Source organism: Vipera berus, assembly GCF_964194415.1.
Source record: "Vipera berus genome assembly, chromosome: 3".
Classification (NCBI taxonomy): domain Eukaryota; kingdom Metazoa; phylum Chordata; class Lepidosauria; order Squamata; family Viperidae; genus Vipera; species Vipera berus.
In genome coordinates, this window is record NC_138204.1 from 10,157,307 (window position 1) to 10,677,333 (window position 520,027).

At 42.9% G+C, this 520,027-nt stretch overlaps 4 protein-coding genes across 6 annotated transcripts; 2 read left to right on the plus strand and 2 right to left on the minus strand.

Moving 5' to 3' along the window:
- Positions 1-47,721: 47,721 nt before the first annotated feature.
- LAMA5 (laminin subunit alpha 5) lies at positions 47,722-288,274 on the plus strand. Its single transcript, XM_081322853.1, has 80 exons — positions 47,722-48,358; positions 63,521-63,673; positions 112,976-113,093; positions 121,339-121,457; positions 131,447-131,617; positions 132,485-132,582; positions 142,740-142,855; positions 153,419-153,537; positions 154,018-154,108; positions 155,223-155,357; positions 156,506-156,568; positions 156,731-156,871; positions 158,650-158,787; positions 159,737-159,871; positions 163,110-163,244; positions 165,569-165,706; positions 166,270-166,322; positions 167,318-167,417; positions 169,391-169,443; positions 171,939-172,044; positions 174,476-174,575; positions 175,300-175,456; positions 182,379-182,508; positions 184,449-184,591; positions 184,675-184,781; positions 188,784-188,934; positions 192,103-192,263; positions 197,527-197,635; positions 201,656-201,753; positions 204,046-204,247; positions 207,753-207,879; positions 210,173-210,312; positions 213,232-213,347; positions 215,594-215,802; positions 218,448-218,652; positions 219,643-219,787; positions 221,946-222,086; positions 223,673-223,834; positions 224,750-224,851; positions 224,944-225,027; positions 226,068-226,298; positions 228,488-228,610; positions 230,177-230,304; positions 231,118-231,198; positions 231,359-231,573; positions 232,290-232,390; positions 234,517-234,697; positions 235,338-235,481; positions 237,577-237,728; positions 237,816-237,926; positions 240,205-240,316; positions 241,980-242,150; positions 243,329-243,525; positions 244,471-244,587; positions 245,887-246,041; positions 249,718-249,859; positions 252,281-252,383; positions 253,705-253,815; positions 255,718-255,897; positions 258,193-258,335; positions 259,709-259,888; positions 262,543-262,679; positions 263,716-263,869; positions 265,588-265,721; positions 266,572-266,734; positions 268,889-269,020; positions 270,469-270,620; positions 270,960-271,092; positions 272,756-272,896; positions 273,830-273,960; positions 274,473-274,640; positions 274,855-274,987; positions 276,701-276,840; positions 277,865-278,054; positions 279,978-280,130; positions 282,414-282,573; positions 282,704-282,831; positions 284,743-284,833; positions 286,048-286,167; positions 287,041-288,274. The coding sequence occupies exons 1-80, from the start codon at positions 48,059-48,061 to the stop codon at positions 287,184-287,186; spliced, it is 11,055 nt and encodes a 3,684-aa protein (XP_081178979.1). The 5' UTR covers positions 47,722-48,058; the 3' UTR covers positions 287,187-288,274.
- Positions 288,275-288,422: 148 nt separating this feature from the next.
- On the minus strand, positions 288,423-313,398 carry ADRM1 (ADRM1 26S proteasome ubiquitin receptor). Its single transcript, XM_081322846.1, has 10 exons — positions 313,218-313,398; positions 306,618-306,828; positions 303,773-303,889; positions 302,975-303,098; positions 301,990-302,076; positions 295,322-295,403; positions 294,773-295,002; positions 294,307-294,464; positions 292,561-292,663; positions 288,423-289,474 (listed from the first exon to the last, which is right to left on the minus strand). Exons 2-10 carry the CDS (start codon positions 306,825-306,827, stop codon positions 289,368-289,370), a joined length of 1,218 nt encoding a protein of 405 aa, XP_081178972.1. The 5' UTR covers position 306,828; positions 313,218-313,398; the 3' UTR covers positions 288,423-289,367.
- Positions 313,399-319,624: 6,226 nt separating this feature from the next.
- Positions 319,625-396,259, minus strand: OSBPL2 (oxysterol binding protein like 2). 3 transcript variants are annotated; one of them, XM_081322842.1, is made up of 16 exons: positions 396,148-396,259; positions 378,427-378,525; positions 374,846-374,981; positions 366,504-366,623; positions 350,091-350,226; positions 348,780-348,855; positions 348,061-348,195; positions 344,309-344,406; positions 342,591-342,773; positions 338,147-338,254; positions 336,754-336,843; positions 332,767-332,890; positions 331,067-331,186; positions 329,581-329,704; positions 327,242-327,332; positions 319,625-324,286 (listed from the first exon to the last, which is right to left on the minus strand). In XM_081322842.1, exons 3-16 carry the CDS (start codon positions 374,880-374,882, stop codon positions 324,184-324,186), a joined length of 1,545 nt encoding a protein of 514 aa, XP_081178968.1. In that variant the 5' UTR covers positions 374,883-374,981; positions 378,427-378,525; positions 396,148-396,259; the 3' UTR covers positions 319,625-324,183. The 3 variants fall into 3 exon arrangements, with proteins under 3 accessions (XP_081178968.1, XP_081178969.1, XP_081178970.1); XM_081322843.1 differs by lacking the exon at positions 366,504-366,623; XM_081322844.1 differs by lacking the exons at positions 366,504-366,623; positions 378,427-378,525 and having other exon boundaries at positions 396,148-396,253.
- A 47,590-nt stretch (positions 396,260-443,849) lies between these two features.
- On the plus strand, positions 443,850-472,794 carry HRH3 (histamine receptor H3; the record flags this gene model as incomplete). The annotated part of the gene is made up of 3 exons (XM_081322845.1): positions 443,850-444,096; positions 465,731-465,897; positions 471,943-472,794. 3 exons carry the CDS (start codon positions 443,850-443,852, stop codon positions 472,792-472,794), a joined length of 1,266 nt encoding a protein of 421 aa, XP_081178971.1.
- Positions 472,795-520,027: the final 47,233 nt, after the last annotated feature.

A 520,027-nucleotide genomic window follows, 5' to 3' on the forward strand; every position in this document is an offset into this window, starting at 1 on the left:
GCTGGCTGAGGAATTCTGGGAGTTGAAGTCCAGAAGTCATAAAAGGACCAAGCTTGAAGACTCCTGGTATGGGGTCTCCTGCTTGAGTAGTGGGTTGGATTAGAAGATCACCAAGGTCCCTTCCAACTCTTATTCTATTCTAATGCTTCCTGGTGCCTGTCAATAAAACATGAATGAAAAAGAGAAGACTTCAGCCGTCCACAAATATAATTTCCCCCTATTCAAAAGTTTGGTGTCCCTTTCCTTGACCAGCAGTCTTTCTGGTGGCGCAGTGGTTAGAATGCAGTACTGCAGGCTAATTCTGCTAACTGCCGTCTGCCTGCAGTTCAATCCTGACCAGCTCAAGGTTTGACTCAGCCTTCCATCCTTCCAAGGTCAGTAAAACGAGGACCCAGATTGTTGGGGGCAATAATGCTGACTGTAAACCAGGGCTTTTCAACCTTTTCACCCATTGTACCACTTTTAGGATATGGCGACATCCGAGTACCACCAGTCGCCTAGCAAGGTGTCAAAAACTTGATGACCAAAAAAAAAAGAAAGAAAAAAGTGATGAAGTACAGGTAGTTCTCGACTTACAACAGTTCGCTTAGTGACTGTTCGAAGTTACAGTGGCACTGAAAAAAGTGCCCCACAAGCCACAGCCAAGCAAGACACCTGCCTGCCTGCCCAGCGGCGCTCTTCCTCCTGTCCGAGGTTTTCACTGTTGTGAGCATTTCTGTTGAGGATTGGCAGCGGGGGTGGGGTGGAAGGTGTTTGGTTTTTATTCCCCCCCCCCTCTGCTGGGTGGTTGCAGCTGGTTTTGGTCACTTCACATGACCCTGGGACACTGTGACCATCATAAATATGAATCAGTTGCCAAGCATCTGAATGTAAATCACAAGACCCTGGAGATGCTGCAACATTCCAGCTGATCGGTGCTTCTTCTGGGCTCAGCAGAAGCTCCAGGATCAGCATTGAGCTCCAGCTGGATCCTGGCGCTGATCCTGGCGCTTCCGCTGAGCCCTGACAGCCCTGCAGCTCCAGCCATCTCTCGCTCAGGCTTGTGCGGTGCTGCCACCGGTTCAGCTCATTCCCCTCCCCCGCTACTCACTTTTCTAGGATAGTCGCATACCACCTGCCAGGTGCCAAAGTACCACAGGTGGTACGCATACCACTGGTTGAAAAGCCCTGCTGTAAAGCACTTAGAGAGGGCTGTAAAACACTATGAAGTGGTATATAAGTCTAATCGCTATTGCATTCCAGAAAAGACAGCACACCAAACTTTTGAAGATCAAAGATTAGTGAGAGCTTTGGGTCATTAAAAAAATCAGCTCGGGACCTAATGAATCACTCCCTTCCCAAAACTGGAATGTTGTTGTTGTTGTTGTTGTTGTTGTTATTATTATTATTATTATTATTAATAATAATAATAATAATAATAATAATAATAATAATAATAATGAAGAAGAAGAAGAAGAAGAAGAAGAAGAAGAAGAAGAAGAAGAAGAAGAAGAAGAAGAAGAAGAAGAAGAAGAAGAAGAAAGAAGAAGAAGTTGGAAGGGATCTTGGAGGTCATCTAGTCCAACCCACTGCTCAGGCAGGAAACCCTATACCATTTCAGGCAAATGGCTGTCCAGTCTCTTCTTAAAAACTTCCAGTGTTGGAGCATTCACCACTTCTGGAGGCAGGTTGTTCCACTGGTTAATTGTTCTAACTGTCAGGAAATTCCTCCTTAATTCCAGGTTGCTTCTCTCCTTGATTAGTTTCCATCCGTTGCTTCTTGTCCTGCCTTCAGGCGCTTTGGAGAATAGCTTGACTCCCTCTTCTCTGTGGCAGTCTTGCTTCCACACTTTGCACCTTCTTCCAAAAGGAAGGTAGGAAGAAGGTATACCAGGTGCCTTCCCAGGTTGTCACTGTCCAGGTATGTTGGACCAACAGCTGCAACCTGTATGAAAAAGTAGCAATACAGTCCTAGTAATCCTACCTAGCTGATCTTTTGTCTTGGCAACGTTGATTCTCATGTATGCCAAATCAAGGCATCATCAGTCAGCAATGTGCCACTTTCGTTGTGTAAATTCCAGAAACTTTCTGCAAAATCTAATTTAGGGTGGAAATGGTAAATCTCTAACCATTACCCACAAGATTTAACTTGGAAGCAAACAAAGGAAGGGCATTTAACGCTACTTCCAAAGAGGAAGGGTTGCTATTGTTCAAAATTAGAGAGAATTCCCCTTAGCGCACCCCTTTCTTGGAATTAGCTCTCCGTGCTGCTGGATTAAACCTAGGAAATTGGTGTGAGATTACAATAAGAAGACCTGTGTTTTCTGTTTTCTGAATTGGCAACCATGTGCACGAAGTTTGAACGGCTCAAAACATGGAGGGAGTTTCAGGGAAGGCATGTATTCTGGGGGGAAAAAATACAATTACTTCTACAAGTCTCGAGGGAGTTGTTTGTGCATTTAGAATTCTGGCTGTCCCGCCCTTCCTTCCCAGGCAGAGCTGACGTATGCACAGCAATAAAAAAAAATGCCCATGGCATTCATAAGAGCCTAAATACTGGAGAAAAGCTCTTATGCTGGGAAAAGTGGAAAGAAAAGGAAGAAGAGGGCAATCATTAACAAGGTTTATGGACTCAATTACAGCAGCTGATGGGGTCATCATTGGAAGACCAGAAGGATCAGGTTAGGGACAGATCAAAATAACAGTAACAGAGTTGGAAGGAACCTTGGAGGTCTTCTAGTCCAATCCCCTTGCTTAAGCAGGAAACCCTATACCAGGGGTGTCAAACTCAATTTCATTGAGGGCCGCATCAGCGTTGCGGTTGCCCTCAGGGGGCCGGGTGGGTGTGGCCTGGGTGGGCGTGGCCTACTGGGTGGGCGTGGCTAGAGTGCGTATGGCCTACTGGGTGGGCGTGGCCAGCTCTACATCGTTCGCATCAAGGGTGCCTATGGGGGCCTGGGCAGGAGTGGGACAGATCTGAGGGTCTATGGCAGAAGGAGGGTCTCTGGGCCAGGGCCAAGGCAGCGGGGGCCGTTCCCACACTGTTTCCAGGATGGCTTCGCGGGCCGCATGAAACCACTTCACGGGCCGGATCTGGCCCCCGGGCCTTGTGTTTGACATGTCTGCCCTATACCATTTCAGACAACCTCTGGAGGCAAGATCTTCCAGTGATTGATTGTTCTAACTGTCGGGAAATTTCTCTTCTGCTCTAGGTTGGATGTCTCCTTGATTAGTTTCCATCCATTGCTTCTTATCCTGCCTTCAGGTGATTTGGAGACTAGGTTGACCCCCCCTCTTCCTGATTACAGCCCCTCAAATATTGAAACACTGCCATCATGTCACCCCTAGTCTTTTTCTTTTTTTTTTACCAAAGTAGACATACCCAATTCCTGCAACTGTTCTTCGTATGTTTTACCTCCCGCCTCCTAATCATCTTTGTTGCTCTTCTCTGCACTCTTTCTAGAGCAGACATGTCAAACACAAGGCCCGGGGCCCAGATCCAGCCCGCGAAGTGATTTCATGTGGCCCGCGAAGCCATCCTGGAAACAGTGAGGGAACGGCCCCCACTGCCTTGGCCCTGGCCCAGAGACCCTCCTCCTGCCAGAGACCCTCAGATCTGTCCCACTCCTGCCCGGGCCCCCATAGGCACCCTTGATGCGAATGATGTAGAGCTGGCCACGCCCACCCAGTAGGCCGTAGGCACTCTAGCCACACCCACCCAGTAGGCCACGCCCACCCTGGCCATACCCACCTGGCCCCCTAAGGGCAACCGCAATGCTGATGCGGCCCTCAATGAAGTTGAGTTTGACACCCCTGACCTAGAGTCTCAACATCTTTTTTTATACTGTGGTGACCAAAACTGGATGCAGTATTCCAAATGTGGCCTTACCAAGGCATCATAAAGTGGTGATCACCTTGGAAAGAAAATCTATGTTGCTGTTAGTACAAATAGTCCTTGAGTTATGACTGTAAGGGAGCCTGTGATAAAATGGGTCATTGAGTATGATGAGCTTAGCATTTTCTCTTCCTTCTTCCCATTTCGTATTTCAATTAAGCAGCTTTTTGGGTTGCACGGTTGCCCACAGCTGAGTGAGAGAAGGTAACTGATTCAAGGCGAATTTCACTACAGAGTGTTGATTTCAGCCAACTACATCGGATAAAAACTGAACAGAAGTTTGATTCTTACCACCAACAATCATTTGACAGACTTACTCTGAATTTTGTATCGGCTCTCAGTTCCACGTGGCTTTGAAAGGCAGTCCCACCTGAAGGATATTGTGAATTATACTATATAATACTGTGAGAATGCTGAATGTAATAAAACAAGAAAAAGGAAGCCTCAAAATCCAGCCATTTACCTTTGTATTATTTTTTACAGCCACTGTGTGGTTCCAGAGAGCTGTGTTTGTTTCAGCTGGAAAATGACTGAAGTTGTGCAGACCAATGTTTCTCAACCGTGACAACTTGAAGATGCATGGACTTAAACTCCCAGAATTCCCCAGCCAGCAAAGTAAAACCGCGCATCTTCAAGTTGTCAAGGTTGAGAAACATTGTTGCGGACAAACCTATATGTCGTTTTTTCTAGGAATCTGAACAGCCCACTCAAAATTCAAGAGGGCTTGATTATTTAGCTGAATTTTTGCTGCAGACGCTTGAATTCTTTTATGCTTCGTTGGAATGGAAGTTAATGATTATGCACACATGCATGCTTTACTTTTCTGAACACTTTCGTTTGCTCTTCAGAGATGTTTATGTGACATGGAAAGGCATAATATATAGGTGAAGGTGTGGGTGGATTTTTCATTAAATGCAGCAAACATTGCCAAGTCAAAGCAATTAGACAAAAGAGTTATGGAATGGGCTCTGTTCTTCTCAATGTTGATTCCATGGTTATTAAATTCCTATTTGATTTATATCTCACTGTTTTGATATAAATCTTCCTAAATTTATCTCTTCACTCGAACATTTAAGAGCCAGTTTAAGACCTGGCTCTTTCCTAGGCCCTGAGGCAGGATTAGTGAAGCAAACAGCTTGGATTTTACAGTTTTCAATTCCAATCGCCAGTTGTTGTTTTTTTAATTGGTTGATTTATGTTTAAATTTCTTTGTCCTTTTGTACGCTGTTCAGAGTCACACCGTCTGAGTTGGACAGCCATATAGATGTTTAAATAAAATAAATACAGATAGCCCTCAACTTTTTGACCAAATCTGGGAACAGAACTTATGTTTCGAAGCAAGGTGGTTGTTACGTGGGAACACCCAATTTTGCAACCTTTTTGCAATGGTTCTTAAGTGAATCACTGCAGTTGTTAACTGAATCAGGTGGTCATTAAGTGAAGCCAGCTTCTCCAATTGACTTTGCTTGCTGGAAGATGGTTGGAAAGGTCACAAATGATGATCACAGGACCCTGGAATGTTGCAGCCATCGTAAATACATTTTTCAAGCACACACATTTCAATCGTATGACCATGGGCAGGCTTAGGCAACCTTGGCTCTTTTATGACTCGTGGACTTCAACTCCCAGAATTCCTGAGCCAGCCACACTGAAGGAAAAGGGAGAGGTTTCCAAACTGAGCCATGCTGGCTCAGGAATTCTGGGAGTTGAAGTCCACGAGTCATAAAAGAGCCAAGGTTGCCTACCTCTGACCATTACACCCCAAAGTTCTCAAGGAACTGGCAGACGTGATCTCAGAACCACTGAACTATATTTTTCATAGATCCTGGAGCACTGGGGAACTACCAGAGGACTGGAAGAGAGCTGATGTAGTTCCCATCTTCAAAAAAGGGGAAAAAATAGATCCAGGAAACTACAGACCTATCAGCCTGACCTCAATACCTGGGAAGATTCTGGAAAAGATAATCAACAAATCAGCGAACACCTTGATGCAAACAAAGTCATCACTAAAAGTCAACATGGGTTTGTCAAAAACAGATCATGCCAGACAAATCTTATTACATTCTTTGACCAAGTGACAAAATTAGTGGACCAGAGGAATGCTGTAGATATAATTTACTTGGACTTCAGTAAGGCATTTGATAAAGTAGATCACAACCTACTACTTGATAAGATAGAAAAATGTGGGTTAGATAGCATCACCACCAGATGGATTCGTAGCTGGCTGACAGGCCATACTCAGCGTGTGGTCCTCAATGGAACTGCATCTACATGGAAGGAAGTGTGTAGTGGGGTGCCTCAGGGCTCTGTTCTGGGCCCAGTGCTCTTCAATATCTTCATTAACGATTTGGATGAGAGGATAGATGGGGAACTCATCAAATTTGCAGACGACACCAAGCTGGCAGGAATAGCCAATACTCCAGAAGATAGGCTTAAGATACAGAAGGATCTGGACAGACTCGAACACTGGGCACTATCTAACAAAATGAAATTCAATGGTGAAAAAAGTAAGGTTCTACATTTAGGCAGGAAAAATCAAATGCACATGTATAGTATAGGTGGTACCTTGCTCAATAGTAGTAACTGTGAGAGGGATCTCGGAGTCCTAGTAGACAATCACTTCAATATGAGCCAGCAGTGTGCTGCAGCTGCCAAAAAAGCCAACACAGTGCTAGGCTGCATTAACAGAGGGATAGAATCAAGATCAAGTGAAGTACTAATACCACTTTACAATGCTTTGGTAAGGCCACACCTGGAATACTGCATCCAGTTTTGGTCACCACGATGTAAAAAAGATGTCGAGACTCTAGAAAGGGTACAGAGAAGAGCAACAAAGATGATTAGGGGGCTGGAGGCTAAAACATATAGGGAACGGTTGCTGGAATGGGGTATGTGTAGTTTAACGAAGAGAAGAGTGAGGGGTGACATGATAACAGTGTTCCAATATCTCAGGGGCTACCACAAAGAAGAGGGAGCCAAGCTATTCTCCAAAGCGCCTGAAAGCAGGACAAGAAGCAACAGATGGAAACTAACCAAAGAGAGAAGCAACCTAGAACTAAGGAGAAACTTCCTGACAGTTAGAACAATTCACCAGTGGAACAACCTGCCTCCAGAAGCTGTGAATGCTCCAACACTGGAAGTTTTTAAGAAGAGACTGGACAGCCATTGTCTGAAATGGTATAGGGTTTCCTACCTTAGCAGGGGGTTGGACTAGATGACTTCCAAGGTCCCTTCCAATTTTCTTCTTCTTCTTCTTCTTCTTCTTCTTCTTCTTCTTCTTCTTCTTCTTCTTCTTCTTCTTCTTCTTCTTCTTCTTCTTCTTCTTCTTCTTCTTCTTCTTCTTCCTATTATTATTATTATTATTTATTATTATTATTGGGATGCTGCAATGGTTGTAAATGTGAGGACCCGTCATTTCACTTTTTTCAGTGCTGTTGCAACTTTGAATGGTCACTAAATGAATGATTATAAATCTAGGCCTACCTGTAAATATTTCCTGAAGAAACTGACTAAGGTGACTTGTAACTATAAAGTGATTTGCAGCTATGTTTGAAAGCAGTGGTTCTTAGCCTTGGCAACTTTTAAGACTTGTGGACTTCAACTCCCAGAATACCTCAGCCAGAGAATTCTGGGAGTTGAAGTCTACACATATTCAAGCTGCCAAGGTTGAGAAACACTGTTTTACAGTATTTGTCTTACATGCCAGCCATATCCTTTAATGTTCCATGTTCTGAATTGTGTGATAAGGAGCTGCACATCCTTATAAGGAAACTGGCTACTAAGGAAAACTCTTCAGATGCTTCCATCACTCTCTGCAAATTTGGCATGCGGCTTAGAATTATGGCAGCTAAAATACAAGCCTGGTCAAGGACAGCAGATTCAGGGGTCTTCCAACTTGGCAACTTTTAAGACTTGTGGACTTTAATTCCCAGAACTCCTCAGCCAGCCCTGAGGAATTCTGGGAGTTGAAGTCCACAAATCTTAAAGTTGCCAAGTTGGAAGGCCCCTGCTTTAGAGGGTTGTGCAGATACATTGTCCAAACAGGGTTAAAGACAACCAGTTTGCCCTAGTGGTTAAGGTGTTGGCCTAAAAACCAGGAGAGTGTGAGTTCCAGTCTCCCTTTAGGCATGAAAGCCAGCTGGGTGACTTTGGGTCAATCACCAGGAGACAGTGAGTTCTAGTCCCACCTTAGACATGAAACCCAGCTGAATGACTTTTGGCCAGTCACAAGGATACTCTGAGTTCTGGTCCTGCCTTAGGCAAGAAAAACTGCTGAGTGACATTGGGCCAATCCCTGAGAGACAGTGAGTTCTAGTCCCGCCTTAGACATGAAAAACCCACTGGGTGTCTTGGGGCCAGTCACACTCTCTCAGCCCAACCTACCCCAAAAGGTTGTTGTTGTGGGGAAAACAAAAGGAGGAAGGAGTATTAGGTATGTTCACCACCTTGAGTTATTTATAAACAATAAAAAAGGTGGGATAAACTCAAAAATAAAAAAAATCCTTAATATTGTCAGTATTAAAGTGATTTATGTCTATGCCATTATGCATAAGGCTAAGGGTACCCACTGGAGAAAAATACACCACTTAAATATTGACCACTTAAATTTTGACCAGGCAGGCTAAAAAGCAGAAAATTACAAGCCCATTTTAAAACCAACTGCTCTGCTAGTTTTGTACCTAAAATACAGAAAAAGGGAAATTCAAAAAACAGGCTGTTCCCTTCCTCCACAGTTCAGCGGCCTTGCAAATGGAAATGGAAATGATAAGAGTTAAACCCTTCAAGATTTCCATCATCCACTGGCTTAGAAAAATACCATATCAAAAGCTTTCCCTCCAGTTAAGCTCTCCAGAAGCCCAGTAACTGATGGGAGATAAAATGTTTATCAGGGGATCCCCATAAATCTCAACACATTTTAAACAAAATGTCAACCGGCCTCTGCGTTTCCCTTGCTCTGGATCGGATTTAACCAAGATATGCAGCTGCATCCGTGGGCTGGCAATGTAACATTTCCTGCATCGTCTTGTAGAGTCAATTGGTTGATGCATTTCACATCCAGGCCATTTTTGAGAGCACTTTCAACAGAGGAAGTGTCCATCTGGATGACAGATAAGACCAAGGCATGGCCAACCAATGTATCCTTTCCCACCATCGTAGACCACTTCTAAATAAAAAAAATTGCAAATTTGACTTAAACGTTTTCCAAAGCCATCTCTGGTCTCTCAAATTTTTATTAGTTTATCAAAATATAAAATACAAAGAAAAGAGGAAAAGAGAAGAGGAAGAGGAAAACGTGGAGGGTAGAAAAAGAAATGTGTCGACTTCTGATATTTTGGCACAGTAGAGTAAGGCAATAACATACAACCCCAACTGTTTACTTTTACACAATAGTATATACTAGGTATTTCTATAATTAACAAACCTGTCCAATCAGCAAAATCAACATTTCACTTTTTTCCCACCTCAAGCACAAAGTCCAGAAACAGTTTCCAAGTAGAAACAAAATTAGCTATATTCTTTTCTTTAATCAAAGCAGTCAATTTAGCCATCTCTGCTAATTCCATTAACGTTTGCAGCCATTCTTCTACTGTGAGAATCAAAAGTATCTTTCCATTTTTGTACATAGAGTGTTCTTGCTGTTGTCAGCATATATAACATCAAAGTTCCATTTTTCCCCAAGTTCTTTGTCTGTTAAGCCCCAAAGAAAAGTCTCTGGTTTTATGTCTAAGAATCTTCTGTATTAAGATATGAATCCTACTCCAATATTTCTTTGCTTTGTCACCATAAATGGAAAAAGGTTCCTTCTTTGCATTTACATTTCCAACATATGTTTGAAGTACCTTTATACATATTGGACAATCTATCCAGATATCAAAACCATCTCCTAAATTAACAGCTGCAGCTACATTTTGGGGCTGTCAAATGTTCTCAGTTATTGTTTCAAGAGGTCCTTGCCCACTGTCCTTTTGAACATCTCAGTTGACTTCAGTTGAAAGAAATGAAAGGAAATAATTTCAAGATTCATACTAAGGGGGAAAAGGAACTAGCCTTTCTTTAGTCCTGGTGATTTCATCAATGGGTTCCAATAGAGAGTCAGTGTAATGTAGTGGTTAGGAGAGGGGTAGGCAACCTTGGCTCTTTTATGACTCATGGACTTCAACTCCCAGAATTCCTAAGCCAGCATGGCTCAGCTTGGAAACCTCTCCCTTTCCCCTCAGCATGGCTGGCTCAGGAATTCTGGGAGTTGAAGTCCACGAGTCATAAAAGAGCCAAGGTTGCCTACCCCTGGGTTAGGCTGTTCAACTAGTGCAGGTTCACATCCCACCAGGCTCAAGGTTGACTCAGCCTTCCATCCTTCCGAGGTAGGTAAAATGAGGACCCAGATTGTTGGGGGCAATTAAGCTGACTTTGTAATAATGCCGCTTGGGGTGTGTGTGAAAGCCATAATAAGCAGGCATATACATAGAATGAAGGCTACTGCTAAGCTTGTAAGCCGCCCTGAGTCTTCGGAGAAGGGCGGGATATAAATGGAATTAAAATAAAAAATAAATAAAATAAACTAGTCATGGGGGAGGTCAGCTTCTACTCCACCCTCAGAATAACAGAGTTGGAAGGGACCTCAGAGGTCTTCTAGTCCTCACCTCCTGCTAAAGCAAGAAACCCTATACCACTCCAGACAAATGGTTGTCCAATCCCTTCTTAAAAATCTCCAGTGATGGAGCATCCACAATTTCTGAAGGTAAGTCGTTCCACTGATGAATTGTTCTGTGGGGAAATTTCTCCTTAGTTCTAGGTTGGTTCTCTTCTTGGTCAGCTTATACTTCACCCTCAGCTGCAGAGATTCCCCTGTTGACTTTGACTTAAGGTTCTAGTTCTCACTACTGAGAGATTACCTCTTCCCATAGGCACTGAAAGGCATCTAATAAGGATCTGATTCAGATAAGTAGATATCTGTAAGGGTTCCCTTCGTCCAGTGCGCTCCCACAGGGAGGGTCTTCTCAGGGTGCCACCGGTAAAAGATTGCCGGCGGATAACACCCAGGGGGAGAGCCTTCTCAGTGGGTGCGCCTGCCCTCTGGAACCAGCTGCCCGTGGAGCTTAGGACTGCCCCCGACCTTCGTTCATTTCGCCGGGACCTGAAGACCTGGCTCTTCGAGCTCTCTGGCCCAGGCTGAGAATTTTAGTTTTAATTGGGGTTTTTACTTTTGTTCAGGGATTGATTTAATCTTTTTAAATTGTTTTTTAACTTTTGTATTCCTTGTTTTAAATACCCTGTAAACTGCCCTGAGTCCTTCGGGAAAGGGCAGTATATAAATCCAATAAAATAAATAAATAAATAAATAAATAAATAAATAAATAAATAAATAAATAAATAAATAAATAAGATCATAGCAGGATATCACCATGTGGATTATGGTGACCTAAGGCCAAAGATGCACTGCAATTAACATGAGGATTGCTGTTCTGTATATTCCATATAGAGCTAGTTTAGTTTAGTTAAGGCAACAACCAAAACACCAGGAGACTGTGAGTTCTAGTCCCATCTTAGACATGAAAACCAGTTTGGTAACTTTGGAGCAATCACCAGGAGACTGTGAGTTCTAATGTCATTATAGGTATGAAAGTTAGCTTGGTGAGTTTGGGCCAATTCCCAGGTGACTGTGAGTTCTAATCTAGACATAAAAGATGGCTAGGTGACTTCAGCCAATCACCAGAAGACTGGGATTTCTAGTCTCATTTTAAGCATAATACATGACTGGGAGACTTTGGGCTAGTTAAAGGTAAAGGTAAAGGTTCCCCTGCACATGCGTGCTAGTCGTTTCCAACTCTAGGGGCCGATGCTCATCTTCGTTTCAAAGCCGAAGAGCCAGCGCTTGTCTGAGGACAGCTCTGTGGTCATGTGGCCGGCATGACTAGACGCCAAAGGCACATGGAACGCTGTTACCTTCCCATCGTAGTGGTCCCTATTTTTCTACTTGCACTTTTTACGCGCTTTCCAACTGCTAGGTTGGCAGAAGGTGGGACAAGTAACAGGCGCTCACTCTGTTACGCGGCACTCGGGATTCGACCCACCGAACTGCCAACCATCTGATCGACAAGCTCAGCATCCTAACCCACTGAGCCACAACGTCCCTTGGGCTAGTTACTTTGTCTCAACACAACCCACCTCACGGGGTTGTTCTGGGGAAAATAGGGAAAGGAAGAGTTTTAGGTATGTTCTCTGCTTTGAGTTATTTATAAAAATAATGAAGATAGAATAAAAATAAATAATGCCCCAGTAGAGACTTGGGCTGTTTCAATATTGATTTAACTTGTACAAGAGAGAATATTGGAAATAGATGCCTAAAGCACCCAGATTGTTGGGGGCAATTAAGCTGACTTTGTAATAATGCCGCTTGGGGTGTGTGTGAAAGCCCTAACAAGCAGGCATATACATAGAATGAAGGCTACTGCTAAGCTTGTAAGCCGCCCTGAGTCTTCGGAGAAGGGCGGGATATAAATGGAATTAAAATAAAATAAAATAAATAAATAAAGCAGACAGCCCAATAGCAAAGTGTGCATGCTTTTCATGACTAGTTTTTTCTATGCAACTTCTTAAAGATGCAAAAAAATGGAAAACTACTAATAAATCATCAACAATTGCTAATAAAATGATGTTTATTTGATAGTAACTTGTGGTGCTAAAAGAGGGGTCTTCAAACCTGGCCCTTTTATGACTTGTGGACTTCAACTCCCAGAATTCCTCAGCCAAGAACACTGGCTGAGGAATCCTGGGAGTTGAAGTCCACAAGTCACAAAAGGGCCAAGTTTGAAGACCCTGCCAAGCAATCATTTCTTAAGACAGCATTCCATAAATGAAGGGGCTATTGGGAAATTACTGAGATTACATTCCAGTTTAATTTGTGCTCAGCAGCTTTCCAGTCAACCCCGATATCCAGATTAGACCAGAACGCACCCGCCACTCAGTTCTGCCAGTAAAAAGATAGCTTAATGTTTATTTATTAAACATCAGCAAACATCAGAAGAATTGAGGGGGGGGGAGAAACAGGAACAAATACAGAGCAAAACAAAAACAGAGAAAGAATAAGACAGAAACAACAAGCAATAATTTGTTAATTCTCTATCAAAAGGAGCAGAACTTTCCAGAGCCATAATGTGGATAATTAGCATTAACCAGAGGGAGTGCCCTTTGATTGTTCAAGCTTTAACCCTTTTATGTAAACAGCAAGAGCAGATGGAAAGTAGGACAACAGGTGATCCCTCCTCTATTCCGTACCATGAGGAACACAGTTTGGTAGGCAGGGATGCCTCACAACCATTCTGGAATTTTTGGGTAAGGAGCAGTGGTGGGATTCAAATATGTGAACAACCGGTTCTCTGTGTGGATGCCACTTCCGGAAGTCTGTCCTGGGCTTGAGCAACAAAAAATTAGCTAGTGAAAACTGACTGAATCCCACCACTGGTAAGGAGGCACTCAGAAATATTATTTGAAAGCATAGTACAGATGGAAGAATCTGTCACTTTTCAGTACAGCTTTCTTTTTCATTGTTAAATGTCAAAACTGAATCTATTACAAGCTTGGAGAGGAGACCACCAGGAATTGTCACTGCTGTCAGCTAACCAGGAATATTTGATCTAGTAGTTAAGTCGCCAGTTTAGAAACTTGAAGGCTGTGGATTATGGGAGGAGAAATTGAGAGCCAGTTTGGTCTAGTGGTTAAGGTATCAGGCTAGAAAACTGGGAGACTGGAAGTTCTAGTCCCTCTTTAGGCATGAAAAGTTGACTGGATGACTTTGGCTCAATCACTAGGAGACTGAGTTCTAGTCTTGCCTTAGGCATGGGTGACTGGGCCAATCACCAGGAGACTCTGAGTTCTAGTCTCCCTTAAATATAAAAGGCAATTGGGTGACTTTGGCCCAATCATCAGGAAACTGTGAGTTCTAGTGCCGCCTTAGGCATGAAAGGCAGCTGGGGGACCTTGGGCCAATCACTCTCTCTCAGCTGAACCCACCTCACAGGGTGGTTGTTCTGGGGAAAACAAGAGGAGGAAAGTCAGTTGGATATGTTTGCCACCTTGAGTTACATTTGTAAAAATAAGAAAGGCAGGATACAAACAAATGTTTTAAAAATCCAGAAAAAACACAACAACACTTGAACCCAATCAAAAGCAGTGTCTTTCACAAACTTGAGAATCTGATGGTTCTGTCTAATCTCCTTCTGGCCAAAATGTAACTTTTCTCCTGCATTAGATTCCCATCGGCGCAATTCTTAAATTGTCTTTGCTTTTTATCAAGATAAGGAATATCTCACTACAGCTCCATATCGCCCTAACCCAGGACACAAATCTTCAGTGGCCTATCCTGAATTTATTAGAACACCCATCCAGCGAATGTATCCATTTCAAGGAACCCCTTTTCATCAGCCAAATCCAGGAAGCCTTGAAGAAAGAAAAGAAAAGAAGAAAAAAAAGAAAGAAAAACAGCTTTCTGTGGTCTGGCCAGCCGCCAAGAAGCCTCCAGCTAAATCTGAATGGACCTGCCTCAGAGTTTTCAAGCAAGACGCTGCTTTCTCGGCTTCTCGAGGGAGAATTATTCATAGCAATTGTGCAAAAGCCCCATGAATATTGCAACGAGAGACCGCGACAAATGAATTGAAAGGGCGAGGGCTGCACGTTTCAATCCAGAGAGGAATCCCACACGGCAACCTAGAGATTTATTTTATTTTATTATTATTATTATTTTATTTTATTTAAAAAAAAACAGATTTAAAGCAGACAATCCGTTTCCTCATTGGCTGGATCTGAATAACACGAGGGAATAAAATTTAAGTACTCTACAGGTAGTCTTTGACTGATGGCCACAATTGAGTCCCAAAGTTCTGTTGTGAAGTGAGTTTTGCCCCATTTTGTGACTTTTCTTGCCACAGTTGTTAAGTGAATCACTGCCGTTGCTAAGTTAGTAACACAGTTGTTAGCTGAGGTTGACTTTCCAAGTGACTTTTGCTTGTCAGAAGGTCGCAAAAGGGGATCCCATGACCCCGGGACACTGCAATCGTCATAAAGATGAGTCAGTCGCCAAGCGCCTAAATTTTGATCACGTGACCACCGAGATACTATCAAGGTGGTAAGTGTGAATAATGGTCATAAGTCATTTTTTTCAGTGTCTTTGTAACTTCAAACGGTCACTCACTAAATGAACTGTTGTAAGTCGAGGACTTACCTCTACAGGTACCTACGGTATGTTCAGGCAGACTGGGTTCACATAAAACATTAAAACAAGCAAGTTGGGAAATGGGGTGGAGCTTCAGTTACAAAGCTGTGGCTGCCATCTTGACTTTTTTGACTTCCTAGGGGCACCTTTAGAAGTAATTATCAATTGACTTGTGGTCACTGCTTTCCCTTACAATTATCCAGGTAGATGTCTTGTACCAAGAAGAACAAACAAAATTAAACCTGGTGTATAAATACAATCCTGGTTTATGGAGTTAATTTAATCAGTTGATTAGCAGATAAGCAGATGGGTGAGATAGGACAAATTCAAGCCAATATCACTTCCGGCCTTAGCTATTTCTGAAACTGACTCCTGACCAGAATAAAAAAAATGAAAGAAACATATCCAAAAGTGCAGAAAGAAAAAGAAATTCAGAGAAACAACTTTCTTTTATCACAGATATAACTTTATCCTAAGCTTTATTCTAAATTTGCAACATAACTTTTATTTTTTTCTAACTTTTTTTAGTCCTCAAATCCAAATATCATTATTTCACTGTTTTTTCTGTTTCACACAAAAAGATCCCGAAGAGCTACTAATCAGCATTAAAATTAATCCATGTCTTTTTTTTTCCTAATCAAAGCTGTCAACCTCGCCACCTCAGCCAGCTCCATCAACTTTGCCCTCCATTTTTCCACTGTGGATAATGTCATATCTTTCCACCGTTGTGCCTATAAAAGTCTCACGCTGTTATCATACAGTATATAAAAACAAAATTCCATGACTTTTTTCCCCCAGTTGTTTATCCATTAGTCCTAACGGGAACCTCACTGGCTTCGATTGTATATTAGTCTTCAGGATCTTCTGAATTAATTTATCTATTTGATCCCAAACATTTTTGCTTTTTACCTTTTACCAAACTCATAACAAAGATTTATGATGCCAAAGTCCTAGCCTTGATTTATTTATCCCTTGCTTTGTTGTCTGGCAGATGTGTATTCCTATACATGTGTGTATCTATATGGTTATCCTTTATTAAATATATTATTTGCCTTATCACTTGCTTGTATGAATCTCATCAATGGTTAATATAGTTTTCACCCTGACTAGTTGGCTGAGTTGAAGCTCTTTTTGACAGTTTCCTGCTGAAGCCCTACCCATCCTTAAAAACCCACAACAGACTCTAATCTTCAAACATGCCTCCGAGGCAGCTAATCAGATCAGTTGTTAAATGGATCAAAGTCTGTTTGCTCTGGGAAGAGAGCCCGCAGCATTTCCTTCTCAAGACTGGAAGATCTCCCCTTCCCCCAAAACACATTCAGAGATCTAGTTTGATTGTTGGGTTCTCAGAAGGTCTAATCTCCAGAGGAGCTCCATTCTATTATTTTATTTATACTTTGAAGTCTGGTGGGATTTGGTGGCCCTGACAAAATCCTTGGCTACTCATTGAAGCTGGAGAATGGTGATCTCACAAAGCAGCTTTCTCATATTTGAGGGGCTGCCACACAAAAAAAGAGGGCGCCAACCTATTTTTCCAAAGCACCAGAAGGCAAGACAAGAGGCAATGGATGGAAACTAGTCAAGGAGAGAAGCAACCTAGAAATTAAGGAGAAGCTTCCTAAGAGTGAGAACAATCAACCAGTGGAACGGCTTGCCTCCAGAAGTTGTGGGTACTTCAACACTGGAGGTTTTAAAGAAGAAACTGGACAGCCATTTGTCTCAAAATGACATAGGGTCTCCTGCTTGAGCAGGGGGTTGGACTAGAAGACCTCCAAGGTCCCTTCCAGCTCTGTTCTGATTCAGAACCACCTCATTGAGACAATATCAAAGTTGACAAAAACGAAGCTCTCGAAATTGGTACTCGAAGAAGCCAGTAAAGTCTATTTTTTCACCAAGTTCCCGACATCCAATTTTATCAAGCTGGTTTAATGCAGCAAAGACAGTTTTGCAAATATTTTTTTAAAAAAAGCTTCTTGCAATCCATAACCTACATTTCAGCTTTCTTTGTGTACCTAATGCTTCCCTCCTCTTTGTTTTAATTTAAAGGGCAAAAGACAGGCGGCTTTCGATAAAGCAGGCCCAGCAGCAATGAATTCCACCAATACTTGCTTCCCCCACAGGAACTGCCTGCCTCCTTCTCATCTGAATTTTCACCTTCCCATCCTAGAAACCAACGAAGAGGTTGGTGGTACAGGAGCCCAGATCTGAAATATACAACTTTGTGCCTTCCGAATTCACTCAGCATATCAGCTGAGTGAGTTTCTATAAGGGGCACATAAGGGGAAAAAGACCTTCTCTGTATCTTTCTGTCTCTCTCTCTCTCTCTCTCTGTGTGTGTGTGTGTGTGTGTGTGTGTGTGTGTGTGTGTAAGTGAGTGAATCATGTCAGAGCAGGAGCCCTCGGGGAATGAATCCACAGCAGAAATATGTACCTGAGCCTCCAAGGCAAAGAATTTGCCATTCCTCAAAAGATATGTCATTTATCCAACCGTGTCCACTTCCTAATGTTATATGGCTCACATTTAGAGAGGGAAGCAGTGAAGAGAGGAAGCATGTCCATTTGAGAATAAATTTTAAAAACTACATAACATGACATTGATCCGCTGTTCCTCGACTCCAAATTGCACCATCCAGCATAAATTAAACAAAAGTGAAATCTCCTTGTGGTCTCCTATCCCAGGAAGGAGAATGAATGCTGTTAGCAAATAACCTTAGGGTTATTGTCCTTTAAGGGACTACCGAATAACAGGTAGTTATTTTCTGTATTTTCTAAATACAGGTAGTCCTCAACTTACAACAGTTCACTTAGTAACTGTTCGAAGTTACTTATGACTATTTTTCAGACTTATGACTGTTGCAGCATCCCCGTGGTCACGTGATTTGCATTCGGACGCTTGACAATTGACTCACATTTATGACGGTTGCAGTATCCCTGGGTCACGTGATCAGCTTTTGCAACCTTCTTAACAAGCAAAGTCTATGGGAAAAATCAGATTTGCTTAACAACAGGGTTACTAATTTAACAACGGCAGTGATTCACTTAAGAAATGCGGCACATAAAGTCGTAAAATGGGGCAAAACTCACTTAACAAATTTCTCAATTTGCAACATAAATTTTGGGCTCAATTGTGTTCGTAAGTCAAGGACTAGCTGTAGCTATATAATGCTCAGATTTAAAAGCTGCAAAATGTGGGAAGCTCTTGTGCAAAGTAGATCATGAATCTTTTATAGATGCCACGGGGAGTGAATAAGGAGACTGGGATACTTGAGTGGACTGTGGATCCTTCTCTTACCACCCCCACCCACCCCACACACATCTCCATTTATCTCAAATTAGTCCATGCACAAGAATCAGTTTGGTCTAATAGTAAAGGTACAGTCTAGAAACCAGGAGATTCTGAGTTCTAGTCCTCAAAATCAAACAAGAAAAGTGACTGGATAACTTTGGAGCAATCACCAGGAGACTGTGAGTTCTAGTCTCGTGTTAGGCATGAAAGTCAGCTGGGTGACTTTTAGGCAATCGCCAAGATTGTTTTTTTTAATTTTACTTCATTTTATTTTATTTTATTTTATTTTCTATTTTTAAACTTTTTATTCTTTTTTTTCCTTTTTGCATTTTCTATTTTATTTCATTTTTTTAATTTTAATTTTTTTTATTTTGTTTCGGTTTTGTGTTACTTTATTTTACATTTCATTTTATTATTTTACTTTATTTTTATTCCATTCTAATTAATTTGACCATGCCTGCAGTTCTCTCCTTTCCTACCTAGTAGCTTCTGACAGTGGTGGCCGGGCACGAAACCCTCACCAATCCCCACCCAGTTCAGCCAGAATATACTCTTCCCTGTTCTAAAAGGTCAGAGATCAGGTTTGGCAACCTAGATATGATTTTGTGATAAAGGAGTTATTTGTATTTGGCTGGAAGGCTTTCCGGTTAGTGAAGATAAGCAAGAGAGTTTGCATGAAAATTTCACAGGACCCCCCACCCTCATTTCTAATCCCTGGTTATAAATATGATGGGTGGAATGTAAACGCTATAAAGATTAACGCAATCCAAAGAGTACGGAAAAACAGAGGTCCTCTTCCCCAACTTAAGGGTTTTTCTACATTCCCTACATTCCATGTTCTCTTGGTTCTCCTGGATTCAATCTTTCTGGCAGGTTTGCAATCCCAGTTAAAAATACTGGTTTAGCAAAAGCCATCTTCTAATCTATATGAAACCATTTTGTCTTGTCTCCTTTCCAGCGCCGTATATTTCTGAGCTATTTATGGAGAAGTCTGAAATGAAGGACTTGGAGAAGCTCTTTTGACCAGAATGGTCTCTGCATTTGGGCATATCTTGGTTTGCTTATTTATTGCAATCCTCTCAGTACTTTTTCAACCTGGCAACTTTAAGATGAACGGACTTCAACTCCCAGAATTCCCTAACTAGCATACCCTTTAGAGCAGGGGTCTTCAAACTTGGCCGCTTTAAGATTTGTGGAATTCAATTCCCAGAATTCCTCAGCCAACCATGCTGACTGAGGAATTCTGGGGGTTGAAGTCCACAAGTCTTAAAGCGGCCAAGTTTGGAGACCCATGTTTTAGAGATCCCACCTGGACAATCTGAAGATAAAAAGAATGCTTGCTGGAGATGCCCATCAATTGGAAGGGGCAATGGAAGTGAGTTCAAAAGCAGACTCTCTGGAACGAGTTATCTCCAGAGGTTGTGGATGCTCTAATCAAGGAGAGATCTAAACTAGAACTAAGGTGAAATTTCCTGAGAGGACAATTAACCAGTGGAATGTCTTTCCTCCAGGAATTTAATTTAATTTAATTTAATAATTTAATAATTTAATTTGTATACCGCCCTTCTCCCGAGGGACTCAGGGCGGTGAACAGGGCAATACATAGTAAAAAACCAAATACAAAAATTAAAAGCAATTAAACCATTATGCCCATAATAATTAATACATCTTAAAATTAGAGCTATTTATAAAAACCCAACCCATCCCATCAGACCAGGCCAGCTTGTTCGAAAAAGGTTTTAAGATCGCGCCGGAAGGAGCGAAGGTCGGGGGCCATCCGGAGCTCAACCGGTAAGCGGTTCCAAAGGTCTGGCGCGCCCACAGAGAACGCTCTCCCCCTGGGGGTCACCAATCGGCATTCTTTGATCGGCGGCACCCTGAGGAGGCCCTCTCTGTGGGAGCGCACTGGACGGAGGGAAGTTGATGCCGGCCACAGGTGTTGCCGTAGGTAGTCCGGACCCATGCCATGAAGGGCTTTGTAAGTCATCACTAGGACCTTGAACCTCACCCGGAGAGCAACCGGTAGCCAATGCAGCTCGCGGAGCAAAGGTGTAACATGGGAGTATCGGGAAACCCCCAAGACAACTCGCGCGGCTGCATTTTGCACCAGGAGTTGTACGTGCTCCAACATTGGAGATTTTAAAGAAGAGATTGAACAACCATTTGTCTGAAATGGTTTAGAGTTTCATGCTTGTGCAGAAGATTGGTCTAGAACAGGGGTAGGCAACCTCGGCTCTTTTATGACTCGTGGTCTTCAACTCCCAGAATTCCTGAGTCAGCTTATTCTGGGAGTTGAAGTCCATGAGTCATAAAAGAGCCGAGGTTGCCTACCCCTGGTCTAGAAGACTTCCAAGCTCCCTTCCAACCCTGTTATTCTGTTATTTTAAGAAGCTTGCACGTCAGGAGAAGGTCTTGTTCTTATGACCGACTGTAAGTATGTACAGTATACACTTGTCTGTTCGGGGAGATACTGTATTTAGAATGTTCCCAGATCCAGAAATGGCACAGTTATGATTGGGTAGGTAGGTAGGTAGGTTGGTAGATAGGAAGGTGGATAGGTACGTAGCAGGTAAGTAGATAGGTAAGAGAACAACAGAGTTGGAAGGGACCTTGGTGATCTTCTAGTCCAGAGGTCCCCAACCTTTTGGGCACCAGGGACCAGTTCCGTGGAGAGAGGTTTTTCTGTGGACCTGAGGGAGCGTGGTTTTGTGTGCTGCCTGCATCCCACAGATGGGACTTTGTTTGTTTGTGGGGACCGGTTGCTGGCATGCCATGGCCCGGTACTGGTCCATGGGCCGGGGATTGGGGACCCTTGTTCTAGTCCAACCCTCTGCTCAGGCAGGAAACCCTATACCCGTGGTGGCAAACCTATGGCACACGTGCCACAGGTGGCACACATGCCACAGGTGGCACGCAGAGCCCTCTCCGTGGGCACGCACGCCATCGCCCCAGTCCTAGGCCTTCAGCTGGGTTTTATAAAACCTTTTCGCTTTAGGCCTCCACCGCCGTGTGCAAAAAAAAAAGGTTCAATCAATCACTTTCAACTTCTCGCGGAAAAAAAAGATCTCGCAAAGCTGGAATTGATTGACTGAACTTTTTAGTCCCACCCAATCTGCCATTACCACTGCAGCCACACCCACCCAATGGGCCATGCCCACCCAATGGGCCACGACCACCAGGCACCCGATAATACATAAGTGGGTTATGGGTTACAGTTTGGGCACTCAGTCTCTAAAAGGTTTGCCATCACTGCCCTATACCATTTCAGTCAAGTGTCTGTCCAGTTTCTTCTTAAAAACCTCCTGTGTTGGAGCACCCACAACTTCTGGAGGCAAGTTGTACAACTGATCAATGGTTCTCTCAGGAAATTTTTCCTTAGTTCTATGTTGGATCCTTCCTTGATTAGTTTTCATCCATTGCAAGTAAGTATTTAGGAAGCTAGATAAATAGGTAGGTAGGTAGGTAGATAGGTAGGTAGGTAGAATGAAGAAATGTTGAGGCAGATTAAATGTCAAGTTAACCAATAAACAGTACCACTGTGATTGAGAAGTCAAATCCTAAGGCCACCAAGGATCATAAGTCAGCTAGATTGTCCCATGTCTTGCTAATGTCGCCCTTGTGGTACTCTTATCACCCAAGACCACCCAAGACTTTCTGTTCTTATCTGAGCTCTCCCACTGAGAATGTAAACTGTACATCCCAATTCCTATAGAAACAGGCTGATTTATAAGGCAAATTGCATCTGGGGAATGTTTCAAAATCTCCTAAAGCCATTCTCTTCTCCCAGAGGAACGAAAATGTTAGTATTCTGGAAAAATGCAGCATAGTCATGGTTAGAGGCATCTTCATAACTTGCCAAATGTTCACACTTTGAATTAGCAATAATCATATTTTCGGCTTCAACACAAAGGAAGCGTGGGAAATCAACACGGGTGTAGTCAAAACCTGAACTTTTTAAGATAATCTTAATTCGTTGTAGATTCCACGGTAGCTGGAAACTGATAAACAAGTATGGAAGGGTTTACAATCAGAAATTGAACTGGATATTCAAAATTGTAACTATTTTGTGGCGGCTACGTTTTTTATGAACAACTTGTTTTTGATGTTTTATGTCCGATGGCCATTTTAAACTAATCTGTTATGTTTGGGCACATCGTTTGCACATGGGGAAAAGAGGGACAGCTTTGAAGTTGCACACTCCCAGGGAACCCACAGAACTCATGAAAAATGTGGTTTTCAGTGAATGTGACACTCCAAATCCCTTAGAATGGTCTGCCTTGGTAGTAATTTGTGTGGGGTGTGTGTGTGTGTGTGTGTGTGTGTATGGGTAAGTTAGCATAACAGTCCCAATTCCAGAGGTGAAATGAATACAGGTGGTCCCCAATTTACAATCATTCATTTAGTGACTGTTCAAAGTTACATGACACTGAAAAAAGTGACTTATGACTGGTTTTCACACTTAACGACCATTGCAACATCTCTAGGGTCATAGGATCAAAATTTGGATGCTTGGCAACTGGCATGTATTTTTGACTGTTGGACTCTCCAGGGGCCATGTGGTCACCTTTTGTGACCTTCCTATCTGGTTTTCCACAAGCAAAGTCAATGAAGGAAGCTGGATTCACTTAATGACCATGTGATTCATTTAATGACTGCAGCGATTCACTTTACAACCATGGAAAAAGGTCTTAAAATGGGGTAATATTACTTACTTGCTTAGCAGGGGGGAATTTTGGGTTTAATTGTGGTTGTAAGTTGAGAACTAATTACTGCGTATGCCACTCCCACTGCATCCAACATTCAAGGATGTTCTTATTTGTGGTTTTTACTTGTGTGTGGTGTGCACTGTGGATAGCACTTAATTTTGTTGTGAGTTACACAATGACAATAAAGATGTTCTATTCTATTCTATTCTATTCTATTCTATTCTATTCTATTCTATTCTATTCTATTCTATTCTATTCTATTCTATTCTATTCTATTCCTTCTCTTCTCTTCTCTTCTCTTCTCTTCTCTTCTCTTCTCTTCTCTTCTCTTCTCTTCTCTTCTCTTCTCTTCTCTTCTCTTCCCTTCTCCTCTCCTCTCCTCTCCTCTCCTCTCTTCTTTTCTCTTCTTCCCTTCCCTTCCCTTCCCTTCCCTTCCCTTCCCTTCCCTTCCCTTCCCTTCCATTCCATTCCATTCCATTCCATTCCATTCCATTCCATTCCATTCCATTCCATTCTATCCAGAAGACAACAAGGGAGAATTTTTACTAACCTCTACAGCAGAAAAGGGCAATTGTTGCTGGTCCGAGAACCATACTTTGCTTTTGAATGACATGATAGAAATTGGACTCTAAAAAGTGTGGATGGGACCAAGAGAGAAATCACAGATTATTGGCAGTTCCCTCCCTTCCATCCAGGACATGGCACATAAGCGTTGCTTGAGCAGGGTCCGCAAGATTGTCTGGGACATGACACACCCTCTTCACGACCTGTTTTCCTTGTTACCTTCTGGGAGGAGGGGGCTCCGTGGTATCCGAAGAACATCCAGATTCAGCCACAGTTTTGTTCCATGCAGTATCAACCTTGTGAATGTTCAAGCATCCTCTTTCAGCTATATATTCAAGATGGACAGTGATTAATATTTACATGTATTTATATGTAAGGGTGTAGGTATATACATATGTTCTATATAGCATGTTTATATGTGTTACGCTTTTGACAGCAGGCAACGGAATTTCATTTTTAATGTATGCCAGTGTGCCCACAGTAAAAAAAATGACCATAAAGGTTATCTTATCTTATGCCACTTGGCTTCATTTGCATTTTAAAAAAATTACTTGAAATGAAATGCATAGAATATCGTTCTATGATTTGTCACATTACGAACCACAAATTTTGTGGAACTTTTTAGAAATCTCTGTGGATCACTGGGCAGCCAGATCGATGAGTTTGGGCCTTGTCCTTTTCTGCCCATTGTTACATGGCTGCAATTCATTTCTAAAGGATTACAGGAGAGTTTCTCAACCTCAGCAACTTTAAGTAATGTGGACTTCAACTCCCAGAATTCCCCAGCCAGCATGCTGAATTGAGTTGAAGTCCATACTTCTTAAAATTGCTGAGACTAAGAAACACTGGGTTAGCAACTAGTACATTTAACATATATTAGATTCAAATTTCATTTAAAGCAGTATATTTTTAAAAAATGAGGATTATAATGGAGGGGAGAGAGGAAAAATGACCTTTTTCCAAAAAAGACATTCATTTATATCCAGTATTTTTTTAAAAAAGAAAAAAACTTACCACACACGGATGCTGTTCCTCTTGTTAGAAATTTAAAGCTAGTTTTGCAAACGGAGACACAGACGTATCTCTGCTCTAGGAACAGTTAGAGGTGATGAGAGCTTACATGTTCTCCAAACCTTGACAGGCATTTATCAGAATGTAAACTGTAATTGAAAGTGATAGCAAAAGGACATTCAAAATAGCTTTTCCCTGAGTTGACCTTTAGGTAAGGAGAGTGAGTCCAGACAATATATCTTTCATGGAAGATAGACATTCTCAAATGCTTCTTCCTTAAATGCTAAATGAATATGTGTCCTTTGCCTGAATAAAACTAATGCTTTCATTCGGGTTAGGGCTGGACAAGGAAGAAACATACAATGCACTTTTAATAATTACATTTTAATCTGCACATCAAAAAAAAACCCAGCTTTTTGTTTCTTGTCTCTGGATTTCATGTTTTTCAGATTTTTAGACCTATGATTTTAATTGTAAGTCATCCAGAATCTCTTTGCAGTGTGAGATGGACGGCATATAAATTTAACGAATCAATCAGTCAGACCTTACCACTGGTCAGTTAAATAATCTGACACAATGTTGGTCCAGAATGCAATTAAAGAAAACAGTTTCTTTGCATTACAGATAGTCCTCGACTTACGATCACAATTGACCCCAAAATATCTGTTGCTAAGCAAGGCAGTTGTTAAATGAGTTGTGTCTCATTTTATAACCATTTTGCCATAGTTGTTAAATGAATCATTGCGGTGGTTAAAAAAATGCCAGTTTATAGTAGAAATTTTGAAAATCAGTGACGGGGGGGGGGGGACTGCAGAGGTCTGTAAACAAGGGCCAGTTGTCAAATTCCAGAAAATTCAGGGACAGTTTGTGGATTATGGAAATTTGAATTCCAGACCCTTTTTGAGGTCCATTGTAACTTTGAACAGTTGCTAAGTGATCAATCCTAACTGGGGCGAAAGCCCTAATAAGCAGACATATACATATACATAGAATAAAGGCTATTGCTAAGCACATTGATTTGTGCTTAGAGTGTAAGCCGCCCTGAGTCTTCGGAGAAGGGCGGGATATAAATGGGATTAAAATAAAATAAATAAATGGGATTAAACTTGTTTACTACCTGTATCTACACCACACTTCTGCAAAGAAGGAAATGTTTTTCTTACATCTGTTGCCAGTGGTGGCATTCAAATATGTGAACAACTGGTTCTCTGTGTGGATGCCGCTTCCGGAAGTCCGTTCTGGGCCTGGGCAACAAAAAATTAGCTACCGGTTCTGCCGAACTGGTGCGAACCAGCTGAATCCTCACCACTGTCTGTTTCTGTAAAAAAATAAAAGAGAAATGTGTGAGTGTGGAAATTGCTGCAGGAAATCATTCTAATGATTGCCGTGGTTTAAAATGTAAGATGTAATGCAGATACAGTATGTACAGGTAGTCCTTGACTTACAACCATTCATTTAGGGACCGTTCAAAGGTAAATTTAGATACTTAGCGATGAGTTCTTATTTATGACAGTTGCAGCATCCCAGGGATATGTGATCCCCTTTTGCCACTGTGGTAAGAATGCAACCCCCAATCCTTTTTACTATGCACCCCCCAAATCACAAGAATAAAGCTGAGGAAAAGAAATACACAAACAATGTTTCACTCATGAACTCCCCTGGCTATTGCAAAAAGCAGAAACATTGAAACAAGCCTGTAGTTTTACAAAGAGAGCTTGCTAAAGGTAAGAGTCAGACTGAAGATAAGGGAATAAAATTAATTACATCGATTTGACAGGATTAAAACTCAAGGAAGCCAGCATTTTAGACCCATTGTTAGCTTTTGACAGGATTAAAACTCAAGGAAGCCAGCATTTTAGACCCATTGCTAGCCTTTGCAAAAAAGACTAAATAAATCTAATAACAATAGCACACATAACAAAAGCAAGCCACCAATTATGAAATGCTGTAAAACTGTATAAAAATTCAAACCAATCTGTCAGCTGTCCCAGAACTGCATGCTGTTGTTGGTTCGGCTCATCAATAAACAGATCTTCTTTCCAAAGCAGCCTCCATTTTATTCCCAGCTTGGAAGTGGACCTGATTTTTCTTTCAACACCATCTTCTGACCAGTAAAGTCACTGGGGAAGCCATATTCACTTAACAACCATTTTGCTAACTTGACAACTGCAGTCATTCACTTCACAACTATGGCGAGAAAGATCATAACACGGGGCAAAATTCATTTAACAATTGTCTCACATAGCAACAGAAATTCGGGGCTCAATTATGGTCGTAAGTCGAGGACTACCTATATAGTAGATTAACTCTGGATCAAACTGAGTTTGGATAAATTTGCACAGGATGAACCTGACAGCAATGAGATGAAGCTCCTCAAAAGGCAAATTTAACACTTTTAGGCTGTATCAAGAGAAATTACATTTCCAAAGCATGGGATGTCCCCACTTCAATGTATTCTGCCTTGACTGGATTCCACTTCAAGCCATGTCTTCAGTTCTTGGCACCGTATTCTAAAGAAAAGTCAGAGAAAATACAACAGGTGCAGAGAAGGACAGCCAGGATGATCAGGGACTGGAAATTGAACTCTATATTTATATTTTTCATTCTCAATTCAGGCAAGGTATCTGTGGTTAAGGGCAGAGTTACTCCTATCCTAAGTTAAGTGGTACATTTCATTGAGATTTCCTGCACCCTAAATTCCCAGGATAATTTCTTCCTTTGTTCTTCATTCTGACTCTTTTCTTTATCTCTAGCCAGGTTTATTGCAATGTTAGCCACTTTTTGAACTGTTAAAAAAAAATCCTGCTCGGCTTTTGCAGACGAGAGCCAAGTGCCTCAGGCTTTTGATGATGTGATGGCCATCAGCTTTCTCCACCTGTTACTGTAGCTGGTGTGGTTTAACAAAGCAAAAAAAACCTTGCCAGATGCAGTTTTGCACTCTTTCCTTGATGTCGGCATTCAGCTGCCGTTCTGGCTGTTCTCTCCCACTTCTGTACCAACGTGAGTGGGAAATCTGGAATGGCAAATATTTGCCTGAATGCCTGAGAAACTTGGGAGATAAAAGCCCTAGCAAATTGGCCAAGTCTGCAAAGACCCGTTTTCATTCAGCTTCAAGAGTTTCTCAGTGGGTTGATTTGGTGGGACTTTCACATATATTTCTACAAAGCTCGACGGAAGGAACGAGAATCTCATAAAGCCGAAGTGCAAAATATGTACAGGTAGTCCTCGACGTACGAGCCCCAAATTTCTGTTGCTAAGCGAGACAATGGTTATGTGAATTTTGCTCCCATGTTACGACCTTTCTCGCCACAGTGGTGAAGTGAATCACTGCAGCTGTTAAGTTAGCAACACGGTTGCTAAATGAATCTGGCTTCCCCATTGCCTTTGCTGTCAGAAGGTTGCAAAAGGGGATCACATGTTCCCGGACACTGCGACCGTCATAAATATGAACCGGTTGAAAGCGTCCGAATGTAAATCACATAACTATACGAATACTGTAAGTGTAAAAAAAAAATGTCACATCAGTTTTTTCAGTGCTGTTGCAACTTCAAACAGTCACTAAATGAACTGTTGTAAGTCAGGGACGACTTGTATTTCCCAAATCTGTTTCTTTTTTCTTCTCTAGACTAAGCAGAAGCAAGAGGGGAAAAAGCCATTTTGCTTACATAATGCAGGTGTTGTTTCCACACTGTATTTTTACAGCAAATAATGCAGAGCATTAACACAACCCTATGGAAAGAGAAATGAGTTTTATTTTCATTTTGCAGATGAAAAACTAAGAATGCACAAAAGTGTCCTGAAGAATCAGTAAGAAACGTTTTGCTTCTCCGCAATCAAAACTTTGTTCTGTCACATTGATCTTCCTTTAGATAATTGTGTACAGTAGATTGGCCAATCGTTGTGCACAATACCTGACGAATTCTTTTGTTTCCCATCGCTCGTGCCTTCAGCGAGTCCACAAAGCAAGAGTCACAATGCCTATAGATGCTGTAGAATGCAAACTTCAAAATATAAGGAATTCCAGTTTCCATGTCATCATTGGCACAATTTTGAGGAAGATGTGGTGGAATTTGTTTCCCCTCGATCCCCAACTCCTGGCATAAAATCACTTAATTGAATAATTAGTAACTCTACCTTAGTCATTATTACTACCTCTGCCATCTTCCATAGGGCATCTCACTTGATGTGTTCCTACTAACCCTTGCTTGTGAGAAATGTAGGGTCTTCAAATCTGTATTGCTTTCACATTAAAAGAGAAAGAGAGAGAGAGAGAGAGAGATTACTACATCCTATCCCTATGACATTAATGCACATGGCTAGGAAAATCAGCTTTTCTTCCTTCTCCCCTTAGCAGTCGCAGGGGTGTCAAACTCAATTTCATTGAGGGCCGCATCAGCATTGTAGTTGCCCTCAGGGGGCCAGGTGGGTATGGCCAGGGTGGGCGTGGCCTACTGGGTGGGCGTGGCTAGAGTGTGTGTGGCCTACTGGGTGGGCATGGCCAGCTCTACATCATTGGCATCAAGGGTGCCTATGGGGGCCTGGGCAGGAGTGGGACAGATCTGGGGGTCTCTGGCAGAAGGAGGGTCTCTGGGCCAGGGCTGTGGGGGCCGTTCCCTCACTGTTTCCAGGATGGCTTCGCGGGCCACATGAAACCACTTTGCGGGCCAGATCTGGCCCCCGGGCCTTGTGTTTGACATGTCTGGTCTAAGGGGAAATATAGCAATCTCACTAGAGAGAAATGAAAAGCTCAAAAAGAAGAAGAAAACATATACAAGCCATTCTGTTTTAGCTTTCAGTTGTCATATGTTAAAAAAAGAAGAGACAATGGAGATAAAACTATGTTGTTAGCTGCGAAGCCGTGTCCGACCCATCGTGACCCCATGGACAACGTTCCTCCAGGCCTTCCTGTCCTCTACCATCTTCTGGAGTCCCTTTAAGCTCACACCTACTGCTTCAGTGACTCCATCCAGCCACCTCATTCTCTGTCGTCCTCTTCTTTTATTGCCCTCAATCTTTCCCAGCATGAGACTCTTCTCCAGTGAGTCCTTCCTTCTCATTAGGTGGCCAAAGGATTTGAGTTTTAGCTTCAGGATCTGGCCTTCTAAAGAGCAGTCAGGGTTGATCTCCTCTAGGACTGACCGGTTTGATCGCCTGGCAGTCCAAGGGACTCGCAGGAGTCTTCTCCAGCACTATAGAGCTGTTCAAATCATAAATCTCAACTTTAAAAGAAAAGGAAAATATAAGACTCTGGATAGACCAGAAAATGATGATGCTTTGCCTATAAATTAGAGGCAACGTTAAAACTCTAAAGTCCAATGTTGAGTTACTGAAGTTTTACATAGACACAATATTAAGCTAAGCACACAAGAGAACCCTGTTTCTCTTCTCTGTCTTAGTTCCCAGCTTCTGCATTTATTTAAAAAAACAAAAGAAAAAATATTTCCTATCTGGTGCAAAGAGGATTTGGGACATTCTCCATGTGCACATGACCTCAGGCCGTGCCTCAGAGAGCTGGGATGCAAACTGGAATGCAAATGTGGCTAGCTGTTAGAGAGCTTGGAGTGCAATTCCCACACTTCCCATTGCAATTAATTTAACAGAATAATAGCAGAGTTGGAAGGGACCTTGTAGGTCTTCTAGTCCAACCCCCTCCTCAGGCAGGAGACCCAGACATATGACTGCCTTTTTTTTAAAAAAAAAAACCAGTGATGGAGCACCCATAACTTCTGGTGGCAAGCTGTTCCATTGATTAATCTCATTCTCAGGAAATTTCTCCCGAGTTCTAGGTTGCTTCTCTCTTTGATTAGTCTCCATCCATTGCTTCTTGTCCTGCCTTCAGGTGCTTTGGAGTATAGCTTGACTCCCTTTTCTTTGGGGCAGCCCCTGAGATATCAGAACACTGCTATCATGTCCCCCCTCGTCCTTCTCTTCATTAAACTAGACATACCCAATTCCAGCAATCGTTCTTTATATGCCTTAGCCTCCAGGCCCCTAATCATCTTTGTTGCTCTTCTCTGCACTCTTTCTGGAGTCTCAACATCTTTTTTATATCGTGGCAACCAAAACTGGATGCAACATTCCAAGTGCGGTCTTACCAAGGCATTATAGATTAACTTCTACGATTTACCAAGCATTCACGTGCTTAACTTTTCCTAATCAGACGTTTCGGAAAATAAGTGAGTTTACAGATGCAGTCGTACACATCCTGGTATTTGGAGAAAACTGTATTAAATCTTTTCCCCTTTGTCTTCAAAGATTCTGGAGAATTCCTCATATTTTGAATTTTTTTTAAAAAAAAAGTTGGCTGGAATGATAACAAAGGAAGGATCAACATTGCCAAGTTGATGCATCATATTATTATGTTGATGATTTCCTTGCATTTTTGTGGGAATTAGTGGGGAATTTATTGGCTTCTGTTTCCTCTTCTATTCAATTATGGGTAACTATTTACAAAAAACTTTACTGTCTGGATTTCGCTGGTGGTCTGGGGAAACTCCATTATCTGTATAACAGCCTCACCACCCACCACAATTAATTCCAATATGATCATTATCTTAGTACAGTATTTTTATTTTATTTTATTTTAATTCCATTTATATCCCGCCCTTCTCCGAAGACTCAGGGCGGCTTACAAGCTTAGCAGTAGCCTTCATTCTATGTATATGCCTGCTTATTAGGGCTTTCACACACACCCCAAGCAGCATTATTACAAAGTCAGCTTAATTGCCCCCAACAATCTGGGTCCTCATTTTAGCTACCTCGGAAGGATGGAAGGCTGAGTCAACCTTGAGCCTGGTGGGATGCGAACCTGCACTAATTGCAGGCAGCTGGTGTTACTTAAGGAGGCATTAGCCCACTGCTCCACCAAGGCTCTACCTACTACATTCTCATATACACAGCATTCTCATATATACCAGCCCTGCTTTGCTTTAATTTATTGTACTTTCCAAATCTAGGTGACAGGTGTGATTATGGTTATGGTTAGGAAGGGTGGCTTAATCTTGATCTGCAGCTACCTTAATTTTGTCATCCTAACCCAGATACGACTAATCCATGCTTAAGCTACAGTAGTGGCCAAAATTGTGGAAACCTCTTTGGGAAAAGTGTATTTTTGAGGTTTCATGGCTAATAGCACCACTTTTTTTGGGGGGGGGAGTAGTACCATAAAATTATATATCAATGGGAAGATAATTTAATCAAGAATGTAATGCAACGAAGTTTGTTCAATTGTCTGTACTGTATTCTGTGAAAGGTTATAGCCAAATAACCAGAAAAAGGAAGCACAACTTGCTTAGGTTGATATCAGGTAGCTTTCCTTCATCTGATTGTAGCCAATGAGCAAGAGTATTTAGAGAGCCAATCAGGTGTCATCTTGTTTTGGCAATGAGCCAATCAGATCACAGCAGGATTCAGTGATTGATATCACGTCATTTGTCAGTGTGTTATGTGATCGCTATCAAGTCGGTTGGGTTTTTTTTGGTGTTCTTTCATTTAGTGAGCTTGTAAAAACGTAATAAAATAAAAGTAATGGTGCAAAGAGTTGACTGGTCACCCAGAAAGCGATGTAAAATAGTATTATTAAGTGAACAAGGCTGACAGTTATAAAGAAATTAGAAGAAAAAATGGCGGAAATTTAACCAAAGGTGCCATTTCTACTGTACACTTTTCCCAAAAGGTTTCCACAATTTTGGAAACTACTGTATGTTTATGTGGCTGCTTTGGGATGTTCCTTCGAAATGAAATTGAATGAGATGCTTTGCTTTGCTGAAATACAAGTAGTCCTTGACTTACCGTATTTTCCGGCGTATAAGACGACTGGGCGTATAAGACGACCCCCAACTTTTGAGATGATTTTCATGCGTTAAAAAGTCATCTTATACGCCGGAAAATACGGTACAAATACAACTGAGCCCCAAATTTCTATTGCTAAGCGAGACAGTTAAGTGAGTTTTGTCCCATTTTACCATCTTTCCGCCCGCAGTTGTTAAGTGAATCTCTGCAGTTAGTTAAGTTAGGGAATCTGGCTTTCCCATTGACTTTGCTTGTCAGAGGATCACAAAAGGCGAATCACATGACTCCGGGACACTGCAGCAGTCATCTGTACATGCCAGTTGCCAAGCATCTGAATTTTGATCACATGACTATGGGGATGCTGCAATGGTCGTAAGTGTTTTTCAGTGCTGTTGTAACTTTGAACGGTCACTAAACGAATGGTTGTAAGTTGAGGACTTCCAGAATGGCTCTGTTTCTACATGCTGTTCTTAAGAGAAAAGGAGCCGCTGATCAACCAATTTAAAGATGGGCATCAGTATAGATCGAGCACAGAGTACAGAGAAGAGCAACAAAGATGATTAGGGGACTGGAGGCCAAAACATATAAGGAACGGTTGCTGGAATTGGGTATGTCTAGTTTAACGAAGAGAAGGACCAGGGGGGATAGGACAGCAGTCTTCCAATATCTCAGGGGCTGCCCCAAAGAAGAGGGAGTCAAGCTATTCTCCAAAGCACCTGAAGGTGGGACAAGAAGCAACAGATGGAAACTAACCAAAGAGAGAAGCAACCTAGAACTAAGGAGAAATTTCCTGACAGTTAGAACAACTAACCAGTGGAACAGCCTGCCTCCAGAAGTTGTGAATGTTCCAACACTGGAAGTTTTTAAGAAGAAACTGGACAGCCATTTGTCTGAAATTTATTATTATTATTATTGATGGGATTTATATCCCGCCCTATCTCCCGAAGGACTCAGGGCGGCTAACAACAAAACATATAATAAGTACAGAAATCAAGATAAAAATAAAATTAAAAACATCTGTGCAATAAATTAAAATTAAAAACTAAGAAATAAATTAAAAATTCTAAATATAATTAATTAAAATGCCTGTCAGTCCAGGTCAGCCTGGTGGAAAAAGGAGTGTTTTGAGGCCGCGGCGAAAGGATTGGAGATTTTGGGCCATCCGAAGCTCAGGGGGGAGCTGAATCCATAGGGCTGGCGCTCCCACAGAGAAGGCCCTCTCCCTGGGGGTCGCCAGCCGACATTGCCTAGCTGACGGTACCTTGAGGAGGCCTTCTCTGTGTGAGCGTACTGGACGATGGGAATTTGTTCCCGGCAGCAGATGGTCCTGCAAGTATCCCGGGCCTAAGCCATGTAGGGCTTTAAAGGTAAGTACCAGCACCTTAAATCTCACCCGGAGGGCAACTGGTAGCCAATGCAGCTCACGCAGGAGGGGTGTAATATGGGAGTATCGGGGTGCTCCCATCACAACCCGTGCAGCTGCATTCTGCACCAGCTGAAGCCTCCGGGTGGTCTTCAAGGGCAGCCCCATGTAGAGAGCATTACAGTAATCTATACGGGAGGTAACGAGTGCGTGGGTGACGGTACGTAGGGCATCTCGGTCCAAAAAGGGGCGCAATTGGTATATAAGGCGAATCTGTGCAAATGCCCCCCTAGCCACGACTCCAATATGATCTTCAAAACTGAGTCGTGAATCTAGGAGGACGCCCAGATTGCGTGCTCTATCAATGGGAGGCAACATCTCTCCTCCTATAGTCAAAGATGGAACCTCTTGGACTAAACGAGATGACGGTATGTACAGCCACTCAGTCTTGGCCGGGTTGAGTCGAAGCCTGTTTTCTCCCATCCAAATCTGTACCGCTTCCAGGCAACGGGACATCACATCGAGGGCATCACTGGGTTGGTTCGGGGTGGAGATGAATAGCTGGGTATCATCAGCATATTGATGGTATTTCACCCCGAAGCCACGGATGATCTCTCCCAGCGGCTTCATATAGATGTTGAACAGGAGGGGCGAGAGCACCGATCCCTGAGGCACTCCACAACTAAGGGGCCTAGGGCTTGACCTCTGCCCTCCTGCCAACACCGTCTGCGAACGGTCCGAGAGGTAGGAGGAGAACCACCGCAGAACGGTGCCTCCCACTCCCAGCCCTTCAAGACGACGCAGTAAGATACCGTGGTCGATGGTATCAAAAGCCGCTGATAGATCTAATAGGACCAGGACAGAGGAATAACCTCTATCTCGGGCCCGCCAGAGATCATTCACCAGTGCGACCAATGCCGTCTCCGTGCTATGCCCGGGTCTGAAACCCAATTGGTACGGATCTAGATATTCAGCTTCCTCCAGGTTCAAAGGGAGCTGTCGTGCCACCACGCTCTCAACGACCTTCGCAAGGAAGCGAAGGTTGGAGACAGGACGGAAGTTGTTTAAAACAGCTGGGTCCAATGCCGGTTTCTTGAGGAGGGGCCTTACCACCGCCTCTTTCAAGGCAGCAGGGAAGTACCCTTCACTCAGTGAGGCATTGATAACTGCTAGGAGCCAGCCTCGTGTAACCACCCGAGATGCATAGACTAGCCAGGAGGGACACGGGTCCAACAAACATGTGGCGGCACTTAGTTTCCCCATGATCTTGTCCACTTCATCCGGAGTCACAGGATCGAACTCTTCCCAAATGTACTCGGCCAAATGGTATCGGGTTTCCTGCCTGAGCAGGGGGTTGGAATAGATGACCTCCAAGGTCCCTTCCAACTTCTTCTTCTACTTCTACTTCTTCTTCTTCTTCTTCTTCTTCTTCTGATGATGATGATGATGATGATGATGATGATGATGATGATGATGTTATTGTTATTATTTTATATCAATTAGAGCAGTCAGCTTAACTGAGTACAAAGAGAATAATTTTTTCATAAGGAGTTTTCTCCAGAGGCTTCTATTTTGTTATTTTTTAAATGCATGCTTGCAACAGTTACCATCCCATCCCTGGGGACTTAACCCTAAATATTCCAAGATGCCAATTTCCCCTCCCACCCCTCCATAGAACTCAGGAGCATGTTTCCCAAGGTCAAAAGATTTCCATTTTGGATTCGAAAGCCCCATGCTTCTTCTTCTTCTTTTTTCCTTGTTTCTTTTCAGTTTTTACTCGAATTGTTCAAATTCCTTTGAAACAAATGAATCTCATGCCCTTGGGCCATTTTTAAAAAAAAACTACTGGTTGAGTTGGTCTAGAGGGATTTTTATATTTTGTTTTTTTGCAATCTGTGCTATTCCTGTTTTCTCCTCCATTCCAAAAATGGAGCAAAAAAAAAAATCTGTCCTTTTTTTCAGCCTCTTGAATGTTGTTGTAATCCTGTCCTCATGAGAACTGATGAAGTGAGCAAATGTTTGGGATACAGATGGCTCTCGATTGAATTCCTGGGGTTTTTCAGAGAAAAGGATGAGGTACAGCAGGCTTAGAGCTTCCCCAGAGTCTTAGCCATGAAAGTCGGCTAGATGACTTTGGGCCAATCACCAGGAGACAGTGAATTCTAGTTCTGGCTGAAGCATGAAAGCTGCTGAGTAACTTTGGACCCATCACCAGGTGACCATGTGTTCTAGTTCCACTTTAGCATGAAAGCTGACTGGGTGACTTTAGAACTCTCTTTTCTAGAGAGTAAAAGGAAAGGGAAATCCTTTCAGATTTGCAAGGTTAATGCAATGCTTCCCAAACCTTGTAAAAGTGCTTTTTCTTTGGCTAATGACACACGAATCATCACCCGAGCAAAAGAGGGACTTTTAAAGACTTGAGGTATTTTACTTAAAAAGGGGGCATGATGGCTTAGAAGTTAAAGATGCTGAGCTTGTCAGCTGGATAGCTGACAGCCTCAGTTTGAGACCCGGGTGCTGTGCAACGGGTGAGCTCCCGTTATTTGCCCCAGCTCCTGCCAACCTAGCAGTTTGAAAGCATGCAAATGTGAGTAGATTAATAAGGTACCAGTTTGGTGGGAAGGTAACAGCATTCTGTGCGCCTTTGACGCATAGCCATGCTGGCTACATGACCACGGAAAATTTCTTCGGACAACGATGGCTCCCTTGGCCAAGAAACGGAGATGAACACCATGCCCTAGAGTCAGACATGACTGGGAGCAGCACCCAAACGTACGTGTATGTATCTATGTATTGCGGTATATTTGTTGACTTGTTTGTGGAAGAAATGGAAAAATAAAAATGAATATATATATATAAAAAGACATGACTGGACAGAGAAACTTTTACCTTTATTGTACCTACACTAGGTAAAAGCAACTGTCTGATAAGTGGTTTTGGGTAATGAAGGAAAAAGTTTAGAAGCACTGTGTTAATCTAACCTTACAATGAAATTAGCACTGGTTCTCCTGCCTGTGCTTCTTGTGAGGACTACCTCACAAGGCTAAAGATCCACAGTAAAAAAGATGCTTAATTTCCTGATGGAATGCACTGAAATTCAGTTCTGTCTCTGTGCAAGTAAATTGTGTTGAACTCCACCACCCCCTTTACTTTCTACAATATCTGTCATAAAAATACAAGCTAGAAACATAAATTAAAATATATAAATAGGAGGAAGAAGAAGTGTTAGAAATGTTCGTTGCCTTGAGTTGTTTCTAAAAGTAGTAATGGAGGGTATAAATAAAAGAAAATAAATAAAAAAGATGGGCCAAGCAATGCTTTAGACCAGTTTTATTTAACCTACTGTTCTTCAAATATGCTGTCATCTACCTCCATAACTTGGTCTCTCTCTCTCTCATCTATCTATCTATCTATCTATCTATCTATCTATCTATCTATCTATCTATCTATCTATCTATCTATCTATCTATCTATCTATCTATCTATCTATCTATCTATCTATGATTCTGGGTGACCTGCAACAAAGCTAAAACGAGTAAATAAATTTGTAAATCCCCATTAAAATGGCCAACAAATCTGTTCATCACTCAGGTATGGAGTTAAGGGGGGTTGTTTAAGTCAATCCACACAACCAGACCACAATTTTCATTTTCATTATGAAAAACTTACTAGGATTCTAAATAGTTCATTACAGCCTTGGAGTTTGGGAGAAATTCTTCAATTCATGTTACCAGATTTCCATCCGACTGATTTTAAAGTTTTTTTCAACATGATTTTACAGGTTTTGTATTGTACTAGCATTTTCACCTGTTATTAACTAATCCATTTCCTGTTTTCAATTTCACGTCCAGGCTTAACTGCTTATCATAAGTGACAAGCTGTGTAATAGACTCTATGGGAATTCAATGTGTATCATGCATTACGCAGAGCTGGCAGGCAGCAAGCAAGCACACGGATACTGTCCCAGGTGGCTTAATGCATTTGGTCTGAGTCAAAGAACAAAATGGTGTTCTGCTTGTGCAAATGTGCAAATCTGTTTGGATTGGCAGTTATTAGATTGGCAGTTTTCCTCCAGACTCCAGCGAGCCTTGTGCCAGCAGGCAAAATTAACAAGAGGCACAAATGTAAACTGCTTTCATGCTGTGTGTATAGCCTCAGGCCTTAAGTGGTTCATATTGTCTAAAACAGTGTTTCTCAACTTTGGCATCTTATAAGACATGTGGACTACAACTCCCAGACTTCCTCAGTCAGCAATTCTGGGTGTTGAAGTCCACACGTCTTCAAGTTGCCAGGGTGGAGAAACGCTGGTCTAATAATAGAGCCAGTCTTGCATACAGGTGGTCCTTGACTTATGACCACAGCTAAGACCTGAATTTCCATTGCTAAGCAAGGTGGTTGCTAAGTGAGCTGCACTCAGTTTTACAACCTTTTCCCACGGTTGTTAAGTGAATCATTGCAGTGATTAAGTGAGCCAGGTGGCCATTAAATAAATCCGGCTTGTCCCCTTGGCTTTGCTTGTCAGAAGCTGACTAGGAAGGCTGCAAATGGTGATCCCATGACCCCAGAGACTGCAAACTTTGTAAACACTTGCTGGTTGCCAAGTGCTCAAATTTTGATCACATGACTGGGAGGAGGATGCTGCGATGGTCGTAAGTGTGAGGACTGGTTATAAGTCATTTTCTCAGTGCCGTTGTAACTTCAAATGGTCGCTAGGTGAATGACTGTAGATCAGGGGTCCCCAACCCCCGGTCTGTGGACCAGTACCAGGCTGCAGCATGCCAGCAACTGGTCCGCACAAACAAGCAAAGCCCCATCCGCGAGATGCAGGCAGCACACAAAACCACACACACTGCTGGTCCGCGGAAAAACCTCTCTCCACGGAACCGGTCTCTGGTGCCCAAAAGGTTGGGGACCTCTGCTGTAGATCGAGTACTACTTGTGTTTATGAGTTAGGTTTGACTCATTTTCCATATATTGTTTGCCATTATCATCACAATCACAATCGGAATGCGATCTCTGATTTGCCAATCCATGTTTTAACCCTCTTATGACAACATTCCCCCAAACAGAAAGATAGATTCTGGCTTCTTGCAGGATCACTGCTAGTTCTGCATTTCTGCTATGCTGTACACTAACTCCTTTATTTACGCTTTGTAGATCCACCACCATGCTAAATATCTAGACTCTAGGGCAGGGGTAGGCAACCTTGGCTCTTTTATGACTTGTGGACTTCAACTCCCAGAATTCCTGAGCCAGCATAGCTTCGAATGGTGCGGGAGTGTGAACGGATTTCCAGAAAACATTGCAGACTACAAGAAGAACCATTTGCGCTTCAGTTTGAGATGCAGACAACACAGACTTATCCCCAACAGCCTGCGCCTGTCTTCAGCGGTGAAGGGACCCAAGGCAGAAAAACGTCCTGCAGCCAAGAAGGCTCCGCACCCATTTGCACTGCTCAGGTGACCCTGAGGACACAGGTAAACCTCCAAGTGGCCTCAGTGACTCTCTAAAAGAATGCAAATGACCAGCTGTCTGCAAGGAATACAAATCCTTCCATTCCCCACCATCCAGTCAGAGCCAAAGAAGCTTCTTGGATGAGAAGCGAAACGTCTTCAAACAAAACCAAGAAAGTCCAGTTGCCTCCTGAAAAAGCACCTTTGGGACAACCTCCATGTTGGATCCCAAACCGTGATTTGACAGCTACTATTGCTAGGTTCAAATGCCAAGCTACTCCAAACCATGCCAACCGCATTATAAAGTGCTTTAGGGCTGCACATCCATGCTGTGTTTTGCATTTGTAATTCCAGCCCAGGCTTGTCAAATGAAATCGGATGGTTGCCAGATTTACGAATTAAAGGAGTCAAGAATTGAAGTTCTATTTTTGTCCTACGCCAGAGGCCTCCAAACTGGGCAACTTTAAGACTTTTGGATTTCAACTCTCCAGAATGGCTGGCTGGGGAATTCTGGGAGTTGAAGTCCGCAAGTCTTAACTTTGCCAAGCTGGAGACCCCTGTCCTACACGGTAGAGTTTGCTTGTTTTTAATTACTAAGGGGTCTTGGAAGTTGCCATGGGGGAGGGGGAAGAGCAATGAGGAACTAATTATAATTCCCTTGCCTGCATTTTTGATCCATTTGTGGTGCAGGGAGAGAGGGGGCCGTAGGGAGCCGTGGTGGCGCAGTGGATAGAATGCAGTAAAAGGTAAAGGTAAAGGTTCCCCCGCACATGCGTGCTAGTCGTTTCCGACTCTAGGGGCCGGTGCTCATCTCCGTTTCAAAGCCGAAGAGCCAGCGCTTGTCCAAGGACGTCTCCGTGGTCATGTGGCCGGCATGACTAGACGCCAAAGGCGCACGGAACGCTGTTACCTTCCCACCGTAGTGGTCCCTATTTTTCTACTTGCATTTTTTTTACATGCTTTCGAACTGCTAGGTTGGCAGAAGCTGGGACGAGTAACAGCAGCACTCGGGATTCGACCTGCCAAACTGCCGATCTTCTGATCGACAAGCTCAGCATCCTAATGCACTGAGCCACCGCGTCCCTATTAGAATGCAGTACTGCAGGCTAACTCTGCCCACAGCCAGGAGTTCGATTTTCACCAGCTCAAGGTTGACTCAGCCTTCCCTCCTTCCAAGATTAGTAAAAAGGTTTCAGAATGTTGGGGGCAATATGCTGACTCTGTAAACCGCTTAGAGAGGGCTGTAAAGCAGTAGATAAGTCTAAGTGCTATTGCTATTCAGGTTTGCACCCTCTTCTAAACTGGTGTCTCATCTTTTTCCTAATCACTCTTCTCTCTCTGCTGGTTCTTATCCATTTCTTTTGTTTTTTTAACGTAAAGTTTTTTTTTTAAAGTATTCTTTGCTATGTAATTTGGCCATACAAAAGAACACCAAAGGGCTGTTTACGAATTGCTAAGGGAAAATAAATCCTTAAATAGCAAAGATTCTGCAGGTTTGCATTCGCCTTGAATAACCACTGCTTCTGTGCAACGCTGTATGGATTTTTTTTTTTACAACTATTCTGAACTGTGGTGGGGACCACTTCAAAAGCAAGGCATGGCTTCCTCTTGGTGCAATTCCATATTGAATAAGGGGACAAACAAAGCTGGAAACAGCACTTTGCAAAACAGGAAACCAGTTTTTCTGCATAGAGAGAAGAGAAAAGGAATCAAACATCTCAAACGAATTTCCGTCTGTGGACACAAAGTGACCTGCACACTATCAAAACCACATTCAGACACGCTCTTCCAAGCCAGGAACCTTCAAGTTGAAAACCCAGCCCATGCAGGTAGTCCTTGACTTACGACTACAGCTAAGCTCAAAATTTCTGTTGCTAAGTTAGACATTTGTTAAGCGAGCTTTGCCCCATTTTACGATCTAACTTGCAGCACTTGTTAAGTGAATCACTGCAGCTGTTTAATTAGTAACACAGTAAAACTGGCTTCCCTATTGAGTTTGCTTGTCAGAAGGTCACAAAAGGGACCCGGGGACACTGCAACCGTCATAAATATGAGTCAGTTGCCAAGCATCTGAACTTTGATCACGTGATCATGGGGATGCTGCAATGGCCGTTGTGTGAAATATCTTCATAAGTCACTTTTTTTCAGTGCCATTGTAACTCTGAGCGGTCACTAAACAAAAGGTTATAATTCGAGGATGACTGTCCGCTCTTCCTTGTTGTTGTTGTTAGCTGCAAAGTTGTGTCTGACCCATCACGAGCCCATGGACAACATTCCTCCAGGCCTTCCTGTCCTCTACCATCTTCTGGAGTCCATTTAAGCTCACGCCTACTGCTTCAGTGACTCCATCCAGCCACCTCATTCTCTGTTGTCCCCTTCTTCTCTTGCCCTCAATCTTTCCCAGCATGAGGCTCTTCTCCAGTGAGTCCTTCCTTCTCATTAGGTGGCCAAAGTATTTGAGTTTCAGCTTCAGGATCTGGCCTTCTAAAGAGCAGTCAGGGTTGAACTCCTCTAGGACTGACCGGTTTGATCGCCTTGCAGTCCAAGGGACTCGCAGGAGTCTTCTCCAGCACCACAGTTCAAAGGCCTCAATTCTTTGGCGCTCAGCCTTTCTTATGGTCCACTCTTCCTATATTTTCACAAAGGCCAGGAAAACCTTCCAAGCGGAAAACCCAACCAAAACAAGAGACTTTGCATTGCTCAAGGAAATATAGTTCCATCATTCTTCTCTCCGGGTGGCTGTTTTAATGCAGAAATTAGCTTTTTAGCAGAACCAAGGATTTAGTAGAGTGAAAAAAAAAAGATTTCTGGCTTGGTGAGAAACTGGCATGAAAAACAGGGCCTGCTTTTAAAATTCCCAAGCTTAGCAAGCTATTCAAAGCAAGCGTTTAAATGTAGCGTTGAAAACTCTCCAGGAAGTCATTCCTAATTGAATGGAGTTGGGTTGCCGTGCTTCAATGCTCCTTTGCAAAGGGGGCCGAGGCACCTTGGGTTACATGAAAATTGCGCTGGGAAGTCGTGACATCATGTCAATACCATCTCCAGTAGCCTTGTGCCAAGACTGAAGCAGCTGGAGGGTGAAACGGCTTAAGCTTGCCTTAGCGTGTCCGTTGAACGTTTCCCGCAACTGTCCAATTCACCCAAGAAACTTCTGCTGACACCGCAGTGGTTCCTACCCTCTGCGGCAATAAAAGAATCGGCCCTTTGTTTCTTAGAATGGCAGCTAGTTATTCAATGGCCCTAGGCAACGTCTCACTCAGTGGCAAAAATAAAACCCCAGCGGAGGACATTCATTCCGCACAAGAAAAACACTGGCGCCCAACAGTTCAAAATCCAGCCTCAATATGGTCACGACAAAAAATAAAGACCAGAAAGGTTGCGCAAACAGAAAAGTGTGGTGGGCACCCGCTAGAAGAGATTATGCTTCTTTCCAGCTGCAAACATCCCCTGCCCCTTATTTTGCTTTGAATGGCACAGGGAATCAGGGCAGAAGGCCTCTTAACAAAGGAACGAAATAAGCAATTTATGAAATAACTATCCAGGGCTTTTATTGGTGAAATCCAGGATTTTGAACCAGAAGGATCATTCTGATATTTTGTTTTTTCCAGGGGGGTCTAAAAACACCTGTCATCCATCTACTTAAATATAAAAAATCTCATACTTCTTGATCTCCTGTAATGAGGAATATTACAGACAGTCCTTGATTTACAACCATAATTAAACCTCAAAATTTCCATTGCTAAGCGAGCCGGTTTGCCAAATGTCTGGATTTTGATCAGGGAACCATTGGGATGCTACAAAAGGTAAGTAAGTGTGAAAAACGGTCATAAGTCACTTTTTTTCCAGTGTTGTCATAACTTTGAATTGTCATTAAACGGATGATTGGGACTACCTGTATTCGTTGGGAGACGCAATGACCCAGAGAAATTGAGAGGGTATTGGATTCAATGACCTTAATATACTCTTCAAATTTATATTTCAGGAGGTACAGTAATAATAATGAAGGGTGACTGAAGGAATTGACTTTGTTTTAGCCTCGAGAAAAGATGCCTCACAGGCAGTACGATAACATCTTCAAATCCTTGATAGGGCAGCTTTCTCAATCCTGAAAAGAAAGTCATGCAAACCTGTACAAAATTGCAGAGTATAGGATGCAAAATCATCTTTTCAAGTTACAGGAAGGAAATGTCTGAATATAAAGTTTTATACACACACACACTGTGTGTGTGTGTGTATGTGTATATGTATATGTAATATATATTCCATATAGTAAAACTACAGGTTATCCTCAACTTACGACCACAATAGAGCTCAAAATTTCCATTGCTAAGACAATTGTTAAGTGAGTCCGTCCCATTTTACGACCTTTCTCGCCACAGTTCTTAAGTGAATCACTACAGCTGTTAAGTGAGTAACATGGTTGTTAAGTGAATTGGGCTTCTCCACTGACTTTGCTTGTCAAGTCATAAAAGGGGATCCCATGACCCTGGGACACTGCAACCGTCATAAATATGAGTCAGTTACCAAGCGCCTGAATTTTGATCTTGAGGATGCTGCAATGGTTATAAGTGTAAAAAAAAACGGTCATAAGTCACTTTTTTCAGTGCTGTCATAAACTTTTAATTGTCACTAAACGAATGATTGTGGTGGCGCAGTGGTTAGAATGCAGTTCTGCAGGCTACTTCTGCTGACTTCCAGCTGCCAGCAGTTTGGCAGTTCGATTCTCACCAGCTCAAGGTTGACTCAGCCTTCCATCCTTCCGTGGTCGGTAAAACAAGGACCCGGATTGTTGGGGGGCAAGACGCTGACTCTCTAAACCCCTTAGAGAGGGCTGTAAAGCACTGTGAAGCGGTATATACGTCTAAGTGCTATTGCTATTATAAGTTGAGGACTACCTGCATTTGTTGGGAGATAAAATGACCCAGAGAAATTGAGAAGGTATTGGATTCAATGACCTTAATATACTTTTCAAATTTATATTTCAGGAGATACAAAGCAGAGGCTGTATTTGCAGGTCATGTATCTTTATACGAATGCGAACCACATTATTACCCTGTGGTGGCTCCATCCACTTTAGGCTTGGAGTGGCCCATTGCTGGCCTGGCCACAATTTGGCATCAGCTGCAAAGATTTCCATCCTTCTCAGGTACCTTGAGACACATGGGAGCAGCTGGGAAGAGCTGCTCACGATGCAAGGAGAACCAGGTCTCTGATCTGCATCCAGCCGGGCCCCATTTTTGGGTACAGCTGACTGGATGCGTGTTTCAGGGACGTGAGAGTCTTCTCTAAATAAAATTATCAGCTACAGAAGGTCTCACAGTGTTTTCAGAGATGCCGTGGGTGTTCCTGTGAAGATGTTGAGAAGAAATAACAAATCATATTTACATTATGTTGGTCTTCTTGCAACACAGTCCCTGATTATAACCCTTGATTTTCCTCATCAAATTTGGAGGAGCTGGCAACAGGTAGCACAAATTCAAACCCAGGTTTATTTAGATTTTTTTTTAACTCACCTTTATTTTTATAAATAACCCAAGATGGCAAACATATCTAACGGCTCTTCTTCATATTTTCCCCATAACAACAACCCTGTGAGGTGGCTTGGACTGAGAGAGAGTGACTAGTCCAAGGTAACGCAGCCAGCTTTCATACCTAAGGCGGGACTAGAACTCACAGCCTCCTGGTGATTGGCCTAATCATCCAGTTGGCTTTCATGCCTAAGGCAAAACTAGAACTCACAGCCTCTTGATGATTGGCCTAATCATCCAGTTGGCTTTCATGCCTAAGGCGGAACTAGAACTCACAGCCTCCTGATTGGCCTAATCATGGGGGTTTCCCGATACTCCCATGTATCACCTCTACTCCGTGAGCTGCATTGGCTTCCGGTTGCCCTCCGGGTGAGATTCAAGGTACTGGTGATGACCTATAAAGCCCTGAATGGCTTGGGTCTGGGATATCTGAGGGAACACCTGCTGCCAGCATCAAGTTCCCTTCGTCCAGTGCGCTCACACAGGGAGGGTCTTCTCAGGGTGCCGCCGGTAAAAGATTGCCGGCGGATAACACCCAGGGAGAGGGCCTTCTCGGTGGGTGCGCCTGCCCTCTGGAACCAGCTGCCTGTGGAGCTCAGGACTGCCCCTGACCTTCGTTCATTCCGCCGGGACCTGAAGACTTGGCTTTTTGAGCTCTCCGGCCCAGGCTGAGAATTTTTAACTGGGGTTTTTATTTTCAGGGATAATGTAATCTTTTTAATTGTTTTTAACTTTTGTATTTTGTATTGGTTTGATTTTACACGCCCTGTAAACCGCCCTGAGTCCTTCGGGAAAGGGCGGTATATAAATCTAATAAATTAAATTAATCATCCAGTTGGCTTTCATGCCTAAGGCAGAACTAGAACTCACAGTCTCCTGGTGATTGGTCCAAAATCAACTAGCTGCCTTTCATTCTTAAGGCAGGACTAGTACATGCAGATTCTTGGTGATTGGCTCAAATTCACCCAGCCAGCTTTTATGCCTAAAGTGGACTAGAACTCACAATCTCCTGGTTTCTAGCCTGGTGCATTGGACCCAACTGGCTAATTCAATTGCATTAGGCACTTCCTTTTAAAAAGCAAAGCAAAGTAACTGGAGTCTTCTTCAATTCAAGCTTAAATTTTAAGCTCCTGAAAACAAAATGAAATAACTTCCATTGCAATAGGTTGGTTTTTTTTCCCCCAACTCCCACGTCTAGCCTACAGTTTACATTTCCTACCTAGCAGTATCTCCCATGCAGGCGTTATTCGTGTCCCAACTTGCTTGGTGAGATCAACCCAGGTTGGCTAGTGCTTCCCCCTAGATGACTTCCTTTTTCAAGGCTTAAAAAAATATTTTAGAATGAACGGAAGAGTATTTGAGGGTCACCTGCAACGGGGTCAAAACCCCATAGCCAGGAAGAATATCTCTCCTTCTGAATCCAAATATTCTGTGTTCTCTAATTGCAAGATTGTCTTTAATAAAGGTAAAGGTTCCCCCGCACATGCGTGCTAGTCTTTTCCAACTCTAGGGGCCGGTGCTCATCTCTGTTTCAAAGCCGAAGAGCCAGCGCTTGTCCGAGGATGTCTCCGTGGTCATGTGGCCGGCATGACTAGACGCCAAAGGCGCACGGAACGCTGTTACCTTCCCACCGGAGTGGTCCCTATTTTTCTACTTGCATTTTTACGTGCTTTCGAACTGCTAGGTTGGCAGAAGCTGGGACGAGTAACAGGCGCTCACTCTGCTACGTGGCACTCGGGATTCGACCCGCCAAACTGCCGACCTTCTGATCGACAAGCTCAGCGTCCTAACCCACTGAGCCACCGCGTCCCTCTTGTCTTTAATGTCCCCCCCCCAAATACAGGTAGTCCTCGACTTACAGCAGTTCATTTAGTGACCATTCGAAGTCACAACGGCAGTGAAAAAAAGTGACCTGTGACCATTATTCACACTTAACGACTACTGCAGAATCCCCGGGGTCACGCGATCAAAATTCAGCCACTTGGCAAGGGACTCCTCTCCTCTTTATTACGACGGCAATTGCAGTGTCCCGGGAGTCACGTGATTTCCCCCTCTTCTCACTTTCTCACAAGCAAAGTCAACTCGGGTTCGCTTAGCGACCCCTGTTCCTCGCTTTTAAGACTGCAGCGATTGGCTTAACCACCGGGGCAAGAAAGGGCGTAACACGGCAGGGAGCGTGAGCGTGTGTGTGTGTGTGTGTGTGTGTGTGTGTGTTCCCCCCCCCCCAGCAAAACTCGCTTTAACAAATATCTCACTTAGCAAGAGAAATCTAGGGCTCACGGATGGTTGCAAGTCGAGGACTACCCGATACTACGTGCTTTGCTGCAAACTCGCCCACCTTCCTCCCCCCTCACCTCCCTCCCTCCCTCCTCCACCCCCCACCCCCCACGGGAGCCCAGAGGCAATCCCAGGCGAGCGTGCCAGGACTCGCCAGCCCGGACGGGGGAGGGGGGAAATAAAAAATCCTTGGATCTACTCAGCCGTTTGCAAAAGGGAAGGAGCAGAAGAAAAAAAAGAGGGGGGGAGGAGAGAATATTTGGGGGTCGAGGGCACCGAGGGGCGCCTCTTTTTCCCCACCTTCATCCCGCCGGCGGCTGCTGCTTCCCCCGCCAGAGGCGCGGGCGGACTTTCCCCTCTTTGTCCCTCCCTCGTGGCCCCCTTTCCTGCCCGGCCGATGGGCAGAAGGGGTTAAGCCAGGACAAGAGCCGCGAAGGGCGGCCGACACAATGGGCAGCCTCCGGCAGGACTAATCCCCGCGTGGCCCCTCCCTCACCCACCCCCCCCCAGCACCACTTCCCTCCCGGGGCCGCCGCCGCCTCCGCCGCCGTCGTTGCGAGCTGCGAGAGAAGGAACCGCGCCGAGCTCCGGACCGAGCGGCGGTCGCCTTACGACCAGGGGTCTTGAAACTTGGCCCTTTTATGACTTGTGGACTTCAACTCCCAGAATTCCTCAGCCAGCTTTGCTGGCTGAGGAATTCTGGGAGTTGAAGTCCACAAGTCATAAAAGGGCCAAGTTGGAAGACCCCTGCCCGACGAGGAGGAGCGCTCGTTTGGGGAGGCGGGGAGGCTCCTCCCGCCGCAGGTTGCGACTTGGCTCGACTCCGCCGAGCTGCCGGCGCCGATCTCTTCCACACACCCGCCCGGCTTAGGAGCTTCTTTTGGCGGTCTTTTGGGCCGGGGTGCGGGGTCAGCCCGAGCGGCCTCCTCCTCCTCCTCCTCTGGCGCTTGGAAGCTCCCGGCGCCGGCGGCCAAAGTCCCCGGGAGAAAAAAAAACATGGCGAGCCGGCCGGCGGTGCCCGTTGCTGGGCTCCGGTGCCCGGGGCCGCCGTTGCTGCTGCTCTTGGCTCTGCTGGGGGCTTCGTCGGGTCAGCCGGTCTCCTTCCAGGCCGACGTGAACGGCTACAGCTTGCACCCGCCTTACTTCAACCTGGCCGAAGGGACCAAGATCTCGGCCACCGCCACCTGCGGCGAGGAGGAAGCCGGCGGACGGAACCCCCCGCGCCCGGTGGAGGATTTGTATTGCAAGCTCGTGGGAGGGCCGCTCTCCGGAGGGGAGCCCAACCAGACCATCCAGGTTAGAGCGCTTCCCTGCCGGTGGGTGTTTGGGTGGGTGGGTGGGTGGGTGGGGGAGGTTGTAGGGGTGAGGAAGGGGGAAAGGAACGGCTGCAACAAGCGTGGGGCTGGGTTTGGGTCGGGGGTGTGGGTGTGTGTGTATGTCGGCGGTGTTGTTTCGGTGCGGAGAGCCTGCCGTCCTCCGCGCGGGTTTCCTTGACGGAGATAACGACCCCCGGAGGGTCGCGCTGGGATATCGGAGTTGGAGGGTTTGGCAAGGAAAAAAAGCCTGGCTGAAAAGCAGACTCAGCCCAACTTCAGATCTTGTTCCCCTTTTCAAGAATGCATGAAAGCCGTGCCTCGAATTACCTTGCTTTCCCAGCTCGCTGCCTCCCCCCCCCCTTGTCCAGGCAGTTAGGACTTTGGGTAACTTCCTTCCTTCCTTCCTTCCTTCTTTCCTTCCTTCCTTCCTTCCTTGCCACTCCTTCCCTTCCCCTTCCTTCCTTCTCCTTGCCATTTCTTCCCTTCCTTCCTTCCTTCCTTCCTTCCTTCCTTCCTTCCTTCCTTCCTTTTCCTTGCCACTCCTTCCCCTTCCTTCCTTTCTTCCTTCTCCTTGCCACTCCTTCCCTTCCCCTTCCTTCCTTCTCCTTGCCATTTCTTCCCTTCCTTCCTTCCTTCCTTCCTTCCTTCCTTCCTTCCTTTTCCTTGCCACTCCTTCCCCTTCCTTTCTTCCTTCTCCTTGCCATTTCTTCCCTTCCTTCCTTTTCCTTGCCACTCCTTTTCCTTCCTTCCTTCCTTCCTTCCTTCCTTCCTTCCTTCCTTCCTTCCTTCCTTCCTTCCTTCCTTCCTTCTCCTTGCCACTCCTTCCCCTTCCTTCCTTCTCCTTGCCACTTCTTTCCTTCCTTCCTTCCTTCCTTCCTTCCTTCCTTCCTTCCTTCCTTCCTTCCTTCCTTTTCCTTGCCACTCCACCCCCTTCCTTTCTTCCTTCTCCTTTCCACTCCTTCCCTTCCCCTTCCTTCCTTCCTTCCTTCTCCTTGCTCCTTGCCACCCCTTCCCTTCCCTTCCCTCATCCATCCATCCAGATTACATTTATCTTCCAATTTTCTTCACTTCTGAACTGATTTCCACCCTCTTTTGGTGATAGTGGCTTTTCAACGTGCCCTTTGTATCTGTTAAGGTTCTCAGGTGCCCTTTTTGTTCATTGCTTTATAAAAGGGATTTTTCGCATTTGCTAACTTTCCTATCTGAAAAGGGTCCCTCGTGCTCCTCGCTCAACATTTATCGGAGAAAGTCCAGGAAATCACTTTGCCAAGCTGAATTTCTGGTCTGGTTAACTAAGTGAGGGAGAAAAATTATAATCAAAACTCTAGAGAAATGGGAGGAAGGATTTGCTCTCTCAAAAGGTTAGAGGGTGGTAGATAGAATTGGTTCCTTGAGCACTATGACTGCGGGTATGTTATTACAGGGTGTTCAGACTTAGGAGTAGAATGGCGTGCTGTTCAGCACAAAATATGTTTGGACTTGTTGAATGGGAAGAAAAAAAATCCTTGCTAAAGTTTTCTGCTGAGATTGAAAACATTTAAGCCTGTCAGATATTGCTAGGGTGACATATTTTGCACGTACAGAGTACTTTTTAAAGAAGCATAGGGATGGCAAAAACAAACTGATCATTTCATTAGTTCTGTTTAATAACTGTAATTATACATATGTATGTTGCTTTTCTCAGCTATTCAGAGGACTCCCATGTCCATATTGTAACTTAGCCCCATTGTGGGCAGGGAAGCAACTTGGCTTTAAGTTGAAGTAGCTCGTTTTTGAATTGATTATTGCATTGAGTCACTTACCTGGATATTCTGTAAAGACCTCAGAATGTGCCAGGTTAAAGCAGCAGTAGACAGTCGGAGAAAAGAGAAGCTAAATAAAGGAAATTGTCTTTATCAACATTTCAAGGCTTTGAGATAGAATGAAATGAGCCTTACACAAAAGTCATCTAACTTGCAACTTTCTATACAAAAATAGTTACTTTTATGATGTGCGCCGCTAGAAAAATGTTCAGAGATCAACCTAATGCAAATGAAAATGCTTACGTTTTGTATTATGCATTATAAATGATTTTATGTAATATTTCCACCTTGCATCTTTTCAAATCTGATCTGCAGAGGTATAATTCTTAAGGTACTGGCCTACAAACCGGGAGACCATGAGTTCTAGTCCTGTTTTAGGCACAAAAGCTAGTTGTGTGACTTTGGGCCAATAACCAGGAGACTGTGAGTTCTAGTCCCGCCTGGGGCATGAAAGCTGGTGGGTGACTTTGGTCCAATCAGAAGGAGACCACAAGTTCCAGTCCCATCTTAAGATGTGAAAGTTCACTAGGTGGCTTTGGGCCAATCTGCAGGAGACTCTAAATTCTAGTTCCGCCTTCGGCATGAAAACCAACAGGTGACTTTGGACCAGTGAATCATTTTCACCCCAACCCACCTCGCAGGGTTATTGTTGTGGGGAAAATAGCAAGGGAAAGAGTATTAACTATGTTCACCACCTGCACTTACTTATAATAAAATAATAAAAGGCAGGATAAAACCCTAATAAATAAACAGCTCAGAGAGAAGCAATACGTTATTTTTTTAAAAAAAGAATTGAAGATGGTGGTATAATATCAGCATTCCTTGTACTGTAACAGATTTATAGGCGTTTCATTTGTTCTGAGATTTGATCATTTTCTAAACGCTCTGCAAGAAAGGTGAACCCCAGACTGGAATTTTTTTTTTTAAAAAAGCACACTTAGCTGTGCCCCATGTACTGCAACAATGCTTATCTCATAGTGCTTGGAGTGGGGGGGGGGAAGGAAATTTTCTGTTTGTCCAACTTAAGCGGAGTGGGTTGAATTTTGAGAATCTCGATATAATGAAGCCCTCAAATTGTTTGCAGGAATGTGGGTGGGAGCCGAGGGTGTGTTAAAGATAAACAGTTATTACAGGCTTATGTCTAAGCAAATGTCTGTTTAAAAGGGGCCCTTACCACAAGCACCCCGGGGACAAGAATTATCCCAGGAATGTGGCTGGCAGAAGGGTGCCACTCTTCAAGAGCTGGTGCTTGTCAAAATGCTAACAATCCTGAACATCTGGATGGAGAGATCCCAGTTGCGGAAGGGGACTTGTTAAAAGAAGGAGCAGGAGAGTGTGAACCACTAAGCTCTGATTTCCCAGAGTTGTTGTAAATCTTGTAAGGGCAATTACAGTAGTTGGGAAAGAAATGGAATCGGAAACCTTCCCCGGTGGGAGAAGACAAATCAAAACAGCTGGACTTCTGCCTTTGCTCCTGGAGTAGGAAGCAGCTAAGATCCCAGTTGACAGAATATCAGAGTTGGAAGGGACCTTAAAGGGACCTTCTCATACACACACACACACACACACACACACACACACACACACACACCCCGCTCATGCAGGAGACCCTATATCATTTCAGAGGAATGGCTAAATAATTTCTTGTTAAAAACCGCCAGTGATGGAGCATCCACAGCTACTGGAGGCAACTTGTTCCCGCTGGTTAATTGTTCTCATTGTTAGGAAATTTTTCCACTGTTTCTTCTCTTGCCTTCTGGTACTTTGTAAAAATAGGTTGAACACCCCCCCCACCCCTTCTTTGTGGCTGTCCCTCAAATGAGGGGACACTGTTATCATAACAGAATAACGGAGTTGGAACGGGCCTTGGGGGGGGTCTTCTAGCCCAGCCCCCTCCTCAAGCAGGTGACCCTATACATGCCAGACAAATGGCTGTCCAATCTCCTCTTAAAAACCTTCAGTGATGGAGCACCTACAACTTCTGGAGGCAGGCTGTTCCACTGGTTAACTGTTTTCACTCCCAGGAAATTTCTCCTTAGTTCTAGGTCAGTGATGGCAAAACTTTTAGAGTCCGAGTGCCCAAATTGCAACCCAAAACCCACTTATGTATCATAGGGTGCCGGGTGGGCGTGGCCCATTGGGTGGGTGTGGCCCATTGGGTGGGCGTGGCTGCAGTGGTAACTGCAGACTGGGGTGGGACTAAAAAGTTCAGTCAATCAATTCCAACTTTGCGAGATCTTTTTTTTCCCCCGCGAGAAGTTGAAATTGATTGATTGTTTGAACCCTTTTTTTTTGCAAACAGCTGCAGAGGCCTAAAGTGAAAAGGTTTTTATAAAACCTAGCTAAAGGCCTAGGACTGGGGCGACAGCGCACGTGCCCACGGAGATGGCTCTGCGTGGCACGGGTGCCATAGGTTCGCCACCACGGTTCTAGGTTGCTTCTCTCCTTGATTAGTTTCCATCCGTTGCTTCTTGTCCTGCCTTCAGGTTCTTTGGAGAATAGGTGGACCCTCCTCTTTGTGGCAGCCCCTCAGATATTGGAACACTGCTAACATGTCACCCCCTAGTTCTTCTTTTCACTAGACTAAACAAACTCAGTTCCTGCAACCATTCTTTATACAGTGTCTCTCCCTAATCCTCTGTGTTGCTCTTCTCTGCACTCTTTCTAGAATGCACCTGGGTGGGTGAGGAGGACCAGGTTGTACTCACAGATAAAACAACTGTTTTCACAAAGAAGTGGAGAGGTAACCATAACAAAGCACAGGGTGGTCTTTGTTTCTCTGGAACGGATGCTTTTACCAAACCGGTTTGGTTGTTGTCTAGCTTCGGAAGCTGAGCAGGTTGAGGCCAGATTGTTTGAGTCATTCATTCATTGGATTTCTATGTTGCTGCCTGAGAGGAAACTTCTAGGGAACACCGTACACGAGGGTTGCATTGGTAAACTGAAAAAAAAAATCCTAGAAGGGTCAAACGACTTTTATGTTGTTGCTAAGAAAAAAATAATAATCGAGGTTTTTCCCCGTGAAGTCACCAGGAATGGAACTCAACTGAAAGAAAATTAATTCTGGTAATAAGCGACCATAACTTCAGCAACTTGAAATCTCCAGTAAACAGTCAGCTCACCTATAAGTTGGTTTGCAACTTCATATAGAACATACCTTGTCAGTTGGACAAGTGGTGTAGATTACAATACATGGTAATTTAGAAAGAGGGTGGATAACCTGCATTCTATAGTATTTTCATATGTGGTCTACTTTTGGTTTGATGGACAAATATACCAACAAATCAGAGGAACACCCATGAGATCACTACTCTTAGGACTCATAGCAGAGACTGTATTGCAGCATTTTAAAACTATAGCGCTCCCATCCATGTAACCAAAAGCCTGGATCCAGTATATAGATGATACCAGCATCAGGTTTCCTTCGTCCAGTGCGCTCCCACAGGGAGGGTCTGCTCAGGGTGCCGCCGGTAAAAGATTGCCAGCGGATAACACCCAGGGGGAGTCCCTTCTCAGTGGGTGCGCCTGCCCTCTGGAACCAGCTGCCCGTGGAGCTCAGGACTGCCCCCGACCTCCGTTCATTCCGCCGGGACCTGAAGACCTGGCTCTTCGAGCTCTCTGGCCCAGGCTGAGAATTTTAATTTTAATTTTAATTTTAATTGGGGTTTTTACTTTTTTTTCAAAGATTGATGTAATTTTTTTAATTGTTTTTAACTTTTATATTTCTTGTTTTAAATACCCTGTAAACCGCCCTGAGTCCTTCGGGAAAGGGCGGTATATAAATCTAATAAAAATAAATAAATAAATAAAATAATAAAAAGGGACAACCTAGACAACTAGGAAGAAGGGACAACTGACAGAGAATGAGGTGGCTGGATGGAGTCACTGAAGCAGTAGGCGTGAGCTTAAATGGACCCCAGAGGATGGTGGAGGACAGGAAGGCCTGGAGGAATGTTGTCCATGGGGTCACGATGGGTCGGACACGACTTCGCAGCTAACAACAACAAAGAAGATACATGAAACAGTCAACATCTTCAAAGGAAATACAATTCACAAGGGAAGAAGCAACAACATATTACCCTTCCTAGATATTCTCATTACCAAAGGAAATAGCAGCAAATTTGAAATGCAAGTCTATTGAAAAAATACCCACCTTAACCAGGTGTTTACTACCAAAGTGTTCCAGTATCTCAGGGGCTGCCACAAAGAAGAGGGAGTCAAGCTATTCTCCAAAGCACCTGAAAGCAGGACAAGAAGCAACGGATGGAAACTAGTCAAGGAGAGAAGCAACCTAGAACTACAGGTAAGGAGAAACTTCCTGACAGTTAGAACAATTAACCAGTGGAACAACCTGCCTCCAGAAGTTGTGAATGCTCCAACACTGGAAGTTTTTAAGAAGAGACTGGACAGCTATTTGTCTGAAATGGTATCGGGTTTCCTGCCTGAGCAGGGGGTTGGACTAGATGACCTCCAAGGTCCCTTCCAACTTATTATTAAAGTATGAAAGTAACAACCCAACTTCCCACAAGAGGGGCTGTGTAAGAACATTATTCAGATGAGCACAAACACACTGCAGCAACTCAGGACACCAGAAAAAAGAAACACACCATCTATACAACTTCTTCCAACAAGAAGGATGCTCACTCAACTTCATCAAAAAGTGCCTGAGCAGTCAAACTAACACTGCACAACCAACAGAAGTTGTGAAAAAGATAATGCTGCTATTCCTGGAGAACATCTCAGATACAGCCAAGAGACTATTACAAACACACAGCATCACTGTAGCGCTACGCAAACTAGCCCAAACCTCCAAAATATCTTAAGTAAACCAAAATACTCAATAGTCCAAGAAGAAAAAACAGGACTACAGCTACAACATAGTGTAAGGACTGTAGCAGCCGTTAGGAAGAACAACAGGCAGAGGACTAGCAGAGTCCAATAACACCATCTAGCAGTCAGATGACATGATGAAAACTCCTTAATTTCAAAACACATGGACAGACTCAACCAACTGAGAAACTCTGAACATCGTGATCCAAACTAAACTCAGAAACAGAGCTTGGCACGTGGACAAATCAGCCGTCAGCAGACACATGGAGATAAACCACATTTACACACCATTATTATTCTTATGGTTCATTGCCCGGTCAGCCAGATGTTCAGATGTTCAGAATGGATTATTGTGGTTCGTCACACAGTCAACCAGATGTTCATTATTATTTTTCTTTGTGGCACAGTCAGCTGGATGTTCGGACTGATTTTTTATCCACCTATTGAGTTCTTCCCAAGGACCTGAGCTAGGCAGATGTGGATGTTTGATAGTGTTACAGATTTCATCGCAGATATATGCTCCAAATGAAGCTTGCCTTTTGCAATTGACTGATGGTGAATTTTTCAGAGGCAATGGGGTTCAAGGGATGCTCCAATTGTTTTCGGATTGCACCCAAGCTGCCTGTTAACTATTATGATTGTTATTACATTATTTGCTGCCCCTCTTGTGGTTTGAGAAGATTCTGAGCAATGTTCAAAAGATACAATAAAAAGGTTAAACAGTAAACAAAAAGACCAGCACACCTCCTTACAGCAATCAACACCCAGATAAGCAGGGATTAACACCAGACAAACAATCAAGTAGTAAACAATATCCGAATCAAGGAATTACTGTATCAACGAAGACAAACAATCGAGCAATAAACAGCAGCCTAATCAAAGAACTGCCAAGGAGTAAACCACACACCCCACCAACACTGACAGGGCAAGCTACTGTATATAGAATTCTTTGTTGGCCAAGTATGGTTGGACACACAAGGAATTTGTCTCCAGTGCATAAAGCTCTCAGTGTACATACAATGTAAGTCAGGAGCAAACCACACACTCACTAGAACTGATGATGTTACCTAGTCAGGTAATGAGATGCCTGCAAGAAAACAACCAAGTTCAGAGAGCATCAAGGAGCTCATAGACTCCTTATTAGTTTTTTTCTTATTCCTTTGATTAGTTATGTGCCAACAAGTTGATGTTGATTCTTAGCAACCACATAGATTTCTCCATGATAACATTTCCCTAACCTGGTCTTTCAGGTCTTCTCATGTACCGTAGTTATGTAGTCAGTTAAATTTTGGTGATGAACCAGTTCTGCCGATTTTCGAGGAGGTTAAAATTAAGTTGGTGGGCTATAACAGAGGTCCCCAATCTTTTGGGCACCAGGGACCGCTTTCGTGGAGAAGGTTTTTCCACAGACCAGAGAGTGCGTGGTTTTGTAAGCTGCCTGCATCCCATGGATGGGGTTTTGCTTGTTTGTGTGGATTGGTTGCTAGCATGCTGTGGACCGGTACCGGTCCATGTTTTTGAAGAAGACCTGAATTACAATTTGCCTCCAGAAGTTGTGCTCTATCAGTAGACATTTCTAAGAAGAGATTGGACAATCATTTATCTGAAATGGTGTAGGGTTTCCTGCCTGAGCAGAGGGTTGGAATTAGAAGACCTCCAAAGTCCCTTCCAACTCTGGTTTTTTTTTTTTGTTATTCTTATACTTTCTGCTTTGGCCTCACCTGTTTCCTGACCACAAGTAGCTACAGATAATTCTACACTGGAAGTTTTAAAGAAGAGACTGGACAACCATTTGTCTAAAATGGTATAGGGCAGTGATGGCGAACCTTTTAGAGACTTGAGTGCCCAAACTGCAACCGAAAACCCACTTGTGTATTGTCAGGTGCCGGGTGGGCGTGGCCCATTGGGTAGGCGTGGCCCATTGGGTGGGTGTGGCCCATTGGGTGGGTGTGGTCCATTGGGTGGGCATGGCTGCGGTGGTAATGGCAGACTGGGTGGGACTAAAAAGTTCAATCAATCAATTCCAACTTTGCGAGATCTTTTTTTTTTTGCCCGTGAGAAGTTGAAATTGATTGATTTATTAAACCTTTTTTTTTTGCACACGGCGGCGGAGGCCTAAAGGAAAAAGGTTTTATAAAACTCAGCTGAAGGCCTAGGACTGGGGTGACACTGCGCATGCCCACAGAGAGGGCTCTGCGTGGCACCTGTGGCACGTGTGGCATAGGTTCGCCACCACGGGTATAGGGTTTCCTGCCTGAGCAAGGGGTTGGATTAGATGACCTTCAAGGTCCCTTCCAAATTATTTTTATTATTATTATTATTATTATTATTATTATTATTATTATTATTATTATTATTATTATTATTATTTGCTGCCTCTGCTCTTCCATCTGTGTTATTGTTCATTGGGCAGAATGTCAACCAACACAAGGTAGTGTGTGTGAACAATTGATGCTGACCCTTTACAACTAGTCCTCAACTTACAACCATTAGCTTAGTGATTGTTTGAGGTTACAGTGATGCTGAAAAAAGTGACTTTTGACCATACTTAACGACCGTTGCAGCATTCCCACGGTCACGCGAGCAAAATTCAGACGCTTGGCAACAGTCCTGTATTTATGGCAGTTGCGCTGTCCTGATCATTGGCACCTTCGCAGCTGGCTTCCGACAAGCAAAGTCAGTGGGGTAAACCAGATTTGCTTAACGACCCCATGATTCATTTAACAACTGCAACAATCCGCTTAACAACTGTGGCCAAAAAAGATCGTAAAACTCACTTAGCAACTGCCTTGCTTAGCAATGGAAATTTTGAGCTCAATTGTGGTCGTAAGTCGAGGACTATCTGTATTCAGATGACCTCCTTGGCTATTAAGGTCCCCAGACTGGTGTGAATTGGCACAACTTCCTAAGCAATAGAATTGCCCAGCCTTAGTTTCCAAGTTTCAGCCAGACTGAGAGATTGAGTTTCAAAAGAAGTTTGTGTCCTGCTTCTTTTGAACGGGCTGACTTTTTCGGTAAATCTGGCTGCCAGAGCGATGAACGAGTCCAGGATTCCTGAAAACTGCTTTTTTATTTCGAGTTCTGAATAGGAAGATCATCCTTGGAAATGTTACTTCAGATTTTGCTACTGAATCTCGGAAGAGGCTGTGTTTTTCCCACTCAGAGGCTTTAGTGAAAGGACAGCTGACATGTTTCTTTCATTCCATTCCAAGTGGAACATACATCATGGGGGTGTTTCGGCATCCTGATAAGCCAGAATTTATGAGAATTCTGGCTTATTGTGAACAGAATAAATGTGCTGGTCTATGAGGCTGCTGAATTGTTTGGCTCTTCATTGCCAAGGGGAACACTTGAATTGTAAACATTTCTTTTATGCTTCCTTTTATTGTGGTTTCCGAGCTTGAATCCTCTCGAACCAGAAGAAATCATGGTTTATAGTCAAGGGGAAGAGTTTGAGACACCTACTTTGTCCTTTCCAAAAAAAAACAAACCATGGAAACAGCTTGAGGGTCTGGCTAGCTCTCCCTGAAGAGAGCAGAAGTCAAAACAAGAAATCTATACAGGTACTCGCTGACCCTGACTGAATTCTAGTTCTGCCTTAACTATGAAACCTGGTGTGGGGACCTTGGTCCAGTCACTCTCAGCCCAACTTGCCTCACAGGTTGTTGTTGTGGGGAAAATAGGAGGAGGAAAGAGTATTATGTATATCTGCCACCTGGAGTTATTTTTACATACAGATAGACAGACAGACAGGGATGCGGTGGCTCAGTGGGTTAGGACGCTGAGCTTGTCGATCGGAAGGTCGGCAGTTTGGCGGGTCGAATCCCGAGTGCCGCGTAGCAGAGTGAGCGCCTGTTACTCGTCCCAGCTTCTGCCAACCTATCAGTTCGGAAGCACGTAAAAATGCAAGTAGAAAAATAGGGACCACTACGGTGGGAAGGTAACAGCATTCCGTGCGCCTTTGGCATCTAGTCATGCCGGCCACATGACCACGGAGACGTCCTCAGACAAGCGCTGGCTCTTCGGCTTTGAAACGGCCCCTAGAGTCGGAAATGACTAGCACGCACGTGCAGGGGAACCTTTACCTTTACCTTTACATACATACATATTTCCTCCCTGAGCAGGGTGTTGGACTAGATGACCTCCAAGGTCCCTTCCAACACTATTATTATTATTATTACATACATACATACATGTATACATACCATGTTTCCCCGAAAATAAGACCTGGTCTTTTATATATATTTTTTTGCTCCAAAAGACGCATCAGGGCTTATTTTTGGGGTGATTTGCTCGGACGGGTGTTCCCCCCCCCCCGGCCGGCAGGCACACAAGAGGCGGCAAGCACATGGGGGCTGATGGTGTCCAGCAGCCCACCGGCCCCTTGGTGCAGCGCAGGTAAGTTTTGTAATGTGTGTAATAAAAGTTCTGTATCTGCGAGTGTCTGTCTTTGATAACCAAATGGAGGTTTATTTCCGAATTGCCCTCGTACATGCCAGTTGCCAAACATCCAATTTTTTATCACGTGACCATGTGGATGCTGTAGGTGTGAAATAGGATCATAAGTCACTTTTTTCAGCGCCCTTGTAAATGAACTGTTGTAAACTATCTGTACAGCTTTAATTTTAGCGATAACATCTCTCTTGGACTCTTACCACCAATCTCCAAATTAAAAAGGGTTGCTTTTCAGGATTCCCAAATTCAATTTGTTTGTGGTCTTTCTTCTTCTTTCATCTGGTCTTTATTTGAGCGATGGAATTTTTCTCTGCTTGTTAAGTGATTGGTTGTTGTTTTTTCCCCCCTGTAATAGCAGACATGTTTTTAAAAGGAAGGAAAACGAGGCCTGATAATTGAAAGGTCGTGGTTTTTCATTAATTCCATTTACAAGTGTGGAGCAAATTAAGGGCTGCATCTTTAATTTCAATAGTCTGGAACAACCATAACAAATTCCAGAATTTATGTTTCAGTAATTGAGTTGGTGTGACCGTCTAATCTGCTTGATATTATACATAATCCGTTAAGAAAACTAAACTAAAAGTTGGAAGAGCTTAGCAGAGGTTCTGAAAAAGCTTCTCTCTACCTATTTATTAGCTCTTGTTAGAATGACCAGCTGTGGATTGAACGTAATTTCTATTTTGACAAAAACAAGGTGAAGTTTAACTGAAAAGAGCTTTCTTTCTACTGATAGTCCTCGATTTGCAACCATTTGTTTAGTGATTGTTCGAAGTTACAGTTGCACTGAGAAAAAGTGACTTACAGCCTGTCCTGACACTCACAACTGTCACAATATCCCACCGGTCACATGATCAAAATTAGAGCACGTGACAACTGGCGTGTGATTACTGTCTCCTGGGGTCAGGTGATTGCCATTTGCAGCCTTCCCAGCTGCTTCCAAAAACCAATAACAATAACAATAATAGAGTTGGAAGGGACCTTGGAGGTCTTCTAGTCAAACCCCCTGCTCAGACAGGAAACCCTATATCATTTCAGACAAATGATTGTCCAGTTTCTTCTTAAAAACTTCCAGTGTTGGAGCATTCACTGCTTCTGCAGGCAGGTTATTCTGCTGGTTAATTGTTCTGTGGAAATTTCTCCTTAGTTCTAGGTTGCTTCTCTCCTTGATTAGTTTCCATCTGTTGCTTCTTGTCCTGCCTTCAGGTGCTTTGGAGAATAGCTTGACTCCTTCTTCTTTGGGGCAACCCCTGAGATAGTGGAACACTGCTATCATGTCACCCCTCGTCCTTCTCTTCATTAAACTAGACATACCCAATTCCAGCGACCGTTCCTTATATGTTGTAGCCTCCAGTCCCCTGATCATCTTTGTTGCTCTTCTCTGTCCTCTTTCTAGAGTCTCAACATCTTTTTTACCTCGTGGTGACCAAAACTGGAATGCAGTATTGCAAGTGTGGCCTTACCAAGGCATTGTAAAGTGGTATTAGTACTTCACGTGATCTTGATTCTATCCCTCGAAGTTAATGGGGGAAGTCGGATTTGTTTAATGACTGCCTGATTCACTTATTAACTAAGTTTTGATTTGTTCAGCTTTATGTTACTTGAGAAACTGTAATTGGGCGGGTTCACACAACATGCTCAGTGAAAGTCAAAATTAATTAATGTATACCCTATCTTTAGGAATGCACTGGGTGTGACTTAAACTAAACAATACAGGTAGTCCTCAAATTATGACCACAATTGAGCCCAAAATTTCTCTTGCTGAACGAGACAGTTGTTAAGTAACTTTTGCACCATTTTATTACCTCTCTTGCCACAGTTGCAGTTGTTAAGTTAGCAACACAGTTGTTAAGTGGCTTTTCCATTGACCTTGCTTCTGAGAAGCTTGCAAAAGGTGATCACATGACCCCAGGACACTGCAGCCGTCATAAATATGAGTTAGTCACCAAGCATCAGAATTTTGATCATGTGACCATGGGGAGGCGACAGCGATTGTAAGTGTGAAATAATGGTGCTAAGTCACTTTTTTCAGTGCCTTTGCAACTTTGAAAAGTCACTAAATGAAATGTTTTGAGGACTACCTGTATTATGTTATAGTATAACTATAGGAACACAAGGACTGTTGATAAAAACGCCAAGATTTGAAACAAGTGGAATTTGGCAATGGTTATTTTTTTCCTCCCTCCCTCCCTTTCTTCCTTCCCTCCCTCCCTCCCTCCTTCCCTTCCTTCCTTCCTTCCTTTCTTCCCTCCCTCCCTTCTTTCCCTCCTTCCCTCCCTCCCTTTTTTCCTTCCTTCCCTCCCTCCCTTCCTTCCTTCCTTCCTTCCTTCCTTCCTTCCTTCCTTCCTTCCTTCCTTCCTTCCTTCCTTCCTTTCTTCCCTCCCTTTTTTCCTTCCTTCCCTCCCTCCCTCCCTTTTTTCCTTCCTTCCCTCCCTCCCTCTCTCCCTCCCTCTCTCCCTCCCTTCCTTAGTGGCTCATTTTGCAAACAAGACCCTTCTCCATTCTAAACTGACCCTTGTGCTGCGTTTTATAGTTCCTTATTCAGCATACTTTTGATTCTAATCTAGTCAGAATAGCAGTCATTCTCCTGTTTTGCCCCTTGCATTCTTGTCCTTCCAACACGATAGAGGGATTTCTCTTTATTTCCCTTTTTGCTAGACATTTTAGTAGTCTGCTCCCCTGAAAACAGGAAAAAATACCTTGGGGGGAAAAATTAGGAATTAAGGAAGGAAAATGGGGAGATTCCTGTTTTGTCTGCTGTTAAGAAATTGCATGTACCGTATTCATTTGCTGCAATTTAACCTAGAGGTAGAGCACTGTACAGTATTCATTTCCTCAGAAACAACTTTTAAAATGCTGAAGAATGTTTAATTTCAGAGCTCTAGGTGTGGGTCTGAGTTGTTGGGAGACCAGGTGTATGTGATGGGAGGAGATAGAGAAAATCAACTTCTTTTATACAGGTAGTCCTTATCACCACAATTGAACCCAAAACTTCTGTTGCTAAGCACGATAGTTGTTAAGTGAGTTTTGCCCCATATTACGACCGTTCTTGCCACAATTTTTAAGCGAATCCCTGCAGTTGTTACGTTAGTAACACAGTTCTTAAGTGAATCTGGCTTCCCCATTGACTTTGCTTGGCACAGGGCCGCAAAAAGTGACCGCATGACCCCAGGACACTGTAACCATCATAAATATGAACCAGTTGTCACTCATCCAGATTTTGTTCATGTGACCATGGGGATGCTGCAGTGGTCATAAGTGTAAAAAAATGGTCATGATTCAATTTTTTTCAGTGCCATTGTAACTTTGAACAGTCACTAAACAAATGGTTGTAAATTGAGGACTAGCGGTATATCTATTGCTGGTAAAAAGCACATGGACTTGGACTTTGATCAGACAGTTGCAGATGCCATTTTGTCTCTTGACACATCCCCTGGACATTCAGAATGGCATCATAGGACCAAAACTTGACAGATGTCTCCTTTTTCCTTCTTAGTTTCTTTGTTTTTTTAAAGTCATCCTGTAAACCGCCCTGAGTCCTTTGGGAAAGGGCGGTATATAAATGTAATAAAAATAAAATAAATAAAATAAATAAAATAAATAAATAAAGCCTTTCATGGCATTCATAAGAGGAAAAAAGATGGCGATTTGGCCAGCAAGCTAAAATAAAGGCACTAAAATGTTTTTACTGCCCAAGCTTAAGGCCAGTTACACTTCTAACATGTTTTATTCTTTAGAGAGATGTTATTTTGAAAACACTGCAAATGTGGAATATTATATCTTGGCTGCAGTTATCCAAAATGAACTCTAGGTGGCAGTACAGAGATCCCAAATGCTTTATCACTGCTGCCACCTAATGGGGTGTCTGGGATTTTGCAGGCCATATTCAATAGCCCCAAACAGCTATTATTTGTATTACAAGTGGGTTAGACCAATGATTTCATGTTGAGTTTGGTAAGTGATGGTGAATGGAGCTATTAAACTGTGAATAAAATGCATGCTTTTCTCTGCGGTTTCTGACCATTTGTTTTCTTTATTTTATTGTCTTTTGGCCATAGGGACAGTATTGTGACATCTGTTCTTCAGCCAATAGCAACAAAGCCCATCCCATCACGAATGCTATCGACGGGACCGAACGCTGGTGGCAGAGTCCCCCTCTTTCTCGGAGGCTGGAATTCAATGAGGTCAATGTCACCTTAGATTTTGGACAGGTAAGGAGATGACTGGCTTTCTACTAAAATAAATAAATGGGTGCTCTCTTATAACAACAGGGGCGTGCTAAGGGAGAATTAATTTCTCATTAATGACCTAATTTTGCCATAAATTTGCCATGCAGGAGAAAAAGCACTGCAGCAAGCTTCTTGATCAAGTTACTTGTATTGTTTTAAGAATACAAATATTGTGATCATCAATATTTGAAGATGACCCTAAGGCAGGGGTCTTCAAACCTGCCCCTTTTATGACTTGTGGACTTCAACTCCCAGAATTCCTCAGCCAGCCATAAGTCATAAAAGGGCCACGTTTGAAGACCCCTGCCTTAAGGCATATTAAAAAATTAGCTTCTGTGGACTTTTACTGATGCGCTGTTGGCCTTTAGATAAATAATTGAAGCATGAGTAGTATATTAGAACAGGGGTCACCAACTCCCAGTCCACGGCCCTGTAGCAGTCTGCGGCCCATTGGGAACCGGTCTGTGCAAGTGGAGGGCGAGCGTGCAAACAGGCAAAACTGTGTTTGTACAACCATCCTCCACCACCAATCCGCAGAGCAAATTTGCCATAATTTGCATTAGATATACCTGCAGTGTTATACTGTGGGATACACAAATAAAAATTATCGTTTTGGAAATTTTTGTAAAAATTTATTTAGGGCCAGTTTTTGGGCAGGAAAAAGTACCATGTCCCAAGCATTGGTTCCTTTTGGATGTGTGTACAATGTCAACGGCCAATGCTGCGTTTGTCAAACTGATGTACTTGGGTCCTTGCATAAATGCCACTGTGCCAGTATATAGATCAAGCAGAATTATAGAGCGACATATACAGTACTTTGAACTTCAGGTTGTAAGTAAGTAAGGGATGCTTTCAAATTATTTATTTAAAGCAGTGTGGCTCAAGCTTGGCAATTTTAAGATGCCTGGACTTCAATTCCCAGAATTTCCCAGCCCGCTGGGAAATTACGTGAGTTGGAAACCAGACATCTTAAAGATGCCAAGTTTGAGTAACACTGTTTTAAAGGACTTTATCTTGTTTTTCTGCTCTAAAGGATTCCTTTTGGTGGAACTAATAGAAACTAGAGTTAAGGAAATCCTGCCATTAGGATTATATTGCTTGGCTATTCCCCCTAGACGAGGAAAAAAGAAATACTGTAAAAATAGTGCAATATGTAGCAGGGTAAACTTGTCATTTTCTGTTTGTTGCACTAGATCAGGGGTAGGCAACCTTGGCTCTTTTATGACTTGTGGACTTCAACTCCCAGAATTTCTGAGCCAGCCATGCTGAGGGGAAAGGGAGAGTTTCCAAGCTGAGCCCTCCTGGCTCAGGAATTCTGGGAGTTGAAGTCCACGAGTCATAAAAGAGCCAAGGTTGCCTACCCCTGGCCTAGGCTGCTTTATGACTCGTGGACTTCAATTCCCAGAATTACTGAGCCAGCCATGCTGAGGGGAAAGGGAGAGGTTTCCATGCTGAGCTCTGCTGGCTCAGGAATTCTGGGAGTTGAAGTCCATAAAAGAGTCATAAAAGAGCCAAGGTTGCCTACCCCTGGCCTAGGCCTAGGCTGCTTTATGACTCATGGACTTCAACTCCCAGAATTCCTGAGCCAGCCATGCTGAGGGGAAAGGGAGAGGTTTCCATGCTGGCTCAGGAATTCTGGGAGTTGAAGTCCACGAGTCATAAAAGAGCCAAGGTTGCCTACCCCTGCGACTAGATTATATTGCTTGGCTATTCCCCCTAGACAAGGAAAAAAGAAATACCATATCTGTAAAAATAGCTTTTCTGTTTTACCTTCCTGTTTTATCTATATGGTTAAATGATTCCTAAGAGAGCAATGATTTAGTGTATCTGCTAGATCAGGGATCTCCAACCCCCAGGCCTCCAGGCCACAGGGCACTACCAGGCAAATGTGCGTGCAGTGGGCACTTGCGTGCAAAGCTTCACTCGCACAAATGGAGCTGTGCACACACACACCTGTCACTCACGAAACCATCCCCTCTTCCCCCCCCCTCCCCGTGCCAGGCTGCCAAGGCAGAAAGATTAGAGACCGCTGTCCTAGATATATTCTATGCATCAAATGGATCATCAGTAAATTACCCCTTCGGATAGATTTGCAACCTTGCTGTTAATACAGCCTCAAAGTGTGGACCACACAAAGTTAATATTGACTCAGCTTTTGTTGACGAGATTGTGTGCACTGTGATGCTTTCAAGGTGTTTTCTTCAAGTATGATGAACCGTCTGAAAATTGACACTTCCTTAAGCAGATAAGGGCCAGTTAAGAGGTCACTCCAGAATGAATTGCTGATTCCTTGTAGTTGAGGCTTAGATCAAACCTTTGTGGTCAGAGTCCAGGCAGGCCTAGCACAACCAGATATACGGCCTTAAATATGCAAAGTTTCAAATGGATTATTAACTTTTATTTCCTTTCTGCAAACCGATCATTAGGGCCTCAAATGTGGGATATCTTGACACACGGAGATGTTTCATAGGAGAGAGATTAATAAATAATTTTTAAAAGTGGTTTTATGCTTGAAATGTCAGTAAAATCTAACTTACTTGACTTTGCCACAGGTTACGGCATCAGACTTTCATAAAAAAAGATACAATACAAAAGGGGTCCACGACCCCCTGTCTGCTGCCTGGTACCGGGCCATGGCCCATTGGAAACCGGGCCATGCAAGCAGCAGGCAAGCGCGTGAAGTTCCATTTGCGCAACTGATGCACGCCTCTCCCATTGCCGCCACTGCTGGTCTGCAGAGCCACAAAGGTTGGGTACTGTTTACAGAAAGTCCTCAATTTATGACCATAACTGAGCCCAGAATCATAGTTGTAAGGTGGTTGTTAGGTGGGTCACTGTGATCATACCCAATTTTAAAACCTTGCTAGATAGCTAGATTAGATAGCAAAATAGATAGATAGATAGATAGATAGATAGATAGATAGATAGATAGATAGATAGATAGATAGATAGATAGATAGACAGACAGACAGACAGACAGACAGACAGACAGACAGACAGACAGATAGATATGATAGCTGGATAGATAGCTGGATAACTATATTAGATAGCTAGATAGCTATATGGAACAGCTGGATAGATAGGATAGGATAGCTAGATTAGATGGATAGATGGATGGATGGATGGATGGATGGATAAATGTATAGATAGATAGATATGATAGCTGGATAGATAGCTGGATAACTATATTAGATAGCTAGATAGCTATATGGAACAGCTGGATAGATAGGATAGGATAGGATAGGATAGGATAGCTAGATTAGATGGATAGATGGATGAATGGATGGATGGATAAATGTATAGATAGATAGATATGATAGCTGGATAGATAGCTGGATAACTATATTAGATAGCTAGATAGCTATATGGAACAGCTGGATAGATAGGATAGGATAGGATAGGATAGGATAGCTAGATTAGATGGATGGATAGCTGGATATAGATAGATAGATAGATAGATAGATAGATAGATAGATAGATAGATAGATAGATAGATGATAGATAGATACAGGGCTTTTTTGTCATAGAATGCCCAGAACGGAGTTCCGGCACCTTTTTTGGATGGAACCTTGTAGGGTAGGCAAGGTGAGTTCTGGCACCTTTTTTTTTTACAAAAAAAGCACTGGATAGATAGATAGATAGATAGATGATAGATAGATAGATAGATAGATAGATAGATAGATAGATAGATGATAGATAGATAGATAGATAGATAGATAGATAGATAGATAGATAGATAGATAGGATAGCTGGATAGCTCGATTAGATAGCCAGATTAGATAGCTAGATTGGATGGATGGATGGATGGATGGATGGATGGATGGATGGATGGATGGATGGACGGACAAACAGACAGACAGACGAACTCTAATAAACTTTGGAGTGATTGCTGTGTCGAATGAAGGAAAATATCCGTGTCCCAGGATAATTTTGCAGGATCCAATCTGAGTCAGTCACCAGGTCCAAAGGTTTATTCTTCCAAACTTTCAGGCTCATGCTTGCCCTGTCTTGGGAGGAATAGCATAGCAAACCTTGGCTAGCTTGGGACCTGACCTTTTCTTATCCTCTGTCCTGTCAGTAGGAAGAAAAAATAAATCTTCCCCCAAAAGATGATTTAACGGTGCTTCCTTTCTGTAAGAGCTGAAATCATTTCCAGCTGTTTTATAGCTCGGTGACCCCGGAGTCTCCAATCTCTGCTGACCGTTCAGGAGAACAAAGCCACGTTTTCATTTCAAAGCAGAGCAGTTTTGGTTTGAAACTTGCTAGTTAAATATTTAAACAAAGTCCCAACCCGTGAAAGAGGCTGGGCAGCTGGTTTAAACAGAGCTTGGAGACGGAGCAATAACTATCTCCTGGGAGAGAGATTCTGATGGCTGAAAGACCTGACAGTATAACAGAAATGCAACTCCGCTTTTCTTTCAAATGCGATTGAAGTTGCTGGCAAGAATTGGACCCCCAGCCCGCTCGCTGAATAGACAGATGGAGCAGCCACCATTTGTCTTGAAATTCACTGTGTTGGGCATTCAGCTTGAGAATGTGGTTTGGGTGACAGAGCCTTAAATGTTCCCAACATGTAGAGCCAGTTTGGTCTAATGGTTGAGGCATCAGGCAACAAACTAGGTAACAGGGAGTTCTAGTCCCACCTTAGGCAGGAAAGCTGGCTAGGTAAGTTTGGGCCAGTCCCCAGGAGACTGTGAGTTCCTGTCCTGCCTTAGCCATGAAAGCCAACTCGGTGACTTTGGGCCAGTCCCTCTCCCAGCCCAACCCACCTCACAGGGTTGTTGTTGTTGTGGGGAAAGTATGACCATCATGGTCATAACCTATGAGAGTCATACAATTTGCTGCATTCTGGCAGCTGAAATCCACACACCTTAAAGTTGCCAACTTGAAAAATTCTGTTTTACACACTCCTTTTTAGTCAGGCTATTTCTCAACATCTTCATTCTCTGCCAAAGAGTTAAAATTGGTTGCAGAAATTGGGTATGTCTTAATCTAATAAAAAGAAGGATGAGGGGGTGACATGATAGCAGTGTTCCAATGTCTCAGGGGCTACCCCAAAGAAGAGGGAGTCAAGCTATTCTCCAAAGCCCCTGAAGGCAGGACAAGAAGCAACGGATAGAAACTAACCAAGGAGAGAAGCAACCTAGAACTAAGGAGAAATTTCCTTGCAGTGAGAAAAATTACAGGTAGTCCTCAAATTATGACCTCAACTGAGCCCAACATTTCTGTTGCTAAGTGGGACATTTGTTAAGGGAATTTTGCCCCATTTTATGATCTTTCTTGCCACAGTTGTTTAAGTGAATCACTGCAGTTGTTAAGTTAGCAACGTGGTTGTTAAGTGAATCTGGCTTCCCCACTGACTTTGCTCGTCAGAAGGTCGAAAAGTGGGATCGCGTGACCCAACTGTCATAAATATGAGTCAGTTGCCAAGCCTCTGCAATTTTGATCACTTGACCATGGGGATGCTGCAACGGCCGTAAGTGTGAAAAACGGGCATGTCACTTTTTTCAGGGCTGTTGTAACTTCGAACGATCACTGAGTAAACTGTTGTAAGTCGAGGACTACATATAATGGAACAGCTTGCCTCCAGACGCTCCCACAAGTTGAGGTCCACAAGTTTGAAAGTTGCCAGGGTTGGAGATCCCTGGACTAGAAGACCTCCGAGGTCCTATCCAACTCTGTTCTGGTAAAATGAAGACAATGATGATGATAATAACGACCACCCATTTCTGTAGCACTTTTTAATGGAGAGAGTGCTTGCCAGCTTTTGCCTCATTGACCCTCAATCCAGCCCTCAAAACAGGCCGCTATTCTTCCATTGAACAAGCTGTCCTTTGATTTGTGCCCTTTCCTGCTGGCCTGCCATCTTTCTTGACCACACTGAAAAGACCAGAAACGGAGAGTTTCATTGGAATCGCTAGCCTGAGAGAAAGGAAAGAGAAATGGGACAGACCACCCAGCTAGAACCATTTATATAATTGACTGCCTCGTGGAGCAGACACCCTGATGGGTGAGATTTACAGTTCTTTGGCACTGAAGGGTATGGGTTGCCTTGCTGCAAGACGTGAAGGGAGGGTTGCATTTAATTATCTAGGGCTGATAATGGCGGGGCAGAACTGTAATTATTCTGGTTTAGCCATAATTATTTGGGTGTCATCCGTAAAAACAGGTTTTATTTTATTTATTGCATTTGTAAGTAAAGGTAAAGGTTCCCCTGCACATGCGTGCTAGTCATTTCCGACTCTAGGGGCCGGTGCTCATCTCCGTTTCAAAGCCGAAGAGCCAGCGCTTGTCCGAGGACGTCTCCGTGGTCATGTGGCCGGCATGACTAGACGCCAAAGGCGCACGGAACGCTGTTACCTTCCCACTGTAGTGGTCCCTATTTTTCTGCTTGCATTTTTACGTGCTTTCGAACTGCTAGGTTGGCAGAAGCTGGGACAAGTAACAGACGCTCACTCTGTTAACGCGGCACTCGGGATTCGACCCACCAAACTGCCGACCTTCTGATCGACAAGCTCAGCGTCCTAACCCACTGAGCCACCGCATCCCTTTGAGCCACCGCGTCCCTTATTGCATTTGTATGCATTGCCAATTTGGTCAAAGGTTCCCAACAAATAACAACAGTTCCCAAGTAGAACATCCCTCTTGGCTACCAGAGAATAAAATCATTCCTTTTTATGTGTGAGAGCCCTTCAGATATTTCAAGATTTCTCTCATACCTCTCCTCTGATATATTTCTTTTCTAGGCTGATCCTACCCAGATATTTTAAGAATTTCTTAGAGCTGTTTTTCAGGTCTTTCTCTATTTTGGGAGTCGTCCCCTGAACGTGCTTCATTTTTTTCTGGTCCTTTTTGAACTATGATGTCCCAAACTGGACATAGTATGGATAGTCCTTGATTTGCAACCATTCATTTAGTAACCACTCACAATGGCACTGATAAAAGTGACTTATGGCCATTTTTCACACTTACAACCATTGCGGCATCCCCATGGTCACATGATCATACTACACTTGGCAACTGACTCATATTTTATGACGGTTGCAGTATCCGGAGGTCCTGTGATCCCCTTTTGCGACCTTCTGACTAGCAAAGTCAGTGGGGAAGCCAGATTCACTTAACAACCAGGTTACTAATTTAACAACTGCAGTGATTCACTTAACAAGAAAGGTCATGAAATGGGGCAAAACTCACTTAGCCTCTTGTCTCGTTGAGCAACGGAAATTTTGGGTTCAATCGCCATTGTAAGTCAAGGATTGCTTGTATTTGAAAAGGAGTTTGACCAGAATCACTACCTGTGATCTGGACTCTGGACTCCAGTTAAGACATCCCAAGATAGCATTTGTCTTTTCAGTAGCTGCATCACTTTATTGTTCAATCAGAATAGAGCTGGAAGGGACCTTGGAGGCCTTCTAGTCCAACCCCCTCCTCTAGCAGGAGACCCTATACCATTTTTGACAAATAGTTGTCCAATCTCTTCTTAAAAACCTTCATTGATGGAGCACCCACAACTTCTGAAGGGCAGCTGTTCCACTGGTTGATTGTTCTCACCGTTAGGGAGTTTCTCCTTAATTCCAAGTTGCTTCTCTCCTTGGTTAGTTTCCATCTTTTTGTTTCCTTTCTTCTCTCAAGTTCAACTGATGTTCTAATAAAAAAATCTTCATGCTGGGTCTTTTCTCATAGCTCAGTATTATTGATGGTGGTAGAGAGACCATGTAGACTATCTATAGGTGCGGAAATATATTAGACAGACCCATAAAAACCGAGTGTGCATTTTGGGTGACATTTTGTACCTTTCGATAAGTCTCATAATTCAGATGATAGGGAGAGGGTTCAAATTCTCTTTTAGGAAATAGAGTAAGACAATACAAGACTGTGCAGAAGGACGTGGAATGGTAAACGGGAAAGGAGTCCCTGTGGATTTTACTCCATGAGTTGTTGCTGGTTATAGGGGACAGTGCTCATCTCTGTCTCAAGGCCACTGAGCCAGAGCTGTCCAAAGATATTTCAGAGGTCATGTGGCCAGCATGACGTCACGAAGCACTGTTACCTTCCACCACCAAAGTGGTACCTATTTATCTACTTGCATTTGCCTGCTATCAAACTGCTAGGTTGGCATGAGACAATCCCAGGGTCTTAACCGCTGAGCTGGAAAATTGGCTTCTAAAGGTTTTGGTTTCACAATACAGATCGTGTTTCTTGCCTTTACGGTTGTGAAGATACCCAGGAGAAATGTATTGGCAATGCCTGATTTAATGCAATTTTTGGGTCCTCTTTGCCCTGTATAATATTCTTGCTCCTCACCTTGACGAGTACAGTTGTACAAAATAGTAAATAGAGTTGAATGCCATTACACAAAACAATAACTTGCATAGTGTATTCAAGTTGTAGAATTGAGTTTTCGCTAGTAAAGAATTTCCCCCTTTTTTAAGGATGGCAGGACAAAGCTTTAAAATGTAGTTACTTCTTCTCATTCCTTATGTGCAATATCTTAAGAGTAAATTGATGGTAACACTGGCTACTGCAGTATACAGAAGTTGCTCACAGAGCTGTTGGCAGCTTTTCAGAGAATCAGATCAGTTTGATGACATTTCCTTTAGGGATTGTAATAAATCCGTGTTCTCTGAAGAGAACCATCATTTGCCTTGGTCCACAGAGCTTTCTTAGTTTCCTAATGGCAGCTGCAAATGTGGAGTTTCAGGAAAAAGTTAATAGAGGGCATTGTGGTTTAACTAGCTAGCTCCTGGCAGATTTCCTCTAAAAAAACCATATGCATATGTACATATATATTTGTGTATATAGGTAGTCCTCAACAAAATTGAGCCCACATTTTCCATTGCTAAGCAAGGCGGTTGTTGTGAGTTTTGCCCCGTTTTACAACCTTTTTGTCACAATTGTTAAATGAATCACTTCAGTTGTTAATCATGTGTTCATTAAACAAAGCTGGCTTCCCTCATTAATTTTGCTTGTCGGACGTTGGCTTGGAAGGTTACAAGTGCTGATCACATGATCTCCAGTACAATGCAACCGTCATAAATATGAGCTAGTTTTTAAGTGCCTGAACTATGATCACTAAATCATAATTGTATCCATGGGGACGCTACAATGGTCGTAAGAGTAAAAATGGTCCATGGCTCACTTTTTCAGTGCCGTTGTAACTTTGAAGGGTTACTAAAGGAAGGGTTATCAGATAAGGACCACTGTACAAATGTGTGCACAGATGTACAGTTTAATCCATATTTTGGGAGTAAAACAGATTCCAGAAAAATCTCATACTCTTTTGATATCCTATTTTGATCTTGAACTGGACTTTAAAATATACATTTAAAAGCATAACTGCTTATGATGAAAGATTGAGACAATGGGTGATACAAAGTTCTGAATGTGGAATAGGCAATTTTTGGTAGAGACAAGGGTGATGATCCAACTGCAGTCATTAAATGGATCACCTGCAGTCATCCAGCGCAATGTCACATTACCGCAACTTTCAACTTCCTACCGGCTTCCCCATTGACTTTGCTGTCAGAAGCTGCCCTTCTTCACAGCAGATTTTTGTACAACTGTATTCATCTGGGTGATAAGCAAGAATACTAAGCAGGAGAAAGAGGACCAAAAAAATCACAAATGGCAATGATTATGATCATGAGCTGCTGTGACCGTCGCAAAGGCATGCCGGTTGTCAAGCACCCGAAATATGATCCTGTGATTGCAACAATTCAGCAATGGCTGCAGCTTTGAGGACCAGTCACAAGTCCACTTTTTCAGTGTGCTGTTGTAATTTCAAACAGTTACTGAATGAGCGGTCAGTCAGCAAGGACTTTGATAGTGACAAGTTGCTGGTTGTCTGGATGTGAAGCAAAAAAGGGTTGATTGGCCATTGCACAGAAAGACACAGCATGTTGGCATGGGATAATGACACATATTAAGGGACGCGGTGGCTCAGTGGGTTAGGACGCTGAGCTTGTCGATCAGAAGGTCGGCAGTTTGGCGGGTCGAATCCCGAGTGCCGCGTAACAGAGTGAGCGCCTGTTACTCGTCCCAGCTTCTGCCCACCTAGCAGTTCGAAAGCACGTAAAAATGCAAGTAGAAAAATAGGGACCGCTACGTTGGGAAGGTAACAGCGTTCCGTGCGCCTTTGGCGTCTAGTCATGCCGGCCACATGACCACGGAGACGTCCTCGGACAAGCGCTGGCTCTTCGGCTTTGAAACGGAGATGAGCACCGGCCCCTAGAGTCGGAAACGACTAGCACGCATGTGCGGGGGAACCTTTACCTTTTAATGACACATATTAGATTGTAATACACTTAAAAAACTGGTGTGTTTTTCATTACCGTAGCTTTTCTGCTAAAGTAAAGGCTTTGTACCTGGTGGAAAAATATATATATATATTTCTTCATATGCACATCGTCCTAAAATTCAGTCTGTTAATACTGAAGGTATCACAAGGAGCCCGAAACTGTGAAAGGTTTCTAGATACAAAGACTCAAGCTCCTTACTTAAATCATTTCAGAAACGTGCGTCTGTAATATATTCACCACATACAACTGGGGTTTTTCAGTGGTCTAGTTTTGGCACTGACATCCCTTCTTTTCTCGCCAACGTGGTTAACTGGTGCCAACACTTCAGGTTCAGTAGAATATATAGCAATGTTGAGTTTTCCTAGCGAAGGTGCTTATTTTTTTTTTAGAAGTTTTGCATATCCTCTCTGATAGTAAACTCAGAATCAGTATTGAAAACTGACACCGAAAACCTGCCGTGTAATTCTCCAGTCCTTCCTCAAAAGCTACGCTCCACCACCATGCAGTTGCAGTTCAGGTTGGCCAGGCTCCAACTTGGTTTTCAAGCTTTTCTCTCGGTCCCCAAATGCACCGTCAGCTAATCTGGGTTTGAAATTTTTCTGCAAAGACCGTGCCTTTGGCCTCCTGCCCTTCTGTGCAAGCACTATATAATTATCAGAGAGGGAGTTGTGATGATGATGATGATTATTATTATTATTTATTATATTTGTATACCACCCTTCTCCCAAGGGACTCAGGGCGGTGAACAGGGCACATATAAATAGAGAATACAAAAATTAAAAGAATTAAATAATCGCCCAGATAAGAACAATAACAGTATAAAAACCCCATTAAAAACCCTAACATCCCCCATCAAGCTTGTTCAAATAAATGGGTCTTCAGACCGCGCCGGAAGGAGCGAAGGTCCGGTGCCGTCCGGAGCTCAACCGGCAGTTGGTTCCATAAAGCCGGAGCGCCCACAGAGAAGGCCCTCCCCCTGGGGGCCACCAGCCGACATTCTCTGACCGGAGGCACCCTGAGGAGGCCCTCTCTGTGGGAACGCACAGGGCGGAGGGAAGTTGACGCCGGCAGCAGGTGATCCCTGAGGTACTGCGGACCCATGCCATGTAGGGACTTAAAGACCATTACCAGATGATGATGATGATGATGATGATGATGATGATGGTGATGGTGATGATTTGTAACTTGGATGCTCTGGAGAAGAAAATTATGTGGATCACGAGGTCAATCCGGAATTTCTTTAGCTTCATCTTCGTCATACCGTTGCAGAAGCTAATTAGCTAGACTATATTTTCAGTGAGAATGTTTTCCAAGAGAGGTGGCGTTGCTGAAGAGCTTCTCCCAAAACAGCTGCAACTTAAGCCAGAAAGTAGTTCTTCGGTAGTTCAATCAGAAAACAGCTGGAAGGGACTTTGGAGGTCTTCTAGTCCAACCCCTTGTTCAAGAAGGAGACCTTGTACAATTTCAGACCAGTGGCTGTCCAGTCTCTTCTTAAAAACCACCAGTGATGAAGCACCCACAATTTCTGAAGGCAACTTCTGTTCCATTGGTTGATTGTTCTCACTGATAAGAAAGCTTCTCCTTAATTCCAGGTTGCTTCTCTCCTTGATTAGTTTCCATCCTGGGGCTTTGGGAAATACCGTAAGTTGACCCCCTCTTCTTTGTAGCAGCCACTCAAATACTGGAATACTGCTATCATGTCCCCTCTAGTCTTTCTTTTCTCTAGAGACTAGCCATACCCAATTCTTGCAACTGTTCTTCATATGTTGTAGTTTCCAGGCCTTTAATCATCTTAGCTGCTCTTCTCTGCACTTTTTCCAACATCTCAACATCTTCTTGGTGTCAAATGCTCTTTGAAGATTTAAGAGAACCAAACACAGTCACCACCTAAGGCAGGGGTGTTCAACCTTGCCCTCTTTAAGACTTGTGGACTACATCTCCCAGAATTCCATGCTGGCTGGGGGAATTCTAGCAGTTGAAGTCCACAAGTCTTAAAGTGGCCAAAGTTGGACATCCCTATCCTAGGGCATCCAGCCTAATTTAGCTTCCCCTCCTCCCAAAAAAGTAGACTGGGATACATCAAAATAATTTAGCTTTATCCAAGAAAATCTGGAATCGCTCTATACTTAAAAGGGAAAAAAATGAAAACTGTCTATCTAGTTTGGACTAGATGGAAAACTTTGTTCTTCTCTTTTAGGCAAAGGTCTAATAACCTTTTTACAGGACAGATAAAATAGAAAGTTCTTTCAAATAAACACTTATAACTTCTTAAATGGTTTAACCGGACATGATAATATTTTGCCTTATTTGTTCATGGAATTAACAAGCCACACAGACGTTTCTAGAGCAATATAAAATAAAGGCAAGGAGGAGTTTATGGAAGAGTTGTATCTGTATTAGGGGGATGGAAAAGACGGGCTAAAGCAGGGGTAGGCAACCTTGGCTCTTTTATGACCCGCGGACTTCAATTCCCAGAATTCCTGAGCCAGCTGACTCAGGAATTCTGGGAGTTGAAGTCCACGAGTCATAAAAGAGCCAAGGTTGCCAACCCCTGGGCTAAAGCATTTCATTGGTGGGTGGAAGTTCTCTGAATGTGAGTTTTCATTTGCTCAGGTTTCCTTACACGCCCATTAATTTCGGCCAATCACCAGGAGTTGTACTTTAGACATGAAAGCCAACTCCGTGACTTTGGGCCAATCACCAGGAGACAGTGAGTTCCAGTTCTGTCTCAGGCAGGAAAGCTGGATTGGATGACTTTGGGCCAATCACCAGGAGACAGTGAGTTTTAGTCCTGCTATAGGCATCAAAAGTTGGCTCTGTGATTTGGGGCCAGTCACTGTCTCCCAGCCCGAACTCACCTCACAGGATTGTTGTGAGAAAATAGGAGGAGGATGGAGCACTAGGCATGTTTGCCACCTTGAGTTATTTATACAGATAATAAAGATGGGAAATATGCAATTAAATAAATAATAAACAAATGGGAATGTATTGTTACATGAAAATCAACAAATCCAAAAAATGGAAATAGCAGGGAGGGCGGGCAGAGGAGAAAAAAAGAAATAAGGAAGGAAAGAAGGAGGGAAGGAGGGAGGGAGAGAGAGAAAGAAAAAGAAAGAAAAATTAATAAATTAATAAATAAAAATAAATAAATAAATTTTTTAAAAAAGGATCGGATTTTGTTCATCTTCTCTTTAGCATGCTATAATGCTAGAATTAATTAATTATTAATTAATTAATTCTAGCATTATAGCATGCTAAAGAGAAGATGAACAAAATCCGATCCCTTTTAATTTCCCAGCGGCTCGCCTCTCCTCCCTTCCCCAGAAGTTAAAATACTTACTCACATCAGGTCAGCTGGAGTGTGTGAACTCTTCCCTGCTCCCTGGAGCTAATCGGCCCACAAGGAGGTACTTCCATTATTTGTGCAGCTTTTTGACATTCGGATCACCACCTACTTTATCAGATTAGGAGGCCAGTGAGGAAATGAACTCAGCCCTTGCTTGCTTGCCTTCCATCCCTTCTCTTTTCAGTGACACATTTTCCTCCCCATCCCCCTTCCTGAAAACTGCACCCTTCCTGAAAATCCTCATATTGTTCTTCCTGAAGGCATCTCCTTACGGTTCAGGCCAAGGAACAGGAGAGCTTTGGTATGCCTGCCTGTGGGACCCGACCAGGAGGAGTACATTGTTTTCTTCCATTGAAGGGAGAGAAAAAATTACCTTGCTGAATGACAGAATTGCCTAGAAAATTACAACGTCTCTATATTAGACTTTTGCTGTAAAAGAAAACAGGTGCAGGCTTTTACTAAACCTGGAATAAAATGAGACAGAAATCCACTTTGGAACTGAATTTCCACTGCTGCAAATGTAATCAAGGTAAATAGCTCTTTGACAAAGGACCACAAAATTCGTAGCCCAGGTGGCTCTTTGTTGGAGTTTAATTAGTTTTTAAAAGTTTTCATAAATAGTGTAAATGAACACCCAGGACAATAATTGTGCCAGACAAAAACTGTTAAGCTTCCCTCCAGTGAGATTTTGAAAAAGATCTTTATGACCTTAAAATAGAGAAGTTGGATCTTTGATCTTTTTGTAATAATATAATCACTGGGTATTCTGTATTTCTGAAAACAAAAAAGCATGAACAATTTCAGTCTTTTTTTTAAACTTGATCTTCTAAATTTCACGGACAACAGTCACACTTAACGTATGGAAATATGGAAAGGTCACAAATGGATCACGTGAACCCAGGCTGCAACCGTTTTAAATACATGTCTGAATTTTGATCATATGACTGTAGTCTGCAGTCTTCATAAGTACCAGGATCGAAAGAGTTTTTTTTCACCGACATTGTAACTTTCTACAACGCTGTATAGTCACTAAATGAATGGTTTTAAGTTGAGGACTATATATAAAGACATGAATATCTGGAGGGAGTTATGACATGGGTCATGATACCATCACATACATGACGTGGCTTCTGTGTTGGGGCAGTGATTGCTGGTGACCACCTGTCTTAAGTACAGGTCGTCGTCGATTTACAACCGCAATGGAGTCCGAAATTTCTGTTGCTAAGCGAGACATTTGCTAACTGAGTTTTGCCCATTTTCAAACTTTCTTGCCACGGTTGTTAAGTGAATCGCTGCAGTTGATAAGTTAGTTGCATAGTTGTTAAGTGAATGTGGCTTCCTCACTGACTTTGCTTATCAGAAGGTCACACAAGGAAGGGGGGGTCATGTGACCCTGGGATAGCACGATGGTTATAACTATGAACTGGTTGCCCAGCATCTGAATTTTGATTACATGACCATGGGGATGCTGCAAAGGTCATCACTGAAAAACGGTCATAAGTCACATTTTTCAGTGCTGCTGTGACTTTGAACGGTCATTAAACGAACTGTTGTAAGTCGAGGACTACCTGTACTATGCCAAACCCTGCTTAGCTTTTTGAGATCAGAGCTTAATGCAGCCATCTAGCTTAAATTTATTTCCCAAATATTATGTACATTTTAAACTTGGAGGGATTTTTTTTAAAGAAAAGTTCAGGTGATATATTTTTGGGCAGGAAAATTTATATATATAAAATTTTACACACACGCGCACGCGCGCAAGGGACAAATTTGTTAAGTTTGACCCATTTTATGACTTTTCTTGCTACATGTATTAAGTGAACCACTGCAGTTGTTAAATTAATAACACAATTGTTAAGTGAATCTGGCTTCCCCCCCCCCTTGACTTTGCTTGTCAGAAGGTCACAAAAGGGGATCAGGTAACCCCGGGACACCGCAATTATCATAAATATGAACCAGTTGTCAAGCATCCAAATTTTGATCACGTGACCATGGGGATGCTGCAATGGTTGTAAGTGTGAAAAATGGTCATAAGTCACTTTTTCCAATGCCACTGTAACTTCCAACGGTCGCTAAGCGAAGAGTTGTAAGTCAAGGAGTACCTGTATATTGGTCTTTTAAAATGTCTAATTGAAGGATAAAATGCACGAATTTATTGCTCACTTTTTGGTGGCCCTGTTTTGAGAGACCGAGATACTTTGGCACCGATTCCGATGAGACCAAAACTCGGGATTAACCTGAAATTTCCTTCCCGGTCTGAGGCTTTCCTGAAGTAACATTTCTGAGCATAGAACGGCTTTCAATCAGAATGAGTTCCTTTGAGAGTCTGCCATAGGAAGCCTGTTCTTTTGCCTGGTTTCATAATCGGAAACCAATTTCCTATTCTCTGAAAGATGGGCCGAGAGCCAGCTTTGGAAGTCTGTCAAACCTTTTGAACTCTGGAGGAACTGAAGTCACAGGGCTTGTCTCCTGGAACTGCAGGACTGAACAAACGAGCCGTCTAAGAAAAGAAAAGAAAATCTTTTGAAGAACTGGACAGAATTGTGATTGGGACGAATATATATATTTCTATTCTATTCTGTTCTGTTCTGTTCTGTTCTGTTCTGTTCTACTCCATAATCCTATCCTATCCTGTCCTGTCCTGTTCTACTACACAATCCTGTCCTGTTTCTATTCTATTCTATTCTATTCTATTCTATTCTATTCTATTCTATTCTATTCTATTCTATTCTATTCTATTCTATTCTATTCCATAATCCTATCCTATCCTATCCTGTCCTGTCCTGTCCTGTCCTGTTCTACTACACAATCCTGTCCTGTCCTGTTCTATTCTATTCTATTCTATTCTATTCTATTCTATTCTATTCTATTCTATTCTATTCTATTCTATTCTATTCTATTCTATTCTATTCTATTCTATTCTATTCATCCAAAAATCAGGGTTTTTCCCCCCACCACCCATGATAAATACAGGCAGTCCTTGACTTACGACAGTTCATTTAGTGACCGTTCAAAGTTATAGTGGCATTGGGGAAAAAATGACTTATGAACATTTTTCACACTTACAACCATTATAGCATACCCATTTTGGTCATGTGATCAAAATTTAGACGCTTGGTAACTGACTTGTATTTATGAGGGTTGCAGTGTCCCGGAGTCATGGGATCCCCTTTTGCGACTTTCTGATGAGCAAAGTCAATGGGGAGGCCAGATTCACCTAACAACCACGTTACTAACATAACAATTGCAGTGATTCTTTTAACAACCGTGGCAAGAATGGTGGTAAAATGAGGTAAAACTCACTTAACAACTGTCTCGCTTAGCAACAGAAATTTTGGGCTGTACAAGTAGTCCTCTACTTACAGCCACGATTGAGCCCAAAATTTATATTGTTAAGTGAGACAGTTGGTAAGTGAGTTTTACCCCATTTTGAGCCCAAAGTTTCTCTTGTGAAGCGTGGCAGTTGTTAATTGAGTTGCACCCCATTTTACAACCTTTTTTGCTACAGGTACTAAGTGAATTGCTGCAGTTGTTAATTCAATTTGGCTTACTCCATTGACTTTGTTTGCCAAAAGCCGTCTGGGAAGGTTACAAATGACCCCAGGACAGTGCAACTGTCATACGTACAAGCCAGTTGCCAAGCTTCTGAATTTTGATCATGTGACCCTGGAGATGCTGCAGTGGTCGTAAATGTGAAAACCAGTCATAAGTCACTTTTTCCAGTGCTGTTGTAACTTCGAACAGTCACTAAACGAATGGTTGTAAGTCAAGGGACTATCTGTAGGACATCCATTGCAGCTGCAAAATGGCAAATATGTCCCTATCAAGCATCTGTAGAGAAATGACCATTGACCACCATTTCAGCTGTTGCAATAATCTTGCTTGCTTGCCACCCATAAGTGGAAGGATCATGAATTGATAAGATGTTTCTCCGTGGAGACCATTCACATGTGTGACAGTGCTCCTGTCAGCCAGAAAGGATCAGGACCATAAGTGGAGTTGCAAATAAGAAGATTTATTGCTCAAGCCTACACCCAAGAATCCAATGCTCAGCACTAAATTGGCACCAGATAAGGCTCAACGGAATTCAGGAGGGGTTCGGCTTAGCCTTAGACCATTTGTGGGAATGTAATGATTCTAAAAGGGACGCGGTGGCTCAGTGGGTTAGGACCCTGAGCTTGTCGATCAGAAGGTCGGCAGTTTGGCGGGTCGAATCCCGAGTGCCGCGTAGCAGAGTGAGCGCCTGTTACTCGTCCCAGCTTCTGCCAACCTAGCAGTTCGAAAGCACGTAAAAAGGCAAGTAGAAAAATAGGGACCACTCCGGTGGGAAGGTAACAGCGTTCCGTGCGCCTTTGGCGTCTAGTCATGCCGGGCACATGACCACGGAGACGTCCTCGGACAAGCGCTGGCTCTTCGGCTTTGAAACGGAGATGAGCACTGGCCCCTAGAGTCGGAAACGACTAGCACGCATGTGCGGGGGAACCTTTACCTTTTTACCTTTAATGATTCTAAGCTGATGACCTGCTTAACTCCGCCTGTCAATCTGCTTTACAGCAGCCTTGCTTCAAAATGGTCAGAATTAGAAAGGCAATCTGAACTTTTATTAAATTCCTCCTAAAATGCTGCCACCGCCAAACACAGTTGGAATATACGCTGTTGATGTGATCCTACTGGCTTTTGCTTGTTTGCTAATTGCAACAAATCAAAACTGATATTTTCCTTTCTGGCCTTCTACTCCTCTGGGTTGCAAACGGGCTTTCCCAGATGTTTGATCTGTTCCAGTTTGAGTTTTCTTTGGCCAGGCTTTCAGTATCCAGCTGCTAATAATAATAACAAATGTGTTTTTTATTATGTTTGTGGGACAAATTTGATCTTCCTGATCAGGGTTCTAGAAATAGCTAGGGTGGTGGTTGTTTTCAATTTAAATGCAAAGAATGATGCCATTATCATTTGTTCCTTCCCTAATATAGTGTGATGGGTTGAACATGGGTTGTATTCCTGTCAGAATTATGTATATTATATGATTTTGTCACTAGATCTGTACTGAAGTGCAGACATAGGCATCAACTGCAGGATTCAGCAACTGGAAAATTTCAGTTCTCTAAAGGAGAATATTTGTAGCTCAGGGTTGAAATGTGGGGTCCTTGGTGCTTTCCGAACTTGGTTTCATTATCCAAACTAGGTAATATCATCAGGGCTGATAACTGATGATGTTACCTAGTTTGGGTAATGAAACGTCTGCAAAAAAACAACCAAGCTCAGAGAGCACTAAGGACCCCCACAGTCCTCCTCCTCACAAACACCCTCCCTTTTAGCACTGATGATAGTTGGGCAATGAAACATCTGCAAGAAAACAACCAAGCTCAGAGAGCACCAAAGGCTCCTCATTTTAGCTCTCTGTTTTAAAAAAGAAATTTCGGTAGAATTCTATGGCCTATTCTCCGAAGGAAAGATCCTTGGTTTTTCCCCCAGTATTGATAGAGAGTTGTGGAGTAAAGGAGAACATATTGTAGACTTTAAAAATTTGGAAGAACTCTGCTGTATTAGATGAAAGATCTTTGCATGTTTTGAAGGACCTGTGACCATCCAGATGTTGCTAAAGTGCCAGCCAACATGGTCGATATAAAGCAGACATGTCAAACACAAGGCCCGGGGGCCGGATCCAACCCGCAAAGTGGTTTCATGTGGCCCACGAAGCCATCCTGGAAACAGTGAGGGAATGGCCCCCACTGTTCTGTACCAGCCTGCTACCGGCCCTGCAGCAAAAGCAGGGACAACCCCTTTACAAACAGCAAGAGGCTGGAATAAAGCCTGCCAAATTTATTCACATAAAACAGAGCAAGACAAGACACCAACCATGAAACAGGAGCTAAGAAACAGGAACTATCCAAGCGGTTGCCTTCAGCAAACCAGCCCTCCCACACATTCCCCTTAAATACAGTTCAGGGCGTGGCCTCTCTCTGCCTCCTTCTGAGGTGCCCCATTGCCTTCCTCTGTTTACTCCTGATTGACTGCCTCCTGCGTCGGGCGTCCTTGAACAGGGCCAGCTGTGGGTCATCTTCATCCACGCTGTCAGGCTCACACAGCTGGGTCTGCGTCATGACCAGATGAGAGGGGCCTGGCTGGGGGCTCTCATCAAGCTGTCCAATCCCCTCAGCAAGCTCTTCAACACCCCCCTCCTCCTCCTCTGAGTCGTCCGACCCAACTGCTGAACCCACAGGCTGACCCTGAATCACAACACCCACTGCCTTGGCCCTGGCCCAGAGACCCTCCTTCTGCCAGAGACCCTCAGATCTGTCCCACTCCTGCCCAGGCCCCCATAGGCACCCTTGATGTGAATGATGTAGAGCTGGCCATGCCCACCCAGTAGGCCATACACACTCTAGCCACGCCCACCCAGTAGGCCACACCCACCCTGGCCATACCCACCCGGCCCCCTGAGGGCAACCGCAATGCTGATGCGGCCCTCAATGAAATTGAGTTTGACACCCCTGATATAAAGGATATTTGCTGCTGTAGTTCAGTACTATTTGGAGAGTTATAGCTTTTTATCCTTGCCGATCTAATTCAGCTTTCTGTTCCTACAGTGCCATTTTGATGCCTCTCTGAGGTCACCAGCAGAAAATTGCAGGGACTCTCAAGTCACACTTGTTGGCAACTCTTTAAAGCAGCTACATCTTTTACGGCTTTCTGCAACTGTACCACAATCCAGGGGAAAGACATTATTTGGCTAAATGAGTTGTTAATAGGTTTTATGCATATCTCAACGCTCACTCTTTTTCTCTTTGAATCTGAAGCATTGCATATGACCTACAGTTATCACAAGAAGTGTTCAGTGAAATCCTTGCTAATCTATACGACTGTAATTGTAAAATATGTACAGGGGGAAAATACCTGTTAGCATCATTTTGAAGACCTGCACCTGAGGTCTCCACATTTACAAAAGCAGCTTTAAATGTACAAGTAGTTCTGTGCATCAAAGGTGTGCAAAATGTCAATCATGGAAACTTCTCGTGAAGTTGTCTGTGGAGATTCTCAATCATCCAGGTCATGGTTGTCCCAGAGGTGCTTTTTTTTCAAGAGGCAACTCATTTTTTTTTGTTTTTCCTTGAAGACGTTTCGCTTCTCATCCAAGAAGCTTCTTCAGTTCTCATGACGTTGTCCTCAGGATGGTTCAACACTGATCTCTGTTAGGCAGTGCAGGTGGTCCTCGAGTTACAACCACAATGGAGCCTAAAATTTCTGTTGTTCAGTGAGACATTTATTAAGTGAGTTTTGCCCCATTTTACAACCTTCTCGACCACAGTTGTTAAGTGAATCACTGCGGTTGATAAGTCAGTAACCGGGTTGTTAAGTGAATTTGGTTTCCCCATTGACTTTGCTTATCAGAAGATCGCAAAAGGGGATCACGTGACCTTGGGACACAGCAACGGTCGTAAGTATGAACCAGTTGCCAAGCATCTGGATTTTGATCACAGGATCATGGGGAGGCTGCAAAGTTCGAAACCGTGAAAAACGTTCATAAGTCACTTTTTTTTCAGTGCCGTTGTAACCTTGAACAGTCACTAAAGGAGCTGTTGTAAGTCAAGGACTAAAAGGGGCGCGGTGGCTCAGTGGGTTAGGACGCTGAGCTTGTCGTTCAGAAGGTCGGCAGTTTGGCGGGTTGAATCCCGAGTGCCGCGTAACAGAGTGAGCGCCTGTTACTCGTCCCAGCTTCTGCCAACCTAGCAGTTCGAAAGCACATAAAAATGCAAGTAGAAAAATAGGGACCACTACGGTGGGAAGGTAACAGCGTTCCGTGCGCCTTTGGCGTCTAGTCATACCGGCCACGTGACCACGGAGACGTCCTCGGACAAGCGCTGGTTCTTCGGCTTTGAAATGGAGATGTTTCCCTAGAGTTGGAAACAACTAGCACACATGTGCGGGGGAACCTTTACCTTTACCTAAGTCAAGGACTACCTGTATTATTATCATTTAGCAACCCTTCTGGACTGTAAGTGATGACACCGAGAAAGAACATTTTGCAAGAAGCATATATTCATATATTCACCAAGAGGGTTCACTACTTTAGGGGTGCTTCCTAATGCAGAAGGAAAGTCAGAGAATGCAAAGGTTGGGTCTCTATATCTATGGGAGTTCTTCGTCATCCAGTTCATGATTGTCCCAAAGGCGCTTTTCCAAAAGGCAACTGGACTTTCTCATTTTCTTTTCCCTGAAAATGTTTCGATTCTCATCCAACCTGAACTGAAGAAACCTCTTGGATGAGAAGTGAAACATTTTCAAGGAAAAACCCAAGAAAATTCAGTTGCTTTCGGGAAAAGCACCGTTTGGTTCCCTAGATTGTGTTACAGTACACAATCTAGAACAGGGGTAGGCAACCTCGGCTCTTTTATGACTCGTGGACTTCAACTCCCAGAATTCCTGAGCCGACATGGCTCAGCTTGGAAACTTCTCCCTTTCCCCTCAACATGGCCGGCTCAGGAATTCTGGGAGTTGAAGTCCACGAGTCATAAAAGAGCCGAGGTTGCCTAAAGTTGGGGTAACTAGCCTTCACACCACTATTATTACTTGCAGTTTGTCAGTTTCAGAAGTCATATGTCTGTTTACTTTTTGTTGCCCATTGAATTTTTTTCAAAAAAAAAAAAAAGACTACTTTAAAAATAGGACAGTGGGCTTAAAAGGAAGAATCAACGACAGATATCTGTAGTCTCCAATGGAGTAATTCTAATAACTGTGCTTTGGTAAACAGTTTTATCTTTAGCATGGTGGGAATGGATTTGCACTGTAAAATCTCCTAGAATGTCCTTCAGTAATTGGAGGCAATTGGGAAAAAAATGCCCAGTGTCCTTGGCAGACTTTTAGTTACTTTATATAAAATGATCAAGAAGTTGGAGAGAGTAAATAGCCTGCAGTGTATTCTTAGTCACTGTTTTCTTAGAGCGGAAACTTTTGGAGATGGCTAAGATCCTGTCTTTCCTTAGCCTTGAGTTTTGGCTATTTTTTCCCACATTCTTGAGCATTTAGAACATAGAATAATAGAGTTGGAAGGGACCTTGGAGGTCAACTAGTCCAACCCCCTGCTCAAGCAGGAGTCCTTATTCCATTTCAGACAAATGACTGTCCAGTCTCTTTTTGTAAGCCTCCAGTGATGAAGCACCCACAACTTTTGAAGGCAAGGTATTCTATTGGCTGATTGCTCTCACCATTAGGCAATTTCTCCTTAGTTGCTTCTGTCCTTGGTTAGTTTCCATCTGTAGTTTCTTGTCTTGCATTTTGGTGCTTTGGAAAATAGTCTGACCCCATCATCTTTGTAAGAGCTCCTCAAATATTGGAACACTACCATCATGTCTCCCCTAATCCTTCTTTTTGTTAGACTCTAGACATACCCAATTCCTGTAACCGTTCTTGTGTTTTAGCCTCCAGTCCCCTAATCATCTTTGTTTTTCTTCTCTGCACTCTTTCCAGAGTCTCAATATCTTTTTTTAATACTGTGCTGACCAGAACTGGATTCAGTATTCCAAGCGTGGCCTTATTTATTTATTTATTTATTTTAATTCCATTTATATCCCGCCCTTCTCCGAAGACTCAGGGCGGCTTACAAGCTTAGCAGTAGCCTTCATTCTATGTATATGCCTGCTTGTTAGGGCTTACTAAGGCTTTGTTGTTGTTAGTTGCGAAGTCGTGTCCGACCCATCGCGACCCCATGGACAATGTTCCTCCAGGCCTTCCTGTCCTCTACCATCTTCTAGAATCCATTTAGGCTCACGCCTACTGCTTCAGTGACTCCATACAGCCACCTCATTCCCTTCTTCTCTTGCCCTCAATCTTTCCCAGCATTAGGCTCTTCTCCAGTGTGTCCTTCCTTCTCATTAGGTGGCCAAAGGATTTGAGTTTCAACTTCAGGATCTGGCCTTCTAAAGAGCAGTCAGGGTTGATCTCCTCTAGGACTGACCAGTTTGATCGCCTTGCAGTCCAAGAGATTCGCAGGAGTCTTCTCCAGCACCATAGTTCAAAGGCCTCAATTTTTTGGCGCTCAGCCTTTCTTATGGTCCCAACTTTCACAGCCATACATTGCAACTGGGAAGACCATAGCCTTGACTATACGCACTTTTGTTGACAGGGTGATGTCTCTGCTTTTTAGTGTGCTGTCTAGATTTGCCATTGCTTTCCTCCCCAGGAGCAAGCGTCTTTTAATTTCTTGGTTGCACTTCACATGATCTTGATTCTATCCTGCTATTCATGCAGCCTTTAATGTCTTTTAATATCTTTATGCAGGAAGTCTTTAGCAACAGGGCCTATTAATTTGGGCCAGGAACAGCTGAAGACTTGAATGCAATTTTTATTTTAGACAGTTTTGCTTGGCTCTTTGCCCTGAAGCCAACCTACTCTCTGACATTAAGAGTCTTGAGCAACGACCTACGTAAGGATCCTTACAGAAGAGAATACTTGGAACCCAGCAATTAGTAATTCCCTTCCTAATACTTCCTGTTATTCTAAAGCTTTATAGACTATCTTCTACAATGGAATCTATGAGGTTGCATGCTGGTCTTTTCCTGCTGGACCAGAGATCTCTAGAGACAGGCTCATAGCTGTAGACTGAATCACCAGTTGTGAGTCATCTTTTATGGATTCCAGGGGTCTGGAGGATAAGTCAGTCTCCAGGAAAAGCTGGATAGATTTACCATTACGCTTTTGTTTAGTCAAGATAAAGCATTAATAAGAGTAGCTGCACATGGACCAATTAGGTCAACAATTAATTTTATTTGGGGGGGGGTCTTGGCTCTAAAATTTCATCTCCTCAGCCTTTTGTGGCAGCTGTCCTTCTGTAGCTTCAGAACATCAGAATAATGATGTTCTTGGAGGTTTTCTAGTCCACTCCCCCACCTCCCACCCCGCTCAAGCATATACCATTTCAGACAAATGGTTGTCCAGTCGCTCCTTAAGAACTTCCAGTGATGGAGCACCCACAACTTCTGGAGGCAAAGCCGTTCCACTGATTACATCCCTCCTGCGTGAGCTGCATTGGTTACCGGTTGTCCTCCAGGTGAGATTTAAGGTGCTGGTTCTTACCTATAAAGCCCTACATGGCTTAGGTCCGGGATATTTGTAGGACTGTCTGCTGCCAGGAACGACTGCCCATCGCCCTGTGCGCTCACACAGGGAGGGCTGCCTCAGGGTGCTGTCAGCCGGACAATGTCGACTGGCGACCCCCAGGGGGAGGGCCTTTTCTGTGGGGGCACCTGCCCTTTGGAATCAACTCCCCTTGGAACTCCGGATGGCCTCGGATCTCCATTCCTTTCGTCGTGACCTTAAAACATGGCTTTTTCAACAGGCCGACCTGGACTGATGGAAGGGAGGTTTTCTTAATTTTGTTTTATTGTGTTTTTAATTGGACTATTTATGGGATAATTTGATTTAATACCTTTTAATGTTTGTATTTTGTGTTTTTATCGTTGTTAGCCGCCCTGAGTCCTTTGGGAGATAGGGCGGCATACAAATCCCATAAAAATAAAATAAATAAATAAATAATTGTTGTGTCGGGAAATTTCTCCTTAGTTCCAGGTTGCTCCTCTCCTTGATTAGTTTCCATCCATTTGCTTCTTGTCCTGCCTTGCCTTGCCTTGGCTTAATTCAGACATCACTGTTCAAATGTCAGGACGGGATCTTTGTATCTGCAAGGCAGCTCATATATTTGTGGCCTTGTGGTGTGTGTTGGATGCTTAAGTTGCTGTGACATTGAATCAGGCAAACAATGGTTACGGTATTGATAGAAGAGAATACTTGTAGCTCAGGGCTGAACTGTGGGGTCCTTAGTGCTCTCTGAGCTTGTTTGTTTTCTTGTAGACATTTCATTACCCAACTAGGTAACATCATCAGTACCAATAAGGGAGTACGGTTTGCTCTCCTTTTATATACTAGTGTCTTGCCCTGTCAGTATTGTTGGGAGTGGACTTGGTTGTTCTTCAATTGGGCTGTTGTTATCTACATTGACAAGGCAAGCCACTAGTACAGACATGTCAAACACAAGGCCCGGGGGCCAGATCCGGCCCGCAAAGTGGTTTCATGCGGCCTGCGAAGCCATCCTGGAAAGAGTGAGGGAACGGCCCCCACTGCCTTGGCCCTGGCCCAGAGACCCTCCTCCTGCCAGAGACCCTCAGATCTGTCCCACTCCTGCCCAGGCCCCCATAGGCACCCTTGATGCCAATGATGTAGAGCTGGCAACGCCCACCCAGTAGGCCATACACACTAGCCACGCCCACCCAGTAGGCCACGCCCACCCAGGCCACACCCACCCGGCCCCCTGAGGGCAACCGCAATGCTGATGCGGCCCTCCATGAAATTGAGTTTGACACCCCTGCACTAGTACATAAAATAAGAGTAAACCCTATTAGCACTGATGATACTATTTAGTTTGGTTACGGTAAACCAAATTTCACAGGACCATTTTTCTTGTAGACATATTAGTTTGCCATGATTCTAGCCAACATGACCAGATCATGCTACATAGGTGATTATCATAAGAATTGTGTTCCAATATTCTGGAAGGAACATGTTGGAGAATGCAGTTATAAACCGTAACTTGCTTACAAACCAGAAGTGGTGAATGCTCCAACACTGGAAGTTTTTAAGAAGAGACTGGACAGCCACTTGTCTGAAATGGTATAGGGTTTCCTGCCTGAGCAGGGGGTTGGACTAGATGACCTCCAAGGTCCCTTCCAACTACTACTTCTTCTTCTTCTTCTTCTTCTTCTTCTTCTTCTTCTTCTTATTATTATTATTATTATTATTATTATTATTATTATTATTATTATTATTATTATTATTATCATTATTATTATTATTATTATTATTACTATTACTATTACTATTACTATTACTATTATTATAAATGTGAGTTAGGATTTTGCAGAAATCCACAAACAAGGGGATAATGTGAATTGGTAGGGGAATATAAACCCCATCAAAGCCGTCACGGAATCCGTGAAGCAGAGTTTAGAGAATATGGTGTAACTCATATCAATATATGGCCTGCATGCAGCTAATATGTATGTCCACAATAGCTAATTATTCTTCTGAGAAATGTTTGAACAGATGAGAAGTTATTGCAAGAACTTAGCTTAGAGAAGTGAATCGTGGGTAGCTTTTGACCCCATGTGTGCTTATCCTGTACAGCAAATAGATTGTAAGGTTGCAAGAGATGAAAGCTGTACACAAGCAGTGTACAGACAAAGCTACTTCATTAGCTAAAAAGTGAAGAAGGCTTAGAAGAACAAGAAAAAGAAGAAAGACAGTTTTGCACTGCAGAATTGGAGAAGATGCTTGTGTTCTCCTAGATCGGGGGTAGGCAACCTTGGCTCTTTTATGACTTGTGGACTTCAACTCCCAGAATTCCTGAGCCAGCATGGCTCAGCTTGGAAACCTCTCCCTTTCCCCTCAGCAAGGCTGGCTCAGGAATTCTGGGAGTTGAAGTCCACGAGTCATAAAGCGGCCTAGGCCAGGGGTAGGCAACCTTGGCTCTTTTATGACTCGTGGACTTCAACTCCCAGAATTCCTGAGCCAGCATGGCTCTGCTTGGAAACCTCTCCCTTTCCCCTCAGCATGGCTGGCTCAGGAATTCTGGGAGTTGAAGTCCACGAGTCATAAAAGAGCCAAGGTTGCCTGGGTGTCAAACTCCCAGCCCGCAGGCCAGATGTGTCATGCTGAAACCGTGCCCACCCCAGCTCTGGCAATGGGGAAAATGTCACGATACGTTGCGACACATCACATGATATGAGTTGCAAGTTTGACACCCCTCTCCTAGAAGAACCACTTGAAGCTTGACTGAAATGAAGACTGATCATTCTCTTTTGGTGATAATCAACAGGCAGCAACATATAAGGGGTAAATGTGAGCTTATAATAAACTGGATGAAAAGGAGTGGCAGGAGTGAGGGAAGTACTCACTCCTCGACTTACAACCACAGTGGAGCCCAAACTTTCTGTTGCTAAGCAAGACAGTTGTTAACGAGTTTTGCCTCATTTTACAACCTTTCTTGCCACAGTTAAGTGAATCACGGTAGTTGTTAAGTTAGTAACATGGTTGTTAAGTCAGTCTGGCTTTCCCATTGACGTTGCCTGTCAGAAGGTTGTAAAAAGTGATCCCATGATCCCGGAACACTGGAACCATCGTAAATGTGATCCATTTACCAAGCATCTGAGTTTTGATCCTGCAATCGTAGGGATGCTGCAACTCTCATAAGTTCGAAAAACCGTCGTAAGTCAACTGTTTTGGTGCTCTTGTAACTTTGTTGTTGTTAGTTGCGAAGTCGTGTCTGACCCATCGCAACGCCATGGACAACGTTCCTCCAGGCCTTCCTGTCCTTGTTGTAAGTTTAAAAGTGGCTGGACTTCCGGTGGCTGTGCGGCGCCGGAGACAGCCTTCCCGGGCTGCCCGCGGCTCAGCTGAGTAATTTTCACCCGAAACAGCGTCGATCAGCTGTTCGGGTGAATTTGAAGCCCCCTCCTCGGGAGAAGAGGAGGGGGTGAGGCCCCAGGTAGGGGTTGAGTTCTCTGGGGCCGCCTGAGCTTGTAGCTTGGGCGGCTGAAGGATCGAACTCCCCCGTAGCCTGGGTTGCTCCCAGCTGGTCAGCGTCTCTGCTCCTGATTTCTTGGAGCAGAGCCAGGCGTTTGCGACCACCCCTGCCTGAAGGAAGGACTATGGAATAAAAGGAGCAGGCAGAGCGGTACAAGAGGAAAAGATGAAGAGGATTATTATATTTTACTCTCGAGCTTGATGGACTTTTTTAAACTTAAAGTGAAAGTGCGTCACAAGTGAAAGTAAAAGATGGCGGCTAAACCTCCCTCAAAAACTCTTCGGAGTGCTGGAACTTCTCCGACGCAACAATCATCATTGCAGGCGTTGCATCCTCCTGATGTATTGACACCGAAGGATCTACAAGATGCTCTTGAAAAACATGCCCAGGTAATTCTGGAATCAATGGGAGATAAATTTGCACGGATGGAGGAGAAATTGGAGAAATTGGAGGAGAGAATGGAAGAGAGGATGGAACAGAAGTTTAGTGTGATGAAGGTAGACATTTTGTCTTCAGTGTATAAAGTGGCTGAATGTGTGGAAGATCTGGAGGAAAAAGTAGAAGATTTGACTCAAAAGAATGCCATATTAGAAGCAAAAGTATTGGAGAATGAAGATTTAAGAGATAAAATGGACAGAGAATTGAGTCTTGCTCAATATTATCAGATGCAGTTTGCTGTTAGAATCAGAGGCTTAAAAGAGAATATTAAGGAAGATCTAAAGCAGCTGATTTCGGAGGCTCTGGAAGTGGTATTGAATCAGTCAGCATCTGAAATAAAGGGAGGCATGGATAAAGTGTTTCGGGTGAATTCATGGATTGCTAGACAGAGAAAGCTGCCTAGAGATGTGGTGGTTTATTTTGTAAAGAGGGAAATTAGAGATGAAGTTATACAAGCTGCCTATGATTCTAAAGTTGTGATTGCTGATCAAGAAGTTTTGGTTCTAAAAGAAATTCCTCCAAAGATTTTAAGGAGAAGGAAGGATTTTACATTTCTTGTGCAAGAGCTCAAACAACGAGATATAAGGTTCAGATGGGAGATCCCAGTTGGGTTGATGGTGATGCATGAAGGTAAAAGGTACCGTCTGGCTACTGTGATGCAGGCGCGTGATTTTTACAATAACGTTTTAAAAGCAACCCCATTATTACTTTTGGAAGCTGCAAAGAGATTTGGAGAAGGAGAACACCAAGAGGCTGAAGATGGACAGACAGAGGAGAACGGTGCTGGAGGAGATCAAGCTACAACTTCTTTGGATGATCCTAGAGAGAAGAGGGTGACGCGTGCTGCTTTAAAACGATTAAAAAAAATAAAAGAACAAGATCAGCAGAAGTCTATGGAATTTCCACAACGTACTTATAGCCAAGCAGTGGGAGGAGCATGGCCTAAAAAAGATAGTCCTGTCAAAGCAGCGCTTCAAGAGCTTTGGGATGATATGCATGACAACTAAATTTTCAACTTGGAACGTTAATGGACTAAATTCACCACAGAAGAGGAAGAAAGTTTTTCAATATTTAAAATAATTCAAGATAGATGTTATATGTTTGCAAGAAATGTATATTAGGGTTGTGGACCAAAAGTATTTACTGAACTCAAGGTTGGGTACGCGATTTGTTGCTTCTGTAATGAATAAGGAAAATGGAGTGGTTGTTTATGTTAAAAGTGCTTTAACAGCAGACTTAATTGAAGCAGATAAGTATGGAAGATACGTTATGATAGAGCTGCTGCTAGAAGGCAAAAAGACGCTTTTAGTTGGATTATATGCTCATAATCAACAACAAGCTGACTTTTTTAGTTTACTTTATACAAAGCTTACCCAGTTGGATTATAAATCTGTTATTTTTATGGGGGATTGGAATGGTGTTTTGGATGTACAGATGGACAAGGCTGGAACTTCTAAGCGTGTCCCAAGTCATGCTAGATTGCCTAAATCCTTTTTTTTTTGAAATGAAGATTTTATATTAATAGTGTTTGTAGTTATTCTATATGAGCTAGAGAGTGATAGATTTTAGAGTGTACGGTTGTTAGCATGTGGTTGTTTATGATTCTTTTTTTTTGTTTTTTATACATTGTACTTAGCTCTGGGAAGTCGGGGGGGGGGAGGGGGGGAGGGGTAAGGAGGGAGGGATAGGGGAGGGGTAGGGGGGTTTGTTAAAGATAAAATGTATGATAAAACTTTTTCATAAAAAAAAGTGGCTAAACAAATGGTTGTAAGTCAAGGACTACCTGTAGAAGGTGACACTAGTGGAGAAAATGAATGAGAAAGATCAAGGAGATCATTGGAGTGAAAGAGCTTTTGATAGCCATCGGAGATAGTTGAGATTTGACCATAGTTACAAGGCCTTGGACCTGACGATGTCATTTAATTGGTTAAAATGTTCTGGTGAACGTGTCCTCCTCGTACACGAATCGCCAAGACTGAACAGTTCCATTTCTTCCCTCACCAAAATGTGTACAGGTAGTCCTCAACTTACAACAGAGCATTTAGTGACCATTCAAAGTTAAAACTTTAACATATGACCGTTTTTCACAGTTACGACCTTTGCAGCATCCCCATAATTATGTGATCAGAGTTCAGATGCTTGGCAACTGACTCATATTTATGACGGTTGCTGTATCCCGGGGGTCATGTGATCACCTTTTGCAACCTTCTGACAAGCAAAATCAATGGGGAAGCCAGATTCACTTAACAACCATGTTACTAACTTAACAGCTGCAGGGATTCACTTAACAACCGGGTTACTAACTTTATCAACTGCAGTGATTCACGTAACAACTGAGGCAGGAAAGGTGGGGAGGGCACTGGAGGGTAAAACATATAAGGAACGGTTGCTGGAATTGGGTATGTCTAGTTTAACGAAGAGAAGGACAAGGGGTGGCATGATAGCAGTCTTCCAGTATCTCAGGGGCTGCCACAAAGAAGAGGGAGTCAAGCTATTCTCCAAAGCACCTGAAGGCAGGACAAGAAGCAACAGATGGAAACTAATCAAGGAGAGAAGCAACCTAGAATAAGGAGAAATTTTCTGACAGTTAGAATAGCTAACCAGTGGAACAACCTGCCTCCAGAAGCGGTGAACGCCCCAACACTGGAAGTTTTAAAGAAGAGATTGCACAACCATTTGTCTGAAATGGTATAGGGTTTCCTGCCTAAGCAGGGGGTTGGACTAGATGACCCTCAAGGTCCCTTCCAACTCTTGTTATTCTGTTCTAAAATGGGGCAAAACTGACAATAAACGTCTCACTTAATAACAGAAATTTTGGGCTCAGTTGTGGTCCTTATAATTTCTCGTCACCATCTGCACCCTTTTGAGAGCTATGAAGTTTTGACAACATAATGGGAGTCCCAGTCAAACTGTGGGAGAGGTGCAGGTTTTACTTAGTCAACATTTTGCAATGTGTGTAAATTGCCAGCTTTGCAAGTTCAAGGAAAGTCCAGCTGTCAGGTACAATGTGGACATTCTCTTGAAATCTGCTTTCTTGAATTGTTTTGGCCAGTGCTTGTTCTGCCCAAATCAGTGATCAGATGCTTTTATTTTGGACAAAATATGGGATGGATGGATGGGTGGGTGGGTGGATAGAGGGACTGCTTTGTGGATTCCTTACCAAAAAAAAAAAAGTAAATCGCACTTCTGACTTAGTAAGAGGAGACAGGCGGTTGAATTTGATAAGCTGGTACAGTGTTTGTTTTTGGGTGGTGGTTGTTGTTTTTTCTTATGCATTTAAGTGTATTTCTCTACATTCCTCCACTCAGCTTAGCATGATGATCACAAGACTTCTTCCTCTGCTAATCTGTCTTGTGATGTCTGATGTCCTTTTCCTCAAAAAGGAAGGGGCCATCCATCCTCTGCTGTGGGCCTCTGTTGAACTTCACCTTAATTTATTAGGACAAGCTTCACATCCTGAAGAAGGGACCTTAACCTGGGAAATAAGATTTCATCCCCACTGACTGTGATCTGTTGACCTCCAGCTAATCAGTCTTCATTAAGTTGAGTCAGCAACATGGTTGTCCGGAGGCACCAACGTTCCCAATCAGACACACCTCCCTTCTCTCTCTCTCTCTCTCTCTCTCTCTCTCTCTCTCTCTCTCTCTCTCTCTCTCTCTCTCTCTCTCTCTCTCTCTCTCTCTCTCTCTCTCTCTCTCTCCCCCCCCCACCAGAATGCTCCAGATATGCCCATCAGAAAGATGAATAAAAAGGGGGTGATGCTACCTTGAATATATTCCAACATGATTTCTAGCTTAGCTGATAAAGAAGAGCGGCAAAGACACTTGAGTCACCTGGAGGCTAAATCCAATGTTTACCTCAATCGTTAATTGCCACTTAAATATTTTGATACTACTCATGTTTCCCCAAAAATAAGACTGGGTCTTATATAAATTTTTTCTCCAAAAGACCTGTTAGGGCTGTGGTGGCGAACCTATGGCACACGTGCCACAGGTGGCACGCAGAGCCCTCTCTGTGGGCACGCGCGCCGTTGCCCCAGTCCTAGGCCTTCAGCTGGGTTTTACAAAACCTTTTCGCTTTAGGCCTCCATCGCTGTGTGCAAAAAAAAAAGGTTCAATCAATCAATTTCAACTTCGAGCTCTCTGGCCCAGGCTGAGGATTAATCTTATTTTAACTGGGGTTTTATTTATACAGGGACAAATATAATTTTTTTTAAACTTGTTTTTAACTTTTGTATCTTGGTTTTTAATTACCCTGTAAACCGCCCTGAGTCCTTCGGGGAAAGGGCGGTCGGTATATAAATGTAATAAAATAAATAAATAAATAAATAACTTCTTGGGGGAAAAAAAAATCTTGCAAAGTTGGAATTGATTGATTGAACTTTTTAGTCCCACCCAGTCTGCCATGACCACCGCAATCACGTCCACAAAATGGGCCACACCCACCCGGCACCCGATGATACATAAGTGGGTTTTGGGTTGCAGTTTGGGCACTCGGTCTCTAAAAGGCTCACCATCACTGTGTTAAGGTTTATTTTCCGGCTAGGGCTTATATTCGGGGAAATACGGTACTAAATGCGTCTTGTCTGGCTGACGAACTTAACTTGGGCTTATTTTGTGGGGTAGGGCTTATATTACGAGCGTCCTGAAAAATCATGCTAGAGCTTATTTTCTGGTTGGGTGGGTCTTATTTTGGGGGGAAACGGTATATGCTTTAGACCAGGTGTGTCCAATCTTTTGGCGTTCCTTGGCTACGCTGAGTGAAGAGGCCTTGTCTTGGGCCATATATAAAATATACAGGCAGTTCTCGACTTATAACAGTTCATTTAGTGACCCTTCAAAGTTGCTAATGAGAAGGAAGGACTCACTGGAGAAGAGCCTAATGCTGGGAAAGATCGAAGATAGAAGAAGGGGACGACAGAGAATGAGGTGGCTGGATGGAGTCATTGAAGCAGTAGGCGTGAGCTTAGATGGACTCCAGAAGATGGTAGAGGACAGGAAGGCCTGGAGGAATGTTGTCCATAGGGTCGCGATGGGTCGGACACGACTTCGCAGCTAACAACAAAGTTGCAACAGCACTGAAAAAAGTGACATGACCGTTTTTCACACTTATGACCATTGCTGCATTCCCCAGGCTAGAGTGATCAAAATTCAGACGCTTGGCAACTGACTCATATTTATGACGGTTGCAGTGTCCCGGAGTCATGTGATCACCTTTTGGGACCTTACGAGAAGCAAAGTCAATGGGGAAGCCAGATTCACTTCACAACCATGTTACTAAGTTAACAGCTGCAGTGATTCACTTAACAGCTGCGGCAAAAAAAGCTCATAAAATGGGGCCAAACTCGCTTAACCAATGTCTCACTTAGCAATATAAATTTTGGGCTCAATTGTGGTCATAGGTTGAGGACTATCTGTATAATGTAGTTAATGTGTGTATATACATACATACATACAATGTGAAAAGTGATCTTGTGGGACCACATCTGGTTTAGACATCTGTGATCGCAAATCCTGACTCCCCATTTTGTTAAAAATCTTAACCTAGTCTTCGATACCAGAGCAATGTCGAAAAGAAGCTATACAAAGATGCTGTTGGGTCAAAAATCTGTTGGAGAAACCGAATTATTGCATTTCGGGTTTTAATGCTGAGATCACCGCTGTTACATTTGCTTCCCTGCAAATGCCTTCCTTTCCCAGTTTACAATATAGTTTCCTGGGTTACAGTTTCTCTTTGAGTGTACTTATGCAGATACTAACTATGCTATCTGTCATGGTCCTCGCTAAATGCACCAGCCCTCTTGCAAACACGTAGATATGAGAAGCAGAGCTGACCTTAGGAAAGGTCAACAGCTCAGGAAGTTCCAGCTTGGGGATTTAGAGAAAATGAGTTGCTGAGTGTCGGGTTTCAAACTGAGAGTTGGTGGAGAGCTGGTGAAGAGGGGACACCGTTCTCCAGAAATAAATGTAAACATTTGTGGAAATCGTCTACGTTTCCCTAGAATTGTAGCATTTCATTTCAGATCTGGAGGTGCTAGCAAATAAAAATACACTGAAACGTCTCGTTAAAAATCGCCGGGGATACCGCAAAAGGCTGTAAAATTGGGGGCAGTTACATGGTGACCCTTTGGCAACTCTTGCAATGTCCGACTGTAGTGATGGGCCCAGTTAAGATCGTAAGTTGAAGACCACCTGTGTGATTGCAGCCTGCATCATTCAGATCTTCCGGTCACTCACCATGCGTCATACACTTGACTTCAGCTTTTAGTATTGTGGAGTGTGGAGTGTGTGTGCCCGGGGTTCATTCATAGACCAAGGAGCTTATTTCTCAGGATTCATCTTTTCTGACATTTGTGAATGCAAGAATGGGTACAGGTAGTCCTCAAGTTACAGCAGTTCATTTAGTGAACATTGGAAGTTACAACAGTACTGAAAAAAATGAGCGTTTTTTTCCACACTTACGACAGTTGCAATATCCCCATGGTCACATGATCAAGTTCAGACACTTGACAACTGTCTCATATTTAGAATGGTCGCACTGTCTCAGGGTCATTGCAATCACCTTTTGTGACCTTCTGACAAGCAGTGTCAAGGGGGTGAGCAGATTCAGTTGAACAACCATGTTCCTAACTTAGCAACTGCAGTGATTCACTTAGCAACCGTGGCAAGCAAGGCTGTAAAATGGATCAAAACTCACTTAAGAACTGTCTTGCTTACCAATGGAAATTTTGGGCTCCATTGTGGACGCACGTGGAGGACTACTTGCATTGTGGAGATGCAAAAAGAAATGAATCAGTTTAGTAACAAATTAAGAGTACTGTTTATCACTTTTAATGCCCTACTTGACTTGCGGCCAGGCTGCTTGAAGGCCAGCCTCTTCCCTGTTACATCTACACAACCCACCTGGATAAAAAGGCAGGGTATGTTATGGGTCACATGGATTAGGGATATACTTCTGGTGGGACCACAAATAAGGACCTTCTCAGTGGTGGTCCCAATTCTCTATGGCAGGGGTCTTCAAACTTGGCCCTTTTATGACTTGTGGACTTCAACTCCCAGAATTCGTCAGCCAGGCATACTGGCTGAGGAATTCTGGGAGTTGAAGTCCACAAGTCATAAAAGGGCCAAGTTTGAAGACCCCTGGTGTGGGGTTTCCTGCGTGAGCAAGGGGTTGGATTAGAAGACCTCTAAGTTCTCTTCCCACTCTCTGTTATTCTGTTACCTATATATGACCTGAGCCACCCTATACCATGGATAAATAAATTAATTAAAAGTGTGAAAGCACCCTCTATTGACTTTGATCATTTCCAAAGTGTGTTCCAGGGATGCCCAAATATAATACTGTCGGCAGCTGAATTTTTTGCAGAACAGTAGGTCGGGATTTCTTAAACTACAAAGTGACCTTTTCATTCCTTGGAACATTTTTTTTACAAAAAGAACTTAAGTAATATGACATCTCCCAGCGAAAGGGCAGAGCTTGAAATTCCTCATGCAGTCGCAGTGTACTTCTTGTAGCAGATAATTATCTTTGGCATTTAATTATATTCTGGGCAGAAAAAGTTGCTGCAGCTGCTGTTCTGGATGGAAGGAGCTGTTTGCAACCGGCTTAGAGCAGCTGTTACATGTCTGTGAAGAAATCATGGGAAAAAAAGTCCCTTTTTTACCCTGAAGGCTAACTGAGGATGACCTTTAGTAATGGAATACAGTCGGTCTGTTATGTAGTCCTCGACTTACGATGACAATTGAGCCCAACATTCCTGTTGCTAAGCGAGACACTTGTTAAGTGAGTTTTCCTCATATTACGACCGGCTTCCCCACTAACTTTGCTTATCAGGTCACAAAAGGGGATCACATGACCCCAGAACACTGCAGTTGTAATTAATCAACAACAACAACAACAACAACAACAACAACAACAACAACAACAACAATAATAATAATAATAATAATAATAATAATAATAATAATAAAGTTGGAAGGGACCTTGGGGTCATCTAGTCCAACCCCCTGCTCAGGTAGGAAACCCTATACCATTTCAGTCAAATGGCTGTCCAGTCTCTGCTTAAAAACTTCCAGTGTTGGAGCATTCACCGCTTTTGGAGGCAGGTTGTTCCACTGGTTAATTGTTCTAACTGTCAGGAAATTTCTCCTTAGTTCTAGGTTGCTTCGCTCCTTGACTAGTTTCCATCTGTTGCTTCTTGTCCTGCCTTCAGGTGCTTTGGAGAATAACTTGACTCCCTCTTCTTTGTGGCAACCCCTGAGATATTGGAACACTGCTATCATGTCACCCCTCGTCCTTCTCTTCATTAAACTAGACATACCCAATTCCAGCGACTGTTCCTTATATGTTTTATCCTCCAGTCCTCTGATCATCTTGGTTGCTCTTCTCTGTACTCTTTCCAGAGTCTAAACATCTTTTTTACATCATGGTGACCAAAACTGGATGCAGTATTCCAAGTGTGGCCTTACCAAGGCATTGTAAAGTGGTATCAACACTTCACGTGATCTTGATTCTATCCCTCTGATGCCAGTTGCCATGCGTCTGAATTTCGATCACATGATCATGGATGGGGTGGTGCAACTGTTGTAAAAACGATCATAAATCACTTTTTTTCCATAGCCATGGTAACTTTGAATGGTCCCTAAATGAAACGTTGTAAGTCAAGGACTGGTTGTATCAGGCCATGGCATAATTTGGGACCCACATGGGATGACTGTTTTTGCTTAGACATAGAGGAGGATTGCTTTGAGTAGGACTTAATATAAGAATCAAATTAGTATGGATTGTAAATTGATAGCAAGTTGCATTGAGTTAATGTGAAGTTAGCATTGCACAATCCCAACTGGGGTACACATGGCTGTGTTCAGGGTTTTATATCCTGCTAATCTATGGAGAAAAGGAAGATTCTATTAGCAGAAAACACTAATAATTAACCAGTGGAATGACTTGCCTCTAAAAGCTGTGGGTGCTCCATCTCTGGATGTTTTTAAGAAGAGACTGGAAACCATTTGTCTGAAATGGTATAGGGTCTCCTGCTTGAGCAGGGAGTTGGACTAGAACAGGGGTAGGCAACCTTGGCTCTTTTATGACTCGTGGACTTCAACTCCCAGAATTCCTGAGCCAGCATGGGGGAACTATGGCCGCGTCATGACGTGTGGACTTCAACTCCCAGAATTCCTGAGCCAGCATGGCTCAGCTTGGAAACCTCTCCCTTTCCCCTCAGCATGGCTGGCTGAGGAATTCTGGGAGTTGAAGTCCATGAGTCATAAAAGAGCCAAGTTTGCCTACCCTTGGACTACTAGAACAATAGTCCCCAACCTTTGCGGCTTGGTGGCCTGGCTGGAGGGAGATGTTCTGTACCAGCCTACTACTGGCCCTGCAGAAAAGGCAGGGACAACCCCTTTACAAAAAGGCAAGAGGCTGGAACTAAGACTGCCAAATTTATTGACACAAAACAGAGCAAACAGAGCAAAACAAAAACACGAACCATGAAACAGGAGCTATTCAAACGGTTGCCTTCAGCAAACCAGCCCTCCCACGCATTCCCCTTTTAAGCAGTTCAAGGCGTGGCTTCTCTCTGCCTCCTTCCGAGGTGCCCCATTGCCTTCCTCTGTTTACTCCTGCTTGACTGCCTCCTGCGTCGGGCATCCTTGAACAGGGCCAGCTGTGGGTCATCTTCATCCACGCTGTCAGGCTCACACAGCTGGGTCTGCGTCGTAACCAGATGGGAGGGGCCTGGCTGAGGGCTCTGCGAAGCCTCAGGGCTGTCCTCTGCAACACCCCCCTCCTCCTCCTCTGAATGGTGTTTGTTTTGATTTTGCTTTCTATAGCTACTTTCGTGATTTTGTTAACCATATAATTAAATGATACTTTTTATCCTTTACTGTAATATTTCTTGACAATATACATAAAAATTATATTTAAAAATGTTCATTGCCTTTTCCCGTCAATAACAAAATAACAGAGTTGGAAGGGACCTTGGAGGTCTTCTAGTCCAGGGGTCCCCAACCCTTGGCCCATTTGGAACCGGGCCGCACAAGTGCTCACACATTCCCTATCTCCCCCCCCTCCCCCCTGGGCGGCCAGGCCAGTGGAACAACCTTCCTCCAGAAGCTGTGAATGCTCCAACACTGGAAGTTTTTAAGAAGAGACTGGGCAGCCATTTGTCCAAAATGGTATAAGGTTTCCTGCCTGAGCAGGGGGTTGGGCTAGATGACCTCCAAGGTCCCTTCCAACAACTTCTTCTTCTTCTTCTTCTTCTTCTTCTTCTTCTTCTTCTTCTTCTTCTTCTTCTTCTTCTTATTATTATTATTATTATTATTATTATTATTATTATTATTATTATTATTATTATTATTATTATTATTATTATTATTATTATTATTATTATTATTATTACTACCTTCAGTGATGGAGCATCCACAATTTCTGGAGGCAAGCTGTTCCACTCGTTAATTGTTCTAACTATCAGGAAATTTCTCCTTATTTCTGGCATGGTTCTGTCCTTGATTAGTTTTCATCTGTTGTTTCTTGCCCCTGGCTTCCAGTGCTTTGGAGAATAGCTTGACCCCCATCTTCTTTGTGGCAGCCCCTCAAATATTGGAAGACTGCTATCGTGTCACTCCAGGTGCTTCTCTTCTTTAGACTAAACATACCCAGTTCCTCCAATCGTTGTTCGTATGTTTTAGCCTCCAGTCCCCTAATCGTTTTTGTTGCTCTTCTCTGCACTGTTTCTAAAGCCTCAACGTCTTTTTTTATATTGCGGTGACCAAAACTGAATGCAGTGTTTCAAGTCTCTTCTTGTCGTGGCATTGCAAAGCGGTACTAAGACTTCATCTGCTAGATGTGATGCATGCAGTACCAGTTTGAAATTTAGAGGCTGCAACTCGTGACCTCTCGTTTGGACTACTGTAATGCTCTCTACATGGGGCTGCCCTTGAAGACCACTCGGAGGCTCCAACTGGTGCAGAATGCAGCCGCGCGAGTTGTGTTGGGAGTCTCCCGATACTCCCATGTTACACCTTTGCTCCGCGAGCTGCATTGGCTGCCAGTTGTCCTCCGGGTGAGATTCAAGGTGCTGGTAATGATCTACAAAGCCCTACATGGCATGGGTCCGGAGTACCTACGGCAGCACCTGCGGCCGGCGTCAACTTCCCTCCGTCCTGTGCGCTCCCACAGAGAGGGCCTCCTCAGGGTGCCTCTGATCAGAGAATGTCGACTGGTGGCCCCCAGGGGGAGGGCGTTCTCTGTGGGCGCGCCAGACCTGTGGAACCGCTTGCCAGTTGAGCTCCGGATGGCCCCCGACCTTTGCTCCTTCCGGTGGGATCTAAAAACTTATTTATTTGAGCAATCCGGCCTGGTCTGATGGGTTTGGGGTTGGGTTTTAATATGGTTTTAACTATTGTATAGATCGGGCATAAATTATTTAATTGTTTTTAACTTTTGTACTTTGCTTTTTAATATTTACTGCCCTGTACACCGCCCTGAGTCCTTCGGGAGAAGGGCGGTATAAAAATTTAATAAATATAAATATATATAAAACTGATTTCACTGTCAACAGTTTGCATTATAACTTAGAGCTGTGAATTGCCTCTATTACTTGATCCAGTTTGGGTGAAGGACTTTCCTTCATTTAATTACTTTGTGCAACTTTCCCCTTCTCTGCCCTTCATTCCAGTGGAGATTGCTGCTGGTGGTGGTGGTGATGATGGTTTTCATGGGAGGAACTTGAGGTTCCTTCTCTTCATCTGGATGACATAAAATGAGAGCAACTCATTAAGATTTCTTTCAGATGATGAGCACTCAGTCGGAACCTGATTAGGCTTTGCTAAAAGCTTTGCTTTTAGTGGAATTAAATTAAGTTGTTTTGTTTGGCAGTCAAACCCAAGAGGTTAGATTGGATGTAGAAAATGGGTTCAGGTCAGTTTGAAGGCTGGAAATAAATTCCTGGACAAGAAACAAGGATCAGAGGACCGAGAGATGGAGGTGTTATCAACCTGACACCGAGTTCAGCTTTCAAAGCCACAATAGAGAATGGAGACATATATATATATATAGCCCAAGCCTCTTTCTCAATAGAGTCAACATCCGTGAAGTTATATGCAATTAAGGCTTGACTGGAAACACAATCCTCACATTTTGTGAAGAAAATATGAGGAGGGTACATCTGCAGGCCTGGGAAATTTGCCATTTTTCCCCATTTCTGTTGAGTAGTCAATGATTATAAATGGGAGAATTGTACGGAATCTGAGTCCCTTCTCACCTGGCTCGTCAGCAGTCAAGGAAGGAAGCTGGATTCATTTAATGACCGTGTGACTCGCTTAACAATTGCAGTGATTCAATTAACAACTGTGGCAAGAAAGGTGGTAAAATTGGCTGTGAATACCTAAAAATTGCCTCGCTTAGCAACGGAAATTCTAGTCCCAATTATGATTATTAGTTGAGATCTAGTTTCCAGGTTAAGCACTAATCAGTTAAAATCTAGTTACAGATCTTTTTTTTTGGAGAAAAAGTTTTTTCAAGATAATCTATGAGCGTTCAGGTCCTGGTATTAGGTCTGGTCTATATCTTCTAGTTCATCCGACTGAAGTGAAGATTCTTCTTTAATTATCAAATCAGATCAAGTTTGATCTGATTCGATAATTAAAGAAGAATCTTCACTTCAGATCGAGCGTGATGTTATTGCCTTTCAGTAGCATAAGGCAGAAAAATCAGCCCAATCATAATACAGGTAGTCCTCAACTTATGACCACAATTCAGCCCCAACTTTCTGTTGTTAAGAGAGACGTTTGTTAAGTGAGTTTTGCCCCATTTTACGACCTTTCTTCCCGGAGTTGTTAAGTGAAAGACTGCAGTTGATAAGTTAGTAACCCGGTTGTTAAGTGAATCTGGCTTCCTCGTTGACTTTGCTTGTCAGGAGGTCGCAAAAGGGGGATCACATGACCTTGGGACACAGCACTGGTTATAAGTATGAACCAGTTGCCAAGTATAGCTGGCTCAGGAATTCTGGGAGTTGAAGTCCACGAGTCATAGAAGAGCCAAGGTTGCCTACCCCTGGCCTATCCAGACTTTGCCAGCTGAGGGCTGATAGTGCCCATCTTGCACAGATTAACAGAGCAACAGAGTTGGAAGAGACCGTGGAGGTCTTCTACTCCAGGGGTCCCCAACCCCCGTGGCCTATTTGAAACACGGCCGTGAATGGCGGCGCAGTGTGCATGCACATGCATAGCTGGACTCACGCGAGGGGCGGGCTGGCACAGACGCCTGCACTCGTGGCTCGCACAATGCACCTCACACGGCTGGGGGGGGAAGAGGGGAACCAGACCTTGAGAGTGGCGGGCTGGCGTGTGTGCAGCTCAACTAGTCGAGGTGCGTGTGCATGGGCATTGATGCCGGTCTGCCACTTGTGTGAGTCGAGCTGCTTGCGCGCATGGACCCACATCTCACGTGGCCCAGTTCCCCTCTCCCTCCAGCCGGGCCACCAAGCTGCAAAGATTGGGGACTATTGTTCTAGTCCAGGGGTAGGCAAACTTGGCTCTTTTATGACTCGTGGACTTCAAATCCCAGAATTCCTGAGCCAGCCATGTTGAGGGGAAAGGGAGAGGTTTCCAAGCTGAGCCATGCTGGCTCAGGAATTCTGGGAGTTGCACGAGTCGTAAAAGAGCCAAGGTGGCCTACCCCTGTTCTAGTCCAACTCCCAGGCCACCAAGCCGCAAAGGTTGGGGTCTATCTAGTCCAACTTCCTGCTCAAGCAGGAGACCTATACCCTATAGCTATGCCGGCTCAGAAATTCTGGGACTTGAAGTCCACGAGTCATAAAAGAGCCAAGGTTGCCTACCCCTGGCCTATCCAGACTTTGCCAGCTGAGGGCTGATGGCGCCCATCTGCCCTTGTTGAATGGCATGCAAAAAAAAACAACAAAGCGAAAATTCCCAGTAATCTGAAATAAACTAAATGTTATATCCTCCAAAAAGGTTTCTTCAGTGTAATTGCTCCGTTTAGATCCACTGTGTCTAAAAATCAATGGATGTTGTATATTAGGTCGTGGTTTTTTTATTGTTTTTGATACTTCGATTCTGCATACATGTAGTCCTCGTTCAAGAAACACTGCGGTCATTAAGTCAACCTTTTGTCTATGAAGCAAATGCCACAGTTGTTAAGCAAAGCTATTATGTCTAATGGGCGTTTTTTTGCTGGAAACCAAAAGTCAACGCTAGTTTTGGAAAAAAAAAGAAAAAAAGAGTAAATTCTTGTCACCTGACCGTAGGATGCTACAAATGGCTGTAAATGTGGAACAGTTACTATGTCCTCTAAATGTGATCACATGTCAGGAGGGGAATTGCTATTGGAACTTCAAAATGGGTCGTAAGTAACTTGGTGAGGTTTGTCATAACTTTGAACTGTCACTAAGTGAACAGTTGTAAGTGGAGGACTATCTGTACAAACATCCAGGAAAGTAGTCCTCGACTTACAACAGTTCATTTAGTGACTGAAGTTACAATCAGACTGAAAAAAGTGACTTATGACCTTTGTTTACACGACGGTTGCAGCATCCCCAATTGTCACATGAACAAAATCTGGATGATTGACAACTGGTTTGTATTTATGACGATTGCAGTATCCCGGGGTCACGTAATCTCCTTTTGTGACCTTCCGACAAGCAAAGTCAATGGGGAGGCTGATTCACTTAGCAACCGTGTTACTACCTTAATAGCTGCAGTGAGTCACTTAACAGCTGTGGCAATAGAGATCATAAAATGGGGCAAAACACACTTAAAACTGTCTCCCTTAGCAACAGGCACGTTGGGCTCAATCGTGGTCATAAACCAAGGACTCCATTATTATATTTAGAATATGGATTCACTTCTGATTATGGAGAAATATGCTGAGCAGATAAATTGTGGCCTTTGCTGTGGTGTATGTTTTGTTTAAGGGACGCGGTGGCTCAGCGGGTTAGGACGCTGAGCTTGTTGATCAGAAGGTCGGCAGTTTGGCGGGTCGAATCCCGAGTGCCGCGTAACAGAGTGAGCGCCTGTTACTCATCCCAGCTTCTGCCAACCTAGCAGTTCGAAAGCACGTAAAAATGCAAGTAGAAAAATAGGGACCACTACGGTGGGAAGGTAACAGCGTTCCGCGCGCCTTTGGCATCTAGTCATGCCGTCCACATGACCACGGAGACGTCCTCGGACAAGCGCTGGGTCTTTGGCTTTGAAACAGAGATGAGCACCGGCCCCTAGAGTCAGAAACGACTAGCACACATGTGCGGGGCAACCTTTACCTTTACCTATGTTTTGTTTGAGATTAATATCTCAAACTTTTATTATTTTATAGACACGGTCAACCTTTTTATCAGTGTTTTAAAGGCTGTCTCACCCTGCTCCCCTCCTCTGAATGCTGCAATATTATATATAATCCAGCAAATTCTTTGTAGGAATCAAAAAGGGAGAGGTTTGATTTGTATTCCTTTCTAGCTGGATTCCTCCATAATTATCCTACTGTAGGAAGATAAGAACTGCTTCACCTTTTCAGGAATGTAGGTCTGGCTGGGTTTTCCATTTTTGTGTATGTACGTTTCTTTTTTCCACATTACAAAGCAATGGAACATCTAGTAAGTTATCGTGCCCCCCCCCTCAAAAAAAGGCACGTGCATTTCTTTTACGTTATATTTTAACCTTCAAAATGCTAAGCAGTTGATTTAAAGGCCACAAGCGTTATTTGAAGCTGTCATATTTAAATACTGATGAACGATCCTTCAATAAGTTTATCTTTTATTTTTAGTTCTTTACTTGTTCAATTTCTGTAGCCACCCTGGGCAGCTTACAATTCAAAAAATATATTACAGTTTTTAAACTATTAAAATATATTACAGTTAAAACATCTTTAAAAAGGTAAAGGTTCCCCTGCCCATGCGTGCTAGTCGTTTCCGACTCTAGGGGCTCATCTCCGTTTCAAAGCCGAAGAGCCAGCGCTTGTCCGAGGACGTCTCCGTGGTCATGTGGCCGGCATGACTAGACACCAAAGGCGCACGGAACGCTGTTACCTTCCCACCGTAGTGGTCCCTATTTTTCTACTTGCATTTTTACGTGCTTTCGAACTGCTAGGTTGGCAGAAGCTGGGACAAGTAACAGGCGCTCACTCTGCTATGCGGCACTCGGGATTCGACCCGCCAAACTGCCGACCTTCCGATCGACAAGCTCAGCGTCCTAACCCAGTGAGCCACCGTGTCCCTTTAAAACATCTTAAAGCATCTTAAAACAATGGAAAGAATAAAAATATACTAACTATATAGCTTTGATATATTTTTTTCGAGGGGGGAAGGAACGGAATTTCATTTGTTGTTGAAGTGAAACTTTTTGGTATCCTTTTCTCAGAACATCAATTTACTTTTTTAAAAAATCAGTTAACTACTAAACCTGTGAATTAAAACGAACATAGCCAAAAGGACGATTAAGGTGGAATAATGTAACAGATGTTTATAGAAATTTCTTAGTTCTTTTAAGAAAGAGGAAAGGAACAAAAGAATTTCTCGGGATGATAATTTAGGAAATAAAACAGTTTCTGCATAAACACTGTGAAGCAACAAGAACACAGGATAGAAATGACCTTACAAACAAAAAAAAGAACAATAGTAAAACCTTTTTCATTAATGTTATTTAGAGAAGAATATTTATTGTTCCGGAACTGAATATGAATCTCCATACAGTTGCCAGGAGAAGCAACAACATACAGCTAGATCCTGTGATTAGTATAATATTAATTAAAAGCAGAATCTGAATCCTAGATACTTCCATAGTTTTCTTTGCAAATAATCCCAGTTCAGGAAAAACGGAGAAAAAAACCCCTTCCGTTTTCCGGGAGTAGCGTATAATTAAATTTTCCTCATTTTCATAGTTGTTTTGAGAATAGAATCCAGCCCACAAGATATCTAAAATATAGAAATGTGTGTTTCTCTTACTTTTTCCTCACAGATTCTCTTTTCTTTTTACGGTGTTGCACAACTGGTGGAGCTGTTTATTTATTTAATACAGAAATGCGATTGACAAGCTGCTGGCCTGCCAATCACTTCGGGTGGCTCACGGCTACGGGTAGCCCTTGATTTAACAGGAGTTCATGTAGTGACATTTTATTCCCTTCCTTTGGACACTGGAAGACCCATGTTTCTGTAGGCATCACATTTCCGTTGTTGTACTTCAAACATTCTTCCCCTACTGATAAAATGAGGGCCATTTTAGGGGTGGTGGCGTGTTTTTAAATAGAACTTTTTGACAGGATGACAAAGTGAAGATTTTTTGGAGAAAGCCGGTGCCAGCTTAAAAAAGAGGAATCCTGTTGCTGAGGTCGTTTTTTTGTTCCTCCCCACCCAGCGCTGACATTTTTAAGCTGCATGCTTTTTTCAGACTTGACAAGAATATGGCTGCATAAATCAGTCTTCAAACAAATTGGGAGGACCTTGGATTGAGGGTTGTGACGGTGTTATCAGAAGCTACCTTGTCTCGGCAACTGATTGGATGTATATTTATATAAAGGAGAGTTTCCTTTCCATATGGCTGGCTTGAATTCCTTCCCCCCACCCCAGGGATGGGTGTGTTTTAACAGCAATAATTAGTACCCAGAGAAGAGAATATTTGTAGCTCGCTTTGAAATGAGGGGTCCTTGGTGCTCTCTGAGCTTGCTTGTTTTCTTACAGACGTCTCAGTATCCAACTAGGTAACATCATCAGTGCCCAGAATGGAGTGGGATTTCATTTCTGAAATGAAATGCTTCACCTATGCCCTTGTCACTTCTCGCCTGGATTACTGTAACGCTCTCTACATGGGGCTGCCCTTGAAGTGCACCCGGAGGCTTCAGCTGGTGCAAAATGCGGCCGCGTGGGTACTTATGGGAGTTCCTCGATACTCCCATGTTACTCCACTCCTGCGCGAGCTTCATTGGCTTCTGGTTGTCCTCCAGGTGCGATTCAAGGTGCTGGTATTTACCTTTAAAGCCCTACATGGCTTAGGCCCGGGGTATTTGCGAGACCACCTGCTGCCATTGTCAACCTCCCATTGCCCGGTTCGCTCCCACAGGGTCGCCCTACTCAGAGTTCCGTCGGTTAAGCAATGCACCTATCAGTGGTTCAAGAGTGCTTGGTGGTTCCTCAATTAGGCTGTGTTTACAGTAAGGGCAAGCCACTTGTAAAGGCTCTTGCCTAATTCTTCCTCCTTTCAAGTTTAGCTGGCAGCTTCCCAACACAGGCTATTCAGAGTGTGGATTTGCCTTGGTATTTTGCAGAACCTTGCAGCTTATTTCCTATTGCTAGCTATATCATAGTTAGCAAGTAGATAGTGCTAAACTTCCCAGCACCCACCAAACCATCTCCTTCTCAGAAAAAGATGGTCTCTTTCTACAGCCACCTGCCCCCAAAGACTTGGTTCTGAGGAAGGACATTGTACCCCTCTGGAGAAGATTTATGTGTTTGCTTGTTGATTAGATTTTTTTTATCCTGCCTTAATTACTTTGAAGGGACGTGGTGGCTCAGTGGCTTAGGACGCTGAGCCTGTCGATCAGAAGATCAGCAGTTTGGTGGGTCGAATCCCAAGTGCCGCGTAGCAGAGTGAGCGCCTGTTACTCGTCCCAGCTTCTGCCAACCTAACAGTTCAAAAGCACGTAAAAATGCAAGTAGAAAAATAGAGACCACTACGGTGGGAAGGTAACAGCGTTCCGTGCGCCTTTGGCATCTAGTCATGCCGGCCACATGACCACGGAGACGTCCTTGGACAAGCGCTGGCTCTTCGGCTTTGAAACGGAGATGAGCACCGGCCCCTAGAGTCGGAAACGACTAGTACGCATGTGCGGGGGAACCTTTACCTTTACCTTTAATTACTTTGAAAGTAAGTCAAGGAGGCAAACATGCTTTCCTTTCTCCTCTTATTTTCTCCACAACAACCCTACGGGATACATTGGGCTGAGAGAGAATGACTGTCCCAAAGTCACGTAGCAGGCTTTGATGCCTAAGGCGGAACTAGAACTCACCATTTTCTGGTGTTTGACCCAAAGTCACCCAGCCGGCTGTCATGCCTAAGATGGAATAAGAACTCCCAGTCTCCTGGTTTGTAGGCCAGCATCTTAACCATTAAGCCAATCATACCTCCATGTAATATAATTAGGGCATGTCATGAGCTACTATGATAAATCAAGGTTTTTTCCATAGTGAGGATGAGTTTAACCTTGGTGGAGCAGTGGGCTAATGCCTCCTTAAGTAACACCAGCTGCCTGCAATTAGTGCAGGTTCGCATCCCACCAGGCTCAAGGTTGACTCAGCCTTCCATCCTTCCGAGGTAGGTAAAATGAGGACCCAGATTGTTGGGGGCAATTAAGCTGACTTTGTAATAATGCCGCTTGGGGGTGTGTCTGAAAGCCCTAATAAGCAGGCATATACATAGAATGAAGGCTACTGCTAAGCTTGTAAGCCGCCCTGAGTCTTCGGAGAAGGGCGGGATATAAATGGAATTAAAATAAATAAATAAAAAATAAATAAACCATTCTTACCTGCACTCTCTCCTCTGCTGGGACACAAGAATGCATGTGATTGATGTTTCTAGCAGCTTTAATTACTTGTACTTAGTGTGACGTCTGAACCTTGATTAGTTATATTTAATGTGACTTCTGAACCTTGAGCTGTTGTCTTCTTTAATGACAGTTGTTGAATTGCTGATTGACCCTGGGTTTTTTCCATTAACTTTCCATTCCTTTTTCCTCCTTCCAGTTAAGCATAACTCCTAGTGATTTCACAGACAGATTCTTCAGAAAAAAGTTTGCCAATTCTCTTCTTGTTCCTGGATTCTCAGTCTACCTGTTTCCTTGATATTTATCATTAATCTAAATTAAAATAATTGTAGCTTTGACTGGGAAATTTCTCCCATATGGACAATGGTCTTTCTCATGAGTTGGAGTATGGCTGGACCATACAGGAAAGCTATAGAGAAGGTCCATCGTAAATTTTAACTGCTACACTTTTATAAAAAAAATATACAAGAAACATAGCACAATTTCTGAAAACTCAATGAAATGTAGGGAAGATTCTTTATCTAATTTTTTAATTTCCTTATCACAAGTAGTTCTTGGCTTATGACCACAGTTGAGCCCAAATTTTCTGTTGCTAGGTGAGATGGTTGTTCTTAAGTGATTTTGTCCCATTTTACAGCCTTTCTTGTCTCAGTTGTTAAGTGAATCCACGCAGTTGTTCATTTAGTAACCCAGTTCTTAACTGAATCTGGCTTCCCCTTTGATTTTGCTTGTCAGAAGGTCGTAAAAGGTGATCCCATGACCCCGGGACACTGCAACCATCATAAATACGAGTCAGTTGCCAAGTGTTTGAATTTTGATCACGTGACGATGGAGAGGCTGCAACAGTCACAAGTATGAAAAACGGTCATAAGTCACTTTTTCCCCAGTGCCGTTGTAACTTCAAATGGTCACTAAATGAACTGTTGAATGTCGAGGATCACCTGTAGTCGCCCCAGTCAAAACTGGACAACACTTTTCCCGTGTACAACTTTCAGCTTTATATACCTGCCTCATGTTTGTTCTTGGAGGAGCGGAACTGTGTTGTTTTGTGCTAAAATGTACATTTCCCCCTGCTTCTTTCACAGCTGTTCCATGTGGCCTACGTACTGATCAAGTTTGCAAATACCCCCCGTCCAGACCTGTGGGTACTTGAGCGGTCAACCGATTTCGGAGTTACCTATGATCCTTGGCAGTATTTTGCCTGTGAGTATGAGAGCAAATTAAAATAGTTTACTCGTGAGAAATCCATCTGTCCATTCATGATGTTTGCAAAGAATGTTGAGCATCCCTTCTCCCTTAAGTGCGCTAGAGGTAAGTGAAGAAATGTCTATGCAGAGGTTTTGCATTCCAGCTGCGACTTGCACAGGAAACATCACCTGACAGAGCTCCGAGACAACTCTCCCTTTTCATTTCTTCATTACCCAATTTGATGAGCCCTGGTGGCGCAGTGGTTAGAAAGCAGTACTGCAGGCTAATTCTGCTGAGTGCCGTCTGCCAGCACTTTGGCAGTTCGATCCTGACCGGCTCAAGTTTGACTCAGTCTTCCATCCTTCCGAGGTTGGTAAAATGAGGACCGAGATTGTTGGGGGTCAATAGGCTGACTCTGTAAACCACTTAGAGAGGGCTGTAAAGCACCATGAAGCGGTATATAAGTCTTAAGTGCTATTACTATTGCTATTGCTACTTATTCTGGATGTGACCAATTTTATGTCATCCCTTAGGCGAGTTTATCTATTCAATTTATTTACCAAATTTAGGCACCGCTCATCTCCCTATTTAAGTGACTCTGCGTGGTTTGCAGAGAAAAGGGCATAAAATCAAGTAAAAAAATACAGTTGAATCAGAATAATTTTTTTATTTTTTATTTTAATCCCATTTATATCCCGCCCTTCTCCGAAGACTCAGGACGGCTTACAATCTAAGCACAAATCAATGTGCTTAGCAATAGCCTTCATTCTATGTATATGCCTGCTTATTAGGGCTTTCATACACCCCCCAAGTGGCATTATTACAAAGTCAGCTTATTGCCCCCAACAATCTGGGTCCTCATTTTACCTACCTCGGAAGGATGGAAGGCTGAGTCAACCTTGAGCCTGGTGGGACTCGAACCTGCACTAATTGCAGGCAGCTGGTGTTACTTAAGGAGGCATTAGCCCACTGCTCCACCAAGGCTCCAAAACTGAATGACAAAAAGATAAAAGTGAAGATTAACAGATAAGTTAAAAGATGGGAGGGGGGCTCTGAGACCACCAACCATCCCCAAAGTTTGCACACCACTTGCCAGGAGGACAGCCGTGTGTTATGAAAAGATCAAAATCGCTGTATTTCGTAGCTTAGATAAAATGCATTTCTGGCTACCTGGTGTTCTTCACTGTTCCGTGGAAAAAGAAACGTAAGGAAAGTCGGTCAGAGAATTTGTTTTCTCAAACTGCCTACTGTTCACAGAGCAAATCTGATACAGGTCTTCGAATTACAACAGTTCATTTAGGGACCGTTCAAAGTTACAACGGCACTGAAAAAAAAGGGACTTAGGACACTTAATGAGAGGACCGAGAGATGGAGGTGTTATCAACCTGACACCGAGTTCAGCTTTCAAAGCCACAATAGAGAATGGAGACATATATATATAGCCCAAGCCTGTTTCTCAATAGACTCAACATCCGTGAAGTTATATGCAATTAAGGCTTGACTGGAAACACAATCCTCACATTTTGTGAAGAAAATATGAGGAGGGTACATCTGCAGGCCTGGGAAATTTGCCATTTTTTCCCATCACGTGATGAGAATTCAGACTCTTGCAAACTGACTCATACTTATGACGGTTGCAGTGTCCCAGTGTCACATGATCCCCCTTTGCAACCATCCGACAAGTCAGTGGGGAAGCCAGTTTCACTTAACAACCGTGTGGCTAACTTAACAACTGCAGTGATTCACTTAACAACCGTGGCAAGAAAGATTGTAAAACGTAGCAAAGCTCACTTAACAAACGTCTCACTTAGCAACAGAATTTGGGGGCTCCGTTGTGGTCGTAAGTCCAGGACTACCTGTACTTGAGTTGGCCAAATGCGTCGGTTTCCTCTGAAAATACATCAATTTCAAGCAAACAGAGGGAATGCAGGTGGTTTGAAAGTATTAAACAATTTTTTCTCCAGGGAGAAGTTATAGTAATAGGCAGAAGATGTGAATTAAGTTTTATGATAATTTGTTAAACAGAAAAACCTGGAAAAAGAATATCTGGGAGAATAATACAGGAACATTTTCTCTTGAGTGTGCTACACCTCACAGTTTTTGACAGGGACGCATTAAGTTCACCTCACGGGTAAAAGAATAAGAAGCATCTTTATCCTGAAGAGGTTCTCAAACAATAACAGAAGGCTTTATGCCAAGTGACTTACATTTTATACATAACGGTAGTTCAGGCAATCAGAATAGAGCTGGGAAGGGACCTTGGGGGTCTTCTAGCACAACCCCTTGCTCACGCAGGAGACCCTGTATAATTTCAGACAAGTGATTGTCCAGTCTCTTCTTAAAACCCTCCAGTGATGGCACCCACGACTTCTGAAGGCTGGCTGCTCCATGGGACAATTGTTGTCACTGTCAGGAAGTTTCTCCTTAATTCCAGGTTGCTTCTCTCCTTGACTGGTTTTCACCTGTTGCTTCTTGTCCTGCCTTCAGGTGCTTTGGAGAATAATTTGACCCCCTCTTCTTTGTGGCAGCCCCTGAGATATTGGAAGACTGCTGTCATGTCACCCCTAGTCCTTTTCACTAGACTAGCCAAACCCAAATCCTGAAACCGTTCTTCATATGTTTCAGTCTCCAGACCTTCAGTTCTGGACTTACAATCACAATTGAGCCCCAAATTTTTGTTGCTAAGAAAGGCAGTTTTTAAGTGAGTTCTGTCCCATTTGACCAACTTCTTGCCACATTTATTGAGCAAATCACCACAGTTGTTAAACATTTATTGAGCAAATCACCACAGTTGTTAAATGAATCATGCGGCCATTAAGCAAATTTGGCTTCCCCCATTGATTTTGCTTGCTAGAAGCTGCCTGGGAAGGATACACGTGAACGGCGACCGCATGACCTTGGGACACTGCAGCCGTCATAAATACATGCTAGTTGCCAAATGCCCAAATTTTGATCACATGACTATGGGGATGCTGCAATGGTTGTATGCGTGAAAACTTGTCTTAAGTCACTTTTTTCAGTGCTGTTATAAAAATGGTCACTAAATGAATGGTTGTAAGTTGAGGACTATTGGTATTTCACAGAAGGGAAAGGACCTTGGAGATCTTCTAGTTCAATGGGTAGGTCGGCAGTTTGGCGGGTCAAATCCCGAGTGCCGCGTAACAGAGTGAGCGCCTGTTACTCGTCACAGCTTCTGCCAACCTAGCAGTTCGAAAGCACGTAAAAATGCAAGTAGAAAAATAGGGACCACTACGGTGGGAAGGTAACAGCATTCTGTGCGCCTTTGGCGTCTAGTCATGCCGACCACATGACCACGGAGATGTCCTCGGACAAGCGCTGGCTCTTCGGCTTTGAAACGGAGATGAGCACCGGCCCCTAGAGTCAGAAACGACTAGCACGCATGTGCGGGGGGAACCTTTACCTTTACCTTTTTAGTTTAATGAAGAGAAGGACGAAGGCTGACATGATAGCAGTCTTCCAATATCTCAGGGGTTGCCACAAAGAAGAGGGAGTCAAGCTATTCTCCAAAGCACCCAAAGGCAGGAGAAGAAGCAACGGATGGAAACTAATCAAGGAGAGAAGCAACCTAGAACTAAGGAGGAATTTCCTAACAGTGGGAACAATTAACCAGTGGAACAACCTGCCTCCAGAAGTTGTGGGTGCTCCAACGCTAGAAGTTTTTAAGAAGAGACTGGACAACCATTTGTCTGAAATGGTATAGGGTTTCCTGCCTGAGCAGGGGGTTGGACTAGATGACTCCAAGGTCCCAACTTTATTATTATTGTTATTAACAGGCAGAAATCTTTCCTTGAATAATACACGAAGATTTATATAATAATTTCGTGACTTATGACCATTTTTCACAGTTACGACCATTGCAGCATCCCCACGGTCATGTGATAAAAATTCAGATGCTTGGCAACTGACTCATACTTATGATGATGGCAGTGTCCCTGGGATCAGGTGATCCCCCTTGGTGACCTTCTGACAAGCAAAGTCAATGGGGAAGCCAGATTCCCTTAAAAACTGTATTACTAACTTAACAATCGCAATGATTCACTTAACAACTGTGGCAAAACAGCTCATAAAACAGGGCAAAACTCACTTAACGAATGCTTTACTTAGCGACAGAAATTTTGGTCTCAGTTGGGGTCATAAGCGGAAGACAACCTGTATAAAATGCAGCATTTGACATTTGTTCTGTATTTCTTTTATTTACAGTTTCTGGGTGAATAAGATTTCCCATTTTTGTTTAGTAAAGATTCTAATCTAGTTAGATCTGAGAGTCTTTTGCCAAGTAAAGTTAATGCCTGAATTACTGTCTGGAAAACTTGTGAGTGGTTTTGGATTTAAAGTTTAACATGTTTATTGGATTAGCGGGTTATCACCGTTAACAACTGAATTACTAAATCCGAGAATCCATTGGCTGCAATCATTTGCTCTGGGATAATCCCAACGAAGTCCATCTCTGTGTTATTAATGCACAGACTGATCTAACAGACATATCTAATCATCATACTACATAAAGTAGATTGATCTCTAGGTGCCTACCAACAATTATTACTTTACTGTCATTGCTTCTAGGCTTACAAAGTAAATTCTAGAGTACAAAAAAACCAAAAGAGCTAAGAAAGAAAAAGGAAAAATAAAAGAGAGAACAGAATTTTTTTATTTTAATAACAATCACCGAAGCAAGTTTTTGGGCTGTGCATTTGAATAGCTTTACAGATAGTCCTCGACTTACGACCACAATTGACCCCCAAATTTCTGTTGCTAAGCGAGATATTTGTTAAGCGAATTTTGTCCCAGTTTACTACAAACTACCTGTAGCTTGTGAGTTATAAATAACTGAAATAATAGAACGCATATACGCCATATACTTTTTTTGTTCTTCTTTAACTACAGATAGTGCTTGACTGCAAGTGAGCCCAAAATTTATGTTGCTAAGTGAGACAGTTGTAAAGTGAACCTAGCTCCATTTTACGACCTTTCTTGCCACATTTGTTAAGTGAATCCCTGCCGTTGTTAAATTAGGAACACGGTTGTTAAGTGAATCCGGCGTCCCCATTGACTTTGCTTGTCAGAAGGTCGCAAAAGGGGATCACCTGATCTCAGGGACACTGCAACCGTCATAAATATGAGTCAGTTGTCAAGCATCTGAGTTTTGATCACATGACCATGGGGAGGCTGCAATGGTCGTAAGTGTGAAAAATGGTCATAAGTCCGTTTTGCCAATGCAAAATGGTAACTTTGAACGGTCACTAAATGATCTGTTATAAGTCAAGCACTATCTGTATTGCTGCTTGCTAATTCTGCGCGCTTGTATCTTCTGCTCTGCAAGCCTTGTTTAGATCGTATTGCTGAAAATTAACATGGCTATCCTTTAGTATTAGACCAGGGGTCCCCAACCCCGGTCCTTGGACTGGTACCGGGCCACGGCCTGCCAGCAACCGGTCTGCACAAATAAGCAAAGCCCCATCCGTGGGATGCAGGCAGCACGCAAAACCATGCTCTCCCCGGTCCACGGAAAAACCTTTTTCCACAGAACCGGTTCCTGGTACCCAAAAGGTTGGGGACCCCTGTATTAGACTATCCTTGGAGTTTTCAAGTAACAAATTGGTGTGCTTATTTCACTAGCGTCCAATTGGGATTAAGGACAATAATCTAAACGCATTTTTCCCCATAGTAATTGAAATCATATCTCCTTCAAATCGTAACTCATTAGAGCCTTGGTGGAGCAGTGGGCTAATGCCTCCTTAAGTAACACCAGCTGCCTGCAATTAGTGCAGGTTCGAGTCCCACCAGGCTCAAGGTTGACTCAGCCTTCCATCCTTCCGAGGTAGGTAAAATGAGGACCCAGATTGTTGGGGGCAATAAGATGACTTTGTAATAATGCCGCTTGGGGTGTGTGTGAAAGCCCTAATAAGCAGGCATATACATAGAATGAAGGCTACTGCTAAGCTTGTAAGCCGCCCTGAGTCTTCGGAGAAGGGCGGGATATAAATGGAATTAAAATAAAATAAAATAAAAAATAAATAAATGTGGTCAGACTTACTTTCTCTATATGCTAAGCTGTATTATTTGTTTTAGGCTTATGAAGGGTTATTGAACTCGGCCGTTTTGACATGTAAAGCGGGTGTTGTGTTATGGGAGTCTTTCTTAACCTTAGCAATTTTTAAGATGTTTAGATTCCCAAAACTCCCCACTCAGGTCAATTCTGGGAACCAAGTCCATATATCTTAAAAGTTGTCATGGTTGAGAAATGCTGCTTTTTGGGGAAAGTGTTAGGTATGGAACAGCCTACTATGACTCGTTTAGTGAAACACGGTTCTTAGCCACAGCTGAGGAAAATATGTGAAGCCAGCTTTGGAGAAATGTGAAGAGATAAGCCACCTGCCCCAACAGAACTGACTTAATTTTGCTTCTTCCTTTAAGATAAGACTATTGCAAGCTTGGCAATCTGTACATTCTCTTGTGATGGATTGGTTCCTGTGTAATTTTCAGGAACACTTTATTCCAAACAAAGGTTTATCTGTCTTCGTCCTGATCCTCAACTTTCCAGCTGTTTTTGCAACTGTGCAAAATCTCAAGCTTCTTCTTTTTTTGTTATTGGGATTCTCTGCTCTGTGTATTTGTTTGTTTGTTTTCCCTTTGTTTGGAGACTTCTTCTGAAAAGCAAAGTTTCCCTCAAACACTTCCCAGATGTTAAACAAGCATGATGTTTGACATCTATATCTCCCAACATTCTTTTTTATTAAAAATAAGGGATGTTGGAATTTTGTCCAGGTGCCAGGAATTGAATTTATTTTCTTGAATTTATTATTGGTGATGAATTTATTGGTGATGAATTACAACCTACAACCATAATGGAGTCCAGAATTTTTGTTGCTAAGCGAGACAGTTACTAAGTGCCTCAGTTTACTACAAGCTACCTGTAGTTTGTGAGTTATAAATAACTGAAATAATAGAATGCCGGGTATATGCCCCATATTCATCCTATTTAATAATCTGAACTCCTTCTGCAACTTCTGGATTATTGGAAATAAGGACGGCAGAAAATGAGATAAAAAGTTTTCCTATGCTGATCTCGAATGCAACTTCCATGCTCAGGCAGTAATGTGTATTGTTCCAGCTTTGTAGAAAATGGACCCTTTTTTTAAGGATTTGGTCTGGTAGCAACATGACAAGAAATTTTCATGGCACTTAAAAACAAAACAAAAAAATCTCAATGCTCCATTTTCGTTTTCCAGTTTATCCTAAATTTACTTACAATTTTTATACTAACAGAGTTGATGTACACGAGTAAGAGAAAAGGGAAATTTGGATTTTTCCTTTGCTTTTTTCCACTGCCAGAATTTCATTTAGGAGACTTTAAGTGTGCCATTGTCTCAGCCAAGTGGTGGGATTCTGCCAGTTCGCACCACTTCAGCGGAACCGGTAGCTAATTTTTTTTGTTGCCCAGACCCAGAATGGACTTCCGGAAGCGGCATCCACACAGAAAACTGGTTGTTCACCTATTTGAATCCCACCACTGGTCTCAGCCTTTCCACAATATATTCTTTACTAGGATATATTTTATTTTTTTAATTTTTTTATTTTAATTCCATTTATATCCCGCCCTTCTCCGAAGACTCAGGGCGGCTTACAAGCTTAGCAGTAGCCTTCATTCTATGTATATGCCTGCTTATTAGGGCTTTCACCCCACCCCCCAAGCGGCATTATTACAAAGTCATCTTAATTGCCCCCAACAATCTGGGTCCTCATTTTACCTACCTCGGAAGGATGGAAGGCTGAGTCAACCTTGAGCCTGGTGGGATGCGAACCTGCACTAATTGCAGGCAGCTGGTGTTACTTTAAGGAGGCATTAGCCCACTGCTCCACCAAGGCATATACCCCTTAGTGTAGGAAAAGAAGAGGCAGAGTCTGGATTTGTCAAGCAAATGATCAGCCTAGAGTCCTTACAATCTAAGTCCAATCCCCCTTGAATTCTGTTGACACTGTTCTGTCTCCAGTTATGCTGACTTTTAATGCTAACCATTAGATGACTAGATATTTTTTTTGGGGTGTATAGGCATGAGGAAATAAATCAGCTTAATTGGAAATTAATGGGTAGTCCTGATTCTTCATGACCTGACACTTAGAGATACATGCAAAGGCCTTTCATTGTTTGAAAATTCTCTATCCATGCAAAGTGTTATAAATTATTTGGGGGCAAACCACACCCTTCCAGATTGTAAATCTTGTCATCTGTACTCAATAGCTTCCAGGAGAGATTGCATAGAGAAATTTGGCCTGAAGAGCAGAGAGAAGATTACCAAAGATAATGATGTTATTTGTACCACTGAATATTCCCGCATTGTGCCCTTGGAAAACGGGGAGGTAAGTAGCTTTAATCGCTTTTCTAATTCAAGTTCTATATTTAAAGCGATAGGATTAGATTACAGGTAGTCCTCGACTTACGGCCACAACTGAGCCCAGAATTTCTGTTGCTAAGTGAAACATTTTTAAGTCAATTTTGCCCCTTTATACAACCATTCTTACCACAGTTGTTAAGTGAATCAGTTGTTAAGTTAGTGACATTGTTGTTCAGTGGATCTGGCTTCCCCATTGACTTTGCTTGTCAAGAGGTCGCAAAAAGTGACCCCCCACGACATGGCAACCATCATAAATATGAGTCAGTTGCCAAGTGTCTGAAGTTTGATCAGGTGACCATGAGGATGCTGCAATGGTCATAAGTGTGAAAAATGGTCATCGGTCACTTTTTTCAGGAACGTAACTTTGAAAGGTCACTAAATGAACTGTTGTAAGTCGAGGACTACCTATCCATACATTTGTCAACTCTCCAGCTAACAAACCCAAAAAAGGAATCTTCAAGGCTTTGGAGTGCCATAAATATAAAACATTACTGAATACATATCTCGGAACTGAAGAAGCAAAACCAACTCTAGTTTTCCCACGTGAAAATCTGCCTAGTTAAACAATAGCATCCCTTGCCCCCACCCACCAGGTGCTCACATTGTCCAATCAAAAAACTTCGGCTTGTTATGGGAACAGTCCACTTCTCTGTCAAGCACCTGTGTTAGTATCCTTGGAGTTCCTGCAGGTTCTCATTGTCCGTGAACGGTTTCTTGGAATCGCATCTCTCCCCTGCACTTTCTACCCCTCCCTCCTTTTCTCTGGCAAGTTGATTAGTGATTCAATCTTGACAAGATTTGCATTGCATTCTTTTTGGTGTGATGGATTGGTTTGAATGTTCATAGATTTCATGATACTTATTTCTGTCTGGGAGTGAAGTAAGAGTTTGTAGGGGACAGGTGAACATATGAGTTCAGCTTCCGTGCTTAGTTTGAAGCCATGCACAATCCCTTTTTGGTCTATACAAAAAGATTTGTCTGACTAGGTTTTAGTTAAGATTTATGCAACAAAGCTTAAAAGTGCTTAAGGCACAAGGGCAGTAGAAAGAAGAGGCAGGAAAAATTAAAATATGGGTCTGGCATGCAGCAATCAATAAGGAATACTGTAGTAATTCCATCTGGAAACTGTTGGAAGTCTGTTTGCTTATTGATTAAATTTATACCTTATTCTTCTGTGGGATATATGTTCTGCTCAAGCTTTGGTTTCTTGTTCAAGTAGTCTTCAAATATTCCCCATACTTTTCCTAAATATAATTTTTTCAGCAACAGATCTAAATGTTACAGAAGTAAAGGATGAGATCCTTAGTGTTCCAAGTTGTATAATAAAGATCTAATTTCATGCCTGGAAGAAGAATTAAAGGGAAAAATTTACTTTAGCGCTGTCATGCCTGCAAATTCATTGGAGAAGGTCGCGATACTTAGAATAGTGGAACAAGAACAAGGGGCAAGCAAAGAGTAGGCTGGCTTGATAACATCAAATCTGACACAAAAATGTGCAACCAACAATTGAAAGAAGCTACACTTGACAAGGGTGGCATTGAAAGCAGTTGCCTATAAAGTCGCCAAGAGTCGGACGCAACTAAATGGTTAAATAACAAGAATATTTTCAGCAACAACATTTTTCCTTCTTCTTAGCAGATAGCCGATTTCTTGTTTTTTCCAGTCTAGTGAAATTTACCTTTTAATCATGTTTTGAGCTTTCTGAAGCTGATAATGGATTTTGCACTTCTTGCATCCTGTTGCTATATTCTACTGTAATTTTGAGTCCTGCTGGCAGAATTGTTCCATCTGTGTAAATGCTGTGTTCCAGCTGGCAAATCCTACTGAGAATTGGGGGAAGAGATGGGATGTATAGCAAAAAAAAAAAAGATATAGAGTTGCAGACATCCTTCCTCACAAAGCAAAATAGAGGTAGTCCTCGATTTACGACCACAATTGTAACCGAGGTTTTTGCCACTAAGCGAGACTGTTGTTAAGTGGGTTTCGACCCATTTTGCAGCTTTTCTGGCCACAATTGTTAAGTGAATCACTGCAGTTGTTAAGTTAAGAACACGGTTGTTAGGTGAATCTGGCTTCCTCGTTGACTTTCTTGGTCAGAAGGTTGCAAAAGAGGATCGCATGACCCCAGGATACTGCAACCGTCGTAACTATGAGTCAGTTGCCCAGCATCTGAATTTTGATCACGTGACCATGCTGCAAAGGTCATAAGTGGGAAAAGGGTCATAAGTCTCTATTTTCAGTGCCGTTGTAACTTCAAATGGTCACTAATTATCCTGTTGTAAGTTGAGGACTGCCTGTACTGTCGTTAAGTAGGCAAACACGGGTCTCTGTGGAGAAGAACCGAAACACATAATTCTACATGGATGCCTGTTTGTCATAGCATTTCTAATGTTCAGTAAGATTAAAGATATAAACCTGGGTTATAGCATTTATCAAATTAGGGCTGAACATTCACAAATGTTTGATGCTGAGACATGCAGCTGCAGATATTCCTTAAAAAGACTGACTGTGGTTTCACAATATTTATTATTTATTATTTATTTTATTATCTAAATTTATATACCGCCCTATTCCCGTAGGACTCAGGGCACTTTACAGGGAAAATTAAAATACATAGCATACAAAAATTAAAAGCAGTTAAAAACTATAATTAAATTACAGTCCCTGAAATTAAACTAAAACCCAATTAAATTAAATTAGTTAAAACCCCTCAGTCTGGGCCAAACAGCTTGAAGAACCAGGTTTTCAAGTCCCGGCGAAATGAGCGAAGGTTGGGGGCAGTCCTGAGTTCCGTGGGAAGTTGGTTCCATAGGGCCGGCGCGCCCACAGAGAACGCCCTTCCCCTGGGAATAACCCGCCGGCCTTCCTTAACCGGCGGTACCCTGAGAAGGCCCTCCCTGTGGGAGCGCACAGAACGATGGGAAGTTGATGCCGGCAGCAGGTGTTCCCTTAGATATTCTAATATTCTAAGCTTGATGGTAGTTTGGCCTAACGTGCCAATTAGACGTGGGCTGTGGTGAGATTAATTTTATGAAAGAACATCCTACATCACAACCTGTGGCTAATTTATAGGTAGTTCCCAACGTATGACCCTACATAAACTGAAAAAGTTATAAAATGTGGCCACATGACTGTAGGATGCTGCAAACAGCAGTAAATAACAGAGTAACAGAGTTGGAAGGGACCTTGGAGGTCTTCTAGTCCAACCCCCTGCTCAGGAAGGAACCCCTATATACAAACCCTATACCAAATATGGGTCAGTTGCCATGCATTCAAAGTGGAATCACATGATCATGGTAGTGTGGGGCCCATTGGAAGTTTGGAACTGGGTAGAAAGTTACACACACACACACACACACACACACACCAGGAAGATCTGTCATAAATTCAAGTGGTTGCTAAGAAACCGGCCGTAAGTCAAGGGCTACCTGTTTTTCATTGTGTAAATTTTGCATTGTTGCCTCTTTAAAAAATGTTGCAACTCAGTTTTGTTAATGAAGTAATCTGTGTAAATGATGTAGCTACACAAATCATGGAAGTGGATCCAGTTTGTGTATATTGTTTCAATCAGGGTTATATGCACAGTGTCAGGAGGGACATACATCTACCCAGCCAGATCAGCTGAATCTACCCTGATCAGTGGGGTGACAGGTGTCATAGCCAGATTGTCATTATATGGAAATTCACTTTATTAGACCTTGGATTCCAATGTAATTCCTTACTTCAGTTAATCTTTAATGTTGTTTCTCAACTTTGGCAACTTAAAGATGTTTCGACTTCAACTCCCAGAATTCTGGGTGTTGAAGTCCACACATCTTAAAGTTGCCAAAGTTGAAAAATGCTTGCCTATAGAATTAAAGTTTTCCTGTATTATTCTTTAATATTTTGTTTCCGTCTATCTGGAACAATTGTTGAATTTGAAGTCACATTTATCATGAACTGTGAGAACTTATGAAATTAACATTAGACCCTGAGCCACAGTTCTGATTTGTGATCTAAAAGTTTATTTTTCATCCCCAGTTGCCTCATCTATAAAGCCAGAATAGTTATGATTTATTGGCCAGGTCTGCTGTGCAGTGGAGTGAGATGAGAAAATAATTTACCCTAAGCTTTAAAGAAGCACATAAGAATTGAATTAATCTGACACTATAGACAAATTATTTCCAGATGAGAAATCAAATGGATTTTTACCCTACTAGAAACATTCCCAGAAACCTGACATCTCAAAATAAAACTGGAAAGACATGGGGATTATTTTTTCCAAGGATTTTTAATTACTTCTTTTAATCCTCCTCTCCATCTTAGCTGAAAAGTTGGATGATGAAATAATTGATAATATATATTTTAAATAATGAAGGGACGCGGTGGCTCAGTGGGTTAGGACGATCAGATGGTCGGCAGTTTGGCGGGTCGAATCCCGAGTGCCGCGTAACAGAGTGAGCGCTTGTTACTTGTCCCAGCTTCTGCCAACCTAGCAGTTCGAAAGCACGTTAAAATCCAAGTAGAAAAATAGGGACCACTACGGTGGGAAGGTAACAGCGTTCCATGTGCCTTTGGCGTCTAGTCATGCCGGCCACATGACCACGGAGATGTCCTCGGACAAGCGCTGGCTCTTCGGCTTTGAAACGGAGATGAGCACCGGCCCCTAGAGTCAGAAATGACTAGCACGCATGTGCGGGGGAACCTTTACCTTAACCTTATTTTAAATAATGCATAATGCTGAAAAAAAGGTAAAGGTTTTCCCTTTCTGGTTGTTTCTGTGCTCATCTCCATTTCTTAGCTGAGAGAGACAGCATCATCCAAAGATCCTTTTGGGGTCATGTGGCCGGCATGACTATATTGCCGAGGCCCATGGAACACTATTAGCTTCCCACCGAAGTGGTACCTACAGTATTTATCTGTTCGCATTTGCATGCTTTCAAACGGCTCTGGCAAGCAGGATCTGGGGAAAGTAACGGGAGCTCATCCCATCGTGCAGCGTCCAGTTCTTGAACCCGGCCTCTCAGCTTTCTAGTTGACAAGCTCAGCATCTTTAACCACTGAGCCATTGTGCCCCCCCCTCATGCTGATAAAAGTTGAAATGTCTTCCTACGTGAAATAAATTAGTCTATGTTTGGAAGGAAGCCTTTTTCTATCATGGCATCCGCTCTGGAATATAATTCTTCGAGAAATCAGATTGACTCCCTCAACCTTGCTGGCCTTCCTGAAGCTCTAAAAACTTGATTTTGTGCCCAAGTGTGCAGCCCTTGTCTTCTGGCTGTGTAAATGGTTGATTTATAATTTAGCGGCAGTGTGTCTTTTTTTTAAACGTATGTGTTTTATGTGTTTTTATGTAGTTTTTAATCTATTTTTATTGTAAGCTGCGCAGAATCACATATATGAGATGGGGTTTTGATATGAAAGAAAGAGAGAGAGAGAGAGAGAGAGAGAGAGAGAGAGAGAGAGAAAGAAAGAAAGAAAGAAAGAAAGAAAGAAAGAAAGAGAAAGAAGGAAAGAAAAAGAAAGAAAGAAAGAAAGAAAGAAAGAAAGAAAGAAAGAAAGAAAGAAAGAAAGAAAGAAAGAAAGAAAGAAAGAAAGAAAGAAAGAAAAGAGCCTGGAAGTATATCCAAACCAGCTGTTAACATATGAAACACTTCCTTTCATTTTGTATTATTCCTAAATGCAAGATTAGGATAGGATAAGAAGAGCAAAAGATTAGTTAGAGTTAAAAAAATACTGATGATATTTCACATTCAGGAAAGAATAAGTCAATTTTTATTGGCACCAAAATACACATTTTCAATCCCTTCCCCTTCCTTTTCCCCCTGTATTTTCTGTGTCTGTGCCGAACAAATAGTTTTTCATTCTTTTGATACATTGGATGATGGTGATGGTAGTAGAAACGACAGACAGCAGAGAAATCTGTCTAGTTTCTGCCAAAGAAGAAACGAAAATTCTTCCTTTTCTTCTTTCTGAGATCTTCAGGTGGTGGTAGGGTGAGGTGTTTGTGTGGATGGCAGGTGACATTGGGAGAGAGATTAAAGAATAAAGAGGGACGTGCTGCCAGCCAGTTGCTCGCAACCAGAAGGAAGGGTGAAGGAAGACATATCTGATCCCTTGAGGGCCAATGGGAAGGGAAAGCAGAGGTAAGAGAGGAAGGACTAAAGATAGCAAGATAGATAGATAGATAGATAGATTGATTGATTGATTGATTGATTGATTGATTGATTGATTGATTGATTTAAAGTAGGAAAAGAACAGTTAAAAGTTCCTTGAGAAGGGAGGAGAAGAATTCATAGGACTTAAACTGAGGTTGATAGCATGCCATCCATCCATCCATCCTGTAGAATAGAGTAGAGTAGGATAGGATAGGATAGGATAGAATAGAATCTGGAAAGGAATAGAATAGAATAGAATAGAGTAGAGTAGAATAGAATAGAATCTGGAAAGGAATAGAATAGAGTAGAGTAGAGTAGAGTAGAATAGAATAGAATAGAATCTGGAAAGGAGTAGAGTAGAGTAGAGTAGAGTAGAGTAGAGTAGAGTAGAGTAGAGTAGAGTAGAGTAGAATAGAATAGAATAGAATAGAATAGAATAGAATAGAATCTGGAAAGGAATAGAACAGAGTAGAGTAGAGTAGAGTAGAATAGAATAGAATAGTAGAATAGAATAGAATAGAATAGAATAGAATAGAATAGAATAGAATAGAATAGAATAGAATAGAATAGAATAGAATAGAATCTGGAAAGGAATAGAATAGAATCTGGAAAGGAATAGAATAGAATGGAATGGAATGGAATGGAATGGAATGGAATAGAATAGAATAGAATAGAATAGAATAGAATAGAATAGAATAGAATAGAATAGAATAGAATAGAATAGAATAGAAGTCTTGTAGTCCAACCCCCTGCTCAGACAGGAAACCATATACCATTTCAGACAACAGTACTGTAAAAAACAGAATAGAAACACAAGTTAAGATAGGCAAGAAAATGGTAAGTGAGCACTTGTCCACCCTAGACAAGTTCAAATCACCTGGATCAGATGGATTACACCCCAAGGTTCTCAAGGAACTGGCAGACGTGGTCTCAGAACCACTGAACTATATCTTTGAAAGATCCTGGAGCACTGGGGAACTACCAGAGGACTGGGAAAGAGCTGATGTAGTTTCCATCTTCAAAAAAAGGGGGGGAAATTAGAAAAAGTACCGTATATACTTGAGTATAAGCCGACTCGAGTATAAGCCGAGACCCCTAATTTTACCCCAAAAACTGGAAACTGTTATTGACTCGAGTATAAGCCGAGGCTGGGAAATGCAGCAGCTGGAGGCTGGATCCCCCGAAAGACGTCTCTGCTGAGATGAGAGAACGGGGTGGCAAGCCGCCGAGAGAATGGGGCGGCCTGCTGTTCTCTCGGTGCAGCACGGCAGAGGCTGGATCTCGCGAAAGAAGTCTCTGCCGAGAGAATGGGCGGCAAGCCTCCACCACCCCATTCTCTCAGCGGAGCGCTCCACTGCCCCATTCTCTCGGCAGCTTGCCACCCCGTTCTCTCATCTCAGCAGAGAAGTCTTTCGGGAGATCCAGCCTCTGCCGTGCTGCACCGAGAAAACAGCAAGCCGCCCCATTCTCTCGGCAGCTTGCCACCCCGTTCTCTCATCTCAGCAGAGACGTCTTTCGGGAGATCCAGCCTCTGCCGTGCTGCACCGAGAAAACAGCAAGCCGCACCATTCTCTCGGCAGCTTGCCACCCCGTTCTCTCATCTCAGCAGAGACGTCTTTCGGGAGATCCAGCCTCTGCCGTGCTGCACCGAGAAAACAGCAAGCCGCCCCATTCTCTCGGCGGAGCGCTCCACTGCCCCATTCTCTCGGCGGCTTGCCACCCTGTTCTCTCATCTCGGTGGAAAATTCTTTCGGGGGATCCAGCCTCTGTCACCCCCTTCTCTCAGCTGGGCAGCTGAGAGAAGGGGGCGGCAGAGGCTGGATCCCCCGAAAGAAGTCTTCGCCGCTGAGAGAATGGGCGGCAAGCTTCCCCGCCCCATACTTCGCGGAGCGCTCCAACGCCTCGTTCTCTCGTCTCAGCGGAGACTTCTTTCGGGGGATCCAGCCTCTGTCACCCCCTTCTCTCAGCTGGGCAGCTGAGAGAAGGGGGCGGCAGAGGCTGGATCCCCCGAAAGAAGTCTTCGCCGCTGAGAGAATGGGCGGCAAGCTTCCCCGCCCCATACTTCGCGGAGCGCTCCAACGCCTCGTTCTCTCGTCTCAGCGGAGACTTCTTTCGGGGGATCCAGCCTCTGTCACCCCCTTCTCTCAGCTGGGCAGCTGAGAGAAGGGGGCGGCAGAGGCTGGATCCCCCGAAAGAAGTCTTCGCCGCTGAGAGAATGGGCGGCAAGCTTCCCCGCCCCATACTTCGCGGAGCGCTCCAACGCCTCGTTCTCTCGTCTCAGCGGAGACTTCTTTCGGGGGATCCAGCCTCTGTCACCCCCTTCTCTCAGCTGGGCAGCTGAGAGAAGGGGGCGGCAGAGGCTGGATCCCCCAAAAGAAGTCTTCGCCGAGAAAATGGGTGGCAAGCTTCCAGTGCCCCATTCTCTCAGCGGAGGCTTGCAGAGGTGGCGGCGGAGCTGCGCGCGCAGCTCTCCAAACCACCGCCGCCCGTTTGGAGAGCTGCTGCCTTCGTCCATGTTTGACGAAAGCAGCAGCTCTCCAAACTGGGGGGTGGAAGTTCTTTTTTTTGTTCACTGGAGTATAAGCCGAAGTGGATTGTTCAGCCCAAAAAGTGGGCTGAAAAATTCGGCTTATACTCAAGTATATACGGTAATTCTTGAGTCATGTGATCCATAATATAGGTAGCCCTCGACTTACAACGATTCATTTAGTGACTGTTTGAAGTTACAACAGCAGCGCAAAAGGTGACTTAATGACCGGTTTTCACACTTAACAACCGTTGCAGCATTTCCCCCCCCCCCAGTCAAAACTGCAACGCTTGGTGACTGGCCTGTATTTATGTCGGTTGCAGTGTTCATGGGTTCCCCTTTTGAGGCCTTCTGGCAAGCAATGTGAAAGGGGAATCCTGATTCACTTAACAACTAACTTAACACCTGCAGTGATACACTTAGCAGATGTGGCCAAAGTGATTGTAAAATCGGGTGAAATTCACCTAACAGCCGCCTTGCTTCGCCATGGAAACCTTGGGCTCGTAAGTCGAGGATTACCTGTAGTCGGATCTTCTATGCACGTATGCCCCCTTTTGTAATCAAGGTTAGCTATCTAGCCTTGCTGTGTTCTGCCATTATTAGTCAGAGTTTCTGGAGAGAGATTTCTAGCCAAGTCTGGGGGTTTAGGGAGAGCTTGCCCGAACAAAGTACTTCATTTTATGAACTGTATTTTTACGCTACGTGTTGCGCAATGTATTTTTATGAGCAAACGCAGTCTACATTTAAAAAAAAACCTGAGTATATTTTTGTAAGTAGTGACAAAAAGCTGTCTATGTAATAAAAGTTTGGTTTTCTTACGTTCAAAAAGAAAGCCTGGAAATTGGCTAGCAAAACGAGTTAGAGAGAAAGGCACGTGATATGTAATTTTGAATACATATTAGCAAGAAGAAGGCTATTGAGTGATTAATTAACATATTGGTTATGATAATTAACCGTTATCTATTACTGTTTGTTAAACACAGGAACCCAGACATTATGCTATTTGCTAAATATTGAGAATGTTATTTGGAAAAACCCCAACCCTAACCCTATCCCAAATCCCAACGTTAACCCTGACCCCACCTTATTCCTAGCCCTATAAAAACTAACAAAATCTATACCAAAAGACAGAAAGAAAGAAAGAAAGAGAGAGAGAGAGAGAGAGAGAGAGAAAGAAAGAAAGAAAGAAAGAAAGAAAGAAAGAAAGAAAGAAAGAAAGAAAGAAAATTCCAATTGAAATTTGCATTTTAAAACTTCCCTCTGGGATATGGGGGCGGAATCCTTCTACAGATTGTCGTTTCCTTGGTGAATGGGCGTCCAGGAGCCATGAATTTCTCATATTCCCCTCTTCTGCGGAATTTCACCAAAGCGACGAATATTCGATTGCGCTTCTTGAGAACCAACACTCTGCTTGGACACCTGATGGGGAAGGCCTTGAGAGATCCCACGGTGACCAGGAGGGTAAGATGCTTCTAAATTTCATTTGAATTGTCAACCTAGTCACTGCCACTAGTCCAGCTTTTTCTGGAAATGGATGAGAAATTAACGTAATTATAAACCAATTGCTTTGAAAGAGCACCACAAGCCGTTTTGGTGCAGTGGTTAAGGTTGTGGCCTACAAACCAGAGGACGGTGAGTTCTAGTGCCACCTCAGGCCTGAAAAGTGGTTGGTTATTTGGGGCCAGTCACCAGGAGACTATAAATTCTAGTCACGCCTTAAGTATGAAAGCCGGCTAAGTAACTTTGGGCCAATCACCAGGAGACTGTGAGTTCTAGTCCTTTCTAGGCATGAAAATCTACTGGGTGATTGGGCCAGTCAGTCTCTTTCAACCCAACCTTCCTCACAGGGTTGTTGTTGTGAGGATAATAGAAGGAAGAAGGAGTTTTATGTTTGTTCACTGCCTTAAGTAATTGATAAAATAATAAAGGCCAGGATAAAAATCTAATAATGAGGTGAAAAAAATAAAGAAAAATACTGAAAGATATAACTATTTCATTGCCTTTGTCAATTTCTAATCAAAGCATTTTAGGATTTTTAGGATGTTATAAAATAAGATTAATCAGACTAGATTTCCACAGCAAAAAGAAAAACAGTACATCATTCAGATAGTCATATTCAGATAGTCACACACACACATACACACATATACACACACACACATATAAACTAAGTTGTGAGTGCTGGTCTTCTTTACTTGTAAATTACTTACTTGATTGTCCAACCAAGACTAGCTTTGCTCTTGAGTGAATATTTATGCTCTTGATTTTCTCACATTGGTGAGAATGCGTTTTTTGCAAACTTGACGAAGGAACTTTTGATTTTTCTAGTATTACTACAGCATCAAAGATATCAGCATCGGAGGGCGCTGTGTTTGCCATGGGCATGCTGACGTCTGTGACGCCAAGGACCCTAAAGATCCTTACAGGTAAGTCTTCCTTGAAAAACCACCTTAATCAAAGTAGATTGATATTCAAAGCATAAATCAATTTTTGAAAGGAACGCAAAGGGACCTAAACATCACTATAATTGTCGATGTAAGTATCACGTTTATATTACAAGAGAAGTTAGAAACTGTGTAGAAATGTACAATAAATAAATTGATCATTCAGTAGAAGACCCAAAGGTGCTTTTTCGTGAGGCAACTGGGCTTTCTTGTTTTTCTTTGAAGACGTTTTGCTTCTCATCCAAGAAGCTTCTTCAGCTCTTCAGAAGCTTCTTGGATGAGTTGCGAAATGTGTCTTCAAAGAAAAACAAGAAAGTCCAGTTGCCTCTTGAAAAATCACCTTTGGGACAACCGTGACCTGGATGAAAAGAATACATAGCTAAGGGTTGAACTGTGGAGACCTTGGTGCTCTCTGAGCTTGGTTGTTTCCTTGCAGATATTTCATTACCCAACTAGGTAACATCATCTGTGCTAGTGAATATGGTTTCCTGTTTATATTCAGTAACTTCTCTTGCCAATATTGGTGGAAGTATGTTTTTCTTCTTGGTAGTTCCATGATAACAGAATAGTTGGGGACCCCTGCATTAAACAGACAGGTTTCAAAAAAGGCTGTGCAAAATGAAAGCTAACATAAAATGGATGATTTAGAGAGCAAGAGATTTTGCTCCTTGTGTACATCAAGGCCTTTGACTTATTAAATCATGCCTGAATGTGGTTCTTATTATGGCTAATGGGTGTAACAGAACGCTCAAATATTCTTCTGTGGAAACTTTACAGGGAGCCAAAAGCTTCTGTTAAGAACTATATCTGGGGAATAGACAGGGTAAGGAAATAAAGTAAGCATGTATAGTGATCTCATATCTATTTAAATTATACATTCAATATATTCAAATAATGATAGGATTGGAAAGGATAACATCTGGAATCTGTATTGGAGATTAAAACACGAACAGTTCTGTGATACGGAGAAGACACTGCTTTGGACCCAAACCAAGACTTGTTATGAAAGTAAAAAAATGTTAAATATTGAAGGAAACGTCAAGCAATGTGCTTGGTAAATTCAGAATTGATGACAAAGAAGTGAACATGGTAAACTGCTTTGTTTTCCTGAGTTCAAGAATATATTGTCAGGTGCAAAAAATCAGGAGTTGGGATGGAGTTCAAAAATACGAGTTCCGATCTGATCTTCTAACGCTCAAGACAAATTGGCACTAGATAAGAATCAATGTAATTCACAGGTCTGGATTTAGTTCTCTTATGGAGTCGTAGAGACTTCAAACTAATGATACATTTGACCCCGCCCTTGGACTCAGCCTGACCATCTCCTACAATTAGGAGAAGATTAATCCTGAAAAGGAAGGCAAATTTTGAACAGCGCAAGAAGCATAGGAACATTTCAAGAGCAACAAAAAGCAACACTTTTTTCAGTGTTTACAGTATTTGAATTTTATTGAATTTATATACCGCCCTTTCCCGTAGGAAGTAGAAGTAGACATTGTGAAGTGATGGATTTGGAGATGGTTCCTGGCATGGATAACAAGAAGAACTAATCATGGATCTAATAAATACTGAAGAATTGAGCTTTCATCTTATTCTATTGAAATATTGTTTCTACCTCTTGTAGATGCAGTACATCTATGAACCAAACACGGGCCTTGTATTTAGTTCTTCAGAGGAAGTATACGTTTGTGTTTTGCTATCTGCTTGCTTTCAAAGCCCCACGTTAATAACAATCTCTTTGCTAAATTGGATTAAGATTCCATTGTTAATACCAAATACACTAAAAAGACAACGTCTACTTGAAGCTAAAATTAGGCAATTAGTGGTTTTGGAAAGTCCCATGAAGTTTATGTTAATTACATCAACCATTTCCTCTAGATATTTTTTTATTATGTTTCCTTTTATCTTTTTCCCAGAGAAATTTGGGATTTTCCCACAATGGAATTCCATTACTTTTTTCTTATTGTTGCTGGTACCAGTAAATATAAATCGTTGCGTTTTTTCTGAAATTAATTTATAGTGAAATCTGTAGAAGGGAGAAATAAGAAGGTAATGTAATCTTTTTTTAAGTTAAAAAAAATGTTTTTGGAGCCTACGTGTTTTAAAAAGATAGGATAAACAGAAAATGAAAATGAGGGAAACAGCAGAGAGGAACAACAGCTCAGTTTTTAACCTAGGAATAAACCTTCACCACACTGAATAATTTTGATAAGTCTTTTGATAAGCTTAAATGGACTCCAGAAGAGGGTAGAGGACAGGAAGGCCTGGAGGAACGTTGTCCATGGGGTCGCGATGGGTCGGACATGACTTTGCAGCTAACAACAACTTTTTTCCCACAACACTGATAAAAGAGCCAGTTCATAAACAGAGATAATCAGAGATTAACAGAGAATTGATAAACAAAACTCCATTTTACCACTTCTGATCTGAAAATTAGGAATGTACCAACTTTACATTATACCAAAGTAATATATTTTGCTAGATACCATACTGTATGTGTATTGATAAAACTCACTCTTGAAAGATCGATCAAAACCACTTCAAGACTTTACACCATGTTATTCTTCCCAAAACCATGGCTAGCAACTATAAATATTAAATTGAAAGAGAATGATGGTGGGGAAAGCCTGTTTCCTACATATACATGTCTGCTCTTTCATTTTAAGTCCCAGCATAAAAAAAAGTTGACAAGCAGCTCTTCTTGTTCTCCACATTATCCATAAAGATGAAAAGAAGTGCCATGTTAAAAATCATCAGAAATGTATCTCATATTCTTTATTCATTGATTTATCAAAATGACCATAAACCTTCTGTTCCTGTATGCAACAAAATTTCATTTTAATGTATGCCAATTAGTGTACATTTAAAGTGACTGCAAGGCAATCAAACCGGTCAGTCCTAGAGGAGATCAACCCTGACTGCTCTTTAGAAGGCCAGATCCTGAAGTTGAAACTCAAATACTTTGGCCACCTAATGAGAAGGAAGGACTCACTGGAGAAGAGCCTAATGCTGGGAAAGATGGAGGGCAAGAGAAGAAGGGGACGACAGAGAATGAGGTGGCTGCATGGAGTCACTGAAGCAGTAGGCGTGAGCTTAAATGGACTCTAGAAGATGGTAGAGGACAGGAAGGCCTGGAGGAACATTGTCCATAGGGTCGCGATGGGTCGGACACGACTTCGCAGCTAACAACAACAACAAAGTGACAATAAAGATATTCTATTCTATTCTATTCTATTCTATTCTATTCTATTCTATTCTATTCTATTCTATTCTATTCTATTCTATTCTATTCTATTCTATTCTATTCTATTCCATTCTATTCCATTCATTCCATTCCACTCTACTCTATCACAGTGACCCCAGACTAGTGAAATGTATATTACAACATCACAATTAGATTTGGATCTTTGATCTGGGTTTTTGCTCTGGGTTTTTAATACAGTGGTACCTAGGTATTCATTGTTAGTTGGTTCTGGGAGGTGCGATGAGCACCAAAAATGATGAGTATCAAGCAAAATTTTCCCACTACATTAAGAATAATGTAGTGAGTCACAAGGCTGTCAACACTGACAAGTGCTAGCTTAAGTGCCGAGTACCAAACAAACAATGAGTAACCAGGATAAAATTTTCGTGCCGAAAGATGTTAGGTACCAAATTTAATGAGTTTCAAAGCAGTTGGGTGCCTAGGTACCATGGTACTTAATATCAGGACACAATCGCAAAATGAGGTGGCTGGATGGAGTCACTGAAGCAGTAGGCGTGAGCCTAAATGGACTCCAGAAGATGGTAGAGGACAGGAAGGCCTGGAGGAACGTTGTCCATGGGGTCGCGATGGGTCGGACACGACTTCGCAACTAACAACAACAACAAGCCATACCCAATTCTTTCAACTGTTCTTCATATGTTTTTGTCTCCAGGCCCTTAATCATCTTAGTTGCTCTTCTTTGCACTTTTCCCAAAGTTTTCCAAATGTTTTCAAGGAAAAAAACCAAGAAAGTTTGCCAGTTGCCTTTTGGAAAAGCACCTTTGGGACAACCATGACCTGGATGATGGAGAATCTCCATCGACATTCTGCAAATGAAAGATCTTGTGTTACATCTCTAGCTTTTTAAAACCTTGTATTTGGTAATAGCTATTTTACGGGAGGCTCTTGAGTAACAACTCATCAGTGGAGAAGCCAGCAGAATACTCAAGATATACTGCATGTGTCTGTGTTACTCTTGCATTGTGTACATGTTCACCAGTGAAAAATGTAAACTCTTTGAAGGATGTTGGCAGGTTGCTCATTCTCCACGCAAACTGGAAATGTTGGCTACCTCTGCCAATGAAATACGTGGAGCATTTGTTTCTTAATTTCTAGACTGATGAATAGGGCCCAGGGTGAAGGGATTTAATTTTGGATTTAAAAGGAAGAAGGATTGGGGATTGATGATGATTACATTGGGAGCATTTATATTTATCGGAATATTTGTCCTTTCAAGCCAAACATTATAATAACTTCTCCTAGGAGGATTATAACTTCTCCTCTCATAAGGAGGTCCATCTGGCGTGACCAAGAAGGACCTTCTCTGTGGTGGATCCCTGCCCGTAGAACATATTGGCCCCCACTTTAGCACTCTTTCACAAGACCCCGAAGACATGGTTTTGTCAATGGATCTGGGGACCCTAGAATGCTATGGACCCCATCAAGTGACTCATTTGATTGTTGTCACCAGGCAGGGTGGGGGTTTATGGGGTTTTGACTTAACGGCCACAATGAAGCCCCACATTTCTTTTGGTAAGTGAGACATCTGTTAAGTGAGTTTTGCCCCATTTTATGACCTTTCTTGCCGGTAAGAGATTGCCGGCGGGTGACACCCAGGGATAGGGCCTTCTCAGTGGGGGCCCCTGCCCTCTGGAACCAGCTGCCAGTGGAGCTGAGGACCGCCCCCTCCGATCATTCCGCCGGGGCCTGAAGACCTGGATCTTTGAGCTCTCGGGCCCAGGCTGAGGAGAAATTTATTTTAATTGGGGTTTTTAATCGTACAGGGTTGGGTTTAATCTTTTTTAAATTGGTTTTTTAACTTTTGTATGGTTGATTTTTAACTCCCTGTAAACCGCCCTGAGTCCTCAGGGAAAGGGCGGTATATAAATGCAATAAAATAAATAAAATAAATAAATTTGCTAAGTGAATCACTGCAGTTAGGAAGTTAGTAACACGCTTGTTAAGTGAATCTGGCTTCCCCATTGACTTTGCTTGTCGGAAGGTCGCATAAGGGGATCACATGACCTCTTCTGGGACACTGCAACCATCATAAATATGAGTCAGTTGCGAAGAATCCAAATTTTGATTACGTGACCATAGGGATGCTGCAATGGTCATAAGTGTGAGAACTGGTCATAAGTTGCTTTTTTCAGTGCTGTTGTAACTTTGAACAGTCACTAAACGAATGGTTGTAAGTTGAGGACTTACCTGTATTAGGGTATATAATTTTCTCAAAAATTGCTAAATCTCATCTCTGAAAGCAATCCTTGATGTACGACTAGTTGCTTAGCAACCGTTCAAAATGATGATGGAACCCCACAGGGCTACTTATGATCCAGATTCGAAGTTTTGATGGCTGCCCTATGGCCCCTGGTCACATGATTGCATTTTGGGTGCTTGGCAACTGGCTTGTATTGATTTTCTCTTTTTTGGCAGAAAACCCCATTGCAGGAAATGGATTCTCTTTAACCACGGGACTTCAAACTTGGCCCTTTTATGACTTGTGGACTTCAACTCCCAGAATTCCTCAGCCAGCATACCCGGCTGAGGAATTCTGGAAGTTGAAGTCCACAAGGACCAAGTTTGAAGATCCCTGTCTTTAAACTATTGTGACAATTCACTTAACAGCTGCTACAAAAAAAGGGTCATAAAATCAGGCTATGGTCACCTGGCGACCTGCTTAACAACCATCATGATTTATGATCACAATTACAGTCGTAAGTTGAGGACTACCTGCAAAGCGTCATTTGCTTTGGTTCCTTTTAAAGGAGTGTTTTGATTGTTTTGATGCCGCAACTTCTCTGTGAATAGTTTTTTACGGCTTGTGACAACAACAAATGAAACTTCATTATCTGAAGTTGTTCTGAAAAAAAATGCCTTCCGAATTTCAAGAGCTGGCACTGAAAGCTGAATTATACCGTACAGAGGGAGGGCCTTCTTCCTCTCTTCGGTCCTCACCCTGATTTGTGAAGATTTCAGTGCTTTTTGTCACGTTCTGTTGTGGACAGTTGTCCTCAAGGCTTCTACATCCTCTCTTGAGTGATTCAGAAGCATTTGGTTTGCATTTTGTGGGAAAGAATGTTGTAACTTTAGCTTGATCTGACAGGCCAGTTTTTGATGTACATTTTCTTGGAAGGAAATGCATTTTTCTTGTGTCCATTCCCTTTTGTCTTTAAGGCTCATCAGTCATTTTTGGTCAAGATATCTGCAATTGTGTTATAGCCATTGTTAGGCTCCGGAATGGTGCTGGAGAACTCTGTTTCAAGGGACTTTTCAACAATCTGCTTTTCTCCACGACATCCTAGAGACAATCTGTTTTTGCAGATCCTTCTCCTATCTTTCTCATGATATACGAGCTGGCAACATTTCAGCGGATTTTGCAATATGTTCGAGTTCACCTTCCTTCTGAATGTGAACCAAAGAGAAAAGGGCTGGATATTTGGTGATGCTTCTTTGAAAAGAGATTAATCCTTTCAAAAGTAGTCTTTCATTCTCAGGAGTGATTCAAGCTATTCCTTCCTTTTTTTAAACCTGTCCAATAATCAGATGTGTACATGGGAAAGATTCCTTCCTTCCTCCCTCCCTCCCTCCCTCCCTCCCTCCCTTCCTTCCTTCCTTCCTTCCTTCCTTCCTGAGTTGAGAGGGACCTTGGAGGCCTTCCAGTCCAACTCCTTGCTCAGGCCAGAAACCCGATTCCATTTCGGACAAATTGTTGTCCAGTCTCATCTCAAAAACCTCCAGTGTTGGAGCACCCAAAACTCTTGAAAGCAAGTCATTCCATTGATTGATAGTTCTCACTGTCAGGAAATTTCTCCTTATTTCTCCAGTGTTCTTTTGCATTCATTCATGCAGTTTAATTCACCATCAATACAAAGGGCCAGCCCAGATTATGAGATACAAGAATATTGGAGCAGAACATTGGTGACATTTCTGAATCAGTTACCATAGATGGACTCATTGAGTTTATTAAAAGTTGTGGTCACTGCGATGTAAAAGAGTACAGAGAAGAAAGAGTACAGAGAAGAGCAACAAAGATGATTAGGGGATTGGAGGCTAAAACATACAAGGAACGGTTGCTGGAATTGGGTATGTCTAGTTTAATGAAGAGAAGGGCGAGAGGGGACATGATAGCAGTGTTCCAATATCTCAGGGGCTGCCACAAAGAAGAGGGAGCCAAGCTATTCTCCAAAGCACCTGAAAGCAGGACAAGAAGCAACGGATGGAAACTAGTCAAGGAGAGAAGCAACCTGGAACTAAGGAGAAACTTCCTGACAGTTAGAACAATTAATCAGTGGAACAATCTGCCTTCAGAAGTTGTGAATGCTCCAACACTGGAAGTTTTTAAGAAGAGACTGGACAATCATTTGTCTTTTGGGTTTCCTGCATGAGCACGGGGTTGGACTAGAAGACCTCCAAGGTTTCTTCATTATTATTATTATATAAAACTTTTATTCATAAAACATGAAACTCAGTCAACTGAACACTCAAACTGACTGGCACTAATGGTTGACACGGGTAGCTGCCAGCATCCTAGGTATCAACCAGGTATCTTCTTAAAATGTTGTTGTTGTTGTTATTACATTCCCTTTTGTGTCTAATTTTTGCACTCATCCTAGTCCATTGCATTAAGAAAATTGTTTAGGTAACTCTCCCTGGCAATGTTTACTGAATTATTATTCAGTAAATAAATCCTAAGTGATTTTGAAACCTGAAACACAACCAGGAATGTGATTCCAACCTATATATTTATACATTCATTGCATTCCTTCAGGGTTATATGCATAGGGGACATTATTTTTGTTTATTTTGTATAAGCACAGCTATCCCAAATAGAAGAGACAACTATTTCAAAAATATTGTGTAAGATTTTGGGGATGCCTCAATGTGTATTTGCATTTTTGCAAATTTCATGGGAAAGGGGCAAATTTGCAGGTTACAATTATAAATTAAAATAACTTTTTGCACCCACTCAGATACCATAATCTTTGTTCTGATGATTACAGAAGGATTTGGTTTTATTTCTTCTACATATCATTCCTGTATCATTCTAAGCCTGATTATTTAAACCTATAAGAGTGTGAGTATACCCAACACTAAGCCATAATACCTGGCTTCACAAATGAAACTTCTCTACTAGAGAAGATGGCACCCAAACCATGTTGTCCTTGACTTAACAACTACAATTGAGCCTGACATTTCTGCTGTTAAGTGAGTTTTGACCCATTTTACAACCTTTCTTGCCACAGTTGTTAAGTGAATCACTGCAGCTGTTAAGTTAGCCACACGGTTGTTTCATGAATCTGGCTCCCCCATTGATGTTGCTCTTCAGAACGTCATGAAAGGGGATCACATAACCCCGGGACACTGCAGCTGTCATAAATATGAATCACTTGCCAAGCATCTGAATTTTGATCATGTGCCCGCGGGGATGCTGCAGTCATCGTAAGTGTGGAAAAAAGTGTGAATAAGTCACTTTTTTCATTTTGAACAGTCACTAAGGACTAGTAGTAGTTACATGCAGAAGTAGATGCTCCTTTGAAATTCCTGTAGCCGTTGGTACATCGGTGTTTATTTTTTTAAATAGAAGATGTAACTATTTTTAAGTCATGGATTGTGAACAAGCGAACACTGCGAAGTGTACATGTGTGTGCCAAGGGAGGCAGAGGCAGACCTCAAGGGGGGAAATGAGTAATTGTAGAGATAAAAGCTTGGAACAGGACTTTATTAACCATGCAGCTGACAGTATTTTCTTTGGGCGGTACTGGGGAATGGAATTTTGTAACATGAGGTCACCTCTTGATAAACCAGTAGACGAGACAAAATTCTTGCCAGGAACTTTCAGAATTGCCTTTAAAAAAACAACAACCTGCAAGTCTCATCTGATAAAATCCAAAGCTGAAGGGCATACAGGTAAGCCAGGTACACACACACACACAAAAAGGACGTTCTCCATTTGGAAATCACTTCTGGATTTTGTGCTTGCGATGGAGGGGGGGGGAAATGAAACTTTTGATTTTGGTTTTGCCGATGGGATAGGATTGCTGTTATGGAAATGGCTGGTATATATATTATTGTGCGAAAATAAAAAGTTGAGGCTGTAACGTTATTATTTTGAGTTGTGCTAAAAAGAGTCGGAAGTCAACACCTTTCCCCCCCCCCTCTTCTATCCCCCACTGTCTTTTTTTCCCTTTTTCCTCCCCAGGTTTCCCGTTATTTTCATTTTCTTTCTGTTTTATATTCGGATAAACGAGTGATAAATTTTAAAGGCTTAAAAAAGTACATCCTGAGATCCTTTACCACTGTGTGATCTGTATTTTCCACTCACGGAGAAACAGTATCAATCATTTTAAGAGTAAGGCCTGGAGGCTAAAACACATGAAGAACACTTGCAGGAACTGGGTATGTCTACTTTAATGAACAGAAGGACTAAGGGTGACATGACAGCAGTGTTCCAATATTTGAGGGGCTGCCACAAAGAAGAGGGGGGGGCGGGTCAACCTATTCTTCAAAGCAACTGAAGGCAGGCAAGAAGCAATGGATGAAAGTAATCAAGGAGAGAAGCAACCTAGAATTAAGGAGAAAATTCCTAACAGTGAGAACAATTAATCAGTGGAAAGGCTTGCCTCCAGCAGTTGTGGGCGCTCCATCACTGGAGGTGTTCAAGAAGAGACTGGATAACCACTTGTCTGAAATGGTATAGGGTCTCCTGCTTGAGCAGGGAGTTGGACTAGAAGACCTCCACAATCTCTTCCAATTCTATTATTCTGTAGACCATGATAGACCATGGAGAACATAGGCCAGCTGGTACTCCAAAATTCAGGGTCATGTAAAAGCAATTGGTGTGATACATCCAGACAGACTTTTTGCATTGGATTCACTGTCCTTTCATTTGCAGGTTGCAGTGCGACTGTCAACACAATACCTGTGGTGGGTCGTGTGATCACTGTTGTCCAGGATTCAACCAGTTGCCTTGGAAACCAGCCACTACCGACAGTGCCAATGAATGTGAACGTAAGTTTTATAATAAACAGAATGGACACCTTCCACCTACCTTCATGCTTCTTTCTCTGCCTTATCTTTATTTAAGGCTCATGACATAAGTCATTGCAAAACCAGAAGCAAATGCATATGATGTTCTCCATGGCTTCTGCTGACCACAGAGGGTTGATAGACAGTGCCATTGGCTTTGTAAGCAAGAGCAAACTTGGAGGCACCCATTTGCATCTTAATCTCTTCTTTCCCAACCAGAGGGAGAAAATAACTTGCCCAGCCATTGTATGAATTTGTTTAGAATTGGATTGATTCACGAAGGATCTTGGCTGAGAAGAGCAGAGATGATTATTTATTTATTTATTTATTTATTTATTTATTTATTTATTTATTTATTTATTTATTTATTTATTTATTTATTTATTTATTTATTTATTTAATTTGTATACCGCCCTTCTCCCGAAGGACTCAGGGCGGTGAACAGGGCAATACATAATAAAAACAAGATACAAAAATAAAAAATTATTAAAAAGTAATTAAACAGTGATGCCCGTAATAAATTAGTACAGATTAAAAGTTAAGGCCAATTTATAAAACCCAACCCCATCCCATCAGGTCAGGCCGGCTTGTTCAAAAAGGTGGGTTTTAAGATCGCGCCGGAAGGAGCGGAGATCAGGCGCCGTCCAGAGCTCGACCGGAAGATGGTTCCATAAATCCGGTGCGCCCACAGAGAACGCCCTCCCCCTGGGGGCCACCAGTCGGCATTCTTTGACCGGTGGCACCCTGAGGAGGCCCTCTCTGTGGGAGCGCACTGGGCGGAGGGAAGTTGACGCCGGCCGCAGGTGCTCCCCAAGATTATGTAGCTGCAGAAGAGCTAATTTAGGGGGCCTGCGAGGAGAATTCGCAGAGAAATTGCACTGAGCCTAGTTGTGTCTCCTTAGTTTAATTACAAGTAGTCCTTGATTTAAGGCCACATTTGAGCCGAACATTTCTGTTGCTAAGTTAGACATTTGTCAAGTGAGTTTTGCCCCATTTTACAACCAAAAAAAGATTTTGGTTTCTTTTTCTTTTTTTTACGTCTGAGATATCGATCAACACAGTTCCTGAGTGAATCCTTTTTCACTTGGGGCTGACTCAGAAGAAATCCTTTGCCACCCAGTTGGCATCTGGAAGCAAGCTGGCTCTGAACAAGTCAACTTTTAAGACATTTTAAATGTTCAAATCAACCTTTTCCCCTTCCAAGTTGGCAAGCAGCATTGGTTCTGGGCCTTAATATTAAGCAGCACTTCACGGATATTCCTGCTGTTTTACATCTGTTGACGTTTCTGGCACTGTTCAAGGATGCTTGACCTAGAGAAATTAGACCTGGACTGGACTCAAAAGAACTAAGGAAGGTCACACCTGGTAGTTCTGGAAATGGAAAAGATCGGAACAATCACAGGGTTGAAGCTTAGAGCGGGAAGCTGACAAAACAGCCCAGAACAACACAATGGAAAAGTACTGGTGTTGTTGCCAAAAAAAAAAAAAACCTGCTTGAAGTCACTTGGTGGAGGGTTCAGTTCAAAGAAAATGTTACTTTTACTTTGATCCAGGTATGGGTGATGCTTGCACATGTTATTAAATTATTCAGGACGGCCGAAAAGAAGAATAAATGCAAGGATCTCAACAATGTGGATGAAAAACTAAATAGCAAATGCTGTGTATCATATACTGTATAGGAGGTTGTGCATATTGAAACAAAAAGATTACAACTTTATGCAAGCGAGATTCGAACAGCTTGACACAATGGTCAGATATGGGAGATTTCATGCTATACCCTACAATGAGCGTCTCTGCATTTGCGGAGCGGCAGAGGTAGAAGACCTGGCTCACATCCTATTTGACTGTTGCCTGTATAAGAGGGTGAGAGACAGGTATCCTGGTCTATATACCAAACGAATGACCCATTGGGATCCCCATATCAAAACAACTTACCTTATGTCCGGCCAGAACTTGAAAATAACATTTAACGTAGCACAGTACCTAAACAAAATGGGGTTCAGTTGAGATCTGCATACGTGGGGTTGATTGGGGTAGATTGCAAGGGCAGCTCCAAAATATAATTTTATCATATTTTATCTATATCTTAAATTATTGTACACTATTACAATTTCATTTTAGATTGTATTTTATTACCATTTCATTTTAAATTGTATTTTATTCTAATTCCATTTAAAACTGTATTTTATCAAATTCCATTTTAAATTGCTTTTATCAAATTTTAGTAACAATTTGTTGCTGGAACTTTGCACTTTGATATGGCCCAAGGGCTAATCAATAAAGACTTATTACAACTTTATAATAAAATATTATAGCGTTGGGATCTTTCCGTTAGTGCAGAACCTCCTCTGTATGATGCACAGCATTATATTTTATTTATATTTTCCTAGAAAGTAATAAAGGTGGGATATTCATTCATTCATTAATAACAGGGCCTGGGTCGATGGCACTTGGGGCTGGACAGTTCAGTCAATCTTATATATCGAATAATTGGAGAACTTAGAGCAAAAACCTTGGCCTGCTTTCATATTGAGATATTTATTGTGCAATAATGCTACATTAAACAGTGAATTTTTGAGAGGGTCAAACATAACTTCGCTTTGTAAGCTGTGTTTTTCCATTATTTTGTTATTATCTTGTAACATAAAGTAAGATGGAATATTTACACGGTGCCTTGAATTGAGAGCAATAAGAGTTCAGTTTGAAGAAGACCAATTCAGTACAAAAGGTTATTAGGAAAATAACTGAGGAAGAAAGATAGGGAAAGGGATGGAAAATTTACAGGGTAGAAACAGTACAGAAAAGGGGCAACCAACAGTATTTGTGAAAGTGGAACAGCTTTGCTAAAAGCAAACTTAGCTTAATGAGAAAGGCTAGAAAAAAATTCAAAAATTTGTAAAAAAAATTTTTAAAATTACTCATTATGCTAAAAGTTAAGGAAATTATGTTCAACCCAAGGAAATTGAAAAAAATGATTGGCAATAGTTTATGGACAGGTATAATGAAATACAGGTAGTTTTCAACTTATGACCACAGCTGAGACCTAAATTCCCTTTGTAAGTAAGGCAGTTGTTAAGTGAGTTTTGCCCAATGTCTAACCTTTTTTTGCCACTGTTGTTAAGTGAATCACTGCAGTTGTTAATTATGTGTTCGTTAAGTGAATCTGGCCTCCCCATTGACTTTGTTTGTCAGAAGATCACAAATAATGATCTTATGACCCCGGCACAGTGCAACTGTCATAAATACATGCCAGTTGCCAAGCATTTGAATTTTGATCACGTGATCATCAGGATACGGCAATGGTCGTAAGTGTGAAAAACAGTCAAAAGAACCTTTTTCTCCCCCGGTCTTATAAGGTTTCTTTCTTTTCAAATCAGCTATGAATCAGAGAGCCTTGAAACAGGCAGACTTTTAAATTAAAGACTATCAACTAGGACAGAGATAGGCCACCTTGCCTCTTTTATGACTCGTGGACTTCAACTCCCAGAATTCCTGAGCCAGCCATGCTGAGGGGAAAGGGAGAGGTTTCCAAGCTGAGCCATGCTGGCTCAGGAATTCTGGGAGTTGAAGTCCACGAGTCATAAAAGGGCCGAGGTTGCCTACCCCAGAACTAGGATCTGTAGCCTTGTTCAATATCCTGCCAGACACACACACACACACACACACACACACACACACTCACTCATTAACAAACACAGTTGCACACATTTCCCTCTCAAGAACAACAACAGTTACCTTTTCCATCTTGAGCAATTAAGGGCTAAGAAAACTCCAGTCCTGAGATGGGAAAATTAAAAAAGAAAATGATCAGAATCTCTTAAAAACCCATTCTACAGTACAAGCAGTCCTCAACTTAACAGTTCGTTCAGTGACCATTCAAAGTTACAACGGCACTGAAAAAAGGGACTTAGGACCGTTTTTCACACTTACAACCATTGCAGCATCCCCATGGTCACGTGATCAAAATTCAGACGCTTGGCAGCTGACTCATATATATGACGGTTGCCGTGTCCCGGGGCCATGTGATCTGCTTTTGTGACCTTCTGACAAGCAAAGTCAATGGGGATGCCGGGTTCACTTAACAACCGTGTTACTAACTTAACATCTGCAGTGATTTAACTTAACAGTGGCAAGAAAGGTCGTAAAATGGGGCAAAATTCACTTAACAAATGTTTCACTTAGCAACAGAAATTTTGGGCTCTGTTGTGGTCTACCTGCATATTTACCTTGCAGTAACACACACTCTCGTTTGGGTGTGTTGGTTCAAAATGTTGAACCCTGTTCTTTTCAATGATTGGATCACCTGCAATACTCCTCTGGTGGTTCCCATTGTAGGAGCCTAACATTCTGTCCAGTTCCCACTCTTTTTTAAAAAAGTATGTTTTATTAATTTTTTAACACAATCACCTTAATATTTGGTAGACAGTGCGTTGTCTGGGTTTACATTTAACAAACATTCACTAACAACTAAATTCTATAATCTATAATCCACATGATAACTTTACTTGATTTCCTCTTTTCCCCAAAGTGTTTTCTTTTACCAACCTTAAGTTCATACAATTCTTATTGTTTTAATAAATGATAATTCAGTATAAAAGTTTTCTAATATTTCTACAAATAATAATCACTTCAAAATAGTATTCCTTTTCTATCTAGTCATTCTGGTTGTCTCATCATATATCCTGTTTACAGTTCTTGTTTACATTTGTTTTTCCCACAATGTTCTACACATTTTTACTGGTTAAGATTTTCTCAGAGTTAATTGCATTTAAATGTTTAAATCTATTTTTTCTCATGTAAACCAACCCAATACTTTTACCTTTCTTAAGGAATAAATAAGACTAAAATGAGAAAGAAGAAGAACGAGAATAAGAAAAAGAACAAAATAAAAAGATAGTATACAACTTAAATCCCTATTTCCTATAAGCTAACACATAATAATAAACCTTTATTGTCAAAGTACAACATGTGTACATTGAGATTAGCTGAGCCTCCCCCCCGTGCTCTCTCCCCCCAACAGACAGTGACAACAAACCCTCCATCCCACCACACTATGTGAACGAACTACACCACACACTGGCCTCCCAAGTCAATTCTGCATAAGATTATGTCCCATTCAAAAGCCTAACAGCCCACGGATAAAAGCTATTTTTCAGCCTGTTGGTAGGGCTGGCTATACTCCTATATCTCCTACCGGATGGTAGGAGAGTAAAGAGATACCGTCCAGGGTGTGAGTCATCCCTGAGAATCTTCCTCACCTTCCAAGGCAACGAGCCCTGGCGATGTGATCCAGTGGTGTCAGGGAACAGCCCACAATGTCTTGTGCTGTGCTCACTATCCTCTGTAATACTTTCCTATCTGCGGCTGTCAGACCAGCATACCAAACCACAATACCATATGAGAGGACGCTCTCTATAGTAGACCGGTAAAAGAGGGTCATTAGCCGTTGTTCTACCCTGTTCTTCCGCAAGACCCTAAGAAAGTGAAGCCTCTGTTGGGCCTTTCTATCCACCTGGGTTGTGTTAACTATCCAGGTCAGATCTTCACAGAGGTAGACTCCCAGAAATTTAAAGGAGGAAACTCTCTCTACACAGTCCTCCCCGATGTAAAGTGGGGCAGGTTCCTCCTTTTATTTATTTATTTACTTACTTACTTACTTACTTACTTACTTACTTACTTACTTACTTCCAATTTTTTTGTTCTTTTTTTACCATAATTGAAAATGTATTTAATCTTAAAATATTCCATTTAATAAACCTAATCCTCTAGTCCAGGGGTGTCAAACTCAATTTCATTGAGGGCCGCATCAGTGTTGCGGTTGCCCTCAGGGGGCCGGGTGGGTATGGCCAGGGTGGGCGTGGCCTACTGGGTGGGCGTGGCTAAAGTGCGTATGGCCTACTAGGTGGGCGTGGCCAGCTCTACATCGTTCGCATCAAGGGTGCCTATGGGGGCCTGGGCAGGAGTGGGACAGATCTGAGGGTCTCTGGCAAGAGAAGGGTCTCTGGGCAGGGGCCAAGGCAGTGGGGGCCGTTCCCTCACTGTTTCCAGGATGGCTTCGCGGGCCACATGAAACCACTTCGCGGGCCACATCCGGCCCCTGGGCCTTGTGTTTGACATGTCTGCTCTAGTCTTTTCGCTCTTAGTCAAAACATTTTTAATCCATTTATAATTTTATTAAAGTCAATCACCTTTAGATATCTAAAGCATTTCCTTTATATAGGCCATTCCAACTCTTTTATATTACTCATATCCAAAAATAAAAAAGGAGAAAGAAAAAGAAAGCACTATGTTACTTGAGGGGTCCTCCCTCTTAAAGTCAAATTCGCATCCAAAATTTTTCTATTTCTTTAACCATTCTCAAATAAGTGTTTCTTTTTTTAAATATTCTCTCTGATAGGCCCCATCATCTATTTTCTTAATTTTCACTTTAGCCTTTTTCTTTTGCCCAATGTCTCTTTCTTAATCAATATGTTCTGCTGAGTAAAAAAAAACTTTCCATATTCTTATAGGTTACTATAGATGTAAAAAGTAAGTCAAGTATAGTATCTTTGTTAGAGGCATTTGCCCACTCATTTTTATTGAGAATCTTTTTCCTTCTTTTTCTCTTTGCTTCTCTTGTCATTTTTTGTCTCTCCAGTTCTAGTGTTTTCCCTGGCATGTCTGCAGTCTGTTTAATCCACTCTTTTTTCTTATCCTCAAGTTTATTTTGTAGTGTTGAAATATAGATTGTTTTTTTTTCCAAATCCAGTATTTCTTGTAAATTTTTTTCCACTTGGATTAAATCATACTTCTTTGTTTTGTAGAATTGCATCTTTAAGTCTCTACCCTTGAATTTATGTTATCTGTTTTATCTGTTCCTTCTCTGTTTTATTTTTCTGGGTTTTTTTTTATTAAAGAGTTTTAAAAAAACAAATTTTTACAATATATCCCCAAATCCCTCCCACCCCAAACCCACCCACTTCCCCCCCCCCACTTCCCAGAGCTACAGGATTATAGTTACAATAATCATATTCTAAATAAAAATTATGCATAATATACAATTAACCAAATTCATAATGCGCTTTAACTCTCTTTTAACATAACTACAAACAACGTACCAATAACAATATCCCACTAAAATCTACTCATAAGCTAAATGATACTTTTTAGTCCCATATTTGTTTTGAATATAATTTATCCATCTCCTCCAAACTGAAATATATCTTTCCTGTGAATGATCCTTCAGATAAGCAGAAATCTTAGACATTTCTGCAAGATTCGAAACTTTAAACACCCATTCTTCTACAGTGGGCAAACTATCCTTCTTCCAATATTGTCCCACCAGTAACCGTGCTGCCGTTATCATGTTCAACATCAAGTTAGTTTCTTTAACATCACAATCTACAACAATGCCCAATAAAAACAATTGCGGGGAAAACTTTATCTTTCTCTTAAAAATCTTTTGAATGTTCCACCAAATTTTAATCCAAAAAGCTTTTATATTTCTACAAGTCCACCACATGTGAAAATAGGTAGCTTCTAAACTACCACACCTCCAACATTTAGACTGTAGATTAGGATACATGTTGGACAGCTTCTTGGGATCCAGATGCCATCTGTAAAACATTTTATAAAAATTTTCTCTTAAATTTTGAGCCTGGGTAAATTTAACATTTCTGACCCAAATTATCTCCCAGGTGTCCAACGAAATTGGTTCCTGAATATTTTGTGCCCACTTTATCATGCAGTCTTTAACCAGTTCCGTTTCCGAATCCAATTCAATTAAAGCATTATATATCCTCTTTATATGTGCACAATTTGAATCTCTAATTTGCTTTACTAAATTTTGATCTGTAATTGTGATGCCAACCTTTTGATCTGACTTCCACCTAGCTTTCAATTGGGTATATTGAAACCAAGAGTAACTTATGTTTTCTTGTCTTAACTCCTCTACTGGTTTAAGTTGCCAATCATTCCCTTGCAATCTAAGTAGTTCCTTATAAGAAACCATATCCATACTCACTCCCATAGATACGCCCTCTATCGCGTGTCCAGGAATTCCCCAAATCGGTATTTTATAATTTAACTTATAATAATACTTTTTCCAGACACGCAATAAAGCACTTCTAAGAATATGGGATTTAAAAGCCCTGTCTACCTTCTTATCATAAAGCAAGTATGCATGCCATCCATATACCAAATCCCATCCCTCAAGATGAAGTATTCTCTTGTTAGTTAGATTAAGCCAATCACTAACCCAGGTCAAGGCAACTGCATCATAGTACAATTTCAAATTCAGCGCCTTGAGTCCCCCTCTTTCCCTGGCATCTTGTAAAATCTTGAATTTAACTCTTGGTTTTTTCCCCGCCCAGATAAATTCGTTAATACCCTTCTGCCATTGATCAAGGTTGGCATCCTTTTTCAATATAGGTATCATCTGAAACAGAACTTGGTTTTTTTGGTATAAAATTGAATTGTAGATGAGTTGGTTTATATTTTCAAAGTTATTTTGGATTTCTTTGTGGTTTGAAATCATTGTTATTTGAATTAGTTGCAACATATCATCTATCTCCTCTTGAAAAGTATTTTTTTTGATAGGTTCTTTCTATAAATCTCTGATTTTCCATGATAACCAAGAATCCAGATTTTTTTCCCCCTCTGGAAATAGCTTTGAGGTCAGAGTTAAATAAATACTTATAATCCAGAGAATTCAAAATAAGTTCTTTTTTTTTGTTCCCTAAAGTTTGTAAGTCTCATTTTATCTACAGCCCAGATTATTTTCTTTTTTGTCACAGCTGTTCTCTATTGTTATTTGAAGGTCACAAGTAAAGATTAGTTTTCCAGATTTTACCAAGTCCTACTACATGAAAGCCATAGATGTCATAATCCTCATCCACCAGTAGGTGTCAGGTCCATTTTTCAGATTTTAGTCCTCCATAAAAAGTTCAATTTGCCGCTTCTGTTAGCAAAAGGGCGGGGCAAAAAAAAAACCCTCCTTCACTTTCAGAGGTTTTTGCTTCTTTTCCCCCCCTCCCTTCAGGAAAGTTGATAGGTAGGATAGAGAAAATCGATGTTCTTACCCAGATTCAAGCACACTGTTTACAATCAGCTTAAAATAGTGCTTTTAACTTCGGTTGCTTACAGCAGGGCTTTTCAACCTTTTCACCCATTGTGCCACTTTTAGGATATGGCAACATCCGAGTACCACCAGTCGCCTAGCAAGGTGTCAAAAATTTGATGACGCCCCCCCCCCAAAAAGGAAAAAAGTGATGAAGTACAGGTAGTCCTTGACTGACAACAGTTTGCTTAGTGACTGTTCGAAGTTACAATGGCACTGAAAAAAGTGCCCCCCAAGCCACAGCCAAGCAAGACACTTGCCTGTCTGCCCGGCGGTGCTCTTCCTCCTGTCCGAGGTTTTCATTGTTGTGAGCGTTTCTGTTGAGGATTGGCAGCAGGGGTGGGGTGGGGGTGTTTGGTTTTTATTTCCCCCCCCTGCTGGGTGGTTGCAGGAGGTTTTGGTCACTTCACATGACCCTGGGACACTGTGACCGTCATAAATATGAATCAGTTGCCAAGCATCTCAATATATATCACAAGACCATGGGGATGCTGCAACATTCCAGCTGATTGGCGCTTCTTCTGGGCTCAGCAGAGGCACCGGGATGAGCACTGAGCTCCAGCTGGAGCTGGCGCTAATCCTTGCGCTTCCACGGAGCTCTGACAGCCCTGAAGAAACGCTAATCGTGGCGCTTCTGCTGGGCCCTGACAGCGCTGCAGCTCCAGCCGTCTCTCGCTCAGGCTTGTGCAGTGCTACCATCAGTTCAGCTCATTCCCCTCCCCCGCTACCACTTTTCTAGGATGGTCTCATACCACCTGCCAGGTGCCAATGTACCACAGGTGGTACCCGTACCACTGGTTGAAAAGCCCTGGCTTACAGCTTGGGCTAGACTCTGAAGTTAGCCTACCCTTTCTCCTGTTGGTTTCTGAAAGGCTTCTCCTGGACTGATCGGGTCGACCGTTGTCTCTCTGAGGTCCCTGGGACTTCCTTCCTTCATTGCCACCTCTCTGGGGTGGCTTCTGGCCCATTTAGGGTCCCCTAACAGGAAGAAACTCAGCCGGAGGGCATGGGGTCTCGAACCCCTGAGCTGCTGCGCAGGGCCGGAAGTCTCTAAAAACAACCTTTTTTTTAGTGCCATTGTAACTCTGAACGGTCACTAAATGAATGGTTGTAAGTTGAGGATTACCTATAGTGTTTTAAACAAGTTGTGGATCATTTATTAATTTTCCTGCAATCTGAAACAGATGTGAGTTTCTGGATTCAGTAAAACAACGAACAAAGCACTGTTTTCATATTCCTAGCCCTCAGACTTTTTGTGTGTGTAGTAGTATTACTAGAAAAATGTTAGTGATTAACCAGCATTTTGTAATAAGCAAATGTGTGCATCAGTTTAAAGTTATCCAACCACCCAGTTGGGTGCAACAGATTTTGTCGTATCAGCAATTCTGCTACTGCAAGCAGGGCCCTGGGTGGTATTAGCTTTCTAATCACCTTTTCTATTATTTCAGCCTGTAATTGCAATGGCCATGCCTATGATTGCTATTATGACCCAGAGATTGACCGTCAAAAGGCCAGCAAAAATCATTACGACCAGTTTGAAGGAGGAGGTGTCTGCATTGATTGTCAGGTGGGACTTTCGTTTGTACATAGTATTTCCTCTAATTCTCTTTAGAGATAGGTAAGTCCTTGACTTACGACCACAACATGGTTGTTAAGTGAATCTGGCTTCCCCATTGACTTTGCTTGTCAGAAGGTCACAAAAGCTGCCATCACATGACCCCGGGACACAGCAACGGTCATAAACACATGCCAGTTGCCAAGCATCCAAATTTTGATCAGGTGACCAAGTGCTCAGTGGTTGTAAGTGTGAAAAACAGTCATAAGTCAATTTTTTCAGTGCTGTTGTAGTTTTGAATGGTCACTAAATGAACTGTTGTTAAGTCGAGGACTACCTGTATTTTAGGAGAATTATATTTTTCCTTTTTTAAAATCCTAATTAATTGTGACTTTGATGTTTTTCTCTACTGCTCTACCACTGAATGCAGTTTGTTTGGTTGATTGATGGTGCCTCAAAGTAATGGCAGCTAACAGATGAATTATTTTCCAGCATCATACAACGGGAGTTAACTGTGAGAGGTGCAGTCCGGGATATTATAAATCTCCTGATCATTCCATTGATTCACCTTATATTTGCTACCGTGAGTATTTTCTCTCTGGTCTCTACACATTTTCCTTCTGAGGACATCCCTCAAAACCTCTCATCCCAGAGGGTAGAAACTCTTATGGGACGTCAAAATAAGATATGAGAGGATGTCAAAATAAGATATGAGAGGCAGCCCTTGAACAAAGTAAGTTCTCACTTATATGACAGTAATTGAGACCAGACCATTGTTAACTGATGTGGTGGTCAAGGATGTCGACCCTTAACTTCAACCCTTAACAACGGCAGGTCTGTCAGTCCCTGGTTACTGTTGTTAAGTGAGGACAGGGGTCTTTAAACTTGGCCCTTTTATGACTTGTGGACTTCAACTCCCTGAATTCCTCAGCCAGCAAAACTGGCTGAGGAATTCTGGGAGTTGAAGTCCACAAGTCATAAAAGGGCCAGGTTTGAAGACCCCTGAGTGAGGACTTCACAGGATTGCAACTTCCTGCTGGCTTCCCCAATGAATATTTTATAGGAGACTTATGCTAGCAAATTTATTATAGAATATAAAATAATATTGTTTGATACAGGGGGGCCCAACTCCCGAGCCATGGTCCCGCCTTAGGCATGAAAATTGACAGACTGACTTTGGGCTGATCGCCAGGTGCCTGAGTTCTAGTCTCACCTTAGGCATGACAATTGGCAGGGTGCCTTTGGGCCGATCGCCAGGTGCCTGAGTTTTAGTCCCCCCTTAGGCATGAAAATTGGCAGGGTGCCTTTGGGCCGATCGCCAGGTGCCTGAGTTCTAGTCCCCCCCTTAGGCATGAAAATTGGCAGGCTGCCTTTGGGCCAATCGGCAGGTGCTTGAGTTCTAGTCCTGCCTTAGGCATGAAAATTGGCAGGCTGACTTTGGGCCAATCGCCAGGTGCCTGAGTTCTAGTTCCACCTTAGGCATGAAAGCCAGCTGGGTGACTTTGGGCCAGTCCCTCTCTCTTAGCCCAGCCCACCTCACAAGGTTGTTTTTGCGGGGAAAATAGGAGGTGGAAAGAGTATTTGGCATGTTTATAGCCTTGAGTTATTTGTAAAATAACTCAAAGTGGGGTTATAAGGTGGGGCACCAATAAATAAATACAAATGCTGACCTGCTCATCCATCATTTCTCCTTCTAGGCTGCAACTGTGACTCAGACTTTACCGATGGCACTTGTGAAGATTTCACCGGCCGCTGCTACTGCAAGCCAAACTACTCAGGAGAACATTGTGACGCTTGTGCAGACAATTATGTGGACTTCCCCCATTGCTACCGTATGTATTAGTCTCAGAACTAAGCACTGGCTCCATAACTCTGGAGCGTCTACCTCTCTCTTGAGGTGTTGGAATCTTTCTGATCAGCCACGACAGGGGTCTCCAACCTTGGCAACTTTAAGACTTGTGGACTTCAACTCCCAGAATTCCTCAGCCAGCTGGCTGAGGAATTCTGGGAGTTGAAGTCCACAAGTCTTAAAGTTGCCAAGGTTGGAGACCCCTGAGCTATGAAGTTGTGAAGTCTTCAGGAGGGCCAATATGAGGCTAAGCTAATTCATGGAACTGGAAATAAACGATAGAGTTCAAAATGCAGGCAGTATTTTGGAATCCAGATTGGCCTACAGGTGGATCTCGACTTACGACCGCAATTGAACTCAAAGGGTCTGTTGCTATGCAAGGCAGTTGTGAGCTTTGCCCCATTTTTACACCTTTTCTTGCCACAATTGTTGAGTGAATCCGGCTTCTCCATTGACTTTGCTTGTAAGAAGGTGTCAAAAGGTGATCATGTGACTTGCAATTTAAGGCAGTTTTAAGCCAGTTGCCAAGCATCCGGGTTTTGATCAGGTGACCTCAGGGATGCTGAAAACCGGTCATAAGTCACTTTTTTCAGTACCATTGTAACATCAGTCACTAAATAAAGGATTGTAAGTTGAGGACTAACCTAGATTTACGAAGAATTGAATTTATTTTAGTCTAGTGCAGAGTTCTCCAACCTTTCCGGGCTCATGGCCTGGAGAGGAGAGCAGCTTCCAAATTACTGTCTGTGAGCGTACGTGCATGCACACAAACAGGGCCATGCCCACTGGCATGGTACTAGCCATGTTCGTGTAGGTGGGATGCACGGGCGCCATGTGCATATGTGAATGGCTGTGCACCCGCTGCAGTGGCTAGTGCACGCCACACTAGCATTCCCATTTGCGCCCACACGCATACACAAACAGGGCCATAGGCGATAGTGCAAGTGGGGGGAATGCACGCCCAAATGTGCACGCCCTGGCCAGCCATTTCTGTGGCCCGCTGGCCAAGAGCCTGCGGCCTGGTACTGGGCCACAGCCCATCGGTTGGGGACCCCTGGTCTAGTGTTTAGCTATTAGATGACTTTCCCATCACGTAGGATTAATCTTTGTGTTGTCTTTTCCTTGATATAGCGGTGTCGGTTGTGTCTTACAATGCTACTGGAGAACAAATCCTTCCCGCTGGGCAGATAATAAGTAAGCTTTTGGTTTCATTTTCTCTTTTTGAAATTCTCACGCTACCTAGTAAAGCGATGGTTTCTTTATGATATGTCTAGCAGGATTTCACTGGAGATCAGGATTCTTCTTGGCTTCATACAAACCCTGCTTGATGGTTCTGCCTTTGTACCTATTTTCTAGACTGTGACTGCAACGTTGTTGGAACAAGAGGCAACACCTGCAGGAAAGATGCTCAAACTGGATTGTGTTTGTGTAAACCTAACTTTCAAGGGACACAGTGTGATCAGTGTGTACCTGGCTACTATGGACCAAATTGCCAACGTGAGTAAACCCAAGCCTGACCAGTGATGTAAAGCTCGTGAGATGTTTCCCTTGGAAAACTAGTTTTGAAAGGATGGTTGAAGGAAGTGGTAGGATTCGTATAGGGCAGGTCAGAGTTTTAGGCATGGATAGAAAATAAATGCCCTGTTCTATGTTTAATAATTTTTTAGACAATGTCCTTTCTTCAGCGTTATAAAGGAAGCCCTTGTTTTATCAGAGTAACTTCAGAATAATAAGAGCCGTGGTGACGTAGTGGTTAGAATGCAGTATTGCAAGCTGACTTTGCCCACGGCCAGCAGTTCGATCCTGACCAGCTCAAGGTTGACTCAGCCTTCCATCCTTCCGAGGTCAGTAAAATGAGGACCCAGATTGTTGGGGGCAAGAGGCTGACTCTGTAAACCGCTTAGAGGGGCCTGTGAAACACTGTGAAGTGGTATATAAATCTAAGTGCTATGGCTATTGCTGTTACTATAACCACAATTGAGCCTAAAATTTCCATTACTAAGCAAGACAGTTGTTAAGCAAGTTTCACCCTGTCTTACCATCCACCTTTCCATCTTTTCAAGTGAATCATTGCAGTTGTAAGTGAGTAACAGGGTTGTTCAGTGAATCTTGCTTCCCTGTTCTGTACCAGCCTGCTACCGGCCCTGCAGAAAAGGCAGGGACAACCCCTTTTACAAGAAGGCAAGAGGCTGAAATTACGCCTGCCAAATTTATTGCTACAAAAACAAACAAGACACGAACCAAGAAACAGGAGCTTTAAGAAACAGGAACTATCCAAGCGGTTGCCTTCAGCAAACCAGCCCTCCCACACATTCTCCTTATATAGAGTTCAGGGCGTGGCTTCTCTCTGCCTCCTTCCGAGGAGCCCCATTGCCTTCCTCTGTTTACTCCTAATTGACTGCCTCCTGCGTCGGGCGTCCTTGAACAGGGCCAGCTGTGGGTCATCTTCATCCACGCTGTCAGGCTCACACAGCTGGGTCTCCGTGGTGACCAAGTGGGAGGGGCCTGGCTGAGGGCTCTCATCAGCAAGATCTTCAACCCCCTCAGCAAGGTCTTCAACACCCCCCTCCTCCTCCTCTGAGTCGTCCGACCCAACTGCCGAACCCACAGGCTGACCCTGAATCACAACATTCCCCATTGACTTTGCTTGTCAGAAGGTTGCAAAAGGTCCCAGTGACCCTGGGACACTGACAGCCATCATAAATATGAATCAGTCGCCAAGCATCCATATTTTGATCATGTGACCGTAGGAATGCTGCAATGACCGTAAGTGTGAAAAACAGTCATAGGTCACTTTCTTCAGTGCCATTGTAACTTTGAACATTCACTAAATGAAAGATTGTAAGTCAAGGACTACCCCTATTTGTTTTAGCTAGTGTAGTCCGTTCATGTCAACTTAAAGTAGGGGAGAAGAGAATCTCTGATTTCTTGTCTCATAGGGGAAACTCTTTGTAATATATTGTCTGCTTTGACTCCGTGAGCTTGTTGGTATTAATGAGCCGTGGCGGCACAGTGGTTAGAGTGCAGTATTGCAGGCTGACTCTGCCCACTGCCAGCAGTTCGATCCTGACCTGCTCAAGGTTGACTCAGCCTTCCATCCTTCCGAGGTCGGTAAAATGAGGACCCAGATTGTTGGGGACAATATGCTGACTCTGTAAACCACTTAGAGAGGGTTGTAAACCACTGTGAATCGGTACGTAAGTGCCATTGTTATTCTGTAGAGGCTCTTGGCTTCTGTCATTACGGTCCTAAATGTTTAATCTCCCCTCCCGCAGCTTGCCAGTGCTCAGGCCCTGGATTCTACGAAGGCACCTGCGACAACGAAACTGGACACTGTCTGTGCCGAATTGGGTTTCAAGGCTATTTATGCAACCAATGTGCTCCTGGCTATTTCAATTACCCGCTGTGTCAACGTGAGTTGTCCGTTATGGAAGAGTAACTATGGACCGTTGGCTCATAGGTGTTACGCCAATCAGGAATAAACAGTGAAGTCAAATACAGGTAGTCCTTGACTTATGATCACAGGAGTCCAGAATTATGACCTAAGTCATTGTGGTCATTAAGTGAGGCGCCTGATTTTTTTTTGGAAAACCATGTCCTTCTGAGGGATCACGAGCAAGGCACCCACTTCCACAGTGGTGAAAGGCAGCCTCTGTAGGAAGGCCACGCATCGCAGTAGTTACCTTGAGGTAAAATGGGTGGTCCATAAATTGCATAAACGAACAAATAAACAATGCACATTTTTCAGTACAGTATATGGCAGTGATGGCGAACCTTTTAGAGACCGAGTGCCCAAAAACTGCCCCAACCCCCTGACCCACCCCCGCTCTGTCCCACCCCCACCCGTCTGCAGGGCCACCGATCGCCTGCACGGCCCACCGCAGGAGATCACCCAGGCATCCCTGCAATGCCATGGTGGCCATGCCCTCCTCCCACGCCCCGCAGCATCATCTGTGCGTGATGGGGCGTGAGGGCGGAGTCTTGTCCCTGCTGCCCAGCTGCCATGTTCTTGGCTGCGCTGCTCCGTGTGGGCCGCGCCTATGGGCGACTCTCCGGGGAGCTGCTGGTGAGGAGGGGGCCGGGGAGGAGGTGGGGCTGGAGCGACGGCGCGGGGGCCCACAGAGTGGGCTCTGAGTGCCGTCTCTGGCATGCCTGCCATAGGTTCGCCACCACTGGTATATGGCGATGGGTGTAAAATCTTATTTTGGTTGTCTTGTTGGCTCTTTGTTGACAAGAATCCCAGTCACTTAACTTCATGAGCCTTCAGACTCGTTTTGACCAGCTCTGAGCTTCTGGGTTAAGTTTCTCATTAAGGTCATGAGGTTTTAAACCTAAAATCTTTTTCTTTTTTTTCTGTTAAAGTTTGTGGCTGCAGTTCTATTGGGACCTTGCCCGAAGGTTGCGACGCTTCTGGAAAATGCTACTGCAGACCTGAATATGGTGGACTTCATTGTGATCAGTGCAGTTTTGGATACCATTCTTACCCTCACTGCCAAGGTATATCAGTGTGAGAAAGGATTCATAGAAAAGATCCATTGCAGGTAGTCCTCAATTTATGACCACTTCTTTAGTGACCTTTTGAAGTTACGACAGCGCTGAAAAAATAATAACTTAAACCGCCACAGCGTCCCGCTGGTCGCATAATTGCAATTTGGACACTTGGCAACTGAATCATATTTATGACGGTCGCAGTGTCCCAGGGTCATGTGATCCCCTTTTGCGACCTTCTGACAAGCAAAGTCAGCGGGGAAGCCAGATTCACTTAAGCGTTGCAACTTAACAATTGCAGTGATTCTCTTAACAAGTTGTAAAATGAGGCAAAAAAAAATCACTTAACAGCTGTCCTGCTTAGCGACAGAAATTTAGGGCTCAATAGTGGTCATAAGTCGAGCGGCTAACTGTATCATCCCCACCTCCTGCTTATAGGGAAACTTCCCAGTTGTATCGTAATAATAATAATAATAATAATAATAATAATAATAATAATAATAATAATAATAATAATAATAATAATAATAATAATAAGAAGAAGAAGAAGAAGAAGAAGAAGAAGAAGAAGAAGAAGAAGAAGAAGAAGAAGAAGAAGAAGAAGAAGAAGTTGTTGTTGGAAGGGACCTTGGAGGTCATCTAGTCCAGTGTTTTTCAACCTTTTTTGGGCAAAGGCACACTTGTTTCATGAAAAAAATCACGAGGCACTCCACCGTTTTCCGCACCGTTGGGCCTCCCCACGGTCGCTACACGAACGGTCGTAAGTTGAGGATGGCCTGTGTTCTCAAGGGGTTGGACTAGATGACCTCCAAGGTCCCTTCCAACCTATCATTATTATTATTATTATTATTATTATTATTATTATTATTATTATTATTATTATTATTAGCCTCTTTATTTTATTTTATTTTGGGGCTTTTGTTTGTTTGTTTTTGCTGTGAAGGAAAAGGAAAGCTTGCATTTCTTTTTAATTTATCTTTCTGTATTTTCTTTTTTCTCTTCTTTTCTTTCTTCCTTCCTTCCTTCCCTCTCTTTTCTTTCTTTATCTTCCTTCCTTCCTTTCTCTCTCCCACTTTCTTTCCCTCCCTCTCTCAATTTCTTGCTTTCTACTTGTTGTGGAAATTGGAAGCTACTTGCATTTCTTTTTAATTTTTCTTTCTGCATTTTTCTCCTTCATTTATTTTTCTTTCTCTTTCTTTCTTTCTTTCTTTCCTTCTTTCTTTCTTTTCTCTTTCTTTCTTTCTCTTTCTTTTCTCTTTCTTTCTTCCTTTCTTTCCTGCCTTTCTCTCTCCCACTTTCTTTCCCTCCCTCTCTCAATTTCTTGCTTTCTACTTGTTGTGGAAACTGGAAGCTACTTGCATTTCTTTTTAATTTTTCTTCCTGCTTTTTTTCCTTCCTTCCTTCCTCCCCTCCTCTCTCTCTCTCTTTCACATTGAAGCATTCCAGCTGCCATGGGTCCCGGCGCCTCGGCGCCCAGTAAAAATGCCGAACGGGCTCAGAAGGCGTTCCCAGGCACTCCGCCGCAGGCCCCAGGCGCCCCGTCGCTCGGAACGGCCCGGCCACTTTAGGTCCAGGTTCCCCGCCGCCCGACTCATTTCGGCGGCCTCAGAAACGTTGCCGCCGCCGCGGGTCAGGCCCAGCGGACCCGGACCGGCACACCAACATCTCCCGCGGCCTCTGCAAGTTGTTACGGCACCGGGAACTCCCGGTGCCCAGCCGAGGCCGTGCAACAGGCAACAGCCTCCTCAGGGCTCAGCCAGCCAGAACTCACCCTCCCGTCTAGCTCAGCCCGTTCGGTAAAAATGCCGAACGGGCTCAGAAGGCGTTCCTAGGCACTCCGCCGCAGGCCCCAGGCGCCCCGTCGCTCGGAACGGCCTGGCCACTTTAGGTCCAGGTTCCCCGCCGCCCAACTCATCTTCGGCGGCCTCAGAAACGTTGCCGCCGCCGCGGGTCAGGCCCGGCGGACCCGGATCGGCGGACCCGGACCGGCACACCAACATCTCCCGCGGCCTCTGCAAGTTGTTACGGCACCGGGAACTCCCGGTGCCCAGCCGAGGCCGTGCAACAGGCAACAGCCTCCTCAGGGCTCAGCCAGCCAGAACTCACCCTCCCGTCTAGCTCAGCCGCGGGCCACGGCCATCTTCTCCGGAGGGAGGTAAAAAAAAAAAAATTCACACGGCACACCAGGCAACAGCTCGCGGCACACTAGTGTGCCGCGGAACAGCAGTTGAAAAACACTGATCTAGTCCAACCCCCTGCTCAGGCAGGAAACCCTATACCATTTCAGACAAATGGCTGTCCAGTCTTTTCTTAAAAACTTACAGTGTTGGAGCATTCACAGCTTCTGGAGGCAGGTTGTTCCACTGGTTAATTGTTCTAACATTACAATCCCTTTGTGAAGTGGGATGGGTTGACAGAGATTGATTGGTCCAAAACGTCTCTGGAGATTCTCAGCCATCCAGGCCATGGTTGTCCTAAAGGTGATTTTCAGGAAGCAACTGGACTTTCTTGCTTTTCTTTGAAGACGTTTCGCTTCTCATCCAGGAAGCTACTTCAGCTCTGACTGGATGTTGGGAAGGATTTATATTCCTTGCAGCCAACTGGTCATTTGCATTCTTTTAGAGAGTTTGTTGAGGCCATTTGGAGGTTTTCTGTATCCTCAGGGTCACCTGAATAGAAGGCTCCACACCCATTTGCACTAATCAGGTGACCCTGAGGACACAGACAAACCTCCAAGTGGCCTCAACAACTCTCTGAAAGAAGGCAAATGACCAGCTGCCTGCAAGGAATATAAATCCTTCCATTCCCCACCATCCAGTCAGAGCTGAAGAAGCTTCTTGGATGAGAAGCGAAACGTCTTCAAAGAAAAACAAGAAAGTCCAGTTGCCTCCTGAAAAATCACCTTTGGGACATCTGTCTAAACCAGAGGTCCCCAACCTTAAGGAGAGAGATGTTTTTCTGTGGACCGGAGGGGGCGTGGTTTTGTGTGCTACCTGCATCCTGTGGATTGGGCTTTCCTTGTTTGTGCGGACAGGTTGCTCGCATCCCTCAGCCCGGTGCTGGTCCACGGACCAGGGGTTGGGGACCCTTGGTCTAATCCCATCCCATGTGCTCCATAGATCAGTAGATGGCTGTCCTTAGTTTTCTTATATTGCGTGGTTTAGTCTAGAGACACAAAACAAAACTTGGGTACTGTCATTATTTAATTCTCCTTCCCAGCATGTATTTATGTGCCTTCCTCTTGCAGGTTGTTCATGTGACCTTCGGGGCTCGGTGGACGGCAATTGCAACTCCATTGGTCAATGCAACTGCCATTCAAATTATGTCGGTCAAAGGTGCAGCCTATGTGCCCCAGGCTTCTATGGGTTCCCTTCTTGCACAGGTGAGATATTTGTCCATTTTAGCCTGCTTTGGGATGTAGAGGATGCAACTTGTTCCATATTGCAAAGTTCTGCGCTGCTACACTAAGTTTTCATTAATTACATTTATCCTGATCCCATTGCTTTACTCCTTGTTTGATTGTCTGAACTGCAAATCTGCTACACTCTTAAAGAGAAGATAGTTTAAGATAATCATAATTTATATAAAGGGTATGAAAAACAACAAAGCTTGCTGATAGCTATAAAATCAGGAACATTTATGGCAGGGGCCTTCAAACTTGGCCCTTTTATGATTTGTGGACTTCAACTCCCAGAATTCCTCAGCCAGGCTGGCTGAGGAATTCTGGGACTTGAAGTTCACAAGTCATAAAAGGGACAAGTTTGAAGACCCCTGATTTATGGGGAGCAGCCTTTATAGAAGCCTGCCTATTTAGGAAATGCAACCATTGAGCTTATAAACGTAAATACAGATAGTCCTCAATTTACGACTGCTATTGAGCCAAAAATGTCCATTGCTAAGCAAGACAGTTCCCTAAGTGAGTTGTGCCTTTTCTGCCACGGTTGTTAAGAGAATCACTGCAGTCATTAAGTGAATCGTGGGGTCGTTGAGCGAATTTGCCTTCCCCCATTGATTTTGTTGTCAGAAGGCAGTGGTGTAGGAGACAAAAGGTGATCACGTGACTGCAGGAGAGTGCAACTATCATAAATAACATGCCAGTTGCCAAGTGTCTGAATTTTGATCATATGGGATGCTGCCTATTTATTTTATTATTTATTTATTTATTATTTAAATTTATATACCGCCCTATTCCCGTAGGACTCAGGGCGGTTTACAGGGAAATTTAATTTTAAATTAAATTTAAATTTAAATGTCATGGTTTGATAAGGCAATCAAGATGATCAGTTAGAAAAGAAGCTTTATATCAGTGTGGTTATTATTTGCAGAAATATTAGAAAAATGTCTATATTTAATTGTTATTTATCTAAATAATAAGAATTGTATTAATTCAAGGCTGGCAAAAGGGAACATTTTTGGAAGAAGAGAACATCAGGCAAAGCTATTAAGTGGACTGTAGAATTATAGAAACTAATTGTTATTGATTGTTTTTTAAATATAAACCCAGACAACACAATCTTTACCAAATATTAAGGTGATTGTGTAAAAAAAATTAATAAAACACACACACACATTATTTATTTATATATATATATAAATAACACACAGAGTATGTATGTATGTATGTGTATGTGTATGTATATGTATATGTATATGTATATATATAAAGAAAGCTTAGCTCTCAACCCCCAAGATATTAAATTCTGTTTATTTTCCCAAAAAAAGTCATTTGTTCATTGTAAAGCACATAACTTTGGGATGAAGTAGCCCTGAATCAGATGATAACTCCTAATTCTTTTTTTGTATGGAAAATCCGAACCATGGACAGTGGGCTGAGCATTAGAAGAAAGGGAAAGAGTGAATGTGTACAGATAGTCCTTGACTTACGAACACGGTTGTGCCCAAAATTTCCATTGCTAAGCAGGACAATTGCTAAGTGACATTTTATGATCTTTCTTGCCCAACTTGTTAAGTGAATCCCTTCAATGATCCCTGTCAAGTGGATCATTGCACTTGTTAAGGTAGTAATGCAGTGGTTAATTGAATGTGACTTCCCTGTTTACTAGTCAGAAGGTTGCAAAAGCTGGTCACACAACCCCAGGACACCTCAACCATTATAAATACATGTCAGGTGCCAAGCATCCAAATTTTGACCGTGTGTCCAGGGGATGCTACAACAGTCATAAGTGTGAAAAACGGTCATAAGTCACTTTTTTTCCAGTGCCGTTGTAACTTCAAATGCTCACTAAATAAATGGCTGTGCGTTGAGGATGTTTTATCAGAATAATATCTGGATAAGCCGTGGTGGTGCTGTGGTTAGAATGCAGCATTGCAGCCTGATTCTGCCCATTGCAGGAGTTCGATCCTGACCAGCTCAAGGTTGACTCAGCCTTCCCTCCTTCCGAGGTCGGTAAAATGAGGATCCAGCTCGTGGGGGGCAATATGCAGATTCTGTAAACCGCTTAGAGAGGGCTCTAAAGCACTATGAAGCAGTATATAAATCTAAGTGCTATTCCTATAATATGCATACCTTGCTATCTTTTTAACAGGATCAAAATAAATGCAGCGATTGACAAAATCTTTGCAAGTTCATCCCTGCTTTCTGTGGGTTTTGCAATTGCTTGCAAAATGATGTGATTAATTTTTTTTTAAATTCCATTTATATCCCACCCTTCTCCGAAGACTGATCTTTTTGCATTTTTTTTCCAGCTTGTCTTTGTTCCATAGAAGGCTCTCTTTATGACACCTGCAATCAAGAAACAGGGCAGTGTACTTGCCGTCCTAGAGTAAGCGGGCTGCGTTGTGATGCCTGCATTCCCGGGGCCTATGGATTCCCAGACTGTCAAAGTAATCAGAATGTTTCATATATTTGGCACTGCTGGGGTTGAATCTTGTTTCAAGATTCAGGGTTAATCTAAATATTGGCTTATTGCAATACTTATTATTATACCAGGAAGCATTGCTAACCTTATTTTTTAAATGGATTTATTCATAGTCTTTACTGGTATTTCTCAGCTGGCTGGTGAATTCTGGGAGTTGAAGTCCACCCATCTTCTAGCTGGCATGCTGGCTGGGGAATTCTGGGAGTTGAAGTCCACCCATCTTCTAGTTGAGAAACACTGTTCTACAGTGCTGAAATTAAAAACCACATAAAATTCTCACTTTGCTGGCTGAGCACTTTATTCAATAGTTGTGGAACATAGTGAAGTTTTTGCTTTTTGCATTACTTTGATGTGATTTCTTCTTTATCCTTGAAGCCACTTTTCTTCTTGGCGGCTAAAGTAAACCATTAGTTATTCTGCCAAATCCTTGGCAATAAATAGCTCGTGTACCTTTCCAGGAACAGTGTGTTATGGATATTTATTTATTTATTCCTCATGTCTTCTCTGATCTGTGCTTGTTTGTTTCAGTGGGATCTTGCAACCCTGCTGGCCTAGTACATGAAGACCATTCTCTACCTGAGGTATGTTTCATGAATACTGAAGTGAGCGTGGATACTTGCTTATTCATACCTTATTAAATTACTTGCCCTGAGGGTTGGATGCCAAGTGAACCTCAGATAGGTTTCCTCTTTTGTGGACTCTTTCAACAGTCCAAAATTCAAGCAAAGGCAAATATTCATTGCAGGTTCACAAACGATAGAAATGCAATCTTTTCTTACACTTACACTCACTTCGCAGTGATTGAAGTGAGGAAACAGATGATGGATAAGAGACGATGGTTGTACTGGGTTTATGAGAGAATAGAAGCCACGTGTAAAGTTTCCACAAGTTAAATACAACAATAGATGGTTACCAAAGAGCTTGGAGGTTTAGCTTCATGGCTGGGATATCTGTTAACAAAAAAGATAATAGTAGATAGGTGGTAGGTCAAATTGGTTGAAATTGATAATACATTTCTACATTTATGATATTTTGAGCAATTTTGCAAATATAAGTGTAGAACTTTATAGATTGCTGACCTATTTTTCAAGTGGGGGGAAACATTTCTTGTCAACTGAAATATATTTCTCAGTGTTGAACTGCAAAAGGACATTTTGTGTGTACGCTTGATATTTTGTTCTATACACTTCTTTGTCATTCTTTGTTTCTGTTTTTGTATTTTTCCCCCCTTGATCTTATATTTTAACTTTAGAAAGAAAGAAAAAATTCATACAAAAAAAAAACACAAACAAAAACTCCCCGAAGGAAACCGATGCTGTACCTTGTCAGGGTTTCTTGTCCACCAGCACCGCCATCTGTGGTCAGTTCCTAACTGTGGAGTCATTACTTTTCATTCAACCCTTATACATTGCACATTAGAGTCCAAATTCATATCGCGTAACCCAGAGGATAAATGTAATATAAGGCCGTACCTTTCCTCCTATCCAATGCTACCGTTGTTTTGGCCTGATTCTTTGATAGAGCCTTCCAGTTCTAGAAGATTCTCTCTCATCCACCTCTCCCTTTTGTTCCCCAGGGCTCCTGTGAATGTCGGGCCTTTGTGGAAGGAGAAGCTTGTGATAAATGCAAGCCCCTGTATTGGAACCTGACTCCAGACAATCCATTTGGATGCATGAGTAAGAAATGTCCCTTGTTTTTATGGATTAGGTTCAGGATAGCAGGCCCCCTTGCTCCCACCTTCTGACAGGTGAACGTACCTGCATCCATGTCCGTATTGTCCCAAAGGTGTTTTTTTCAAAAGGGAATTGGACTTTCTTGGTTTTCCTTGAAGATGTTTCGCTTCTCATCCCAGAAGCTTCATCAGTTCTGATTGGATGTTGGGCGGAGGGAATGGAAGGATTACATTCTTTTGCAGTCATCTGGTCATTAGTACTTTCTCTGAGAGCTCTTGAGGGTGCTAATGACCAGATGACTGCAAAGGAATATAATCCATTCCCCACCCTCACCATTCAGTCAGAACTGAAGAAGTTTCTTGAATGAGAAGTAAAATGTCTTCAAGGAATAAAAAAAACCAAGAAAGTCCCATTGGTTTTGGAAAAAGCGCATTTGGGATTACCGGCAAGTGAGAACAGGAGTTAGATCTCTGACTCCAGATTTCCAGAAAATGTCAGTCTGGTTGAAATCTCCCAATGTCATTATTGGGTGCCTCTTTGAAAGGCAAGGCCACCTGAGTCCAAAAGGTCTCATCCATATCTTTTCCCTGTCTATGCAGTCTCCAATAAATTCCCGTACAGGTAGTCCTCAGAATTTATGACTGGTCGCTTAGCGACCGTTTGAGGTTGTGATGGATTTGAAAAGGGGACTTACCATCCAGTTCTGAAGTTCCAACAGTTGGGCCCCTTCCGCAGATGCATGACTGAATTTTGACCGCTTAGCAACATAGCCACATTGGTGGCTGTTTGCAGCATCCTATGGGTCACATGACTACGTTTTTACGACGGTTTTGCCAAAACCCGGCATTTTCATTTTGGGGGCACGATTGACCTACTGCAAACTGTGGGTTTGCTTTACAATCTTTATATTTGCTTTATGACTGCCACGGAAAGGATAATAAAATTGGGTCAATCGTATGAGTGACTCATTATACGACTGTAATGACCTGGAAGCATAATGGGCAGGCTCTATTATGGTTGTACGTTGAGGACAACCTGTAACGTAATCATGTTTGCTTTAATCTTCTTTTTCACTTTATCCAAATGCTCTTTGTAGAATTTCCATGATCTGATTTCTAGAAAGGCATACATGTTTGCTTTACGTCCAACACAGCCCTTCCTCTTTTTTCTGTTGAGTCTGTACCTTTTAAAAAGGGGTATACAGGTAGTCCTCCACTTACAACCACAATTGTACCCAACATTTGTGTTGCTAAGCAAGACAGTTGTTGGGTTTTACCCCATTTTACGACCTTCCTTGACACAGTTGGCAAGTGAATCACTGCAGTTGTTAAATTAGTTACGTGGTTGTTAAGTAAATCTGGCTTCCCCATTGACTTTGTTTGACAGAAGGTCGCAAAAGGGGATCACATGACCCTGGGACACTGCGACCGTCATAAATATGAGTCATTTGCCAAGCGTCTGGATTTTGAACACATGATCATTGGGATGCTGCAGTGGTCATAAGTGTTAAAAAAGACCAATAGTCAGTTTTTTTCACTGCTGTGGGAACTTCAGATGATCCCTAAATAAATTGTTGTTAAGTCAAAGACAACAGCATCCCAAGGCTGCATCCCAGTCAGATAATTGATGCAGAGCGATACATGGAAGTACAAAGCCATAATTGGCATTGATTTCGCGATGGGTTCAAGTACCACACTTAAGCCATAACGTCTGTTTTTATTCAGTTAATTTATTTAAGGAATTTATTTGGCTGCCAGTCACTCTGAGTGGTGCAAAAGAAATGAAAACCAAGCAATCATAACATCAAACAACTAAGCTCTATTGTATAATAGACATGTATAACCAAATCTTATATTAGTTAAGCTGCGGCAGTTTAGCATTTATGGGTCATGGCTTAATCCATGTGTTGTAAGAAATGTTACTATGGTATCTTCCAGAAACAGGCTCTCCACTTGTGCTTTTCTGTTTTCCTTCAGGCTGCCAATGCAATACCATAGGAACAATGGCAGGCGTTGCTGAATGCCAACAGGTAGGTTTTGCAGTAGATCTTATTCTAGCCTCCTTCAATTTAAGGTCCTTCCACCCCCATTCTTCCCTTTCGACTTCTCTTGGGGAATTATGGGAGTCGTAGTATAATAAAACTGGAGACTGGAAAAAGCTGCCATAAGTTAAGTCATGTCTTTCTAATAGCCTGAAGAGTGGTTTATAAATAATAAATAATAATAAACCTTTATTGTCAAAGTACAACATGTGTACATTGAGATTAGCTGAGCCTCCCCCTGTGCTCCCTCCCCCCCAACACACAGTGACAACAAACCCTCCATCCTACCACACCTTGTGAACCAACTACACCACACACCGGCCTCCCAAGTCAATTCTGCATAAGTTCACAGAGATTATATCCCATTCAAAAGCCTAACAGCCCACGGATAAAAGCTATTTTTCAGCCTGTTGGTAGGGCTGGCTATACTCCTATATCTCCTACCGGATGGTAGTAGAGTAAAGAGATACCGTCCAGGGTGTGAGTCATCCCTGAGAATTTTCCTCATTCTTCCAAGGCAACGAGCCCTGGTGATGTCATCCAGTGGTGTCAGGGGACAGCCCACAATGTCTTGTGCTGTGCTCACTACCCTCTGTAATACTTTCCTGTCCGCGGCTGTCAGACCAGCATACCAAACCACAATACCATATGAGAGGACACTCTCTATAGTAGACTGGTAAAAGAGGGTCATAAGCCGTTGTTCTACCCTGTTCTTCCACAAGACCCTAAGAAATTGAAGCCTCTGTTGGGCCTTTCTAGCCACCTGGGTTGTGTTAACTATCCAGGTCAGATCTTCGCAGAGGTAGACTCCCAGAAATTTAAAGGAGGAAACTCTCTCCACACAGTCCTCCCTGATGTAAAGTGGGGCAGGTTCCTCCTTTTTTCTCCGGAAGTCTAACACCATCTCTTTCGTCTTGCCGATGTTTAGGTGCAAGTTGTTGTTACTACACCATATGGATAGTTTTAGTACCTCCGCCCTGTATGCTGTCTCATCCCCACCTGTAATAAGACCCACCACAGTCGTATCATCTGCGAACTTGATTATCGCAGCGGATGGGTCAGATGATACACAGTCATATGTGTATAAAGAGTACAGGTAGGGGCTAAGCACGCAGCCCTGTGGTGAGCCGGTGCAAAGCTTCAGGGAGGTGGACAAAGCAGACCCGACCCTCACTGTTTGTAACCGGTCCCTAAGAAAGTCTTGAATCCAATTTCAGATGGCGGGGGAGAATTTCAAGTCAGCTTCTCGATGAGAATGCTCGGCAAAATGGTGTTGAAAGCTGAGCTGTAGTCAACAAAAAGCATCCTGACATAACTTCCAGGTTTCTCGAGATGACTTGCTACAGAGTATAAAACAGTAGCTATGGCATCGTCTGTCGACCTATTTCCCCTTTATGTTTTTCCCAATTTTTTAGCCGGGTGAATCAACATATGTTGACAAGTAACATTTCTTAATATCAATACAGTCATCTATATGCCACTGAAACTTTTGTGTCTGTCTGTTTGTATTCTTCAATTGGACAAACTGGTACATTATAAGGCAGGGGTCTTCAAACTTGGCAACTTTAGGACTTGTGTACTTCAACTCCCAGAATTCCTTAGTCAGCCAGGGCTGGCTGAGGAATTCTGGGAGTTGAAGTACACAAGTCTTAAAGTTGCCAAGTCTGAAGACCCCTGTTATAAGGCAACAGTTATTGAAACCAAGGGCTTCCAATGGGCTAGCTTATAGAATGCAGGGACCCATTATTTCTTCTGGGAATAAAATTTGGGAAAGTTGTGACCTCTTCAGCACTGCCCTGTTGCTTTTGCTACTTGATCGCCACTGCGGTCACGTGCTCTTCATGTCCAAAGCCGCCTGAGATTATCTAGTCCAGACCCTCTGCAATGTGCAGGAATATCAGTTAAACCATCCATGTAATCTGGCTGTCTTATCTTCCTGGAAAACCTTCATGTAAACTCCATGGCCTCAGTAGGCCCACCATTGAATAGACATTCCTATTAGAAAAGTTGCCTTTATATTTAAATGAAATCTAAGAAACTGCAACATATATCCATTATTTCTTGTCCTAGTTTCTTTCACCATGGAAAAACAGATCTTTAACATCTTCCCTGTGGCTTCCCTATACATACTTAAATATGGTACACTTTTACTTTTAGTACATTGGCACTCTTGTTATCAATAGATTTTATTTCCCTCATTTTGTCTTGCACTATTTCAGCTTTAAAATGCGGTGGGGTCGTAGATGGTAGTAAATATTGATTGATCATTCGATCCCATAAAATAGGCTTCCTTCAGTTTGCTGGATTCTTAAAAGGTTTCATAAATGTTACTATGTTTTTTCGGACAATGCTCTCAGCTATGAGGGTAGAAGAGACTCAACAATGCATCAGGCCTGTTGTAGCCTGTCAGTTTAGGCTTCTTTCTCATTCCTGTAGTCCATATACGATCAATCAATTAATTAATCAATCAATTTGTCTCTTAGGGTGATGGACACTGTTTCTGCAAGCCAAACATTTGCGGTCAAAAGTGTTCTACTTGTAGAGAAGGATACTTCAACCTGGAGAGTGGTAATTACTTTGGCTGTAAAGGTAACACCATTTTCTAACTTTTATAATGTTCTTAAATTAATAATGGGAAGAAGACAATAAGTTGTAGGTTCATCAGCCAGAACTGAGGAGAGCCATAGAAACCTAGAGTGAAAAGAGGGCATTTAAAGCATCTGATCCAGTGTTTCTCAAGCTTGTCAGCTTTAAGATGGGTGGACTTCACCTCCCAGAATTCCCCCGCCTGCAAGGCTGGTGGGGGATTTCTGGAAGTTGAAGTTTACCCATCTTAAAGCTGACAAGCTTGAGAAATGCTGATTTAATCAAACTTACTGCTCAATACAGAATCCGAATTAAAGCATCCACAACGGTTTTAGCTTCTTCCTGAATACATCCAGCAGAGAGCTGAATACTTTTAACTTCGACCTGAATATATCCAGCATATCATTTCTCTGGGTAATTGGTTTCGCTAACTAATTGCTCTTCAGGAAGCTATGTTTTTCCCCATTCAGTTGAAATTTCCTTCTGGTGACTTAAATCCATTAGTCCATACCCTGCATTCTGGAATGAAAGAACAGGTATGATGTGACATTATTTCAAGTATTTGAAGGGTTCCATCATATCTAAAAGGGACGCGGTGGCTCAGTGGGTTAGGACACTGAGCTTGTCGACCAGATGGTCGGCAGTTTGGCGGGTCGAATCCCGAGTGCCGCGTAACAGAGTGAGCGCCTGTTACTTGTCCCAGCTTCTGCCAACCTAGCAGTTCGAAAGCACATAAAAATGCAAGTAGAAAAATAGGGACCACTACGGTGGAAAGGTAACAGCGCTCCGTGCGCCTTTGGCGTCTAGTCATGCCGGCCACATGACCACGGAGACGTCCTCGGACAAGCACTGGCTCTGGCTTTGAAACGGAGATGAACACCGGCCTCTAGAGTCAGAAACGACTAGCACGCATGTGCGGGGGAACCTTTACCTTTATCATATCTAAAGTGGACACTCAATTCGTTCAGTGTGCCTTTGCAATTACAAACTAGGAGAGTCAGTTTGCTCTGGTGGCTAAGGCACCAGGCTAAAAAGCGGGAGACTATGGTTTCTAGTCCCTCCTTAGCCATGAAAGATATTGTGGTGATGTTAAGCCAGTCACACTCTCTCAGCCCAGCCCAGCCCACATGATCGTTGTTGTGGGGAAAATAGGAGAGTAAGCATTATTAGATATGTTTGCCTCCTTGAGTTGTTTATAAAAAAATATAAAGGTGGGCTATAACCAAAATAATAAAAAAACTAATTCTGATTCCTGTTCTCTGCTCATCCCTGTTACTTTTTTTTTGAGCCTTGATCCTGTAGGATCAGTGTACGATCCAATTATAACACTGAGAATGTTAGTTTTGTTCAGATAAAAGAAGGGCAGATACAAAACCTCTGTGTATGCCTGTCTAAACTGTTCGCCCTAAATCTCAAAAGAATAAAGGTAGAATTCAGCATACCACTCAGCATTGTATTAAGAGCCTGGTTATTAATGTGTAGACGCCCATGACATAGTGTACATCATAGAAAAAGCAGTTGCTGAGTTTGGCTGTGCATAGATCCAGGGTGAATTTTTGTTCCTTTATTCATTGATTTATCCATTCATTCAGCTTATATCCCACCTTTATTATTATTTTTTACAAATAACCAGGGTGGTAAACACATCTAAAACTCCTTCTTCCTCCTGTTTTCCTCACAATAACAACCCTGTGAGGTGGGCTGGGCTGAGAGAGAGGGACTGGCCCAAGGTCACCCAGCTGGCTTTCATGTCTAAGGCAGGACTCGAATTCACAATCTCCTAGCGATTGGTCTAAAGTCACCAGCTGCCTAATATGGGACTAGAACTCACCATCACCTGGTGACTAGTTCAAAATCACCAGCTAGCTTTCATGCTTAAGACAGGACTAGAACTCACAGTCTCCTAATTTCTAGCCTAGTGTAAGGTCCCCAAGCCCTGGTCCGTGGACTGGCACTGGGCCGCGGCTATGCCAGAAACCGGGCTGCCCAAACAAGCGAAGCCTCATCCACAGGATGCAGGCAGCCCGCGAAACCACGCCCCTTCCGGTCCACGGAAAAACCTTTCTCCGTGGAACTAGTTCCTGGTGCCCAAAAGGTTGAGGGACACTATAGACCAAACTGGTATAAACATCCCAAGTACTGTAAGAGGAAAACTTGCTTGCTGCTGTTGCTGATTAGATATCTAAGTTGTGTCCTTGGATGGTATGAATAGCTAATCTACAAGCACAGCTGGAAAACTTTTATTAGTGAGCAAGTGATAACAAGCATAGTATCCGGTAGTTCAGAAATGGAAAACGATAGAAACAACTCCAAACCAGGCTGGAGGTCAAGGTGAACATTTACTGCTTCCATCTCTTTGGGGGTCAGATGTTGACTTTTGTTACTTGGGACCAATTGTCAGCCGTGGAAGGTAATCGTGTGTGTCTTCTTGCAGGGTGCCAGTGTGACATTGGTGGATCCATTGGTCCTTTGTGTGAGGAGACGACTGGATCTTGCCAGTGCAGGCAGAATATCAGGGGACCTGCGTGCTCTGAGTAAGAAGCAGTTGCGATGGATCTATTGTAGGGCACAACAGGATGGCCGATTTCTAACTCTTTTGAGTATCGAGTCCATTATTATTATTTTATTATTTTATATGTGCGATAATGTCAATGAGCCACTAGGAAAATAGTCCTAAAGACAAGAGGCAGAACAAAAAGTTCTTCAAGCACTGCACTTTTCTTGTTGCTTTAATTTTAATATACTTCGTTGATCAGAATGCAAATGCAGGTAGTCCTCGGCTTACGACCAAAATCAAGCCCCCGATTTCTGTTATTAAGTGAGACATTTGCTTTGCCACAGTTGTTAAACGAATCCCTGTAGTTGTTAAGTCAGTAACACGGCTGTTAGGTGAATCTGGCTTCCCCATTGACTTTGCTGGTCAGAAAGTCGCAAAAGGTGATCATGTGACCTTGGGACACACAGCAATGGTCACTAATAGGAAACTGTTGCCAAGCATCTGAATTTTGATCCCATGATCACAGGGATGCTGGGAAGGTCACAAGTGTGAGAAACGATCATAAGTCACATTTTTTCAGTAACTTTGAACAGTCACTAAACAAATTGTTGTAAATCAAGAACTACCTGTAGATTTGAAGGCATTTGGGTGTGGGGGGAAATGGCAATGATTGAAAAGATCCTAAGCATGTGGCATTTGTCTACTTTGTGATGCAGAAAGGAAGCGTGTTCTTTAATATGTTCCTTAATTTTTATCTGCAGTCCTGCAAAAGGCTTTTATATCCCTGACCTTCACCACCTGAAATATGAGCTGGAAGAGGGAACCACACTGGATGGAAGGCCAGTTCGCTTTGGCTACAGTCCTCTGGAATTTGAGAATTTCAGTTGGAGAGGATATGCACAGATGTCTCCCATCCAGGTATTTGGGTGGATATGAAGGACAGTTCCCAGCATTAAAATTTTAGACATGGAAAGCACTTCTGCACGGGTAGTCCTCGACTTATGACCACAATGGAGCCTAAAATTGTTGTTGTTAAGTGAGGTTGGTTAAGTGAGTTTTGTCCCATGTTGTTACGATCTTTCTTGCCATGTTTGTTAAGTCAGTCATTGCAGTTGATAAGTTAGTAAGCCACTTGTTAAACGAACCTGGCTTCCCCATTGACATCATCATCATCATCATCATCATCATCATCATCATCATCATATAATAGACAAATTCGCCATTAGTCAGTTGCAAAAGGCGGCCTTACTAGGAACTGCTTCCATCCTGCAACGATATCTATAATACCATCAAACATCCACATCTGCCTATCCCAGGTTGACAGGTAGACACAAATGCCAAATCCAGTCTGAACATCTGGCTGACTGTGCAAATTATTATTATTATTATTATTATTATTATTATTATTATTATTATTAGGGAACGTTAGGATTTTAATGGGTTTTATATTGTGATTGTTTTAATTGGGCAATTATTTAATCCTTTTTTAAACTTTTGTATTTCTATTTATATGCCCTGTTCACCGCCCTGAGTCCTCCGGGATAAGGGCGGTATATAAATTTAATAAATAATAATAATTATTATTATTAGGAAGGGATCTTGGAGGTCATCTAGTCCAACCCCCTGCTCAGGCAGGAAACCCTATACCTTTGCTTGCTGGAAGGTTGCAAACGGGGATCACTTGACCTTGAGTCACTGTACCTATCATAAATATGAACCCGTTGCCAAGCATCTGAATTTTGATCACATGACCACGGGGATGCTGCCATGTTCGTAACTGTGAAAAACGGTCATCGGTCACTAAACAGAACTGTTATAAGTCGAGGATACGCATATAGCCCCAAAGGCAAAAGTTACGGGCTGACCACTATATGTAATTACAGCTCACCCTTCTGTACTCTACACCATATGTAAGAAAATAAAGTAATTTATGTAGGATTCCCATGGCTCTCATACAGAAATGCCTTATTTGCTGAAAACCTGAAATACAGGTAATCCTTGACTTACAACAGTTCGCTTAGTGACTTTTGAAGTTACAACGTCACTGAAAAATGTAACTGACGACCATTTTTCACACTTGCAACCATTGCAGCATCTCCAGGGTCACATGATCAAAATTTGGACGCTTGACAGCTGACTCAAATTTATGATGGTTGCTGTGTCCCGGGATCACGTGATTACCTTTTGCTAAGTTCTGATGAGCAAAGTCAGTGGGGAAGGCCAGATTCACTTAATAGCCGTCTTACTAACTTAACAACTGCAGTGATTCACTTATGGCAAGAAAGGTCGTAAGATGGGGCAAAACTTCCCAGGGGGAGGGCGTTCTCTGTGAGTGCGCCCGCCCTTTGGAATGAACTGCCAATGGAGCTTCGGACTGCCCCCGACCTTCGCTCGTTTCGCCGGGACTTAAAAACCTGGTTGTTTGAATTGTCTGGCCTGGACTGAGGGATTTTAAATTTTAAAGTATTTTAATTAAATCATATTAAATTATATTAAATTAATTTTAAAATTTTAATTTTTATTGTTATTATTGTGGGCTTGTACTAATTTAATTCCATTTTATTCTCTTTTTTGTACTGTTTTAACTGCCCTGTGAACCGCCCTGAGTCCTTCGGGAATAGGGCGGTATATAAATTCAATAAATAAATAAATAAATAAATAAATAAATAAATAAATAAATAAATAAATAAATAAACAAACAAATAAAACTCACTTAACCACTGTCTTGATTAGCAATAGAAATTTCGGTCTCAATTGTGGTCATAAGTCAAGGAGTACCTGTTATGTAGTTCACTGGCCGTTTTACTTCAAAGTTTGCAAGTCGAGGACTACCCTATATTTGATGGTGACTTTTAAAATCTCTCAGAAGTTTTCCAAAAGCACAAGGTAAACCGAAAGTAGATAGTTGCTCCTTATTGTTGCTTACTGGGGAAGGTCTTGGACAGCTTGGCATAGCCAACTCGGCGTAGCCAACTTGCCATGGGACAACTCACCGGAGGATAAGAGTTACACTAATGTCGAAGAAATGGTGGAATGGAATTGTTAAAAAAAGAAGGCAAAAGAAGGAACAAAATGAAATATGAACGGCAAGAATTAAAACAGTTTTTTAAATTAGTTTAAATACTTAATTTGTATACTGCCACTCTAATGGCAGAAAGTGAAGAAGAACTAAAGAGCCTCTTGTTGCGGGTGAAGAAGGAGAGTGCCAAACTTGGGTTGAAACTTAACATTAAGAAAACCAAGATCATGGCATCCGGCCCTCTCAATTCCTGGCAAATAGATGGGGAAGAAATGGAGGTAGTGACAGATTTTATTTTCCTGGGCTCCAGGATCACTGCAGATGGGGACTGTAGCCAAGACATTAAAAGACGCTTGCTCCTCAAGAGGAAAGCCGTGGCAAATCTAGACAGCACACTAAAAAGCAGAGACATCACCCTGTCAACAAAAGTGCATATAGTCAAGGCTATGGTCTTCCCAATTGCAATGTATGGCAGTGAAAGTTGGACCATAAGAAAGGCTGAGCACCAAAGAATTGAGGCCTTTGAACTATGGTGCTGGAGAAGACTCCTACGAGTCCCTTGGACTGCAAAGTGATCAAACCGGTCAGTCCTAGAGGAGATCAACCCTGACTGCTCTTTAGAAGGCCAGATCCTGAAGTTGAAACTCAAATCCTTCGGCCACCTAATGAGAAGGAAGGACTCACTGGAGAAGAGCCTAATGCTGGGAAAGGTTGAGGGCAAGAGAAGAAGGGGACGACAGAGAATGAGGTGGCTGGATGGAGTCACTGAAGCAGTAGGCATGAGCTTAAATGGACTCCAGAAGATGGTAGAGGACAGGAAGGCCTGGAGGAACATTGTCCATGGGGTCGCGATGGGTCGGACACGACTTTGCAGCCAGCAACAACAACAACAACTTAATTTGTTGAATTGTCTCACAGTGGGTTGTCCTGCCGTGAGTTGGCCACGGAGAATTGTCCCGCTGCAAGTTGGCCACAGCGAGCTGGCTGCACCGATTTGACCTGTTCTAAAATACCTTTAGAGTTAGACAAGGACAGCTGGATAACTTCCCTTAGGAGAGGCTATCTAGGCAGGAACTGTATCAGGAATCAACAGGGTTTATTTTAGAAAGACAACCCACCCAGGTCTCCTAAGAGGCAGCTCAACCCACATCCTCTTTCCCTACTCTTTGTTTATCTAACATCTCCCTGCTCCTCAAAAGAAAAGGAAGTCCTTCACTCTTCCTATGTAGCATGCAGCTTGCTTTTCGTCTGCTGAGGTTTGCTGGCATTTTTGCAAGCTTGAATTTATTTCTTTTGCAAGGCTGAATGACTGGGCACGTGGAGAGTGTAACCTCTGATGCCTTTGCTTTCTGGAGATGCGTTTCCTGCAAAGGTTGTGGAGTGTGTGTGGACTTGTGCTGTGTCCATGTAGTCCTTGACTTCCAATCATATAATAATAATAATAATAATAATAATAATAATAATAATAATAATAATAATAATAATAATAATAAGAAGAAGAAGAAGAAGAAGAAGAAGAAGAAGAAGAAGAAGAAGAAGAAGAAGAAGAAGAAGAAGAAGAAGAAGAAGAAGAAGAAGAAACCTTGGAGATCATCTAGTCCAACCCCCTGCTCAGGCAGGAAACCCTATACCATTTCAGACAAATGGCTGTCCAGTCTCTTCTTAAAAACTTCCAGTGTTGGAGCATTCACCACTTCTGGAGGCAGGTTGTTCCACTGGTTAATTGTTCTAACTGTCAGGAAGTTTCTCCTTAGTTCTAGGTTGCTTCTCTCCTTGACTAGTTTCCATCCGTTGCTTCTCGTCCTGCCTTCAGGCGCTTTGGAGAATAGCTTGACTCCCTCTTCTTTGTGGCAGCCCCTGAGATATTGGAACACTGCTATCATGTCACCCCTCACCCTTCTCTTTTAGTGACCAAAGTTACAATCTACTGAAACAAATTATTTATGACCGTTTTTTACACTGATGACCGTTGCAGCGTCCCTGTGGTCACTTGGTCAAAATTTCAGATGCTTGGCAACTGGCTCATATTTATGACGGTTTCAGTGATCAACTTTTGTGACCTTCTGATTTACTTAACAACCGTGCTACTGGCTTAACAGCTGCATTGATTCACGTAAGACCTATGGCAAGAAAGCTTGTGAAATGGGAGTTGAAGTCCACAAGTCTTAAAAGTTGCCAAGCTTGGACATCCCCGGCCTAGAGGATCATTCCAAAAATGTCCTGGTTCCAATAAATGAGACCAGTAGAAATAAGAACGCTGAGGCAATCGCTTTTCTCAAAGAACACTTTTAAGGGCTACATGATATCAGCACGAACAAAGGGGAAACCAAGATTGACAGTTCCCCCCCACACACACGCACACACAAAACAGGTTACAAAGTAAAAGTTGAACTCCCTACCCCCTTAGTGTGTCATAAATCACAATCCCCAATAAACACCTTTGGCGGGCTTCATAACGGTGGCTCCAGCCCGCCAAACATTTAGGCTGCTTGACCTTGGTTCCCACAAGCAAGTTATTGTTTTGACTGAACTATAAGAATGCATCTCCCGCCTCCCATTGCTGTGGCAACTGAAAAATGAAGAAACATGGCTGAATTCAGAGTGTTTGAAGGTTTGACATTCAAGCTGTCTTTTCTATAGTAGCCATCAAATAGCTCTGGAAAGTCCAGGAGCAGGTCCTGAAGCCACCGGTCCTCTTCAGTAGTTTATCTTCAGGGACACAGACCCATGAACTTCAGAGTCCCATTACAAAGCCCTTGAGAGAATAAACTTATCTTCCATTCTTTCAAGGACATTGAAATTCACCAGCAGTGTGTGTTGACTCTACAGGTAGTCCTCAATGTATGACCATAATGGAGCCTGCCCATTAGAAAATGGGTCAGTCGCAATGGTTCACTTATGGCAGGGGCCTTCAAACATGGCCACTTTAAGACTTGTGGACTCCAACTCCCAGAATTCCTCAGCCAGCCTGGCTGGCTGAGGAATTCTAGGAGTTGAAGTCCACAAATCTTAAAGTGGCCAAGTTTGAAGACCCCTGAGTTATGGGCACTGTTTTCCCAAAAACTGGGAGTATGTGCTGGTTCTCGGCAAATCATTATAAAATATGGTCACGTGACTGTGGGATGCTGCCAAAGGATGCAGAGACAGCCATGTTGAGTGCCTGAAATTCAGTCATGTGACCATTGAAGAGTCCTGAATGTCAGAACTTTGAATCTGTGTAGTAAGGCGCCATTTTTGAGTTTGTTGGGCAGATAGTCCTCAGCTTACAACCACAATTGAGCCCAAAATTGCTGTTGCTAAGAAGATAGCTGTGAAGTGAGTTCTGCCCCATTTTATGACCTTTCTTGCCACATTTGTTAAGTGAATCACTGCAGTGGTTAATTTAGGAACACCGTTGTTAAGTGAATCTGGCTTCCCCATTGACTTTGCTTGTCAGAAGGTTGCAAAAAGTGACCTTGGGACACTGCAACCGTCATAAATATGAGTCAGTTGCCAAGCATCCAAATTTTGATCCCATGACCATGGGGGATGCTGCAACAGTTGTAAATGTGAAAAACGGTCATAAATCACTTTTTTCAGTGCTGCTGTAATGTCGACCGGCCACTAAATGAACTGTTATAAATCAAGGACTACCTGTCACTTTGAACGATAGTTAGGTGACCAGTCGTAACTCAAGGACTGATTACGTATAGTTTGGTCCTGGTGTGCTTGACTTAAGAAGTCTTCTTTCAGCTTCTCTCCTATTCTCCTTCTTTGGGCCTTGAGGGCAAAGCATGTTTTCTTGGCAAGGCTGGGCGCTTCGTGGTGAACATTTCAGAGCGTTGGAAGGGACCTTGGAGGTCTTCTAGTCCAACCCCCTGCTCAGGAAGGAAGCCATACCCTTTCTGACAAATGGTTGTCCAATCTCCTCTTGAAAACGTCCAGTGTTGGAGCATTCACAACTTCTGGAGGCAAGTCGTTCCTCTGGTTAATTGTTCTAACTGTCAGGAAGTTTCTCCTTAATTCTAGGTTGCTTCTCTCCTTGGTTAGTTTCCATCCTTTGCTTCTTGTCCTGCCTTCAGGCGCTTTGGAGAATAGCTTGACTCCCTCTTCTTTGTGGCAGCCCCTGAGATACTGGAGCACTGCTGTCATGTCCCCCCTCGTCCTTCTCTTCATTAAACTAATTCCAGCAACCGTTCCTTACATGTTTGAGCCTCCAGTCCCCTAATCATCTTTGTTGCTCTTCTCTACACTCTTTCTAGAGTGTCAACATCTTTTTTTTACATTGTGGTGACCAACACTGGATGCCGTATTTCTCTTAAGAGCTGAACGGGGCTGTCTTAACTCTTTCTGGCTGCTTTGGCGTGCTGCTTTGGGGCCTAGGATCCTGGGAGCGCTGTGCTTCAGCTGGTGGCGGTAGAGGTTATTTAAGGTATGCTGTGCTTCTCTCCCCTTTCTCTCCCACCAGCCCAAGGCAGTGTGAAGTCCCCCTGACCTCTTCTGCCTCGTCTTCTGCTCCGCCAGCCAGGGGCCTGCAAATGGGAGGGTCTCAGTCCTTGAGGAAAGAAAGTTTAATATGTATGGCAACTGTAAGTCTGTTTTTCACTTCTAGACTAACGTCTTCCCACCCTCCACCGAGCCAGATTTTGTGTTTCTCTTGCAAAACGTCATTTCTCTCCTTCCTCTCTGAACCGTAGATTTTTGATCCCTCCTTTTACAGCAGTGGCAACTGAGGAGGGGAGGGCGACTAGAGAGGCAGAGAGATAGAAAAGGCAGAGCAAGGAGCGGACTCAGGGTGGCCTGGCAGTGATGTGTGGCTGGTGTGCTTTCTTGCCTTTGCAGAACAAAGTCAAAGTCACAATCCACGTAAGAGAAGGAGAGCTCTACCTCTTTCATGTTATCTTGAGATACATCAATTCAGGAAGTGCCACGGTACTGGGCAAAATCACAGCTTCCCAGCCACGAAAACGAGGTAAGGGGGACAGATTTCCTTCCATCTACAGGTAGTCGTTGACTTAAGACCGTTTGTTTAGCCGCTGTTCAGCATTACAGCGGCATTGAAAACAGTGGCTTGCCTCTGGTCCTCACACTCACCACCATCGCAGTATCCCTGTGGTCACCTGATCACAATTTGGGTGCTTGGCAACCAGCAGGTATTTATGACAGTTGCAGCATCCCGAGGAGGTCATGTGATCACCTTTTGCAATCTGCCCAGCAGGAGAAGCCGGAAAAAGGTTGCACATGCTCATGTGATGTCATGCTTAATGACCATAGCATCAAAAGGTCATAAAATTAGGTGCAGTTATCTGCTACCTCACTTAATGACCACCTTCCATAATAATGAATTTTCTAATCCCAGTTGTCATAAGTGGAGGACTGCCTCTTCCATCGTTGACGTTCATTTCCTGGAGAACTTGTTGAGTTTCGTGCTGCTTTTGACATTCTCAGGAACTGAGATTGAAATCCTGTTAGCTTTCATCCAGGAATATGTATCGTTGAAATCTGTGGATCCTTTGAGTAAACATGCACAAGATTGTGGGTTACTATCATCTCAGCCAGAATTATGTTTTCTAAAAGCAATTATTGCTGCACATAGATAGATAGATGATAGATAGATAGATAGATAGATAGATAGATAGATAGATAGATAGATAGATAGATAGATAGATAGATAGATAGATAGATAGATAGATAGATAGGCAGGCAGGCAGGCAGGCAGGCAGGCAGGCAGGCAGGCAGGCAGGCAGGCAGGCAGGCAGGCAGGCAGGCAGGCAGACAGACAGACAGACAGACAGATAGATGCAGGGCTTTTTTTCTCATAGAACGCTCAGAACGGAGTTCCAGCACCTTTTTTGGATGGAACCTTGTAGGGTAGGCATGGCAGGTTGTATGACATGTGTGAGTTCCCGCACCTTTTACTTTTACAAAAAAAGCACTGGACAGATGTAAATAGATGATATAGATAAAGATAGGTAATGATAGATAGACAGATAGTAGATAGATAGATGATAGATAGATAGATAGATAGATAGATAGATAGATAGATAGATAGATAGATAGATAGATAGATAGATAGATAGATAGATACTGTAGGTAGATAGATAGATGATTAGATAGAGATAGAGTTATGTAAGCATCATAGAATCAAGAACCCCTGACTAGGGAGCCTATTCAGAACATGCTGTTGTCTGGTATGAGATTTTCTCACTTGCTTTTTTTCAACTAGATGGTCTGCCAATCAGGCTGGCACTATGATGTTGTGATGGAATCCTATAAGATCAGTGCATCAAGGCCAGCATGCATATGGAATACGGCATAGCTGAGTGTTTTTTCAACCTGGGCCACTGTAAGACGGGTGGGTTTTCTGGCTGTGGAATTCTGAGAGTTGAAGTCCACCCATCCTAAAGTGGCCCAGGTTGAGACACACTTGTTAACCTCCTCACTGAGTAGCCTTGGAGCTGGTTCTCCATTTCCCAGCCCAAGGCAAATAACTTGCCCGCTTTCTAATTCAACTGTGCGCTCCCATAGGGAGGGCCTCCTTAGGGTGCCGCCGGTCAGGGAATGCCGGCGGGTGATCCCCAGAGGGAGGGCATTCTCTGTGGGCGCGCCTGCCCTTTGGAATGATTTTCCTGTGGACTGCCCCCAACCTGCGCTCGTTTCGCCGGGACCTGAAAACCTGGCTTTTCGATTTATCCGGCCTGGACTGAGGGGGGGGTTTAGTTTTAAATTTTAACATTGTTTTATTGTTGGGCTATTATTAATTTAATTCTTTTTAATTCTATTTTTATCTTAATTTATATTGTCTTTTAAATATTGCCCTGTAAACCGCCCTGAGTCCTTCGGGAATAGGGCAGTATAGAAAACTAATAAAATAAAATAAATAAATAAATGCTTATCTTTCCCTCGTTGCAGGTACCGAACAGACTAAGCAGATTGTATTTGGGCCAACCAAAGAGCCGTCGTTCGTCACCGTTCCTCACCACAGCTTTGGCGAACCATTTGTGTTGAGTCCTCATGTCTGGTCTCTGACCATTGAAGCTGAAGATGTCCTCCTGGTAAGTCTGCTTTTCCTTTTCTCCCTGCCGACAAGATGGAGGGAAAAGGAACCTGGGTCTCACATTTCCACCCTTCCTTCTAGGATTACCTGGTTCTGCTTCCCAGCTCTTATTATGAAGCTCCCATATTGCAATATAAAGTATCGGATCCTTGTACCTACAGCCCAGCTCCTGAACAAGTCGGTCAAAAGTAAGCCTTCCATTTTCATTTTTTTAAAAAAATCATATTTTGCTACCGCATTTGACCCACAGCGCACTTGGCAGGTGGACAATCTTTTGTTTGGATTAGCCGAGCCATCCGTTGCTTTTCTTTAATTTGAAGAAAATAATAATAATCGCAAGTCCCCAAAGCACTTTTTCAAAAAGGCAACCAAACTTGGTTTTTCCTGGAAGATGTTTCACTTCTCATCCAAGAAGCTTCTTCGGTTCTGCCCGAAGGGTGGAGGATGGAATGATTTATATTCCTTGCAGCCATCTGGTCGTTAGTACTTTTTCTGGGGGGTTGCTGAGGCCACTTGGAGGTTTATCTGTGCTCTCAGGGTCACCCGAATTGTGCAAATGGGCCTTTCTTGGAACTGCTGAAAGGGCTGTGTTGTAAACAGGAGATGGGTGGTGTCATATCCCACCTCCCTTTTTTGAGGGTGGGCTGTTCAGTCTTAATGTAGAGGGCCTCTTTGACCCCTCTCTCAAACCAGCGGTCCCCTCTGTCCAGAATGTGGACTTAGCTGTCTTCGAAAGAGTGGCCTTTTGCATTTCAAATGCAGATACTCTGCTGACTCTTGTCCTGATAGGTTTGCTCTCCTGTGTCTCCCTAGACGTGATATCATAGTAGTGACTTTACTTGCCGCACCTACACAACCTGTGGAACTGGTGCTGGTAATGACCTATAAAGCTCTAAATGGCTTGGGTCCGGATTATCTAAGGGAACACCTGCTGCCGGCATCAACTTCCCATCGTCCTGTGCGCTCCCATAGGGAGGGCCTTCTTAGGGTACCGCCGGTTAAGGAATGCTGGCGGGTTATCCCCAGGGGAAGGGCGTTCTCTGTGGGCGCGCTGGCCCTTTGGAACCAGCTTCCCACGGAGCTTAGGACCGCCCCCGACCTTCGCTCATTTCGTAGGGACTTGAAAACTTGGTTTTTTGAGTTGTCTGGCCCAGACTGAGGGGTTTTAATTTTTAATTAATGGGGTTTTAGTTAAGTTCAGGGATTAATTTAATCTTAGTTTTAATCGTTTTTAATTTTATATGATGTATTTTAACTTTTAATTTTCCCTGTAAACCGCCCTAAGTCCTACGGGAATAGGGCGGTATATAAATTTAAATATAAATAAATAAATAAAATAAATATAAACTGGAAGGTAATGCATCTGCATCCAGTCTTGTTAGGAATGCCAGAAAGTAAGAACAGATAGTCCTCAATTTACAGCCACCTCTTTACTGACTAGTTGAAATTACAGCAGTGGTTGAAAACTGCACTTACAACTGTCACAGCATCTACCCAGTCATGTGATCATAATTTGGGCGTTTGGCAACTGGCATGGATTTACAGTGGTTGCAGCACGCTCTCTGTGGGTGTGTGGGTGTGTGGGTGGGTGTGTGGGTGTGCGCGCGCCATGCGATTACCATTTGTGTTTTTCCCACCTGGCTTCCAAATGGGGGGCAGCTGGATCACTTAATGACTTCACGATTGACTTAACAACTGCAGTGATTCGCTTAACAATAGGTTGTAAAATTGGGTGGATGTCAAACACCTCGCTTAACCACAAAAGTTTGGGTGCCAATTGTGGTTGCAAGTCAAGGGTCACCTGTCGTAAACACTGGTTGATCTCTAGTAATTAGATCTTTTCTTTGTAATGGTCAATGACCAGTCCATAGAACAGGGGTCCCCAACCCGTGGGCTGTGGCCCACTACCGGGCCATGGCATGTTCGAAACTGGGCCGCGGAAGAAATGGGCAAGCGTGCACGCATGAAGCTCTATTCATGCGAATGGAGCTTTGCGCAAAAGTGCAAGTGCCCTCCTCTCAAGCATCCCCTGCACATGGGAGTGGAGCTTCACATGTGAGCGCAAGGATAGGATAGGATAGGATAGGATAGGATAGGATAGGATAGGATAATGATGGGATGGGATGGAATAGGATAGGATGTAGAATAGAATAGAATAGAATAGAATAGAATAGAATAGAATAGAATAGAATAGAATAGAATAGAATAGAATAGAATAGAATAGTGTTATTTATTAAAAAATAAATCAGCCATCTTAGAACAGAAGTTCAGGTTTATTATTGGCAAGTAAACACTTGCTAGGATGATATAATAGCCTAGGATTAAACAAAAAGGCAAGTACCTTTCAAGCCAGATTCACTGTCTAGGATTTTCATGGGAAATTCCAATGTAATTTTCTTGGCAGCCATGTGGAACTGGTTTGCCTTGTCTTCTTCTGATGTTTTCTTCAGCTTCTCAGTCTAGTCTGAAGCCACGGAATTTCCCAGAGATCCAAGTAAAATAATAACAATTGAAAAAAGTAAAACATTGAAGTAAAATCAGGTCTGACAGATGAACTAATCTAAGGTCAGATAAGTGCTGCTGTCTGTTCTCTTCAAAATATTTCCACAGATTTTACTTGACTGGGAATTTGGCCAGGATTGAAATAATACTCGAAAAAGGACCGAAGTCCCACACACTTTGTAAATCCTGTGAGCTGATGGGTTCATTCTATTTAGAAGTACAAAAGTGAATATTGAATACATTCTGGGTTTCGCTTCGGGCCTATAAAAGACTCGTTTTTTCCAAGTAGCTCTCTGAGTTTAGGGAAGAAGGAGAACTAGCATGAATCCTATTGTCTACCCCTTCCTTTATTTTTTTGCTTCTGGCATTTCAAGGACAAACTTGAAAGGATATGTGAAGTGTTTCCTCTTGATCAGCGATGGGAAATTTCAACCTCTTGATCCATTTTTGTTAAGTCCTGCCTGATTCCTTCCTCTCTTTAAATTCAGAGGCGGCTTGCCATATAGGGAGACAGAGACAGAGACGGGATGTTAGGAAGAAGTGTGAGAAATAAGAGCAGTGTCAGAGAGAGAAGACAGAAAAGGGAATGGAGGAAAAAAAATTATTTATTTTTATTTTTTATTTTAATCCCATTTATATCCCGCCCTTCTCTCAGGGCGGCTTACAATGTAAGCACAAATCAAATGTGCTTAGCAATAGCCTTCATTCTATGTATATGCCTGCTTATTAGGGCTTTCGGGGGCCCCCCAAGCGGCATTATTACAAAGTCAGCTTATTGCCCCCAACAATCTGGGTCCTCATGAGAAACAAAGAGGGAGTTCTGGCCACATAATGCTCTGGCCACGTCCACTGTTGATTTGGCCTGCCTACTGCTAACAAGCCTTCTCCAGCGGCTGATGTCCCTAGACATCAACGTTGTTTTATAAAAAAAGAGTTTTATTTGTATCCCGCCTTTATTATTTTACACATACACACACACACACACACACACACACACACACGTATGTATGTGTATATATGTAATTATATGAATATGTATACATGTGTGTCTATGAGTGTGTGTATGCCTATGTATGTATGTTTATATCCAGATGTGTTGCCTGTGTATTTACACACATATATTCATATACTCAGGGACGCGGTGGCTCAGTGGGTTAGGACGCTGAGCCTGTCGATCAGAAGGTCGGCAGTTTGGCGGGTCGAATCCCGAGGGCCGCGTAACAGAGTGAGCACCTGTTACTCGTCCCAGCTTCTGCCAACCTAGCAGTTCGAAAGCACGTAAAAATGCAAGTAGAAAAATAGGGACCACTACAGTGGGAAGGTAACAGCATTCTGTGCGCCTTTGGCATCTAGTCATGCCGGCCACATGACCACGGAGACGTCCTCGGACAAACGCTGGCTCTTCGGCTTTGAAACGGAGATGAGCACCGGCCCCTAGAGTCGGAAACGACTAGCACACATGTGCGGGGGAACCTTTACCACCTTTACCTTATTCCTATACTCAACGCATATATACTTACACACATATATGCACATATATTTATATATAATTGTGTGTGTGTATTAGCAAGCTAAATAAAATGCTGATATTGCACTTGGAGATAATTCTGCTTGTACTGATTTTTTTGGTCCTCATTTAACTGGAGTTTGGACACTAGGGCTAAATAATTATTTTCTATTCTTTCCAGTTGCTTCCTATATAAGTATTTGCCTGTGGAGCAGTTCTCATTTGTGTCAGGCGAAGATGCTTTGTGCAAGTTGGACAACTTACCAAGACCTTGTCGTGCAGTGCAGATCTTTCCTACCTCCCCCAAATTGGTGCTGTGTAGTGGCACTCATGTAAGTAATTCCATTATCATGTGAAATCTTCATTTAAAGCAGGGTTCTTCAAACTTGGCCTTTTTATGACTTCTGGACTAATTCTGCTGACTGCTGGCTGCCAGCAGTGGGTAGTTCGATTCTCACTGACTCAAGGTAAACTCAGCCTTCCATCCTTCCGAGGTCGGCCAAATGAGGGCTGTAAAGCACTGTGAAGCAGTATATAAGTCTTAACGCTATTGCTATTGCTACTACTAGCATCCATAGGAAGAGAAGGGGGTCAAGATGGCAGCCATGGGGGTCCACCATCAGAACCATCCTCTTGAATTATCTCCCTCCCTCCCTCCCCCCCTTCTCTCTCTCTCTCTCTCTCTCTCTCTCTCTCTCTCTCTCTCTCTCTCTCTCTCTCTCTCTCTCTCTCTCTCTCTCTCTCTCTCTGACACTCTCTGCCCCCCCCCACCCTCATGCACACATATAGCAATCTGGAATTAAGAAGAAATTTCCTGACAGTTAGAACTATTAATCAGTGGAACAAATTGCCTCCAGAAATTGTGGCTGCTTCCAGTGTTTAAGAAGACACTAGACAGCCATTTGTTTGAAATGGTGTAGGGTTTCCTGCCTGAGCAGGGGGTTGGACTAGAAAACCTCCATGGTCCCTTACAACTCTGTTATTCTATATTCTATTCTATTCTATTCTATTCTATTCTATTCTATTCTATTCTATTCTATTCTATTCTATTCTATTCTATTCTATTCTATTCTATTCTATTCTATTCTATTCTATTCTATTCTACTCTACTCTACTCTACTCTACTCTACTCTACTCTACTCTACTCATCTTAAGTACAGACATTTCATTAGCATACTAGGTAACATCATCAGTGCTGGAAGGGAATGGGGTTTGCACTGATGATGTTACCCGGTTGGGTAATGAAACAACCAAGCTCAGACAGCAACAGGGACGTCATAGTTCAATCCTGAGGTACAAATATTCTCTTCTTAGATGTTACAATGCTTTTTGGGAAAAGTTGTTTAATTTTGCAAGTCTACCTGTGGCTGCTAGTTCTGACACGCTGCTGCAAGTTCCATGTTTATGTGCAATAAACCTGTGAATAATTAGTTGCAATCACCAGGAGGAGGCTGTCTGCAGGCTAGTTTATTGGCTTTCTGGAAAGCAGCTGGTTGATCATTATAGGAAAGGAAAAACTGAGAAAAGTGGTCTAAAGGGAACCCAGTTTGCTCTGATCCAGCTGATCTCCTCATCCCCAAATCTTTGTCAGCAAGGAAAAGCTACCTGGACATGTCTTTCAGAGCCAGCTTAAACAGCCCTGAATTTGTCAAACTATTATTAAAAAATGTTAGCCCAAATTCTCTGTTTCCTGGCTTGGGACATAGAAAAATAGGTTCTTCCTATGATATGGATTTGTCTATGGAGATTCTTAGTCATCCAGGTCATCGTTGTCACAAAGGTGCTTTTTCAAGAGGCAACTGGACTTTCTTGTTTTTTTCTTTGAAGACGTTTCCCCTCTCATCCAAGAAAAGCTTCTTCAGCTGAGAAGCGAAACATCTTCAAAGAAAAACAAGAAAGTCCAGTTGCTTCTTGAAAAAGCACCTTTGGGACTATGATACGGATCCTGTTAAAATAAATACACGTATCTTAAAACATTTATTTATATTCTACCTATATTATTTTTATAAATAACTCAAGGTGGCAAAGATATCTTAATACCCCCTCTTCCTTCTCCTATTTTCCACATAGCAACAATCCTGTGAGGTGGGTTGGGCTGAGAGGGAGTGACTGGCCCAAAGTCACCCAGCCACCTTTCATGGCTAAAGCAGGACTAGAACTCAAGGTCTAAACCACACCATTAGCTGTCTGCATGCCTCAAATCAATGCTGCAGTTGAAGTGTAACACTTTTTAGTTTCGAGCAAGATTCAAAACTTCCATATATAATAATGATGGTGGTGGCGGTGGCGGTGGAACGGACCTTGGAGGTCATCTAGTCCAACCCCTAGCTTAGGCAGGAAACCCTAAGTGAAATTTTCCTCCAGTGGGATTTTCCCATGTATTTTACCAGGAAACATAGATAAGGCAGGCTAGAAAAGTCAGTGCCCTCCTAACCATACCCAAGCACTCCGAATTTGTTGGCGAAGTCCATTTTTCTTTATGAGTTCATGGTGACCTAACCCTAAGTGGAATTTTCCTCCAATGAGATTTTCCCATGTAGTTTACCAGGAGACGTAGATAGGGCAGGCTAGAAAAGTCAGTGCCCTCCTAACCATACCCAAGCACTCCGAATTTGTTGCCGATCTCCATTTTTCTCTATGAGTTCATGGTGATCTAACCCTAACCCTAAGTGGAATTTTCCTCCAATGGGATTTTCCAATCTATTTTACCAGGAAACATAGTTAGGGAAGGCTAGAAAAGTCAGTGCCCTCCTAACCATAACCCAAGCACTCCGAATTTGTTGGCAATGTCTATTTTTCCCTCCGACTTCATGGTGACGTAACCCTAACCCTAAGTTCGTGGTGGCGAACCTATGGCACGCTTGTGGCCACGCCCACCCAATTGCCCACACCGACCCAATTGCCCACACCCACCCACTAGGCCACCCCTGCCCGGCACTCTACGATACAGAAGTGGGTTTTGGGTAGCTGGTTGGGCACTTGGTCTCTAAAAGGTTCGCCTTCACTGCCCTATACCATTTCAGGCAAATGGCTGTCCAGTCTCTTCTTAAAAACCTCCAGTGTTGGAGCATTCACCGCTTCTGGAGGTAGGTTGTTCCACTGGTTAATTGTTCTAACTGTCAGGAAGTTTCTCCTTAGTTCTAGGTTGCTTCTCTCCTTGACTAGTTTCCATCCGTTGCTTCTTGTCCTGCCTTCAGGCGCTTTGGAGAATAGCTTGACTCCCTCTTCTTTGGGGCAGCCCCTGAGATATTGGAACGCTGCTATCACGTCACCCCTAGTCCTTCTCTTCACTGAATCCTGCTTCTTATGTTTGCAGTAGAAGACAAACATATATGAGTTCTGGGTCTCCCGTACGACTTCTACTACAAGGAGTTTTCAGAATAGGTTGTCTTGAAGAAAAAAAATTGATGCCAAGCAATGGCTTATATGAGGTGTTTATAAAGAATCTGTTTGAAAGCACACCCAATCTTTTGCTTAATTCTGCCTTTTCTTTTCCACAGGTGGAAGTACAACTGGCAATTCCTGTCCCCCAGCCAGGAAGATACATGCTTCTGATGGAGTATGCCAATGAAGATACTCCACAGACCATTGATGTATCTGTGAGCACCCCACAGATGGTTCCTCGGCTGGGCGGCCTTATGATATACACCTGCAAATACAGGTAAGTCCCCAAATATATACCTGCAAATACAGGTAAGTCCTTGGTGGAGCAGTGGGCTAATGCCTCCTTAAGTAACACCAGCTGCCTGCAATTAGTGCAGGTTCGCATCCCACCAGGCTCAAGGTTGACTCAGCAACATGGCTATAGTAAAAAAGGCTTAAAACACACAAAAAGAGCACACACAGAAGGTGTCAGACTGGCTTTCTTGACACCTTCTATGTATGTCCTTTTTGTGTGTTTTAAGCTTTTTTTTTTCTGTAGCCATGTTGACTTCTTCCACTGTTTTCTCATAATGAGCTCAGTTGTGGAAGGATGCTAAGAACAATCAAGAAAGTTTTTTATACTAATATTAAGAGCCTTGGTGGAGCAGTGGGCTAATGCCTCCTTAAGTAACACCAGCTGCCTGCAATTAGTGCAGGTTCGAGTCCCACCAGGCTCAAGGTTGACTCAGCCTTCCATCCTTCCGAGGTAGGTAAAATGAAGACCCAGATTGTTGGGGGCAATTAAGCTGACTTTGTAATAATGCCGCTTGGGGGTGTGTGTGTGAAAGCCCTAATAAGCAGGCATATACATAGAATGAAGGCTACTGCTAAGCTTGTAAGCCGCCCTGAGTCTTTGGAGAAGGGCGGGATATAAATGGAATTTAAAAAAATATATGGAGACAAGGAAAATTGTGGACTTGATCCACTTTTCTTACCTTTTACAGTTAGGTTCCAGATTTTCAATCAAATAGCAATAGCAGTAGCCCTTAGACTTATATACCACTTCATAGTGCTTTATAGCCCTGTGTAAGCAGTTTGCAGAGTCAGCATGTTTCCCCCAACAATCTGGACCCTCATTTTACTGACCTCGGAAGGATGGAAGGCTGAGTCAACCCGGAGCCGGTCGGGATCGAACTGCTGGCTATGGACAGAGTTAGCCTGCAGTACTGCAATCTAACCATGTGCCACAACTTCTTAAATTGAGAACGCAGGTAGTCCTTAACTTACAACAGTCAAGTGACTGTTCAAAGTTACAACGGCAGCGAAAAAGGTGACTTATGACCGTTTTTCACACTTACGACTATTGCAGAATCCCCATGGTCACATGATCAAAATTCAACCACCTGGCAACTGGCATGTACTTATGACAGTTTCGGTGTGCCTGGATCGTGTGATCATCTTTTGTGACCTTCTGATAAGCAAAGTCAAAGGGGGGAAGAAAGATTTCACTTAGCAACCATGTTACTAACTTAATAACCCCAGCGATTCACTTAGCAACTGATCGTAAAAAGGTCGTAAAATGGGACAAAACTCCGTTAACAACTGTCTCGCTTAGCAATGGAAATTTTGGGCTAAAATGTGGCCATATGCCGAGGGCTACCTGTAGTCATTTTATTAGTTTTATCAAAATAAAGGTATCCTCAACTTAACAACACTTCGTTTTAGTGACGGTTTGAAATTACAGCATCAATTTAAAAAAAGGGACTTATGACCGTGTTTTTTTTTAATACTTACGACCATTGCAGCATCCCCGTGGTTGTAATTCAGATGCTTAGCATTTTGACTCATATTTATGACGGTTGCAGAGTCCCGGGATCAGGTGATCCCCTGTTGCCATCTTCTGACAAGCTAAGTCAATGGGGAAGCTGGATTCACTTAGCAACCGTGTTGCTAACTTACCAACTGCAGTGATTCACTTAACAACCGCGGCAAGGAAGATTGTAAAATGGGGCAAAAGCTCACTTAAGAAATGTCCCACTTAGCAACATAAATTTGGGGCTCAGTTGTGGTCGTACATAAAGCACCACCTGTGTAAAATAGAGCAGGGCTTTTCAACCTTTTCACCCATTGTGCCACTTTTAGGATATGGCAACATCCGAGTACCACCAGTTGTCTAGCAAGGTGTCAAAAACTTGATGACCAAAAAAAAAAAAAAAAAAGGAAAAAAGTGATGAAATACAGGTAGTTCTTGACTTACAACAGTTCGTTTAGTGACTGTTCAAAGTTACACTGGCACTGAAAAAAGTGCCCCCCGAGACACAGCCGAGCAAGACACCTGCCTGCCCGCCCGGCGGTGCTCTTCCTCCTGTCTGAGGTTTTCATTGTGAACATTTCTGTTGAGGATTGGCAGCGGGGGTGGAGTGGGGGGGTGTTTGGTTTTTATTCCCCCCCCCTCTGCTGGGTGGTTGCAGCAGGTTTTGGTAACTTCACATGACCCTGGGACACTGTGACCATCATAAATATGAATCAGTTGCCAAGCATCTGAATGTAAATCACAAAACCCTGCAGATGCTGCAACATTCCAGCTGATCGGCGCTTCTTCTGGGCTCAGAAGCGCCAGGATCAGCGCCGAGCTCCAGCTGGAGCCTGGCGCCGATCCTGGCGCTTCCACTGAGCCCTGACAGCCCTGCAGCTGCAGCTGTCTCTCGCTCAGGCTTGTGTGGTGCTGCCACCGGTTCAGCTCATTCCCCTCCCCTGCTACCACTTTTCTAGGATGGTCACGTACCACCTGCCAGGTGCCAATGTACCACAGGTGGTACCCGTACCACTGGTTGAAAAGCCCTGAAATAGAGAACGGCAAAGAAAATAGTGGAGGAAAAGGTGGGGGGGAGAAAAAGTGTAGGATAACAGGGAAAAGAAAGGGAAAACCATCGACTTCCGACTCCTTTGGTGACGTCTTTTACGGCTGCATAAACGGTCCGTGCCTTGAAAATTGAGTGCAGGTAGTCCTCGACTTATGACCACAATGGACCTCAGAATTTACCTTGCTAAGTGAGAAGTTTGTTAAGTGTGTTTTGCCCCATTTTATGACTTTTCGTGCCGCATTTGTTAAGCGAATCGCTGCAGAATTGTTCACAATGATGTACAGGTACTCCTGGACTCGCAACGACAATGGAGCCCAAAATTTCCGTTGCTCGGCAAAATCGTTGCTAAGTGACTTTTGCCACATTTATGACGTTTCTTGCCACAGCCATTACCGCAGTTGTAACGTTAGGAACCTGGTTGTTAAGTCCCCATCAACGTTGCTTGTCAGAAGGTCGCAAAAGCGGATCCTGTGACCCCGGGACGCTGCGACCCTCGTCAATATGAACCAGTTGTCAAGCATCCAAACGTAAGTCATGTGACCCCAGGGATGCTTCAACAGTCGTAATTATGCAGAACGGTCATAAATCACATTTTTCAGTGCCGTTGCAACTTTGAACGGTCATTAAATGAACTGCTGTAAGCGGAGGGCCACCTATAGGCTGCATCAGCCTTTACCGCCATTGGGTGGACATTATGGGCTGTTTAGATTCCCGGCCTTGTAAACATGAGAGGCAACAATCAGGCCAAAACTCCACATCCTCAGAACAAGACATGAGTGAGATTAAAATAGCACGCACATCCTGACCTCCGATGATCTATTTAAACAACTGGACAGTGTTTATGTTAATGACGGATGGATTACAGTGTCTGGAACGGCTGGTTGGGTTTTTTTGGCAAATCGGAATACAAATTGTGACCTTAACAATAGGAAATGAGGCCCTAGGATATCCTCCAGAAGCTTCTCCTCGCCATCGCTCAACTCATTCAAAGCTCATAAGAGGTCTATATTAAACCACAAATGGCGGGTGGGGGAAAGACATAAGGGTGAAGATCCGTTCTCCGAGCTCCTGGGTTGGTTTCCGAACGTTTCGTTACCGGGCTAGGTAACATCTTCAGCAGAGTTTAGGGGGGATGTCATTGTCAGTGATCTTCTGTTCATAAGGGCTTCAGGTGTTGGTGTGTCAAGTGAGGGTCTTGTGATGGGTCAGGTGGGAGTCATCAATGAGGGTCTTTTTTATTGAAAAGTTTTATAAAAGTTACAATATTATCCCATCCCCAACCCACCCATAAACCCCCCTCCCCCTCCCCCACTTCCCAAAGCTGAATACAGGGTTACAAATATATAATAATCATAATCTAACTAACATTAACCAGCTATATAAATAACCAAATACATAATGCACTTTAACCCGCCTATAACATAATTACAAACAATCTAAAAATATCCAACTTATACTAATACAATAATAATATCATATAATATATATATTATTATAACTAATAATAATAATAAAGGTGTAAGTTATAACAATCTAGAATTTGCTCATAAGCTAAATGGAACTTTTTGGTCCCATATTTTTTCTGAATATAATCTATCCATCTTCTCCAAACCAAAATGTATCTTTCTTGTGAATGATCCTTCAAGTAAGCAGAAATCTTAGCCATTTCTGCTAGATTTGACACTTTAAGCATCCACTCCTCTATAGTAGGCAGACAATCCTTCTTCCAATATTGCCCTACCAATAGCCTCGCAGCTCTTATCAAATTCAACATCAAGTTAATTTCTTTAGTATCACCATCTGTAATAACACCCAATAAAAATAATTATGGGGTAAACTTTTATCTTTCTCTTAAAAATCTTTTGAATGTTCCACCAAAAAGCTTTTATATTTCTACAAGTCCACCAAATGTGAAAATAGGTAGCATCCAAACTACCACATCTCCAACATTTGGGCTGTAAATTAGAATACATACAAGACAGCTTTTTAGGATCCAAATGCCATCTATAAAACATTTTATAAAAATTTTCTCTTAAGTTTTGGGCTTGAGTAAATTTTACATTTCTAACCCAAATTACCTCCCACACCTCCAATGGGATCGGTTCTTGAATATTTTGAGCCCACTTTACCATGCAATCTTTGACCAATTCCGTTTCCGAGTCCAATTCTATTATAGCATTATAAATTCTCTTTATGTGCGCTCGAGTTTGATCTTTAATCTGTTTTACCAAATTTTCATCCATCAGCGTCAAACCAACCTTGTGGTCTAACTTCCACCTGGCTTGCAATTGAGTATACTGAAACCAAGACTGTACAATATTTTCTTGTTTTAACTCGACTAGCGAATCAATGAGGGTCTTGGGATGGGTCGGTTGTGGGTCGGTGCCGTCTCTGGCTGGCCACGCGGTTGATTTGGATTCTGAGGGATTCGCAGGCTGGGTGTAGGTCGACGTGTCTGTGGATGACGGGTGGTAGCGTGGCCGATGATTTTTGTGTTGCTCCAATCAAACCGGTGCTGTTTGGTGTCGGTGTGAGTGGAGATTAAGGATTTGGGGACCGTGGCGTTTGACTGCCAAGCAGTTCTTCTGGATCCTGGTTTTAATTGGCCTGATGTTTCTTCCCACGTAGAATTGGGGGAAAGACATATTGGGAAAATGCCACCTTTGAGTTTGATCACTTTTTTTTTTTGTCTTGCAGTTTCCTTTGTCGTGGGATCGTTGTAGATTCTCAAAACCGCTTGGCAGCATTTGAACTCGACACCGAGGCTAGAGTTCAGTTCATGGCAGATCAGGCCCACTTCTTCCTGGTAAGCCTTACAAGGAGAGTTTTCACAGCAGAGAGGCAGCTGTTGGACACAAGTTTGAGCATCTTAAAGTAGGACGGTTTAAACTATTACCTGCGTGGGATGGGGGAGCAGAGAAGAGTCGGGACTGAAAAAATTCTTTTGGACCCAGTCAAGGCCCAGAAGAAGCAAGACAGATTTTTGCTCTTTTTTAAAAAAATTTTTTTTATTGATTTATCAAAATATAAAATACAAAGAGAAATTCAAAAAGTAATAGAAAACTAAGGGGAGGGAGAGGAAAAATAAAAATAAACGGTATAAACAGAGAAAAGAAAAGAAAAGGGTACCAACTTCCGACCGTCTTTAGCGCAGATTTTAGATTTTTTGCTCTTGAGAAGCAGAAAGAAGGCAAATAAAACATTTTGCAGAAGTTGTCAAATTCCAAAGACCAAATTCCAAAATTCCCGTCTTGCCTACAGTTGTCACCCTAACCAGGATGAGTTTCTATACAGACAGTCCTTGACTTTACAACCATTCATTTACACCTGTTCAAAGTTACAACAGCACTGGGGGGGGGGGGGGGAAAGTGACTTATGACTTGAGTTTTTCCACCCTTACGTCACTTGCAGCCTCCCCATGGTCACATGATTAAAATTTGGCAACTGGCTCGTATTTATGACCGTTGCAGTGTCCCGGGGTCATGCGATCCCCTTTTGTGACTTTCTGAAAAACAAAGTCCATGGGGAAGGCAGATTCCACTTATCCACTGGGATACTACCTTAAAAAGTGCAGGGGTTCACTTAAGAACTGCCTCACTTAGCGACAGAAAGTTTGGGCTCCGATGTGGTCATAAGCTGAGGACTACCTGTAGTTCATTCCAGTTTGGTCCTTTTGGGTCTCCTCTTACAAGTTTGCATAAGACATACTCGAATTACGTTCAGTGAAATGAATATATAGAACTTATATAGAACCTAAGCAGATAGGCCTTCCTTTTTTCTGTTTGCTCTTAATGGCGATGTCTTTTGTGATTTTTGTTAGTCTGGGCCTCCAAATAACCTCTCCTTAAAGGGGCTTATTTAGCTTTAGATGACATACTAGCTAATGACCAGTAGGAGGCACTACAAGACACATTTTGCCTTTATTGAGGCTAACAGGAGAGAGTTATCTGTAGCTCAGGATGGAAGTGTAGAATCCTTGCTGCTCTCTGAGCTTGCTTGTTTGCTTGCAGACATTTTATTACCAAACTGGGTGACATCTTCAGTGCTTGCTAGTGTTGTGATTCAGGGTCAGCCTGTGGGTTCGGCAGTTGGGTCGGACGACTCAGAGGAGGAGGAGGGGGGTGTTGAAGAGCTTGCTGATGATGGCCTTGAGGCTCCGCAGAGCCCTCAGACGGGCCCCTCCCACCTGGTCACGACGGAGACCCAGCTGTGTGAGCCTGACAGCGTGGATGAAGATGACCCACAGCTGGCCCTGTTCAAGGACGCCCGACGCAGGAGGCAGTCAATCAGGAGTAAACAGAGGAACAGCTAGGAAGGGAGTGAGGTTTGCTCGCTGCATAATATAAATGGATAAATTAAAGTACATACGCAGAAAACAACCCGCCCGCCCACCCTTCCACCTTTGTTGGGACTCCAAGTCTAGGTATCCTCTGTGCTAGATGTTCTGTATTTAACCCTTTAATGGGATTTGAGCCCGTAGGTTTTGCACTCATTGACTCTACAACAGAGGTCCCTAACCTTTTGGGGGGGTTTGCACGGACTGGAGGGGGCGTGGTTTTGTGTGCTTCCTGCATCCTGTGGATGGGGCTTTGCTGGTTTGTGCGGACCGGTTGCTGGCATGCTGCAGACTGCTACTGGTCCACAGACCTGGGGTTGGGGACCCCCGCTCTACAGTGCATTTAGCTTTTGAATGATCTTGACCTGGACATAAGGCTTTCTCAAGTTATAAGACCACTTATCTTGCAAGCTACTGATAGCTAGGCCAAGATAACTGTAAAGCTAAATGGACCACTATGTAGTCCAGAGGTCCCCAACCTTTTGGGCACCAGGGACCAGTTCCGTGGAGAGAGGTTTTTCCACGGACCGGAGAGTGTGTGGTTTTGTGTGCTGCCTGCATCCCGTGGATGGGGCTTTGCTGGTTTGTGCAGCCCAGTTGCTGGCATGCTGCAGCTCAGTACTGGTCCACGGACCGGGGGTTGGGGACCCCCTGATGTAGTCTACAAGCCCTTCTCCTATAAGTTCAAATCCCACTAACAGTTGAACATCCAACATTTATCCCTGAAGATTCTCAGAATAAAACTGATTGTGTAGTGCTTCCTACAGCTCAGTAGCTAATATTTCATCTAAATGTTGGTTTATTACAAGTAGTCCTTCACTTTGTCTAGCTGCTAGCACAATGACTGTTCGCTGTTATAATTGTGATGAAAAAGTAACTAACCAGCCCTCACATTTATGACCTTTGCAGGTCTGTAAAGCAACGTGAAGCTGAAGTAAGATTGTAAGCACAGGCAAGGTTTCACTTAGCAACTGCTTCACTTAATGACCAATTCTCGTCGCTAAATGAGGAACGTCTGTAAAGATTAAAGCTCCCTGCCAATTATACTCTTTTTGGAATGAATTGCTAGTCATTATGTAAAAGAAATACATTTGGATTATATGGGGACCCTTGTTGGATGTAATTAAGAGTCAATGCAAGGTTCATTATGGCTGGATGTTAGGCAGTAATTGCTACCAATAGGAGTAGGCTTGCTCACAAGGACTGGGAACTCTCTTATAACTGTAAATAGACAATGACTATTTACAGTTATAACTGTAATGAAAGGGTAACTTTGCAACCGGCCCTCGCAGTTATGACCTCTGCAGGTCACTGAAGCAGAGTAAAGCTGAGGTAAGATCGTAAGCACAGTCAAGGTTTAAACTTAGTGACTGCCTCACTTAGCAACCAAGTTGCCAGTCCCAATTCTGGTCACTAAACAAGCACCACCAGTAAAGAGAAAACCTCCCTGCCAATTATGAGAATGAATTGCTGGCATTATCTTAAGCGATTTATCTGGATTGTACGGGAACCATTGTCGGGTGTAACTAAGAGTCAGCGCAAAGCTCATTTGGGCTGGATGTCACACAACTATTTGTAGGAGTAGCTTTCCACAGGAACCGTAACTCGTTTCTAGTTGAATGGCAGAAATCGTCAATTCCGCCATTAACCTTTCACATTCATTCCCTCGGTGGGTTTTTGCTTTGCTTCAGATGTTTTGCTGGGCAGCAGAAAGCATAAACTTACCAAGTGGCACTTTGGACAGCATTTTAAATGAACAAAACAGGTGGCTGATCTTTTGTTTTATTGTGCAACCACCCTCCCTCCCTCTCTCTCTCTCTCTCTCTCTCTCTCTCTCTCTCTCTCTCTCTCTCTCTCTCTCTCTCTCTCTCTCTCCCTCCCTCCCTCCTTCTCTCCCCCCCCCTCAAATTGACAGAAACAGCTGTTTGTTATCTGTTCCATTTCATCTTCATACAGTGAACAAAAGGGGGTAAAAAGAGAAGATGCCGCCTTTCCCCCCCCCCTGGAAGGTTTCTTATCCTCTCACCCCCTTAAAAAACAAAACAAAACAAAATAAAGCCCTGGGGGTGGGGTATATAGAGAGTTTAGGGAACATAGCAGGCAGAAAATGACTAATCAGCTTCTTTGTTGGGAATCTTCCCTCCCAACCCTCTTTTCCAAAGGTCTTTTGCAGGCCAAACAAAGAGATCACAGGCACCCTTTTTCCTTTGAATGAATGCAGCAAAGTTAGTCAACTTTTATGCCAGGGCTGGGGAAACCATGGCTCCTTTCTGACCTGTGGACTTCGACTCCCAGAATTCCTGAGACAGCCATACTGGCTCCAGAATTCTGGGAGTTAAAGTCCAGCGGTCCTAAAGGGGCTATAGTTCCCCACACCTGTTTTGTGCGCTCAACCTCATCTCTACAGAAGCTACTTTGATTTTTTGTGCCTGAAGAAAAGCATGAATTCTCTTCTCCTCCCCATCCTTTTTCTTTCTCCCCTGTCTTCAGCACAAAGTGTACTTGGTCCCATATGAGCAATTCACTGTGGAGTTTTTGGAGCCAAAGGTCCATTGCATCAGTGCCCATGGAACATTATCGCTGAACAGGTACATCATATTTGTTTTATTGGTTTATTTCCACATAATTGCAATGAACAGCTTGTTTACAAAATATGAGAACTAACGAGGACTGTGCATGCTTAATTGTAGAAATGCCACAGAAAATGTTTTCTAAGTATGTGTTTAAAATCATTGCGATGTCTGGTGTGTTGTCTGAGCTTCGTATTTGATGTTCTCTAAGCTGCTGCTTGTTTGAAGTGATGTAGGGTCTCCTGCCTGAGCAGGAGATTGGACTAGGTCCCTTCCAATTCTGTCATTCTGTTGTTTTATTTTGATAAGAATCTGTAAAATGATTGGTCTGTTAATTTCACGTAGTGCTCAACTTACGACCACTTATTTAGTGACTGTTCAAAGTTATGACGGTGCTGAAAAGAGTGACTTACAACTGGTCCTCAGAGTTGTGACAGTTGCTGCGTCCTCACCATAAAAGGTAAAGGTAAAGGTTCCCCCGCACATGCGTGCTAGTCGTTTCCGACTCTAGGGGCCAGTACTCATCTCCGTTTCAAAGCCGAAGAGCCAGCGCTTGTCCGAGGACGTCTCCGTGGTCATGTGGCCGGCATGACTAGACGCCAAAGGCGCACGGAACGCTGTTACCTTCCCACCATAGTGGTCTCTATTTTTCTACTTGCATTTTTACGTGCTTTCGAACTGCTAGGTTGGCAGAAGCTGGGACGAGTAACAGGCGCTCACTTTGTTACACGGCACTCGGGATTCGACCCGCCAAACTGCCAACCTTCTGATCGACAAGCTCACCGTCCTAACCCACTGAGCCACCGCGTCCATGGTGAATGTTAAATGGAAAGGATTGTGGTTGATGTAGGAATGCTCTATGGTGCCATCTTTGGTAGATTTATTTATTTGCCATGTTTTTTTTTAAAAAAACCCTCTTCTTTCATGGAGTGACTAGGGCAGGGCTAGGCAACCTTGGCTCTTTTATGACTCATGGACTTCAACTCCCAGAATTCCTGAGCCAGCATGGCTCAGCTTGGAAACCTCTCCCTTTTCCCTCAGCATGGCTGGCTCAGGAATTCTGGGAGTTGAAGTCCACGAGTCATAAAAGAGCCAAGGTTGCCTGCCCCTGGACTAGGGCAAATGGTCCTTCTCTTCCTCCCCCTCCCCTCCGCCCTTTTAAGTATAAATGGAAGGATTTATATTTCCCCACCATCCAGTCAGAGCTGAAGAAGCTTCTTCGAGGAGAAACGAAACATCTTCAAAGGAAAAAAAAAGGTCCAGTTGCCTTCTGAAAAAGCACCTTTGGAATAACTAGAACCTGGATGGCTGAGAATCTCCACAGACAACAACTGCAGTGATTCATTTAAAACCGTGGCAGGAAAAGTCGTAAAATGGAGCAAAATTCAGTTAACAACTATCTTGTCCAACATGAGAACTGTTGGGCTCAATTGTGGTCATAACTTGAGGACTACCCAGTGCTTTTTTTTTTTTGTAAAAGAAAAAGGTGCCGGAACTCACACAGGTCATACAACCTGCCTTGCCTACCCTACAAGGTTCCATCCAAAAAAGGTGCCAGAACTCCGTTCTGAACGTTCTATGAGAAAAAAAGCCCTGAGACTACCTATATCAGACATGTCAAACACAAGGCCCAGGGGCCAGATCCGGCCCGCGAAGTGGTTTTATGCGGCCCGTGAAGCCATCCTGGAAACAGTGAGGGAACGGCCCCCACTGCCTTGGCCCTGGCCCAGAGACCCTCCTTCTGCCAGAGACCCTCAGATCTGACCCACTCCTGCCCAGGCCCCCATAGGCACCCTTGATGCGAACGATGCAGAGCTGGCCACGCCCACCCAGTAGGCCATACGCACTCTAGCCACGCCCACCCAGTAGGCCACGCCTACCCTGGCCATACCCACCCGGCCCCCTGAGGGCAACCGCAATGCTGATGCGGCCCTCGATGAAATTGAGTTTGACACCCCTGACCTATATTGTTTCAATCTTGGAACCAAACAAAGCATTCAAATTGTTTTAGGCAGAGGAGAGGACATGAATTACTCACTATCCTCATGTTCCCTTGTTTTGCGTCTCAGTGCCAGAAGGCTATGACACAAATGGACTTGATTACAGTTAAATGGGGAAGACAAAAGAGCATCCGTAGACGTAGAGGATCAAAAGAATCTGAATGAAAGTGCCCTTAGTAAAGTCAAGCCTCCATGCTTTGCTTTGCATTATAGTTACGCTCAATATTCTTTTGATGTCAATGTCTTGATAGAACAGCAGGCATTTTTTTCTTGACGGTAGAATTCCTGTTATTCTTGTTTTTGCCCACAGTAGTTCCTGCGTCCCATCAAGATATCAGAAAATTTCACAATCAGTTGTCCTGGAAGAAGGACAGTTGGTACCCATAGCTCCAGACTTGCCCCTAATTCATGCCATTGGCATCCCGCCCGAAGGCGGCCTGCCAGCTTCTGCACCGCAGCCTCCAACTTTGATTGACACATCTGCAAAACTCATTTTCTTAAGGCTGCCTCAGGTAACTATGGTTTGGGACATTCAGCTGGGGTGTGAAGAGGTCATACTTTCGTTGGATGTTTGATTTGTTTTTGTTTGTTTTTTAGTAACTCTTTTAGTAATTGTCTAATTTTACTTTTCATTCTTGAAGTTTGCTGTGGGGCTAAACGTGATGTAACTCAGGTTGGTTCTCCCACTGCCAGAAGAGTGGAGACAGCTGCTAACAGTGTGTTAAAAGTGTGTCCCACTTTTTTTAGAGTGGTGCAGTATAAAGCCATGCCGTCTTTGGCTAGCCATAGGAGTCAGGGGTCAGTTACTCTCTGTTGTAAAATAATGCAGGGTCTGTAAACCTTTTCAGTAAATAATACATAAATAAACAGCATTAGGAGAAATGGTTGGGCAGACTTTGCATTTGAAAAGAATGAAACTGAAAAACAAATTTACATTCTATATATGGCGGATATAAAGTCAAGTACTGCTTGACTTACGACCATTTTGTTCAGTCACTGTTCAAAATAAAGACAACATTTAAAGAAGGGACATTATGGCCACTGCAATGCTCCCATAGTCATGTGAACAAAATTCGGGCACTTGGCAATCTCCTGCAGTGTCCCCCATCCTCCATCCTATTTCCCCACCACCACATCCGTCCCACCCCACTGGGTACCACCTCCACCATCAAAGCTCGGACATTTATCTTTTCTATAGTTCTCCCCCATCCCTGAAGCCCTGTGAGCTCTGGTTAATGATTCGTGTGGTTGCTTAACAACTGCAACCGGGAGAGTAAGAACTGGGGTTGTTAAGTGAGGCAATCATGTGGATGCCTTACAATTTGTGACCGTAACGATCAGGTTACATTTGGTTGTAAGTCGAGGACGAGCTGTATATTTCTCCTGAAATGTGATGATGAATGATGGGTGGACAATGTCTGTCTGTTTCTCCTTCTCTGTGCATTTAGAGTGTCAGGGCTTTGAATGAGTTCTCAAGACAGACATCATCAGCATGAAACTGTAATAGCCAGTCCCTTTGCCATAGGTAGATAGCATCGTCAAGATCTCATTCCATTGAGGATGTGGTCCTCAATGGAACTGCATCTACATGGGGGGAAGTGTGCAGTGTGGTGCCCCAGGGCTCTGTTCTGGGCCCAGGGCTCTTCAACATCTTCATCAATGATTTGAGTGTGGAGATAGATGGGGAACTCGTCAAATTTGCAGACGACACCAAACTGGCAGAAATAGCCAACACTCCAGAAGATAGGCTTAGGATTCAGAAGGATCTTGACAGACTTGAACATTGGGCGCTATCTAACAAAATGAAATTCAATGGTGAAAAAAGTAAGGTTCTACATTTAGGCAAGAAAAACCAAATGCACAGGTACAGTATAGGTGGTACCTTGCTCAATAGTAGTAACTGTGAGAGGGATCTTGGAGTCCTAGTTGACAATCACCTAATTAAGAGCCAGCAATGTGCTGCAGCTACCAAAAAGGCCAACATAATGCATTAACAGAGGGATAGAATCAAGATCACGTGAAGTGTTACCAATTTACAATGTCTTGGTAAGGCCACACTTGGAATACTGCATCCAGTTTTGGTCACCACGATGTAAAAAAAGATGTTGAGACTCTAAAAAGAGTACAGAGAAGAGCAACAAAGATTATTAGGAGACTGGAGGCTAAAACGTATGGTTGCTGGAATTGGGTATGTCTAGTTTAATGAAGAGAAAGACGAAGGGGGACATGATAGCAGTCTTCCAATATCTCAGGGGCTGCCACAAAGAAGAGGGAGTCAAGCTATTCTCCAAAGTGCCTGAAGGCAGGACAAGAAGCAATGGATGGAAACTAATCAAGGAGAGAAGCAACCTAAGGAGAAATTTCCTGACAGTTAGAACAATTAATCAGTGGATCAGCTTGCCTCCAGAAGTTGTGAATGCTCCAATACTGGAAGATTTAAGAAGAGACTGGACAGCCATTTGTCTGAAATGGTGTAGGGCTTCCTTGCTGAGCATGGGGTTGGACTAGATGACCTCCAAATTCCCTTCCAACATCCTCAGCAGCATTATCATCATCATCATCATCATCATCATCATCATCATCATCATCATCATCATCATTATTATTATTATTATTATTATTATTATTATTATTATTATTATTATTATCTCATTCCTCTTCCTAAGCAGTTGGCAAGAAGCAGGGATGGGTGATCTTCATGTCATTTTCTCACTGAACTGAGAAGCAAAATTTCTGGTCATGGTGTGGGTCTGCCAAAATGAGTGGCTCATTACTTATAAAATCAATAGCTGGAGGAAAATAGGAAAAGAGCTTATAAGCACTAGATCTCACCTTTTACAAACCTTCATAGGCATAGGGATGCTGAAGGTGAGCACAAAATAAATGGTAAATTCTCTGATGGATGAGAACTGGGAGCCTGGCACTCAGGCAGATCAGCCATCAGCAGGCACATAGAGATAAACAACATCTACACACCATTCAAAAGAGACAATCGAAAAGCCACAAAGGAAACAAAAAGACCAAATCACCAACAGCAATCAGATGAGCAGAAATAAACACCCAGATTAACATGTCTATAGAAATTCACAATCATCCAGTTAACGGTTGTCTGAAAGTTGCTTTTCCAAAAGGCAACTGCACTTTTCTTGGTTTATCTCCTTGAAAACTGAAGAAGCTTCTCGGATGAGAAGCGAAACATTTTCAAGGGAAAAAATAAAGAAAGTCCAGTTGCCTTTTGGAAATGCACTTTTGGGACACCCAAATTAAGACCAGAGCAACAATCAAGAAGTAAACAATATCCCAATCAAGAGTACCAACTCAGACAAAGGCAAACAGTAAACAACAGCCTAGTCACAGAACCACCAAGATCACTTCCACCAAGACCAATAGGGCAAGCCACCAGTACCGTATATAAACAGAGAGTAAACCCTATTCCATTCTAGCACTGATGATGTTTCCTAGTTTGGTAATGAAATGTCTTCAAGAAAACCACTAACTTTAGAGAGCAAAAAGGACTCCCCAGTTCCATTCTGAGCTACTAATATTTTATTTTTCCTTTTATTTTTATTCCATTTATATCCCGCCCTTCTCCGAAGACTCAGGGCGGCTTACAAGCTTAGCAGTAGCCTTCATTCTATGTATATGCCTGCTTATTACGGCTTTCACACACACCCCAAGCGGCATTATTACAAAGTCAGCTTAATTGCCCCCAACAATCTGGGTCCTTCCAAATGGTAGTATTTCCTTCCAAATGGTAGTATTTCTGACAAAGGAAAGCAACGGCTTTTAGCCCATGTTTCCACTAACTGATAAAGACATTTTCTGTTTACTAGAGGTACCTGCAGGGTAAATATAATATTAATCAATTTTTATCCCTACGTCAGTTTCTTGGAAGACTCAATTCTGCCATGAATGCTGAGGCACATAGCCCATTCTGGAACCATCACGGTGACTTGAAATAGAAATTCGTGACACCAAAAGGATAGACTAGAGATTTTCTTCTTTGTTTTCTTTCAGACAGCTGTTGTGCTAAACGGCCATATTCAGAGTCCGGGACGCTATGCTTTCATCCTGCATTGTTATCAGCCTGGTCACCCAACTTTCCCTGTCGAAGTGTTGATCAACGGAGGGCGAATTTGGCAGGGTGAGTTGCAGGGCGTGGTGTGTCTCTCTTCAGGAGTAAAGCCACGTACAGATGTTGTGGGTACCTGTCATCTAGATGCATACAATCATAGAATGTAAATCAGCGTTTCTCAGCCTTCTCAATTCTAAGATGTCTGGACTTCAACTCCCAGAATTCCCCAGCCAGCATGAGGAATTGAAGTCCACACATCTTAAAGTTGACAAGGGTGGAAATTGTCCAACCTCTATGCTACCAGACGCAATCCCCCAGCCATATCATGCCTCAATTGAAACAGAGGAAAATCCATCACTTTTTTGAGTTTTTCTACTTTTGATACTATGAATCAGAGGTCCCCAACCTTTTGGGCACCAGGGACCGGTTCCGTGGAGAGAGGTTTTTCCGCGGACCGGAGGGTGCGTGGTTTTGTATGGTGCCTGCATCTCGCGGATGGGGCTTTGCTTGTGTGTGTGGACCAGTTGCTGGCATGCCTTATCCCAGTACTGGTCCACGGAGCGGGGGTTGAGGACCCCTGCTTTGAATGGTATCTCTGCCTTTCTTATTTCTTAGCCTTCTTAGGTTAAAGATTTATTTATTTATTTATTTATTTATTTTATTTATTGATGGGATTTATATCCCGCCCTATCTCCCGAAGGACTCAGGGCGGCTAACAACAAAACATATAATAAGTACAGAAATCAAGATAAAAAAATAAAATTGAAATCATCTGTGCAATAAATTAAAATTAAAGAATTAAAAATAAATTAAGATTCTAAATATAAATTAATTAAAATGCCTGTGTCCAGGTCAGCCTGGTGGAACAGGAGTGTTTTGAGGCCGCGGCGAAAGGATTGGAGGTTTTGGGTCATCCGAAGCTCAGGGGGGAGCTGATTCCATAGGGTTGGCGCTCCCACCGAGAAGGCCCTCCCCCTGGGGGTCGCCAGCCGACATTGCCTAGCTGACGGTACCCTGAGGAGGCCTTCTCTGTGTGAGCGTACTGGACGATGGGAATTCGTTCCCGGCAGCAGATGGTCCTGCAAGTATCCCGGGCCTAAGCCATGTAGGGCTTTAAAGGTAAGTACCAGCACCTTAAATCTCACCCGGAGGGCAACTGGTAGCCAATGCAGCTCACGCAGGAGGGGTGTAATATGGGAGTATTGGGGAGCTCCCATCACAACCCGTGCAGCTGCATTCTGCACCAGCTGAAGCCTCCGGGTGGTCTTCAAGGGCAGCCCCATGTAGAGAGCATTACAGTAATCAATACGGGAGGTGACGAGTGCGTGGGTGACTGTACGTAGGGCATCTCGGTCCAAAAAGGGGCGCAATTGGTATATAAGACGAATCTGTGCAAATGCCCCCCTAGCCACGGCTCCAATGTGATCTTCAAAACTGAGTTGTGAGTCTAGGAGGACGCCCAGATTGCGTGCTCTGTCAATGGGAGGCAACATCTCTCCTCCTATAGTCAGAGATGGAACCTCTTGGACTAAACGAGATGACGGTATGTACAGATATTATAGATGTTGATTTGTCTGGGCCTTATACTGGAAACTCCCCTCTATAGGGAAGTTAATAATTTGTGTCACAACACAAATTGACTACAAGAAGGCAAAACAGCTGATTTGATTCTTACTGGAATTTGACAGGCGTACATAGATCCCTGTTTCAGGTCTTCTTACACCTGACAAATAGTGAACATGATTACTGTTATTCTGTTTTATTCCTAACTGGTCTACAGGTAATCCTCGACTTATCACCATAATTGAGCCCAAAATTTCTGTTGCTAACGAAGACAGTTGTTAAGCAAGTTTTGCCCCATTTTATGACCTTTTTTTGCCACAGTGAATCCCTGCAGTTGTTAAATTAGTAACACGGTTGTTAAGTGAATCTGGCTCCCCCATTGACTTTGCTTGGCAGAAGGTCGCAAAAGCTCATCACATGACATCTGGACACTGCAACCGTCATAAATATGAGTCAGTTGCCAAGCGTCTGAATTTTGATCATGTGACCACGGGGATGCTACAGTGGCTGTGTGAAAAATAGGTCACTTTTGCAGTGCTGTTGTAATTTTGAATGGTCACTAAATGAACTGTTGTAAATCGAGGACTACCTGTTGAAATGTATATAAGGAGATTGTCTGATTGGCAGGGCATTTAAGATGTGTACTTCAATTCCCATATTTCCTCAGGCAACCATGCTGGCGGGGGAATTCTGGGAGTTGAAGTCCGCAAGTTTTAAAGTTGCCAAAGTTGGACACCCATGTCCAAAAACAAAATAAATTCAGTTGATTGGAGCAGGATTACTTTCTGACCTTTTTCAGGACAAGCTAATGCCACTTTCTGCCCACATGGATATGGTTGCCGGAGTCTGGTGGTTGCAGAAAACCAAATCGTTCTGGATATCACAGAAAAGGATCTGAGTGTAATAATCCGTGTGCCAGCAGACCGGCATCTTTGGGTGGTATGTTCCTGTCTTAAAAATCCTTGCTCTTTCTTTGATGTTCATTCAAACACGTAATCAGATGAGCTAAGCCTGTGTTCTCACCAGGTTAAGACAGAATAACTTTAGACAAAATGCAAAGTTTTAAAGCTGAGCTCTGCTCATCTGGTCTCAAGTCACTTAAGGACATAACCAGCATTCCTTGTTTGTGGTTTCCTCTCTTCTTTAACAAGCAGCGTGATATAATTTACGGCCACCAGGCAGTGCTGCTCACTATCTAATAAAAGTACAGCTTGACTCATTTTGTTGCAGGGAATTTTTCTGGCATACGAAATCAGCCAGCTGCCACGTCGAGATCTCTCTGCTTCCTGTGGATTTGCTTTTCTAGCTTCTCTGCTGGAAATTCGAATTTTTCTTAAAAGATTAAGCACACAGTGATTAGGAAATGAATCATTGTTCTAGCTATCGCAATAAAAGGCGGTCCTTTTCACAAATGGAGGAAAAAATTGTTCCAGTACTTTGGATTCTAGATGAGTGTGGAGAAAACTTTAGAAAATTCTAGCCCCGTAGTGGTGAACCTATGGCACGCGTGCCACAGGTGGCCCGTGGAGCCCTCTCTGTGGGCACGCATGCCGTCGCCCCAGTCCTAGGCCTTCAGCTGGGTTTTATAACACCTTTTCGCTTTGGGCTTCCGCCGTGTGCCAAAAAAAAAAGTTTCAATCAATCAATTTCAACTTCTTAGTCCCACCCAGTCTGCTATTACCACCGCAGCCATGCCCACCCAATTGGCCACACCCACCCAATGAGCACCTACCCCGCAGCCGACGATACATAAGTGGGTTTTGGGTTGCAGTTTGGGCACTCGGTCTCTAAACGTTTCGCCATCACTGTTCTAGCCTATGGAGATTCCCAGTCATCCCAAGTCAGAAAATTTAGAACTTCCAAAAATTCTGACCCTGTTTTCTCTTCATCTCTTAGAGGTCTGTGCTTCTTAAGAAAATCCGGATAAAGTAAACCTGAGTTACGTTCATGGCTCCTCGTTCACCATAAAAATTGTGGTTTTTCAATCCTTCACCTTAGCTTCAGTCCTTTTAATTGTGGCATAGCAGAGAAAACTCCCTTTTGGTCATTAAACCTTTTTTTTCCTATCGGAAAACAGTCCAAATGATGGATCTACAAAACACACGCCTAAGTAAAAAAAAATTCACACAATGCAAAGATCAGCATTTCTATGTGAAGTTGGGTTTTTGAAGGAGAAGCCATACATTTCAATAGTGACTACTTCACACCACCACCCAGCACAGATCAACTCCGTAGCCAAGACACTCATCTCCAGAACAAAACACCTAGCTGACGAACAACATCAAAAAACCGAACTACACACTCTCACTAATGTACTAACAGCCAATGGATTCCAAAGAAACACGATTACCAACTTAATCCGAAGAGAGACACCCACAAAAACCCAAGACAGAGAACAAGAAAATGGCAAAGCCCTCCTCCCATACTTAAAAGGGACCACAGACAGAATCAGCAAGGTCCTCCAAAAACACAACATCAAAACAGCATTCTACACAGACAGAAAAATATCCACCATCCTAAGAAACCCCAAAGACATAATTGGCTTAGAAAACCAAGGAGTATACGAAATCCCATGCACCACCTGCCCCACCACATACATCGGACAGACCAACAGAAGAATAAGTGCACGCATTGAAGAGCACAAAAACTCACTCAGAAAAGGAGAACAAACTTCATCCCTGGTCCAACACTTTGAAGCCACGGGACATGAAATTGATTTTAAAAAAACCAAAACTATCGCCAAAATTGAACATTTTAACAACAGAATAATCAGAGAAGCCATTGAGATAGAAAAACGCCCCCACAGCATAAACAAACGAGATGATACCTCTCGCCTACCAACCATTTGGAAACCCGCCTTGATTGACAGACGAGTCCCAACCACCAAGAATGATAGACCCAAACTCATGATAACACCACATGACATCACCACCACACAACCATTCAAAAAGCAAATCCGAACCCACAATGATAACGAGGCACAACCACAAAACAGAAACCTAACTACAGCTGCAACATCAGCCACTTTAAACCCCTCCAAACCACACAATAAGCAAACTGACACCCACTATAAAAACATGGCACCACCACAAACACGAAGCCGAACAAAAGCAGCACAACTCACCAGCTCAGGTCTAAGGCTGGCAGCTGAGACCAGCCCATCCACTCAAAATACACCCCCACCCAATCAGAACACACCCACCATTCAAAACACACTCCCACCCAATCAGAACACACTTACTCCCCCACCCAATCAGAGCACACCTCCACCCACAGAACACACCCCCTCTGGCAGTTTAAAAAAGAGGAACAAACAGGCACATGCTTCTCCCAGAAGAAGGAAGCAGAAGCCACCAGCCTGATGATGACGGATGGGATTCCGTCGAAACGTCGCCCCTACACCTTTAGTTCTACGCGGGGAAAAACCCGAATAACCAAAGATCCATATATATATATATATATATATATATATATATGTGTGTGTGTGTGTGTGTGTGTGTGTGTGTGTGTGTGTGTGTGTCTGTGTGTCTGTGTGTTTGTGTGTCTGTGTGTCTGTGTGTGTGTGTGTGTGTGTGTGTGTGTGTAATATTTGTCAAGTCATTTGAATATGCCTTGCTAATTAACTCTTTCTTTCCTGTTTTGCCTAACTCAAGGCTATCCACAGGATATAGTCACAACTTATGACAGCTCATTATTTGTGTAAATTATTCAAATTGCTAATAAAGAATTTTTTTTTTAGGGAGGCTGAAATGAAGTTCGAAATGATCATTTCAGCCTCCCTAAAAAAAAATCTTTATTAGCAATTTGAATAATTTACATATATATATATAGTTATTGTTATTGTAATTCTAATTGTAGGATTATATTCTCGTGGTTCCTGAAAGCATCTATGGCTCCAACTATCTTTTGGAAGAACCCCTGGACAAATCCTACGATTTCATCAGCAGCTGTGGAGTCAACGGTTTCTACATCAAGTGAGATTGAAAATAAGGGTCTGGGTTGTTTCAGCTGGAATTTTCTCTTAAGTTTTAGAGCCAATTCCCAACATTTTTTTGGAGACACCCACTAACAAGCTTTATATGATCTTCAGATCTTTCACTGTGGGATCTTCCGAACCAGTAAACAGTTGCATGCGATTCCTTGACCTCCCACAGCCACAAAAATATTTTTAGTAGAACTGGGACTTGGTAAGAAATAAGCAATCCCATAATTACATTTTCACCCTTGCTCAGGGTTTGATCCTTGCCCGTTCTATCTGGACAGTGATCCAGTCAATCTAGGACTGGATTCCCGGATTCTTTGGATCTTCCACTTGCTCTGCTAGCAATCTAGACTCAATATGAATGTCACAGGTTCCCAAGTCTGGATAATATTGCGGTCTGGGATCTCCCCCACATGATGTCTAAATAGTACTCTGATTGCTGGAAGTCCGATTGGAGCAAGACCACGCTGGAAATCTACCAACCTTTGACTTCACTCCTGCTCTTCTCAGACACAGCAGAAGTGAATTCGGGCAACAGTGCTGTTTTAAGTGTGCGAGCCTGCCAGTATTTCCTTCCTCCAAATAATTCTCTTCCCCAGCCTGGCCCACAAGACCCAGCTTCCCTCTTTTAAGTGATTGGCTTTATTTATTTATTTGATTCAACAGAGGGCTACTCGGTTGCAAGCCACTCTGAGCATCTTGCAGTACACTAAACAAGATAAAAAGATTATAATAAGAAGCAACATACAACCACCACCATCACACACACACCCCCAAAAAAATAACTGAATAAAGAACCTGATAGATGCCCCCAAATATCCCATTGACATCTAACGTTCAGCAGAGGGGTCTCCAGTTAGCCTAGCTCTAAGCCTGGGAGAACAGTCAGGCCTTTGTGACTCACTGGAGTAACATCAGGATGGGAACCATCGGCATCTCAGTGGGAACCTCATTTCTGAGGGCAGATGCTGTGACTGTGGAGGTGGGCTACCTGGGCTGTGATAGATGATATGATTTAATCAAATGAATCAGAGCACACTTTGTAATATCATTTTTTTAATTGTAAAGAGATGGGCAATTTAGAAATTCGATGATAGGATGAGAGATAGATAGATAGATAGATAGATAGATAGATAGATAGATAGATAGATGATAGATAGATAGATAGACAGACAGACAGATAGATAGACAGATAGACAGACAGACAGACAGACAATGGATAGATGATAAACAGACAGACAATGGATAGATAGAGAGATAAGAGAGATGATAGACAGACAATGGATAGATGATAGACAGACAGACAATGGATAGATAAGAGAGATGAGAAAGAGATGATAGACAATGGATAGATGATAGATAGAGATGTAGATAGAGAAGAGATAGATATAGATAGATAGACAGACGATAGACAATAGAGATGAAAGAAAGAGAGAGAGAGAGAAAGAAGAGAAGAAAGAAAGAAAGAAAGAAAGAAAGAAAGAAAGAAAGAAAGAAAGAAAGAAAGAAAGAAAGAAAGAAAGAGAGAGAAAATGAGTTCTTGTCACTTCGAACTGGCCAGCCCGACACTACTGAAAATAGGTATCTAATGGGTAGGTCGTTCGATAGGTAAATAAACTCAAATAAACTCAAATAACAGCCTTACAGTATGTATTTGAGCCTTGGTGGAGCAGTGGGCTAATGCCTCCTTAAGTAACACCAGCTGCCTGCAATTAGTGCAGGTTCGCGTCCCACCAGGCTCAAGGTTGACTCAGCCTTCCATCCTTCCGAGGTAGGTAAAATGAGGACCCAGATTGTTGGGGGCAATAAGCTGACTTTGTAATAATGCCGCTTGGGGTGTGTGTGTGAAAGCCCTAATAAGCAGGCATATACATAGAATGAAGGCTACTGCTAAGCTTGTAAGCCGCCCTGAGTCTTTGGAGAAGGGCGGGATATAAATGGAATTAAAAAAATAAAATAAAGTAATCTAGCTTTCTTATTTTCTAGTTCCTGTACCAATTTTATGAGCACATAAATTTGAGTGTACGTCTTACTGTCCTGAAGCATTCTCTGTTTCATTTCTTTCTTTGGTCTAGCTTTCGTGCTTGCAAAAAAGCAAAAAGTATGTGCAATGGTTCAGGCTTCACATTTTAATTAATATGTACAATTAATCTTTATCTTACAAGTAGTAAAGCCATTAATAAATAACATTTGCACTGTGTCGAGACCAGGTGCAAAACTCTTCCTCTCTCTCCACAGCCCTGTAACTTCATCCAGGTTCTGCCGGGACTCTGCAATCTCAATTTCTCTTTTTTACAACGGGGCTGAACCTTGTCATTGCCATGAGGCTGGCGCCGTTTCAAGCCAGTGTGAGCCATTTGGAGGCCAATGTACATGCAAGTCCAATATCATCGGGCGAGAATGTTCCCGCTGTGCCACTGGATATTGGGGTTTTCCCAACTGCCGACGTGAGTGAGCTTATGAGGAGGGAGAGAAATGTGTGTGTGTGGGGGGAGAGATAATTTATGTCCTACCAGACAATCATGAGCCAGCCATGTGCTGCAGCTGCCAAAAAATCCAATGCAGTCCTGGGCTGCATTAACAGAGGGATAGAATCAAAATCACGTGAAGTGTTAATACCTCTTTATAAAGCCTTGGTAAGACCACACTTGGGATATTGCATTCAGTTTTGGTTGCCTCGATATAAAAATGGTGTTGAGACTCTAGAAAGGGTGCAGAGAAGAGCCAAAACACGATCCTTGGAACCCCATTTTTAGGAGAAATAGCTGGATCTGGAATTAGACAAAGCAGAAATGTCCAAGGAACTGTTCTTGGTATTAGAAGGGAGTTTCACTCAAGATTCAGAGAATCTTCTCAAAGTATCTCCTAAGCCAGACATGTCAAACACAAGGCCCGGGGGGCAGATCCGGCCCGCGAAGTGGTTTCATGTGGCCCGCGAAGCCATCCTGGAAACAGTGAGGGAACGCCCCCCACTGCCTTGGCCCTGGCCCAGAGACCCTCCTTCTGCCAGAGAACCTCAGATCTGTCCCACTCCTGCCCGGGCCCCCATAGGCACCCTTGATGCGAACGATGTAGAGCTGGCCACGCCCACCCAGTAGGCCATACGCACTCTAGCCACGCCCACCCAGTAGGCCACCCTGGCCATACTCACCCGGCCCCTTGAGGGCAACCGCAATGCTGATGCGGCCCTCAATGAAATTGAGTTTGACACCCCTGTCCTAAGCTAAGGAGACCACTAAGAGTGCAGAGAAGAGCAACAAAGATGATTAGGGGACTGAAGGCTAAAACACATGAACGGTTGCAGGAATTGGATATGTCTGGTTTAATGAAAAGAAGGACTAGGAGGTGACATGATAATGTGTTTCCCTCAAAATAAGACCCAACTGGAAAATAAGCCCTAGCATGATTTTTCAGGATGCTTGTAATATAAGCCCCACCCCAAAAATAAGCTCCAGTTAACATCAGCAGCCAGACAAATGGATTTAGTACCGTATTTCCCTGAAAAAAAATCTAACCAGAAAATAAGCCCTAATGCATCTTTTGGAGCAAAAATTAATATAAGACCCAGTCTTATTTGCGGGGAAACACCGTAGCAGTGCTCCAATATCTCAGGGGTTGCCACAAAGAAGAGGGAGTCAAGCTATTCTCCAAAGCGCCTGAAGGCAGAACAAGAAGCAACAGGTGGAAACTAATTAAGCAGAGAACTAACCTAGAACTAAGGAGAAATTTATTGACAGTGAGAACTATCAATCAGTGGAATGACTTGCTTTCAGGAATTTTGGGTGCTCCAACACTGGAGGTTTTTAAGAAGAGACTGGACAACCATTTGTCTGGAATGGCATAGGATTTCCTGCCTGAGCAGGGGGTTGGATTAGAAGACCTCCAAGGTCCCTTCCAACTCTGTTATTCTTTTATGTGACAAGCAACATTTTGCTCACAATTCAAGGCCATCCTTTTATTCCTATCTGTCAAGAAAAGTTTGGGTTCAGGTACTGTAGGCGTGAAGAGACGCGGTGGCTCAGTGGGTTAGGACGCTGAGATTGTCGATCAGATGGTCGGCAGTTTGGCGGGTCGAATCCCGAGTGCCGCGTAACAGAGTGAGCGCCTGTTACTCGTCCCAGCTTCTGCCAACCTAGCAGTTCGAAAGCACGTAAAAATGCAAGTAGAAAAATAGGGACCACTGCGGTGGGAAGGTAACAGCGTTCTGTGCGCCTTTGGCGTCTAGTCATGCTGGCCACATGACCACGGAGAGGTCCTCGGACAAGCGCTGGCTCTTCGGCTTTGAAACAGAGATGAGCACCGGCCTCTAGAGTTGGAAACGACTAGCACGCATGTGTGGGGGAACCTTTACCTTTACCTTTTACTGTAGGCCTAATGCTGGGAAAGATTGAGGGCAAGAAAAGAAAGGGACGACAGAGAATGAGGTGGCTGGATGGAGTCACTGAAGCTGTAGGCGTGAGCTTAAATGGACTCCAGAAGATGGTTGAGGACAGGAAGGCCTGGAGGAACGTTGTCCATAGGGTCGCGATGGGTCAGACACAACTTCACAACTAACAACAACAACTGTATAAGTAAATTGAAGGCAGAGTTCTGGGTTATTAGCTTACCAGCATTTATTTTAGTGCAGCCCACTAAAGCAATTTTCTTCCTTAGGATCCTTTTAGCAAGCTATTCAAGAGAGTAAATTGGACTGCAAAATCAATGTGAAATTATCAGAAGCGTGCACGAATGAGAAGCAGCTGAAAATTGGTCTCTCTTTTATGAATGTTTTGAATTGCAGCATAGTGATTAGGTAGTCCTCAACTTACAACAGTAATTTAGCCCAGAATTACAGTCATGCTGGTGGTTAAGCGAGTCACCATGTGACTGTTCCCAATTTATTGGACCTGTTTTATGGTATCACCATATCATTACTGGACATAGCGGGTAGTTTTTGCAGAAATGGGAAGTTAATGGAAGTTTCTGGCAAATGCTGTAAATTGTGGTCACATGATTATGTCACACATCTCCAGTTTAGACATTGATGACGTAGCCTGATTGTGTTTGTATGCAAGGGTTCTCTGTCTCATCCCTCCCCCAATTTCACTCCTAGCCTGTGACTGTGGATTTCGCCTGTGTGATGAAGTGACGGGACAGTGCATCTGCCCACCACGTACCGTTAGACCAGAGTGTGTGGTCTGTGAGCCCCAAACCTTTGGCTGTCACCCCCTGGTGGGCTGTGAGGACTGCAACTGTTCTAGTTCTGGGATCCAGGATCAGACCGAACCAGGGTGTAATATAGAGAGTGGACAATGCCAGTAAGTAGAGATCATGATATGAACCCTGTTTGTATGAACGCTAGAGCACCAGCTAGATCTGGCCATCCTATATCACAGCCCACATCCTGCCCTTTGGCTGTCCCAGTCTGGCCCGTATGAGATCAGTTGGAAGTTAGAAAATATTTACAAGTGCAGTGCAGAGGGCCGGAGAAGAAGTTGGTCCGGCTCTCCTCAGTCAATGTGTGCCTTCGGTCAGCTGGTTATAGAAAGCTGCTTATAAACCTAAAAAAAGAGAGAGATATAAAAAAGATGCTGAGACTCTAGAAAGAGTGCGGTGAAGAGCAACAAAGATGATTAGGGGACTAAGGCTAAAATATATGACGAACGGTCGCAGGAATTGGGTTTCTTAATTCTAGTGGAAAGAAGGACTAAAGGTGACATGAGAAGAGTGTTCCTATATTTGAGGGGCTGCCACAAAGAAGAGGGGGGTCAACCTATTCTCCAAAGCACCTGAAGGCAGAACAAAGAGTAATGGATGGAAACTAATCAAGGAGAGAAGCAACCTAGAACTAAGGAGAAACTTCCTGACAGTGAGAACAATTAACCAGTGGAACGGCTTGCCTGCAGAAGTTGTGGGTGCTCCAAGACTGGAGGTTTTAAAGAAGAGATTGGACAACCACCTGTTTGGAATGGTATAGGGCAGGGGTCTTCAAACTTGGCCCTTTTATGACTTGTGGACTTCAGCTCCCAGAATTCTTCAGCCGGTGTGCCTGGCTGAGGAATTCTGGGAGTTGAAGTCCACAAGTCATAAAAGGGCCAGGTTTGAAGACCCCTGGTATAGGGTCTCTTGCTTGAGCAGGGGGTTGGATTAGAAAACCTCCAAGGTCCCTTCCAACTCTGTTTTTCTGTTATTGTCTCTCGCAACCTTTCCAGCAGTAATCCTTTGCACTGGTCATGTTAGCTCTTGACTTCAATGCCAGCCGTAATAACAAACAAACGAACACAAAAGGTGACCATTTGTTCTTCCAGATGCAAGCCCAACATCATAGGACGTCAATGTAATGTCTGTGCCCCTGGATATTATGGCTACCCCAACTGCAGGGCGTGTGACTGCCATGAAGCAGGGACAAAACCAAGCATCTGTGACCCGGTCACTGGAGAATGTCACTGCAAGGTTAGTCTGATCATTGTCTAAAGTCAGTTTGTGGCCAGATTATTCTTCGAGGAGCGGTAAGAAACAGTTGTCGCAAAGGTGCTTTTTGAAGAGGCAACTGGCCTTTCTTGTTTTTCTTTGAAGGTGTCTCGCTTCTCATCCAAGAAGCTTCTTCAGCTCTGACTATTTATTATTTATTTATTTATTATTTGGATTTATATACCGCCCCTCTCCCGAAGGACTCGGGGCGGTGTACAGGGCAATTAAAACACTATATACAACGCATAATATACAAAAATTAAAATAAATTAAACCAAGTAGCCCTAAACAATAAAACACGTTCTAAAATTTAAAATTTAAAATCTAAAACCCCAGTCCCTCAGTCCAGGCCGGCAAGTTCAAATAGCCAAGTCTTCAGGTCGCAGCGAAAAGAGCGAAGGTCGGGAGCCATCCGGAGCTCAACAGGGAGTTGGTTCCAGAGGGCAGGCGCGCCCACAGAGAATGCTCTCCCCCTGGGGGCCGCCAGTCGACATTCCTTGACCGACGGCACCCTGAGGAGGCCCTCTCTGTGGGAGCGCACAGGACGATGGGAAGTTAATGCCGGCAAAAGGTACTCCCGTAAATAATCCGGGCCCTTGCACTAGATGGTGGGGAATGGAAAGATTTATATTCTTTGCAGACAGCTGGTCATTTGCATTCTTTTAGGGAATTATTGATGCCGCTTGGAGGTTTATCTGTATCGTCAGGGTCACCTGAGTAGTGCAAATGGGTGTGGAGCCTTCTACTCAGGTGACCCTGAGGACACAGACAAACCTCCAAATGGCCTGAACAACTCTCCAAAAGACTGCAAATGACCAGCTGTCTGCAAAGAATATAAATCCTTCCATGCCCCACTATCCAGTCAGAGCTGAAGCAGCTTCCTGGATGGGAAGTGAAACGTCTTCAAAGAAAAACAAGGAAGTCCAGTTGCCTCATGAAAAAGCATCTTTAGGACAACGGTGACCTGGACGACTGAGAATCTCCAGAGACATAAGAAATGGTGAGGCCAGCGGTGATGGTGCTTTCAGTTCTTCACAGCATCAGCAGACATTTTCAAGACAAACTCTGCCAACATCATTTATTTTTAGAGTCAACAATAGCGTGTTCCCTCAGGGGAAGTTTCTGCGCCTGAATGTCTAGTTCTAAGTGTTACTCATGAGCACAAACCTACCGTTCTTCAAAATCACTTCTTTAGGAGGAAAAATGGTGCAAGGATCTGTGGGACAAAACATATCGGGAGACATTGGAGGGACAGAGCCTGGAGGCCAGAAGGGAAAGAGGGGACTTGATTAAAACCTTTAAATAGATTTTATCTAACTATTTTATTTGATATATATTAAGGGTGTGGATAAGGGACGCGGTGGCTCAGTGGGTTAGGACGCTGAGCTTGTCGATCAGAAGGTCGGCAGTTCGGCGGGTCGAATCCCGAGTGCCGCGTAACAGAGTGAGCGCCTGTTACTCATCCCAGCTTCTGCCAGCCTAGCAGTTCGAAAGCACGTAAAAATGCAAGTAGAAAAACAGGGAGCACTACGGTGGGAAGGTAACAGTGTTCCGTGCGCCTTTGGGGTCTAGTCATGCCAGCCACATGACCATGGAGACGTCCTCGGACAAGCGCTGGCTCTTCGGCTTTGAAATGGAGATGAGCACCGGCCCCTAGAGTTGGAAATGACTAGCACACATGTGCGGGGGAACCTTTACCTTTACCTTTAAGGATGTGGATAAGGTTCCAGAAGGAAGTATTTTCGATATTAAGCAAAAAATCAAGAAGACAAGGGCATAGCCTCAGGGCGACAGGAAGGAAGTGCAAAAGTAATGTTAGAAAGTATGACTTCATAGAAAGAGTAGTGGGAGCTAGCAACCAACTTCCTGCTGAGATAGTGGGCCCAGTCATCAGTAACTGAGTTTACACATGTTTAGAATAAATATGACCATCATCCGATAAAAATTAAAAGAATAATTTTTTTAAAAAAACCCTCAAAAGGCAGAGTTGATGGGCCACTTCCGAAGGTCTTTTTTCGGTCATCAAGTTTTCTATGTTTCGAAAAATGGCTTTGCAACAAAAGCGTTGTCAGGGAACGTGAGATTTGTGTATACAATGTCAATATATATGGACCTACCTTATTTCTTTTTCAATCTCTAGGAAAATGTGGAAGGCCCAAGGTGTGATCAGTGCCATTTGGGGACCTTCTCCCTTGATGCCGGCAATCCTAAAGGCTGCACCAAGTGTTTCTGTTTCGGGGCAACCGATCGCTGCCACAGTGCCAAGAAGTACCGTGTGGAGGTAAATGAGTAGGTGAAGATTTAGGGGTGACTGTCCCAGAAAAGAAAGATAAAAGAATCTCATATTTAACATATAAAGGAAGGTGAAGAGTTGAAAGCCGAGTAAACCAAGGAAGGAAGCTGCCACACAATATGAAAAAAGGAGATGGATCTATGAAGTCGTCTGTAGGTAGCACTCTCTTAAACGTTTTAGCATTGCTATTCATATTTCTCAGAATACTATCAATAGACCCCCATAGATTTTGCAGTAATCTGTTCAATTAATAGAAGAGGCACAGTGATCTAGTGCAGGGCTTTTCAACCTTTTCACCCTGCAACATTCCAGCTGATCGGCACTTCTTCTGGGCTCAGAAGTGCCAGGATTAGCGCCGAGCTCCAGCTGGATCCTGGCGCTCCCACTCAGCCCTGACAGCCCTGCAGTTCCAGCCATCTCTCGCTCAGGCTTGTGCGGTGCTGCCACCGGTTCAGCTCATTCTCCTCCCCCGCTACCACTTTTCTAGGATGGTCGTGTACCACCCACCAGGTGCCAGTGTACCACAGGTGGTACCCGTACCACTCGTTGAAAAGCCCTGATCTAGTGATTAAGATGCTAGACTTCTTGACCAGAAGGTTGGCAGTTCAAGACCAGAGTACCGCATGGTGGGGTGAGCTCCCATTTCCTGCCTCAGCTCCTGCCAACCTAGCAGTTCAAAAGCATACAAAATGCAAGTAGATAAATAGGTACCACTGCGGTGGGAAGGCATCAGCTCTCTGTGCACCTCAGCATATAATCATGCCGGTCACATAACCGTGCAAGTGTCTTTGGACAACACTATCTCTCTTGGCTAAGAAACAGAAATAAACACCACCACCTAGAATCAGACAGAGGCAGACAGGGGAAACATTTTGTCTTTTTATTCAGTGTAATATCACTGCGGATCAATTCATAGCAACTGTTCATTGTCACTCTGTCTGCCCATCTGTGTCTCCCATCTCCATCTTGGTCCTGAGAGACCTGGGCTATTCTCTTGAACCTCAAAAGATGACCACAGGATTAACATTGACAGAGAAAAGAACCTCAACCGTCTAGGCCTCAAAAGCTTTGAAAGCTTCTGAGCCCCCTGTTGTTGTTAGCTGCGAAGTCGTGTCTGACCCATCACGACCTTATGGACAACGTTCCTCCAGGCCTTCCTGTCCTCTACCATCTTCTGGAGTCCATTTAGGCTCACGCCTACTGCTTCAGTGACTCCATCCAGCCACCTCATTCTCTGTCGTCCCCTTCTTCTCTTGCCCTCAACCTTTCTCAGCATTAGGCTCTTCTCCAGTGAGTTCTTCCTTCTCATTAGGTGGCCAAAGTATTTGAGTTTCAACTTCAGGATCTGGCCTTCTAAAGAGCAGTCAGGGTTGATCTCCTCTAGGACTGACCGGTTTGATCGCCTTGCAGTCCAAGGGACTCGCAGGAGTCTTCTCCAGCACCATAGTTTGAAGGCCTCAATTCTTTGGTGCTCAGCCTTTCTTATGGTCCAACTTTCACAGCCATACATTGCAACTGGGAAGACCATAGCCTTGACAGACCTGCATTTACTTATCAAGACCTGTGTCTTCTAGTTCACTGACATGAGTGGGTGGACTTTGCTGAGTGGAGACCGACAAGGAGCCTCCACTTCGGTCAGTTTGGAAGACGAGACTGTTCACGCTGATCTTCGGCAATTTCCAGACGTTTTCCAGGAACTTTATTGGCATGCCCCCACTTCTTATCTTGGAGATCAGGTAAGTGATTCCGGGCTGATAGGCAATTTTTGCCAAAGTATTTCGGCGTTCTAATGCTCAAAAGCCAAATTTCTAATATTTGAAATGACATTTAGATTCTTTAGAACCATACATTTTTCTTCTGGGTCAACTTACATGATGAAGAACCAGCAACATAAAACGTTTGCGTTTAATTCTTGAAAAAGGGTGTGTGGTTTTTTTTAACACATTAATATTGTCCCTATGAGATTTTATTAAACTTAGTATGATGTTGCACAACAGGTTGAATCATGTACCAAGTGGGTGGCTATATCCGTCGAAAAGATAAAATAGATAAATGCTAAATTTTACTTCTGAAGCAGATAAAAACCCATATCTTAGATTTTGGGTTTCCCTAGATTTTCTGTGACTTTAAGATACTTAGCTGTTCAACTTCATTTAGTATAAGTCTAGAAATCCATTAAGTTTTCCGCTAAATTTGAAATAGATTGCATTCTTCTAAGTACAAATTCTTATTTAAAAAATGGTTGAGATGCTTTTGTCAAAAATAATTCTAAAAACTAGATTTTTAAAAATTGTTGATATCAAGTTGTTATAAGTAGACTGTTCAGTAAGACAAAAACACAGGTCCAGGGTCAAGCATCTCCCTTTTTCTAAAGGGAGGAATATCACCAATTCAAGCAAACATTTCTTTGCTTTGAAGAGATATAAAACAGCCCAGCATCCCTTGTGGCACTTAAATCTCTTTCTGTTCATTCCACTATCTTACCGTCTAAATTTGAAAAAGTACTTTTCCATCTGAAAAATGTCATTTAATTAAAATAGAATCCTTGATACAGAAAAGTTTTAAATTAACATGGTGCTAGAACGTTAAATTGGGGGCTTGGGAACAATTTTAACATCCTTGTGGGCAACATATTCTTGCTTTGAATACAGGTCTCCTCCTATGCTGGGTATTTAAAGTATGAGTTGCATTCAGACATACAAAGGGGTGATGTGTTCATACCGATGGAATCCTGGGCTGACGTTATCCTCAAGGTATTATCTCCCATTCCTCTTGGTCTTTGAACTAAATGGCAGTAGGTCCAACTGTGTTTTCTTTCATTCATATGTTTTTGGTCTTTTCCTAGGGAAACCAAATGAGTATTATGTTTGTTGAAGACTCCTATCCCACTCCTGGAGAAGTTTATAATGGAGAGCTTCAACTGCTGGAGGTCAGTTGAGATTTATAACCCCATGGAGAAGGTGAAAGATACTGGTCAAGGAGTTTTCGGATGATTTTAGAAGCTTATTTTGGATAGATCCTATCTATTCAGGAAGGAAGCAGGGGGATGGCCTCAATCTCCAACCTTGTATAAGGTGGTCAAAAGGCTACTGCCGTGGATGGTACTGAATATAATGAAACGTACATAAATGTGTGTGTGTGTGTGTGTGTGTGTATGGTTTAGGGCTGATCATTCAGGAAGCAAATTACTGTTTCAGCATGATCTTTATGCTTAACAATCAATTCACATTGAAAGCTGTACAAACTAATGGTGGAGGCTGTAGACTTAAACATAAAATAGACAATCAGCAGCTCAGGTTTGAAGATCTGTGTTTTTTTTGCAGATTCTGACAAGTTAAGGAATGGCTTCCGTTGCAACCATATTGGATTCATCTATTTATCTTTCTATTTATTCTCTCTCTCTCTCTCTCTCTCTCTCTCTCTCTCTCTCTCTCTCTCTCTCTCTCTCCCTCCCTCCCTCCCTCCCTCCCTCCCTCCCCTGTCTGTCTATCTATCTATCTATCTATCTATCTATCTATCTATCTATCTATCTATCTATCTATCTATCTATCTATCTATCTATCTATCTATCTACAGCAGGGGTCTTCAAACTTGGCCCTTTTATGGCTTGTGGACTTCAACTCCCAGAATTCCTCAGCCAGGCACGTTGGCTGAGGAATTCTGGGAGTTGAAGTCCACAAGTCATAAAAGGGCCAAGTTTGAAGATCCCTGATCTACAGTATCTATCTACAGTATCTATCTATCTATCTATCTATCTATCTATCTATCTATCTATCTATCTATCTATCTATCTCTGATTTCTCTATCCATCTCTATCTCTCTTTATCTAACTGTCTCTCTATCTTTCTATCCATCCATCCATCCTATTAATGGGAAAATTAAGATCCAGTGCAGCCATAATCTGGTTTATTGATGTAAGAAAATCATATTCCTACTAATGTTGTACTGCATCTCACTCTTCTTTCCTAGGGTAATTTTAAACACACTGAGACACACAACCCAGTCTCCAGGGAAGAGCTGATGATGGTTCTGGCTAATCTGGAGCAGCTGCAGATCCGAGCCCTCTTTTCCCCAATTTCATCCTCTGTGTCCCTCCATCGGGTGATCTTGGAGAAGACCACAGAGACCCATGGAAGCATCCAAGCCAATAGCGTGGAATTGTGCCTGTGCCCAGCCAATTACAGAGGAGATTCTTGCCAGGTGAGAAAACTGTTTCCTCACTAATCCAGGCAGAGCAATGTTTCTTAACCTCAGCAACTAAGGTGTGTGGATTTCAACTCCCAGAATTCCCCAGCCAGCACAGAATCTGAATGTTGAGGTCCATACATCTTAAATTTGCTGAAGTTGAGCAATACTGATGTTGAATAATCATAATCCTCAGTTCATTATATAAGACATTTGGGATTCATAATATGCTGATCTACGCCATTTTGGAATGAAAGTTTTTGATCCAGTATTCTAGGAAAACGCTAGGATTGGTGAAGCTGAAATCGACAGATGTTGCTGAGATGGATAACTTATTTTATCACAGGAAAGAGACACATTTATTGGTGATTGGAACTTTACTGGGCTTTTTTTCATAAAAATGAAAAAAAAATAAACGTGATTTTTGATTTTGATTGTTAGACAGGACAGATTATAGAAAAAAAGAGTTATAACTTTAGAGAGAGGTTAAGATCTAATTGTATGTGTAACTGCTGTGAAAAATATCAGAAGCCACTTTTTTCTTTTCTATTTTACTTTGACTTTTTTTGTCTTTTCTTTCCTTTTTTATTTTTTTCTTTCTTTATATTCATTTGCATTAGTTTTTATCTGTTTAAAAAATTGTTTTATTAATACTGTATATAAGGCAGTAATGGAGATTCTAGTCCAGGCATGTCAAACTCGTGACGTCACGGAACTTTTTCCCATTGCCGAAAATGGGATGGGCGCTGTTTCTCCGTGACGCTCCGGCCTGCGGGCCTGTAGTTTGACACCCCTGTTCTAGTCCCATTTGTTTTATATATATATATATATATATATATATATATATATATATATATATATGTATATGTATATGTATATGTATATGTATATGTATATGTATATGTATATGTATATGTATATGTATATGTATGTATGTATATGTATGTATGTATGTATGTATATGTATGTACAGGTATGTGAGGAATGCGGTGGCTCAGTGGGTTAGGACGCTGAGCTTGTCAATCAGAAGGTCGGCAGTTTGGCGGGTCGAATCCCGAGTGCCGCGTAACAGAGTGAGCGCCTGTTACTCGTCCCAGCTTCTGCCAACCTAGCAGTTCGAAAGCACGTAAAAATGCAAGTAGAAAAATAGGGACCACTACGGTGGGAAGGTAACAGCCTTCCGTGCGCCTTTGGCGTCTAGTCATGCCGGCCACATGACCACGGAGACGTCCTCGGACAAGTGCTGGCTCTTCGGCTTTGAAACGGAGATGAGCACCGGCCCCTAGAGTCGGAAACGACTAGCACGCATGTGCGGGGGAACCTTTACCTTTACCTTTTATGTATGTATATGCATATGCACATATGTGTGTGTGTGTATGCTTTTTATACACATATATATTTATCTATAGTATAATACATCCATAAAGGTAAAGGTAAAGGTTCCCCCGCACATGCGTGCTAGTCGTTTCCGACTCTAGGGGCCGGTGCTCATCTCCGTTTCAAAGCCGAAGAGCCAGCGCTTGTCCGAGGACATCTCCGTGGTCATGTGGCCGGCATGACTAGACGCCAAAGGCGCACGGAACGCTGTTACCTTCCCACCGGAGTGGTCCCTATTTTTCTACTTGCATTTTTACGTGCTTTCGAACTGCTAGGTTGGCAGAAGCTGGGACGAGTAACAGGCGCTCACTCTGTTACGCGGCACTCGGGATTCGACCCGCCAAACTGCCGACCTTCCGATCGACAAGCTCAGCGTCCTAACCCACTGAGCCACCGCGTCCCTTACATCCATACATCCATACATCCATACATCTATCTATATCTATACATACTGTATATCTATAACAAATCTATCCATCTTTCTCTCTATCCATACCTGTCAGTCTACCTACCTGTCTACCTACCTTCTCTCTCTCTCTCTCTCTCTCTCTCTCTCTCACACACACACACACACACACACACACACACGCACACACCTGTCTGCCATATATGCTGGATTCAGGACCATTATTAAACCAGGACCAGAATCTGCATTACTGTTTCTAAGCAACTCCTAAGTCTCCAAACTGAAAAAAACCCAACACATCCTGAGCAACTGTCAAGTAAGATGAGGAATGTTAAGGGCCCCCACCTCCTGGGGGCATTCTTTTTCAAGTGCCTTACTTCGATGATGATGGTCTGACGCATATTATCTCCTTTGCAATTAGGAATGTGCTGCAGGCTATTCAGGCTATTACAGAGACACCAAGGGTCTATTTCTAGGGAAATGCATTCCATGTGACTGCAATGGGCATTCGGATCAGTGCCTCCCAGGATCTGGAATATGCCTTGTAAGTAAACAACGATTGTTCAAGTCCATTTACCCCAACGGTGCTCTCTCCATTAAATGCTGAGTAGTGATTTATTTACTTGTGCAGATATAGTGGAGGCAGAGACAATTTTTAGGGCTGGTAACTTGAATTCTAGAGGAAGCAGAAATTTTCTAGGACATTTGTCCTGCCTTTTATTTATTAAATTTATATGCTACCCATCTCCCTGATAAGATGACTCTCCTACCTTTTCCAAATTATGCTGAGTTACTTTGAACTTAATGAACTCCTAAATGTATACAAATAATGGCACTGCTATTGGTTTATTCTTCTATAAGCTTAAATAAAATAAATTGTTCTTCTCATTTCAGGGTTCCCTGTCACTTACTTAAGAGTATGGAATTAGTAAGCAAGGTTTCCTCCCCAGCTGGGCTTGATTTTTGGCTGTTAGAAAATGACTCTGGGGAATTTCCAGGTTAATTTTCATCCAGTACGTTCTCCCTACATCCCTGTAAGGAGATCAGAGCAAACGCACTTGACACTCGGTTCAGTCAGCAAAAATATTGCTTGATGCTTATTCATTGAACATTAGCAAATATCAAGGAACAGCTAATTAGAAGAAATGAGACAAAAGGCAGGAAAAAATGAGGAAGGGGGAAGAGAAAAAGAGAGAGAGGTAGGATGAATTAAATAAGGCAGGGAACGTCATGCAGATAACTATCCAGTTTTCTTTGCAATGGTGTAGTCCATATATCATTGGATCTCTGGATAGATTGATTTATTTGGATGGATTTATCCTGTAGTTCAATCTACAGCTATGGTATTTATTCCCTAGAGTCCCTCATCCATGTTCTAATCTAGACTGATCCAGCTTTGTATCTGACCTCAATTAAGGTCAACTGCTCCCCTGCTGATGCTTTCTGTAATTACATTCTTTTACTTGTCATTTAGGCATCAGATGGAGCTTTCTCTAATTATCTCAAAAAAGCAGTTAGGATCCTTTGAGGGGGGGGAAATGGCTGGTTTTTCACCCAGAAATTAGAGAAAAATGAGAAGCAAGGAAAGCAGAAGTTTCTATTTTATACAGCAGATCAAATGCAATATTCTGTAATATTTTGAGCTGTTGGCCGAATGCTACAGTAAATCTATCATGCACTCTTATTGGAATCAAATATATACTGAAGGTTAGAAGAATACCAACTCAAAGAACAAGACTAAAAATAAAAGATTTAAACTGATACTGATAACTTATCTCAAGACTATATAGACCTATCTCAAATTGTTTTGGAGGTAGACCAGATAGTGAAAACAGATCTAACTATCTGTGTTATCGCTGCTTCTCCCCCATTGCCTAATTTTTAACCTTCCTGGCTAAGGAACTATGTTCTTCTCGGATTATTTTATAAAGTATAATTTCCCATAAAATTCCCATAAATTCCCATAAAAGACAAAATCGTGTCGGTGGTCAGGTAAGGAGTCTTACTTAATTTCTGAAGATGCAGCCAGACTTTCTCTTGAAGGATGTGTCGACAAAGGACGAATAGTTTGAATATGTGAAATTAGCTTCATTATTTCTTTCCTATACAGAATTGCCAACACAACACAGAAGGTGATCACTGTGAAAGGTGTAAAGATGGTTTTGTGGGCAACTCTTCACTTGAGGGAAACCTGCAATGCATAGGATGTCCCTGTCCTCTTTCAGTTCCATCTAACAAGTGAGTATCTTCCATGCGTGTAGTCCTCTTTGTTTCTTTGGCAACATCATGTGTTAGCTTCTTATTTGCATATGGAAGAGCATACAGGTTGTCCTCAACTTACGATAGGAGCTGTGGTGGCACAGTGGTTAGAATGCAGTATTGCAGGCTAACCCACTGCTCACTGTCAGGAGTTCAGTTCAGACCGTCTCAAGGTCGACCCAGCCTTCTGTCCTTCTGAGGTCAGAAAATGAGGACCCAGATTATTGGGGACAATGTGCTGACTCTGTAAACCAATTGGGGCTGTAAATCACTATGAAGCAGTGTATAAGTCTTGTGCTATTGCTATTATAACAGTTTGTTTAGTCACTGATCGAAATTACAGCAACCCTGGGGGGGAAAAAATGACAGCTTTTCGGCCGTTGCAGCATCCCCATTGTCACATGATCAAAATTTGGGTGTCTGGCAGCTTACATATTTATGACGGTTGCTGTGTCCCGCAATCACGTGATCCCCTTTTGCGACCTTCTGACAAGCAAAGTGGAAGCTGGATTCACTTGGCAACCGTGTTACTAACTTAACAACTGCAGTGATTCACTTAACAACTGTGGCAAGGAAGATCATAAAATGGGGCAAAACTCATTTAGCAACTGTCTCACTTAGCAGCAGAAAGGTTGGGCTCAATTGCGGTCGTAGGTTTGAGGTCTCCCTGTGTTTACTCCAGTTTGCTAATCCCATAAGAATCAAAGGGGCTCAGATGTAATTATGAGCTGGCTTTATTTGGTGCAAATTTTAACAGCTCTTTCCTCTTCCTTTCCCCCATTTTTGTTTTAGCTTTGCCACGGGATGTATCTACAAAGGCTCTACCACGCAGTGTCTTTGCAAGCCTGGTTATGCCGGATTTTCGTGTGAACGGTACCGTGTAACTTGGAATTCAGCTGTTCCAACTTGGCTTGCTTAAGATCTGACCCTTGTAAGGCAGGATGGGGCTGCTCCGTTCTTCACTGGTGGAATCAGGTCACCCGTGAAGGACTTCACATTGCAGATCTGTAAGACCTTCTTCTTTCCACCCAAGGTGTGCTCCAGGTTACTATGGTAACCCACTCGTGATTGGCAGCTCCTGCCAGCCCTGTGACTGCAGTGGGAATGCTGACCCCAACATGCTCTTCAGCGATTGTAACACGTTGACCGGGGTCTGCACAGGCTGCATGTACAACACCGCAGGGCCCCGTTGTGAAATTTGTGCTGCTGGATTTTACGGTGATGCAGTGGTAGCAAAGAACTGCACCGGTAGGTCTACGAACCAGTCTCTTTCCTGGGTGCATTCATACTTACAACGATGTGTTAAAAAAACGAAATGCTAGTCTCAGCGGTTTTATAGTCTGTGTTACATTTATATCCAAATATTTTTGCCCTTTTGATTCAAAATAGTTCGCAGAGCATCTTGAAAAAGATGAAAAAAACTGGCATCAGTTTCACCGTAGTATAAACCTGGTGATTTTTTTTTCTCCGTGGAAAATACAGGTAGTCCTTGACTTACAACCATTTAGTGACCATTCAAAGTTACAATGGCACTGAAAAAAGTGACCTATGGCTGTTTTTCACACTTACGACCATGCCGGATCCCTATGGTCATGTGATCAAAATTTGGGCACTTGGCAACTGGCAGGCATTTTATGACAGTTGCACTTTCATGGGTCCCGAGTCACCATTTGCAATCTTCTCAGCTGGCTTCCAACAGGCAAAAAGTCATTGAAGGAAGCCAGATTCCCTTAATGAACACATGTTTCGCTTAACAACTGCAGTATTTCACTTAACAACTGTGGCAAAAAGGTCATAAAATGGGGCAAAAGTCACCGAACAGCTAATTTTGGGCTCGATTGTGGTCATAAGTTGAGCTTTACCTGTATTGCTGAAGCTAAGGTGTAAATACATTGGTCAAATTTTTGTAGTTCATTAGAAATGGAATCCATGATCATCTTTTTAAAGTCTTTCTCCCCTTGCAGAGTGCAGCTGTCTGTCCTGTGGGACGGACTCGTGTGATCCTAAAACTGGCCAGTGTCGATGTAAGCCTGGGGTGACAGGTCAGCACTGCGATCGCTGTCAGGTAAAATAGACCGATACTCCCTGATTCTTAAATTCTCTGTGCCACATCTGTGAGGTGTATCCCTCAGGGATCATGGTTTGTTGCGATTCTTTGGCTGATAGGCTCTGTTAATACACACTGTTGATTTCAACTTCGGTATTTGCATATAACAAACATCAAATATGCCAGGCGTCCCCCTGTGATTGTGTTTTCTCTCTTGCCCAGCCAAACCAGAATGATAGGTGGCGAGTGGGCGCGGAATGGCAGGCATTTTCACCCTTAAATAACTAACTGGAAGGGAAATACCAAGAGCCTTGGTGGAGCAGTGGGCTAATGCCTCCTTAAGTAACACCAGCTGCCTGCAATTAGTGCAGGTTCGAGTCCCACCAGGCTCAAGGTTGACTCAGCCTTCCATCCTTCCGAGGTAGGTAAAATGAGGACACAGATTGTTGGGGGCAATAAGCTGACTTTGTAAAAATGTCGCTGGGGGGGGGGGGCAAAGCCCTAATAAGCAGGCATATACATAGAATGAAGGCTATTGCTAAGCACATTGATTTGTGCTTTAAAATTGTAAGCCGCCCTGAGTTTTCGGAGAAGGGCGGGATATAAATGGGATTAAAAATAAATAAATACGGATTTATCAATCCACTGAGTAGGGGGAAAAACCCTATCCAATGATTGAATCAAAAAGATCACTTTATTGAATAAGGTAACAGGAGTGTGAGGAAGGAATGCTTTCTTTGTCATGATTAAAAAAACAGATAAAAGTATGACCAAGAGGGACAGGCGGTTATGAAGTATGAAATGTAAATAATAAATGAAAGAGACTTCCAAAAACTCCAGCTAGTTTTCAGCACTCCTGTTTCCATCTTAGAAGTGTTGTTTGTTTATTATTTTATGTATTTCCCATCTTTATTATTTTTTTTATAAACAACTCAGGGTGGGAAACCTATCAAATACTCCATCCTCTTATTTTTCCCACAACAATCCTGTGAGGTGGGACTGTCCCAAAGTCACCCAGCCGGCTTTCATGCCTAAATTGGGAATAGTCTCCTGGTGATTGGCCCAGAGTCATCCAACTGGCAATCATGCTTAAGGTGGGACTAGGACTCACAGTCTCCTGGTGATTGGCCCAAAATCATTGAACTGGCAATCATACTTAAGGTGGGACTAGGACTCACAGTCTCCTGGTGATTGGCCCAAAGTCATCCAGCCAGCTTTTATGTTCTAACAGTAATATCTGACTCTACCTCAGCTTCTTCTCATCTGGCTTGTCTTCCTGCTGTGGACTCTCATTCTAGAGCCTGCCTTCCCTTACAACAGTGTGTATGTCAACAGAGTTGTAGGCAGTGAGAGTGTAGAATTAAGCAGCGAGCTGCTGGAGATTGTGAGTTCTTTACCCAACCTGAATCTGTCTTTTCCTTGAAGGAAGAGGAGGAATTGGACAAATAGCTAGGAGCACCTCAATCCCTTACAGATAAAAGTGCTTGGGCTGCTTTCATATGGAAGAAACAACATAGTGGGTGCCTCGGTACAGCCTAGCATGGCCCAGGACCATCATCTCACACTAAACCTATTCCTTCAAGCATCCTACAGTTTGCAGTAAGCATCTATTGCAACAGTGTCCAACCTTGGCAACTTTAAGACCTGTGGACTTCAACTCCCAGAGTTCCCCAGCCAGCATGTTTCACTGGGGAACTCTGGGAACTGAAGTCCACAGACCTTAAAGTTGCTAAGGTTGGACACCCCTGATCTAGAGTTCAGTGTCCCGAATGGAGATGGTCATGATATCCTGTGTTAATAATGTACATGTCCCATTTGCCTGGAGAGATTCTTCAGAATGACTTACTGCCCTTATCTGAGTGCAGAGCAGCTTCTGTAAACGTAGCCACTATTATGTCCATTATAACGGGTCGCCAACCCCCAGTCCGTGGGCCAGTACCGGGCTGCGGCATGCCAGCAACCGGTCCACATAAACAAACAAAGCCCCATCCGTGGGATGCAGGCAGCACACAAAACCACACCCCCTCCAGTCCACGGAAAAAACTTCTCTCCACGGAACTGGTCCCTGGTGCCCAAAAGGTTGGGGACCCTCTGTATTACAATCTGGATGGGGGGGAAAACCCACCTTTTTTTTCCTTTTTTAGGAAGGGTATTATGGCTACGAAACCTGCTTGGGCTGCCAGAGGTGCGACTGTGACATTGGATCGGTGAGCCCCAACTGCCATGCCCAGAATGGCCAGTGTGATTGCGGTCCAGGTGTCAGCGGTTCTCGTTGCCAGCAGTGCTCCCCTGGATATTGGGGTCTCAGTGCAGATGGCTGTTCCAGTGAGTTCCTTCTGTAATGTTTAGGCCTTGCTAATTAAAAAAAAGGGACGCGGTGGCTCAGTGGGTTAGGACGCTGAGCTCGTCGATCAGAAGGTCAGCAGTTTGGCGGGTCGAATCCCGAGTGCCGCGTAACAGAGTGAGCGCCTGTTACTCGTCCCAGCTTCTGTCAACCTAGCAGTTCGAAAGCACATAAAAATGCAAGTAGAAAAACAGGGACCACTCCGGTGGGAAGGCAACAGCGTTCCGTGCGCCTTTGGCGTCTAGTCATGCCGGCCACATGACCACGGAGACGTCCTCGGACAAACGCTGGCTCTTCGGCTTTAAAACTCTGTCACTACAAGTTGGGTAGTTTGTTTTTCGGCCCACAGTCACAATTCAGTGATGGCAATTTGGCCCCCCTTTTAGAGCGTGTCTGTGCATCTATCATGACTAGTGGGAATTCAGTTCATTGTTGTCCATATCGGACAAAACTGGTCAAATTCAGATGGTTTTTTTCCCCCACCAGGCAGGGAAAACTTTTCTATCCCACTGTTGTGAGTGTCGAACCTCTGATGATGCATGGAGATAATTCCACACTGGTTAAGGTGAACTGAAAGGAATCCTGCTGGTAAATCTTTGTTCTTCGATGTTCTCTCAACAGAATGCCAGTGTAAAGGAGGCTCTTGCAACCCTCGCACAGGTGAATGCACCTGCACCAATGGCTTGACAGGGAAGCAATGTGACACATGTATAAAAAAACATGAGATCCCGGTGGTGGATGGTCCAGACAACATGAGATGTGAAGGTTAGGCTTCTTCTTTCCTTCAGTGCCTTGTTGTTGTTGTTAGCTGCGAAGTCGTGTCTGACCCATCGCGACCCCATGGACAACGTTCCTCCAGGCCTTCCTGTCCTCTACCATCTTCTGGAGTCCATTTAAGCTCACGCCTACTGCTTCAGTGACTCCATCCAGCCACCTCATTCTCTGTCGTCCCCTTCTTCTATTGCCCTCGATCTTTCCCAGCATTAGGCTCTTCTCCAGTGAGTCCTTCCTTCTCATTAGGTGGCCAAAGTATTTGAGTTTTAGCTTCAGGATCTGGCCTTCTAAAGAGCAGTCAGGGTTGATCTCCTCTAGGACTGACCGGTTTGATCGCCTTGCAGTCCAAGGGACTAACAGCACCAGAGTTTAAAGGCCTCAATTCTTTGGCGCTCAGCCTTTCTTATGGTCCAACTTTCACTGCCATACATTGCAACTGGGAAGACCATAGCCTTGACTATACGCACTTTTGTTGGCAGGGTGACGTCTTTGCTTTTTAGTGTGCTGTCTAGATTTGCCATGGCTTTCCTCCCCAGGAGCAAGCGTCTTTTAATTTCTTGGCTGCAGTCCTTGGTCCCAGCTATTGTCTGTTTTGGGGTCTTTCTGTAATTCTCCCTATTGGCTAACATCGATTGCAGGAGTCTCAGTCTTATCTGTCCTGCTAGCCAGACTGAGAATGGCTCATGTATCTAGTAACGCTTTCACTTGGGTGCAAGTGCTGAGTGGGTTAGAGAAATTTTATGAGGGTTATCAGAATGATTACGCAAATGTAGATAAGTGGTTAGCTCGGGGTGTTAATAATAAAGTTGGAAGGGACCTTGGAGGTCTTCTAGTCCAAACCCCCTGCTCAGGCAGGAAACCTTATACCATTTCCGACAAATGGCTATCCAATCTCTTCTTGAAAACCTCCAGTGTTGGGAGCATTCACAGCTTCTGGAGGCAGGTTATTCCGCTAGTTAATTGTTCTAATTGCCAGGAAGTTTCTCCTTAGTTCTAGGTTGCTTCTCTCCTTGATTAGTTTCCATCCGTGGCTTCTTGTCCTGCCTTCAGGCGCTTTGGAGAATAGCTTGACTCCCTCTTCTTTGTGGCAGTCTTGCTTCCATAGTTCTTCCTGAAAATATGGACTGCTGAAATTTTGGTTTATCAATAGAAGAGAATATTTCTTAGGTCAGGGTTGAACTGTGGGGTCTCTGAGGTTGGCTGCTTTCTTGCAGTCATTTCATTATCCACGAAATGTCTGCAAGAAAACAACCAAGCTCAGAGAGCACCAAGCACTCCACAGTTACAGTAGCTTCATCTTGATCCTATTGATATCAGCTGTCCTATGGCTTATCCCAACGGTGCTTTTCCAAAAGGCAACTGGACTTTACTGGTTTTCTTTTTTTCCTTGAAAACATTTTGATTCTCATCCAAGAAGCTTGCTCAGTTCTAACTGATGGGTGGGGAATGGAAGGATTTCTATTCTTTGCAGTCATCTGGTCATTGTCACTCTGAGAGGTAGAACACAGAACCAGAATAATAGAGTTGGAAGGGACCTTGGAGGTCTTCTAGTTTAACCCCCAGCTCCAGCGGGAGACCCACTATTTGAGGGGCTTCAGATAAATGGTTGTCCAGTCTCTTTTTGAAAGCCTCCAGTGATGGAGCATCCACAAGATCTGAAGGCAAGCTATTCCATTGGTTGATTGCTCTCACCTTTAGGCAATTTTTCCTTAGTTCTAGGTTGCTTCTCTCCTTGGTTAGTTTCCATCCATTGTTTCTTGTTTTGTCTTTTGGTGCTTTGGAAAATAGATTGACCCCCCCCCATCTTTGTAGGAGCCCCACAAATGCTGGGGCTTCTATCATGTCTCCCCTAGTCCTTCTTTTCATTAGACTAGACATACCCAACCCCTGTAACTGTGCTTCCTATTTGTTGGTCATTAGCTCTCTCAAGAATATAAAGCCTTCCATTCCCCACCTGTCAGTTGGAACTGAAGAAGCTTCTTGGATTGGAAACAAAAGATCTTCAAGGGGAAAAAGAAAGCTCAGTTGCCTTTTGGAAAGGCACCTTCGGGACAGTCTGTGGCTTACTTTCCTCTCTCATTAACAGCTTGTGATAGCTGTGTGCTGCTCCTGTTAGAAGATCTCCAGAAGATTGACAGTGACTTCCCTGCCCTGGAACATCAGCTGAAAAGTCTCAACACCACCTCAATTGCCTGGGCCCGCCTGCACAACATCAACGGCTCTATGCAAACCATTACCGTAAGTGGAGCTTTCCAGCTAATTATTCCTCTTCCAACTGCTCCACAAAATTCTAGATTTACTTTGCGCTTGCTTTTTCCTGTACAGAACCAAGTGCGCGACTATCAGAGGTTTATATACAAACTGAGGCAAAATGCTGATGAACTGGAAGAGGAGAACACGGATTTTGTTCAGGATCTGAATGCACTTCAGCACAAGGTGCAACATTTCTCTCCCCCCCCTTTCCTTTTCCTACATTTGTACAGGTAGTCCTCAACTTCTTGTACTAATTGTATTTGAAGCTACAATGGCACTGAAAAAAGTGACTTATGATCATTCTTCACACTTATGACCGTTGCAGCACCCCTAAGGTCACGGGATCAAAATTCAGACCTTTGGCAACTGGTTCATATTTATGATGGTTTGTGGTGTCCCTGAGTAATGTGATCCCCTTTTGCGATAACAAAGTCAGTGGGGAAGCCAGATTCATTTTCCCCAGTGGTGGGATTCAGCCGGTTCAGTAGAACCGGTAGCTAAATTTTGTTGAGTTTGGAGAACCGGCTGAACCCACGCTGCTTCCGGAAGTCTGTTCTAAGCCTGGGAGGCCTGGAGGAGGTCTCCCAGGCCTAGAACGGCCCACCGGAATTGCATTGATGTCATTTCCAGAACTCCATTCTAGGCCTCGGAGGCCTAGAGGAGGCCTCCCAGGCCTAGACTGGCTCACAGGAAGTGTGTGAATGTCACTTCCGGAAATCTGTTCTAGGCCTGGGAGGCCTGGAAGAGGCCTCCCAGGCCTAGAACAGCCCACAGGAAGTGCATGGATGTCACTTCCGGAAGTCCATTCTAGGCCTCAGAGGCCCAGGCCTGCATCCACGCAGAGAACCGGTTGTTCAGGTATTTGAATCCCACTGCTGATTTTACCGTGTTACTAACTTTAACAACTGCAGTGATTCCCTTAACAACTGTGGCAAGAAAGGTTGTAAAATGGAACAAAACTCACTTAACAACTATCTCACTTACCAACAGAAATTTTGGGCTCAGCTGTGGCCATAAGCCGGGGACTGCCTCTATTACAGCTGATACAGTGGCAGCTTTAGGAAAGTCATCTGGTAACTGGAGAAGCTTAACGTTGCTAGTGACGGAGATCTTTCTCCTCTAGTTTCAGAAGTCAATGCTTCACTTTAAAACCTACATGTGAAAATAGCTAGGAATATCCTTCCTCGTGCACCAGATATAATCACACCTGAATTTATGATAGGGGGACGAAGATAAAGCTATCTGGTGCTGATTATTTAAGCATCATCAAGCAAGGGATTGCAAGATCTTGCGTGCCTGCACTTCTCTTTTTCTGGAGAGAGAAATCCTTATTTATTCATTGATTTGATTGATTTTTGTCCCACCTTTATTACTTTTATACGTTAACTCAAGGTGGTGAACATATGAAATACACCCTCCTTAATCCTTAATCTCCACCCACACCGACACCAAACCGCACCAGTTTCGGTTTCGATCATCGGCCACGCTACCACCCGCCTCGCTCGTGAGTTCATCAAAGCCTGGCACTCCACAAGCAATTCCATCCACAGACACATTGACCTACAACCAGCCTACGAACCCCTCAGGATCCAAATCAACCACACAGCCAACCAGGGACTGCACTGACCCTCAACCAGCCCACGGAAGCCCCCCCTCCCTCCCACCACCAGTTCACCTGCCAAGGACCCTGACCTGATGTAGCTTCCCCATCACAAGACCCATCACCAGACCCTCGCTGGTGACTCCCACTTGACCCATCACAAGACCCTCACTTGACACACCCACCCCTGAAGCTCTTATAAACAGAAGATCACTAACATCCCTCCTAAACTCCACTGAAGATGTTACACAGCCTGGTAATGAAACGTTCAGAAACCAACCCACGAGCTCAGAGAATGGACTTTCACCCTCATCCTATACCCGTGCTGCAGATATTCGCCACTATTGCACTATTTCCTCCTATTTTCCCCACAGCAGCAACCCTTTCAGATGGGTTGGGCTGAGAGAGTCTGACCCAAGGTCACCCAGACAACTTTCATGCCTAAGGCCGGAATACAACTCCTAGTCTCCTGGTTGATGGGCCCTCCGTCTCCTTTAGTAATTCATTTCATTGTCAAAACTGCTGCTCATATCAGGCAAGGGAGAAATGATCATACCCTGAGTGAAGAGAACATGGCATGTTCAGACAGCTTTGGTGGCTTACCGTTTTAGCCATATTCCTTCGGATTCTGCCAGGAATCTAAAGGCTATTATGTGGGCCATCAGCACAACCCAAATCACTTTTTAAAATATTACTTTATTATATCTGTGTATCTGCGACAACAATGTGATCTTTAATTAATCTTTAAAAGAAATTTCACTGAACTCACAACTGTCTTTAAGCAAACTCCCCAATTCCTGCAAATGGTTGGCCTGCCCCTGTATCTTTCCACATGATCTAAACCGACAATGTTGTTTTTAGGCAACAATGACCCACAGAAAGGCAAACAGTCTGATGGATGTTACCCAGGAGACCTATCAGCTAGCAGAGAGCCTTGTTCTGAATGTCACTGAAATTCAAAATAAAATTTATGGTAAGGCAGAATTCTATAACCCTTTATATTTTCCAGCTTTGAAAAAGCGCTACTTGTGGAATTGCCCAATTCCCATTTTAAAAAACAGCAAATAACCCAAGAGTGATGCTTAAATTTCAAGTGTGACTGTGCAAGATTTGGGTAAAATTTATGCTGAATGTGTCTACGTAAGACGTGTTTTTTTCATAAGCAACTGTTGTGAAAGGACTCATGTGAACAGATAGTCCCAGCGACAGAACCAAGATGACGCTGATTCTTTAGCAAAGGATCACCTCATCCCAACCTACAGCTTAGTCCAGGGGTAGGCAACCTCGGCTCTTTTATGACTCATGGACTTCAACTCCCAGAATTCCTGAGCCAGCTATGCTGGCTCAGGAATTCTGGGAGTTGAAGTCCATGAGTCATAAAAGAGCCGAGGTTGCCTACCCCTGGCTTAGTCCATCACTGACAACCATTTATTTAGTGACCCTTCAAAGTTACAGCGGCACTGAAAGAAGTGACTTATGACCATTTTTCACACTTCCGAACGTTATAGCATCCTGGTGGTCATATGATTTACATTTGGATGCTTGACAACTGACTCACTTTATGACGGCTGCAATGTCCCAGAGTCATGTGATCCCCTTTTGCGACCTTCTGACAAGCGAAGTCAATGGGGAAGCCAGATTCACTTAGCAACCGTGTTACTAATTTAACAACTGCAGTGATTCACTTAACAACTATGGCAAGAAAGGTCATAAAATGGGGCAGAACTCACTTAAGAACTGTCTCGCTTAGCAACAGAAATTTTGAGCTCAATTGCGGTCGTAAGTCAAGGAGCATGTGTAAATCATTGAAAAACAGAAAGCAAAAGATGGTCACAGTCCAGGGGTTCTTTCATACCGAAATTATTTCCCTTAGTTATATATTTGAAAGGCATTTTGATAGCAACCGCTGAAAGATAGAAAATGTGTGTAAGCTTCTTAGCTTTGTGATGTGTACAAGTAGTCCTTGACTTACAACAGTTTGTTTAGTTACAATGGCCCTGGAAAAAGTGACTTGTGACCATTTTTCACCCTTATGACCATTGCAGCATCCCCGGGGTCACGTGATCAAAATTTGGATGCTTGGCAACTGGTTTATATTTATGACAATTGCAGTGTCATAAGGTCCCCTTTTTGCGACCTTCTGACAAGCAAAGTCAATGGGGAACCCAGATTCACTTTAACGACCGTGTTACTAACTGAACTGCAGTGGTTCACTTCACAACTGCGGCAAGCAAAGTCGCAAAATGGGGTAAAACTCACTTCACAAATTTCTCACTTAGCAACATACATTTTAGGCTCAGTTGAGGAGTGCCCGTATAACTTTCGAACAGATACAAACGTAGGCCTGATAGTAGCATGGTTGCACATCCTGGTAAATGTAAAAAAAAGGGAAGAATAATGTAGTGGAATAATGGTTTGCAAAAAGAAATAAAATGATATCAAAAACCTCCATGGGAAGAGACTCAGTGGGGTATGAGTTTGCGAAATGGTGCTGGTTCTAAATACCAAGTCTGACAATATTTTCGAATCCTGAAAGAATCGGCTTTCTCTGAAAGGGAAATCAAGTTGAGAGCTTTCATATGCCCATAGGTCTGTCCAAAAATTGTGCACCTCAATTGTTGTGGCTTTTTATATAGATCTCATACATCTGATGGACACTTTTACCACAGCCAACGCTAGTTCTACCTCAGCAGAAGAGTTTCGTCAGAAGATAGCTGAGGTTGATGCTATGCTGAGGCACATGAAGGCTATAGATTTTAGCTTCCAGAGCGCCATTGCTGTGGAGGAGCGCGATGAAGCACAGAGTTGTGAGTATGACAGAGAAAGCAAATGGGTTGAGCGAGGGAGTCTTTTCCAAGGATTTACATGTTGTGTCTTAAGATATTCCGGAATCCGGTTTATTGATATTTGAGAGATGAGGCTTGAGTGAAGGCAGACTAGACTCTTAAATTCAAGATATCTTGCAGTTTTGATTTTATTTAAGTTCTAAACCAAGTTAAATATATTTCCGAAAAGGTTATGCTTCTGTTTTCCTTCTGAAGGCAAGTGTTCCACTGATTAATTGTTCGCACTCTCAGGAAATTTCTTCTTAGTTCTAAGTTGCGTCTCTTCTTGCTTATTTTTCAACCGTTGCTTCTTGTTCCAGCTTCAGATGCTTTGTAGAGTAGCTTGACTCCCTCTTCTTTGTGGCAGCCCCTGAGATATTGGAACACTGCTATCATGTCACCCCTAGTCCTTCTCTTCATTAAACTAGACATACCAATTCCTGCAACTGTTCTTCATATATTTTAGCAATACTGCATTCTAACCGCTGCACCACCACGGCTTACTTTAAACCTTAATCTCTTGGCTAAAAAGAAATACTAAGACCCATCTTTTAAAAATTATTTTTGATCAATGTTATATTTGATGACATTGTTTGGTTTTTTAGATGCCTTGGGCATGACCACCATAGTTGGGGCCAAAAAGAATTATCTCTAAAAATTAAAAAGGAAGAATTCATAGAGTGTGTGCATGTTCTGAAAATTACTACAAGAAGAAAGGCTTCACATCTGACACAAGCCATTAAGCGTGGCATCTGACTGCGATTATTTAATGTAGTTCAATATTTGGGGGCTTCTACCTAAAAAGCCAGTGTGACAAGTTTTAAAAATCACATTAATTATAACATGCAGATTTCTTAATCCAAAGAATTCTAAACCATTTCTTCCAAAATATTTGTAAAGCAAGTACAGCCATAGTATCACCCTACTTCAATGATAAAGTTGTTCACAACTTGTCTTCCTTTTCTCTCTTTCGCAGAGGTCTCCAAAGTTGGCAACTTTAAGACGTGGCTGGCTGTGGAATTCTGGGAGTTGAAGTCCACAAATCTTAAAGTCGCCAAGTTTGGAGACGCTGCTCTTTTGGAATTGAGGCAATGTTAACCTCACCATCATGGAACTCTTTGATGTTCACCGCTAATCTTTTAAAGCTTTCTTCCTCTCAGTGCTGAATCGCGTGAGGATTGAGCTCTTCAGCAAGTTGGAGGCCAACCAACAACTGGTCAATCAGATCAATGACCAGCTGGATCAGTACAGTTCAGATCTGATGGACCTACGAGATGCCCTGAATGAAGCAGTAAATAAAACCCGACAGACAGAGGACCTCAACAGCCTGAATCGTAATCACTTAGAGGAAACACAGGTAAAAACTGAAACTTTGGGCTGCAGAATGAGTTACTACCGTATTTCCCCTAAAATCAGATGCATTAGGGCTTATTGTCCAGTTAGGGCTTATATCTGGGGAAATACGGTACTAAATGCGTCCACCTGGCTGACAATCTTAACTGGGGCTTATTTTTGGAGTGGGGCTTATATTACGAGCATCCTGAAAAATCATGCTTGGGTTTATTTTACGGTTGGATCTTATTTTGGGGGAAACACGGTATGCCCCGGGGTATTTTGGGATACAGGTAGTCCTTGACTTGCAAACATTTTTTTAGTGACCTTTCAAATTACAACAGTACTGAGAAAAGTGACTTATGATTGTTTTTCAGACTTACGAACATTGCAGCATCCCCATAGTCACATGATCATAATTTGGACTGTTGAACCCAAAATTTATGTTGCTAAACAACACAGTTGTTTCTCGTCACTGTTGTTAGGTGAATCACTCCAGCTATTCAGTTAGTAACACAGTTGTTAAGTGAATCTGGCTTCCCCATTGACTTTGCTTATCATAAAGTTGCAAAAGGGGATCACCTGACCCCGGCACACTGCAACCATCATAAATATGAACCAGTTGCCAAGTGTCCGAAGTTTGATCATGTGACCGTGAGGATGGTGCAATGGTCATAAGTGTGAAAAATGCTCATGTCACTTTTCTCAGTGCCATTGTAAGTTCGAAAGGTCACTAAATGAATGGTTGTAAGTCGAGGACTACCTGTATCGGAACAATAGGGGAATCGTTCTGCAGGTAAATACAGAGAATTTTTTTAAAAAAGAGGAAAAAAGAACTAAAACAATGAAAATATTGTAGGAAACAGAAACATTGGGTGTATAAATGAACAATGGGCAGAGCGCACTGGACTTTGATGATCAGACATTGCTTGTTATGCATTAGTATTTAATGTTTTCTCATGTCTAACAGCTAAAGAGCAAGGAAATGGAGAAACAATATGGCACAATCCAGGCTACTTTGAGAATGGCTAAAGACTCCTTGAGGAAGATCTCTGAACATCTGCAGACAATTATAAACGCGAAAGAGGTAAGTGATGTAAGCGATAGGCTTCTCTGGGGAAAAGAAATGACACACGTGGCTCTAGGAACCTAAGAGGTGGGGATGTGAGAACTAACAAAAGGATGTGATCCGCACAATACAGGTAGTCCTCGACTTGCAATAGTTCTGTCAATGCTGCTACCATTGGACACTTGCATTGACAACAGATGGAGATGCAACCACTTTCTTCTTTTTGCTTTCAGAGTTAGATGATGCTGGGGGAAGGAATGTGCACAAGAGTCTAGCTAGACATAATAACACTGAACCTAGTGTGAGAACCAAGGTTATTGAAATAAGAGATGATAAAGAATTGGCGGGCTGGAGAGCTGGAGGGGAAGCCAGCATTTCAAACTAGTTGGGGAATGTGATTTATGACTGTTAACTGGAGGAGGGAATTGATACTATGTGCTCAGGGGAGGGGAACTCAGATTTTGGCTTTGCTTGTGTTAGTGCCGATGCTATGCTACTCAAATAAAGATTCTTTAAGGTAAACAATGCCTCGAAGTTCTTTGAAGAGTTTCATCTGTCGGAACCATGACAAGTTTATTTAGTGACTCTTCCAAGCTAACAAGAGCACTGAAAAAAGTGACTTATGTCCATTTTTCACACAACCGTTGCAACATTCCCCCAAATTCGGACGCTTGGTAACTGCCTCATATGAATGACGGTTGCAGTGCCCTGGGGTCAGGTGAACAGTTTTTGCAACTTTCTGACGAGCAAAGTCAACAGGGAAGCCAGATTCATTTAAACATCCATGTGGCTAACTTAACAACTGCAAGGATTGACTTAGCAGCCGGGGCTAGAAAGGCCGTAAACTGGGGCAAAACTCACGTAACACATGTCTCACTTAACGGCATAAATGTTGGGCTCGATTTGTGGTCGTTAAGCCGAGGACTAGCTACAACTGTTTCATGAATACTACACAAGAAAAAAAGCTCGCAAGGTTAGGGAGGAAGAGGAAGTATGTTGGCTTTTTTGATCCTGAGGTGTAGTGTTTCAGAATGCTGCTTGGGACAGAGAAGTGTTCCTCCGCCTTGATAACTTTTAAGATGTGTGGACTTCAACTCCCAGAATTCCTCAGGCAGCGTGGCTGCCTGGGGAAATCTGGGAGTTGAAGTCCACATATCTTACTAAGGCTGGGGAAAAACTGGCTCAGTTGGTTATCATAGCCGGCGTCAGGTGTTTGGATATTCTCCCGATTCTTCGGAGAGGACCCTTCATCCAGAAAGAGAAAGAGTGGCAAAGCAGGTCTTCTGAATGGTGACCAATGCTTCCTTTGTGTTTCAGGAATCTGAGAGGTTACTGGCCCAGCTAGATGGAGCCAGATATCCTCTGTCTGAAAAGGCGAAGGAGTACACTTTGGCTAGCAACAAGATCCAGAAGGTGGAGTTGGCAGAGCAGCATGCAAAACTACTAGATGACCTGGCACGAAATCTCTCCAGGTAATAATTGCTTCCCATTTCATGGCGTCTCATTTCCTGACCGGCTGTTGAAATGCAGTGAAGCTTCTTCTCCTCAGCCCAAAGATGCTTTTTTTTCAGGAGGCAACTGGGCTTTCTTGTTTTTCCTTTGAAGACGTTTCGCTTCTCATCCAAGAAGCTCCCTTCATCTCTGACTGAATGGTGGGGAACGGAAGGATTGATACTCCTCGCAGACGGCTGGTCATTGGCGTTCTTTTAGAGAGTCGTTGAGGCCACTTGGAGGTTTATCTGTGTCCTCAGGGTCACCTGAATGGTGCAAATGGATGTGGAGCCTTCTTGGAACGACTGAAAGGACTGTGTTGTAGACTGGAGATAGTTGATGTTGTATCCCTCCCCCTCTGTTGAGAAAGGGCTGTTCAGTTTTGACCTAGATGGCCTCTTTGACCCCTCTTTCAAACCAGCGGTCCTCTCTGTCCAAAAAGTGGACTTTTCTGTCTTCGAAAGAGCGGCCTTTGTCTTTCAAATGCAGATGGACTGCTGACTCTTGTCCTGTCCTATGTTGTGCCATGTGTTTATGAAGCGGCTGTTTCGTTTCCCCAATGTACAGATCGGCACATGGCTCGCTGCATTGTACTGCATATACCATGTTGCTCAGTTTGTGTCTGGGTGTTTTATCCTTGGGGCGGACAAGCTTCGGCCTTAGTGTATTCTTGGCTTGGAAGTGTGCACGTGTGTTGTGTTGGCTGAAGCTCCCCCTCAGCTTTTCCAGTATTCCTGCAAAGTATGGAATAACTACGTTGCTTCATTTATTGTTTTCTTCTTTGTCCGTTATGGAGGTGCTCCTACCGGTTCTTTTTGGGGATTTATGTTTATCCTCAGACATAAAAGTACTTCCTTCTAGATCCTAGGTAGTCCTCGACTTACAACAGTTCATTTAGTTACAACGGCACTGTAAAAAAAATGACTTATAACTGTTTTTCACTCTTACGACCGTTGCAGCATCTCCATGGTCACATGATCAAAATTCAGACGCTTGGCAACTGACTCATGTTTATGACGGTTGCAATGTCCCGGGCTCTTGCAATCAGCTTTTGCAGCCTTCAGTTGGGAAGCCAGATTCATTTTAGAACCATGGCTATTGACAACTGCAGTGATTCACTTAACAACCGAAGGCAAGAAAGGTCAGGAAATGGGTCAAAACTCAAGGAACAGCTGTCTCACTTAGCAATAGAAGTTTTGTGCTCAGTTGTGGTCGTAGGTTGAGGACTATCTTCATTGTCATTCTGCATTTCAACACGACCTTCTTCTTTTTTTTCCAAAACAGCCAAGTTTCAGATAAGTGTATTGAACACAAATGTGAAATGAGGGGGGGGGGAAAACGATTTTTGCGTTCAAGGAGAAGAGAAAATGATAGATTGCAGTAGGATATATAATCAGTTCTCGCTGTACAGTAAACCAGTTCTTGCTTTTAAAAAAGGTGACATGGAAAGTCAAGAAAAGCAGGTATTTTTCAAAGCAATTTTGAAAAAGAAAAACCGATGTTTGACATCAGGTAAATGATGGCTTTTCTGAATCAGTGCCATTCTGGAATATTTCTCAGTGCAGAATGTGCTTCCAATTTTTCATCTCACTGGTCATTAGAAGAATTTTCCTGCAATTGTGATATATCAAGTCATCAGCTTCAGGATTGCCCTGTATCCAAAGCCAGCTGTGGTCCTGGCTCGGAAATGGGTCCCTCTTGGCAATACTAGAAATCTCAATATTGCTCCGTACGTGATTGAATTCTTTTTCTGGCATCGCAGTCCTTTCAAAGCAACCTGAACATTGAACAAAAAAATAAAAAAGATGCTTTCCAATATTAAAAATGAATATTTTATCTTAACGGTAGAATTTATTTATTTTTTAATTTAAGAGTTTCTTCTTTTTCTTCTTGACTGAAAAGAGAGTTGGCTTTATTTTGTACTAGATGGAAGGGTTGCGCGCCATGAAATGCTTTTTTAAATCATTATGTTAGTAAGTTTGGAAGACATAATCTAATTTCAGGCTGTTTCTCAACATTAGGGATTTAACGTGAACACCCCCCCACTCTCTCTCTCTCTCTCTCTCTCTCTCTCTCTCTCTCTCTCTCTCTCACACACACACACACACACACACACACACAGACACACACACACACACGCTGTCAGGCTTCAAAAATCAAAAAAAAGACATTGCAACTTTTCCTAGTAGATTTCTTTACTGTTCCTCACCTGTAGTAATTGTGAATGATTTTATCTGCTGTGTGCCATAACTGTTGATTTTAATGTCTTTTCTTCTTTAATGTTTGCTGCTGTAACGGCTCAGAGTCATTGGATACGAGATGGGCGGCAAATAAATTTGATAAATAAATAAATATAGACGGAATCTTGCCAAAGTAAGGCAGACTACCAGCCCCCGTAAAGCATTTGCACTGAGAACCGTTAAGGAGGAGCTGTCTTCACCTTCTTTCTCTCACGCAAACTATCTGAACAGTGTGGTCTTCCCAAATGCAGCCCCTCCCTCTTGGGAATCCAGACTACATTCCGTCACCAAAGAGTTGAGGTTGTTTTAATACTTCACCAATTACTAGGTGTTACTTTTGAAGCGACTGTATTTTACTGTATTCTTGCTACAGTCATAATCTGGCCTATTTCAAAACTACTCGATTCCTGTCTTTTTATAGAGTGGGTTTCTTCCTAATAGTATTACTCTAAATGCAAGGAAGAGCGGTTTGCAGGTCTTTCCGATCTCTCCTGCTTGGTTAGCCCAGAGTTCCCCAATGTTTCTGGCTTTGCGGACCGGCAGGGGAAGGAGAGGGGATGGTTCTGCATGAGTGGTGGCTAAGCGCACGCAACGGCTCCATTTGCACGAGCGGTGTGCACGTGGGCCTGCTGCTCACTTACTTGGAGCGGGTGCGCTCACCCACTAGTGCAGGTAAGGCTGCGCGTGCTCCCTTGCCAGCCATTTCCACAGCCCCGTTGCAAACCCCTCATGGCCCATTAGTGGGCCACGGCCCACAGGTTGGGGACCCCTGGGTCAGTCCTTCAAAGGCACGGAGGTGAGAAGAGATAATTGGTGATGGATCTTAGGAAAGACCCATCCTTGAAACTCCGTAAATTGACCAGCTCTTCTGCAAACTACCCTCCGCAAGTAGTGCTTGACTTACAATCACAGCTGAGACCCAATTTTCTGTTGTTTAGGAGGAAATTTGTTGCGTGAATTTTGTCCCATTTTATGGCCTTTCTTGCCACAGTTGTCAAGCAGATCGCTGCATTTGTTAAGTAAATCCCCCGGTCGTTTAGTGAATAAAGCTTCATTCAGTATTTTTGATTGTCGGAAGACACCTCGACGGGTCGCAAACGGAGAACCCGTGATCTTGGCATGCTGCAACCGTCATAAATATGAGTCAGTTGCCAAGCATCTGAATTTTCCTCACGTGACCCTGGGGATGCTGCAGTGGTTGTTAAGTGTGAAAACTGGCCATAAGTCACTTTTCCCGGTGCCGTTGTAACTTTGATTGGTCACTAAATGAACAGTTGTAAGTCAAGGACTACCTGTATTGAAATTGTGGGGAAATAAAACTAGTTAACACCATTGAAAATTCAGTCCTTCTGTTGGCAGCAGGAATCCAGTTGGCACTTCTGATAAAAATGGGTATTTGTTTTGTTCTCCAAAACAGCATTATCCATGGCACAAACCAGGATGGCTTTATTCAAAGGGCCATCAATGCTTCCAACGCCTATGCCAGCATCATTGAGGCGGTGAAGAATGCAGACGAGGCAGCCAGCAAAGCCCTCCGTGCTTCTGATGAAGCTTTGAAGGTAGGAATGTTTGTCTTGCAATCTCTGTTTGAAAGAGGGCTATAGCCAGCTCACCTGCCAAGACCCAGCAGTCAACCCCCCCCCCTCTCTTGTCCAGGGTAATAATTTTGTTGTTTTAGTGAGACAGCTGAGATTTTCATGGAGGACTGCTTTCTCCTTAGATGACAATAGAATAGAATAGAATAGAATAGAATAGAATAGAATAGAATAGAATAGAATGGAATGGAATGGAATGGAATGGAATGGAATGGAATGGAATGGAACGGAACGGAACGGAACGGAACGGAACGGAACAGAACAGAACAGAACAGAATAGAATAGAATAGAAAATAGAACAGAATAGAAAATAGAATAGAATAGAATAGAATTAGAATAGAAAATAGAACAGAACACAAAATAGAATAGAATAGAATAGAATTAGAATAGAAAATAGAACAGAACAGAATAGAATAGAATAGAAAAGAAAATAGAATAGAATAGAATAGAATAGAATAGAATAGAATAGAATAGAATAGAATGGAATGGAATGGAATGGAATGGAATGGAATGGAACGGAACGGAACGGAACGGAACGGAACGGAACGGAACGGAACGGAACGGAACGGAACGGAACGGAACGGAACGGAACAGAATAGAATAGAAAATAGAACAGAATAGAAAATAGAATAGAATAGAATAGAATTAGAATAGAAAATAGAACAGAACACAAAATAGAATAGAATAGAATAGAATTAGAATAGAAAATAGAACAGAACAGAACAGAATAGAATAGAATAGAAAATAGAATAGAATAGAATAGAATAGAATAGAATAGAATGGAATGGAATGGAATGGAATGGAATGGAATGGAATGGAATGGAATGGAATGGAATGGAATGGAATGGAATGGAATAGAATAGAATAGAATAGAATAGAATAGAATAGAATAGAATAGAATAGGAATAGAATAGGAATAGAATAGAATAGAATAGAATCTGGAAGGGACCTTGGAGGTCTTCTAGTCCAGCCCCCTGCTCAAGCAGGAGGACCTATACCAGACATGTCAAACTCGCGACGTCACGTGATGTTATGTAACATATTGGGACGGTTTTGCCATTGCTGGCAATGGGGTGGGCAAGGCTTCCGGATGATGCGTCTGGCCTGCGGGCCGACAGTTTGACACCCCTGACCTATACCATCTCAGGCAAGTGACTGTCTAGCCTCTTCTTCAAAATCTCCAGTGATGGAGCGCCCAGGATTTCTGGAGCTGCAAAATCTGTGCAAGCCCCAGTGTCACTTCATTGAGGGATCAGACCTTCTGGTTTTGAAATGGCTTCTATTTGAGCAGGTGGAGGTGGTGGCTAGGAGATCCGTTGCCCACAAGCTCCTTATCACTCAGGTCACAAAAGGTCATTGGGGGCAGAGCTCACTTAATAACTGTCTTGTTTTAACAACAGAAATTTTGGGCTCGAGGAACACCTGGATTCTAGGCAGTCATGGAATAGTAGAGGCTAGAGGGAGAAGAGTGTGCACCAAGAGAAGACAACCAATGGAGGCTGGTACTCTTGCATAGGGCCCCAAAGATGCACTTTCACGAGGCAACGGGACTTTCTTGTTTTTCATTGAAGACGTTTCGCTTCTCATCCAAGGAGCTTCTTCAGTTCTGGCTGGATGGTTCTTGGATGAGAAGCGAAACCTCTTCAGAGAAAAAGTAAGAAAGTCCAGTTGCCTCGTTGAAAAAAAAGCATCTTTCGGATGGCTTACGACCTGGATGACTGAGAATCTCCACAAACATCTTGTTCTGTTCCAGCCTACAACCGGCCCTGTTTGAATGTCAGGGACAACCCCTTTTTATAGTCAACAGGCTGGAAAATACCCAACCAAATTTATTTACAAAAAGTTCAAACAAGAGTTAAACGAAAAGTTCAAACAAGAGTTAAACCAAAAGTTCAAACAAGAGGTAAACAGGAATAACAGACCAGGACTCTAGCAGAAGATCTTCAAACGGTTGCCTTCAGCAACCAGCACCTCCCACACCTTCCCCTTTTATCAGCAGTCCCAAGGCGTGGCTTCTCATTGCCTTCTCCCGAGTTGCCTCATTGCCTTCCTCCGTTCTGCTCTGTTGGATTGCCTCCGGCTCCTAGCATCCCTGAATAGATCCAGCTGTGAATCGTCTACATCCAATACCTTGTGCTCACACAGCTGAGCCTCATGAGGAACACGACTGGAGGGGCCAGGCTGAGAGTCCTGCAGTGCATCAGAGCCTCCCTCTGATACCAAAGGCTCTCCAAACCCCTCCTCCTCCAGATCCATCAGACTCAGCTGCCAGTATTACAGGCTGACGCTGAATCACAACACATCTTGCCTAAGGCGTAGCCTCAAAATATTCTGTGTGAGTTTCTTGGCAGGTGAGATGGGACCAGCTATCTTATTTATTTGCAGAATGTCCTCAAGCACAACCTTGGAGACAAAGCAAAGGAGATGAAGAAAGACAGCCGTGCTTTAGAAGAAGCTGCAAAGGGAGAGCAAAGGAAGCTCAGTGGAGGTGAGCAAGAAGCCAGCAGCGCCTTCTCCACCCAGTCTGGTCCATTAGACCCGACTTCTCCCCTCAATCCCTCCTCTTTACACTGTTTGCCACACTGCGTATCACACCCGGCATTGTCATCTGATGCCTTGGTGGTCTTAACGGCTCTTCGTTGTCCTTAAATTGGATTAATGGAGGTTGGAGGTTTTGCCTCCATCTGATTACTGCCTGCCCAGAACTGGTCCAGTCAAACAACTGAGCCATGGAGCGTGTGTTTGTTCTGCGTAAGGAAGAGAATGAGAGTTATTTTGGTCTGTACCTCGTGTCAATGCCTTACTTTAACTGCTTCATTTGGCCGGGAGGAAATCTACCCGGATGTTGGGAGAAAATGAGAAAAGCCCGTGTACAGAATGGGAAGTGAAACCTCATATGTAAAACTAATTGGATAATGTGATTTATGACGTGTAGATAAGGGTGGGGGTTGTGTGTGTGTTAAGATGGGTTTGGGGGGTGGGGAAGGAGATTTCAGATTCTGGCATCCCTCCATGAGTGCCAATGTTTCGTTTCATTATTAAGACTTTTTAGATAAACAGTGTTTGCATTTTATTTGAACTGTGTCATTTATTGGAACCACGACACCTCAGTTAATTAGGTATTTGGCATTGTTTATAGAAAATATATATGTAAAAAAACAGGATATAAAGCCAGAAGTTAGAATAACAGAGTTGGAAGAGACCTTGGAAGGTCTTCTAGTCCAACCCCTTGCTCAAGGAGGAAGCCCTATAGTATCATTCCAGACAAGTGGCTGTCCAGTCTCTTCTTAAAAGCCTCCAGTGATGATGTGGAGCCCCCACAGCTTCTGGAGGCAAGCCGTTCCACTGGTTAATTGTGCTCACTTTTTGGAAATTCCTCCTTAGTTCTAGACTGCTTCTCTCCTTGATTAGTTTTCACCCACTGTTTCTTGTCTTGCCTTCTGGTACAAGGCAAAAGGTTATAAGAATAACAATACAAATGAAAACAGTTCTGTAACACTTCAATTTTCTCTCTGGTTTTAATTCCAGATCATCTGGAATTGGTAAAAAGAGGATGTAAGCTTTCTTTTGTGCTGTTCTTGGATTTAAGCGGCAGCTGTCTATCAATGAGACAGGTGAAGCTGTAACAGCAGTTCAACTTAATACAAGGGCTGCAGAACACAGTTCTGGAATTTCTTAGTGCATGACCTCAACATTCGTAGCCCGAGGTCATATTTTTAATGTTGCCACTGGAAATGTTACTTCATGAAATCTTGGTTTGAATTTCAATAACCATGTACTTTTTTTAAAAAAAATTTTTTAATCCCAAGTCAAGGGAACACTGGAAGCAGCCAAGAACAAATTGGCTGGCACCGAAACCAAGAAGGAGCAGCTTCTGAACCAGCTGAACTCAGCGAAGAACAAGTTGGCCATGGTCCATGGTAAGCCTATGTGTTGTCATTGACTTCACAGATTTCCCAAATAGCCATACAGGAGCCCTTCACTTTACAACCATTCAGAGCCTTGGTGGAGCAGTGGGCTGATGCCTCCTTAAGTAACACCAGCTGCCTGCAATTAGTGCAGGTTCGCGTCCCACCAGGCTCAAGGTTGACTCAGCCTTCCATCCTTCCGAGGTAGGTAAAATTGTTGGGGGCAATTAAGCTGACTTTGTAATAATGCCGCTTGGGGTGTGTGTGAAAGCCCTAACAAGCAGGCATATACATAGAATGAAGGCTACTGCTAAGCTTGTAAGCTGCCCTGAGTCTTCGGAGAAGGGCGGGATATAAATGTAATAAAAATAAATAAATAAATTTAGTGATCATTCGAAGTAACAACGGCACTGAAAACATTGACTCATGAGCAGTTTTCACACAATGACCACTGTAGCATCCCTCACGGTCGCATCATGAAAATTTGGCAACCGGCACGTAGTTAGAATGGTCACAGCATCCCAGTATCGTGGGATCACCATTTGTAACCTTCCCAACCGGTTTTTTGACAAGCAAAGTCAATGGGGGAGGCCAGATTCCTTCCCAACCGGTTTTTTGACAAGCAAAGTCAATGGGGGAGGCCAGATTCGCTTCACAACTGTGGCAAAAAGGTCATAAAATGGAGCAAAGCTCACTCAGAAACTGCCTTGCTTAGCAACTAAAATTTGGGGCTCAGTTGTGGTTGTAAGTCGAGGACTGTCTGTATCTGTGAGATTTCTTCTCAACCAACTGGAGATTTCAAATCATCAGGTGAGGTTATATCAGTAAATCTGCCAAGCTTCTGGACGGAAGGTCCCTAATTATGTATAAGTAGTCCTTGATTTACGACTGCAATTGAGGCCAAAATTTCTGTTATTACGTGAGACATTTGTTAAGTGAATTTTGCCCCATTTGACGACATTTCTTGCCACAGTTGTTGGATGAATGACGGCAGTGGTTAAGTTTGTAAGTGAATCTGGTAAGTCAATCTGTCTCCCCCGCTGACTTTGTCTATCAAGAAGGTCGCAAAAGGGGACCACATGACCTTGGAACACAGCGGTAGTTATAAGTACGAACCAGTTGCCCAGCCTCTGAATTTTGATCACATGACCATGGGGATGCTGCAAAGGTTGTAACTGTGAAAAATGGTCATCAGTCACTTTTTGTCCAGTGCTATTGTAACCTTTGAACGTTCGCTAAATGAAATGTTGTAAGTCGAGGACTGCTTGTAACATTGCACAACAAGGATTTGGCCTTTCTCTTCTGAAGAGAAAATTAGAATCTGACTAGATTCTGTTTGGTAAGGAAAAAGGAAGAAAAAGCAACGCCCAAAGGCAAATTAGCCCTACAAACTGAAGGCAGCGGCACCCGGGAGATTCCAGGATATGCTAGATGGTTGCGTGAAAACCATCTCATCTGGATCCTTGTGTCATTAAGAATGGAAAAAATTGTGCCACCTTCTAGATTACAGGGGTAGGCAACCTTGGCTCTTTTATCACTCATGGACTTCAACTCCCAGAATTCCTGAGCCAGCATGGGGGAACTATGGCCCCCTCATGACTTGTGGACTTCAACTCCCAGAATTCCTGAGCCAGCATGGCTCAGCTTGGAAACCTCTTCCTTTCCCCTCAGCATGGCTGGCTCAGGAATTCTGGGAGTTGAAGTCCACGAGTCATAAAAGAGCCAAGGTTGCCTACCCCTGCGCTAGGTGATTTGTGTATTTGTTCTTCCTGAGTTCAAATGAATCTGAACTGTTGCAGGATTTTGAACACTCTTAACTGGGCACATTTCTTTCATCTAAATTCTGGGAAGTTGTGTGTTTTTTTTAAAATAAATAAATAAATAAATTGCACCCTGTTTCGTTTCTTTTCCAAGACGATGCATCGGAGAAAATTCAGAAGGCCAAAGACACAGCCTTAAAGGCCAACGAGACAGTGGCTGGGATGGAAGGAAAACTGAGTGACATGGAAAAAAAGCTGGACGAGTGGAAAAAACAGTATGGAGATCTAAGAAGTGAAGATTTGAATCAAGCCACCCGTGATGTCAAGAATACTGGTGCGTAATTCCCATTCCTTCAGTATTTATGTTTCTTTGGATAGATGATAGATAGATAGGTAAAGGTAAAGGTAAAGGTTCCCCCGCACATGCGTGCTAGTCGTTTCCGACTCTAGGGGCCGGTGCTCATCTCCGTTTCAAAGCCAAAGAGCCAGCGCTTGTCCAAGGACGTCTCCGTGGTCATGTGGCCGGCATGACTAGACGCCAAAGGCGCACGGAGCACTGTTACCTTCCCACCGGAGTGGTCCCTATTTTTCTACTTGCATTTTGACGTGCTTTCGAACTGCTAGGTTGGCAGAAGCTGGGACGAGTAACAGGCGCTCACTCTGCTACGCGGCACTCGGGATTTGACCCGCTAAACTGCCGACCTTCCGATCGACAAGCTCAGCGTCCTAACCCACTGAGCCACCGCGTCCCACGATAGATAGATACTGGTGCATAATTCCCATTCCTTCAGTATTTCTGTTTCTTTGGATAGATGATAGATAGATAGATAGATAGATAGATAGATAGATAGATAGATAGATAGATAGATAGATAGATAGATAGATAGATAGATAGATAGATAGATAACCTTTGTTGTCATTTTTTACTGTGGGCAAAATGGCACACATTAAAAATGAAATTTAGTTCCTTGTTCTCAAAGTGTATACACACACACAACATACATTTAAATATACTATATACAACATATGTATAGACCTACACCCTTACATATAAGTAACATAGAAATAGTAGTCATTGTCCATCTTGAATACATAATGGAAGGAGGAAGCTTTAGAATTCACAAGGATAAAGATGGATCCTGCCTAAAGCGGGATTCCTTTGTGAGTATAGACACTCTTTTCTATTAAAAATACTTTGGAAGAGGATTTGGAATAAATGCCTTGAGGAACTTTTGTTTAATGTTTTTTGAGAGCCAGTTTGGTCTAGTGCACTGGTCGGCAACCTGCGGCTCTTTCAGCCTTCTTCTGCGGCTCCTAGTCATCCTCCACCATTTGCAGAGACAGAGACAGAGAGAGGCACTTGCGCTTCCCTTCTCTCTCTCTCTCTCTCTCTCTCTGTGTGTGTGTATAGTTCACACTGTTCTCCAAGAAGCTGACAAGCATTGGGCAGGGCACCTGCCTTTGCTGCGTCTCCACAGGAAACAGGAAGCAGTAGCTCTCAAGGGCAGGAGAGCCAGCCCAATAAGAATGTACGTCAGCTTGTCCAAGAACAGCATGAAGTCAGCTTGCAGAAGAGAGCGAGGGAGAGAAAGAGAGGGAGGGAGGGAGGGAGAGAGAGAGAGAGAGAACTCATGCACAGCAGCCTCTATTTCTTTTTAATTAAACTCTTAATCAAGTCCCCCCCTTGCGTGCGTGCGCATGCGCGCATTTTGCGGCTCCCAGTGGTTTTTTCCCCTCCGGGAAACGGGTCCAAATGGCTTTTTGAGTGTTTAAGGTTGTCGACCCCTGGTCTAGTGGTTAAGGCACCAGGCTAGAAACTGGGAGAGTGTAAATTTTAGCCCCACTTTAGGCATAAAAGCTGGCTGAGTAACTTTGGACCAATCACCAGAAGACTGTGAGTTTTAGTCCCGCCTTAGGCATGAAAGCCAGCTGGGTGACTTTGGGGCCAGTCAACCAGGAGACCCTGAGTTCCAGTCCTGCCTTAGGCATGAAAAGTGTTGTAAAGAAAAAAGAGTATTAGCTATGTTCAGTGCCTTGAGTTAGTTATAAAAATAATAAAGCCGGGAAATAAATAATGTCAGATGCAAAATGTCAGTTAGATTCGTGTTTTTTCTTGTTTCCCCTTTTATGCATTTTCTTCTATTTTTATTCCAATGTCTCAGCGTCACGACATTATTTTTTGAGACAGAATGCTGAAAGAAAAAAGATTCTCTACTTTCTGGTTTTAGTCACTCTCATTTAAAACAAACAAACAAAAAAACCAAACCCACCAGTTTCTGTGTAATTTTGTCTCCTCTTCTGTATTTGCTTTCTTTCCTCTTGTCCTGAAATATGTCAGTTGTCATCTGAAGGAAACAATGGAATTATCAGAGCTCATAATTACATTGAAAGAGAGAGAGAGAGAGAGAGAGAGAGAGAGAGAGAGAGAGAGAGAGAGAGAGAGAGAGAGAGAGAGAGAGAGAGAGGTATGAAATATTTGAGGAACTCCTAAAGCACGAGGTCCTTCCCCCGATAAAACCATCACTCTACTCTGAAACGTCTTTTTGGAATTCAGTTGTAATCTATGATGAATAACACGCTTCCTCTGTGACTTGTTTTATGTTCCCATTGGGTTATTCCGGCTGTCCAGTCTCAAGTCTTGAAAGCACCCTCCCAGTCCTCCTGGGAAAGCTGACCAGCTTGGAAAACAGAAGAAGCCACAATGCGACTGTTTTGGACAACATCCTGCGGGTGCGCCAACTGATCTCACTGGCCCGGAATGCGGTCAGCAAGGTATGAAGGCATAAAGTCCATCCAATGTCTGAGGGTCCTGCTCTCTGCCATGATGGGACTCCAAAACAAAGTTGTATGTCAGAGTTTAGGTCCTCAAGAGAAGACCAACTTGGCTTAGAACTTGTGTACAATCTGGTCTCTTAACTGATTGGTCAAGGCCAGGATTGTAAAAAAAAAAAAGTTGCTGAGTCTCTGGAAAGAGTGCAGAGAAGAGCAACAAGGATGATTAGGGGACTGGAGGCTAAAACATACGAAGAACGATCGCAGGAATTGGGTATGTCTAGTTTAATGAAAAAAAGGAGTAGCGGGTGACATGATAGCAGTGTTAAAAATATCTCAGGGGTTACCACAAAGAAGAAGGGGTCAACCTATTCTCCAAAGCACCTGAAGGCAGGACAAGAAGCAATGGATAGAAACTAATCAAGGAGAAAACCAGCTTAGAACCAGCTAAGGAGAAATTTCATGATAGTTAGAACAATTAATCAGTGAAATGACTTGGCTCCAGAAGTTGTGGATGCCCAATACTGCAGGTTTTTAAAGAAGAGATTGGAGAACTATTTGTCTGAAGTGGTCTCCTGCCTGAGTAGGGAGTTGGTCTAGAACAGGGGTCTTGAAACTCGGCGTCCCTGCCTGAGGAATTCTGGGAGTTGAAGTCCACAAGTCATAAAAGGGCCAAAGTTTGAAGACCCCTGGTCTACAAAATCTCCAAGGTCCCTTCCAACTCTGTTACTCTGTCACTAAGTGATCCAGTTGTAAAGTGTGAGCCTGCCAACTTACAATAGCAATTGAGGCAGTCCCAGTCACTGTTGTTCAGTGAATCTCACACAGTCACAATGTTCCATGGTTGCGTGATCACCATTTGTGGCCCTCTGCCAGCTTGTCCATTCACTTTGCTTGGGAGACAAATGGAGATCGCCTGGGCACATGATGCTATGACTCTCATAATTTCAAGCCAGTTGCCAAGTGCCCAAATCGCAATTGTGTGACTACAGAGGTGCTGTGATGGCCACAACCATGAGGAGCAGTTGTAAGTCCCCCTCACTCAACACCTTTTTAACCCCAGTTGCCAAACGAGTGGTTGTTCAACAAGGTCTCTCTGTATATTATTTCCCTCCCCCCCCCAGTCTTTAAGAACAGTCCTATAGAAATGAGCATAATTCATGAAGCCAATTAAAGAATTGACTCAAAGAAACAAAATCTTACTTCCTCAGGTCATCATTAAGAAGGATTGGTTGGAAGTGGGGATTTTTAAAGGAGGTTTAGGACAAAATAGTATCAAAATAGTGAATCCTGCTGAGACAACAGTATTTTTCAGTGCCAGCCTTGAAGTGTCTAGGATCATACGTTTGTTCCTTTGATCTGTTGCCTTTTAGATTAAAGTTCCAGTGAAGTTCAATGGCACTTCCGGTGTGCAAATCCGGACTCCTAGCAATCTCCAAGATTTGGCTGCCTACACATCCCTCAAATTCTACATTCAGACCCCGGACTCCAGAAAGAGAGACAAACCGCAGGATGAATCTACACGCTTTGTGTTATACCTGGGACAAAAGGATGTAAGTTCTCAGGAAAGAAAACGAGAACCAGTAAAGAGCAAACTAGCAGGTTTGGGGTGGAAAGTATAGGCGCAGTTAGTTTCTCACATTTGTTTGAGAATGTCAGCCCTGCCCCAGCTTGGTCTTCTATCTAGGAAAGTAAGAGCCCCCGGTGGCGCAGTGGTGAGAATGCAGTACTGCAGGCTACTTCTGCTGACTGCCAGCTGCCAGCCGTTCGGCAGTTCGATCCTGGCCGGCTCAAGGTTGACTCAGCCGTCCATCCTTCCGTGGTCGGTAAAATGAGGACCCAGATTGTTGGGGGGGGCATATGCTGACTCTGTAAACCGCTTAGAGGGGTACTGTAAAGGACTGTGAAGCGGTATATAAGTCTAAGTGCTATTGCTACTCTCAACTCCATTTGTAGTGAAAAGAATACTTTTACTAAAAGTGGTTACAGTAGATCCAAAACAGAACTGAGGTTTTGCACGCGAAGCACCCCTGCTATGTCCTGTTTGTCCAGTCGCATTCAAAGAAGTTGTTTTGGTAACTGTCCCTGCAAAGGTAGGGCTAGATCTTGAGCGTTACATTCCATTTCACAAGCCCGTATCCTTGGGATGACGAGCCGATGTCTTGGAAGGCACTAAGCTTAGTTTTGATATCCCCATTCCCCCCAGTTTCCTTCCTCCAGTTTCCTCCCCGCCCCCAATAGTTTATGGCAAGCTGGCATCTAGCAAAGCAAGGCTGGAGTGAAGGATGGCAGTTCTGACAAGCATTATGATGCAATTGCTGTTCAATACTATTGATATTTATGGTTGGTGTAAAGTAGATTTAGCTCTATTTTGATTCCTCTTCTTTATCCTATGCCCAGTATCTTTGATTACTATTTCTTCCTCAGAGGTTGCACTTTGCAAAATGTCTCTTATCCCCGAAAGAAATAGCATGATGAATATGTGTATGTAAGCATATATTGTTCAATGTAACAGCAGTAATGGTGCACCATTGTTTTGTGTTAGAAAGCAATTAAATCACATTATTATTCAAGACTAAGAACCAACCCAAACAACCACATTTGGCATGGCGTCCCAGTGGAAAACTGTTTTGTGTAGCCCAAATTCAGACCACAATGTATTGTGCCATATCCGTGGTTGTAAGTCCTTAGAAGGCTGTAGAGTCCCACCCTTGGTCATGTAAGAGACGCCCCATATTTATTTATTTAGCCAGCCACCTCTTATACACAACCCTGGGTAGCTAACAATCAGAGCAAAATACAAACAATGAAAACACTGCTAATAATAATAAACCTTTATTGTCAAAGTACAACATGTGTACATTGAGATTAACTGAGCCTCCCCCCCGTGCTCTAAATAATGCCATTCTGTCATGCAAGTTGGGTATGCTGCAGATCCCATCAGCCAAAGGGTGTTGATCAGGGGTCTTCAAACTTGGCCCTTTTATGACTTGTGGACTTCCAACTCCCAGAATCCCTCAGCCGGGCATTCCTGGCTGAGGAATTCTGGGAGTTGAAGTCCACAAGTCATAAAAGGGCCAAGCTTGAAAACCCCTGGCGTTGATTGACAGGAATTAAAAGAGCGGCCTTTTCTACAGTGGCCCCTGTCTTGTAGAATGTCCTCCCACTCGAAAATTAGAATGGCCTCAACCCCTGTTGGCATTTCATAAGGTTTTACAAACCAGGTTGTGTTCCCGAGACTGCGCTGTTGAATGTGTCACGGGCCCATTTCCTGCCTTTACTGTCAACTGGCCAGGTATCTTGGCTGCTGTGTGTATTTATTTTGGATGTTTTCTATTGTTTTTTTAAATGTTTTGTTTTGTTTTCATTGTTTTAATTCTTTTGGAATCATAAGCTGCCCGGAGTGATTGATTGAGATGGATGGCTATAGAAATTGGATGAATGAATTAATTAAGCGAACAGATGGTTTAAGTAGAGTAATGTTAAAATACAAGTGTGGTTTGCTTCTGCCGTTTTCTGCTTCTGCTTCTTTACCGTTAAGTTGGTTAATTATCTTGGCTGCTGGATGTCTTTGTTTTCTGGATTATTTTTTTTACTCTTTTATTGTCTTTTATTGTTTTTTTATTTTTATTTTTTATTTTAATTCCATTTATATCCCGCCCTTCTCCGAAGACTCAGGGCGGCTTACAAGCTTAGCAGTAGCCTTCATTCTATGTATATGCCTGCTTATTAGGGCTTTCGGCCCCCGCCAAGCGGCATTATTACAAAGTCAGCTTATTTCCCCCAACAATCTGGGTCCTCATTTTACCTACTTGGAAGGATGGAAGGCTGAGTCAACCTTGAACCTGGTGGGATGCGAACCTGCACTAATTGCAGGCAGCTGGTGTTACTTAAGGAGGCGTCAGCCCACTGCTCCACCAAGGCTCTTAATTGTTTTAATTGTTTCATAGCTTTAGAACCGTCAGCCATCCAGAGGCACTTTGTTGAGTTGAACGCCTACAGAAATTAAGAAAGAAAAAAGAAATAAATAAAACGAGGAAAGAAAAGAAAATGAAAATAAATAAATAAACCTAAGATAGCGTAAACCACAGAACAGTTGCAACATCTCACAATCAATGTAACCAAAAAAAACCCGGGTCCAACCACACTATCTGGGCCCCACGATGGATGGCCAAACCACGTTCACTCTTCTTCTTTGTATTTCCAGGCTACTGGGGACTACATGGGCATAATCCTTAAAGACCACAAAGTGGAATGGATCTACAAGCTAGGAAATGAGGAACCAGCACATTTGACAGTCGATGAAGAGATTGGAGAACAGTTTGCTGCTGTGAGCATCAACAGGTATGGAGAAACAAGGCAGGAAAAAAGCAGGGCTTTGACAATCGGTGTTCCTCAGGGCAAAGGTCTCCAACCTTGGCAACTGTTCTATTCTATTCTATTCTATTCTATTCTATTCTATTCTATTCTATTCTATTCTATTCTATTCTATTCTATTCTATTCTATTCTATTCTATTCTATTCTATTCTATTCTATTCTATTCTATTCTCTGTTTATTCTACTCTATTCTATTGCGTTCTATTCTCTGTTTATTCTATTCTATTTTTTTTAATCCCATTTATATCCCACCCTTCTCCGAAGACTCAGGGCGGCTTACAATCTAAGAAGCACAAACCAATGTGCTTAGCAACAGCCTTCATTCTATGTATATGCCTGCTTATTAGGGCTTTCGCCCCCCCCCCCAAGCGGCATTATTACAAAGTCAGCTTAATTGCCCCCAACAATCTGGGTCCTCATTTTACCTACCTCGGAAGGATGGAAGGCTGAGTCAACCTTGAGCCTGGTGGGATGCGAACCTGCACTAATTGCAGGCAGCTGGTGTTACTTAAGGAGGCATTAGCCCACTGCTCCACCAAGGCTCTATTCTATTCTGTATTCTATTCTATTCTATTCTATTCTATTCTATTCTATTCTATTCTATTCTATTCTATTCTATTCTATTCTATTCTATTCTATTCTATTCTATTCTATTCTATTCTATTCTATTCTATTCTATTCTATTCTATTCTCTGTTTATTCTATTCTGTTCCATTCCATTCCACTCCACTCCACTCCACTCCACTCCACTCCACTCCACTCCTCTTCTTCCTGGAGTGCTTTCTGTTAAGGCCTCGTGGAAAAAAGTCCTCTTTGGGCTGGTTTTTGCCTTCTTTTCCTTGCACCCTGGGCTTTGTCAACTTTCCCCTGCATTTTTGGTTATGTTTTCATTTGGTTCTGATTATATTATTTTTATTTTCTGGGGCGTTCTTGAATGCCATTTCCTGGCAGAGGGATAGGAGAGATAGCCTAGAAATCAGCAAATGTCTTCCTGATTTGTAGGATCTTGCAGTATGGACACATGTCTGTGACGGTGGAGAAGCAAACCTTGCATGAGACCAAAGGGGACAGCGTTGCCAAAGGAGAATATGGATTGTTCAACTTCAGGCCCCATAACACCGTTCTGTATGTGGGTGGCTACCCTTCCAGCTTCACGGTGAGTTTGGCTGAGTTGGGTTGCTTGTGTTGGACAAGGGGTATTCTTAGGACTTTTTAGAATCAGGTTGCATAAACTAGTAGTAGCAATTGGTGACAATGGTTCGCCCGTTACCCTTTTAGGTTTTTTAACAGTTACGAAGTTCTTTCACACCTATGATCGTGTTTGTTTGATTTGTATTCCGCCTTGATCATTTTTACAAATAACTCAAGGCGGCAAACATATCCAACACACCTTCCTCCTCCTATTTTCCCCACAACAACAACCCTGTGAGGTGTGTTAGGCCGGGGGAGAGGGATTAGCCCCAAAGTCACCCACCCAGTTTCCATGTCTCAGGCAGGGCTAGAATTCACAGTCTCCTGGTGATTGGCCCAAAATCAACCAGCTGGCTTTCATTCCTAAAGGCGGGACTTGAACTCAAGGTTCCCTGCTTTCCAGCCTAATGCTTTAACCACTAGACCAGGGGTAGGCAACCTCGGCTCTTTTATGACTCATGGACTTCAACTCCTAGAATTCCTGAGCCAAGCTCAGGAATTCTGGGAGTTGAAGTCCATGAGTCATAAAAGAGCCGAGGTTGCCTACCCCTGCACTAGACCAAATTAAGGTGAGGGTGGAAGCTTCACAGGGAACTTAAAAGGTAAAGGTTCCCCCGCACATGCTTGCTAGTCGTTTCCGACTCTAGGGGCCGGTGCTCATCTCCGTTTCAAAGCCGAAGAGCCAGTGCTTGTCTGAGGACGTCTCCGTGGTCCTGTGGCCGGCATGACTAGATGCCAAAGGCACACGGAACGCTGTTACCTTCCAACCGTAGTGGTCCCTATTTTTCTACTTGCATTTTCTTTTTACGTGCTTTCGAACTGCTAGGTTGGCAGAAGCTGGGACGAGTAACAGGTGCTCATTCTGTTATGCGGCACTTGGGATTCGACCCGCCGAACTGCCGACCTTCTTATCAATAAGCTCAGTGTCCTAACTGAGCCTACCCCTGCACTAGACCAAATTAAGCTGAGGGTGGAAGCTTCACAGGGAACTTAACTAGCTGGCAATTAACTATATGGGGAAAGTTGTGTTTCCCTGGGAAATCCATATTCAAGGGGGGGCTGGTAACCAGAGACAATCTTCTGTTACCATCAAGCAAGACTGTCAGACCTGCCCCAACTTGGTCCTCTAGGCAAGAAAGACCCTCAACTTCATTTGGATCAAAAGGCATACTTTACTAAAAGCCAAGTAGAATACAGTGTAGCCAAGCCAGAACTGAAGTTTGCACGGCAAATTTTTCCGGTTAACTTTCCCCATCTAGATCTTCCCCTCCACTGGTCCCTTATTGCCCAATTATATTTGAATAAATTGTTTTGGGAACAGTCTCTTCAACGGTGGGCTGGTTGGCGAGCCGTTGTGTTCCATTCCCATCACTTTGACCTTGAGATGACACCTCTGGAAAGTACCATGAGTTGTTGGCTCCTTCCACCACCCCAACCACCCCATAGTTCATGGCAGACTGGCAGCTAGCCAATGTGAAGCTCGAGCATACGATGGCAGTTCTGACAAAGGTGCAAAGGCAGGACAGCTAGGCAACTGAAGCAGGCGGCAAGAATTTACAGAAGCAACCAGCTTGCAGCTTGAGTAACCAGATGGGGGTGATTATTTCTGCTGAGAAAATGGAAAACAAGATCCCTGCTCCTACGGATTCAGCCAATGGATTGTTTTCCCCTCCCCCACAACAGCCTCCTCTACCTCTGCGCTATCCTAACTACCGAGGCTGCATAGAGATGGATTCTCTCAATGAAGAGGTGATGAGTTTGTACAATTTCCAGCGCACCTTCCATCTGGACACCACTGCAGAGAAGCCTTGCACAAGGTAAGCTTGGTGGCGGGATGTGGTCAACAACCTTCCTTCCTGGAAGATGGGCATGGTGGTACGGGTAGTCCTCCACTTACGACCACAGTTCGGGCCAGAATTTCCGTGGCTAAGCAAGGAAGTTGTTAAGTGAGTCGCACACAATTTCACAACCTTTTGCTGAGCAAATCACTGCAGTCATTTCAGCGAATCTGGCTTCCCCCATTGACTTCGCTTGTCAGAAGCTGGCTGAGAAAGTCACAAGTGGTGATCACATGACCCAGGTCAGGGGTCTTCAAACTTGGCCCTTTTATGACTTGTGGACTTCAACTCCCAGAATTCGTCAGCCAGCTTGCCTGGCTAAGGAGTTCTGGGAGTTGAAGTCCACAAGTCATAAAAGGGCCAAGTTGAAGACCCCTGACCTAGGGCATTGCAGCCATCGTAAACACATCACAGTTCGTGGGGCGAGAGCTGGTTGCAAATCATTTTTCCCCAGTGCCGTTGTAACTTCAAACGGTCACTAAACAAGGACTTACCTGTACGTAATTTGATTTGATGATCTCCTGCCCAGAGACAAAGAAGATTCCATCAAGCTAAGCTCAGTGTCTTTCAACAGTGTTCCTTCCTCAAAATACAACTAATAGTATAGATCAGGGGTAGGCAACCTCGGCTCTTTTATGACTCATGGACTTCAGCTCCCAGAATTCTGACTCAGGAATTCTGGGAGTTGAAGTCCATGAGTCATAAAAGAGCCGAGGTTGCCTACCCCTGGTATAGATATATTTTTCTTAAATCTCCAAATTCTTAATTTCTGGATTACAGCGGTGTAGATTGAGCATATCACTCATCCAGTCTTCCCTTCTTCTCAAAGATCCAAATCGACGGGCGATCCCTGGATCACTGACGGCTCCTATTTCGATGGAACTGGCTATGCGGAAATCACCTTTGAGAGTCAGCTGGGCTCCATCAAGCGCTTTGAGCAGGAGATGCGGTTGGTGTCGTACCACGGGATCATTTTCTTCCTGAGACATCAGGCAAGTGTCACTTTGATTGGCAATTCTCGATAACGTGGCGAGGATCTGAGTCCTTTGGTACAAGTGTTGTTAGAAAGAAATATCACCAAAACATCTCGGGTGGATCCGAGGAGGCAAATGTAGAAAAATACCTCCTCGTTTTCCTGTGCTGTTTCCCAGATTAAAACAGCATTCTATATGTCAGTGGTGGCGAACATATGGCACGCGTGCCAGAGGCGGCACTCAGAGCCCTCTCTGTGGGCACGCGTGCCGCTGCTTGCAGCAGCTTGCGCAGATCCATTAGGGCGCCACCGCCACCTGGAGCGGCAGCCCCACCCAGCACAAAGGCAAAGTGGCCAGCTAGCAAGCTCGAGTAGAGGTGTTAGAGCACGCCCACACCCAACAAGCTAAAGGCCACCCCCAGCAGGGAAAGGTTGATCCCCATTGGCGCCACGGCCCCCCAATCCCAGCTAGGATTGCGTGCCTCCCCCCCTGTTCTGTGCCGGGCCTCCTTCCTACCACCCCACCTGCCAGAGACCCCCTGGATCTTCCCCAACCCTGCACGGTCCCCACAGGCATCCCCCCCATGAGCCAAATAGAGGTGGCCATGCCCACCCCAGCCACGCCCACCCAGTCTGCTGTGACAACCACAGCCATACCCACCCAGTGGGCCATCCCCCCCGTGCCCCCCATGAGGGCACCACAATGCTGATGCAGCCCTGGCACTTTGCGATAAATAAGTGGGTTGTGTGTTGTGGTTTGGGCACTCAGTCTCTAAAAGGTTCGCCATCACTGACATATGTCAATGCTGCTAACATCGGATGTTCTTGCTTTGACAAAGGATGAAGAAGCAGCTATTTTATATTTCTACTTGTGTATCACTTTTAGAGTTAAAGTTAGATGAAGATGGGAGGGGGAAGGAAGAATATGCATGGGGGATTAGTTAGACACAATAACATAGCAGCAGAGCATTTTCACGGTTGAATGTAATAAGAGGCGATAAGAAAGAACTGGGGGTCAAGCTAAGGAGGGAGAACTTACCCTTCAAACTAATTGGAGAATGTGATTTATGACAGCAACAAAAGGAGGGAACTATGTTTTAATATTATTGTGCTCAGAGGAGGGGAATCCAGATTCCGGCTTTAACCAAGCATTGCCGATGTTATATTGCTCTAATAAAAGACTTTTAAGGTAAACAATGCCTCAGAGTTCTTTGAAGAGCTCATCTGTCGGAAACTTGACGGTATACAGTAGGCGGGGCCCTGATGGTTAAAGACTCTGAGCTTGTCAGCTGGAAAGCTGACAGCCTAGGTTTGAGACCCGAGTTCCGCACAATGGGGTGAGCTCCGTCCCTTGCTCCCGCTCCTGCCCACCTGCCTAGCAGTTCAAAAGTGTGCAAATGCAAGTAGATAAATAGGTACCACTTTGGTGGGAAGGTAACAGCGTCCATTGCGCCTGTTCTGAACCAGCCTGCTACCGGCCTTGCAATAAGGCAAACCCCTGTTCAAACAGTAGAGACTGGAGAGCGTCTAAGGCTGGAAAGCGTCTGCCAAGATTTATTACTCAAATAACAGAACAAGAAACAAAAACACTGGAACTTGAATCCTCAAACGGAAGGGTTGCTTTCAGCAACCAGCCCTTCCCCAAACACTCCTTTTATTTAGAGATCAGGGCGTGGCCTCCCTGTGCCTCCTCCCGAGGAGTCCCACAGCCTTTCTCTGTTTGTTCCTGCTCGACTGCCTCCTGCGTCGGGCGTCCTTGAACAGGGCCAGCTGTGGGTCATCATCCTCCGCACTATCGGGCTCACGCAGCTGAGAAGAGGGCCCCGGCTGAGGGCTCTGCGAAGCCTCCAAACCATCATCAGCCGGTTCGTCTTCCACACACTCCTCCTCCCCCTCATCTGAGTCATCCGAGACATCTGAGCCGGCTGCCGGACCCACAGGCTGGCCCTGAGTCACAACAGCGCCTTTGACGTATAGTCAGTCTGGTCACCTGGCCACAGAGAATGACTTTGGATAATGCTGGCTCCCTCAGCCAAGAAACAGACACGAGCACTTGTGCCTCAGAGTTGGACACAGCTGAACTGGGGGAAGCCTTTACTTTTTTTATGTACAGTAGAGAACGGACTTTTAGACTCCAAAGCCTGAGAGCGATTTGTCCCTTTTCCTCCCACAGAATCAACTGCTATGTCTGGCTGTTCGAGACGGGAAGCTCGTGCTGTATTATGACTTCGGTGGAGGTCTGAGCATGGCGCCCCCTTCGAGGGATCAGGCCACCCTGACCGTCAGCAACCACGCAAACAAAGCAGTAAGGACAAAACTTGTGTCTTTCGATTATCGTGACCCGGGGCAAAAGGATGTCGTTTCATTTTCTCTGCGGAGGAGGGATTTTTTTTTAGATTTGAACGGCCACAGAATGGCTGTGACTGACTTCAAATTACTTGGTAGTCCTCAACTTACAAAAATTTGCTTAGTGGACCATCCGAAGTTACGGCAGCACTGAAAAACGTGACTTATGACCAACAACTGTTGCCGCATTCCCCAGGTCGTGTGATCAAAGTTGAGTCACTTGGCAAATGGCACATATTTTATGATGGTTGCAGTGTCTTGAGGTCATGTGATCACACTTTGTGGCTTTCCCACTGTGGGACTTCCCACAAGCATAGTTGTGGATTTTGTGTAACGATTACACGATTCTCTTAACAACTGCAGTGATTCATTTAGCATCCATGGCAAAAAAAAAAGTTGTAAAATTGGGCGCGACTCATTTGGCAACCCCTTCTTAGCAATGGAAATTTGGTTTTAATTGTGGTCGTAAGTCGAGGACTAACTGTATGCAGTTCCAACCCACTGAATCGAGCTTTAGAGAATAGGTTGACACTCTCCTCTTCTTTGTGGCAGCCCCTCAAATACAGAACACTGTTGTCATGTCCCCCCTGATCCTTCTTTTCACTAGGCTGGACATACCCAAATCCTGCAACCGTTCTTCATATGTTTTTGTCTCCAGGCCCTTAATCATCTTAGGTGCTCTTCTTTGTGCTTGTTCTGTTCCAGCCTACAACCGGCCCTGTTTGAATGTCAGGGACAACCCCTTTTTATAGTGAACAGGCTGGAAAAAACCCAAACAAATTTATTTACAAAGAAATCAAAAGTTCAAACAAGAGTTAAGCCAAAAGTTCAAACAAGTTAAACAGGAATAACAGACCAGGACTCTAGCAGAAGATCTTCATACAGTTGCCTTCAGCAACCAGCACCTCCCACACCTTCCCCTTTTATTAGCAGTTCCAAAGTGTGGCTTCTCATTGCCTCCTTCTCCTCTCACCGAGTTGCCTCATTGCCTTTCTCTGTTCTGTTCTGCTAGATTGCCTCCTGCTCCTAGCGTCCCTGAATAGATCCAGCTGTGAATCATCTATGTCCAATACCTCGTGCTCACATGGCTGAGTCTGATGAGGAACATGATGGGAGGGGCCAGGCTGAGAGTCCTGCAGTGCATCAGAGCCTCCCTCTGACACCAAAGGCTCTCCAAACCCCTCCTTCTACTCCTCTTCAGAATCATCAGACTCAGCTGCCTGTATCACAGGCTGACGCTGAATCACAACAGCGCTCTAGTTTCTAGAGTGCAGTGGTCTCCTTAGCTTAGGTGATAACTTTGTGAAGAATGTCTGAATCCTGAGTGAAACTGCCTCTTTTGTGAGTAAAACTCCTTTCTGATACCGGGAGCCATGCCATGGACGTGTCTGCTTTGTCTAATTCCAGATCCAGCTATTTCTCCTCAAAATGGGTTCCAAGGATCGGGTTTTGGTCCGTCTGGAGCAGTCGACTGTCTTCATGATTGAGCAAGAAAACATTTTGCACGGGGCCACCTCTTATTATTTAGGTGGGGTGCCCACCTCCGTCTTGCCCGAAAAGTAAGATTTTTCTTGTGTTCATGATTGCAGGTGGAACTTGGTTTCCTTGTGTCTTATACACTTTTCATTATGCTGTCACGCACCTAGGGTCAGCTGGGATCAGGAGTTCTTTAAATTTGGGTATTTGGTTTTTTCATTTCTTTTCATTCTTGTGCTTTGGTGGCTGGGATTTATGGAAAAAGAACGTGGATTGGTAACTTTGTTCCTTCTTGTTCCTTAATCCACCCGTCTGCCCAAATCCTCTCTATCTGTGTGCTTTCTGATTCCCCTCCCAGTTCTAAAGATCTTGAGCCTTTGAAAACACAAATATCTCTTGTTCAACCTGGTCATCTTTTTCAGATTGAAGAAAACATTCCCCAAGGGAGGCTCCATCAGAGGTTGCATGAAAGGACTGAAAGCCCTGGGCAAATACGTGGACTTGAAGCGTATGAACACCATCGGAGTGAGTTATGGGTGCCCCTTGGATATGCTGGTAAGAAGATGGATTTATTGACCTCTTTACTGTGGTGCCCAGCTTTGGAAAAAGCCAGCTTGGTTAGGACAGGTAGTCCTCGATGTCTGACCGTAATGGAGCCTGCCCATCACACTCATCGGTTGGTACGGCCGTTAAGCGAGGCTCCCTCTTGATCGCCTCACTGAACAACCACTCTCCTGGCCATCCCAGTGTGGTCACTAAACAAACGGGGCGATAGAACTGCCTGCTGAAAAAAGGGCAGGCAGCCCTGCTCTGTCCTGGAACTAGCACACTGTGTCAGAGAAAGAAAGCACAGGTCCGTATGATCTGAGCTTCGTTTCAAGCTTAATTTCTCCGCTATGTCACACTGGATCCCCTCCCGCTGAACGCCAGCCAACAGAAGGCAGGGGAACCTGGGTGTTGTGCCAGAGGAAGGAAGCAACTTGTGACTTTCCTTGCTGGATTCCCTCTTGACTTTTTTTGAGGAGGCTGGTAGGGAAGGTTGCAGACGGAGGCCACACGCTCACAGAGGGATTGGCCACCCCTTGGTAAGGGCAAGCGGGTTGCAGGGAACCCAGATCACTGTCATGTGACCCCGGGAGACACTTGCAAACAGATGTAACTTTGAGCACCAAGTCGTAAGTCCCATCATTCAGCTCCATTGTAGTTTTGATCTCTGAACAAATGGTTGTAGGTCAGGGACTACCTGTATTCAGTGTCAGTGCTGCAAACATTGACATGTTTTTGCACTGACAATATAAGAGACAGCCTGTTACTTTAATTGCTTCATTTGGCCGGGAGGAAATCTACCCGGATGTTGTGATAAGATTGCAAAAGCCCGCGTACAGAATGGGAAGTGAAACCTCATATGTAAAATTAATTGGATAATGTGATTTATGACGTGTAGATAAGGGTGGGGATTGTGTGCGTGTTACGATGGGTTTGGGGGGGGAAGGAGATTTCAGATTCTGGCATCCCTCCACGAGTGCCGATGTTTTGTTTCATTACTAAGACTTTTTAGATAAATAATATGCCTGCAATGTGTTTGATTTGTCTCATTCATCAGAACTATGACATTCAGCATTTAAGCACTGACAGTTTTTTCTCTGGAGGTAAAGCAGTCGCCGGACTCCCTACTCCAGCCGAAGCTCCTCCTGCTACAATAAAAACTTGAGATGGGACATAAAATAACAGGGTTGGAAAAGACCTTGAAGGTCTTCTAGTCCAACCCTTGCTCAAGCAGGAGATCCTATAACAGGGGTCTTCAAACTTAGCAACTTTAAGACTGGTGGACTTCAACTCCCAGAATTCTGGGAGTTGAAGTCCACCAGTCTTAAGGTTGCCATGTTTGAAGACCCCTGTCCTATACCATTCCGAACAAATGGCTGTCAGTCTCTTCTACCACCAGCATCCAGATACTATCAGCACTTGGCCTATTGCAACCAAGACACTGTGACTGTTCATAACAGTCACTCAGACACCTTACTTTAAACTGCGTAGTTGCATCCACCTCTTAAACTCCACAATTGATGCTAATCTTACTTCATGTTGTGGTTCTTCTTGCCCACCAGGATCATGGCATCATAACTAACCATTCTGTTCTTTTGGTAGCCCTCATTCTTTTTTTTTTTTAAACTAAGGATAAGCCACTTCACTGGGTGTTACACCTGTCCTTTCCCAGGTTGCTCGCTCGGTGAAACTTCACGGCTCCGGCTACTTGACCCTCTCGCTGAAGGACATCCCCCCGTTACAAGACTTCTACACTGGTTTTAGCTTCCGTACCAGTCAGAGCCGTGGCTTGCTGTATCACCATAATACAAAGGTACGCCGTTTGGGCACTGAAGGAATTGCATCCCTCAAGCAATCGTCTTCTGAAAGTATTATCGGCATGACTGTGAGAAATAACTCCTAACTAACTGGCATCCTGAATCATAGGGAAAGACAATGTTAAATGCTTGTCGGACTATTTGTGTAACTGGAAAGGCTGTCAGGATAACGTTTTGCGTTCTTAAAAAAAAGAGACAGATGAGTAGTTTTAACTAATAGCCGTATCTCAAGGAGAGAAATTATTTCTATATCTTTCCCTTATATTTGTCCCACCTGAGATTCTCTTTACAAGACTCATCAACTTCACTTTACTAGTATCTCTCTCTCTCTCTCTCTCTCTCTCTCTCTCTCTCTCTCTCTCTCTCTCTCTCTTTCTCTTTCTCTCATTGTTATCTATGTATGTCTTTGGCTATCTATTTCTAGCTATCTTTATCATCTATCATCTATCTATCTCTAACCTCCAGCTATTTTTATATATCTATAACTAGATCTTTCTGTCTCTGTCTAGCTAGTTATCAGTCTTTATCATCTATAACTATATCTGTCTCTGTCGGTCCTATCTATCTGTCTGTCTATCATCTGTCTGTCTATCTATCATCTATCTATCTATCTATCTATCTATCTATCTATCTATCTATCTATCTATCTATCTATCTATCTTCTATCCCATCCACCCATCCTTCTATAGTCTAAGTGAAATATTCTAAACTGGAAAGATGGTGACTTCTTTTGCCCTACCTTCATGGGGGTCCATGAGGGATGTGGGCAGAGTGATCAGATTGGCATCCTGATCGCTTTGAGCCACCCTTTAGGCACCTTTGAAGAATTACACATTTTAACTCCTGACGAAGTGCTTTCAGAGATTCAAGGTTCTCCAGCTGCAATATGTTTTCCTTTTCTCCCCCCCCCCCTTTCTCTCTCTCTCCAGGAAGGGAGCTGCCAGGTTTCCTTGCAAAATGGCCACGTGGCTGTCAGTGTCCTGTCCACGGAGCTTACCACCAAGAATGCCTATGCTGATGATACCAGCCACTACGTGGCTATCTACAGCGACTCTGCAGGGTACCACTCCTTTGCATTGCATGTTTGTGTTGCCCGCTCCCCCAGTTGATCTCCCCACCTTGATATGTTGTTGTTTTTAGTTGCGAAGTTGTGTCCGACCCATCGCAACCCTATGGACAACGTTCCTCCAGGCCTTCCTGTCCTTTACCATCTTCTGGAGTCCATTTAAGCTCACGCCTACTGCTTCAGTGACTCCATCCAGCCACCTCACTCTCTGTCGTCCCTTTCTTCTCTTGCCCTCAACCTTTCCCAGCATTAGGCTCTTCTCCAGTGAGTCCTTCCTTCTCATTAGATGGCCAAAGTATTTGAGTTTTAGCTTCAGGATCTGGCCTTCTAAAGAGCAGTCAGGGTTGATCTCCTCTAGGACTGACCGGTTTGATCCCCTTGCAGTCCAAGGGACTCGCAGGAGTCTTCTCCAGCACCATAGTTCAAAGGCCTCAATTCTTTGGTGCTCAGCCAACTTTCACAGCCATGAAATATAGAACTTGACACATAGAACTTTTTCGCTGTAGGGTCCGGATGTACGTAGATGATCAGCTTCAGGGATCCACGGCCGGGCTGAATCGTGAGAGGAGGCAAAAGCGTGAAGCTGAGCAGGGTGTTTTTCACCTGGGCGGTTTGCCCAGCAGCAGCGACCTTGGCAACCTTACAGGCTGCATTAGCAACGTCTTCATCAAAAGGTGAGCCAGAATGTGCTTCCATCACATTCTCTTTGTATCGTCTCCGGCCTCTTTTCTTTCTTCACACACTTTCACTGTTGGCCTCATTGAGGTTTTGATTTGCCTGCGGCTATTTATTTATTTTTTGCGAGTCAAAAGAGGTTCCGTCAGTTCACACCATCTGCTGTGGTTCCCCACTGGACAGCAGTTGATCTTCTTTTCCTTTCTGCACTAGGAGATTGGAACCTCAGGCAGTTGTGGATCTGCAGCAGAGCATGGAGAGTTTCAATGTGACCATGAACTGCCCCAGAGATCGGCAACCCCAGCAGATGAGGGCACCAGAAAAGAAGAGCAGGTGGAAGCCAAAGGTGACGAGAGATACAATAGAATATTTGTAGCTCGAGATTGTACCGTATTCGGAGCTTGGCTTTTTCCCTATAGACCAGAGGTCCCCAACCTTTAGGGACGCGGTGGCTCAGTAGGTTAGGACACTGAGCTTGTCGATCAGAAGGTCGGCAGTTTGGCGGGTCGAATCCCGAGTGCCGCGTAACAGAGTGAGCGCCTGTTACTCGTCCCAGCTTCTGCCAACCTTAGCAGTTCGAAAGCACGTAAAAATGCAAGTGGAAAAATAGGGACCACTAGGGTGGGAAGGTAACAGCGTTCCGTGCGCCTTTGGCGTCTAGTCATGCCGGCCACATGACCACGGAGACGTCCTCGGACAAGCGCTGGCTCTTCGGCTTTGAAATGGAAATGAGCACCGGCCCCTAGAGTTGGAAACAACTAGCATGCATGTGCGGGGGAACCTTTACCTTTTACCCCAACCTTTTGGGCACCGGGGACTGGTTCCGTGGAGAGAGGTTTTTCTGCGGAATGGAGGGGACATGATTTCATGTACTGCCTGCATCCCACAGATGGGGCTTTGCTTGTTTGTGCGGTCTGGTTGCTGGCATGCTGCGGCCCAGTGCCAGTCCACAGACCAGGGGGGACCCCTGCTATAGACATCTCATTACCCAACGACGTAACATCATCAGCACTGGAAGCGAGGCAAACCCAACCCCCTTCTAGCACCAATGATGTTACCTCGTTGGATAAATGATATGTCTGCAGGGAAACAGCTAAGCTCAGAGAGCAACAAGGACCCCACTGAGATGGGAATCTTTAAAGTCCAGGTTTTCATTGTCCCAAGAGCATTAGGCTTTATTTCAGGAATAGAATAACCCACGCCCATTACAAAAGATATTATGGCAGATCAAGTTGTGCATTTAGCTTGTGCTTTATTTATATTGAAACACTGTGCAGAAAGAAGGACCCAAAGAAATGTCTAGAACAGAAATTCACTTTTGCCTGCTGGTGCCGGTCATTAAATGCTGCCCAAATGACAAATAAAGCTACTGAGCTCCCTTATTATTTCAGTTTTACTAAAGTGTACAGGTGGTCCTCTACTTATGACCGCAACTGAGCCCAAAGCTAAGCAAGACAGTTGTTAATTTTGCCCCATTTTATGACTTTTCTTGCCCTAGTTGTTAAGTGAATCACTGCAGTTGTTAAGTTGGTAACATGGTTGCTAAGTGAATCTCGCTTCCCCATTGACTTTGCTTGTCAGAAGGTCGCAAAAAGGGGATCACGTAACCCCTTCCGGGACACTGCAACCGTCATAAGTACACACCAGTTGCCAAACGCCTGAATTTTGATCACCTGACCACGGGGATGCTGTAACGTTCATGTGAAAAATAGTCGTAAGTCACATTTTTCAGTGCCGTTGTAACTTTGAACAGCCACTAAAATGGACTGTTGTAAGTCGAGGACCACCTGCATTTATTCTACCCAATAATAATAAATCTCTGTTTTGTTTTTTAACAGCGAGCCTATTTAAACCTAGAGCCAGGCACAGCATTTAGATATTAGGAGATCTTTCACATCCCTTGCTGAACTACTCTTGGATGTTACCAAGATGTGGAGTGACTAACAGGCTTAATATTTATGGACCGTAAATTTAAAAGTTTAAATCCAAGTCGTGTTTCAGTGGGAAAACCAATCACGACCATATTCTGGACTGTGAATTACAAATAATATCTCTGCAGGTACCAAGCGAGGCAACGCTGAAAGACACAAACTGCCACCTGCTTAAAGAACCCAGAGCTATTAAAGATGCCTTCCAGTTTGGCGGATCCCCTGACAGCCACTTAGAGTTCAACCAAGTACCGAGAACGTTCCAAGAAAGGTAAATATCGAAAAGTGAAATGTATTTTTCTTCTTGCTTGGAAAGTAAGCACACCGTACTTCAGACAACGAAAAAAAACAACCACCCAAAAAATAAGGAAGTGAAGAGTCTCGACTTACAACCACAATTGAGCAAGAATGTTTTGCTGCGGAGCCAGCCAGTTGTTTAATAACCTGTGCCTCATTTTTACGACCTTTGCTTTGTTTGCCGCGGCTGTTAAGCAAATCACTGCCGTCGTTTGTGGGAAGCCAGCAGGGAAGGTCGCAAAAGATGGATCACGTGAGTTGGGGACGGTGCAAAAGGCATCAATGCAGGCCAGCTGGCAAGTGCCTGGATTTTGATCACGTGAAAAATAGGTTCTGCCATTTGTTTTCAGTCCCATTATAACTTTGAATAGTCATTACATGAAGGGTAGTAAATCACAGATGAGCTGTACTCTGTTTGCTGACTTTCTGAACTCCAATCCAGACTTAAGAAAGCTTTTTTTTTATTGAAAAGTTTTAACATACAGTTTATCTTTAACAGTCCCCCCACCCCCTCCCTTCTCCCTCCCCCCCTACCCCTCCCCCCTCCCCCCCCCGACTTCCCAGAGCTAAATACAAGGTATATATATAAAGAAAAAACAATCGTAAACAACCATATACTAACAACCATAAACTCTAAAATCCATCACTCTCTAGCTTATATAGGATAAGACAAACCTTAGTAATATTAAATATATAGAGAGAAGCTAAAAGAGAAAAAAAAGAAAGAAGACTTATTCAAATGCTACATGAAACTTCTTAACCCTATACTTGTTCTGGATATACTCAATCCATTTTCTCCATTCCATAATATAACGTTCTTGCGAGTGATCTTTCAAATAAGCCGAAATCTTTGCCATCTCTGCCAGGTCGGAAACCTTTGAATAGTCATTACATGAAGGGTAGTAAATCACAGATGAGCTGTACTCTGTTTGCTGACTTTCTGAACTCCAATCCAGACTTAAGAAAGCTTGAATGACAATCGATTCTTCTTCCAACAGGTTTCATTTCTCCATGGAGTTTAGATTGAACTCCTCCAGTGGTCTGCTTTTCTACATGGCTAACGAATCTCTGGGCTCCTCCTTCGCCCTTTTTGTTTCCAACGGACGCTTGGTGCTTTTGGCTGATACAAATGGACATCAACTGAGACTCCGGACCAAAGAAAAGTACCATGATGGAAGATGGCACACGGTAAGGATAGGGAAAACGGGCACATTTTGTTAACCGTACAGGATTAACCTTGTGAACTCTAAAGCTTCCTTCTTCTGCTATGTGTTCAAGATGGACAGTGATTAATATTTATATGTTACTTACATGTAAGGGTGTAGGTCTATACTTATGGTGTTTATAGTGGATTTAAATGTGCGTTATGTATGTGAACACTTTGAGAGCAAGCAACTAAATTTCATTTTTAATGTGTGCCATTGTGCCCACAGTAAAAATGACAATAAAGATCTGTCTGGTCTGTCTGTCTGTCTGTCTGTCTGTCTGTCTGTCTGTCTGTCTGTCTATCTATCTATCTATCTATCTATCTATCTATCATCTATCTATCTATCTATCTATCTATCTATCTATCTATCTATCTATCTTGTCTATTTGTCTATCTTTGTCTGTTTATCTTGTCTATCTATCATCTATCTATCTATCTATCTATCTATCTGTCTGTCTGTCTGTCTGTCTATTTCTATCATCTATCTATATCATCTATCTATCTATCTATCTATCTATCTATCTATCTATCTATCTATCTGTATCATCTGTCTGTCTATTTCTATCATCTATCTATCTCTATCTCTATCATCTATCTATCTATCTCTGTCTATCTTGTCTGTCTGTCTATCTTTATCTGTCTGTTTATCTTGTCTATCTATCTGTCTATATCTATATCATCTATCTATCTGTCTGTCTATCTATCTGTCTGTCTCTCTGTCTATTTCTGTCATCTATCTATATATCATCTATCTATCTATCTATCTATCATCTATCTATCTATCATCTGTCTATTTCTATCATCTATCTATATCTATATCTATCTATATCTATCTATCTATCTATCTATATCATCTATCTATCTATCTATCTATCTATCTATCTATCTATCTATCTATCTATCTATCTATCTATCTATCTCTATCATCTATCTATCTGTCTATCTTTCATCTTTTCTATGTCAGATGGCTTAGGTTTCCTCTGGATTAAGACTGAGCCAGGAGTGTGTTTCTATTCGATGAACAAGCGTCAGACAGGATATGGCATCAACTCCTTGGCTAAATACAAAGGCAGTTTCAAAATAAACCACCCTTTGGTTATCAGTGATAAACACTCGCAGATACAGAACTTTTATTATACACATTAGAAAACTTCAACATCACATTTTACTTTTCGACATAATCTCCAGTCAAATTGAGGCACTTGCCATAACGTCTTACCAGGTTTGAAATTCATTAGTAGTAGTTGCTCAGCACCAAATCTGGGATATAGGAGGGGTGATCAAAACCATCCCAACGGAACTGCTTCAAACGTTCTCCGGTGCATCTAGCGGGGTGCAGGTGAGCATTATCACGAACCATTTTAGGCGACAGGCAGTTGTTTGGTCACTTAATGGTCTGTGAAATTATGATGGGCCCAGAACAGATGTTTTACGGCTCGTAAAGAACTTCTGGCCATTATAAAACGTCATGGGTCTCCCTTCCTCCCTCCCCCCCACCTCCCATGGTCCCGTGAGCACATTTGGGGTGCTTGGCAATTGGGTCTCCTTTATGTCTGGTTGCAACATCTCACAATCAAGCGACTGGGGTTTGCAATGTTATTTGCCAGAAACCTCTCGACTTACGGACAACAACTTGTGATGTCTGGAGATCTGGACCCAATTGCGGTTGTCAGTTGAGAACTCTCTGTAGCTTGACGTGGGAGGGTCCCTGTTTGTGAAATCAGGAACCAGATCAAGGAAAGCAAACATTTCTCCTTACTTCCACCTTGCTGATCTGCAGTTGGAAATATATATATATATATATATATATCTGAAGGTTCCAGGACTGAACAAGGATTGCTTTGCTGGTGACCATGGAAGAGCGATGGAATTGAAGCATCGCGTGTCTTTCTTATCATTTTCAGGTCTTCTTCAGCAGAGACAGGAAGAGCGTTCAGCTGGTCATGGATGGACTGAGATCCTTGGAGAAGTTGCTGCCAACCCCTGTTGACTTCGGGATCTCCGGCCCCCTCTATGTGGGGGGAGCACCACTGGCCAAAGCTAAGGCTCGTATACCAGTAAGGAACCTAATAATCTACCTTGGAATCTGCTTGTTCATAGGACTAGAACCACCCCTGAACATGAAGAGGGAGGACATTGGATGAATTGCGCCCATTCCTGGAACGGGAAGCCTAGTCAGTCGGTCGTGCCTTGTCACTTCCCTGTTGGACTACCACAATGCGCTCTCCATGGAGTTCCCCTTGAAGACTATCCAGAAGCTGCAAAATGCGGCCCCTTGCACGCTTCCTGGTTCTTTGTAATTTTCCCTTGTTACAATATTGTTACACGTACCTCATGTAATGCTTATTTTCTGGGTACAATTTAAAATGCAGGTTATCTTTAAAAAAAAAAAAGGCAGGGCCAGGTTATTTGGGGGGAGTGGCACCATCTCTGCATCATACAATATAATAATAATAACAACAACAACAACAACACCTAGGATGCTGGCAGCAACCCGTGTCAACCATTAGTGCCAGTCAATTTGAATGTTCAGTTGACTGAGGTTCATGTTTAATGAATAAAAGTTAATAAATAAATAAATAAATAAATAAATAAATAAATAATAATAATAATAATAATAATAATAATAATAATACCACCACCTAGGATGCTGGCAGCAACCTGTGTCAACCATTAGTGCCAGTCAATTTGAATGTTCAGTTGACTGAGGTTCATGTTTAATGAATAAAAGTTTAATAAATAATAATAAAATTAATAATAATAATAATAATAATAATAATAATAATAATAATAATAATACCACCACCTAGGATGCTGGCAGCAACCTGTGTCAACCATTAGTGCCAGTCAATTTGAATGTTCAGTTGACTGAGGTTCATGTTTAATGAATAAAAGTTTAATAAATAAATAAATAATAATAATAATTAATAATAATAATAATAATAATAATAATAATAATACCACCACCTAGGATGCTGGCAGCAACCTGTGTCAACCATTAGTGCCAGTCAATTTGAATGTTCAGTTGACTGAGGTTCATGTTTAATGAATAAAAGTTTAATAAATAAATAAATAATAATAATAATAATAATAATAATAATAATAATAATAATAATAATAATAATAATAATAATAATAATAATACCACCACCTAGGATGCTGGCAGCAACCTGTGTCAACCATTAGTGCCAGTCAATTTGAATGTTCAGTTGACTGAGGTTCATGTTTAATGAATAAAAGTTTAATAAATAATAATAATAATAATAATAATAATAATAATAATAATAATAATAATAATAATAATAATAATAATAATAATACCACCACCTAGGATGCTGGCAGCAACCTGTGTCAACCATTAGTGCCAGTCAATTTGAATGTTCAGTTGACTGAGGTTCATGTTTAATGAATAAAAGTTTAATAAATAAATAAATAATAATAATAATAATTAATAATTAATAATTAATAATAATAATAATAATAATAATAATAATAATAATAATAATAATAATAATAATAATAATACCACCACCTAGGATGCTGGCAGCAACCTGTGTCAACCATTAGTGCCAGTCAATTTGAATGTTCAGTTGACTGAGGTTCATGTTTAATGAATAAAAGTTTAATAAATAATAATAATAATAATAATAATAATAATAATAATAATAATAATAATAATAGTAATAATAATAATAATACCACCACCTAGGATGCTGGCAGCAACCCGTGTCAACCATTAGTGCCAGTCAATTTGAATGTTTAGTTGACTGAGGTTCATGTTTAATGAATAAAAATAATAATAATAATAATAATAATAATAATAATAATAATAATAATAATAATAATAATAATGAAGAAGAAGAAGAAGAAGAAGAAGAAGAAGAAGAAGAAGAAGAAGAAGAAGAAGAAGAAGAAGAAGAAGAAGAAGAAGAAGTAGTAGTTGGAAGGGACCTTGGAAGTCATCTAGTCCAACCCTCCGCTCAGGCAGGAAACCCTATGCCAGAACTGAAGAAGCTTCTTGGATGAGAAGCGAAAGGCCTTCAAAGAAAAACAAAGTCCACTTGCCTTTTGAAAAAAGCACCTCTGGATCAGAGTCAACAGGTGCCTGGTGGAAAAGATTTGTTTTGTTTTTATATTGTTTTTATTAGCAATCATCAGCCGCCCCCCTCCTCCCCAGGATCTCTATGGAAGATAGGTAGCCATATAAGTCGTTTAAATAAGCCAACATATATAAAAAAAAGCATGAAATTGCAAGTTTGGGGGAACTGTAGACAGCGGAAATGTCCAGATGCCGTTACCTGATTCAAAAGACCCCCCTCCCCCCCTTTTTTTTTCTTCAGGATGCTTCTGCTTCTAGCTTTAAGGGTTGCCTCAGGCACCTAAAACTTGACAAAAAGCCTCTGAATTCACCGTCCCGTGTGTTCGCTGTGACCCCTTGTTACGTGGGCCCTTTGGAAACCGGCATCTTTTTCTCTGTTGAAGGAGGGTACATCACACTAGGTACTTTTAAGTGTTGTCTGTCCTTTGACACTTGGTCATTCTTTGCAGTTTCTTTCGGGACGGTTTAGTTTTCAACTTGTCTGTTCCCTCCACTAAACCTTCTGTAAAGGATTTGCTCTTCTCCCTCCAGATAGGTTGGTCGCTATCAGTCAAGACTTTGAGATGACACTGGAGATCCGGCCACGGAGTTCATCCAGCCTGATATTTCACGTAGGAAGACAGGCAAACTATCTCAGGCTATCCACTGACAGCCAAAAGGTAAGTTGATTTGAGTCATTCACCTTTGATTGATTGATTGGTTGGTTGGTTGGTTGATTGATTGGGTAATGAGCTTTTAGAATTTTTAAAAGGAGTAGAGACAAATACCTTGAACATCCTTAGGATGGCATGGGCATTTATGGTATGATAAAGTTAAAGTAAATGTTGATATTTTTTTTCCTAACGTGGATGAATGGTTACAAAAGCTGATGGAATTAGCAGAGATGGCCAAATTGACTGTGCTGAGAAAAGAAAAAAGAACATTAAGTACTTTTGTTTCTACTTGGAAACCGCTTCTGGACTTTGTGCTCGAGGTGGAAAAAATTGGTATCATGATTTTGGGTTTTACCGATTAGACCAGACATGTCAAACACAAGGCCCGGGGGCCGGATGCGGCCCGCGAAGTGGTTTCATGTGGCCCACGAAGCCATCCTGGAAACAGTGAGGGAACGGCCCCCACTGCCTTGGCCCTGGCCCAGAGACCCTCCTTCTGCCAGAGACCCTCAGACCTGTCCCACTCCTGCCCAGGCCCCCATAGGCACCCTTGATGCCAACGATGCAGAGCTGGCCACGCCCACCCAGTAGGCCATACGCACTCTAGCCATGCCCACCCAGTAGGCCACGCCCACCCTGGCTATACCCACCTGGCCCCCTGAGGGCAACCTCAATGCTGATGTGGCCCTCAATGAAATTGAGTTTGACACCCCTGGATTAGACTGATTTGCCGATACAGAAATGGCTGGTGCCTACTACTATAGAAATGTAAAAACTTTGAGGTATTGATTTTAATGTCTGATTTTACTGCAACAGAGTCAGAAGTCAATGCCTTTTGTTTCTTACCCTCCCTTTCTTCAAAGCTTTTTTGTTTTCCCTTTTTCTACTGTTGTCCCCTACTATTTGCTTTTGATTTTTCACATTTTATGCTATAAATGAATAAAACTAATTTAAAACAAAACCTTGAACATCCTTGGAGGGAAACCAAAACAATTGTCATGTATGTTCCTAGGCGTGGACAGTAGAAAAATGCACCATCCATTGTCAAGGAAGAGCATGTTTCTAAATGTTGACAACTTTTAAAGATCTGTGGAGTTCAACTCCCAGAATTCCTAGCCTATCATGCCAAGCATTCAGACTCGGCAATATGGCTATGGAAGTTCTTTAGAACTACTTGCTCCAAAATGAATCTACTCTTCCTGTAAGACCTGGAGGAGAAGACCTGTTGAGGGAGCTCTTTCTGAAGGAATTATGCCACAGTGTTGGCCCTTCTGTGGAACAGCTTGCCTCCACATTTAAGAATCATTTTCTCTTTACACGGTTTCCGAAAAGAGATGAAAAATTGAGTGTGGAAGATGCTTTGAGGAAGACACTAAGCTTTCTTTTATGATCCACTCTCCATAGTCATAAATGACAGTAGTAAATTTTTTAAAAATGAAGAAGAGGCCACATTGTACTAACAGCCACGAGGAGAGATTGTGGGTGAGGTGAAAGGCTTGAGTTTTACACTTGTTTGTTTATATCCTACCATTATTATTTGTCCAAATAAGGTGGGGAACATATCCAACTCCTCCTGTTTTCCCTAGAACAACCACCCTGTGAAATAAATTGGGTTGAGAGAAAATCCATCCAGCTGGCTTTCGTGGCTAAGGTTGGACTTGAACTCATGGGCTCTTGCTTTCTGACCTGGAGCCTTAACCACTAGACCAGGCTGGTTCTCGATTATAAATTTCATCGAGTGGAAATTGGAAATAATAGTAGGGCGTAGACCTGTAATGATCTTTTTCTTTGTGAGAACTTCCTCGCTAGCATTGTTCTTCCCATTGAACAACCTTCTCATAGAACAAGCCAGATCTTTCAGGGGCATCTTCCTAATGCCACCTAAATAAAGTTCTCCAAATCGTTTCTCTTTATTAGGTTACGGTGACCGCAAATGCAGGAACAGTAGAGTTCTCCACTTCCGTGTCCCAACCTTCCCTCTGTGATGGCCAATGGCATACAATCACAGGTAAGCCATTTTCCAAGCCAAGGGATATCATCTTTTTTCTCCTGTCTCTTTTGGGTTAGGACGCTGAGTTTGTCGATCAGAAGGTCGGCAGTTTGGTGGGTCGAATCCCGAGTGCCGCGTAGCAGAGTGAGCACCTGTTACTTGTCCCAGCTTCTGCCAACCTAGCAGTTCAAAAGCACGTAAAAAATGCAAGTAGAAAAACAGGGACCACTACGGTGGGAAGGTAACAGCGTTCCGTGCGCCTTTGGCGTCTAGTCATGCCAGCCACATGACCACGGAGACGTCCTTGGACAAGCGCTGGCTCTTCGGCTTTGAAACGGAGATGAGCACCGGCCCCTAGAGTTGGAAACGACTAGCACGCATGTGCGGGGGAACCTTTACCTTTTTATCTGCATCAGAGATATTCCCCAAACTTTCTGTAACAGTGGCCCTCCAACCTTTTGGGCACCAGGGACTGGTTCCACGGAGAAAGGTTTTTTCCATGGACTGGAGGGGGCGTGGTTTTGCCTGCATCCCACAGATGGTCCTTCGCTTGTTTGCGTGGCCCAGTTGCTGGCATGCTGCGGACCGGTGCTGATTCACGGACCGGGAGATGGGGACCCCTGTTCCATAACATTCTCCTTCCCCCTCATCCCATGTTCATATTTATTGACCATCACGGTACATGACAGTTCGTTGTGGAGGCTAATCACAAAATGGTGTCTTCGTAGAACACAGTTGATCAGTTCAGTTAAAAAGGTCTAGTCGATATATTGAGTCAACATATTGTCTCAGTGTATTGTAAAAGAATAAAATAGATTCATTTAATAAGATTCAATGTGAACGCAGCCAGTAAATCAGTGCTGCAGTCTGGGTTTCATGAAACATTTCTCCTCATCAAATGGTTGTTGATGGAGACTAAAATTAGACTGTCACGCTTCTTTAGCGACTTTGGGGTCAGTTCAGATCCCGTAGAGATGTCAGCTTCTAACTAAAACATTGTAACATTTGCAACATCTTGCATGTCCATCTGTCCCTATTTTTAAATAAAGGCTATTTCTTTGTTGCTGGTATGATTTGCTAGGAGATCTGTCTTGTTGGCAGTGGGGGGGGTGCAAGATGTAACAGTCGCACTAAACTGATTTTATCTTCTTCCATATTCCTCTGGCAGAAGGGAGAAAGTGGTGTTGCATCAATTATGAAATACGTGCATGCTAATTTGTTTTCTTTCCTAGTCATCAAAGGAAGCAACATGATCCAACTGAATGTAGACACCAAAGGAAATTACACAGTGGGTCCAAACGAAGTCCATGGTACTTCTGACAAAGAAAGCATTTATCTCGGTGGAATGCCAGGTGAGTGCATTAAGGAATTGGAGCATTCAGAGGTCCATTAAATGGACATATGTAGATTATCATAGCTTTTAGACCTTCTAGAACAGGGGTAGGCAACCTTGGCTCTTTTATGACTTGTGGCTGGCTCCGGAATATGTGGGAGTTGAAGTCCACGAGCAATTCAGTGCTGTATGGATGTGTCAAAAACTTCCAAATCGAAACACAAATTTGGAAACGTGCCATTTGGGCCTGACCTCAGAAGAAAATGTAGTTAATTTCAAACTTCCTCTTTGGCCAAAAAAGTATTTTAAGTGGAGCGGAATGACGGCTACGTTGGTTGACCATCGAAGTTTGTGGGGGGAAAAAATAGCCAAAGGGATGACAACTGTTTTTGAAAAGGTCTTTTGAGGGTTGCTTACACTGTTTCTAGTGGCCAAAACTGTTGGCAGGTTTTAAGTTCCAATGGAAAGTAGTCAACAATGCAGTTCAAGTGGGCTGTTGCGCTTTTAACTTCAAACATTTTTAACTGGATACAAAATATTTCCCGCTTTGTGCGCAGGCAGACAATAACCTGAAACGGGATTAGAAGACCTCCAAGGTCCCTTCCAATCCCGTTAAATAGAAGCAAGCAAGCAACTGTTTTTTTTTTATGGGCAAGGTCAAAGGATGGCAGAGGGGATGAGGCAAAGCTGGCTTTTCCTGGACAAGCCACGTACTTGGGAGAATTTGCACCTGCTTCAGAAAAGTAATCCTGAATGTAATGAGCAGCACAGAATAAGGCTCAACTAGCTTAACATTACTTGGTGCCAAAGTGACCGTAGCAAGATTTTCTCTGTATCAAGTCCTGCTGGTTTCTCTGCATAAAAATACTTTTTCCCCCCCCTCCTTTTGCAGAACTCACTTCAAAATCCCGTATGCGTCATCCTCCCCCGTTTGTGGGTTGCATGAAGAATTTGGCGATCAATCAAAACCAAATTGACATCAGGCAAGCTGGGTCAAGCAGGGGCTCTGTAGGGCTCAGAGGATGCCCAACTGGGTAACTGAAGCTTCCTGGCATGTGTAAAAAGTCAAGAGCCACAGATGGGTTCATCGCCCTGCCAAATGTCTTCGTGATGCATCTGCTTTCTAATGAAAACACAGGGTTCAGTAAAAACACTATATATAAATATATATGGCAGAGGGAGGGCTAGAGCGAGGTTCTCGGCTGTGCTCGTTAGCTAATTTGTAATATATTTGCACATTTCTCCCAGTCTGTTGGCAGTAGGGTATTTCAAACGGTGCAGACGGTGTTCTTTATAAAAAATATTTATAACGGGCGGTAGAAGGCTAAGGTGCTCTTTTGCATAAGTGAGACAAGTCACAGTGATGCCTTAAGCAACAATTTCATCGAAATACACAAGAGCCAAGATTTATAAGCCTATCTGTATATTGTGGAATCCTGAGTGCTCTCTTAAGCTTGTCTGTTTGCTTGGAGACCTTTTGTTAAGTAACACAATTTCAGCAAGCAAACTCAAGTTTGGCAGGCACCAAGGACTCCACAGTTCATTCCTGAGCTGCACACATTCTCTTTTGTTGATGTCTGCGTATATGTTTGACCATTGCAGTCGTTCTAATAATTTCCCAGAGACTGCTGTCTACATTTTTATACGGGGTGGTGACAAAACGGCTGCAAGGGGAAAAGAATATAAGATACTACTACAAAGGCACGTACGTTCCCTTTTCCCGCAGATACAAGTTGCATTCGAAAAACTGTGTTTTTGTCTTCGCCAACTTCCCTAAACTGATCAAGGAATGTATGAGACATTGCTTAATAATTGGGTTTGCGCAGCAAGTGTGGTATAATTGACATGGATCTGGGGGGGCTTTGCTTGTTGCGTTCTGAGAATATAGCCAGTCCTTGATGATCAGCCATACTGTGGTTTGCTTAGTAGCAAAAGTGTCTAGATCTAGGACCTAAGTGGATTTTGTGACTCCAGGCAAAAACAAGGATGCTTTCCTTCCTATTGGGTGCTACTGCTGCACCTGCCTTTCAGTAACATTAAAGGAAAACACAGTTTCACTTTGTTAAGATGATGTCCCTCAGCTCCCTTCAGAAAAAGCAATCCTTCACTCTTACTCCATTGTGTTGTGTGTTTCAGTATCACAACTTCCCTTTCAATCAGCTAACTTCACTTATTCCTCAATATCAATCTAGGTTCACTTGTGCACTTCGAAAAATCCTTGTACGTTTGTGTGTGTGTATATGTGTGTGTGTATATCCCATCACATTGGGTTAAGACAGTTCTAAAAATAATTTTATTACTCATCAATATATTGGTTATTTTAATGCCGGGGTACATATGGAAAAGTGGATTTTAACTCACCCTTTCTTTCAGCAATTTATTTGGGGGGGGGGGGGCTGAATGATTAAAGCAATATTCCTGTACATCATTTGCTACATACTTCCAATAAAATTGTTCTTTTCTTGTAAAATGTGTACAAAGTGGCTTCAATGCAGAATACATTTGAGTGAATGCATTCATAGACCACAAAAGGGGATATTAGTCTTCCCTCTTTATACAGTGCGAATTACATGCTTACAACCAACTAAATTGCTTGCAAGGGTTCAATTCTATAACTTCCCCAGGAAAAACAATAAATTTGCCAGTTGTTTTGTCAACTTCAAAGCCATAACCTTTCTTTATCACCTTGTGTCATTCCCACCTTGGAGAAGCCTCTTTGCAAATGGAGGTTAAGCCAGTTAAAAATACTTGGGACTTGTGGTTCCTGTGAAAATACAGAATTCTGCTCAATTTCCCTGGGCCCCACATTATCCAACACACAGGGAGGGGTGATCAGACTCTCAGGAGCCCTCAAATCTTTAATGAAGGCATGAAGTCAAAAATATTCCACCAGATATAGACACGCCCAGATACAATTAGCTAAATATAAATATATATATGTATATATATATAAACTAACAGGTGTAGGCTAACCCTTCAAACTTAAAACGGTAGTGTTTTACTGGATGCAAGATTTCATTTAGTCCAATGAAATCTTTCCTAGGGACAAGTGTGTCTTAAGGCTAAACAGCTGCCTGTCTGGGAAGAAATAGGGAAAAAAGTTTTTATTTCCAGGAAGAATTTGGGGAGCAAGATCCTTTACTTGTAGATTTGATACACGGAGTTAGCTAGGGATTCTACTTAATATCTAGGAGCATCATTCAGACACTATTAAGAAACTTAATCTAAACTCATGTCTTCCTCTTCGTCCTTCTTCTCCTTTGCTTCTCCTTCTTTTTGGTCAGATTTGACGTTGTTCTGCATGGCTTTTGCAAACGCCTCTACGTCTATAGAAACAAGACACGTTACATTGATAATTCGGCAAGAGAAAAGTAGGGAAGACAGCAGGCTGCCTTTTACACATATGAAGTGCATAGTTGCAACATACAACTTGCGACAGCATGGAAGCTGCAGCAGGACAGCTACAATCTGCCAGATCTGTTTTTAAATGCTAGTCGAAATCATAAACCCTTTGCACAAATAATGCTGGCCTAATTTTGTTTCTCTTCTAAACCCATTTCCAAGAACTGGATACCACACTTTCCATGTCACTATATTTTAGTAGTAGTAGATTTTATTTTTAATTTAGATCTGTAAGTTGCTCCTCCACTCAGCACACATTCTTGACAGCATAGAATTAAAACTTTCGTATTAAACAAAAGATGAGGGGAAACAGCAAGCGATAGCCAGGCAAATTACATACCAATGTGAGTCTCGTCAGTCTATTTCAAACCTTCACGGGGGGGGGGGGGGGGAACGATCAAGTTTTTAAAGACATCTAAACATTTGTAGTGTCAGGATGATCCAACACGGGTTTTCAAGAGGAGTAGCCCTCTGGTAGCATTCTTGGTTGAAACCCTCCTTAACAATTCACGAGTAAGGATTCAACTAATTCTCTATACCCATCTGTAGCCCAAACATAGGAAGACATACAAATGACCCCACCAAAAAAAAAAAAAGTGCCGGGCTTTGAACTACCGCATCAGCAATGGACAATCCTGAATAGGATTCCCACCTCACATGGCGTCTGCCAGGAGTGTCTCTGTATAAATGGGCCATAACATCCTCCCCTCAAGTGTGACTGCGGGATCCCGCATCAAACTGTAGATCACATCATCACCGGCTGTAATCTGAGGGTATATTTTATTTATTTATTTATTTTAATTCCATTTATATCCCGCCCTTCTCCGAAGACTCAGGGCGGCTTACAAGCTTAGCAGTAGCCTTCATTCTATGTATATGCCTGCTTGTTAGGGCTTTCACACACACCCCCAAGCGGCATTATTACAAAGTCAGCTTAATTGCCCCCAACAATCTGGGTCCTCATTTTACCTACCTCGGAAGGATGGAAGGCTGAGTCAACCTTGAGCCTGGTGGGATGCGAACCTGCAATAATTGCAGGCAGCTGGTGTTACTTAAGGAGGCATGATTTTTAAAATATTAATGATGCTGGGCTTAAATGGTTAGATCAGAGGTTTCCCAATCTTTCCGGGCTCGTGAGAGCAGTTTCAAAATTGGTGCACGGGCACGAAAACAAGGCCACGCACACTGGTGCAGCGCTAGCGGCCCCGTTTGTGCCTGCGTGAACGGCTGCAAAACACACACACACACACACACACACACACACACACACAGCAGACACAATTATTTTTGGAGTAGCTTTCATCCCAAAAAGTGAAGAACTAAAGAGCCCCTTGTTGCGGGTGAAGAAGGAGAGTGCCAAACTTGGGTTGAACCTTAACATTAAGAAAACCAAGATCATGGCATCCGGCCCTCTCAATTCCTGGCAAATAGATGGGGAAGAAATGGAGGTAGCGACAGATTTTATTTTCCTGGGCTCCAAGATCACCGCAGACAGGGACTGCACCCAAGAAATTAAAAAATGCTTGCTCCTGGGGAGGAAAGCCGTGGCAAATCTAGACAGCACACTAAAAAGCAGAGACATCACCCTGTCAACAAAAGTGCGTATAGTCAAGGCTATGGTCTTCCCAGTTGCAATGTATGGCAGTGAAAGCTGGACCATAAAAAAGGCTAAGCGCCAAAGAATTGAGGCCTTTGAACTATGGTGCTGGAGAAGACTCCTGCGAGTCCCTTGGACTGCAAGGCGATCAAACCGGTCAGTCCTAGAGGAGATCAACTCTAACTGCTCTTTAGAAGGCCAGATCCTAAAGCTAAAACTCAAATACTTTGGCCACCTAATGAGAAGGAAGGACTCACTGGATGTTGTGATTCAGGGTCAGCCTGTGGGTTCGGCAGTTGGGCCGGACGATTCAGAGGAGGGGGGTGTTGGAGAGCTTGCTGAGGATAGCCTTGAGGCTCCGCAGAGCCCTCAGCCAGGCCCCTCCCATCTGGTTACGACGCAGACCCAGCTGTGTGAGCCTGACAGCGTGGATGAAGATGACCCACAGCTAGCCCTGTTCAAGGACGCCCGACGCAGGAGGCAGTCAAGCAGGAGTAAACAGAGGAAGGCAATGGGGCACCTCAGAAGCAGGCAGAGAGAAGCCACGCCTTGAACTGTTTAAAAGGGGAATGTGTGGGAGGGCTGGTTTGCTGAAGGCAACCGTTTGAATAGCTCCTGTTTCATGGTTCGTGTTTTGTTTTGCTCTGTTTGCTGTTTTGTGTCCATAAATTTGGCAGGCTTAGTTCCAGCCTCTTGCCTTCTTGTAAAGGGGTTGTCCCTGCCTTTTCTGTAGGGCCGGTAGTAGGCTGGTACAGAACACTGGAGAAGAGCCTAATGCTGGGAAAAGGTTGAGGGCAAGAGGGACGACAGAGAATGAGGTGGCTGGATGGAGTCACTGAAGCAGTAGGCGTGAGCTTAAATGGACTCCAGAAGATGGTAGAGGACAGGAAGGCCTGGAGGAACATTGTCCATGGGGTCGCGATGGGTCGGACACAACTTCGCAGCTAACACCAACAGCTTTCATCCATGCCTAATTCTGCCCCAAAGCTGATTTTTTTGCTCCCTTGGGCACTGCTTTATGTAGAATCATCCCCTTGAAGGCTCTCTGTGGACATCCTCTGGGATAAACATTGACACTCAAGGGATGCTATTTGTAGAACTTGCCATGAGCGCACTTTTTTTTTAACGGAATCATGATAGCAGTGTTTCTTAACTGTATCAACTTGAAGATGTGTGGACTCCAACGCCCAAAGTTCCACCTGCCAGCATGCTAACTGGGGAATTCTGGAAGCTGAAGTCCGCACACTGTAAAGTTACCTTGGCTGAGAAACACTGGATTAAAGTGGCCCAAAATGCCTCCCAGAAAAAAAAAAATAAGAGCAGAATTCAAATCTCACAACGTATTACTTCACCCATAGAAAGATTTCCGTTAGTGATTCAGCGGCTCCTACTTAGCTATGCAAATGAACTTACCGCCTTTATTTGCGGCGTCTATGGCCTCAGCTGGTAAGCCAAACTGACTCATCAGGGGCCCCAGTTGCCCAGAAGCCAAGGCAGCACTGAACATGCTCAGCGCCTGCAAAATGGGAAAGAAAAAAAAGATCAGGTCATTTAGGCTATAAAAGCACCAGATTCTGAGAAAATTAAGCTGCTTCTATCTTCAGAGAGGCAGGCTATGGATGATCCTGTTCCAAGAAGATTTAGTGATAGGAAAAATCAAAAATCCAGTTCCCATATGGGCTACAGACCACAAAGGTAGATGAGGGATCCTTCTCATGGATTCTACCTATGATACAATCCAATCGTATTTCACTCTTTGCATTTTCTTTCCATCCTAAAATATTATGCTCGAATTTCAAAACACAACCTCTGCCCTATAATTCCCAAAAATTTCTTGATGTGTCAATTGGAGCTAAAGAAATCAGCTAGTGCCGCTCGCTTTGTTGTAAACTATCACAACATTCTTAGTTGAATTGTCACTAGTCCTGTGGACTCATAGCTAAGCAGTGCTGGGATAAGTCACCGTAAATCAGAAAGGAGTAAGCAACACAGCCCCCAAACAGTACGTACCGGTACTATCGAAAGCTTCAGATAGAACACCAGCAAAGTTCTATTGGTTAAAATAACAGGTAAAGGTCTGAATGAACTGTCTCTCATCCTCCACATAACCTTTTCCCAACCTGACCCTTTAGGCCACTTTGGTTCATAAGTTCTTGACTTATTGATGCATCATTTAGCGACAGTTCAAAGTTACAATGGATCTCCCCAGAGTTAATGTGTTTCCCTAAAAGTAGGGCCTAGCTCGATTTTGGGGGGTGGGCCTAATATAAGCCCTATCCCCAAAATAAGCCCTAGTTTTGGGGCGAGGCACACACCTAAAAGTGTGTGTGTGTGTATGTCAAGCTAGGGCGGGCAGGTGGAGCTGCCCCATCCGCTTACCTCGCAGCCAGGCCTCTCCTCGCTGGTCCACTACTTCTGAGGCCTCTTCTGCAGCCAGGCCTGCATTTCAGTCACAGGGCGTTCCAGAAGGCCTGTGCAGCCAAGAACCAAGCTATGGATTCAATCTGAAACTCGGTTCTGCAAGACCTCGGCAGCCAAGCACCAAGCAATGGATTGAATCCATAGCTCGGTACTCAGCTGCTTAGGCCTGACTGCAAAATGCAGGTCCGAATGCAGCTGCAGAACTTCGGCCCCAGAAGAAGTGGACTGGTTGGGTGGGGCTGTTGCTGCTGGAGGTGAGGTAAGGCCTACCCCGAAAATAAGACTTGGTGCCTCTCTTGGTCTTATTTTTGGGGAAATACAGTACTTAGGACTCATGTTCAAAGTTACAACATTCACCTGGCCCCCTTCAGCAGTCACATAACCGCATTTTCAGTACTTGGCAAACGGCTCACCTTTGCAGCACCTGCAGTCACATAAAATACGATTTGCCACATTTTTTGCCAGTTTCCAGTGTTTACTTCTGGTCTCCGGCAAAAGAAAAAGGCTTTCGGGAAAATGGATTTGCTTAATGAGTGTGGCATTTGCTTAACCACCACCAAAAAAAATGTTCAAAAATAGGGTCCGGACATATGATGCTTTGACTTAACCTCTGTAATGACTTACAGTTTTAACTCTGGGCTCAATTATGGTTAAGAACTACCTGTACAAGTTAACTTAAGACCTTCTTATTCAACCTGGAATCAAGTTCTGGTCTTCTGCTGACATTAAATTGGTTACCTGATGGAATTGTGGAGAGGTGAGCGTGTTCTGAATCTCCTCTGCAGTTTGCGGCAGAGATTCCCCTGAAGGAAGGTAAGGGAGCAAGCGCTCTTGAACTTCTGTGTTGGCCAGAATAGGTGCCATTATTTCTGGAGTAAGCACACTGGACAGGTCAACTGTGGAAGAATACAATTAAGATGGCCTCTTGAGGTACAAGGAATTAGCAAAGATGCTACAGGTGATCACAAATTCCAAGAACCTGGGAATCCCCCCAATAAGTATAAAAATCATTACTACCACATCCTAAGGGTGCTAGTCGATTCTAACCCAACAGCTACCTAACACTGGTTCATACTGTTGTATCTGAAGTCCAGAACTTTATCTAACTCCAGGTTGGGGTGATAAAGACTGAATTGTTAGGATGGAAATTCAAGGAAAGATGCCTGCTTTAGGTTGACATACCAAAGTTGCAACCCTCTTTTACCTTGCTGTCCTCCTGTTCCGGCTGGTACATTCATAGTAGCTAAGATGGTCTGAAGATCACTCAGTTGGATAGGTTGGGTAGGGCTTGTTGCTGTGCTGGTCCCATTTCCTGAGCTCGGAGCAGGACTAGGACTAGTGGCTGTGGCAGCTGCAGGAGCAGCAGGAGCGGGCGTCACCCGTGTGGAGGAGGTAGTGGAGGATGGTGTGACAGCTGCTGACTGGCTGCGAGAACTGAAAGATTTGGGGGGAAAAATTCTGCAACTGTTATTTCTCAGCTAAAGAGAAGGGGGTTAAGAACTGACCTTCTAATTTAGGCCAACATCTATTCTTCATTTGACAAGGACTGCCAGGGTTTATTCAGACTTCCCTAGAACTGTGGTAAGATGCCACAATTGCAGATGCGGCTGATTTAGCTCAGGTACAGGAGAGCTGATTTTGTGGCATAAAATTGTCCCACTGTGTGGCTGAGAGGCCTTAAAACATTGCAACAACATATAATGAAATTAACTTCTACCCCTACATTAATATTTAAAAGGACATTTAAACTTACCTTGAAGAAGAGCTGCTAGTTGGAGGCCCCCCACTGCCCAACAGACTAGCCAGACCAGGACCTGTCAGAGCACCGAGTCCGCCTATCGGCACAATTAACAATAAGAATTTAAAAAACGAGGTCATTTCTTATAAAAAAGTTTACCCAAGCGTATTCTTATTCCAAACCTAATTTACTTTGTAGGTCTCTCATGAGAGGCTAAATTGTGCATTCCCACATCATAAAACTGTATCAGTGAGAGGATTCTCAAAAGGTATTTCTGAAATAATAGCTGTGCACCATGTCTTCCAATTTCATGTATCAAACCAGTCCTGACTCAAATAGGATCAAACGAAAATCCAAAAGTTCTAGACCAAACATTCAGAACCGCAAATGATGGAGATCGGTTGCAGCACTTTTGGGGCAAAGACTCACAACCTTCAGAAAACTGTGTCCTACTATGGAACCCTGAACAGCAGTAAATAAAAAGGAAGCACAATGACCATGTGATCAATTATTCTATTAAAGGAATCTCTCACTTTACTACTTACCGGTCTCAGCACCAAGTCAAGGCCTCCACAAACAGCCAAAAGTGCAGAAAAACCGACAGGGATTGGTTTTTTTTTTTGTTTTTTTATTAAAGAGTTTTACAAAAAAAAAATTTTTTACAATGCATATCCCCAAAACCCACCTGCCCCAAACCACCCCCCTTCCCCCCCCCACTTACCAGAGCTGAATACAGGGTTATAGATATAATAATCATATTCTAACTAAAATTATCCATTATAAAATTAACCAAATTCATAATGTGCTTTAACTCCCCTTTAACATAGATATATTCAAATTATTAAAAACATAATAATGACTTAAACAAAAATATAATCAATACTAATACTAGAATTAATCACAATCTAAAATCTACTCATAAGCTAAATGGAACTTTTTAGTCCCATATTTATTCTGAATATAATCTATCCATCTCCTCCAAACTGAAATATATCTTTCTTGCGAGTGATCCTTCAAATAAGCAGAAATCTTAGACATTTCTGCAAGATTCGATACCTTAAGTACCCATTCTTCTATAGTAGGCAAACTATCCTTCTTCCAATATTGTCCCACCAGTAACCGTGCTGCTGTTATCAAGTTCAACATCAAATTGATTTATTTAGTATCACAATCTACAACAATACCCAATAAAAACAATTGTGGAGAAAACTTTATCTTTCTCTTAAAAATCTTTTGAATGTTCCACCAAATTTTAATCCAAAAAGCTTTTATATTTCTACAAGTCCACCACATATGAAAATAAGTATTATCTAAACTACCACATCTCCAGCATTTAGACTGTAGGTTAGGATACATGTTAGACAACTTTTTGGGATCCAAATGCCATCTATAAAACATTTTATAAAAAATTACTCTTAAATTTTGAGCCTGAGTAAATTTAACATTTCTGACCCAGATTGCCTCCCAAGTATCCAACGGAATTGGTTCCTGTATGTTTTGTGCCCACTTTATCATACAATCTTTAACTAATTCCGTCTCCGAGTCCAATTCAATTAAAACATTATATATCCTCTTTATATGTGCACGATTTAAATCTCTAATTTGTTTTACTAAGTTTTCATCTGTAATTGTGATGCCAACCTTCTGATCCAGCTTCCACCTAGCTTTCAATTGGGTATATTGGAACCAAGAGTAACTTATATTTTCTTGTTTTAACTCATCTAATGATTTAAGTTGCCAATTATTCCCTCCCAATCTAAGTAATTCCTTATAGGAAAACATATCCAAACTCACTCCCATAGATACACCTTCTATCGGTTGAGATAATGTCACAACCAAGTCATCAGCAAAAGCTCTCAATCTATAATCATTCTGTTTTATTTTAATTCCCTTTATCATAGAAGACTCTCGAATTTTAATTAATAAAATCTCTAACGTTAATACAAACAACGATGATAGGGGACATCCCTGTCTTGTACCTTTTTCAATTTTAAACATCTCTGTTAACCCATAAATTGTAATTTGTGCAGTTGTTGATATATAGCTTTAATAGAATGTAAGAATCCTTCTCCAAAATTCATTTCCTCAATAACTCTAAATAAAAATTGCCAATTCAATTGATCAAAAGCTTTTTCTGCATCCAAAAATATCAATGCTGCAGGGACTTGGTTGTTCTTATCCAAATATTCAAGCAAATTTACAATTTGTCTTACATTTCATATACCTTCCAGATATAAATCCTGATTGATCACTATGAATTATTTGCTTTAAAACTTGCATTAATCTATTAGCCAATACTTTGGCAAAGATCTTATAATCTGTATTCAAAAACGATATAGGTATATAATTTTTAGGTTGAGTAAGGTCTTGATCCTCCTTTGGAATCAATGATACAAAGGCTGTCCTCCAAGATGGAGGAACTGCTCCTCCAGTCTGAATTTCATTAAACAAGATCTTTAAAGGTTCAATCATTTCAACCAACAACATTTTATAATAAATTGCTGTTAATCCATCTGTTCCTGGGGCCTTGCCCACTTTCAACTGTTTAATAGCTAAAGAGATTTCCTCTGATGTTATTAAGCGGTTCATCTCAAGTTGTTGTTCTTTTGAAAGTCTAGGAAAATGTGCTTCCTGTAAATATTTATCTGTATCTAAAACTTGTATGTTTTCTCTAGAATATAATTTCGAGTAAAAATCTAAAAAAACTCCTCTTAATCAATTTTTGTTAATAGACTTCTTTTCCTTTATATTCTATTTTATCTATAGTACGTAATTTCTGTTTCTTCCTTAATTGATAAGCCAGCCACCTACCAGGCTTATTAGCGTTACAAAAAGCATTATGCCTAGCATAACGCAAATTAGTATGCTACTTGGTCAGCCATTAGCATACTAAATTGTTCTTTCAATAAATGTATCGAGGTCCTTAAATTATTATCCAATGGATTCAAAATAAGATCTTTCTCCTTAGATTTAATCTCTTCCTCAAGATCTTTACGTTTTTGCATTTGCTTACGCCTATAAGCATTATTCATATAAATCAAGACCTCTCATGTAAGCTTTACTAGCATCCCAAACCATTCCCATCGATGTACCTTTATGCATATTTATAACAAAAAATTCTTTCAGATGTTCTCTACATTTCTGCAAAAACACCTCATTTGTAAATAGATTTTCATTCAATCTCCAGGATCTTCTATTATCATCTTCAGCAAAGAACTCCAACCAAACAGGACTATGATCCGACAATGTCCTAGGAAAAATCTTAACGTTCTTAACCCTAGAGAAGATCAGTAGTAATTAAGATAAAATCAATCCTAGAGAAAGATTTGTGTCTATCCGAAAAAAAGTAAAATCTCTGTCCTTCATATTCCTTTCCCGCCTTACATCTCTTAGCTCCAAATCCTCCTTCAAATAAAAAAAGGCTTTGGGCAGTTTTGAATAATTAGAAGGGTTTTTAAAAGATCCCTTATCTTCAAATGAGTCCAAAACTCCATTCCAGTCCCCCATCATAATAACAGATTTGTAATCCAATTCGATTAGTCTTTGATGTAAAAATTTAAAAAACTTTTGCTGTTGTTGATTTGGAGCATATAATCCAATAAGAAGAACTTTCTTTCCTTGTAACATCAGTCCAATACTAACATATCTCCCTTGTTTATCCGATTCAATTAATCTAGCCGAAAAATCTTTTCTTAGATAAATGACCACTCCAGCCTTCTTGTCCGGAGCAAAGGCTGCAAAATGTGTTCCCAACCGGGAATTAGCCAAATACTTTTGGTCCTTTAATGCAATATGAGTCTCTTGTAAGCAAACAATATCGTTTTTATGTTGTTTCAAATAGTAAAATACTTTCTTTTCTGTGGTGAATTTAAGCCATTAACATTCCATGTCAGGAACTTCACCATCTCTGGTGACCAGGAGCCTTTGGAACAAGGCCTGAAGATCAGCTGTTGCTCTCTTCGGACGTGCTCCTCCCACAGGCTCTGAAACAGCCGCATCTTGCGTAGTTAAACCAGATACAAGCTTCTGTTTTTGCTCCTTTTCCTTATGCTTGTATGCTGCCCGTGTCATCCTCTGTTCTCTCGGGTCCTCCTTTAACACCAAACTCTGCTCCATAGTCTCAACCTGCTGCATCTCCTCAAGAGGCAGTGACATTGCCCCTTCATTCAACTGTTTATCTTCTTGTCTTACTTCTGTTCTTTTAACTCGAGGAGACGGTGGTGAGCCTGCTTTAAGGACCTTAGTATAAAAATCTTTTGCTTTTAAAATTGTATTCAACCTATACCTTGTCCCTGCATAACTCACCACAATTCCAATGGGTATTTCCCATCTAAACTGAATTTGTCGCTTCTTAAGCTCATCAGACAAAAAGGCGAAGTCTTTCCTTCTCCTAAGAATTTTTGGGGGTATCTCCTTTAAAATTATAATATCTTGGCCTGCAATTTGGAATCTTTCCCGGTAAAAAGCTTGGATGATTGCATTTCTAGTTGATCTCCTGGAGAGGTAAATCACTACATCTCTAGGTAAATTTTTCTGTCTGGCAATCCAGGAATTAACCCTAAATGTCTTATCCATCTCTTTAACTAATTCTTCAGGTTCACATTTCAAGACAGGAGCCACTGCCTGCGCCACTTCCCATTCCAAATCTTCTTTAGGGTTCTCTTTCAAACCCCTTATACGCAATGCAAACTCCATATCTCTATATTGTGAAATGATAATTTCATCTTCTGTTCTGTCAATTTTAATCTCTGCTCTGTCCACTTTCTGTTCAGCACTGATAATTTTATTTTCCAAATTCTCAACATACTCCATAGCTGAATCCACACGAACATCCAGGCGTTCAATGTGTGCAGCCAAGCCCTGAAGTGCAAGCACTATATGCTCCCTCATCTGCTTGTTTTGATTAACAAATTCTTCCTTTATTTCTTGCTGTAATACTTGCGTTGATTGCATCACAACTTGCTGAATGTCTGCCAATGTAATTGCAGGTGGTGGAGGGGAAGGTGGTAGTACTGTAGGTTTCATTGTAGTTTGCCCTGCAGCTTGTGATAAAGGTGAAGAAATTGCACTTTTAGAAATTGTAGGGCCTCCCCCATGCCTTGCAGCCATCTCTTAAGTTTCGATTTCCTCTTTCTTCTAGCAGAATCAAAGTTCAGAAAAGAAAAAAAAGGGAAAGGGAAAGGGAGAAAAAAAAAGTTTTTCTCCCAAGTTCCTTATCCTTCAATAAAAAAGGCAAAATACACAAAATCCAGTACTGGTTAAAATCAGTTGCAAATTGTATGTCATGCTATGTTGCAAAATGTAGCAACTTTCCAGGTTTATACAAGAAAGCAACATTCCAGCGCCATTTTTACTCCATTTCAATCAGCTTGCTTAAAACTTGAATAAGATAATAAATCTGAGTTAAAGTTAAAATCCAACTTGAAAATTCAAATCCTCCTGTTTCGCTCTGCCTGCTTCTCAGAGAAAAAAATACTCACAGTCCCATCTAAGCAGCAGATGTAGTTGTCGCGTCTGGTTCCACTCCCTTATGGAGTGAAAGCGTCCTGGGAGCGGAGAGAGCCTGGGCTCCGAGGGAGCTCACCCTATCGACCCCCAAACTAGTTGAGGAATTGACAGGGGAGCTCTACCTCTACCCAGACAAGCTCGTCTCTCCCTCTTCTCCCGAGGGAGAGACTTCGGCACCACGGGACAGCTGATTTTCGCTGTCTCCGAGCGCTTAACGCTTCCCAAGGTCGGGCGGCTTCTAAAACGCCGCCATTCGGCACGGCAGCGCTACCGGCAGCCGGAAACCGACAGGGATTGTAACACCAAATGATCTACCCCTTCCTAAAGTATCTCTAGGTACGCCTGTCCCAAAGTATCAAGACTATCCAAGCATGCTTACTGAGCAGCCCATTAGCATCTCATGCCACACCGAGACATACATTTTATAAGGGAAGGAAAGGGAAGGGAAGGGAAGGAAAAAGGAAAGGGAAGGAAAGAAAAGGAGGGCGGGGAAAGGGGAAAGGAAAGTAAAGTAAAGGAAAGTAAAGTAAAGTAAAGGAAAGGAAAGGAAAGGAAAGGGAAGGGAAGGGAAGGAAAAAGGAAAGGGAAGGAAAGGAAAGAAAAGGAGGGGAAAGGGGAAAGGGGAAAGGGGAAAGGAAAGGAAAGGAAAGGAAAGGAAAGGAAAGGAAAGGAAAGGAAAGGAAAGGAAAGGAAAGGAAAGGAAAGGAAAGGAAAGGAAAAGAAGGGAAGAGGAGAAAAGAGGAGAAAAGAGGAGAAAAGAGAAGAGAAGGAAAGGAAGGGGAAAGGAAAGGAAAAAAGGGAAGTAAAGAAAAAAGGAAAGGAAAGGAAAGGCATTCTTCCTTGTCTTGTTCTATTAGCTTTGATTAACATACAGATATTTAGAAGCACCATTCTTAGGTCTCTCATATACCGGGAAGCAACAGAGCAATTCTGCCTGCAGTCATGCAATAAGAGGAGTTTTGCATCAGTTCAATGGCTGGCAAAAGGTTTTGCTAGATGACCAACCACTGAAGAAAACAAAACAGTTTAAACTGATGCTCCTGCATCCCCTGCTAACATTCACAAATCAGGGCACTTTGATCTGAGTATGGTCTCATCAGTGGCATGACAGCTATTTGCTAAAGCTAAAATAAAATTTAAATACCCTTTTACATAAATATCATGAAAGCATTTACCAAGTCCTCCTAAGCCCGTTGGTCCAATCAACTGCATCAGCTGGTTGTGACTCATGTTTCCCAGAAGACTTTGCAAGCCACCCTCACCTAAAAAGAAAAAGAAAAAAAACACAATGTTTATAACTGTGTAACTAAATGCCAAGCAATGCAAATGGCTTAAGAGAAGGAAAGGTTTAGTGCTACATTTAACATACACAAAAAAAGCATTTTCACACCTTCCTTTCCACAATCCATCTTGTGCAGAGTAAAAGTGCAGGGAAGGTGGGGGGGGGCACACACATGATAAAGAGTCTTTCAATATTTGAGGGGCTGCCACAAAGAGGAGGGGCTTAACTTATTTTCCAAAGCACCAGAAGGCAAGGGAAGGAAAAAATGGATGGAAACTAATCAAGGAGAGAAGCAACCTGGAATTAACCTGGTGTTCCACTGGGTAATTGTCCTCACTGTTAGGAAGTCTCTCCTTAATTAGTTTACATCCATTGTTTCTTGTCCTGCCCTCTGGTGCTTTGGAGAATAAGTTGACCCCCTTCCTCTTTGTGGCAAATATTGGAAGACTGCTATCATGCCCTCCCCCCCGCCCCCCCCCAAAAGTCCTTCTTCTCTCTAAACTGGCCATACCCAGTTCCTGCAGCCATTCTTCATGTGTTTTTATCTCCAGGGCCTTAATCCTCTTAGTTGCTCTTCTTTGCACCAAAGTCTCAACATCTTTTTTGCAATGTGGTGACCAAAACTGGATGAAGGATTCCAGGTGTGGTCTTCACTAAGGCTTTATAAAGCTGCACCAATACTTCACACAATTTTAATTTTGCCTTGGTTTACTGCTACTGTCAAAGCACGGGTTGTTTTTTTTTACCATTTTACATGTGATTTTGATTTTTAGCCAGCACCAAAGATTTTGTAACCGGATTGGAAAGAAATCCTTAAAGGACCAGAACTAAATGACTAAAAGCTTGGGCAGAAAGAGCTCCCTCGATGAGGCTCAGACCTCCAAGGGCAGAAAGTTCATGGCCCCCACTTCCGCTGCCTCCCAGAGCTCCAGGCATGGGTGGGTTGTTGAGGTACTCGTTCACTTTACGGCAGTGCTCTTCATCTTTCTCCGTCTTCGGTTCCTGGAAAGACAAAGAAAAGAAAGAAAGAAAAAAAAACATTTCTTCAGAACAGATAAGTACCCCTTAACATCTTAGGTTTCACAATGAGACCCTCAATTTATGGCCAATTAGCGACCATTTGATGGGACGCGGTGGCTCAGCGGGTTAGGACGCTGAGCTTGTTGATCAGAAGGTCAGCAGTTTGGCGGGTCGAATCCCGAGTGCCATGTAGCAGAGTGAGCGCCTGTTACTCGTCCCAGCTTCTGCCAACCGTAGCAGTTCGAAAGCACGTAAAAATGCAAGTAGAAAAATAGGGACCACTACGGTGGGAAGGTAACAGCGTTCCGTGCGCCTTTGGCGTCTAGTCATGCCGGCCACATGACCACGGAGACATCCTCGGACAAGCGCTGGCTCTTCAGCTTTGAAACGGAGATGAGCACCGGCCCCTAGAGTCGGAAACGACTAGCACGCATGTGCGGGGGAACCTTTACCTTTTAGCGACCATTTGAGGTTAAAACAGACCCTCCCCTAAAGGTGCATATGATCTTGATCCAAAATTAGGCTGATTCTTCTCTACCAATTTCATGATTGTTATCACTCAGAATCTTCTCTAGAGGTACTGACGTTGCACTGTACAGCATCCCATTACAATTCCGGCAGAAACGCAGGACACGGAGACTGAGGCACTCACAAACCTGCATCCAGAAGAAAAGTCTCTTGGATCCAGCCTTGAATTTCAGCACAAAGACACGGCCAGTAGTACACTGAGGTACCCTTTTAAATTCACAGTCATCAGGAAATATAATCAGGTCCTAAAAAGACAAAGGCGGGACCTAAATGTTTACATATCAATTAGTGCTGATCAATAACTGATTTCTCAGTCTGCAATAAGGGAAAAAGAAAGCTTCATGATCAATTCCTCCCTGGAAGGTACCATTCCAACTATCTGGGGGAAATCGTGTAGCTCTTTCTGGAAATCAATCTTCTAGATCAGGGGTAGGCAACCTTGGCTCTTTTATGACTCGTGGACTTCAACTCCCAGAATTCCTGAGCCAGCCACGCTGAGGGGAAAGGGAGAGGTTTCCAAGCTGAGCCATGCTGGCTGAGGAATTCTGGGAGTTGAAGTTCACGAGTCATAAAAGAGCCGAGGTTGCCTACCCCTGTTCTAGATCAAGTGTTCTGCCATTCCCATATATTGTCTAGCCCAGAAATTTGGGGATTAAAAGATGCCTGGAAAACCACAAACCAATTACCTTTCTGGAAGGTTCATTTTCAAAAAAAGAGAAAAACTATCACTGGATGGTTGAGTCAGTGTGTGCTTCCTGAGTTAAAAAAAACCAGGATGTCCCAGGAACAAGCAGGACACATAATTTGTACCAAGTTTGAATTAGGCGTTTATCAGCATGGTTTTCTTGGAGGAGCTGTGGATGCTAGTACGAAATAAAAGTAAACACATGCCTCTATGCTAGTGACGGCGAACCTTTTAGAGACCGAGTGTCCAAACTGCAACCCAAAACCCACTTATTTATTGCTGGGTGCCAGGTGGGTGTGGCCTACTGCGTGGGTGTGGCCAAGGTGGGTGTAGTCACATCAAAGTTGCTTGTGGGGAGGGACACCTGTGGGGGGTGGGCAGGGTTGGGGGAGATCCAGGGGGTCTCTGGCAGGTGGGGCGGTAGGCAGGGGACTCATCCTGTGGGGTGAGGCAAGGCATGGTGAGGGTGCCATTGCCATGGGACAAGGCAAGAGCCGGGGTGGCTGCTGCCTGACACCATCGGCCCTCGCACACAGAATTCAGCGAGTGCATGGGGGCTGACGGTGTCCGTCAGTAGCCACAGCCTGCTGACTCCTCGACCGGCGCACTCTGGGGCTCCACAACCCATCGCCAGTGGTTCAAAGAAGCCGCCTCCGAGATGGATGGTCGGCCAACAGCTGAGGAGGCGATGCAGTGGGTCGTGCCTGGGAAAAGGAGAGCATGCGAGGTCAGGAGGGACGGGGGGGGGGGAGGGAGGGAAACCAGCCATGCTGGGATGCATCCGGCCATGTGGGACCTCGGCAAGTTTGCAGGCAGCTGGTTGAAGAGGGACAGTTGCCACCTCTGAGGCATGGTGTGGGTGCCCACAGAGAGGGCTCTGAGTGCCGCCTGCGGCACCCGTGCCACAGGTTCGTCACCACTGCTCTATGCAGAAAGAGGTAATTTTACATAGATTCATACATTCTATATTTATTCTTTTCCTTGCTAAAATAAGGAGAGGAGAAAAGGGGGCTACACTATGTCACCCCAAAGCTTGCAACTCCCATTTGTTATTATAAATGAGAGCCAGTTTGGCCTAGTGGTTAAGGCGCTGGCCTAGAAACCAGGACATTGCGAGCAATAGTCTCAACCTTAGGCATGAAAAACCAGGCACTTTCTCTCAGCCCAGCCCACTTCCCCTCACACGATGTTATGTTGGGGCAGGGGTCGGCAACCTAAAAAAGAAAAAGAGCCACTGGGAACCGGTTCCATCACAAATTAAAAAAAGAGGGAGCCGCGTGCGTGTGTCCATGCACGCGCATGCGCAAAAAGGTTTTTTGCGCATGCGCGGACGCACGCAGCTGCCATTTTTTTAAAAATGAGATGGAACCGGTTCCCGGTTGCCCGATGGCGACGGCCCGTCTGCAAAGCTGCCGCTTTCGGCAGCTTTGCAGACGGGCCGTGGCAGCTTCCTCAAAGAGCGGCGCCCCTGCCCATTCCGAGAGGTGCGCGCGCACCTCTCCGAACGACCGGAGGTGCGCGCGTACCTCCGCGCGAATGGGCAGCGGTGCCGCTCTTTCAGGAAGCCCGCCGCGGCCTGTCTGTGAAGCTGCCGAAAGCGGCAGCTTAGCAGACGGGCCGCGGCAGCTTCCGCAAAGAGCGGCGCCCCTGCCCATTCCGAGAGGTGCGCGCGCACCTCTCCGAACGACCGGAGGTGCGCGCGCACCTCCCCAAACCTTTGGGGAGGTGCGCGCGTACCTCCGTGCGAAGGGGCAGCGGCGCCGCTCTTTCAGGAAGCTGCCGAAAGCGGCAGCTTCACAGACGGGCCGCGGCGGGCTTCCTGAAAGAGCGGCACCGCTGCCCATTCGCGCGGAGGTACGCGCGCACCTCCGGTCGTTCGGAGAGGTGCGCGTGCACCTCTCGGAATGGGCAGGGGCGCCGCTCTTTGCGCGTGCACCTCTCCAAACGGGCGGTGCCACTCTCCATTTGGAGAGGTGCGCGCGCACCACTGCCCGTTGGAAGAGGTGCGCGCGCACCGGGCGGCTGGGAGCCGCAAGAGACGGCTCAAAGAGCCGCATGCGGCTCCGGAGCCGCAGGTTGCCGACCTGTGTGTTGGGGAAAATAGGAAGAGGAAGGAGCATTATTTTACGCTTGCTTCCTTGAGTTACTTAAAAGGCGGGGTTAAAAAAATATATATAATAAACCAACATGCATACAAGCCTTCTATATATTTTTTTTTTGCTATCAATGGGGCAAACCTGCTTTAAATCTATGCAAGTACAATCCAAGGGCTGGCCGATTCCACTTACATCCTCCACGTTCCCAGATGTCCTGTCTTTCCAACAGAAGTGAATGAGGGAATCATCCGTTTGCTGAATGTAGACAAGGCCCTTCCTCTTATCAGGAGTGACAGTGCTGCCTTTCAAAGACATTTTTCCTGCCCGGAACTCTACCAGGTATTTGCTTGATGAGCCCCGAGAGCCGGGCACCAAGGTTGGGAATAAAGCACCAGAAGACATCCTGAAGAGAGACCAAAGAGTCATAAGCTGTGGCAATCGAGTTTCCAGGGAGGTAAATGTAGATCACTCAATTTTGTCAGCTGCACAGCATCAAAGCTGACCCCCCCCCCTCAATATGATGCTACTGTTCTTAAACCATTTGGGTCGCACCGATTATAGTATTATTTTTATCTGAATTGGGGGGGGGGGTACTCTGTTGCAAAACCATGACCAAGGAACAGAGATCCAAGTGTGCTGAAGCAGATACACTACAGCGGGGGTCTTCAAACTTGGCCCTTTTATGACCTGTGGACTTCAACTCCCAGAATTCCTCAGCCTGGCTGAGGAATTCTGGGAGTTGAAGTCCACAAGTCACAAAAGGGCCAAGTTTGAAGACCCCCGCTGGGGAGGACAGAGCGCAAATTTGATCCAGTGATTTAAGGCACCAGGCTAGAAGCCAGACAACTGTGAGTTCTAGTCCTGTCTTTAGGCATGAAAACTGACTGGGTCTGTTGTGGTCAATCACCACGAAACTGTGAGTTCTAGTCTTCCCTAGGCATCAAAACTGGCTGAGTGGTCTCCTGTCTAGAACAGGGGTCTTCAAACTCAGCGTGCCTGGCTGAAGAATTCTGGGAGTTCAAGTCCACAAGTCACAAAAGGGTGAGGTTTGAAGACCCCTGCACTACGGATAATCTACAACTCAACCCAAAATTTTCATTGCTGACTGAGAGTTAAGCGAGTTTCATCCCAATTTATGAACTTTCTTGCCACAATTGTTAAGTTAGTAACACGGTGAAGTGAATCTGGCTTCGCCATTTGCATGTCAGAAGGTCCACAAAAAGTGATTACATGACCCCGGGACAGTGCAACCATCATAAATATGAGTCAGTTGCCACGCATCCAAATTTTGATCACATAACCACGAGGATGATGCAGTGGTTAAGTGTGAAAAGCCGGTCATGTTCCTTTTTTTCAGTGCCATTGTAACTTTGAATGGTCACTAAGTGAATCATCGTAAGTTGAGGACTACCTGTACCATAATTTTCATTCAGTCTAACGTGCCCAAGGAATAGGTTGCTTTTTTTTCTCTTTATAACTGGTAACCAGCCTCTTCACTTTCAATTCTAGTACCAATCCTTCAATGCAGAAAACCAAGGTAGATAAATGATAGCTAAAGGAGCTATTTCAAGAGATGCTTGATGCAGATTTCATGAAAGAATTATAAGAATTATTATTAAAACAGTTGTTGTTGTTGTTAGTTGCGAAGTCGTGTCCGACCCATCGCGACCCTATGGACAATGTTCCTCCAGGCTTTCCTGTCCTCTACCATCTTCTGGAGTCCATTTAAGCTCACGCCTACTGCTTCAGTGACTCCATCCAGCCACCTCATTCTCTGTCGTCCCCTTCTTCTATTGCCCTCAATCTTTCCCAGCATTAGGCTCTTCTCCAGTGAGTCCTTCCTCCTCATTATTAAAACAGAGCAACTGCCAAATGAAACAGCACAAAAGCCCAACAATCTATCGTAACCAGATTTCTGAGAACACTGCTTTTATTTTAGAAAAGAGTATTGAAACCACGGAAAGAATGACTATCAGTGTCCTATCAGATAATCACACACCTATGTGGGCAAAAATGAAAACCTGGTTAACATAAAAAGCGAGGCCTATCTTTGAAAAAAAAAGTCCAAAGTTTTTGCTTTTTTAAAAAATGTATGCGAATTACTTCCAGAGCTAAAATATTTTTTTAAAAAGTATATTTCCATAATATATTGGCAACAATTTAGCAACTGCATAGGAAGTCCAGCAAAATAAAAACGTTATTGCCAAAAGCACATTTCTTTGAAGAAGCTCAAAGTGAATTGGACTTGAGAGAAGCAACCTAGAACTAAGGACAAATTTCCTGATGGAACAATTGATCAGTGGAACGACTTGCCTCCAGAAGTTGTGCGTGCTCCAACACTGGAGGTTTTTAAGAAGAGACTGGACAGCCATTTGTCTGAAATGGTATATAGGGTTTCTTGCCTGAGCACGGGGTTGGACTAGAAGACCTCAAAATTCCCTTCCAACTCTATTATTATGTTCATTCATGCATGATTTGCCATTTCCTTCTTTCTGGAAAGTATGAATGTCATTTAGCTTTTAACTCCAGAAAAGATCAATCAGGTGCTTAAAATAAAAAGGAGTGAAACTGTTGAAAACAGAATAATTCCATGTAAAATTGAAAATCTATGGTGGAAATATCCGTATTCCAAATATACAAAGCTTTTGGCACAACAGCAAGTAGAGAAATAGCGGGCGGAAAACAGTCCCCGCTTTTTTTCACTCCATGAAAAGATGGGGCTTTCTCCATTCCTTGGATCATATTCAGAAACGGCTGTTTTGAAGTCCTCCAAAAGTCCTCTTCTGAAGGAACCAGCCTGTGTCCCATACAACAGGCATCTGTGCTTCTTGCTTTCATGCCTTATTTTTTTAAGCCTTCATCCTATTGCTACATCAAGTTCTCAAATGAGATCTACTCATGCTATCCTCTTCCAACTACATTCTCCTTTAAAAGCCAAGAAAGTCACTTGGGAGCTTTAAGCCATGACATAAGCGCTTTTTTACAACAGCAGCACTTTGGTGTTTATATCAAATTATCTTTGGGTCAGATTATCAGAGACGAGGAAGGTGACATAGCAGAATAAAGTTTGTCAAACAAATATGTTTTCCAATTGCTCCTCTTTAAGCTTCCTATTCAATTATTCAAGATAGGCCTATTTAAAGGATACATCCAGTCTATTACTAACAATCAGCTGAGTGCTACAAATTTGCTTTGTTCAGGGGCTGTAATTTTGAAGAGATAAAATAAGCATATTCATTTTTGTTCCTTCAAAATACACAAAATACACACTCCTCTATTGCTTGCATGAGGTGGAATGTAATAATCTTAGTAAGGTCTTCTCCAAATAGCAACCTAGCTAGCAAAGGAAAACTAGAAAATAAGTAAAAAAAATAAAATAAAATGCAATCTTATATGTTAGGCTACAGTACCAGGTCATCTATGCCATATGGGATTTGACTTTTATCAAAACGGTGAACAGTGAGGGGGGCAAACTTAGCATTACGGCTAAAATACAGAAATTACAATTCCTGAGAGGCTACAGTACTACAGTACCAATTGCATCAAAACGCACAAATGTTTGCATAAACATTCTGGTTTTGGTCCCAGCTAATGTGTCATAAATCCTCATATAAATGAGTATTAATATATATATATATATATATATATATATATATATATATATATATATATATATATATATATATATATATATATATATATATATATATATATATATATATATATATATATATATATATATATATATATATATATATATATATATATATATATCTTTCCAACAGAAGTGATGAATCTGTTAAGTTTCAACCAAGCCAATGTACTTGGCCTATTTCTCGTTATTACTGTTTGATATTAATTTTATGACAGCACAGCAGCACAATATGCTGCTACACTGAACTCAAATATCACCTCTGGTATAGTATTTTATATCCCTTTATTATTTTTGCAAATAACTCAAGGCATCAAACATACCTAATGATCCTTCCTTCTGTTTTTCCCACAACAATCCTATGTTGAGAGAAGGTGACTGGCCTAAGGTCATCCAGCTTTCATGGCTAAGGCAGGATTTAATCTAAGTCTCCTGGTTTCTAGCCTGGTACCTTAACCACTAGATCAAACTGCCTTTCTGTATACAAGTCTGCCCCATCTACAATTTGGGGAAAATTGTAGTAAACCAATTAAAACAAATTACTCCATGAACTTTTAATTAGCTGGCCTAGAAACCAGGAGGCAGTGAGTTCCAGTCCTGCCTTAGTCATGAAAGCCAACTGAGTCAGCCACTCAGCTCAACCCATCTTACAGGGTTGCTGTTGTGGGGAAAATAGAAGACAAAGAGTATTAAGTATGTTTGCCACCTTGAGTTGAACATATCTCTCTATATCAGGGGTGTCAAACTCAAATTTCATTGAGGGCTGCATCAGCATTGTGGTTGCCCTCAGGGACCGGGTGGGTGTGGCCTACTGGGTGGGCGTGGCTACAGTGCATATGGCCTACTGGGTGGGCATGGCCAACTCTACATCGTTTGCATCAAGGGTGCCTATGGGGGCCCGGGCAGGAGTGGGACAGATCTGAGGGTCTGTGGCAGAAGGAGGGTCTCTGGGCCAGGGCCAAGGCAGTGGGGGCCGTTCCCTCACTGTTTCCAGGATGGCTTCGCAAGCCACATGAAACCACTTTGTGGGCCGGATCCGGCCCCCGGGCCTTGTGTTTGACATGTCTGCTCTATATTATACATTCACACAGGCTGGATAATAAACTAGTGTATAATAAACTAGATAATAAAATAGCAACGAGCACTCCATATTTTAAATATTTCAAGAACACCGTACACAAATATTACATGCAAATTAGTCTTATTTTCTTGAAAAACTTAACTGAATGAAAAAGATCCAGCGTGTACAGGTAATCCTTGATTTATAACAGTTCATTTAATGACTGTTCAAAATTACAACAGCTCTAAAAAGAAAAGTGACTTATGACCATTTTTCTCATTTGTGACCACAGCAGCACCATCTCCATGGTCATGTGATCCAAATTCAGACACTTGGCAACTGATGACTCATATTTACGATGGTTGCAGTGTCCCAGTGTCATGTGATCACCTTCTGAGACCCGATGAGCAAAGTCAATTTACTTAACACCCAGGTTACTAACAGTTTCAGTGATTCGCTTAACAAATGTGACCACAAAGGTCGTAAAGTGGGGCAAAACTCACTTAAATGGTTTAACACCTAGCAAGAGAAATTTCTGGCTCAACTGTGGTTGTAAGTGGAGGACTACCTGCAGTGGGCTTTACAAAACAGAAGCAATTAAAATAAACTCAAGATACAACAAGGTGGCAAAAGCAACTGTGTCCTCCTCAGTTTCCTTACTGCCTCAAACCAGAGACAGAAGCAGGCTGGGGAGAATAAAAGACTCTGCAAAAGCAAACAAATAAGGATTCCCAATTTGGAGACAAGTCCTGGCTTTATTTGGGCCCTATGGAAAAGGGTAGGCTTGGCTGACATCCTAAGCAAGCATGAATCTCCCTACTGCGGGCCCCTTTCTTCAGCTGCACCCAAATAGACAAATCCCTGCAATCAGAAAGTTAGCAAGCCAAGGAAGTTCTAGCTCCAAGCTCTTTTTGGGTAGGAGACCACGACGACCCTTTCCCTTTGGTTTCCACCTGGGACCTTTTTTTTTTCCAATCAGCCAATCCGAATAGAGCTGGAAGGGACTTTGGAGGTCTTCTAGTCCAAACCTGGCCCTTTTATGACTTGCGGACTTCAACTCCCAGAATTCCTCAGCCGGGCCCGCTGGCCGAGGACTTCTGGGAGTTGAAGTCCGCAAGTCATAAAAGGGCCACGTTTGAAGACCCTTGTTCTATCTAGCCCAGGGGTAGGCAACCTTGGCTGTTTTATGACTTGTGGACTTCAACTCCCAGAATTCCTCAGCCAGCCATGCTGAGAGGAAAGGGAGAAGTTTCCAAGCTGAGCCATGCTGGCTCAGGAATTCTGGGAGTGGAAGTCCACAAGTCATAAAAGAGCCGAGGTTGCCTACCCCTGTTCTAGTCCAACCCCCTGCTCAAGCAGGAGGCCTTGTATCCAGGCAAATGACTGTCCAGTCTCTCCTTAAAAGCCTCCAGTGCTGGAGCACCCACAACTTCTGAAGGCAAGTCGTCCCACGGATTTGTTTTCACTGAGTTTCTCCTTCGTTCTAGGTTGCTTCTCTCCTTCATTCGTTTCCATCCGTTGCTTCGGAGTGCTTTGGAGAACAGATTTATTTATTTATTTATTTCAAAAAGCCTTGACAAATACTATATATATATATATATATATATATATATATATATATATATATATATATATATATATATATATATATATATATATATATATATATTTCCGTTTATATACCGCCCTATTCCCGAAGGACTCAGGGTGGTTTACAGGGCCAAATGAAAACAGGACAATATAAAAATTAAAATAAAATTAAATTAAATCAATAGCCCCCCCCCAAAAAAAAGTTTAAAAGGTTGACACCCCCCTCCCCCACCCCCACCCGTGGCAGCCCTTCAAATACTGGAATACTTTTGTCAGCCCGACCTTTATAAAAACCGCCTCTCTGCGAGTCTCCCCTGGGCGCGCCCACCCCGCGCACGCTCTCCACCTGGTGGGATCCTCGGACTACAGTTCCCATCCTGCCCGGCCCCCGTCGGGACTTGAAGGATGCGACTGAGTCCCGCTCGCGTGGTTGAGAAAGGCTCCCCTCACCCACAAACAATCTTTCCCTACCGAGCCCGCCGACCGTTACCTGTCGCCTCAACTAGGCCTCCCGCCGCTCGCTCCTCGTCCCCTCAGAAGCTTCGACGGCCTCTTCCGGCTCCCCTCAGCTCCCTTTCCAGTCACACCGGAAGACCGCCTTCCTTCTCGCCTTCTTCCCTCTTGAATTGGCTGGCAGTTTCCCCGCCCTTAGACGTCGCCTTGGCCGGAAGCCATGCCACTCAAAAGACCTAGGCCCAGGCTCTAATTCTACCCCTGCAGCGAGCCTACAAAGACCAGCATGCACCACGCCCAGAGTCGCTCTTGCCCCGCTTCCGCCTGCCTTCGGCTATTGTGCTGTGTCACGTCGGCCGGGCGGAAAGGGAAGGGAGGGGGAGGAGGAGGGAGGGGCTTCGGAGCTGCGGAAACGTTGCGCCCTTGGAGAATCGCGTCCTACGACGGAAGCGTACTGTGTAGCCCGGAATTTTGCAAGGTTGCGTGCTTCGCTCCTGTAAATCTCTTCCTCTATATTGCAATTACATTACATAGCCCAGGGGTAGGCAACCTCGGCTCTTTTATGACTCATGGACTTCAACTCCCAGAATTCCTGAGCCAGCTTGGCTGGCTCAGGAATTCTGGGAGTTGAAGTCCATGAGTCATAAAAGAGCCGAGGTTGCCTACCCCCGACATAGCCATACTCGCCAATTATCCATTTTTCTTTTAAAGATTATTTCACTCCGCTTCCTCCTCAGCCTGTTAGGGCGGCCAGTTGTCCCCTCCCATGTGCAGGGATCGTGAGACACGTGTTGTCCCCAATTCGGGTCAGCCTGGTGCTGAGGCCGATGAAGAACACACGCGAGGTGTAGGTTTTGTTGTCTCTTATTGAAGCGCTCCAAGAACAGGGATGCTGGCCCAAATGCCAAGGAACCTTAAATCACAGGATTAATAAAGCTTTATACATTTTCTCTAAAGCAGAAGGCGGGATAAGATCGGATATATAAGAAATGTCATTGAATAAACATTTCCACAATAATCTTAACAATTATTGTATTGGTCTCTCGTCGTCCTTATTCCTAAACCTTGGCTAATGAATGCTTCAGGAGTTATCTAATGTGCGTATAGTCAAGGCTATGGTCTTCCCAGTTGCAATATATGGCAGTGAAAGTTGGACCATAAAAAAGGCTGAGTGCCAAAGAATTGAGGCCTTTGAGCTATGGCAATGGAGAAGACTCCTGCGAGTCCCTTGGACTGCAAGGCGATCAAACCGGTCAGTCCTAGAGGAGATCAACCCTGACTGCTCTTTAGAAGGCCAGATCCTGAAGCTAAAACTCAAATACTTTGGCCACCTAACGAGAAGGAAGGACTCACTGGAGAAGAGCCTCATGCTGGGAAAGGTTGAGGGCAAGAGAAGAAGGAGACGACAGAGAATGAGGTGGCTGATGGAGTCACTGAAGCAGTAGGCGTGAGCTTAAATGGACTCCAGAAGATGGTAGAGGACAGGAAGGCCTGGAGGAATGTTGTCCATAGGGTCGCGATGGGTCGGACACGACTTCGCAGCTAACAACAACAAAATTTGCTCCAGGCCATCTCTATTCCTAACTTAGCTGAGTCTGCAAAATGCCATTTCCTTCTCCAGTGGATCACATTTTGTCAGAACGCTCTGCTAGGACCAGTCCATCTTGGGTGGCCCTGCATGGCATAGCTCATAGCTTCACTTGAGTTACGCAAGCCCCTTCACCACGACAAGGCAGTAATCCATGAAGGGGCTTCATTTCTTTTATCAGCTCTCTAACCACCCAACATTGTTACAAGCTTCACATGTGCATGCTTCTTGTGAATAAGCATTCTTTGTTCTTGCCAGACAAACTCCCCAATTACAGACTTCCTGGACTTTTGAAGTATATGCCTAACCTTGCTTTGTTTTGGCATCCAGCCCATCACACGTATACTGGGGTTGTTTGAATCAAGGTGGGATTTCCTTGCTGAGGACTTTTGCAAGCTTGATTTCACTCCTAGGGCAGCTAGAGAGGGAAAGCTCCAACAATGCGCCTGCAGATTAAGAGACTCAAAATACTTGAAACTCGTCATAGCCTTTAATCCTAGATAGAAAAGCCAGAGCTTGCTATCACAAGGGGAATGCGATAAACCAGGCCGAGTCTTCAAGGTTGACCGTCACCAAACCGGATTTTCAGGGAGCTGAATATGTTGAGAAAAAAATGCTTTTGTAAACTAAAGTATTTTTGTGGGGATTGGGCAGGAGAGAGTATTTGCAGGACCGTCTACTGCCGGGAACGACTTCCCATTGCCCAGTGCGCTCACACAATGTCGGCTGGTGACCCCCAGGGGGAGGGCCTTCTCTGTGGGAGCGCCAGCCCTGTGGAACCAACTTTCCCTTGAGCTCCGGATGGCCCTGGATCTCCAGTCCTTTCGTCCATCGCGGCTGTAAAACATTTCTTTTCCATCAGGCTGACCTGGACTGACAGGGATTTTTAAAATGTTTTTAACTTATTATTGGGGCTGCTAGTTTAATTCTTTTTTTAACTTTTGTATTATTGTATTTTTATTGTTGTTAGCTGCCCTGAGTCCTTCGGGAGATAGGGCAGCATATAAGTCCCATAAATAAATAAATAAATAAATAAATAAATAAATAAATAAATAAATAAATAAATAAATAAATAAATAAATAAATATTTATATATATATTTATATTTATTATATTTTTATACCGCCCTTCTCCCGAAGGACTCAGGGCGGTGTACAGGGCAATAAATATAAAAACGGAATACAAAAGTTAAAAGACAATTAAATATTATGCCCAAGTTTAAAACAGTAATTAAAAACATATTAAAACCCCAAACCTAACCCATCAAACCAGGTCAGATTTGACTGAGGCATCTGCAGGGATGGGGGTGGGGTGTTTTTCCCCTCTGTCGGCAGATCTCTGATCAAGTGGGTTGATCTTCCCACAATCTGCTGCTACTGATTCCTCAACAGGGAAGCTCACCTGGGTGGTCTCTGAGCCGGGTGGTTTTCTGGCCGACGTTTCATGACCCAACTAGAGAATGTCATCAGGGCTAGAAGGGAGGAGGAGGAGGAGGAGGATGGTTACAGGAGGATAGGGGAGGGCAGGATAGGGCCCGCCTTGTAAAATACAAGTGTTCATTAAACCTCCATTGAAGCAGTCTCAGTTCCTAATAACTTGACGGAGATGTCAAGAGGTTCTCCTGGCAACCATTGTCATTGTCTAGGATTTTGTCCTTCCACATTCACAATCTTGTTCGCAGGCCTGTAGAGCTCCTCTGCCAAGTCCAAACCAACCCTGCCTCTTTTGTTTGTTTTCCTGGGCTAGATGCCACCTGCTAGATGACATGCGGGGTTTATAGAAAACTTATCTTCTGTGTGAAAGATATATATGTTCCTTACTCTCTCCAGGAGCAAGATATAGTTGCCTTATTGACCCTTAGGTTATCTAATATTTCCCAGAGAGGACCTAGCACGATCACATGGGCCAATGCAATCAGATCACAAATGGGAAAATGTTACATACGGGAGCGGGAACATGGCAATAGGGAATAATTATAGCTTTATAGGCTGGCTCCTCATCCCCATTTATTTCCCTGTGGAATTGGTCTCCCATCTGTCCTAATGTACAAAGGTGTCTGCATGAACAGCACTCCTCCCAAATTAGAAAAACACCGCTACATTAGGCAGCTGTGTTCTCCAACCTGATGGCCTACTGCAGGGGTCAGCAACCTGAAACAGTGAAAGAGCCACTCGGAACTGGTTCCCTCACAAAAGGAAAAACTGGGAGCCGCAAAAAATGTGTGCACATGGGTGTACATGCGTGCATGCGCAGAACAGGGTTTGACTGAAGAGTGGAGCCAAGGCGAGATATGCACCTACCCTGCATATTTGAATTGATTGGTTGAACTTTTTTAGTCCCATTTTCTATTTTTTTTGGACTGCACATGGCAGAGGACTGGGAGCCGCAGGAGACGGCTGAAAGAGCCACATGCGGCTCCGGAGCCGCGGGTTGCAGACCTGTGGCCTACTGCTACAATTCCAGAATTTCTGGTGACATGGCTAGCGGCCATGATGTCTGGTGAAGCCTTCAAGCTGGGATTCCAATATATCAAGGGTGGATAAAGCTCATTTGAAATAATGGCGACATCTTGTCTAATTACAAAAGGGTGGCCCTGCAGTCATGCCTGCCCTTGTCACCTTGAGGCTATTAAATCTATTTCGATGGGCTCTGTAAAGAGGGCGGCCCTTGAAGACTACTCAGAGGCTGCAAAGGGTCCAGAATCCGATGGCATGAGTGATGGTGGACCTGCCTCGTTATGCTCTTAGGACACCCCTGCTTCCATCTGTGATCCAAAGTTCTGGTTATTACCAATAAAGCCCTACCTGACATGGGACCCTGTCATTTGAAGGACTACCTATCTCCTGTGGTTGCTGCCCAGCTGGTAGGAACCAATGAAGTAGGTGTGCTCTAGGTCCCTTCAAACAGTGTCATCTCCCCCTCCCTCTAGAATGAAGTCCAAAGTCACCGAACCAGTTGGTCAGTAAGCAAGCTCTGCCTGTACCGTTTCTATATTCTGTTTCATATAGTATTATTTGTCCAGTCTGTTTGCTGGAAAAGGTAGCAATATAGGTAATCCTTGAACTACAACAACTGAGTCCAAAATGTCTGTTGCTAAGTGAGACAAGTTGTTGGGAGGAACTCTCCCGTTCAGGTCTTCCAGCCAGGATTCTCACAAGCGGCGCAGAGGAGAACAAATAGAATGTGAAGCTAGCTACTGGAAAGATAGCTCTAATCACGGAGATTAAAGTTGAGTGATAATTCAGCATGAATCCCTGGCTAGCTAGACAGAAAGGTCCTCAAACGTGAGTTCTTATACCCTTTCATGGTTTCCAAAATTGTCATTTCTGATTCGTGAGTTTAAAATTTGTCTTTTCTGATTTGTTGGTCAGTGTCTATTGTTGGGTTAATTTCTTTATCAATTCTGTCTAAAAAAAAGTGTTAATCTTTGCTCCAGGAGGGATCCGGTGTGATTATTTTATTGTTGTGTACCTTTTAGTGTTTCTATTCTAATTCTGTCGATCCTAATTGCTGTTAGCGGGTTCTGCATTCCTGTGGTTTAGACCAGGGCTTTTCAACTTTTTCACCCATTGTACCACTTTTAAGATATGGCGACATCCGAGTACCACCAGTCACCTAGCAAGGTGTCAAAAACTTGATGACCAAAAAAAAAAAGGAAAAAGTGATGAAGTACAGGTAGTCCTCAACTTACAACAGTTCGCTTAGTGACTGTTCGAAGTTACAATGGCACTGAAAAAAGTGCCCCCCAAGCCACAGCCGAGCAAGACACCTGCCTGCCTGCCCGGCGGCACTCTTCCTCCTGTCTGAGGTTTTCATTGTTGTGAGCATTTCTGTTGAGGATTGGCAGCGGGGGTGGGGTGGGGGGGTGTTTGGTGCTGATCCTGGCACTTCCGCTGAACCCTGACAGCACTGCAGCCCTTGCAGCTCCAGCCGTCTCTCGCTCAGGCTTCTGCGGTGCTGCCACTGGTTCAGCTCATTCCCCTCCCCCACTACCACTTTTCTAGGATGGTCGCGTACCACCTGCCAGGTGCCAGAGGTGGTACCCGTACCACTGGTTGAAAAGCCTTGGTTTAGAGTTGATATTTTGTAGCCAGTGTGTGTTAAGTGTCTGTTTAGTTTGTATTGGGTTCTTCCTGTATTTGCCAAAGTATTTTCTCTTTGGGGTGAGGATGGGGTGTCTTGCTCTCATCAAAATGAATTTTGCCCCAGTTCACTACCTTTCTTGCCACAGTTGTTAAGTGGATCACTGCAGTTGTTCAGTTATTAACACGGTTTTAAAGTGAGAGTGACTCTGGATTCCCCATTGACTCTGTCAGTCACAAAAGGGGATCACATGACCCCGGGACACTGCAACCATCATAAATATGAGTCAGTTGACAAGCAGCTAAAGTTTGATCACGGGGATGCTACAAGGGTAATACGTGTGGAAAACAGCCATAAATCTCTTTTTTCAGTGCTGTTGTAACTTCTGTCACTAAACAATTGTAAGTTGAGGACTACTTGCAGACCTGTGTTCACACAACATGCTTAAACCCAGGCTGAAGAAAACTCCCTCCTTAACTGTTCATACAATCTGAGACATGTTGCAAAACATCCATATTTGGTTGCCTAAATTGCCTCCTTCCTTAAAACTCTTGGCTTGCAAGGATTTGGGTTTCTCCCTCGATGGAGTATCCTGGGATAGGATTTCATGGTTACCTCTTATTGCATTACTGTTGTCACCCTCAAGGGGAAACCAGACGGAATCGAAGTGGGTATAATAAACCCGGGTCAGCGGATTCAAGGATGACCCGCTAGGAGAGCAGCTGATCCACTCATTTGTTGCAAGGGACAAAGCGAGGTCCAAAAACTCGGGGTCTTCTCCAAAACAGCCTTTATTTGCATTGACACTTTTTTTTAACATTTATGTCCACAAACCTGTACAGACTTCTCTAAAAAGGTAAATATGAATTTGTAATAGTTAATATAGATGGGTATTGACAGTCGTTAAATATTATAAAAATAAATCCATTTCACTAAAGCCTTTGACTTTTTAATATCCTCCAACATGTTCATGTAACATGGATAAGGCAAAAAACCACAGCCGGCATATTTTTGCCAGGAAGCGCTCTTGTTTGGGACAAGCCCCGTGGGAACTGACCTAAAAATTTGGAAGAGCACCACGGGGTGCTTCTCCGCAAGCCCACGGATCCCAAACAGGGCTTAGCCCCAGAAATTCCAGGTGGATTGTGCCATGTACTTTTCTTCTTATTATTAACAGGGATTATTAAGGGCAAAAAAAAAAGAGAACACAAAACAGGACAGCAGTAGCAGCAACAGTAGCGGAGAATGAGCGGGGAAATTAAAGCTGGTAACTGAGGCGTGTGCATTTTTTTTCCCTTTCCCCCACATGCTATCAACATCATAAAGATCATTTCTGTTAGAACTTTTTTGCTTTATAGGTATTTAAATATTGCTTTACTTTACAATTAAACCCAAACCACTTAAGGATTTTAAAGAGGCAACGTTACAGTAGATCATTTAAGTGAAGGATTAAAAACACGACATAAAGAGAACAGCCACATTTGCAACATTAAAACACACAGAATACAACAAACATAGAAAAACTGAAGAACTACACAGGCACCTGAACTATTAGGATTATTACAACAATGACTTTTTTTCAGGATTACAGGCTACCTGAGTGTCAACAGTTAGTAATCCAAAGCTTCTAAATTCTGGGTAAGCACTCTTTTCAGAAACTAATTCTAGATGGTACTGATTCACGTATTTGTATACAGTATTAACTTGCTAAAATAGACCTGTCTTATGCTTTAAAACGTATATTTATTAAGCTTTTCGTCTAATATCCTACTTTGAGGACCAAGGATTTTTAACGATGCCTAAGAGAAAGCACTCATGTATTGTTCCACCCCAAAACTATGCAAGGTGCAGTAGTAATAAACTTAAATTACGTTTATCAAACTCCTCAAAAAGGGCCATTTCTACCCTTTTCTCTTTACATGTAAAGGCTAACGGTGTAAATCAAATTATTATTAAGCAGGAATTTATACCTTTCGTTCTATTTTTTTATACTTTCCAGTTAATGTCCACTTGTCAGAGAATTTAATGAATTAGTAGTGTTCCATCGATCAAGCGTCTTGTTGAGGTGATCGAAAAATAACGCTCATCTGCAGGTTGCGTTGAGGAGAGCGAGGACTAGCAAAGGTTTGTGGACATGTTACGTTTCCGGTGGGATTTATTTCGGAACAGGAAGTTTCATCTTCATTTCCATAGCCTGCTGCTGTCTTGCTATTTTAGAAATGGACTAGTCTAGTGTGAGTCTTTGCGGTTATTTCTTGCTACGATAAGACTGCCTTTATTGTGAAGTCAGCCTAATAGCACAGCAAGAAAAGCTGTGCTTAATCCACCGTGTTTTATTTACTCCAGTGTCGCAATATAGCACGAGGCATGTGAATATGTAATTCTTCCCAATGCTGTAGAGTGAGGGGAAAACACCACTTTCTGCAAATTAAAAGTTTTGGGTGTCGACCCATAGTCCTGGAGTCAAGCTAATGTATGCACAAGCCTTAATTCAAACAAAGGTACCAAGGTAAACACAATGGAAATAAGCAGCCAAGAAAATAACTATTTTTTCCACATAAAAAAATATCTGCTTTAAGTTAATACCTATCTTAATATTTAACATGATTATTTATTTATTTTAAAAGTGCTCCCCCCCAATAGATGTGTCAAATGTAAGGCAGTGCTTAGGTTGTGAAGGTGGCGCTTATAATAAGTGCAGGTAAAAATGTAAACAAACTAAATGACTATCTTTTTCATAAGGAAAAAAACAATAATAATATAATTAAAGCTTTTAAGGTCATCAAACTTTAGTGTGTGCTTTAATTCTAATCTGTTCTGAAGCATTATATTTAGTATAGTACCCTGCAGTTGGTTAGAAAGGAAATATACATATATGTGGGAGAATGGACTTGCAGTTTAAGAATTATTTTCCAGTACAATTAATCATATACAGAGAAACAAATTAGCTAAGTTAATAGCCTCCCACTAATTTCTACTGGACAGCAGATTTTCTGCAGTCTTAATTTCACACTATTTTTGAAATGCAAGGCTCAGCCGGTCACCAAATCATGATCATATAGTACAGTATATGCCTCAGTTGGTGTAAAAGATAAGTCATGAAGACTTAATGCAAATGCATTTTCAGTAGAGAATGATTATACAAAAGATGAAATGAAAAATATTCACTCTTCCTTTAAAACCAGTTTTAATTTCAATTTAAAAGACTGCAAATTGGAATTTAAAAAAAAAAATCCCTTGCCATTTCTTAAAGAAAAAGGTCCAACTGTTTTAAAAGATTAATGTGACTCCTTCAAAATATTAATGCAACCCACCTGCATTTGTCACCTGGCTTAACCCTTTACAAAACTTTTACTAATAAAAGGAGATAGCGACTTAATCAAGGGAGAAAAAGTGAGTTTCTATTGTCCCCTATTTTCACGTTTCTGGGGTTAGAACCTGAAATACTATATCATAGCAGCTGATCTTTGTATAGCCTTACTGTTCAGATACTGAATTCAGTGGATTGTGAGAGCAATATAAACAGCCAATTCTGTAGTGGGTGTATAGTGTAAAAACTACCGCTGGAACCAATATTCACTGTTCCTACCAAAAAAACAGAAGGACCCAAGAATTTCTGGACTGGGATACATAATAGATAAATCAATGCACAGTGATTCGTGGGTAATGTATTATGAAGGAGAAGACATTATACAGCGAGACTACTATGATGCAAGTGATTTCAAGAGAGGGACCACTGAAACATTTTGAAGCCCTAATGCAGTAAATGAACATGAAGCTGCAATATGTAGCAAATTTAGAAAAACAACAACATAAAATTTAGAGTTAACTAGTGCTTGTCCAAATCAATTCTCTTAAAAAAAAGTATTTTATTGCCTCAAGTATTTTCATGCTACCTTTTTTTTTTGCTTGAAATGTTAATGAAAAATATTCAAATATTCCTGTATCATAGGCAAATGTTCATGGGACAATAATCCAATCTTTTTCATCTTTTCATTGTCCCTTTTAGATTATTATGCTCTTGCTGGTTTACCATTTAAAACAGCAAGGTAAAGTTATCTCCAATTTGGCAGATAATAATCTAGTAAATATTAACTTATCTATAACACCCACACATAGTCAATAACGTGTGTTAGAAATAAAAGAAAAACACTCTTTTCCCTCTCAATTCAAACAGCTCCAGAGTGACAGAGTTTTGACATGTTTAAAACTGCAAAGCCTACACTTATTCTCAAGGACATCCTACCAAGTGGAGATTCATTAAAAGCTTCTATTTGTATCATTCAGCATTGGACAGACTAAGAATCTGCTGTTCAAAAACCTGTTATCAGTTGTGATGCAAGCAAGTGCTTCAGAAAAAAGAGGCCAAAATAAATATGAACTTTTGCAGATGTATCCGAGGCAAACTGAATGGGGAAGAAAGATGCTCGTGTTATGAAATCAACGGGAAAATCAGTCTCCCAAACCGGAGCTGCCAACAAACACATTTCTAAACAAAGCAAGAAGTATGATTTCTTACATGATATTTACATGACATCCAAGTTCCTATAAATATCTCCAAAGCCACCTGGGTTTTTAAGACAAAATGTTTTCAAAACTTCAAACACACAAAAATTGGCTGTTATCCACACTTACAAACCAGCCCAACGTACGATGGGAGTAGTTCCTTTTTTAAAAACAAAATCACAGATGCCTCACTGAATCAATAAATCACAGGGCCGAAAGACTTGAGGCAAAATGGAGAAACTGCTCCTGAAAAATTAAGTCTATCTCGACTGTACGTTGTCAAACTTTTAAAAGTTAAAAGCGTTCAACAATTCCTGTGAATTTTAGTCACGCTGGATTCTTGCTAGAAACTTTTTCAATAGGGCCAGCTGTGTATCTCTTATGCTAAGGTGTTTCTGTGGCCTCCAAGTTATGAATACTTTAAAGATATCTTTTATTGTACAATTTTATTTTCAAAACAAAAAAAGTACCTATCTTTTCTTTTTTTAAGAAAGGAGCTATTTTCCCCACCGGTTTTAGTGAGTTAATCCTGGCCCAAAAAATAAAATAAAATAATAAAATATGAAATGATAAATTGAAGGAAGCTAACAAAAACATGCAAGCATCTTTCCCCAATTACATAATTTCATGTTGCAGCTTCAGGAAAATGAGTAACAGCACTTCAGTATTTTGGCAAATGTACATGACAAAACCTTGATCAGTGACTGATGATTTTCATTGCTTTAGGAAAAAATATATTATTTTCTTGTCATGACATAGCCCAATAGCCGCTGGACTCATTTAAGTCTACCAATTCTGGGCAAAAGAGCAACTGCATTCAGGGTTTTCAATAGATATCCGGACAATCGAAGAAATTTCTATCAAAATATCCTCCCGAATATAGCCAGTCAGCAGTCCCAGTATATGGATTAGTGCCTTGGTAAAACCATCTGGGGAGGGGAGGGGGAGGGAAACAAAAGTAGAAGAAAGGTAGTTAAATTCAGCAATACACAGTCCTCAACTTATGAACACAATTGACCTCAAAATTTCTATTGCTAAGCAAGACAGCTAAGTGAGTTTTGCCTATTTTTTTGCCACAATTAAGTGAATCACTGCAGTTGTTAAATGAATCATGTGGCCCTTAAAACAAAGCTGGCTTTCCTCATTGACTTTGCTTTTGTCAGAAGTCAGCAAGGAAGGTTACAAAATGTGATCATATCCAACATACCTTCCTCCCAATTTTCTCCACAACAACCACCTGTGAGGTAGGCTGGGCTGAGGGAGTGTCACCCAGCCAGCCTTCATGTCTAAGGCAGGATTAGAACTCATCGTCTCCTGGCGATTAGCCCACAGTCACCCAGCTGGCTTTCAGGGCTGAGATGGGACTTGAATGGTCTTTAATGTTTATTTACTTTAAAGTTTAGTTTAAACTTTTCTGCATTATCATCAATAGAAGAATGGCCAAAATGTCAGAGGAGAATTAACCATCCTCCTCGACAGGAAAATGAGATCCAGGGAACTATAGACTGTCGAGATTGATATCAATATGAAGGAAGATTCTAAAGCAGATCACAAAGCACTCAGTCTGAAAGCAACTTAGAAGCAGTTATGAATTCAAGGCTGGAGGGACAAGACTCAGCCCTTCAATTATTTTTTTAATTAAGCCCCTCCGAGGAAGGTATGAAGAGAGTGCTTTCCAAATTTGAATACAAAACAAAATTGGGTAGGACAGCGATCCTGAGAGACCGAAATCCAAAGTGGTCCTGAAAGGTTAAAAAATTGGGCTGAAAATACAGAACAGTATTTAAGCAGGGCAAATGCGAAATTCTTCGGTGGGAAATTAAATTCAATGCAGGATGTGGGAGACTTTAGCTGGGCAACAGTAGGGAGCTTCCCGATACTCCCATGTAACACCTCTTCTCCGTGAGCTGCATTGGCTTCCGGTTGCCCTCCGGGTGAGATTCAAGGTGCTGGTAATGACCTATAAAGCCCTAAATGGCTTGGGTCCGGACTATCTAAGGGAACACCTGCTGCCGGCATCATCTTCCCATCGTCCTATGTGCCCCCACAGGGAGGGCCTTCTCAGGGTACCGCCAGTTAATGGATGCTGGCGGGTTATTCCCAGGGGAAGGGCGTTCTCTGTGGGTGCGCCTGCCCTATGGAACCAACTACCCACAGAACTTAGGACTGCCCCCGACCTTCGCTCATTTCGCCGGGACCTGAAAACTTGGCTCTTCGATCTGTTTGGTCCAGACTGTGGGGTTGTTAATTTAACTGGGTTTTAGATTTACTCTTGGGGCTTGAATTTAATTTAATTGTTTTAATTGTTTTTAATTTTTTGTATTCATGGTTTTAACTGCCCTGTAAACCGCCCTGAGTCCTACGGGAATAGGGCGGTATACAAATCCAATAAAATAAATAAATAAAATAAATAAAAAAGCTTATCTTGGTTGTTGATTGCAAAATTGAGTTCAGGCTAGCCACGTGATGTGGCTGTAAAAAGACAAATGCAATTTCTCTCAAACCTAAGTTTATAAATTATGGGCAGAAACTGTTCTGCTTTACACTTTTATCGATCACATCTCAACTCAAGTATTACGTTCAGCTCCAAGGCTTTTGGGGGAAAATCCAGAGAGGAAGATTTAGGAAGGGCAGCGAGAATTATTAAGGGGCTAGAAATTTCAGCTGACAAAAAGAAGACTGGGTTGAGTGGGGAGAGAAATGATTGCTTTTTTTCCAGGTATTAAAAAAGTGTAAGAGAAATGAGCAGAGGGACAGGCCAGAAGAAGGAACAATAATTGGAATAATTAACAATAAAAGAAGGAACAAGCAGTCTGTGTTGCCTATTTGCCTCTTTAAATCTTTAGAAGGGAAGATCTGTAGCTCAGGGTTGAACTGCTCCTGGTGCTCTCCGAGCTCGGTTGTTTTCTTGCAGACCTTTCATTACCCAACTAGTATATAAAACAGAAAGGAAATCCCACTCTGTTCTAGCACTGAAAATGTTATCTAGTTGGGTAATGAAATGTCTACAGGAAACAGCCAAACGTAGAGAGCACCAAGGACCCCATTCTTTAATCTTCATTTTGCACATTCTTCCTATTGTAAAACAAAAAATTTAAGTTCTCTTTCTCTCTCTCTCTCTCACAGAGAGAGAGAGAGACAGAAAGAGAGACAGAGACAGAGAGACAGAGAGAGACAGAGCAAGAGAGAGAGATGCAAAGCAACTGAGGAAACCCCATTTTACTTTATACAGCAAATCATTCCTGACTGTGTCCCCCCCCAAAAAAAAAGGCTGCCTATCTCTTAATGGAAAGGCGTGAAGTTTAAAACGGAAAACATAAAAAAAAACACTTAGGTAAGATGAGAAAGAAGGTTGCCATGTGATGAGATTCTATATGATTTATGGAATCATTTGCCGGTTGAGCTCCGGATGGCGCCCAACCTTCGCTCCTTCCGACGCGATCTGAAGACTTATTTGTTCGAACAGGCCGGCCTGGCCTGATGGGGGATGGGTTTAGGTTTTATTGCTATTTTAAATGTATTTTAATCTACTGTTTTAACTTGGGCATCTTGTTTAATTCTTTTTTAGTTTTTGTATTCCTGTACTTTTATATGTTTGCCCTGTTCACCGCCCTGAGTCCTTCGGGAGAAGGGCGGTATACAAATAAAATTATTATTATTATTATTATTATTATTATATACTTCCTGGATCCAATCCGGGTCGGTCACCCAGGACCAAAAAGTTCTGGTGAGGGAGAGTCCGAAAGCCTGGAAGACTAAACCTCTGGTCCCGGTGACTGACCCAGATTATCCTGGGGTATTTTCCTGCATTAAATATAGAGTTCCTACTGCAGGCACCTAAAGGGATCAGCACGCTTCCCTATACTTCCAGGACAACGAATTACCTCGTCCTCCAGTCAATTTCCTCTTTTGCGCGATCCTTTCGAGCAGCTCTTTGCTTTTCTTCTAGCCTCTCTTTTTCTTTGCTTGCCAGATCTAACAGGTATTTCGAGAGATATTTTTTTAAACGAAAAAGGCAAAAAAAAAGTAAATGAAGACATTAAAAATTACAAACCACAACATAGAACACTTCATATTTATTTGTATACTCTTTCAATCATTATCCTGAACCTTCAGCTGTCTACTGAGAGTCAAGCCAGAGTTCTGACAAAATACTCAAGAGAAATAAAAATCTGCAATTATATAAATTATATATAAAGAATGGTTGCTGGAATTAGGTATGCCTAGTTTAATTGGAAAGAAGGACTAGGGGTGACATGATAGCAGTCTTCCAATATCTCAGGGGCTGCCCCAAAGAAAAGGGAGTCAAGCCATTCTCCAAAGCGCCTGAAGGCAGGACAAGAAGCAACGGATGGAAACTCATCAAGCAGAGAAGCAACCTAGAACTAAGGAGAAACTTCCTGATAGTTAAAACAATTAATCAGTGGAACGACTTGCCTCCAGATGTTGTGGATGCTCCATTTGTCTGAAATGGCACAGGGCTTCCTGCTTGAGCAGGGGGGTTGGACTAGAAGACCTCCAAGGTCCCTTCCAACTCTGTTATTCTGTTATTGGGTATGTGCAAAAGACCCATTTAACTTGAGGTATCTGACGAGCTGTCTCTTCCCAATGGAACTAGCCCATCCCAACGAAGAGGTCGGCTATGGATCCCGTTTGCTAAGGAATTCCAGTGGGTGGGGCCAAGGAGAAGAGTCTTTTTTGCTGTGGCCCCATCCCTGTGGAACGCTCTACCACTGAAGGTGACAACTTGGCCTTGGGGAAGGATATTAAAACTCGGGTTGACTTGAAGCTTTGGAGATGGGTATATACTGCTGGAGGTAGTTGACAGGGTAAGAAGACCTCATCCCCGTGCCATGCCTCTCTTAGTCTTCGTGTTTTGTATAGTTTAAAAATGTTTTATTTGCATAGTTTTCATATTTTAATTTTTTATAATCTGTTAGCCACCCAGAGTCTCATTATAGAGGAGATGGTTGGCATAAAAATATAATAAATAAATAATAACCATTAAGCCTTCCCATTCATGAAAACATCCCCACAATGGTAAGCTTCAAAACCATTAAAGAAGGAATTTGATAAGAGCTGATTAAAACAGAACACCGTGCACTCAACTGACAGATAACTCTGGCAGAAAAAGCCTGACCTCAAAGACATCAAGGCTTTGGTCTATCTCTAGCCCGTTATTTTTAACAATGAGAGTTTTAATTATAAGAGTTCATACCTGGAGCCTTAAAAAAGGATTATACAATTTGTATATGAGAACTGTAACAGAATAACAAGAGTTGGAAGGGACCTTGGAGGTCTTCTAGTCCAACCCCCCTGCTCAGGCAGGAGACCCTATACCATTTCAGACAAACGGTTGTCCAATCTCCTCTTGAAAGCTCCTCCAGTGTTAGAGTATCCACAATGTCTGAAGGCAAAGCCATTCCACTGATTAATGGTTCTCACTGTCAAGAAACTTCTCATTATTTCTAGTTTGGTTCTCTCCTTGATTAGCTCCCATCCATTGCTTCTTGTCCTGCCTTCAGGTGCTTTGAAATTATAACTGTTTTTCTAAATATCTAGAACATGTTCCTACCATTTACCCTTCGGTAAATTCCCTTGTTCTAAAATAGGTTCACAACTTCTACCAGACTCAGTGCATGCCACGACTGCCCTTCAAACAGCAGTATCTTCAAACAGTACCGTGTTTCCCACAATATAAGACCCAACTGGAAAATAAGCCCTAGCATGATTTTTCAAAATGCTCATAATATAAGCCCCCCCCCAAAGCCCCACTTAAAACAGATGTATTTAGTATCGCATTTTCCCGAAAATAAGACCTAACAGGAAAATAAGCCCTAATGCGTCTTTTGGAACAAAAATTAACATAAGACCCGGTCTTATTTTCGGGGAAACTGGTAATACTATGGCCATGATACCAACTACATTTAATGTGATTAGCCTCAAGCACAGTTAATATGATTCTTCTCCCTTCATAAATGCATTTTTCCCCTCATCCATCACATTAAAAATTCCAATTTTATAACAAGGTCTAGTGGTTTAGAGAGTGTGCTCAACACTTTGGGGGTATCAGGATGGACCCATCAAATTCAAAGGGTCAAACCATCCTTGGAATGTACAGAAGAGAATAAGATACAAGGGCATCAACTCGGTAAGAAAAACATAAGCTTTGCTTAAGGTTTCTAATCTGCGAGGGCAATGCCTGCCTGTATATCACACATACCTATCTCTCCATTTTCCATATGCCTTATGTCTGGTCTTAACCGACAGTCAGTAGGAGCCAGTATATCTTCCATGCCCTTCTCCAATTCATTAAGAGTGACAGCAAAATTGGTGAAATTGTACATCTGAAAGCAGAAACAGGAATGTAAACACACAGCACATAGTATAGGTCAGTGGTGGTGAACCTTTTGGAGACTGAGTGCCCAAACTGCAACCCAAAACCCACTTTTGTATCGTCGGGCGCCGAGTGGGTGTGGCCCATTGGCTGAGCATGGCCCATTGGCTGGGCGTGATTGCGGTGGTAATGGCAGATTGGGTGGGACTAAAAAGCTCAATCAATTCCAACTTTGCGAGATCTTTTTTTCCCCACGAAAAGTTGAAATTGATTGATTGATTGAACCTTTTTTTTTGCGCACGGCAGCGAAGGCCTAAAGCGAAAAGGTTTTATAAAACCCAGCTGAAGGCCTAGGAGTGGGGCGAGGGCATGCGTGCCTACAGAGAGGGCTCTGCGTGCCACCTGTGGCACACATGCCATAGGTTCGCCACCACGGGTATATCTCATCTTCCTCTCTAAGAGCCTTGAGTGAGTTGGATAGCCATATAGATTTTCTTAATAAATAAATATTAACTATGCACATTTATTATTAACTAATACATAGAATAAAAATATTTGTGCTAACTGAATTTATGAAGTGTATTCTACGAGGACCTGGGATTGCATCATTTTTGTTTACTGGATTACAATCTGGTACCTCTATTGGGTGGCTAGACTTATTACAAATATATGAATTTATCATCCTATCAGCTTAACCTACTGTATCAACCTACTATACAACGTGGCACTTAATAAAGATACTCTCTTGTCTCCCTCAATCTTTAATTTGGTTTCTTCTGTGACATCATCTTTAAATTAATAAAGGCACAGTGGCACTCAGCACTGCATACAAATTGTTCTAATATGCCAATGTTATTAATATGGTTTTGCTTGATAACTATGTAAATTGCATGTTCAAATGACACAGCAATATTTTACATTCTGATTTTGTTATGAATTGCAGTAAGTCTAATTTGACTGCCTTTTCCATCTACTATATCTATATATTTGGAAGGAAGGGTCAACCATTGCAAAACCCTGAAGGACCATATTAGCGACAGATGGAGAACATACATATCTCGGTGAATGCTGAAAGGTGACCCTAACCCGCTGGCACAAAATCGAAATATCTATAGACTACTATGGAAGAGATTCAACTTAATATCAATTCCATCCGAGTTGCAAGAAAACCCACGGCTAATAAGCAATTTTACAGCAGCAGAATTAACACTTCTTCCAAGTATTTTACAACCTCTGATCCTTTATTTATTCATAGAACTTGAACATTCTAAAAGGAAATACATAATTTTTTCCCCCCTAATGTACTGATGTGCTTTCGGTCAAGTACATAATTATATGTAAAAATCCACTTCCAATATTCGGAGCAGCTCACCTGTGAAGAATTTGATGGCCTTGAGCTTATCCTCCAAAGTAGCTTACTACCAGGTATAACTTGCACAGTTTCTTGAATCTCTGGCATATCATCCGCGTCATCATTTTCAGGGTCATCTCTCTTAAAATGAAGTAATTAGGTGTGTTCAATCAAAAGAGCATGAAGGAACTTCTGAACTACTACTTTCAAGCCATGCATGGCTTCCATTGAGGCACAACGCTTCCTGGGTCCTTAAACCAAAGGTTCTGGAGACCTTAAAACAGCAAGCTATGAAATTAAGGCAAAATGTTTCCAAACTTGGCAACTTTTAAGACTCATGGACTTCAACTCCCAGAATTCCTCACCCAGCCATGTTGGCTTCCTTGGCAAGTTCTGAGAAACTGAAGTCCACAAGTCTTAAAAGTTGCCAAGTGTGGAGACCTCCGATTGAAGGGCTCCCAACTCTTTCCCAACCTTATCCAATTTGGATATCCTTGGGGGGAGGATTTAAAAACCACAAGGCCAATTTAGAAAAGGAAATGGGAAGAAGAATGGGGAAAGACGGAGCTTCCATGTTCATTTATGGCACAATGAACTGTAGAAGCCACGACACGTAGGCTCCATCTCCTTCTCATTCCCTGCAGCGCAGAAACTTCATTACATTAATCTTCTCAGGCTGAGCTATGTTATTCAAATCAGGGAGGGAAAAAACCAGTAACTAACATTAACCAGTTAAAGGGAGGAAAGTAAAAAGAAGCAAAGGACAGCTGGTTCCCATCATCCCTGTTAATTTTACTTCTCCGTATTTTTCTATCCTTAAAATTCATCTTTGCTTCAGCCACGCCATATAGACCATGTCATTCATTGCCTCTTATTCATTAAAATCCCCTCTCTCTCATCCTTGCCAACGTCTGCTCCTACTTTGGCTCTCACTCTTGTACTATTTGTCACAATCCCCCACACTCACAAGGGCCATCTCTTCTTTCAGTTTCACCCACTTTGCCTTCTCATTTTATCAACCACTGTTCTAAATTGCAATGAACTGCAGAAGGGAGAAACGATGTATACCATTTCTTGCCTTTGGCAATATGGGCAGCATGTAAGTTTAATAAATAAATAAAGATTTCCATATACAGGCAAACCTCAACTTACAACCAGTCAGTTGGCAACCATTCAAAGTTACAGTGGACCTCCCCGAGCTAATTATGACCCCCCCCATTCAAAGTTGCAAGGCCAGCCCCCTCGCCCTGCAGTCAACATTTATTGGGTGCTCAGCAACCAACTGCATTTATGGCCATTTGTAGCTGTCCCACAGTCAACATGACCACAATTTATGACCGGTGTTTACTTATGATTTCTGGCAAAAGAAAACCCCTTGCGGACAATGGATTTGTTTAATGACTGCAACGCTGGGCTTTGTGACTGCTGCAAAAATGGTTGCAAAATGGGTACAGTCAGTGACGACTTGCTTAATGATTGGCGTATTTACAACAATAATTCTAGGCTCCAATAGGGCCATAAATCAAGGACTAGCTGTAATTCCCGACTGCCCTGGACAGCACCTTGAATAACCCCAGAATTTATCAAGGTAAAGATGACACCCTTATCGTAACCTAAGCAACAATCATCCCATTTGCACCGTATCCTGTTTAGAAAACAATTTTCTTAAAAAAGAAGTGCAAGCTTCTTCTTTTTTCTTTTCTTTTTTTCATAAAACGTACCGGCTTTGGTTTTTTCTGATCGCCACCTTTTCTCTCGTTCTTCTTGTAGTTTTCGTAAGAGTAAGGATCAATACACCACAAACATTCTGTCCATTTCCCATAGATCACTGAGAGTTTCTTCTTACTGTTTTTAAAAGATATTTTAGTTTACTCAAGATTCTGTAAATTTCCAGCTTAATTAACATCGGATAGAATCTAACTCAGCTCTAACAGCACAAATGAAATATGCACGAGTCTTAACATGGGCTTATGAGATTAACCTTTCTAATATGAAGGAATGTCACCCTTAGCTACCGACACGGTAATGTTATTTTTCTTTCCCACATCAGATGATCTGGAATAGCAGTGGCAAAAAAAAAAAAACCCAAGGTGACCTGAAAAGTTATCATTATCTGCCATTTGCTGGAAAGAACCTCAAAACATAGAACACAACTTCTAGCAGCTTTCAACACACTTTCACCTTAAGTTCACACTTTCCACAAACTGGCTTTTTTTTTTTTTGCAAAACTATAGTTAAATTATAAATGTTTTAAGAGGAAAACGTAGTTATTTCCAAGGCAGTAGAAATCTAGAAATTAAAATTAGGTGAGGAAAATAATTGTTATAGAAAAATGGATGGGGTGGGTGGGATGACAAATTATAAGGCAATCACAATTCCTTCATATTCCAGAACCGGTAATAAAATTCACTGTTGAGGTTCTGATTTTTTTTATTATGCGTTGAGGTAGTCCTCAACGTAAGACCACAACTGAGCCCCCAAATTTCCACTGCTAAGCAAGACAGTGGTTAGGTGAGTTCTGCCCCATTTTGTGACCTGTCTTGCCACAGTTGTTAAGTGAATCACTGCAGTTGTTAAGTTAGCACCGAGGCTGTTAAATAAATCCTGCTTCCCCACTGACTTTATCAGAAGGTCGCAAAAAAAAAAGTAACCACATGACACTGGGACACTGCAGCTGTCATAAATATGAGCCAGTTGCCAAGTATCTGAATTTTAATCACGTGACCATGGGGATGGTGCAACGGTCGCAAGTGCGAAAAACAGTCCTAAGTAATTTTTTTCAGACCATGGAACCTGACTGTTTTAGAAAAGAAAGTTCTGGAACCTCTGATCAAGAGGGGTGGGGAACTTCTGAATGTTGGATGACAAGCTCAGCCCTTTTCCCCAGAGTGACCAAGAAGGAAAAAACTCTCCACTTCAGTCCCTTATGGAAAGCGCTTTTTCCTTATCAGTCCTGAAGAGCTCATTCAAGTCTTCATGGCACCCAGTTTGAAAAACCCCAAACTCTAGAATAGTATAGGTCAGGGGTAGGCCACCTTGGCTCTTTTATGACTCGTGGACTTCAACTCCCAGAATTCCTGAGCCAGCCATGCTGAGGGGAAAGGGAGAGGTTTCCAAGCTGAGCCATGCTGGGTCAGGAATTCTGGGAGTTGAAGTCCACGAGTCATAAAAGAGCCAAGGTTGCCTATCCCTGAGGTAATGCTTAACTAATACACTGAAATGCCCTAGACCAGGGGGTAGGCAACCTTGGCTCTTTTATGACTCGTGGACTTCAACTCCCAGAATTCCTGAACCAGCCATGCTGAGGGGAAAGGGAGAGGTTTCTAAGCTGAGCCATGCTGACTCAGGAATTCTGGGAGTTGAAGTCCACGAGTCATAAAAGAGCCAAGGTTGCCTATCCCTGAGGTAATGCTTAACTAATACACTGAAATGCTCTAGACCAGGGGGTAGGCAACCTTGGCTCTTTTATGACTTGTGGACTTCAACTCCCAGAATTCCTGAACCAGCCATGCTGAGGGGAAAGGGAGAGGTTTCCAAGCTGAGCCATGCTGGCTCAGGAATTCTGGGAGTTGAAGTCCACGAGTCATAAAAGAGCCAAGGTTGCCTGCCCCTGGTATAGTTATTTATTTATTGCATTTAGTTAGACCTCAACTTATGACCGGGCTTTCCTTCGGGCTATTTATGACCCAGTTTCAATGTTCCAACAGTCAGAGGCCCTCTGGGGTCACATGACCGAACTTCAATTCTTGTGCAGGTTCTGAGGTTTTGCTTGATAAAAAAAAATACAGAAAACCGGAAGTTGCCTTTAAGCTTTACGTTTTTATTCAGCTGAACAAAGACGGGCTCCTCTAAAAGACAGAAGCCCCGAATGACAAGAAACCCTTGTATTTATTCTTTCTGATTACATAAGCAATCCACCCAGCAAAGCTGACACACGTAAGATAAAGATTTCACTCAGTAAGTGTTGTGATTCAGGGTCAGCCTGTGGGTTCGGCAGTTGGGCCGGATGACTCAGAGGAGGAGGAGGAGGGGGGTGTTGAAGAACTTGCTGATGATGGCTTTGAGGCTCTGCAGAGCCCCCAGCCAGGCCCCTCCCACCTGGTGGAGACCCAGCTGTGTGAGCCTGACAGCATGGATGAAGATGACCCACAGCTGGCCCTGTTCAAGGACGCCCGACGCAGGAGGCAGTCAAGTAGGAGTAAACAGAGGAAGGCAATGGAGCTCCTCGGAAGGAGGCACAGAGAAGCCACGCCCTGAACTCTATATAAGGGGAATGTGTGGGAGGGCTGGTTTGCTGAAGGCAACCGCTTGGATTGTTCCTGCTTCTTAGCTCGTGTTTTATGGTTGGTGTCTTGTCTTGCTCTTGTTTTATGTGAATAAATTTGGCAGGCTTTATTCCAGCCTCTTGCCGTTTGTAAAGGGGTCGTCCCTGCTTTTGCTGCAGGGCCGGTAGCAGGCTGGTACAGAACAGTAAGTCTGCCACACTCTAGATAAGAATGGAGAAAGCAAAAGCAGCTAAAAACGTTCCCGTTTGGGTGTTTCCCTAAAGACATTGTATGTTCCCGGGTGGGTTAGGACATTGGGTGTTTTCCTTGCTGTCCTTTCATGACCCTACATCCATGACTCTGCAAGTACCCAAAGACAGCAGGGCCATCTGCACATATTCACAATTGATACTTCCTATGCTGTCCCCTAATTCCGGGTCAACACAATCACTCGGCAACACACTCCCATTTGTGACTCTTGGCAGCGTCCCACGGTCGTTGTCACCACATTTTACAACCGTTTTGCCAAAATCTGGCAAAACTAATCCCACAGCAAACAGACGGTTCACTGAACGACTGAAGGATTCACTGAACAAACATTAAGTCTCTGCTTAATGACCACAAGAAAGCTTGTAATATCATGTCAGTCACAGGACTGACCTGTTTTGCTACCCGTCGTTGAGTTATAACTCCAATGAGGCAGGCTTCCTTACAGTCGTATGTCAAGGACTACCTGTCATGAAACTCAGCTATTGGAGAAATACGAAAGACTCTGTACACTGCTATTTCCTCAGAAATTGGTACAGACTTCTGTATGCTTCTTTTCTGTAGAGCAAATTGGAAAGTTTTTCCATGTGGGAAGATAGTGTATAACCAGGGGGGGGTCTTCAAACTTGGCCCTTTTATGACTAAAAAAAAAGGTAAAAGGTTCCCCCGCCCATGCGTGCTAGTCGTTTCCGACTCTAGGGGCCGGTGCTCATCTCCGTTTCAAAGCCGAAGAGCCAGCACTTGTCCGAGGACGTCTCCATGGTCATGTGGCCGGCATGACTAGACGCCAAAGGCGCACGGAGCGCTGTTACCTTCCCACCGGAGTGGTTCCTATTTTTCTACTTGCATTTTTACGTGCTTTCAAACTGCTAGGTTGGCAGAAGCTGGGACGAGTAACAGGTGCTCACTCTGCTACGCGGCACTCGGGATTCGACCCGCCAAACTGCCGACCTTCTGATCGACAAGCTCAGCGTCCTAACCCACTGAGCCACCGCGTCCCTTTTTATGACTAGTGGACTTCAACTGGGAGTTGAAGTCCACAAGTCATAAAAGCGCCAAGTTTGAAGACCCCTGACTTAAGATTCATTCACCCCTCCCCCTGGGCAGAGGCTGGACTAGAGGACCTCCAAGGTCCTTTCCAGCCCTATGATTCTATGATTCAGATAGATCACTTACTTTTTGTCCTGAACGTAGCCCTCTATTCTGTGAAGCTCTTTACCAAACAGCCCACATGGCTTAAAGTTAAGAATACATTTATCTCCAGTACTATAAAAAGAAAAAAGAAAATAAGTTGCAAAATGCTATGGTCTCATAGCAAAAAAAACAAAAACAAAAAACACACACACCTTCTCCCCAGTCCGTATCTGCATCATTTGATTTGATTTATTTATTTTTATTTGTATCCCGCCTTTTATTATTTTTTTACAAATAAAATTCCAGGCAGCGAACATATCGAACCCAGCTTCCCCAGCTTGTTTTCCCCACAACAACCCCGTGAGACGGATCTGGGATGCAGAGAACGTCTGGACCAAAATCACCCAGCTAGCTTTTATGGCTAAGGCAGGACTAGAATTCCCAGTCTCTAGCCTGGTGCCTCAACCGTTAGACCAAACTGGCTCTCTGTTTTTGTTTTTTAAATCCCATTTATATCCCGCCCTTCTCTGAAGACTCAGGGCGGCTTACAATTTAAGCACAAACCAATGTGCTTAGCAATAGCCTTCATTCTATGTATGTGCCTGCTTATTAGGGCTTTCGCCGCCCCCCAAGCGGCATTATTACAAAGTCAGCTTATTGCCCCCAACAATCTGGGTCCTCATTTTACCTACCTCGGAAGGATGGAAGGCTGAGTCAACCTTGAGCCTGGTGGGACTCGAACCTGCACTAATTGCAGGCAGCTGGTGTTACTTAAGGAGGCATTAGCCCACTGCTCCACCAAGGCTCCTGTTTGTCTGTCTCTCTCACAATGTTGCTAATCACTGTGCTCTTGATTATCGCAACCACTGACGGGCAGTTTTACCGCCATTTGGAAGAAAGGGCCAGTTCTTCCAGAGAAAGGGGGGGGGGGAAGAGACAAAAATATAACAGCAGATATGTACAAGGCCATCTTCACACCTAGATGGATGCTCAACACTGTGCTCAGTGACAAAGGACAGCAGAACTTAAACTGGTTTCTTTTTTAAACACTATTTCAAACCCCACTGAATTTAAAAAACAATATTGTAGCCTGCATTAGAAGCACTTTTTTATTGCAAAAGTGTTTGCACCCAACTCCTAAACAATTTACTGCAGTTGAGAAGCTTTAAAATTTCTACAGGAAGGTTGCAGAAAAGCTTCAGCGGTAGCAGAAATTTCTTACATATTCCGCCCCTGTGTTAGAAAGAAATATAATAATACTTTAACGCAGGCTCATCTCTTCCCACACAAACAGAAGGGAGATATTAAAATTCCACAGAAACAAATCTTTATCCCAAACTGCTTCTGCCAACAGGCAGAACCAGATAGACACAACTTCAAGTGGATATATATTACATTTGACAGAACACCAAATGTCATATAAATGAAAATTTACCTGTGATTTATAATTTCTACTGTTCCATACTGTTCTATCCAGAGCTTGCCAATAATTACATTATGTACACAACAGGTAGGATTACACCAAGTGTAAGCTTCTCGGTGTCTGTAAGTGAAGAAAAGAAGGTTGATCAGATGCTTGGAAAATAAAATAAAATAAAATAATAAAATAAAATAAAATAATAAAAATATATAAAAATATAAACAAGAGACATAAAACCTGATTATAGTTAGTCCTTGACTTACAGCCATTCATTTAGTGATCATTCCAAGTTATAACGGATAGAAAAAGGTGATTTATGACAATGTTTCACACTAATGACCATCCCCTTGGTCACATGATCAAAATTCTGGTGCTTTGGCATGTATTTACGATACTTGCAGTTTCCTGGGGCGATATGATCACCATTTGTAACCGTCCCAGCTGGCTTCTGACAAACAAAGTCAACTGGGGAAGCCACATTCATTTAACAACCACATGATTCACTGAACAACTGCAGTATTTTGCTTAACAACTATGGCAAAAAAGCTCTCAAAATGGGGCAAAACTCACTTAACTGCTTTGCTTAGCAACAGAAAGTTTGGGCTCAACTGTAGTCATAAGTTGAGGACAACCTGTACTGTCCCAGATCTTGAAGTAATACAGTGATAATAAACGATAAAATTCACTTATAGACAAGAATCACTTGTTGTGATGGATGGCTATACAAATTGATCAAATAAATATATAAGATTTCATTTTGTTTGGCATTTTGCTTTCTGGATGCAAATTTCTGTGGGTATTTTTTTTTACTTTATTAATCACGATTTTACTGGTGTAAAGTGCCTGGCCTAACCAGACTGCCTCTAAATTTATGTAAATAAATATTTTATTAAATAAAACTGAAAATAAACTAGTTTTTAAACTATTTGTATTATCTGCCATAATACAAACATTAACCACAAAGCAACAATGAAGAAGATGAAAATAATATATGTCACTTTGGGCTAAAACAGTAGTTAGAAAAAGGTGATTTTACTGGAGCTTCTAAACCAAAGTCTTACATTCCTAACAGCACCAACACCCTTGAAATTTTTGAAACTTGCTCAAGATATGAATTCAGCAAACATAAAATCCTAGAACTGACAACATCAACTTAATGTTTGGCAAAATATTTTCTTGTTCTACCACAGAACAGCAGTTACATGAAACAAAGCCTAAATTACGTGTTAAAATATTTCATTCTTTCCTCATCCACCATTTATAACCATATAAACAAACCCTCAATCACAAATGTTCCTTCATTGGAGAAAAAAACATAAACAAATTAACAAAGAAAATGCCACTTTAAGAAGACATGGCATTTTAAAAAAACAATCAAATATTCTTTTACCATTATGAAGAAGGCCAATTCCTTGAAATGTGCTTTTTATTTGGTCTCCTTTATTGCACAATAATGGACGGTACCCAGAATTAATATTGTCTTCCAAATTCACAATTGATGAACAAAACAGCGGATGGCTTAATTTCTCTGTATGCCTGCTAATGTTTATAATATGACCAGCAACGTATATTTATTTTTCTCCACTGGAATAAGTGTAATCTGGATCAGAAAACCTTCCCTCTCCATGTAAATACTGTGTTTCCCCGAAAGTAAGGCCTATAACAAAAATAAGTCCTAGCTTGATTTTTGGGGTGGGCCTAATATAAGCCCTACCCCCAAAATAAGCCCTAGTTTTGGGGCGAGGCACACAGCTAAAAGTCAAGCTAGGGCAAGAGTATGGAGCTGCCCCACGTGTCCCACACCCACTTACCTTGCAGCCAGGCCTCTCCTCGCCGGTCCACTTCTTCTTCTGAGGCCTCTTCTACAGCCAGGCCTGCATTTCTCAGTCACAGGACATTCCGGAAGGCTTGTGCAGCCAAGAACAAAGCTATGGATTCAATCCGAAATTCGGTTCTGCAAGACTTCAGCAGCCAAGCACCAAGCTATGGATTGAATCCATAGCTCGGTACTCAGCTGCTTAGGCCTCCAGCAAAGGCCTGACTGAAAAATGCAGGCCCGAATGCAGCTGCAGAACTTCGGCCCCAGAAGAAGTGGACTGGCTGGGTGGGGCTGTCGGTGCCGGAGGTGAGATAAGCCCTACCCTGAAAATAAGACCTGGTACCTTTTTTGGAAGCAAAAAAACAAAACAAAAACAAAAACAAAAAAACCCGTCTTATTTTCGGGGAAACACAGTATATTACAATCCCTCCTCATACCATTAAGTATGCTGGTGGTAATTATAGGCCATTTAAGCTTTAGAAATGAAGAGAAGGACTAGGGGGTGACATGATAGCAGTCTTCCAATATCTTAGGGGTTGCCCCAAAGAAGAGGGAGTCAAGCTATTCTCCAAAGCCCCTGAAAGCAGGACAAGAAGCAACGGATGGAAACTAATCAAGGAGAGAAGCAGACTAGAACTAAGGAGAAAGTTCCTGACAGTTAGAACAATTAACCAGTGGAACAACCTGCCTCCAGAAGCGGTGAATGCTCCAACACTGGAAGTTTTTAAGAAGAGACCAGACAGCCATTTGTCTGAAATGGTACAGGGTTTCCTGCCTGAGCGGGGGGTTGGACTAGATGACCTCCAAGGTCCCTTCCAACTTTGTTGTTGTTGTTAAATAAGAACATATGAAGATCCCTGTTTGGTTTAAGCTAAGGGCCCACCTAATCCTATGGCATACAGTAGCCTATCATTCATTTGCCTTCATTTGTGAGTAGCCAATCAGTTCAGAAACATGCAAATATACATAAGAGAATAAACCAAGTAGGATATCAGACAATCAATCAATCATAATAATCTATCTCTACTGTAGCTCCCTAACTCACTGCGTGTTATTTCAAAGACAGCAAACAGCCATCAAGATCCCTCTAGCCCAGGGGTCCCCAACCCCCAGTCCGTGGACCAGTAATGGGCTGTGGCATGCCAGCAACTGGTCCACACAAACAAGCAAAGCCCCATCTGCAAGATGCAGGCAGCACACAAAACCACACCCCCTCCGGTCCACGGAAACACCTTTCTCCATGGAACCGGTACAGATATAGGACCTCTGCCCTAGCCCATTAACAGCCAGTCCTCCATGAATATATTTGGTTCCCTTTTAAAATCATGTAAATTTTTACAGATCACATTTAATCTCTATAAATTCTAGGATAATGATGTGTTGCATGAAGAGATGAATTTCCATTGGCTATGAATCTCATTGCTTTTGGTTTGAAAGGATAATCCTGACTTTCTTTGGCATCAAATGAAAAATGCACGCATTGCAACAGCTTCACTGCTTTTTATACATATACTTGCTTACTGATAAACTTGCTGACTAACAGATAACTTTGCATGATCAGTAATCACTTTCATTCCTGTTCTCACTGATCATGCAAAGTAACCTGTTAGTCAGCAAGTTTATCAGTAAGCAAGTATAATCTTAATTTATGCTCTATGACAGAGGTGAGGAATTATGGCTTTGTGGACCTTTATGACTTGTGGACCTCAAGTCCCAGAATTCCTGAGCCAGCATGGCTGGCTCAGGAATTCTGGGAATTGAGATCCACAAGTCATAAAAGGGCCATCATTCCCCACCCCGCTCTATGATGTGTTAAAGCAAGCACGACTACTAATATAGTCTCTCTCTTCCCCCCCTTACCCCCCCCACAAGCATACAGAGTTACAGCTGTCCAGAACAAAGCCACCAAATAAAACATTAGGTAATGATACTCCTTGACTTATGACAGTAATAGGACCCACACATCTGTCGTAAGTTGCGATGGGAGCATAACCATCAGAAATTCAAATCCAGGTTGTAAGTAGTTCCTCCAGTACCTATGTTGTAACACTGAACTGTCACTAAGTGACTGGTCATAAATTGAGGACTACTTGTATTGATGACAGTTATGCAACAACAGAGTAAAGTAATTTAAACTTTCCTAAAAATATTATGCAAAGTCACAGAGCAGGTGTAATTATTACTGTGTGGCTCTCACCAAGTCTTACAGCAACAATTAAGATTTCATTTTAAATAGACTGGCATTTATCAGCCAAAAATTAACTGATTAGTACATATAAACTAACAGCAGCCATATAAAGCGTCATTCATCAACAGGATGCAGTGCACTGATGATGTTATCTAGTATGGTAATGAAAAATATGTAAGAGAACCACCAGCTTTAGGGAACACCAAAGAACCCACAGTTTATCCCTGAGCTACAAATATTCTCTTCTATCAATATTGATATTTTTGCACTATAATTTGGACCTGTGCTTAATACCATATTTTCGGCATCTGAGTTCTAGAAACGTTGAGTTATAGAAACTTAAGACCTCATATGCAAACACAATCTAGAAAAAAGATCAATACATGAAAATTCCTTGGTAGAGATAGCTATTAAAAGGAAATACCTAGACAAGAAAGAAGAGATATACTTACTTTATCAGTTCCAATGTTATGGTTCCCCGCGGTTCTGCTTCTACGCTCTTCCCCCAAAACTTCAATTTAGGATAAATTGAGCCGTGAAAAACGAAGTCCTGGTTTAAGCCTTCGGAGTAAAATGCGCTGACAGGTGGATGATGACTGACCTGTTCAGAAATAAATCTAAAACCTAGATCATCCCTAGAAACAAGAAAAAAGTGATCATCAGTATAAATCGGTTACTGAAAAGAAAAACTTCAGATTATTGTAATCAAACATTTGTCTATCTCTTGTAACAGCTTCCTTAACCTTCTTTTTCGTTTCATTACTATATTGCCAAAATCAATTATAACTACTGCCTTTGCTGCACTGATGAGGTTACCTAGTTTGGTAATGAAATGTCTGCAAGAAAAACAACCAAACTCAGAAAGCAAAAAGGACCCCACAGTTCAACCTTGAGCTACAAATATTCTAACAGCAGAAATATTAAGAGCACCAATATGCACTGGGCAACTTCAATGCTCAAAACAAGAACAAGTCCCTCTTGGCTGTCAACATCCAGTTTGAGAATCCAAATAAAACTCCAGGTTCATTCCATTTCTGAAAATCTTAAAGGTAAAGGTAAAGGTTCCCCCGCACATGCGTGCTAGTTGTTTCCGACTCTAGGGGGCGGTGCTCATCTCCATTTCAAAGCCGAAGAGCCAGCGCTTGTTCAAGGATGTCTCCATGGTCATGTGGCCGGCATGACTAGACGGCAAAGGCGCATGGAACGCTGTTACCTTCCCACCGTAGTGGTCCCTATTTTTCTACTTGCATTTTTTACATCCTTTCGAACTGCTAGGTTGGCAGAAGCTGGGACGAGTAACAGGCGCTCACTGTTACGCAGTGATTCGACCCACCAAACTACCGACCATCTGATCGACAAGCTCAGCGTCCTAACCCACTGAGCCACCGTGTCCCTTTCTGAAAATCTTACTGTTTATTAAATACCAGTGCGTGGTAAGTGTTGAAGCAAAAATAACTCTGAGGTTCCAGATACCAGTTCATAGAATTAAACAATCTCCCCAGCCAAACCCCCACACTCTCATGTAGTCCATGTAAACAATTTCACTTTGTTATGGGAACTGTCTGCTTCCTCTGCACACCTGCTGCGGTGTCCTTGAAAAGGTTTCAGGCTCTCATGGTTTTCAGCGCAATCGTAGAGGTGTTGTTTCTCCATCTAACCCTTTCTAAAGCAACACCTCTCCCCCTTAGGCTAATGGCAAGTTGAAATGAAGAGACACGTAACTGCCAAAGGTTCATTCTTGACATTGGCTAAATGAAAGGCTGTTTGTTACAAGTCAAAACCTGGAGGTAGGCTACTCTATCAAGTGGGGACCACCCTAGAGAACCCTTCCAGTTCTCCCTGGTTTTCACCCCTTGTAGGTCATTTCCCTTTTGCTTCTTCAGGTTCAAAACTTTTTATTCCTAACCTGATCTGCCATAGAAGCAGCAGAGTGAAGTTTTCACAATATTTACCTGCCATGATGTGGCCATTCCCAGCTAAAAATTCTACAAGGGATGATCTCGAAAGATCTGGAAGGCATTATGTTGCGTAGGATTAGCCTATGCCAGGCATCTGGCTATTACCTTAAATATTTATATTCACAAAAATCCAAACTGGAAACATTATTTTGGACCAGCAGCCATGGACATATATGGCACATTCCAAAATGAAATTAAGACTGTAGCCCTACCTGACTAATTCATATGTTTCTCCAAGGAGAGGGTTAAACGGTTTGCCTGTTCTCTCCCACTGAGCGGCGACAGCAGACACGGCAAAAGCAGCAACAGCCTGCAAGATGCATTATGTGTAAGAGTTTCTCCCACAAAACAGAAAATAACCCAACTTCCATTCTTAATTGTTAATGAAACAACATATTTTCAAATGCTGCTATCCAGTTTCCCACACATTTTGGGAGTGACCGGCACACTGAAAATATTAATAAACACACTGTGGGCACACTTAATGCTAAGTGATAGGCGCATTCACAAAATGATTGCTGGGGGAAGAGCTCCTCCATTCATAAAAAGGCTGATTTAGGCAGATTCCTACTGTCACCTCCTCTAGAACAGGGGTGTCAAACTGCCGCCCGCGGGCCGGCCGTGTCATCAGGAGACCACACCCACCCCATTGCCGGCAATGGCAAAAAATGCTCCGATACGTTGCACGACGTCATGTGTCGTTGCGAGTTTGACATGTCTGCTCTAGAATAATGATCATGTCACTTTTTTCAGTGCCACTGTAACTTCAAACAGTCACTAAACAAATGGTGGTAAGTTGAGGACTACCTAAATAGGCATTTCCACCATTCAGATCCATAAACAGGACCCTGGTTGTTTTTTTTTCAAAATTCCCTATCCCATCCTTAATGTGCCTCCATCATTTTTTTATTTCCTTCTATACCAAAAATCCAAAGCAGTTATTTCGTTCAGAGAAGCCCTGACCGTGTATAATTTAATTGCCCTTTCTGATACTTTTTTTTCCATCTCTTAAATATTTAGTTCATGAGAAGCATTCTAATTACTGTTCCAAGTGTGGCTGCGGGATCAATTAATTCCTCTTCTAATGATCTCCAACATGGACTTTGCATTTTTGAAAACGGCATCTCAGTGGGTCAACATTTTCTTGTGAGTGATACAACAGTGTGCGAGAATGACTTGGGGAATGATTAGATAAGAGGAGGGGAGCCCACAGTTGCTTAATGAAAGAGGAAAAAACTTAGGAAGGGCCCGCCCTAAATGATCAGGCTGTAAAGTGGGGCTCTTTGTATTTTCAGACTTCCAAGATTCTGTTAATGTAGTCTTACAGTAAAGTAGAACTAGCTTCTCTGGTTGCGTTACCTATCTGATTTATAATCCTACCGTTTTCTAGCTTTATCGACTCTGTAGGAGAGGTTGGCGTATAGAGTGGCTGTCACAAATACATAAGGTAAATCTGTCAAACTAGTGGTGGGATTCAACCAGTTCGCACCACTTCGGCAGAACCGGTAGTTATTTTATTGCCCAGGCCCAGAATAGACTTCCGGAAGCGGCATCCACACAGAGAACCGGTTGTTCACCTATTTGAATCCCACCCCTGCGTTAAACCTTGGTGGAGCAGTGGGCTAATGCCTCCTTAAGTAACACCAGCTGCCTGCAATCAGTGCAGGTTCGCATCCCACCAGGCTCAAGGTTGACTCAGCCTTCCATCCTTCCGAGGTAGGTAAAATGAGGACCCAGATTGTTGGGGGCAATTAAGCTGACTTTGTAATAATGCCGCTTGGGGGTGTGTGAAAGCCCTAATAAGCAGGCATATACATAGAATGAAGGCTACTGCTAAGCTTGTAAGCCGCCCTGAGTCTTCGGAGAAGGGCGGGATATAAATGGAATTAAAATTAAAAATAAAAATAAAAATAAATAAACCCCTTCTTTGGATCTCCATCTTCCCATTCCCCCTAACTGAGTTGCAAGTATCTGGATAGAAATGCAGGGAGTTGTTGACTTACAGCAGTTCGTTTAGTGATCGTTCAAAGTTACAGCGGCACTGGGAAAACATTGACTTCGGACCGTTTTTACACTTACGACTGTTGCAGAAGCCCCATGGTCACATGATCAAAATTCAGACACTTGACTCATATTTAGGACGGTTGCAGCGTCCCGGGGTCACGTGATCAGCTTTAGCCACCTTCTGGCAAGCAAAGTCAACGAGGAAGCCAGATTCAGTTAACCACAACGTTACTAACAACTGCAGTGATCCGCATCACAACTGTGGCAAGGAAGGCCGTAAAACGGGTGCAAAACTCACTTAAAAACTGTCTCACTTAGCAACAGAAATTTTGGGTTCTATCATGGCTGTCAAGTCGAAGACTACCTGTATCTCCCCCCCCCCCCAATGAAACAATTTCTTCCAGGACAGACAGTTAAGCTATTATTATCTATTCTTGAGTGCTCATTTCTCTGCATTTCTAACCCCCTTCCCCTGGTCTAAACTCTTGACAAAATGGCTCCAGTTTCTCCACTCTAAGCAGGGTGACTAAACCTTAGTGGTTTTGGAATACGTGATGCCATTTTCCACAATCCAACACTGCACCAACAACAAGTCCATGGTTTGCAATTTCATACATACAACAGTGTTGGCTACACGCGAATTAAGCTAACTATAGAAGTAAGCTATGGAGACCCACATCTATGTCCAAGAGGTAGGAATAATTAATCAATTCTCACAGGAACAGCAACGGTAAAATTGCACAACTGAGCAAAACAGCCCTGAAAACAAAGAAACAATGGGCACTTTCTGCTTCGTTCCACGTGGTCTATTGCACTGATCACCCTTTTAATGTTTGATTGATTGTATTGCAATTTCTTGGTTTGATGGTTGGGACTTGCCCAGAGGTACTGAGAGTCAGAGGACATGCAGGTTTCAACGAACAACAAAGACAATAGCAATCTTTCCAGGCAAGTCCAGCCTATTAGTAACTGTGCTCTCTGAGGTCAGAGGATTTTAGTATCAAACCAATCAGAAAATCTGTCCTATAAGTCCTCGGTATTCTGAGGACCTGGGGCCAGGTACTGATTGCAGATAAGGAAACTTCTAACTGGTTCTCCTGGCCTGAACCCCTACTTTACACTGGAAGAGGCTGTATAGAGCTACAAAATACATAGAGCAGACATGTCAAACACAAGGCCCGGGGGCTAGATCCGGCCCGCGAAGCCATCCTGGAAACAGTGAGGGAACGGCCCCCACTGCCTTGGCCCTGGCCCAGAGACCCTCCTTCTGCCAGAGACCCTCAGATCTGTCCCACTCCTGCCCAGGCCCCCATAGGCACCCTTGATGCAAACGATGTAGAGCGGGCCATGCCCACCCAGTAGGTCATACGCACTTTAGCCACGCCCACCCAGGCCACACACACCCGGCCCCCTGAGGGCAACCGCAATGCTGATGCGGCCCTCAATGAAGTTGAGTTTGACACCCCTGACCTAGAGTCACCAGCTAGCCTGTAGTCTTGGTTGTGAGCTTTTGATTACACACACACACACGCACACACACACACACACACACATACATATACACATACATATATATGCACACGTGTGTGTGTGTGTGTGTGTGTGTGTGTGTATAGCACCCCTACCTTTAGAAGATCCTTATTATATGATATTAAGTATCCATTACCGCTTACCGGTTGAGCTCCGGATGGCTCCCGACCTTCGCTCCTTCCGCCGTGATCTAAAAACTTATTTATTCGAACTAGCTGGCCTGGTCTGATGGGTTTGGGGTTTTAATATTGATTTTAATTAATTTATTGCATCAGACACAATTTTTTTTAACTTTTGTATTTTTGATATTTATTGCCCTGTACACCGCCCTGAGTCCTTCGGGAGAAGGGCGGTATATAAATCAAATAAATATAAATATATTATAAAAGAGAAAGTCTTAGTGCAGCCATAAAAATATGAAAAATTTTACCTGCATTCTTTCTAGAGGGTTAGAATGACAGTTTGCTTTATTAATGAGGTATGTGTGCTCCATATATTCTGTTATTCGCTGAAGGAAGCTCAGGGGTTCATTGAAGGCAATGGGCATAGTAATTTTTGACAGCTCCTAAATAGTAGCAAGGGGAGGGGGGGAAAATAACAAAACTGTGATTTCACAAGCAAATTTTAAACGACTGTCAATTAATAGACATCAGCTCCAGAGATCTGCCTTACAGCTTGCTGCTACTTAAACATCAGACAAACAAAAAACATAATGCGAAGGGATGCTATTTCAGCTGCCACAACACATTATGCTGCCTTTTCCCCCCCCTTCAATATAAGTCTTTGAACAGCTAGCTATATTGCTGTTTGGCTATTTTTATTTCTTAATCTATCCATTCTGCTCAACGTATGCACCTATCCACCTTACACATACTATATTTCAAATGTACTGCAGCCTGTTTCTTAACCTCAGCCACCTTTAAGACGGACTTCAACGCCCAGAAATCCCCAGCCAGCTATATGCCATTCTAGAAGCTGAAATACATCCATCTTAAAGTTGCTGAGGTTGAGAAACACCGTAACGGATCGTCAGTTGGCCATCAGGAAACAAGGGAACCTTATTTGTCTTCTGTATGTATTCACCAGTATTTACATTACTCCCTCCACACTGCATTTATCAAACCATACTAGTATACTGTTGTAACTTACCAATCCAATGCATTTTTTTAAGATACTCCAGACACTGAAATCACTCCTAGTAAACATCGGGGCAGGTAAGGATGTTCTGCAGGAAGAATAAATCAATATATTAATACTAGAGTCCCCTAGCTCTCCATAAATTTATTATTCTGCAAAGCTGTTTTCCAGATTTCTTCAATCCTGCAGATGAACAGCTTTAAAATGAGAGGTACCACCATAAAACCAATATTTTCAGTAATTTTTCCAAGATTCTTCCAACACCTTTGCCTTGGATCTTTGCAGTATTATGAACGTATATGAGCATTATCCTGCCTCGATGGATGTGGCATGTGCAAAACTATGTGTATTCTTACACACAACGGCAGCCCATTTCTGAAATTTGAAAACGTAAATATTATTTGGTACAAACCCTATTCAGAACAATGGGATTTCTGCCAAGAAAATGGTTTTTTTTTACACAAATCACCTAATGAACTGAACTAGTTCACTTTTTGAATAAAAACTAAATGGGAGGAAATCTAACATGACTCCTCCTACAAGGACCAAATAAAGTTAAACATTATTTTAGATCAATGTTTTTCAACCTTGGCAAGTTTAAGATGGCTGGAACTCCAACCCTTTGAATCCCACAGTCAACATGGCTAGCTGGAGGATTCTGGGAATTGGAGGCAGTCATCTTAAATTTGCCAAAGTTCACAAACGCTATTTTAGATCATTCTGGAATGAAAAGCTCCCTCATACAACTAAGCAATTAAAATCAATACTTTATTTAACCCTAACCCCAGCCCCAAAGATGAAGGACTTACAGACAGACTTTGGCACTCGACTGCTTCAAAACTCATTGAATTCAGTGACCCATAACTCACTATTTCTTCCAGCCGAAATAGTGGGTCACGTGGTAAGTCTCATGATTTTTCTAGATACTGGTCGGTTTTAGAATTCACCACGTCTTCCAGAATGAATTACCAATGGGTACTGAGGTACCGCTGTATTTTTCAGTTTCTTTGTGGAGCGTGATTGTCGAAGTGTTGCATTCTCACTTCCCATTTTGCCAATGAACTTCAAAATCAACAATGGCTGTTGGGAAAACCCCCCTGAATTGCCCCCCCCCCCATTTCACTCACTGTAGTTTACACATCATTCTGATAATTTTTAAGGGTTAAAAGAGTTAAAAAGCAAAAAAAAATATAGTTCTTCATACACAGGTACGAAGTCTACACACTGCTCGCTCTCAAAACAAATTCTTCTCAGTAAAAAATCCCAACCAAAGCAATTATTTTACTAATGTGAGTACTGCTTGGTCAGTTCCAGAGAAAATACCTGTGTTTCTTGATTCCATTCTCTTGTACTGGCCCATCGCCATTGTGCTTCCCAGTCCTGTGACTCTGGTGATCATCCACCTCAACTTTGTGAACTGCTTCTGAAAATTCTCCTGAAGAATTATCGGAATCAAAGCCTGTATAAATAAAGTGAGACTTACTGAAACATATTAGAAGGAACCTGGGTTTTTTCCTGTAATCAATACAGTAATGGAAAGCATCAAGTACTTCTGTGCATATAGAATAGACTGGACTGGACTGGACTAGACTAGACTAGAACAGAATAGAGCTGGAAGGGATCTTGGAGGTCTTCTAGTCCAGCCCCCTGCTCAAGCAGGAGAACCTATACCATTTCAGACAAGTGACTGTCTAGTCCAGGGGTAGGCAACCTTGGCTCTTTTAGAACTCGTGGACTTCAACTCCCAGAATTCCTGAGCCAGCATGGCTCAGTATGGAAACTTCTCCATTTCTCCTCAGCATGGCTGGCTCAGGAATTCTGGGAGTTGAAGTCCACGAGTCATAAAAGAGCCCAGGTTGCCTATCCCTGGTCTAGTCTTTTCTTAAAAACCTCCAATGATGGAGTGCCCACGATTTCTGAAGGAAAGCTGTTCCACCGGTTATTGGAACAGCTTGCCTTCAGAAATCATGGCATGCGTATATGAGGCATGTGTATATGCCATAAACTGAATTTTTTGTGCTACTCCAATATGGGGAAAACTTACATCCCATTTTTTTGTGTGTGCTTGGTTACTCTTATTCCTTTATACATACACCACTTACATACACCATCTAATACAGATAAGTTCTGTTCCTAGAGTCATTAGGACAGTTTATATCGGGGTTTTCCACACTTGTCAACTTTTAAAATGTGCGGGTTTGAAGTCTCACAATTCCCCAGCCTGCACACTTGTGCTGTTCTCCAAATAGCGCACACCATTCCCCAAATAGCACGCTGCTCTTGCAAAGCCGTGCAAAGAAATTCTCGGGCCTTTTAAAGCCTCACCAGAAGGCCGTGCCAAGGCAAAGCAATCTGGAGAACAGCGCATGCTATTTCAACAGACCAAGAAGCCTCGGGAAGATGCGAAGAAGTTAGCAAAGGTCAGTTGCAGATGGGGGTGGGGGTGGGGAGTTGGCAGGCCAGACGGCCAGAAAGCAGAGTGTGGCAGGCTGGCCGGGCAGTAGAGCGCAAGGTGGCAAGGTGGCCAGCAGGTTGAGCAGAGCAAAGCAAAAAGCACAGGACAGCAAAGCGAGTGGAGTCCAGGGCAGTGGGGTTGGCTGGAGTCTTGCACTGCTACCCTGGGAGACTGGCCACAGTATGGAGCTTGAAGTAGCTCCTTGGCAGTGGTGGCAGCATAACTAAAGCAGAGGCCCGGGAAAAGTGGTGGCCAGCTGAGATTGCTGAAGGCCTCTACTTCAGCCCCTGAGTTGCCACAGAGGAGTGCCACTGTGCAGTCCAGAGAAAGGGCAAAGATGCGGGCTGAAGCTCCCCAGCAGTCGTAAGTGCAGGGGGGGGGCTGCCAAATGCCCAAATCTTGATCACAAGTATTAAGTATCATTCGTAACTTCAAACGGCTGCTGAATGGAATGGCCATAACTTGAGGACTACCTGTACAAAATGATGGAAAAGGAGAAGTGTTCAGGTAAAAAGTGGCACAGCCACGGTGTGGCTGTATGCATATGGGTTGTTGTTGTTTTTTTCTTTAACATTAGATTTTTATCCCTCCTTTGTTTCATATAAACCAAAGGTGGCAAGCTGTCTCCTATTCTCCTCTGTGGTGGGCTGGGCTGAAAGAGGAACTGGTCCAAAGTCACCCAGTTAGCTTTCATGCGCAAGATAGCACTAGAACTCATAATCTCCTGGTGATTGGTCCAAAGTCACCCAGTTAGCTTTCACGCGTAAGACAGGACTAGAATTCTGAGTCTCCTGGTGATTGGTCCAAAGTCAACCAATCAGCTTTCATGCGCAAGACGGCACTAGAACTCCTGGTGCTTGGTCCAAAGTCACCCAGTTAGGCTTCATGCCTAAGGTGGGACTAGAACTCAGAGTCTCCTGGTGCTTGGTCCAAAGTCACCCAGTTAGGCTTCATGCCTAAGGTGGGACTAGAACTCAGGATCTCCTGGTGCTTGGTCCAAAGTCAACCAATCAGCTTTCATGCGCAAGATAGCACTATCTATCTATCTATCTATCTATCTATCTATCTATCTATCTATCTATCTATCTATCTATTTATTAAATTTGTATACCGCCCTTCTCCCGAAGGACTCAGGGCGGTGAACAGGGCAATACATATCAAAAACAAGATACAAAAATTAAAAACGATTAAACAAAATGCCCACGAATAAGTTAAAACACATTAAAAGTACGTTAAAACACATTAATAAAACCCAACCCCATCCCATCAGGCCAGGCCAGCTTGTTCGAAAAGGTAGGTTTTGAGATCGCGCCGGAAGGAGCGGAGGTCAGGCGCCATCCGGAGCTCGACCGGAAGATGGTTCCATAAATCCGGCACGCCCACAGAGAACGCCCTCCCCCTGGGGGCCACCAGTCGGCATTCTTTGACCGGTGGCACCCTGAGGAGGCCCTCTCTGTGGGAGCGTACTGGGTGGAGGGAAGTTGACGCCGGCCGCAGGTGCTCCCCAAGGTATTCCGGACCCATGCCATGTAGGGCTTTGTAGGTCATTACCAACACCTTGAATCTCACCCGGAAGACAACTGGAAGCCAATGCAGCTCACGGAGCAGAGGTGTAACATGGGAGTGTCGGGAAACTCCCAACAAAACTCTTGCGGCTGCATTCTGTACCAGCTGGAGCCTCCGAGTGGTCTTCAAGGGTAGCCCCATGTAGAGAGCGTTGCAGTAGTCCAGACGAGAGGTCACGAGCGCGTGAGTGACCGTACGTAAGGCATCCCGGTCTAGATAGGGCCGCAACTGGCGCACCAGGCGAACCTGGGCGAAGGCCCCCCTAGTCACAGCTACTATATGGTCTTCTAGAGAAAGCTGTGAATCTAGGAGGACTCCCAAGTTGCGAGCCCTATCTACGGGGGGTAATAACTCACCCCCCATAGAGAGAGATGGGATATCCTGAATATCCCGAGATGCCGGTACGCGCAGCCACTCGATCTTGTCAGGGTTGAGACGAAGCCTGTTCCTCCCCATCCAGACCCGAACCGCCTCCAGGCAGCGGGACATCACGTCGAGGGCATCACTGGGATGGTTTGGGGTCGAAATGAAAAGCTGGGTATCATCAGCATATTGATGATACCCAACTCCAAAACCACGAATGATCTCACCCAGCGGTTTCATGTAGATGTTGAGCAGGAGAGGCGAGAGGACCGACCCCTGAGGGACTCCACAAGCGAGAGGCCTCGCGGTCAACCTCTGCCCCCCTGCCAACACCGACTGCGAACATCCCAGGAGATAGGAGGAGAACCACTGAAGAACCGTGCCTCCCACTCCCAATCCCCTGAGACGCCGCAGCAAGATACCATGGTCGATGGTATCGAAAGCCGCTGAGAGGTCTAATAGGACTAGGACAGAGGAATATCCCCTGTCCCGAGCCCTCCAGAGATCATTCACCAGAGCGACCAATGCCGTCTCCGTGATGTACCCGGGCCTGAAGCCCGATTGATACAGGTCTAGATAATCCGCTTCATCCAGAACCAGAGGGAGCTGATGCGCCACCACACTCTCAACAACCTTCGCAAGAAAGCGAAGGTTGGAGACCGGACGAAAGTTATTTAATACAGCTGGGTCCAAGGCAGGCTTCTTGAGGAGAGGTCTCACCACCGCCTCCTTCAAGGCGGCGGGGAAACTACCCTCACTCAAAGAGGCAGATATAACTGCCTGGAACCAGCCTCGTGTCCCCTCCCAGGCTGCATAAGCCAGCCAGGAAGGGCACGGGTCCAATAAACATGTGGTGGAGCTCAGCCTCCCCATAATCCTGTCCACTTCCTCCGGAGTCACAGGATCGAACTCCTCCCAGATAACATTGAGTCAGACTCTGCCCAGTCGGAGTCCAAACCGGTCCGAATCCGAGCGATTTTGTCCAACAGATGTTGACTAAACTCCTCGGCACGCCCCTGCAAGGGTTCCTCACTCACCTCCTGATTAAGGAGGGAGCGGGTCACCCTAAACAGGGCGGCCGGGCGATTATCTGCGGACGCGATAAGGGTAGCGAAGTAATTAGACCTCGCCACCCTTATCGCTGCAAGATAAGACCTAATATGGGTTCTTAGTCGCAATCGGTCGGATTCAGATCGGCTGGACCTCCAACCGCTCTCCAGGCCCCGTCTCCGACGCTTCATCTCCCGGAGCTCCACGGAGAACCATGGAGCCCACTGGGATCCGCGCCGGGTCAGGGGCCGCAAGGGTACAACTCGGTCAAGTGCCTCCGTGGCCGTCCTTTCCCAGGCTTCCACTAAGGCATCTGCCGAGCTGTGAGCAGAGGAGGCAGGTGGGGGCCCCAGTGCTGCCTGGAACCTCTCAGGGTCCATTAAGCGCCTGGGGCGGAACCATCTAGTTGGCTCAACACACCCACGGTGGGGAGTGGCAAAATGGAAGACCAGCCGCAGGAGATGATGATCGGTCCATGACAGGGGCATAACAATTGGGGAGCCCCCACCAAGATCATCTAACCACCGTCCAGATAGAAAAACCAAATCCAGGGTGTGACCTCCCACATGAGTCGGTCCATGAATTACTTGCGTCAGGTCCATGGCCGTCATGGAAGCCATGAATTCCCGAGCTAACTCGGATGATCCTCCCAGGGATGGTAGATTGAAGTCACCCAAAACCATGAGTTTGGGGAACTCAATCACCAGCCCCGAGAGGATATCGAGAAGCTCAGGCAGGGCTGCTGCTGCACGACTAGGTGAAAGGTACACCAGCAGCAAGCCCAACTGCGCCCTAGGACCACACCTCAGTAAGAGAGAACTCATAATCTCCTGGTGATTGGTCCAAAGTCACCCAGTTAGCATTCATGCTTAAGGTGGGACTAGAACTGGTTTATAGGTCAGTGCCTTAAGTACTACATCAAGCTGCTTCCTTTATGTAATGTGTTTTCTAGACCAAACAGCTATAGTCCAGGCAGATGGCCCATAGGTCCCTTTTTTTCTCAGATATTTCTTGCCACAGGAAATGACATGCATCAGACCACAGGATGCTTGAATCACAATACGGGTAGTCCTCGACATACAACAGTTGATTTAGTGACCATTCAAAGTTACAACAGCACTGGAAAAAGTGACTGAAGACCATTTTTCATACTTATGACCACTGTAGCATCCCCATGGTCATGTGATTTACATTCAGATGCTTGACAACTGGCTCATATTTATGACGGTTGTAATGTCCCGGGGTCACGTGATCACCTTTTGTGACCTTTTGACAAGCAAAACCAATGGGGAAGCCAGATTCACTTAACAACCGTGTTACTAACTTGACAACTGCAGTAATTCATTTTGCAACTATGACCAGAACAATTGTAAAATGGGACAAAAGCCACTTAACACATTTTTTCACTTAGCAGCGTAGATTTGGGGCTCAGCTGTGGGCGTTAAGTCGAGGATTATCTGTAATGGCAACTGTCATTATTTCCAAAGAGAATTCTGAGCTACGAAACCTGCATGAGCCCCAGTGTCACTTCGGTGAAGGTTCAGACCTTCTGGTTTCGAAATGGCTTCTATTTCAGCGGGTGGAGGTGGTGGCTAGGAGATCCTTTGCCCACAGGCTCATTATCACTCACCTAGACTTCTGCAATGTGCTCCATATGGGACTGCCTCTAAAGCAGGGCTTTTCAATCAGTGGTATGGGCACCACCTGTGGTACACTGGCACCTGGCAGGTGGTACGCGACCATCCTAGAAAACTGGTAGCGGGGGAGGAAAATGAGCTGAACTGGTGGCAGCACCACACAAGCCTGAGCGAGAGACGACTGGCGCTGCAGGGCTGTCAGGGCTCAGCGGAAGTGCCAGGATCGGCGCCAGGCTCCAGCTGGAGCTCGGCGCTGATCCTGATGCTTCTGCTGAGCCCAGAAGAAGCGCCAATCAGCTAGAATGTTGCAGCATCTCCAGGGTCTTGTGATTTACATTCAGATGCTTGGCAACTGATTCATATTTATGATGGTCACAGTGTCCCAGGGTCATGTGAAATGACCAAAACCTGCTGCAACCACGCAGCAGACGAGGGGGGGGAGGAAATAAAAACCAAACACCCACCCCATCCCACCCCCGCTGCCAATCCTCAACAGAAATGCTCACAACAATGAAAACCTCGGACAGGAGGAAGAGCTCATCTGTGACTTGGGGGGGCATTTTTTTGCCATTGTAACTTTGAACAGTTCCTAAGCGAACTGTTGTAAGCCGAGGACTACCTGTACTTCACTTTTTCCCTTTTTTTTGTCATCAAGTTTTTGACACCTTGCTAGGTGACTGGTGGTACTCGGAAGTTGCCATATCCTAAAAGTGGTACAATGGGTGAAAAGGTTGAAAAGCCCTGCTCTAAAGACTACCTGAAAGCTGCAGTTATTACAACGTGTAGCAGCCCATTTGCTGGCACTTTGCACTGACAGCACATTTTACCTGGGCTTTTGAGTCCAGCACTGCATCCTAATAGGCAGGTCGATGCAATTCAAGGTAATGTTTTGACTACAAAGCTCTATTTGGTGTCATGTGTGATTACCTGCAAAACTGGCTTCTCTTGTCACAACCAAACAGAACATCACAATTGTCCTGGGGGGAAAAAATGTTTTGTACCTTACTTACTTGCTTCCATGAAAACAGGAGGGCCCGACACCGTGGAAGAACTATTTTTGATAGTGGGGCTAGTTTAATGATGATAATCTAACAACAATTAAAACAAAATCCTACGAGACACTAATAAAACCATTTGAAATAGTATATTAAAAAGGTTCAGAGGTCAAAAATGCCTCTTTGAAGGATCCACAGTATGTCCATAGAGGCAATGAGTTGCAACCTTCGATATGCCTAGGCAGCAGAATCTAATAAATCTGAAGGGCACCTAGCTGGGGAAGCTGATCTAGACGTTGCAAAAATTAACACTATTCTTTATATTCACTCTCAGTAGCTGGCAGTATTTGGAGTAAAAACCAATCACAGCGTAATTTCCACAAAGGTTTAATTTAATAGTATTTAATATTACAGCAGAACAAAAATGTATAGCTATTTTTCACATCTTTCCTGTAACTAAAGACTATCATTTTGTTCATACAAGAATTTAGATTATTGAAAACATACCAGAACTGGGTAACAACAAACCCAAACAAAATCTACCATGATTATTGTCATGTATTTATTTATTTATTTATTTATTTATTAGTTTTTATAAACCGCCCTTCTCCCGAGGGACTCGGGGCGGTGTACAGAGGAAGGAATGTATACAGATTGAACAATAAATAATAAGAAACACTAATGAAAACAAACTGGGACCCCAATTAACGCTATCATGCCAGGCCAGACTGCTGGAACAGGAAAGTTTTTAAGTCGCGACGGAAGGTACGGAGGTCAGGGGCCATCCGGATTTCGGTTGGTAAGCTGTTCCAGAGGGCTGGCGCACCCACTGAGAATGCCCTCCCCCTGGGGGCCACCAGCCGACATTCCTTGAGCGGTGGCACCCTGAGGAGGCCCTCTCTGTGGGAGCGCACAGGACGGTGGGGTGCTGACATTGGCAGAAGGTGCTCCCGTAGGTAGTCCGGACCCATGCCATGTAGGGCTTTGTATGTCATTGTTAGCACCTTGAACTTCACACGGAAGGCAACCGGAAGCCAGTGCAGCGCACGGAGGAGAGGTGTGATATGGGAGTATCGGGAGGCTCCCAAGAGTGTCCGTGCCGCCGCACTTTGCACCAGTTGAAGCTTCCGAGTGGATCTCAAGGGCAGCCCCATGTAGAGAGCGTTACAATAGTCTAGGCGAGAGGTCACAAGGGCATGGGTGACTGTACGTAAGGAATCCAGGTCCAGATAAGGCCGTAGTTGGCGAACTAGTCGAACCCGGGAGAAGGCCCCCTTGGTCACAGCTCCTATGTGGTCTTCATTTCATAAATTTTTGCTAGGACAAAAATATATTCTCTCGTAAATCCTTTCTCTCCCCCCCTCCCCTTCTCTCTCTCTGTATTCAAAGAGAAAATGCTTGGCTGAGAAAAAAGAATACAAGTAGGCCTCGACTTACAACCATTCATTTAGTGACTGTTCAAACTTACAATGGCACTGAAAAAAGTGACTTAGGACCATTTTTCACACTTACGACCGTTGCCTCATGTGATCGAAATTCAGATGCTTGGCAACTGGCATGTATTTATGACAGTTGCAGTGTGCCAGGGTCACGTGGGTCCTTCTGACAAGCAAAATCAATGGGGAAGCCAGATTCCTCTGACAACCATGTTAGTAACTTAACAGCTGACGGGTTCACTTAACCCCTGCAGCATGAAAGCTTGTAAAATGGGGCAAAACTCGCTTGACAAACGTCTTGCTTAGCAACATAAATCTCCGGCTCCATAACAGTCGTAAGTTAAGGGCTACCTGCATGATGGAAGGCACTCAAGTCAGTTAAAACGGTGACTTCTAGTCCCACGTTAGCCACATAGCCAGGTGACTGATCTTTGGCCAGCCACTCTCTCTTAGCCCTAGGAAAGAAGCAAGGGCAAGCCACTTCCAAAATCTTGCCCCATAAAACTGTAGGGCCTTTTTCAAGCAGTCACCAAGAGTCAACACTGACTTGAAGGTAGTAGCACACGAACAATTAATATAGCACTGTAAATAAGAGGGCACAGTGATTAGTACACTTTTGGCAACATACCCATGTTCTTCTTACTTTAGATGACAAGCTACCTAAGTAAAAATGTCCATAGTTTCTAAAGACCGAAAGGCAAACTAATATGCAAATGAGCTGCCTAAGTGGTTCAATTATTTCTACCATGTGGGTAACATCGGTTGAGAAGGAGAGAACAAGGTCCCAGGCAATCTGTCTCAGGTTAACAGCTCATGAATTATATGATGATGCTTACAGAGTTTACAAAAGCAAAGCGGGGATTAGAAGTTGCCATATTTTAATACGCTATAGCAAAAAGAATGTTAAATGTAAATAGCCTTGGTGGAGCAGTGGGCTAATGCCTCCTTAAGTAACACCAGCTGCCTGCAATTAGTGCAGGTCCGCATCCCACCAGGCTCAAGGTTGACTAGGCCTTCCATCCTTCCGAGGTAGGTAAAATGAGGACCCAGATTGATGGGGGCAATTAAGCTGACTTTGTAATAATGCCGCTTGGGGTGTGTGTGAAAGCCCTAATAAGCAGGCATACAGTATACATAGAATGAAGGCTACTGCTAAGCTTGTAAGCCGCCCTGAGTCTTTGGAGAAGGGCGGGATATAAATGGAATTTAAAAAAATGTGCATTTCATATTTATTTTGCATATGGAACTGAGGTATGACTATCCAGGAAGGACATGGAAGGACAGACAACCACCAAATTAAAGCAGTCTTTTTCAACTCTGGATAGGATGTAGTGAGATTTTAGCCAGTGCAGAAACTATATCTAGTTGTAATCTTAATACACCTAGAGGAACCTTTCTGACATAGAACAATCCAGCCAAAGTTTAGTTCTTTATCTGCTTACACCATATTGACAGAAACTTACCAAATTAAACCTGCATAGACTACAGATTAATCTATTACTCTATAGATCACTTATTATCTATACAGGTAGTCCTTGACTCACAACAGTTCATTTAATGATCGTTCAAAGTTAACAACAGCACTGGGGAAAAAATGGCTTATGACTATTTTTCACAGTTACAACTTTTGCAGCATCCCCAAGGTCATGTGATCAAAATTCAGATGCCTTGCAACTGGTTCCCAATGGCCACTGCTGTGTCCCAAGGTCATGTGGTCCCTTTTTGCGACCTTCTGACAAGCAAAGTCACTGGGGGAGCCAGATTCAATTAACAACTGGGTTACTAACTGAACAACTGCGGCAATTCATGTAAACAACTGTGGCAGGAAATGTCTTCAAATGGGGCAAAACGTACCTAAACAAACGTCTCAATTAACAACAGAAACGTTGGGCTGAATTGTGGCTGTAAGTCAGACTCTTTTTGTTGTTAGCTGCGAAGTTGTGTCCGACCCATCGCGACCCCATGGACAACGTTCCTCCAGGCCTTCCTGTCCTCTACCATCTTCTGGAGTCCATTTAAGCTCACACCTACTGCTTCAGTGACTCCATCCAGCCACCTCATTCTCGGTCGTCCCCTTCTTCTCTTGCCTTCAACCTTTCCCAGCATTAGGCTCTTCTCCAGTGAGTCCTTCCTTCTCATTAGGTGGCCAAAGTATTTGAGTTTCAGCTTCAGGATCTGGCCTTCTAAAGAGCAGTCAGGGTTGATCTCCTCTAGGACTGACCGGTTTGATCGCCTTGCAGTTCAAGGGACTCGCAGGAGTCTTCTCCAGCACCATAGTTCAAAGGCCTCAATTCTTTGGCGCTCAGCCTTTCTTATGGTCCAACTTTCACAGCCATACATTGCAAAAATCGAAGACTACCTGTACTCTACAAACTTATGATGTAGGTTTGGGAAAAACTATCCTAACTCTCTTCCTCTGTCTGCAGTCCAGCCCTGGCCTGTATGGTGTCTTGTCTCACTGCCCTCCATGGAGTGTGCTACCTCTTTCCTGGGAAATTGACTGACAGTTTCCTCCCAAGGACCCTGACCTGATGTAACCTCCCCATCACAAGCCTCTCACTGATGACTCATACCTGGCCCATCACAAGAGCCTCACTTGACACACCCACACTTGAAGCCCTTACAAACAGAAGATCACTGACACTGACATCCCCCCTAAACTTAGCTGAAGATGTTACCTAGCCCGGTAACGAAACGTTCGGAAACCAACCCACGTGCTCGGAGGACGGACCTTCACCCTCACCCTAGACCCGAGCTGCAGATGTTCACCACTCTTGCAAATTGACTCTTCGCTATCATACCGCTTCCCCCTTCAGAGACACAATCCATCACCCTACTCTGGAGGAACCCGTGAATCAATATTCAGGAGCTCGGGGATCCCACCCGTAAAAATTATAAAAACAAGAACATTTCACAACATGGCTTTACAACAGTGACCACAAGAGCGAAAACAGTAGGTGGGCAGCTGAGTTGTGGCTCATCAGAAGTCCCACCGCAACAAGCACGAGGTTGTGAGTTCTTTTCCCAATCCCAATCTACAGATCATGGGGTTAGGAAGAGCTGTCCTGAATCATGCTTTAAAAGTCATCAAAAACACGTGAAATGATTTGTCTTATGAAAGACTTTCACTTTCTTCTCTATTTGCATAAGAGGTTCAGAGCACTCTAGGCATATGAGTAAATATATACAATCAGCTGGTACTGTGTATTTTCCTAAGAAGTATTAGATCATATCAGTGCAGCCTTAGGAACAAAAGTACGTTCCAAGACATAACCAGAAGACTTAATGCAACAGGCAAAGATTTTAATGAAATACATAAAATTCTCTTTTAGGGAAGCCTTTCCATTGTTTCGAACCTTTTCATAGTAGATTCTACCGGTCCAATTATGCCCCTATTCAGTTCTGATCCATGACCAAGTATGAATATCACCCTGGTTTATCACATACTGTATATAAATCTCCTGACACAACCTATACACAAAACTAGTGAGTATCTCGGTTTAAATAATTTCTGATGCAACACAGGAGAAATATTAGCACATTTACTGTACAATAGCTGGATTTAATAAGGATAGGATCAGCTCCTGCTATAGAAATTTCACAACTGGTGTTCATGACATGTATGACCACACACATTTTTGCTCTACAATATGCTCAAACCAGAAAATCAGTTTCCGCTTCAAACTGCTTAGTTTTCAATAGTGAATATCAGTTTTTCACAATTTGAAGTTCTCCAGATTTATTGAATTATACTATGCGGTGTAAATCAGATGGAGGCATGTACAAATTCTGACTATTTTAAGTAAAGAACATTACATGTGGATCACACATTTTACAAGTTTAAATACTTCTAATGTTAAAAAAACAAAGCAGGCTATAATATAGGGGTCTTCAAACTTGGCTCTTTTATGACTTGTGGACTTCAACTCCCAGAATTCCTCAGCCAGGCACGCTGGCTGAGGAATTCTGGAAGTTGAAGTCCACAAGTCATAAAAGGGCCAAGTTTGAAGACCCCTGCTATAATACAATAGCAATAGCACTCTCTATTTATTTATTTATTTATTTTTGGGACTTATATGCCCCCCTATCTCCCGAAGGACTCAGGGCGGCTAACAACAATAAAAACAACAATACAAAAGTTAAGAGAAATTAAATAAACAGCCCCAAAATAAATTAACTAAACAATTAAAAATTAAAACATTTTAAAAACCCGTCATCAGTCCAGGTCAGCCTGATGAAAAAGGAAAGTTTTGAGGTCGCGGCGAAAGGACCGGAGATCCGGGGCCATCCGGAGCTCAAGGGGGAGTTGGTTCCACATGGCTGGCTCTCCCACAGAGAAGGCCCTCCCCCTGGGTGTCGCCAGCCGACATTGTCTAGCCGACGGCACCCTGAGGAGGCCCTCTCTGTGTGAACGCACTGGGCGATGGGAAGTCGTCCCCGGCAACAGACGGTCCTGCAAATATCCCGGGCCTGGGCCATGTAGGGCTTTAAAGGTAAGTACCAGCACCTTAAATCTCACCCGGAAGACAACCGGTAACCAATGCAGCTCACGCAGGAGGGGTGTAATATGGGAGTATCGGGATGCTCCCATCACTACCCGCGCGGCCGCATTCTGCACCAGCTGGAGCCTCCGGGTGGTCTTCAAGGGCAGCCCCATGTAGAGAGCATTGCAGTAATCTAACCGGGAGGTAACGAGTGCATGAGTAACCGTACGTAGGGCATCTCGGTCCAGATAGGGGTGCAACTGGCGCACCAGGCGAACCTGGGCAAATGCCCCCCTGGCCACGACTCCAATATGATCTTCAAAACTGAGTCGTAAGTACAGGAGGACGCCTAAATTGCGTGCCCTATCAACGGGAGGTAACACCTCTCCTCCCATAACCAAAGATGGAACCTCTTAGACAAGTTGAGATGCCGGTACGTCTTGGCCGGGTTGAGCTGGAGCCTGTTCTTCCCCATCCAAATCCGTACCGCTTCCAGGCAACGGGACATCACATCGAGGGCATCGCTGGGTTGGTTCGGGATGGAGATAAAAAGCTGGGTATCATCAGCATATTGATGATACCTCACCCCGAAACCATGGATGATCTCACCCAGCGGCTTCATATAGATGTTAAACAGGAGGGGCGAGAGTACCGACCCCTGAGGCACCCCACAACTAAGGGGCCTAGGGGTTGACCTCTGCCCTCCTGCCAACACCGTCTGCGAACGGCCCAAGAGGTAGGAGAACCACCGTAAAACGGTGCCTCCCACTCCCAACCCCTCAAGACATCGCAGCAAGATACTATGGTCGATTGTATCAAAAGCTGCTGAGAGGTCTAAAAGGACCAGGACAGAGGAATAACCCGTCTCGGGCCCACCAGAGATCATCCACCAGCGCGACCAATGCCGTCTCCGTGCTGTACCCGGGCCTGAAACCCGATTGGTATGGATCCAGATACTCAGTTTCCTCCAGGACCAAAGGGAGCTGCCGTGCCACCACGCTCTCAACAACCTTCGCAAGGAAGCGAAGGTTGGAGACAGGATGAAAGTTATTTAAAATAGCTGGGTCCAAGGCAGGTTTCTTGAGGAGGGGCCTTACCACCGCCTCTTTCAAGGCAGCAGGGAAGCACCCCTCACTCAAGGAAGCATTGATAACTGCCAGGAGCCAGCCTCATGTAACCTCCCGAGCTGCATAAACCAGCCAGGAGGGACACGAGTCCAACAAACATGTGGCGGCACTTAATTTCCCCATGATCCTGTCCACTTCATCCGGAGTCACAGGATCAAACTTTTCCCAAATATTATCGGCCAAACCCATCGTTTCCTCCTCGTCAGATACTGCCCAGTCGGAGTCCAAGCCAGGCTGAATCTGAGCGATTTTATCCACCAGATACTTACTAAACTCCTCGGCCCGTCCCTGCAAGGGGTCCTCTCCCGTCCCCTGATTTATACTGCTCCATAGTGCTTTATAGCACTCTAAGCAGTTTATAATGTCAGCCTATTGCCCCCAACAATCTGGGTCCTCATTTTACCAACCTCAAAAGAATGGAAGGTTGAGTTAACCTTGAGCTGGTGAGAATCAAACTGCTGGCTGTGGGCAGAGTCAGCCTGCAATACTGCATTCTGACCACTGCACCATGACAGCCAGAACAAAACCTGCCAGAAATATCTGAACTAGAACATTTTTGTCTAATGCCTCTTGAAGACTCGTGAGCTACCTGGCCTCATGTTGTGAGACAGGGAGAGCAAGAAACAGAGTCATCTTCCGTTGAAACAAAACAGGAATAAATCTCCCTGGCTGCAATCCAATTACATTAGGATATATCCGGCATGATTTCCTCATATCTGATGTCTTATTGATCAATGACCAACTGATCAATCAATTAATCAAACTGCAAGAAGGAAAGAATCAAGGTTTTTCTGACTGAAGCATCAGCTCTGAAAAAAGAGTTACAGGTTGCAAAATCCTGTTTTACTATTATTCCCCTTGGCCAGGGGTAGGCAATTTCGGCTCTTTTATGACTCATGGATTTCAACTCCCAGAATTCCTGCTGACTTAGGAATTCTGGGAGTTGAAGTCCATGAGTCATAAAAGAGCCGAGCTTGCCTACCCCTGCCCTTGGCAGTGTAAAGGATGATGTCACTCATTAATTTGTGCTAACCACTTCATAAACAATCCTGCAACTGTAATTATCTGTTGATAATCAGATCCCAAGGTATCATGATGCCTACTTTTGGTACTGTAATAATAATGGCATTCATGGGAAACAGTACAGGGATTAAAAAGCGCTGCTTCTAACTTAGGTGCGGAATACATGGGAGGCATTTGAGAATGTTGCTATTGTGCCATACACCACCTGGGTACACAATTCAAACAAAACATTATTCCAAAGTTGAAGAATTATACAAATAGCTTGTCTTTGGAGGTATGGAAACACAACCTGGTGCTGCACCGATATGTAGGAAAAACATCTCTCCAGCACATTGATAAGATGAGAATGTCAGTAGCTCAGGGTTAAACTATGGGGTCTTTGGTGCTCTCTGAGCTTGGTGGTCTTCTCGTAAAACCACGATGCTCAGAGACCACCAAAGACCCTACAGCACACTCTATATTGCAGACATGGAGTCACATACCAGGAAAGGATTTGAAGGACTGGAAGACTTTCTACTAAGCTTGAGAAAGTTCCATACCATGGACAGCCTAAAGGTGTATGGCCCTATTTTCAGCATTAAGAACTGAAAGGGTGTCCCCTACCAGTCCTCTTGTTGAACTTTGAAAACTAAATAAATGAAGTCACTTCATTACCTATTTAGTTATCATTATTTATATAACACATACTTCAGGGGTCGGGCAATTTGTCAATATCCTGAGGCAAAGGGACCCATTGAGTAGGGCATCATGCAAACAAGACAGGGCTGATGTTGTCCAGATACATGGGAGGACGTTTTTTAGAAATGCATCCACAGTAGGGCTTGTAATATATTGCTTCTCCTCAAAACTATAGGAAACTTTCGCACCAATTTTCAGCAAACATCTCATCAAAATTGAGAAGGAGGGTTGGAAGGGGCCTCAAAGGACTCAAAAAGGAGTTATATCTTGTTCTTCATATCAAATATATAGGCCAAGTGTGGGGACTTTAAAACCTAAGTACTTTGGCAAGTGTTTTTATTAGCCTCTCTTTTAAACAACGCAAACTTAAGTTACCCCAAACTCCCATACAGCCAATAAGAATACTATTTTTTTCCAGTTAATAGTCAGAGAGATAAATTTCCCAAGGTTTAATAGGCATATAAAATTGGTAGAAGTCATTTTCCATATTCTGGATATTTGTATTCCTAAAGTTACTTACAGAGCTTAACAAGGAAGAAACCAAACTGAAGTTCACAAATAAACAAAATACACTGTCCCCCCCCCAAAAAAAACAACCAACTTCCTCTCACTCACATAAGTCCCTTGCGCATACCAAAACAGAGATAATGCTGGAGAACCCATATCCTGTTTCTTATCATTTTAAAAGTAAAGACGACTTACGACATCTCAAGGAGCTGAATCAAAAGAATGCAGTATTACTACAGTTCCCTGTTCACCCATCTCAAGCTTCCAACAAAAAAGGGAAGACCTAAAAGCAGAGTTTGCAGTAGGGACAGAAAATCTAACCTTAAACAAACCAACCCAAAAAGTACAATCAAGATTGGGTTTTGCTTTCACGGGCACCGAAAGATGGAATGGCCACACGCAAAAGAACTCGTACTGTTTCTTGAGATGTTTATCATCCGTAGCAACAACAGCCTTCCTTTTAACTCCTTAAACAGCAGCATTATCCCACTCAGAACTGAGTTGAATGTGCTTCGGTAGATGGTAAGGATGGTGCCTTTGGTATTAAAAACAACGTGAGAAAGGGTGACTTACGAGCAAGCTTGTTTTTAGAAGACTTCTTCTTCTTCCACATCCTGAAAAGTAATAGCAGTCCTCATTGACTTAACTCCACCTCCAGGTGATTCAGGCAGGCGAGCAAGCCTGAGTCATCACAGCACATTAATAAAAGGAATGAGACTGCCTTTTGAGATGAAGCAACTTACATTTAAAGGCCACATAAAAGTCAATGGGCAAGGTGATGGATTTTTTTTTTAAAACAAAAATCACAAATTTTTAGAGTAAGGTAACTTACAGTAAGAAGTTCTGCTACACAGAACTAGGGGAGGAAAGACTTGTTCCTCCACAGGCTATGTGTGTGTCATGGCTTTTATCCAAGTTACATGCACTATGTACTGTAGCGATAAACGGTTAAAGATAATGTTAATCATAAACCAAACAAATAGCCCATGCTCTCCTGAAAGTAAGAAGGCACACGAGAATAGACTCCCAAAGATTTATAGTGCCGTATCTGTAACATTACAAATTAATCAAAAAAAATCGTACCCCGGGTGTATTTACAGACGTGGTCTTTTAATTTAAACGTTTTGTCCAAATCATTCTGGAAACTTGACCCTCACCGTTGAACGTACTTAAGGCAAATAAAATATACCTTACCCACATGAGTACGCTAATAACAATAATTTGCAATTACCTAAACTTTTAGTAACTTTTGGTCCACAGCTAAATAAATAAAATAAATGAATATATTCTTTACAAATTAATTACAAATTCTCATAGTATGGTTATAGTTATTATAAACCGAGGTCCATAAAAAAGCAAAAGAAATGTTGAAATGATCAGAATTACAGAGCTGGATGGGACCGTGAAGCTCTTCTAGTCCATCCCCCTGCTCCCTCTGTCGTATATAGTATGTTTAGGTGTGTGTCATGTATGTGTTTCACTTTGAGAGCGGGCAACTAAATTTCATTTTTGATGTGTGCCATTGTGCCCACAGTAAAAAAAAAAGACAATAAAGGTTATCTTATCTTAAGCAGGAAATGATCAAATGGAGCAGAGCAAGAAAAACAACCCTTAGTATCGCTTCCAAAAACACTGCTACAGGTAGTCCTCGAATTACAACAGTTCATTTAGTGACCATTCAAAGTTACAACGGCCCTGGAAAAAGTGACTTATCACCAGTTTTCACACTTATGACCAATGCACCATCCCCAGGGTCACGTGTACCAAAATTCAGCTGCTTGGCAACTGGTTCATATTGATGACAACTGCAATATCCTGGTCATGTGATCACTTTCTGTGACCTTCTGACAAGCAAAGTCAATGGGGAAGCCAGATTCACTTAACAACTTTTGACACTAATTTAACAACTTAACAATTGTGAGAAGAAAAGCTGCAAAGTGGGGCAAAAATCACCTAACAATTGTCTCACTTAACAACAGAAAGTTTGGGCTCAATTAGTCGTTAAGTCAAGGACTATATGTATTACACTTGGAACTGCGTCACCACACTAATTATCACAAAAACTGTACATAATACACACGCACGCACGCGCACACGCACACTTTAAGGTATGGGTTTTTATGGTGTACAACGGAGAGAAAAAAACCCACCATCAAAGCTGCAAATAGAAAATAAAGCCACTATCTTGCTTTCACACCAAAAGGATTTTCAACCTGAATGTCAATTGTTCGTCAAAAATTCCTGAGCGAAAGGTCCAACCTCTTAGCAAAGCAAAGCTCACAGTTTGAGATCAACAATCTGGGAGAGGGAAAATAATAATAATAAAAAAATCTCCACCTAGAAACTCAAGCACAGGGATTGTTCTCTAAGCAAGCAACCGTCCCTGCCCTTGTTTACACCGCCCGGTCAATTATTAGAGATGCAATGCAGCAACGAAGGATTTTTTTCATTAGTGCCTCCAAGTTAAATATGTCATTTTGAAAGCAGCCTTGACACACCATCACGAGGAGTTTCCATAAAGAGGCCTTGGCATGAAGGATGTTATAATGCCAACAGAGAGTCAAGACTTGGAAATCCCGATACACTGCACAGAGTCCAGAACGCCACAAACACGTTCGTTTTTTTTAGGTGACATTAAGTAAATATTATTATTGTCTGGCTATTTCAGTAGTGTAAATTTGTTTTACCGTCAGCCAATGCAATCTCTACAGAAAGGGAGACACAATCAGCAACAAGCCAGGAGAAATTAAACCGAGGCGCTCCATCGTAAAAGCCAACACATTACCGATTTATCGGCGTGGCGAAGCTCGGGTTTTAAACCACTTCAGACGGCAGATGCCACTTTCATTGTGCTCTTCTATAATTAAAACAAGATCTCTATTTATAAAGAAGCTAACACAACAAGTTTAATTCCAGATTTTTCCAGAATGTTTTTTTTTTTAAAAATTTGTTGGAACTTAATGGTATTTTCTCCCATGTTTGTAATGGCATAGCCTCAATAAAGGTGAAAACATGTTCTGAGAAACAAAGGGGGAAAAAATCAGGAGAAACCAGTGTGCTGATTCTCCCAAACTGGTCTTAACCCTTCAGAGGGATGGGGTCAATCTACTGGTTTAAAAAAAAAAACCAAGACACTCAAGTTTATCATTCCAAAGACTGCATAAATAATTGTTATCTATGTCATCTGTTCTCTTCAGTTCTGTATATAAATAAATATGGTATCAGCTTAGGAACATCTGTCAATTCTTCCAAGACTTTAACAAACATGGCATTTTAGAAGCATCAGAGGAAGCCAGATAAGGTAAATTGCTAAAAAAATACTCTCACAAAGTACTATGATAATCTTCCACTGCTTCAACAGGACTAAACTTCCGCAAAGTAATAAGACTTGCAATTTACTCTCAGAATATTTTATCAGTAATTCTTCAGTCCTATTACAACTTTCACATAGGTAAAATCATCCCTACAATTTAAGGATCTACATATGCAACGTAAAAATATTGATGACTGTTCTCACCGATCATTCAAGTAAACAGAATTTTCAGTTCTGTCAAGATTTCAATTGGGTATAGATCTTAAGCTGAGCCCAAAGAGAAAAACAGATATTTTTCCCAAACAGCAAATTATAATTCCTAGAGTGAAAACTTTCCTAGAATGAAGAAGGATGATCCGGCCAAAACAAAATCAGCAGAAAGGGTTGTGGACTTAAAAGGTGAAAAAGATATAATTTACTTTTAAAAATGTTTTTATACAAAGCATGCATAGAAAAAAATTGAATAACAGAATTGGAAGGGACATTGAAGAACTTCTGATCAAAGCGGAGACCCTGTACTATTCTGGACAAAGAAGCTGTCCAATCTCTTCTTAAAAACCTCCAGCATTGGAGCACCCACAACTTCTGGAGGCAAGCTGTTCCACTGGTTAATTGTTCTCACTGTCAGTAAGTTCCTCCTTAGTTCTAGACTGAGCACAAGGCTTTCCTTAGTAAATTTCCATCTGTTACTTCTTGTCCTGCCCTCAGGTGCTTTGGAGAACAGATCGACCAGCTCTTCTTTGTGTAAGATAAAGGTAAAGGTAAAGGTAAAGTTTCCCCCGCACATGCATGCTAGTCGTTTCTGATTCTAGGGGCCGGTGCTCATCTCCGTTTCAAAGCCGAAAAGCCAGTGCTTGTCCGAGGACGTCTCCGTGGTCATGTGGCCGGCATGACTAGACGGCAAAGGTGCACGGAACACTGTTGCCTTCCCACCGTAGTGGTCCCTAATTTTCTACTTGCATTTTTACGTGCTTTTGAACTGCTAGGTTGGCAGAAGCTGGGACGAGTAACAGGTGCTCACTCTGCTACGCGGCACTCAGGATTCGACCCACCAAACTGCCGACCTTCTGATCGACAAGCTCAGCTGATCGACCCCTCAAATATTGGAAGACAGCTATCATTTCACCCCTAGTCCTTATCTTCATTAAACTAGACATACCCAGTTTCTGCAACTGTCAACGTATGTTTTAGCCTCTAGCCCTCTAAATAATCTTTGCTACTCTTCTCTGCAATCTTTCTAGAAGTCTCAACATCTTTTTTGTACCATGCTGACCAAAACTGGACGCGGCATTCCAAGTGTAGTCTTACCAAAGCAGTATAAAGTGGTATTAACACTTTGTGATCTTGATGCTATCCCTCTGTTGATGCAGCCTAGGACTGCATGGGCTTGAATGGAGAGGCAATAATTCATACAGACTGCAAGATTTAATCTTTAATGAAACAAACGTGAAATCTCTCGAGACTCTCTCACTGACCTAGCCAGAAATACCTCATTGGTTGCAATATCTTCTAATCAGCCACATAGTTCAAAAGAATTACGAAAACAAGGTTGAACTTTCAGAGACCTGACAATCTGAGAAATGGTTAACATAACACTCAGAAGAACTGCGAACATTTATTTTTACTGTTTTTGAAATACAATTCAGAAGCTGAACAAATCAACCATCTAGTCTACCTATTCAATTTCTAAATCCTATTAAGTGGATGCAGAACGAACAGGACAAATGATATGCAATATTATGTGACCAGATCCAATTTTATTAAGTAGTCATTGACTTACGATTGGTTGACAGACCCAAAAAAGATACCTACTTAATTTAATGTGCCAATTGTAGCCTTACTCAGAACAGAAGAAAGTGATGGCGGTTGGGGAATTCTGAGAGTTTAAGCATCCTAAAGTTGCCAAGTTTGAAAAACATTGATATAACTGTTGGAAGTCTTTTTTTATCATGGGAGGTAGGAGTCTAATAAATGATGGCAAACACTGCAGCTGCCAAAAAAGCTAACACAGTGCTAGGCTGCATTAACAGAGGGATAGAATCAAGATCATCTGAAGTGTTAATACCACTTTACAACGCCTTGATAAGGCCACACTTGGAATACTGCATCCAGTTTTGGTCACGATGTAAAAAAGATGTCGAGACTCTAGAAAGAGTACAGAGAAGAGCAACAAAGATGATCAGGGGACTGGAGGCTAAAACATATAAGGAACGGTTGCTGGAATTGGGTATGTCTAGTTTAATGAAGAGAAGGACGAGGGGGGACATGATAGCAGCGTTCCAATATCTCAGGGGCTGCCACAAAGAAGAGGGAGTCAAGCTATTCTCCAAAGCACCTGAAAGCAGGACAAGAAGCAATGGATGGAAACTAATCAAGGAGAGAAGCAACCTAGAACTAAGGAGAAACTTCCTGACAGTTAGAATAATTAACCAGTGAAACAACTTGCCTCCAGAAGCGGTGAATGCTCCAACACTGGAAGTTTTTAAGAAGAGACTGCACAGCCTCATATCATTTGTCTGAAATGATATAGGGTTTCCTGCCTGAGCAGGGGGTTGGACTAGATGACCTCCAAGGTCCATTATTATTATTATTATTATTATTATTATTATTATTATTATTATTATTATTATTATTATTATTATTATTACTATTACTAGCTAGAATGCATTTTATGTATATACTTTGTTATTCACAGAACTAGTTTTATAGGGCTTGGAGAAAAAGCGATGGAGCACACTTATGCTGTAGGTCAGGGGTAGGCAACCTTGGCTCTTTTATGACTCATGGACTGCAACTCCCAGAATTCCTCAGCCAGCCATGCTGAGGGGAAAGGGAGAGGTTTCCAAGCTGAGCCTTGCTGGCTCAGGAATTCTGGGAGTTGAAGTCCACGAGTCATAAAAGAGCCAAGGTTGCCTACCCCTGCTGTAGGTGGTAATTAAGAGAGCATCCTCTGGTATATTTCCAAGACAATCAATCTGATATTTTTTTTCCTCTGACGAAAACCTCTGGCAAGCTGGAGCAATTGTTGAACAGCACGTTTAACTAAACTCTTGCTAAACTCTTGGCCTTCCCTGTTCAGTTTTGAAGACTGCAAGTCACCTGTTTTTCTCGTTTTTGTTTTCATCTCTACCTTCAGAAAGCTCTGAGTCCACTTATCTCAAACCAAAATATGCCTTTTGCCTTTTCCCCTTAAGGAGTAGCCACCGTCATAGCTACTTAACTACCATTAGAATCTAGTTTTCAAGGTGGTAATAAGAAAAGGGCCGTGTGTTTATGCCTTCCTGTAAGCTGTAAGTTTTAAGAAGTCAAATGAGCCAATTAATTCCTTACGTTTGCATGTTGCTTTTCTAAAATAATAAGGCAAGGCTCTGGATGACCGTCGAATATGCTGGGCTGTGGGTATTACTAAGAATGCATGACCATGTATGTGTTCAAGAGTGCTAGTTTTTCTCTTTCGTTTTCAACGGCTCCTTTCTGGTTTATTTTGGTCAGCACAGGGGCACTTAACTCTTGTTCTTAGAGCACGTGCAGCATGCCACAGGAGCAGTCATCTTCACAATCTCACGTGCAAGAGATTTCAGTGCACACCCAGCAAGCACGGGTGCGTAGAATGAACTGTTATTATAATCAAACCTCATTTGCAAAATAATAAATTTTGATCTGCATGGAAAACTAGTGATGTGGGACGCAGCCTGGGAGGGACGAGGTTAGGAAATTAACATACGATTCGAGTTTAGGGTACCGAGTTAAGGTACTTAAGAATGAGTGCCGTGAGGTTCAGTTAGACCTTGCTTTTATCGCCCATTTGCCCAGTTCAAGGAAGGAAGGAAGGAAGGAAGGAAGGAAGGAAGGAAGGAAGGAAGGAAGGAAGGGAGGGAGGGAGGGAGGGAGGGACATTTCTTAAGAAAAAATAATTGTCTAACAATTTGAGAAACTAACAAGAGTTGGGAGGAACAGTTCCAGTCCAAACCCCTGCTCAAGCAGGAGAGACCCTGTCCTTTGCCATTTCAGAACACGGAAATAACTGAAGGTCTATTAAGAAAATGAGTGGCAGAGCCTGGGGGTGGAGTTAAAAGAGGAATCAGCCTAGAATTCCTACATCGCCCTACGTACCCCCCTTGAATTCCGTGGACTCTTATCTGACTCCAAGCATGTAGGAACCATGAGCTGAGAAGATTCTCTTTAGCAAGAAATCAGTTTAATTGGACCTTCACATGTGATCCTGGTTGTTTTTTTTGCGCTTGATAAGCTGGTTACCCCTTTCCCTGAGAATCTTGTTCGTTCACTAGCAGTGGGCTAATGCCTCCTTAACTAACACCAGCTGCCTATAATTAGTGCAGGTTCGAGTACCACCAGGCTCAAGGTTGACTCAGCCTTCCATCCTTCCGAGGTAGGTAAAATGAGGACCCAGATTGTTGGGGGCAATAAGCTGACTTTGTAATAATGCCGCTTGGGGTGGGGGGTGGGGGCGAAAGCCCTAATAAGCAGGCATATACATAGAATGAAGGCTATTGCTAAGCACATTGATTTGTGCTTTAGATTGTAAGCCGCCCTGAGTCTTCGGAGAAGGGCGGGATATAAATGGGATTAAAAAAAAAGAGGACAGTTAAAAAGAGGAAGAGAGAGCAACAGCAGACTACTAGGACCTCCAAGGGCTCTGCTGCCACTAAGGCTGCTGCTAAAGCAGTGGCTGACTCAGAAGCAGGAGGTATGGTGGTGAGATCATGGTGGTTCTGCTCCTCTGCTAGGCTCCTATACAGGCTTTATGGGATCAGAGAAGCTTGGTTTGTTGAAAGAAAAAGTTTGAAGGCATATAAGGCATAGGGAAGGGGGTGTGATGGGCCCTAAGGCAGCTGCCTTCCCTGCAATATTGTGTGTGTGCCACAAGACAGAAACACAGTAGCCTGGTGTCCTACAAATTTAGACTTTATGCTGTGCTAACTTACCTGTAGCAGAGACATCACCCTGTCAACAAAAGTGCATATAGTTAAGGCTATGGTCTTCCCAGTTGCAATGTATGGCAGTGAAAGTTGGACCATATGAAAGGCTGAGCGCCAAAGAATTGAGGCCTTTGAACTATGGTGCTGGAGAAGACTCCTGCGAGTCCCTTGGACTGCAAGGTGATCAAACCGGTCAGTCCTAGAGGAGATCAATCCTGACTGCTCTTTAGAAGGCCAGATCCTGAAGCTAAAACTCAAATCCTTTGGCCACCTAATGAGAAGGAAGGACTCACTGGAGAAGAGCCTCATGCTGGGAAAGGTTGAGGGCAATAGAAGAAGGGGACGACAGAGAATGAGGTGGCTGGATGGAGTCACTGAGGCAGTAGGCGTGAGCTTAAATGGACTCCAGAAGATGGTAGAGGACAGGAAGGCCTGGAGGAACGTTGTTCATAGGGTCGCGATGGGTCGGAGACGACTTCGCAGCTAACAACAACAACAACTTACCTGTGACAGCATCATAGAATTCCTCTTCACTATTCATTCTTTTAGTTGGTTTTTCTCTCCCTTCAGTGTCTCATTAATGCATAGTTGTTACTGATGTGATCACGTTTTTCATAAAAACAAAACAGTGCCAGGTGTCCTGTGTAGAGAGGAGGAGAAATAAGAATAAATAATGTTCCTTATTTATGTGGGTTATCTCAAAGACCCAGCCCTAATTTGTATTGTGCAGTTACCCAATGTAATTAGGCTTTATTAAATTTGTAAGTTACATTGGGCAACTTCATAAAATAAATTAAGCAATTACAGTGCACAGAGTACGTTTAATTTGCAAACATCTTTTGTCAGGTTTTGTTTAAACCAGCCTTCTCAAACCAAGGAACCTAAAAAAGAAAAAAAAATTGGCACAAAGTTGAGGAATTAAAACTTAGCAAATTCTGTTCTACTGCCTGAGTCACGGAGAGAGAGATGGGTTTTTAGATCACTGCTCTGGGGATTTAATAAAGTTACAACGTAAGGAAGTGATGTATTGAAAGATAAAATACAGCTAGGGTATTTTTAAAATCAACCTTGAGCACAATCAGGTTGTAAAAAAATGGAACGTGATCATAATGTTATTTTAGCTGTCAGATCTTACTTTTTGTTATATCGGGGGAAAAGTGAGATTTCTAATGATTCTATTTACAGAATAATAGAGTAAATCAACCACAGCACATGAAGTAAAACCCTAGTAAAACCACATCTGGAATACTGGAGCCAATTTTGGTCACCATATCACAAAAAAGATGTGGAGTTTGGGGGAAAAAAATCAGAGAAGAGCAACTAAGATGACCAAAGGCCTGGAGAGTAAAACATATGAAGAATGGTTGCCGGACTTGGGTTTGGCTAGGCTAAAGAAAAGAAGAAATAGGGGAGACATGATAGCAGTGTTCCAGTATCCGAGGGGCTGCCACAAGGCAGAGGGGGCCAGGTTGTTCACCAGAGCACCAGAGGGAAGGACGAGAAACTATGGTTGGAAGCTGATCAAAGAGAGAAGCAACCTGGAATTAAGGAGAAACTTCCTGACAGTGAGGACAATTAACCAGTGGAACAGCTTGCCTCCAGAAATTGTGGGCGCTCACATCACTGGAGATTTTTAAGAGGCTAGACAGTCATGTGTCTGAGATGGTAAAGGTTCTCCTGATTGAGCAGGGGGCTGGACTAAGAGACCTCCAAGGTCCCTTCCAGATTCTATTCTATTCTATTCTGTTCTATTCTATTCTATTCTAATATTATATTATTATATTATATTTATTATATTATATTATATTATATTATATTAATTATATTATATTATATTATATTATATTATATTATATTATATTATATTATATTATATTATATTATATTATATTATATTATATTATATTATATTATATTATATTATATTATATTATATTATATTATATTATATTCATTTCCTATCCTATTCCATCCCATCATTATCCTATCCTATCCTATTCTATATCCTATCCTATTCCATCCCATCCCATCATTATTCTAACTATCCTATCATTATTCTATTCTATTCTATTCTATTCTATTCTATTCTATTCTATTCTATTCTATTCTATTCTATTATTTCCTAATCCTAATCCTAATCCTTATTCTATAAGGAATGCTTCAACACATCCATGTGACCCCAGTGCTATGCAAACTCCATTGCTTGCCAATTGGCCTTTGGGTGCAATTCAAGGTGCACGTCATCCCCTATAATGGATGGGCTAGGCTGGCTATTTGAGGGACCACCAGTCTCCAATTGTTTCTGCCAATACGATAAGCTTGAGCAGCATGTATGTGCTTCAGGTCCTCTCAATTAAACGATGCTATCAGTTGGGACTTAAGCAATATAGGTCGCCCTTGACTTACAACTTAAGTCTGCTCTGTAAGTAATCTCAATTTACAACCTTTTCTTGACGTTGACGCCGATAAGCAAATCACCCTGATGGTTAAGCAAATAAAGTGGCTGACCAGCAAAGCCACTCTTCGCTAGGAGCCACTTTTGCTGAAAAACAGACTCAGAGCTAGGAAAAGCTTTATGGCAAGAACAAACATTCTTGGGGGTACGCTAGAACAAAATTGAATTAAAAGATGGAGGAAAGAGACCATCGAGTAAAGAATAACATTAAAGAAGGCCATGGCTGAAGGATCCGACTTCCTTTGTACTATTTGGAGGGCCCTGAATAGGTTGAGGGTTGGAGCACCTAAGGGTAAAACCAATATAGTCAAGTGGAGGCTCTTAGCGGAAAACCATTTTTTTCTTTTCTTTTAATGACCCTGTAATCTTTTGCACTTGGATGGAGTCAGGGTGACTGAACGGAGGTCAAGCGTTTACTGGCCGATGCCCTTCCTGATGCCTACGCAGAGTTCGCAGCAGACGTTGCGCCCAGAGAGAAATATCTGCTACTACCTAGGATCGAACTGACAGCCTCCTGATTGTGAGGTGAGATTTCACCTCTAGGCCATGTGCCACTCTCTTAGCGGATAAGGTGGCTTTATTCTGGCACTCTAAAGGAAGGAGAAGGAGGGAGGGGGGAGAAGGAGAAGGAGAAGGAGAAGGAGAAGGAGAAGAAGAAGAAGAAGAAGAAGAAGAAGAAGAAGAAGAAGAAGAAGAAGAAGAAGAAGAAGAAGAAGAAGAGGAGGAGGAGGAGGAGGAGGAGGAGGAGGAGGAGGAGGAGGAGGAGGAGGAGGAGAAATAAATGCTGGCTTTCTGCAAAAATGTCACAAATCAGTCACATAACTACAGGTTGTTGCAAACGGCCATAAATGCAGGTCACATGACCGCAAGGGGCCATCACAATTTCAGAACTGGATCTTAAGTACCTTTGGGGGGGTCCATGTGTTGCCCCACTCACTCGTGTACACACACACACACACACACCAGTCGTTATTAAGGCTTCTAAGCTTGAAATGATATTCCCTAGCAATTCCCTGTGCCGGCACCAGCTCAGTCCCAATAATTTCCACAGGCTACTCAAATGAAGCCAACAATAGTCCTCAAGGCGAAGGCAAGTCCAGTCCACTAGGCAAAAGCAACTTCCCAAGGCAAAGGCCAGTTCCAAGACAAATGCAAATCCATAGGCAAGAGCCACACAGCAAGAAAACAAACACATTGTTCCCAACATAGTCTCCATCTGTCTGCTGTGCTAAATAACCAACTTCTGGTGCAGCCCATCAAGAAAGGCGAGGCTGCCTCCTCATGAGTAATCTGGCTGACCTTCTCTGCTCCTGCTTTTTCTCTGCCCTGCATGTTCTTGGATCAGAAGGTACAGAAGGCAGTTCCCCATCGCCGACTAGCGGCAGCTGCCTGCTTTCCCCACCTGAAGCCTCAGGGCTGTCCTGCTGCAGTTGTGTTCTGGCCAAATCCCTCTCAGCCGGCTGCATGCAGCCATTGAGCAACTCCCCTCCTGTTGCGCCCAGAACTGGTTCGTCTTTCTCCGAGCTGACATCTGGAGAAGGATCTGGGGAAGCGTCCAGGCAGGGGAAGCATCACAGTCCATTGTAACTTTGAATGGTCACTAAGTGACTAGGCGTAACTTGAGGATTACCTGTATGTCTTTTCTGGATTTGCTCGCAGATATAATCTCTCTCCAGTGATCTGTATGGCTCCCACCTTGATTTTCAGAAAAACTTCGAAAGGCACCAGGCTAGAAAACAGGAGACCATGAGTTTAACTCCCTCTTTATTCGTGAAAGCCGACTGGGCAAAAAGCCGACTGGACTTTGGGCAAATTACTTTCTCAACCCAAGCCACGGTTGTGGGGAAGTTAGGAGGAGGCAGGTGGGTTATTTGTAAAAAAATAATAATAATAAAGATGGGATACAAATAAATAAATACATAAATAAATTTCTCCCAGACCCTGGTATAAGATTGGTTGTCAAGCTTCTGTCAAGTTTTTTTTTTTTTTTGCTTTCTTTATGGTTCTTCTCCCCAGTAATGATCTGTTCCTTCTATGTTTCTTGCTTTTAAAAAGTCTAAGTGGCCCAGACTCTTTGGAAAACCTCGATAGTGGGCTCTCTGCATTCCATTACTTGCAAGTTGTTAACAATCCAAAATTCCTTTGATAACAGCTGCGAGATTATTGGTAGGACAATACTGGAAGAAGGATTGTCTGCCTACTATAGAGGAGTGGACGCTTAAAGTGTCAAATCTAGCAGAAATGGCTAAGATTTCTGCTTACTTGAAAGATCATTCAGAGAGATACATTTCGGTTTGGAGAAGATGGATAGATTATATTCAGAAAAAATATGGGACTAAAAAGTTCCATTTAGCTTATGAGTAAATTTTAAATTAATTTTAGAATGTTGGTAATTATGTTAAAGGCGGGTTAAAGTGCATTATGTATTTGGTTTTTTATATAGTTGATTAATGTTAGTTAGATTATGATTACTATATATTTGTAACCCTGTAACCAGCTTTGGGAAGTGGGGGAGGGGGGGTTGGGGGGGGTTGGGGGAGGGGGATAATTTTGTAACTTTTTATAAAACTTTTCAATAAAAAAAAAACAATCCAAAATTCTAATTGCACAATTGGTTTATTAGTAGGAATGTTTCTGCTATTACTTTAAAGCATTTTTTTATTAAAATGTTTTACAATACATTTTATCTTTAACAATCCCTCCCCCCCTCCCTCCGCCCAACCCCTCCCAACCCTCCCTAACCCTGCCCCCTCCCCTTCCCTCCTCCCCCCTCCCCGACTTCCCAGAGCTAAATACAAGGTATAAAGGTAAAAACAATCATAAACAACCATATGTTAACAACAACAAACTATTAAGTCTATCGCACTCTAGCTCATATAAAATGACTACAAGCAGTACTAATATCACATAAAAAACTTATTCAAATGCTAAATGAAACTTTTTAGTCCCATATTTGTTCTGGATATAATCAATCCACTTTTTCCACTCCATAATATAACGTTGTTGCGAATGGTCTTTCAAATAAGCCGAAATCTTTGCCATTTCCGCCAGGTCAGAAACTTTTTAAAGTCCACTCTTCTATAGTCGGCAGTTCCTCCTTCTTCCAATATTGACCTACTAAAAGTCTTGCTGCCTACTTTAAAGCATTTATATAGCTGACGTCTTGTAACAAACTCTGGGAGGCTCCTAATCAAAAACTAAAACACAAAAACCCTACTAAAACTAAAACTCATAAAAACAGAAACCCTGGCACCAAGTCAAGCTTCTGATGTACAGTCATCAATCTTATCCTAGGGGGGGGGGCAACCTTGGCTCTTTTATGACTCGTGGACTTCAACTCCCAGAATTCCTGAGCCAGGCATGCTCATTGCCTACCCCTTATCCTAGGCACTGGGAGAAAAGCCGGGTCCTCAGGGCTTTATGGAAGACTAGGCGGGTAGAGGCCTGCCTTGGTGGAGCAGTGGGCTAATGCCTCCTTAAGTAACACCAGCTGCCTGCAATTAGTGCAGGTTCGAGTCCCACCAGGCTCAAGGTTGACTCAGCCTTCCATCCTTCCGAGGTAGGTAAAATGAGGACCCAGATTGTTGGGGGCAATTAAGCTGACTTTGTAATAATGCCGCTTGGGGTGTGTGTGTGAAAGCCCTAACAAGCAGGCATATACATAGAATGAAGGCTACTGCTAAGCTTGTAAGCCGCCCTGAGTCTTCGGAGAAGGGCGGGATATAAATGGAAATAAAATAAAATAAATAAAAATAAATAAAATAAACTTTAGGGGACAGAGTGTTCCACAGGGCAGGGGCTGCCACAGAAAAGGTCCTGCTTCCTAGCTCCCATCAGGCGGCAATATTTAGGGGAAGGGACTAAGGACAGGGGTCAACAACCTGAAACAGTGAAAGAGCCACTCGGAACTGGTTCCCTCACAAAAGGAAAAACTGGGAGCGGCAAAAAATGTGTGCGCATGCACGTACATGCGCGCATGTGCAGAACAGGGTTTGACTGAAGAGTGGAGACAAGGTGAGATATGCACCTACCCTGCATATTCGAATTGATTGGTTGAACCTTTCTAGTCCCACTTTTTTTTTTGGGGGGGGGACTGCACATGGCAGAGGACTGGGAGCCGCAGGAGACGATTGAAAGAGCCGCATGCGGCTCCAGAGCCGCAGGTTGCAGACCTGTGGACTAGAAGCATGCCTACCCCCATCTGACCTGGTAGGAAGGGAAGATGTCCTTAACGAAAAGTGGTCTGCAGGTAAACCGACCCTGTGCTTTAATGATGATGATTTATTAAGAAGCGTTATGTAAATGTTTTGAAATCGCGGGCGCTCCATCACTGGAGATTTTTAAGAAGAGACTAGACATTCACCTGTCTTGAGACAGAATAGGTTCTCCTGCTTAAGCAGGGGGCTGGACTAGAAGACCTCCAAGGTCCCTTCCAGCTCTATTCTATTCTTGTTCTGTTCTGTTCTATTCCAGGTAGTCCTCAATGTATGACCACAATTGAGCCCAACATTTTTTTTAAAATAAATGTTGTATTTATTTTCCATTACTACAAATCATAAGTGCTTAGTCAACAACGTGATGTCCGGGTACATTTGTTACTCAATGTTGTGTCATAACTTCTTCAATATAAATCTGTTCAATGCTACACAATCCAGTGTGTTTTTTTTCTCCTTGATCCTCTTTTCTTCCCGTGGTCACATGACCTTGGGACACTGCAACCGTCATAAATAGCGTTTGAATTTTGATCACACGATGATGGGGATGCCACAGCGGCCGTAAGTGTGAAAAACAGTCATAAGTCACTTTTTTAGGGGCTGTGATAACTTTGGTCACTAAACGAACTGTTGTAATTTGAGGACTACCTGTAAATTTTTTTTTTAATTTTAATTTTTAATTCCATTTATATCCCGCCCTTCTCCGAAGACTCAGGGCGGCTTACAAGCTTAGCAGTAGCCTTCATTCTATGTATATCCCTGCTTATTAGGGCTTTCATACACATATACAATCAGTATCAAAATAAATATATTGATTGAAATAATTATTATTGTTTGTGTTATAGGTCAACCGTAGAGCTGGCACACAGTTATCTGTTAATGCTAGCCATCTCAATGACAGAAAAATTACAGAACCACAACATTTTCGGAAATTGGGTACAGCTAAGTTGCAAGTCGAAAGCTGACCAACCCATTTATCTGTAGTATCACCTGCAACGTTCAGTGTGATTATTACCCATCTTCTTTTAATTTCCCCATGGCCATCTCTACCCTTACCTAACCCTATGCCTTATAAAAAGTTTCAAAATAGGCCCATGGTTCTCCTACCCGTAAGCACACCCATATTTTTTTAAAGAAGGCCACAGTTAAAGGTTCCATGGAGACTACCGTAAATCCTTTTCCAACAATAGATCATGAGGCAATCAGAGGCCTCACCCAAAAGATAACAGGCTGAGGTACGTAAGTACAGCCAAAAAAGGGATAGACAAAGGTTCAGAGCATATGCCAGAAGGAGAGGCCAGAAGAACATTGGTTAGGAGCAGGAGAAATATTCAGCCTGTCGTAGAGAAGAGGGGATCAACCAGAGGGCAATACAAGAAGTAACGGGTGCAAGCTGGTTAAAGAGAGATCCAACCTACAAATAAGGAGAAATTTTCTGGCAGGGAGAACAATTAAATCAATGGAATAGCTTGCCCCCCCCCCCCAGGGTTTATGGGTGCTCCATCACTGGAAGTTTTAAAAAAATAGATTGGATGACCATTTGACTGATTGTTGGGAAAGGAGGGTATACGGACTCCTGCCTTAAAGCGGGGGCTGGACTAGAAGACCTCCGAGGTCCCTTCCAGCCTTATGATTGTACATGCATCATGTCAGCCCTCTGGTCAGGAAACAGATCCCACAAGGTCTACTGGAACTCAACTTCAGTGCTGTAGTAGGGCCGTGGCTCTCAACCTGTGGTCTGCGGATGGTGAGGGTGAGACCTTTTGGGCTCACTGTGTCAAAAATTTAGAAAGTGCCTCATGTGACTCTGCAAGAGTATCTCTCTCACACACACACATACAAACTCCCAGACAAAAGAGAAGCAATTTGCAACAAGAGTAAGGGATTATATTATTTTAAATTTATTCTTAAACAAACAGAAACTTACATAGTTGTAAATATTTTTCAATTTCTTTTTCTCTCAGGGAAAAAAAATGCATTATCGGAGGCAACTTTGGGTCATACAAGGCCTGGAAACTTTGGAGACAGCTTCTGCGTGGCCTCGCAGCTGCTGAAAAGAGCAGAAAAGCTTGCCCCATTCTCACATGCTTTCTGGAGCATATCCAGAGGGTCCTGAGGCCTGGTGTGTTACCAAAAATGTTATAGGTTCACCTTCACTCACATTCCATGGGCCGTTTACACATTAGCTTGTCCCACCAGGGAGTCCTCCTACTCATCCCTTTCTTAAAAGCAATAGTTTTCCTGACGTTCAAAATTTGCATTTGACAACGCTCCCTTTTAATGCCTCTTAGTATTTTAAGGGACGTGGTGGCTCAGTGGGTTAGGACGCTGAGCTTGTCGATCAGAAGGTTGGCAGTTTGGCAGGTCGAATCCCGAGTGCCGCGTAACAGAGTGAGCGCTTGTTACTCATCCCAGCTTCTGCCAACCTAGCAGTTCGAAAGCACGTAAAAATGCAAGTAGAAAAATAGGGACCACTACGGTGGGAAGGTAACAGCGTTCCGTGCGCCTTTGGCATCTAGTCATGCCGGCCACATGACCACGGAGACGTCCTCGGACAAGCACTGGCTCTTCGGCTTTGAAACGGAGATGAGCACCGGCCCCTAGAGTCGGAAACGACTAGCACGCATGTGCGGGGGAACCTTTACCTTTTAGTATTTTAAGAATTCCAGCATTACGTGGTCACGTTTTCCCTAATGTCTCTAAGCAAGACAGCTGTTAAGTGAATTTTGCCCCATTTTGCAACCTTTCTTGACACGGTTGCCAAGGAAACCACTGTAGTGGCTGAGCTAGTAATGGGGTTGTTAACCGAATCTGGCTTCTCCATTGACTTTGCTTGTCGGAGGGTTACAAAAGGTGGATCACATGATCCCGGGACAACCTGCAACCGTCATTAAATATGAGCCAGCTGCCAAGTGTCCGAATTCTCATCACTTGACCAGGGGGATGCTACAACACATATTAAGTGTGAAAAACTATCATTAAGGTACTTCTATCCTGCTCTGTGGAGTAGAGAGTTGGTCTCTGACAGAAGGCCACCGGAAGAGACTAGAAGCATTTGAAATGTGGATTTACAGGCGGCAGTTATGGATAAGCTGGCCTGACAAGATCAGAAATGAGGAGGTGATAAGCCGCCTTGGAAAGCCAAGGGAAATCATCAAAACAATTAAAAAAAAACCAAAGAATATTTCGGACATGTGATGCGACACCCAGAAAAATACGGCATACTCCATTTAATCCTCCAGGGAAAGACTGAAGGCAAACAAGGTCCAGGAAGAAGAAGAAGATGCCTTCAAAATCTAAGGGACTGGTTTGGACAAAACTCAGCAGCACTTTTTTTGTGCGGCTGCTAATGAAAACAGATATGGCAAAAGAAGGAAGAAGGAGAAGAAGGAGAAGAAGGAGAAGGAGGAGGAGGAGGAGGAGGAGAAGAAGAAGAAGAAGAAGAAGAAGAAGAAGAAGAAGAAGAAGAAGAAGAAGAAGAAGAAGAAGAAGAAGAGGAGGAGGAGGAGGAGGAGGAGGAGGAGGAGAAGGAGGAAGAGAAGGAGAAGAAGGAGAAGAAGGAGAAGGAGAAGAAGAAGAAGAAGAAGAGGAGGAGGAGGAGGAGGAGGAGGAAGAAGTAGTAGAGGAGGAGGAGGAGGAGGAGGAGGAGAAGGAGGAGGAAGAGAAGGAGAAGGAGAAGAAGGAGAAGAAGAAGAAGAAGAAGAAGAAGAAGAAGAAGAAGAAGAAGAAGAAGAAGAAGAAGAAGAAGAAGAAGAAGAAGAAGAAGAGGAGGAGGAGGAGGAGGAGGAGGAGGAGGAAGAAGAAGAAGAAGAAGAGGAGGAGGAGGAGGAGAAGGAGAAGAAGGAGGAGGAGGAGGAAGAGGAGGAGGAGGAGGAGGAGGAGGAGGAGAAGGAGAACTTTGAATGGTCACTAAACCAATGGTTGCAAACCAAGGACTACATATAGTTTAAGTCAAGGATAGCCAATCCTGTTCCAGGCACCTTGGTCATATTCGCCCTTCAGAAAATTTCAGGATCCTGATTTTTCTTTGAAACAAATGAATTCTCCAAAGCACATGACACCACAAAGCCTAACCTCATGCATTTTTATTGGAGCAAGCTACCGTATAGGGTTATCTCCTTCAGCTCTACAGAATTTTTAAAAAGTTTCCTTCCTCCTGACTTGGTTTATTGTGATTTGTGAAAGCAGGCAAACGTTGCTGTGACGATCAGGTTTGTGTGTGCCTCACTCTCCCTTTTAGGGCCATAAAGAGAAACTAAGAAGTGTCTGCATTGGGTTAACTATTACATCTGAGTGACATAATATTGTTTGCAATTGATTTAAAATGCGCCACTTCAAAACATGGCTTCATAATTTACTGAATTTATTTCAAGCACAGTTCCAGTCTTAGCGAGTTACGCAATGGTTAAGAAAAACTCTGGAACAATTCTTTCTGACCATTCAGAATGCTCAGTCTGGTGTGCAAATAACGCCGCTGATTTTGCCTGCACATGTAAAACTAGAATTCAGTGTCATGCAAATGATCCTCAAGCAGAGACAAGCCACCAAAATCTTTTTGCTCCATTTTTAACTAAGGTATAGCATTGGCTTAATTACAGCTTATTGCCCTGATTTTTATGACTTTGAAAACATATTTCTGTAAACCACAATTAACCAACTACAATTTACATCTTGCGATATAAAGCTCAACAATGATAACTGAAGGAAGACTAAAAGAACTGGAGGTGACTTGATCCAAAGACTGGATGAGATTTATTCATTCAACATTAAATCCGTTTCGCCATGCAGTATATGTCAGGCCACTGACAAGTAATCATTATATTTAATACTTTAGACAAGGCGTCTTAACCAAAACTGAGCCTTCATTTCTGGGTTAAAAATTAAAATCGAACATCTTTCATATGGCAAAAGGGTAAAAAAATGTTTTCAACTGTTCTGCAGATATTAAATTGTTTCACTGCTTAGCTTTTTTTAACCACTTCTGCATCTGGAAGCAATGGAGTTTAAAGGAGCCAATTGCTATTTGTCATGGAGTTCACACCAACTACTGTACATCTTCCTAACTTCCAACTCGTAGTCACTTACTTCATGCATTGCAGTGCAGGTATTCTGCCTAAAAACATAAAAGCTTGCTGGATCAGCTAAAAGACCATCTAATCCAGGAGTGTCAAACTGTCGGCCCACGGGCCGGATGCATCATACCAAAACCGCACCCACCCCATTGCTGGCAATGGAAAAAAAAGTCACGATACGTCACGACACATCACCTGACGTTGCAAGTTTGACACCCCCGATCTAATCCATGCTTTATCATGCTGTTCCTAATTAGATGCGCCCCTAAAAATTTAGTGACTGTCTTCACATAAGTGTGATATTTCCCTCTACATTAAAAGTGCCTGTTTACAGACATTTTGATTTAGTTCAATTTTCTATCAATACACCTAGTCCCTAATTTCTAAATCACGATCCATCATCAAAGTGGATTATACTGAAATCAAAAGTTCTTGACCTTTTCTACACCCCACACCCTTAGAACGCTTGATATATTCTCGCGCCCCTTACAAAAGTTCAAAATAACGGCAACGAATGATGCATAGACACTATCATTTTGAAAACCCCAAGTTTTCGCACCCCCTGGAATATCGTCTCTCACCCCCAGCGGGTGTGAGCACCCTTGGTGGGGAACCCCGAGTTAAAAGATGTCAGAAGAATCAGCTAATTATGATAATATGCTCTTTCCTCGCTTGTAAATTGCAGATAAGTAGAACTAATTTTTGTCACTTATCAACTTTTGTTACTAATTGCAACAAGTTTTGCTTTCCTGTTGGGAAATATTTGCAAAGCAAAAAGCAAATACTCTTTCTGGACAAGATCACGCAGGCCACATTTCAAGAGCAAAATATGAACATTTTTAATTTAAATTTGAAATACTGTACCCGTTAAATTTGTACATAATCCATCCATTTTGAAGTAAGCACCAACAGACTCAAGTGTTGTGCAAGTGCACAAGCATTACATGTATTGCATTCTAAACTGTATTGCCAGATACAACATCCACATTCAGTGAAATATTTCAATAAACAACCCTTCTCAAAAATGCACTTTTAGCTGTTATCCAACAAGTCAAAATCAAAGTCAGACTTATAGCTCCCACAACTTGCATGCCAAACCAAGAATAAAATTGGGACTTCTAATTCACATTTAAGATATGCACAATCCAACTATTCATCTACTATACTAAGTTTTTTATATTTACATTTGGCCAACACTACATTTTGCAGAAGCTGTGGTGTACCAAGGAGCTCCCAAAGATTGTCAATAATGAAGTTTCTAAACATAGGGGGATGACAGAAAGATGAATACTTTGGAAGGAAATAAAATCTATACTTTTCCAAACTGGTTTCAGTGTAACACAATCCAAGCGGCAAGCACAAGAGATTTTTATTCACTTGCATCCAACCATGGCACACCTTGCAAGCACGCCTTGCACCATTTTTTTTTTTTGCTGTGACTCTATAAGGCTGCCTTCAATTGATCAAAAGCCATTATAGTGACAGTGGCTTAAGCTGTCTTTACCTGTACTCAGCTTTTCCCTATTAAAATCACAACATCAGTGAGAGCTGCAAGGTGTATAAAATCTCTATTAAGTTATAGGCAAATTTCATGGAAGAGTATTTATGATCAGCTCACGGATATGGCTTCTGAGAATCACAACTTCAAGGAATACAAGCATTAGTCTCCCTAGGATGGGGGTGGGTGGGGTGGGGGTATATTATACAGGTTATACAGCTATAAAGTTACACAGGTAGTCCTCGCCGTATTATCAAAATTGAGCCCAAAATTTCCACAATAGAGTTCTTAAGTGAGTTTTGCCCCATTTTACAACTTTTCTTGCCACATTTGTTAAGTGAATCACTGCACCATTAAGTTAGTAACACGGTTTGTTAAGTGAATCTGGCTTCCCCATTGGCTTTGCTTGTCAGAAGGTCGCAAAAGTGATCACATGACCCCTGGGACACAGCCACCATCATAAATACATGCCAGTTGCCGAGCGTCCAAATTTTGATCACGTGACCATGGGAACGCTATGACGGTCGTTAAGTGTGAAAACTTTGTTCAGTGCCCTTGTAACTTTGAACAGTCACTCAGTGAATGGTTGCAAGTCAAGGTCTACTTGTATTCTGACTGAATACTCCGGGTCAAATGGAGGGACATGGACCTGGTATTTGAATCTCAGTACGTTTCTACAGGATGGACTGCAATGCATAGTTAAATCTTCTATACCCCAGTAAAGCTAGACGTAGTTCTCCTGTAAGCACTCTTTGATGGACCACAGAGTATCCATCTGAAACTTGCAGTACTTGATATGGAGACTTATGGATTCAGGTCCACAACGATCTGCTAAGAACAAGGACCCAAGAAACTTCTCACCTTGTGGGACTTGCTTAATGACCTGTGCTTTTTCAAAGATGGTTTATGGCTTACAGAGATAGATGATCAACATAGGGGATCGCAGAGGTAGTGTGAAGTAATCTTGGCACAAGGTGGGGCTGGCAAATTTGATCATGTGACAGTTCAAGATTACCTTTAGGAATGATGCATTTATTATTACATAAGTCCACAGACAGGCAAGTTGCATTAGATTTCTGCTTACAAAAGACTGGGACAGAGATTGGTGTATCTTGATTTGGGGTCTCTGCTAATACCAGGCTGATCTGTGTTTTTTTCCCCCCAAGGTCTGCTTTTAGTATAATGCAGTCAAACATGTAATCTAATGTTTAGCTGCCCTTCTATCCCTCTCCCTCCCACCATTAGGATGGATTTTTTTTCTGCTGACTTGAATAGAACAGAACAGAATAGAAGCTGGAAGGGACCTTGGAGGTCTTCTAGTCCAACCCCTTGTTCAAGCAGGAGGACCTATCATCTCAAAGAAGTGATTATCTAGTCCAGGGGTGTTAAACTGCCAGCCCGCGGGCCAGACGCATCATCCAGAAGCTGCGCCCACCCCATTGCCGGCAATGGCGAAAAGGCTCCGACACGTTGCGCGACGTCACGTGACATCGTGAGTTTGACATGTCTGGTAGTCTCTTCTTTAAAAATGTCCAGTGGTGAAGACAAGTTGTTCCACTGCTTAATTGTCCTCACTGTCAGGAAGTTTCTCCTTAATTCTGGGTTGCTTCTCTCTTTGATCAGTTTCCAACCATTGTTTCTCGCCCTTCCCTCTGGTGCTTTAGTGAATAATGTGACCCCTCTTCTTTGTGGCAGCCCCTCAAATACTGGAATATTGCTATCATGTCTCCCCTTTTTCTTCTTTTCTTTAGACTAGCCAAATCTAAGTCCCGCAGCCGTTCTTTCTATGTTTTAGTCTCCAGGCCTTTAATCATCTTAGTTGTTCTTCTCTGAATTTTTTCCAAACTCTCAACATCTTTTTTGTGATATGGTGACCAAAATTATCTGCAGTATTCCAGGTGTGCTTCTTACTAGGGTTTTATAAAGCAGTACTAATACTTCACGAGATCTTGATTCTATGCCTCTGTTTATACAGCCCAGGATTGTATTGGCTTTTCTGGCTGCTGCTGCTGCACACTACTGGCTCACAGTCAAGCGATGATCGTCCACTAGGACTCCAAGGTCCCTCTCACAGTGGCTGTTTTTAAGCCAGGTCTCTCCAAATCTGTATTTGTGCCTTTGGTTTCTCCTACCTAAATGTAAGAGTTTGGGAATCAGGAAGAGCCACCCACTGCCACTCACAGGGATTCCCATTCTGTCAAAGATGATTTGCATATGTAGATAGGAGAGGAATAGGGCAGGGCTTCCAGGCGCAAGGGATATCTTTGCTGCATGCCAGTCTATCAGGAAATGCACTGGAATCAGGCAAGGCTTTTCTGAGATGGCGTGGGAATTCCGAGTTTTTGCAAATTCTGATGGATCTGGAAACCAGGGGTTGCTCTCCTTGTCCAAGAAGAACTCCACCTCCTCTATACTTGATTGGTTCTGCAGTGGAGATGCTTCAATCACATGCAATTAAGGGATGAGGATAAGGCATCTATCTTCCTTTAGATCACTGGTTTTTCCTCCTCTTACGGCAAGCTAAGCCTCAACCTCTGCTGTAAAGAGGAAGCCTCTAATGAGGTAGTGGAAAGAGGGGAGTCAAGCAATCAATCCATCAGAAGAGAGCTGGAAGGGACCTTGGAGGTCTTCTAGTCCAACCCCCTGCTCAAGCAGGAGGCCCATTTCAGACAAGAACGAACAAACAACATCACAAGTATGTGCCAGGTCTGAAGACCTATGGCCTAATTCAGCATCTTTCCTTCCTAGAGGATTCTAGGGAATGGGGAATGGGGGGGGGAGGAGAATTATCTAGTAAAGCCAGTTCAGGAAATCAAAGCCTGCTGTTCTTTGGTGAAGTTGTGGAGCAATTGGGCATCCCCCGTGCCACCAGTTTCTATCACTTCTAGTGCTTGAGCTGTCCAGTACTCCAGTGTAGTGGCAAAGGACCCTCCAGTTACCATGAGGGTCGCCTAGCTTTCAGCCCACGTGACCCTGGGAAAACCATGACAAGGAAAGAAAACCAGTCTGGCTTCACCTTAGCTGTTGGAGAAGGTGGCTGAACAATGTACAGACAAAAGAATTGCGAGCTAGCCGGCTGTCTCAAGATTTGCTAGCTTCCACAAGAGTTCAAATAAAACATTCAAATTAAAAAAAGGAGAGAAATATAAAAAAAGAAGAGCAGAGATCTTCCAAGACTGGGGGTGCCCTGGCAGAACCAACTAGCACAAATGCTCTCTTGACCAAAGCTGGATCAGAATGAGAAAGGTGGTCTGTCCTACGATAGCAGACATGTCGAACTCGTGACGTTATGTGACGTCGCGCAACGTGTCGGAGTTTTTTCTCCATTGCCAGCAATGGGGTGGGCACGGTGTTGGGATGACGTGTCCGGCCCGTGGGCCGGCAGTTTGACACCCCTGTCCTATAGGAAGCAACATCAAAGCTTTTTCTAAACTTGCCTCCAGAAAAAAAAATTGAAACGAGATATTCCCTTGTAAAATGCTGTGTGTCTGCCATCGAAAATCAACGGAACGACAGGGACAATAACCCCACACTGCTCCCTAAACAAAGCCTGAAAGAATCTGAAAGTCAGCAGAAAACAGAAAATCTAGGCAGAAGAGTAATTCCTACCAGCTCATAAGCTTATTATTCAGTAATAAGGGCAGCACATTTAGAGGAGTTTCTTGCCAAGTCAAGGCAAAAGGCAATAAGAGAAGAAGTCAGCAATAGAATAGAATAATAAAATAATAGCTTTAACGTCACTTTGAATGTACACTAATCGGCATACATTTATCGTAAAATAATTCGGACGGCCTAGCAACCCAAAAGAGCCTAATGCTGGGAAAGGTGGAGGGCAAGAGAAGAAGGGGACGACAGAGGACGAGGTGGCTGGATGGAGTCACTGAAGAAGTAGGCATGAGCCTAAATGGACTCTAGAACAGGGATCTTCAAACTTAGCCCTTTTATGACTTGTGGACTTCAACTCCCAGAATTCCTCAGCCAGAGTGCCTGGCTGAGGAATTCTGGGAGTTGAAGTCCACAAGTCATAAAAGGGCCAAGTTTGAAGACCCCTGCTCTAGAAGATGGTAGAGGACAGGAAGGCCTGGAGCAACGTTGTCCATGGGGTCGCGATGGGTCGGACACGACTTCGCAGCTAACAACAAGAAGGAACCCAAAGGTTCTCATCTCTCAGACCACCCTCAGCACAGGAATATGAGCATCTTCCCTTTTTAACGACAGGAAACATCCCTTCATAGTATCCATATTATGTTTCTATTTCCATATCATAAGAAAAAAAATATTTTGATATTGTAGATCTTTCCATAGTGTTATACTTTAAAAAAAAACACGCAAGTTGAACAAGACTGTTCAAAGTTACAAGAAGCACTGGAAAAAAAAATGACTTGTGAGCGGCTTTCGCTCTCACAAAACCACGGCAGCATCCCCAGGGTTACGTGATCAAAATCTGGAAGCTCGACAAATGGCATGTAGTTATGGCGATCACCTTCACAGCTGGCTTCCAACACAGCAAGTCAACGGGAGAAGCCAGATATGCTGAGTGACTGCACGATTCACTTAACCAGTGATTTGCTTAATAACTGTTGCAAAAAAAAACGTAAAATGGGACACAACTCATTTAACAAACTGCCTTGCTTAGCAATGGAAATTTGGGGCTCGGTTGTGGTCGTAAATTGATGAGCTGTACACTCAGCTGGGAAAGCAGCGTTCTTTCTCTAAAGGTAAAGGTAAAGGTTCCCCCACACATGTGTGCTAGTCGTTTCCGACTCTAGGGGCCGGTGCTCATCTCCGTTTCAAAGCCGAAGAGCCAGCGCTTGTCCGAGAACGTCTCCGTGGTCATGTGGCCAGCATGACTGGACGCCAAAGGCGCACGGAACGCTGTTACCTTCCCACCGGAGTGGTCCCTATTTTTCTACTTGCATTTTTACGTGCTTTTGAACTGCTAGGTTGGCAGAAGCTGGGACGAGTAACAGGCGCTCACTCTGTTACGTGGCACTCGGGATTCGACCCGCCAAACTGCCGACCTTCTGATCAACAAGCTCAGCGTCCTAATCCACTGAGCCACCGCGTCCCTGTTCTTTCTCTAGGGAACAATAAAATTTTCAACTTAGTGCTATTGTGGGGGCTTCCTCAAAAGAAAAATAATTTTGTCCTCCCCTTTGTTTACAGTTGTCCTTCACTATAAATGCTTTCATAAAGACTTGCTGCAACTGTTTTCAAATCCTTAATTATTCAGAGGCATAGGTTAAAAAAAAAATCCAATCTGATCAAAGTAGTCTAATGCCTTGCCACAGTTGACTGCTATGAGGAAAAGGCAGGAGATCTTGCCAGCGGAATTCTTCCTGTTAGATGAAACAATCCAAGAGAAAGAATAGCAAATACTGCATTGTGAAAGGAATTAGGCGGTACACTATCCCTGTTTATTACCCAATCAAAGAGCTTTTGGTACAGGTTGTCCTTGACTTACAGCCATTCATTTACTGACTCTTCAAAGTCACAACAGCACTGAAAAATGTGACTTATGACATCTTTTCACACGTACGATCATCACAGCATCATGTGATCAAACTTCAGATACTTGGCAGCTAGTTCACATTTATGACAATTGCAATGTTCCGGGCATGTCATGTGGTCTGCCTTTTTCAACCTTCTGACAAGCAAAGTCAACGGGGAAACCAGATTCACTTAACAATCGTATTACTAACTTTAACACCTTCAGTAATTCACTTATCAACTGAGGCAAGAAAGGTCGTAAAATGGGCCAAAACTCACCTAACAACCGTCCCACTTAGCAATGGAAATTTTGAGCTCAATTGCAGTTGTAAGTCAAGGACTACTTGTACACATTTCAAAAGACTAGGGCAGGGGTAGGCAACCTTGGCTCTTTTATGACTCGTGGACTTCAACTCCCAGAATTCCTGAGCCAGCATAGAATTCTGGGAGTTGAAGTCCACAAGTCATAAAAGAGCCAAGGCTGCCTACCCCTGGGCTACGGTATGAGGTGAACCCACCTTAAAATGTGACTCATTCCTTCATCAAATAGAAGAGCTCAGTTGCATCGGGACAGTAGCTCCTCAAACCCTGCATTTTATGTCACATTATGGTCAACATCCTCAACTGTTGTTTCTCAACAGTTGTTAATCAACTCACACCATCTTTGAAAGAGAGAGACAACAAGGCTATAACTATCAACGGACATGGTTCCTTTCAAACCTTCTAACCTGATGGCCCTCAGCAAGTCAAATCCCGTGTTAATCAGAATAATGAAAAACAAGTGCATCACATATACAGGAACATCCGCCATTTTGCTCAACCCAGAATGAACTATCCCATTCTCAAGGTAGCTTTACACCAGTAAAATGCCATCTTCCTTGAACTGAGAAGGGTGCATGACCTTTTCCTAAAGAGCACAGCTTATGAATTCAAATACCAGCGCTGAAGTGTCAGATGGGGAGGGGGGCATATTACCAAGGAGGAATGGTTGCACAATCATGAAAAACTGTTCCAATCCAGGAAAAGAGAATAAGAGGGAGCAGCATTTCAGCCTATCCTGGAGTACTTCATCTCTTTTCAAAAATCACCAGTAAATATGAGTAAAAAAGTGAACAGAATTGCTATTTCTCTAATACAGGTCCTCGACTTACAACAGTTCATTTTGTAACCATTCAAAATTACAACAGCACTGAAAAATGTGACTTGTGACCATTCTTCGCACTTATGACCTTTGCCGCCTCCCCATGTTCACGGGATCAAAATCCAGACACTTCGCAACTGTCTCATATTTGTGATAGTTACAGTGTCCCAAGATCTTGTGAACTGAGATCATCAGGCCGAAAGCTAAACCAGAATAATCTTATGATATAAACAGGCTGCAGCCCTTCATTCTCACGTGAAGCTTGCCAGCCTGCAGCAATCAGCATTGCCAGCCAAGCTGCTCCATCAACCCCTAGAAGCAAGCAAGGTAGCTAAGGAAGTTGGGGACTCGACAGGCCTCTTTAGCTCAGAAGCAAGATGGGCCACCACCACCACCCCAACTACCACCCTCGGGTCGGGGACCCCAAAAGGAAGAGCAACCCAGTACAGGTAGTCCTCAACTTACAACCACCACTGAGCCCCAAATTTAAGTTTAAGTTTATTATATTTGTATACCGCCCTTCTCCCGAAGGACTCAGGGCGGTGAACAGGGCATATATAAAAAAACAAATTACAAAAATTAAAAAGAGAATTAAACACGAGCCCAAACTAAAAACAGTAGAAAAATGTAAAAAATCCCCATTTAAGTGAATTTTGCCCTATTTTGCATCACTTCTTGCCAAACAGTTAAGTGGATCTGTTTGCTTCTTAAAAGGTCACAAAAGAGGATGACGTGAGCCCGGGACCCTGCAACCGTCATAAAGGTGAGTCAGTTGACAAGCGTCTGAATTTCGCTCACGTGACCAGGAGGGTGCTGCAACGGTCCTAAGTGCGAAAAACAGTCCTAAGTAATTTTTTTTCAGACCATGGAACCTGAGTGTTTTAGAAAAGAAAGTTCTGGAACCTCTGATCAAGAGGGGTGGGGACTTCTGAATGTTGGATGACAAGCTCGGCCCTTTAGCCCCAGAGTGACCAAGAAGGAAAAAAAAAACCTCTCCACTTCAGTCCCTTATGGAAAGCGCTTTTTCCCTCATTCAAGTCTTCAGGGCACCCAGTGCGAAAAGCCATCGTTAAGTCGCTTATTTCAGTGCGCTCTCATAGCTTTGAACGGTCACTGAATGAGCCGTTGTAAGTCGAGGACTAGCTGCACTTTCCCAGAGCCCTTCCCAGAAGCCGACTTAGGGAAGGACGGCCTAAAAACCTCCTCCCGAGGCTGAGCCGCCCCAGCCTGCTCTTTCCCCCACTGGCAGAAAGATTCCCCAAATGAGCCTAGAGCAGGGGTCTTCAAACTCAGCCCTTTTATGACTCGTGGACTTCAATTCCCAGAATTCCTCAGCTAGCGTGCATGGCTGAGGAATTCTGGGAGTTGAAGTCCATGAGTCATAAAAGGGTTGAGTTTGAAGACCCCTGGCCTAGAGGGCAAGAGAGCCCTGAGAAGGCAGCTTCACGATGCCCGGCTTGGATCACCGCGGGGTCTCCCGTCCCCAACGCCTCGACGTTCCCCAACGAGGGCGGCGACAACTCCCATTTCCCCGTCACCGGGGTGGTGGTGGTGGTGGGAGAGGTGATTCTTCCCCTCTAAGTAAACCCTCAGCCCGGCCTGTTCCGCCTCCACAACCCCGCGAGATGGGTCGGCAGGGGTCGGCAACCTCGGCTCTTTTATGACTCGTGGACTTCAACTCCCAGAATTCCTGAGCCAGCACAGCTGGCTCAGGAATTCTGGGAGTTGAAGTCCACGAGTCATAAAAGAGCCGAGGTTGCCGACCCCTGCCCATAATCCTCAGCCAGCGCGGCCTTCCCTCCTCCGCTCCCCTCTCCTTCAGCCAGGCCGGCGGGACCGTAGAGCTCCCTCGGCCAGGCCGCCGGGCTCGAGCTGTGGAGCCCGGAGGGTTCGCGAGGGCCGGCCGCCGCTTCCATCCCCGCCGGCGGTGGGTTACCTGTCGCCCAGCACGTCTCCCGTCCTGCGGTGCGGGCGTGCGCACGCGCACACGCCTCTCCGGCCGCAAGCCCCCGCCGAGACCCGTTGACACTCCCTGAGGCGGAAGTGAGACCCGCCGCCACCCCCTGCTCTCTCAACGTCCCCCCCCCGCAGCTTGACAGACACGCTGGGCCGTCCAATCGTCAGCGACGGAGCGCCGTGACGTTCGAAGGACCCCCCCCTCCGCTCCCCCCGGGCGTGCCGTCTCGCTCTCCTCCTGTCAAGCGGGCCAATGGACGGCGAGGGAAGGGAAAGGGCGGGGACTATGCTAATCAGAAGCCTGGGGCGCCGGAGTTCCTCCCGAGCTTTCGCGCATTCTCGCCGGACTCGACCTCAGGCAGGGCTGCTCGGCCAATGGCGTCCTTCGGCAGGGGCGAGGCCATGCAAATGAGATGGGGGAAAGTAATCCCGTCGAGCAGCTCTTGGCGCGTCACAGCCTTCGGGCGCCCGATGACAGAAACGGGTTAACCGGAATGCGGTTGTACCGCTTGTGATCCCCGAAGTTGAAAAAAAGCAGGCGCTGTGCTCCCTGGCAGGCGTTCATTTGATTGTTGATGTTCAATCTCCATGATCAGATAGGCATCTTGGGGTGCACAGAAGCGCTTCCTCCACCAGGGATGCTCTAGGTGTGTTAGTTAGGACCACAACTCCCAGAATCCTTTGCGGATGTGTCTCAGTCATCCAGGTCATGGTTGTCCCAAAGGTGCTTTTTCAGGAGGCAACTGCACTTTCTTGGTTTTTTACTTTGAAGACGTTTCTCTTCTCATTCAAGAAACTTCCTCAGTTCTGACTGGATTTGGGGGTGGGGATGGAAGGATTTATATTCCTTTGCAGTCCTCTGCTCGTTAGCACTCTCTCTGAGAGCCCTTGAAGGGTGCTAATGACCCGATGTCTGCAAAGGAATATAATCCCTTTCTCACCTACCCCCATCATCCAGTCAGAACTGAAGAAGCTTCTTGCATGAGAAGCGAAACGTCTTCAAAGAAAAGCAAGAAAGTCCAGTTGCCTCCTGAAAAAGCACCTTTAGGACCTTGCTAGCATGGCTGTTGATTGTGAGAGCTGTATTTGTAACACATTTGAAAGGTATCACACTGGGGGCGGGGAACAGAAATGGACTGGGGAGCTGTCCTTTGAACTTGCGGAAAGAAATACAGCTCTCTGACTGTAGTTACCCCTTCATGGATTACTGCCTTGTCATGGCGAAGGGGCTTGCGTAATTCAATGAAGCTATGAGCTATGCCGTGCAGGGCCACCCAAGACGGACAGGTCATAGCAGAGAGTTCTGACAAAACGTGATCCACTGGAGAAGGAAATGGCAACCCACTCCAGTATCTTTGCCATGAAAACCTTATGGACAGAACCAAAACGCAAAAAAATTGACGCTGGAAGATGAGCCCCTCAGGTCGGAAGGCGTCCAACATGCTACTGGGGAAGAGCAGAGGGCTAGTACTAGTAGCGCCAGAAAGAATGAAGCGGCTGGGCCAAAGCCGAAAGGACGCTCAGCTGTGGATGTGTCTGGTGGTGAAAGGAAAGTCCGATGCTGTAAAGATTTTTTCTCCATAGGAACCTGGAATGTAAGATCCATGAAACAAGGCAAGCTGGACGTGGTCAAACAAGAGATGACAAGACTGAACATCGACATCTTAGGTATCAGCGAACTAAAATGGACAGGAATGAGTGAATTTAATTCAGATGACCATCAGGTATACTACTGCGGGCAAGAATCCCTCAGAAGAAATGGAGTAGCCTTCAAAGAGTAGGAAAAGCAATACTGGGATACAACCCTCAAAATGACAGAATGATCTCAGTTCGAATCCAAGGCAAACCATTCAATATCACAGTAGTCCAAGTCTATGCCCCAACCACCGGTGCTGAAGAGGATGAAATTGACCGGTTCTATGAAGCCCTACAGCACCTTATAGAACTAACACCAAAAAAGGATGTCCTTATCATCATGGGGGATTGGAATGCTAAAGTAGGAAGCCAAAAGATAACTGGAATAACAGGCAAGTTTGGCCTTGGAGTACAAAATGAAGCAGGGCACAGGCTGATAGAATTTTGTCAAGAGAATACGATGGTCGTAGCAAACACTCTTTTCCAACAACCCAAGAGACGGCTCTACACATGGACATCACCAGACGGTCAACACAGAAATCAGATTGACTATATGCTCTGCAGCCAAAGATGGAGAAGCTCTATACAGTCAGTAAAAACAAGACCAGGAGCTGACTGTGGCTCAGACCATGAGCTTCTCGTTGCAAAGTTTAGGCTGAAACTGAAGAAAGTAGGAAAAAGCACTAGGCCAGTCAGGTACGAATTAAATCATATCCCTGTTGAATATACAGTAGAGGTGACAAATAGATTTAAGGAATTAGATCTGATAGACAGAGTGCCTGAAGAACTATGGACAGAGGTTTGCAACATTGTACAACAAGTAGCAACAAAACCATCCCAAAGAAAAAGAAATGCAAGAAAGCAAAATGGCTGTCTGAGGAAGCTTTGCAAATAGCTGAAGAAAGGAGGGAAGCGAAAGGCAAGGGAGAGAAAGAAAGATACGCCCAATTGAATGCAGAATTCCAGAGAATAGCTAGAAGAGATAAGAATGCCTTTTTAAATGAACAGTGCAAAGAAATAGAAGAAAACAATAGAATAGGGAGGACCAGAGATCTTTTCAAGAAAATTGGAGAGATAAAGGGAACGTTTCATGCAAAAATGGGCATGATAAAGGACCAAAATGGCAGGGACCTAACAGAGGCAGAAGAGATTAAGAAGAGGTGGCAAAATTACACAGAAGAACTATACAAGAATGAGCTTAACGTCCCTGATAATCACAATGAGGTGGTCACTGACCTCGAGCCAGACATCCTAGAATGTGAAGTGAAGTGGGCCTTAGAAAAGCTGAGCAACAACAAAGCTAGTGGAGGTGACAGTATTCCAGCTGAACTATTCAAAATCTTAAAAGACAATGCAGTAAAAGTGCTACACTCAATTTGCCAGCAAATTTGGAAAACTCAACAGTGGCCACAGGATTGGAAAAGATCAGTTTACATTCCAATTCCAAAGAAAGGCAGTGCCAAACAATGTTCAAACTATCACACCATTGCACTCATTTCTCACGCTAGTAAAGTTATGCTTAAAATCCTACAAGCTAGACTTCAGCAGTATGTGGATCGAGAACTACCAGAAGTACAGGCAGGATTTCGAAGAGGCAGAGGAACTAGAGATCAAATTGCCAACATACGCTGGATCATGGAGAAAGCTAGAGAGTTCCAGAAAAACATCTACTTCTGCTTCATTGACTATGCTAAAGCCTTTGATTGTGTGGATCATAACAAACTGTGGCAAGTCCTTAAAGAGATGGGTGTACCAGACCATCTTATTTGTCTCTTAAGAAACCTATATGTGGGCCAAGAAGCAACAGTGAGAACTGGACACGGAACCACTGATTGGTTCAAAATTGGGAAAGGAGTCCGGCAAGGCTGTATACTGTCGCCTTGCCTATTTAACTTATATGCAGAGCACATCATGAGAAAGGCAGGGCTAGATGAATCAAAAGTTGGAATTAAGATTGCCGGAAGAAATATCAACAACCTAAGATATGCAGATGATACCACTCTAATGGCAGAAAGTGAAGAGGAACTAAAGAGTCTCTTGTTGTGAGTGAAGAAGGAGAGTGCAAAACTTGGGTTGAAACTAAACATTAAGAAAACCAAGATCATGGCATCTGGTCCTCTCAATTCCTGGCAAATAGATGAGGAAGAAATGGAGGTAGTGACAGATTTTATTTTCCTGGGCTCCAAGATAACCACCGATGGGGACTGCAGCCAAGAAATTAAAAGACGCTTGCTCCTCGTGAGGAAAGCCATGGAAAATCTAGACAGCACACTAAAAAGCAGAGACATCACCTTGTCAACAAAAGTGCGTATATTCAAGGCTATGGCCTTCCCAGTTGCAATGTATGGCAGTGAAAGTTGGACCATAAAAAAGGCTGAGCGCCAAAGAATTGAGGCCTTTGAACTCTGATGCTGGAGAAGACTCCTGCGAGTCCCTTGGACTGCAAGGCGAACAAACCAGTCAGTCCTAGAGGAGATCAACCCTGACTGCTCTTTAGAAGGCCAGATCTTGAAGCTAAAACTCAAATCCTTTGGCCACCTAATGAGAAGGAAGGACTCACTTGAGAAAAGCCTAATGCTGAGAAAGATTGAGGGCAATAGAAGAAAGGGACGACAGAGAATGAGGCTGCTGGATGGAGTCACTGAAGCAGTAGGCGTGAGCTTAAATGGACTCCAGAAGATGGTAGAGGACAGGAAGGCCTGGAGGAACGTTGTCCATAGGGTCACGATGGGTCGGACATGACTTCGCAACTAACAACAACAACTGTAGTTAATTGCCCTAGTGCAGGGGTAGGTAACCTCGGCTCTTTTATGACTCGTGGACTTCAACTACTAGAATTCCTGAGCCAGCATAGAATTCTGGGAGTTGAAGTCCACGAGTCATAAAAGAGCCGAGGTTGCCTACCACTGGACTAGTGAGTTTACCCACCATTCTTTAGGTAGAGCTATACAGCACTGTTTTGCAAATGTAACATTTGATTGCATGAAAATTCTTATATTTATTTATTTTATTTATTTTAATTCCATTTATATCCCGCCCTTCTCCGAAGACTCAGGGCGGCTTACAAACTTAGCAGTAGCCTTATATATCCATAAAAGAGAATATTTGTAGGTCAGTGTTGAATTGTGGGGTCCTTAGTGCTCTCTGAGCCTGGTTGTTGTTTTTTTGCAGACATTTCATTATCCAGCTGGGTGCATACATAGTCCTCGATTTATGACCACAATTGAGCCCAAAAGTTATGTTGCTAAGTGAGACATTTGTTAAGTGAGGTTTCCCCCCCCCTTTTTTTCAACTCTTGCAACAGTTGTTAAGTGAATCACTGCAATAGTTAAGTTAGTAACATGGTTGTTGAGCGAATCTGGCTTCCCCTCTTGAGTTTGCTTGTCGGAAGGTTGCAAAAGGGGATCACATGACCTCAAGGCACTGCAACCGTCATAAATCTGAACTAGTTGCCAAGCATCCAAATTTGGATCACGTGACTATGGGGATGCTGCAACAGTCGTAAGTGTGAAAACAGTCATAAGTCTTTTTTTCCCCAGTGTATCTTTGAGTGGTCACTGAATGATAGTAAGTCGAGGGCTACCTGTAATATGATCAGTGTTTGTAAGGGAGTAGGGTTTGCCCTCATTTTATGTACTGTATATATTGTTGCAGTCCTCAACCATCAAACTGGACTTTGCATCATGTGTAGGCCCAGCCATTCCACCTTACGTTTTAAAGAGCCTTGATGGAGCAGTGGGCTAATGCCTCCTTAAGTAACACCAGCTGCCTGCAATTAGTGCAGGTTCGCATCCCACCAGGCTCAAGGTTGACTCAGCCTTCCATCCTTCTGAGGTAGGTAAAATGAGGACCCAGATTGTTGGGGGCAATAAGCTGACTTTGTAATAATGCCGCTTGGGGGTGTGTGTGTGTGAAAGCCCTAATAAGCAGGCATATACATAGAATGAAGGCTATTGCTAAGCACATTTAATTTGTGCTTAGATTGTAAGCCACCCTGAGTCTTCGGAGAAGGACGGGATATAAATGAGATTAAAATAAAAATAAATAAAAATAAATGGTGATTGAAGATGTCCTTGGCATACTGTATTACTTCAGTGCAGCCACTGAGAAACCTCAGTGGGATTCCTTTCAGAGCAATTCCAGAGAATTGGTGCCTTTACTTACACTCACCTATTAACTGTCAAACGATAGGAGAAAAACAGCAGGTTGGATTGTTTGCTTGCAGACATTTCATTACCTAGCTAGGTAACATCAGCACTGCATTTATCATCATTAGCATTGATAATATTACCTAGTTGGGTAATGAAATGTCTGCAAGCAAACAGCCAAGTTCAAAGGGCACCGAAGAGTCCACAGTTCAACCCTGAGCTACAGATACTCGCTTCTATTGGTAATCTTTAAAGAAAATCTGTTTAGACTTTTAAAGGATTGCTATCATAATTTGGAAGTAAAGCATTGTATGGCTGCAGATAGCCGAGAAATACAGAAACTACAGTGATTTAGTGATGGCCAAGACTTTTACAGCCCCGTTTAAAGGTTGTTTCCAGTATTTTTCTCTCACAACCAGAACTGTGAACAAATAACAAACTGGGACTCTTTATGGTGTATCCAGCTAAACTCAAAACGTAGTCTGCAAGTAGCATTTTAGAATAATTACAATGTCTATCTAGACACATTTCAAGGACTATTTCAATGGGAATCCACTATGCTGAATTCAGGTGCCATTCTATGTTTGCATGAAGAAATTATATGGGTTCTCTATGGAGCAGTGAAAATTTATCAGTCATTCTTCACAGGATGAACAAACCACATCTCTGACAGCTATTATTATATGTTCTAAGCATCTGCCATTTTCCCTTGCTTTGGAAGTTCTTCCGTTAAGTTGCTAGAGGATAACAGTACACTTTTTTTAAAAAAAAATCAGTTGCATTCCTGAGCACAACGGAGATATTTTGACATTTCTCACTTATGCACATAAAATCCTTGCATTCTTTTTATGAATGGTAAGGACATGACAAACTGGATTCATCTCAGTCCCAACTTTGGACATTTGCTGTGTTTCATCTCTGAGAAGACCAAATTATGTTGTTTGCCATCTTTGGGATAACCAAGAATAAATTTTAGGCTCTTATAACCAGGGCTATCCCCCAAGTTTCTAACATTGTTTGTATTTGGCTTCTAATTTTAATTTACCTAAAAAGATTGGCCTTCTTTTTTTCCTACATCCTAATTGCTGCCTCTCCCCGTTTTATATGGGAGGCATTAGACGTCCTTTGTATCTTGTTTACTTTTTACTTGCCAGACATTTTGATACGTTGCCAGTAAGAACGCTTTAACTTCGTCTTAAGAATATTAATGGTTCTAGAAACTGGCCCTGGATTTTTGGGAAGACATTAAAAGACATTAAAAACACCCAACCTGAATTAAAGATGATTATAACATCAATCATCCATGCAGATTTTTCTCTATATCTCTGAAGACAGAAATCCAAGGAGGTAGCTAATCCAGCACATAACCCAGCAAACTACTTTGAATGAATTTATTCTAAACAAGTATATAACAGACTTTATCCTATTAGGATTTCCTGATGACAAATAACCAGTACTGGGATTCAGCCGGTTCGCACCACTTCGGCAGAACCGATAGCTAATTTTTTGTTGCCCAGGCTCAGAATGGACTTCCGAAAGCGGCATCCACGCAGAGAACCGGCTATTCACCTATTTGAATCCCATCACTGCAAATAACCAATTACCGGTATGTCATGAGGCAATCAGAGATAACACTCTGTTGAGTTCTACAGCATTTCTGACTGTACGTGTTGTAAACTTCCAAAGAAAAGATAATGATTAGAAGTATAAAGAACAAAGGGTATCAGCTTGGTGGGGTGTTTTATACAAGGACAAAAAGATATGAAGAACTGCAGTGAATGAAATAAGTATGTTTAGGAATGGTTGTTTGGACAGAATGAAGAACGATGAAATTTCAAAGGAAATATACAAAGGAAAAGAGAATATATTTGAGTGAGGGGAAGAATGAGGATGTTATGCAAGTCGTCCTTGATTTACGGTCGCAACTGAGCCCCAATTATTCTTTGCTAAGCAAGACAGTTGTTCCATGAGTTTTGCCCCATTTTACAACTGTTCTTGTTATAGTTGTGAAGTGAATCATTGCAGTTGTTAAGTTAGCAATACGGTTGTTAAGTGATTCTGGCTTCCCCTTTGACTCTGCTTGTCAGAAAGTCACAAAAGGGGATCACGTGACCCCGGGACACTGCAACCGTCATAAATATGAGTCAGTTGACAAGTGTCTGAATTTTGTTCACGTGACTGGGTGGGTGTTGCAATGGTCGTAAGTGTGAAAGATGGTCATAAGTCACTTTTTCCAGCGCTGTTGTAACTTTGAACGGTTACTAAATTCACCTGTTAAAACTCAAGGACTACCTGTAGTTGGATGGAGCTGATAAAACTTTAAAAATAGTCCAGTGGGAAATTTAAAGAGCAGAAGACAAGATATTAAATTGTACATGGGCATGACAGGAGCAACGATCCATCGCTAGCAAGCAGAGGAATGTTGGAGAAATACAGAAATTATTTAATATTTAACAGAACAACAGAGTTGGAAGGGACCTTGGAGGTCTTCTAGTCCAACCCCTTGGTCGGGGAAGAAACCCTGTACCGTTTCGGACAAATGATTCTCCATTATCTTCTTAAAAAAAAAAAACTCCTGTGCTTTTAACTCTTATGTTGTTTTCCCCTTAGTGTTCTTGCTTCATGTCGTATGTTCCTTTGGCTTATTATTTCTCACTCTTTTTTTGTCTTCCTATTTTTGCTTTGAATTTTATTCCTTCATAGTTTTGAAAAGAGACCTGTAGAACTCTCAACTTTGCTTAGATTCCGTATTAGCCTCATTTAATTTCCTCTCCTTTGTTAATCAGTTACGATAAAGAAATTTGAAGCAAGGAAAGAAGTAAGGACAGGGGAGAATGCCTTTCATTAATATTCACGGGACCGTCTCACAGGGCCAGCCTTAGTTTTGTCTGTGTGAGTTACTTTTCCAACATGGGAGGGGGGGAAAAACCCACTTTGAAACAGCACGATGGTTGTCAAGAGCAAAGGAGAATTTCTAGGAAGAAAGGGGGAACGTTAGCGGCATTAATTAAGCTGTTGAAAGCCAGGTCAGGTACCACGATCGAAAAAATAAAAATAAATTCAGCCAGCTTATCCATGGGGCTCGGAATAGGAAACTTGATAGCTAGCGTACAGCATTGGGAAACATTGGAATCTTCTTTGGTGAGTTTGTCCTCTTGGAATGAAGAGAGAATCAAATGTGGTTACGCTCAATAAAGCCGGAATTAGGAGTCCAATTGCAGACTTGCTAGGCAGCAAGTTCTGTAGCTGGAAATTTTAGTCTCATTAAAAAAAAAAAAATCTGAAGCCCTGATCAACCAGAGTACAGCAGGATCTGAAAATACGTGTGCAAACACCACCTCGCCTCGTCCCTTGTGCAAAATTGTGGATACCCCTTGAGTAATACAAGGAAGGTACTTTGAGAATGTCGATTTCTGACCCTCCTTTCTAAATCACAATGCAAATATGTGTTGTTACCGGTACAAGGTCAAGGTATATCGATGAGAAGGAGTAAAAAAAATAAATAAATCAAAATTTCAACACTGTTGTTCCAGGGCATGCTGAAATCCTGACAAATTGGATAACGGGCAGTAAAGCAGAGGCGGCAACTCGTCCATGGTGTAGGACAGGGGTAGGCAACCTCGGCTCTTTTATGACTCATGGACTTCAATTCCTAGAATTCCTGAGCCAGCATGGCTCAGCTTGGAAACCTCTCTCTTTTCCCTCAGCATGGCTGGCTCAGGAATTCTGGGAGTTGAAGTCCACAAGTCATAAAAGAGCCGAGGTTGCCTACCCCTGGTATAGAAGCTAACATCTAGGTTTTCAACCTAGGTAACAAACGCCATCATAGTGACATCATTAAAAGGATCACCAGCTAATATTTCTCAATCTGTTTTATAGGTACTCCTTGATTTATGACCACAATTGAACCCAAAATTTCTATTGCTAAGCAAGACAGTTGTTCAGTGAGTTTTGCCTATCTCGCCACAGTTGTTAATTGGATGGCTACAGTTGTTAAATTAGTGACATGATTGTTAAATGAATCTGATTTCTCATTGACTTTGCTTGTCAGAAGGTTGCAAAAAGTGATCACATGACCCTAGACATTACAACTGTCATAAATATGAGTGTAAAAAATATTCATAAGTCAGTTTTTTTAGGGCTGTTGTAACTTTGAACAGTCACTAAACCAGGGGTAGGCAACCCTGGCTCTTTTATGACTGGTGGACTTCAGCTCCCAGAATTCCTGAGCCAGCATTCTGGGAGTTGAAGTCCACCAGTCATAAAAGAACCAGGGTTGCTTGTTGTTGTTGTTAGCTGCGAAGTTGTGTCCGACCCATCGCGACCCTATGGACAACATTCCTCCAGGCCTTCCTGTCCTCTACCATCTTCTGGAGTCCATTTAAGCTCACGCCTACTGCTTCAGTGACTCCATCCAGCCACCTCATTCTCTGTCGTCCCCTTCTTCTCTTGCCTTCCATCTTTCCCAGCATTAGGCTCTTCTCCAGTGAGTCCTTCCTTCTCATTAGGTGGCCAAAGTATTTGAGTTTTAGCTTCAGGATCTGGCCTTCTAAAGAGCAGTCAGGGTTGATCTCCTCTAGGACTGACCATTTTGATCGCCTTGCAGTCCAAGGGACTCGCAGGAGTCTTCTCCAGCATCATAGCTCAAAGGCCTCAATTTTTTGGCACTCAGCCTTTTTTATGGTCCAACTTTCACAGCCATGACTATGCACACTTTTGTTGACAGGGTGATATCTCTGCTTTTTAGTGTGCTGTCTAGATTTGCCATGGCTTTCCTCCCCAGGAGCAAGCGTCTTTTAATTTCTTGGCTGCAGTCCCCATCTGCAGTGATCTTGGAGCCCAGGAAAATAAAATCTGTCACTACCTCCATTTCTTCTCCATCTATTTGCCAGGAATTGAGAGGGCCGGATGCCATGATCAAAGGGCTGGATGCCATGATTGGGTTGCCTACCCCTGCACTAAACAAACTGTTGTAATTTGAGGACTACCTGTATTGGCATTTGGCAGTATTTTAAAGGTAACAGTAGTAGCAAAGGGCCCCCAGAATGCAAAACATTCCTTTTCCCAACTTTAAAATTGCTCTCTCTTTCTCTCTCTCTTTTTTTTTAATACTTGGCCTAAAAACAGCTGGGGAAGGCATCATTTTGATGGTTAAAGGTCTAAAAGGTATGAACTTAGAGCAGCTTGCCTGAAGAAGACATTGAAGTTCAAAACATGGAGAACCAAAACTTTTTTTTCACAAAGGAATACAATTTTGGGGGAAATGCCATTAGATCAGATTTTATCATGGTTTTAGCATTAGACTGTTGGTTAAAGAATGATGTGTTACTTTTAGAGTGGTGAGGCTGGTGTTGAAGGATCCTTGTTGCACACAACAAAGCCTCTTGCATTTTCTTTTTATGGTGGAATCCAGAAAACTGGTTCTGCTACAGTTTTCAGATAACTAGATCAATAGGATTAGAGCTTGGCCTCTGAATGTACCTCGGCTATCCAGTCCCTGGAGCAGGTTTTGTCACTGTTCAAAAAACAAGTGGCATTTGCACCAACCTCATCGCCACGACAATAAATATTTCAAAAACAAAAAGAATATGTCATTCTATTTCAGAGATCATTAGAAACCGCAAGATCGGCAGGCATCCATGCAAAAGATGCTGGAAAGTTGGCTTCACACTGCGTTGAAGACCTTGCTGTGAAAACTTGATAAATATTGCAAGTATTTTCACCTGGAATTTTCACTGGTAGTTCTGAAATCATGAAGTTCTCAGCAGTTGGTGAATATAACAAAACTGAGTGGAGACAGGAAATTAAATCCTTACAAGATGATAACAAAAGTTGAAAATCTAACTTGCTAAAAAATGCACTCAGTGCCAATTCCTCTGTACAGCAGGCTCTTTCTGATACAGTACAGGTGGACCTCGACTTACAACAGTTCACTTGATGACTGTTCAAAGTTACAACGGCACTGAAAAAAGTGACTTGTGACTATTGTTCACACTTATGACCTTAGCGGCATCCCCACAGTCACGTGATCAAAATTCAGACGCTTGGCAACTGATTCATATTTATGACCACTGTGGTGTCCTAAGGTCATTTTTTTTTTGCGTCCTTCAGACAAGCAACGTCACTGGGGAAGCCAGATTCACTTAACAACCATGTTACTAACTTAACAACTGCAGCGATTGACTTAACAACTGTGGCAAGAAAGGTCGCAAAACGGGGCAAAGCTCACTTTACAAAGGTCTCCCTTAACAAGAGAATTTATGGGCTCAGTTGTGGTTGTAAGTTGAGGACTACCTGTAATTTCTAACTCTGGTGGAACTGGTGATCTCGCTTGGATTGATCATAGGAGGCCAATTTGCATATTTTCCTAAGCCCAAATGAGTGATTCATCCTATTTTTAAAGCAATGCTTGGGAAGGATGAAAACAAGTCCCACCTTAGGCATGAAAGCTGGTAGGATGACTTTGGGCCAATTGCCAGGAGTGTCAGACCCCCTGAAATGTGTTGTGCCTACATATTATTGCTTTGCTTGTGTAGTCCTTTTTGGGGCCTGCCATTCTGGGGAAAGGGGGGATGATGGCTTGGGGACTGTTTTTGCCTTTCTCCACTCTGTTTGCTCTGAAGAGCCCTCCCTCCCTGAGAAAGGAATGTGGCCCGCAGATATCTCCAAACACCGGAGCCTGGGACAGTTGGGAATCGAAACTGAGAGAGAGATTGAGAAGGGCGCTAAATCACTGGGTTCTTAAAACAACCTAGCACCTATGGGATTGGCTGGATCTCAACTGAATGGGACCCTGGGGGGAAGGAGACCTGAATGGGCAATATGTTGTTACCTTTCGCATGCAATTCCTCAGACCTTGCTTTGCTTTCCTGCTATCATTAACTCTCAATAAAAGTTCCTTTTGAGACATGGCCTATTTCAAGAGTTCTGCTTTCTTGGGAGACCTAACTGAGACAGGTCCTTTACATGGAGACAGTGAGTTCTAGTCCTGCTCCATGCATGAAAGCCAGCTGGATGACTTTGGGCCAGTCCCCCACCTGTCTCTCTCAGCCCAACCCATCTCACTGGGATGTTGCTATGGGGAAATTAGGAAGAGGAAGGAGTATTAAGTATGTTCACCACCTTGAGCTATTTATGAAAGCAATTAAGGTGGGATTAAAAAATATAAATAAAATAAAAATAAATAAATAAATAATGGGATCTCTGGGGAATGTGACAGTCAAGGTGAAGTATTATCACCCTGCAGAAACTCTGCCTTGGTGTCTAGAGCAGGGCTTTTCAACCTTTTCACCCATTGTACCACTTTTAGGATATGGCAATATCTGAGTACCACCAGTCACCTAGCAAGGTGTCAAAAACTTGATGAGCAAAAAAAAAAAAAAAGGAAAAAAGTGATGAAGTACAGATAGTCCTCAACGTACGACTGTTTGAAGTTACAATGACACTGAAAAAAGTGCCCCCCCAAGCCACAGCCGAGCAAGACACCTGTCTGCCCACCCGGTGGTGCTCTTCCTCCTGTCCGAGGTTTTCATTGTTGTGAGCATTTCTGTTGAGGATCGGCAGCGGGGGTGGGGTGGGGGGTGTTTGGTTTTTATTCCTCCCATCTGCTGGGTGGTTGCAGCAGGTTTTGGTCACTTCAAGTGACCATCATAAATATGAATCAGTTGCCAAGCATCTGAATGTAAATCACAAGACCCTGGGGATGCTGCAACATTCCAGCTGATCGGTGCTTCTTCTGGGCTCAGAAGCGCCAGGATCAGCGCCGAGCTCCAGTTGGAGCCTGGCACCGATCCTGGCGCTTCCACTGAGCCCTGACAGCCCTGCAGCTCCAGCCATCTCTCACTCAGGCTTGTGCGGTGCTGCCATTCCCCTTCTTCACTACCACTTTTCTCGGATGGTCGCGTACCACCTGCCAGGTGCCAATGTACCACAGGTGGTACCCATACCACTGGTTGAAAAGCCCTGGTCTAGAGGTTGGTGTCCTGTCCCAGGATTATGTTGCAGGATCCAATCTGGGTTGGTCACCGGGACCAGAGGTTTAGGGTTTCGGACTCGTTCTGGAACTCAGCCTTAGGAAACTTCTCTCTCACCAGAACGTCATGTCCCTGAGGATGGGATCTAGCACCAGTCTGAAAGCTTGGAAGACTAAACCTCTGGTCCCAGTAACCGACCTAGATTGCATCAGAGACCTGGTGTGTGTGTGTGTGTGTGTGTGTGTGTGTGTGTGTGATGCCTGGATCAGGCTGAGACAGCCAGTAGATATTGAGTTGATACGGTTACCTGACTGCCCTGTTGAGAGCAAAGCAGATTTTGAACACCTTAAAACAACACAATGGTCGACTTACATCTGCAGAAAGGATGGATGACTCAAAGCTGCCTGTGGCAAGGGTTAGATGCAAGATGAAAGCAACAGCACGGGAACAACGAGAAGGGAGAGATGACCAAGACGTGCTTGTCCCGCCCTTAGGTGCAAGGCAGGATCGTGGCTGGGATTTCCACTCCTTATTTGAGTAGCACAGTCTCTATTTCGTGCAATACATGAAAGAAAACTTGAAAAGAAGAGCTATATTACTCCTTCTTAGGTAATTTTATGCCAACCCAGAGCTTCAATTATTCAGAGGGATACTCTGCAAGCCTGCTATTGTCAGCGCTGCACCAGTTTAGTTCCATTTAGCAGAATCTATTTTTAACCATCTAAAACACAGCCTTTGAATATTGAGTGCTTTCGGGTTATTGCCAAGGTACTTTGACTTTATTTTATTTATTTTAATTCCATTTATATCCCGCCCTTCTCCGAAGACTCAGGGTGGCTTACAAGCTTAGCAGTAGCCTTCATTCTATGTATATGCCTGCTTATTAGGGCTTTCACACACACCCCAAGCGGCATTATTACAAAGTCAGCTTAATTGCCCCCAACAATCTGGGTCCTCATTTTACCTACCTCAGAAGGATGGAAGGCTGAGTCAACCTTGAGCCTGGTGGGATGCGAACCTGCACTAATTGCAGGCAGCTGGTGTTACTTAAGGAGGCATCAGCCCACTGCTCCACCAAGGCTCTTAGAATTTAGAATTTAGAATTCATTAAGGTAACATTCATTAAGGTAACATTCATTAAGGTAAATCCGGATGGCCCCCGACCTTCGCTCCTTCCGGCGTGATCTAAAAACTTATCTATTCCAACAAGCCGGCCTGGCCTGATGGATTTGGGTTTTAAAATTATTTATCTAATGTATTCTTACTTTATTGCTCTGTACACTGCCCTGAGTCCTCCGGGAGAAGGACGGTATATAAAACAAACAAACAAACAAACAAATAAATAAATAAATAAACAGCATCCAGGGCTTGACTAGTAAAGGGAGAGTCAGTTGCCAAGCTGTGCTATCAAACCCTCAAACACAGATCGCAGGTAAGAGAAAAATCAAGGCCGTGGACCTTCAATGCACGTGGCAGTTGGGAAGGGAGGCAATAGGAAAGTGGCAGTTCTTACACGTTCAAGAATCCCCTAGTCTGAAATTGAAGAAAAGAATCGTGTATCAGAATCCAGTTAATGGCACACGACTCCAGAATGGACACCCTTCTCCAGAGGAATAAACCTCAGATTAAATGTATTGCCCGCTTCTCTAAACACCAAGATGGATAGATGGATGGAAGGAAGGAAGGAAAGGAAGGGAGACAAAAAGAAAAGAAAGAAGAAAGGAAAGAAAGAGAAAGAGAAAAAAAAGAAAGAAAAAGGAAAGAAGAAAAACAAAGGAGACGGGAAAACAAAAAAGACAAGCGAGAAAACACAGAGCGAGAAAGAAAAAAATGAAACCATGAAAGATAAAGGAAGGAAGATAAATTATAAAGTCTAAAAAACAGTGTATAACTATATCACAGAAATAGAGCTATATTTTGTTTCTTTTTTATAGTCCTTGTTCTTGTTGTTAGTTGCGAAGTCGTGTCCAACCCATTGCGACCCTATGGACAACGTTCTTCCAGGCCTTCCTGTCCTCTACCATCTTCTGGAGTCCATTTAAGCTCACGCCTACTGCTTCAGTGACTCCATCCAGCCACCTCATTCTCTGTCGTCCCCTTCTTCTATTGCCCTCAATCTTTCCCAGCATTAGGCTCTTCTCCAGTGAGTCCTTCCTTCTCATTAGGTGGCCAAAGTATTTGCGTTTTAGCTTCAGGATCTGGCCTTCTAAAGAGCAGTCAGGGTTGATCTCCTCTAGGACTGACCGGTTTGATCGCCTTGCAGTCCAAGGGACTCGCAGGAGGCTTCTCCAGCACCATAGTGCAAAGGCCTCAATTCTTTGGCGCTCAGCCTTTCTTACGGTCCAACTTTCACTGCCATACATCGCAACTGGAAAGACCATAGCCTTGACTGTACGCACTTTTGTTGGCAGGGTGATGTCTCTGCTTTTTAGTTTATAGTCCTACACTTATGTTATTAAAAAAACCCCAACCCTGCACAGAAATGTCTATAAAGTTGCTAGAAGTTGATTTTCGTTAAAAAGAGATGTTATCCCTGGGCTAACTATGTGAAGACTAGGGATGAATGGAGGTCAGAAACAAGATGATGGTTGTGACTGCTGATCGAACTTCCAGCCATTTTTAAGATGTTGATGCCTGTGCAGTTGTAGCATTGTGGTTTTTATCTTGATCTATTTAACACCCCCTGAAGACATCCTTTATAGCTTGTGCTATTAAAAGCAGCAATATGTAGACATCAGTTTTTAGGTTACCCGACTCAAGAATGGCTCTGAATTTATTTATTTATTTTATTTATTTTAATTCCATTTATATCCCGCCCTTCTCCGAAGACTCAGGGCGGCTTACAAGCTTAGCAGTAAGCTATTTGAAAAAAAAGTAAAACAAAAGCAAAGCAAAGTAGAAAAAAGTGTTCAGTACTGTGCAAAAGTGTAAATTAAGAATGCTTTCAGAAACAGAAGTGTTAATAAGTGTTATTTTTATCAATTAACAAAATGCATGCAACAGGAAAACGCACAATAAACCAGGAAAAACGCAAATACAGGCAGTCCTCGAGTAAATAAAGCTTGAGTAAATAGCACTTGGACCTATATACCACTTCACAGTGGTTTACAGTGGTTTACAGAGTCAGCCTATGGCCCCCAACAATCTGGGTCCTCATTTTACCGATCTTGGAAGGATGGAAGGCTGAGTCAACCTTGAGCCAGTCAGGATCGAACTGCCGAACTGCTGCCAGCTGGCAGTCAACAGAGGTAGCCTGCGGTGCTGCATTCTAACCACTGCGCCACCAGGGCTCTTGCAAATGCTAAATGGTAACTTGGGACCTTAAAAAAAAAAAAAATAGGAAGAAAATCGAGCTGTGGTGTGGAGAAGATTGCTGTCCAACAAGCAAATATTGGAGCACGTAACGTCACTGGAAGGCAAAATTATGAAGTTGCATCTCACTTACTTTGGCCGTGTCATGCAGGGGAATTCACCAGAGAAAGCAATTATGCTGGGAAGAGTTAGAAGTAAAAGGAAACCAGGCCACCAAAGAACACGCTGGACATCATCAAAACTGACACTAGCCAGACCATAAAAACATTCAAAAGAAGTAGTGTGAGATCAGAAGATGTGGAGAGACTTGGCCCATGCAGTCTCCAAGAGTTAGACTCAACTGAATGGATATTGTCATGATCATCATCAAATGATAACTATGTGCTTAGAATCTGTCAGGGTGGTACATATTGCCATCTTTCCTTAAGCTCTCAGGTTAGAGAAATACAGATGCTATGTTAGGTCCTGTGTTTATGAAACATCTATGGAGATTCTCAGTCATCCAGGTCATATTTGTCCCAAAGAAGGGCCAAAGAGGTCATCTATGTCAAAATTGAACAGCCCTTTCTCAACAGAGGGGAAGAGATACGACAGGGATGTCAAACTCAATTTCATTGAGGGCCGCATCAGCATTGCAGTTGCCCTCAGGGGGCCAGGTGGGTATGGCCAGGGTGGGCGTGGCCTACTGGGTGGGTGTGGCTAGAGTGCGTATGGCCTACTGGGTGGGCATGGCCAGCTCTACATCGTTCACATCAAGGGTGCCTATGGGGGCCTGGGCAGGAGTGGGACAGATCTGAGGGTCTCTGGCGGAAGGAGGGTCTCTGGGCCAGGGCCAAGGCAGTGGGGGCCGTTCCCTCACTGTTTCCAGGATGGCTTCGTGGGCCGCATGAAACCACTTTGCGGGCCGGCTCCGGCTCCCGGGCCTTGTGTTTGACATGTCTGGGATACGACATAGTCTCTCTCCAGTCTACAACACAGTCCTTTCAGCGGTTCCAAGAAGGCTCCACTCCTATTTGCACTGCTCAGCTGATAAGGAAATGACCTGAAACGTTTTCAAGGAAAGAACCAAGAAAGTCCAGTTGCCTTTTGGAAAAAAAAACATCTTTGGGACAGCCATGATCTGGATGGTTGAGAACCTCTGTAGATGTTCCCTTAGCCAGTCCCCAGGTCTCTTCAGCTGCCCTGTGTTCAACTGAGAAGTAATTTTGTCTTTGATTTTGCTTGGCCTTTTTATTCTGGGATTTTAGGGCAGAAAATGGCCGGTATCCTTGTTCTTCTGGGATGGTCTCTGATTTTTTTTCCCCTTCCTAAAATTGGAGGAAAGTTGGCGGTTGGATTTGCAGATGTCATGAACTTTCCCCTTACCCCAGTTTAAGAGGCACCTTCAATCCCTCAAAATGGATGAACACCCCGAGATCAATTGTAAGGAAAAGACTGACAGTTTTGTCCTCCAAAGCAGAGGTCCCCAACCTTTTGGGCACCAGGGACTGGTTCCATGGAGAAAAGTTATTCCATGGACCGGAGAGTGCGTGGTTTTGTGTGCTGCCTCCATCCTACAGATGGGGCTTTGCTTGTTTGTGTGGACTGGTTGCTGGCATGCTGCAGCCCGGTATCAGTCCATGGACCGGGGGTTGAGGACCCCTGCTCCAAAGCACCAAAGGCAGGACAAGAAGCAAGGGGTAGAAGCTTGTTAAGGAAAGATCCAACCTAGAACTAAGGAAAAATTTCCTGACAGTGAGAACAATTAACCAGTGGAACAGCTTGCCACCAGAAATTGTGGTGCTCCATCATTGGAGGTTTTGAAAAATAGACTGGACAACTATTTGACCAGGATAGTATAGGGCTCCTGCCTTGAGCAGAGGGGTTGGACTAGAAGACCTCCAAGATCCCATCCAGCCCTAGGATTCTACATTCTAACGGCAGTACTTTGGGTTCAATTTTCCAGTAATTTTGCCTGTTTCTATCAAGGCTATGGAGGGATGAAGAATGATGGGGTACAGGAAGATGAACCAGAATTAAAATGCAATTAAAGGGGGGGGGGAAAAAGAGGAGCCGAATTTTCATCTAGGAACAATATCAAACATGCCATACTTTAAAGAAGATCAAAGGCTAAGCAAGATTGACTTGGGGACAGTAATGCAAAGATAAAGGGAGAGCTTGAGTAATTTTCCAATACATATAATGTCTATATTTTACTATAACCTCCTCCCATATCAACCTGGAACAACAATAATGATACACGGTATTACCCTGGCTTAATACTCTTATGAAACTTGATCTAAGGCCTTGGCAAAAAAAAAAAGCTTTTCAAAGCCTGCTCTTCATCTTACATCTAATGCACTTATTGGGGAATTAGAACCAGAAGCTTTTAAAGCCTATCTATTTAGAGCAGTGACCCCCAACCTTTTGGACACCAGGAAATGAATATGTAAATCAATGCAAGATTCAGCGAGCAAGGAATTTTGGATAGAATGTCATGCTTGAACAATGGGAGAATATGTGGATGAAAGGTTTAAAATTTACATTAAATTATAACTTAAAATAATTTTTTTTATAAGATGATGTATCATTGGTATTTAACCCCAGATAAATTGTCAAGAATGTATAAAGGTATTTCAAATGAACGTTGAAATGTAAAAATAAAGAAGGGACCTTTTATAACTCGTGGTGGGCATGTGACAAAGCAAAGAAATATTGGAGTAGGATTCGTGTCTTAATACAGGGCTTTTCAATCAGTGGTACGGGTACCACCTGTGGTACACTGGCACCTGGCAGTTGGTACGCGGCCATCCTAGAAAAGTGGTAGCAGGGGAGGGGAATGAGCTGAACCGGTGGCAGCACCGCACAAGCCTGAGCGAGAGACAGCTGGAGCTGCTGGGCTGTCAGGGCTCAGCAGAAGCGCCAGGATCAGCGCTTCTTCGGGGCTGTCAGGGCTCAGTGGAAAATCCAGGATTAGTGCCAGGCTCCAGCTGGAGTTTGGCGCTGATCCCGGTGCTTTTGCTGAGCCCAGAAGAAGCACCAATGAGCTGGAATGTTGCAGCATCTCCAGGGTCTTGTGATTTACATTCAGATGCTTGGCAAATGATTCATATTTATGACGGTCACAGTGTCCCAGGGTCATGTGAAGTGACCAAAACCTGCTGCAACCACCCAGCAGATCTGGGGAATAAAAACCAAACACCCACCCCACCCCACCCCCGCTGCCAATCCTCAACAGAAATGCTCACAACAATGAAAAGCTTGGACAGGAGGAAGAGCACCGCCGGGCAGGCAGGCAGGCAGGTGTCTTGCTCGGCTGTTGCTTGGGGGGCACTTTTTTCAATGCCATTGTAACTTCAAACAGTCACTAAGCGAACTGTTGTAAGTCGAGGACTATCTGTACTTCATCACTTTTTTTCCTTTTTGGGGGGGTCATCACGTTTTTGACACCTTGCTAGGCGACTGGTGGTACTCGGATGTTGCCATATCCTAAAAGTGGTACAAAGGTTGAAAAGCCCTGTCTTACTACAGAAGATTCTCAAAGTGAATATAAAGATAAAACCAGAAACTTTTCTTTTGGGTTTAATGGGGGGGGAGGAGGAATTGGAACTTTGATGCTATATCTGTCGACGGCAGCAAGATTACTTTGTGCAGAAAAATGGAAGGACACTTTGATTCCAACAATGGATGAAGGGCTGCAGAAATTGATGGAGTTAGTAGCACAGATGGCTAAACTGATTGTTTTGATTAAAGACAAAAATACAGTTACTTTTGTTTCTATTTGAAAACCACTTCTGGACTTTGTGCTCGAGGTGGGGGAATTTTATTTTCACAATGATTGCAAGCACTTGCAGGTCGCCTGGGAATCCAAGAGTCGGTTGGTGAGACAAGCATCACTTGGTATTAGGATAATCCATTTCTCCCGAGAGAATCAATCATGTCTGTTGACAATCTTTTATGTCTTTTGTATTTCCTGGAGACTAAGGTATTCTGTTTCAACACACCATCGAGAGACAGTGAGAAAAAATAGATGCGTCTGATGTGTCTCACAAAGCTGTAAAATCCAATTTGCATGGTCGATAAATTCCTCCAATATGAAATTGATTCACTTTGTGGGTTTTTTTTGTTTCCAAACACAAGTGATCTTTCGAGATGTCAATCACTTAACAATATGTTTATTTAGATATTTCTGCTTCATCTTTTATAGCCAGAATAAAGGTATTCCTCGACTTACAACCATTAGTTTACTGACTGTTCAGAGTTACAATGACATTGGGGGGAAAAATGACTCATGACCATTTTTCACACTCACGACCGTCGCAAGCATCTCCATGGTCATGTGATCAAAATTCAGACATTTGGCAACTGGCATGTACGTATGATGGTGGCAGTGTCCCAGAATCATGGGATCACCTTTTGTGACCTTCCGACAAGCAAAGTCAATGGAGAAGCCAGATTCACTTAACAACCGTGTTCCTAACTTAACCACTGCAGTTATTCATTTAACACTGTGGCAAGAAAGGTCATAAAATGGCACAAAACACATTTAATAACTGTCTTGCTTAGCAACAGAAATCTGGGGCTCAGTTGTGGTCATAAGTGAGGATTAGCTATAGAGCTTGCTTAAGGAATCCCTAAGTAAATTGTTAGCTAGTGTGGAATGCAGTTAGTCTGGTAAAGTATCAAGATATCTTTGCGGTTGGCTGGAAACTTCCACTTTATTTTCCCACAATGTTCTACCTATTTTGCCCTCTTTTTCTTTTCTCTTAACTTGACCTAATAAGGGTTTAATTCCTGATTCCGCTGCTATATAATTATTTTAATCATGACTGGTTTAACACACATCCACGGTATTTAGATTTTGGTATATTCATTCTTTCTCCTCTTTTTGCTAAGCGTTATTCTACCTATTGGCTGGTGGACAAGATATAAATAATAATAATACACATAGATAATAGTTGCATAACACCACTAATTGCCTATTGGGATAGAACATCTGGCCTCTGGCCTTGGAGTAATGGTGAATAAGGTTCATTGTTTATGTCCTTGAAACAATAATTCACATGTGTCCTTGTGGTGAAGCAATACAGTTTTTCCCAAGAGAAATTTCAGAGAAAAAGAGATAAATCACTTCCACAAACAGTTCTCAAATATTTGGAGAGATATCAGGGATGATAAAACAAATTTTGTGCCACAGAAGGCTATGACCAAAGTACAGGAAATTCCAGGAAATATTGTTTCTATCAAATGTCAAGAAGAATGACTGAAATAGGTAGGCTGGCTTATTAGCTGTTCAGTAGCAAAACACAGTGATGAGCAATTGCTTAATCCTGATTGTTGAACAAGTCACAGTATGGGTCCCAAATCATGCTAAGCCACAAACCCTGTTTTATAAATCATCATGGTTAAGTTTGTACAATGCTTCTGTCAAACCAAAGAAACCATGTTATTAATGAACTCTATGAACTCTGTCAGCTAGGCGACCTTTTAAGCCATAATTTCTTTGTTTGGGCTTACTTATCAGTTGGCTGAGCTCTTCCTTTCTGTAAGCCATGGTTTATGGTCTAATGTATGCACTGAATTTCTTGTGATTTGGCAAAAAATAATGGCTGATGTTTCAAAATACAATCCCATACAATTTAAATTGAAATGTGAGGAAATTTAATTTTGACTGGAAGTCTGCCTCTAAATCAAGGATGGGGAGTTTGGACCCTTTATGACCTGTGGACTCCAATTCCTAGAATTCCTGAGCTGGCCCAGGAATTCTGGGAATTGAAGTCAACAGTTCATAAAGGGGCCATATTTCCCTACCCATGAATGCTTAGCCTAATGATACAGATATGTTAAATGGATTCTTATTCTCATTTTCTTTTTCATTTTAAAATATTAAACATTCCACAAAGTCAAGCATTTTACATACCAAAGCTGGATGTTAGCTGAGTATCAAAGGACTACAGTGTTATTTTCTTTACTTATACGGAGATGAGATATGATATCAAACAGAATTCACTTTATCTCCAGATGGCGCTGTATGTATCTATACCTCTCCTATGTAGAAAGATAAAGTAAGGTCCAGTTGAATGAAACATTTGCAGTTTCAGTTTGACAAGGCATCTTCTGTGGTGCAGAATATTAATACTCTGGTTTAGATGTAGACATAGCTTCCTTTTAACCTGTATGCCAATTCTTAGTGTAATACAATATGTTATTCTAAATAAAATTATACCTGACAGTAGGGAAAACAGGAACCTGATATATATTTGCAAATGAAGATTTCAAATGTTGCAAGATATCTATCGTCTGTCTGTCTGTCTCTCTCTCTCTGTCGAATGCATTGTAAAGATCACTTGTATGTAATGTAATGTACTGAATCCCCTGCATGGATTGCCCCTGTGACTATGTAGGATAGATGGGGAGGAAGTTAACCACCAGATTGCAAGAAGACAAGCAAGCAGTCACGAGGAGACCTAAATTCATTGATAGTCTCACAGTCCAATGAACAAGGACACATATTCAGTTTTGCAAGCTACTAAGAATGTTGGACGAACAGGCACAAAAACAGCCAGGCAAAGTGACTGAAGCCTGGGAAACACCCTCATCATTCAACAGGAGTGCTGATTTGCCACCAGCCTAACAAGTACTTGGAAGGCAAGGGCTGGGCAGCACAAGCAAACAACAGCTAATGACTTAAAAGCCAGCCATCGACACAGCCAAATCAACACCTAAAAAGCCACTTACAACAGGCACTATAAATACTACACACAGAACAGCACAAATCTGGAAGTTCAGAAAACAAAAGCTTTGGTCCCGGTGACCAACCTAGATTGGATCCTGCAACTCGTGTCTTTGATACTAGTCTCAGGAAAAAACAACTATAAAAATTCTCAGCTGTTCATGAAAAAGCTTTTATTGTTTTCAAAACTTCTCTTTTCTTAATGATTTTTCTACTATTTTGTTTTGGGATGTGATGTGCTGACCTAAAACTAAAACAATGAAATGAAAATGGAACCAGAAACATCTCATTCTAAATTAATTTATCACACTGTTTGCAAATGATTAAATTAAGGAATTTATCTCTAGTTTGTAGGGAAACGAGTGGCATAATCTGGGGGTGGAGTTAAAAGAGGGATCAGCCTAGAATCCTTACATAGTCCCAACCAAACTAATCCAAAGTCCCTTGAATTCCATTAACCCTTATCTAATTCAAAGCAGATGCTAACCGTTAGTTGAGAATATTCTTGTACATTGGTATAACTATGTCAGGTGCAAAGAATCAGGACCATAAGTTAAATTCCAGTTCAAAGGATTTACTGCTCAAGCCTATACAGGTAGTCCTCAACTTACAACAGTTCATTTAAAACTGTTCAAAGTTACAATGGCATTGAAAAAAATGATTTATGATCATTTTTCACACTTACAACCGTTGCAGCAACCCCCTGATCGCATGATCAAAATTCAGATGCTTGGCAACTGACTCATATTTATGATGGTTGCCATGTCCTCGGGTCACGTGATCCCCTTTTGCGGCCTTCTGACAAGCAAAATCAATGGGGAAGCCAGATTCACTTAACATCCGCATTACTAACTTAACAGCTGCAGGGATTCACTTAACAACTGTGAAATAAATATTGATCGTAAGTTGAGGACTAGCTGTAAACAAAGATTCTAGTCAGCTAATGGTCAGTACTAAGTTAATGCTAGATAAAAGTCAAAGGAATTCAAAGGATGCTGGATTTGGATTGTTTGTGGACACATAACAATTCTAGACTACATCCTCTCTTAACTCCACCCCCAGGCTCTGCTTTTTTCTTCTCCTACAGAGTAGGAATAAATCAGTTTAATCAGACCTTGACATGTGGACCTGATCTTTAGCACCTGACAGGTTTGATATTTCTGTGGCTTCCATTTGGAGCTGTCAAATGAGTCCACTGAACACACAACACAAGTTTAGGTGTTCCTTTTGTATTAATTCTAAAGATATGCTTCATGTTCAGACTAAGAAAAGAGAACAGAAGAGGGAAGAAGAAATTTTGTCTGATGGCACTGTCCGTCTAATATTCTGCAATGCTGATTGATAGGAGAATGAATAGAAGGTAAATGACAAAATAAATGAGGTTTTTATTAAGGAATTTTGCCTGCAGCTTCAGACCATGACTGATTATGCTTAACAATGTGCTGTAGCACACATCTTTCCATGTGGATGAATACAGAGAAAAGCATAAAAGTGTGTAATCTGAAAGCAATTTGGGGAGGAAAATAGTGACCCAGTCAGGGCTTATGGTATATCTAACTTAGGGAGCTTTAGATGGTGCTTCCTTTTGTGACATGGTCACAAAGTCTGACCTGGTCCAAAGCAGCTTCTCAGATATAGCAATAGCACTAGCACTTAGACCTATATATCCGCTTCATAGTGTTGTCTCCAGTTCAGGTCTGAGCCTGCTGCTGAAGCTAATGATGTTGGGATGTTTGTTTGTTTGTTTGTTTGTTTATCTAACATCCCAACATTTTAATAACTGACTCAAGGATGTGAGCATACCTAACACTCATTCCCCTCCTAGTTTCCTCACAACAACCCTGTGAGGTGGGCTGGTCTGAGAGAGTGATTGGCTCAAAGTCACCTAGCCGGCTTTCATACCTAAAGCCCCGTGGGACTGGAACTCAATCACCTAGTGATTGGCGCAAAATCACCTGCGGGGTGTCCTGCCTAAGGTGGGACTACAACTCACGGCCTCCTGGTGATTGGCCAAAGTTACCCAGTTGGCTTATAACTCCCTTTTGTAAACTACTTTGAAGGTCTGCAAACAATGATGTTTAAGACAGCCATCTAATATTAAAATATAAAACTAAGGGTACATGATTCCTGAGCCTTAATAAGTATAAATGCTGAAGTGAAATGTTCTAATACTATATTATAAAAAATACTTTACCGCTGTATTTATTGTTCTGCATCCGTATCATGCTTACTGCAAGCAGTAAGAGTGTAAAAGGTGTGTCTTACACATTGCACTCATCCTAATCCTGAAGGCTGAGAGACAAAAGGATGGGGGAAGAATGCAAAGTAAGAAAAAAGTAGGTTGCTTGGGGCAGAAATTTATTCTCTGAAAACCCACATGCCCTCTTGTGTTGGAGTCACTATTTAAATATAAATTCATCAGCAACAGCAAATGGACTTTGATCATCATCTCCTGCTTTGTCTGCGAAGTCTTTTTACCCAGATCTCTCTTATCACTGATTATGTATGATCATTTATGGAAGCTATGCCTTGGTACAGCTGTCTCAAGGAGTTTCACTTAAGGACAGATCACCTGCTCTGTCTGCAGCAAAACCCCCAATCCTGAGGCCATTAAGACATGATCTTCTTAGCATGATGAAAGAGGCAGCTGAACTCTATATTCCTAAACACCTCAAGAGCTGCTGACGTGAATTGAGTGACTTTTGCTTCATAAATAGAACACAAGCCGAACCTAAAAGAATATTCTCTTATTTTCAGGTGGGAGGAAAAAAACAACACTCTCTTTTTATTATTGAAAATAACTAGATCCGTTTGGTAACAGTCTGGATAACGGGAGGTGATATTCTTCCTGAGCGAGATCTTGCCTAGCACTTTTTCTGGAAGAGCAAGATTTCTATTCATGTCCTGAAAAAGTCACAATGCCTTGCAAGATGTCCTCAACAAATTTACCAGATAGATTTTGTATAAAACAAGAGGGACTTTGGTCTAGTGAGGTATAGGCAACCTTGGCTTTTTTATGACTCGTGGACTTCAACTCCCAGAATTCCTGAGCCAGCCATGCTGAGGGGAAAAGGAATGGTTTCCAAGCTGAGCCATGCTGGCTCAGGAATTCTGGGAGTTGAAGTCCATGAATCATGAAGGGGCCATAGTTCCCCCATGCTGGCTCAGGAATTCTGGGAGTTGAAGTCCACAAGTCATAAAAGAGCCAAGGTTGCCTACCCCTAGTCTAGTGGTTAAGGCGCCAAGCTAGAAGCCAGGGGACTGGGAATTCTTGCCCTGTTTTAGGCATAAAAGCCAGTTGGGTGACTTTGGGCCAGTCAGTTTCTCTCTCAGTCCAATCCACCTCACAGTGTTGCTGTTGTGAGGAAAAAAGGAGGAGGAAAGAGTATTGTGTTTGTTCACTGTCCTGAGTTATTTATAAAAATAATAAAGGATGGAAATAAATAAATAAATAATATAGAGAGGAGAAGAAATAATTAGACTTGATTCATACATCACTCCAAGCCATGGTTTGCATAAACATTTTTAATAAGCAACGATTGGGTGGATTCACACAACAGGCAAACCATGTTTTGTGTAAACATATTTTAATAAGCCATGATTGGGTGGATTAACACAACAGGCAAGCCATGGTTTGCCTAAACATTTTTTTTTAGTAAGTCATGATTGGGTGGATTCACACAACAGGCAAACCATGGGTTGCAAACCCAACGGTGGGTTGGGAGAATATGGTAAGAAAGCCAAGGTGGGGAAATGACGGCGGGTAATTTCCAGTTTAGTTTGTAGCCAGCAACCTCCAAAATCCATCTAGATATCCAGATCAAAGCAAGTGCACCTGCCTCTCAGTTCAGCCAGCAAAAAGATAGTCTGATGTTTATTCAGCATTAGCAAACATCAAAAAAAACAACAACCCAGTTAATTGTCACAAACAAGACCAAAGACATGCAAAAGCAATATGTCTGAGGGAGACCTGAACAATGAGTGAGAGATAAAAGAGAGAAGATTTAATGTCAACTGTCCAGGTTATCTATATTTTATGTACATTAGAAAAACACAGAACTTTCCAGACTCTCTGGAAACAATTCTCTGCAAATGTAGAATGTTTTCATATTTAAGCCTTTTATATTTACAAAGATGATAGGGAGTCGGGAGGCTAAACTGTAACATGAATGATTGAGACAACTAAAGATGTCCAGTCTAACAAAGAGAAGGTATGATAGCAGTTTTCCAGTAGAGGTAGTCCTTGACTTACAGCCGTTCATTTCGTGACCATTTGAAGTTAGAGCAATACTGAATAAAGTGGCCCATAGTTATTTTTCACACTTACGACCATTGCAGCATTCCCATGGTTACCTGATCAAAATTCGGAGGCTTGGCAAGTGGTTCACATTTATGACGATTGCAGTGCCCCGGGGTGGTGGTGGTGTCATGTGTTCCCCTTTTGTGACCTTCTGACCACAAAGTCCATGGTGAACCAGATTCATTGAACAGTCATGTCATTAGCTTAACAACTGTGGGAAGAAAGATTGTAAAAGGTAGCAAAAGTCACTTAACAACTGCCTCGCTTAGCAATAGAAATTTGGGACTCCTATATGGTCATATGAGGGACGCAGTGGCTCAGTGGGTTAGGACACTGAACTCGTTGATCAGATGGTCAGCAGTTTGGTGGGTCGAATCCCGAGTGCCGCATAACAGAGTGAGCGCCTGTTACTTATCCGAGCTTCTGCCAACCTAGCAGTTCGAAAGCACATAAAAATGCAAGTAGAAAAATAGGGACCACTACGGTGGGAAGGTATCTAGTCATGCCAGCCACATGACCACGGAGACGTCCTTTGGACAAGCGCTGGCTATTCGGCTATGGAACGGAGATGAGCACCGGCCCCTAGAGTTGGAAACGACTAGCACGCATGTGCGGGGGAACCTTTACCTTTACCTTATATGGTCATATGTCAAGGACTACCTATACTTGAAGGGCTGCCCCAGAGAAGAGGGGTCTACTCATTCTCCAAAGCATTTGAGGGCAAAACAAGTGGAAACTCATCAAAGAGAGAAGCAACCTAGAACTAAGGAGAAATTTCCGGACAGTGAGAACAATTAACCAGTGGAACATCCTGCCTCCAGAAGTTGTGAATGCTCCAACACCGGAGGTTTTTAAGAAGAGACTGGGCAGCCATTTGTCCAGAATGATACAAGGTCCCCTGCTTGAGCAGGGGGTTGGACTAGATGACTTCCAAGGTCCCTTCCAATTCTATTAGTGTATATGTTCTATATACAGTACATAGCATTAGCAGAATGGAGATGGAAAGTAAGCTATCCTTCTCCTCTTCCGCATTATGAAGAAAACCACTTGGTGTCCACGTTGTGGTCTCCATCCACAATAAAAATTATATGAAGGATTAGCAGAACTGGGAATCCTGCCAACAAGATACTTGGTAGCTATAAATTAAGATTCAATATGAGTTAAGCTTTTGTGAACTACAGCCTCTAAAATATCTGCTTATTGTCACAATGCATCTTTTTTTTTAAGGTGCTATAAAACTGTGCAGACGTATGCAATGTTTTACAGCAACAGACTTGCCTACAGTAGCCAGCTCTCCTAGAATTTATTAAACAAGGTTAGATTTGGCATTGGTTTCTTTTTGGTGTGTAATTTAGTGAGTTTTCAAACTGGAACATTTTTAAAAGGCAAGACTCAGTTCCTTGGGGAACAGTTTTGGGCAGTTCGTGCTGCCGATGTGAAGGTAAAATTGGAAATAACAGAATAACAAGAGTTATTCCTGCTCAGGCAGGAAACCCTATACCATTTCAGACAAATGGCTGTCCAGTCTCTTCTTGAAAACCTCCAGTGATGGAGCATCCACAACTTCTGGAGGCAGGTTGTTCCACTGATTAATTGTTCTAACTGTTAGGAAATTTCTCCTTAGTTCTAGGTTGCTTCTCTCTTTGGTTAGTTTCCATCCATTACTTTTTGTCCTGCCTTCAGGTGCTTTGGAGAATAGCTTGACTCGTTCTTCTTTGTGGTAGCCCCTGAGATATTGGAGCACTGCTATCATGTCCCCCCTCGTCCTTCTCTTCATTAAACTAGACATACCCAATTCCAGCAGCCGTTCCTTATATGTTTTAGCCTCCAGCCCCCTGATCATCTTTGTTGCTCTTCTCTGCACTCTTTCTAGAGTCTCAACATCTTTGTTACATTGTGGTGACCAAAACTGGATGCAGTATTCCAAGGTATTATCAAGTGGTACTAGCTCTTCATGTGATCTTGATTCTATCCCTCTGTTAATACAGCCTTGAAATGTGTTGGCTTTTTTGGCAGTTGCCGCACACTGCTGGCTCATATTTATGTGATTGTCCACTAGGACTCCAAGATCCCTCTCACAATTACTACTCTTGATTCAGGCACCACCTATACTATACCCGTGCATTTGGTTATCCTTGCCAAAATGTAGAACCTTGCTTTTTCACCACTGAATTTCATTTTGTTAGATAGGGCCCAGTGTTCAAGTCTGTCAAGATCCTTCTGTATCTTAAGCCTATCTTCTGGAGGGTTGGCATTGCATGTTCACTCCACATCCTTCTCCATCAGTCCTAGCAGAGGCTGAATCAATGTTTCTGAACCATGGCAATTTTAAGATATGTAGACTTCAACTCCCAGAATGCTGGCTGGAGAATTCCGGGAGTTGAAGTCCACTTACCTAAAAGTTGCCAAGGTTGAGAAAGACTGGTTCAAATAAACCTAGATGACTGCTACTTTGACTCCAGCAAAAGTAAATTCCTCCTTGGATATCCAGGGTGCAGGCTGAGCAGGACTTCTGTGGATCTGGCTAGGTGTTTTGAGTGACAGCAGGAAATGATCTACCGGTCCATTTTTTTTTAATGCAGAGGAAATTCATGAGAGGCTATACAATCTCATTTGCTTAATTGTTTCAGGAAGTCTATTAAATATTTCATCATGGCGATGGGGATGTGGTTTGTGTTGTTAAAGATTCTGGTTGTACTAGACCTCAGGAGGATAACAGGCAGATGACCTTAGCATACTTTCTCTTCTTGTTATTGTCTGCTGAGAATGTAAACTGGATTTAGAAGGTAAGGGGTCAGATTCCCCAATTCTGGTTTTACAACTTAGGGATGAATTTGAAAAGACAATGAAAACAAAGTTTAAGAGACAGGTTTTTTTTAAAAAAGGGTTGATCTAGATGTATGTTTTTCCTATATGGAATAATACAAGGCTTAAGTGTCTCATCTATCCCATAAAGGAAATCCTGCCTGTAATCTGGGAATGGTTCAGCTCACTGCTCCAAACTATCTCTAAAGAGCCAGGCTGGAGTAGTGGTTAAGGTGCTGGCTGTGAGTTCTAGTCCTACCTTAGGCATGAGAACTGGCTGGGTAACTTTCAGCCAATCACTAGGAGTCTGTGAGTTCTAGTCCCGCCTTAGCTATGAAAGCCAGTGGGATGACTTTGGGCCAATCAACAGGAGACTGTAAGTTCTAGTACTGCCTTAGACATAAAAGCTGGCGGATTGACTTTGAGCTGATCAGTAGGAGACTGGGAGTTCTAGTTTCCCTCTTAGGGATGAGAGCTGGCTGGGTGACTTTCAGCCAATCACCAGAAGACTGAATTGTAATCCCTCCTTAGCCAGGAAAAGGTGACTTTGGGCCAGTCTCTTAGCCCAACTGACCCCACAGGGTTGTTGTGGTACTGAAAATAGGAAGACAAAAGTGGTATTACGTACGTTCACTGCCTTGAGTTACTTATAAAGCAATAAAGGCAGGATAAAAAAACTAATAAATATTAAAGAAATACATTTGCTTCACTTTATATTATTTGGAGGGAATAGGCAAATGTTCACTTTTCTTCCATATTGATTTCCCTCTAAACAGCCTGGAATTCCCGAGCATTGGGGGGGGGGGAATAACACTCTTGCTGGACATTCTTGAATTACAGCCAACGTATTAGAGCTGTGTTTCTCAACCTCAGCCATTTTAAGATGTGTGGACTTCCAGAATGGCTGGCGGGGGAATTCTGGGAGTTGAAGTCCACACATCAACATTGAGAAACACTGTATTAGAGCAGGGGTCTTCAAACTTGGCCCTTTTATGACTTGTGGACTTCAATTCCCAGAATTCCTCAGCCAGGCATGCTGGCTGAGGAATTCTGGGAGTTGAAGTCCACAAGTCATAAAAGGGCCAAGTTTGAAGACGCCTGTATTAGAGGGTGCAATTTTCCTCATGTTGGGGGAGACAGAGATGGTGGATATGTAAAAATCCTGTACTCTTCCAATGAACTGGAGGTTTTTAAGAAGAGACTGGACAGCCAGTTTTCTGAAATGGTATAGGGTTGAACTAGACGACCTCCAAGATCCCTTCTAGCTCTATTCTGATTGATTGATTACCTTGGTTGACATCTAAAGCTAGTCAAGGGTATTTGATTTTCCTGGCTCTGCTAGAAGTTTTTGTGAAGGGCAAACAGTTGTGATGTTCATCTGTGTCCTTGGTGGATGTAGTTCTTATCAGGAACTTAATATCATTCCTTCTCTTTTGAGCATGACAGATGACGTGCCTCTTCCCTGAAAACAAAAATACAGGGATTTAAATCTCAAGTCTACCTTCAAACCGAGTAGTTTTTTAAAAAAAAAATCCAATTTTTTTTAGCAAGTCCTTAAATTAAAAATTTAAGGAATTTAAAAATTAAGGAAGTTAAGAAAACTCCCTAATTTCATAAGACATGGACAAACATAACCATAGTTTCAATTGGGAAACTATGAGCTTCCGAGATCCAGTCCAATCCAAAAACATTAGACAATTTCTGGAAGCCTGGCACTAATTAGTCATCACCAGGCACACACAGATAAACAACATCTACATGCTATTCAAAAGAGACAATAAAAAAACCAGAAAATGAAACAGATCAAATCACTTCTTCACCAACAATCAGCACCAGATAAACAGAAATTAACAGCCGGATTAATAATAACCCAACAATCAAGAAATAAACAATACTCTAATCAAGGAACTACCAACTCAGAGAAACAGCGAACAGTAAAGAATTTGGATTCTGACATGGATTGAGGCCAGCATCCACTAAAGAAAGTCCAGTGCTAGAGATATTTTCCAGCTTCTTTTTGATGTCACGTTACAGCTAAGAACCTTATAAGAAAAAAAGATAAAATGAGGAATTGTAGGAATCCCAGCTGCCCCTAAAATGCTAAGATTACAAATCGGCAGTAAACTCCTTGTCTCGTCCCCTCTTCTCAGTTTGTTTCCATGGACAAACATTCAACTGAAGCACCATATTGTGCAGGTTCAGTAATTTGTTACACAGTGTGGCCTAGTGTTTGACGTGCTGGCCTAGAAACCAGGAAACTGTGAGTTCTAGTCTTGCCTTAGGCATAAAGCCAACTGGGTGACTTTGTGCCAATCCCCAGGAGACTGTGAGTTCTAGTCCCGCCTTGGGCACAAAAACTGGCTGAGTAACTTTGGGCCAATCCCCAGGAGACTGTGAGTTCTAGTCCCACTTTAGGCATGAAAGCTGGCTAGGTAATTTTGGGCCAATCCCCAGGAGACTATGAATTCCAGTCCCGCTTTAGACATAAAATCCAGCTGGGTAACCTTGGACCAATCCCTCCCTCAGCCCAACCCACCTCACAGGTTTGTTGTGTGGAGAATAGGAGGAAGAAGGAGTATTAAGGAACATTGAGTGTGTTTGCAACCTTCAGTTATATATAAAAGACAATGAAGGTGGGATAGGTAAGTAAGTAAGAAAAGTAAAATAAATAAATAATATTACTAGTTTGTAAATACTTTCCTTCTAGTGTTTGAATCCACTTTCCGCAAAGAATAACAGTACAAGTGAAGAGCTAGGGCATTTTTCGAGTGTTTGTGTTCTTCATGTACTTTGCAAGTGGCAGAAATTATTCTGGTCACACATTCAGTTTGTTTTCATCACATTGATATCATCACCTCCAAGGCGATGATTCAGATAAACCCCACAACATGGAGAAGATAGTTCAAACAATGAAAAACAGCCATGGCTAGAGGCACTTGAGGATTTTCTGTGCAAATGCTGTAGCATACTCATCTCATATACATCTGACTTCAGATGTGAGTCATTCTTTTGACAGGACAATAAATTGGATTGGGACTTACAGCATCTCCGTGCTAGAATTTACAAAAAACATATTGTAGATGCTTATGTAACAGTAAACATATTGGTAAAATTAAGTATTTTTCTAACCTTGTTTTAATTCTGGTTTTTTGTTTTTAGCCAGTCTGTGGTGTATATCTAGACTTCCTTGTGGCAACCATTTGGTGCCTTCAAAATAATATCCTTTAAAATGTGCCTACCCCATATAAGCTATATATAAAATGTGTGAAGACAGCCTCCTTGATGATAAATAATGTTCAAATTCTAAAGGGTAATACAGGATACCTTACTGGGAAAAAGGTAAGGGAGATAGCGATAGCAACGGCACTTAGACTTATATACCGCTCCACAGTGCTTTATAGCACTCTCTAAGCGGTGTACAAAGTCAGCCTATTGTCCCTCACAATCTGGGTCCTCATTTACCAACCTCAGAAGGATAGAAGGCTGAGTCAACCTTGAGCCCTGTCAGGATCAAACTCCTGGCTGTGGACAGAGTTAGCCTGCAACGCTGCATTCTAACCAATGGTTAGGGATGGGCGGCGTAGAAATTTAATAGATAGATAGATAGATAGATAGATAGATAGATAGATAGATAGATAGATAGATAGATAGATAGATAGGTGAAAAAGATTTTATTTTGATCAAAGGCCAGTACAGAGCAAGACACTGCTACCACAATTTCTAATATAGCTTCTCGCTTTTGATACCTGCTTCCCACGTTTTATTCATCATAACACAGTGTTTTGCAATCCCTTGGCTTTCCCTCCCCCCCACAGCTACTGTTAATTGACTGTTTTCCCTCCCGGTCCTTTATCCTAATTCGTTTATGTGCCTGAGCCGCTGGAGATAAAAGCAGACAGTGACACCCAATGTCCACACTGCAACATAACTGCAGCAGGCTCAGCTTTTTTTCTGATTTGAAAAAGTCAAGTTAGGTTGCTGCTTCTTTACAGACATACAGTATCTGGATCAATAACAAGCCTCGCTCAGTGCAAGTTTTTTTTTTTACAGTGGTACTTCTTTATTTTTGCAAAGGGGAAGGACTTACAAAGCTGTTTGTAGGGAGCCAACGATTTTAATAGCTCATTTTACAGAAGTAAAAGTTAAACATGGCAAGCTTATATATCAGCTTCCTATGTATCCTTAACCCTGTCTTGCCGAAAGCGGACCTTTCCAATGGGGTGATATTCAGTCCATGGAAATTAAAATCCAACATATTTAAACCCAGATTGGAGAAAGCTATCTTAGCTTGAATTATCTTTTCCCTAATCTTCGTCCCCCCCCCCTCCTCCTCCGTGTAAGTCCTGCCATAAGAAACTCGTCCCATTTTTTCAGCCTTTGTAGCATCCTATATTAACGCAGCAAATTCTTTCTTCCTTTCATTGTTCTTTTGGAAAATGAGTTCTAAAATAGATGCGTGGAGCTTCTGCTGGGCTTCTCATAAATTAATTTTGCTTTAAAAGTCCCACCCCAGCCCTAAAAGAGCCTAAATTCTAGCCCACCTCCTCTGGCACATCACCACAAACCTCTCTGGTTTTTGCAGTATGATTTTTAAAATCATGTTGCTGCACCTGTTCCTTTAATTTGCTCCGCTACTCGGTACCACTACTCCTAGCAGTTGTAATGGGCTTTGCCACAACCAACTCTACCCTGGACGATGGTCAAAAGCAAACCAAAGCAGAAATCTTCCAAGGCAACCATCACTGGCTGATGCAGATGGATGCACTTGGGGATGAGAGAAGGACCAAACTCAGTAGCACAAGGAGAAAGAGGATGTCCCAACAGGGGGAAAATATAAAAAATGATAACAGGTTAGAGATGATGGCAAATATTTATAGCTCGGGTGAAGATGTTGGTGGTGGTTTGTTCTCCGAGCTTGCTATTAGGTTCCAGGATGTTCCGTCACCAGGCTAGATAACATCATCAGTAAGAACTTTGGTTGGAGTGTGTGGTTTCAGTTCTCCTCTGTTGTTATATGGTGGTTACCTGGTCAGTTGGCTGTGTGGTCAACAGGTCACGTGATGCAAAGTCATACTGGTTGGAGGTCACATGAAGCCATGTGATCGAGTGTCAACGCTGCTAACATCGGGTGTTTTTGCATTGACAATCAATGGAAATGTAGCCATCTTTTTTACCCTTTTGCTTTTAGAGTTAGATGATGCTGGGAGGGGGAATGTGAGTGAGAGTCCAACTAGACATAACAACACTGGACCCAGAAGCAAGGTTTTTGTAACCAGAGCTGATAAGAAATTGGCAGGCTGGAGAACAGGAGAGGAAACCCGGGCTTCAAGCTGATTGGGGAATGTGATTTATGACTGTTAATTGGCAGAGGGAATTGTGCTTTGATACGATGTGCTCAGGGGAGGAGAATTTAGTTTTTGGCTTCGTTTATGCCAGTGCCGATGCTATGCTACTCAAAATAAAGATTCTTTAAGGTAAACAACGGCTCGAAGTTCTTTGAAGAGTTTCATCTGTCGGAACCATGACACCGAGGCCATGTGATCAACCTGGGTGGGGGTGAGGGGAATCACCTGAGGCCATGTGATTGATGGGTCAGGGCATGCAAAAGTCACCTGGGAGGGAAGGTCACCCTAGTTGGAGGTCATGTGAGGTGGTGGCTGTTGATGATGTGGTCAGTGGTCGCTTGATAGGAAGATATTACAGAGGGTGATGAGCACAGCACAAGACATCGCGGGCTGTCCCCTGACACCACTGGATGACCTTGCCAGGGCGAGCTGCCTTGGAAGAGTGAGAAAAATTCTCAGGGACGACTCACACCCTGGTCGGTACCTCTTTACTCTCTGACCATCGGGTAGGAGATATAGAAGCATAGCCAGCCACACCAACAGGCTGAAGAACAGCTTCTATCCATGACCTGTCAGGCTCCTGAACAGGAAATAACTTTATGTATGATAGACTTGTGAGGCCGCTGCGCTATGCAATTAGCTCACATGGTGTAACAAGATGGTGGGTTTGTTGTCACTGTGAGTTGTGGGGGTGGGGGTGAGGGGCACGAAGGGAGGCTCAGCCAATCTCATTGTATACATCCGTAGTGGTGAACCTATGGCACACGTGCCACAGGTGGCACACAGAGCCCTCTATGTGGGCACGCGTGCCGTCGCCCCAGTCCTAGGCCTTCAGCTGGGTTTTATAAAACCTTTTCACTTTAGGCCTCTGCCGCCGTGTGCAACAAAAAAAAGTTCAATCAATCAATCAATTTCAACTTCTCACAGGAAAAAAAAGATCTCACAAAGTAGTAATTGATTGAACTTTTTAGTCCCACCCAGTCTGCCATTACTACTGCAGCCACGCCCACCCAATGGGCCACACCCACCCAATGGGCCATGCCCATCCGGCGCCCGATGATACATAAGTGGATTTGGTGTTGCAGTTTGGGCACTCGGTCCCTAAAAGGTTCGCCAACCCTGGTATACATGTTGTACTTTGATAATAAAGGTTCATTCATTCATGATTGATCCGACTCTTTATGGGTTTGTGGGCTGGTTCTAAGTCAATGTGTTGGTTGATCGACACTTCCTTTTCTAACACCATTGACTTTTGTAGCACCAATGATTGATTCAAGCTCTCTTTCAGCTAGGAACAAACACGAAGGGCTTCTTAAGCGGTCCTCTTCAAAAACAGCTATCTGTTGTGATTCAGCGTCAGCCTGTGGTTCCGGCAGCTGAGTCTGATGATTCTGAAGAGGAGGAGGAGGAGGAGGGATTTGGAGAGCCTTTGGTGTCAGAGGAAGGTTCTGATGCACTGCAGGACTCTCAGCCTGGCCCCTCCAGTCGTGTTTGTCCTCAGCCGTGTGAGCATGAGGGATTGGAAGAAGACGATCCACAGCTGGCTCTGTTCAGGGATGCTAGGAGCAAGAGGCAATCTAGCAGAGCAGAACAGAGGAAAGCAATGTGGCAACTCAGGAGAAGGCAATGAGAAGCCACGCCTTGGGACTGCTGATAAAAGGGGAAGGTGTGGGAGGTGCTGGTTGCTGAAGGCAACTGTTTTATTTTTATTTATTTATTTTATTTTTTATTTTAATTCCATTTATATCCCGCCCTTCTCCGAAGACTCAGGGCGGCTTACAAGCTTAGCAGTAGCCTTCATTCTATGTATATGCCTGCTTATTAGGGCTTTCATACACCCCCCAAGTGGCATTATTACAAAGTCAGCTTAATTGCCCCCAACAATCTGGGTCCTCATTTTACCTACCTCGGAAGGATGGAAGGCTGAGTCAACCTTGAGCCTGGTGGGATGCGAACCTGCACTAATTGCAGGCAGCTGGTGTTACTTAAGGAGGCATTAGCCCACTGCTCCACCAAGGCTCTAAAGAAGATCTTCTGCTAGTCCTGGTCTGTTATTCTTGTTTAACTCTTGTTTAACCTTTTGGTTTAAGTTTTGTTTGAACTTTTCGTTTAACTTTTGTTTGAACTCTTTGTAAATAAATTTGGTTGGTTTTTTTCCAGCCTGTTGATTATAAAAAGGGGTTGTCCCTGACATTCAAACAGGGCTGGTCATACGCTGGAACAGAACACTATCAGCCTTGAAAATCTCTCTGCAAAAAGCGGCCTCTTTTTTAGGAGAGATCCGGAGTGATACCGTAGACTCTGAAATATAAAACAGTTGAACGGTGAAGACATTTTGGGAGTCCTAGCAAACTAGCCTGTTCTTCCCAAGTCTTTGTTTGATCCAAGAACAGCAACAGCCCATACATGAATATTTCCTTATCCAGTAAAGGTTGTATGTTCTTGACTAACAACCACAACCGAGCCCGACGTTTGTATTGCTAAGCGAGACATTTGCTAAGTGAACTTTGCCCCATTTTGTGACCTTTCTTACTGCAGTTGCTAAGCTGAATCACTGCGGTTGTTAAGGGAGTCACACGGTTGTTAAGCGACTCTGGCTTCCCCATTGATTTTGCTTGTTGGAAGGTTGCCAAAGGGGATCACTGCAACCGTCATAAATACGAGCCCGTTGACAAGCATCTGAATTTTGATCACGTGATAATGGGGATGCTACAAGGGCGGTGAGTGTGAAAAATGGTCAGTGCTGTTGTAACTTCGAATGGTTACTAAAACGAAGAGTTATAAGTCGAGGATTACCTGTACTCAAGACAGTTTTTTTCACCCTAACATATAAGCTTTTTCCCCCACCCCCCAAGTGAGGAAGAGTCAAAGTCCTTTTTCCTCACATGAACAATGTCTATGAATGTGGAAAGCCACAAAATGGGGAAAGTCATAAATTCAAAGGACCAGCATATGTCACAAATCGATTTCTTGTAGCAATTTCTCCCCACCTTCTGAAGATGCCTAAATTAACACCGTTTTTAAGGGTAATGTTATTATAAATTACAATTATGTGGATCACGCAAATCAAAAATAATAATAACAAAGGGAAAAAAGGGCAGAAAATCAAACCTGTCGAAAGAAAAATTGACAAGGAACAAAGGATAAGGGTGTAGTAAAGAAAAAAAAAAGAAAAGAAATATATAAAGACTTCCGTTCGTCATAAAATGTTTAAACAATTCGAGCAACTTATCGACTTCTTCTAAAAGACAACAAATGTTCTCTTCTTCCTATATCTCATCTCTTAAAAAAGGTAAAGGTTCGCCCGCACATGCGTGCTAGTCGTTTCCAACTCTAGGGGCCGGTGCTCATCTCCGTTTCAAAGCTGAAGAGCCAGCGCTTGTCCGAGGACATCTCCGTGGTCATGTGGCCGGCATGACTAGACGCCAAAGGCGCACGGAACGCTGTTACCTTCCCACCGGAGTGGTCCCTATTTTTCTACTTGCGTTTTTACGTGCTTTCGAACTGCTAGGTTGGCAGAAGCTGGGACGAGTAACAGGTGCTCACTCTGTTACGCGGCACTCGGGATTCGACCCGCCAAACTGCCGACCTTCTGATCGACAAGCTCAGCGTCCTAACCCACTGAGCCACCGCATCTCTTATGTATCAACAAATCCGTAAAGCAGGGATCTTCAAACTTGGCCCTTTTATGACTTGTGGACTTCAACTCCCAGAATTCCTCAGCCAGGCCCATCTGCTTTAAAGCCTCATCATTTCATTCCTGATCAGCAAAAGTCCATTACGGCTTACCATAGATAACATGTATCAATTTTACATGTAACTTTATATTCCTTCCTTGAACTTTTAACAACCTTGATTTTCTCCTCTCAAGTACTGACAGTCCTCGAGTTACAATAGCTCACTTAGTGACCATTACAACGGCACTGAAAAAAAGGGGCTTATGACCATTTTTCACATTTACAACCATTGCAGCATCCCCATGGTGACATGATCAAAATTCAGACGCTTGGCAAGTGGTTCATAATTATGACAGTTGCAGTGTCCCAGGGTCATGTGATTCCCATTTTGTGAACTTTTGACCAGCAAAGTCAATGGGGAAAGCTAGATTCACTTAAGAGCTTACTTACTAACTTAACAACTGCAGTGATTCGCTTAACAACTACGGCAAGAAAGGTCATTGTAAAATGGGGCAAAATTCATTTAACAAATGTTTTACTTAGCTGCAAACATTTTGGACTCAATTGTGACCGTAAGTCAAGGACCACCTGGGATGTCCTATATTTCTTCTTTATTTTATTTAGCTTTTTGTTCCTTCTCACGAAATTCTTCAGAGCTTTAACAAGCCTCTTTTGTAAATCTTTTTGTAAATTTTGTTAATGGAAAATTATCCAGATCATTGTACTGGCTTGTTATTTGGATATCCCTTTTCATTATTAATGCATCAGCCCTTTTTTTTTGTACATTCAGTCTAGCATACAAATAAACTGGATTGTTAAACCTAACCCCAAAAGAGGAGATAACCTTACTGCTACTTTTAGGGAAGGAAGGAAAGGAAAGAAAAAAGAAAAAGAAAAGAAAAGAAAAGAAAAGAAAAGAAAAGAAAAGAAAAGAAAAGAAAAGAAAAGAAAAGAAAAGAAAAGAAAAGAAAAGAAAAGAAAAGAAAAGAAAAGAAAAGAAATAAGATTGAGGTGCCTGGAGCACAGAGGGTCAGAAAATGAGAAGGCTTAAGAAAGAATCTGAGCCATTAGTATGATGCAGCTCTGCTAAATAAGCTCCTTCAGACTGCCTTAAGAGAAACTTAATTTCAAAATTGTAAGATATAATAATTGCTCTCTGTTCGATGTGAGCGAAGCTGCATTTGAAAGAGAGGGTTTTGCTCTGAGCAACACCGCTAACATTTGAGCTTCTTTGGAAAATAGCTCATTTGAAAGAGAGATGCTTCCAACTTGGATGCTATTAGTTTAATTCTGTAACCTACTAAAGAAAGATGACCTTCGTTTCCAAGTTCTAAGAAAGAAACCCGGTCTTTGTGCCTCATAATGCAGACCCTTGCTATTCAGATGTTCAGAACAAATCGGCATTGTATCTCAAAAACATGGTGACATGTTGCTAACCTGAAAGCTAGAAGCTAATGTGAGAAGACCTTGAGGTCCACCCGGAGACTCCAGCTGGTGCAGAATGCAGCCGCGCGAGTCGTCTTGGGAGTTTCCCGATACTCCCATGTTACACCTCTGCTCCGCGAGCTGCATTGGTTACCGGTTGCTCTCCGGGTGAGGTTCAAGGTGTTAGTTATGACGTACAAAGCCCTTCATGGCATGGGTCCGGATTACCTACGGCAACACCTGCGACCGGCGTCAACGTCCCTCCGTCCAGTGCGCTCCCACAGAGAGGGCCTCCTCAGGGTGCCGCCGATCAAAGAATGCCGATTGGTGACCCCCAGGGGGAGAGCGTTCTCTGTGGGCGCGCCAGACCTTTGGAACAGCTTACCGGTTGAGCTCCGGACGGCCCCCGACCTTCGCTCCTTCCGGCGCGATCTTAAAACATTCTTTTTCGAACAAGCTGGCCTGGTCTGACGGGATGGGGTTGGCTTTTTAAAATTAGTTTTTAACTTAATATGTATTGATTTTATGGGCATGATGTTTAATTGGTTTTTAATGGTTTTTTAATTTTTGTATCTGATTTTTATTGTGTATTGCCCTGTTCACCGCCCTGAGTCCTTCGGGAGAAGGGCGGTATAGAAATCAAATTATTAAATTAAATTAAATTAAATTAAACAGAACAGAGCCTGAGGTTACAGATCCAATTCAAAACCATGAATAGGAATTCAAGAACAGGAGCCATATACAAGTCATCCTCAATTTACAACCGTACTGCAACGCTCTCTACATGGGGCTGCCCTTGAGGACCACCCGGAGGCTTCAACTGGTGCAGAATGCGGCCGCGCGAGTTGTGATGGGGGCCTCCCGATACTCCCATGTAATACCTCTACTCCGCGAGCTGCATTGGCTCCCGGTTGCCCTTCGGGTGAGATTCAAGGTGCTGGTGATGACCTATAAAGCCCTGAATGGCTTGGGTCCGGGATATTTGAGGGAACACCTGCTGCCGGCATCAAGTTCCCTTCGTCCAGTGCGCTCCCACAGGGAGGGTCTTCTCAGGGTGCCGCCGGTAAAAGATTGCCTGCGGATAACACCCAGGGGGAGGGCCTTCTCTGTGGGTGCGCCTGCCCTCTGGAACCAGCTGCCCGTGGAGCTTAGGACCGCCCCTGACCTTCGTTCATTCCGCCGGGACCTGAAGACCTGGCTCTTCGAGCTCTCCGGCCCAGGCTGAGAATTTTTAACTGAGGTTTTTAGTTAAGGGATAATTTAATCTTTTTTAATTGTTTTTTAACTTTTGTATTTCGTATTGTTTAATTTTAAATACCCTGTAAACCGCCCTGAGTCCTTCGGGAAAGGGCGGTATATAAATTTAATAAAATTAAAAATTAAATTAAAAAAATTAAAATTTAGTGATCGAAGTTACAAAGGCACTGAAAAGAGTGATTTACAACCAGTCCTTTCACTTTACAACCATTGCAGCATCTCCAACGGTCATGTGATCAAAATTTGGACTCTTGGCAAGTGGCACCTACTTACAACAGTTGCAGTGTCTCAGGGTCACGTGATCGCCATTTGCAACTTTCCTAGCTGTCTCCTGGCAAGCCAAGTCAATGGGGGGGAGCCAATTTTCCTTAACAACTTTGCTTCATTTAACAATGACAGCGATTTGCTTAACAACCATGGCCGAAAGGTAGTAAAATCAAGGACAATTTCGCTTAACAATCCCTTTGCTTAACAGTGTAAAGTCTGTTGTGATTGTAAACTGAGAACTATCTATAGAGGAATCAGAATATTAGAGAGGGACCTTGGAGTCCTAGTGGACGATCACTTGACCATGAGCCAGCCGTGTGCAGCAGCAGCCAAAAAAGCTAATACAATCCTGGGTTGTATAAACTGAGACATAGAATCAAGATCACGCGATGTATTAGTACCGCTTCATAAAACCCTAGTGAGACCACACCTGGAATACTGCAGACAATTTTGGTCACCATATCACAAAAAAGTTGTTGAGAGTTTGGAAAAAATTCAGAGAAGAGCAACTACGATGTTCCAAGGCCTGGAGACTAAAACATTTGAAGAACGGCTGCGGGACTTGGGTTTGGCTAGTCTAAAGAGAAGAAACAGGGATGACATGATAGCAGTGTTCCGGTATTTGAGGGGCTGCCACAAAGAAGAGGGGGTCAAATTATTCTCCAAAGCACCAGAGGGCAGGACAAGAAACAATGGTTGGAAACTGGTCAAAGAGAGGAACAACCTGGAATTGAGGAGAAACTTCCTGACAGTGAGGACAATCAACCAGTGGAACAGCTTGCCACCAGAAATTGTGGGCACTCCATCACTGGAGGTTTGTAAGAAGAGACTAGACAGTCACATGTCTGAAATGGTATAGGTTCTCCTGTTTGAGCAGGGGGCTGGACTAGAAGATCTCCAAGGTCCCTTCCAGCTCTATACTATTCATGTATTTAGACCTGGAAAACCAGCAACATTTGTTTTGAAACTCAAATGGTGGTTATCAATTTTAGTCATGTTTGTTCACAAGACAACATCAGTTGATGTCAGTCTCTGTTGTTTCAAGTAATCTTTAGCTGGGTCTTACCTGAATGACACTGAAATATTACTCAGGTTAAAAAAAACATGGTAGATATGAATTTACCTCAGGGCAGCTGCATTGCTTTTTGTGTTCTCTACATCTATTGATGTGACAGCCTCAGACCCATGACATTTTCTCAAAGACCACGAAAAGAAGAAGGAGGCCAAGAATGAGGAAGTGAAGGAAAAAGCCTTCAAAGAAACAAACAGAATGTTAATATGTTAGTTCAATGGAAGTTCTCAAAAATTACTCTTTGCTATTGACCATGACCTGGTGTCCTTGAAACATCTCAAAAATATCAATGCATTATGCTGGCATATTTGATATAATTAATTTTGAAAGACTGGCTTCAAATCCTGGTTGTGTGGCTGACTAATTTGAACAGTACAGCAGGATTCCTAATTAATCATTTCTCTTTGTTCATACAATACATAGAAATACGGATTGAGATGGACCCGACATACCATGCTGATGATAGGCAGTTATATACCTGTGGTATATGTTGCGTAAGGGACGTGGTGGCTCAGCGTTTTAGGACGCTGAGCTTGTCGATCAGATGGTCGGCAGTTTGGCGGGTCGAATCCCGAGTGCCGCATAACAGAGTGAGCGCCTGTTACTCGTCCCAGCTTCTGCCAACCTAGCAGTTCGAAAGCACGTAAAAATGCAAGTAGAAAAATAGGGACCACTACGGTGGGAAGGTAACAGCATTCCGTGAGCCTTTGGCATCTAGTCATGCTGGCCACATGACCATGGAGACATCCTCGGAGAAGCGCTGGCTCTTCGGCTTTGAAACGGAGATGAGCACCGGCCCCTAGAGTTGGAAACGACTAGCACGCATGTGTGGGGGCACTTTTACCTTTATATGTTGCGTGCACGGGGAGAAACAGATTTAGATCTGATTCCAGCAAGATGGAGTACTTGTGGATTTGTAAGCTAATTATTCTATATATATATATTTCAAGACAACATTAAAATACAAAATATAGAAAAGCCAAAAAAGGGACAAAAACACAAAACAATCAAAACATAAAAAGGGGCATCAAACCCCCCCACCACATATAAACATATTATCACGTCTAGTTGAATACTGATTAATACATTACTACAGCATTAGTTCCCACTCCTTGAGAAACAGGCCCTCTTTAAACTACTATAATCTACTTTGCAAATTATTTACCTGCTTTCTATAGGTTATATTAGTGACAAAGTAGTTAACTGGAAGAATAATAATACTAAAATAAAAATAAAAATAAAAATAAAGGAAGCTTGAGAGTTCACAAGGTCAATGCTGTATGGAATGAAACTATGGCTGAATCTGGATGTTCTGCTACGGGTACCACGAAGCCCCCCTCCTCCCAGAAGGTAACAGGGAAAACAGTTCGTGGAGAGGGTGTGTAGTGTCCCAGATAATCTTACAGACCCTGCTCAAGCAATGCTTCTGTGCTATGTCCTGGATGGAGGGGAGGGACTGCCAATGATCTTTTCGGCCATCTTCACCACTCTCTGTACCGCCTTCCTGTCTGAAGCAGTGATGCTTCCAAACCAGACTATGATGCTGTATGACAGGATGCTCTCGATCATTCCCCTGTAGAAAATGGTCAGGATAGGGGAAGGAAGATGTGCTTTTCTCATGTGACGCAGAAAATGCTGGTTCAAAGTTGATGTATTTCTTAATAGATCTGTTGGTAGAGTACCACGGAGCTAAACAGAAAGCTGCCAAACCTACAGCCTGAGCTATGAATATTCTCAACAATTTCTAAGGATATAATAGCATTCTTTAAATCCTGGAGTGAATGTCATACAAGACCATTTCTCTATTTTTCTGGAGTGCAGAATAGAAAAGAAAATAAATTTCTGGCAGGCCTTGGGGTTTGCAACATTTTAAAGGAATTCATCTTGACATTATGTTTAATGTAGATGTTTTTGTAGTATGTGCGACACACAAACACCCACACACTTGGTTTCTATTTTTGTAATTTATTCTTTCTCTTTTTAAATTACTTGCTAAATAAATATATTTTACAGTTTTCTGGGTAGATTGTTACTGCAATCTATTAGTAGTCCAGACTTTTTTCAGCCCAGATGTGGTAGGCCTAATTCTTTAATTCTAATTTCAGGATACAGTAAAGTAGAAAACAAATCCCTGTCTATTTTCTCCACCTATGTATAATCTTATACACACTTAATCCTGATTATTGAATTCATACAGTTTCCGGTTTTGCAAAACTCATTAAACTATAACTTAATCAAATGGCCCAGGTCCAAAAATACATTACACACGTGTATGATAACCACTATCCAAACTTAGCATGTTGTAGGAATGAATCTGCTGCTTCTTTACCTGGTGTGATTAAACACGCAATGCCCTTTGGATACTATAGGTGCTATATATAATTCGAATGGCTGAGACTTCATGAGGTTTGAACAGTGAACACTCATAAGTGCATTTCCTGACAGAACAATTAATCAGTGGAACAACTTGCCTCTGCAAGTTGTGGGTGCTCCATCACTGAAGGTTTTCAAGAAGAGACTGGACAATCATTTGTCATGAAATGGCACAGAGTTTCCTGCGTGAGCAGGGGGTTGGACTAGAAGATCTCAAAGGTCCCTTCCATCTCTGTTCTTCTGTTATTCCCACACATAAGCAGACTCTATTGACACAAATTACTGTCTGAGGTCATGAAAAGAGACATTGGCACAGTGGTTAATGTTACTTCTTTTAAGTTCCTTGTGGCTAAGCATATAATCACACCAAGGCTGTTAAATTGCTTATGGCTCATTTGACTATCTGTAGGGTTTCATTCGGGAGCTGATATTAAGCATTCACAGTCCTGAATGAGATTACAAGATCTTATTTCCTCTAATCAGTTTTTTTTTCTTTTCCTGCGTGGGCTTCTTGATCAATTCATCAACCTTATCCCAAAGCAAACAGACCAATCCCACTGGTTGACTTGCTCCTGCTGCCTGCTTGAAGCTCGATGGGAGACGTCTGAAAGGCAGAAATAAGGGAGCAGATGGGAAGAGAGAGGAGCAGTGGCTGGCTCCGAGAGGCCAATGACTGCTCAACCTGACACTGTGCACAGGAGTCCGAAATCACAGCCTCTTTGATTCCCAGCAATTATTTGTCAGCCTGGGCTGAGAAGCAACTTGGCTCCACCCTTTGAGAAAACTCTTCGTTTTGGCCCGGAGTCAGTCACTTCCGACGCTGAGCAAAGCAGCTGCTGCAAACAGTAGAATCAGCCCCCACTCACACCCCTCCGCTTCCTTTCCTCCCCTCCTGCCGTTCCCTCTTTTTTCCCCTGTCAGGAGAAGAAGTGGGAGGAAGGAGGGAAGGAAAAGCTGAGTTTCAGGAGAGAGAGAGAAAAAACAACAACCCTACAGTCTCACCGGGAGAAAGAATCGGAAAGCGACAGAAAGAAGAAAAAGAAAAAAACAACAAACCTTATTGTTATCATCATGATCCTTGTTATTATGATTTCGCTGAGAACTTGAGAAAGAACACCGGCCGCTGAAGATCGATGCTGCCTTATACTTGGAAAGAAGAACTGGCTGAGGGCGCAATGCCGAAGCGGCTGTCTCGGACTCCCTCCGTCCGTGAGGGGCAAGTCCCGCTCAGTGTCCCTTGGAGTTGGCCGGCTCTAATAAATTGAATAAATTGAAATAATATATAGCCAAACAGTGCCCCCCCCCCCGTTCCTCGCTGGAGAGATGGCGCCGCGACTTCACCCGGGCGTTTGAGCCGAAGAAGCGCAGGGTGGGTGCTGAAATGGACAGCTCCCCGGGCGCCCTTGCTCGGAACGGTTCGCACAGTTTCGAGGATGCGCACGGAGAGGATCTCTCCGGCCAGTTTTCCACCACTTGGACCATCGCCTTGGCGGTGCTGATGGCTTTGCTGATCGTGGCCACGGTGGTGGGCAACGCACTGGTGATGCTGGCCTTTGTGGTGGACTCCAGCTTGAGGACGCAGAACAATTACTTCCTCCTGAACCTGGCCATCTCCGATTTCCTAGTAGGTAAAGTACCTCACCTGGTTTCAGCTTCTCTTCACCCAGAGATCATGATCAGACTAAAGCATTTTGGACTCGGGGGGGGGGGGTTTCACTGGGTTGGGTGCCCTCCAGTTTTAACATAGAAGCTATGGTGTAAGATGTATCATCTGTTCCGCCACCATTCTGAGCTTTGTAATAGGTTTGTTAGGATTTGTTTGTTAGGATTTCCCCCCCCCCCCCGATTCACCTCCTGACTGGGTCATCATTCTGATATCTCTGGGGCTGGCTCCAAAACCCATCCATATTTGTACCACGGTCCATCTTTAAAACAGAATATTTGCAGCTCGGGATTGAAATGAGGGGTCCTCGATGCTCTCCGAGCTTGGATGTTTTCTTGCAGACTTTTCATTCCCCAAACACTGATGATGTTACCTAGTTTGAGTAATGAAATGTCTGAATAACAGAATAACAGAGTTGGAAGGGATCTTGGAGATCTTCTAATCCAACCCCCTGCTCAAGGAGGAAATCCTTCGATTTTGGACAGAGAAGCACTGGTCCGCTTTCCCATTGACCTTAGAACTGGAGCCTAAGACAGTAAAACACCTTCAGCCGATGAGTTCATGCTGCTGACATGAAGGTATAATTGGAAATATCATAATAACAAGAGTTGCAAGGGACCTTGGATGCCTTCTAATCCAACCGTCTGCTGAGGCAGGAGACCCTATAACCATTTCAGACAAATGGTTATCTCTTCTTAAAAACCTTCAGTGTTGGAGCACCCACAACTTCTGAAGGTAAATCATTCCACTGATTAATTGCTCTAATTGTCAGGAATTTTCTCTTTAGTCCCAAGTTGCTTCTCTCCTTGATTAGTCTGCAAGACAACAAGCAAGCTCAGAGAGAACCAAGGACCCCCTCATTGTTGCTATCTTGCTATGCTCTTGCCTAAGCATGTGAAATTCATGAAGAAATTCATGAAGAATTTCATGAAAACTGGCCAGCAGCCTGTCATTCATAACACATTTAACTATGTTCTGCAAATGATTTCTCTGGAGACACTCAACCGGAAGACGAAAGGAAGAAATCTTTCAACATTTTTTGCACTCTAAATATTAATAGATTATTTGTTAGACTTACAGCAGTTCTTTGCTCCTGAAACAAGGCAGTTCGCATAATACCGTTTCCTCCAATTTTTCCTCTTGAGAGATAGAATGGGCTGAACTGGCCCAGAGTTATTTGAGTATAATTGGTCTTGTAATCCAGTGATCCCTACATCACAGTCTTTGTTAAAATGGTGAGAGGCTGCAGATGTATTTTTTTGCAGCATCTTTAAAAAGTACAGATTTGGGAAGTTGAAAACGTCAGGTTATAATCCATTAATATTTATGTAATAATATTTATTTTTACTTATGTATTAAATTTATATGCTGTCCATCTCCCCGAAAAGGCGACTCTGGTCAGCTTAAAATGATAGGCTTAAATCTTAAGAAATAAGCACAGCTGCTCATACATATTTATTTATTTATTTTTTATTTATTTATTTATTTATTTATTTATTTATTTATTTATTTATTTATTTACTTATTTACTTATTTATTTATTTATTTTAATCCCATTTATATCCCGCCCTTCTCCGAAGACTCAGGGCGGCTTACAATCTAAGCACAAATCAAATGTGCTTAGCAATAGAGCGATAAAAATCCTGCCTGCCATGTAAAATATTTTTAAAGCATTAATGATGTTGGAGACTTCCCAAACTTGGGCTGGAGTAGAAAACCTCTAACGCTTCTTTCCAACCCTGTGATTCAGAGATGTCAATGGGTGGTAAACTACAGCTTTCATCAGCCCAAATCCAATTTGGCTACTGGCTATGCTGGCTAGGTTTAGAATTTCTATCCAAATACACTTGGATGACATCAAATTGAGAAAGTGTATGCTGGGTTGTTTTTTTTAATCCAATCAAACCACAAAATCACCCTTCCCCCCCCCATAACCTCTGGGCAGAAGTTAGACTTACAACTACTTGAATGTAGCTGGGCATTTTTCTTTACTCAGGGAGCAGTGCTATCTTAAAAAGTTACTTTTTGATCACTTCACAGCCAGGTTCAACTTCATTGTTTAAATGTAAAGTAATGCACTGCCTGGGGCACAAAATCCTAAATGGGTTGACTTAAAAAGCAAGTCCTTATACTGAAAGAACTCATTTTCAAACTATAGCAGGCCTACTTAAATCCAGAGTTCTTAATTCTGTTCCACTGCAAGTGGGCACTTTCCAGCACAGGAAAGACACGTTCGGTTTATATGGAGCTGAAAAATTGGAACAAACCTAAAGACAGAGATGGGATGTATGAATTGGGCTTGTTGAATCCATGCCACAAGATATGCTTTTTCACAACTCCAGCCAGAAATATGCTCTTATTTCATTTTCTTTACTGCTTTTTATACAATTGTAGAACATAAGGGTTGGAAATGACATTAGAGACGATCTAACCACCTACGCAGTACAGAAATCCACTATAACAGCGTTCCTGAGGAATGGCCAGCTAGCCTTTATTTAAACTCTTTCAGCGAAGAAGAGTCTATTACCTACTGATAAAGTTAATTCCATTGTTTTTATTAGGATTTTTCCCCTTGATATCCAATTAAAATCTATTTTTCCTGTAATATAACTTCTATCTCCTAAACAGAACAAGTCTAAACAAGTCTCCCTCATGTTATATGAGGTCGCCATTCAAATACATGAAGACCGCATTGTGTCTCTTTCACAGTCCCTTCCTCTCCAGAAAAACGTACCCAATAGCTCCAACCGTTTTTCATAAATTCACCTCTCCAAGCTTCTAAATCATCTGGTTGCTTCTCTTTGGGCATTTTTCTCAATGTCTTTCTCCAAATATGGTGCCAGGTGTGGACTGACCGATGAAAAATAGGGAGGAAAATGATCTTGGTATTATGTTTCTGTCAATGCGGCACAGGACTACCTTCCCTGCATTTGAATCACGCCGTTAGCTCATTTTCAATTCATCAGCCACCAAAATATTCAAATCTTTTTCACAAGTAGGGTCTCCACCCCTCCCACCCCCCCACCCTGCTATTCCCAATTCTATGCTCATTGAATCGATTTTTCCTACCCAATGTAGGATTATTTTTTTCATTCTTTGCTGACATTCATCTTCATTTCTGCTTATTATTGCAACTTGCAACCAAGGTAGATGGGCAGTTAAGAAATATGATTGATAGATAGATAAATAATAAATAAATAAATAAATAAATAAATAAATAAATAAATAATGTTATCGAGAGCCCTTTGAGTTTTGAAGCTGTCCTTTAATGTGTCACTTATCTCCTTTATATTGTTTCATCTACAGATTTAGTATTTTCTAATCTTTCCTCCAACTCATGGGTCAATATTTTGAAAGGCACAGGGTTAGGATTAGGTTGTATTCACATACCTTGCCTAACTATATCTATTCGACAACAATAGTGGTGTGTTGCACACATGGTGTTTAATTTGGTTGAAGTTTAAAATTTCTTTTTTTATTAGTTTATTAATTTTCTATTATTACAATTCATTAGTGACCTTAGAGTCCTAGTGAACGATCACTTGACTATGAGCCAGCAGTGTGCAGCAGCAGCAGCCAAAAAAGCGAATACAATCCTGGGTTGTATAAACTGAGGCACAGAATCAACATCACAGAATGTATTAGTACCGCTTTATAAAACCCTAGTAAGACCACACCTGGAAACTGCAGCCAATTTTGGTTACCATATCACAAAAAAGATGTCGAGACTTTGGAAAAAAATTCAGAGAAAAACAACTAAGATGATCCAAGGCCTGGAGACTAAAACATACGAAGAATGGCTGCAGGACTAGTCTAAACAAAGGAAGAAATAGGGGAGACATGATAGCAGTGTTCCAGTATTTGAGGGGCTGCCACAGAGAAGAGGGGGGTCATGTTATTCACCAGAGTACCAGAGGGAAGGACAAGAAACAATGGTTGGAAACTGATCAAAGAGAGAAGCAACCTAGAATTAAGGAGAAACTTCCTCACAGTGAGGACAATTAACCAGTGCAACAGCTTGCCTCTGGAAATTGTGGGTGCTCCATCACTCGAGGTTTTTAAGAAGAGACTAGACAGTCACATGTCTGAAATGGTATAGGTTCTCCTGCATGAGAGGGGGCTTGACTTGAAGACCTCCAAGGTCCCTTCCAACTCTCTTATTCTATTCTATTCTATTCTATTCTATTCTATTCTATTCTATTCTATTCTATTCTATTCTATTCTATTCTATTCTATTCTATTCTATTCTATTCTATTCTCTATAAAGACTCTATTCTATTCTATTCTATTCTATTCCATTCCATTCCATTCCATTCCATTATATTCTATATTCTATATTCCATTCCATTCCATTCCATTTTCTATTCTATTCTATTCTATTCTATTCTATTCTATTCTATTCTATTCTATTCTATTCTATTCTATTCTATTCTATTCTATTCTATTCTATTCTATTCTATTCTATTCTCTATAAACTCTATTCTATTCTATTCTATTCTCTATAAAGATTCTATTCTATTCTATTCTATTCCATTCCATTCCATTCCATTATATTCTATATTCTATATTCCATTTTCTATTCTATTCTATTATTCTATTCTATTCTATTCTATTCTCTATAAAGATTCTATTCTATTCTATTCTATTCTATTCTATTCTATTCCATTCCATTCCATTCCATTCCATTCCATTCCATTCCATTCCATTATATTCTATATTCTATATTCTATATTCCATTTTCTATTCTATTCTATTCTATTATTCTATTCTATTCTATTCTATTCTATTCTATTCTATTCTATTCTATTCTATTCTATTCTATTCTATTCTATTCTATTCTATTCTATTCTATTCTATTCTATTCTATTCCTTAATGAACAATGTGTTGTCTGGGTTGATTTGTTTTGCTTAGTAATACATACAGGTTAAGTTCTTACTCTCTATCCCATTTTCCCAGCGATTGGTAAAATAAGTTCCACATTTGAAAATATTCCGTGTCTTCTTTTTCTTTGATTCTCAATGTGAGTCTATCCATTTCAGCACAATCCACTATTTTCTTGATTATCTCTTCCTCCAGTAGTGGTTTTTTTTCATTTTTTCCAGTGCTGAGCAAATACAATCCTTGCTGCTGTTAATACCTGTAATGCTAAGTATACACTTTGTTTACCTTTTTCCCCCGGAATTACACTTAATAAAAACAGTTCTGAGTTTTTTTAATTTATTTAATGTTTCTTACTATTTGGCTTAAGATGTAGGCTGAAGATGCTGCACCCTCCATTCTGCTTAATTAGTTTATAGTTCTGTGGTTTGAGCATGCCATATGAATGCAGCCATAGGACGGAGGGGTGTTTTTTTCAGCCTTTGAGATCAACCCCAACATATATCCATGAGGTTACACCATTCTTAGTGTTTACCAGGCCTGGAGGCAAGATTGCTCCATTCTTTCTGAAAATGGTACGTTTTCAAGCTGTATATGAAAAAATGCTAAATATTGTTTCCCTTGATGGATGCCCAGTTACCACTCAGTTAGCCATGCTTTCCTTAGATATTCAGAGTAGTCAAGAGTTAATGAACATTTTGGCTATGAACTGGATTTCTCACACACTGGATTTCTTATGCTGTGGATAACACATCACGCAACTCATTCCTGGGATGACTTCCTGTCCTTCAAGACACAAATGTTCTACATCCGTGGTGGTGAACCTATGACACGCGTGCCACAGATGGCACACAGAGCCCTCTCTGTGGGCACGCGTGCCATCACCCCAGTCCTAGGCTTAGCTGTGTTTTATAAAATCTTTTCGCTTTAGGCCTCCGCCACCGTGTGCAAAAAAAAAAAGGTTCAGTCAATCAATTTCAACTTCTCATGGGAAAAAAAAATCTTGCAAAGTTGGAATTGATTGATTGAACTTTTTAGTCCCATCTGGTTTGCTGTTACCACGGCAGCCATGCCCACCCAATGCACCACACCCACCTGGCACCCAACAATACATGAGTGGGTTTTGGGTTGCAGTTTGGGCAGTCAGTCTCTAAAAGGTTCGCCATCACTGTTCTATGTTCTTCATCCTTTCTCTGCCATAAAAATTAAAAAAACACACCCTTCCATCGATGAAACAACCATGTTCATTGTTGCTTGACCCAAAAATGTCTTCTATTACTTCATGAAGGTTGAAGAACTCATGGGAACATCTTGTACTATCAAGCCGAGATCCATTTGGCCGATGACAGTTTTGTAGTGTGAAACATCTGAAAAATAGAATGTCATTTTTGACAGTCTCTCAGGATGGAAGCAGACAGGAGGATTAAATGAAATAGTTGTCGTTGCAAATTTCTTTTTTTAATGCCAGACTGGAACAATATTATGCAAGAATATGAATACTAAAAGGGTGCAAAGCTGACAGGGGGGCTGGCCAACTTATTTAGAAACATAAGGGGGCCTACAAGCTGATCTTTCAGGAATGATAAGCCTTATAAGGTAACATTTTAATCACCCTGAAATTAACAATGTTAATAGCAAGATAATAAATAGCAAGGATTATGCTACTTTGTAGCAGTAATTCACTTTTATTTTGGGCTAATATAATTCTGTGAGAGACTGATTCCAGAAATTTCAATGATTAGATTCTTTTCAGCCTGACATGTAGATTTTGGCATTATATAATATACTTTTCCATATAATTCCTGCATATATAATAATAATAATAATAATAATAATAATAATAATAATAATAATAATAATAATAATAATAATAATAATAATAATAATGATGATGTTGGAAGGGACCTTGGAGGTCATCTAGTCCAACCCCCTGCTCAGGCAGGAAACCCTATACCATTTCAGGCAAATGGCTGTCCAGTCTCTTCTTAAAAACCTCCAGTGTTGGAGCATTCACCACCTCTGGAGGCAGGTTGTTCCACTGGTTAATTGTTCTAACTGTCAGGAAGTTTCTCCTTAGTTCTAGGTTGCTTCTCGCCTTGACTAGTTTCCATCCGTTGCTTCTTGTCCTGCTTTCAGGTGCTTTGGAGAATAGCTTGACTCCCTCTTCTTTGTGGCAGCCCCTGAGATATTGGAACACTGCTATCATGTCACCCCTCACCCTTCTCTTCATTAAACTACACATATAAAAGATTGTTATCAGTGAAAGGGTTGTTAGATGACTGCCTAAAAGGTATATAATTGGTTTTTGCTGTACAGGTAACTTGCATGGATCTCGTTAGAAATTAAGGAATCAAAGTGTCATAAAATATTCTCTATTTTCAGAGGTCCCTAACCTTTTGAGCAACTGGGACCAGTTTCAGAGAGTGCATGGTTTTTCATGTGTTGCCTGTATCCCGCAGATGGGGCTTTGCTTGTTTGTGTGGACCGGTTGCTGGCATGTCGTGGCCGGTACCGGTCCAAGGACCGGGGGTTGGGGACCCCTGCTCTACTTCAAATCTAAAAATTAAGAAAATAAGGACCACTGCTAGGAAAGCACCCTTCAGAATTGTCCCAGAATAGAGCCCATAATTAAAAATGCTGTAATTTTTTTAAAAAATTTCCTTCTTTTGCCTTCAAATACATAAGAATGGTCATGTTAGAGTTCTGATGAGGAATGGGTATGTATGGAGCAACTGATTGTTTCGGCATCCTCATCCTACTTCTGTGAATAGAAAGCTATAAAAATATTGTCGGGGGCAAGACGTCAGGAGCCAGGATAGAGTTCCAAAGCACTATGAATTTATTTTGTGCAACCTACGCATAGAATCTGATCTAGTACTGGTCAAGGCTGATTAGTCCTATTAAGAGTCAACAGATTTCAAGGGGAAACTGGACTTAGGTCTCTTTCAGGGATCTGGGGACTCCCAACTTATGATGTGTTTGACCCCACCTTTGGGCTCAGCCTCGTCATCTCCTACATATATTTTGATATTGGATAAAATCAGCCAGTTTTAATCAAGAATTTGACTGTTCCAACCTTCTTATCTTTCTGCTGTAGTCTCCAAGAAGTCCTCCCTGACTAAAGCTTGAGAGCACAGGTGGTCCTCAGCTTAAGTCCTCAGTTTATTTAGCAGCCATTCGAAGTGACAACATCGCTGAAAAAAGTGGCTTATGATTGTTTCTCATGGTCACAGCCACTGCAGCCTCCCCGTGGTCACATGATCAAAATTTGGATGCTTGTCAACTGGTTCATCTTTAGGACCGTTGCAGTGTCCCCAGGGGTCATGTGATCCCCTTTTGCAACCTTCTGACGAGCAAAGTCAATGGGGAAGCCGGGTTCACTTAACAACCGTCTCACTATCTTCACAACTGCGGCAATTCATTGAACAACTGCAGCAAGGGAGGTCGCAAAATGGGGCAAAATTCACTTAACAAATGTCTCACTTAGCAAAAGAAATGTTGGGCTTGGTTGTAGTCGTGAGTGGGAAGGTTACCTGTAATGAAGCTGAGGCATTTGAAGAATATGAGTAATTGTTTCTTGAAACACATCCTTTTCTAAACCTTTCCCTTTGAACCCTTGGTGATATTGGAAACATCTCGTCCATTTTAAGTTGTTGGAAGAATGGATTCCCAGATACCCTTTTCCAGATGATGACTAATGGGTTAGTCAATTCCCATTAACACCCAGCCATCTGGAAATATATCTGTGAGCTTAGCAAAATTCAAATTCCACCTTTCATGTACAAACTTAGGGTAGCCTACATAGCATTCCCTTATTCCATTTTTCCCCACAGGAACATCCTTGTGGATATGGTTAGACTAAGAGAGAGGGACTGGTCTGGAGGATAGCTAGTACTGAAATACAACTTGGGTCTTCCTGCCGCTAGTCAAATACTTTCATGGCTGCACTCCATTGGCTCTTGGGCTGAGGAGTTAGTTTCTGTGTTGGAAAGGGGGACCAGAATGCCAGTCTTCCTACTTTGAATAACAACAACAACAACAACAACAACAATAAGAATAAACTTGGAAGGGACCTTGGAGGTCTTCTAGTCCAACCCCCTGCTCAGGCAGGAAACCTTATACCATTTCACATGGTGATCACATGAACCCCGGGGCACTGCAACTGTCATAAATGAGAGTCAGTTGCCAAGCGTCCGAATAACAACAATAACAACAAGTTGGAAGGGACCTTGGAGGTCATCTAGTCCAACCCCCTGCTCAGTCAAGAAACCCTACACCATTTCAGACAAGTGGCTGTCCAGTCTCTTCTTAAAAACTTCCAGTGTTGGAGCATTCACCGCTTCTGGAGGCAGGTTGTTCCACTGGTTAATTGTTCTAACTGTCAGGAAGTTTCTCCTTAGTTCTAGGTTGCTTCTCTCCTTGATTGGTTTCCATCCTTTGCTTCTTGTCCTGCTTTCAGGCGCTTTGGAGAATAGCTTGACTCCCTCTTCTTTGTGGCAGCCCCTGAGATATTGGAAGGCTGCTATCATGTCACCCCTAGTCCTTCTTTTCACTAGACTACACATTCCCAATTCCACCAACCGTTCCTTATATGTTTTAGCCTCCAGTCCCCTGATCATCTTTGTTGCTCTTCTCTGCCCTCTTTCTAGAGTCTCAACGTCTTTTTTACATCGTGGTGACCAAAACTGGATGCAGTATTCAAAGTGTGGCCTTACCAAGGCGTTGTAAAGTGGTATTAATACTTCACGTGATCTTGATTCTATCCCTCTGTTAATGCAGCCTAGCACTGTGTTGGCTTCTAGTCTAGCACCATCGCTCTAATAGAAGAGAATATCCATAGCTCAGGGTTGAATCCCTGATGCTCTCTGAGCTTGGTTGTTTGTTTGCAGATGTTTCATTACCCAGCTAGGTAACATCATCAGTGGCAGTAACGTAACATCAATTAGCTGAAGAAATTAAGGATCTCATTCCTGATACCGGGACATCTATACTAATGAAATAATCTTATCTGTGCGCTCCCACAGGGAGGGCCTGTGCGCTCCCACAGGGAGGGTCTTCTCAGGGTGCCGCCGGTAAAAGACTGCCAGCGGGTAACACCCAGGGGGAGGGCCTTCTCTGTGGGTGCGCCTGCCCTTTGGAACCAGCTGCCCGTGGAGCCTAGGACTGCCCCCAACCTTCGTTAATTCCGCCGGGACCTGAAGACCTGGCTCTTTGAGCTTTCCGGCCCAGGCTGAGAGTTTTAATTGGGGTTTTTATATTTCTATTACAGGGACTGAGTTTAATCTTTTTTAATTGTTTTTTAATTTTTGTACTGATGTTTTAAATACCTGTAAACTGCCCTGAGTCCTATGGGAAAAGGGCGGTATATAAATCTAATAAAATCTAAAATCTAAAAAAATCTAAATCTAGGAATATGCACAAGTGAAAGTATTATTTACAAAACCAGTGTGGTGGCATCTCCTTACCTTTGTGTTCCTTTTTTTTCTACATGATACAATCTTGTTCTTTAATAATTCATTCAGATGATTTGCTTCACACGTCTTCAAAACTTTAAACAGCCTCTTTTGAAAAGTCCAAGAGCCAAGAAAGAAAACATTTGCTCTCTGGAATTGTCATTTTCATCCCTTCTTAATTTTTTAAAGCTTCAGGCAGGTTGTTTTTTAATCTCTCGTGACAAAATCTTGTCCAAATTCTTGTTCATGTTGTTTTCAGATCTACTCTGTTGCACATCTTTTTTGGTAACATCCTCTGGGAACAAACTGTTGCCAAGAAGACACGTTATTGATTAAAAGTCCTGATGCAGCTCCTCAAAAATATTTCAGAGTGCCACTATGTTTTCTCAGAAATAAAAAATACACTCATTCTTTAAAATTAATTTCAAAGTCTTAATGTCCAAAGTCCAACATGCCTTCTGATTGCATTTAGTTTCCTCGTTCTAGGGATGCAAACCCTGTTTCATGTAGGAGGTGGACAGCATACTGGATAAGACAGAATATAGAATAAAAATACATAAATATAAATATAAATATAAAACCAAAGGAACAAATACAGATTGGGCGAGACCAGGCTTAAAACAGCAACTGTGAGAGGGACCTTGGAGTCCTAGTGGACAATCATCTGACTATGAGCCAGCACTGTGCAGCAGCAACCAAAGAAGCTAATACAATCCTGGGTTGTATAAACAGAGGCATAGAATCAAGATCACTTGAAGTATTAGTACAGCTTTATAAAACCTTAGTAAGACCACACCTGGAATACTACAGCCAATTTTGATCACCATATTACAAAAAAGATGTTGAGAGTTTGGAAAAAATTCAGAGAAGAGCAACTAGGATGTTCCAAGGCCTGGAGACTAAAACATATGAAGAACGGCTGCGAGACTTGGGTTTGGCTAGTCTAAAGAGAAGAAGAAATAGGGGTGACAGGATAGCAGTGTTCCAGTATTTGAGGGGCTGCCACAAAGAAGAGGGCATCAGATTATTCACCAAATCACCACTATGCAAGACAAGAAGCAACGGATGGAAACTAATCAAGGAGAGAAGCAACCTGGAATTAAGGAGAAACTTCCTTACAGTGAGGACAATCAACCAGTGGAACAACAGCTTGCTTCCAGAAATCGTGGGCGGTCCATCACTGGAGGTTTTTAAGAAGGGACTGGACAGTCCTGCTTGAGCAGGGGGCTGGACTAGATGATCTCCAAGGTTCCTTCCAGCTCTATCCTATTCTATTCGGATACAGATAGTCCTCAACTTAAGATCATTTGTTTAGTGACCTTTGGAAGTTACAATGGCACTGGAAAAAACTAAATTATGCCCCTCACACCTCCCTGTGTTTACATGAACAAAATTCAGGTTGTTGGCAACCATGATGGTGGCAACAAATCAGAGCGATATGATTGCCTTTTCTAACCTTCCCAGGGGACTTCTGACAAGCGAAGTCAAAAAAAACACCTTTTACTGCATTCCTGGCATCCTTCTGAACCCTAATTAGTTTCTGCTTGTTCCCAAGCTGGGTTATCAGATTTCAGAACCCAATGGCTGATGCAGATGGATTTTTAATTTAAGAATACTCTCTCTGGTGTATGATAAATCTTGATATCTGGGATACATCTTTATTAGGGGAAATTTGTTATGTTCTTCACCTCTCTTTGCTCTTTTCAAATGGCATCAGCCTGGGGATTTGAAAGGTTGATGAAATCGAAATGCTGGCTCCCTTCCCAGTTATGGGGTCCTCAGTGCTCTCTGAGTTTGGCTGTTTTCTTGCAGATGTTTCATCGCCCAACAAGATAACCAAGCTCAGAGAGCACCGAGGACCCCACAATTCAACCATCAGTTATAAATATTATCTCCTATTGGTATCATTTCTCAGTGGAGAGGTAGCAATGCATCCAGAACCTGACATCTAATGCACTGGATAAGAGCCCCAGAGGCCTTGACCACAGTGGGGAGGGAATGTAGCCCTGCGGTCTGAGATATAACTCTTGCCTAGATGAGTTAGTTTTTGATTCCAGAGTTTCATGTAGCCTTGGGCTGGTGTTCACCATTTTGGCAGACTAAAGACTAAACAAAGGTGATAGATAATCATCATCATCATCATCCAAAAACTTTACAAAATACATCAAGAAATTGCAGCTTCCTGCAATAACTCCAGCAAAGTTACAAAAAAATGTGCTACTCAGAACATCTTACATTTTAAGGAGATACCTGGTTGATACCTAGGATGCTGGCAGCAACCCGTGTCAACCATTAGTGCCAGTCAATTTGAGTGTTCAGTTGACTGAGTTTCATGTTTTATAAATAAAAGTTTTATAATAATAATAATAATAATAATAATGATGATGATGATGATGATGATGATGATGATGATGATGATGATGATAATGATAATAATGTTGGAAGGGACCTTGGAAGTCATCTAGTCCAAACCCCCGCTCAAGCAGGAAACCCTATACCATTTCAGACAAATGGCTGTCCAGTCTCTTCTTAAAAAATTCCAGTGTTGGAGCATTCACCACTTCTGGAGGCAGGTTGTTCCATTGGTTAATTGTTCTGTCAGGAAGTTTCTCCTTAGTTCTAGGTTGCTTCTCTCCTTGACTAGTTTCCATCTGTTGCTTCTTGTCCTGCCTTCAGGCGCTTTGGAGAATAGCTTGACTCCCTCTTCTTTGGGGCAGCCCCTGAGATATTGGAACACTACTATCATGTCCCCCCTCGCCCTACTCTTCATTAAATTACACATATCCAATTCCAGCAACCGTTCCTTATATGTTTTAGCCTACAGTCCCCTAATCATCTTTGTTGCTCTTCTCTGTACTCTTTCTAGAGTCTCAACATCTTTTTTACATTGTGGTGGCCAAAACGAGAGGTAGATAGATGATAGAGATAGATAGATAGATAGATAGATAGATAGATAGATAGATAGATAGATAGATAGATAGATAGATAGATAGATAGATAGATAGATGATAGATAGATAATTACAAAGATAGATAGATAATTATAAAGATAGATAGATGATAGATAGATAGATAGATAGATATAGATAGATAATTATAAAGATAGATAGATAATTATAAAGATAGATAGATAGATAGATAGATAGATAGATAGATAGATAGATAGATAGAGATAATGATGATAGATATAATTATAAATAGATATAGATTATGATGATAATAGAGATAGATAGATAGATAGATAGATAGATAGATAGATAGATAGATAGATAGATAGATAGATAGATATAGATAGATTATAATGATGAGAGAGAGAGAGAGAGAGAGAGAGAAGATAGATGATAGATAGATAGGTGGTGTGATGGCCTAGTGGTAAAGCTGCCTGTCTCCCACTTGGAAGGTTGAGAGTTCAATCATAAGTAACAGCAGTTATTTCTCTTATAGGGCACAAAGAAAAATATCTGCTGCAAATTCCAGGGGTGTCAGGAAGGGCATCTGGCCCGTAAACGTTCAGCTCCATCCAGTCACCCCGACTCTACCCTGAATTAAGGGATTACAGGGTCATAAAAAGGAAGGATAGTTAGATAGAGAGATAAAGAAATAAAGATGATAAATGATAGAGAGAAAGAAATCCATCTCTGGTAATTGTCATTCCATACAACTCTGTTCCCATCTATGCTGACATCTCTTTTTCAGCCTTGGCTTGCATGCATTTCTATGTTGATGACTGTTTTTACTATTTCTAGTACCTGTTCATAGCCTTCCAGAAAAAAACCCGATTATGATCTTGCTTCAGCCACTTCAGAAAACCTCTACTGATTCCTCTATTCACATAGGGCTGCCTATCACTCAATACCTAATGCCTCAATGTTATCCTATTTTTTTTCTTACAATTGTTAGAAAGCAACAGACTCTAAACGGATTCAAAATAGAAATCAAAAGGGGGAAAAAAAGAAACACTCAGCTTTCACTGAGATATTTAATCTCTCTTTCCATTCATGTCAGCCATGAAATAAAGCCATAAATCTATCATGAAACCACCTCTCTTGCATAAAGGAAGCCTTTGGGCTATTTCGTAAAATTTCAACTCTTGCTGTTTGAATGGATGTGACTGGAGCAATTACAGCTTTTGTCATTAGGTACCTTAAGGAAAAAGACATTATTTCTTGAGAATTTTTTTTTAGTAACGTTAGCCATGATTTTCAAATGGCAATTCCATTGTTGTTGTTGTTGTTAGCTGCGAAGTCGTGTCCGACCCATCGCGACCCTATGGACAACATTCCTCCAGGCCTTTCTGTCCTCTACCATCTTCTGGAGTCCATTTAAGCTCACGCCTACTGCTTCAGTGACTCCATCCAGCCACCTCATTCTCTGTCGTCCCCTTCTTCTATTGCCCTCGATCTTTCCCAGCATTAGGCTTTTCTCCAGTGAGTCCTTCCTTCTCATTAGGTGGCCAAAGTATTTGAGTTTTAGCTTCAGGATCTGGCCTTCTAAAGAGCAGTCAGGATTGATCTCCTCTAGGACTGACCGGTTTGATCGCCTTGCAGTCCAAGGGACTCGCAGGAGTCTTCTCCAGCACCATAATTCAAAGGCCTCAATTCTTTGGCGCTCAGCCTTTCTTATGGTCCAACTTTCACTGCCATACATTGCAACTGGGAAGACCATAGCCTTGACTATACGCACTTTTGTTGACAGGGTGATGTCTCTGCTTTTTAGTGTGCTGTCTAGATTTGTCATGGCTTTCCTCCCCAGGAGCAAGCGTCTTTTAATTTCTTGGCTACAGTCCCCATCTGCAGTGATCTTGGAGCCCAGGAAAATAAAATCTGTCACTACCTCCATTTCTTCCCCATCTATTTGCCAGGAATTGAGAGAGCCAGATGCCATGATCTTGGTTTTCTTAATGTTAAGTTTCAACCCAAGTTTTGCACTCTCCTTCTTCACCCACAACAAGAGGCTCTTTAGTTCTTCTTCACTTTCTGCCATTAGAGTGGTATCATCTGCGTATCTTAGGTTGTTGATATTTCTTCCGGCAATCTTAATTCCAACTTTTGATTCATCTAGCCCTGCCTTTCTCATGATGTGCTCTGCATATAAGTTAAATAGGCAGGGCGACAGTATACAGCCTTGCCGGACTCCTTTCCCAATTTTGAACCAATCAGTGGTTCCATGTCCAGTTCTCACTGTTGCTTCTTGACCCGCATATAGGTTTCTCAAGAGACAAATAAGATGGTCTGGTACTCCCATCTCTTTAAGAACTTGCCACAGTTTGTTATGATCCACACAATCAAAGGCTTTAGCATAGTCAATGAAGCAGAAGTAGATGTTTTTCTGGAACTCCCTAGCTTTCTCCATGATCCAGCGTATGTTGCAATTCCATACTGGGCTTCAAAGGTTCAACGAATGGAGATATAGATGATCCTCAACTTATGACCACAACTGAGCCCAAAATTTCTCTTGTTAAAGCGAGACGGTTGTCATGTAAATCACTGCAGTCGTTAAGTTAGTAACACGGTTGTTAAGTGAATCTGGCTTTCCCATTGATTTTGCTTGTCAGAAAGTTGCAAAAGTTGATCACATGACCCCGGGACACTGCAACTGTCATAAATATGTGTCAGTTGCCAGGTGTCTGAATTTTATCATGTGATCATGGGGCTGCAATGGTCATAAGTGTGAAAAGCGGGTCATAAATCACTTTTTTCAGTGTCATCGTAACTTTGAACAGTCACTAAACTAATTGTTGTTAGTCGAGGACCACCTGTAATATGGCATCTTCTTGACTGGCAAATTACAACATTCCAGATGTTTTTTCATCACATGAAAGAGATGATGGAACTACACCAATTAGACCAGGGCTCCCCAAACGGGGCAATTTTAAGACTTGTGGACTTCAACTCCCAGAATTCTCAGCCAGCCAGGTCAGACCTGAGCTAGACCTTCAAAACAGGTGTTTTTCCAAACACAATGTCAGTAAGAACATGACTGGGAAACTATGGGAATCAATACAACTTTTCTGGGGTGATTGTTCCCAAAACGTATGCAGAACATTTTTTTGAAACTTTGAGCGCAACATTTCTGGTTATCCTTCTTTTTTTTTTTTGGTCTTGTTGGTTTAGTCAGTGGTAACTGCCTGGATTTGTTCCTGCAATTTGTTTCCAAGATTTTTTAGAAGAGGTTTGTCCTTGCCTTCATTTTTCCTGGTTTTTAAAAGCTCTAATGGCTCCAATTTTTGTGATATTTTCATGCCATTAACTTCAGTGAACTATCATATTGTATTGCATTCAAAATAGACAGTGATTGGTGTGTGTGTGTGTGTGTGTTTGTGTGTGTATATATTATGGGGTAGGTATAAATGCAAGTAGAAAAATAGGGACCACTACGGTGGGAAGGTAACAGCGTTCCGTGTGCCTTTGGCGTCTAGTCGTGCCGGCCACATGACCACGGAGACGTCCTCGGACAAGCGCTGGCTCTTCGGCTTTGAAACGGAGATGAGCACCAGCCCCTAGAGTCGGAAACGAGTAGCATGCATGTGTGGGGGAACCTTTACCTTTACCTTATATATATATGTATGTATGTAGCATGTGTATACATGGGACGCGGTGGCTCAGTGGGTTAGGACCTGAGCTTGTCAATCAGATGGTCGGCAGTTTGGCGGGTCGAATCCCGAGTGCCGCATAACAGAGTGAGCGCCTGTTACTCGTACCAGCTTCTGCCAACCTAGCAGTTCAAAAGCACGTAAAAATGCAAGTAGAAAAATAGGGACCACTACGGTGGGAAGGTAACAGCACTCCGTGAGCCTTTTGTGTCTAGTCATGCCGGCCACATGACCACGGAGACGTCCTCGGACAAGCGCTGGCTCTTCGGCTTTGAAACGGAGATGAGCACCGGCTCCTAGAGTCGGAAACGACTAGCATGCATGTGCGGGGGAACCTTTACCTTTTAAGCATGTGTATATGTGTGTTATGTAAGGGTAGGGGTAGATATATACTTTCTTTTGAAAGCAGGCCACAGAATTTCATTTTTAATGTGGGCCAGTGTGATAGTTGTTGTTGTTGTTAGCTGCGAAGTTGTGTCCGACCCATCGCGACCCTATGGACAACGTTCCTCCAGGCCTTCCTGTCCTCTACCATCTTCTGGAGTCCATTTAAGCTCACACCTACTGCTTCAGTGACTCCATCCAGCCACCTCATTCTCTGTAGTCTCCTTCTTCTCTTGCCTTCAACCTTTCCCAGCATTAGGCTCTTCTCCAGTGACTCCTTCCTTCTCATTAGGTGGCCAAAGTATTTGAGTTTCAGCTTCAGGATCTGGCCTTCTAAAGAGCAGACAGGGTTGATCTCCTCTAGGACTGACCGGTTTGATCGCCTTGCAGTCCAAGGGACTCGCAGGAGTCTTCTCCAGCACCATAGTTCAAAGGCCTCAATTCTTTGGCACTCAGCCTTTTTTATGGTCCAACTTTCACTGCCGTACATTGCAACTGGGAAGACCATAGCCTTGACTATACGCACTTTTGTTGACAGGGTGATGTCTCTGCTTTTTAGTGTGCTGTCTAGTTTTTCCATGGTTTTCCTCCCGAGGAGCAAGCGTCTTTTAATTTCTTGGCTGCAGTCCCCATCTGCGGTGATCTTGGAGCCCAGGAAAATAAAATCTGTCACTACCTCCATTTCTTCCCCATCTATTTGCCAGGAATTGAGGGGGCTGGATGCCATGATCTTGGTTGTTTGTGTGTGTGTGTGTGTGTGTGTGATAGTAAAAAAATGAAAATAAATGTTATCTTTATCTTATCTTAATGTAGATTGGTATGTATGTGTTTTTAGGCAAAACTGAACAGAGTCTATGCGTAACATAGTAACACATTGTTACAGGAAACTTTTGGTCTAATTGGGGCCAAGTATTCCAAAGATCAGAGGACAGTAGAAGCAGAGGTGAAATTTACTTGATACAACGTAAGCATGATAAATATAAATTTTAAAAAAAATGAAATGCTATAATCCCAATAGTACATCGCCCAGCAGTAAAAAAATAAAATAATAATTTTCTTAAAAATACATCTGGCTGCAAACAATTCTAAGTACCAAGACCCATTTCTGAGTAAGCAACTACAGCACTATTACTAATGGAACATTGGGGAACCTTTATTATTTTTTGCATTATGTTTAATGGACTCAACAAATAGTACTGGCTGCCTTGCCACTATTAAATAAAATGTAAAATTTTGAAAACCGGTGAAGCACTCTGAATAGCAAAAACATTCACTTAAATTAAATTCAACCTTCATATTGAAACAGCAGAGTTTCCTATAGATGAGCCATTATCTATCAAATGATATGAAACTCATAAAATAACTGCGGGAAGCTAAAAGCTAACGGTGAGATTGAAAGATAAAGGCGCAGTAATATGTGAAGTATTTTCTGACTTTAGGCTTACTTTAAAAGTTGCTTCATTTTTATCTCCGTATTTCCACAAAAATAAAGCCCTGTAAATGGCCAAAGGAACTTTAACGGAGGACCATGTTTGGGATATTAGTATTTTTAAAAACAGAATAACAGAGTTATTCAGAGTTATCTTCTAGTCCAACCCCTTGCTCAAGAGGAGAGCTTAAACCAGGGGTAGGCAACCTTGGCTCTTTTATGACTCGTGGACTTCAACTGAGGACCCAGATTGTTGGGGGCAATAAGCTGACTTTGTAATAATGCCGCTTGGGGGGGGGGGGCGAAAGCCCTAATAAGCAGGCATATACATAGAATGAAGGCTATTGCTAAGCACATTGGTTTGTGCTTAAATTGTAAGCCGCCCTGAGTCTTCGGAGAAGGGCGGGATATAAATGGGATTAAAATAAAAATGAGATTAAAATAATAATAAAAAAACCCTCCCAGAATTCCTGAGCCAGCATGGCTCAGCTTTGAAACTTCTCTCTTTCCCCTCAGCATGGCTGGCTCAGGAATTCTGGGAGTTGAAGTCCATGAGTCATAAAAGAGCCAAGGTTGCCTACCCCTGGCTTATACCATTGCAGGTAAAAGGTTGTCCAATCTCTTCTTAAAAACTTCCATTGATGGAGCACCCACACCTTCTGGACGTAAGCTGATCCACTGATTTAATTGTTCTCACAGTCAGGGAAGTTCTAGGTTGGATGGCTCCCTTCTTGATAAGTTTCCATCCATTATGTCTTGTCTTGACTTCTGGTGTTTTGGAGAATAGGTTAACCCCATGGCTGGCTGGGGAATTCTGGGAGTTGAAGTCCACAGGTCTTAAAGTTAGCAAGGCCGGACACCCCTGCTTTAACCTGAAGGAGAAAAGACTAAAGAAATACAGGATAGCTGTCTCTGAGTATCTGAAGAACCATTTTCCGGAGCTATTCGGGAAGACAAGATAAGAAATAATCAGTCTAAAATTACACAGAGGCAATCTCAATGATTTTAGGTGGGCACTTAAAAGAATTTCATAATAGGAAAAGCCAATCTTCAGTTGAACAGATTGCTTTGCAAGACAGAAAATTCTTCTTCATTGGAGACCTTAGGATAGATGGCCACACTGCAGTGAATTCCTCATCAGGAAACTGGATTAGATAAAGGTAGTCCTCGACTTACAACAGTTCACTGAGTGACTGTTCGAAGTCACAACGGCACTGGAAATAGTGATTTATGACCATCTTTCACATTTACGACCGTTGCAGCGTCTCCATGGTCATGTGATTTACACGCGGATGCTTGACAACTGATTCACATTTATGACGGTTGCAGTGTCCTGGGGGCCCTGTGATCCCCTTCTGCGACCTTCTGACAGGCAAAGTCAATGGAGAAGCCGGATTCACTTAACAACCATGTTATTAATTTAACAACTGCAGTGACTCACTTAACACGTAAGGTGGCAAGGAAAGTCGTAAAAAGGGGCGAAACTCACTTAACAAATTTCTCACTTAACAACATAAATTTGGGGCTGAATTGTGGTTGTAGGTTGTGGACTTAGTCGCTCAGCAAACATTCAGAGTTCCAACCGTCATATCTGGGGAGCGCTTATGACCTGGATTTGACGTTCCAATCCTCCCCCCCCCCCGTTTTCAGCCAGTCAGCAGCTCAGCCACATCTGGGGCCAGTTGAAGCATCCTGTGGTCATCTGACTTCCTGCAACCACAGTTTTGCCCTAATCCAGCATTTACTCAGCATTGTTCAGCAAAAGCAGCCCACAGTGAACGTTGGATTTGCTAAATAGCACTAGCACTTAGCGCTTAGATTTTTATATATCGCTTCACAGTGCTTTACAGCCCACTCTAAGGGGTTTAGAGAGTCAGCGTCTTGCCCCCCAACAATCTGGGTCCTCATTTTACTAACCTCAGAATGGATAGAAGGCTGAGTCAACTTTTGAGCCGGGGAGAATTGAACTGACGGCAGTTGGCAGAATTAGCCTGCAGTACTGCATTCTAACCACTGTGCCACCATGCCTCAGTGTTCGCTTAATAACCAGACGGTTTGCTTAATGACCACAGCCATAATCTTACGACTGGTGTGCTCACTTAACGACCATCACGAAAAAGGTGGCAAAATAGGTCAGTCATGTGACTGCTTTATGACCATCATAAGTTATGACTGTGATGGGCAAACTCCATTATAGTCATAACTCAAGGAGTTACCTGTACTAGTGTATCCAAGATTCTTTCCCTTACAATCCATGGTTTCTCTTTCGTAGATTACTGCAACCCAGTAATCTAGTAGGTTTCTAAGCCCTCATCACCATGCATTCCGATGACACCTTTACCTAACTCAGGGGTAGGCAACCTGGGCTCTTTTATGACTCGTGGACTTCAACTCCCAGAATTCCTGAGCCGGCATGGCTCAGCATGGAAACCTCTCCCTTTCCCCTCAGCATGGCTGGCTCAGGAATTCCAGGAGTTGAAGTCCATGAGTCATAAAAGAGCCGAGGCTGCCTACCCCTGACCTAACAGAACACTGAGGAACGGCCGTTGTCCCAAAAACAGAGCTGCTCCCATTTTTTTAGCCTTTTGTCTTTTCCCACCTCCTAGTAGTTTAATTGAACTTTTTTTAAAAAAAAATTCACCACTTTAGTTTAAGAGATTATTAATATTCCAGGACTCAACCTGCAGCATCTCAGCAGTTTCTGGAAGAGCCAAGGCAGTGGGCGATGACAGCTAATACACCCCAACCAGCATTTACTGTTTTGTATGAGATAAATGCCTTGACTTGTATTCAATCCATGCCCTTTGACGCTGTCAGCCGAGGAAAGTGTTTGAAAAGCATGAATCACGCTTTCTCGTTTCAGGTGCCTTTTGTATTCCACTGTACATACCCTACGTCCTCACGGGAAGATGGGCCTTCGGAAAAAGCTTTTGCAAACTCTGGCTGGTGATGGATTATCTATTGTGTACCACTTCAGTCTTCAATATCGTTCTGATTAGTTATGACCGATTCCTCTCTGTGACCAGAGCGGTGAGTTGTCTTCTAGCCATTCAAAAAGTTGACAAATGATTTTGAACTGATGCTGCATTCCTCCTCCTCCTTCCCCCCTCCTCCTCCTTTTCCTGCTCTCCTTTTTCCTTCTCCTGCCCTTCTTCCTCCTCATTCTCCTCCTCGTTCTCCTCGTTCTCCTCCTCCTTCTCTTCCTCCTCCTCCTCCTTCCTTCCTCCTCTTCCTCCTCCTGTTCCTCTTCCATTCCATCTTGTTCCAAAATCACATATTGTGTCTCTGAAACCCAGAGAGGAGATCTACAAGAGATGAAAGAGGAAGAGATTGGTGTCGTTCCAAGCCACACTCAGAATCAGTCATACAAACTATAGAGGACAAGCCAAGCCAGAGCAAGGAAAACGTGCTCTGGAAAGGGAGCAATGAAGTTAGTGCTAAGATAAATGTCTTGAAGCTGAAGCTCAAATACTTTGGCTACCTACCGGTAATGAGAGGAAAGGACTCATTGGAAAAGACCCCAATGTTGGGAAAGACAGAAGGGAAAAGGAGAAGGGGACAGCAGAGGATGAGATGGCTAGAGAGTGTCATCCACACAATGAACATGAATTTGGGCAAATTTCCAGGAAACAGTGGAGGGAAGGGAGGCCTGCCGTGCTATGGTCCATGGGACTGCAAAGAGTCAGACACAACTTAGCAAATGAACACGAAAAGAGAGAGAGACATGATAGATTGAGAGAATAGATAGATAGATAGAGGGCTTTTTTCTCATAGAACGCTCAGAACGGAGTTCTGGCACCTTTTTTGGATGGAACCTTGTAGGGTAGGCAAGGCGGGTTGTATGACATGTGTGAGTTCCAGCACCTTTTTCTTTTACAAAAAAGCACTAGATAGATAGATAGATAGATAGATAGATAGATAGATAGATAGATAGATAGATAGATAGATAGATTATAGATATAGAGACAGATGATAGATAGATAGATAGATAGATAGATAGATAGATAGATAGATAGATAGATTATAGATAGGCAGAGACAGATCGAGATGATAGAGACAAATGATAGTTAGAGATGATAAAGAAATGATAGAGAGATATGACAGAGAGAGAAATGTTAGAGATAGATAGATAGATGATAGATAGATGATGATAGACAGAGACAGAAAGAGATAATAGAGAGAAAAATAATAGAGATAGAGAGAAAAATGATAGATAGATAATGATAGAGAGAGAAATGATAGATATGATAGACAGAAATGATAGATAGATAGATAGATAGATAGATAGATAGATAGATAGATGATAGATAGATAGATAGATAGATAGATAGATAGATAGATAGATAGATAGATAGATAGATAGATAGATTATAGACAGACACAGAGACAGACAGATAGAGATGATAGAGAGGGAGAAATGATAGCCAGATAATAGATTAGAGAGAGACAGAGAGACAGATGATAGATAGATGATAGATTATAGACACAGAGAGACACACAGACAGATAGAGAGATGAGAAATGATAGATAGATTAGATATAGATAAAATAGATAGATGATAGATTATAGATAGATTATAGATAGACACACAGAGAGAGACACAGACACAGATAGAGAGATGAGAGAGAGAAATGATAGATGGATGGATGGATAGATAGATAGATAGATAGATAGATAGATAGATAGATAGATAGATAGATAGATAGATAGATAGATAGATACAGAGAAAGAGAGTTGATAGAGAGAAATCAGATAGATAGACAGACAAAGATGATAGAGAGAGAAATGATAGAGAGAGAGAGAGATAGAAACATCTAAGCTCTCTCTGAATCAAGAAGAACTATTAGTATTCTTAGAGAAAGAGTAGAATCAAGAAGACATTGATGCAGCCATTTACAGCTGAAATTCATTCAGCCAGGAACCTGAACATAGTTCCTTGCTGCAATTTGCTTTCTCTACCACACCTCCAACATTTTCCGATGCAGAAAACTGTAATGTATTGGGCTTTGTCTTGTTAAGGGAACACCACGTGGGTTAATCGCTGGAAGGTTGCTTAAGCAGGAAAGCTGGCTAACGGCTCCCAGCTCCTCAGACAACCCGTCTCCAGCGCCGCCATTGGCTGCATATAGGGTGGCAATAGGTTGCTTTAAACCTATTGGCCGTCACCTAGAGGCCAGGGTATAAATTGCTGCATTTGCAGCCCTGTTTCTCAGTTCAGATCCTGCAAGCAATAAACAATGGTCTTTGCTGAACTCACTCGCCTCGTCTTGTCATTGAAGCGACGAACCCAGTATCTAACAAAAACAATTTCATACAAGACAGTTCTGGGAACATCCAATTGGAAGGACTTATTTTAGAGGAACATACATCTAAAAGACGTTGCATTCAGGAAAATAATCACTTGCAGAATATGCAAGCATGTTACTGGTCTTTGGATTGTAACAATAAACATGATTTGATTTGAATATGCATACATTCAAGTAAATAGACCAAGTCTTTATATATTTGGAGAAAAGTGGACTAATTTTCATATTGATGTGGAACTACTGCAGTGATAGGACATAACTTATTTAATATTAGATACAGGGAGTCCTTGACTTATTGGGACCAGAAACTCCATTGCTAAGAGATGCGGTTGTTAACTGGGTCACATCTGATTTTATCACCTTTTTGCTGCAGTCATTAAGTAATAAAATAATAAAAACAAATTGTACCAGTATTACGACTAGTTTCAGGCATTAGCTAAATTAAGTAAGGTCAGATCCATCAAAGAACCCCATTCCTAGACAGATTTCCCAAGGGTATTCAAAGGAAATCCCAATTACACCATTTCCTTGGCAATAAAAATAATAAGTTTTAAAACTGCAGTGGAGTTCAGTGGAGGCAATCTAAAACAGCCTGGCTAAGGTAAGAAGAAAAAATAATAATAAAAGGCACAGAGATTATACTGGGGGGAAGAAAATAGTCAAAGCTAGGGTAGAGAGTTTGACATTGAAGGAATTAAAATAGCAATCTATTTTGAATGCGTTACTACGCACCTCTTCTAAATGCAGTCATCTCCTCAGCAGATAGATAGAACTATGTTAATTTTTAAAATATGCAGTTTTAAACTAGCTCTGCCTAACTTGCAGTTTTTTTTTTATTTTATAATGATTGTGTCCTGTTTTTCTAACAGCTGCAGTTTCCTTCGGAGTTCAGAGCTATCAGAAGTCCAGCTGGTAGCGGACTTCCTGCTCTGTAAGGGGAACCACCAGCCTTTGGCATCCTATTTGCTTTATGCACCTTGTCATTTACTGTATCTAAGCATTAGTCAGTAGATCACTTGTGAAAACAGAGAACATAGAATAACAGACTTGGAAGGGACCTTGGAGGTCTTCTAGTCCAGGGGTAGGCAACCTTGGCTCTTTTATGACTCGTGGACTTCAACTCCCAGAATTCCTGAGCCAGTATGGCTGGCTCAGGAATTCTGGGAGTTGAAGTCCACGAGTCATAAAAGAGCCAAGGTTGCCTACCCCTGTTCTAGTCCAACTCCCTACTCAAGCAGGAAACCTTATACCATTTCAGACAAATATCTGTCCAGACTCTCCTTGAAAACCTCCACTGATGGAGCACCCACATCTTCTGGAGGCAAGCCGATCCACTGATTAATTGTTCTATCAGGAAATTTCTCCTTAGTTCTAGGTTGCTTCTCTCCTTGATCAGTTTCTTGTCTTGCTTTCTGGTGCATTGGAGAATAAGTTGACACACACACACCCCTTCTCTGTGTCAACCTGTTATTCTGTATTCTGTAATCCTTCTTTTTGTTAGACTAGACATGCCTCTGCTCTTTAGAAGGCCAGATCCTGAAGCTAAAACTCAAATACTTTGGCCACCTAATGAGAAGGAAGGACTCACTGGAGAAGAGCCTAATGCTGGGAAAGGTTGAGGGCAAGAGAAGAAGGGGATGGCAGAGAATGAGGTGGCTGGATGGAGTCACTGAAGCAGTAGGCGTGAGCTTAAATGGACTCCAGAAGGTGGTAGAGGACAGGAAGGCCTGGAGGAACGTTGTCCATAGGGTCGCGAAGGGTCGGACACGACTTCGCAGCTAACAACAACAACAACAACAGACATGCCTAGTTCCCTCAATCATTCATCCTATGGTTTAGCCTCCAGACCCCTTTTCGTTTTGTTTCGGGTTTCTTTGCAAATCAGCCGGGAAGGTGATAGATGTTGGCCTATAGTAGCAAACCCAGTGAATAGTCTTCTGCTACCTTAAAAATGAATGTGTTTATTTTCTTGGACTACAGCCTAGTACCTCATTAGTTTTCTCCTATTATCCTGGTGATACATATAGATCTTTTCTCTGAGGTTAGTCACACCTGGTATTTTATAAAGTGTATTGTGTAAGGTTATGCCACAATGTAGTTATTACTGTGTTCTTTAAGTCAAGCAAAGCTCCATATGTAGGTTGGGCAATTAATTTTCCCAAGGGGTCACATGCGAAATGGGGACCATTATAGAGGGTCAAATCAATCAGGCCATGGCCACTGTTCCCCCCCACCACCCCCGCCACTGCTTAAGGCTGTTAGAGAATAACACTTCACAGCAACAACAATGTACATCAAAAGACTCGGATGAAAGAATGCTGGAGATTCAAAGACACTCTCTCTCTCTCTCTCTCTCTCTCTCTCTCTCTCTCTCTCTCGAGAGAGAGAGAGAGAGAGAGAGAGAGAGAGAGAGAGAGAGAGAGAGAGAGAGGGGGACAGCTAGCTATTGAAAGAAAACAGTTCAGGGAGTCCTTGACTTACAACCACAACTGAACCGAACATTTCCGTCTCTAAGCAAGATAGTTAAGCATGTTTTTACCCCATTTTACGATTTTTATGGCCACAGTTGTTAAGTGAAGAACTGCAGTTATTAAGCTAGTAACACGGTTGTTAAGTGAATCTGGCTGCCCCATTGACTTTGCTTGTCAGAGGGTCGCAAAAGGGATCACATGACCCCGTGACACTGCAACCGTCATGAATACGAGTCAGTTGCCAAGCATCCAAAGTTTGATCACGTGACCATGGGGATGCTGCAACGGCCATTAAGTGTGAAAAACAGCCATAAGGCACTTTTTTTCCACATAGAACGGTCACTAACAAATAGATGTAAGTTGAGGACTATCTGTGTTTAGTTGTCATGGGAAAAAATTATCACGACTAACTATACAGGAGTCTTCAAATTTATACACACCAACGCGCATGGACACACACACTTTGATACCCACGGTTTTTTTCAAGCAGAGAATGACACATGTGTGTACTGCTCAAGTAAGTTGAGGGACTAATGAAAATATCAGGTGCAGATAATGAGCCAGCAGTGTGCTGCAGCTGACAAAAAAGCCAACGCAGCCCTAGGCTGCATTAACAGAGGGATAAAATCAAGATCACGAGAAGTCTTAGTACAACTTTATAACGCCTTGGCAAGATCACACTTGAAATACTGTGTCCAGTTTTGTTCACCACAATAGAAAAAAGATTTGAGACTCTAGAAAGATTACAGAGAGGAACAACAATGATGATTAAGGGACTGGAGGCTAAAACACACGAAAAACAGTTGCAGGAATTGGGTATGTGTAGTCTAATGAAGAGAAGGACGAGGGGTGACATGATAGCAGTGTTCCAATATCTCAGGGGATGCCACAAAGAAGAGGGGGTCAAGCTATTCTCCAAAGCACCTGAAAGCAGGACAAGAAGCAACGGATGGAAACTAATCAAGGAGAGAAGCAACCTAGAACTAAGGAGAAACTTCCTGACAGTGAGAACAATTAACCAGTGGAACAACCTGCCTCCAGAGGTTGTGAGTGCTCCAACACTGGAGGTTTTTAAGAAGAGATTGGACAGCCCTTTGGCTGAAATTGTATAGGGGTTGCTGCTGGAGCAGTGGTTTAGACTAGAAGACCTCCAAGGTCCCTTCCAACTCTGCTATTGTGTTAATGTTAAGCAGCAAGAAAACATTTGACTGGATAATCAATTGTTTTCCTTTGAACTGAATATCCATGCAGTAGTAGATATTCTCTACTAAATTTGACTCATTGTTTTCCTTTTCCAGGTCTCCTACCGAGCTCAACAAGGAGACACCAAGCGAGCCGTATTCAAGATGGCGATGGTCTGGCTTTTCGCTTTCTTGCTCTATGGACCTGCAATTATCAGCTGGGAATATATATCCGGGCGGAGCATCATTCCCGATGGGGAATGCTATGCAGAATTTTTTTACAACTGGTACTTCCTCATCACGGCCTCCACCATTGAGTTCTTCACCCCTTTCATCAGCGTGATGTTTTTCAACTTGAGCATCTACCTGAACATACAGAAACGGACCAAATTCCGCCTGGAGGCCCTTCACGACAGCCAGAATTTCGCGGAGGAGACCGAAATGAACACGGGGCCCAAACTTTCCGTGAAATGCTGTAGGTGGGAAGAAAAAGATCCAGGAACCTTGAAGCTTCCAAAATGGGACATCCCAGAAAAAGATGCTGGAGGAAGTATTAACGCAAAATATTCCCCGGACTCCAGTGCGGAAGGAAAATCTTCTAGCAAAAGAAATTACAAAGACTGGGCAGCCAACCTTTCCTTGGAGAAAGCTTCCCAGAATGTGACCCAGCGATTCAGACTCACTAGGGATAAGAAAGTAGCAAAATCACTAGCTGTCATTGTGGGGATTTTTGGCCTTTGCTGGGCACCGTACACGCTTCTCATGATCATCCGAGCTGCTTGCCATGGTCACTGTATCCCTGTGTATTGGTACGAGGCTTCTTTCTGGCTGCTGTGGATTAATTCGGCCATCAACCCCGTCCTTTATCCACTCTGTCACTACAGCTTCAGGAGAGCTTTTGTTAAACTCTTGTGCCCAAAGAAACTGAAGATCCAGCCCCATAATTCTCTCCAGAAATGCTGGAAGTAACCTAACTGGGTAGAAGTCATTGCATCAAGATTTCTTTTAAAGCAGGGATTCCCAACCGGGGGGTGCTCGCACATCCTGGGGGTCGGGGGGGGGCAAAAACCTGGGTTTTCAAAATTATAGCGCATATGCATAATTCATCACCGTTATTTTGAATTTTTGTACGGGGTGCAAGAATATATAAGAAGCGTTCTAGGGGTTTGGGGTATAGAAAAGGTTGGGAACCACTGTTTTAAGGGGTATGGCAGTAAGAGTTACAAAGGATGAAGAAGAGGCCAAGTTATTTAGGTCTTGGCTTTGTAACCTTTGATGTGTAGACTGGATGTGGTCCTCAAGTTCTCTTTTTGTATCTGTGGAACCCACACATTGCACTGCTGAAAGTTGGCAAAAAAAAAGAGATTGAATATCTGTGAGATTAAAAAAAAGAAAAAGAAAAAGTGTGCCATAACTTTGGTAGACTTAACATTGCCTTTCAGAACTTGAGCCAAACTTTTCCAGGGTCATTTTTTTTCTGCTTCAGTTCTGTATAGCCCAAAATAGGTTGCAGAACAGATCTAGCTACATTCAGTTGAATTTAAGAAAAGATGCATTTAAATACCTGCTCTTCAAATCTGCATGGTTAAGATTTTCAGATACAAAGAAGGGAAAGAAATGTCCAGAGCTGGTCCAACATACAGGTAGTCCTTGACTTATGACCACAATTGAGACTGGAACTTCTTTTGCTAAGCGACATGGTCATTCAGTGAGTCATCACGTGAACATTACTGATTTTATGACCTCTTTTGCTGTGGTCGTTAAGCAAATCTGACTTCCCCCATGGACTTTGCTCATTGGAAGCCAGCTGGGAAGGTTGTGAAAGATGATCACATGACCCTGGGATGCTGCGATTGTCATAAATACATGCCAGTTGCCAGGTGTCTGACCCATAGTCATGTGACCACAGAGAAACTGGGATGGACGTTAAGTGCAATGACCAGTCATAAGTCATTATTTTCAGCAGGGTTGTAACTTTGAAGAGTCACAACCAAATGAATAGTTTTAAGTTGAGGACTACCTGCATTTTGCTTCTAGAGATGAAAGACATTTCTACATGTCATGGTGGGGGGGGGGGAAATCTAATTCTGATAGTAGGGCAGTGTTCTCTTCCAGTTACAGGGACAAGATGCTAGATTAATGCCATGTGCACTCATACCAAGACTTTGTTCTCATTCATTCAATATCCTAACCCGTCTGCTGGTACAAGTGCCATTACACCTCTTATGAGCAGATCATACTCGCTAAATTCATTTTCTCAATGCTAATCTATGAAGTATATGGAAAAGTGTATTGTCAGGTGCCACAATAAGCTCCAGTTAAGCTGATTTATTGCTCATGCCTATACATAAGAATCTAGTCAACTAACAGTCAAGACTAAATTGGTGCTAGATAAGGATTAACAGAATTCAAGAGGGGTTTGACTTAGACCAGATTCCAGGCTGATTCCTCTCTTGACTCCTACCCCCAAACTCTGCCTATCCTTCTCCCACAAGTATGTCTGATTAACTTCTCAGGATCTTTACATAGAAGTCGGAACTAGCAATGTCTGGCCAGGAAAAGGACTTTGGTTTTGTAAAGAATGGTGCAATGAAAACATTGAAACATTGCTTGTCTCTCCAAGGAATTAAAAATCAAACTCCCAGTATTACAACAATTTGATATAACCAATACTTAGGAAATGCTATATACAGGAAATATATTGTCGAATTTAAAAAGTTGCAGAACAGAGAGCAATCAAGTGAGGAAAGACTACAAAGTCTGGGGGCTTGTGAAGGCTTAAAAATATAGATAATTAAAATTATTGTGGAGGAAGGGGGGAAAAAGGTCTGTTCTAGAGGTGTATACAAGGTATGGTAAAAAAATTCTAGAGGGTGCCCATGATGATAATGATAATGATGATAATGATAACTTTATTGTCACTTTGAATGTACACCAATCGGCATACATCAAAATGAAATTTCGTTGCATACAGCTCTCAAAGGGTCACCACCTCCGATATATACTCCTTGTTCAGGGCCCGCTCAAATTTCACATTGTCCATTTTAGTCTCTAGGGAGTGAAGGATGGCAAACAGGACAGATGGAAATGGGGCTCCATGTGGATTAGCCCTCAAATTCGCTTGTATTCTGACAACCTCGCCTTCTTTCCTTTTTCTGATCCTGACTCTTCCACCTTTTCCTTAAAGAGGCCTTGCTCCTTTTCTCTCCTGGAGCATGCTGCCGCTGCCGCCACCAACTCCTCCAAAAGCCTCTCTCTCTTCCTCTGGGCCTGCCAACAGCCTCATGATAATGTAATCTTTTGTGCACTGGAGCTTTGATTACACTATTACACTATTCATCACTTTTTTTAACCAAACGTGTGGACACCCCTTTAAGGAAGGATGTACACCTACTTTTAAAATGTAAGCATGAGAGTGCTTGAGGAGAGTTTTGAAATCTGGATGAAAAATCATAAGAAGGTTTCCCATGAGACCCCTTACATTCCTTCCTCATCTGCTTTTCAGTTGCAAGCTATAGCAACAGAGAAAGTGGCTTTATATTCTGACTGGACTTTGAAGCAAAATAGTAAATAGTTTAAACTATTAAACTAGAAATAGGCAAATCTTTGGTAAGGGGAGGACCATTTCACATTTCTGGAGGGGTGAATTCCAGAAAAATTGGGGCATTCATGCAAAGCAGACGAGACTGGATCCAACACACCAACAGGAACTGATTTATTGATTTATTGATTGCTTTTTTTTCTAAGATTTGATATCAACCCAAGCAAGTTGTGCTTCCTTTTTCTGGTTATTTGGCAATTACTTTTCATAGAATACAGTACAGATAATTGAACAAACTATGTTGCATTACATTCTTGATTAAATTATCTTTCCATTGATATATAATTTTACGGTACTACTCCCCCAAAAAAGTGGTGTTATTAGCCATCAAAACTTCAAAAATACACTTTTCCCAAAAAGGTTTCCACAATTTTGGGTCACTACTGTATTTATGAACCTATAGATATAGTTTTCCTTTTCCTTCCTAAATTTCTGTGATCAGAAGGAGATCATTTTCAACAGCTCCATTCACAAGGGAACTACTTTTAACTCTGCATGCATGCATTCATGCATGTGAAAAGATGTCATTATCACACAGTACTGACATTTTTCCTCATTTGCTCAGGTTGTTTGACAAGGTTTTTTTTAATCCCTTTAATCCCTAATATCTTCTTATATTATTTTTGGTTCCACTGGGAGGAAAAGCTGACTTGTATAGCAGGAGAAGAAGGAAGCTCTCAAATACAAGAGATCGAGTTTAGCACATTTTTTAACTAAATGAAATTTGCTCTCATTAAATAATTAAATTCAGAGTCTAACAATACCTCATTGCATTACTGCAGGGTATCCAGCATTCTTTAGGGAATGCCAAGTATGGCGTAAACAGCCGGATATTGAAATTTTTCAGCCTAGAGAAAGGAAATAAGTTGCCGAAGACCTAGCTTAGCTTAGCAGCCATTCTGGAAAGAAAATAGAATAGAATAGAATAGAATAGAATAGAATAGAATAGAATAGAATAGAATAGAATAGAATAGAATAGAATAGAATAGAATAGAATAGAATAGAATAGAATAGAATAGAATAGAATAGAATAGAATAGAATAGAATAGAATAGAATAGCACAGCACAGAATAGTACAGAACAGAACAGCACAGAATAGAATAGAATAGAATAAAAAATGGAACAGAACAGAACAGAATAGAATAGAATAGAATGGAATAGAATAGAATAGAATAGAAGCTGGAAGGGACCTTGGAGGTCTATTCAAGCAGGAGAACCTATATCATCTCAGACAGGTGATTGTCTAGTCTCTTCTTAAAAATCTCCAGTGATGGAGCACCCACGATTTCTGGAGGCAAGCTGTTCTACTGGTTGGGGCTATAGATATAGTTTAATTTTAATTTTAATATTAATATTTGTATTCTGTTGTTAGCCGCCCTGAGTCCTTTGGGAGATAGGGCAGCATATAAGTCCAAATAAATAAATAAATAAATAAATAAATAAATAAATAAATAAATAAATAAATAAATAAATAAATGAATGAATGAATGAATGAATGAATGAATGAATGAATGAATGAATGAATGAATGTTCTCACTGTCAGGAAGTTTCTCCTTAATTCTAGGTTGCTTCTCTCTTTTATCAGTTTCCAACCATTGTTTCTTGTCCTGCCCTCTGGTGCTTTGAAGAAGGAATTCAATTGTATAAATATCAGCTTAGTCCTGATAGATAGGAAAGAGTGAGGAAAAAACTCAAGATTATCCTCAGTTGATTCTCTTCAGAAAACAAAGCATCTCTCCTGGGCTTTCAGGTTTTTGTTACTATACCCCATAACACTAGTTAATTGCCAATATTACCAGGTAGACCTGACCAGGAACCATAACTAGATTAGCCAATTCTACTTTATTGTAAGTTTACATTAACAGAATCTTGCAAGTCTGAAGGTACAATTCTCATCCCAAGTCCTTTACACCCCACAAAATTAGGGACGATCTCAATTATAAAAATTGAGTCCAAAATTTCTGTTGTGAAGTGAAAAAAAATTTAAGTGAGTTTTGCCCCATTTTATGACTTTCTGGCCACAGTTGTTAAGTGAATCATTGCATTTATTAAGTTAGTAACATGGTTGTTAAGTGAATCTGGCCTCCCCATTGACTTTGCTTGACAGAAGTTCTCAAAAGCGGATCACATGAACTCAGGACACTGCACGTGTCATAAATATGAACCAGTTGCCAAGCATCTGAATTTTGATCATGTGACCATGGGGATGCTGCAATGGTCGTAAGTGTGAAAAACTGCCATAAGTCTCCTTTTTCAATGCCATTGTAACTTTGAGCAGCCACTAAATGAACTGTTGTAAGTTGAGGACTACCTGTATTACATTCATGCAGTGTCTGTTTCTTGGCATGGTCTACCTCGAAAGGCTGAGGACCTTTCCATTACCTTGATGGCCAAAATCAAGCTTGCTCTATTCCATGATGCTTGAGGGTCAGTTCTGTTGCAAGAGCTGGTCCTTTCACCACTCACAAGAATGGTCACTGCTATTCAAACATAAGGGACGCGGTGGCTCAGTGGGTTAGGACACTGAGCCTGTCGATCAGAAGGTCGGCAGTTTGGCGGATCGAATCCCGAGTGCCGCGTAACAGAGTGACCGCCTGTTACTCGTCCCAGCTTCTGCCAACCTAGCAGTTCGAAAGCACGTAAAAATGCAAGTAGAAAAATAGGGACCACTACGGTTGGAAGGTAACAGCGTTCCGTGCGCCTTTGGCGTCTAGTCATGCCAGCCACATGACCACAGAGACGTCCTCGGACAAGCGCTGGCTCTTTGGCTTTGAAATGGAGATGAGCACCGGCCCCTAGAGTCTGAAACAACTAGCACGCATGTGCGGGGCAACCTTTACCTTTATCTTTACCTTTTATTCAAACATATTTCTTGGCCAAATCTACCCTGCAGATGGTTCTTCATTTTACATCAATTTCAGTGATGTATCTTCTTTCAAAAAATTCAGGGAAAGTGATGGTCAGAATAGCAGTTCCCACTGTTCTTTCAGGAGAGAAATTGAATATTTGAGATGCAGTATTGCTTGCTGTCCAAACTCATTTTGTGCACGTGTGTCTCTCTCTGTGTGTGTGTATGTGTGTGTGTGTGTGTGTGTGGAGAGAGAGAAGAAAAGAAAAAGAGAGAGAGAGAGAGAGAATTTTATTTCTAGAAGAAATACCAAAGTTTATTTCTGCCACAAGGACATCAATCTGCTCTCTGTATTATATCTGACTTTATGAGCTTCAAGTATAGATTCAACTTATTACCATATTCATATTTTGGGTTAAGACAAATATCTCTCCCTGAAACTCTGGGGGGCTTTCTTCTGAGCATTATATGTAAAATATGTGTAATGAAAAGCAACGTTGTTCTATTTTTTCAAAAGCCAGAGCAGCACTATTAGTAATCATAAATGATATTGCATTTTTAAATCTCTGCTAGAAATTACAGCACTGATTGGACTATCCAATTATCCATTTATCCTCTGTGGGTTAGATAGATATGCTTTCAGTAGTAGATCTAACATTTTGTCTCATATATGCAGTATTTGGTATTGAAAATGGGCTCGGTCTGGTGATGAACTGCAGATGGAATTTACTGAACAGTGTCATCATCTGGAGAATTCTTGTCCTGCAAGTTTGTCTAGCTTTTAATGTTTGCTTTTTATCCTGTATGTTGCCAGCAGTCTATAAGAAATATAATAAAATATTTTCGTAAATCAAGATTCATCAAATTCTTTGTAGAAAAACAGAGCATGATTAAAAGCAAGTAATTCAATCTGTAGCCACAACTGATCTGATGAAGATCAGTACAAAAGAGTTTTAAAAATGTATTTTTAGTTTAGTTGCTAGGTATAAAAACACCAGGGAGAAATAAACTTTGAGTGATAGCTGTCTTTGAAGCAGAATGATGAGGCCCAGCTGATACACACTACAGTAGCTTAAGTCAATCAAGTCATAATAAATCCAGAGAGATCAAAGCAACTTAGATAATTATTGTTTTGAAAATAAGTAAACAGTAAACAGAACTATAGCTGTCTATCGGCAGGCATCTTCAGAGGTGAAAGTACTTCACCCGCTGCAGAAATGAGCACATTTCTTGACATCCCCTAGGCCAGGGGTAGGCAATCTTGGCTCTTTTATGACTCGTGGACTTCAACTCCCAGAATTCCTAAGCCAGCAGTGCTGAGGGGAAAGGGAGAGGTTTCCAAGTTGAGCCATGCTGGCTCAGGAATTCTGGGAGTTGAAGTCCGTGAGTCATAAAAGAGCCAAGGTTGCCTACCCCTGCCCTAGGCCTAGGTGACTGTTTAAATGACTAAACACCTTCAGTGATTCACTTAACAACCGTGGCAAGAAAGGTTGTAAAACTGAGGCAAAATTCACTTAACAAATGTCTCACTTAACAACAGAAATTTTGGGCTGAATTGTGGTCGTAAGTTGAGGACTACCTATATTATGACTTATTTGCTTCTTGGCACAAAAATATAATAATAATAATCCAAATATTTTTCTGTCTTTTTGCCTCCTCCCATCTTTTTTCTGACAGTAAATGCTAAAGTAAATTTATCCACATCACCTGTTTTTCAGCCCACGAATGGAACCAAACCAAACCAATCTTTAGAAGCATTCATTTTACTAAATTTAACTCTAATTAACCTCCCTCTTACTTTTAGATTGTTAAACTCTTGCTGGATCCAGTTCTACCTATCTGTTATTTTCTGCTTGAAAAAAACTGTGGGTATCAAAGTGTGTGTCCATGTGCGAACATATGTATCAGTTTGAGGACTCCTGTATGATTTAGTCATAATATTTTTCCCATATCAACTAAATACAGATAGCCCTTGACTTACGACCACAATTGAGATCCAACATTTCTGTTGCTAAGTGAGCCAGCTGTCAAGTGAGTTTTGCTCCATTTTACGGCCTTTCTTGCCTCAGCTGTTAAGTGAAATGCTGCTGCTCAGTTAGTAACACAATTGTTAAGTGAATCTGGCTTCCCCATTGACTTTGCTCGTCAGAAGGTCACAAAAGGGGGATGATATGATCCCAGGACACTGCGAACAATGTAAATACTGGATGAACCAGTTGCCAAGCATCCAAATTTTTGATCCCGTGACCGTGGGGATGCTGCAACAGTCGTAAGTGTGAAAATGGTCATAAGTCACTTTTTTCAGTGCTGTTGTAATTTCAGTCATTAAATGAATGACTGTCAGCTGAGGACTACATCGAGATGTAAACATCACCACTGATTTAGCAAAATGCAAAGGGGGCTTGTACCCTGTTGCATCTCTAAGTTGCCTGTATGTTTTCCCCTCTCTAAGTTTTCAGTCAATGTGCTTCACAACTTGAAAACAGCTTCTCTTTATGGTCTCCCACTGTGTTGCTTCCAAATAACGCACAGAGGTTCTGCACAACATTCAGAGAGATTGGTCCTGTCTATGTTGCTATCTTCCTCACAGCAGTGGGACACTAGGCAAGGTTCATACAGTCATCAGCCCTGCTCTGTGTGCACAGCGCACATACACAAAGTCAGCATAAATCACAGGTGTTTGTCCCATTAGACCTGCAGCATGCAGTCAGTTCAAAATGTCTCCACAATCATCTCGGGCGTACTTTGCAGAGAGTAATTGGGAGAGCTTCTTATCGCTGTAACAATTCAGTCCTTAGAGAAGGACGGCTTTGAATTCCAGAAAATACATGTTATAAAATGTAGATTATATCTACATATATTTATTTTGTTGCCTATTTCTGAATACAGGAGCATAGAGATAGTCCTGGATTTATGACCACCGCGGAGCTCAAAATTTCCACTGCTAAGAAAGGAAGTTGTGGGATGAGTTTTGCTTCATTTTACAACCTTTCTTTTGACACAGTTGTTAAGCAAATCACTGCAATTGTTAAGTGAACCATGGAACAATCATTAAGTGAATCTGGCTTCCTCCATTAACTTTGTCTGTTGGAAACCTAGTCAATCAAGTCATAATAAATCCAGAGAGATCAAAGCAACTTAGATAATTATTGTTTTGAAAATAAGTAAACAGTAAACAGAACTATAGCTGTCTATTGGCAGGCATCTTCAGAGGTGAAAGTACTTCACCCGCTGCAGAAATGAGCACATTTCTTGACATCCCCTAGGCCAGGGGTAGGCAATCTTGGCTCTTTTATGACTCGTGGACTTCAACTCCCAGAATTCCTGAGCCAGCCATGCTGAGGGGAAAGGGAGAGGTTTCCAAGTTGAGCCATGCTGGCTCAGGAATTCTGGGAGTTGAAGTCCATGAGTCATAAAAGAGCCAAGGTTGCCTACCCCTGCCCTAGGCCTAGGTGACTGTTTAAATGACTAAACACCTTCAGTGATTCACTTAACAACTGTGGCAAGAAAGGTTGTAAAACTGAGGCAAAATTCACTTAACAAATGTCTCACTTAGCTGGGAAGGTTACTAATGGTGTTCACTGGACACTGCAGTCATCTGCAGAGAAGCAACTTAGAACTGAGGAGAAATTTCCTGACAGTTAGAACAATTAACCAGTGGAACAACCTGCCTCCAGAAGCTGGGCATGTTTCAACACAGGAAGTTTTTAAGAAGAGACTGGATAGCCATTTGTCTGAAATGGTATAGGGTTTCCTGCCTGAGCTGGGGGTTGGACTAGACAATCTCCAAGGTCCCTTCCAACTTTTATTATTATTATTATTATTATTATTATTATTATTATTATTATTATTATTATTATTATCATCATCATCATCATCATCATCATCATCATCATCATCATCATCATCATCTTAAATACATGCCAGTTGTCAAGTGCCTGAATTTTGATCATGTGACCAAGGGGAATCCCGCAATGGTTGTAAGTATGAAATCTGATCATGTCTCTTTTTTCAGGGCCATTTTAAATTCAGTTACTAAAGAAATGGTTGCAAATCAAGGACTGTCTGGATTAAGATGCCCTTAAAAGAGAGAGAAAAAAACACAACAGTTCAACTAAAGGAAATACAAGTAGTCCTTGACTTACAATCGTTCATTTAGTGACCATTCAAAGTTACAACAGCACTGAAAAAGTGACTTATGACCGTTTTTCACAGTTACAACCTTCGCAGCATCCCCATTGCAACCTCTGGTTGCCGAATGAGTCCTTGAGTTATGACCACGATTGGAATCAGAATTTTGGTGGCTAAGCGAGGTGCTGGTTAACTGAGTTGCCCCAACTTTACAACCTTTTCCCCCCCCCACAGTTAAATGAATCATTGCAGTGGTTAAGCAAATTCAGCTTCCCCCATTGACTTTGCTGGTCAGAGGCTAGGTGGGAAGGTGAGTCACAATCCCAGGACACAGCAAAAGTTTGTAACTACATGCCAGTTGCCAAGTGTCAAAATGTTGATTGTGTGAATGTGAGGATCTTAGGTGAGAGAACCCAGTGCCATTGTAACTTCAAACAGCTGCCAAATGAATGGCCGTAAGCCAAGGAACTGAGAAGGCATAGGGAACAGCAAATAACTAAATAAATTGCCTATACGCTGCATTGAACTACAATGTGTCTTATGTAATCTCTTATTCACCATAATGTGTGACCCAAGCCATTATTGTTTCCTTAAAAAAATAATGATTGAAAGAAACCTAGCTGTGCACAAAGACCATTTTTCCCTTCAGCTTTAGCCTCTAATAAATTCAATTTCCCCATCCCTTCTCTGAGGATCAATACCTAACACTCTTTTTGGGTCTTCTGAATTTATTCTGATTGCGATCCAACATCTACATAGATGTGTAACTTTCTGAGCAATTGATTGCCCTCAAAGGGGAGCGGTGCCTAACAGCTCTCTTTCTTGCTTCTGCAAAAGAAAAATAACAACCCACTCACCCACCCACCCCATTTTATCTACTGGAAATACTGTTTTTTCTGATTGTGTCATGCGTGTGCGTGTGCATGTGTGTGTATGTGTATGTGTATATGAGCTTAAATGGACTCCAGAAGATGGTAGAGGACAGGAAGGCCTGGAGTAATGTTGTCCGTGGGGTTGCGATGGGTCGGAAATGACTTCACAACAACAACGTGTGTGTGTGTGTGTGTGTATGTGTACATACACACACACACACACACACATATTGTATATACTGTATGTACACACACACACACACACACACACACACACACACACACACACACAGACACAGACACACACACACACATCTGTATTCCACTTCAGCATCTCCAGAAAGCGATCAAGCTACCTTTTGTTCTCAGCTGGGGGATAACTCCCCACACACACACACACACAATCACTGTCAATGAGACATCCTTGCATTTGGATTCTCCCACACCCTTCCCCTTTCAGCATCCCTCTGTCCCCTTGATTCCTAGTTTGTTCTCTCTCCTAATCTGTGATTACTCCAATTGTTTCGTTGTTCTGAGTTCATTATACAGACTTCATTAGCTCCAAGTAGGAAGAGAAAGACCCCTGTCAACGCTGGTACTTTTGTCAAAGCTAAATTAAGGAAAGCGTTTGCCACCCAGGATGGTCTTTGAAATGGAGAAGAAGTAATTATCTTTTCAGCTGCCAAGATCCACATGTCTTCACTGCTTAGGAGATTTCTCCACGGGAAGCTAAATGAGGAGAGAAGCATTGTCAAACCGAGTCTCTGCTTTGTCATTCCTGGCAAGTTTCCTATTATTTTGTTTTCTTTCGAATAAATAAATAAATAAATAAATGACTTAGCCCTCTACTGGTTTAGGTCTTATCTCGCAGTACCCAGAGATCAGCTCAGGCATTATTTTCTTGGCTATATAATAATAGCTTTGGTAAGCTTTTGTGACTGAGATCAAGCTTCATGTACTTATCACTCAATTTATTCATCACACTTAGGTATAATGAAAAAGGCATGGGTTTGGGCATAATAAGAGCTATGAAATTGGATGATTGTGATTATTCAATAAATAGGATCCAATCTGGGCCAGTCACCAGGACCAGAGGTTTAGTCTTCTGAGCTTTCGGACTTGTTCTGGAGCCCACCCTCGGGGAACTTCTCTCTCACCAGAAGGTGTCCAGGACATCACCAGAACATTCTGGAGTGAGAGAAGTTTCCTGAGGACGGGCTCCTGCATGAATCTGAAAGCTCAGAAGACTAACCTTTGGTCCAGTGACTGACCCAGATTGGATCCTGCAATGCTATCCTAGGACAGGTCTACTTGGCTTCATTCATTCAATAAACACATCATGGCTACATGAACCATGGTTTGGCACAATGTATGAACCAGATAGAAAGCTTGGTGTAGTGGTTAGGTACCAGGCTAGGAACTAGGAAAACATGAGTTCTGGTCCTGCCTTAGGCACAAAGTCAACTAGGTGACCTTTGGCCAGTCACTTTCTCTCTCAGCCCTAGGAAGCAGACAAGATTTTAGATAACCTTTATTGTCATTTTTTACTGTGGGCACAATGGCACACATCAAAAATGAAATTTAGTTGCTTGGTCTCAAAGTGTACACGCACATAACATACATTTAAACATACTATATACAACATATACAACACTGCTGTCTGTGGATGGCCCAAATTTGGGCTGATACAGGCAAAAAGATTTGGCCCGTATTTGGGCTGACAAGGTGTTCAAAATACTCAAGACAACATATGTATAGACCTACACCCTTACGTATAGGTAACATATAACGATTAATCACTGTCCATCTTGAATACATAACAGAAGGAGGAAGCTTGAGTATTCGCAAAGTTAATACTGTATGGAACAAAACTGTGACTGAATCTGGATGTGCTGCTTTGGATACCATGGAGCCCCCTCCTCCCAGAAGGTTACAAGGTGGTGAAGAGGATGTGTCATGTCCCAGACAATCTTGCGGACTCTGCTCAAGCAATGCTTATGTGTTATGTGCTGGATGGAAGGGAGGAAACTGTCAATGATCTTTTCGGCCATCCTCACCACTCTCTGCACCGCCTTCCTGTCTGAAGCAGTGATGCTTCCAAACCAGACTGTGATGCTATATGACAGGATGCTCTCGATCGTCCCTCTGCAGAAAGTGGTAAGGACAGGGGAAGGAAGATGTGCTTTTCTCATGTGACGCAGAAAATGCAGGCGCTGCTGTGCCCACTTCACCAGAGTCTGTTGAGCGACCAAGCCAGCCTACTCGTTAACTGCGTAGCCAGGAATTTGATGCTGGTAACTATCTCCAGAGGTGAATCATTAACAGAGGGATAGAATCAAGATCACGTGAACTGCTAATACCACTTTACAATGCCTTGATAAGGCCACACTTGGAATACTGCATCCAGTTTAGGTCACCACAATGTAAAAAAGATGTCGAGACTCTAGAAAGAGTGCAGAGAAGAGCAACAAAAATGATCAGGGGACTGGAGGCTAAAACATATAAGGAATCATCATTTATCATTAGCTGTGTCAGCTAGAATACACTTGTAATTTGGTGATATATGGAGGCTTACAGCAGCAACAGAACAAGGCTTTTTTCTTCAGAATTCTGGGAATTGAAGTCCACATGTCTTAAAGTTGCCAAGGTTGGAGACCCCTGCAGTAGACTAAAACAGATGGAATTGGTGATGGCCAACCTATTAAAGCAGGGGTCCTCAAACTTGGCCAATTTAAGACTTGTGGCTGGGGAATTCTGGGCGTTGAAGTCCACAAGTCTTTTTTTTTATTAAAGAGTTTTACAAAAAGTTTTTACAATATATATCCCCAAAACCCACCCACCCCAAACCACCCCCCTTCCCCCCCCCCACTTCCCAGAGCTGAATACAGGGTTATAGATATAATAATCATATTCTAACTAAGATTATCCATTATAAAATTAACCAAATTCATAATGTGCTTTAACTCCCCTTTAACATAGATACATTCAAATTATTAAAAACATAATAATAACTTAAACAAAAATATGATCAATACTAATACTAAAATTAATAACAATCTAAAATCTACTCATAAGCTAAATGGAACTTTTTAGTCCCATCTTTATTCTGAATATAATCTATCCATCTCCTCCAAACTGAAATATATCTTTCTTGCGAGTGATCCTTCAAATAAGCAGAAATCTTAGACATTTCTGCAAGATTCGATACCTTAAGTACCCATTCTTCTATAGTAAGCAAACTATCCTTCTTCCAATATTGTCCCACCAGTAACCGTGCTGCTGTTATCAAGTTCAACAAAGTCCACAAGTCTTAAAGTGGCCAAGTTAGAGGACCCGAGTTACAATAATGGAGTCAGCACCATGGAGAGCTCCCCTTAAAAAAAATGAGACCACAGTTATCATCATAGTTTCATGTACCTTGGTGCCTCCAGTTGTGTTGGATTGCAATTCTGTTATCTCACAGCCAGCATGACCAATAGTTGTTCTCAACAGGAGGGGGGGGGAATTGGTTTAATGAGTACCTAAAGGAATCTAAAGACAAGCAGTTTCTCACATTCCCCGTTGCCCAGATGTGACGGAATGTGATCCAGATTCTCCAGGTGAAGGGGCTACATTCTAGTGCAGCGAGAAACAATCCAGTTCAGATACTTTGTGTGGGAGAAAGAGGGTGAAGACGGCTCCTCCCTAATGGTTCTCAGAATATATGCTTTATGGAGTGGTGCAATGGTTCAGTGGCTGAAGACACTGGATGTGTCAGCTGGAAAGCTAGCAGCCCAGGTTCAAGACCCAAACATCACACAATGGACCAAGCTCCTGTTACTTGCCCCAGTTCCTGCCAACCTAGCAATTTGAAAGCATGGATGCGTGAATAGATAAATAGGTATCACTTCAGTGGGAAGGTAACAGTGTTCTGTGCACCTCAGTGTAAAGTCATACTGGCCACATGACCATGGGAGCATTTTAGGGCTATGCTGGCTCCCTCAGCTAGGAAATGGAGATTAACACCGTCCTTGAGCTGGACATGACTAGAAAGGGAAAAACGATACCTTTATCTTTAGTTTGCTATAGATTCTATCTATAGGTGAGGACAATAAATAAAACTGCTTGGGAGAATCACAAACAAGTCTTTCTTGATTTTTTGAGCCTGACACCAAGGAGTTGAAGCATCAGGCTTGGGTCTGTGTACAGTGTGATAACAATTGATCTCAACATTTACAATGTTGTTGTTAGCTGCCAAGTCGTGTCCGACCCATCACGACCCTATGGACAACGTTCCTCCAGGCCTTCCTGTCCTCTACCATCTTCTGGGGTCCATTTAAGCTCACGCCTACTGCTTCAGTAACTCCATCCAGCCACCTCATTCTCAGTCGTCCCCTTCTTCTATTGCCCTCAGTCTTTCCCAGCATTAGGCTCTTCTCCAGTGAGTCCTTCCTTCTCATTAGGTGGCCAAAGTATTTGAGTTTTAGATTCAGGATCTGGCCTTCTAAAGAGCAGTCAGGGTTGATCTCCTCTAGGACTGACCGGTTTGATCGCCTTGCAGTCCAAGGGACTCGCAGGAGTCTTCTCCAGCACCATAGTTCAAAGGCCTCAAGTCTTTGGCGCTCAGCCTTTTTTATGGTCCAGCTTTCACTGCCATACATTGCAACTGGGAAGACCATAGCCTTGACTATACGCACTTTTGTTGACAGGGTGATGTCTCTGCTTTTTAGTATGCTGTCTAGATTTGCCATGGCTTTCCTCCCGAGGAGCAAGCATGTTTTAATTTCTTGACTACAGTCCCCATCTGCAGTGATCTTGGAGCCCAGGAAAATAAAATCTGTCACTACCTCCATTTCTTCCCCATCTATTTGCCAGGAATTGAGAGGGCCGGATGCCATGGTCTTGGTTTTCTTAATGTTAAGTTTCAACACAACGTTTGCACTCTCCTTCTTCACCCGCAACAAGAGGCTCTTTAGTTCTTCTTCACTTTCTGCCATTAGAGTGGTATCATCTGCATATCTTAGGTTGTTGATATTTCTTCCGGCAATCTTAATTCCAACTTTTGATTCATCTAGCCCTGCCTTTCTCATGATGTGCTCTGCATATAAGTTAAATAGGCAGGGTAACAGTATACAGCCTTGCCGGACTCCTTTCCCAATTTTGAACCAATCAGTGGTTCTGTGTCCAGTTCTCACTGTTGCTTCTTGGCCCACAAGAGACAAATAAGATGGTCTGGTATACCCATCTCTTTAAGAACTTGCCACAGTTTGTTATGATCCACACAATCAAAGGCTTTAGCATAGTCAATGAAGCAGAAGTACATGTTTTTCTGGAACTCTCTAGCTTTCTCCATGATCCAGTGTATGTTGGCAATTTGATCTCTAGTTCCTCTGCCTCTTCGAAATCCTGCCTGTACTTCTGGTAGTTCTCGATCCACATACGGCTGGAGTCTAGCTTGTAGGATTTTAAGCATAACTTTACTAGCATGAGAAATGAGTGCAATGGTGCGATAGTTTGAACATTCTTTGGCACTGCCTTTCTTTGGAATTGGAATGTACCGTATTTTCCGGCGTATAAGACAACTGGGCGTATAAGACGACCCCCGACTTTTGAGAAGATTTTCATGGGTTTTCCCTATGTGGTGCTCCTCAGGTGCCTTAGAGTTAACAATGCTCAAAATTGTTCTGGCTGAGAATTTTAATTTTCACACATCTGGAGAATGCCAAGCTAGGGAAAGACTGATTTAACCAAAATGTTTTGATTCTCAGCATCTTAGGCAAAAAGAGACAACGACGCTTTTATCTTAGCTGTTTGGATATACAGAGTCTTGATGTTTAACATTCATTGTTTGCTTCTGATCTTTCTAAATAAACCCAGCCTATTTTTATTTGTGCACAGCTTAGCAATCCATTAAACTGTGACCTTATTTTTATTTTATAAATGTCCTCAGTAGCAGAATCTTCTAGATATGTCCAGCTCTCTCCAGTTGACTGACATAAAAAAAAGATGCATTTCTAGTATGTTGTGAGCTTTAGCACACTTGTAGTTATGAGGCAATGTAGGAATACAGTACTATTGACTTGACTGGCTCATGTAGATTTTATTTGTATATTTGTAACACTCACACTTATTAATGATAACACTCTTTGGTAGTCCCAAAGGTGCTTTTTCCAAAAGGCAACTGGCCTTTCTTGGTTTTTTTTCCCTTTGAAAATATTTTCACTTCTCATCCAAGCAAGTTTCTTTAGTTGAACTAAGAAGCTTCTTGGATGAGAAGCAAAACGTTTGCACAGGGAAAAAAAAACCACCACCAAGAAAGTTCAGTTGCCTTTTGGAAAAAAACACAACCATGACCTGCATGACTGAGAATCTCCACAGGCATTCTCTTTGGTATGATTGTGCCTGTCTAGACAAAGTGAACAAACTGCTTCTGCCAGACATAAGTAGGAAGTCAGGGCTGCTTCTCAATTAGGTGAAGGTTTATCAAGAGCTTCTGGCCTCGAGATCAGCTTTGTTCTGCCTCGCCTAAACCTCGTCTCCTCTCGCCTTGGCGCCCCCTTCTACTTCAGCCACACGCGTTGGCTGTTTCGGCCAGGAGCGACGAGCATTGTGGCCCAACACTTCGGGAAGGCACCAGGTCTGAAAGAAGGCGGTTCTTTCCATAGGCTAGTTAATGAACAGGGCGGAGGAGGAGTGGGGGGGGGAAAGAAATGGGCTCTGCCCTGCGCCGCAAGTTTAAGATTCACACACACACCCTCCCCAAGGCTGCCTTCTACTTCAGGGCGGAGGGGCGACCCCGGGCTGCTGAAGCCCCAGGGCCAGCTTTCCGCTTTGGTCTGCCTGTCGCAATTCCCGAGCTGCGCCTTCCCGGGCGGGTGTTGCTGTAGGTCTGCCATGGCACCAGGCCCTGAAGTCAAACTCCCAGGGTCAGGTGAAGCTTAGCTGTGCATGAATATGTCAGGTTGGCCTCCGCCTGGCTTCCCACGCTCCCTTGAGTTCTCGTGCTTGCGGAGCACCAGCGGCTCGGCACGCACTTAACTCCTGTTCCCTTCCAAAAGAAAAAAGAAAAAGGGCTTCTGCCCTAGGAGGCCGGTAAGCTGGAGCCTCAGCCTCAGTTGGGCTGGTCGGTTTATTTATGAGGAGGCCGTCTTTCACCATTCTCAAGTGCTGGATTTGTCCGTTTCCACTAACGTCTCCGCTCCCAAGGATTGATTTACTATTTTCCGGTGTATAAGACGACTGGGCGTATAAGACGACCCCCGACTTTTGAGAAGATTTTCATGGGTTAAAAAGTCATCTTATACGCCGGAAAATACGGTAAACTGATCTTTTCCAATCCTGTGGCCACTGTTGAGTTTTCCAAATTTGCTGGCAAATTGAGTGTAGCACTTTTACTGCATTGTCTTTTAAGATTTTGAACAGTTCATCTGGAATATTGTCACCTCCACTAGCTGTGTTGTTGCTCAGCTTTTCTAAGGCCCACTTCACTTCACATTCTAGGATGTCTGACTCGAGGTCAGTGACCACCTCATTGAGATTATCAGGGATGTTAAGCTCATTCTTGTATAGTTCTTCTGTGTAATTTTGCCACCTCTTCTTAATCTCTTCTGCCTCTGTTAGGTCCCTGCCATTTTGGTCCTTTATCATGCCCATTTTTGCATGAAACGTTCCCTTCATCTCTCCAATTTTCTTGAAAAGATCTCTGGTCCTCCCTATTCTATTGTTTTCTTCTATTTCTTTGCACTGTTCATTTAAGAAGGCATTCTTATCTTTTCTAGCTATTCTTTGGAATTCTGCATTCAATTGGGCGTATCTTTCTTTTTCTCCCTTGCCTTTCGCTTCCCTCCTTTCTTCAGCTATTTGCAAAGCTTCCTCAGACAGCCATTTTGCTTTCTTGCAATTCTTTTTCTTTGGGGTGGTTTTGGTTGCTACCTGTTGTACAATGTTGCGAACCTCTGTCCATAGTTCTTCAGGCACTCTGTCTATCAGATCTAATTCCTTAAATCTATTTGTCACCTCTACTGTATATTCAACAGGGATATGATTTAATTCATACCTGACTGGCCTAGCGCTTTTCCCTTTCTTTAATTTAAGCCTAAACTTTGCAACAAGTAGCTCATGGTCTGAGCCACAGTCAGCTCCTGGTCTTGTTTTTACTGACTGTATAGAGCTCCTCCATCTTTGGCTACAGAACATATAGTCAATCTGATTTCTGTGTTGACCGTCTGGTGATGTCCATGTGTAGAGCTGTCTCTTGGGTTGTTGGAAAAGAGTGTTTGCTATGACCATCGTATTCTCTTGACAAAATTCAATCAGCCTGTGCCCTGCTTCATTTTGTACTCCAAGGCCAAACTTGCCTGTTATTCCAGTTATCTTTTGGCTTCCTACTTTAGCATTCCAATCCCCCATGATGATAAGGACATCATTTTTTGGTGTTAGTTCTATAAGGTGCTGTAGGGCTTCATAGAACCGGTCAATTTCATCCTCTTCAGCACTGGTGGTTGGGGCATAGACTTGGACTACTGTGATATTGAATGGTTTGCCTTGGATTCGAACTGAGATCATTCTGTCATTTTGAGGATTGTATCCCAGTATTGCTTTTCCTACTCTTTTATTGACTATGAAGGCTACTCCATTTCTTCTGAGGGATTCTTGCCCGCAGTAGTATACCTGATGGTCATCTGAATTAAATTCACCCATTCCTGTCCATTTTAGTTCACTGACACCTAAGATGTCAATGTTCAGTCTTGTCATCTCTTGTTTGACCACGTCCAGCTTGCCTTGATTCATTGATCTTACATTCCAGGTTCCTATGGAGAAAAAATCTTTACAGCATCGGACTTTCCTTTCACCACCAGACATATCCACAGCTGAGCGTCCTTTCGGCTTTGGCCCAGTCGCTTCATTCTTTCTGACGCTACTAGTACTAGCCCTCTGCTCTTCCCCAGTAGCATATTGGATGCCTTCCAACCTGAGGGGCTCATCTTCCAGCATCATATCGTTTTGCCTTTTGGTACTGTCCATAGGGTTTTCATGGCAAAGATACTGGAGTCGGGTGCCATTTCCTTCTCCAGTGGATCATGTTTTGTCAGAACTCTCTGCTATGACCTGTCCGTCTTTGGTGGCCCTGCACAGCATAGCTCATAGCTTCATTGAATTATGCAAGCCCCTTCGCCACGACAAGGCAGTAATCCATGAAGGGGACATTTACAATATGCTATTATTAATTAAACATTCATATGTTATTTAAGTGTCAGCTTTGCAAATGAGCATGGCTACAGCCATTTTCCTTCTCATTCTGGGTTGCTACATAGAAAGGAAGGAGGGGGGTTGCCCAGGTGCTTCGCTACTCATAATAATCTTTTGTCCCATGGGAACCAATGTCATCAGCTGCTCCCAAGACTGCAGGCTCAGCATTGTGTAGAAAGCCTGCCAAATAATCACATTGGGGCACATAGTTGCATGCATAGCTTTATGGGTGGAATTATTAACTTTGTATTGGGGAATTGTTACGTGTATATCCATATTTGGTTTCACTCTTGACCGTGCCAATACTTTGTAACTAATAAACATGTTCTTTGAGTAATTTGCAAGCTTTATTCTTGCTTTATTCGTCTCTGTCTGTCGGAACCATGACACTGAGTTTATTTTAAAGATAGTCATATGCGATACAAAAAATGAAAGCAAAATAGAACATAACAGTCATACATAAAAATCAATTAGCAATTGCAAAATGTTTTGTCCATTCAGAAATAAGCAGTAACAATTATATGAATTTGAAATATGGGGTTTGGCTAATCATCTCAAGAATAGGGAGAGTGGTGCCTGAATTCAACATGCGATTGGAAATGGGTTTTTTAATACCATAATAGATGTGTTTGAAAAACACTGCAGAATTTTAGCAACAGCTTACATTGACTAGGGAATATTAATGAACATTTACTGAAATGCAAAGAGTAGCTAACATTCTTTGCTGAAATGCCAGGCCTTTTATACTGTTTATGAACTCAGCATTTGAGAATTAACTGTGCATTAACTAAATATAATCATAATTGTTCCCAGCACATAATTAGCAACCTAAAAAGTCAAATGGAAGTTGTGATGTATTTTTTTTCCAGCATAGAACCAATGTTATCTCACAGATTAAAGAAATGAGGGAGAAACCCTGTGTGTAAAATTGGACCATGAAATTTAAATTGGACACCTTCCAGAGACATTAGTTCAAGTTTTTGTGCAGGCACTGTGTGACATTCAGGATGTTGTGCTTATGCAGCTTCTTCCATTTAAGAAGGTCAGAGACTTTCACAAGTTCACAGTGCCGTGAAAAACAAATTAAGTGAAACACAACAAGCTGAGAAGCAGCACAATATACCAATAGTTTCTGACAAGTTTAAGCAAGCAAGCAAAAGAGAAAATCCCAATTAAAACGATGGAAATCGTACAATGTATTAATTTTCTACTTTCAACCTACTGATGTGTATGAGGCAGGGCCCCATCACTAACCTGCTGCAGTCTGAAACTACTTTTCCTTGTTCCGTTGTTAAAGTTCTATTTTCCTTCTTCTGTGATACACGTCTGAACAGTCTGTATGGCATTTTAGTGACAAGACTATACTGATGCTGCCATGGGAAAGGACCTGCCCAACTCTTAGTAGCCATTACTGTGAGCTTGACTTCCCACTGCTTTCATGACCATTATGTTTTGAGCTGTAAGCTGTAAGATCAGGAGACTAAATTTGTTGTATTGCTGCCACAAAGAAGAGGGGGTCAAACTATTCTCCCAAGCACCAGAGGACAGGACAAGAAACAATGGTTGGAAACTGACCAAAGAGAAAAGCAACCTGGAATTAAGGAGAAACTTCCTAACAGTGAGGACAATTAACCAGTGCAACAGCTTTGCCTTCAGAAATCATGGAGGTTTTTAAGAAGAGACTGGAGACTGTCTGAGATGGTATAGGTTCTCCTGTTTGAGCAGGGGGCTGGACTAGAAGACCTCCAAAGTCCCTTCCAGCTGTATTCTGTTCTGTTGTTTACTAGGGAAGTATCGACTGCCTGGAACATCTATGCTTTCTAAAAAAAAAAAAAGGGCTGGTCTTCCAGAAGCTTCATATTTTTCTTTTTATTCCTTTTTATTCCTAGTGTTTTTCCACAAGTGCAGGGTCCACTGTTGTCTGGATCAACCGAAAGTTGATCCATTGGTTGTGACAGGAACAGATCAACTGGCATGTATCTAAAGACTGATGTTGTGAGTTAAAGAAAGTGATTGGTCCAGCTGGCTTTCATGCCTAAGGCAGGACTAGAACTCACAGTCTCCTGGTGATTGGCCCAAAGTCACTCAACTGGCTTTCATTCCTAAAATGGGACTAGAATAATCTCCTGAGTGATTGGTCCAAAAGCCACCCAAAATGGCTATTTATTTATTTATTTATTTATTTATTTGATTTGATTTGTATACCGCCCTTCTCCCTAAGGACTCAGGGCGGTGAACAGTGAACATAAATAACAGAATGCACAAATAGTTATCTTAAAACAATAATTAAAACAGAACCCATCAGACCAGACCGGATTGCTTAAACAGATGTGTTTTTAGGTCGTGTCGGAAGGAGCGAAGGTTGGGAGCCAACCGGTAAACGGTTCCATAGGTCAGGCGCGCTCACAAAGAACGCCCTCCCTCTGGGAGCTACCAGACGGCATTCTCCGAACGGCGGCACCCTTAGGAGGCCCTCTCTGTGGGAGCGTACTGGACGGAGGGACGTTGACGCTGGTAGCAGGTGATTCCTAAGGTACTCCGGACCCATGCCATGTAGGGCTTTGAAAACCATTACCAGCACCTTGAATCTTACCCGGAGGACAACTGGGAGCCAATGCAGTTCACGGAGTAGAGGTGTAACATGGGAGTATCGGGAGACTCCCAACACGACTCTCGCGGCTGCATTCTGTACCAGTTGGAGCCTCCGAGTGGTCCTCAAGGGCAGCCCCATGTAAAGAGCATTGCAGTAGTCTAAACGAGAGGTCACGAGTGCATGAGTGACCGTACGTAGGGCATCTCGGTCTAGATAGGGCCGTAATTGGCGAACCAGGCGAACCTGGGCAAAGGCTCCCCTAGTCACAGCTGTTATGTGGTCTTCCAAGGAAAGCTGTGAATCTAAGAGGATTCCCAAGTTGCGAGCCCTATCTGTGGGGGGTAATAACTTACCCCCTATAGAAAGAGATGGAATGTTCTGAATATCTCGAGATGCCGGTACGTACAGCCACTCAGTCTTGTCGGGGTTGAGTTGAAGCCTGTTCTTCCCCATCCAGACCCGAACTGCTTCTAGGCAACGGGACATCACATCAAGGGCATCACTGAGGTGGTTTGGGGTCGAAATAAAAAGCTGAGTATCATCAGCGTACTGGTGATATCCGACTCCAAAACCACGAATGATCTCACCCAGCGGCTTCATGTAGATGTTGAACAGGAGAGGCAAGAGAACCGACCCCTGAGGGACTCCACAAGTGAGAGGCCTCGAGCTCGATCTCTGCCCTCCTGTTAATACCGACTGTGAGCGTCCCATGAGATAGGAGGAGAACCACTGGAGAACCGTGCCTCCCACTCCCAATCCCCTGAGACGCTGCAGTAAGATACCATGTGCCAAAGGCAGAACTAGAACTCACAGTCTCCTGGTGATTGGGCCAAAGTCACCCACCTAGCTTTTTTGCCTAAAGCAGAACAAGAATTCAGAGTTTCCTGTTGATTGGCCCAAAGTCACCCAAACACGGTACCTAAGATAAAACTAGAACTGGGGTGGGATTGATCATGTGATTGTTTGATGTGGGTTATGGGTGAACTACTGTGGAAGAGGCCATCCAGCTGTTTCCCAAAGAGCAACAGATCTAAACCACCATTGTGAGCCATCTGTATCCAATTCTAGGATGAATGCAAACATACAGTAGTGGCCAAAATTGTGGAAACCTTTTGGGGAAAGTGTGTTTTTGAGGTTTGATGGCTAATAACACCACATTTTCTTTTTGGAGTAGTACCATAAAATTATATATCAATGGACAGATAATTTAATCAAGAATGTAATGCAACATAGTTTGTTCAATTATCTGTACTGTATTCTATGAAACGTTATAGCTAAATAACCAGAAAAAGGAAGCACAACTTGTTAGGTTGATATCAGGTAGCTTTCCTTCATCTGATGATAGCCAATGGGCACGAGTGTTTAGAGAGCCAATCAGGTGTCATCTTGTTTTGGCAATGAGCCAATCAGATCACAGCAGGATTCAGTGATTGATGTCATGTATTGAAGCTGAGAGGAGGACATTTGTCAGTGTGTTACGTGATCGCTATCAAGTCGGTTGGTTTTTTTTTGTGTTCTTTCATTTACTGTAGTGAGCTTGTAAAACGTTAACAAGATTAAAGTGATGGTGCAAAGAGTTGACCGATTGCCCATAAAGCGATGTAAAATAGTATTATTAAGTGAACAAGGCTAGAGTTATAAAGAAATTAGAAGAAAAATTGGTGGAAACTTAACCAAAGGTGGCATATGTAAGATGGCGGCGCCTGGAATGGCTGCGGCTGCATTGGCTCTTGAAGGTGAATAGTTTTGGGAGGGATTGTAAGGGTTATAGGCCACATGATCAGGAAGATTTTAATGTGTTTGAGCAACATGGTGGAACTAAGGTAACATTCGACATACGACCGACAATTTTTGCTGGCCTGGCGAGTTTCTAGTTGTTTTGAAACTGTTGGTGAGACCGTTAAAAGTCGTTGGCGCTGTTTGAATTTGTTCTACCAGCAGCAAGATCTGACTGCTGGCCCAGTGATGGATTCTATTGCAAATCAGGGCTGTTTCCAGAGGAGGCAGAGGAGGAGAGGACCTGGAGCTTATGGAGCGAAGGAACTAGATGAGGCTGTCGGCAGGCCCAGAGGAAGAGAGAGAGGCTTTTGGAGGAGTTGGTGGCGGCGGCAGCAGCGTGCTCCAGGGGCGAAAAGAAGCAAGGCCTCTTTAAGGAAAGGGTGGAAGAGTCAGGATCAGAAAAAGGAAAGAAGGCGAGGTTGTCAGAATACAAGCGAATTTGAGGGCTAATCCACATGGAGCCCCATTTCCATCTGTCCTGTTTGCCATCGTTTACTCCCTAGAGACTAAAATGGAAAATGTGAAATTTGAGCGGGCCCCGAACAAGGAGTATATATTGGAGGTGGTGACCCTTTGAGAGCTGTATGCAACGAAATTTCATTTTGATGTATGCCGATTGGTGTACATTCAAAGTGACAATAAAGTTAGAACTAAAGAGCCTCTTGTTGCAGGTGAAGAAGGAGAGTGCAAAACGTGGGTTGAAACTTAACATTAAGAAAACCAAGATCATGGCATCTGGCCCTCTCAATTCCTGGCAAATAGATGGGGAAGAAATGGAGGTAGTGACAGATTTTATTTTCCTGGGCTCCAAGATCACTGCAGATGGGGACTGTAGCTAAGAAATTAAAAGACGCTTGCTCCTGGGGAGGAAAGCCATGGCAAATCTAGACAGCACACTAAAAAGCAGAGACATCACCCTATCAACAAAAGTGCGTATAGTCAAGGCTATGGTCTTCCCAGTTGCAATGTATGGCAGTGAAAGTTGGACCATAAGAAAGGCTGAGCGCCAAAGAATTGAGGCCTTTGAACTGTGGTGCTGGAGAAGACTCCTGCGAGTCCCTTGGACTGCAAGGCGATCAAACCGGTCAGTCCTAGAGGAGATCAATCCTGACTGCTCTTTAGAAGGCCAGATCCTGAAGCTAAAACTCAAATACTTTGGCCACCTAATGAGAAGGAAGGACTCACTGGAGAAGAGCCTAATGCTGGGAAAGATCGAGGGCAATAGAAGAAGGGGACGACAGAGAATGAGGTGGCTGGATGGAGTCACTGAAGCAGTAGGCATGAGCTTAAATGGACTCCAGAAGATGGTAGAGGACAGGAAGGCCTGGAGGAATGTTGTCCATAGGGTCGCGATGGGTCGGACACGACTTCGCAGCTAACAACAAAAGTTATCATCATCATCATTTCTATTGTACACTTTTCCCAAAAGGTTTCCACAATTTTGGCCACTACTGTAGTTATTCATGGTTCTCTTTTATTCCACACAATCCAATTCCACTATTCTGTTACAGTAACATGTTCAGTGAGGTTGGGGCCTCATTCTATCTGTATGCATCATATTTGCTATTTTAATCAGCTATAGAAAACTAAATCATCATCTGTTTGGGGAGGGGAGAAACAAAGAGCATCATAAATTTCAGAGAATGACACCTAAAAACCTTCCAAGTACTTCTCAAGTACTGCAGACAAAATTGAAACGATTATCTCATGTGCCATGACGACTCACAAATTATTCTGCCACAGGAGAGTGTTTTAAATTCTAGGAATGCCAGCGACATCCACACTGTTTGGTTTTTAAGCTGTATGTTTCAGGGCATTCATCTGAGCTTCATCAGGTTTTAGATTAGAATATGCCGAATACTTTTAAAAAAAGCAGCATAGGATAGAACATTGAGATCATGAATCAAGAATTATTGATTTTATGTAAGACCATGGGAACGAGATGTTAAAAACAAACAAGTATCTTTACATTAATCAACTCAGAGGAACCACCAGAGTGTAAAACCGTTCAAGAAGAAAAAAATACATTTCCGGGCAATGTGTACCATCAGCAACAGACTCATTACAAGCTTTCTCCAGTTATACTACTACTACTACTACTACTACTACTACTACTACTACTAAGAAGAAGAAGAGGAGGAGGAGGAGCAAATTGGAAGGTACCCTGGAGGTCATCTAGTCCAACCCCCTGCTCAGTCAAGAAACCCTATACCATTTCAGACAAATGGCTGCCCAGTCTCTTCTTTTTTTTATAAATGAATCTTTATTTACATTTCGTGTTAAAAACACACCATACACCAACAAAGACAAAAAAAACATTTACAATATACAAAAAATGAAGAAATCAAAAAATTGAAAACCATTTCAAAAATTTCACATTATATCTACTTCTAAACTAACAATTATATTCCACTCATTAAGTCTCTTATAACCATTCAACTCCAAAGCTTATTCATTAACAAAGACTATATCACTTCATTTTTGACAAACCTCCAAGCCACCCTCATTTCTTTAATCTTTTATCCATCCAAATATACCATTTATTCCATGATAGAAATGCTGGTGTCTCTTCTTTACCCTTCAACTTCTTGGTCAATGTGTCTGCTTCTGCACAATCAAGTATTCTCCTAATTATAACTTCATCCGTCTCTTCTTAAGAACCTCCAGTGTTGGAGCACCCACAACTTCTGGAGGCAAGTTGTTCCACTGATTAATTGCTATAACAGTCAGGAAATTTCTCCTTAGTTCTAGGTTGCTTCTCTCTTTGATTAGTTTCCATCTATTGTTTCTTTTCTTGCCTTCAGGTGCTTTGGAGAACAGCTTGACTCCTTCTTCTTTGTGGCAACCCGTGAGATATTGGCGCACTGCTATCATGGCCCCCATTAGTCCTACTTATCACTGAATTCATTCATCACAACATCATGGAGCTCACCTTTTACTGGATTGCTTTGTGTGCTTCTGGAAAACTTGGCCTTTCCTAAGTCTTGATTTCAGGGTTCGGCAGTGCCACCTGATCATTGATCAGCTGGGTAGGATTTCAGTAGACGATGCCCAATAATTTCATGAATTAATTGTTTGATGATTTAATGGTGCCTGTCAGGTGCAAGGGAGCAAGAATGAGAGGCTGAACTGCTCAATTCGTTTCTTCATCGCTGTTTGCCCATAGTCAGGAATCACGCCAGACTAAAGCACACTCTGCATAACTATCCGATAAATCAGGGGTCTTCAAACTTGGCCCTTTTATGACTTGTGGACTTCAACTCCCAGAATTCCTCAGCCAGCAAAGCTGGCTGAGGAATTCTGGGAGTTGAAGTCCACAAGTCATAAAAGGGCCAAGTTTGAAGACCCCTGCGATAAATCCTGTGAAGGTTTTTGGCAGGAAGTCTTCTGGGCCACTTCCTGCATACCAAGGACTCAATTTTTGTCTTACATCTTGGGAAGGAGTCCCTCCCTCCTGCAAACAGGCCCCGGACCCCATCACGTCGATCCTGACTCGGTATTGGGGAGGTGGTTCACAATTCTGGAGAAAAGATATGATGAGATCAGGGGTCCTTGGCGCTCTCTGAGCTTGCTTGTTTTCTTTGCAGACATTTTTCATTACCCAAACTAGGTAATATCATCAATGCTGGTGACGTCACCTAGTTTGGGTAATGAAACGTCTGCAAGAAAACCACCAAGCTCAGAGAGCGCCAAGGGCCCCTCAGGTCAACCCTGAGCTTACAAATATTCTCCTTTACTAGAAGATATCAGATCTTTTGCACAGTCAGTTCGGAAAGGTTGTTCTACCCCTTTTACAAATCAAATAAACAAATTGAGGAAATCAAGGGTGACGAGGTAAAAATACATAATCCATGCTATTTTTTTTCTCTCCCTCTTGATTAAATAAGTGTCCAACATGCCACATTTAACAGAGGCTTTGTATTGTTATTAGCTAGTGGATAATAATAAATAATAATAATAATAAACCTTTATTGTCAAAGTACAACATGTGTACATTGAGATTAGCTGAGCCTCCCCCCCCCCGTGCTCTCTCCCCCCAACACACAGTGACAACAAACAGCTTTGCTCTCCAAATTAAGAGAGAATTTTCTTTAATATTAATGACTTTTTCCTAAATAATGCACAATATATTCATAATTATTTTTAATCTGGGAATTCAAATTTAATAAATTCATAGCTTTGGGGGGATGGGGAAACTTGAAAATGGCAGAGATAAAGAGAGAAAAACAAAACACCATTTGTTTAAAAAAAATTAAAGCAGCAAAAGTTCCTTCTATTTAATAAAAATGACATTTTGCTGGCCTATTTTTTTAAAAATGAGACAAATAATCAGCCTGCTTGGAGAAAGGAACTTAATAGTGGGATTGAATTTTCTGATTTATATTATTCAAGAAACAAGAGGAAATGAATGGTCCCAAAACAGTATGATTTTATGAATAAGATAATCTAAACATGGGTATTTTGTCTGTAATATCACAGCTGTCTCCTCTATAACCATTGATTTAGCAATTATATTATCTCATGCAAATAACTCAGTCTTCCTACTTGCACAGAATTTGTCCATATTTAGGGGGAAAACTGACTCATCTGGATTTAATAAACAGCCATACATCAATCAATGGCTGATCAGCATTCAATGCATAACATACAATACGGTTAGATTGTTGTGTCCTTCCAAAGGATAATCAGTGTTGGTATTAATATTATCCTGGAAAAGCTATTTTTCTCCATCATCATTCATAGCTTAATCACATTTAAATAAAATAATTCTAATAGAGAACCACATTAGAATCTCTCTTGAGTTGGAGGACCAAAAAAAGAAAGAAAAAAAAATCCATGTGTAACAGAGTTAGAAAAGAAAGGAATAGCAATTTTTTGTTAAGACACAAACATATTTAAGATCAGCTCCAGTTTCCCAGGACACTGCAAACACAATTTTCTTCTGATTACATAGTTGCCCTCCTGTTCTCAATTTCCACAGATTACCAAGACATTGCAAGTACAGTAATCATATTGGAGACAAAATATACCTTAGGCTAAAACAGAGAAAGAAAACTCTAGGAACTAGTGGACATGTACAGATTTTTTGCTGCCAACCTAAAATTCTGACCCAGGAGAGGGGACTTCCATATTTACAGAATATCTGCCTTTAAACAACAATTAACCTAAAGGCACTCCCTTTGAAGCATCTCTAAAATCAGTACCCTGAACAGTCATCAAAGGTGCAATGAGTCATTTCTGACTCTAGGGGGCAGTGCTCATCTCCTTTTTTTAGCCAGGGTCATCTGAAAATGCTTTCGTGGTCATATGGCCGGCATGACTATACACCATGGTGCATGGAACACTGTTAGCTTCACACCAAAATGGTAGCAATAGCACTTAAGATTTATATACTACTTCACAGTGCTTTCAAGCCCATCTCTAAGCGATTTACAAAGTCAGCATATTGCCCCCGACAATCCTCATTTTACCGACCTTGGAAGGATGGGCGGCTGAGCCAACCTTGAGCTGGTGAGAATCGAACTGCTGGCAGTCAGCAGAGATTAGCCTGCAATACTGCATTCTAACCACTGCGCCATCATGGCCAGTATGATTTTACACTGAGGTCCACGGAACGCTGTTACCTTCCCACTGGAGTGGTACCCATTTATCTACTCGCATTTGCACGCTTTCAAACTGCTTGGCGGGCAGGAGCTGGGGAAAGTAACAGGATCTCACCCTATCACAAGGCGCTCGGACTATCCATCTGACAAGCTCAGCATCTTTAACTACTGAAGCATTACACTGCTCCACCCCCCACCCACACCCGTGCAATGATATGTGAGTTTAATTCCAAACAGAAAATGTGAATTTCATAGAATAACATCTAGCTGTCCATACCTGATAAATCCCAGAAAGAATAAAACTGGTCACGAAGCATCCTGGTGGCCAATGTTTGAGCTCAAGAGAGACAGTTTGATGTAGTGGTTAAAGATAGTTAAAGGCTAGAAACCAAGAGATTGTGAGTTCTAGTCATGCCTTAGGCAGAAAGACAGCTGGATGATTTGCGGCCAAACTTTCTCCCTCTAGGAAGAAGAAGGAGACAAGGGCAAACCACTTCTGAATCTCTTTCCAAGAAAACTGTTTGTCTGTGAATCACCGGGAATTAAGACTCATTCAAACACGCCTACACAAACCCTGCTACAGGAAGTCCTCAATTTATGACCACCACTGAGCCCAAAATTTCTGTTGCTAAGCGAGACAGTTGTTAAGTGAATTTTGTCCCATTTTACGAGCTTTCTTGCCACAGTTGTGAAGTGAATCACTGCAGTTGTTAAATCGTTTGTTTAGTGACTGCTTGAAGTTACAACGGCACTGAAAAACGTGACTTATGACTGTTTTTCACACTTACGACAGTTGCAGCATTCCCGTGGTCGCGTGATTAAAAATTTGGACACTTGGCAATTGGCATGTTGTATGATGGCTTGAGTGTCCCAAGGTCATCTGATCACCTTTTGCAACCTTCTGACAAGGAAACTCAATTGGGGAAGCCAGATTTACTTAACAATCGTGATTCACTTAACATGTGAAGCAAGACAGGTCATAAAATGAGGGCAAAACTAACTTAACAAATGTCTCACTTAGCAACAGAAATTTTGGTCTCAATTTTGGAGTACATGTATGGCTTTTACAAATTTCTTCCTCACACATACTGTAACTTTCAGTGTGTCTGAGAACTGGAAAAGTATTTCCCACAGAAATACTTGTCACTGCAAATTTTATCCCTTGTGCCCCAAAATAACAATCTTCAGATACACATTTAAACAACAAAGTTGTGAATATAGCTCAAAGACTCTGCATTAATACTTTTGAGATTTAGCAAGAAAGCTTTTTTGTTTTTCATTTGTCTCAGAAAGGATTATTCAGTGTGCTTTCCCCATGCAAAATTATGGGAGCATAAAAATTTCAAAGCTGCTCTGGATGAGGGAACAAATTCAGATTCCAAAAGGAATCCCAAGTGATCCATAGTGAATTGGTCCATGATTCAAGCGGATGGAATGGATTTTCTGATTCTCATATCTACTGTGTAGCCCTTCTACTTTGCATAACATTGTTCCAGCTCAAGAGGAGAAATCTCTGTCCAATAACATTCTGTCTCACTGTAATAATTTCCCTTGGTTTTTGCAATTCTTCTAACTGAGTGATGCAACCTTTAAAATTACCTCCTGAATGGGTCTTCGGGATGAACTGTTTTGAAGCAGCTGTAATTTATGGTTAATATTTTGCAATTTTTTTAAAAAAAATAATAATGTTCCTGTGGAAATATTGACCTTTAAATGTTTTCATTTAAATGAGACTGTTTTTGATGGTTTGCAACTTTGCTGCCTTTTTCTTTATAAGAATTTGAATACAAACATCATGAAATATAAAACCAAACATTGCAAAAAGCATCATCCAGGTTTCTATTGGTTGCTAGCAATTGAAAACAACTTGATGGCACATCATCAATCTATTAATCAAACCTATTATTCAAATTTATAAATTCATCAGTTATAGAAACATGGCAGATTTCTTTATTTGCTAAGTGCTGTCTAAGGTTGGTGTTGCTAAGAAGGGGTGCTTTTTCTAATAAAATGCTCCTCCAATGCCTCAGAGCTCAAGCAATAACTTTGCTTTACATTAACCAAGTACACAAAGCATTTGCATTCAGCAGATGTTTCCTTGGCAGCAGTGAACCAAACCATCTTTGAAACACTAATCCAGAGGCAGGAATTTTCCAACAGCTCAGAAAGAATCTTTTGACACCTGATTTCCCATAATTGTATGTTTTTGCATTACGCAAGACTGAAATCCCAAACTGCAGAACATCCCAGATATACGAAGATTAAGGAAACAGTACAAAAAAAGGAAGGGGCAAATCTTGGTTAGTTATTTCCCCACGTCTGCCTAACCAGAGCTGTCTGTGTTTTCTCCCTTACTTATTGTATGTATGTATGTATGTATGTATGTATGTATGTATGTATGTATGTGTTAGGCATATGGTGCTAGCCTACAATGTTGGGTTGAAAATATATTAACCATAATGCTATGTCTTTAAGAAGTTAATTGGCCAATGGGTGTGTAAGTGTTCTCATGGCCATAAGAGGGAGCTAGTAACGTAGCTAGTAACGTAGTATGTATGTATGTACAGTGTTTCCCCGAAAGTAAAGCCTACACCAGGGGTAGGCAACCTTGGCTCTTTTATGACTCGTGGACTTCAACTCCCAGAATTCCTGAGCCAGCATGGCTCAGCTTGGAAACCTCTCCCTTTTCCCTTAGCATGGCTGGCTCAGGAATTCTGGGAGTTGAAGTCCACAAGTCATAAAAGAGCCAAGGTTGCCTACCCCTGTCCAACAATAATCCCTAGCTTGATTTTGGGGGGTGGGTCTAATATAAACCCTATCCCAAAAATAAGCCCTCGTTTTGGGGTGAGGCACAAAGCTAAAATTCAAGCTAGGATGGGAATGGGGGTGTGGAGCTGCCCCACCCACCTTGCACCCACTTACCTTGCAGCTAGGCCTCTCCTTGCCGGCCCACTTCTTCTGCTGAGGCCTCTTTTGCAGCCAGGCCTGCATTTCTCAGTCATAGGGCTTTCTGGAAAGCCTGTGCAGCCAAGAACCGAGCTATGGATTCAATCCATAGCTTGGTTCTGCAAGATCTCAGCAGCTGAGCACCAAGCTATGGATTCAATCTGTAACTCAGTTCTGTAAGACCTCAGCAGCCGAGCACCACACTGTGGATTGAATCCATAGCTTAGTACTCGGCTGCCTAATACAGGCCCGAATGCAGCTGCAGAACTTCGGTCCCATAAGTGGACCGGCTGAGTGGGGCTGTTGATACTGGAGGTGAGGTAAGGCCTACCCCGAAAATAAGACGTGGTGCCTCTTTTGGAGGGAAAAAAAAAAGACCCAGTCTTATTTTCGGGGAAACATGGTACGTATGTATTCATTCATTCATTCAAATTCGTTATGCTGCTTCCATAAATAATAAATAAATATTAAATAAATAAAACATAAATAAGGGTGCGATCCTAAAACAACTGGAGCACCACTTGAGCACCATTGGCATTGACAAATTCACCATCAGTCAATTGCAAAAGGCAACTTTACTGCAAACAGCTTACATCCTGCGATGATACCTCGAACACCATCAAACATCCACATCTGCCTAGCCCAGGTCCTTGGGAAGGATTTGCTAGGTTGTCAAAAATGCCAAACCCAGTATGAATATCTGGCTGCCCATGCAACAAACTATAAATAAAATAAAAATTGATAGATAGATAGATAGATAGATAGATAGATAGATAGATAGATAGATAGATAGATAATATTGGCCAATAAACCAATCAAGCTGAGTTTTCATTCATGTGGGGCAGAGGAAGGTTATTCACTAGAGTCTTCCCCTCTGCTGCCCTGCTTTTCGGAAAGACCCTCTAACCCAGGGGTGTCAAATTTGCAACCTCACGTGAGGTGTCGCGACGTATCGTGACTTTTTTCCCATTGCTGGCAATGGAGTGGGAGTAGTTTCGCCATGACTGCATCCGGCCTGTGTGGGCCGGCAGTTTGATCCCGCTGCTCTAACCTATTTTGCTCAGCTGTCTGTTGTTAGTTCTTCCTCACCCACCTTTACTCAGTTCTGGATGGCTGAACTTCAGAATCTATCCTTACAACTGAATGTTGTCCTCTCATCACAAGCCTAGAGTCCAGGTTTAAAGCTGAGGTACAGCTAACATGACAGATAAGGAGAATGAAAGACCACAGAAGATTTAGAGGAACAGAAGCAGCATAACATTTAAATGAATGAATGAATATAGACAAATAAATCTACTTTAGTAGATTTCAATATTTCAATAGTAGTAACTGTGAGAGGGATCGCGGAGTCCTAGTGGACAATCACTTAGATATGAGCCAGCAGTGTGCTACAGCTGCCAAAAAAGCCAACACAGTGCTAGGCTGCATTAACAGAGGGATAGAATCAAGATCACGTGAAGTATTAGTACCACTTTACAATGCCTTGGTAAGGCCACACTTGGAATACTGCATCCAGTTTTGGTCACCACGATGTAAAAAAGATGTTGAGACTCTGGAAAGAGTACAGAGAAGAGCAACAAAATGATTAGAGGTCTGGAGGTTAAAACGTATAAGGAACGGCTGCTGGAATTGGGTATGTCTAGTTTAATGAAGAGAAGGACGAGGGGGGACATGATAGCAGTGTTCCAGTATCTCAGGGGCTGCCCCAAAGAAGAGGGAGGCAAGCTATTCTCCAAAGCGCCTGAAGGCAGGACAAGAAGCAATGGATAGAAAGTAATCAAGGAGAGAAGCAACCTGGAACTAAGGAGAAACTTCCTGACAGTTAGAACAATTAACCAGTGGAACAACTTGCCTCCAGAAGTGGTGAATGCTCCAACGCTGGAAGTTTTTAAGAAGAGACTGGCCAGCCACTTGTCTGAAATGGTATAGGTTTTCCTGCCTGAGCAAGGGTTGGACTAGATGACCTCCACTTTACTATTATGAAATAAGATACTGTCAGTGTTTATATTGTTATTCAAAAATAAGTTTTAGCTATTTCAGAGTCAACATTCTTCTTAAAAACTGGCTTTGGAATGTTATTGGTACTAGCATTTCAATTTTATGATTGCACATATTTGACTTAGTTAACTTTGAAATGGAGAAAGGCCTCTTTTTCCCTTCTGGGGATAGTATAAGAAGTGAATTTTCATTTTTAGCTCAGCTTCATAAGTAGCAACAGGAAATTGAATCAGAAACCCCTTTCGGTTAGGGAGATTGCCTTGGAATCTTCAGTTCCCAGGTGAAAATAAATATATTCACACTTCTCTAAGTTGAGAAGGAATAGATATGGAATAACTATAAGCAACCCATAACTGATGCAAAGGATTTTGAATTCCAAGTTGTTTAGGAAGGCAGGAGTGTTATGATTTCATGCCAATTAACAGAACTGATTAGAACCCACATATTCCCATAATTTAAGTCCAGCCTCCGCACCTGATTTTGAGGGAGGAGCTTCTTCCCCCTTATCTGGCATGAGAAGGATAGGCCTAACATTGCTGGGAAATAGCTCAGCAGAGGTGACTGGGTTTTCTTTTAGGTTTAAGGAGATCAGTGTTTTATTCTAGGGACAACTTTTATCTCAACTGACTCTCCTTAGTGTCCCGCTTCAATGTGACTCATCTATCTATCTATCTATCTATCTATCTATCTATCTATCTATCTATCTATCTATCTCTTCTGCCTTTATTATTCTTTTATAAATTACTCAAGGCAGCGAGCATACCTAATGCTCCTTCCTCCTCCTATTTTCCCCCACAACAACAACCCTGTGAGCTGGCTTGGGCTAAGAGAGGACTAGAACACAGAGTCTTCTGGTGATTGACCCAAGGTCACCCAGTCGGCTTTCATACATAAGGTGGGACTAGAACTCACAGTCCTCTTATGATTGACCCAAAGTCACTCAGTTGGCTTTCATGCTTAAGGTGGGACTAGAATTCACAGTCCCCTGGTGATTGGTCTAACATCAACCATATCTTACTAAAGTTTTAGCTTTAGTCTAGGCCAGGGGTAGGCAACCTCGGCTCTTTTATGACTTATGGACTTCAACTCTCAGAATTCCTGAGCTAGCATGGCTGGCTCAGGAATTCTGGGAGTTGAAGTCCATGAGTCATAAAAGAGCCAAGGTTGGCTATCCCTGGTCTAGGCCATCTCAGTCAACTCTGATAGCTTTTTCAGTTGAGATATTTAATAGGAATGTTACTCCAGTATGAAATGCATACATCTATTCTGCACATGGATGTTTGCCCTGTATCAAATATTACCCTTCCTTAATCCAAGAATCTGCCATTAGACAAAAACTGAAGTCCGAGGTTTCTGACTGTAGGATCATTGGAGAAGCTAGAAAGTGAATGCCTCCACAAATCAGCACAGACGTCTATATAAAAGAAGGAAAATAGAATTACACACCAGTTGTTACTGATTATCCTTTCACTCGGAGAGTAAAAAAACAAAACACCATCGGGTTAAACATTGACAAAATGGTGATAATAAATAACCCAGTTATTTAAAGATGTAAAAACGGCATCTCTAAAGAAGGAATTGGCTCCTTTCCTAAGAGCAGATAGAATAGGGACTCAGCACAAAAGAACTTATTGAGAGCAACATAGAAAAAAAGGCCCCTTCTGTGGGTTCTCGGTAAGAAAATGAAGGCATATTTAAGAAGGCCTAGCTTGTTGTCTTGATCTCCAGATAGGTTCCTACTGAGATAAATAGCCGCCCATGTAGCCAAACCAAAAAGTTGTTTAGCGTCAAAGGGAGTACATTTAATTGTGTTGATTGCAGCTGGTAATCAAACGTGTTGGGCATACTGATATTACAAAGAACCAAGCAAGTCACATAATAAGTACTGAACTGCATCCAGGCTGATGCTTTTGGTCTACAAGGATAAGAAAATTAAAATTAAAAGCTCTTCTTCTGATGACCACATAGACACATCCGTTTATGTTGTTGACAAGACACTAATGGTTTTTCGCTTATCAATTAACAAAAACTGAATAAACCACATTATGGATCAGTGAAATGCATGAATCAGAAATTAAGGCTTTACATCTAGAAGGCCGCTAACCTTTGAATGAGCTGTGTAAATTTCCTATGGAGCAAAAAATGAATTCTGGGATCAAGATGTTCTCTTTAAGGAGGAGGAGGAGGAGGAAGAGGAGGAGGAGGAGGAGATCAAAGAGCCTTTTGACTTTTTAACTTCCATTTTCCATTTTCTGAATTCCATTTTCACAGAATTTTCTCTGCTTCAAAACACCAACATCGGTAAAAGCAAAAAAGGAACGGGTATCACGGACTCTCATGAGTATCATGGAGAGTTATTATGTCAAGATCTGGGTCTCATGGAGAAGACCTTACCATTTCCACAATCTAGTCTCAGTATCAAAAGATTTTGACTGTCACCTTGAAATAAGTACAGGTAGCCCTTGATTTACAACCAGTCATTTAGTGACCATTCAAAGTTACAACAGACGTGTGTGGGGGGGGGAGGGGAAAGTGACTTATGATCATTTTTCACATTTATAACCATTGCAGCATCCCCATGGTCACGTGATGAAAATTCAGACGCTTGGCAACTGGCATGTAGTTAGGATGGTTGCAGTGTCCTGGGGTCATGTGATCACCTTTTATGAACTTCTGATAAGCAAAGTCTTTTCCAAGCCTCCAAAGCCCTGAATCCATGGCCGCAGAGCAATTTTGCAGGGGCCCCCAGTAGCCGGATCTGGGCTCCGGAGGCCTGGAAAAGACCTCCAGAGCCCAGATCTATGGTCCTGGAACGATTTTGTGGGCCCCCCCCCAGCCTCCGGAGCCCGGATCTATGGCCGCGGAGCGATTTTGCGGTGCGACCATGGATCCAGGCGGCAGAGGTCTTTTCCAGGCCTCCGAAGCCCGGATCAGGCTGCTGTGGATGCGTCCCCTAGCCTCAGATTGGAGTAGCAGCAGGAAATGTGGCAGAGAGGAGACAGACCTTTTCCAGGTGAGTCCCGCACGGAAGGAAGGGAGAGGGAAGCATGAGGTATCTTAGTGGGTCGGGGAGGCCTTGGGCGCCTGTTCCATCAATAGGCCCTCCATGGCCTTCCCCACCCTGAGATACATCATGTTTACTTAACGAGCCGCGTGCATTTTAAAGAGGAAGAGACTGATCTCGCTAAAGGAATGAGATTCACTCTACGAGTTTTCGAGTGACGAGTGTAATGAGCAGGCTCCATTACGTTCGTAAGTCGAGGACTACCTGCTCGGTGAAAGGAAGCTGCTCGGGGAAATCGGGGGCATCGAAGGTCGACCCGGAAACACTTCCACGGCCCTGAAAGCAGACCCTCTTCTCTGCCTTGCTTCACGGGGCTCCCCCAGCCGCCGCCACCTGTCCTCACCCCCGTGTTGGCCACCAGGGACCAGGACTGACTCCTGGAGCAAATCTCTTCGAGGGACCAGGCGCGCTCTGGAGGAAGCCTCTGTCATCAGAGGCGGAGGAGGACGAGGTGGCAGAAGACATGCCAGCTCCGAACAAGCGCCCTCTCAAAAGCCGCGGCAGTGACGTCCATCAGCTGACACTGTGCACGTGATCTGCACCACGGAAGCTCCCTAAAGCGGTTTCTTCCCCCCCCTTTCCCAGCTCCTTAAAAGGCTTTCGACTGGAGCCGGAGCTGTGCGTGAGTTCCGGCACCTTTTTTTTTTTTTTTTTTTACAAAAAGAGCACTGAGGAGGACTAATACAATCCAAACATTTTGATTCTCTGCAATTGCCCTTGTATAATGTTTTGAACCTTTGTTGTTGAATAAGCCAATGACAAAGAAACTGGAGACTCAACGGGCAGAATGATTTCATATCCTTTTGTCTACTACAGTGGTTGAAAATACCGGCATATGAAAAGATCCTGATTGGCAAAAACATCTAAAAGATAGAAAGCTGTTGTCATTTCGACGTTGCTAGAATATTGAGTTGGAGTAGCAAAGTACACGTAGTCCTTGACCTACATCCAATCATTTAGGGACTGTTCAAAGTTACAATGGCACTGAAAAATGTGACTTATGACCATTTTTCACATTTACGACCATTGTAGCACCTCCATGGTCATATGCTCAAAATTCAGAAGCTTGGCAACCGACTCATGTTTTTGTTGGTTGCAGTGTCCCGGTGGTCATGTGATCACGTTTTGTGACCTTCTGACGAACAAAGTCAATGGGGAAGCCAGATTCACTTAACAACCATGTTCCCAACTTAACAACCGTGGCAAGAATGGCCATTAAGGTTAAGGTTCCCCCGCACATGCATGCTAGTCGTTTCCGACTCTAGGGGCCGGTGCTCATCTCCGTTTCAAAGCCGAAGAGCCAGCGCTTGTCCAAGGACGTCTCCGTGGTCATGTGGCCAGCATGACTAGACGCCAAAGGCGCACAGAACACTGTTACCTTCCCACCGTAGTGGTCCCTATTTTTCTACTTGCATTTTTACGTCCTTTCGAACTGCTAGGTTGGCAGAAGCTGGGACGAGTAACAGGCGCTCACTCTGTTATGTGGCACTCGGGATTTGACCCGCCAAACTACCGACCTTCTGATCGACAAGCTCAGCATCCTAACCCACTGAGCCACCGCGTCCCTAAGAATGGCCATAGAATGTGGCAAAAGTAACTTTAACAAATGTTTTGCTTAGCCACAGAAATTTTGGACTCAATTGTGGTCGTAGGTCAAGGACTATCTGCGGCAGGTTACAAGGATTGCATTTTGCATGTCTTATACCTGATATACCTGACTCTTTCCTTTCCAGCTTTTTTTTCCAGTTTTGCAGGTTATAGAATGAAATAAAAGTGAGGACGGGGAAAACATGTGGGTGGTTACTCTCAGGGTAGGTAAGCTTGATCAATCAATTCTGCAGCTCAGCCTAGATTACACAGGTCAGTGTACTTATTGCGAATGGTTTCTCATTTGTTTTTGTTCTGATGACTGCCCTAAATAACACCTTTGAGTAGCCCCTTGCAGCCTCAATGCGTGTTATTTGCAAAGCCATCTTGCAAAGATTAACATTTTCTTCCTACTCAATCTGCTGGGTAGCAGCTTGTCGATGCATTTGTGTCAAAGAGCCAAATGACAAATTAAAATGCCCTTAGATGGCATGAGGTTATGTGATACAATCACTGGGCCAAACAAAGAAAAGAAAAAGTGTTTTCAGTGCGTTATTATAACTGAAACATTAAAAATAGAATAATCGAAGGTCTATTAGCAGCTAGCTACCTATTCATTAGCTTAGCTGCTAGAAATGCTTTATTGAGTTTGAGTGAATTTGCTCAAGGACTACAATAGGCAAACGAGGGACATGAAATCAATACTGCTATACACTCTATAATATGTTTCACAATCATTTGTATTGTCTGTTTTGTAATGTCAGAAAATCATGGAAACAAATACCAGATACAGTGAGCGCAGAGCTTTTGATAACGTAGAACAGCCTTGGTTTAGGAAGCAGTATGAAAATAATAACAGGCATACAAATATTCTAAATCTTTATGTCAAAAGAAAAACTCTGCATAAATGTTTTGTAAAATTCAATATGTGAAAGTATCATTGTCAATGAACCCATGGGCTGGTTTACACAAAATCCAATTAATGAATTTGCATATTTGTCACGCTCAAGTTGCTCTCCCACAACCTTTCAAATGGGCTATTTTGTCTGCAGTCATGGACAACTACAATTGGGCACTTAATATGAACAAACCAATGAAATGCCTCTTGCCAATCAAACAAAACAGGTAGCCATCATTAATAGAAGAAAGCAGATCCTAAGCATTAAAAAAAATCATTGCATAATTGTCGACATACGACAGTAATGGAGACTGCCTATTATGGTCATAAGTTATGATGGTCATAAATGGGGTCCATTACATGATCGGACTGATTTTTTACAATCTCGTGTGTGGCAGTCGTTAAATCGATCGTAAAGTGGCCATTGCAGTCATTAAATAAACCCTTGACTCGCTGTGGGTGTAGTTTTGCTGAAAACTGGAAATAAATGCCAGTTTTGGCAAAACTGTCATAAATTGCGGTCACGTGACTGCAGGACATTGTTCATAGCAATAGCATTTAGCACTTAGACATAGCAATAGCACTTAGACTTATATGCTACTTCACAGTACTTTACAGCCCTCTCTAAATGGTTTACAGAATCAGCCTCTTGCCTCCAACAATCCGGGTCTTCATTTTTACCAACCTCAGAAGCCCAATAGGCTAGGTCAACCTTGAGCTGGTCAGGATCAAACTGCTGGCAGTCAGCAGAATTAGCCTGCAATACTGCACTTTAACCACTGCGCCACCACGGCTCTTAATGGCTATAAATGCATCCAGTTACTGAGTGCTCCAAGTTTGATCACATGACTACAGAGGGGGTGTCGAACGGTCACTAAGGGACTGGTCATAAGTCAAGGACCAGTTGTACAAATTCTGTAACCAAACCTAGATTTGAGAGGCGAAAATGGTTGTTGTGTTGATCCTTAACAGAAGACTCAAAATTCTGATTCTTGTATTATAACAGCAGCACCTCCTAAATTTCCAAGGGGAGGGGAAAATCCATCTGGCATGTAAAACATTACCATTAACTGCTTGAAGTAACTTCAAACTCAGTAAAACATATTTTGGCAAAGCCTTCAGAGGTTCTATTTATGCAATAACCCTTTATATTTATACAGGTGGTCCTCGACTTACGTTCTTTAATGACCATTTGAAGTTACAACGGCACTCAAAAAAGTGACTTACGACTGTTTTTCATACTTACAACTGTTGCAGCATCCCCGTGGTCACATGATCAAAATTCAGACACTGGCAAGTGGTCTGTGTTTACGACGGTTGCAGTGTCCCAGAGTCAAATGCTCAACCATCTGCAGCCTTCTGACAAGCAAAGTCCATGAGAAAGCTAGATCCATTTAACCATCCTGTTTCTAACTGAACTGCAGTGACTCACTTAAGGACTGTGGCAAGAAAGGTCGTAAAATAAGGCAGAACTCAATTAATGACAGAAAATTTGGGCTCAGCTGTGGGTTGTAGGTTGAAGGTCGCCTGTACCTCACCCACTTGTCTCTGAAAGACCTTTCTAGACCCTTTTGCTACATGGTTGATCAATGTTATATAATAAATAATAATAAACCTTTATTGTCAAAGTACAACATGCGTACATTGAGATTAGCTGAGCCTCCCCCCCCCCGTGCTCTCTCCGCCCAACACACAGTGACAACAAACCCTCCATCCCACCACACTATGTGAACCAACTACACCACACACTGGCCTCCCAAGTCAATTCTGCATAAGATTATGTCCCATTTAAAAGCCTAACAGCCCACGGATAAAAGCTATTTTTCAGCCTGTTGGTACGGCTGGCTATGTTCCTATATCTCCTACCGGATGGTAGGAGAGTAAAGAGATACTGTCCAGGGTGTGAGTCATCCCTGAGAATCTTCCTCACTCTTCCAAGGCAACGAGCCCTGGCGATGTCATCCAGTGGTGTCAGGGAACAGCCCACAATGTCTTGTGCTGTGCTCACTACCCTCTGTAATACTTTCCTGTCCGCAGCTGTCAGACCAGCATACCAAACCACAATACCATACGAGAGGACGCTCTCTACAGTAGACCGGTAAAAGAGGGTCATTAGCTGTATATGGCATGTTGTACTTGCCAAATGCAAATTGCTATCAGGAAACAAGTCTTAGCCCACACAGATTATAATTTAAGATCTGGCACAGAAAAACAACGAAGAAAATAGGAACCGGACAAATGTAAAAAAACAACAACAACACAGAACAACACCTCCTTGTTTTGAGACCTGGTTACTGATTTTGTGAGACTGGGACCTGGGAGAGATGAAACTGTGACCAGGTTTCAGAGGGTATGTTTTGAAGAGAGATGGTTTGGCTTTCCAAAATTCTCTCTTTTAAGCACTTCCATGATTGGGAGTCAAGAGGCAGAAAGAAAACTAAGAAAGAATTTCCTGGAGTACATCAAGACCTTGGCTGCATAGTCTGTCTTCTCCACCTCTAAAATGCACCACCTGTAGCAGCTTTTGATGACTGTCCCAGAAATGACATGTGGCACAGAATGTGGTAATGAGATTTTTAAGCTGCACAGAGTCTGGGGATATTAAAAATAATGATCCTAAAACTTAATGCCAGTCATCTATGTAATTCCGGGCCGATTTTGACCTCTTGGCTCCACACCTGCTTTCGGAATGGAGGCAGCATCGCCAAGTCTATTTTTTTCTGAAAAATATGCCTTGCCCTTCACGTTTTGCTCCATTTCTATACAGGTAGATTTGTGAACCATTAGATAAGTATTCAGCTCTGAACAGAAAATAAAATCGCACCAGGAAAAAGAAAAAAAAGGCTAAAAATGATACACACCCAAGTATTAGATATATGCAATGAATAAAGAAGAACATAATTTTTCTGTAGTGATCTGTTAATCATTCTACAACTCTGCACATCTTTTCCATTTCCTGTAAGGAGAAACTTTCTAACAATGAGAACACCCAATCAGTGACTTCAGACGTTGTGGGTGCTCCATCAGTGGAGGCTTTTAAAAAGAGACTGGACAGCCACTTGTCTCAAATGGTATAGGGCAGGGATAGGCAACCTCGGCTCTTTTATGACTCATGGACTTCAACTCCCAGAATTCCTGAGTCAGCTGACTCAGGAATTCTGGGAGTTGAAGTCCATGAGTCATAAAAGAGCCGAGGTTGCCTACCCCTGGTATAGGGTCTCCTGCTTGAGCAGGGGGTTGGACTAGAAGACCTCCAAGGTCCCTTCCAACTCTATTATTCTATTATTCTTCCCAGCTATTCTTCCAGGATCAGGTGCATTTTTAAAAAGTTCATGTTTGTTCTTCTTTTGCCCTTCATTCTTTGTCTTTGCCATACAAATCTAGTATAGTACTGACTATTAATATTATGAGTCATATGATTAATAAATACTCAGAAGGTATGAAAATCAGAGAGCTTAATGCATATGAGAGGCAGCTCGTGTCAAGGTTAGTGAATGGTCATAGTGAATTTATTTATTTTATTAAATTTATATACCGCCCTTTCCCGAAGGACTCAGGGCGGTTTACAGGGCATTTAAAACAACCAATACAAAAGTTAAAAACAAATTAAAAAAGATTAAATCATCCCTAGAATTAAAAACCCCAGTTAAAAATTCTCAGCCTGGGCCGGAGAGCTCGAAGAGCCAGGTTTTCAGGTCCCGGCGAAATGTGCGGAGGTCGGGGGCAGTCCTAAGCTCCACGGGCAGCTGGTTCCAGAGGGCAGGCGCACCCACAGAGAAGGCCCTTCCCCTGGGTGTTATCCGCCGACAATCTTTTATCGGCGGCACCCTGATCAGGTGACCACTGGGATACTGCAATGATTGTGAGTGAGAAAAATGGTCGTGCCACTTTTTCAATGCTGTTTTAAGTTCGAACGGTCACTCAATGGATGGTTGCAACACAAGGACTAACCATAGCTGCACCAGGACACTTGGCTTGCCTGTATCCTCTTGAAACCACTTGTAGAGGGCATAGGGAGTGGCCTTGAAGAACAGGAGGAAGAGCCACTACCAAGGCAATCATCAGATAAGTGAAGCTTGAGCCTAAGCCAGGGGTAGGCAACCATGGCTCTTTTATGACTCATGGACTTCAACTCCCAGAATTCCTGAGCCAGCATAGTTGAAGTCCATGAGTCATAAAAGAGCCAAGGTTGCCTACCCCTGGCCTAGGCCCTAGGGCAAGAATATAACGTGAAAACGGTTCAAACAAGCCCCTTCCCAGTTCTCAACAAGATGGATGTGTGTGTGGGGGTGGAGGGTGGGTGGGGGAATGCACATTCTGACTCACAAGATTCTATTACTAAAGATGTTACAGTGGAAGTAGTTTTGAACTACATTGCATTAGTTTCTTCAATTAATCGGAATACAGCTGGAAGGGGCCTTGGAGGTCTTCTAGTCCAGCCCCCTGATCAAGCAGGAGACCCTATATCATTTCATACAGGTGACTGTCTAGTCTCTTCTTAAAAATCTCCAGTGATGGAGCACCCACAATGTCTGAAGGCAGGCTGTTCCACTGGTTAATTGTCCTCATTGTTAGGAAGTTTTTCCTTAATTCCAGGTTGCTTCTCTCCTTGATTAGTTTCCATCTCTTTCGTTTCTTGTCTTGCCTTCTGGTGCCTTGGAGAATAATTGGAACCCCTCTTCTTTGTGGCAGCCACCGCAAATACAGGAATACTGCTATAATGTCGCCCCTAGCCCTTCTTTTCTCTAGACTGGCCATACCCAGTTTCTTACAGATTGTGCTTGACTTATGACCATTCATAGTTATGAATGACCTCCCCAGAAGTATTTACAAGGTTCCGAAGTTCTAACAGCAACACGCTCCCAGTCACATGATTGTATTTTGGGTGCTTGGCAAAGGGCCCATATTTACAGCTGTTTGCAACATCCCATGGTCACATGACATTTTACGACGTTTTTGACAAAAACCAGCATTTACTTCTGGTTATCAGCAAAACCAGTCCATAGTGAACAGTCGGTTCCCTCAACAACTGCAGTGGTTGTTTTATGAGCAGTGTTCACTGAACACACACACACACACAAAATGGTTGTAAAATTGAATTGGGGATGTCCATGACCTGCTTTACAACTGTCATGACTTACAACAGGCTATATGTTGAATTGAAGACTACCTGTAGTCTGGTACTCCTTGTTGAGTGACACCTTAGAAATAGGTCTATTGTCCTATTAAGATATTAGTAATTTATAACGTAATAGCAGGATTAATTGCCAGTGTTGCTCACAGCAGGTGTAAGAAAAACCAGTAAGAATTGGGACCATGGTATTAAATTATTGTATGGGAGCCAGCCATCTTTCTCCACCTGCTCTTTTAATTAACCATGATTAATCAAACTTTCTACTCTTGACATTTTCTATCCAGGAGGGAAGCGGAATCAACAAAAACATGTACCTTACACAATAATAAAGGAACACTCCAGCGAATAGCAAAAAGCACTTTTATTCCTTCAATATTGCATTTTCTTGTCTTCTAACAGACAACTGGGCAATTTAACTGACAATGTGAGGGTTTTTTTTGTTTTTTCAAAAGGTCATCCTAAAATCAGTCCATCACACCTTCCAATTCTGCCCCCAACTATTGACCGAGAAAGTGACTTGCCTCTTGCTTTTCCGCTGGGTGAGTATCTTTTTATAGATGTGCTCCATAGCCTTTAAGAGAAAAGCGGCAAAATTTCCCTCAGAGAAATTTTGACGCCGATCGAAGGTGTATTATTGTGAGGGCCTATCAGGTTGGGCTGAAGGGAGAATCTGGGGGTCGTGATTGTGTACCAGATGCTTTCCTGCATGACAGGATAGCCTCTTAAATGTTATCACTGGATGAAAGTAATTTGCCCAGAAACCATCTATCTCTTTACTTGGCTTATTGACCACGGGTGTCAAACTCGTCACGGGACATATTGCGACGTTGTTTTTTGCCTTTCCGGAGCTGGGGTGGGCATGGCCTGTGGGTGGCGCATCCAGCCCACGGGCCGCCATTTTGACACCCCTGCTGTAGACAAAGCAGGATGCCCCCTAAGGAACCACTCCACCATTTTGATGTCTGTCTACACTTACAGCTACTGCTACACAGGCCGAGTGAAGCCAAGACTGGAGGGACCTTCCCCAGGACCTAGTGCCAGTTGTGGACCTCCCTGTAGCAGAAAACCTTAGCATCAGTACCTATGTCTGTATCACCACTAGCTTCACCTGCGCTAGGCTCTCTGCCGACTGCCAGCAGTTCGATCCTGACCGGCTCAAGGTTGACTAGGCCTTCCATCCTTCCGAGGTTGGTAAAATGTGGATCCAGACTGTTGGGGGCAATAGGTGGACTCTGTAAACCCTTCAGAGGCTGCAAAAAGCGCTGTGAAGCGGTTTACCTGTCTTAAGTGCTACTGCTATTGAACCCATGCAGTGCAGCATCCATGAAAAATGCAATTGGGACATAATGCAGGTAGCAACCCATTGGCAGGTTAAGAACCACTGGTACCTTATAACAGGGCTTTTCAACCAGTGGTACGGGTACCACCTGTGGTACATTGGCACCTGGCAGGTGGTACGCAACCATCCTAGAAAAGTGGTAGCGGGGGAGGGGAATGAGCTGAACCGGTGGCAGCACCACACAAGCCTGAGCGAGAGACGGCTGGAGCCGCAGGGCTGTCAGGGCTCAGCGGAAGCACCAGGATCAGCGCCAGGCTCCAGCTGGAGCTTGGCACTGATTCCGGCACCTCTGCTGAGTCCAGAAGCGCCGATCACCTGGAATGTTGCAGCATCTCCAGGGTCTTGTGATTTACATTCGGATGCTTGGCAACTGATTCATATTTATGATGGTCACAGTGTCCCAGGGTCATGTGAAGTGACCAAAACCCGCTGCAACCACCCAGCAGACGGGGGAAATAAAAAACAAACACCCCCACCCCACCCCCGCTGCCAATCCTCAACAGAAATGCTCACAACAATGAAAACCTCAGACAGGAGGAAGAACGCTGCCGGGTGGGCAGGCAGGTGTCTCGCGCAGCTGT

What these genes read in the sequence shown, in the direction of transcription:
- LAMA5 (XM_081322853.1), top strand. Translation starts at nt 48,059, where the DNA reads ATGGCGAGCCGGCCGGCGGTGCCCGTTGCTGGGCTCCGGTGCCCGGGG. An exon ending in AGCCCAACCAGACCATCCAG is followed by an intron (nt 48,359 to 63,520) that starts GTTAGAGCGCTT and finishes TTTTGGCCATAG; the next exon opens with GGACAGTATTGTGACATCTG. An exon ending in TAATTACTTTGGCTGTAAAG is followed by an intron (nt 172,045 to 174,475) that starts GTAACACCATTT and finishes GTCTTCTTGCAG; the next exon opens with GGTGCCAGTGTGACATTGGT.
- ADRM1 (XM_081322846.1), bottom strand. Translation starts at nt 306,827, where the DNA reads ATGTCTTCTGGTGCTTTATTCCCAACCTTGGTGCCCGGCTCTCGGGGC. An exon ending in AACGGGCTTAGGAGGACTTG is followed by an intron (nt 295,404 to 301,989) that starts GTAAATGCTTTC and finishes TTGTGCCGATAG; the next exon opens with GCGGACTCGGTGCTCTGACA. An exon ending in CGGAACAGGAGGACAGCAAG is followed by an intron (nt 294,465 to 294,772) that starts GTAAAAGAGGGT and finishes ATTCTTCCACAG; the next exon opens with TTGACCTGTCCAGTGTGCTT.
- OSBPL2 (XM_081322842.1), bottom strand. Translation starts at nt 374,882, where the DNA reads ATGAATAGTGAAGAGGAATTCTATGATGCTGTCACAG. An exon ending in ATAACATTGGAACTGATAAA is followed by an intron (nt 338,255 to 342,590) that starts GTAAGTATATCT and finishes CTTCACTTACAG; the next exon opens with ACACCGAGAAGCTTACACTT. An exon ending in GGCCATCAAATTCTTCACAG is followed by an intron (nt 329,705 to 331,066) that starts GTGAGCTGCTCC and finishes TTCTGCTTTCAG; the next exon opens with ATGTACAATTTCACCAATTT.